This window comes from Pongo abelii, chromosome 12 (assembly GCF_028885655.2).
Source record: "Pongo abelii isolate AG06213 chromosome 12, NHGRI_mPonAbe1-v2.0_pri, whole genome shotgun sequence".
Lineage (NCBI taxonomy): Eukaryota > Metazoa > Chordata > Mammalia > Primates > Hominidae > Pongo > Pongo abelii.
Window position 1 is genome coordinate 62,519,718 of NC_071997.2, and position 576,716 is coordinate 63,096,433.

Consider the following 576,716-nt stretch of genomic DNA (forward strand, 5'->3'; position numbering starts at 1 on the left):
TTCTCGCTCTGTCACCCAGGCTGGCGTGATCTCGGCTCACTGCAACCTTCGCCTCCTGCCTCCTGGGTTCAAGCAATTCTCCCTGACTCAGCCTCCCGAGTGGTTGGGATTACAGGCGCCTGCCACCAAACCCAGCTAATTTTTGTATTTTTAGTAGAGATGCGGTTTCTCCATGTTGGCCAGGCTAGTCTTGAACTCCTGACCTCAGGTGATCCACCTGCCTTGGCCTCCCAAAGTGCTGGGATTACTGGTGTGAGCCCCCGCCCCCGGCCTAAAAACACCATTTTTAAATTAAAATTATTTTTCCACGTTCTTACAAAGTGAACTTTTTAATTAAATCCAAGTACATCTTCAGAATGTTTCTAGAGTTGAAAGGCACAGTGCAAATAGAAATTACTACAATCAACAAAATTGAAAAAGATTTTAAAAAGTATTTTTAGCACAAAAAAGTTTTCTTTATATCATACTAAATTCAGAGCATTACATCATTCCCAGAATACCTAGTTTGAAGCTTATTTTTTTTTCCATTCACTTGCAAGCTGGATTAAGACATTAACTATAATAATATGGAATGTTCAGCATTTATGTTTGGTAACCAGATGTATATGGTTTGTATAACCGTACTTTAGAATTTAGTTTGTTCAGATAAATTGGTTTTGGTATACTTTGACTACAGAAAGTGATTTCAACATAAGATGTGATGAAGGAAGTCTCCCATGAAAAACTTAGTAAGGATCAACTAATGCTATGGACAAAACCTAAAAAGATTTGTAGATGCTTTCAAGGCTTTGACTATGAAATATAGAAAACTGGATGGGCATTCTTACTGACCGGATGCTTATAATTTCAAATGAAGAAACTACTAGCCACTCTAAAAATTGGATTAGGGAAAAAAGTGATTTTAGAACAGTCTTCCATTTAAAAAATTTTTCACTGAAAAGAAAATGTGGAATAATTTAATATATTCAATGTCTGTGAAACACAAAGTAGAAAGTAATCTTTTAAAAACATGGAATGCATTTTTATTTCTATTTTAAAATCTCCATTTATGTCTTAAAAGCTTTGAAATGCAAGTACAGCTTTAAAGCATCATAATGACTAATTATAGGTGAATAATAATACAGACAGTCTATATCCTAGGAGGCAGCTGTAGGCGTTTTAATTGGAAATAAGCATTCTGAGATAATGATAATAGCAGTGTAGAAAAATGAAGTTAAAAAAATTCAAAGTGTTGAGAATCCTCCTGTCCTTCTGGGATTTTTATTTTAATCATCTCCTCCACAGAGAACAAGCAGTACTTTCCTGTAGTCTCCGGATGTGTCACCCTGTTGGATAGGGAAGCAAAGTTAGATAAATAGATTTTAAAATGAAACACACAGTTCAAAGTCATCTAAGCCAACTTTTTCAAGCTTGGATGGATTTTTCTTAGCTTTAAATTTTTTTTGTTATTTTTTATTACAAAGGTAATACTTATTCAGTGTAGAAAATAAAGACAAAAAAGAACACAAAAATCAACCTTTATTCCATCATCTAGAGACTATTCTTACCGTTTAGATGTGTGAATGTCCTTCCAGTCTTTTTTCTATGTATCTAGATACCCAATGTGATAGAACAGTAGTATTCTGTGTTCTGCTTTTTCACTTAACAATATAGCCTATTTCCCTATTTTGTTAATTTTTGTTTGTTTGATTTTTTTTTTTTTTTGAGACAGAGTCTTGTTCTGTCGCCCAGGCTGGAGTGCAGTGGCGCCATCTCGACTCACTGCAAGCTCCGCCTCCCAGGTTCACGCCATTCTTCTGTGTCAGCCTCCTGAGTAGCTGGGACTACAGGCGCCCGCCACCATGCCCGGCTAATTTTGCTTTTGTATTTTTAGTAGAAACGGGGTTTCACCGTGTTAGCCAGGATGGTCTCGATCTCCTGACCTCATGATCTGCCAGCCTCTGTCTCCCAAAAAGTGCTGGGATTACAGGCGTGAGCAATCGCGCTAGGCCCCTATGTTGTTAAATATTATTCTACAACATTATTTAATGGTTACAGAATATCCCATTGTATGCAGGTAAAATAATTTATTTGATCACATCCTCCCTCTCCCTATTGTTGGATATTTATGTTGTTTTAATTTTTCACTATTATAAACACTGCTTCAATAAGCATATTGTAGTTACATTTTTGTATATTTTCTTAATGATTTATTCTGGATAAATTTTCATAAAATGGGAATTACTGGACTAAATGCATTTTCTTAAACCTTTTTTTTTTTTTTTTTTTCCTGAGACGGAGTCTCATTCTGTGGCCCAGGCTGGAGTGCAGTGGTGCAATCCTGGCTCACTGCAACCTCCGCCTCCCAGGTTCAAGCGATTCTCCTGCCTCAGCTGCCTGCGTAGCTGGCACTACAGGTACACACCACCACACCTGGCTAATTTTTATTTTTTTAGTAGAGACAGGGTTTCACCATGTTGGCCAGGCTGGTCTTGAAGTCCTGACCTCAAGTGATCCACCCACCTTGGCCTCCCAAAGTACTGGGATTGCAGGTGTGAGCCACCGCACCCGGCCTGTTTTCTTAAACATTTTGATATGGGTTACAAAACAAGTCTTCCAGAAAGGTTCTATAATTTCTGCATATAAATTTTTGTGGTCTAATAATTGATTAATTTTTTAATCTTTAATTTTATGTATTTATTTTTATTATATTTTTAGAGACAAGGTCTTGCTCTATCTCCCAGGCTGGAGAACAGTGGTGTGGTCATAGCTCACTGCAGCCTCGAACTCCTGGGCTCAAGCGATCCTCCCACCTCAGCTTCCCAAAATGCTGGGATTACAGATGTGAGCCACTGCACCTGGCCTAGATTAATTTTTATTAGTCATTCATGGGGACTAGAAAAGATGGAATCTCTGTATATAGGGTTCAAAGTTTAATAAATATCTGTTAAACTCAATCTTAATATATCCTTGTTTATACTTTGCCTCATTGATCTGCCAAAGCATAGGATGTATTAAAGTCTCTCGCTAGCATAGTAATTCCATTATATGTTTTCTTCCGGAGCCTCAAGTTTCTTATTTATACATTTGAATGCAATATAATTTGGTACTTAAAGTTTCATAACAGTTTAATCTTTGCTGTGAATTGTTGCCTTTGTTAGTATAACGTGATCCACTTTCTCCTATTTAATACTTTTTCTCCTTAAATTCTTCTTTTTATTAATAGCATAATCTCCGCTTTCTTTCTTGTATGTCCACTTTCTTTCTTTCCCTGGTGTTTTTCTTTAAGCTTTTTACATGTCACTGTATTTTAGTTGTTTCTTATAAACAGCATGAAGTTGGATTTTATATTTTTACCTAACCTGAGAGTTTATTTATTTTTATAACTTTTATTTTTATCTTTTGTCATTTTTTTCTATTATTTACATATTTTATGCTTCTATTCTGCTTCTTTCATTTCTTTTGACAACTATTATTGAATGAGTAATGTATTCTTTATTTTTAATCTTTTCTAGTGGTGTGTGTGTGTATACACACATATATTTACATATTTATATATACAGACATATATACACTAGATTATAGTGTTTTCTTCCCAAGCCAATCAATATATTTGTACTCAATCATTTTAGTGTTGGTATAGTATTATATTGTATGGATTTTCCATAATTTATTTGTTATTCTCTATTGATTAATAGTAATAATATGTAATAAATTATATACTATAATACCATATTATTGATATAAATATAAATAACAAAGCAATGTAAATAATATAAGTAATGCTATGATGAAGTATTATACTTCATCTACTCTTCACATTTCATTAAACAATTTTATTCAAATTCAGAGACTTTTTGTTATGGTAAAAATATATATATATAATTTATCATTTTAACCATTTTCAAGTGGCACTAGTTACTTTTACAATGTTATGTAACCATCATCACTGTCTATTTCTAAAACCCTTTCATCACCCCAAACAGAAACTCTGTACCCACTAACCAATAACTCCCATTCTTTCCTCTCCCTCCAAATTGCTGGTAATATCTAATCTACTTTCTGTCCCTATGAATCTACCTTTTCTACATATTTCATAAAGCAGAATCAAACAATATTTGTCCTTTTGTGTCTGATTTATTGCACATAATATATTTTCAAGGTTCATTCATGTATCAAAAATGTCATTCCTTTTTTTCATGACAGCCTACCATTGAACATCATTGCTTTTTATGTATGTATATACATTTTGTTTATCCAGTCATCTGTTGATGGATATTTAGGTTGTTTTCATCTCGTGCCTATTGTTAATAATGTTTATGTTGATGTACAACTAGCTGTTTGGGTTCCTGTTTTCATTTAAGTATATAACTGAGAGTGGAATAGCTGGATCATATGGTCACTCTATGTTAAAATTTTTTCTTTTTCTTTTTTGGGATGGGTCTTTACTCAGGCTGGAGTCTTGAAGTGGTACAATCATGGCTCACTGCAGCCTCGACCTCCCCAGCCTCAGGTGATCCTCCCACCTCAGCCTCCTGAGTAGCTGGGACTACAGGCATGCACCACCACACCCGGCTAATTTTTGTATATTTTGTAGAGACAGGGTCTCACTATGTTGCTTAGGCTGGTCTCGAACTCCTGGGCTCAAGTGATTCCACCTGTCTCGGCCTCCCAAAGTGCTGGGATTACAGGCGTGAGCCACGATGCCTGGTCTATATTAAACTTTTTGAAGAAGTTTGGTGCTTAAAGTTTTGTTAACAGACTGTTTTTCACAGTGGCTGCACCACTTTATATTCCTACCAACAGTGCACAAGAGTTCTAGTCTCTCCATATCCTCCATAAATCATTTGTCATTTCCTGGGGTTTTTTATTTTGTTTTTTTCTTGTTTGTAGTATATTTTCCCACAACTTCATTTACCATCATCCTTGAATCTTAAACTAGTTATACAGTTCAGCTCTGCAAAATCAAGTTACCTCACAGCCTAGTCAGAAATAGAAACAAGTTCGTGCATGCCTTGTAGACATAGTAACAAAATCCACAGCTTGGTGGGGCATGGTGGCTCACGCCTGTAATCCCAGCACTTTGGGAGGCCGAGACGGGTGGATCACTTGAGGTCAGGAGTTCGAGACTAGCCTGGCCAACATGGTGAATCGCCATTTCTACAAAAAATACAAAGCTCATGCCTGTAGTCCCAGCTACTCAGGAGGCTGAGGCAGGAGGATCACTTGAACCCAGGAAGTGGAGGTTGCAGTGAGTGGAGTTTGCGCCACTGCACTCCAGCCTGGGCGACAGAGTGAGACTCCATCTAAAAAACAAAAAAATCTGCAGTTAAAATCACCTAATTGTCACACCTCTCCAAGCTTTGAGTAGGATTCAGAATATTTAATTCACAGATCAAATGCTGATTTGAAGCTTGCAGTGCAGGCAACCTTAGCTCCTAAGGAAATCTGTCTCACTTTCATGTCCATGAGACTCTTCCAGCATCCTCAAGAAACAAAATCCCAGGAATGCCCGGCTTCAAGGGAGGTGAACCATTTCTCACCACTACCATGCCCTCTTAGGATTCCTAGAAGTCTGGTGCCTGGTAAAGAACAGTAATTCAGCATAGCTAAAATGCTTTCCCATATTCCCAGCAGACCTCAGCTGGCCACTGCATAGAACTCTGGATTCAGTTGTTTATCTTCTCTCATAATTAGGTAGACGAGGAAATTGTGTGCTTAAAAGTATTCATTAAAATGTAATCTTTGTCTGGGGTCAACATAAAATAATTACTGTATTTAGAAGGCAAATTTCCAGCTTGTATCCTGGCAAAGGTTTAAATATCTGTGTGAAAGCAGAGAGACTGGAAATATCAGGAGCATCATCTTTAAAGGAAATGATATATGCCAAGAAGAGGGGACAACAAGTGCTAAATGCCAAGGTCAGAGGGGTCCTTTTCTGGATCCTTTCCTCTGGACTTAGGCTGCTGTGACCTACCTTGATGAACGAGTACAGAGACTTTCCATAGAGTCTCTTGAAGTGTGCCCGGATATCCAACATGTCAATTTCTGCTCGAGAAACCATCACTCTGATGAGGGTGTTATCATCGGTGCCCAAGCCCTAAGGAAGAAAATGAAATCCAAACATATACAAAAATCTAGCTGTTTTTCAGTGTCTTCTTTAGTCTATCAAAGCAAGACTAGAGATGACTGTGCTGATGATGTCCTTTGCTCCACTACTTGGCAGGCCTGAGGAATATCCTCACTCCTTATGGTATTCAAGGCTCTTCACAACTCACTTTTCCAATGCTCTATGTTCTGACCACAGGATGCCATTCCCTGCTTTTCTAGAGCCATAACCTGTGCTGTCCAGACATACCCTGCCACCTGGCTCACCTACGATTCCTTCTCATGGAGTATTATCCTTCCCTCCCCAGCCTTATCACCCCTTCCCCTCACCATGTGAAATCCTCTGATGTAAAACTTTTACATTTGGAAGGTCCTGCTCAAATATTCCAACTTCTTTATATATTCTTTGCAGATTCTCCACCTCAAAAAACAAATATTGAAAAAAAAAAACCCTTTCCTCTGTGTTTCTACAATGTTTGGATCCTCAACTACTGTCTTACATTCTGTCTTGTTATAATTGGTGTTTTGCACATACTTGCCTAGGCTAGACATTCTTTGAGAGCAAGGTCTACGTTTTTGTTGTTGTTCTGTTTTGCTTTTTTTTTTTTTTCTTTTTTGAGACAGAGTCTCACTGTGTCACCTAGGCTGGAGTGCAGTAGTGAAATTTCAGCTCACTGCAACCTCTGCCTCCTGGGTTCCAGTGATTCTCCTACCTCAGCCTCCCAAGCAGATGGGAGTATAGGCGTGAGCCACCATACCTGACTAATTTTTGTATTTTTGTGGAGACGGGGATTTCGCCATGATGGCCAGGCTGATCTTGAACTCCTGACCTCAAGTAATCCACCCGCCTCAGCCTCCCGAAGTGCTGGGATTACAGGCATGAGCCACCACACCTGGCCAAAGACTACGTTTTGACCTTCCCTGCACCTCCTGTGATTCTCAGCGTGGGTGCCTGCAGAGTACAATGGAGGGTTAGGAATATGGGCTCGGGAGCTAGAATGCCAGGTAAACACCTGGCATTCTTGCTCCATTACTTCCTCACTGAGAATCTTGGGCAAACTGCATATCCTTTCTATGCCTCAGTTTCCTCATCTGTAAATTGGAGGTTAGTAATAGTACCAGCCTGATAGAGCTGTTGTGGGGATATAATTAATCTATTAAAAACAGTGATCCATACATCCTAAGTACTCAATAAATAAATAGTACCAGCCTGATAGAGCTGTTGTGGGGATATAATTAATCTATTAAAAACAGTGATCCATACATCCTAAGTACTCAGTAAATAAATAGTACCAGCCTGATAGAGCTGTTGTGGGGATATAATTAATCTATTAAAAACAGTGATCCATACATCCTAAGTACTCAGTAAATAAATAGTACCAGCCTGATAGAGCTGTTGTGGGGATATAATTAATCTATTAAAAACAGTGATCCATACATCCTAAGTACTCAATAAATAAATAGTACCAGCCTGATAGAGCTGTTGTGGGGATATAATTAATCTATTAAAAACAGTGATCCATACATCCTAAGTACTCAATAAATAAATAGTACCAGCCTGATAGAGCTGTTGTGGGGATATAATTAATCTATTAAAAACAGTGATCCATACATCCTAAGTACTCAGTAAATAAATAGTACCAGCCTGATAGAGCTGTTGTGGGGATATAATTAATCTATTAAAAACAGTGATCCATACATCCTAAGTACTCAGTAAATAAATAGTACCAGCCTGATAGAGCTGTTGTGGGGATATAATTAATCTATTAAAAACAGTGATCCATACATCCTAAGTACTCAATAAATAAATAGTACCAGCCTGATAGAGCTGTTGTGGGGATATAATTAATCTATTAAAAACAGTGATCCATACATCCTAAGTACTCAATAAATAAATAGTACCAGCCTGATAGAGCTGTTGTGGGGATATAATTAATCTATTAAAAACAGTGATCCATACATCCTAAGTACTCAATAAATAAATAGTACCAGCCTGATAGAGCTGTTGTGGGGATATAATTAATCTATTAAAAACAGTGATCCATACATCCTAAGTACTCAATAAATAAATAGTACCAGCCTGATAGAGCTGTTGTGGGGATATAATTAATCTATTAAAAACAGTGATCCATACATCCTAAGTACTCAGTAAATATCACCTAGTATTATTATTAGCAGCCACTCACTGAAGTATTTGATGAGTTGAATTGGATCTTTCAGAGCAAAGTTTGGATAGGGGATATAAGTAAGCTTAAGAAGGTGGACACAAGATAACTCAAATTCATTTAGATGCTGAAAATAAGGCCATTTACCTTCATCGATTTATAGAGCTTTTCAGCAAAATATGCAGATTTGTTCCTCATGCACTTTACTGTCAAAGAAAAAAAAAGAAGAAATGAAAAGATTTCAGATAAGACCCATGAAAAAAGAAAAGTGACAGTTGTTTCCCCTGTTTCTACAAGGTATCAATATTTGCTTTGCCAGGGAAATTTTAGCCAAGCAATGTTTCATGAACATAGGCTATGCTCTATGTATTTTCACAGACAGAAAGTACCCTCGATTTATCATCAAGTTCCTGGAGTAGTAATTGATAAAGTCTATCAAAGCAAAGGGTGGTATTTCGTTTCAAAATAAGGATTACTGTATCTGCCATATGAGACAGTTACTAGTTCTAACCATTCACAGACTTGCAAGCTGCAGCTTGTATATCTGCACATTATTACCTTTCACATAGGACATACAAAAGCACAGAAGATATAAAATATATAAACCACATGGCGCAATAGCAATCAGGTTGTATATAATATTTCTTGTTTAAAAATCTGGAACGTAACATGAGTGATTCATGATAAACAACTTTTATCTCTGAAAATAATTCTATATCCCCATATTGTAAACTGATAATGAGAAGAAAAATCTATAAACATTTGTTTCTCTACTCCCCCTACCAGCTTACCTATGGCCAGCAGAGCATCTTCAAAGCTACCAGATGTTTCAGATTTAATACTCTGTTCAATATCCTTCTGTGATATCCTTTTGTATTCATCAAACACTGCAAACAATAGCAAAATAGTATTATTGGGAAGAAAAAACAGAGGAAACTAAAATTTATGGAGAGAATGAGCATTTTTAACTAGCCTACACTATTTATTCTTTGGCATATTTCAGGAGGAAACTAATTAGTAATGTGGGCAAGCAGCCAGGAGGGATGTGCAGAGTGGAATGGGCCCCAGATAAGGAGGAAGAAATGCTGTGATGTTTGGAGGACATCAGTCAAGTCCTTTCCTTTATCTGGGACCCTCACACATAAAATGGAGATGGCCACTGGGGAGCTTTGCTTTCCTTTCTAATTATTTCCTTAATAAGCAGAATGTGTCTTTTTGTGTTTTTGTCCTTGGCAATCACCTCCCTGTCATCTCCCTTTTGGCTCATCAAAACTAGAACAATTCAACCTCTTCAGAACTGAGTCACAGTTAATAACAGCTGGTTGCATCTTTTAAAATACTTAAACATAATTACATTTGTTGTTGTTGTTGTTTTTTGCCAAGTATTTTTGAATGTGGTGAATATGTTCCCCTCTCTTGCTGTCTCCTTCTGGAAACTTCTTAGAGCAGGTATCTATTTTATCTTCTCACCATCACCTTCTTTGGGGTGCTGCCTCACTTACATCAATGTGATTTTAACAGGGCTGTCAATCAAGGGACACCATACCCAACAACATATGTGGACTGTATGCTGGACAACACTACAGGATTAGTGAACTCATTTTGCATTATTTAATTCCAAAAAGCCACTAAGATGCTCATCAGAAAAGCATTGTCAAAAGTGGAAATAGATAAATGTCATCTGTAAATAAATTAGAATTGATTATGAAATATTTGATGAGGGCCGGGCGCAGCGGCTCACACTTGTAATCCCAGCACTTTGGGATTACAGACCACAACCTCTGTCAAACATGTGAGCAGTTCACCCAGTCAGGACCCCATTAGACTCTCTCCTGGGAACTTTTTAATTGAGCAGCTCACGGGGATGGCCAAAAGCACTGCATCATCTTTACCCTCAGAGAAACCTATTAAACCTCCTGGGTGTCACACTCAGATATTCTAATTCAGCCAGTCTCAAGTAGGGGGTCAATATTTAGCATTTTTAATAGAAAACCAACTTCAGAAACGCTGCTTTAGAAATAAAATCCATTATTCACTTCTACTGAGACCCCCAGAACTGCCTTGATTTCTGTTCTTCCTGAAGGTGTTCAGCTGTCTGTTCAAATCTGTGAGCTACCAGTATTTTCCATTTTCCCTCTTGTGCCATTCTATATTATTTCATGTTTTCTTACTTAAATTGAAGTCAGTGTGTGTGGCTTGGAATCAAAGAACTTAATTGGCACATTTTCTAAGCCTCAGTTTTCTCCACTGTAAAATGGGGAAAATAATTACTGCTCCATTGGGTGCTGCAAGAAACAATGCTTATAAAATGCTTAACACTGCACCTAGAAAATAGAACATTATTAACAAAACCGTAGTTATTATGAAATCTCACCATTATTGTTGGTTGGTAAGACAATTATGAAGTTTTCCTAATCCAAACAGTGCTTAAAATATTTTCTCCCAGTGGCTTACAAACAGATATTTCATAGTTGCTTAACTATTGACTTGTACCCAGAAGTGAAAATTCTTGCAAATGCATTTATGCACTAAATCAGCTTCTAAAGACCTGCAGTTCTTGGAAAATACCACCAGGGGGAGATTCCTGTTATTTGTAACCAGTCAAGGGAAGGAAATGAAGAAGCTGAGTCAGAAGTTTGTGTATCTGCATGGACACAGGAAGGGGAACATCACACTCTGGGGACTGTTGTGGGGTGGGGGGAGTGGGGAGGGATAGCATTGGGAGATATACCTAATGCTAGATGACGAGTTGGTGGGTGCAGCGCACCAGCATGGCACATGTATACATATGTAACTTACCTGCACATTGCGCACATGTACCATAAAACCTAAAGTATAATAATAATAATAATAATAATAATAATAAAAGAAAAAAAAAAGAAAAAGAAAAAAAAAATCTCCCAAAAATAAAAAAAAAAAAAAGAAGTTTGTGTATCTGATGGTAGCCCGGGATACTGATTAACAGGAGTAATCACGTTTTTTTTTTTGTCACTGTGAAAAACCTGAAATAATTACAACTTCAGAATGTGTTGTACTTCTCAATTGCTTTATGTTTTCAATTTAGCAAACTCATTCTCAAATTTCCCACAAGCTTTGCAAATCAGTGTGTGTGATTAAAAAGGTATGGTGGGTGGGTTTATAAAATTATAATGTACTTAAAGATCTAAAGAACTTGTATAAAAGATGAAATATCTTATTAAACCCTTACTTGCTGTTTAAAAGAATATGAACCTGACAGCAAATATTCTAAAATTGTCTAGTATCTTTCCCCCAAATAAGTTAAAATCACATTACAAAGTTTATATTTATCAGAAACAAATTAGAAACATTTCAAATTTGAAATTATCCACTATTCATCTTATACAACATAACCCCTAAAGAAATCACTTTTATTAGCTTTACAGCTTGGATGTTACACAGGAATAAATATCAACCAACATTGCTATTTTATTGCTACCTGATCTAATACAGATTACTTTCATATGTAACTGAATTAGAATGAAAATACTGGGGCTACTTTAGAAAAAGGACTGATTATGAAGGTCAGTTTCCTAGAAACAGGAATGCCAGACTTCTATGACTACATGCACTTTTGCTAATTATTCATAATTAATCTTTCAGAAATTAGCTTTCATATACATCATTGAACTAATACATTTCCAGGGTGAGAATCTAAGACACTTGGGTACAATCAGTTCTTTGTACCAACTGAAGGAGGAAGGTTATCAATTACTTATGGGCAAAATAGTTTTTGCTATCTTTCACACCTTTTCTTTGGGAAATGAAGTAAGTGCCTTACCATGCAACAGGTGATTTCGGTTCCGGGAACAGAGGACAGTTAGAAATTTCACCTCATCTGTCCCCCATTTCTTCTCTCCAGCCTCATACAGGTCCTGAAGCGAAACAAAGCACAAGTCTAAAATTCCAAAAAGGATGTGCCACGACACAGGCAAATATTTCCAGAAGCTCAAAGAGCTGAGCTGGCTTAGCTTTATTTTGTTGGTGATGGGGGTGGAAATGGTAGTGGTGAGTGGAAATGACTCGGGATCCTTCCTTAGACATAAGGCTGTTGGGACCCTGTCATACCTCCCTGGGAGTCAGGGCAAACACTAGCAGTTCCTTAGCTGGAGACTACATGGTTCTATCTCAAGAGCTAAAAGAAATGCCCTAGATTTGGGCTGTCCCCTACAGTTGCCACTAACCACATGTGGCTGTTTAAATTTTAATTAAAATTAAATACAATTTAAAATTCAGCTCTTCAATCACATTAGCCTCATTTCAAGTACCCAGCGGCTACAGGTAGCCAGTAGTCACCCATACAGGACAGTGCAGATGTGGAATGTTCTCATCACTGCAGGGAGTTCTATTGGATAGCCCTGCTCTAGAATGATCTGTGATTTTCCTGAGGCTACAGGTCTCACAGTAGAACCAGGGACCCATTGCCAATTGCTTACATTCCAACCAGGTAGGAATATAGGAAACTGATTCTGCTCAATTTAACTACATTATTGCTCAATCAGAATTACTGTTCATTTATAATAAGTAGCTGGTCTGTTACATTTCTCAAAAAGATCTTAACTCACAGATATTGTGGCTCATTGGGCTTACCTCCATATACTCCCCCATTTTTTCACTTCTTTCTCTGATTCCCTCACTGCTTTAGAGTCAATTCACATAATCATAAAAATTTAAAGCTGAAAGCATTCATCTAATTCACCTAATTCAAAAGAGTTCATCTTATTCAGCACTTCTGAAATTTGACTCTCAACAGGCTTGTGACAATTTATTTTATGTCAACTTGACTGGGCCATGGGTTACCCAGATTTTTGCTCAAACATTATTCTGGGTGTTTCTGTGAGGGTTTTTGGATGATCCAATATGGAGGAGGGGCCCTCATACAATCAGCTGAAAGCTTTTGTTTTCAAGAACAAGAGGGCTGACCTTCCCAAGAGTAAGAGGGAGTCCTCCTGCCTGACTGCCTTGAGCTAGGACATCAGTTTTTTTCCTGCCTTTGGACTTGAACTGGAACATCAGCTCTTCATGGGCTTCCAGCCTGCTGGCCTTCAGATGGGAACTGCTCCTGGTTCTCAGGCCTTTGGACTCAGACTAGAACAAAACCATAGGCTGTCCTGCATCTCCAGCTTGCTGACTCCCTCTGAAGATCCTGGTACTTGCCCACCTCCATCCTCTCTCTCTTACACACACACACACACACACACACACACACACACACACACACACCTCTGTCTCTCTCTCTCTCTCTATTGGTTCTGTTCCTCTTAAGAATTCTGACTAATACATTGCTTTAATTAATAAAGCATAGTAGTGGGCTGGGCACGGTGGCTCATGCCTGTAATATAGCACTTTGGAAGGCCAAGGCAGGTAGGTTGCTTGAGCCCAGGAGTTTGAGACCAGCCTGGGCAATATGGCAAAACCCCACCTCTACCAAAAAAATATTTAAAAATTAGCCAGGCATGATGGCACATGCCTGTAGTCCAGCTACTCAGGAGGCTGAGGTGGGAGGATCACTTGAGCCTGGGAGGCGAAGGTTGCAGTGGGCCGAGATCATGCCACTGCACACCAGCCTGGGAGACAGAGCAAGACCCTATCTCAAAAAAAAAAAAAAAAAAAAAAAAAGAATAAAATACAGGTTAGTGGAAGTGACACTGATTTCTGAGGCTAGATCATAAAAAATCATGCAACTGCCATTGGTTCTATTGGAATGCTTGCTTTCTGGGTGCTCCTTCTTGAAACCCAGCTGCCGTGCTCCAAGAAGCCCAAGCCACACACATACCTCTATCCCCTCTAATGAAAGCAACAGGTTCTTTTTTTGCGTAAAACAAAGTTGTTCATACCTCACAAACTGAATGGAACCAATCCCTCATTACGGTTATGTATTGGTTAAGAATACTGGGTCTATGGCCAGGCACGGTGGCTCATGCCTGTAATCCTGGCACTTTGGGAGGCCATGGCAGGTGAATCATTTGAGGTCAGGAGTTCAAGACCAGCCTGGCCAACATGTTGAAACCCTATGTCTATTAAAAATACAAAAACTAGCCGGGTGATGGTGGTGCATCCTGTAATCCCAGCTACTCGGGAGGCTGAGGTGGGAGAATTGCTTGAACCTGGGAGGGGGAGGTTGCGGTGAGCTGAGATCACACCACTGCACTCCAGTCTGGATGACAGTGAGACCCTGTCTCAAAAAAAAAAAAAAAAAAGAGAGAGAGAGAATACTGGGTCTAGATGCCAATTGGTTCAAATCCTAGCTCTGCCCTTTATTATCTTTCTGAGCTTGAGCAAAGTACTTGACCTCTCTGAGCCTCAGTTTCCTTGTTTGTAAAATGGGGATAGCAATACTTACCTTATGAAGTTATTGCAAAGATTCAATGACATACTTAATATAGAATTTAGAACAGTGGGCCGCGCGCGATGGCTCACGCCTGTAATCCCAGCACTTTGGGAGGCCGAGGCAGGTGGATCACCAGAGGTTAGGAGTTCAAGACCAGCCTGGCCAACATGGTGAAAACCCGTCTCTACTAAAAATACAAAAAATTAGCTGGGTATGGTGGCAGGCACCTGTAATCCCAGCTATTTGGGAGGCTGAGGCAGCAGAATCACTTGAACCCAGGAGGCAGAGGTTGTAGTGAGCCAAGATCGTGCCATTGCACTCCAGCCTGGGCAACAAGAGTGAAACTCCATCTCAAAAAAAAAAAAAAAAAAAAAAATTAGAACAGTGTTTGGTACCTGGTAATGACCCACTTTTTATTAGCTATTATTGTTAGTGTTATCTGGCCACAGCTGATTAGACCATGGGTTGGTTCCAGGACAACCATCACTGGGCTGGAAAACACAGGCAAATGCCTCTTGGGGTTTGCTATTAATTTTACCCAGCAGGGTATACACTGTGTCAAGCTATTTTATATAGGTTCTATCAAATGCCCTCTTTGATGAAATAAAAATGCACAGTGAACAGTCCCTTTCACCTCCACGGGATTCGGAAGACAGTGGTTCTCTGGGATTGCCACACAATGGTCCTAATGTTGAGAAACTTGGAACCCAGGAGTGCTTATATAATGACGTCCAGCCCCAGGTACCTCTGCAAGAAACCTGTTATTAAAGGCTATCTGTGGGAATATTTTTAAAGAACATATCCAAGCCTGGCTAATATACACTGTAATATAAGATGCTGTCCACCCACTAAGGCCTGTCTTATTGGCGAAAGAGAAGAAAGCTGGAAGAAAGAAGCTGCAGTTCTACCAACCTGGGCATCCTGTCTCACGAGAGCATCGTCCAGATAATTTCCTTCATCCCTCCCACCCTGAGGATGAGAAAAACAAACAAAAAATAATTCGAGAGTATACATGAAGTTCTGGGGACACCATTAAGATAGCAGGTCTAGAGTAATGAGCAAAAATACCACGAGAAGTGGGGCTTCAGACCCAGGGAGGGAGGATAGACGTCCTCTAAATGTGCTCGCTTTATTAGCATGGCCCTGATGTGTGCCTAGAGGGCTGAGCCTCAGTGTGGCCCCTAACGTTGCACGAGTGCCTCTGCCAATAGCAGGAGAAGCTTCCCAGGGACAGCTCCCTCCGCTATCTCCTGGCTTCCCCCACCACCCCACTCTCCTGTGTCTTCCCAGCTGACTCATGCCTTCCTGACTGGCAAATCTACATTGATCCACCTCTGCCAAAATGGGGTCGGGGTGTGCTTGTAGTTCCAGCTACTCGAGGCTGAGGTGGGAGGATGTCTTGAGGCCAGGAGTTCAAGGCAGTGAGCTAAGATGGCACCTGTGAAGAGCTGGCCTGGGAAACAGCAAGACCTTGAATCTTTAAAAAAAAAAAAAAAATGGTGGGGAGGTTGGAAACAGAGGAGAGTCAAGAGAATATGGGACCTATGGTGGGACTTGAGGATCCCATAAAAATGTCCCCCTACCCCTCACCAAAACCAGCTCACAAGAAGGCAGAGTGGAAGCCTCTGAAGAATGCTAACAAATGATAAAATGGGCTACTTTCCTCTAGTTTTTAGGCTATTTTTCTTGTTATACTGTCTCGATGTTCTACGGTCTAGGCATGACTCATCAGAGTGGTAAATATGGGAGGAAAAGAGAAAGTGGGAAAGAAATATGAGACACAGGCAGGCGTTACTAAGTAAATATTGGAGACAAGAGCAAAGTGGAAATTGGAGATGATTTCCAGGGTTCTGCTTCTTTAGGTGTAGGAGGAACAACAGCAATATTAACAGAAACAGGCAAGTCCAGAAGAAGAGCTGGTCTGAAGGGAAAATGAGTTCCGGTTCAGTCCATTAAGGGGATAGTAGAATATCTGTAACGAAACATCTAAAAAGCAATGTGAGATGAGAGTCTCACGCTCAGGAAGGAGGCTGGGGATAAAGATGCAATTGGGAAGTGATGTGAAATGTCTGAAGTCTCCAGCTTCCCTTTTCAGGCAACCCTGCCCCACCTAGCTCAGTCCTGCTTTATTTTCCAGCTGGAATTTTCCAGGTAGCTTCCTACCTGGTCGTCCAGCCTCCAGTTCCTTGCCACTGTTCATCCTACACGTCACTATTACATTACTCTTCTGAAAGTGCAGCTCCAGTCACATCACTCCCATCATCGTTGTCATCATCACGTCATCTACTGCTCCCAAATAAATAAGTGTAAACTCCTCCCAACATAGAATTCCAGTTTATCCTCCCACCCTGTTTCCAGAATCACCAGCCCAACTGTTTAGCCAGTTGTTCCCTGAACCCCATGTTCCCTGCCTTGTTCTTGCTGTTCTTCCTGTCTGGAATACACCCACCCACGTCTCTGCCTCTTGACATTCTAGTAATCCTCCAAGTCCTCTCTGAACCAGCATCTCTGTCACGAAAACTTTTCTTTGTTTCTACAACCAAATTTTCTCCTTGAATCTTCTTTTTCCTATGCGCCTCTCCTTTGGCATGTAATCTTTTCATGCCTTCTAGCAACTTGTGTACCTGATGTATTCCCTTATGACAATATATACGCTTAAGGCCCAGGAACTGCCTCTGAATCATCTTCATAACTCTCAATACACTGAGTGACAGGGGGACCTGGCAGGTATTAGGTACTTGTAAATATCAAATTAAAGTAGATCAAACGGGCAGGCAGGATTAGCCAGTCTCTCTGAAGGAGAGATAAGATAAAGGAACAGAGGGGTCTGAGAACACTACCTGGGGAATATCCACATGTCAGGGGCTGAAAGGATAAGAAAGGCTGGCAAAGCGGATAGAGTGGACATTTCGATAAAACCCGCCCCCCATCAGAAGCAGTCACTCACAGCTGACAGAGACACCAGCACTCGCTGGAACATGAACGATGTGTCAGAGCGAATGTCATCTTCAAGGCTCCGTCCATATTCTAGCAAGAGAGTGAAATTAGCTACTTCAGAATAAAGAGTCTTGCCCAATGCCCTGTCACACTCCAGAGCAATCTGTCCCTTCAAGACCAGCCTGCTTTTGGAAGCAGCTTATCATGAGGTTTTTTCACCCCACACACAGTTTTTCAAAAACTAAACTCTGGTAAAATGGTCAAGATCAGCTTATCCTGTCACAAGATATTCCTGTTTTTGTTTTGTTTCTTTCGAGATGGAGTCTCACTCTGTTGCCCAGCCTGCAGTCTGGAGTGCAGTGGCACCATCTCAGCTCACTGCAACCTCTGCCTCCTGGGTTCCTGCAATTCTCCTGCCTCAGCCTCCCGAGTAGCTGGGATTACAGGTGCGCCCCACCATGCCCGGCTAATTTTTGTATTTTTAGTAGAGATGGGGTTCTGTCATTTTGGCCAGGCTGGTCTCGAACTCCTGACCTCAGGTGATCCGCCTGCCTTGGCTTCCCAAAGTTCTGGGATTATAGACATGAGCCACTGCACCCGGCCGAGATATTCCTGTTTCTTAAAATGTAGGGTTGAAAAAGCTGGGTCTGAAATCCTCCCTCTGTGCTTCCTGCCACCCAGGGGTCCGATCTGAACGTGGTTCTCAGTGACGCAGAGGGAACCACAGCTGTGGAGCAGCCCCTGCTGCTTCACTGATGGAAGGCAACTAGATAGGAGCTTCTGAACCCGGCTTTGGGGTGGGGCTGGGGTCGGAGCACTGTCAAATGCAAATCCTAGCATATGCCTTTCCGTCACGTCTCTCACTTGGAAGGTTCTGACAGGTTATCCACGAGAAGCTCCATGGCTGAGCGCAGTGGCTCATGCCTGTAATCCTAACACTTTGGGAGGCTGAGGAGGGCAGACTGCTTGAGTCCAGGAGTTCGAGACCAGCCTGGGCAACATGGTGAACCCCCATCTCTACAAAAAATACAAAAATTAGCTGGGTTTGTTGGCACATGCTTATAGTCCCAGCTACAGGGGAGGCTGAGGTGGGAGGATCACCTCAGCCTGGGGAGGTCAAGGCTGCACTGAGCCATGATCATGCCACTGCACTCCAGCCTGGGCCACAGAGCAAGATCCTGTGTCAAAAAAAATAGGCAGGGGGAGCTTCAGCAAGAAATTAAAAATCACTTCTTCATTATTAATTTTTAAAAACCAAAAAAAAAAGAGAAGCTCCAGCCCTTCACAGCCCTCAGGGAAGAAAACCCTCATTGGGCAGATGTGGGGATTGGGTTACTAAATCCAGTCTCCTAAGGTTTAGAACCTCCTGCTCTGAACACTTCCCACAAAACTCTTATTGTGGTTGTTTTCTTTCTATAAAGGTAACACATGTTGACCACAGAAGACTTAGGAAAAAACAAATAAGTAAAAAGAAGGGGCAAGGCAAGGAACTCCACTGCAATCTAATCACCCAGAAATAATAATCACTGATAACATTTCTGTAAATACCCGTCCTCATTTTCCCCCACATACACACATTATTTTCATTTATTTAAAAAATACTGTGTTATTAACTGTGTTAATTTTTTAAAAATGGGATCATAGCATACTATTTTATGGCTTGTCTTTTTCACTTATATATACCACACCATTTAATAAATATTTTAATAATATTCTTGGCCAGGTGTAATGGCTCACATCTGTAATCCCAGCACTTTGGGAGGCTGAGGTGGGCAGATTGCTTGGGCCCAGGAGTTTGAGACCAGCCTGGGCAGCATGGCGAAACCCCATCTCTACAAGAAATACAAAAATTAGCTGGGTGTGGTGGTGCACACCTGTGGTCCCAGCTACTCAGAAGGCTGCAGTGGGTGGACTGCTGAAGCCCAGGAGGTCAAGGTTGCAGTGAGCTATGATGGGGCCATTGCATTCCAGCCTGGGCAACAGAGTGAGACCCTGTCTCAAAAAAAAAGGTTAAATAAAAGAAAAAAATACTCTTTAATATAAGTTTTAATGACTACATAATAGTTCATTGTGTAAGTGTATAATATTTTGTTTAGACAATCTGCTACTGTTGAACATTTTTAGCTAATGTAGACAATACTGAATAAACACTGTGAGATCTAAACCTTTGTGCATTTTTAGTTATATTCTTAGGGCAAAAAGTCAGGCATTTTTTAAAGGCACTTCATATGTATCACCCTCTGGAGGTCTCTAAGGGGGAGTGAATGGCTGTCATTCTGATTTGGCTAGAGGACATACAGTCCAGTCTGAAGAGAAGAATTTGGGCCAGACGGCCCCTCCAGACCATTCCTTGGAATGCTAAGATCTGCTGGTGCCACCACTTTTGAACAAGTACCTTAGATTCTTTGTCTGATAATAAGGAACAACTTTCCAACTTTTAGGTTAATAAAATACTGCACTGGGTAGGCAAAATAGAGTGTCATCTTCACCTGAGAACTCTTAAGAAGCCAACAGACCGCCATTTGCCTAAACAGGGGTCTCCCTCAAAGCAGAGCTTGGCACCGAGGATCCCTCATGCTCAGCGTTCTATGAAAAGTCTAATCAGCAAACAACCACCCGCTGCTACCCTCATTCTCTAATCACAGCGAAACTTCAGCTAGGGCCTCTGTGGATGTCACGTACGCTGCTGGTAGGTTTGGCTTATGCGCCGGATCTCCTCAGGGGTCCGGGAGGCCAGGATCTCAATTAGGCAGCCCTCATCAGTGCCGGCTCCCTAAACAAGAAACCAGAGGACAGGGCTATATAAGCCAGTTTACAAAGCTGAGGCCCAGACACAGAAGGAATACAGCCATGAATTTGCAGAGAATAAAGACAATCCACTGTGTTCTAGCAACAGGGTTTGTTCACTTTTATTGTCCCAACTGAAACCCAAAGTGTTTGCTGTAATAATTATGAGTAATAATAAACATTTCTAGGCTGTTTACTATGTGTTCATTACTGTGCCCGGATAGGTACGGTTTCTGCCGTCTGGGGACTTAATTTTTCCTTGACCTCTTCTGCTCTCTTCCTCTGAAGGGCAGAATTTTCTGGCAAAGATTTTGTCACCTCTTTGCTTTCCCAGAGCCTGGCCCAGAACCTTCCACAAGTCTGAGTATTTATTGACATGGTTGAGGAGGATAATTGTACTCCTCGACTTATGATGAGGAGTACAATACACTGAAAATTTTTAAGTAGAACCATCCTAAGTTGGGGACCATTTATATTTGCATTACATACTTGGTCATTAAAATTCGGCAGACCCAGGCTAGGGCACAGTGGGTCATCTAGGGAAGCCAAGAACTCTTTTGCCAGAAGTAAGCCTATAGTAGACCTGGAGGCCCCCAAAGTGTCAGTCATAAAGTTACATATCTCAAAAGTAGTTAACGTGACCACGAAGTCTCTAGAGTTGTACTAAAAGCGACAATTATAATCACTCCCCATTGAGCCACAGGAAGGAGCAAATGATTCCCTAACTTTTTGGAAAAGAATTTTTAAATTATAATTGGTATAATGTAAAGTAATGATGTTTTCAAGTTGTCATAAATGAAGGAAAATCTTCTATACTTTACACCTGCCACTCTCAGAAGGCCTTGGTCATAGTTTCTTTTTTAAAAAAATTTAACTTTTACTTCAAGTGCAGGGGTACATGTGCAGGTTTGTTATACAGATAAACTTGTGTCATGGGGGTTTGTTGTACAGATTATTTCTTTACCCAGGTATTAAGCCTAGTACTCATTAGTTATTTTTCTTGATCCTCTCCCTTCTCCAACCCTCCATCCTCCAACAGGCCCCAGTGTGTGTTGTTCCCCTCTATGTGTCCATGTGTTTTCATCATTTAGCTCCCACTTGTAAGTGAAAACATATGGTATTTGATTTTCTGTTCCTGCCTTAGTTTGCTAAGGACAATGACCTCCAGCTCCATCCATGTTCCTCCAGAGGACATGATCTTGTTCCTTTTTACAGCTATTCCATGGTGTACATGTACCACATTTTCTTTATCCAGTCTACCATTCATGGGCGTTTAGGTTGCTTCCATGTCTTTGTTATTGGGTGACAGTTTCTTAAGAAAGCACATCAGCGTTTGCACCAACAGCACCAAGAGCACGAGAGGAAGAGCACAGACCTTCATGGCCCTTCGCAGCTCTTGCACGTCATACAGCACCGTGGGCGTCATCATCCCCACAATCACCTGCTCGAAGTTGCCACTCAGTTCTGACTTCAGGTCGTCTATCAAGTCCTGCAATTCAAGAAAGTAGCTCCGCTTAACTGCTATAGCAAATTAGACCAGCTACTCTCCAGGTGTGGTCCAGGGATGTCTGGGGTCTCCAAGACCCTTTCAAGGGGCCTGCAAGTCAAAACTATCCTCAGAATAACACTCAGATGTTATTTGCCTTTTCACTGTCATTCTTCCACAAGCATACAGTGGGGTTTTCCTAAGGCTATTTGACATTGTCTGTGCATCAACAACTGTCTGTTCAAATACTCCCCCCATTTTCAAGTACACATCTGTACAAGACCAGATTTTCTTCATATACCCCAACCAAAACCACATATCATAACAAATTGAAGTAGAAACAGATATGAGAAGCCATCTGTCTTCCATTAAGCCAGACATTAAAGAGATCTGCAAAATGTAAAACAATGCCAATCTTCTCACTAAATGTTTTTTTGTTTTGGGATATATAGCTATTTTTCATTAAAATGTTTTTTACAGTAACATAGAATATACTTATTATTTTTACTAAGTTAACGAATATCTATTTTTAAATGCCCTCAGTTTTAGTTTCTAATAGGGCAAATATCAAAAGATATAACCCACAAAACCCAAAAGTCCTAAAAAATTTAAGAGGTAAAGGAGCTTTGAGGTGAATATGTTTGTAGACACCGATGTAAATGTATTTGCCTACTTAACAATATGTCTTGAATATACTTCCAAGTCAATATTCACTGATAACCTTTTTAGCAGCTGTGGAGATTTCTATAGATATAGATAGGTGCAACATAATGTCTTTTTTTTTTTTTTTTTTTTTTTAAGATGGAGTCTTGCTCTGTTGCCTAGGCTGGAGTGCAGTGGCACGATCTTGACTCACTGCAGACTCCACCTCCCCGATTCAAGCCATTCTCCTGCCTCAGTCTCCCAAGTAGCTGGGATTACAGTTGCCCACCACCACACCCAGCTAATTTTTTTGTATTTTTAGTAGAGACGGGGTTTCACCATGTTGGTCAGGCTGGTCTCAAAATCCTGACCTCAGGTGATCCACTCGCCTCGGCCTCCCAAAGTGCTAGGATTACAGGTGTGAGCCACCACACCCAGCCTAATTTCTTTAACTAGTCACCTGTTTCTATTTTTCTACTGTTATATACATAAGGCATTTAGTTGTATCTTTGTGATCATTCATGACTATTTCTTAAGGCTCAATTCCTGAGATATAGTTTCCAAATATAATTATTTGGAAAATGGACCAAATTCTAAAGATGTTTATTCACATTTCCTCCTGGAATGGGTCAGAGAGTTTAAGAACTTGTTTAACATCAATTGACGAAGAAGGAGCTGAATCACTATTCTTTTTTTTTTTTTTGAGATGGAGTCTCTCTCTGCTGCCCAGGCTGGAGTGAAGTGGCATGATCTTGGCTCACTGCAACCTCCACCTCCTAGGTTCAAGCAATTCTCCTGCCTCAACCTACAAAGTAGCTAGGATTACAGGTGCCCGGCACCATGCCCGGCTAATTTTTGTATTTTTTAAGTAGAGATGGGGTTTCACCATGTTGGCCAGGTTGGTCTCAAACTCCTGGCCTCGAGTGATCCGCCTGCCTCAGCCTCCCAAAGTGCTGGGATTACAGGTGTGAACCACCACACCTGGCCTCAAGAACATCTTTAAACAAGACAAAGGATCGATCTTTTAAAACACAGGGTCACTTAGGGAATCTAGATCAGGAAGAGACCCTGCTTCCTGTTGCTGCCAAGTCAGCCAGACAGAGCAGGAAAGACTGTGGCCTACCCTGCCGATGGTGCTCTTGTAGGCTGTCCTGATCTCCTGGCGCTGGGCGGTGTTGCGGTAGGCAAGGATGCTAATAATGGCATCTTCATCGGTGCCTGGGGGCAGAAGGGAGACAGCAGGTAAGTGTGATTTGAGAGAGGAATGAGAAAGCGGGTTCCTCTGTGGACATTGGAGTTACCCAAACACATGCAGAGGGCTTTCTAAGAAAAGAGGCCCTTATTCAAAGGGTTTGTCTACTTCTTGGGAAACAGATGCTAGGTTCAGGACGTAGCCTCTCCTTTAATTAGCTGTTTACTACTGAACAAAATGGTTAACTTTCTAAACATTAGTTTTCCTTATCTGCAAATGTGAATGATGACAGTGATTTCCCTCGATAGGCTGCTGCAAGTGTTAATATAATTAAATGCCTAGCACTTACTAAACATTTAATAAATGTTGGCTGGAGTAATTCTTCTTTCTCTCCTCCAGAATAGTTTTTTTTTTTTTTTTTGAGAGGAAGTCTCACTCTGTCGCCCAGGCTGGAGTGCAATGGCGTGATCTCAGCTCACTGCAACCTCTGCCTCCTGGGTTCAAGCGATTCTCCTGCCTCAGCCTCCTGAGTAGCTGAGATTACAGGGCTGAGCCACCACCCCCAGCGAATTTTTGTATTTTTAGTAGAGACAGGGTTTCACTATGTTGACCAGGCTGGTCTTGAACTCCTGACCTCAAATGATCTGCCCTCCTCAGCTTCCCAAAGTGCTGGGGTTACAGGTGTGAGACACCACGCCCAGCCATCTCCTCTAGAATTCTTTTCATGTCTTTTGAATCCCCTATCTCTCTCTTCCATATTCTTGCCTTTTCTTTGTTTTTATCTCTTTATCATCTCCTCTAAGTTTTGAAACAATTCAAACTTGTCTTTTAATTCACCAATTTGGCATTTTGCAGAGTTTAAATTGGCTGTTACTGCATTCACTGTGTTTTAAAATCTGGAACTATCTTTCCTGAACACAAATGGTTCCCTTTTAGAACTGCTGACAAATTACCATGATACAACGTCTTACCAAAACTTTAAGCAAAAATTACAAATTAAAAATGTTCTAAGTTTTGCTTGCCTATTTCTTGCAGCAGCTTTAACGAGGAGACTTTATTCTGATTTTTCAGATTGGTCCCTTGTCTTTATAAGAGTTGGCTGTTCATAAAAGTTTGGTGAATCTTCTGTTTCCTCGTTGTTTGTGCTGTATGGGGGGTTGGGATGGGTTTCAGAAGTGATTCTATTGAAAATATTTCAGGGAGAAATGAAAAAATACAGCCTCACTTTAGTTATCCTTGGCAAGGTTAGAGATGCAAAAAAATGTGAGGTGTGGAGAGGAAGCTATAGAACTTTAAGTTTACATACCTTGGGGATCTACTTTCTGTTCCTTTTTTTTTTTTTTGAGATGGAGTTTCGCTCTGTCACCCGGGCTGGAGTGCAGTCCGGCTCACTCCCTCTCCCTCCCAGGTTCAAGCAATTCTCCTGCCTCAGCCTCCCTAGTAGCTGGGATTACAGGTGCCTGCCACCATGCCTGGCTAATTTTTTTTTGTATTTTTTACTAGAGATGGGGTTTCACCATGTTGGCCAGGCTGGTCTTGAACTTCTGACCTCAGGCGATCCACCTGCCTCAGCTTCCCAAAGTGCTGAGATTACAGGCATGAGCCATCATGCCCAGCCATGTTCCCATTTTTAAAAAGGAGAGGACGATCCATATAACAATCCATTCTCCCTTGGCACTCTCAGCTAGGAGGGGGTGTGGAGGGGGCAGAGAGGGTTCATTACCTTTTGTTCACTCCCTGTTTCTGTGAAAGGGATCACTCTTCCCCCCAGTCAAGCCAAGCTGAAATCCTCAAAATAGATTCAAATTTTTTTTTTTTTGAGACAGAGTCTTGCTCTGTGGCCAGGCTGGAGTGCAGTGGTGAGATCTCAGCTCACTGCAACCTCTGCCTCCCAGGTTCAAGCGATTCTCCTGCCTCAGCCTCCCCAGTAGCTGGGACTACAGGTGCACGCCACCACGCCCAGCTAATTTTTGTGTTTTTAGTAGAGACGGGGTTTCACCTTGTTGGCCAGGATGATCTCGATCTTTTGACTTCATGATCTGCCCACCTAGGCCTCCCAAAGTGCTGGGATTACAGGCGTGAGCCACTGCACCCAGCCCAATAGCTTTGATTTTTTTTTACCCTCTCCTTTCCTCTTCATTCAAGTCCACGGTCATGCAAAATGTTGCTTTACAGCCTCTTTTGCATTCTTTCACTCTTTTTATTTCCTATCACAACCATTCCAATTCAAGATTTCAGGGTTTCTTCTTAGACAAGTGCAGATGTCTGCTAATTAGTATTCTTAACTCCTGATTGGTCTTCCCAGAGTCTTGCCAGATTCATTTTTGTAGAAAGAAAAACTCTCACAATGTCCCTCCCCTGCTCAGAAATACACAATGGCTCCCCATCATCTGCTGGATTTACTTTAGGCGTTGCAGCCTGACATTTGAGACTCTCTACAGTATTCCATTCACGATTGTAAATAGCCACATAAAAGGACACTAGGCGGCCAAATTCATGGACTCAGCTCTTGAAATATTGTGCTTTACCCAACTGTGCTGCACTCCAGGCTCCTGACCTCCTTCATTACCAGTTTATTGGTTTATATGTCCCCTTAACCCCCTCCATTTAGCATCATGATTCTGGCATATGTTGTTTCCCAGCCAGTGCCTGTGGGTCATCCCCCCATGTCTGTGATTCTTATGGGTGCTTTCTCAGTAGCACCCCTAGAACCTCCTTCTGGTACCTGCTTTCTCAGAAAGCTCCCAACCAGCCTACTTCTGCTTTGCAAGTACCTCCTGCTGATAAAGGAGATAGAAAGAAATTGTTTAAGCAGATAGTGAGGACAGGCCGGGTGTGGTGGCTCATGCCTGTAATCCCAGCACTTTGGGAGGCTGAGGTGGGTGGATCACTTGAGGTCAGGAGTTCAAGGACAGCCTGGCCAACATGGTAAAACCTTGTCTCTATTAAAAATATAAAAGTTAGCTGGGTATTGTGGTGGGGGCCTGTAATTCCAGCTACTCAGGAGGCTGAGGCATGAGAATCACTTGAACCCAGGAGGTGGAGGTTGCAGTGAGCCAAGATCATGCCAGTGCATTCCACAGCCTAGGTGACAGAGTGAGGCCTCATCTCAAAAAAGAAAAAAAAAAAAACAAAACCAGATAGTGAGGGCAAAAGAGTCCTTGGCAGAACTTCCCTCGTAACAAAAAGCAGCCTCCAAAATCATTTTTTTTTTCTAACAAAGAGCAGTCTAAAGATCAAGCTACGAACGTAGATAAGGAAACTGAAAGCTTGCACAAGGGAATGCTGGCCGCCGCGCCAACAGAAAAGGGCTACCTGGGGGCCAGGCATGTCCACCATGGAAACTCCACCTTCCCTTTTTTGTTAGTGTGTGTACAGTAAGAAAGAAATGACCAATACAGTACAGCTCAGGCTGAAAACTCACCTGCATAATAAAAGATTGGGGTAGGGACTGTCAGAGATTCATGCCCTATGCAGATAGCACACCTGTTTCTAACTGGTTTTTGGTGCCCTATGTAGATCAGACATCAGCTCCCCCACCCCCAGCCCCTGCCACAGCTCATCTATAAACCCCTCTGCATTTCACCGTGAATCGGTAACCCATTTTTCTGGAATCCCTCTCTGTAGCAGAGAGCTAGTCTCTTTCTTTTCCCTATTAAACTTCCACTCTTAACCTCACTCTTTGTGTGTCTACATCCTTGATATCTGTGGCCATGAGACAATAAACCTTGGGTGTCACCCCAGAAGAGGCCACTTCACTGCTGCAAGACACTTTTCTGTGGATTTACCATGACTCCCCTAGACCTCAGCACATGCCATTCCATTCACCTAAAACACCTTGTCCCTTAATTCTGTTTATGGAAACTCAATCATCTCCCAAGGTCCATTTTAACTTCTACATCCTCCAAGAAGCTTTGCCCGATGCCCCCAAGTGAAATGGGATCTCTTCTCTTTGAACCCCAGTGGGATCTTATTTGTGCCCCTCTTGTCACTGTTATATTATGAATTAATCATAGTTAGTTTTGTGCATGCCTTAGCTGCATGCCTTAGCTGCATAGACTATTTGAACACAAGAACTAGGGATTATAATCCTTGTCTCCTCCAACAGTCTGCCTTGCATTGGCCCACACATAACAGGCACTGCAAAGGGGTTGGTTGTGCCAAATGTCTCCTCATCCTTTATGTTGATAATTCTGAATGTAACATGGGCTACATTTTGAATTATGGTGTCCTTGTAATATACCAAAGAATTAGGATAAACTGAAAAAAAAGGTGGGTCCTATACCTTTCTCTTTTTATGAAAAAGGGAAAAGAAGAAGATACATAGATTCAGGACAATGTTCTCTTCAGAGACGGGCAGCAGCATAGAACAGTGGCTTAAACTCCAGCTCTGGAATCAGACTTGAGGCAGCTGATCATGCAAAGATGAAAGGAAAGTGTTCTAGGAATTACCTAGAATCCTGAATATACCACTTAATAGTTCTGAGACCGTGGGCAAGTTAGCCAACCTCACTCACTATACTTTACCTTCTCAACAGTAAAACAAGCTTCTGTCAGGATTAAAACAGATAACCCATGGAAAGCATCTATCTATATGTCTGACACAAAGTAGAGCTTAATAAACATTTGCTATTATTGCTACGGTTGTTGTTACTGTTAGCAACATTGAGGCTGAGTAAAATGAACTCTTTTTGGATAGAAAGATGGTCTCATGGTCAAGTGTTTTTACCCAAATCTCAAGGAGATTCTAAATAGCAGCTAAGAACCAGGGGATACTTCTCTGGCCAAAAGTCTACTGAGACAAGGTCTTAGGGGCAGAGGCTATGCCAGGTAGTTTGTGGTGCACATAGAATCACTGTACCTACCCAGCATGAAGGTGTTGGCCCCCAAGGAGCTAACTGGAGGTTAGCATGCTGAAAGACACTACCAGTGTTATAGGAGGCAAAAAGAAATTATTTAGGTAGACATTTAGGGTAAAGTGAGTCCCCAGCAGAAAACTTTCCTTTTAACAAAAAGCAGCTCAAAAATAGCTCCCTTTCTAACCACACACAGTTAAAAAAAATCACTTCTCTTCTAACAACAAGCAACCTGAAAGTTCAGGCTGTAAAATACAGATAAGACAGCTCGAGCACAGAAGGAGGGGTGGAAGTCTCCTGGGTAATCGCCAAACTTCACACTTATACAATGGGCCCCAGTAAAACAGTGGGTCTTAATAAGCACATTCCTTTCCCTTTAGGTGCACTAAGATAGAGAAACTAAAAGCAGACTCATGGGGCAGATGCCTGCAGCTGCAAGAAGATGTATGGGAACAGACACAGAAACTCTCCCTCCCAGATAAGCAAGACAAAGAAACACAGACTAAGAGTCAGGCTATGTGGTCAGGGAATGGGATAAAAGCTGATAAAAAAAATTCTGCTCTATACAGATAGCACACTTGGTCCCAGCTAAACCATCAGGCCTTAAGAGGATAAGACATCCCCTCCTCATGAGGCCCCTCCTCCCTAGACCATTTATAAAAACCCTGACATTTTTACTACTGCTTAGCAACCTGCTCGGGACCCCTTTCTGTGACTGTGAGCTGTTCTGTTCTTTTGCCTATTAAATTCCTGCTCCAAACTCACGCTATGAGTGTGTGCGTGTCCTCGACCTCAATATCCTTGGTCGTGAGACCAAGAACCTCAGTATTTACCCAAGACAACAAGGCTGCTTCATTTTGAGGGCTCGTCTGGGATTTGAAGGTGACTTCATCAGAAGGGTGAGTAAAGGAGCGGACTCTACTTTCACTTCCAAGGCTTCTTGTCCTCCGTTTTTATTCTCTCAAATAACTATCAAAAACACCGAGCATCTGACAGCTGATTAAGGAGCCACAAGGGCTGGCCACCAGTCTTGAAGACTCAGATGTGAGGCTTGCTGGGGAGGACCTAGTCAATCCCCCAGTGCCCTCAGGGTGCCGGGAATGTTGGCTGTGTCCAAACTAGTTTCTTTTCACAGAAAGCCTGGCTGTCGCATGGGGCTGGAATAGGTCCTGGAGCAACTGAGAGTTTCTGGCCAGGGCCACACCCTGGTGTTATTCAAAAGGCTCCTGGACTGACCCCAGCCTCTGACTGCCTGACTGGGTGTCAGCCACAGGATCTCCAAGTTTTCCTATTGCAAATCTTATTTTTCTCCTTTCCTTTCTGCAGTCACCATGTCTCTCATCTCCTCTCTGTATGCAATGCTGCAGGAATTTTTACAGCCCATGAAATAATTCAATTAGGCAGGCTTAGCAACCACCGTAGTAACCAGGAATGCAGGTCAAGGGACTTCTGTTTTTGTGACTTTTTACAGACAGGGGGATTCCATTATCCAGATCTCAAAGACTATTTAACTCCTAATGATAACACTTCTTGGGGTTGGGTGGGAGGTTATTTTCCCCCCAGTATATGCCCCTCTGCCCACTTAGGCTGTTTCTTTTCCCATGTGAGGAACCAGCACTGTCCAGTCGGACTGGATAGCCCCTCTATGAGGCAAATTAACTGTCTCCTGTTAGGAGGTATGCTGTGGGGACAGCATGCCACAGGTCAGACTTCTCTCTCCATCCTTTGTTTAAAGAGCATATGGAGGCAAAGTTACTTCCTGGTATTCCACTAGTACCACCTAGTAAAATGGGAATCCTCTCCATGAGGAATCTTGTCTGCCCTTTGCTAAAAGTCTCTGGCTTTTCAGTTCTCCTCCCTTTTACATCCCTCTAATAGAGACCAAACCTTATGCCCCCTCTGCAAGTGGGAGAACTCTGCTTTCAGCAGCGAGGAGGAACATGTCCTCCAAAACCAAATTTTTTGTCTCAGTACTCTGTTAGCAGGAAGGCCACCATTTGACCCTTAAGTTCTCTGAAGACACCCATTCTGCCTACAACTAGAATGGCATCTAAATAGAAAGGGGATTTTATGGCTGGAAGTTAACCAGAACCACCACCTAAGAATAAATCCTCTAGTCTGGTCCATAATAGCAGAGTATAAAGCTCAGTCCAGTACGCTCCCTCCATTAAGGGACCTTGCTCAAATGCAAGTGTTACATTATCTCTCCCGAGATCCATTTATCAAGAAGCCATGCAGGTCACACAGGTCTAGGAGGTCAGAGGGTAATTACCCAATTGTTAGGCAGAGGACTGAGGTCATATAGGTAAATATGACTAGCCCATTGATAGGTCCTCTGGTATTATGCTTAGGGGTCACACCTGCAACCATGGGGCTGCAATTATGGTGCTGGGACCCAGGGACCAAGGAGGGAGAACAGCCAGGAGGACTCTCCTACTGTGTCCCCTCCTCCCTGAGTCACATTGAAAAGAACCAGGAGACCGAGGAACACCTCTATTCTTGTCTCTTTTTCAGATGGGTAACAAGCCATCTTCAGCCGGCACTCCTCTGGAGTGCATTCTGAAGCACTGGGAGTCCTTTGACCCTAAAACTTTGAAGAAAAAGCAGCTTATTTTCTTTTGCACAAGGGCGTGGCCTTCTTACTGTCTCAGGGATGAACAGACAGGGCCAGCTGAAGGGAGCCTTGATTTTAATCTTATCCAACAATTAGATCTTTTCTGTAGACAGGAGAGCAAATGGTCCAAGGCCCCCTGTGCACAGGCTTTCCTTGCCCTGCGAGACAACCCAGACCTTAGCAAGCACTGCACAATTGACTCAGCTCTCTTAGCAATCGTATCAGGCAGGTCTGTGGAGAATAATTCCCCTAAGTTAGAAGAGCAAGTTTTGCAGGAGCCATTGGGGGCAGCTTCTAAGTGCCCCAGTCCTTCTAGTTTTCCTAATCTGGGGCCCCCTCCAACTGCAACATCAGCTTCTCCAGCTTCACCATCTCCAAAGCTCCCCACTGCCCCAGCTTCACTTCTACCCCTACAAGAAATGCCAGATGGAAGGGGCACCCCTAGGGTATATGTTCCCTTCTCATTACAGGACTGTAGACAAATAAAGGGAGACTTGGGCCAATTTTCTGATGACCCTAATAGGTAGACAGAGACCTTCCAAAATCTAACTCAAGTGTTTGACTTCACATGGAGGGCTGTTATGCTGCTTCTAAGCCAAACCCTCACTGCAGCCAAAAAGGAGGCAGCTCCTGATATTAGAAGGAAGCCACAGAAACAGGCTATAGGACCAGATAGTACCCTGGAAGATCTCCTGAAGGTGGCTACCTCAGTCTTTTACCATAGGGACTGGGAGGAGGCCCAGGAGAAAAAGAGAAAGTGACTAAGGCTCAAGTAGCTGCTTTGCAGGCTTGCAGAGTCCAGGATCCTCAGGAAGCATCTGCTAATTGCTACTGGTGTGGCAAGCCAGGGCACTTTAAGAAGAATTGCCCAGGCAACAAGAAAAAGCCACCTTGACCCTGTCCAGCCTGTGGTGAAGACCACTGGATATTAAACTGCCCTTGAAGATGGAGGTCACTAGGTCCAGAACTGGTCTCACAGATGGTCCGGCAGGACTGACAGGTCCCAGGGCTCAAACCCCTGGCTCCAGTGGCTCAGACGCTATCACTGCTCTGGAACCCTGGGTGATTCTGGAAATTGAAGGAAGGAGGGTGGGCTTCCTCCTGGATACTGGAGCCAGTCTCTCTGTTCTCCTGTCCAATCAAGGCCTCCCCTCTTCCTATAGCACAACCATGGTGGGTGTCTCAGGAAAGACTCTAACCCAATATTTCTCTCACTGTAGTTGGGGGGAACTTATTATTTACACATGCCTTCTTAATTATGCCTGAAAGTCCCACTCTTTTAGTAGGTAGAGACATTTTAGCCCACATGGTGGCCAGCATCCTCATGGCCCCAGGACAAACTCTTTGTCTTCCCTTAGTGAAAGCCTATATTAATCCAGAAGTGTGGACAACTGGAGGAAGAATAGGTCAAGCTAAAACTGCTAGGCCAGTTCAGATCCACCTTAAAAATCCCACTTCTTTTCCTAACCAGAGACAATATCCTCTAAAGCCAGAGGCCAGAAAAGGGCTAGAAGCTATTATTAATAACCTAAAAATGCAGGGCCTCCTCAGACCCTGTAACAGTCCTTGCAACACCCCAATACTAGGAGCATAAAAACCCAATGGGGAATGGAGACTAGTTCAGGACATCTGCCTCATTTATGGGCCATAGTCCCAATTCATCCAGTAGTCCCTAATGCCCACACCTTGCTGACTCAAATACCTGAAGGAACTAAATGGTTTCTAGTCCTAGATTTAAAGGATGCCTTTTTCTGCATACCGTTACATCCTGATTCTCAATACCTGTTTGCCTGTAAGGATCCCTCCGGCCAGACCACGCAGTTAACATGGATGGTGCTGCCTCAGGGATTTCAAAACAGCCCTCACTCGTTTGGACAAGCACTGTCAAAGGACCCCTCTAAGTTTTCCCGTCCTCAGGTCAGCGTCTTGCAGTATGTAGACAACACTTTCCTCTGTGCCCCAATCAAGGAAGGCTCAGGAAGATGCTAAGACTTTCCTCAATTTCTTAGCTGAAAGGGAGTATAGAGTCTCAAAATCCAAAGCTCAGCTCTGTCAGACTTCAGTAAAGTACTTAGTTCTGGTCTTATCAGAAGGGACCAGAGCACCAGGTGAGGAAAGGATTAGGCCCATTTCCTTTGATAGTTAGGAAAATTCTTGGGCATTACTGGATTTTGTAAACTGTGAGTACCTGGGCACAGGGAAATGGCTCACCCTTTATACCACCTCATGAAAGAAACTCAAACAGTTAAAACTCACCCCTCTCTCTTTTGGGAACCTAAGGCTCAAAAAGCCTTTAACCAGCTAAAGCAAGCCTTCCTGGCTAACACGGTGAAACCCCGTCTCTACTAAAAATACAAAAAAATTAGCTGGGCATGGTGGCACACACCTGTAGTCCCAGCTACTCAGGAGGCTGAGGCAAGAGAATGGCACGAACTCGGGAGGCAGAGCTTGCAGTGAGCTGAGATCACGCCACTGCACTCCAGCCTGGGCAACAGAGCGAGACTCCGTCTCGAAAATAACATAACATAACATAACATAACATAACATAACATAACATAAAACATCATCACATCACATCATCACATCACATCACATCACATCACATCACATCACATCACATCATATCACATACCAGCCCTCAGTCTTCCCATGGGGAAAGCATTCAGTCTCTATGTAACACAAACGAAGGAAATGGCCCTGGAAGTTTTAACTAAGGCTTGAGGTCCAGCTCAACAGCCAGTGAGTTACTTAAGCAAGGAACTTAAAACTTGGTGGCCAAAGGATGGTCAGCCTGCCTCCAGGCAGTTACAGTGGAGGCTTTGCTGGCGCCAGAGGCCACTGGGTTAACCACGGGAAATAACCGTTTAACCCCACACAATGTGACAGGACTGTTGTCCTCTAAGGAAAGTCTCTGGCTAACAAACAATTGCCTCCTCAAATATCAAGCTTTGCTGCTAAAGGGATCTTCAGTCCAGTTGAAAACCTGCCCTTGCCTGAGCCTAGCCACTTTGTCCCAAAGAAAACTGGAGAACCTAAACATGATTGTGAACAGGTAAGTGGAGCAAACTGGGTAAAAGAAATAATAAGAATCACTGTTTGCATTCTTTGTAAAGTTTTAATTAATGAAAAAGGATTTTCTTAAAGAGCATTCAGCTTAATTAAAAGTGGATATCCAAGCAATGGGTATATTTAAAAAGCCTTTATGTTTTTCTCTTCATAAATCTTCTTAAATAAATCTTCATAAATCTGGAAACAGTTTTTTTCTCAGTTGACTGAATTGCTTTTTTTTCAGTGTCTTGCCACTCTTGGTGCACCTAGAATGACTTCCAGTGGCCTGGGACTCCTTGGGGAAACAGAAAAGGCGCCACAAATCCCATTTTAGGAAAAATCTGTTTTCCTCGGAGCCCCTGGAATTGAAGGTGAATAAATACCTCTCAAAATCTGTCTTTGTCTTCTAGCTATGCTTGCTTATTAGGCCCTGGAAACTGTATTCCTAGCTCTGTTCTTAAAGAACCTCACTCAGAGGCCAATAATCCAATTGGGACATTGGCAAATGCAAAATCTTATAACTGCTGGATCTTCTTCTGTTTGTGTGGTTATATATGTGTTACTTGTACAATGCCTATTGAAAAAAGGAGCTCTAATTAACTGGCCTAAGAAAAATAAGCGCTTAAATCAAATATTTTTAAGGGAAAAGTAAAAGCTGTGGTACCTTTCAGTTCATGTGACTTTAATCTTTAAAAATAAAAAGAGTCTTAGGAATTATTGGTAAAATACAAATGTCTTCAAAGTATAAAATGTAGTCTAAATTATGCAGGTCAAATACTAGGTTTGCTAAATGTTTTAAGGTTGTAAACTGCTTTTTTTTTTTTTTTTGAGACGGAGTCTTGCTCTGTTGCCGGACTGGAGTGCAGTAGCGCGATCTCGGCCCACTGCAACCTCTAACTCCCTGGTTCAAGTGATTCTCTCCTGTCTCAGCCTCCTGAGTAGCTGGGATTACAGGCATGCGCCACCATATCCAGCTAATTTTTGCATTTTTAGTAGAGGTGGGGTTTCACCATGTTGGCCAGGATGGTCTCGATCTCCTGACCTTGTGATCCGCCCGCCTTGGCCTCCCAAAGTGCTGGGATTACAGGCAGGAGCCACTGCGCCTGGCCGTAAAACCGCTTCTTTAGCCTTTAAAAACTGTCAACTTGCCTGCTTCACAATTGGTGGGGCCTGGGAACATACGGAAGTAACCATGCCCCTAACTACGCTGAAAGGAGTCAAACATTATCTGCATCTAGCACATAATTAAAACAACCTAACAGGTTTTACATTAAAGTTAAAAATTACTAAAAGTTACCACTATAACATGTGATTGAAACTACTGAACATGGAATTGCATGCAAAGTGTGTAAAAACAGTAAAAGATGTTTTTATTTAAAGATTATAAGAAGGCATGGAAATGTATATTTTGCTTAGAAATAAAGAATTGTCTTAAAGTAGAAGGTTGAAGCAAATTGTAAAAACAATTATAAAAATTAATCTTGCAAAGAAAACTCTGTGTGTGAACATATTAACTAAATGCAAAAGGGCATTATATGGTTTTTTCTGTAAATTAATCACTGAAATAAAAGCACAGCAAGTTTTTCTTAAAATGCTAATCTACTCTTTAGCAAAACTTGTCAAGTCCCACGGCTTATAACAGGTATGTGAAAATCTTACTTCATGATCAAACTGGTTAGAATTAAATAGGATTGTCTATAATGTTTCATTTAAAATTAAGTTTAACATTAATAGCAAACTAATGCAAGGGTAAAATTTAACTTTCTCTCTTAACACAGGATTTTCATGGAATAGAAAAGGCTAATGAATGGTTTTTGCTTTTTCAAATTTCTGGCTCATCATTTTGGCAAAAACAAAAAACTTAAGGTAATCTAAAATTCTATTTTGTAATATCAAGTGTTTTAAATTTTAAATATACTTAACAGGCTTCCCAAAGCCAAACTTAGTCTCAAGTCTGTCTTTCCTAACCCCTGGCTTTTGGGTGCTGCAGAGGACCCCTGAAGCATCTAGAAGAGACGTAAACAGAATTATTTAACATGTTGAGGTACATAAAATTGCCAAAATGATGTCTAATACTCTTCAGGTTATATTTTAGGGAATAATATTAACATGTGTTCCAAAACTATATGGGATGTCTATGGTTCTAGTGTCTGAATATGTGCTATTGCAAGTAAGGTTGTTATGTTGGGTTTTTGAAAACCACAAAAATAACCAAATTTCTTTGTCAATTGTATTTCTGACTGTATCCAAACTGGACATTTTGTCATTTACAGACAATTGTTGTTTTGTTTTAATTCTCTTCAAAAGATGGTTTATAATCAAGCCGTGGGACTTTAACAAGTTCTCTCCAATGCAGGTTTGTCATGACCAAAAAATGTATGGGACTCATAAAAGGCTAAAATGTTTATAAATATCAAAACAAAAGTTAATGGAATGAACTGAACTAATAGAAAACTAAAGCAATATTCTTCACTTATTCTTAGAACACGGCTAATCCTTATTTTATTTTTTAGAGTAAAAAAAACTTGTCTTAAGCTAGCTATATAGCCTTTGATAACTAAGCAAAATGTACTACTATAGGCAAAGTTTGGAGCATGTTTATTTCTCTCTGCCTAATTCCTCTAGAATTTGGAAACTAGTTATAAATATTCTTAAATTACAACAATATAGTTGTTTGAATCAGTGCAGCAAGAATCCATTTTCTCTTGCAACAAAACACAATCGGAAAAACTGGTTGTTTTACCAAGGCTTTGACTGGAAGGGTATGTTTCCCTTTAAGGAATCAAGCTTAACTTGCTGAGCCAATAAAAGCCCCTCGGGAAAACTGGTCTCACACCTGTCTACACAGTCTCCATACAGGGTTCCTGACCTGCGGTGAGTAAAGAATGTCACTTTCTAACAGGCCTAGGAACCCCATGCTTCTGGAACCTCAAGAAAGAAAAAAATTTATCCAACTCACAGGTATTTAAAAGTACAAACCCATGGCTGGGCTTGGCTTTAAAAAGTCCTATCTAAAATTCCTCATGGAACAAGGTTCCATCAAAGCCAATCTAAGAGGCCTATGTAAGGATGATTATTCTTGCTGTACTTTACGCAAATAATTAGGCCAAGTATAGGACTGAAGTCTGTTTTGCAAACAACTCAGTCCTATCATAGATTATTTTTAACAAAAATGAGGACTAGAGAAAGAGAAATTATGTTTTAAAACTTATCATACATCTGTTATTAACCTGTAGTCTCATCAGTTGTTTTTAAGTTCTTGCCTGCATTTTAAACTAAACCTGCTTATTCCTGTCAACCAACCAGCAATCTCCGGCTGCAGCTCAGAGAAAACAGAAAGCCATGGGTAATAGAAAAATCTGGAAACATGTTCTAGTTCTGGGCAATTATCCTACAAATCCTGCCAGGTAAACTATAACCCCAAAGTTTCCCTCTTTTTTGGGAAAGCAAGACCAAGAAAGCTAAACAAAGCCAAGCCCCATATACCCACTTATAACAGCATAACCCATCTGAATGGCTCACAGGTATCAAACAAACTCTGTTGTCATGGTTACGGCCTGTAGTGCCCCCACTAATAATAGTAATCTTTTTTTTTTTTTTTTTTGAGATGGAGTTTTGCTCTTGTTGCCCAGGCTGGAGTGCAATGGCGCGATTTCGGCTCACTGCAACCTCTGCTTCCTGGGTTCAAGCAATTCTCCTGCTTCAGCTTCCTAAGTAGCTGGGATTACAGGCACGCGCCACCATGCTCGGTTGATTTTTTATTTTTAGTAGAGACGGGGTTTTGCCATGTTGGCCAGGTTGGTTTTGAACCCCTGACCTCAGGTGATCCACCAGCCTCGGCCTCCCAAAGTGCTGGGATTACAGGCATGAGCCACCATGCCCGGCCAATAATAGTAATCTTAATACTCGTATTTGGAACCTATATTCTAAACCTCCTTGTGAAGTTTATCTCTTCTCGCTTAGAAACCATCAAGCTTCAGATGGTGCTGCAAATGGAGCTGAAAATGAAACTGCCCTCCTACAAGGGACCCTTAGATCAACCCCAGGAGGAGCCCTAGCTGCTGTTTCCCACACAACGCCACTCTCCAGCAGGAAGTAGCCAGAAGAAATCGTCACCCAGTTTCCCCTAGCAGCAGTTATGGATTCCATTCCTCAGGGGGGAAATATGTTATAGGAGGCAAAAAGAAATTATTTAGGTAGACATTTAGGGTAAAGTGAGTCCCCAGCAGAAAACTTTCCTTTTAACAAAAAGCAGCTCAAAAATAGCTCCCTTTCTAACCTCATGCAGTTAAAAAAAAAAGCACTTCTCTTCTAACGACAAGCAGCCTGAAAGTTCAGGCTGTAAAACACAGAGAAGATGGCTTGAGCACAGAAAGGGAGGGAGAAGTCTCCTGGGTAATCACCAAACTTCACATTTACACAGTGGGCCCCAGTAAAACAGTGGGTCTTAATAAGCATATTCCTTCCCTTTAGGTGCAGTAAGATAGAGGAGCTAAAAACAGACTTGGGGGGATGTCTGCAGCTGCAAGAAGATGTGTGGGAACAGACACAGAAACTCTCCCTCCCAGATAAGCAAGACAAAGAAACACAGACTAAGAGTCCATCTATGTGGTCAGAGAATGGGATAAGAGCTGATTAAAAAAAACTCTGCGCTATACAGATTGCACACCTGGTCCCAACCAAACCATTGGACCCTAGGAGGATAAGACATCCTCTGCTCATGAGCGCCCCCTTCAGTAGCCCATTTATAAAAACCCTGACAATTTTACTACCACTTGGCAACCCGCTTGGGACCCCTCTCTGTGATGGAGAGCTGTTCTTTTCTTTTGCCTATTAAACTCCTGCTCCAAACTCACTGTGTGTGTGTCTGTCTGTCTGCAACCTTAATCTCCTTAGCCATGACACCAAAAACCTTAATATTTACCCCAGACAACAAGGCTGCTTCACCGGCCTTCTCACATTAAATTCCACATATTGCATGTCAGTGCTGTCACAGCTGTGTCTATCACCACAACAACAAGCAGAGGGACTCGAGGCAAGAATGTGGACTTGGCGCTGATGACCCCGAGCTTGAGATGGGATCTGCCTAGTGTGAGCCATGGCTCACTTTCACTCACTATGCGACTTGGTGAGAGTTACTCGGCCTCTCTGGGTCTCAGTTTCACATCTGTAAAATGGGGCTAAAATAACAATAGGAATAGCTGCTTTCACTAAATCACAGGTTGTTGCATATATCCAATGAGATAATGTTTGTGAAAGTGCTTTGTAAATCTGTGGCACCATATACATACCAGCACTAATTGGAAAACAAATTCATTTCTAAAATTTAATATGCAGATTCATGATGTCGTAATTCAAAGCAGGTTTAAACAATAGGGGAAATCCATAATGAGTATATTAAATATATCATTCTTTATTAAAGTGAAGAACTAATGCTCCTCCCCATCCAATTTGTCCCAACTTATCTCAACTTCTTCCATGTGTTTTCTTTCCCTCCTTCCCTCCCTCCCTCCCTCTCTTCCTTCTTTCCTTCCTTCTTCCCTTCTTTCCCTCTTTCTTTCTTTTTTTTTTTTTTTTTTTTGAGATGGAGTCTCGCTCTGTCGCCCAGGCTGGAGTGCAGTGGCACAATCTCGGCTCACTGCAAGCTCCGCCTCCCAGGTTCACGCCATTCTCCTGCCTCAGCCTCCTGGGTAGCTGGGACTACAGGCACCCACCACCACGCCCGGCTAATTTTTTGTATTTTTAGTAGAGACGGGGTTTCACCGTGTTAGCCAGTATGGTCTCGATCTCCTGACCTCGTGATCCACCCGCCTCAGCCTCCCAAAGTGCTGGGATTACAGGCGTGAGCCACCGTGCCCAGCCTCTTTCTTTCTCTTTTGAGACGGAGTCTCACTCTGTCTCCCAGGCTGGAGTGCCATGGCGAGATCTCAGCTCACTGCAACCTCCACCTCCTGGGTTCAAGTGATTCTCCTGCCTCAGCCTTCCAAGTAGCTGGGATTACGGGTGTGTGCCACCATGCTTGGCTAATTTTTTTATTTTTAGTCTAGATGGGGTCTTGCCATGTTGGCCAGGCTTGTCTCGAACTTTTGGCCTCAAGTGATCTGCCCATCTCAGCCTCCCAAAGTGCTGAGATTACAGGCATGAGCCACCACACCCAGCCTCCCTTGTGTTTTATTAAAGGAAGACCCACGTGATGGCCAGCAGACATGGCACCCTCCTGTGTGACCCTGTGATGTGCAATGCATGCAGGAGGATTCACTTCCAGCAGGACACTTACCGAGCCCTTTCATGGCCTTCCTCAGGGTCTGGGCATCTTCCACGGCATTGAATCCTGAAGCAGCTTTGACAGTACCTCCTTTGGTTGCCTGAGCACACAAAAGAGTGATGTTACTGAGAGGCAGCCTCTCACCAACACGGAGGCATCTCATTCGGCAAACATTTGCTGAGCACTGACCATAGCCTAGGCAGTATTCTAGGTGCTAGGGATACAGCAGTGACCATGAAAAATGAAGCTCTTGCTCCCCGGGACTGATGCTCTAGCTCATGGGAGGCAGACAGTAAACAAGCCAACAACTCACAATTCCATAAAGTGCCTGGGGGTGAGCATTGCTGTGAAGCAGATAGAGAGGTCCTGCAGGACCCATTCTGAGGAGTGACATTGAGGTTAAGAGCTGAATGAAATGAAGCAGCTGCTCATGCAAAGATGGAGGCAAGGGTTACAGGCAGAGGAAACGGCTCCTGCAAAGGCCCTGAGGCCGGAACTAGTTTGTAGGGAAAGCAGGATAGAGGCCAGTGTGGCTCAAGTTGGTGGGCAAGGAGGGGAGGGGAAGACGAACTACACCAACGTGGAAGCCTGTTCCCCCCAAAAAGAAAAATATCAAACCTGAATCCAATCAAGCCTCTAGAGCCAAAAACAAATTTACGGTAAACAGGAGAAAGGAGAATGTTAAACCACACCAAAGGGTTGCAGTCAGCAAAATCCAGACTCTGAGACACAGCACTTAAAAAACGATCTAGTTTCTTCAACAAATAAATTGCAAGGAGAATTTAAAGAGAGAGATGGAAGGGAACTACAGTTTAAAAGACGTGAAAAGGAACATCAACGATCATAATGTGAACCTGTAGTACCATAATTTGGATCCTAAATTAAACAGTAAAAAACAAAAGACATTTATGAGACGATGGAAATTTGAACATTGACTTGACATTTAATGACACTAAGGACTTGGTTTTAACATTTTTAGATATAAGAATGGCATTATGGTGATATTTCATTTTTAAAAGAGGTTTAATCTATTGAAATAGTTTACAGATGAAATGATAAGATGTCTTGGGTTTGCTTCAAAATCACACAGGTGGAGAGAAAGGGGAGGAAGTGGAGATAAAGAACAAACAGGCCGGATGTGGTGGCTCACCCCAGTAATCCCAGCACTTTGGGAGGCTGAGGCAGGCAGATCTCTTGAGCCCAGGAGTTTGAGACCAGACTGGGCAACATGGTGAAACCTCATCTCTACAAAAACATACAAAAAAATCAGCTACGCATGGTGGCACAGGCCTGTAGTCCCAGCTGCTCAGGAAGCTGAGGTGGGAGGATCTCTTGAGCCCAGGAGGTGGAGACCGCAGTGAGCCAAGATCATACCACTGTGCTTCAATCTGGGCGACAGAGTGAGACCCTGTCTCAATAAAACAAAGACAAAAAACAGGAGTGACCATGAGTTAATAATTATTGATAGGCACACAAAGGGGTTCATTATAGTATTCTGTTTACTTTTGTATATATTTAAAGTTTTCCATAATAAAAATATTTAAATAAATGAATTAAAAATAAAAAAAAAGGAAATCAGAGGGGTAGGCTGGGGCCAGAGCAAGGCAGCCCTTCAAACCAGGTAAGGAGTTTGTATTTTATTCTAAGTACAGTAGAAAGCCACCGACAGGTTTTGAGCAAGGAGATAGGGACACGTGATCTGACTTATCTATTTAAAAGATCCCCCTGGGCTGCTGTAGGGAGATGCAGAGACCATTTGAGAGCCTGGGCCAAGATCCGGGGGTGGGATATGAGCTAGACTAGGGTGAAATAGTTAAGATGGAAATAAACAGAGGAACAGACAGCTCAGCACATGTTTTGGAGCAAAGGCGACAGAACTTGCTGATGGACCGACGTGGGAGGTGAAGAAAGAAAAGAATCAAGTATAACTCTAAATCTTTTCCCCTGAGCAGCTGGGTATCATTTACCCAGATGGAGAAAACTGGAGGAAGACTACCAGATTCAGAGTGGCAGTGTGGAGTGGGATTTAGACGTTCTATGTTGGAAATGTTAAGTTTGGGATGTCCATTAAATATCCAAGTGGAATTGTCAAAAAGACAATTGGTTACACGGTATAAGTCTAGCGGTCACATCCAGTATAATAAAGTTTGGATGCATCAGCATTTGGGTGGTACTTGATGAGATGACCTGGAAAGAAAGTGAAAATAGGGAACAGGGACTTAGGATAAGCCTGGGTCTCTCCAACAGTACAGGTCCAAAAGGGGAGAGCCCAGAAAGGACGGCTGAGAAGGGGTGGTCCTTGAGCTCATAGGAAATCCAGGATCGAGCACTGTCCAGAGGCTGAGAAAGGAGGGAGTAGTTGGCGCCTGGTCTAAGAAGCTTAGTGGGAAGGAGCATAAGTACTGGAGTGGGGTATGAATCTTATCTTTACCTCTTTCTAGCTGTGTGGCCTGGGGACGTTTCATTTTTCTTACTTGTATATTGCGAATAATGATAACTCACAGAAACAGGATAATACAGGAACGCACTTAGCACAAAACCCAGAAAAAAGTAAACACTAAAACAAAAACTCAGAAACATCATCATCATCATCATCATCATCATCATCATCATCATCAAAGAGGACTTCAGCCGTACCTCCATAATAAATAAAATAATGAGATTCTTTTATCTATTTCTTGTATTACACCTCCACACAAGCCTATGGGATAATGCCAAAGCAGAATCTAGGATGGAGCATTTGTACAAGGTGGCAAAAACAGTGTGCAATAGAGCTAAAGTTTTCTGATAATCTAATTGGATCCAAGAATGTAATATGGGCCATCTAAAGGAATGGAGGATTTTTATATCCTTAGCGCAGTTCTCTGGTGAGCCTGACTTGAGCTTACTGCACTAGACCACCCTGGCCTGGACCTCTCAGGCCCATAGTGGCCCACATCAAGCCCATCCAAGTCCTCAGGTACCCAGGGCACGGGCCTTCTCTGCTGTAAGACCAGGCTTTCATGTCCTGGATATGGTAAGCATTTGGCACTTGGTCATCACCCTCTATATGTCTGACAGAGGAAGGTAGACATGTATGACATCAACTTCCTTGGGCCCCGTTATTGGATGAATTGTATCTCCCCCACCCCCCTAAAAAGACATGTTGAAGTCCTAACCTCCAGCACCTCAGAATGTGACCTTATTTGGAAATAGGGTTGCTGCAGATTAATCAGTTAAGATGAGGTGATACTGGTGTAGGGTGGGCCCCTAATCCAATATGATTGGTGTCCTTATAAGAAGATGTGGATATGAGAAGACAGACATACAAAGGGCGAGCACTGTATGACAAAGGCAGAGATGGAAGTTATGCAGCAGCAAGCCAAGGAATAGCTAGGATTGCCAGCAAACCCCCAGAAGCTAGGAAGAGGCCCAGAAGGCTTCTGCACGGGTGTCAAAGGGAGCATGGCCCTGCTGACGCCTTGCTTTGGATTTCTGGCCTCCAGAACTGTGAGGCAATACATTTCTACTATTCTAAGCCATCCAGTTTGTGCTATTAGGTTGGTGCAATTACTTTTGCACCAACCTAATACTTTATTTTGGCAGCCTCAAGAAACTAACAGAGGTACTTTACTTCTTTTCTTCTATTATATATCAGTAGTAATACGCAAGTTGGTGACTTGCTGTCAGAATTCCAACATAGCCGTTGGCCCCAGCATGAGACAGCTTTCTGAGTTGAATGTTTCACAAGGTTCTTTTGGAACTTCTATATTGAAAATTTTTTGGATGGCACTCAAACACTGCATTCAACTTATAAGCAAACTGCATTGCTGAGGGACACTACTATGGATTAGGATGAATATATAACAAGGTGAATCGATAGAGGAATTGGCAAGGGTGGTTCTGTTTATCAGTTAGCATTCTTAGTGACTCTTTTTTCTCCAGGAAAGAGATCAAGAAATGTGTTCCCTGTTAGCATGATAAATACCCATATTGATTGAATTTCAGAGTATAATATGCCATTATCCATTCTGGGAAGACAGGGAATTCTGTCCCAAGAGGGCCCATTGTGATAGCAGGCAAAGGAAACAGAGAGGATATAGGAAGGAATGACAAAAATGAATAGATAGAAATAGGTGCCATATCACAATTGATGAAATATTGTTATTACATTAATAATGAAGAAGATACATGCCAAAAAGATCAGAGTACAATACAATCGAATACTAATGAGCAATAAAAAGGAATGGAGGAACAAAACTACTGATGCAACAATACGGATGAATTGCAAAAGAATATAATGCCCAGAAAAAGAAGTCAGACACAAAAGAGTACCTACTCTATGATTCAATTTATAGGATATTCTAGAACAGGCAAAACTAACTTATGATAACACTCAGAACAGCAGTTGCATTTCTTGTGTGGAGTGGAGGGTGGGAAGGGGAGTTAATATGAAATGGGCATGGAGGAGCTTCTGGGAATGATAAAATGTCCTACCTTGATATGAGAGTAGGTTATGTGGGTATACATATATATTTGTCAAAACTTAACGACCAGTAACCTTAAAGGATGTGCATTTCACTGTATGCAAATTATACCTCCATAAAACATGTTTTAAAATCTTGAATACAATGATTTAAAAAAATATTGTAGAGAATTTGGAAAATGTTTTAAAAATTAAGAAGAAAGCTGGGCACGGTGGCTTATGCCCGTAATCCCAGCACTTTGGGAGGCCGAGGTGGGCAGATCATGAGGTCAGGAGTTCAAGACCAGTCTGGCCAACACGGTGAAACCCTGTCTCTACCAAAAATACAAAAAATTAGTCAGGCGTGGTGGCGAGCGCCTATAATCCCAGCTACTCAGGAGGCTGAGGCAGGGGAATCGCTTAAACCTAGGGTGGAGGTGGTAGTTGAGCCAAGATCGCACCACTGCACTCCAGCCTGGGCAACAGATTGAGACTCTGTCTCAAAAATAAAAATAAAAATAAAAATAAATTAAGAAGAAAATTAAAACACTCATAACCACTAGAGTAAATAATTTTAATGATATAAAATGTAATATAAACATTACATTATGTCATTAGTATAGAGAAGAGATAAAGCATAAGATCAGAGTGAATACATAACTTGTTTCCTATTTTCCTATACTAAGTGGGGTACAAGGAAGGCTACAAAACTATTATTTATGCTCTTATTACTCTTATTTAAAAATCATTATACATATGAGTAAGGTCTAAAATAAAAAAATGGCAAATAGTTGGTGTTTCCAATGTTGTGACTGTATAGTGTGGTTTTCTTTTTAAAATGTCCTTTATCTGTCTAATAAATAATAGTCATGATAGAAAAACAGGTTTTAGGAGGAAAGATGAGAGCAACTGAGGTAATTTTCCCAGAGTGGAAAGCACACAAAGGGCCACTTGATTACAGTCTTCATTTGTGGGAAAGCTGTGAGCCTGCTGAAGACAGGAAGAGCATCTCATTAATTCTGAGTCCTAGTCCCACATCTGCCACAAATTAGGGGCAGCATAAGCATTTCTGAATACATATTCTCCACGTTGGCTAGGCACAGTGGCTCATGCCTGTAATCCCAAAACTTTGGGAGGCCAAGGTGGGAGGATCACTCGAGGCCAGGAGTTTGAGACCAGCTTGGGCAACATAGCGAGCCCCTCATCTCTATAAAAAATAAAAATACATAAATATTTTTTAAAAATTCTCCATGGCCAGGGAGAATCAATCAGCAAGAAACTGATTTTAAATTAAAGCATGAGAGATTTGGGGCACACATGAATAAGCCTTTGACTGTCAGAGATCATGAAGAAAATTCTGGAATATCTAATGCAAAAGAAATTAAGAGTATATTACGCTTTGTTCAGGATAGTTTACTTTACACATCCATCTTCCTAAAGGAAGGCATCTCAAGCTGGCAGGCTCTCCAGTTCCTCTCTAGGTATAAGATTTCTACTTCTATTATTGCTTCCTCCAGAAGACTACGGGTCAGAATTACTTGTCTATTCAGAAACCGTATTTGGGCGAGAGAAGGAGAGCAGATGGCCAGCCTTAGGTAGAGCCATGTTTTCAGCTAAGAGGCTCAGCTTCCACCTCAGAGCTGAACTTTACAGAACTCTCAAAGGGATTCAATTCGATGCTTGTTCCAAATATCTTGTTCCAAAGATCAGATAACCAAGGTCCAAGGCGTCTGATTACTGTCTAAAGCAGGAGGTGGCCAACACACCCATATTGTTAAGAAACACCCCTCTTGATGAGCCTGAAATGATGTGGCTACCTCAGAGTATCGATAGCAGTCCTCTTCTGGTGGTAGAACCCAAATAATTTTTAGTTTTTCCTTTTTAAATGTTCTAAAATAAACATGTAGCGCTTCTGCAGACAGAAAACTACAACTTGTTTCTATATTCTCAGGATGTTAAAAGAATTCAAAGAATTCTCTCTTTGAATCAATTTTCAAGGTCAAGTTGCTTACCACCCCTAAAAGAATTTAAATGATGTTTAGAAATAGACCTGCCTTTTCATGTCCTCCTCCTTCCCCTCTGTTGAGTAAACAACGCTTTGTTTAAGCTAACAGTTGCTGAGCCCACATTCTGTACCTGTTGGCAGCTGGCACCAGATAGGGTTGAGGTATTTCACAACTTACCATGGCCATGACTCTAGGTCAAGATCAGAGTTCAGCCACCCAAGCAGAAGTTCTTCTGTGACAAAAGCAGAGGGGAAATTACTGTGATGAAGGAAATGGCATTAAAATCATTAATCAGGATAACTTGCAGTTTGCATGAAGCTAAGCCATGAGGAAATGACACTCAACTTAATCAAAAGGCCGGTTACTGATTAGCCAAAGATACAAGGAATGGGCTACTAATTAGAGAAACTGTTAAAAAAGTCGACTTTATCACACTGGTAAAATATTTTCCTACCTGTTCTTCTGTTTGGAGATACACACGACAGAAAGGATTCCTATCGTTTTGTTAGGGTAAAGTACCAATACTTGTACTCAAGCTGGACACAGATTCTGAACTGAATGTTATAGCAGATCAGAAGAGGTTCCCCCTTTGAGAAAACAGATAATCCAACTGCATCAGAGGAAAGTACAGCATACCAGCCTCCCCTCTGTGTGTGCATCTGTGTGAGTGTGTTTGTGTGTGTGATGACAGGCCGGCAGCCCAACCATCAGAATCTTTTCGTTTCTCAGTGGCGATTTTCACCGCCACCATTCTAGGATTAAAGATTTTCTTCCTTTAAGCTGCAGGCTTATACACTCAACTTTGTCCTCGGTTTTCAGCACCCCCTCTTTCATCATCATCACACATTTTTTTCAGTTGTTCAGAATGCAAGAAATGTCTTCGTTGTAGTCTAGGACTCTTGTGGAGTTCTCATGATACATAAACAGTCCCCTAACGGCAGCCCACCACCTCCTATTCCCATATCTAAGTCATATAAACAAGGCAACTTCTCTTTTCTTGTTTTTTTTGAGTCAGGGTCTCCCTCCATTGTCCAGGCTGGAGTGTAGTGGTGCAATCATAGCCCACTGCAGCCTCGAACTCCTGGACTCAAGCGATCCTCCTGCCTCAGCCTCCCGAGTCACTGGGACTACAGGTGCGAACCACCTGGATAAGGGTCCTTTTCTCAGAATTCAGTTAGATCCTTGATACTCAAAGAGTCATCCTAGAACCAGGAGTACATGCATTCTTGGGAACTTGTTAAAAATGCAGAACCTGGCTGGGCGCGGTGGCTCACGCCTGTAATCCCAGCACTTTGGGAGGCCAAGGCAGGTGGATCATTTGAGGTCAGGAGTTTGAGACCAGCCTGGCCCACATGGTGAAACCCCATCTCTACTAAAAATATAAAAATTAGCTGGGGGGTAGTGGCACACGCCTGTAATTCCAGATACTTGGGAGGCTGAGGCAGGAGAATCACTTGAGCCTGGGAGGCAGAGGTTGCAGCGAGCCAAGATCATGCCACTGCACTCCAGTCTGGGTGACAGAGTGAGACACTGTCTCAATAGAAAGAGAGAAAAAAAAGCAGAATCTCAGGTCCCTACCCCACACCTACTCCCAGAATCTGCATTTTTACAAGATTCCCCAAATATTTGCCTGCACAGTAGTTTGAAAAGCACTGGTCTAGATAATCTGACCAAGCAGTGTGCCTTTTGATGATAACTAAGTCCTTCTTAACCCACCTGATTACCACTTAGGCCTTGTTTGATCACATTTGCTTTTTACCTTCCAGTTTCATTCTTCCTGTTTCCCATCATTCATTGCCGACTTACTGCTATTACCTGGGGGTTCAACTAAGGGGAGAATCAACTAGTCCTGGGACACAGCCTGAGCAAAGGTGCAGAGGTGGGAATGAGCTGCAGTTTCAGGAATAATGAGGAAATGCGGATGTGACAGCAGAGGGCTCATTCCAGGGAAGGCTCAGAAACAAGGTTGGAAAAGCCAAAGCGAACTGAATGGTATGTATGGGCCTTGCACGGCCGGCTGAGGAGTCTGGCTACAGAATACCATAGGTCATGGGAATACTGTGGAAAGTTTTTTGTTATTTGCAGAGAAATGCCATAATAAAAGAAAAGCTTTAACAAGGTACTGTACTTTACTGTACAGTAAACTGGAAAGAGAGAGACTGGAGTGAGAGAGGAGTTAAGAAGGCTTGAGAGACAACTACAGGAACAGATGGATAGAGGCAAAGGCCTGGGCAGGGTGTGGCACTGGAATATGATATACGGGGGATGTTTGGAAGGAAGACTTTATCAGATGTAGTGACTCATGGACTGTATAGATTTACTCATTCAGTCACCAAATGTTCCTAAATGACCTCTCACAGCACCTCTCCAGGCACTTGTTCTGTTGATAGAGATAATGCAGTGGATAAGACAATGAACCTGCTGTCAAGGCATTTATAGTCTACCAGGAGAGATAGACAACACATTTATTTATTTTATTTTATTTTTAACATAACTAGACATCTTTATCTTTTGACAAATAGCTTTAACAAACATAATTTTCAAGCTCTTTCCACAATATAAATCATTACTTGACCCCCCTTATTTCATTAAAAAAAAAAAGGATTCATTCTGACTTCTCTTTCCTTTTTTCTTTTTTTTTTTTTTTTGAGGCAGAGTGTTGCTCTGTTGCCCAGGCTAGAGTGCAGCGGTGCAATCTTGGCTCACTGCAACCTCTGCCTCCCAGGTTCAAGCGAGTCGCCTGTCTCAGCCTCCCTGGTAGATGGATTACAGTCATGCATCACCATACCCGGCTAATTTTTGTATTTTTAGTAGAGACAGGATTTCACCATATTGGCCAGGCTGGTCTTGAACTTCTGACCTCAAATGATCTGCCCACCTCAGCCTCCCAAAGTGCTGGGACTACAGGCATGAGCCATCACACCTGGCCCTCTGATTTCTGTTTTTTTTTTTTTTTAAGACAGAGTTTCACTCTCGTTGCCTTAGCTGGAGTGCAATGGCACGATCTCAGCTCACTGCAACCTCTGCCTCCCGGGTTCAAGCGATTCTCCTGCCTCAGCCTCCCGAGTAGCTGGGATTACAGGCATATGCCGCCACGCCCAGCTAATTTTGTATTTTTAGTAAAGACTGGTTTCTCCATGTTGGTCAGGCTGGTCTTGAACTCCCGACCTCAGGTGATCTGCCCGCTTCGGCCTCCCAAAGTGCTGGGATTACAGGCGTGAGCCACCGCGCCCAGCCCAACTTCTCTTTCTAAATGCCAGATATACATCAACCAGGCCTTTTCTGACCCCAGAGACAGTAGACTTGGTGACAGTATTGATATCTACTGTAGAGACGCATTGTAACTTGGCTAACTCTAATTAGTTCTGATATTAACAGGCCCAGCATAGGCTGCTAAAACACTTTGACAATTTTAAAAAATATTTTTAACTCTTACTTATAACTTCTATTCAACCTCTTTGCCACCAACAACAAATTTTAGAATGAATAAATAAGATAATTTCTGATTTCGGTGAGATGATGAAAATATAACAGGATGATAGCACAGAGCAAGGGTCAGCAAACCACAGTAGCTCATGGGTGAAATCCTGCTTTTGCATGACCTACAAGCCAAGAATGTCTTTATATTTTTAAATAATTGACCAAAAAATCAAATAAGGGATATTTTATTACTTGTGAAAATTATACAAAATTCAAACTTTGAAGACTTATTGGAACAGTCACACGTGTTTGTTTATATTTTGTCTGTGGCTACTTTCAAGCTACAACAGCAGAAATGAGTAGTTGTGACAGAGACCATGTGGCCCAGGAAGCTAAGAATATTTATTGTCTGGCCCTTCACAGAAAACATTTGCTGACCCCTGACATGGAGGATGACAGGATCAGGTTACCAGGAAGGAGCTGGCCTGGGCAGGGCGATCTGGGAGGCATCTCTGAGTTGACATCTGAACTAAGACCTGAATGAAGGGGAGGAGCTAGCCGTTCAAAGTTCTGAAGGAGAACTCTTTCAGGTAGCTGCAGCAGTCAGTGCAAAGGCCCTGCAGCAGAAATGGGCTTACTGTGTTTGAGGGATGGACAAAAGCATTGTGAACAAGGGCAAGAGTGGCATGAGATGAAGATGCAGTCAGGCCATATAATATTGTGACTTAGAATAAGGGATATACACCTGTTCGTCCTCCTGTTCCTGGTACAGAACTCCTAAATCCCTTGGAATTTTCTAAGCGATAAGAACAATAAGGGTGAAAGGAGCATCTTTTGTTATTCATAACAAGCCCGGTTAACCGCACCTGAGTTCATGTTAATGAGGGGATGTCTGGAAAGCCCCCAGATAACTATAGGATGGGGGGCTGGTTGCCCCAGTAAACAAACTCTGTGATTAGAGAGTTGGAATTTTCAGTTCAACCTCTCATCTCAGGGGAGGAGAGAAGGGCTGGAGACTGATTTCATCACCAATGGCCAATGATTTGATCAATCAAGCCTGTGTAACAAAGACTCCATAAAAACCCAAAGGACAGTGGGAAATAGGGAGTGGAGGGTTTGAAGAGTGGAGGGTTAGTGAACACATGGAGGTGCTGGGAAAACGGTGCACCTGGAGAGGCCGTTGAAGCTGTGAGCCCCTCTCCACGTGCCCCACCCTATGCATTCTTCCATCTGGCTGTTCCTGAACTGTATCCCTTTATCATAAACTGATAATCCAGTAAGTAAACTGTTTTCCTGAGTCCTGTGAGCCATTCTAGCAAATGATGAAAGTCAACAGGGGGTCATGGGAACCTCCGATTCCTAGCCATTCCATCAGAAGCACAGGTGACAAGCTGGACTTGCCACTGGCATCTGAAGTGGCGGAGGCTTGTGGGACTGATCCCTTAACCCAAGCTTGTCCAACCTGTGGCCCATGGGCCACATGTGACCCAGGACAGCTTTAAATCTGGCTCAACACCAATTCATAAACTTTATTAAAACATTATGAGATTTTTTGCAATTTTTTTTCTCACGAGCTATTGTTAGTGTTAGTGTATTTTATGTGTGGTCCAAGACAATTATTCTTCTTCCAATGTGGCCCAGGGAAGCCAAAAGATTGGACACCCCTGCCTTAACCAGTGGGGTCTGTGCTAACTTGATAGTGTCAGAATTTAGTCAAATTGTGGCACACCCAGTTGGTGTCCAAAGAGAACTGAAGAACTGCTTGAGGTGGGAACCCCCACCCCACCCCCTCACCCGTCACATCTGGTGCTAGAAGTGAAAAAGTGTTAAAGTATAAGGAAAAATAGTTTGTTTTCCTATACAATTGGTGTCAGAAGTAGGACTTGCTAGAATGGCCCTGGCTTGCAGAAATATGTGGTTTGGGAAGAAGAACAAAAGGGTTGGGGATGAGAAACTTTGATTCCTGGGTGGCCACATGGTCATGAGACAGGCAGGCTGGTGGGTTCCCTATTTTTAAATGGCCTGGGCCAGGCATGGTGGCTCACGCCTGTAATTCCAGCACTTTGGGAGGCTGAGGTGGGTAGATCACCTGAGGTCAGGAGTTCGAGATCAGCCTGGCCAAAATGGTGAAACCCCATCTCTAATAAAAATATAAAAATTAAGCTGGGCATGGTGGTGAGTGCCTGTAATCCCAGCTACTCAGGAGGCTGAGGCAGGAGAATTGTGTGAACCCCCAGAGGCGGAGGTTGCAGTGAACCAAGATTGCACCACTGCACTCCAGCCTGGGCAACAGAATGAGACTCTGTCTCAATAAATAAATAAATAAAATAAAAATAAATAAAATGGCCTGGAAGAAAATGATAGCAGCCATTCACTCAAGCTCTAACTTATCTAACTCTCAGCCAATTAATAACAAAAGACCCAAGAAGCTTATTAACCACGAGTTCCTATTTCAGGGGGCTGGGGACTTCCCTGGAGCCCCATGCATAGCTAAACTTAAAGTCCAACCTACAGTTACCCTTCCTCATTTTAAGGCTAAAAATGCGTGGGGTGGAGATTTAAAATACTAATGTTGCATATGATGCACGAAGAAGCATGAGTGCTAGAAAAGCCTCTCCTATACATGCTCTGATGTAACCCTTTCCCATGGAAAGACCCTATAAAACTAACCCACACACTATCCTCCGATAGCAGTCTGTTTCTTTTCCTTTCTCAGCACTGGCTCCCTTGTGCACGAGCCAAAACAAACTTTCTCTTTGCTGCTATGTATGGTGATTGCTCTTGATTTCTATCCTGGGTGATTACAAGAACCCATGACATTGGTAACAGCCACTCATGGTACGGAGTAGCATACCATGCTGAGATCTGTTAGTAAAGGTAAAAGCTACCCCAAGGTGTTGGCTCACTGGAAGCATAAGGAAATGCAAACTAATAAGAAAAGGCGATATATTCAATCCCTTGGTTAATATCTGTAATAGATAAAATAAAATTAAAAGAGAGTGCTGGGTCAGACCAAGCTCAGATTTCAGTGAGTCTGTGCTCTAGCCACTAACTGCAAAGCCACCCACCAATGGCAAAATCATGCTGATTAGACAATATCACTAAGAACTCTGGTAACCAAGAAGACAGTTCATGTGGGGTGGAAGGCAAACCATGAAACGATTGAAACCACAGGGTATAGTGTGAAGAAGTTATTTCATTTTGTAGATCAGTATCATAAACTTCCTGAAGAACCTTTATTCAAATGGGTTGTGTGAGTAACTAAGTGAATGACAGTGTCTTAGGTTTTGAACGCTGCAGAGTATTCAAAATGGTAGCATTTGTGTTTGGGTTGATGCAGGACCCACACCTCTCTATGGAGCAATCGCAGATGTTTCAGGTGGTCCAGACACACAGGAGGTTATTCCTGAGAGAACATCCAGCCTGGTGGACTGGACAAAAGCCACACTAAGGTCTGTTTACCCTGAGAAGGGGGACTGTTCCTCTCCCCTTATAAATGCCAAGTAGAATACCCCTGATGAAGCAGCTGATGTGCTTCATATGCAAACCACAGAAGACTGGCTTGATGATTATCGGGGTATTTGTTTGCTGAATATGCCTGTTACCCAGGTCATGGTAAACGCTGTGATTAAGGGGGCTCCTTTTGGCTGGACACGGTGGCTCACACCTGTAATCTCTGCACTTTGGGAGGCCGAGGTGGGTGGACTACCTGAGGTCAGGAGTTTGAGACCAGCCTGGCCAAACTGATGAAACCCCATCTCTACTAAAAATACAAAAAATTAGTCAGGCATGGTGGCGGGTGCCTGTAATCCCAGCTACTCGGAAGGCTGAGGCAGAAGAATCACTTGAACCTGGGAGGCGGAGGTTGCAGTGAGCTGAGATTGCGCCACTGCTCTCCAACCTGGGCAACAAGAGCGAAACTCTGTCTCAAAAAAAAAGGGGGTGGGGGGCTCCTTTTACATAAACACCTCATATAACCTTACTGCTGCAAAACCAAGGGAGACTTATTGAATTTTCTCTCTCAGTTTCCCCTTATGGGTCTTACAGATGCTAATAAAAACATGAGGTTAGTTAAGAGAAGAATGGAGAAAGGCACAGAGAGTCAGGAGTCTTAGCAGGGTGGAAATTTTTAAATGGTTATTAACACATAGGGCAGGGTGAGATGGCTCACGCCTGTAATCCCAGCACTTTGGGAGGCAGGGGCGGGCAGATCACTTGAGGTCAGGAGTTCCAGACCACCTGGCCAACACGGTGAAACCCTGCCTCTACTAAAAATACCAAAATTAGCCAGGCGTGATGGAGCATGCCTGTAATCCCAGCTACTAGGGAGGCTGAGGTACAAGAATCGCTTGAGGCCGGGCACGGTGACTCATGCCTGTAATCCCAGCACTTTGGGAGGCCGAGGCAGGTGAATCATGAGGTCAGGAGTTCAAGACCAGCCTGACCAATATGGTGAAACCCCGTCTCTACTAAAAATACAAAAATTAGCCAGGCGTGGTGGTGCACGCCTGTAATCCCAGCTACTCGGGAGGCTGAGGAAGTAGAATTGCTTGAACCCAGGAGGCAGAGGTTGCAGTGAGCCGAGATCATGCCACTGCACTCCAGCCTGGGTGACAGAGTGAGACTCCGTCTCAAAAAAAAAGAAAAGAAAAAAAGAATCGCTTGAACCCGGGAGGTGGAGGTTGCAGTGAGTCGAGATTGTGCCACTGCACTCTAGCCTGGGTGACAGAGTGAGACTCCGTCTCAAGAAAAAAAGAATCGCTTGAACCCGGGAGGTGGAGGTTGCAGTGAGTCGAGATTGTGCCACTGTACTCTAGCCTGGGTGACAGAGCAAGACTCTGTCAAAAACAAAAAAAAAAAAAAAAAAGAAAGAAAGAGAAGAAAAGAAAGGAGAATAAAACAAATATTGATAAACAAACAAACAAAAAAAAGTCAAGGGCAGAGCTTAAGACCTTCACAGATCTTAGCCAGTCCTTGGTCTGGAGGCCCTGTTTCATGTCATGTGAATGATCCACATGCACCCATATCCCTTGGTAAGTATGATTCATATGCTATTTGGCTGACAACCCTGGCAGATACTGCTTTTCAGAGCAAGGGCCTTCCCTTTGCTTTCATGTAGTTTTGGAATAAACGACAAGTGAGGAGGCAGTGAAGAGGGACACCTCTCCAAAAAAGGCAACCTTTAATATGAACATTCCACTCCTTTTTACCACATCAAGAAGTGGAAAGACACCTTGAGCAAAGTCTTCTGGAAATACTGAGAGTCATTATGCAAGGAGCTAGAAATATTTCACTTAAGGAAAAAGAAGGTATCATACTTGAATACTGGGTACTTTTAGTCAATTTATTTTGAAACTTGGACAGCACACAGTGTAATATACACATTTATATACAGACAGCTGTTGTTTATTTATTAAAGTTTTACTAGTACAAAACATATTTCTTTCTTTTTTTTTTTTTTTTTGAGACAGAGTCTCGCTCTGTTGCCAGACTGGAGTGCAGCGGTGTGATCTCGGCTCACTGCAACCTCCGCCTCCCGGGTTCAAGTGATTCTCCTGCCTCAGCCTCCAGAGTAGCTCTGATCACAGACGCCCGCCACCACGCCCAGCTAATTTTTGTACTTTTAGTAGAGACGGGGTTTCACCATGTTTGCCAGGATGGTCTCGATCTCCTGACCTCATGATCCACCCACCTCGGCCTCCCAAAGTGCTGGGATTACAGGTGTGAGCCACTGCGCCCGGCCACCAAACAAATTTCTAAATAGAGTATACAAATAAATGCAGAAAATGGTACTCCTCGATACATTGTTATATCAGATAGTATGTGTAAACTCAGTCTACACAAATGCTTATTAGCATAGAGCCTGGCACCTGGTAAGGCCTCAATAACTCTTGGCACAAGGATGAGGAGAGCAGAAAGAGGAAAGAAATGCACCCCCCAAAACACAATTGCTGTAGGCCTCTCTTAGCTGCACAGAATGATAGCTCCCAAGGGCTGAAAAGCCTTTCTTCTGGAAGCTCCACCTATAATCTTCCCACCTAATTTTCCACCTGCCTCACAGTGCCATGCTCTTAGCAGAGCCTCTGCCCGACATTCTTTGCTATCTCAGCTTCCTTGATTCCTTTGTTCTTTCTCTCTGAAGGCCTTTCTACAACCCATAAGCTGCACATTGTGACCAAGTCCACAATGACTCAGACTGTGTTGGGGGTTTAAAATCTCCTTTGCTGCTCACAGATGGGGCAAAATAATTAGCAACTATGCCTGAGTTTTTACATCTGTAAAATGCAAACACACTCCCATTTTGGGGGTGATTCAAATAACTCTAAAAGCATCAGGACTGTTCCAGATGGAAAGATGAAGCCTGAAGGTGACACACTTTTTAGTGATGTCTTTAAAAACCTAGGGTTATGAAGAACATGGGTGGGTGACTACAGCTTCTTAACAGTATCTGAACTCTACAACTAGGGCTTAGGACAGGGATCTGAAGTTTTTAAGACATAGTTTTGGAGCAACTGAAAGATAGTTGGGAATTAAACATATGAGACCTATCTCAATAGCAGTTACAAAAGGGAAAAATAAGTTGTAAATAAGTTCAACTTATTTCAACTAAGATTACATAAATTCATGGAAATAATTTACAATGAATTCATAAAGAAAAAGTAGGTATGTTGAGAATACATCTATACTGGTTTCCAGGATGTCCAGAAGGATAATAATACACTGTAACACAAATTGCCCAGTTGTATCTGCCAGAAATGGGCAAGCCAGGTGCTGACTCAAGTAGAAAGTTTCTTATGTCCTTATGGCAGACTGCAGGGATGTGGAACAAGGACTTCTGATTTCAAGCCCTATTTAGTAGGCTATATGTGGAGGCAACAGTGTGGTGCATTCTCCTCTCTCACCCAGCATTTGGAAAGCGGGCAAAGTAGATACTTCCCTAAGCATTAGACTAGTAAAATCAGCAAACACCCATCAAAACAAAGATATGCAAACTCATTTTAATGGGAAAGAACGGCTCCTGGGTTGAAGCAGTCTTGCTGGAAGATATTAGCATGTTTAAAGAAAACTTGTGTCCATCAGCAGAGCAAGCTCCATGCAAAACTGGCACAGATGCTTACTTTGAAATATTCATCTAAGCCCTGTCCTATGGAAAGGGTGAAGCCAGTGGTCGGGGGTCAGATATTTCCCCACTGTGAAGATGAATTCTGTCCATCTAATACTCCCTTGTTCCATGGTTGCCAAGCACCTTTCAGGCTAGAGTTTGGCTTCCCAAATCAACCTGTCTACAAATATTGGAGCATGAGGATTTTTGCCTAAATAATATTTTTCCTTTTTTTTTTGCAGACAGGGTCTTGCCCTGTTGCTCAGGCTGGAGTGCAGTGGTACAGTCATAGCTCACTGCAGCCTCGAGCTACTTGGCTCAAGAGATCCTGCCACCTCAGCCTCCCCAGTAGCTGGAACTACAGGTACGTGCCACCACGCCCAGCTAATTTTTTTTTTTTTTTTAAATTTTCTAGACAAGGCCTCGCTGCATTGCCTAGGCTGGCCTTGAACACCTAGGCTCAAGCGATCGCCTGCCTCACCCTCCCAAAGTGCTGGGATTACAGGTGTGAACTACCATGCCTGGCACTGTATTTCTTAATATAAATAAATTAGCAACATGTGTGTGTCTGCACATGTGTGTGTGTCTGCACGTGTTTGCACGTGTGTGTGCGTACAGGTTTAATGAGCCTGGTGAATAGGAACCCTCCCTTTCTTGTCGTGCTGAGAGAGAGTTTCTCTGGGTCTGCTGGATGTTGCATTGTGGTGAATTCACCCCGGTAACTGAAGCTCTCCTTCAGACCCCACCACAACTTGGCGGCCTCCATTCAGGTTCCTAACATTGACCCACATCCCAGAACAGGCCACCTGAGTCTATTATGAAGGGACCTGCCGTCCGTCCCTGTGGCACATTCCTACTGAATCCTTCCCTTCGCTGGAAGATCACATGTGAGTGAGTCATTCACTATTTTTCTTTGGTACATGGTTTCATTTTACAGCCCACAAGGATGACAAATTTAAACCACTGGTCTGCAGATTGCAAAGGGTGTGACTGGGCCCCACCCAAACACTAAAGGCTTTCAAAACTGTCTATGAAATAGGAAAATGAGAGTAACTCTCATTTTTTCCTTCTTTTTTTCTTGGAACTTAGATCCTTCTAAAAGTAAAGGAAGTTTTATTGCAGTGACGGGGTTTGAGTCGGGAGAAATAACATTTTAAATGTGTATTCAAAGGCAAGATGTGGAAGCTAAAGGAATGAAAACAAATTTGGAGGCCTGCCTGCTAGGCCATCTTAAGTAAGAATCGATTCCAGCTTAGCACCCAGCTAGTAACTTACGGACGGTCTTTTGTCCATATTTTGGCCAGTTATTCACAGCATTGTTGAGGGCAATAATAATCCTTTCAATCCACAAGTAATTCAAAAATATGTATCTTAGGCCTGGTGCAGTGGCTCACACCTGTAACCCCAGCACTTTGGGAGGCTGAGGTGGGCAGATCACCTGAGGTCAGGAGTTTGAGACCAGCCTGGCCAACATGAGGAAACTCCGTCTCTACTAAAAATACAAGAATTAGCTGGGTGTGGTGGCACATGCCTGTAATCCCAGCTACCGGAGAGTCTGAGGCAGGAGAATCACTGGAACCTGGGGGCAGAGGCTGCAGTGAGCCGAGATCACACCACTGCACTCCAGCCTGGGTAACAGAGGGAGACTCCGTCTCAAAAAAAATAAAAAATGTATTTTACATATAATTTAAAACATCCCACGCCTTCTCTGCCCTTCCCGCATCATGCCAAAGCCAGTTTTTACTCCAATGATTGCTTTGTCTAAAAGGCAAGGGAAGGAGGGAGGGAGCACTTATTAAATATTCCTCCATGTTATCTTATTTACTCAATAACCTCTGGGACAATGACTATTATTTCCACTTAACAAGTTAAAAACTGAGACTTAGAAAAGTTGTGTAATTTGCCTGAAGTTAGCATGAGGCCAGACTTGGATAAAACACCTAGTTTACCTGATTTGAAAGCCACTAGATACTACAGTAGTGAAAACTGGTTGTGGTGAGTTCTATCTTGTCTTAAGAGGTAGGGGTAAATATCTACATTTTACAACAATAAGGAAAGTCACAGTGGCCTCAATGATTGCTGGGAAAGCTGGTTGGTTCCCACATGCTGATAGTTTAATCCTTGCTTTGTTGTATGGCCTTAGTTCCCAGGCTCAAGCTTCGAATAGTGCATAAATCAAAGTATATATATTCTAATAAGCTTTATAAATGTGCAGCTTCCCTACCTTGTTTCTCTGGGCACCATAATCAACTTGCTTCAGATATAATGAATTATCAAATATAGTGCTTTAGATTTTCCTAAGTATTTTTATTTTTATTTTCTGAGTGACCCCCAGTGCCACCTGTGGACTAGAGACCTTTGGAATTTCAGTTGGCTGGTTTTTTGTTGGTGGAGGGTTTTTTTGTTTTTTGTTTTTTAACTTTTCTTTTGAGATGGGGTCTCACTACGTTGCTCAGGCTGGGCCTGAACTCTTGGGCTCAAGTGGTCAGCCTGCCTCCACCTCCCAAAGTGCTGGGATTACAGGCATTAGCCACTGTACCTGACCTTCTGCCTTTTAATTGCAGACACACGATTTGGATTTCCCTCCCCTCAGGCCAGTGACCTGAGAAACAAGAAGCTGATGTGGTGGTAATGCTGATTATTTCTGTCATGGGACTTACAGGACAGTTTTACTGATGTTTCATGTTCATTCACCTACTCATTCAAACACACATTATCTGAACGCCTGCCCCATGTCAGGTACCATCTGATTTACTAAATGGCACACTTTCCTTTCTGCCTGTATACCTTTCATGACAGTATATGATCCCCTATGCCTTGTAGGTTTAAGAGTAACCTGCCATTTAAAAAAATCCCAGAAGCTATGGAGATGACATGGTTGAACTTCCTGCTGTAAGGATTCTACAACCTTTCTCAGTGGTCCTCTCCCGGCTTCCAGTCACCCTCTCACTGGCCCTGGGCTCACTCCTCCACAGGTAGGCTTTGCCACTACGAAGCAGCTGTAACCATCAGGAGAGCTGGCCTTATATTCCTTGTTCTGTCCTCTAGAGCCAGAGGGACTTTATTTTAAAATAAGTATTTATTGAGCTAGTTGTACTGAATGCTAATGTGTTTTGTCACTATTATATCATTTTGCCCTATTATTTTCCAGTGGACTGGACATGATAATTTTTTAGAGAAGTTAAGCATAGTACCCCAGGTCACTCAGTAATAGGTGATAAGAGCTATGTTTTCATAGGTCTGCTTGTCTTTAAAGACCTTTATATTATACCATGCTGAATACATGCTATAATATATACTTGCATATACTATATAAAGTATGTGTATACATGTATAATTATATAAATATTATATATGTTTATATATTTACATAATATGCATAATATATGCAAAGTATATATATATAAAGAGTATGTATATATGTGTATAATTAGGTGAAAAGGCAGATGACAATTCTAGAGGCTTTTAGAATAATGATAGAATAAAAACTTTAAATTGTTACATTTCTTGCTGAGCTAAAACTTTCTCGTTCTTCTTATCTTTTAACAAGCTGGATGCAAAAAACAAAACAACAACAAAAACCTTCCTCTTCCAGACTTATCTGATGGAAACTGGACCACACTTTGACGGGCAGACAGATGGCCCCGGTCAAACACGTTTAGTACAAGGCTGGTGGCCACTTCAAGAAAGCAGCGCATTTCTAATCCCCACATGCTCTAATTCAGCCATACAGCCTTTCTGGTGGGAGAACAACGCGGCATGGCTCTGTAATATGTCTCTTTGGGCAGGCACATGGTCAGAGTTGTGCCATCTTCAGCTAAAAGGGACATAAAGATTCCACCCAAGCACATTCTGTGCTCCCCCCCGACCCCTTAAAACAGGGCCCAGCATCCTGTGTTTAGTGATTAGTGCAGGTAGGCAGGTCAGGGCTGATCCAACCACAATAGCAAAGTTCCCAAAGTGCAGCCTGCTTCAGAGACTACTAATGCATCATGCCTTTGGGGTATCTGAATCCAGTGTCAAAACAGGTTAGATATAATGACCCCATCTGGTTATGTTTATTTTAGCACCAGCAATATTAAGACTGTCCAGTATATACCAGTAGGGAGAGAAAGGAATGCCAAAAATAGCTCTTCTAGCTTTTGCTACAAACTGAAAACATTATGGGCTTTCATTCAAAGCCTCAGATGGAGTTGGCACAGCTGCAATATGTTTTTTCCAGCCCTGGACGGCAGTTGCTTATGCTTTTGGAGGCAGCGCCCTTCCAGGCTAAGGCACAACTCTTCCTTTGATCACTCAGGGTTGATTTTCCCTGTTTCAGATCAAAATGTGAAGTAAACCATACATGAGAGAGTAATTCTAAGGCTAAAATATAAGCATGCAAAGAAAATGGGAGTAGAAATAGAGGGGAAATTCTTGCCCCCCAAGAAAGAGTGCATTTCTGCCAGATTGGATTGTTAGGGTAGAAAAGACTTTAGAGCGCATCTGACCCACACCTCCACTTTATAGCTAGGAAACAGGCCTATCTACAGGTGAGTGATGGGTTTGCCTTCTGGGCAGTGTGCTTGGTAACAACATGTTAGATTCTGTCAGCTGACCCAAGGTCTGGAAGGTGCTGGCACTGTGGGCAACACAAGTTCACCCTAGGATGGGCAATCTATGCCACCCTTCTGATGAGAAAAAAAGGAAAAGTGCAGGTCTAACTATGGTGCAGCCAGCTTTCTGGCCTAGTTGCTAATTTCGCATCATGGGCCATTCAGATAAACAGAAACTTCTCCTTCAGTGACCACACCATCCTTCCTTCATAACAAAGTGGTTGGAGCCCTGGAGCACAACCACCTGGGTTTATAATCCTCCTAAAGATACTTTCTAACTGGGTGATTTGGGCCAAGGTATAGTCTCTTGTGCCTCAGTTTCCTCATGGGTAACATAGAGTTAATAACAATAGTTCCTTTATAAGATGACTGCAAAAATTAATCAAGTTATTACATCATGTAAGTACTTAGAATGGTGCAGACATTGTGTACTCAACAAATGTTAGCTATTCTTCTATTACTGTTCTCTCCAAGTAATCTTTATCACATCTACAGTATTCTAGCACTACCTGTTTAGTGAGCTGTTTAAGGTGGGGTTACCAAATCTACCCACATGAAAAACATCTGTGGCGTATAGAGTTCAGGCTTTCACATTTACCGACAAGTCAAACTAGATTCCTTTGTGGTTCTTTTGGCCACTAAGTCCATAAGGTCTTCTGTGTGTGTCTGTCCTCTGACAAAAGCATTATCCAGTTGTATGAATTCTAAGGCAGCATCTTCCCTCTCCAAATTCTCATCCTGGGCCTCTACTTTCCTGTTTCTAAATTTTAGCAGTGCCTTGCACACAGCAGGCCTGCAAGAAATGCCTGCTGATTAATTGAACTGGCTGCCCCCGAAGCCATAGGACTGGCATTAATTGCTATGGCTCCTTGGGCTTCCTGAAGGCCTCATTGCTAGGAAGGGCCCTCTCCTCCTCTCACTTTGTTTCTGAGACCCATGGTATTCTCTAACCAACCATCAGCATAGTAGCGAACTCCAGTCACACTGTGGTTTATTTTCCATCCACAATTGATTTTAGATTAGGGTTTTGGATAAGCCTCAAAAGCATTATTCTGGCTAAATGAAGCCAAACAAAGTGTTTATATGAAATTCTAGAACAAACAAAGTTAATATATAGTGCTAGAAAGTGCAAAAGTGGTTGTCTGGGGCCAGTGATTGGGGGCACTGGTGAGGCAGAAGGGATACTAACTATAGAGGAGCATAGGCAACATCAAGGGGTGATGAAAATGTTCTTTACCTTGATTGGGGTAGTGTACCCAGACATATACATCTGCCAACACTCACTGAACTCCACTCATACCCATTAGAATGGCTACTACTCAAAACAGAACAACAGAAAATAACAAATGTTGGTGAAGATGTGGAGAAACTTGAACCCTTGTACACTGCTGGTAAGAAAGTAAAATGGTGCAGCCACCGTAAAAACAGTACGGCAGTTCCTCAACAAATTAAAAATAGAATTACCATATGGTCCAACAATTCCACTTCTAGGTGTACATATACCCAAAAGAACAGGAAGCAGGAACTCGAAGAAATCTTTGCACATCCATGTTCACAGCAGCATTACTCACAATAGCCAAAAGTGGAAGCAACACAAGTGTCCCTCAACAGATAAATGGATAAACACAACGTGGTGTGTGTGTGTGTGTATACACACATACATACATTGGAATATATACAGTGGACTATTATTCAACCTTACAGAGGAAGGAAATTCTGCCACATGCTATAAAACCAGTGAATCTAAGGACACTACACTAAGTGAAATAAGCCAGTCACAAAAGGATGAATACTACATGAATCCACTTATATGAGGTACTCAAAGTAGTCAAATTCATAGAGACAGAAAGCAGAATGATAATGCTAGAGGAAAGGGAAGAGGGAGTTACAGTTTAATAGTATAGAGTTTCAGTTTTACAAGATGAAAAGAGTTCTGTGAATGGATGGTGGTGATGGTAGCAAAACAATGTGAATATACTTAATGTCACTGAACTGTTACATTTAAGAATGTTTAAGATGGTAAAATTTCATGTGTATTGCACCACAATTTTTAAAAGTTGATTTTAAATGTTAACTCCTTAAAAGAAACGATGGCTCATCAAACTAACCACTTAAGATGGGTGCATTTTATGGTGGTATAAAACCTAAGTAAGAAGTCAAGTTCTCAACCTAAGTAAGAGGCTCACAGTGGCCTCTCGGGGAAGCACGCTGCTGTTATCCATCATTTAGCAATGCACACTCTAAGGCAAAATCCAAACCAGTGTAATCCATGTGGCTTTTGCAAAGCATCATGAGTAAAATCGTCTCCTCAAGTATAACTGTTATTTAAAGAGAAAATGTGTCAAGCATGGTTAGGGTTATATCATGTTTCCTGATCTGTTCTCAGAGTTATTTTAGAATCAAAGTCCCTCGAGGAAATATGAAAGGTCCCTTAATTTCATGTTCATCTTTCAGAAACACCATTGGTAAACTATTACAGGCAAGTGTGAAACTAATACAGAAATCCCAACTGGTTGATCACATAGGAACCCCAACACGTTCATCACAAACTATTGGCATTGATCTCCAGTTCTTGTCTGTTCTATCACCAGGGATTCTCATCTGTTCATCTGCACTTAGGCCCCTTCAGTCTCTCCTTATGGGTCACAAACTACAGGCCTCCATTTCCCAAGACCAAATTCCAAGGTTGGTCAGTAACGCTGGTATCTTTTGCTGTCTTAGCAATCATAAGTCTTAGGGATAAAAGAAGAGGACCGCGTCAGAAAAAAACTAAGGCCGGGTGTGGTGGCTCACGTCTGTAATCCCAGCACTTTGGCCCAACTCCCAGGCCGAGGCGGGCAGATCACAAGGTCAAGAGTTCGAGACCAGCCTGACCAACATGGCAAAACTCCATCTCCACTAAAAATATAAAAATTAGCCAGGCGTGGTGGTGCACACCTGTAATCCCAGCTACTCAGGAGGCTGAGGCAGGAGAATCGCTTGAACCCGAGAGGCAGAGGTTGCAATGAGATGAGATCACGCCACTGCACTCCAGCCTGGGCAACACAGTGAGACTCCATCTCAAAAAAAAAAAAAAGTATTATGTCCTGTGGTCACTGAAGTATTTAAAAATTAAAAATAATATCAGTTTGTCATTTAAAAAAAGAAAATGAATAAATTAAAGTACAGGAGGGAAGGGATTTGCAATGAGTCAGTGATCAAGCCAGACCGTTGTCCTTGTTGGGTTCTATTTGCCTGGAATATAGGCATTATGCAGCCCAGAACTTTCTTTCTGGCTCTAAAAACACAACATCACCACCTCTATTTGCCCACGTGGGGAAAAAACAAAAAGCCCTCTCTTTCCAGATGAACTGGAAAAGCAACTTTGTTTCTTACACAGATTTCAACTGGCTCTACCTCAGAGATCTGGAACTGAGCAGAGAGTAAGCACCGCTCTCTTCAAAGTCTCACTTTCATCAAGTTCCAGCTCTGTGGGCAACTCCTCCTCCCCTTGGATCAGCCACTCCCTCTCTGGGCCAGGGTAGGGTTCTGTCCCCACATCTTTCCAAAATTCAAGCTGATTCCAGCAGAAGAGCACAAAAACAGAACTGTAAAATTCTTCCACAGTGGATTTCTGATTCACGTGAGGAACTTACTATTTCTGATGCAGCAGCCGCACCCAGTTTCTCATTCAAGATTTTCATGAAGGCACAGGGAAGAAAAGGGAGAAACTCATGACAAAATGGAAAAGACTAGGATGGTCATGAGATAATGTTAGAAGCTGAGAGGAAGTGAAACAGACTTAAGGCAGATGGAGCCAGATGAAGAATATGTGAGTGTGAGTGTGTGTGAGTGTGTGTGTTTATGAGACAATAGGGAGATGGGTTCTCCCTCTCTAGCAGCTCTGTCTGATGTGGGGATCTATTCAGAACACCCTGCCCTGAGGTGAGGAGCTGTGAGGTAGGCCCACAGCTGGCCCTCCTCATCTCAAACAGGCCAAGAGGTGTTGGGGCGGGAACCATGGTGGCAGAGTAGATTCAAGGAGACATGATCAGTGAGAAGCACCCTGGCAGAAATCCATGCTAGGAGTTATATTTTTAATATACATAAATACATATTTATTTATTTATTTTTGCTCAGAGAACCAGGCATTCATGGTAGAAAAAGAAGCAGAGAAGACCAAAGGGAAAACCAGCTAGAAACTAGGAATTAGACCAGGCCCATTACAATCCCTCCTCTGCTGTAAAGCTGATGCTAACACAAAAAGGTGCATGGGGTGGGACTAAAGTGTTCTGTTCACCATGTCTTTTTATTTTTTTTCCCAGACGGGGTCTCACCCTGTCACCCAGGCTGGAGTGCAGTGGCACTATCATAGCTCAGTGCAGCCTCCAGCTTTTGGGGTCCAGTGATTCTCCACCTCAGCCTCCCAAGTAGCTGTTGCTACAGACATGAGCCACCTCGCCTGGCTCCTCACCCTGTCTTTTGACAGACTGTCTCTATACCCCAATATGGTGCCAGCAGCTGCATGTTTCTGAGCAACTGAAATGTGGCTAGAGAGACTGAGACACTAAATTTTAAATTTTGTTTCATTTTAATTATATTTAAATTTTGAAATTGATGCAGTATGCAATATTTCCCCATTACACAAAGATTTATTGCTCTGGTAGGGCTACATTTTTCAACCATTGTATGTGTAGGGCCCATGTCAAGCATGTGGCATCTTTTCTAGTATTACACGTAATCACTAATCTAGTTGGTGCCAACAGATTTATTCACTTTGATATTTTTCTAGGCACTGATGCAATATTTTAATGTATTTATTTGAAGAAGTTTTACAGACAGCACAAGTTCAAGTTATTTTAACATAATTAAATTATTTTATAGTTAAAAAGTAGCCATGGACACATTTTAAGTTTTTTTTTTTTTTTTTTTTTTGAGACAGGGTCTTGCTCTGTCACAGATGGGGTCTCACCATGTTGTCCAGGCTGGTCTTGAACTCCTGGGCTCAAGCGATCCTACCACCTCAGACTCCCAAAGTGCTGGGATTACAGGCGTGAGCCACTGCACCCAGCTACATTTTAAGATTTGAAACAAAGGCACGTTACTGATGTACAATTGAGTGGAGTGGCAGAAGCATCACAGCTGGCACAGTAAAGAACGAGAGATGGAATTGACAAGAGAGTTCGTGAATTTACTTAACTTGGAAAGATGCAGTTTTAAAAAGCGAGAGGCTTTTCACTTCGAAGTCAAAATCTTTTAAAAAACATGAGTCCGTTTTTTCAGTGTGGATGCAAATATTAAAGGAAAATTATTTTAGGTACTTGATTTAGTTATTGGAAAAATTTTGAAGTATGTTTGAAATAATTTGAGCATGTAAATTGATGTGAAAACTGAACATTTCATGAAATCTAAATACAGACATTTGATGAAAAATTTGCATTCAGATTTGGATGTGCTATCAGTTTAAAATACACATCAGACTGCTACAACACAGCATGAAAAGAAGCCTATAAAATATCTCATTAATAATGTTTATATTGATTACATGTTGAAATGATATTACTTTGGGTATATTGGGTAAAATATATCTACATTATTAAAGTTAATTTTGCCTGTTTCTTTACTTTTTTGAATGTAATTACTAGATAATTCAAACTTGCATTTGTGGCTTACTTTATATTTATTTTTAAATTAATTAATTAATTAATTAATTTAATAGAGACGAGGTGTCACTATGTTGCCCAGGCTGGCCTTGAACTCCTGAGCTCAAGCTATCCTCCCAAAGTGGTTCGCCAGTGTGAGCCACCACACTCAGCCTCACTTCGTATTTCTACTGCATAGCAAACTCTACACATATTTTATCTTATTTGATCATAATTGTTATAGTTAATGTTGAGTGAACATTTATTATGGCCAGATACTGTTCTGAACACTTTACGTGAATGGTCAGACTATCTCTTTAAATCACGCACACAAAAACTTGTTTATTTATCTTCTCAGTGCCTTCATTTCCCCATTTGCTAAAAAATAAAAAAAATAATATGCACCTATGTCAAAATGCTAGAAAACAAGGGAAAAAAACAAAGCCCCAGAATACTTAAAAGAAGAGTCTATCTCTGAAAATAATCCACTTAATTATTCAGAAGAAACACTTAGGAAACTATTAGGTATCCTCAGTGTTTGGCAGAAAAACATAGCATTCTAAACAGGGAAGAAGACTGGCTGGCAATAAAACATCAATAAATCCTTTGAGACTACAGATTTTGGCTTAAATATTTCATACTCATCACATCAAGGGCAAGATTCATTTTCTATGACCATTCTTCTCCTCCGTCTCTCTATTTAATCAAGTGTCAAGAGATTTTAGATTTTTAAACCATATATGTATTCAAAAACGACTTACCAACTCATATTTAAATATCACCCTTTTCACTACTGTTTGGTTTCAATGAAATTGTTTTTTCATAAAAACGGAATCCTTCCTAAAAGAAATGAAGACTAACTGCAGAGGTCATAGAAAATGTAATACTAATACCTCAAAAAATCGCAAAAAAAGATAAAACAGGCCGGGCGCCGTGGCTCACGCCTGTAATCCCAGCACATTGGGAGGCCGAGGCGGGTGGATCACGAGGTCAGGAGATCGAGACCATCCTGGCTAACACGGTAAAACCCCGTCTCTACTAACAATACAAAAAATTAGCCGGGCGCCTGTAGTCCCAGCTACTCGGGAGGCTGAGGCAGGAGAATGGCGTGAACCCGGGAGGCGGAGCTTGCAGTGAGCCGAGATCACACCACTGCACTCCAGCCTGGGCAACAGAGCCAGACTCCGTCTCAAAAAAAAGATAAAACAAAATGCTAATTGTCTTTTTAATATTAATCTTTATTTAATTTTAAATTTTAAAGATAATATATGTACACGCCAAAAAAATTATTTTTTGGTTTTGTTTTAGCAGCCTCAGGATCTTATGGCAGTAACAATGAAGTATGCATCCTGGACAGTCAGTGCTGGTTTTATTTGTCACTATTAACTCTCCTTCCCTCTAGCTGTTATTATTATTGTTATTATTAAAGTAACCTGTGTGATCTGATAAACTTGTTTTCCAAACCCTGCAGAATCTAGGTAGAGGTAGAATTTTTCACTGCAGTGTTGAAAATAATGAATCTTTCCACGCTTACAAATACAAATGATTAACTTTCATAGAATTTTAGAGACTGGAAAGCCTTTAGCAATCATCTATTTCACCCTTTCATTTTATTTTGTAGATTTTAAACACTGTAAAAGACATTTTTTAAAGTAATGTAAACTTACCATCTACTTTCTGTTTATTCCAGTGTTTCAGCACAGTTGTAATCACAGTATGTATATAATTTTGTGTTCTACTCTTTTACTTAATTTTCTATATTTTATACAATCACCATATTTATTATTTTACTATTTTACTATAGTCTTCCATCAAACTGATATAATTTACTCAATGTCCCTACTATTGGTTGTTCAGATTTTTTATCTCAGAATTATAATCTTTTTTTTTTTTGAGACAGAGTCTCTCTCTGTCTCTGGAGTGCAGTGGTGCTATCTTGGCTCACTGCAACTTCCGCCTCCCGTGTTCAAGCGATTCTCTTGCCCCAGCCTCCTGAGTAGCTGGGATTACAGGCATGCGTCACCATACCCCACTAATTTTTAGAATACTTTTAGTAGAAATGGGGTTTCACCATGTTGGCAAGACGGGTCTTGAACTATTGACTTCAGGTGATCTGCCCGCCTCAGCCTCCCAAAGTGCTGGGATTACAGGCATGAGCCACTGTGCCTGGCCTATAATCTTTACAATTAGCTTTGTAGATATTTACTTCTGTTGGCTTATTCTTTGTGATATCTGATAATTATGAACATTTCTAGTTGTCCTCCAAATTTATAAGGATATCCAAAGCCCAACCACCCATAAGTTAGCTTGCTTGCTCAATGTATTTATTCTTAATTTAATATTTGGAATTTAATTTAATATTTAATATTTAATTATTTAAATATTTAAATTATTTAAATTTAAAATTTAATTATTTAAATATTTAAATAATTAAATATTTAATATTTAAAATTGAACCTTATTAACTTGCCTTATCATTTTAATTTTTTTAAGAAACAGGGTCTCACTCTGTCGCCCAAGCTGGAGTGCAGTAGCACAGTCATAGCTCACTGCAGCCTGGAACTTCTGGGCTCAAACAGTCCTCCCATCTCAACCTGTAGCTGGGACTACAGGCATGTGCCACCACTTCCGGCTAATTTTCAAAATTTTTTTGCAGAGATAGAGTCTCCCTATGTTGCCCAGCAGGCTGGTCTCAAGCTTCTGGCCTCAACCAATCCTCCTGCCTCAGCCTCCCAAAGTGCTGGGCTTATAGGCGTAAGCCTCTGTGCTTGGTCTCCTTTTAACCTTAGTAGTAGGGGTCAGGTATGGTAGCTCACGCCTGTAGTCGCAGCACTTTGAGAAGCCAAGACGGGCAGATCACTTGAGGCCAGGAGTTCAAGACCAGCCTGGTGAACATGGTGAAACCCTGTCTCTACAAAAAACACAAAAATTACCCGGGCATGGTGGTGCACGCCTGTAATCCCAGCTGTGCTGGATACTGAGGCACAAGAATTGCTTGAACCCAGGAGGCAGAGGTGGCAAATATTTGTTTTCATATTCACTACACTGGGACAGAGATGAAAAAGAGTAAGACACAATATTGGGTATACTCTCCTGTACTGCAGGTGGGGAGTATAAATTAGACAGTACTTTTTTTTTTTTTTTTTTTGAGACAAAGTCTCATTCAGCCACCTAGGCTGGAGTGCAGTGGCATGATCTTGGCTCACTGCAACCTCCATCCCCCAGGTTCAAGCGATTCTCCTGCCTCAGCCTCCCGAGTAGCTGGGACTATAGGCGCACACCACTATGCCCAGCTAATTTTTGTATTTTTTTAATAGAGACCGATTTCACCATGTTGGCCAGGATGGTCTCAATCTCTTGACCTCGTGATCCACCCACCTTGGCCTCCCAAAGTGCTGGGATTACAGGCGTGAGCCACCCCACCCAGCCCTGGACAGTACTTTTGGAGGGCAATTTGGCCATTAGTAAATTGTATGCACCATACAACAAGAATTCTACTTCTTGGGATTTGATTTATCTTTAAAAATATCACAGAAAAGGCTGGGCATGGTGGCTCACACCTGTAACCCCAGCACTTTGGGAGGCTGAGGCGGGCGGATGACAAGGTCAGGAGATCGAGACCATCTTCGCTAACATGGTGAAACCCTGTCTCTACTAAAAAAAAAAAAAATACAAAAAATTAGGTGTGGTGATAGGTGCCTGTAGTCCCAGCTACTAGGGAGGCTGAGGCAGGAGAATGGCATCAGCCCGGGAGGCAGAGCTTGCAGTGAGCCGAGATCATGCCACTGCACTCCAGCCTGGGCAACATAGCGAGACTCCATCTCAAAAAAAAAAAAATATATATATATATATATATATATATAAAAAACAAAAATGGCTGGGCACGGTGGCTCACACCTGTAATCCCAGCATTTTGGGAGGCTGAGGCGGGTGGATCACCTGAGGTTAGGAGTTCAAGACTAGCCTGGCTAACATGGTGAAACCCCGTCTCTACTGAAAATACAAAAAAAATTAGCCGGGCATGGTGGCGTGTGCCTGTAGTCCCAGATAGTCGGAAAGCTGAGGCAGAAGAATTGCTTGAAATTGGGAGGTGGAGGTTGTAGTGAGCCGAGATGGTCCACTGCACTCCAGCCTGGGGAACAGAGCGAGACTCTGTCTAAAAAAACAAAAAATAATTAATTAATTAATTAATTTAATAAGTAGTAGGAACACTAAATCTTTCTTTTTTTAAAACTCGTGTTCTTCTTTGTGAATTATTGGTGCGTATTTTGTGCCCATTTTTAGGATCTTGGTGCTTTACTGACATATACCTTATGCATATCTTATAAATTTTAATATTTTATACCAAAAATTAATTCTAAGTATGTTTCCAATTTAATATTCTTCTTTTAGTGTTGTATAGTCAAAATTTGGAAGAAAAAATTTAAATTATACCTGTCCATCTTTTCCTTTGTATTCCTCATTATTATATTTCAATAGTTAGAAAAGTCTCTTTTTCAGTGAAATGTTGGTAACTGTTGAGGTGGGTGATGAATAGTTACATGGCGGTTCATTTTGCTATTCTCTCACTTGGGTGTATATTGGAAAATGTTCATAAGAAAAGCTTTTTTTTAATGCTAGTCAAGGGAAACAGTAGAAGTAGAGAAGGAACAAAGAAATCTCTGTAACTGGCTGTGATCAGTAATAAAAACTTTTTTTAAAAAGTATCTCTTCCTTATCGCTAGAAAAATCATCTTACTTTATTTCTACCAGTTTTTCTCTCACCCCTTTCATTTTACAGTTGAGGAAAGGCACCCATAAGGTTAAAAAGTAACTAGCTGACTATGTGACTCATCTTCCCCTGCTACTAAACTTAGCCACCACCCTTTTTTTTTAGGCACAGCAAAAACACCCCAAGGCAGGGCTATTTGGAAAGGGTTAGGATTCAATTAAAGAAAGCTGGGCTGGTAGCTTCCAAGTGAGTGGTGTTTTATTCCTACAAACTTACACCAACCCTAACCCACAAGGTAAGGCCAGGGATGTGCTGATAAACCTAATAGCCAGCTCTCCAAGGAAAGGACACCCTGATGTGTAGCCACTTTTTTGGTGTAAATCTTTGCACCCTGATCAATTTCAAGTTACTAATGTGATGTCACTCAACTTGGAGTTGGGAGTAGATGGTCAGTAGCACCCCATTACACATTAATACTAGTTTCACCACACAGATAAAATAGATATAAATACCCTCGAGAGCATAGATAATGGCAAAAGGTAGCAAAAGAATTAGGAAATGATGAATTGTTTTAAATACAAATTACTTATAAATATTCATATTTCAATATAACTTATTTACTCATTAGTTCATATAATTTAATTTTAAATCACGGCTGGCTATTTTTAACAATCAGCTTGCAAAACCTCTAAAAATTTAACAATTAGCTCTCAGGGGCTGATACAAGGACAATTGAGCACATTACTGGGAGACAGAAGAATAACAAAAGCAAGATTTATTTTTTCAATCATGGTAACATAATATAGCAAAATTTACCATTTTAACCATTAAAAAAATTTTTTTGAGATAGGGTCTCACCATGTTGCCCAGGCTGGAATGCAGTGGTGTGATCTCAGCTCACTGCAGCCTTGACCTCCCTGGCTCAAGCTATCCTCCTATTTCAGCCTCCAAAGTAGCCGGGACTACAGATGCAGGCCACCATGCCTGGCTAATTTTTGTAGGGACAGGGTTTCATCATGTTGTCCAGGCTAGTCTTCAACTCCTGACCTCAAGTGATCTGCCAGCCTCGGCCTCCCAAAGTGCTGGGATTACAGGCGTGAGCCACTGTGCCTGGCCTATTTTAACCATTTTAAAGTGTACAATTCAGTGGACTTAAGAACATTTACAATGTCTTGCAACAATCACCACCATCTATTCCTAGATCTCTTCCATCATTCCAAACAGAAACTCCGAACACGTGAAACAGTAACTCCCCATTTCCCCCTTACCTTAGCCCTTGGTAACCTCTATTCCACTGTCTCTATGAGTTTGACTATTCTAGGTATTTTATATAAGTGGAATCATGTAACATTTATCCTTCTGTGTCTGGATTATTTCACTTAGCATGTTTTCAAGGTTTGTCCATGTTGTACCATCTATTAGAATTTAATTCCTTTTACAGTGAAACCAAAATTTCCAGACCAACATTTAGAGCCACCTTCAGTATACAGACAATGAAACAGGCCTGGAGGGAAGATACATAGACCTCACTCTACCTTCTCACTTCCAAAGAACAATCCCAGCCTAGAGTCACCAAAATACAGAAGGCTAGGTGAATCCCTCTGTGCAAAATGCAGCCAGAGGGGAAGGCCCCAGGACAGCCTTAGGAGGGAGCATAAAAGAACCTGGAAAGGATAGGATGTGTGTGGTACACATGATAAAATCCTATTATATCATCTTTTTCAATAAACCCAGATCAGTATCATTTGTTCTAAAAGTGTGGCTTCCAGACCAACAGCATCACCATCACCTGGGACCTTGTTCAAAGTGCAATTCTTAGGTCCAACCCTAGATCTACAGAATCCTAAACTCTCGGGACGGGATCCAGCAGTTTGGGTTTTAAGAAGCCTCCAGGCCATGCATGGTAGCTTGTGCCTGTAATCTCAGCTACTGGGAGGCTGAGGTGGGAGAATCCCTGAGCCCAGGAGTTTGAGGCCAGTCTGGGTAACATAAGAAGACCCCCATCTCTAAAAAATAAAAATAAATAAATAATCTTTGTAAAGTGCAAGAATCCCTCCAGGTGATTCTGATACATGCTGAGGTTTGAGAACCCTGGTTCTACGGTAATAATTCTAGACTCAAGCTATTGATGTCTGAAAGGGCCCCCAAACTACCCCATGGGCATTTCATAAGTATAGATCGCCAATCATGACCTTAACATCAAGTATGAGGAAATGGGAACAGGGATAAGTTATGTTAATGGGGGAAGTTATAACACTTTTAAAATACTTGCATAAACATGACTTAGGAAATATTGTGCTTGCCAAAGATTATTTAAACAGCAGAGTTCTCAAAACCATCCGCTGCAAACATGCATTACTCCTGGTAGGCCAGATCTGATATTCCATGATATTTGTGAAACTTCAAATTAAATTCTCTTCCCACAGATGGGTGCTGGCATAGGCTGTCATGAAGATCATTCAGGCTTAGAATCCAGAACAAGAACCAAGTTCCAGTCCCTGTTCTGCCCTCCAGATTTAACCCCACCTATGAGAGCTGGTTTATTTTGGCATAAAATTGGTATAGTAGCAGTTATTGCAATGCACGGACTTTTTTGCAAGAATCAGCAATAATGTCAACCTCCATTACACTTTCCTTCTTCCTTAGGAGAACCCTCTTTCTATTTGGAGATTGGGTTTGGTAAACCAGGAAGGTGGGGCTAGCCCCAGGAGGAAATAATAAGTAGTCCAAGGCAACCCCATTTGAACAGCCATGAATGGGTTAGGAGTGGCCATGTGACCCACTTTTGACCAAAAAGAAATAAGGACAAACCTGCTAAGATGCTTTGAAGTTCCTCCAGGCTAAAAAGACAGAGTCAGCCAGCCAAACTCCCCCTTTCTGCTGGCCCTGGATGTTGTCAGGTCTGGAGCTACGGCTTCAAAAGGATTCTACTTAATATCGATTGTACAGCATCTGTCTAGCTTGTTATCTGAGGAAAGTTCTCAAATTCAAAGGTACACAAAAGTCACGTGGGGAGCAGTTAAAATATTGATTTTCGGTGAGGACCCTTGACTCTGGAGATCTTGGGTGGGCCCCAGAGACTTCATTTAATCAAGTTTAAATAAGCAACCCTGGCATTCTCCTCATAAGAATTAGCCCAGGCCCTGATTCTTACGCAAGTGGTTTTCAGACCCCAGTTCCAAAACTGCCACTCGCTATGTGTGCAGGCACTCATAGTCCTTACTTAAAATTTATTTTGCCCCTATCATGTACTAGGCGTGGCAGGAGAAAGATGGAGGAGACATGATCTTGCTCTCAAGGAGCACGTAATCTAAGAGAAACAGAACAGGTATATAACTAGTTTAAAGACAAAGCGGCATGTGAGAACTATTACAGGGTAGAGGAAGATGGACAATGCAGGGTTGAGGAAGACGGACAATGTCCCCCTAAGAAATTAAAAGAGCTCTCATGTGACTTAGGCTTTGAATAATAATGGGATTTCAATAGGGAAAGAATTTTCCAGGCAGAGAAAACAGTAAAAACAAAGCTCCTGCTATGATTATGAACATTAAGACTTATTTGGAAAAGACTAGTTAGTTTGGAGTTGAGTGGGAGTTTAAGGACACCATGAAGGGAGAAAGAGCTACAAAAGTAATTTTCAAAACTGGATCGTTTTTGTGGCAGGCCAGGCCTAGAGGGTGGACTCAATTTTCTAGGCCATGAGAAATTGTCCATTCATACTGCACACTTCTAGCAAGGGCCGAGTATGTGCTCACAGCAGCACTGTGCTAGCCAGACAGGTCTGCATGGTCCCTGCCCTCAGTGGAGCTCAAAGCTGAAGAGAGGAGGCAGGTATGTGATCAAACATAATAAGGTGTGAACATTTCCACTCCCATGCTGGGGAAATCACAGAAAGAGTCAGGAGTGTGTAGGAGAGGCCCCTGACCCAGATTATGTCAATCAGGGAAGGAGACCATGTCGAAGATGAACATTGGAGGTCGGGACAGGGTAAGCAGGGAAGCAAGGAGTCATGTTTCTCCAAGGCTAAATCTCTGCCTTGATTTCCTTCCTGGTACCCAGCACTTTCATTTTATCTGAAAACATTTATTACATAACTTTGCCAGGCACTGGAACAGATACAAAGGGAAGTAGGGATTTATAGTCCAGGCCAGCAGTTCCTTACATGGGATCCTTGGACCCTCGAGGACCTGTCCCTCAATACTCATCTGCCCTGTCTCCCATACATCTACAGAATGGACTTAGTTTCTAAGGGACCTCCATCTCCACCTCTGGGACTTGCCTGCTGTAACAGACATGCCATTCCTTCAGTGTGCTTTGGCTTAGCTTTCTCATCTCCACGACTGTGCATAAGCCCTTCTTCTCTAGCCTTGGCTCAATATAAACCTTCCTCCTCCAGGAAGCCTTCTGTGACCACTAGTGATAGAGTTAGGTGCACCTCTTCTGTTACTCCATGGCAGTCTGCACATATATATCAAATTATTATACTGATCATACAGTCCTATGATTTTTGAATTATTGATTTACTTATCTCCCTGAGTCAGTGTGTTTCATTCTTGAATCTCTAGTGCCTGTCACATTACATATATAATAAATAAATGCACCTTTGCCCATTCGGCAGAGGCCACTGACCTCCTGCCTAGCTCTCGAAGACCTTACCCCAAGGTTCTGAGCTGCCTCCTCTGCCTTTAGATGCTGCCCTAAGTCTTGCTCCCACAAGGATGGGCCACCAGAGTCATGATGCAGCACATCGTCCTGGTTCAGCCTCTGCTCTCCACTCCTCACCTGGACCTCCTGGATACTCAGAATGACCTAAATCAATATCAAGTTCATCTTGGCCAAGTGGTTTGGACTTAGGCTCTCCTTCCCCTCTGAAAGAATTCAGCCCCATAGCTTAATCTCCCAGCCCTGTCTTTTTCAGCTGATTTCCTCACTTTGTGTTTTTTTTTGTGTGTGTTTTTTTTGAGACAAGGTCTCACTGTCATCCAGGTTGGAGTTCAGTGGCATGGTCTTGGCTCACTGCAACCTCTGCCTCCAAGGCCCAAGCGATTCTCCCACCTCAGCCTCTGCAATAGCTGGGACTACAGGAATGTACCACCATGCCTGGCCAATTGTTTTATATTTTTGGTAGAGAAAGGGTTTCACCCAGGCTGGTCTCGAACCCCTGAGCTCAGGTGATCCACCTGTCTTAGCCTGGGATTACAAGCATGAACCACTGCGCCTGGCCTGATTCCCCCATTTTTAACCCATTATACACAGTGGTAAAGCATAGGATATAGAGTCATACTGACCAGTTCAAATCCTGGCTGTGCTGGATTTGAACTGTGCTCATCAGTGTGCAACTTTGAGCAAACTATTCAACCCCTTTGTACCTCAGTTTCCTCATCTTACATTGGCAATGAAAATACTAGTACCCACCTAATATGGGTGAAAATTTAATAAAATATCATACCAGATGTCTGGCACAGGGTCAGGATCACAGAAGACACTTGGTGAACATTAGCTATCGACATCTCCAGCAGAGAGGCAGGTCCCTCACAGACTAAGACACAGTCTGGCTGAAGACAGGGGTCCAGGCTCCAAAGCCAAGGTCAGGCCCCTCAGTGCCCAAGGCCATTGATATCACTGGGAGACATTTCTCTGACAAAGGCCCCTGCCCTAGCAGGTCTACCTAGTCTACAGGCCCTGATTTATCCCATCTACCTCCTCTCTCTGCTTCTGCAGCTAAAGACACACTGGAACCAATCAGACCATTTAAAAACAGAGCTAGGTCAGGCGCCATGGCTCATGCTTGTCACCCCAGCACTTTGGGAGGCTAAAGCAGGCAGATGGCTTGACTCCAGGAGTTTGAAACCAGCCTGGGAAACGTGGTAAAACTTTGTCTCTACAAAAAATTAGCTGGGTGTGGCAGCGCATGCCTATACTTCCAGCCACCTGGGAGGCTAAGGTGGAAGGGTCACGCACCCAGGAGTTTGAGGCTGCAGTGTGCCATGGTTGTGCCACTGCACTCCAGCCAGGGTGACAGAGTGAGACCCTGTCCTAGAAAAACAAAAACAAAACAAAATCAAAAGCAGAGCTTTCTTCACCATCCAACTAGAGGCACTTTATATTCTTTTTGGAACCAGCTGTCCAAGTGAAACACACGGCAAGAATGAGCGGTGGCTGCTTCACCTCATTGGAAACTGAAGGATACTGGCATGTTAGTTCTTTGTACACATATAAGGAAGTATATGATCAAATGTTAATTTTAAGGTTGGAAAATCTGATAATTATACATTCTTCATTTCTATTTAATTCTCCTTCTTCACAAACACTGTTCAATGGGCAGGTGATCTCTGTAGCGCTCTATTTTTTAAAAATTAATAGGTAATACATAAACATAACAAATTCAAATAGTACAAATAAGTACATAACAACAAGTCTGTAAGACTTTCCTTCCCCCTCCTCAGGCAACCACTCTTATAATTTTCCTGTGTATCCTCCTAGAAGTATTTAATGCACTAATAAGCATATGAGAATATAGACAGCCTCCATCTTTTTTTTTTTTTGAGATGGAGTCTCACTCTGTCACCCAGACTGGAGTGTAGTGGCATGATCTCGGCTCACTGCAACCTCCGTCCTGTGTTCAAGCAATTCTTCTGTCTCAGCCTCCCTAGAAGCTGGGATTACATGCGCGCACTACCACACCCAGCTGTTTTTTTTTTTTATTTTTAGTAGAGACAGTGTTTTACCATGTTGGCTAGGCTGGTCTCAAACTTCTGACCTCAAGTGATTTGCCTGCCTCAACCTCCCAAAGTGCTGGGATTACAGGCGTGAGAGCCTCCATCATTTTTATACACCAAAATGGTAGCATACCACACAAAGCTGTACTTTACTTTTTAAAAAATATCTTCACTATCATTCTATATCAGTTCCTATCAACCTGCACCATTTTTTAACAGCTGCATAGTATTACACTGCATAGATGTTCCATAATTTAACCAGATTTTTACTGATACTTAGGTTTTTTCCACTATTTTGCTACTACAAACAAGGCTGCAATGTGTATGTCTGCTGGGGCTCAGAAACTGATATCTCAAAATATGGTGCTTTGACATGCTGAACCAGACATCCCCCCTCTTACCTCCTGTCTCTCAATCCTCTGTCTCTCCCAAGGTTGTTCTCTGAAGTTCCCTTATCTGCCTAAAGTCTGGACCTGCCAAAAAAGGAAACAATTACCCCTAGTCCCTTCCCTGAGTTTTCATTAACTGAATTCCTATTGTAGTAGGAAAGACAAAAGTCTGTCAACACACCTGGACGGACTTTTGTCATAAACCATTGTCTGTTCTGTGGGCCCAAGAGGCTCTGTCTCAGGCCATTGTATGTTCTTCGAGCCAATTGAATTCCCTCAAACATCAGTTGCTACCTCCCTAAAACATCCACACTTCCCCAACTCCCTTTCCTCTAAAAAGTAGGGTGTAGGCCAGGCACAGTGGTGCACGCATGTAATCCCAGTACTTGGGGAGGCTGAGGCAGGTGGATCACTTGAGCCCAGGAGTTGGAAACCAGCCTGGGCAACATGGCAAAAACTTCGTCTCTACAAAAAATACAGAAAATTAGTCAGGTGCACTACACTCCAGCCTTGTGCAACAGAGTGAGACCCTGTATTTAAAAAAAAAAAAAAAGAAGTAGGGTATACAAGCATCTGCACACCACTGGAATATTAAGTAAAATCACTTTGTGATTTTCCTTCATGTATAATATGGGGGAAAATGAATATTCCCCCATAAAATATGTATTAATATAAAATTAATGTGAAATTAATATAATGTAAAATTAATAATGTAAATTACCATAATTTATGTAATATACTGTAAAATTAATATAATTTATTAAAATTAGTTATAATTTTATAATTAATATATTAATATAATGTAAAATTAATGAAAAAATGTAAAATTAATATTTCCCCATAATATATGTATTTTCCCCCATGTATGCCTTTTCTTTCATTTTTTGAGATGGAATCTCGCTCTGTCGCCCAGGTTGGAGTGCAGTGGCATGATCTCGGCTCACTGCAAGCTCTGCCTCCCAGGTTCACGCCATTCTCCTGCCTCAGCCTCCCGAGTAGCTGGGACTACAGGCACCCGCCACCACGCCCGGCTAATTTTTTTTGTATTTTTTTAGTAGAGACGGGGCTTCACCATGTTAGCCAGGATGGTCTCGATCTCCTGACCTCGTGATCCACCCGCCTCAGCCTCCCAAAGTGCTGTGATTACAGGCGTGAGCCACCGCGCCTGGCTTGCCTTTTCTCTAATTACCTCCTTTTGTGAGTTGATTTTTCAGCAAACCTTCAGAGGGCAAAGGGGATCCTTTCTCTTGTCCCCCACAGTAATTTTATACAATATTTTAAAATAATTTCGGGCCAGTGGCTCATGCCTGTAATCCCAGCACTTTGGGAGACCGAGGCAGGAGGATCACCCAGGAGCTTGAGACCAGCCTGGGCAACATAGCAAGACCTTATCTGTACAACATTTTTAAATAATAATAATAATAATAAGCTGGGCATGCCTGTAGTCCCAGCTACTCTAGAGGCTGAAGTGGAAGGATTGCTTAAACCCAGGAGTTTGTGGGTACAGTGAGCTATGATTACACCAGTGCACTCCAGGCTGGACTACAGAGCAAGACCCCCTTTCTGAAAATTAAAAAAGTAACAATTTTGTGTATGTTTTGACTGCAACTCATTACACATTACTCAACTTGTATCCATGACTGAGTTTAGAAGTGTGTCTATAAACTCCTTGAGATTGTACGAAAAATGTTAAGTGTATATTTATTTTTATCAAGAAAAGATCCATGGCTTCAGTTAGATTGTTATAAGGGTCTGTGACTCTAAGAAGGGTGAGAACCACTGAGTCAACAGGTGCTTGCACAGCATCAAAAAGTAACATAGCAGAAGCTAAAGTTGGATAAGACTCAGAAAATGTTTTCCTAAGTCCCCTGTAGAGGAGGAGTAAGACAGAAGATGCTGGGGGCTGGTCATGGCAAGGGCTTATAGCTCTAAAGGACCTACTCCAGGGAAGATGGTTCAATCGCATATAAATCAGGAGAACTTGTTCCCAGTAATCACAGGGCCTCTTTATATTAGATTCTGTTAATGATTTAATATGCTACCTCTCTGGGGTGGGGTGGGGAGGGGGGGCAGGTGAGTGCCTAAACCCAGAGGAATGAATCCACAGTGACTGGGCCTGGGGGTCTCTTGATGACTTGACAAAATGAGGTAGAGGTGGACACGGGGGGCTTCTTGCTCTGTTACATGTCAGGCTGCTTGTTCTGTGTGTTTCTTCTAGGCCTCAAGGGTTAGTTATTTCGTGGGGAGGAGGAGGAAAATGGAAGGATTTTTTGTTTTTGTTTTTTGAGACAGAGTCTTGCTGTCACTCAGGCTGGAGTGTAGTAGTGCAATCTTGGCTCACTGCAACCTTTGCCTCCTGGGCTCCAGTGATCCTCCCACTTCAGCCTCCCATATAGCTGGGACTACAGGAGCGCACCACCACACCTGGCTAATTTTTATAGTTTTTTTTCATTTGTTTGTTTGTTTTTGGTAGAGACAGAATTCACCATGTTGACCAGGCTGTAGAAGGTCTTTTCCATAGTAATTTACAGTCTGACACTTAGCTGCAATATAATATTCACTCTGTTTTTTCACGTCAAGCAGTGTGGACAAAGAAGCATTATGGCAATTTACTGACATCAAACAACTTGAATATTTAAAAAGAATTCTTCAAAGGTGGTGGTTCAGGTCCCCATCGCAAAAGCTCTCAGTCCAGTTCAAACAAAACCAAACACTAATAAATTACTCCCAATAAAACCAACAAGCCTTAGATAGAAATCCTAAATTCCTCAGGGAATTAATGTGGTAATCCATTCAGTTTCAATTAAGTTAAACAACAAACAAACAAAAAAGCCTTTAGTTGGAGCTCCACGTTGTTCTAGAGGTGTTAGCACTGTAAGACTATGTGGTGAGTTTGCAGAGAAAAAAAAAACACCTGTTAATCAAATCACAAGGGAGATGTGATTGGTATAATAAAGAACTATCCTTGGCCAGGCGCAGTGGCTCACGTCTGTAATCCCAGCACTTTGGGAGGCCGAGGCGGGCAGATCATGAGGTCAGGGGTTTGAGACCACCCTGGCAAACATGGTGAAACCCCGTCTCCACTAAAAATACAAAAATTAGCCTGGCATGGTGGCATGTGCCTGTAATCCCAGCTACTTCGGAGGCTGAGGCAGGAGAATCACTTGAACCTGGGAGGCAGAGGTTGCAGTGAGCCAAGATCGCACGACTGCACTCCAGCCTTGGTGACAGAGCAAGATTCTGCTTCAAAAACAAACAAACAAACAAAAGAACTATCCTTGAGAAGGAAGGTTTTAGCATTTATCACATTACCTAGAGTTTATACATAATGACCAAAACCTAAGTTTCCTTGGGAAAGTGGTATGTTTTTATTAATGCTTTATTCAATTTATGAAGTATGCACATATTCATATAAGTGTTTCTAAAGCATAGTTTCTCAGCCGGGCGTGGTGGCTCACACCTGTAATCCCAGAACTTTGGGAGGCTGATGCAAGCGGATCATCTGAGGTCCTGGCCAACATGGTGAAACCCCACCTCTACTAAAAATACAAAAATTAGCTGGGTGTGGTGGCATGTGCCTGTAGACCCAGCTACTCAGGAGGGTGAGGCAGGAGAATCGCTTGAACCTGGGAGGCAAAGGTTGCAGTGAGCTGAGATGGCACCATTGCACTCCAGCCTGGGTGACAGAGAGAGACTCTGTCTCAAAAAATAAAAAAATAAAGCATAGTTTCTCAAAGTGAGGCCCGAATCACAATCATCCAGGGAGCTGCTTAAATAAGCAGGATCTGCATATTGTACAAGCTTCCTGGGTGATTCTGATGCACCCTGAAGCTTGGGAACTATAGCTTTAGAAGTTAACTGAGCTTTACCTGCTAACCCTTCCCAGCTCCATCAGAAAAGGGCTGTGAACCTCTGCCTAAACACTTGTAGTGAGAGAGCTCTCGCCAACATCAAGGCCACCCAGCCTATGGGTTTTAAAAGCCACTTCCTCAAATTCAACCAGAGCCCACCACCCAGCTCTGCCAAACACCTCAAAGAGCGAGTTTATTCCCTTGTCCACATGTCAAACACCTCTGGCATTTAGGGCTGCTGGCTAGCATGCACCCTTCACATTCACTGCAAACTTCTTTCTTTTTTTTTCTTTTTATTTAGAGACAGGATCTCACTCTGTCACCTAGGCTGGAGTGCAGTGGCACAATCATAGCTCACTGCAGTCTCAAACTCCTGGGCTCAAGGGATCCTCCTGCCTCAGGCTCCCAAGTAGCTGGGACAACAGGGGTGCTCTCCCTTTCCAGTTGAAACAGTTCTAGTTCATTCAACCCCATTTCACATCAGCTTGACAAGAAGAAAATAAGAAAAAGAAAAACACTTGTTCAAGATTTAGTTAACAACCTACGAAGCCACAAATCCAAATTACTATGAACCAAGCACTGATGGAGTTATGGTAGGGCGGAGAGGATAAGAGAACAGGCTTTTGTATCCTGGCAGCTGGATTTAAGCTTTAGTTCACAAATGGTCTGAACTTGACCAAGGATGATATGGAACCTTGGGATCCTCAGCTGTATACCAATGTTAATAACTCCATTGCATGTTGAAGTGAAGATTAGATAAGACAGCCTAGGATGAGTGTTACTTAAAGTTGCTCCAGGGAGGACACTGCAGTGTCTATCAAACTGCCTCCATAAGTAGCCCTAATTGCAGTGAAAACAAACCCTCAAGGGCTAGGTTTGGACCAAATTGCAGCCCAAATCCCAAGCAAAATGTTTTCGAGGTTTCTTGTTTTAGATTTAAAAGGTATACAATGTTTGGATTCTACTTCAAAATATATCTGTGATTGTTTTAGTATAAAAAGTGTTTTTTAATCTCAAATATTTGTGTAAAAATGACACTCAAAGAAAATCTCCTCCTCTTGTTTTTGTTTGTTTGTTTTTCAGACAGGGTCTCACTCTATCACCCAGGCTGGAGTGCAGTGGTGTGATCATAACTCACTGCAGCCTTGAACTCCTGGGCTTAAGCGAAACTCCCTCCCAGCCTCCCAAGTAGCTGGGACTACAGGTGGGCGTCACCACGCCCAGCTAATTTTTAAACTTTTTGTAGAGATGGGGTCTTGCTATGTTCCCCAGGCTTCCTCGCCCCTTGTTTATTCTGGAACTTCAGGTACTCCCTGGCACACTGCCCACAATCCCCAGTGCCTGCCACTCATCTTGATCTCCCTTGGAGAAAAGCAGGCTTAGTCTACAAGCAGATAATAAATGAACTCAGGAAAACAAATGAGTGGCTAGATATAAACAAAGAAACATGCCACTGGACATGAGCCTGGGGATGACCAGGAGGCTCACCCTTTAAACACCAAGGCCTGGAGTGGTACATGGCTTGACTGTGCAGGTTACTCTCTAAATTGCTTGCAGAGAAACATTATCCCTAACCAAATGCAAGAACATCTAGGAGGGAAATTCACAGAAACCCTTGATCCAGTAGTTGTGTGTCTGTGCCTGTCTATGTGTGGGTGGCAGCAGGGGTGTACTTGTGTCTATATCCTCAATCAACAGAAATCTGACATGAGCTGAATGAGGATGGCCTTGGCCTGATAGGGCTCTGGGGAGTCAGCAGCTCTTGGGTCACGGGGTTATCCATTTTTCTTATTCCTGTCCACTTCCTCTCCTACTTGCTCTTCCACCTGTGTCTGAGAATTCCCTGGCAACTAAAAAGCCAGGGTTTGGCCGCTGGGCATGGTGGCTCATGCCTGTAATCCCAGCACTTTGGGAGGCTAAGGCAGGTGGATCACCTGTCAGGCGTTCAAGACCAGCCTGACCAACATGTTAAAACCCCATCTCTACTAAAAATACAAAAATTAGCCAGGCGTGGTGGCACACACTTGTAGTCCCAGCTACTCGGGAGGCTGAGGCAGGAGAATCTCTTGAACCCAGAAGGTGGAGGTTGCAGTGAGCAGAGATCATACCACTGCACTCCAGCCTGGGCAACAGAGCAAAACTCCATCTCAAAAAAAAAAAAAAAAAAAAAAAAATCTAGGGTTTGGTTATCAATAGAGTTACCAGTTACCTCCTGAGTAGCTGGGACTATAGGCACGTGGTGGCATGCGCCTGTAATCTCAGCTACTCAGGAGGTTGAGGTGGGTGAAACACCTGAGCCTAGGAGGCAGAGTGAGCTGTATCCAGCCACTGCACTCCAGCCTGGGCTACAGGAGTGAGACCTCGTCTCAAAACAAAACAAAACAAAAAATTAAAGGGCAAACAGTAGGGAATGGAAGGGGATGGTGGGGTGTCATGGACTGGTGGGCAGGAGAATGGTTAACTTGGAGAGGGACACCTTATCTATCCTTCCCACTGTCAGCAGGAGAGAGCAGATGCCCAGTTCCATGTAAAGCACGAGTTATGCAGGACCCACTCTGCTCTATCAGCTCAGAAGACTTGCATTGCCCCGGGGGGCACTTCTGCCGGCAAATTGTTGAGAAGCATTCCTCCTTGGTCCCAAAGTCTCCAGCTGGTCAAAGTCATGACAAAATGGTGAGTCTGCGCCACCAGCCAACTCAAGTCATGGACCCTATAATAATCAGACTCCGATGTGCCGGGCACTGTGCCGAGGGCATTAGACACACGAGAAGGTAAGAAAGTGGTAAGGATCTAGGAGAAAGGAGTAAGTTTCTTAAATGGAGTAAAGAATTAAAAAGTAAACTGTAAGAGGTGTTAGGCGGAGTTAGCTACAGGCAAGATTATCTCGGTCCTTTCTTTCTGATGCAAAGCCCAGCACATGGCCTGAATGAATAACTGCCGTGGTCTGTGACCCGCGTCCTGAGCTGTGTAAGCGGCCCTGGATGTCTTGGATGGTGCCAGTGGTTAAACGCCACGCTCGCCTCCCTCTCGCCCACCCGGAGCGAGTCCAGGGCCCGCTGGCCCCCACCACCCTGTGGCCGCCCGGGCTTGCCCGCAAGCCGGTGGCGAGCACCCACTCTGGGGTGCAGCGCGGAGCCAGGCATCCCCGCGAGACGCTCCCGGGCCACGCTCCCCGTTCCCCGAGCCCAGGACCTCTGGCCCGGAGCCCCTTTACCCTTCGTACCGAGGCCGGGCTGCGCTCCTCCTCTGCGACTGCGGAGGTCACACCCTGCTCAGGGCCAGACAGCGGGTCTTATCGGGGACGGATCCGCCCCACTGTGGGGTGGAGACTGAGCCCGAGTTCCTGGTTGTTCCTCTGCCCACGAGACCGGAAAATCCCTCTCTAGACGAAGCGCACCTGGGGCCCCGGGCCGGGACGGCCGCACCAGGAGCTCTCGGAGGGGCAGGCCTCGACCCCTGGCTGGTCCGCCCTCCACACGTGCCGGCGCCCCAGGCCCGCCCGACCCCCCGGCCTCGCCCCCTGCCCGGATTGGACAGTGTCCCCAGTATCGCCAGCCCCGCTCCTGGCCGCGCAGGGTGGGAGCAGTTGGATTCTTGGAGTCCGGTTTCCCAGGCGCTCCACACACTCGGAGGGCCGAGCCCGGGCCACCTCTTCAGTTCCTCCCTGCGCCTGCCGCGCCCAGCTCCGCGCCAAGCCGGAGTCCCGCGGCGAATCCGCGCTTCCCCCCACCCTGGGAAACCGTTTCTCTCCCAACGGCAGGTCGTGCCGAGCCCGTGGCCGGAAAAGTAGAAAGTGAAATCTGAAGGGTACATTTCGTTTCCCTCTTTCACATGAAAACACACATTCCCAAAAGTTTCTAGCACTTCCGTCTTCCCTGTGCGCCCAGCAGGCCGGGAAAGCTTTGGAGTAGGAGTTAGGAGCAGCCCCGGATCTTTGTACTCCTGTGAGTGACTGAGGTTTAGACACTGTCCGTAGCTCCCAGGTTCGGCTTGGCGCGGCGCTCATCCCTTGTAATAGTTTTGTGTTTTCATATCTGCTTCCCCTGCTGGACGCAGCCTCTTGAAGACACCAACTAGGGCTAGATCGTCTTTGCACCCATGCCCAGCAGCAATTCCGCCACGTAGTGAATGCTTGCAGAATGAATCCGTTGAGTCTGTAGGCAAATTCAATTTTTTTAAAAAACAGAGAATAGCCCGTTTGGGGAGTGTTTTCTATCCGACACATCAAAATCTAAGTGGTTAATGGCACCCTTAAAGCTGGAGAGGTAACATTAAATTATTTCATTAAGATGTAATTTTAAAAGGTGGTTTAATATGGTTTAGAGCATGGGTTTTAGGATCAGACTGATCTGGATACTAAAACTGGTTCTGCCTCTTTTATCTGCATATGATAACTTAAAAAATTAAGGCTGGGCACAGTGGCTCACACCTGTAATCCTAGCACTTTGTGAGGCCAGGGCAAGTGGATCACTTTAGCCCAGGAGTTCGAGACAAGCCTGGCCAACGTGGTGAAATCCCATCTCAAAAAAATATATATATATATATTTTTTATATTTATTATATTTATTATATATCTATAATAAATATATTTTTTATATTTATTATAGATATATATATATCGGGGTGTGGTGGCATGCGCCTGTAGTCCCAGCTATTCAGTAGGATGAGGTGGGAGAAACACCCAAGCCCGGGAGGTGGAGGCTGCAGTAAGCTGAGATTGCGCCACTGCACGCCAGCCTGGGCAACAGAGTGAGACATTGCCTCAAAAAAAAAAAAAAAAAAAGGAAGAAAGAAAATAAAAAGAAAAAGAGAAAAGAAAAGAAAAAATAAGTAAAATAATTAGCCGGGCGCATAGCCACGACTGTAGTCCCAGCTACTCGCCAGGCTGAAGCAGGAGGATCATTGTAAACCCAGGAGTTCAATGTTGCTGTGAGCTATGACTGCACCACTGCACTCCAGCCTAGGTGACAGAGTGAGACCTTGTCTCAAAACAAAAACAAAAACAAAACAAAACAAAAAATTAAAGGGCAAACAGTAGGAAAAAAATGAAATACAGATAATTCATTTCTTAAGCAAGATTAGAGAGACACTGCATCCCTTACAAGCAACAATTAGGCCGGGTGAGGCGGCTCAGACTGTAATCCCAACACTTCGGGAGGCCCAGGTGGTTGCTTGAGGCTAGGAGTTTGGGAGATTATCCTGGGCTACATGGCGAAAACCTGTCCCTAAAAAAGAAAAAGAAAAAGAAAGAAAAAATTAGGCTACATGAAAAAAATAAAGGTTAGGAATGAAGTAGATGCTGTTGGCACCCCGCCTGAATAACCTTTACTAGGTGGGTGCATCCAGCCCCAGCTCACTGCCCCCTCATTGCCCCCTTCTGCTGACATCTGTGCTCAGACCAGACTGGGGAAGCCATGGCCAGAGGCTAACTTTTTTAACGTATAAAAGGCCAGGAATAAATCTGTGGTACCCTTCATATGCCAGAGCTCCCATGGGATCAGACTAAGGATAAACTTCATCAGAAACCGTATCTTTGCTCAGTTTCTCCGTCTGGCCTATCCTATTTCCCTCACTTACTCAGAGGCTTCCCTCGAGAATACCCTCACTACAGCACTTGCACAAGAATCCCAGGGGGTCAAGCTCTGTTTCTAGGAAACCTGATCTAAGAGTATTTTAAAAATTAATATAATTGTTGAAATTCCACTCCAAGGAGCCTTTAAATTAAAGATAGGTCTGGGTGCTGTGGCTCACACCTGTAACACCAGCATGTTGGAAGGCTGCGATGGGAGGATGGCTTGAGGTCAGGAGTTTGAGACCAGCCTGGGCATAATGAGACTCTCTCCCCCACCCACCATGTCCCTTTAAAAAAAAAAAAAAAAAAAAAAAAATTAGCCAAGCCTAGTGACGCACGCATCTAGTCCCAGCTACTGGGGAGGCTGAGGAAGGAAAATCACTTGAGCCCAGGGGTTTGAAGCTGCAGTGAGCTATGCCTTTGCACTCCAGCCTGGGTGACAGAGTGAGACTCTGTCCCCACCCCGCCCCCCCAAAAAAATCCACTTTTTTAAATTAAAAAAAATTAAAAATCTCACAAGGACAAGGGAACAAGAGAGGAAAAATAATAAGAGTTTGGAACCTGGAAAGCACGTGGACAGGTGATAACTGACTTAACAGACCTGAGAAAGCTGACTTCCAAACCAGGAGTAGGGAAAACCAAGAAGCAACATGACAGTAGGATTTCTCGGGAGAGGAGAGTTTGCTGCACTGGATGTGTCTGAAAGTGGGTGTGTAGGTGAGACTAAACCCAGGACGATTTCTTGTAAGTCTGTACAAGAAGCAGTCAGCATCCCCAACACTGCACAGTGGCTACTGCTGCTCTTCCACGAGGGCGGATGATTGGAAGCATGTTCTCTGAAGAATCATGCAGTGGCTCTCTGGAATGGGGACACCAGATGTAGTCAAGGTGTTCTGGTTATCTAAGGCTGCCTAAAAAACCACCCCAACACTTGAAGGTGACAAAAAACAATGACCATTATATCTCATGATTTTGTGGGTCTGAATTTGAACTGAGCGATTCTTCTGTTCCACCTGGCATCAAGAAAGGTCACTTGGTGTTATCCAGCTGGCAGATGGGCCAGTCTGGAAAACTCACATATTGGGTACCATGATAAGAAGAGCTGGAAGGTTGGTCTCAACTGGCACTGTCAATTAGAGCATCTACACATGCCCCTTCACATGGCAGGCTCAGGGTCAGATTTCCTTCATGGAGGCTCAGGGTTTCCAGAAAGGATACTCCAAGACATCCAGGCAGAAGTTACAAGCCTTCTTATTATGCAGGCTTGGAAGCTGTTGAACATTATTTCTGTTGCATTCTGTAGGTCATGCCAGTCACAAAGCCAGCCTAGATTCAAGAGAAGGGTATTAGGCTCCATCCCTGAGTGGGGAGGGGTGGGAGGGTGCAAAGAACTTGCAACCCTCTTTCACCAAGGCCATGAGATTAACACAAGACTAGGGCTACTGTACTGAAATTGAAGAGCCGTATGAAACTTAAGATGATGTCTACTGAGCTGCTTCGTATTATTCCTGCTTGGCTCCTAGAACTCTGGCAGCCAGGTTCAAACTCACCAGGATGGAGAGTTTGGAATGCTTTTCTTTGGGGAATCTAAGAGGAAAGACCTGAAGAGATGTAATCATTTATGCAATGAAACTGGAGCAACCTGTTGGTAAACTCACCTTTGTCAAGCCCCACCCACTTACGCAGGCACTCAGGGCTTCTAGGCAGCTCTGTAGATCTCACTCTTAAGGTTGCGAGATAAAATACAGGACACTTAGTTAGAGTTGATTTTCAGTGAAACACCAAGTAATGTTTTACTAAAATATAAAATACTCATGTACTATAAGTATGTCCAAATATTGCATGAGACATACTTATACTAAAAATTATTCATTGTTTATCTAAAATTCTAATTTAACCAGATGTCCTGTCTTTTTTTCTTTCTTTTTCTTGCTAAATCTGGCACACTTAAGTAAGAGCAGGCAGCTGAACGTCATCACAATGTAGGGGAAGGATCTGACATTAAAAACAGAACCCAAAACATGCTAACAGGAAAAAAGAGACAAGGAAGAAAAAGAGTATAGGGGGAGAAGAAAACTGAGAAATCTATTATTGATCTTCTCTGAGAAAGATCAAATAAAACAGAAAAGCTGGGCGCGATGACATGAGCCTTTAGTTCCTGCTACTTGGTAGGCTGAGGCAGGAGGACCACTTGAGCCCAGGAGTTTGAGGCTATAGTGTGCTATGACCACACCTGTGAACAGCCACGGCACTCTAGCCTGGGTGACATAGTGAGATACTATCTCAATAAGTAAATAAATAAATATGCTAAAAAAGGAACACTCATAGAACCAAACACAGCTCTTTTAAATTAAAAATCTGATAGCAAAAATAAAAAACTGAGTAGAATGTTAAGAAGATAAAGTTAGAAAATATCCTAGAATGCATAGACAGAACGCAAAGAGAAGGGAAAGAAATAAGAAAGGATAAGAAGATTAGAAAGCCAGCCCTGGACATCTGGGAAATGGGAAGAAATGAATTAAATAATTCAATGATATATTTTGAGAACTAAAGAGCATGAATTTCCACATTGAAAGTGCTCACTGAGCACAGTGCAATGGACAAAACCAGAACCACACCAAGGCACATTGTGATAAAACTTCAGAAGACTGAGGACATAGAGAAGATCTTACAAGTACCCAGGAGGAAATAAGGTTTCACATAAAGGATCCAGAATCAGAATGGCATCTGATTTCTCGGTAGCAACACATGAAACTGAAAGACAATGGAATAATATCTTTAAAATGCTGAGAGTAGGCCAGGTGCAGTGGCTCACACCTATAATCCCAGCACTCTGAGAGGCCAAGGTGAGTGGATCACTTGAGGACAGGAGTTCAAGACCAGCCTGGCCAACATGGTGAAATCCCATCTCTACTAAAAAATACAAAAATTAGCCAGGCGTGGTGGTGGTCGCCTGTAATCCCAGATACTCAGGAGGCTGAAGCATGAGAATCACTTGAACCTGGGAACTGGAGGTTTCAGTGAGCCAAGATGGCACCACTGCACTCCAACCTGAGTGATAGAGCGACACTCTGTATCTAAATAAATAAAATAAATAAATAAAATGCTGAGAGAAAATTATTTCTAACATAGATTCTCATATACATACAAATTAGCAGTCAAATGTGGGGGTAAATATATTCTAGACACGTACAATTCCAAAATGTTTATCTCCCATGTACCTTTTCTTAAGAAGTTTTCAGATGGTGAAAGCTTTTCCACCTAAACAAGGACACAAACCAATAAACGTTTTTCTAAAAAAAGGGAATAGCAGAATGAACAACTGAGAATTGAATGATGGGGAAGGGTAATTAGTTAATACTATAGTTATGGACTTCTAATTTTTCTTAACTATAGAGTACAGCTAACATTTACTTACTGTGTGCACTTACTATGTGCCAGTCAGTATTCTAGGTGCTTTAAATATATGATATTAATGACTTAGTCCTCACATGGCTCTATGAGTTAGATACTCTCAGAGAGTAGGTGTCAAGAAGTGTTACTATTAATGATACACAATCATTTATTAATTCAACAAGTTGCATTAAACTTCCTGCTGCAGACTGTATTTTTCAGAATTGCGGCAACAATATGTTCAGTCCCATGTGCTCTTCCAAAAACCCTGTCCCCCACCTCAATCAAAAGGTGGCATCTAAGTCCTTTCCCCTTGAACCCAGGTAGGCTTCTTAGATGGGTTTCTGTGACTGCACAACCAAAGTAATGCTATGTGACTTTCAAAACTGGGTCTTAAAAGGAGACCTGGTCATCTAGCTCTAGGCATCAGTTAGGTCTCTTGCTCAGAACATGTGCCTTTGGAGTATATAAGTACAGCAGCCCTGAAAGCACCATGTTGCGGAGATCAAGTAAATAGAACCCATGAAAATAAAGAGTCAAGGAGCTTTGGCTGTTTCATGCCCCAGCAGTTTGAATTTTCCCAGTCCCAGTGCCATACATGTGAATAAGGAAGCCTTCAAGGCCACTCCAGTATCATCGCTGTCTCATGGTAGCCAGTTGACACATTCGCAGTGGGAACTAACTAGCTGAGCCCAGTCAATCACCAGAATCATGAGAGATAATGATAAATGATTGTGGTTGTTTCACACCCCTGAATTTTGAGTGTTACTTTTTGGAGCGATAGACAAGAAGAACACCGCCAGGTAAAATCGGGTTTTAGCCTAGACTTCTGAATCTCCTCTCTAAATACTCACTGAAATGGCCCAAGACATGGAAATAGGGGATTTTTTTCCCAGAGTGGCAAGTCTCCCCTCTGATACTGCAGTTCAGTCCAAAGCTCATACTGCTTACTGCATAGCAGCCAATAAGTTGGGGCAAGGAAGATGACTTTGTTTCAGGGAGCCAGTAAACCAAGACGATGGTGGACTAGTGTTCTAAAGCACCCTAAGTTGATAGATTTTTAGGCTCCTTTTATGTTGGGGGAAAGGGGAACAGGGAAGGAGTTAAAGTACAGAGGTGACTGGTGACCACAGACATCTGGGCATCAGCAGGGGTCCAAGGAGGTTGCACATCTTCTTTGTTCATAGTTAACTGCTTGTCAGATCCACCCTTTTCCTATAAATCTTTAAGATAGCATTGTTACTTGTGTATATACTTCCTTACCTCCTCAGAGGTCTGTTTCAAAAGACAGACAGTCATTAGTTCTACAGTTAAAATATAAAATAAATTCTTTCCTGATTATCTTGGTCTACAGGCAGGAATGAGCAAAAGCAGTTAGCTTGTGAGGTTAGAAGCAAGATGGAGTCAGCTATGTTCGATTTCTTTCACTGTTACAATTCCCCAGTATCAAAGGTTCATTCCATAATCTTGTGGAGTTGGGGACAACAGGATGTTGTCTCTCATTTGGCTACTTTCAGTGGAACTGGGCAGGGTTGACAAGGGGTGACTGTGGAATAAACCTAGAAGGAACAAGTGAATGGGATTGTTTGAGATGTTGCTGAATACCCACTCATCAGTGAAGTTTGCTGGAATAAAACTGTGGGTACACTATACTCAAGTTGACACTACTAGAGGGCCCCTCCTATCTCAAAAACCGGAGAAACAAAGTGCTGGGATTACAGGCGTGAGCCACAGCACCCGGCTGGAAGATGACTTTTTTTTGGGGAGCGAGCAAACTGAGAAGATGATGGCCTAGTATCCTAAAGAATCATCTTAAGTTCATGGATTTTTTGGCTCCTTTTATGTTAGGGGAAGGGAGAACAGAGAGGGGTTAAGGTCTAGAGGTAATTGGTGACCACACACATCTGGGCATCAGCAGGGCTCCAGGGAGGTTGCAAAACTTCTTTGTTCATGGTCAAATGCTTGTCAGGTCCACCTTATTGCTACAAATCGTCAAGACAGCATTGTTTAAGTGTTGTGTGCATACTTCCTTATCTCCTCAGGGGTCTATTTCAAAACAGAGATAATCATTAGTTCTACAGTTAAACTATAATCTAAATTCTTTCCATGATTAGCTTAGTCTACATGCAGGAATGCACGAAGGCAGTTAGCTCGTGATGTCAGAAGCAAGATGGAGTCAGCTATGTTCGATTTCTCTCACTGTTACAATATTGGCAATGGTAGTCTCAGGAGGATGGCCAGGCCACGTCCAGTCTGGCTGCTGGCCAGTGAGGAGGAGAGACTAGAGGCCAGATAACCTTTGGCTCCTTGGGACAGTGGGTCAGCAAAGCCTTGAGAAGAAACTTTGCCAGGGTGACATTCCTTGCCAGATGGCTTCCTCTGCCATCCTTTCAAGCTACTGGAAGGTACCCAACCCTGCAGCCTAGGATAATGAGAGGAAGATTCTAAGAGCATCAAAATAGACAGGCAGGGAGCCAAAAAGAATTAGCTCATTGATTCAGTAAAGCCAGATTAAAAAAAAAAATTAGCTCATCCCATATTGGAACAAATGCAAAGCATGGATAGAGTTTTCAACTTTCAAGGATTAGTAAGCATAAAAAATTACACAGAACTGTAAAAAAAATTCGGGAACATAAAAAACATAACACCTAAGAGGTCAAAGAAGAAAGTACTTTTTAAGTTTTACAGTATGAAGCAAAAGTAAATTTTAAACAGCTTCTGCTATGTTTTTCATAGATTAAAACAGGCCAAAAATGGACAAATCTGAATATTATTATTCATAAGGCAGAATTAATATTTATGAACTGGACTAGAGTTCAGAGAAAACAACTTATTTTCTTTTCCTGTCTTTTCTTTTCTTTTTTTTTTTTTTTTCCTAAGACAGGGTTTCAGTCTGTCACCCAGGCTGGAGTGCAGTGGTGCAATCACCGCTCACTGAAGCCTCAACTTCCTGTGCTTAAGTGATCCTCCTGGCTCAGCCTCCTGAGCTGGACTCCTCAGCTGGGACTACAGGCATGCCCACCATGCCCAGCTAATTTTTTCTATTTTTTGTAGATGGGGTCTCACTATATTGCCCAGGTTGGTCTCAAACTCCTGGGCTCAAGTGATCCTCCAGCCTCAGTCTCCCAAAGTGTTGGGATTACAGGTGTTGAGCCACCAGGCCCAGCCAAATTGCAGATTTTTACCAACAGTTTTCTGGTGTTAGATCTAAGATGACAGCTGTCATAGCAGATTAATAGCTTAACACCAATAATTCTTCATGTTTTATTTTCCAGTAAGTCTTAAGACTAATTCAGATGTTAATTTTCATTAAGCAAATAAATATTTTGCCTCAATATCCCTAAAGATGAAAATTTACTCTATCCACAAGAACAAGCGTTTTTGATAATGCTTCATTTTACTATTAAAGGCTATTTTTTTCAGTTGTCTACTAAACATTTACAAAAACTGACAACATATTTATTTGCAAAGAAAACCTCACTAAATTCCAAAATAAAAATAGGAGTTTGAATCTCAACTTTACCGTAATTTCCTAACTGGTGATCTTAAGAAAGTCACAGATCACGGTCTCCAAGGAAAAGGTGGCACCCACAGCTTGCTCCACATCCAACCTGGGCCTCTAAATAATGCATGGCATAGCAAGGTAACTGATAAGCAACATGCCTTCGATCAGCACAGCTTCTTGACTAAGGTCCGCTTTTGGCACTGTAATAATCTTTTTTTTTTTTCTTTTTTTTTTGAGACAGAGTTTTGCTCTTATTGCCCAGGCTGGAGTGCAATGGTGTGATCTCAGCTCACTGCAACCTCTGCCTCTTGGGTTCAAGTGATTCTCTTACCTCAGCCTCCGGAGTAGCAGGGATTACAGGCATGCACTACCACGCCCAACTAATTTTTTATTTTTAGTAGAGACGGGGCTTCTCCATGTTGGTCAGGCCGGCCTCGAACTCCCGACCTCAGGTGATCCGCCTGCCTTGGCCTCCCAAAGTGCTGGGATTACAGGCGTGAGCCACCGCGCCCGGCCGGCACTCTAATAATCTTACTTGATGAACTCTACTGCTGTTTGGGAAGAGGTATTGCCCAGTTTATCTCACTTCTAGATATCAGATATTAGATATTTTCAGAACTTCTCGTTTACCTGATCTACAGACACAGCGAGCGACACCCCCAACCCCACTCCCATCAAGCGGTAAAATCTAATATTCCACAGAACACGTAACTAAGGGCCGGGCGCGGTGGCTCACGCCTGTAATCCCTGCACTTTGGGAGGCCGAGGCGGCCGGATCACGAGGTCAGGAGATTGAGACCATCCTGGCTAACACGGTGAAACTCCATTTCTAATAAAAATACAAAAAATTAGCTGGTCATGGTGGCGGGCGCCTGTAGTCCCAGCTACTCAGGAGGCTGAAGCAGGAGATTGGCGCGAACCCAGGAGGCGGAGCTTTCAGTGAGCCGCGATCGTGCCACTACACTCCAGCCTGGGCGACAGAGCCAGAGACTCCATCTCAAAAAAAAAAAAAAAAAAAAAGAAAGAAAAGAAAATGTAACTAAGAAATAGCGTCAGCATTTAGTATTTCTGGTTTTCCTGCCCCAAAAGAGCAACACCTTTTCTTTCCTTCCCCCAAACCTGTTTTGCTTGCCATGAACTGCTGCAGCTCAACAAAAAAAGAAACCTTGTTTGACCACAGGGAGGTTAATCATTTGCATTATATCAATATAAAGTTCAGCATAGTTTGACAGTCAAATAATGCATTTGCAGATCATTGCTGCCAAGGAAGTGTCCTACCCCACCCTTTACTCAGATGCATGACAGCTGACAAGGAAGCCTTTTTTAATTCAATTATTGGCTTTTTAAAAAACATCTGCTCTTTGAGGTTGTGCCCTTCTGCTGCTGAGCTGCAGCTCATATTCAAGCATCATCAAACCAAGCCATCATTATGAAAATAAGCTCTGATCATAGGGATCAACATGGTCTCACTTGTTTTCACAAATACTCTAGGTGGATGTGGATCGCCCTGAAGTGACTGCAGTTAATTTGGCTATTTTCAAAAACAAAGCAGCTGCAAATAGTCCAGGGTGAGAGTCAGCATCATCACTCAGCTCTTTCATACAGGTTTTTGTAGTAGAGCTTTCAGCTTGAGCTAAGTTTGTGGCCACTGCTAAGTTTGAGCAAGTCTGGGTAGGTCTGGCAGATGGATGGAAAAAGTCCACTAGAGGTCTGAGAAGCCTCATGCAAGAAGGGAAGGGAGCCAGTTCTGCTGAAGTTAATTAACAAAGACCCAGTCATTGCAGGAGACTCCAGATCCCAAGAATAAAACTAGGACACAGCCTCCAGGAAATAAGTCTCAAACATTGAGTGGGATGGAACCAGGCCCTATGTTGTTACCTTCTGCATCCTAGTAGACACAGGGAGGCCTACTGGTGACTACAACAAACTCATGAATTTTAATATAAATAGTGACATCGTGGCTTTTGGCTTCTCGGGGCCAGCACTCCTCAGGGCACTTCAAACCCATCGACCTAAAAGGCAGGTTTGGGCAACTGTTGATGGAGACATAATTTTGCCTTACCCATCAGCACTTCCCTATCATCACTACTGGATGGAGAAAGCGAATATATGACATTAGTAGCGCCTCCTCCCCTTCCTACGTTGGCAGTAGGCCTTGCTAATGGGTGATTATCAAGCAATCCCTAAGCAGCAGAGATTACTGCAGTTGTTAGGTCAATTTACCAATCTTCCATAGATTCAACCAGTAAGGAAACAACACACCCAAACAGATTTAGACAGTTTCTTACAGTGCAGCTGGCAGCATGAGCATTATGTTTACGTAGGTTCTCGTTTACCTCCAGGTCGCATAGGGGCCATGTGGAAGCAGGCCCAGGTGGATACTGAGCAGACAGTGGATCTATGTCACAGCTGAAGAACATTGAACCTCAGAAACTCCCATCTTAGAAGGAGACTGCTCACAAATTTGCTTATCCTCATGGATGTTGTTGTTGTTGTTGTTGTTGTTGTTGTTGTTAAGACTGAGTTTCATTCTTGTCGCCCAGGCTGGAGTGCAATGGTACAATCTCGGCTCACTGCAACCTCTGCCTCCCAGGTTCAAGCAATTCTCCTGCCTCAACCTCCCAAATAGCTGGGATTATAGGCATGCGCCACCATGCCCGGCTAATTTTTGTATTTTTAGTAGAGATGGGATTTCCTCATGTTGGCCAGGCTGGTCTCGAACTCCTGACCTCAGGTGATCCACCCACCTTGGCCTCCCAAAGCGCTGGGATTACAGGTGTGAGCCACCATGCCCAGCCCTCCTGGGTTTAAAGAACAGATTTTTTTTTTTTAAATAAAAGTAGAGGTGAGGTCTCACTATGTTGCCCAGGGTGGTCTCAAGCAATCCTCCCGCCTTGGCCTCCCAAAGTGCTGAGATTACAGGTGTGAGCCATTGTGCCTGGCCTCTCCCTGGAGAATGTAAGCAAATCTTCAGGGAATAAAGGGCACGGTCTCTAGCTCTGTTACCCTGGAATATCTCAGGAAGAGGCATCTCCAAATCTCTTTGCAGGGAGTCACTATCTTTAACTTTCCAAGACTGTCTGTTATGCAAATATCTGTGAACAAAACTGTCAATGCCTTTTGCTCAGAAGGTTTCCAGAAACACAGAAGCCATGGAGAATTATCTCCCAACAATTATAACATCTTTTTATAAACTGAACACAGTACGTTTTATTCACACCCCAGTAATAAAAACTAACTTTAATATGATGAAAATGTCACTGTAAATCACTTCGTGTGAAATATAAAAATCCATGAACAGTGTATAAAAATAATGACTATGAAGTGATATCTTTCTGGAAGTTCTTAACTCTATCCTGGGATTTCTTGAGAATGGCATTGTGGACATTTTGGGCTGGATGTTTCTTTGTTGTGGGGTGGCTGTCCTGGCACTGGAGGATGTTAGGCAGCATTCCTGCTTATCCACTAGACACCTGTAGCACCAGCCCTAAGTTGTGCCAAAAATGTCTCCAGACATTGCCAAATATGTCGTGGGTGACAAAATCACTTCCCATTGAGAACCACTGCTCTATGCTACTATCTTCTCGTGTAGTCATGTTTTAAAAATAAATTATAAAATATCAAATGCCTAGGAATAAATCAATGGAAGTTGTGTAAGACCACTATGCTGAAAATTGTAAGACGTTATTGAGGGCCGTGCACGGTGGCTCACACGTGTAATCCCAGCACTTTGGGAGGCTGAGGCAGGTGAATCACTTGAGGTGAGAAGATAGAGACCAGCCTGGCCAACATGGTGAAATTCTGTCTCCACTAAAAATGCGAAAATTAGCTGTGCATGGTGGCTTGCACCTGTAGTCTCAGCTACTCGGGAAGCTGAGGCACGAGAATTGCTTGAACCCAGGTGGTGGAGGTTGCAGTGAGCCGAGATCGTGCCGCTGCACTGCAGCCTGGGCAACAGAGCAGACTCCATCTCAAAAAAGAAAAATATTATTGAGAAAAATAAAGAAGATCTAATGGAGGAAGGTACTTATGATTTAATATTGTAAATACGTAGTGCTCCCAAATTGATCCATAAATTCAAATGAGCCAAATAATCTTATCAAGAGTTTGAGGTATGTATATAGAAACTGACAAACCTATCCTAAAATTTAGACCAAAATGCAAACGACCAAAAATAGCAAAGTCTATCTTGAAGAAAAAGATTAATGCCAGAGATATAAAACTATCAAGACTCAACAATATGACACTTAAAGTCAGTGTGGTATTCATATACAGATAGAGAAATAGACAAACGGAGTGGAAGACAGAGGGCAGAAACAGGCCCTCACCTATATGGTCACCTGATTTATGACAAAAGTGGCAGTGTAGTGAGGAAAAGACAGACTTTTCTATAAATGATGCTAGATCAATTGGATATCATGTGAAAAAATAACGAATTTTGATACCTATTTAAATAAGAATGAATTACAGATAGACTGGCAATTCAAACACGAAAAGAAAAACAAATTTTTAGAAGAACACATAGGTTAATATCTTCATGACCTTGTGGTAGGTGAAGGTTTGGTTTCTTAAACTGGACATAAAAAAGACTAACCATAAAGAAAAATAAATAAATTTAATTATATTAAACTTAAGAATTTCTGCTCATCAAGACATTAAGAGAGTGAGTAAGCAAGACTTAGAGTAGGATAAGATATTTACAATACATGTATCAAAAAAGGGCTCATAGCAAGATCATATAGAGAAGCAATGAAGTAAAAGCACTATGGAGCAAAAGCATGAGAATAACAGGATATTTACATATTGCCTCATTATATATTTATTAACTACAAAAGAAATAAAATAGTAACAGTACAGTGGAGACACAAGACAGATACCACCTTAACCAAATGATCCAAGCTAACTTTACCACTGATAAAGTATATTGACATTATGTTCTTCCTGATATCATGAACTGAGAAGGATACATTATTTCTTGCAAAGATCCGTAACCATACTTGAGTGTTTCCTTTAGGCAAATACAAATTGAGGGCATTTTACAAACTAACTGGCCAGTTCTCTTCAAAAACCTTAAGGTCATGAAAGACAGACTGAAGAACTGCCTTAGGTTAATGGAGACTTAAGGAGACATGACAAGTAAATACAATGTGTAATCCTGGCTTGATTCCTGGTCCGGAAAAAGACATCAGCGACACAATTGTTAAAATTGTAATAAGCTCTGAAGATGGGTACCAATGTTAATTTCTTGATTTTGAGATTAACTACAGTTATGTAAGATATCAAGATATCAAGCCAGATGAAGGAAACGTAAGATTTTTTGTAGGCTTTTTCCTGAGGTCTAAAATTATCTCAAAATGAAGAACTAAAAATAAAGAAAAAATTAAATTTTTGTAAAGTGCCTATTCAAATATTTTGCAGTAAATTGGTAAAAGACTTCAACAGCACTTTATAAAACAGAATATCCAAATAGCCAATATAGCACATTAAAAAAAAAAAAACAAAACGCTCAACTTGATTAGTCTTCAGGGCAATGCAAATCAAAGCCTGGTGAGATACTGCTGCACACACCAGAATGTCCAAAATGAAAAAGACTAGTTATACCAAATGTTATCAGATTGGAGCAACTGCTACTCTATACACTGTTGGTGGAGATGTAAATTGGTAGAACCACACTGAGAAGCAGTTTGGCAGCATCAATTTAAGCTGAACAAATGTGTATCCTATGACCCAGCAATGTGTAACAGTGTTCATGAAAAGATATTTTCAAAGAATTTTGTAGCAGCATTATTTGTAATAACCAATAACTGAAATAATTTACATGTCCATCAAAAGTGAAATGAGGCTAGGCACAGTGGCTCATGCCTGTAATCCCAGAACTTTTGGAGGCCAAGGTGGGAGGATTGCTTGAGCCCAGGAGTTCGAGGCCAGCCTGGGCAACATAGGGAGAGCCAGTGTCTAAAAAAATTAGCTGTGTGTGGTGGTGCACACCCGTAGTCCCAGCTACTCGGGAGGCTGAGGTGGGAGGATCATTGAGCCCAGAAGTTCTAGGCTGCAGTGAGCCAGGATCATGCCACTGCACTCCAGCCTGGGTGACAGAGCAAGACCCTGTATATATATATATATATATATATATATATATATATATATATTTGCTTGTGTGTGTGTGAAATGAATAGACTGTGGCATAGTCACATAATGGAATACAATACAGCAAGAGAAATATCAAACTATAAGTACACACAACAACGTGGATATTAATATTGTGTGATGAAAGCCAGGCACACAACAGTACTTCTTATTTTATGTTATTGATGGAAAATTCAAAAGCAGGTGCAATTCACCTATGGTTTTAAAAGTCAGGATAATGGTTACCCTTGGAGTGACTAGAAGGGTTTCTGGGGTTCTGATAATATTCTGTTTCTTGATTTAAGCACTGATTACATGGTTGTGTTCACTTTTTGCAAATTCATTGAGCTATGTGTTTCTCTGTATGTATGTTATGCTTCCATTAAAAGTTTATGTTAAAGAAGTCAACCTTTTTTTGGGGGTTTCCTTTTATTATTATTATTATTATTATTATTATACTTTAAGTTTTAGGGTACATGTGCACAATGTGCAGGTTAGTTACATATGTATACATGTGCCATGCTGGTGTGCTGCACCCATTAACTCATCATTTAGCATTAGGTATATCTCCTAATGCTATCCCTCCCCCCTCCCCCCTAAAGAAGTCAATCTTTTAGGAGAAATCATTGCATTTTTCTAGCATAGTAATAAAGACACAGCTAGTGTAAGCTGACAAATGAGTTAAGCTCCTGAGCTGAAGAATGCTTGTATTGGCCCTGTATTAGTCTGTTTTCACACGCTATAAAAACACCCAAGACTGCGTAATTTATAAAGAAAAGAGGTTTAATTGACTCACAGTTCTGAAAGCCTGGGGAGGCCTCAGGAAACTTACAATTATGGCAGAAGGCGAAATGGAAGCAAGGCGTCTTACGTGTTGGCAGGAGACAGTGAGGGGGGAAGTGCCACTTTTAAACTATCAGGTCTCATGAACTCACCCACTATCATGAGAACATCACGGGGGAAACCGCCTCCATAATCCAGTTACCTTCAGGTCCCTCCCTCGACACCTGGGGATTACAATTCGAGATGAGATTTGGGTGGGGACACCCAAGAGCACCCAGAACAAAACCATATCAGGCTCTTCAGGAAAAATTATTTTCAAAATACAAAATTTATCTCACTAAATACCTTTGATAATTTTCTCGGCTGCATCCTGACAACTGCATAGTGAAAAAAAAAGCCACAAGAACCTAATCATGAAGTGGTGACTAAACATATTTTACAGAATTTCGTGCATTTACATATGTGGAAGAAAAATTAATAAAATACCAGGTAAAATGAGGTGGTTCTTAAAATGCCATTGTTTTCCTTAAAAATAAAGGATTACTTGATTTTTCTAGGAAAATACAAAGCAGACGCTGTGGGTGATCAAGAGTCGCATTTAGCCTCTTACAGTGCACATTAGCCTGAAGGCCACACACTCCCTTCACCCGCTGTTTGCTCTTCTCTGAGCCTTGAGCCTCTTCAGCTCATGGGAACTGACTTTGAAGGTGGACAAGACCATGTACCAGCGTGATGGTAGTGTTCTGTGTCCTAACTGGGGCGGTGGCTACACTGGTGTATACATTTATTAAACTCACTGAACCGTACACTTAAGGCACACGTTTAAATACATTTAAAGGCACACATTTGAAGTGTATGGTATATTTATTTGGGGCATCATTCATATATTTAAATAAATATACAATAAATAAATAAACAAATATACCATGTATTTATATATAAATAAATAATAAATTTATATATTTATAGATTTAAGTACATGGTATATTTATTTGGGGCATCATTTGTATATATTTAAATATATAAATAATGCCTCAAATAAAAAGATGCCAAAATGATTAATGCTAAAATGATAGATATTAATATATATGTTAATATGTTATATCTTTGTAAATAGCTATATGTCACCTTGAGTCAGAATTTATTAAACTGACATCCATTATGTTATCAGTAAGACCTCCTGGCATTTCTCAGGTGGATGTCAGGAAGCTGAGCTCCCTGTGGCTTGACCTGCGTCTCTCGGGTTTAAACATCGGCTGACTGCAGGAGTCAGAGGGAGAAGAAAAGGAGACAAGCTGTGCATGAACTTGAAGAGTGCCATGAAACTATTATTCCACTCAATAAAATTTCTTGACAGGGTGAGCAGGTATTTTCAAATCGCATAATAATGAAGCTGGGATCAGCTAAACGTTCCACACGGACAGCCCCTGCAGCCCAGCTTCCTCTCTCAAATTCCATCCTCAGGAAAGTGTTTCCAGTACTTAGGCGAGGTCGCCATCTAGTGGCAGAAGAAGCAACCACAGGGCGAGAGCAGCGTGGCTTAATGAGCTTGTCTTTCTTGCCCCAGCTTATCTTTCTTTCTTTGCCTTTTTGCAGAACTAAGGTCTCTTGGCGGAAGGTAATTCTCCACTAGTGGGCTGCCGGTGGTGGGCTAGTCACTCACCAAAGGGCTTGAAAGGATCTTCTGAAAAGATGTTTTGACACTGAAGAGAATAGAGGGGGCTCTTTTGAAGGGACAGAGTCAGACACTAACTCTCCCCTAGCCAGGACAGTAATGGTGATAGCTGGGGACACAAGGCTGCAATTAGCCCATACCTGCCTGACGTATTTGTACTAACTAGAAAAAGTCTTCTTTTATATGGGTGGATGAAGCCCCATGGTGCACGACTTGGTAAATGGATTACTGGCTGTATTTCAGCGGCCCTCCCTGCTTCTGCCAGGAACTCTTGTACAGTGGACAACCTGCACGAGCATGTGCTGCAGCCCTTAGGTAGCAATAGTACCTTCTCCTGGCACCTCATTTGCCCATAGCAAACACCAATTTCTAGGAGATGGGGCACAAGATGGGTACACCCACCCTCAAATGTATCCTTAAGGTATTTGGATAGCCATTGTTGCATATGGATTTCCATTTCTTTTCTTTTTCTTTTTTTCTTTTTTTGAGATGGAGTTTCACTCTTGTTGCCCGGGCTGGAGTGCAATGGTGCGATCTTGGCTCACCGCAACCTCTGCCTCCTGGGTTCAAGTGATTCTCGTGCCTCAGCCCCCCAAGGAGCTGGGATTACAGGCGTGCGCCACTGCGCCTGGCTAATTTTTTGTATTTTTAGTAGAGATGGGGTTTCACCATGTTTGTCAGGCTGGTCTTGAACTCCTGACCTCAGGTGATCCGCCCGCCTTGGCCTCCCAAAGTGCTGGGATTACAGGCATGCGCCACTGCGCCTGGCCCCATTTCAACAGTTCAGAAGTTTTTAGCTTTCGGGTCTAGGTTTTGAAAGCCTCTTGCAGCTGAAATGGAGAAAGGGTAGGAGCTTCTCATGTAGTGTCTTTAGGAAAATAGCATCACAGGCTGGGTGCAGTGGGTGGTGCAGGCCTGTAATCCCAGCACTTTGGGAGACCAACGTGGGAGGATGACTTGAGCCCAGGAGTTTGAGATCAGCCTGGGGAATACAGCAAGACCCTGTCTCTATTAGAAGAAAGAAAACAAAATAAAATACCATCACACAGCTATGTCATAAAAGACTGTAGTGTGGGATTGGACATCCAAAGTTATAGATAAAGGGCATAAGAAATTGTATATCATAAAATTTATGGATAGACAAAAGACACATTGTAGAACTAAAGGAAAATGTTTATTCACTTAGCAAACATTTTCTAAGTACCCTGGTTGGAGACACTGGACTAGGAAGAGGGAACAATGGTGACTAGAACAAGAGTCTCTCTGCTTGGCAGACTCCATGGTCGTCACCACATCCTTGCCCTAGAAAATGCCTGCTCTCCTCCCCCAGTCCACAGTTCAAAAAGCTTGTCTTTTTTTTGAAGCCTTCTGGAGTTCAGGAGTTTCTTCGTATCACTTTGGAGAGCATCTTTTAGCACATCTTATTATAATTACTACATATTTATTTAGTAGCTTTTACCGCCCCCTGAATCAGCTTTTGGTTTGTTGAATTTCTCTATTGTTTCTTTGTTTTCTATTTCATTGGTATTTGCTTTTATCTTTATTATTTCCTTCTATATATATATATATATATAGAGAGAGAGAGAGAGAGAGAGAGAGAGAGAGAGAGACAGAGTCTTGCTCTGTCGCCGAGGCTGGAGTACAGTGGCACGATCTCGGCTCACTGCAACCTCCGCCTCCCAGGTTCAAGCGATTCTCCTGCCTCAGCCTCTCTAGTAGTTGGGACTACAGGAGCGTGCCACCATGCCCGGCTATTTTTTTTTTTTTTTTGGTATGTTTAGTAGAGATGGAGTTTCATCATGTTGGCCAGGATGGTCTTGATCTCCTGGCCTCGTGATCCGCCCACCTCGGCCTCCCAAAGCGCTGGGATTACAGGCATGAGCCACTGTGACCGGCCTATTTCCTTCATTATACTTTCTTTAGGTTTACTCTGCGCTCGTTTTCTAGCGTCTTTAGTTGAACTGTGACCCATTTATTTGTTTTTGCTATTTTTTATTGTAGTTAAATACATATAACATAAAATTTGCCATTTTAAACATTTTGATGTGCATAAATTCAGTGGCATTAATTAAATTCACAATGTTGTGCAACTATCATCACTATTTCTAAAATTTTTCATCACCCCCAACAGAAAGTCTGTATCCACTAAGCAGTAAATCCCCATTCCTACCTCCCCTGAGACCCTAGTAACCTCTAATCTCTTTTCTGTCTCTATGAATCTGCCTGTTCCCGATATTTTACACAAGTAGAATCATATAATATTTGTCCTTTTGTGTCTGCCTTATTTCACTTAATGTAATGTTTTTAAGGCTCATCCATGTTGCAGCATGTGTCAGAACTTCACTGCTTTATATGGCTGAATAATATTCCATTGAATATACATACCATATTCTGATCCATTCATCTGTTGACGGACACTTGGGCTGTTTCCACTTTTTGGCTATGATGAATAACGTTGTCATGAACACTGGCATGCAAGCATGAGTTTGAGTCTCTGTTTTAAATTCTTTTGAGTATATACTTATAATTATGTCTTTACATCACTGCTACTTCCAATAGACCATAGACCTTTAAGGTTGGTCTCATTCATTTTTACATCCCCAGGCTTAGCACAGGCCAAATACACGGTAGGAATGGGTGTGAGTTTGGTAAACAAATGAATAATGATAATATTTTACATCCATGAATCACTTTGAAGTTTATAAAACACTGATCATATTTTTTTTTATTTGATCTTCCCAATGGCCCTGTGAGGTACTTAGGAGAGTCTGATATTATTATTTCCATTTTATAGAAGAGGATAGCCAAGGTAAAAGAATCAAAGTCACTTAGGATCCAAATCCAAATCTTTCACCTTCTGGTTCAATTCCATTTTCATCCTAACTTGCTGTTTCTCTTGTTATTTCTGACAAAAAATATTCGTGAAAATATCCATTCTTACTGAAAATTAATTATAGGAATATAATAAAGGTTTTTCTATAAAAGAGCCAGAGGAGACTGGGGGAGGTCTTGATTTGTCCTTATTGTCTAGTCAAATAGCTGCTGTACCTGGAGTTTAAACCATCCAAAGTAATTTGTTTTTTTTTTTGAGACAGGGTCTCACTCTGTTGCCCAGGCGGGAATGCAGTGTGGCATGATCACAGCTTGCTGCAGCCTCTACCTCCCAGGCTCAAGCAATCCTCACCTCAGCGTCCCGAGTATCTGGGACTACAGGCATGTTCCTCCGTGCCTGGTTAACTTTTTAATTTTTTTTGTAGAGACAGGGTCTCGCCAGCCTTGTCTCCAACTCCTGGGCTCAAGCAATCCTCCTGCCTCAGCCTCCCAAAGTGCTGGGATCGCAGGCATGAGCCACCAAGGCCAGCCAGAGCGATCTTTTAACATCACAGATTTGCTTGTGTTATTGCTGCTCTACGTGAAACCTTCCAATGCCTTTTCAGTGCTTCCCGGGTAAATAACAAAATCCTTAACAGGCCTACCCACCCTGTAGAATCTAGCTTTTGAGATCTAAACTCCAATCCCAACAGGGACTAGACAATTAGCTTAAATGAGCAAACCGGCTGGGTAAGAGATGAAAAACAGCAGCTGGCTCTTGGCTGCAGTGGTGGGAACTGACAAAGAGTGGCCGGGCTGTGGCAGCTCGGAGAGCCCATGCCACATCTGAAGCAGCAGCCAGGGCTTGATTTATTGCCATGGGGGCATGCAGGCCCAGGGTGGCCAGACCTCCCAAGTTTCTTAGAGGAGCAGAAATCTGGATATTTTGTGTGACATCTATATATTTTTTTTTTTTTTTTTTTTAATTTATGAAGTATTTATTGATGATTCTTGGGTGTTTCTCGGAGAGGGGGATATGGGAGGGTCATAGGATAATAGTGGAGAGAAGGTCAGGAGATAAACACATGAACAAAGGTCTCTGGTTTTCCTAGGCAGAGGACCCTGCGGCCTTCTGCAGTGTTTGTGCCCCTGGGTACTGGAGATTAGGGAGTGGTGATGACTCTTAAAGAGCATGCTGCCTTCAAGCATCTGTTTAACAAAGTACATCTTGCACCGCCCTTAATCCATTTAACCCTGAGTTGACACAGCATATGTTTCAGAGAGCATGGGGCTGGGGGAAAGGCCATAGATCAACAGCATCCCAAGGCAGAAGAATTTCTCCTAGTCAGAACAAAATGGAATCTCCTATGCCCACCCCTTTCTACACAGACACAGCAACAATCTGATCTCTCCTTCCTTTCCCCACACTTCCCCCCCTCTTCCTTTCAACAAAACCGCCATCTTCCTCATGGCCCGCTCCCGATGGTCGCTGTCTCTTCGGAGCTGTTGGGTACACCTCCCAGACAGGGCGGCCGGGCAGAGGCGCTCCTCGCTTCCCAGACGGGGCCGCCCGGGCAGAGGCGCTCCTCACTTCCCAGACGGGGCCGCCCGGGCAGAGGCGCTCCTCTCCTCCCAGACGGGGCGGCCGGGCAGAGGCGCTCCTCGCTTCCCAGACCGGGCCGCCCGGGCAGAGGCGCTCCTCACTTCCTCCCAGACCGGGTGGCAGCCGGGCAGAGGCGCTCCTCACCTCCCAGACGGGGCGGCCGGGCAGAGGCGCTCCTCACTTCCCAGAGGGGGCGGCCGGGCAGAGGCGCTCCTCACTTCCCAGACCGGGCGGCCGGGCAGAGGCGCTCCTCACTTCCCAGATGGGGCGGCCGGGCAGAGACGCTCCTCACTTCCTCCCAGACGGGGTGGCGGCCGGGCAGAGGCGCTCCTCACCTCCCAGACAGGGCGGCCGGGCAGAGGCGCTCCTCACTTCCCAGACTGGGCGGCCGGGCAGAGGCGCTCCTCACTTCCCAGACTGGGCGGCCGGGCAGAGGCGCTCCTCACTTCCCAGACTGGGCGGCCGGGCAGAGGCGCTCCTCACCTCCTAGACGGGGTGGCCAGGCAGAGGCGCTCCTCACTTCCCAGACGGTGTGGCGGCTGGGCAGAGGCGCTCCTCCCTTCCCAGATGGGGCAGCCAGGCAGAGGCGCTCCTCACTTCCTCCCAGACGGGGTGGCAGCCAGGCAGAGGCGCTCCTCACTTCCCAGAGGGGGCGGCCGGGCAGAGGTGCTCCTCACTTCCTCCCAGACGGGGTGGTGGCTGGGCAGAGGCACTCCTCACCTCCCAGACGGGGCGGCCGGGCAGAGGTGCTCCTCATCTCCCAGACGGGGCGGCCGGGCAGAGGTGCTCCTCACTTCCCCCCAGACGGGGTGACGGCCGGGCAGAGGCACTCCTCACCTCCCAGATGGGGCGGCCGGACAGAGGCGCTCCTCACTTCCCATACAGGGTGGCAGCCGGGCAGAGGTGCTCCTCACTTCCCAGATGGGGCAGCTGGGCAGAGGTGCTCCTCACTTCCTCCCAGACGGGGTGGCGGCCAGGCAGAGGCGCTCCTCACTTCCCAGACTGGGCGGCCGGGCAGAGGCGCTCCTCACTTCCCAGACTGGGCGGCCGGGCAGAGGCGCTCCTCACCTCCTAGACGGGGTGGCCGGGCAGAGGCGCTCCTCACTTCCCAGACGGTGTGGCGGCTGGGCAGAGGCGCTCCTCCCTTCCCAGATGGGGCAGCCAGGCAGAGGCGCTCCTCACTTCCCCCCAGACGGGGTGGCGGCCAGGCAGAGGCGCTCCTCACTTCCCAGAGGGGGCGGCCGGGCAGAGGTGCTCCTCACTTCCTCCCAGACGGGGTGGCGGCCAGGCAGAGGCGCTCCTCACCTCCCAGACGGGGCGGCCGGGCAGAGGCGCTCCTCACCTCCCAGACGGGGCGGCTGGGCAGAGGCGCTCCTCACCTCCCAGAAGGGGCGGCTGGGCAGAGGCGCTCCTCACTTCCCATATGGGGTGGCAGCCGGGCAGAGGCGCTCCTCACTTCCCAGACAGGGTGGCGGCCAGGCAGAGGCGCTCCTCACCTCCCCGATGGGGCAACCGGGCAGAGGCGCTCCTCACTTCCTCCCAGACGGGGTGGCGGCCAGGCAGAGGCGCTCCTCACCTCCCAGACGGGGCGGCCGGGCAGAGGTGCTCCTCATCTCCCAGACGGGGCAGCCGGGCAGAGGCGCTCCTCACTTCCTCCCAGACGGGGTGGCGGCCGGGCAGAGGCACTCCTCACCTCCCAGACGGGGCGGCCGGGCAGAGGCGCTCCTCACTTCCTCCCAGACGGGGTGGCGGCCGGGCAGAGGCGCTCCTCACTTCCCAGATAGGGCGGCCGGGCAGAGGGGTTCCTCACATCCCAGACGATGGGCGGCCAGGCAGAGATGCTCCTCACTTTCTAGACGGGGTGGCGGCGGGGCAGAGGCTGTAATCTTAGCACTTTAAGAGGCCAAGGCAGGAGGCTGGTAGGTGGAGGTTGCAGCGAGCCGAGATCACACCACTGCACTCCAGCCTGAGCACCATTGAGCATTGAGTTAGCGAGACTCCGTCTGCAATCCCAGCACCTCGGGAGGCCGAGGCAGGCAGATCACTCGAGGCCAGGAGCTGGAGACCAGCCCGGTCAACACGGCGAAACCCCGTCTCCACCAAAAATACAAAAACCATTCAGGCGTGGCGGCGTGCGCCTGCAATCCCAGGCACTCGGCAGGCCGAGGCAGGAGAGTCACCGGAGCCCGAGGCAGGGAGGTTGCAGCGAGCCGGATCATGGCAGTACAGTCCAGCTTCGGTAACAGCGGGAGACTGAAAAAAGAAGGAGAGGGAGACCGAAGAAAGGGGAGAGGGAGAGGGAGAGGGAGAGGGAGAGGGAGAGGGAGAGGGAGAGGGAGAGGGAGAGGGAGAGGGAGAGGGAGAGGGAGAGGGAGAGGGAGAGGGAGAGGGAGAGGGAGAGGGAGAGGGAGAGGGAGAGGGAGAGGGAGAGGGAGAGGGAGAGGGAGAGGGAGAGGGAGAGGGAGAGGGAGAGGGAGAGGGAGAGGGAGAGGGAGAGGGAGAGGGAGAGGGAGAGGGAGAGGGAGAGGGAGAGGGAGAGGGAGAGGGAGAGGGAGAGGGAGAGGGGGAGGGGCTATATATTTTTAATAATGGCAATGAATTCAAATTTAAAAATCAGTTGTGCCAACACTTTGGTGAGAATCAGAGGAAGCAGAACAGGCCGGATGCTGCCCACAGAAGATGGAGACCTCAACTCTTTCCTCTGCATGTCTCTCGTGGCTTACCCCCAGTCCCTCTGTACTCTGGCCATACCAGGTATCTTCTAGGAGCTCTTATGCAGTAGTTCTCAACCCTGGGTGCACACAGGAATCACTAGGACCTGGAAGAAAAAGAAAAGTGACATTTGGACCCCTCCTCTGGGTATTTCTTTAATGATGTTCACATGTAGGCAGATTGAGATTGTCTAATTACCAACTGGACTTCTGCCTCCAGCTGTGCCCCCCTCTGGTCAATTTCCCATACTGCAGCAAGAGGAATCTTTTAAATTAAAACATAAATCTGATCAAGTCACTCCCGTACTCGAAATCTTCCATGGCTGCCCCTTGCTATCAGGATACATAACTTTGCACTCTTGGAAGGTCCTTCGTGCTGCATCCCCTGCAGAGCCCTCCAACCTCACCTCTTCCCCTCACTGCCTCTGCTCCTCCCCACCGTGAATGAACTTTGCTTCAGCTCCCCTGAATTTCTTGAAGTTCCATGGATGCACTGTGCTCTTTCACCCATGAGCCTTTGAACATGTGCTGTTGGCAAAGCCTGTGTGAAAGTGGTCACCAAGGCACTGATGGAGTGAAAGGAGGGACCGGGGGATTTGAAGCGGTGCAGAGAGGTGGCCAACACTAGTACTATGTTCAAAAAGAGGAAAATTGAAGGCAGAGATTACAATTAATATTGCTTGTTTCCCTCTCCCCAGCCCTCCGAGGGCCAAGTCCTGAGCATATGAAACAAATTCTGAATTGAATCGGAATTACATTCTCAGGAAATAGTCTCTAGTCTGCTTGCTTATTTGGAGGGGGAGCTCATTCCCAATCTGAATGAGAGTCAAAGCAGAACAGTAGCACTAATGACCTATGTATTCACCCAAAATGCCAATATTTATTGATCATTTACTGGTTGCCTGGCACGTTGGAACTGTAATGACAACCAGAGAGCTTATTGCCAATTGGTAAAGACTTGGCCAGGCACAGTGACTCATGTCTGTAATCCTAGCACTTTAGGAGGTCAAGGTGGGATGGTCACTTAAGCAGGAGTTTGAGACCAGCCTGGGCAACATAGTGAGACCCCTTGTCTACTAAAAATACAAAATTTAATGATTTTTAACTAATAATTTTTGTATAATTAATAATACAAAAAATAATTGTAGGCAGGGCATGGTTGCTCATGCCTGTAATCCCAGCACTTTGGGAGGCTGAGGCGGGTGGATCACTTGAGGTCAGGGGTTCGAGACCATCCTGGCCAACATGGTGAAACTTGTCTCTACTAAAAATACAAAAATTAGCCAGGTGTGGTGGTGGGTGCCTGTAATCCCAGCTACTCAGGAGTAATCCCAGCTACTCAGGAGACTGAGGCACAAGAATCACTTGAACCTGGGAGGCAGAGTTTGCAATGAGCCGAGATTGCACCACTGCACTCTAGCCTGGGCAACAGAGCAAGACACCATCTCAAAAAAAAAATAATAATAAAATAATTTTTAAAAATGACTCGGATGTTGTGGCACATACCTGTAGTCCCAGCTACTCAGGGGGCTGAAAGCAGGAGGCTCTCTTGAGCCCAGGAGGCTGCAATGTGCTATGGTTGCACTATCATACTCCAGCCTGGGTGCAGAGTGAGACCCTGCCTCACAAAAAAAAAAAAAAAAAAAAAAAAAAAAAAAAGACTGGAAAATAGTCAATGGTTAGAAAACTGTAAAAATGGGGGGTTATGGCAAGGTCAATGTCAGGAGTTCAAGACCAGCCTGGCCAACATAGTGAAACCTCGTCTGTACTAAAAATACAAAAAATTAGCTGGGCGTGGTGGCAGATGCCTGTAATCCCAGCTACTTGGGAGAATGAGGCAGGAGAATCGCTTGAACCTAGGAGGCAGAGGTTGCAGTGAGCCAAGATTGTGCCACTGCACTCCAGCCTCGGTGACAGTGTGAGACTCAGTCTCAAAAAAAAAAAAAAAAAAAAATCGAGGGTAGCTAGCTTGAGACTTGGAATATCAGGAAAAGCTTTACAAGAGACTCTGGAAGGACAAGCAGAAGCCGTGCTGTGTATGCATGTGTGTGTATGCATGTGCGTATGCATGTATGTGTATGCATGTATGTGTGTGCATGTATATGTGTATGTGCGTGTGTGCATGTGTGCATGTGTGTATGCATGTGTGTGCTGTGGATAGGGCTGGTGGGAGAGAAGGAAACCCCAAAGCACAAGAAGCAGCAGGTATAAAGCCCTGGAGTCAAAGAAGGCACGACAGGTTCTGGAAAGTGTAAGTAATTCCACAAGTCTGAACCTGAGTGAGTCTATGACCTCTTCCAGTGACCTCAAATTCTGGCTAAGCATTTCCCAAACGTAGCTGAAATAGTATCTACTTGAGAAAGTTGAATATAATTTAGTTCCTGGCTGGTATATTACATCTCCCCAAGAATCTCTTAAGAGATTGTCGGGTAAAGAAGGAAGGGTGAAATGACAAACATCCAGAGGGTGGGGGTGCCATTTATATTGCAATCCATCTCCCAGTGGTAGCCTTCTTTGGGAACTCTGACCAGCTGGGGGGACCTTTCCCCACCGGTTCAAGCTTTTGTCTAGCAAATCTGGGGTCCTCACTTCTGTTATGTAGATGGGAAGCAAGGTTCTCCTGGGGTTACACAGCAGGAACTTGACATTTGGAGAATGTGATTGATGAGTTCTGTCCTCCCACAGAGAAGTCTCATAGTGAGAGAGGGCTCTAGAAGCCAAGTAGCCAAGGGACTTTCCAAACTAAACATCTGCTATGAAACGCAGAACACACTGAGATATGCCTGACCTATCTAGACACACAGCCTTAGGGTATCAAGCATCTCCCTAGCCAGGGTTTCCCCATTAAAACTATTCCTTTTAATTCCAGCTTTCTTACTTAGAGGACCCCTGCTGAAACATTCTAGAGGGAAGGGAGTGCCTAGGTTGTGTACGTCTCTTAGTTTGCCTGTTGTCTGGTAGCGAGCCAAGGCCCACAGGGATCCAGGCACATTCTAGTTTAGTCAGTGCCTGAGACAAGCAAACTGGATGAGGTACCAGTCCCAGGCATCAGGAAGGCTCAGGGCATCTGCTGCAGAGGCAAGGCTTTGTGGGGAGGGGTCACAGGGAACAACATATTCCAAAGAAGATGAAACGAAGAAAAGCAAAGTTTCCAGTTAGATACGTGGAGTTAAAGAGGAAATGGCGGTAACAGAAAGATGCAGCAACGGGTAATTCCAGAAATAAAAAGGATGGGACATCAGGCCCTTCTGCTTCAACTCAAAGTCAGATCCCTTGAACTCACAAAATAATATTGGCTGATACCCTGGAGAGGGAGGCCTTCGTTACCCTCATTTATGATGCAGGAATAATGATCAAATGCCACCTGCTTGTGTGGATGAGCCCGGCCTGACAATTAAAGGGTGGGCGCCAGGATGGGCTTTGGGAGCGTGGGATGAAAGGCACTGAATGAGAACAAAGGGGCCGTGGTGGGAGTTTTCCAGCACCAGCCTCAGTTTTCTGCACAGAAGCCTCCTGCCACCTCAATGCCAGTTTTGAAGGCATAGGCAGGCAAAGAAAACCAACAAGCCAAACAAAATGCATATGGATGCTTTTAAATGGGCATGTTTCTATTCAGTGGGCACGAATTGGAGAATATTCATCTTTAGCCACCTCCTGCACCCTCAGGGTGTCAGCTCCTCCTTCCAGAACCACTGAAGAGATGGAGCCCCCACCCTAGCCCCTCTGCCACACGATGCTGCTTTACTGTCTCCCCTGCACTTCCCTTGTTTCTTGATTGGTTTCTCTGGTTATCATCTGTTTTGTCTTGCCACAGTGCGATGCCAGGGAGCAGAGGTTGGACGGTGTTCTTCTCCACACAGTGCTTGGCCAGTAGTAGGCAGACAGCAAACAGCTGAATTGATGACTCAGAAAAACTTAAACATCGCCAACTCTGTCATCTCTTTTAGTAAACCTGCTGGACAATTCCATTTAAATATATGAGGCTTACTTCAAACTGCACATGAACAAAACACAACTCTTTTTGTTCTTGCCCTCCCCTCTGGTCAATGACCAAGTCAAAAATGTGGAGTCATTTTTCGCCCTGAGCTCTTCACCTGGATTCCTGGAGCAGCCTCGTAACTAATCCGCTGGCCTCCTGTTGTGCTGTCTCTCAGACCCATTCTCCCGAGTGACCTTCTCAAAACGAGCTTGAGCATGTCACACCACTGCTGGAAACCCTTTGGGGGCTCCCAGTTGCCCTCACATAAAGACCAAACATTTTAATCTGACAAATAAGGCCTTCCCTGACAAGGCCCTCTGCTGTCTCTCCAGCCCCCTCCGCGCATCTCAGCTCAAGTCATCCTGAGCTGCTCGCAGTTCCTCGAGTGTAGCTGCTGTTACGTTCACCCTCTGCCTCTCTTCTTATCTTTCCGGTGAATCCCTTTTTTCCTGGTTCACCTGTTCTATGAAGACTTTTTTTGACCAATATTGTATTTCTCAGGACTCTTGACTTTAAGAGACAGAAACCCAACACAAACTAGCTTCAGTTAAAAGTGGATGTATTAACTCATTTAAGTAAGAACTAGACGGAGCCACCACTAGAACGGCTAGATCCAGACACTCAAACAATGCTGTCAGCTCTCTCTCTCTCTCTCACTCATATGTACATGTATTTTGGCTTATTGTGAGTTGGTCTCATCCTTTCTTGCTAGGGGAGACTGTACTCACAGAGAACTCTAGACTTACATACAGTTTGATTACCCCAGGAGAGAGTGAGGCTTCTTTCTCCCAGTCTCAGGTTATTAAAATTATGGGAAAGGCTAAGAGTAGCCTGGCTGGTGACGTGTGCCCAGCACTTGGCCCATGACTAGAGGGACAGCACTGTGATTGACCATGCCTTGGACTCTCTTTCTTGACCTAGGAAGAAAGAATGGGTATTCCTCTTGTCAGGGAGCAGCTGCCAAATAAAAGAGGGAGTCTGTTATCACATAAAGAGGGTAGATCACTGATGTCTCCTTCTTACCCCTCCCTCCACCTCCATTTATGTTCCCACTGCCCTCTGTGCATAGGCACAGAAGGGGACAAAACAGATTTTGGACTCAGATAGACATAGAGCCAGTTACTGGCTTTATAGTAACTATGTGACTTTGGGAATGTTTTAAGCCTCTTCGTGCCTCTGCATTTGTGTCTGTACAATGTTTTAGGGATGTGTTGTGAGGGTTAAAAACCTAGGCAAAATATCTGGCACATAGTAGGTACTATGGCAGTCATAACAATTATATTTGACCATCTCCCCTTTCTAAACCATGATTTGGCCAGGCGTGATGGCTCATGCCTGTAATCCCAGCACTTTGGGAGGCCGAGGTGGGACGATCACTTGAGGCCAGGAGTTCAAGACCAGCCTGGCCAACATGGTGAAACCCCGTCTCTACTAAAAATACAAAAATTAGCCAGGCATGGTGGTGTGTACCTGTAATCCCAGCTACTTGGGAGGCTGAGGTGAGAATTGCTTGAACCCAGGAGGGGGAGGTTGTGGTGAGAGGAGATTGCATCACTGCACTCCAGCCTGGGTGACAGAGAGAGACTCCATTTCAAAAAATAAAATAAAATAAAATAAAAAACAAACCATGATCTGCTTGAGGCAGGGCCTTATTTTAGGCAAAATTTAACTTGGTTATAAGAGCAGGGCTCAAATATATGATGGATTGATTTCTGTCCACTGAAACAGGATGATACTGAAAGATAAGGCAAGTTTTGCAGATGAGGGAGATATTCAGTTCTTTCTTCAATCTTGGCTTTATGATACTGGCCCATTGTCATTATGTAGTCTTCTGTTTCAAGCTCTCCAAAGCATCTCCACATCTGTTACTTGACTTCACTGTGTAACCCTGGAGGGAGGACCTTGCGTTAGGCTTCATGAACAAATCTGATGAAAGATCCACAAGACACAAGGTTAACCAAGAATGGGCAGCAGGGGGCGTTGTGGACAAGCCCCGGGAAAGCCAAGGGAAAAACGGCGGAGGTTCTGAACCTAGACCTGCCAAACGTCCTGCTGACTGACTCAGGCACCTCCGGACCTGGGTGTCTGCTACTTGTTGGGTACATGCTGAAGCACGCTTGCCTCCCAGGGCATCCCATCACAAATTAGGCCCCAGCTCTGGGATCTGGCTCAACGCAGGCCCTCTCCCATGTATAGGAACTGTGGGGACAACACAGGAGGTTAATGGGAGCCCGGCCAAGATCCCAGGAAATAAAGCACTGAGGTTTGATACATTGATGGGCACACTGTGGACAGCAGGCTGGCTGGACTGGGGCAGGTGGAGTGTTATGTGAGGTTTCGGTCATGTGCCCTCACCGAAGCTCCCGTCTCTTATATTCTTAGGCTTCCTCCGGCTTCGGTTGCCAGGAGTAGGTGCTTGTATTCTATAGAGTCGTTTATATTTGAAATCCTGCATGGGTGCGTTTGGTTCTCACCGCATCCTTCCTCCCTTCCGGAAACTGTACGCTCCCCTCCTTTGGAGAAGGTCGCTTCTCCACTCCATGGGGTTCTGGTGGGGCTCCCAGAATGCGCTCATATCTCCACCCTGACCCCACCCCCCGGCCCACCCAGCCACTGAAGGTGGGAAAGAGCTAGGGCTTGTCAGAAGGCAGACCTTGAAGGAGAAGAGCCTCCCAGTAGGGAGGTCAGGAATGTGCTCAAAATCCAGGCTCAGATGTCTTCAAAAGCCTGGAGAGATGTCACCCACCAGGCACTGTGGTATTTGGCAACTCATGTGGGACAGACGTGTAGACTAAAGAATGTTCTGCCCCATTCTCTTGTGGAGGACAGAGCAAGGGAGAGTAGAGCTCCTTCCATATTCGAATTTCCCTTTCTCCTCTTCACGGCAGGGAGTCCGACCTTTGTGTTCCTCCATCAAGTGGAATCTGTGCTGCAGGGTAGACAGCGAAAGCTGCTAAGGCACAACCTTTTTTCCCCCTTTCTTTCTTTCTTTTTGTGAAAGGCAAAACTCCTCAAAGTCCTAAACTGTTAAGAGAGTTAGGTGCCCCAAGAGGAGAGGGGAGAGCGGTGATGCCTTCAGGGCAGCAGCAGAAGCAATGGAAGGATGGATGAGGAACCCCGCAAAGGGGAGAGAACTCTGGAGTCTGTGAAGAGCGGGGAGCTGAGACCCAGCTCGCTATGTTATGGGTTGTGTGTTGCTGGATCCAGCAGGTAACAGCTTGCTGGACTGAATGTTAAAGTCTCAAGAATTTTACAAACTGATCGACTTTACTTTTTAAATTGGCTTTATTGAGGTGTACAATTTACATACTTGGAAGCAGCTATGGTAGAAGTGATTTGCACCATGGAGATTGGCACATGCTACAATTCAGGGCTTTCTCTCTGCCCCAGAGCCAGCTGCTAAACATTTACCAGCACACCACTGAAAGTAAGAGTGGCTTCTTCCAATCTTATCATCCACATATCGCTTCTTCCTTGGGGAGAATGAGTGACAGGAATGGGAGAGAGAGGGCCAGAAAGTGTGTTACACCAATGGCACTCCCCTGAAAATGGAGTGGAGGTTCTTCACAGAAACAAAGAATGGAGATAGAGGGGCTCCCTCTACCTTCCTTCCTTCCTTTCGTTTTCTTTTTTTAACTTCATAATAGTGACTATACTGAAGATTTCAGGAAAGAATAGGAGGCAGCAGAATGGTGGTTGAGAGTAAGGCTTTGGAGTCAGATGGCATTTGGGTTCCCACGGCAGCTCTGCCACTCTCTAGCTGTGTGGTGTTGTATAAAGTGGAGCAAGGTCAGAGTGGGAAGTATTGTGATATGTATTTAGGGTAGAAGCCAGTCCGCTCTGGTCATCTGAGCTCTGTTGGGGATCTTCATTGGCCCCAAAGAGTCCTCTTTTCATCTTCTCTGAGCCACTGCAATGAATGAATGGTGGTAGGCATCCACAAACCTGGTGCACAAAATGTGGTTAGGATTTAGGTGATATCTTGACCACTCAAGCAGAACCCAGGCTTCAATAGTCCAAGAAGCTGTTATCGCCTTCTTCTAGGCACATCTGAAAACAAAATGCCAAATGGGAGGTCCTGTCGCTAATGTTGGTCCTCTGGTTCTTTATGAGGGAGTGGGTAGATCCCATGGCCTGTCTGAATGTCACTTTCCTCATCCATAGGGTAGAAATGACAGGATAGCCTCATTATCTTTTGTGAATCCATATTAAAAGGCCCAGAACCATTGCAAATTTGTTATTGAAACTTTCTGGAGTTCCCCAGTTGGGTCAAATTAGGATCATTACTGAGATGGTTGCCTCCCCTAGGCTGAAAGAAAAATGCCACTGTTAACCTTTAATCATTCACAACAAACCCAAAGGAAAAGTCCTTGGCCCAGGTCCTAATAGGGCTATTAAAGCTATTTTCCTATTCAGCTGCTTAGACTCAGAGTGAATAACCCGGTAATTTTCTACTGCTTCTCCTCACGGAATGTAAAGGACCAAGAGTGAACTCTCCCAACTAATGCACTTTAAGGCAGGGGCCAGATTTTATTTTCTTGTCTCTTGGTTTGCTTCCACCCTCCAATTTTCTCCTTTGGTTGTTTTATTTTAGTGTGAGGGGTGTGTGTTTGTGTGTGTGTGGCGGTGGTTGGGGGGGGATTGGGGAAGATTGGGTTGTGTGTGGTGTGTCTGTATGTATGTGTGTGGTCTGTTTAGTGGAAAACTTTGGAAGCACACAATAGTTACACATGGTGTCTAAGACCCCCCAGGAAAAGGAGAGACAAGAGAATGAAGAGAAAAAAATAAAAATAAGTTGAGACAAAATAGGCAACACACACAAAAATCCTATGTATAAAAACTAAGTGTTTTCTCAATTTCTTGCTCTCCTTTTTCCTTTTTGCTGCAGTAGAGACCCCCCCCCATGCCCCACATTTCTCTATGTCTCTTTTCTCTCTCTGTGCCCTCATTAACTCAACCTCCTTAACACTTCCAAAACCAGAAATCATTGTCCTGACACCGTCCTCCACACCCTTCGAGTCCTATTTCTTTTTCTGAATTCCCCAGTCTGTTTTCAAGTTCTATTTTAGGTCAGCTGCCCAAACAAACAAACAAAACCCAAAAAACTATATATGAGAACCATTTCTTATTTTCTTAATTGGCTTTATTGAGGTACAATGTACATACTACAAACTCACTCATTTTAAGTGTTCAGTTTAATTTGTCTTGACAAATGTATATGGTCATATAACCACCACCACGATCAAGGTGTAGAACATTTCCTTCATTCCAAAAAGTTCTTACCTCCACTCCCAAGCCCAGGAAACTACAAATATCACTATAGTTTTGCCTTTTCTAAAATGTCATATAAATGGATTTATACAGTGGGTAGTCTTTGATGCCTGGTTTCTTTCCTTAGCACACTGCTTTTGAGATTTATCTATGCTGTTACATGTATCGGTAGCTTATTCATTTTTACTGCTGAGAAATATTGCATTCAATAGACACATCACAATTGTTTGTTTATCCATTCACCAGTAGCTGGAAATTTGGGTTGTTTCTTGGCTCACTGCATCCTCTGCCTCCTGGGTTCAAGCGGTTCTCCCGCCTCAGCCTCCCAAGTAGCTGGGATTACAGCCGTGTGTCACTATGCCCAGCTAATTTTTGTATTTTTAATACAGACAGAGTTTCACCATGTTGACCAGGCTGGTTTCAAACTCCTGACCTCAAGTGATCCACCCACTCCGGCCTCCCAAAGTGCTGGGATTGCAGGTGTGAGCAACCACGCCTGGCCAGTTTGGGCTATTATTAATTAAGTGCTCTGAATATTCACATACAGGTTTTTGTGTGGATGTATTTTCACTTCTCTGAGGAGTAGAATTTTATTTTATTTCTAGGAGGAGAGTTGCCGGGTTGTATAGTAAGTGTAGTTTAACTTTATAAAACACTAGATAAACTGTTTTCCAAAGGGGCTGTATCATTTTCATTTCCACCAGCAATGTATGAGAATTCCAGTTGCTCCATATCATTGCTAACACTTTGTATTGTCAGTTAAAAAATGTTAGCCTGTAGTATTTGTAGTATTACCTCATTGTCCTTTTACTTTGTATTTCTCAGGTTGACTAGTGTGGAGTATATTTTCATGGGGTTATTTGCCTTAAGTAGATCTTCTTTGGTAAATTATCTGTTCACTTTTTTTTACCCATTGAATAATTGACTCATTTGTCTTTTTATAATTGATTTGTAAGAGTTATTTATACATTCTGGATGCAAGACCTTTATCTGATATATATTTTGCCTATGGAAATAATCTGAAATACAGACAAAGAGTCATGCATAAGGATTTCCATATCAATGTTACTTACAATTGTGATGAAATTGGAAACAAGTTACAATCTAATAAAAGGAAAACTTCATTTCTTTATGAGTCAAGGGGATTTTTACAGCCATTTAATGATATAAAAAATTTACAGACATGGAAATCTACTTTTAATATAATTTTAAGCAGAAAGTAAAATTACATATGATATCAGCAATGCATTTAAAAAGCTTGGAAGTGAGCTGGGCGTGGTGGCTCATGCCTGTAATCCCAGTACTTTGGGAGGCCGTAGTGGGCGGATCACAAGGTCAGGAGTTCAAGACCAGCCTGGTCAATATGGTGAAACCCCGTCTCTACTAAAAATACAAAATTAGCTGGGCGTGGTGGCACATGCCTGTAATCCCAGCTACTCGGGAGGATGAGGCAGGAGAATCGCTTGAACCTGGGAGGCAGAGGTTGCAGTGAGCTGAGTTCACGCCATTGTACTCCAGCCTGGGCAACAAGAGCAAAACTCTGTCTCAAAAAAAAAAAAAAAAAAAAAAGCCTGGAAGTGCATGCCACCATAATAAGTGATACCATCTATGTGGTAAGATTATGGCTGGTGTTTAAATTATCTATTGTTTGTCAAAATTTATACAGCAAGCATGCCTTAGTTAAAAAGGGAAAAGTGTCATAAATAATTAAATGGTTGAAGCAGTGCTTGGTGCTTCCCTTACAAGCACACCTGGCTTGCAGCATGATTCGTGATACTATTAATAACAAAGTGAGTTGGTTAATTGCATAACAGACCACCCCAAAGCTTTGAACTATAATTCCAGCTCTGCCCTTGAACTCCAGGCAGTTTTTCTGAAATGGGTTTCAGAGCTAAGAGTTACCTAGCGAGGTTGCCATGTAGATTTCTGGGATGCGGCTTCCCATGTATGTACTCTAAAATGTGCAAAAGTTCTTGATGTTATGTTCAGTGACTTGGGAATATCATCTTGAGAAGTGAGGCATGCCTTGAATACTTAGAAGGGAGTGTGTCTGTGCTTCTGCTGATGGAAAACAATGACCAAAGAGAACACAGACTCAGAGGGCTGGAGACAAAGAAATGCAGGCAGTTAATGAGAAAAGCCCTTGAGGAAAATATTGGCACTAAGAAGAAAGGTGGGAATGGAAAGAGGAAATGGAGGGAAGAATAGAGAGACTAAGCAAACAGGTCAGACTTTGACGAAGTAAACTTTATAGATGTATTTTGCACATAAAGTCTTATCCTGTAAATAATTTGTATCCTTTACTCATTTTAATTTCTAACTCTAAAGTAATTTCTGTTGCCCTCTGAAGACTGTCAGGAGGGTACAATTACTATTGGGTTTATTGAGAGGAAAAAATTTAAGGAACTTAAGATGCTCTTATAGGGATTACTCTCATACAAAGGCAATTTCTTAAAGCAACATGTTTCGCGAGGGTCGGTGATTTGGTTCATATCAGAGGCATCTTTTAACCTGGTCAGTTACTTTACCTAAGGCAGACACACTATATATGTTTGCTGATGAGTGACCTAAGAGACAAAAAATAATATTCAAATTATTATTCGGAAGATATAGTAGAGGTTTTTTTTTTGTTGTTTTGTTTTTGTTTTTAAGTTTGGTAGCTGGGATTACAGGCATGTGTGACCATTCTTGGCTGATTTTTGTATTTTTAGTAGAGACAGGGTTTCACCATGTTGACCAGGCTGGTTTCGAACTCCTGGCCTCAAATGATCTGCCTGCCTAGGTGAATGGGATGCAGATGCAGTCCAGGCAAAGAAGCTGATCTCGAGTACACAGGCACCCTTGATTGTTGGAGGACCATCTTCAGAGAGGAAAGAGGCAAAGCTTTCTTCAAGGGCATGTGGTCCTCAGAAACAGAGACCTGCTGGTCCTGCAGGATGAGCTGAAGAAAATCACCTAAATGCATCTGTCTCCCCGATAAAAAAAAAGAGACCCATGAAGAATACTTCTCTCTCTCTCTCTCTTTCTTTCTTCTCCCAGGCTCAAGTGATCCTCCCACCTCAGCCTCCCGAGTAGCCGGGATTACAGGCGGGTGCCACCAGCCTGGCTAATTTTTGTATTTTTTATAGAGACAGGGTTTTGCCATGGACAGGCTTAAAATACTTAACTGTTACAGACCACTGACCGAACAATTCTAATGGTCTTTATCCTGGCTAGTTGTGTCTGTAGAGAGTTGCGGAAGGCTCTAGAAAAGGAGCTCATTGCGATCACGTTTGACCATTGGCACTCGATGCCACGTATTGATCACTGAGAGGAAGGGGGGAATCATGACATCATTGCGGGCCCAAGTGGGAGTCAGCTCCACCACTCAGACCTAGAGTCCCGATACTTGTAGGACCTGAGTTGTGTTTAAGTATTTATTTAAAGCAAAAGAATCATGTCTCCCGTTTGTGCTTAAGCGCTAGCACCTCTTTTCCACAGTGGAATATTTGCGATTATGTTCTATGTTGGGCACTCTGCTGCAAAATACTGAAAACAGGACATGGCAGGAGAAAACCATGTTGCTGAGTGGAACAAGCCAGTCCATAAGAATAAATATTGTGTAACTTCATTTGTATAAAACTTAAATACAGTGATAGAGAGTAGGAGGATGGTTACCAGAGGCTGGGAAGGGTAGTGGAGGTGGTTGTGGGTGATGGGGATGGTTAATGGGTACAAAAAAATAGAACGAATAAGACCTAATATTTGATAGCATGACAGAGTGATTATAGTCAATAATAATTTAATTGTACATTTAAAAATAACTAAAAGAGTATAATTGGGTTGTTTGTAACACAAAGGATAAAGGTTTGAGGGGATGGATACTCCATTTTATATGATGCGATTGTTATGCGTAGCATGCCTGTATCAAAACATCTCCTGTACCCCATAAATAAATACACCTACTATGTACCTACAAAAACTAAAATTAAATTTTTTAAAATTTAAATACATGCGAAGAACAACTATCATGTTTGGGGTTCCATGGTTATGAGATAAAACTATAAAGAAAAGCAAGGAAATAATTATCATTGAAATTAAGGTAATAATTACTTTGGAAAGAAAATAAGCAGTAATTGGGAGGAATCACCAGTGGGATTCCTGGAATATTGGCAGTTTTGTATCTCTTGACCTGGGTGTTGTTTTGTGATATCTCATCAAGCTGTTTTGTACACATTATTGCTTGCACGTTAGACTGACCCAGGAAGAAGTAGAAAGACTGGATAAACCAATAACTATAGAAGAAACTGAAATGCTAGCCAAGACCTACTTTCCAAAAGGGAACAGATCTTATGACTCTATGGCTAGGGTCTATCAGACGTTTAAGGAAGAAATATTTCCTACCTTATACAAATGTTACTGTGCTGGCATAACCCTATACCAGAGCTAAATGAGCAGAGCAAAAGAAATATAAAATATAGGCTAAGCTCACTTATAGAAAGATACCAGTATTCTACATACAATACTAGCAAATCGAATCTAGCAATTTATTAAATGAATAATAATCACGACCAAGTCAAGTGTATTTCAGGAATGAAAGGGTTTTGCAACACCAGAATATCTACAATGTAATCCACTAGAGACGCGAAATAAAGGAGGAAGATGATACGAACATTAACTTGGTAGATGCCATAAAAGCATTTCTATGTGGTTTATCCATACAATGAGAAATTATTCGGCCATAACAAGGAATGATGTACTGATACATGATACAGCATAGAGGAACCTTGAAAACACACTAAGTGAAAGAAGCTAGATACAAAAGGTCACGTATAGTATGATTCCATTTCTATGAAATGTCCAGAATAGGCAGATGTATGGAGACATAATTGTTCTGTACCAGCAATAACAAAAAAACTCCTCAACCCAGTGAGGTTCCAGAAATGCAGCCATGGTCCATTATTAGGAATTGTACCGACTGGGTGCGGTGGCTCACGCCTGTAATCCCAGCACTTTGGGAGGCTGAGGCGGGTGGATCACCTGAGGTCAGGAGTTCGAGACCAGCCTGGCCAAACTGGTGAAACCCCGTCTCTACTAAAAATACAAAAATTAGCCAGGCATGGTGATGGGCACCTGTGATGCCAGCTACTTGGGAGGCTGAGGCAGGAGAATCACCTGAACCCAGGAGGCAGAGGTTGCAGTGAGCCAAGATCAAACCACTGCACCCCAGCCTGGGTGACGGAGTGAGACTCCTCAAAAAAAAAAAAAAAAAAAAAAAAAGGAATTGTATCAATGTGCTACTATATTAACAGATCAAAGGAAAAAGTATAATCATCACACTAGATACTGAAATGCCATTTAGCAAAATCAAACATTCATTCCTGATTTAACAAACAAACCAAAATCAAAACAAAAACCAGAGTCTTAGTATCTTAGAAATAGCTAGATTATTTTTGTCATTATAAAAATTCAGCATCATACTTTAATTTCCATTAAAGTAAGAAAGAAGATATTATGCTTTTTCTTTTTTTATTCTCACTACACAGATGTATATATTTTTTAATAAAAAATTTTAATTAAAAAAATTACCATGTACCATATAGCACTTTGAGGAAGTATGTGCTTTGTTTTGTTTTATTTTTTGAGACAAAGTCTTGCTCCGTTACCTAGGCTGGAGTCCAATGGCATGATCTCAGCTCACTGCAACCTCTACCTCCTGGGTTCAAGCCATTGTCCCACCTCAGCCTCCCAAGTAGCTGGGACTACAGGTGCCCAGCACCAGGCCTGGCTAATTTTTGTATTTTTAATAGAAACAGGGTCTCACCATGTTGGCCAGGATGGTCTCGAACTCCTGACCTCAAGTGATCCACCCGCCTTGGCCTCCCAAAGTGCTGGGATTACAGGCATGAGCCACCTCTCCCAGCCAGAAGTATGTGCTTAAAAGACATGTAAGAATATATTATAAAATCGAAAGTGTTAATATGTTAACAACTACAAAATCTTTAGATTATAAGGAGACTCCAATTCCAAATTGTAGAACAAAGATTCTGGTTACAACCAGGATGGTTACTGTAGCTTATACTTTAGGGTGAGCTGGGATGCTCTGAGCCATCCCAAAGTGATGGTGTGCCAACAAACTAACGATTTGATTATATAAGCAACACATATTCATTGTAGAAAAAGTAGAGACTAACAAGAAGCAAAATAATAAAAAGGAAGCCCTATAATCCCACGACCCATTAGATAACCATTAGTAACTTTTTTTTTCCTTTCTTTTTTTGAGACAGTGTCTCACTCTGTCACCCAGGCTGGAGTGCAGAGGCACCATCTTGGCTCACTGAAGCCCCGACCTCTCAGGCTCAAGTGATCCTCCCACCTCAGCCTCTCAAGTAGCTGGGACCACAGTTGCACACCACCACGCTTGGCTAATTTTTTAATTTTTATTTTTGTAGAAGTAGTGGGCAGTCTGTCTATGTCACCCAGGCTGGTCTCAAATTCCTGGCCTCCAGTGATCCTCCTCCCTCAGTCTCCAAAAGTCCTGGAATTACAGGCCCATCAGTAAGCTTTTAAAGTAAGATACTATACTTTAATAATGTTTTGGAAATCCTAACCAGTATGATTAAGTAAGAAAATAATTTAAGAGTTAAAATTACCTCTTAAGGTAAGGAGGATTTATGAATTTAAATGGTATCATATAATAACTAGAAACCTGACGAAAATAGGCCAAAAAGAAATGTTAGGAATCTGGAGGAGATTGCAAAAACAGCTACAATCTTTTGCAGCTTTTCTCAGAAATGAAGTATATTTCTTCACACTGTGAGCTCAACCATGTGACTTTCTTTAGAACAATGGGACATTAGCAAACATGTTGCAAGCAGAAACTTGAAAAGTGTTTGTGTGTTGGGACTTGCCCTCTTTTACCACTTTAAGAGACTGAGACCACTGCTCTGTGAATGAGCCTAGGTTAGCCCGCAGCATGATGAGAAACACATATCCTCTTCATCCCTGTTGCTCCAGCTGACACAGAACCAACTACCAGACATCAGAGTGAAGCCACTCTCATCTATCAAGGCCAATTAAAGTGCCAGTTTTCTGCAGAAATAAACCGAGTTGGCCCAGACCAGAAGAACTGCCAGTTGACCCACAGAGTTGAGAAATAACGTTTCTTATTTTAAGACACTAAGTATTGGGTGGTTTGTTTTGCCAGAAAAGCTAACAGAAATTATAAGAGAATTTTAGTAAAGTAGTTAGTTACTTTTTGTATAATTACTGTACAAAATGGCTAATTAGAAAATATAATGAAAGAAAAGATCCCATTTAAATAGGAACACTATCATCAATTTATCTGAAAACAAACTCAACTAGAAATAGGCAGGACCATAGAAAGAAAATATAAAATCTCTATTAAGGGGTATTATTTCTTGCTATATTTAATCTATCAATTCAATGTGATCCCAATAAAATACTTAAAAATTTCTTTTCAACATTTTACAAGATAATATTGGGCTCATCTGTAGAAATAAACAAGAAAGAATAGCCAAGAAGAAAATCTCAACAGAAAGATATTAGGGGAGGGGAGGCAGTTAGATTAAATATTTAAATACATTTTGAAGTTATAAGAATTAAAACATTTAAGCTGGGTGGGGTGGCACACACCTGTAGTCCCAGCTACTTGGGAGGCTGAGGTAGGAGGATGGCTTGAATCCAGCCTGAGCAACATAGTAAGACTCCATCACTAAAATAAGTAAATAAGTTAAAAAAAAAACCTAGTTTGATTCTAGTAAAGATTTAGATAGATAATGGAATAAAATAGGAAATCCAGAAATAAACTAAAATGAGAATTTAGTAGATGATAGTGGTGACATTTCCAATCCATGAGAGGAAAGATGAATTATTCAGAAAACAGTGTTGAGACTATGGCAGGACTATCTGGGAGAAAAAAAGAGTCAAGCTGTATAACTCCTCTTCTTTCATCAAAGTAAATTCCAGAAAGAGTATGATGTAAAATGTTAAAATGAAATTCTAAAAGTACTAGCAATAAAGAAGTCAGGCACAAAAGGCCACATATTGTGATTCTATGTCTATGAAATGTCTTGGGAATCCGTAGAGACAAAGTAGATTAGTGGTTGCCGGGGACTGGGGGAGACATGAAAATGGGAAGTGATCACTTAATGGGTGGAAGTTTTCTTTTGGGGGTGATTAAAAAAATGTAAAATTAGATATTGGCAAGGATTGCACAACTGTGAATATACTGAAATCACTGAATTGCATACTTTAAAAGGGTACATTTTATATGTGAATTATATTTTAATAACACTCTTATTAAAAAAAAAAAAAAGGAAGCCAGAGGCGAAGGAGTCCATAGGGGGTTCTGACCCACACATGAGGTCAGGAAGGTTGTCTACAGAGGGAAAAGGAGGACAGGGACTGAAAAGGTGTTTCACGGCAGCAGATGTTTTACAGGCGAGAAACGGGGCAGAGAAATTAACTTTCTTGGCTCTGATTACCCCGTGACTCTGTCTCTTTCCAGGACTTAAAAACTTTGCATGCACTGGACAATAATTTTGAATTTAATGAATGGTTTTTGAGTAAAATAAATGCTAGAAGAAAACATGGGTGAATTTATTTATATACTGTTATGAAGACTTTGCAAACACGGCACAAAACCCAGAAACCATATAGAAAATGATTGATAAGTTTGCTTAGAAACGAACAGTTTTATACTTAAAAAACACATACATATGATTATAGTTTTATAGTTACGTTTTAAAAAAATTTTGTCTTTAGAGATACACGCTGAAAATACCTGTGGAGGAAATGATGATGTCTGGGATCTGCTTCAAAATAATTTTTTATTAAGAGACAGGGTCTCACTCTGTCACCCAGGCTGGAGTACAGTGGTACAATCATAGCTCACTTAACCTCCAACTCTTGGGCTCAAGTGATTCTCCCTCCTCAGCCTCCCGAGTAGCCGAGACCACAGGTGCATGCCACCACACTCAGTTAATTTTTTTTAGAGATGAGGTCTCACTATATTGCCCAGGCTGGTCTCCAACTCCTGGCTTCAAGTGACCCACCCACCTCCGCCTCCCAAGTGCTGGGATTACAAGTGTGAGCCACCATGCCTGGCTCTCAAAATAATTTGAGGTGTGGTGGAGATTAAACTTGGTAATGGGTACATAGAGTACTCTTTTCTCTACTTTTTAAATATATTTGATTTATATATTTTGGATTTTTTCATAATAAAAAGTAAAAAATAGGCCAGGCGCAGTGGTTCACACCTGTAATCCCAGCAGTTTGGGAGGCTGAGGCAGGCGGATCATTTGAGGTCAGGAGTTCAATACCAGCCTGGCCAACATGGCAAAACCTATCTCTACTAAAAACACAAAAAAATGAGCCATGGGTGGTGGCGCACGCCTGTAATCGCAGCTACTCAGGAGGCTGAGGCAGGAGAATTGCTTGAACCCAGGAGGTAGAGGTTGTAGTGAGCTGAGATGGCACCACTGCATTCCAGCCTGGGTGACAGAGTGATACCCTGTCTCAAAAATATATATAAATAAAATAAAAAGTAAACAGCAAGAAGATCTATGTACAAAGTAAAAAGATAAATAAACTGGGAACAGGTATTTGCAACATAAGATAGTAAAAGGGCTAATTTCTTAATTTATTAAGAACGCATACAAATTACTAAGAAAAAGACAGCCCAAGAGAAAACAGTGGGTAAATATATCAACAGGTGGAACAATAAAAAAAAGTCGCCAATAAATCTGTGAAACGGTGACCAGCCTTACTCATGCATGCAAAGGAAAACAATAACCAGATTCCTCTTCCATGGAGTAAACTGGCAACATGAAGAGGCTGGATAGTAAGCAGGATTGGTGAGGGTGGGGGAAGGGCAGCTGGACCTACTTGCTGTGGTGGGAGTAAAGGTATCACCTTTTAGAAGGACAATTTCAGCATATCTGTCTGCAAATACCTCCATACAGTGAATATAATATTATTCAGCCTTAAAAGGAAGGAATTTCTGATACATGCTGTAACATGAATGAACCTTGAGGACATTATGCTAAGTGAAATAAGCCGGTCACAAAAAGACGAATGATTCCGCTTTTACAAGGTAGCCAGAGTAGTCAAAAATCATACAGATAGAAAATAGAATGGTGTTTGCTAGCGGGAGGGACACGGAGGGCAGTGGGGAGAATGGGGAGTTCATGTTGAATGGGTATAGAGTTTCAGTCCAAGATGAGGAAAAGAGTTCTGGAGATGGCTGGTGGTGAGGGTTGCACATCAATATGAATGTACTTAAAACCACTCACCTGTACACTGAAAAAATGATTAAGATAGTAATTTTTAGGTGTCTTTTGCCACAATTAAAAAAAAAATTTAAGCCAGGCACAGTAGCTCACTCCTGTAATCCTAGCAATTTGGGAGGCTGAGGTGGGCAGATCACTTGAGGTCAGGAGTTCGAGACCAGCCTGGCCAACATGGTGAAACCCCGTCTCTACTAAAAATACAAAAAATTAGCCAGATGTGGTGGCAGGTGTCTGTAATCCCAGCTACTTAGGAGGCTGAGGCAGGAGAATTGCTTGAACCTGGGAGGCAGAGGTTGTAGTGAGCCGAGATCACACCACGGCACTCCAGCCTGGGTGACAGAGTGGGACTCTGTCTCAAAATCAGGAAAGAAAGAAAGAAATACATACATACCCCTTAACCAAGTGATACCACTGCCAAACATTTACCTTAGGTTACACACACAAAAATATGCCAAGTATGTTCATTTCCATAGCTGTAACAGCAAAATCTTCAAACAACTGAAATGCCCAACAATGGTGAATTCACTAAATAATTATGTAATACCATATAGCACGCTACTCTGTAGAGATTTTGAAAAGGTGGTTTGAGCTCTGAGATATATGACTATGTAATCAAGGCAATAGCATGCCACAGAGTGTGTACTGTACGACCCATGTGTATGCATTTCTAAAAGTGTGTGTGTTGTGTATGTGTGTGATAAATTATGAGTCATTTCTATATAATTGTAACATACTTTTCTGCAGTCACGAATACATTGTTAATAGTGAGAAGAGTACGGATGGTGGCAGTGGTAGTAAGACTTTTTAAACCTTTTTGTAGTGCTTGGACTTTTTACTTTATTTGAATGTAATTATTTGTATTTATTTATTTAGAGACAGCCTTGATGTGTCACCCAAGCTGGAATGCAGTGGTGCCATAGCTCACTGTAGCCTCCAACTCCTGGGCTCAACAGATCCTCCCGCCTCAGCCTCCTGGGCAGCTGGGACTATAAGCATGCTTCACCACATCTGACATTTTTAATTTTTTGAGTTTAAAATAAAAATGTGACATTTTGTATTCAGAGTCTGTGAACTTTGTCGGTTTACAAGATGTATTTCCATTTGGATGTTTTATCTAACCACTTTCTTTAAAAAAATTTACATTTCCTCATGCCGCTTTGTCTAAAATCATTATGTTAAACCTTATTTTTGTCTTTCTACACATTTCTTCAGTTTTTCCCTCTCTCCTTCCATTCTCTCTGGGTGCTCACTTTCCTGACTAACTTAGCTGCCTGTGGCTGTTATACACTGCATTGGGACATCTTTGGAATGGCTGCCTTCCTGCTGGGGTGACTAAATTCCCTGGAGGTCGCCATCTTCAGACTTTTTATAGTACTCCTTGCATCTGGTACCTGCACAGCATGTGCTGAAAATTTTTTCTTGGTCATGATGGACCCTCTTCCCTTGAAAGCCTCAAAGCTGCAGTGTTGGATTCTTTGTTCCTGGCACCTCAACCTGCATCTCTTTATTGCCCCTCAGGTTTTAGGAGTATCAAGTCCACCTTAAGTGGTAAGCCTAAATTTGTTTTTTGTTTGTTTGTTTTTTGTTTTGTTTTTTGGGACAGGGTCTCACTGTCATCTAGGCTGGCACAGTGGCATGATCATAGCTCATTGCAGCCTGGGCTCAAGCAATCCTCCCTCCTCAGTCTCCTGAGTAGCTGAGACTACAGGTTCACACCACCATGCCTGGCTTATTTATTTCTCATTTTCTGTAGAATGAGGTCTCACTATGTTGCCAGGGCTGGTCTTGAACTCCTGGGCTCAAGTGATCCTCCCACCTCGGTCTCCAAAGTGCTGGGATTACAGGCATGAGCCACCGCACCTGGCCCTAAGTTTCTTACTATGTGGGTGTCCTCTAACTTTTAACATGTGCTTTCCACATCTTTGATCTTTTAACTCCCTTCTCCGAGTGCACAAAATAGAGAAAAGAGCCCTGGAAGGTGGGGCCAGGAGACCAAAGTTTAACCTGGCTCTGCTACCAGTTTACTGAGTGGCTCTAGGCCCAGGTCCTCCTCTATGTTGTGAACATGAACGCTAGACCCCACCCCACACACTCCCACTGCCAGTGCTGGCACTTGGCAAAGACCATCATACCCTCCTCTTTACCCATGATTCATACCTTCAGTTGTCCCCCCTCACCCAAATCTTTCCTTCAATCCATCAGCTTTTTAAGATATTAGTATAGTCTATTTTCCAGGCTTTGTTGTTTAGCTCTTGTTCCACCTTTCCTGCCTTATCCTCTTATTTCCTTTTGATTCTTTCAATCAATATTCCAAAGCATAAAAATAAACCTAGTTTCTTTCTACTTCTTCCCCCTCTTCATTGAAATTACAACTCAAAACCACCACCCTCTTGCAGAGCTTTATGAATTAGTAGTTGTATCACCATGTTGAGAAGCAGAGACAAAGCTTGGTAGCGCAGAAAGGACACGAGCCTCAGAGTGACAAGGACCAGAACTGAATCCCCCTCATGATCGAGTCTCAGTTCCTTCATCTGCATAATGGAGACAGTAACAGTTCACACTTGCCCATTGCACAGTCCCGCCCCTCCCCACCTAGTCAGAGCCGACAACGCAGCTTGTCCCCAGGATCCATTCCTGCCATAGGTGACACTCCTGCCCCCAGGCCCTCTGGTCATCCTTCTCTGCCGCCCTAGGCTCCCACGATCTGCACCTCATGGCTCTCCCCACTCTGTTCTGGCCTTCTCAATGAATCAAAGCTCCCTGTGGAGAAACGACAGGGAGATGTTGGGGGAAGAGGCCAGCCAAGGAAATGGAGGGAGTTGATGGGCAGTTTTTTAGCTCCATAAATTTCTGCATGTGGGGGCTTCCTAGAAAGCTGGGCTTCATCTTCCATCTGCTATAGGCTGAATGTTTGTGCCCCGCAAAATTCATAGGTTAAAATCTCAATCCTCAAGGTGATGGTATTAGGAGGCGGAACCTTGGGAGGGAATTCATGAATGAGCAGAGCCCTCATGAATGAGATTAGTGCTCATATAAGAGAGACTCAGAAGAGCTTCCTTGCTCCTTCAGTCATGTGAGGACAGAGCAAGGTGATAACATCTATGAACCAGAAAGCAGGCCACATCAGACTCTGAATCTGCCAGTGCCTTGACCCTGGACTTCTCAGCCTCCAGATCTGTGAGAAATAAATTTCTGTTGTTTTTAAACCACTCAATCTATAGTATTCTTTTTTTTTTTTTTTTTGAGATGGGGTCTCACTGTGTTGCCCAGGCTAGCCTCAAACTCCTGGGCTTAAGAGATCCTCCCATCTCAGCCTTTCAAAGTGCTCGGGTTATAGGAATGAACCACCTTGCCCAGCCCCTGACCACCACACCTGGCCCCAGGCATCTTTGATATTACCATTGTTAATGTTTAGGGCACCATAAACTGTGCCCATATAGAACAGCAAGCTTAATTAATAAATGTTATATACTGACTGCTCCACTGCTCAGACACAACAATATTGACATTAGGCCAATTAACAACCCTACGATGGCCTCTCAGTGTTCAAGTGAAAGGAAGAATCATGTGCATCTCTCATTTTTTAATCCAAAGCTAGAAATGATTAAGCTTAGTAAGGAAGGTGTGTCAAAAGCTGAGACAGGCCAAAAGCTAGGCTTCTTGTGCCAAACAGATAGCCAAGTTGTGAATGCAAAGGAAAAATTCTTGAAGGAAATTAAAAGTGCTACTCCAGTGAACACAAGTATGATAAGAAAGCGAAACAGCGTTGATACGGAGAAAGTTTCAGTGGGCTGGATAGAAGATCAAACCAGCAACAACATTCCCTTCATCCAAAGCCTAGCCTAGAACAACGCACTAACTCTTTTCAATCCTATGAAGTCTGGGAGACGTAAGGAAGCTGCAGAACAAAAGTCTGAGGCTAGCAGAGGTTGCTTCATGAGATTTAAGGCAAGAAGCCATCTCTATAACATAAAAGTGCAAGGTGAAGCAGCAAGTGCTGATGGAGAAGCTGCAGCAAGTTATCCAGAAGATCTAGCTAAGATCATAGACGAAGGTGGCTACACTGAACAACAGATTTTCGATGGAGATGAAACAGCCTTCTACTGGAAGAAGATGCCATCTAGGAGTTTCGTAGCTAGAGAGAAGTCAATGCCTAGCTTCAAAGCTTCAAAGGACAGGCGACACTCTTGTTAGGGACTAAGGTGGCTGGTGACTTTGAGTTGAACATGGTGCTCATTTACCATTCTGGAAATCCTAGGGCCCTTAAGTATTATGCTAAATCTACTCTGCCAGTGCTATATAAATGGAGCAACAAAGCCTGGATGACAGCACATCTGTTTATAGCATGGTTTACTGAATAATTTAAGCCCACTGTTGAGACTTACTGCTCAAAAAATAAAAAAGATTCCTTTTTAATATATTACTGCTTCTTGACAATGCGCCTAGTCACCAAGAACTCTGATGGAGATGTACAAGGAGCTGAATGTTGTTTTCATGCCTGCTAACACAACATCCATTCTGTAGCCCATGGATCAAGGAGTAATTTTTGACTTTCAAGTCTTGCTATTTAAGAAATACATTTGTAAGGCTATAGCTGCCATAGATAGTGATTCCTCTGATGGATCTGGGCAAAGTAAATTGAAAACCTTCTGGAAAGGATTCACCATCTTAGATGTTATTATAAACACTCATGATTCATGGGAGAAGGGCAAACTATCAACATTAACAGAGTTTGGAGGAAGCTGATTTTAACTCTCATGGATGACTGTGGGGTTTGAGACTTCAATGGAGGAAGTCACTGCAGATGTGGTGAAAATAGCAAGAGAACTGGAATTAGAAGTGGTACCTGGAGATGTGACTGAATTGCTGCAATCTCATGATTAAACTTGAACAGATGAGGAATTGCTTTCTGTGGATGAGCAAAGAAAGTGATTTCTTGAGATGGAAGCTGCTTCTGGTGAAGGTGCTGTGAGCAGTGTTGAAATGACAAGAAACGATTGAGAATGTTCCATAAACTTAGCTGATAAAGCATCAACTAAGGGTTTGAGAGGATTAAATCCAATTTTGAAAGGAGTTATCCTGTGGGCAAAATGCTATCAAAGAGCATCTCACAATACAGAGAAATCTTTTGTGAGCGGAAGAGTCAATAAATGTGGCAAACTTAATTGTATATTTTAAGAAATTGCCACAGCCACCCAATCTTCAGCAGCCACCATCCTGATCAGTCAGCAGTCACCAGTGTTGAGATGAGATCCTCCACTAGCAAAAAGATTTCAACTCACTAAAGGCTCAGATGACTGTTAACTTTTTTTTAGCAATAAAGTATTTTTAAATTAAGGCATGTACTTTTTTTTTAGACATAATGCTATTGCACACTTCATAGACTGCAGCATAGTGTAAACATAACCTTTCTATGCACTGGGAACAAAAAATCTGTGTGACTTGCTTATTCCAAATATTTGCTTTATCGCAGTGGTCAAGATCGAAACCCACATAACCTCTGAGGTATGCCTGTATCTCAGAGGTAAGATTGCTGTTTGGTTGGAGATTAATCTTACAGGGTAAGGTAACTCATGCTTTCAGTCCATTGTTGGAAAGGCCTCTCCCAAGGGGATGCCAGCTCTCCCCAGCCTGGTTTCTCCTCCACTTCATTGCTTCCATTCAATCACTGTCAAGAAGAGCATGCGGGTATTGTTTTATTTCACACTCATGGACTGCTATTCTATGCTGCTTATTACAACACTTTCCACAACTTCTTTTTTCTCCCTCATCTTCAAAAATAGCAAATGACATTGCATGCCCAGATTTTCCACCTGAGTTTGTTTTTCATTTTTGAGGGAAATCAGCACGGGTGCTGAGTGCTGCCTCAGCACCAAATAAATACTGGTATGAACCCCAGGACAAAGTCAAAGGTTATACTCGTCTGCAATGCAGCTGCAAATCTGCCTTGACGCTCGGCGTGAGAAGAATGGATGCTGTTTATGGTGTGAGTACTATATATGGAAATAGCTTGAATGTGCCTGGATTTCTGCATTAAATATGTTCCTGGAATTTAATGTGTACTTTTTTTTTTTCTTTTTTGAGACAGAGTCTTTGTCACCCAAGCTGGAGTGCAGTGGCGCAATCATGGCTTTCTGCAACCTCGACCTCCTGGGCTCAAGTGATACTCCCTCCTCTCAGCCTCCTGAGTAGCTGGGGCTGCAGGCGTGCACCACCATGCCGGCTAATTTTTGTACTTTTTGTAAAGACGAGCTTTCGCCATGTTGCCTAGGCTGGTTAAATTTATCTTATAACAGTCTGGGCATGGTGGCTCATGCCTGTAATCCCAGCACTTTGGGAGGCCAAGGCAGGTGGATCACTTGAACCCAGGAGTTTGAGACCAGCCTGGGCAACATAGCAAGACCCCATCTCCGAAAATATTTAAAATTTAACAATAAATAAATAAATTAATCTTATAACAAAGTCAACTTTACCCAGAATGATTGGTGTCTTAGTCCACCTGGGCTACCTTAGACTGGGTATTTTATAAACAATAGAAATGTATTGTTTACAGTTCTGGATCAAAGTCAAGGCACCAACAGATGTGGTGTCTGGTGAGGGCTTACTTTCTGCTTCACAGGATATCTTCCTGCTGCATTCTCACATTGTGGAAGGGGCAAACAAGCGCCCTTGGTTCTCTCTCACAGGGCAGTAATCCCATTTACCCCATTCACTTTAGGACCTCATCACCTCCTAAGGCCCCACTTCTTAATACTACTGCATTGGGGATTAAATATGAATGTTGCAGGGGTTGAGGGGAGACACAAACATTCAGACCATAGCAACTGGTAAACAGTGTTTCCATGATAATCAGATACGTTGGAATAGGGAGACCAACTTTTTATATAAACCGTGTGTAACCTGGTTTCTCCAGGCCACAGTAGCCAGGAGATCCAAGGGGGGGTTTAGGACCGCTGAGAACTCTGTGGCAGCTTCATGGGTGTGCGACCTGTACAGTTGTCCAGAGGTCTGCATTCAGAAGGGCCTGGTGCTTGGTTTAATGCTCAGCTGTCACAATCATGAAATTCTTAACTCTAAAACAAGGGGCCTGTGTTGTCATTTTGCATTGGGCCCTGCAAATATTGTTCCCCATAGCTACTGTCCCTTGTTAAACATAACCCCAAATACGTCCAGGAACCCCCTGGGAGTGGGTGTCACAGATGTTGATGAAACCACTCAGTAACCTACTTTGTGCCTGCTTCATTTCCTTCCTCTCCTGCCCCCCCAGACACTGTGGCCCTGACATGTGGCAGTCCTTGGGGACCTGCAGGCAGGGTGCCATGTCCTCTGGAATCCCCAGAGGCCTGAAGACATGCTGCATGTTCCTGCAGAAGTGCTCCTGGCTCTCCTTGTGAAACACTTATCTCTTGACCCCAAAGCCCGTCTGCTTGAGCCCCAAATGTCTCACTGAGCTTAGCATGGAAACATGCTCCTCAGTTGTCTGCTTATGGCCCCTGTCCCTCTCTCAGACCCTAGACAGTGACCTGCTACCTCCCATGTCTTCCTGGTTAGCTGCACTGACCAACTCTATGTTCTTCTGAACTGCATTGCAGGCATCTATTAATAGGAGCAACAAAAAAGGGGAGGTTCACTAGGCAAACAAATTTGGGAAACAGTGCATATTAGATGCTCTTCTTGGAGATTTAACTAGTCACTATCAAGTATGTTGAAAGTTCAGGGAAGAATCTATTTAACCTAATATAACCCAGTGTTTCCTAAATTGGGCATTAAATTGGGCGTTGAACACTCTGACCATCCCTCCCCCACCTCACACACACACATTAGCAGTATGCAGATTGCATTCCTGGGTGATACACACTTAGAGTACAATAAAATAAATTGATATAAACCAATTCTGAACATAATTCAATATTGCTTTGAGGATTCATGAGATGCTGGCATTTATCTTTTGATCTCTGGACAAATGGAAATTAAGCATACTCCAAATGATATTTAAAATACACCAAAGACATTTAGCCTTACCTAGAGCTAGGCACATTGTAAATACTCAGTATATACTGTGGAATTACTGAATTTATGGAAATCCTTTGGGCCTCAGTTTCATCTACTTAGAGGAACTGGATTAGCTGGTCTCTGACATCACTTAATAAACATCAAGTGTCTTTTGAGTTAGTCACTGAGGTATGAAGACTAGGCTCCTCTCCCAAAAGAACTGACAGCCTAGTAGAAAACAGACAATATGCAAACAATTATAATACAACATAATATTGTTACAGGAAATATATATACTGTTATGGAACTGTAGAGGAGGTAATAGCATGGAGTCTTAAAAAATAAGTAGGCGTTCATTAGGATGAAATGATACAGGGAAAGGGAATTCCAAGCCAAGTGCACAGCACAAACAAATAAATAAAGACCTAAAGTATTGAATCTTTCATGGACACTTCTAGGCCTAAATCCCTTGACTTTATAAATGTCTTGGTAAATTGCATAATGCAAATCATCATGCCCAAATTCATATTTTATAATGCCATATGTTAGATCTCCTTACTGTGGTTTCACCTGAGGCAATCTTCTGAAATTTTCTTTAAAAAAATGAAGAGTTGTCTGGGCATGGTGGCTCATGCCTGTAATCCCAGCACTTTGGGAGGCTGAGGTGGGTGGATCACCTGAGGTCAGGAGTTCGAGACCAGCCCGGCCAACATGGTGAAACCCTGTCTCTACAAAAATACAAAAATTAGCCAGGCATGATGGCAAGTGCCTGTAATCCCAGCTACTTGGGAGGCTGAGGCGGGAGAATCGCTTGAACCCGGGAGGCGGAGGTTGTAGTGAGCCAAGATCACGCCACTGCATTCCCGCCTGGGTGACAGAGCGAGACTCAGTCTCAAAACAAACAAACAAACAAACAAACAAAAAAACAAAAAAAACCTGAAGTTACTGAATAGTAACCAATCCCCCTTCCCTTCAAGACAGGTGCCAGGAAGCCCAGCCACAATGGCTAGGCAGCTCCAGTCCTGCCAGCTGCTCCTATGCTGCTAACTTCTGTCCTGCTAGTGTGAGGTCTGGGCTGCTCAGAAGGCTCACTCCAGCCCTCCTGTCCCAGGCCTTTTCTAATTGTGTTCCACAGCTCTCTGGGTTTCAATGGGTTCTGTGGCTAGTTCTAAAGAAATAACCTATAGGTGTGCATATGTGCACGTGTCTGTGTGTGTGTGTGTGTGCATGCGTGTGTGTGTGTGTGAAATCACTGAGGGTTCTCATATTTTTAACTTTGAGCCTATCATTTTGATGCAGTTCATTCCTGTCTTCTGTCTCCAAAGTAAACTCCCATCTTTATACTGTGGTAGGTGCATCTGTTTTTCAGTGTAAAGACTGTACCAGGGGCTAGGAGCAGTGGCTCAGCCCTGTAATCCCAGCACTTTGGGAGACCGAGGCGGGTGGATTGCTTGAGGTCAGGAGTTTGAGACCAACCTGGCCAACACAGTGAAACCCCGTCTCTACTAAAAATACAAAAATTAGCTGGGCATGGAGGTGGGTGCCTGTAATCTCAGTCACTTGAGAGGCTGAGGCAGGAGAATCACTTGAACCTGGGAGGCAGAGGTTGCAGTGAGCCGAGATAGCACCACTGCACTCCAGCCTGGATGACAAAGAGAGGCTCTGTTTAAAAAAAAAAAAAAAAGACTGTAACAGAAAGAGAAAGGTACACGTGGCGATTCTCCCAGGCAGAGTATTTGTAAACTGGATATTTCTGCTACCCACATAAGGAATATTAAAAGGGAAGAAAGACTGTTGCCACAGCCTTCATCTCTAGAATTCATTTGTACATACGATTTACCATTATTGCTATTTCTTGGTTATTTCAGGATGTTTCTTCCCAATAAGATCCCAGGATAAATTCTGATTATTAGTTGCTTTGTTTTACAAACAGTACTAAAGCACTGAAACACGGTGCTTAATAGAGCAACCAGTGATGCCCTGGCATATGTGGAGTTTGAGATCAAGGCCTCTTGTTACTCAGGAGAGATGACATGCGATGGGTAAAGGTTTTGCAGAAATTACTTTTAAATGAACTCCTCAGCATGCGTTGTCACCTAAAACAGAATAAGGTTTTAAGGGGTTGGACCAATAAGGGGCTAATCTTAGATGTCTGAAAATCATTTGAAAAATGTAGAACATTTGCTCAGGCTGGAGAGGGTATCCCAGGGGTAAGTGTGTAGGAACTGCACGAACAGGGTGGAGCCACTAAATAGATGAAAAGACTAGGCCGGGCGCAGTGGCTCATGCCTGTAATCCCAGCACTTTGGGAGGCTGAGGCGGGTGGATCACTTGAGGTCAGGAGTTCAAGACCAGTCTGGTCAACATGGTGAAATACTGTCTCTACTAAAAATATAAAAATTAGCCAGGCATGGTGGTGCGTGCCTGTAATCCCAGCTACTTGGGAGGATGAGGCAGGAGAATCACTTGATCCCAGAAGGTGGAGGCTGCAGTGAGCCGAGATAGCACAACTGCACTCCAGCCTGGGCAACAGAGTGAGACTCTGTCTCAAATAAATAAATAAATAAATAAAAATAAAACAAATAAATAGGTGGGAGGACAAATTTTGAGGGACACCTGAATTCTATTTCAGCTGACCGTGCTAAAAGTTCCTTAAATTTTAATTTTGATTAAATGTGTTTAACATCCAAATAATACTATGCACAGTTCACATGGCAGAGTACTACACAGCTGTAAAAAAGAATGAGGAATATATGGAGTGATCCTTAGACTTTATGGCTAGTGAAAACAAAACAAGGTAGAAAAAATTGTCCATAGTATGCTACTGTTTATCTAAAAAGAGAGAATTTGATATATGAAAATGTTTCCTTGTTTTTTTAATGAAAGAATATGCCATAAAACTTTATTTCTTAAAAAAGATTTTGTTGGGAAGTAGATAGGGTAAAGGGACTGGGATAGAAGTCACACTCCTCTGAATATGCCTGGTGTTGTAGATTTGACTTTGGAAACTTGTAATCATTTTACATCATTATAAAATATTTTTAATTGAAAAGCAATCCCCATAAAACAAAATCAAAATGAAACAAATGAACTGAAATGTACACTCTGAGTTGGCGGAATAACCACACAGGAAAGAACTACTTCAAGTGACTTTAATTTGATTTTCATTATTATGATACGCCCTAAAACCAAAAAGAACTACATAACAACCTTAAATATATTTCAATAGTCATATTGTTGGTGGTGGGTCTTAGAACAGTTATTGTAAGACAGTTGCATTGTTTTTGTGAAATAAAGAAAATAAGTAATTTTATTGATGTCTTTGAGAATTGGGATTTTCAATATGGGAAAAAAATATAAATGTGAGATTGACGAGGTTGAAAAAACATCTTGTAGTCTTGTTTGAAATGTCATAGGGCCTGGGCATGGTGGCTCATGTCTGTAATCCCAGCACTTTGGGAGGTTAAGGCAGGAGGATCACTTGAGGCCAGAAATTTGAGACCAACCTGGGCAACATAGTAAGACCCTGTCTCTACAAAAATAAAATTAGTAAGATATGGTGGTGTGTGCCTATAATCCCAGCTACTCCTGAGGCTGAGGCAGGAGGATCACTTGAACCCAGGAGTTCAATGCTTCAGTGGACTATGATCGTGCCACTGCACTCCAGCCTGAGTGACAAAGTGAGACTCTGTCTCCAAAAAAAAAAAAGAAAAAGAAAAGAAAAAGAAAAAAGGAAATGTCATATGAACTCACAATATATTTTCAAAGAAGAAGAGAAAGGAGAGGAGGAAGAAGAAAGGAAGAAGGAGAACTTCCTAATTCTTTCTACTAAAAAGCCATAGAAACTATGATCAACCTAGTAGGCTGACAACACTGGAGCCCAGAGTTTGGTCTCTAAATTTCATTTCCCATTGAAAGGAACCAGGACTCTTTGGAGAAATGGCCAATTCCTGATCTGGGGCAGAAAATACATGAGTTGAATGTGGAATGTAAGAGATCTTGTCATATTAGAAATCAAGGAAACAAGTCGGATCATGTCAAAAAGACTTGGAAGCCAAGTTGAATATTAATAAAAATAACAATAGGAATTGATTGAAACACATCAAATATTTTTAAATCCGTTAGTTCATCATAATACTTAAAAAGAAACAAAACAGCTCATTGTTCTTCCTAGGCAGATGCTTGGGAACCAACTCATTGTTTTGAATTTCATAGGTAATGAAGCATTTATCTTACATTTTCTGTACTTCAGCATAACCATATCATTGATAAGGGGATATTTCTCTCTATAAAAGTATTCCAGCTAATAATTAAAGGAGCAATGAGAGAATTAGAACATCACCATTTAGAACTGCAAATGAATTAACAGATCTAGACGCTTATCATCAGTGGCTGCTGACGTCACAATTTCTCACTGTTTGTATTTCTCACTATTCTCCTAGTTGAATTGAAAAGGATCCCTATAAAACAAAATCAAAATCCCACTATTCTCCTAGTGAGAAATACAGAACACCACCCACAAAGCATTCCTTCCCAAAGAATCAAACATAAACGTTATCACAGAAAATATAGGGGAAAGAGGAACTTGTTAAATATACCATAATGCAATTTTTAAAAACTCAGACTGGGAAATTCTATACGACAAATAACACAGCACCTTCAACAAATAAATAATGAAAGGGAAACTTACAGCCTAAAAGAGGTTTAAGAAACCCATCTAACCATGGCGACATGTGGAGCCTACATCCTGACTTGAGCAAGCTCAAATAAAAAGTTTATGACACAAATGGGAAAATTTAAATAATGACTGGATATTAGATGATATTAGATAATCAATATTAATTTCTTAAGTGTGATAAAAGTATTGTGGGTATATTTTCAAAATGCTCTCATGTTTTAGAGATGCATACTGACGTGTTTATGAACTCAATGATATGACATCAGGCATTTGTTCCACAAGAATCTGGAGGAATGGGTGGTAGGTAGATGGGAGGATAGATGATGTAAGATTAGATATAAAATTGATAGTTGTAGGCTGAGCACGGTGGCCCACACCTGTAATCCCAGCACTTTGAGAGGCTGAGGCAACTAGAAAGCACAATGGATCAAAAATCAGGCAGTCAGAGACTTGGGGGACATCTTCAAGATTATCCAGCCCCATCCCCTCTTTTGATGCATGAACCATCTCTACACCATCCCTAAAGGTCGTTGCCCATATTCTGCAGGATTGCCTTCAGCCCATTCCTCTTTTGATAGCTTTGCCTGTAAGAAATTTCTTTCTTTTTTCTCCCCTCCCCAAAAATATCTTTTTTTTTTTTTTTTTTTTTTGAGACAGGGTCTTGCTCTGTTGCCTAGGCTGGAGTGCAGTGGAGCGATCTCAGTTCCCTTCAATCTCTGCCTCCCGGGTTCAAGTGATTCTCTTGTCTCAGCCTCCCGACTAGCTGGGACCACAGGTGTGTGCCACTATTCCCAGCTAATTATTTTTATTTGTTTTTACTAGAGACGGGTCTTACCATGTTGCCCAGGCTGGTCTAGAACTCCTGAGCTCAAGCGATCTGCCCACGTCGGCCTCCCAAAGTGCTGGGATTACAGGCATGAGCCACCATGCCTAGCCAGAAATGTCTTTCTTATACTGAACAGAAATCTGTCTCCTTGTATCCTTTTCTACCCACCAATTAGAGCCCTAATCCTTCCTTACACAACAGCCTCTCAAATATTTGAAAACAAGCTCTCCGCTGTCCCTCTCACCCTCACCGCTCATGCAAGTGTCTTGAGCTCCAGCCCGCACAGCGCCGTTCCTCTCTGTTGTTTCACACACTCGTGACTTTGGTTCTCTGCCATCCTCTGCTCTGATCTCAGGAAAGTGTGACTTTAACTTATGTGTTCTGGAATAAAGGGATCTGGGTGTGTCCTGACAAATGCAGAGAACAGCAGGGTTATCACCTCCCTTCTACCAGTGACCGCATTTCTGGTTACCATGGTCCAGAGCCCATGTGCACAAACTTGCAAGAGCTGATAGTTAAATGTTCAAGGATTTTCTGAGCTAGTTGTAAAATGCAGTTCTAATTAAAAGTTAAATTATGCTGGGCAAGGTGGCTAACGTCTATAATCCCAGCCCTCTGGGAGGCCAAGTCCAGAGGATTGCTTGAGCCCAGGAGTTCAAACCAGTCTGGGGCAATACAGTGAGACCCTGTCTCTACAAAAAATTTTAAAAAGTATTAGCCAAGCATGGTGGGGCACATCTGTGGTCTCAGCCATCCAAGAGGCTGAGGTGGGAGGAGCGCTTGAGCCTGGGAGATTGAGGCTGTAGTGAGCTGACATCACGCCACCGTACTCCAGCCTGGGTAACAGAGCAAGACCATGTCTCAGACCAGGTGCGGCGGCTCACACCTGTAATTCCAGCACTTTGGGAGGCCAAGGTGGGCAGATCATGAGGTCAAGAGTTCGAAACCATCCTGGCCAAAATGGTGAAACCCCATCTCTACTAAAAATACAAAAATTGGCTGGGTGTGGTGGCACGTGCCTGTAGTCCCAGCTACTTGGGAGGCTGAGGTAGGAGAATTGCTTGAACCCGGGAGGCAGAGGTTGCAGTGAGAAGAGATCACGCCATTGCACTCCAGCCTGGCCGACAGAGCCAGACTCCATCTCAAAAACAAAACAAAACAAAACAAGACCCTGTCTCGAAAATAATAATAATAATTTTAAAAATTAAAGTTAAATTACATAAGCCTACAATTAGATATATTAAAAACAAAGGTAATAAGTAATTAAAATATTACTTCCTAGTAATTTTACTGTGTTTAATTATTATCTCTCCTCTTGAGGTTAATCACATCTACTGCATCTGTGTGGTGGAAATACCACATAATGGCATGCTATCACACATCTCTTCCAACCTCTGAGTTCAGTGCCACAAAGTCAGTACCTTGAAACTGGCCAAGGTGAGAGTATTTACACTACAGAGATTGGTCAGAGCTATAAATCAAGGTCCCTCCCTCTCTCCGCCCCCAACCCAGGGCCAGTTGTTAAATATTTACCACACCACTGGATACAGCCTAAAATCTTAGTTTTTTTGGCAACCACGTTACATTTCTGACTCATATTGAGTTAAGGCTCTTAGTTACCGCTAAAGCAAGTATTGCTTATTCTCACTGATAGATTTAATTCCTTAGATCTCATATTAATCACCCTTAAATTTCATCCTTTTAGATTCAATCTAGGGATTTTCATTCTGCCATTCAAGTATTCATCATACTCTCTAACTTCATGTTGCCTATAAATCTGGTGAGCACACCTTCTGTATATTTATTCTGAAAGCATTTATGAGGAGACAGTGAAAGACACAGCCTGGGACTCACCACTGTATGCTTCTTTAAGTTTGTTAGCCAGCACCTGTGCGTACAATTGACTGGTTTCTAATTCATTCAGTGTGCCACAATTCAGTTTATATCTCTCCATCTTGTCCAAAAGAATATCATGAAAAAAACTTTATTAAATGTCTAACTGATAACAAAATATTCTATATGTATGGGCATTCCCTGGGGTACTGGGCTGGTAACTCTGTCAAAGCCAATAGGTAAATTAGCCCTGCCTTGTTTTTAGTGAACTCATCTGGATCTTAATCATTCCTTTTTTATCTAGTGCCTGAAACTGTTCCTCTAATAATCCCTGCTTCTAGACTCTGGCCTGAGACTGAGGTTACAGACTATTATCTACATTTTTTTCTGGCTCTACTTTCTCTTTCTGAAAATCAGAATACTCCACTGTTACCAGTCTTCTGTAATCTCTCCTATTCTCTATGATGCCCCAAATATCCCTGACAATTGTTTGGTGATCCCACAACAATGTTTTCTCAAGACCCAAAGACATCATTCTTCAAAACTGGGGACTTGAAATCACTTGGAGCAGCTTTGGGCTCTTTCTTACTCTATTATTCCATCTTGGGCTTCTATCTTTGCTTACCAAAGTTTATGCTCTTTCTCTATTTCTCCTCACCTTACTCATTCCATGTGGAGAAAAAATGTCCTTGTCCTGAAAGTTAGAAGCAGAAGAGAACTGAAGATCTCTGTTTTCTCTGTGTCTCCCATTGACAGTGGCCCTACATTCTACTTGATGGGGTTTTTTTTTCTTTTTTCTTTCTTTTTTTTTTTTTTTTTTTTTTGAGACAGTCTTGCTCTGTTGCCCAGGCTGGAGTACAGTGGCACAAACATGGCTCACTACAGTCTCAACTGCCTGGTTTCAAATAATCCTCCCACTGGAGTCTCTTGAGTAGCTGGGAATACAGGTGCACACCACCCCACCACGCTTGGCTAATTTTTGTATTTTTTGTAGAGATGGGATCTCACCATTTGCTCAGGCTGGTCTTATAGACATGAACCACTGCACTCGGCCATACCTGGCATGATTCCTCAAACTTTACTACAAAGACTCTAACACCCAAATTACGTCCATCACATGATCTGGTAGTTTCAAAATAACATGAATGTACTTGGAGCTTTAGCCTTTCAGTTAGCTTTAGCCTAACTGTGTCCCATGTGCATTCGGGCAGATGTAATGGCAATTTGATGGTAGGATAGATATTTGATAAGAGATTCCTTTCATGAGTTGTGACACCACACCCTTGTTTGAATTTGCAACAAGCTCCCTACTTTCTAAAGTGAAGCATGGTATAGAGTAGTCTTAAGCTTTTCAATTAATTGGACTTGAGAGTTTTTCATCTTAAAATTTTTGAGAAAAACTGTAAATACTTCTGAACTCGCAAATCATAATCAAGGAGATCCACAAAAATGAAAGAATTCAGTATATTTAGGAGCTTTTCTCTTTAATTTTACTTAGCTGATCTTTAACACAAAACATCTTCTTAAAACAATCAACTCTCGTTATGCGGCATTCTCTTACCTGGAACTCTCTACGTTGCCCTTATGCATAGTTCCAAAAAAATGTGAACAATGTTTATGGGTTTTAATCCAGAGGCCCTGAGCTAAGAGATATGTCATCTAGGTGCACCACCACTTTGTTCTGCCATAACCAGCTGTGCAATCTGGGACAAATCCTCTTGCCTTTTTTGTTCACATCTAAGTGTTGTCATAAGTTCCATCCAAATCTAAGAGAACAGAGTAGTACGTTACCCAGCTATCTTTCTAAGGGCTCTTGGCTGTCTCCATATACTCTCTAGTAGATGTGTGAGTGTGCAGGTATGTATGGAGGGACAGACTGAAAAACAGTCTGAGTTGGGAGTCTTGGTAGGAAGAGGAAAAGGAGGAGGAGGAGGAAGAAGAAGACAGCACATATCATTCCTCTTTGGTTTCTCAGAAGAGGTAATTTCAAAACAAAACTAAGCCAACCTATCAAAACAAGATAATGACAAGGGAGAAAGTAAAGGTTTTTGGCCAAATTCATCTCACAGTCATTCTTCCTGTCCCCACAAAGCTATCTGAACTGAGATCTTATTAGCAGACTCCATTTCCAGTAAACATCACTCAATCAGAACAAAAACGGGAAGCTCCCACACATGTAGCGGCTGGAAAGAGTCCCAGATGCAGGAAGAGGTTTGTATGACATCATCCAGAGTTATGTGGTAGGAGGGTCTGCAGATTAGAAAAATATAGCTCACCTAAGAGTTCTTTTCACTGGGAACTTTTAGCCAGCATTTAGCAGGCCTAAGTTTGTTAGAATATATGTTTATTGATATATGTGTGTTTATTTAACCCATATGTAGAAATGTATATACCTCTTGGAAATTTTTTAAATGCTAAGGAAAACTTTATTCCTGTCTCTCTGTGTGTATAAACACTTAATTAAAAGACCATAAAAAAATAGACAAATACTATTATCCTTCTGTATGTAGAAAAATTTTGTTCCTGTTTTAAACAATAATGCAGTTGTTTTAGTAAAAACGATACATGCTTATTGTAAAATATTAAACGAATTAGAAAAGTGCAAAGAAGATCATAAAAATCATCTGACATCTCAAGACTGAGAAATAAACACTGACAGAATTTTGGTAAGAGCTCTCCAGACCTTTCTCATGCCTGGAGATAGATGTTCACTCTCACATGAGTGGCATGTTCTTGATTTGCTGCACTGTATTTCTCCTTACTTCTTAATAATGTCATTCATCTCTTTAAATGTTACCAAAAATAGGTATGTAATGTGACTTTTAAGGACCTCATAGTTTTCCATTTTATTTTGTTTATTTCATATTTTCATATACTTAGTCGATTTCATTTTAAAAAAATACAGTTGTTGAGAAAGAACTTGTTAAGCTTCAAAAGAACCATTACATAAAGAATGTGAAGTTATATAAAGAAACTCATTTACACGAGAATCTGGTTTAGTTTTCCCTACTCCAAAAGCTTGAAATAGTGTATGTAAACAGTGAGGTACTGTAAACATGTAAAAAGGTATCTTTATTATTACTGAACCATTAAATAAAATTAAATGTTTTAAAAAGCAAGGCTGAATCATAAAGTAAAACTCAATAGATTCCACAACATAGAAGAAACGTAAAATATCTTAAAGAAAATTAAAAAAAAAATGTATTGAAACAAATGGAAATTGACATACAACATACAAAAACCTATGGGATATAGCAAAAGCCGTGCTAAGAGGGGAGTTTATATCAATAAACACCTACATCAAAAAAGTAGGAAGATATCAAATAAATGATCTAAAGATGCCCTCAAGGAACTGGGAAAGCAAGAACGGGCAAGGTATGGTGGTTCATTCCTGTAGTCCCAGCACTTTGGGAGGCTGAATCAGGAGGATGGCTTGAGCCTGGGAGTTTGAGACCAGCTTAGGCAACATACTTAGGCAACATAGGGAGACCCTGTCTCTACAAAACATCAAAAAAGTTTAGCCAGACACAGTGGTGCACAATTGTGGTCCCAGCTACTTAGGAGGCTGAAGTGGGAGGATCACTTGAGCCCAGAAGGTCAAGTCTGCAATAAATCATCATAGAGCCATTGTACTCCAGCCTGGGCAACAGAACAAGACCCTGATTCAAAGGAAAAAAAAAAAAAGCAAGAACAATCCAAACCCCAAATTAGTAGAATAAAATTAATAATAAAGATTAGAGCAGAATTAAATGAAATACAGACTTAAAAAACAATATAAAAGATCAATGAAATGAAAAGTTGTCTTTTTGAAAAAGTAAGCAAAATTGATAAATCACTAGCTAGACTAGCCAAGAAAAAGGAGAGAAGACACAAATAAATAAAATCAGAAATGGGCCGGGCGCAGAGGCTCACGCCTGTAATCCCAGCACTTTGGAAGGCCCAGGCAGGTGGATCATGAGGTCAGGAGTTTGAGACCAGCCTGACCAACATGGTGAAACCCCGTCTCTACTAAAAATACCGAAATTAGCTGGGCATGGTGGCATGTGCCTGTAATCCCAGCTACTCAGGAGGCTGAGGCAGGAGAATTGCTTGAATCCGGGAGGTGGAGGTTGCAGTGAGCTGAGAATGCGCCACGGCACTCCAGCCTGGGCGACAGAGCGAGACTCTGTTTCAAAAAAAAAAAAAATCAGAAATGAAAAAGGAGACATTATAACTGATACCACAGAAATACAAAAGATCATCAGAGACTGTTATGAACAACTATACACTAACAAACTGGAAAACCTAGAGGAAATGGACAAATTCTTGGACACATACAGCCTACCAAGATTGAATAAGAAAAATATCGAAAACCTGAACAGACCGATAATGAGTAATGAGATTAAATCAGTAATAAAAATTCTCTCAACAAAGAAAAGTCCAGGACCAGATGGCTTCACTGCTGAATTCTACCAAACTTACAAAGAACTAACACCAATTCTTCTCAAACTATTCCAAAAAAGTGAAGAGGAGAGAATTCTTCCTAACTCATTCTATGAGGCCAGCATTATCCTTATACCAAACTAAGACAAAGATCAAACAACAAAAAAAGAAAACTAAGGTCATTACCCCTGATGAACACAGATGCAAAAATCCTCAATGAAATACTAGCAAACTGAATCCAACAGCACATCAAAAATGTAATACACCATTATTAAGAGGGATTTATCTCAGGGATGTAAGGATGGTTCAACGTAGGCAAATCAATAAATGTGATACATTACATCAACAGAATGAAGGACAAAAACTATATGATCATCTCAATTGACACAGAAAAAGCATTTGATAAAATTCAACATACCTTCATGGTAAGAATTCCCAACAAACTAGGCATAGAAGGAACATACCTCAACATAATAAAGTCCATATAGGACAAACCCACAGCTAACATCATACTGAATGGGGAAAAGATGAAAGCCTTTCCCCTAAGAACTGGAACAAGACAAGGATGCCCACTTGCACCACTCCTATTCAACATAGGATTGAAAGTCCTAGCCAGAGCAATCAGGCAAGAGGAAGAAATAAAAGGCAACCAGATTGGAAAAGAGGAAGTCAAATTTTTCCCCTTTGCAGATGACATGATCTTGTATCTAGAAAAACCTAAAGGGTGCACCCAAAAACTTTTAGAACTGATAAATGAATTCATTAAATTTGCAGGATACAAAATCAATGTACAAAAATCAGTAGCATTTCTATACACCAATAATGAACTCGCTGAGAAAGAAATCAAGAAGGTAATCCCGTTTACAGTAGCTACAAAAGAGAAATGCCTAAGAATAAATTTAACCAAGGAAGTGAAAGACTTCTATAAAGAAAACTACAAAATGCTGATGAAAGAAATTGAAGAGGACACAAACAAGTGAAAATACATATTTTGTTCATAGATCAGAAGAATTAACGTTCTTAAAATGACCAAACTACCCAAAGCAATCATCAGATTCAATGCAACTCCTATCAAAAGACCAATGTCATTTTTTACAGAAATGGGGGAAAAAATCCTAAAATTCATGTAGAATCAAAAACCAGCTTGAAGAGCCAAAGCAATCCTAAGCAAAAAGAACAAAGCAAGAGGCATCACACTACCTGACTTCAAAATATATTACAAGGTCATAGCATAGCAATCAAAGTAGCATGGTGTTGGTATAAAAACAGACACATAGACCACAGAACACAGAATCCGGAAGTAAATCCACTTATTTCCAGCCAACTGATTGTCTACAAAGGTGCCAATAACAGACATTGAGAAAAGGACACCCTCTTCAATAATTGGTGCTTAGAAAATTGGATATGCTTCTACAGAAAAATGAAATTGGAACCCTGTCCATCATCATATGCAAAAATAAAGTCAAGATGGAGTGAAGACATAAATATAAGACCTACAACTAAAAGCTACTGGAAGAAAACATACGGAAAACACTTTAGGACACGGGTGTAGGGCAAGAGTTTATGGCTAAGACCTCAAAAGCACAGAAAAAAACCCCCACAAAAATAAGCAAATAGGACTATATTAAACTAAAAAACTTCTGCACAGCAAAGGAAACAATCAACGAAGTGAAGAGACAACCTGTTTAATAGGAGAAAATGTTTGCAAACTATTCATTTTAGAAGGGAATTATATCCAGATTATACAAGGAACTCAAACAACTCAAGTAATTCCATTGAAAAGTGGGCAAAGGAGATGAATAGACATTTCTACAAAAAATAAAAACAAATTAGCCAGGCATGGTGGCACATGCCTGTGGTCCCAGCTACTTGGGAGGCTGAGGTGGGAGGATCACTTGAGCCCAGGAGGTTGAGGCTGCAGTGAGCTGTGATCATGCCACTGTACCACAGTCTGGGCAACAGAATGAGACCTTGTCTCAAAACAAAAAACTTTTTAATAAAATAAAATTAAACCACAAAATATTACATATACTTAATAAATATGTAATGTGTATCAATAAAAAGCCAAAACACTAAAAACAACTCAAAAAATAGCTAAAGCAGACCTGACAGAGGGTTAATATAGCCATACATAAACAGCTCATGTAAATGAATAAGGATGGCAATTCATAATAGAAAAATAGCTTACAACTACAAATACTTACAAATAACTTAAAATTTAAATATAGCTAAATATCACTATTAATCAATAAATAAAATTAAAACAACAGACAACTTTTTCACCAACAGTATACAAGATTTTAAAGATGAGCTGTTACATATATAGTAACTAGTAGTTGGTTAACAAATAAATGCCTCATGAATATTAGGTCTTATTATTCTTAGTGGTGTAATATATTTCTGTTGAAAGTAGAAATAGAAATTTGTGGGCTGGGCACGGTGGCTCATGCCCATAGTCCCAGCACTTTGGGAGGCCTAGGCAGGAGAACTGCTTGGGCTCGGGGGGTTGGAGACCAGCCTGGGCAACATGGCAAAACCCAGTCTCTACAAAAAATACAAAAAAAAATTAGCCCAGCCTGGTGCCGTGTACCTGTGGTTCCAGCTACTCGGGAGGCTGAGGTGGGAGAATCTTCTGAGCCCAGGAGGTTGAGGCTGCAGTGAGTCATGATGGCACCACTGCACTCCAGCCTGGGTGACAGAGTAAGACCCTGACTCAAAAAAAAAAAAAAAGAAAAAAGAAAAGAAAGTGTAGATTTGTAATGCCCTTCTGAAAAAAAAAAAAAGGAATTTAGCAACATAAACCAAAAGTTGTAAAGATATTTGTAATCTTTATGTGGTAATTCTACTTCTAGAACTCTCATTAAATAATAATTTGAAAGGTAGACAAAGCCTTTCTACACAAAGAAGCAGATCACCACATTATTCATAACAAAAATTGTAAATGGCCTAAATGTCATAGGGGCAAAATGTGTACAGTTAAACCTTGCAGATATTGCAGGTTCAGTTCCAGACCACTGAAATAAAGCAAATATCATGATAAGGTGAGTCACACAAATTTTTTTGGTTTCTCAGTGCATATAAAAGTTATGTTCCCTTCACAGTAGAGGAGGGGGAAAAGTTGTGTTTGCACCATACTGTAGTCTATCAAGGATGCAATAGCATTATGTCTAAAAATACAAAAGTAGTACTCTTTTCTCCAGGTATAGGGCAGGATGCCTGTCACATGAGGGTCTTCAGGGGAGAAGGGAGATGCTCAGAGAGTTAATTTCTAGGTTTTATGTCTTGCTTTAGGGGTGAGAAGTTCTGGTTTCTACAACCTTCCTGAAGGAAGAATAATTCCATTTTCTATCACCTGCTTCTGTGGAGAAATGGGAGAAAGAGAAAGGAGGAAGGGAGAAGGTCAGAGGGAGCTTGCTGTTTCTGAGGCTCTTCCAGTCTCCTTCAGCTCAAAACACTCAGCATGCCAAAGTGCCATCCATTAGGGTATCGTGTTCTGAGCCCCTAAATATCCAATAATAAAGAGATGGATATTAAGCAAATTATGATGTAGCTATAAGAGAGAATACTCTGAAGGCATTTAAAATTATATTTATGAGGCCAGGCACGGTGGCTCATGCCTGTAATCCCAGCACTTTGGGAGCTCGAGGCTGGTGGATCACCTGAGGTCAGGAGTTCAAGACTAGCCTGGCCAACTTGGTGAAACCCTGTCTCTACTAAAAATTCAAAAATTAGCAGGGTGTGGTGGCACACACCTGTCATCTCAGCTACTTGGGAGGCTGAGGTAGGAGAATCGCTCGAACCCAGGATGCAAAGGTGCAGTAAGCCAAGATGGTGCCATTGCACTCTAGCCTGGGCAACAGAGTGAGACTCTGTCTCAAAAAAAATTATATATTTATGAAGAACCTTTAATAACTTAAAGAGATATGATACAATATAATATTAAGTGAAGAAAAGAAGACACAAAATGTTATGCATAATAATTTTAATTATGTGCATAAGAAATAGGCTTGGCAGGGTGTGGTGGCTCATGCCTATAATCCCAACACTTTGGGAAGCCGAGGTAGAAGGATTGCTTGAGGCTAAGGAGTTTGAGACCAGCCTGGGCGATATAGTGAGAACCTATCTCTACAAGAAATAAAAACGAAAATAAAAAAAGAAATAGCCTTAGAAGGAGATATACCAAAATATTAACAAGTTTTATCTATTAGGAATGGGAATAGGGGTGTTTTTTTTTTGTTTTTTTTTTTGGAAACTGAGTCTCGCTCTGTCGCCCAGGCTGGAGTACAGTGATGCAATCTTGGCTCACTGCAACCTCCGCCTCCCGGGTTCAAGCAATTCTTCTGCCTCAGCCTCCCTAGTAGCTGGGACTACAGGCATGCGCCACCACACCCAGCTAATTTTTGTATTTTTAGTAGAGATGGGGTTTCACCTTGTTGGCCAGGATGGTCTTAACCTCTTAACCTCATGATCTGCCAGCCTTGGCCTCCCAAAGTGCTGGGATTATAGGCGTGCGCCACTGTGCCCAGCCAGAGATGGTTTTTAATTTATACTTTATTTTAAAATTGTCTACAGAGGACATATGTACTTTTATAACCAGAAAAACTATTTTTAAAAAATTGAAGACAATACATATTTAATGAATTTAAAAACAAATTCAAATACAACATAACATTTAAAAATTCAAATTCTCAAGAGGTTGAAAACCTAAATCATTTTATACTGTCTAGCAGACATTGCCTAGGTTTTCACAAGTCTCTGTCATTCACTACACATGAGACTTCGAACTAGTTAACTAATTACCAATTCTGGGCCTCCCAGAATTTCAAAGACTTCATTTCCCATAGGTCTACGAACCACATCTGTTTAGTTTAATTTTTATTTACTTTTAAGGTGAAATTCCTTTATTCACTTGTTTCTGAACCTACTATTGTAAACTCAAGAAGTTTTTAACATTAATATATTTCTTATTCACATTTTTTCACATTTCAAAATGACTTTGAAGAAGCAAACATTATTTTCTAATGATCTTGGTTTAGTTTTTTAAAACTTCTTTTTATTGTGGCAAAATATAGATAACATAAAGTTTACCCATTTAACTATTATTATTATTATTATTATTATTTTTTTTTTGAGACAGTCTTGCTCTGTCATCCAGGCTGGAGTGCAGTGGCACGATCTCAGCTCACTGCAAGCTCTGCCTCCCGGGTTCACACCATTCTCCTGCCTCAACCTCCCAAGTAGCTGGGACTACAGGCGCCCGCCACCATGCTCGGCTAATTTTTTGTATTTTTAGTAGAGACGGGGTTTCACCATGTTAGCCAGGATGGTCTCGATCTCCTGACCTCGTGATCCGCCCGCCTAGGCCTCCCAAAGTGCTGGGATTCATTTTAACCGTTTTTAAGCATACAGATCAGTGGCATTAGATACGTTCACATTGCTGTGAATCATCATCTATCCCCACAACTCTCCTGTTAAACAACAACTCTGCATTCCTCCCTTCCCGCAGCCCCTGGAAACTGTCATTCTGCTTTCTGCCCCTATGACTGACTCTTCCAGGTATCTCACTTTTGCTCAGCTTTAGGCTCTAAACAAGTCTTTTCTCTATCTTAGTTGAGAAGCCTGCCAGTGTGAAAGAGATAACTTTTAAAAGTCCGAATGGTTTCAACATTGAGATGACATTTACATACGATAAAAATGCACACAGATACTTTTAAAATAAAATTTTAATCTATATTTATGTAAATACATATGTGATAGAGTATTGTCAACATGACTATAAGGTCATGAGACTCACATGTCATTTTATTTTGAAGTCATATCACATATGAAATATATATCATATATGAAATAACAGAATATAAAACTGTATGCTGCGATTCTACTATGTAAAAAGAGTATCTTTGTATGGGGCAGGATGACTGAGGAAAATAAAAACAGTTTGGGCCGGGCGCAGTGGCTCATGCCTATAATCCCAGCACTTTGGGAGGCCAAGGCAGGTGGATCACGAGGACAGGAGATTGAGACCATTCTGGCCAACACGGTGAAACCCTGTCTCTACTAAAAATACAGAAAATTAGCCAGGCGTGGTGACACGCACCTGTAGTCCCAGCTACTCAGGAGGCTGAGGCAGGAAAATTGCTTGAACCCGGGAGGTGGAGGTTGCAGTGAGCCGAGATGGTGCCACTGCACTCCACCTGGGCGACAGAGCGAGACTCCATCTCAAAAAAACAAACAAAAAAAAAAACAGTTTATGTTAGAGTACAATTTTTGAAATGAGATTAAAAAAATTATCAATAGTGTTATTGAGTTGGAGAATCAATTATTTTTTATTGTAAGAGGATGACAGAGAATAGGTATTGAAGTCACAGGTTAATAATTTAGAGGAGAAAGGGCTGATAATGTCTTATATTTCAATGTTTCTAGAAAATTAGTCTGTGTGGAAACTTTTCCCAAGCTTACCCAATTTGAATCTTGAAAGTGTTTCTTTTTCCTCCCTGAAAATAAACACAGAAATTGTTGAGTGCTTCTGTAAAAAGACAGAAGCATAAAATGACCATTGTATTTCTACACATTAGGTACATGTTCCTTCACTAGCTTGCCCAGGAACAAAAGCAAATATCAATGGTTTGCTCTTATCAATTCATAATTCTTTATTTCCGTCACAGTGTGTTCCCATTGATTACACACAGGAATAAAAATAGAAAACTCTGAGCTGGTGCCTTTGCCAGTTGCGCAGATGACTTTCTGAACAAGGAAGTTTTATATGGGTGGATGGGTATAGGAACTTGGCTTGAAATGTTAAAAAGGCAGGAAAAAAACAGCAGAATCTATTTTTTATTGTGGGAGAGCCCAGGTTGTCCTGCTTATCTGAAATTAAACCCAAATCCTAAAATTTCTGAATACCTGCTGTCAGCCTCCTGCAAACGGGCCAGGTTGCCTAAGGAATGTCACGAGAGAGCTGGCAGAGGCAGGGGACAGGACAGGCACCAGCAAACACCACTTCACCATGCAACTATTTTCATGTCCTCCCAGCCCACTGAAGTGCTGATAATGGCTTGGATCAATTCAACAAACACATTTTGGATACCTCCTTTGCACCAGACACAGTGTTCACCGAGGCACACAGGGTGGCCGCAGGTAAGAAGCACAGTGGGCAGCCAGCTGGGGGAATGTGTGACAGGGCCCACTCTCCTTAGCCCCTTCACCCCAAAGCCTCATGCAGGGTAAGGAACATCAAAATGGGACAGATTCAGTCCAGCCTCATATCTCCTCAGGTGCCTTAGTCTGCAGGGAGGCAGAACCCCAGGGGGATCCTCCCAGCCCACAGTCCTGTTCGGCACTGGGCTAGGGTCAATGAGCGAGAGAGGGAGTTGGTGCAGAAGTCAGCTCCCACTGAGGGTGGCTGCAGGTCAGCACTTTTCTCCTTCACTTTGTGTGTGTGTCTGTGTGTGTGTGTCTTTGAAAAAAATGTTTCTTTTCTTTGTTTTTTAATATACTTTAAGTTCTGGGGTATATGTGCAGAACGTGCGGTTTGTTACATAGCTATACATGTGCCATGGTGGTTTGCTGTGCCCATCAACCCGTCATCTACATTGGGTATTTCTCCTAATGCTATCTATCCCCTAGCCCCCCAACCCCCAACCCCAGTGTGTGATGTTCCCCTCCTTGTGTCCATGTGTTCTCATTGTTCAACTCCCACTTATGAGTGAGAACATGCAGTGTTTGGTTTTCTGTTCTTGTGATAGTTTGCTGAGAATGATGGTCCAGCTTCATCCATGTCCCTGTAAAGGACATGAACTCATCCTTTTTTATGGCTGCATAGTATTCCATGGTGTATACGTGCCACATTTTGTTTATCCAGTCTATCATTAATGGGCATTTGGGTTGGTTCCAAGTCTTTGCTATCGTGAACAGTGCCGCACTAAACATACCTGTGCATGTGTCTTTATAGTAGAATGATTTATAATCCTTTGGGTATATGCCCAGTAATGGGATCACTGGGTCAAATGGTATTTTTCGTTCTAGATCCTTGAGGAATCACCACACTGTCTTCCACAATGGTTGAACTAGTTTACAGTCCCACCAACAGTGTACAAGCATTCCTATTTCTCCACATCCTCTCCAGCACCTGTTGTTTCCTGACTTTTTAATGATCGCCATTCTAACTGGCATGAGATGGTATCTCATTGTGGTTTTGATCTGCATCTCTCTAATGACCAGTGATGATGAGCTTTTTTTCATATGTTACGTATACTAATTGACTATATAGAGAAAAAAATATATTGACTTCCATAAAGCCACCAACAGCGTCATAAAATATTAGTGTGTTCCCTTCATTGTTTCAGGTCTTTAAAAAAAGAAACAAAGTGATTAACACTGTTGAAACCGTTTATGAACCTCTCCCCAAACCCATTTCCTTCCCTCTCTCCCCATGCATAGTCATCATTCTGAATATCTTCTTTGGCATTTACTAGCATGTTTTTATGCTATTTCTACACATGTAGGTATCCACAAAAATATTGTTTGGTTTTGCTGTTTTTAAAAGGTATAATTTATATAAACAAAATTATACTATCATGTATTTATTAGATACATAATATTGTTTAAAATACATAATAGGCTGGCTGTGGTGGCTCACGCCTGTAATCTTAGCACTTTGAGGGGCCAGGGCAGGCAGATCACTTGAGGTCAGGAGTTCAAGACCAGCCTGGCCAACATGGCAAAACCTCGTCTCTACTAAAAATACAAAAATTAGTTGGGTGTGGTGGCACACAACTGTAAACCCAGCTACTCAGGAGGCTGAGGCAGGAGAATCACTTGAACCCAAGAGGCAGAGGTTGCACTGAGCCGAGATCACACCACTGTACTCCAGCCTGGGTGACAGAGTGAGATTCTGTCTCAAAAAATAAATAATTAAATAAATAAAATAAAATAAATAATAAAGTACATAATAATCTTTTTTTCACTCAGTAGTGTTTTATATTCAACCATGTTGATCCATGTAACTGTAGTTCATGAATATCCCACAAGTTATCTCCAATTTATAAATAATGGGTTGCTTCCAATTATATTTGTTTGTTTGTTTGCTATAAAAACAATGTTTTAAGATCATTTCCCACATATCTTCTGGTACCCATCCTCAAGAGTTTTTCTAGGATGTAAACATGTGAGAATTGAATCACTGAGTCATAAGGTTTGTGCACTTTTAATAAAATATCAAAATGTTTTGCAAATTAGTTGTACAGTTTATACTCTCAGTTGCAGTGAATGAGAGTTCTAGTTGCTCCACATCTCATTAACACTTGTTGGTTTCTGACTCTTTAGCAGTGATAGTATGCCTTACCAAGGATTGGTGTTGCATTTCCCTGACTATGAATGAGGTCAAGCATCTTTTTTGTGTACTTATTGACAATTCATATGTGTATATATATATATATATTTTTTTTTTTTTTTTTTGAGATGGAGCCTCACTATATCACCCAGGCTGGAGTGCAGTGGCGCAATCTCAGCTCACTGCAAACTTTGCCTCCCAAGTTCAAGCAGTTCTCCAGTTTCAGCCTCCTGAGTAGCTGGAATTACAGGCATGTGCCACTACGCCTGGTTAATTTTTGTATTTTTAGTAGAGACAGAGTTTCACCATGTTTGCCAGGGTAGTCTAGAACTCCTGATCTCAGATGATCCACCGACTTTGGCCTCTCAAAGTGCTGGGATTATGGGCATGAGCTACTATGCCCAATTCACAGTTTTTATTCTGTAAAATGTCTTGACAGGTCTTTTTTGCATTGCTTTTTCTCTTGTATTGGTTCTTATTGATTCATAGGAGTTCTTTACATATTCAGGATGCTAAGCTTTTCTGTTACTTGAGTTGCAGATATTTTGATTGAGTTTTGGCCTGTCATTTTATACATTTTATGATGTTTTTACAAACAAAAGTTATTAATTTTAATGTAGTCTCAAATTTATCATTTTTTAAAGGTTTGTGCTTTTTGTGTTTTATTTAAGGAATCCTTCTCCACCCCAAAGTCATAAAGCTATTCTACTCATTCTATTATCTAAATATTTTAAACATTTGCCCTTCACATTTAGGTCCATTCTGAATTGATTATGGATTGTATTCTCTTCTTCTTCTTCTTTTTTTTTTTTTTTTTTTTGAGACGGAGTCTGTCTCCGTCACCCATGCTGGAGTGCAGTGATGTGATCTTGGCTCACTGCAGCCTTGACCTTCTGGGCTCAAGTGATCCTCCCACCTCAGCTTCCTGAGTAGCTGAGCCTACCGGTGTGCACCATCATGGCTGGCTAAATTTTGTGTTTTTGGCAGAGACAGGGGTCTCACTATGTTGCCCAGGCTGGTCTCAAACTCCTGAGCTCAAGCAGTCTGCCCTGTTTCAACCTCCTAGAGTGCTAGAATTATAGGTGTGAGCCACCACGTCTGACCCTGAATTGATTTTTATGATTGATGTAAGGTAAGGGTCCACTTTCATTTTCCGTAGATAACCAAATTTTCCAGTACTATTTACTCTTTTCCCCATGTATATGTCATCTATCAGGTCTCCATTTATCCATAGATCAATTTCTGGTCTCTCTATTCTGCCAATTGTCTATCCCTGTGCCCATGCCACATTGTCTTAGTTACTATAGCTTTATAATTAGAGTGACCTTGCTTCAAGTTTACTTTGGGACAGTCACCATCTCCATTTTAGCATTTGTCTCATTTGTCTTTTTTTTTTTTTTGAAATTGAGTCTCTCTCTGTCGCCAGGCTGGAGTGCAGTGGTGAGATCTCGGTTCACTGCAACCTCCACCTCCCAGGTTCAAGCAATTCTCCTGCCTCAGCCTCCCAAGTAGCTGGGACTAGAGGTGTGTGCCACTACACCCAGCTAATTTTTGTGTTTTCAGTAGAGATGAGGTTTCACCATGTTGGCCAGGATGGTCTCGATCTCTTGACCTCTAGTTATCCACCTGCTTCGACTTACCAAAATGCTGGGATTACAGGCATGAGCCACCGTGCCTGGCCATTTGTCATTTTTTAGCCACATATTCATAGTTGCATTATAATATGCTGGAATGAGTTTGGTAAACCTTCACTTTGTGCTTCGGTTCCTACCCTGCCTCTTTGTATAAGACACGTGTGCAGCAAACACAGTTCTCATTGTGATACAAGGTTAAAAGTGGAATATCACTAGTAATGATCAGTACTTTTCCCCCCAACTCTTCCCAGAGGCAAGATAACTATCTAGTCTCTTTCAAGGGCAGTCTGCTGGGCACTTATCAGTAAAATAAGGCAAGGAAGGTGAACTCTTTACAATCTTGAGTAGTGGTAGGAGAAGTATTAGATGTGGCTGCCCCTGATGACTATTTGGTATACGAGACAGTAGGACCAGGCCAGCCAGGCAACAGAGTCAGTGGGAAACATGAGAAATTCTAGATTAGATTATATAAACTATGTGCAGGAAATAAAGGCTGAACAGTCCTGCAATAAAGAATATAGAAGGTACATGGACACCTTTGTTACAGTGCTTTTGGTATTTATTGTATGGTAAAAATCTATGATTCTTTTTTTTTTTTTTTTTTTTTTTGAGATGGAGTCTCACTCTGTCACCCAGGCTAGAGTGCAGTGGCACGATCTTGGCTCATTGCAACCTCCACCTCCTGGGTTCAAGCAATTCTCCTGCCTCAGCCTCCCAAGTATCTGGGATTACAGGTGTGTACCACCATGCCTGGCTAATTTTCTGTATTTTTAGTAGAGACGAGGATTCATCATGTTGGCCAGGCTGGTCTCAAACTCCTGACCTCCAGTGATCTGCCCACCTCTGCCTCCCAAAGTGTTGGGATTACAGGCATGAGCCACTGCGCCAGGCCCTATGATTCTTTATAAACAAAAATTTGGTTACACCGTTATACTGGTAATAAATTGTTTGATGAAAATGGGCTCAAAGAAGACCAGGCGCGGTGGCTCACGCCTGCAATCCCAGCGCTTTGGGAGGCCGAGGTGGGTGGATCACCTGAGGTCAGGAGTTTGAGACCAGCCTGGCCAACATGGTGAAACCCCATCTCTACTAAAAATACAAAAATTAGCCAGATTAGCCGGTGTGGTGGCACACACCTGTAATCCCAGCTACTCAGGAGGCTGAGGCAGAAGAATCACTTAAACCTGAGAGGCGGAAGTTGCAGTGAGCCAAGATCGTGCCACTGCACTGCACTGCAACCTGGGTGATACAGCGAGACTCTGCCTTCAAGAAAAAAAAAAGGCTCGAAAGGAATGGAAATAAAGTATATGTTTAAATAAATGATTTTAATTTGTCAAGAAAATACATGATGACTATATAACATTTGTGTGTCAGCGTTTACCATCTTGTGGGACATGTGGTAATATTACTGACCACGTGAATACCAGAAGGCAAGCCTGCTGCGGAAGCCAAAGTGTCTCATTCCACAGACAGGAGTTATACACAGCATAAGATGGCTGTGCCTGGAGACAATGATTTCCACATGCAGAAGGTGAATTTTACATATCATTCCGTGAAACCTAACTTCATCAAGATCAAATGACGGTTCTAAATTAATATTTCTCATTATACACACATATGTATGTATCTATACATATATATAATAAGAAATATATGTGTATATGTACTTATTATAAATATAGAGAGAAATATGTGGAAGACTACATCTCAAGAGTGATTGTCTCTAGGAAAGAGATAATTCATACTTTTTTAAAAAAATTTTTTGTAGAGACAGGGTCTCACTATGTTGCCCCAGGCTGGTCTTAACTCCTGGGCTCAAGCAATCCTCCCACCTCAGCCTCCTAAAGTGCTGGGATTACAGGCGTGAGCCACCATGCCGTATGTCATACTTCTTTGTTTTCATTTAGCTTGTCTATGTTCTCTGACTCATTCCTTATACTTCTGTAATAACAAATAAAAATAGAAAAAAATTCACTTGGAGGGGAAATGACTGAATTCATAATCTTTAGTAAACAACCTAGAGTTTATAAAACAGATAAGCATGAACTTATAAACTGGTCCATGCATTGTATTAATGGCCCCAATTAAAGGCTACCTGGCTCCACACTCTTTGCCTTGTAATTTTGTTGTTCCTTCGTCCTATTACTGAACATTCCTCTGGTAACATACTTAGGCCAATGGAATGTTATCAGACATGAGACAAGCAGGGACTTGAAAAGCACCTGTGCATTTCTGCATGCTCACTAGTGCATCTCTACCTCAGCATAACAACTTGTCCCAGCTAGTCCAATGGAGGAATGCAAAGACACGTGGAGAAAAGTAGAGACCATCCTAGTCCCACAAATTCCAGTCAACCCCCAATACATGAGAGAGCCCAGCCAAGATCAACTGCTGATTCCAGGTGCGGCAGCAAGTCCCATCTAGGTAGGAAGAATGGCTCAGCTGCCGTGGCCTTGGGAGCAATAAAAAAGAGTCTTCAGGCGCTTTGTTATCCACATTGTTTTGTCAATAGATAACTGATAATAAAGAATAGATCATATGCTATGTGGAGAGGAGAAGAAAAGGACAAAAGAGACAAAATGAGAGAGAAGAACTGACATAAATGTTGCCACAGCATCCCCATACATCACATCACAGGATATCCTGTCCAGTTCTCTACAGACAGGCCAGAGTATTTTGTACATTGGACTAAATCAGTCTATAACACTTTTATGGGACTTTTATTTTTCTTTCTTTTTTTTTTCTCAGGTCAGATGGGTAATGTGCCGAGGTCATAACAAGGTTTGAGTGTGGCACATCTCACACATATGCGTGAATACCAATCATTATACCCATGAATTACAAAAGGATCTCTTTCTTTTTTTAATAGCTTTGTTGAGGTATTCACGTACCAGTTTACCTGTGTGAAGTGTACAATTCAATAGTTTTTTGTATATTCACAGCTGTGCAACCATCACCACAATCAATTTTGGAACACTTGTATCACCTCAAAAAGAAATCCTGTACGCATTAGCAGTCTCTTTCATTTCCTTCCCACCCTCTCTGCCTCCTCAGCTCTAGGCAACCACTAATCTAATTTCTGTCTCTATAGAGTTGCTTATTTTACTTTATTTTATTTTATTTTGAGATGGAGTCTCACTCTATCACCCAGGCTGAAGTGCAGTGATGTGATCTCAGCTCACTGCAACTTCCACCTCCCAGGTTCAAGTGATTCTCATGCCTCAGCCTCCTGAGTAGCTGGAACTACAGATGTGCACCACCACGCTTAGCTAATTTTTGTATTTTTAGTAGAGGCAGGATTTTGACATGTTGGCCAGACTGGTCTCAAACTCCTGGCCTCAAGTGATCCTCCCACCTTGGCCTCCCAAAGTGCTGGGATTACAGACATGAGCCACCACACCCAGCCTGATATTTTATATTATATGTGGTCCTTTGTTACTGGCTTCTTTCACTTAGCATAATGCTTTAAAGATTCATCCATGTTGTAGCATGTATCAGTACTTAATTCTTTTTTATTGTGGAATAATATTGCATTGTATGAATATTCTATATTTTGTTTATCCATTCATCAGTTACTGGACATTTTGGTTGTTTCCACTTTTTGGCTATTGTGAATAATGCTGCTATGAACACTTGTGTATAAGCTTTTTTGCAGACATATGTTTTTATTCCTCTTGGGTATATCACTATGACTGGAATTCCTGCGTCATATGGTGATACTGTTTAACCTTTTGAGAAACTGGCAAATTGTTTTCCACCAGTTGCACATTTTACATTTCTACCAGCATTGTATGAAAGTTCCAGTTTCTCCACATCTTTGTCAACACTTGTTATTGTCTGTTTTTTCAATTACAGCTACCCTAATGGCTGTAAAGTAGTATCTCATTGTGGTTTTGGTATGCATTTCCCTAATAATCAATGATGTTTAGCACCTTTTCATGTGTTTATTGGCCATGTGTGTACCTTCTTTGCAGAAATACCTATTCAGCCCACACTGGAGTGCAATGGTGTGATCTTGGCTCACTGCAACCTCTGCCTCCCAGGTTCAAGTGATTCTCCTGCCTCAGCCTCCCAAGTAGCTGTGACCACAGGCGCCCACCACCACGCCCCGCTATTTTTTTGTATTTCTCATAGAGACAGGGTTTCACCATATTGCCCAGGCTGGTCTTGAACTCCTAACATTGTGATCTGCCTGCCTCAGGCTCCCAAAGTGCTGGGATTATAGGCGTGAGCCACGATGCCTGGCCCTTGTGCATCTTAAATTAGGTTATTTGTTGCTTTTTATTGCTGAGTTGTAAGAGTTCTTTATCTATTCTGAGTACAAGTACCTTATCAGACATATGCTTGCACATGCTTTCCCCCATTCTGTGGGTTGTCTTTTGGTTCTCTTAGGTGTTTTTTGAAGAGTTCTTAATTTTGATGAAATCCAATTAATCTTTTTTTTATTACTTGTGTCTACAAGCTTTGGATTCAGCTACAGTATCAGAAAGGAGACTTGCCACTAAGGATAAAAATTCCCCTCTTTACATGCCTTGGGCTATTTAAATGAGTATAGGGATAGGAGATTCAGAAGTCTAGGCTAAAACCCACTTTTATCTGGAAATGTTCTGCTTGTCTATCGCTCCAAAAAATAACACCCACAATTCTGGGGTGGAGTCTCACTCTGTCGCCCATGCAGATGATTGAAACAACAATCATTTATTGTTGTTATCTCTCATGATTCTGGTGAGTGACTGGGCTCAGCTAGGTGGTACCACTCAGAGTGTGTTGCCTGGCTGCCACGAGACAGGGATAATGCTGGAGTCATCTTGAGGGCCTCAGAATCATTCACATGTCTGGCACTGGGACAGGGAAAACTCAAACCGCTGGGGGCTTCAACAGCCAGGGTTCCTCGTACTCTATTTTAACGTGGTCTGTTCACGTGATCTCCGCTGCATGGTGGTTTCATGTACTTATATGCTCCAAAGGCACATATTCTGAGCGACAGAGCTAGATGGAAGCTGTACTACCTTTCAAGATGCGGTTTTGAAAGTCACATAGCATTACTTTATTTATTTTTGTTTATTTTGCAAGAGTTTTGCTCTGTCACCCAGGCTAGAATGCAGTGGTGCGATCTCAGCTCATTGCAACCTCCACCTCCCAGGGTCAAGTGATTCTTCTGCCTCAGCCTCCTGAGTAGCTGGGATTACAGGTGCATACCACGACACTCAGCTAATTTTTGTATTTTTAGTAGACACGGGGTTTTGCCATGTTGGCCAGTCTGGTCTCGAACTCCTGACCTCAAGTGATCTGCCTGCCTCAGCCTCCCAAAGTGCTGGGATTACAGGCATGAACCACTGTGCCTGACCAACATAGCATTACTTTAGAGGTGCAGTCACAGAAACCCATCCAAGAAGCCTACCTGGGTCCAAGGGGAAAGGACATAGATGCCGTCTCTTTCTTGAGGTGGGGGGTAGGGTTTTTGGAAGAGCACATGGGATTGAACATATTGTTGCAGCCAATTTTGAAAAATACAGTCTGCCGCAGGAAGTTTAATGTGACTTGTTGAATTAATAACAATTGTATACCGTCAATAGTAATACTTATTGACACCTACTCTATGCAAGAATCTAACTGATAGAGCTGTTGTGAAGATTAACTGGTTGATACCATTGATGTGAAGCACCTAGAATAGTGACTGGCACATAGTAAGTGCACATAGTAAGTAAATGTTAGGTGTACTCTAGAAAGTACTTTAGAAAGCTGTAACTATAGTGTTAGCTTATTACCCTTCCCCACCATTCAATTTTCAGTTGTTCATTTTGCTATTCATTAAAAAAACACACACACACACAAAAGCTGTCTTGGTTTATGTCCTTATTTTGGTAAAAAAGCTTTCATCATCTGAAAGCTTCTTGAGAAAAGGTACATGGGAGATAAATATTTTGAAACTGTACGTGTCTGAAATACATTTACCCCCATGCTTTACTACTACATTTGGATGGGTATGAGAATCTATGTTGGAAGTTATTTTCCCTCAGATTTTAAAGACATTATTCCATTGTCTTTCAGTCTCATGTGTTGCTACTGAGAAATCAGATGCCATTCTCATTCTGGATTCTTTAAGTGAAACTTCATTTCCTCCTGGGTACTTGTAAGATCTTCTCTATTTCCTCAGTCTTCTATATCACAACGTGCCTTGGTGTGGTTCTGGTTTTGTCCATTGCACTGTACTCAGCACTTTCAATGTGGAAATTCATGCTCTTTAGTTCTCAAAATATATAATTGAATTATTTAATTCGTTTCTTCCCCTGTTTCCCAGATGTCCAGGGCCGGCTTTCTAATCTTAACCTTTCTTATTTCTTTCCCTTCTCTTTGCCTTTTGCCTATGCATTCTAGGATATTTTCTAACTTTATCTTCTTAACATTCTACTGAGTTTTTCATTTTTGCTATCAGATTTTTAATTTAAAAGAACTCCATTTGGTTCTCTGAGTGTTCATTTTTTAGAGTATTCTTTTTTTGTTGACACAGGGTCTGTCTATGTCACCCAGGCTAGAGTGCAGTGGCTGTTCACAGGCATGATAATAGCACACTACAACCTCAAACTGGGCTCAAGCAATCCTCCCACCTTAGCCTGTGGAGAAGCAGGGACTACAGTCTTGTGTCACCATGCCCAGCATTTCTGATCTTTCTCAGAGAAGCTCAATAGTAGATTTCTCAAAGTTTTCTTCTCCCCATAGTCTTTTTCTTCCTCGTTTCATTTTCTCTGTTAGCATGTTTTGGATTCTATCTTTATTGTCAGATCCTTCCCTTATATTGTGATGACCTTTGGCTCTCTGCTCTTATTTAAGTGTGTCATATTTAGGAGAGAAAAAAAAAAAAGGCCGGGCGTGGTGGCTCACACCTGTAATCTCAGCACTTTGGGAGGCCGAGACGGGAGGATCATGAGGTCAGGAGATCGAGACCATCCTGGCTAACACAGTGAAACCCCGTCTCTACTAAAAATACAAAAAAATTAGCAGGGCGTGGTGGCGGGCACCTGTAGTCCCAGTTACCCAAGAGGCTGAGGCAGGAGAATGGTGTGAACCTGGGAGGCAGAGCTTGCAGTGAGCGGAGATCATGCGACTGCACTCCAGCCTGGGTGACAGAGCGAGACTCCATCTCAAAAAAAAAAAAAAAGAAAAAAAAAAGAAAAACCAGGACATCTGGTTAAATTTGAATTTTAGATAAACAACAAACAATTTTTAGTACACGTATGTCTCATGCAGTATTTAGGACATCCTTATAGTACATGAGTATTTTATATTTTAGTAAAAAATTAGTTACTGTTTAACTGAAAATCAAATTTAACTAAGTGTCCTATATTTTATCTCGCAACCCTAAGAGTGAGGTCTACAAAGCTGCCTGGAAGCCCTGAGTGCGTGTGTAAGTGGGTGGGGCTTGACAAAGGTGAGTTTACCAACAGGTTGCTCCAGTTTCGTTGCATAAATGATTACATCTCTTCAGGCCTTTCCTCTTAGATTCCCCAAAGAAAAGTATTCCAAATTCTCCATCCTGGTGAGTTTGAACCTGGCTGCCAGAGTTCTAGGAGCCAAGCAGGAATAATACGAAGCAGCTCAGTAGACATCATCTTAAGTTTCATATGGCTCTTCAATTTCAGTACAGTAGCCCTAGTCTTGTGTTAATCTCGTGGCCTTGGTGAAAGAGGGCTGCAAATTCTTTGTACCCTCCCACCCCTCTCCACTCAGGGATGGAGCCTAAGCCCCTTCCCTTAAATCTAGACTGGCCCTAGTGGCTGGCATGATTTATAGAATGCAACAGAAATAATGTTCAACAGCTTCCAAGCCTGCATAATAAGAAGGCTTGTAACTTCTGCCTGAATGTCTTGGAGTATCCTTTCTGGAAACCCTGAGCCTCCATGAAGGAAATCTGACCCTGAGCCTCCCATGGGGAGACGGCATGTGTAGATGCTCTAGTTGACAGTGCCAGTTGAGACCAACCTTCCAGCTCTTCTTATCATGGTACCCAATATGTGAGTTCTCCAGACTGGCCCATCTGCCAGCTGGATAACACCAAGTGACCTTTCTTGATGCCAGATGGAACAGAAGAATCGCTCAGTTCAAATTCAGACCCACAAAATCATGAGATATAATGGTCATTGTTTTATGTCACCTTCAAGTGTTGGGGTGGTTTTTTAGGCAACCTTAGATAACCAGAACACCTCAACTACATCTGGTGTCCCCATTCCAGAGAGCCACTGCATGATTCTTCAGAGAACATGCTTCCAATCATCCGCCCTCATGGAAGAGGAACAGTGGCCGCTGTGCAGTGTTGGGGATGCTGACTGCTTCTTGTACAGACTTACAAGAAGTCGTCCTGGGTTCAGTCTCACTTACATACCCACTTTCAGACGTATCCAGTGCAAAAAAACTCTCTTATCCCAAGAAATCCTACTGTCATGTTGCTTCTTGGTTTTCCCTACTACTGATTTGAAAGTCAGCTTTCTCAGGTCTGCTAAGTCAGTTATCAACTGTCCACGTGCTTTCCAGGTTCCAAACTCTTATTATTTTTTCTCTCTTCTTCCTTTGTCCTTGTGAGATTTAAAAAAATTTTGAGATCGGGCCTTACTCTGTCACCCAGGCTGGAGTGCAGTGACAAGATCATAGCTCACTGTAATCATAGCTTACTGCATTTTTTTTTTTTGTAGAGCTGGGGTCTCATCATCTTGCACAGGGTGGTCTTGAATTCCTGGGCTCAAGCAATCCTCCTTCCTCATCCTCCCAAAGTGCTGGGATTATAGGAATGAGCCACTGTGCCTAATTACTCTTTTTAATTTAATAATAGTTTCTTGCATTGCATTTCTTCCTGAGTTTGATTTTCTTCTTTCTGAAATACAAATTTTAGTAGCTCCTTTAGGAAAGGTCTATGAGTTTAAATTTTCTCAGCATTTTTTTTTTGTCTGAAGCTTCCTTTATTTCATCTTATGCTTCAAGTATGCTTAACTGGGTACAGAATTCTAGATTTATTTTTATATTTTCCTACCCACTTTGAAGATATTAATCCTTTGTTTCTGGCCTGTATTGTTGTCATGAGAAGTCTTCTGTCTAATTGCTGTTTCCTTGTGAGTAATCTATATTTCCTCTCTTTGAGTTCTTAAGTCTGTCTGTATGTCTTTGTCAGTAAATGTAGCTATATGTGGATTTGCTTTTCTCTATGCTTTTAGGACTTATGCTTCTGGAATCTGAAGAGTTACATCTTTTTTCAGTCCTGGACATTCTCAGCCATTGTAATTTGCCCCCTCCCTTCTATTATCTCTCTTCTCTCTCCCTTCTATTTTAAGTATGTTCCTATCTTCCATATCTCAACTTTTCACTCATATTCTCTCTCTCTCTCTCTCTCTCTCCCTCCCTGCCTTCTGGCAAATAGGCTCAGCTTTAACTTCTAGTTAATTGGTTCTTTCTCTTTAATTGTGTCTTATCTGCTATTTAACCATTTGCTTTAAATTTTGGTGATTATGTCTTTCATTTCTAAAATTTCCCTTTGGTAGTTCTCTAGATTTACCGTTGTTTCTTCATACACTCTTTTTCCTAATCATAGGGTTTTGATTTCTTATTTCATTTGTAATTATTTTAAACAATACTTATTTTACATCACCTTTTAGAATGTTAGTCTAATATTTCAGGATTTTAAGGCTCCGGTGCTCTTGTTTTATTCTCTTAACTGAGCTCATGGGTGATTTTTTTCTTGTGTTTTACGCTGTTTCTATGAACTCTTTTTTACATTGATTTGTTTTAGTCCATGAGACCTTCATGTGACCTTGGTTGAAGGAGTATCCAGAGTGATTTTACGTTTGCTCCTGTAAGTGCGTCTAGGGTTTACCATTGGCCCAGAATCAATTTTTATGTTAACTTCTTAATTTAAGTGTTTCTTGACCACAAGGAGAGTATAAAGCAAAGTCAAAAGCAATGTGAAAAGCAGGTCTGGGTTTTTAATGACTCCGCAGAAATTCTTTTTTCTTACTCTTTCTTCTGCATATATAAAGACAGACAAGAAATACATACATACATACATACATACATACATACATACGTGCATACATGCATACACACAGATAGACAAGAAAATATGTATTTTCTTGTCACCTCTCTGGGCTGGTGAGTAGATTTTTTTCTATGTGTCCTTTCACTGAGGGTGCCATTCTTTGAGAGTTCCAGCTTCACACAGGATTATCTGTCTGTACCAGGCCCAGGACTAGGTGCTTCATTCCTAGGTATGCCTTAAAATCCAAGTTCTTGACTTATGACATCTTCTCCCCAGCCCCCACTGCCACCAGCAATTGCAATGGTAGCTGGAATCTTTTCCCTCTGATTTCAAGACCTGCTTCCTTTCCGTCACCTGCAAACTTACATTTCTTTCTTGCAAGCACGAAAGCTATACATTTAAAGTCTTGTCATGTTGCCCAGTCTGGTCTCGAGCTCCTGGCCTCAAGCAATCCTCCTGCCACAGCCTCCCAAAGAGCTAGGATTACAGGCGTGAGCCACTATGCCCTGCTCTATTGCTGATTTTTATACATGATTCTTACTTAACTATTCTAAAAGCCAAATACTTGTATTTGACACATGCCATACATAGTAACAAAAGCATCACTTGAGCCCAGGAGTTCAAGGTTGCAGTGAGCTATTGATGACACCACTGCACTCCAGCCTAGGCAACAGAATGAGACCTTCTCTCTAAAAGAAGAGATAATAAGCAAATAAATAAGAGAAGCATACAATGCCTTTTATCATACTCCTCACTTAATGACTTACTTGTAACTTTAGTGACACATTTTAGTGCATTGTTTCAAAATAAGTAATAAATAGCAAATTCTTTTCATCTTGGTTTATAACATAAAGTGGAGAAGCCAATTACACTAGAACAGTCTAACTTTCGTCTTGTCTTTACTAATGTTTCTAGATGCTATCTCTAATTTATTTCCCAATGGTTTATAATCTTTCTTGAAACATATATGAACACATATCTGTATTGAAAATGAATTTAGACAAAAAATAAGTTAGACTTTTTTTTCACAAAGAACTCTGATTTACCTAGTTTGTTTCACAAATAGGACTGACTTTACTAACTAGATACATTTTCATAAATTAAATGAGCAAAAACCTGCATCTCCTCAGGTTTGACAAAAATAAATTTAAATTGGCCTGTAATCCCAGTACTTTGGGAGTCTAAGGCGGGTGGATCATGAGGTCAGGAGTTCGAGACCAGCCTGACCAACATGGTGAAACCCCATCTCTACTAAAAATACAAAAAAAATTTGCCAGGCGTGGTGCCACGCACCTGTAATCCCAGCTACTCAGGAGGCTGAGGCAGGAGAATTGCTTGAACCAGGGAGGCGGAGGTTGTAGTGAGCTGAGATGGTGCCACTGCACTCCAGCCTGGGCGACAGAGTGAGACTCAGTCTCAAAAAAAAGTAAACAAATAAATAAATAAATAAATAAAAATTTAAATCACATTATAAGAACAGCATTTTACCAAGAAATATTGTATTGAAAAGGTGCTTTGAAATGAACATTATTTCTATTTTCTGAACTCTCCCTGAGAATACTGGGTTAAACAAGGTACCTCTAAGAGAAATAATAGCAGTCATTTGTTAAATCTTGGTGAAACTGTCTTGATATCTTTCCTAGAAAGTGAGGGTATGAACAGCCTCAACAGCTGGGGAATAAATTTCTGTAAGGAGCGGTTTCTATTGTTTGCTTTTTTTTTTTTTTTTGAGACAGAACCTTGTTCTGTCACCGAGGCTGGAGTGCAGTGGGGTGATCTCAGCTCACTGCAGCCTCTGCCTCCCAGGCTCAAGCAATTCTCCTGCCTCAGCCTCCCAAGTAGCTGGGATTATGGGAGTGTGCCACCACGCCAAGCTAATTTTTTTGTATTTTTAGTAGAGACAGGGTTTTGCCATGTTGGCCAGGCTGGTCTCCAACTCCCAGGCTCAAGTGATCCTCCTGCCTCGGCCTTTCAAAGTGCGGGGATTACAGGTGTGTGCCACTGTGCCCCGCCTATTTTTTTTGCTTTTGATAGAATTTAAAGAGGATCGTTCAAGTTAAAGTTGATACATTACTAAGAATAATTTTTGAGAATAAAACATTTGAATATTTTTGCTTATATTTCAGGAGTACAAAGAAAAAAGTAATAGTATTAAAGGGAACTTCTCCAAGCCTCATCCACTTATATATCGAACAAGTTTCCCCAATGCTTATATCTATAAAAAATTTTTAAATAGGCATGGAATTGATAGAATTAATGAACAAAAATTTTTAAATCCCCATTCATCTTGTGAATAAATGCATTTCCGATATATTTTTATTTCTTGTGTTTATCAAAATTTGTATTATACATACACTGTTCTAATCAATTGTATAAAGTTAATAAGTAGCACAAATCAATCCAGAAGAAAAATTTTAACACTTAGAGACTTATACTCACAGGAAGTTAAAAGCTTAAATTTACATGTATATCCATATTTTGTTGTAGAGAATTATAATATAAAATCAATAAATGAATTCCCAGCATAAAATTATTACTTTAGAATAAAATATTTGGGGAGGCAAAAATATATGTTCTAGAAGAAAAAGCAATAATGTGAAATTTCTAACTGTTGGAGAATAAGTAGGATGATGGTGAATATAGTCCATCGAATATGTGGTATTTAGTCTCCATTGCATACATTAAAAATAGTAATGTAAGTTTTATTTTATAATATCAGTATTTATAAGATGCCAGAAATTATATCCCTTGTAATTATTTATAGTTGTGATGAAAATTTCTATATGTCAACTTTAAAATATATGAGGGAGTACAAGGTGTTAAAAATTAATGTAGTGTGCCAGGCATGGTGGCTCATGCTTGTAAATCCCAGCACTTTGGGAGATCGAGGTGGGCGGATCACAAGTTCAGGAGTTCGAGACCAGCCTGGCCAAAACAGTGAAACTCTGTTTCTACTAAAAATACAAAAATTAGCTGGGCATGGTGGCGGGTGCCTGTAATGCCAGCTACTCGGGAGGCTGAGGCAGGAGAATCACTTGAACCCAGGAGGTGGAGGTTGCAGTGTGCCGAGATTGCGCCACTGTACTCCAGCCTGGGTGACAGAGAGACTCCACCTCAAAAAAAAAAAAAAAAAAAAGAAGATAGGGATTGTATCAGTAAAAACATTGTAAAGCCACTATAATAGTTCACAGTGTATGATATTTCACAGTTGTTTCCAGCTGAAAGGCTGTAGATTTCTACTGTGGCCCAATCTCTGCCCCCCTGTTACACCAGCAAGAACTAATGAGCAGGCCCAGTGGCTCACACCTGTAATCCCAGCACTTTAGGAGGCTGAGGCAGGCAGACCACCTGAGGTCAGGAGTACAAGACCAGCCTGGCCAACATGGTGAAACCCCATGTCTATTAAAAATACAAAAATTAGCTGGGTGTGGTGGCACATGCCTGTAGTCTCAGTTACTCAGGAGGCTTAGGGAGGAGAACAGCTTGAACCCAGGAGGTGGAGGTTGCAGTGAGCGGAAATCAGGCCACTAAACTCCATCCTGGGGGATAGAGCGAGACTCCATCTCAAAAAAAAAAAAAAAAAAAAAGAACTACTGTATTTGGAAAATATGTGCAGAGAAGCACTAAACTCTGAAGTTTCTAATGAACTGGGGTCAATACTGTATTCAGTAGTTCAGCAGTTATGACCAAGCATCATATATATATATATATATATATTTTTTTTTTTTTTTTTAATTATACTTTAAGTGCTGGGATACATATGCAGAACGTGCAGGTTTGTTACATAGGTATACACGTGCCATGGTGGTTTGCTGGACCCATCAACTCATCATCTACATTAGGTATTTCTTCTAATGCTATCCCTCCCCTAGCTCCCTACCCACTGACAGGCCCCAGTGTGTATGTTCCCCTCCCTGTGTCCATGTGTTCTCATTGTTCAACTCCCACTTACGAGTGAGAACATGTGGTGTTTGGTTTTCTGTTCCTGTGTTAGTTTTGAGAATGATGCTTTCCAGCTTCAGCCATGTTCCTGCAAAGGACATGAACTCATCTTTTTTTTATGACTGCATAGTATTCCATGGTGTATATGTGCCACATTTTCTTTATCCAGTCTATCACTGATGGGCATTTGGGTTGGTTCCAAGTCTTTGCTATTGTGAACAGTGCCGAAATAAACGTATGTGTGCATGTGTCTTTAAAGTGGAATGATTTATAATCCTTTGGGTATATACTCAGTAATGGGATTGCTGGGTCAAATGGTATTTCTGGTTCTAGATCCTTTTGGAATCACCACACTGTCTTCCACAATGGTAGAACTAATTAACACTCCCACCAACAGTGTAAAACCATTGCTCTTTCTCCACATCCTCTCCAGCATCTGTTGTTTCCTGACTTTTTAATGATCGCCACTCTAACTGGCATGAGATGGTATCTCATTGTGGGTTTGATTTGCATCTCTCTAATGACCAGTGATGATGACCTTTTTTTCATATATTTTTTGGCTGCATAAATGTCTTCTTTTGAGAAGTAACTGTTCATATCCTTTGCTCACTTTTTGATGGGGTTGTCTGCTTTTTTCTTGTAAATTTGTTTAAGTTCCTTGCAGATTCTGGATATTACCCCTTGGTCAGATGGATAGATTGCAAAAATTTTCTCCCATTCTCTAGGTTGCCTGTTCACTCTGATGACAGTTTCTTTTGCTGTGAAGAAACTCTTTAATTTAATTAGATCCCATTTGTCAATTTTGGCTTTTGTTGCCATTGCTTTTGGTGTTATAGTCATGAAGTCTTTGCCCAGGCCTCTTGTCCTGAATGGTATTGCCTAGGTTTTCTTCTAGGGTTTTTATGGTTTTAGGTCTTACATTTAAGTCTTTAATCCATCTTGAGTTAATTTTTGTATAAGGTGTAAGGAATGGGTCCAGTTTCTGTTTTCTGCATATGGCTAGCCAGTTTTCCCATCACCATTTGTTAAACAGGGACTCCTTTCCCCATTGCTTGTTTTTGTCAGGTTTGTCAAAGATCAGATGGTTGTAGATGTGTGGTGTTATTTCTGAGGCCTCTGTTCTGTTCTATTTGTCTATATATCTGTTTTTGTACCAGTACTATGCTGTTTTGGTTACTGTAGCCTTGTAGTATAGTTTGAAGCCAGGTAGTGTGATGCCTCCAGCTTTGTTCTTTTTGCTTAGGATTGTCTTGGCTATCCAAAATTCCTCAATGAAATACTGGCAAACCGAATCCAGCAGCATATCAAAAAGCTTATCTGCCATGATCAAGTCAGCTTCATCCCTGGGATGCAAGGCTGATTCAACATATGCAAGTCAATAAACATAATCCATCACATAAACAGAACCAATGACAAAAACTACATGATTATCTCAATACATGCAGAAAGGGCCTTCAATAAAATTCAACACCCCTTCATGCTAAAAACTCTCAATAAACTAGGTATCGATGGAACGTATCTCAAAACAATAAGAGCCATTTATGACAAACCCACACCCAATATCATACTGAATGGGCAAAAGCTGGAAGCATTCCCTTTGAAAACTGGCACAAGACAAGGATGCCCTCTCTCACCGCTCCTATTCAACATAGTATTGGAAGTTCTGGCCAGGGCAATCAGGCAATAGAAAGAAATAAAGAGTATTCAAATAGGAAGAGAGGAAGTCAAATTGTCTCTGTTTGCCGATGACATGATTGTATATTTAGAAAACCCCATTGTCTCAGCCCAAAATCTCCTTAAGCTGATAAGCAACTTCAGCAAAGTTTCAGGATACAAAATCAATGTGCAAAAATCACAAGCATTCCTATACACCAATAATAGACAAACAGAGAGCCAAATCACGAGTGAACTCCCATTCACAATTGCTACTAAGAGAATAAAATACCTGGGAATACAACTTACAAGGGATGTAAAGGACCTCTTCAAAGAGAACTACAAACCATTGCTCAAGGAAATAAGAGAGGACACAAACAAATGGAAAAACATTCCATGCTCATAGATAGAAAGAATCAATATTGTGAAAATGGCCATACTGCCCAAAGTAATGTATAGATTCAATGTTATCCCTATCAAGCTTCCATTGACTTTCTTCACAGAATTAGAAAAAACTACTTTAAATTTCATATGGAACCAAGCATCATATTTTAAGACTTCACAAGGAGGCATGGCTAAGGACTGGTGCCTGGCCCTCCAAAATACCCTCTAGGGGAAAGACAGTCATTGTTAGAGTTCTCAGCTTAGGCAAGAGGGCAAGACATAGTGTCCAATCATAAGTGAGTTTCCAGGGCTGGTTTAGGAAATGGTGTCACAAGGGGCCCAGGGGTAATTGCTAGGCTATCCTAAGAAGTGCGTGGAGGCTGGGATTCGGGAATTTCTCAGGAACGGAGAAATGCAGGAGGGCTTTTGGTTTCTGTGTCCCCAGGACTCTACTGCTAGTGAAATCTAAGGATGAGGTGACTATATGTTTCAGTTTACCTGGACAGTCCAGTTAATGATTTTTGTCCTAGCATAATTTTCATTGTCCCCACTTTCACTCCCAAAGCATCTCAATTGGACTGTAAATCATATATCATTTACACATACTTCACGTTTATTCTCCATTTCTGTACTTATCTAACTGTGGACCAGTAACAAAGTTCAAGGACTGGCACTGGTTTGTGGATCAACACTTTGAGTAGCGTGGTTTTAGGAGTCAGAATAAGACTTCTAGTAGGACATCCTTTACTCTAGTGTTTAGTGATTGTTCGCTCAAATAGTCCTGAAGAACTGAGACCAGAGTTCCAGATTTGGCTCCTGTGTGGATGATGTGTAGCTTCTTGTTGTTCCTCAGACACAGATCACACCCCATAGCCAAAATGCGTTCTGTGACACAGGGGCATCCAACTAAGAGGCTGTGAACTAAGGGAGAAAGATCTTAAGAATACATGTCTCACTAACGATAGGCCAGGAATATTCGTACCGCTCTCCCTGACCATTTCAGGAACCCCACTCTATATTTTATGTCAAGTATAACAAGGACATTTTAGTTCAATTCTTTCCTTTTTGCAGGGGACGAAATCTTGCTCTGTCGCCCAGGCTGGGGTGCAGTGGCGCTCTCTGGGTTCACTATAACCTCCGCATCCTGGGTTCAACTGATTCTCCTGCCTCAGCTTCCTGAGTAGCTGGGATTACAGGCACCTGCCACCATGCCTGACTAATTTTTGTATTTTTAGTAGAGGCGGGTTTTCGCTATGTTGGCCAGGCTGGTCTCGAAAGCCTGACCTCACGTGATCTGCCTGCCTCAGCCTCCCAAAGTGCTGGGATTACAGGTATGAGCCACCGCACGCAGCCTTAGTTCAATTCTTTAATGTGCCCATTCCAGTCAGCACAACCGGTTTTCAAAATGAAAAGGTTAAGTTCTAATTTAAGAAGTCATCTGACTAGAGATCCCTAAGCTTCTCCCAACAACCTATTAAAAGTCTTTAAAAGAAAAAGATTGACTCATAGCAACACTGCTCATCTAAGGATGAGTAAACAGAAAAAAGTTACAACCACCTCATAGGTTTATGAGAAGATTCTACAGCATATAAAAAGAAAACACAGCACTCAAGATGAGGAAGAGGCTGGGCATGGTAGCTCACGCCTGTAATCCCAGCTCTTTGAGAGTCTGAGGCGGGTGGATCATTTGAGGTCAGGAGTTCGAGGCCAGCCTTGCCAACATGGCAAAATCCTGTCTCTGCTAAAAATACAGAAAATTAGCTGGGCATAGGCCTGTAGTCCCGGCTTCTTGGGAGGCTGAGGCAGGAGAATCTGTTGAACCTGGGAGGCAGAGGTTGCAGTGAGCTAAGATTGCGCCACTGCCCTCTAGCCTAGGTGACAGAGTGAGACTCCATCTAAAAAACAAAAACAAACAAAAAACAAAACTACTTTATGTTTGCAATAAAAATTCAATTAAAAGGCTGAGAATATAGGGGTTTACTCCTGTAATCCCAGCACTTTTGGAGGCTGAGGCAGGATTGCTTGAACCCAGGAAGTTGAGGCTGGAATGAGCTGAGATCACGCCACTGCACTCCAGCCTGGGCAACAGAGTGAGACTCTGTCTCCCAAAAAAAAAAAAAAAAAAAAGGCCGGGCGCGGTGGCTCACGCCTGTAATCCCAGCACTTTGGGAGGCCGAGACAGGTGGATCACGACGTCAGGAGATTGAGACCATCCTGGCTAACATGGTGAAACGCTGTCTCTACTAAAAATACAAAAAATTAGCTGGCGTGGTGGTGGGAGCCTGTAGTCCCAGCTACTCCGGAGGCTGAGGCAGGAGAATGGCGTGAACCCCGGAGGCGGAGCTTGCAGTGAGCCGAGATTGCGCCACTACACTCCAGCCTGGGCGACAGAGCGAGATTCCGTCTGAAAAACAACAACAACAACAACAAGGCAAATGGATACTAAAAAAGAGATAATATATGAAATATATAGATTGAGGCAAAAAGGGAGAGCTGGCAGTAAGGCAAGTAAGAATCAAAAGAAACTAGACAAGGTAATGAACATCTCTAAGAAAACAAAAGTACGTCTTGCTCTGTCCCCTAGGGTGGAGTGCAGTGGTGTGATCAACCTCAAGTTCCTGGGCTGAAGCAATCCTCTTGCCTCATTCTCCCAAGTGGGTAGGACTCTAGGCACATGGAACCATGCCTGGCTAACATCGTCATCTCTTTGTTCTTTTCCTCTACTTTCTGAAAGAGCTTCTCAAGTTTGCGGTGCAGGTCACTCAGCTTTTCACTGCTTCTAATGTAGTTTTAATTCTGGACCGGGCGTGGTGGCTCATGCCTGTAATCCCAGCACTTTGGGAAGCCGAGGCGGGCGGATCTTGAAGTCAGGAGATCGAGACCATCCTGGCTAACACGGCGAAACCCCGTCTCTACTAAAAAAGACAAAAAATTAGCTGGGCGTGTTGGCCGGCGCCTGTAGTCCCAGCTATTCGGGAGGCTGAGGCAGGAGAATGGCGTGAACCCGGGAGGTGGAGCTTGCAGTGAGCGGAGATCCTGCCACCGCACTCCAACCTGGGCGACAGAGTGAGACTGTCTCAAAAAAAAAAAAAAAAATCAGCCGGGCGTGGTGGCACGCGCCTGTAATTCCAGCTACTCAGGAGGCTGAGGCAGGAGAATCGCAGGAACCCCGGCGGGGGGCGGGGGCGGGGGCGGGCAGAGGCTGCAGTGAGCTGAGCTTGCAGTGAGCCGAGATCCTGCCACTGCAATCCAGCCTGGGCAACAAAGCAAGACTCCGTCTCAAAACAAAACAAAACAAACAAACAAAAAAACCGGCATGGTGGCTCATGCCTGTAATCCCAGCACTTTGGGAGGCCAAGGTGGGTGGATCACCTGAAAGGTCAGGAGTTCAAGACCAGCTTAGCCAACATGGTGAAACTCCCTCTCTACTAAAAATACAAAAATTAGCCAGGTGCGGTGGCGATCGCCTGTAATCCCTGCTACTCAGGAGGTTGAGGCAGGAGAACTGCTTGAAACTGGGAGGGTGGAAGTTGCAGTGAGCCGAGATCTAGCCTCCAGCCTGGGCAACAGAGTGAGACTCCGTCTCAAAAAAAGAAAGAAAATGATAACAGATGAGATCATAGACACAAACGGTAGAGAATGGAGACTTGACATGTACATGGCTGTTGTTCCAAAGAAAAAGATGAGACCTTCAGGGCATAAACCCATGAAAACAAGAAAATAGTACAGGGGACAACAGCACTAAACTTTTGGAAGAGGGACAGCAAATAAAAGAGTGAAAAATCATTTAGCAGATTAGAGGAGGGAGCATTGAAAGCCAATAGCAGAGAGAGTTGAGAACAAACCTGATCCATATCACTGAGTCTTCAAAAGGCTCAGGAAGTGGTTGCAAAAAGTACCTTAGGGTTCCTCCTCTGAGGGAACACAGGGCAAGGCTGAGAGCCAGAGTTCAGCACTGATGCAGAGGATGAGACCTTCAGGGCATAAACCCATGAAGACAAGAAAATAGTACAGGGGACAATAGCACTAAACCTTTGGAAGAGGGACAGCAAATAAAAGAGTGAAAAATGATTTAGCTTCTCCCCTGGGTCTCTCCTGAACTGGGTCCTCCAATACAAGTGATCAGTTTTTGCCTCCCATGCAGAACAGTGAAAGCATCTTCTCTGGGGAATTCTGACAAGTCCAGGTCTAAGGAAATCAACTTTTGAGGTTTACCCTCTAGTGTCCCTTCTGGTCAATAAGTTATATCTAAACACTATTTCCAATCAGCTTTTCAAATCCTCAGTTTCATTTTGTATTTGTTTTGTTTTTGTTTTGAGACAGGGTCTTGCTCTGCACCCAGGCTGGAGTGCAGTGGCAGGATCACACCTCACTGCAACCTCCACCTCCCAGGTTCAAGCAATCTTCCCACCTTAGCCTCCCAAGTAGCTGAGACTACAGGCATGCACCACCACACCTGGCTAATTTTTGTGTTTCATAGAGATGGGGTTTTGCCATGTTGTCCATGCTGGTCTCGAACTCCTGGGCTCAAGCAATCTGTCCACGTTGGCCTCCTAAAGTGCTGGGGTTACAGGTGTGATCCCAGCCTGTAATTCCATGCCCGGCCTCAAATCCCCGGTTTTAAATATGGATAACCAAGGATTATCAAATGTTAGGGAAAGACTTGAAGATGAAATATAGAGAGTAAACCAACCAAATAAGCAGCACTGAAGGAAACAGAAACCATGTAAGGAGAAAACGTTAAAAAGAAATGTTTAAGGGACAAAAAAAGCACTCTTAAAATTTTTTAAATGATAAATATATCAATTATTCAATGGAAGAGTTGGAAGATAAAGGCAAGGAAATATTTCAGGAAGAACAACAAAACAAAAATATTTTTAATAGATGGACAATAGAAAATTCAGGAAGAGAAAACAGAAGAAAACACAGGGTAAAAATCAACAATGAATGAAGTAATTCAAGAAAATGTCCAGAACTGAAGGATGTGCATTTCTAGAAGAATGGTGGGGACAAATAGAACACCCTACAAGCAGAGCATCACAGAGAGAGAGAGAGAGAGAGAGACTGATTCACATACAAAGAATCAGTTGTCAGACTGGCTTTACACTGCTCAAGAACAGCACTGAAACCTAGAAGATGACAGAGCAATTTCTTTACAGTTCTAAAAAAAAATTCCACTCTAGAATTGCAAACTAGACAAATAATTAAGTGTCAGAGTAGTAGAAAAACATTTCAGACATGGTAATTTAAAAACATTTACCTTCTGTACACTGTTCTCAAGACAGCACTGAAGATGTGCTTCATCAAAAGAGGAGAAACCAGGAAGATACAAGACACAAAAACAGAGGCTCCAGCATAGGAAGAAAGCAAAGAGAATTCCCAAGATGATGGTGAAGGGAAATCATAAGATGTCAACTGCGAATCAGGCCCGGAGGGCATATCAGACTGAAGCAGGTCAGAAGTCCCCTAGATTCTTATAGAAAGATGATATTGATAGAATATCTAACGTGAATGAACATCTTAACAGCTGGTGAAGAGTTTGGAGTTGAGTTAGTGAAAATGCATAGGAAACGAAAGGAATGAAAAAGAGAGTTATTAGCTCCAAAATGTTATATGAGAAAAGAAAATAAATAGACTTTACTATATAGCTCAGCTGTGAATAATGTTTACTTATTAACAGTGATGTCATGCTGGGTGCAGTGGCTCACACCTGTAATCCCAGCACTTCGGGAGGCTGAGGAGGGGGAATCACTTGAGATCAGGAATTCGAGATCAGCCTGGCCAACGTGGTGAAACCCCATCTCTACTAAAAACACAAAAATTAGCTGGGCCTGGTGGCGTGCGCCTGTAGCCCCAGCTACTTGGGAGACTGAGGCAGGAGAAACGCTGGAGCCTGGGAGGCAGAGGCTGTAGTGAGCAAAGATTGCGCCACTGCACTCCAGCCTGGGCAACACAGCCAGTGGCAAACAAAACAAAAAAAACAAAAAACCCACAAAAAACCGTCTCAAACCCAAAACAGTAAGGCAAGCACTGATTATTAATCGAACCTAAAAAAAAATAACCAAAATTATGATATAGGTGGTTTTTTTGTTTTGTATTTTTAGAGACAGGGTCTTGCTTTGTTGCTCAGATGCGACTGTACTGGTGCGATCATCCTCACTGCAGCCTTAAACTCCTGGGCTCAAGCGATTGGATTCTCTGCCTCAGCCTCCTGACTATCTAGGACTACTGGAGTATGCCACCATGTCCAGCTTCTTCTCCCTGAGAAGAAACATCTCAATTTGTGGACAGAATTAAAAGAATCTATTGCCTAGACCTATTCTTGTGAAAGTTTTAAATTTTTAGAATAAAGAATCCTACAATAAAATTTACTACAAAGGAACAAAGATAAGGAAGCTTTTAGACTCAACAATAAACATTAGAGGACAATGAAGACATAAAAATGTGAAGGGAAAAATTGTGTCCAGGAATTCTTTACCTAGCCAATGTATGTTCTCTTTTATTTATTTACTTATTTATTTTTTATGTATACTTGTTTTATTCATAATTTGTAATATTCTGGGATAGCAAAAGTAATTCTAATGATGGCTGAATTTAACAAAAAAATTTTAACCTTATTTGAAAACACATACTGATCCATCTCATTCAATGGTAATAGTCTCATTCAATGATAATTTAAAGGGACGTGAAAAACAAACATGCACACAATTGTAGTTTTCTTATGAAAACTATTTCTTTATTGGTGGGTAGTGCATATATGTATTATTCAAATAATGTAGAGGTGACTGCACAACTGTAACATTGGTAACTAGATTGATAACCAGCTCAACTATAAACCAGTTAACAAGTAACTAAATATTTATTTATTTATTTATTTATTTATTTATTTACTTGAGACAGAGTCTGGCTCTGTCGCCCAGGCTGGAGTGCAGTGGTGCGATCTTGGCTTACTGCAAGCTCTGCCTCCTGGGTTCACGCCATTCTCCTGCCTCTGCCTCCCGAGTAGCTGGGCCTACAGGCGCCCACCACCATGCCCGGCTAATTTTTTTGTATTTTTAGTAGAGACGGGGTTTCACCGTGTTAGCCGGGATGGTCTCGATATCCTGACCTTGTGATCCGCCCGCCTCGGCCTCCCAAAGTGCTGGGATTACAGGCATGAGGGCCTATACTCTTAACCACTATTCGTATTATTCTCAGCTCTTACAAAGTAAACATGTAAAATTAAGACAAAAAAGTAAAAATGACTTTATATAACTCATGGGGCAAAGAGGAACTAAAAATGTAACATGTAATTAGAGTATTTAGAACTTAAATATGAGCACAGAAAAATTAAAACTTCTGTGATGTGTGAAAGCCGTATTTATTGAGAGTCAAACTGTTAGCTTTAGATGGTCAAACTCTTTAGCTTTAGCTACATTTATTGAGAGTCATAAACTCTTAGCTTTAGCTTTTATTTTGAAACAAGAAAGAAAACAACAAATAAAACATTTATCTGAATAATTAGAGACACAGCAAAATAAAGCCAAAGGAAAAATGACACACAAAAGAAGAAAATAAAAAAAAACCTCTACAGTTGAGTTTTAAATATCTAGTAGCATTTTTTGTTGAAAATATAGGCAAACATAGGCAGGCACACTGGCTCATGCCTGTAATCCCAGCACTTTGGGAGGCTGAGGCAGGCAGATCACCTGAGGTCAGAAGTTCGAGACCAGCCTGGCCAATATGGCAAAACTGCGTCTCTATTAAATATACAAAAAATTGGCCGGGTGTGGTGGCACATGCCTGTAATCCAAGATACTCAGGAGGCTTGAGGCAGGAGAATCGCTTGAGCCTGGGAGGTGGCTGGAGGTTTCAGGGAGCCGAGATTCTGCCATTGCACTCCAGCCTGGATAACAGAGCAAGATTGTCTCAAAAAAAAAAAAAAAAAAAAAAGGAAAGAAAGAAAGAAAATATAGGCAACAAACAGTTGGTCTAATCAAAATAAAATGGGAGAAAACATAAATATATAAAATTAGGAACAAGAAATGGACATAATAACAAATACAGAGAATATTTCTACACTTATGAGAGAATGCAAAATATGAATGAATGAAAGTAAACCACTGATTCCCAACACTGTTTTATGTGTTGGGGTTACAGTGGTTAATGAGATAAAATCTATACCTTCTAATTTTAAATATATTTGTGTGATTACTTGATTAATATTTATGTCCTAACTACCCATCTGCCTCCATGACCCTTCCCCTTGCCAGTTAAAGAAATCTATGATTTTTAAAATAGGCACGTCTCATGCCTATTTTTGTTTATAATTTTGTCATTTTTTATTCCCAGCAACTGACAGAGCTTCTTTGCACATAGTGAAAAAAGCAAGTTGTAATAGACTGTATTCTGTATCAACTAAAATTACATACACACACACACACACACACACATATACACAATGAAAAAGGCAGAAAGGATATCCAAGTACCTGTTGATAGGGTTTACTTATAAGTAATGAAAGCAACTGAGGTTTATTTTTTTTTCTGCTTTTATATGTTTCCAAATGTTGCAAAATGATTATGTATTATCATAACAAGGAAAAAAGTTTTAAAAACAAGCCTTCGTCCAAAAAAAAAAAAAGAAAAAAAAGGTTAACATCAAACTGGAGAAAAAGGATTTTCCATTTATGTGATAATAGGTTTTAATTAACGTCATTAATAAAGAGTTGAACATCCAATCTCAAGCTGTCATTCAGACACTATCACATCACTCTACTATAATTATTTACATAGCATTAATCACTATCTGACATTTTTCTTGACTTGTTGGCTTATTTATTGTGTTCTCTTTGCTCTGACTCCAACATAAACTCTCTAGGAAGAAAAACCTTGTTTATCTTGTTTTGCACCATATCCTTTAGTACATGGTAGTTCATTACATACTGATTGAATAAAGGAGCACACTCAAATCAATTCTTAAAAATAAGTGCTCCAATGGAAAAATGGAAAAGGATACAATTCAGAAATGAAGAAATATACACATCCAATAATTACTACATTATAAACTCTGTGAAGGAAAACACATGTCAATCTTCTTTATCATATTTCCAGTGCCTAGCATTGTTTTGGTATATAATAGATTCTTAATAAACAACTGATGAATAAATAAATGAACAAGAAAAATTGTTCAACCTCACTAATTTAAACAATGACAACAATAAACACCATTCCAACCTAACAAAATGAAATGGATTTCTTTTTAAACTGCACAAACTCAGTGCTGGCAAGGGTATGGAAATACTTAGGATTTAATGCCTTCTTTTAAGATCAAAAGCTCTAGCTGGGCACAGTGGCTATGCCTGTAATCCCAACACTTTGGGAGGCCGAGGGAGGAGGATTGCTTGAGGCCAGGAGTTCAAGATCAGACTAGGCAACATAACAACACCCTGTCTCTACAAAAAATTAAGAAATAATTAGCTGGGTGTGGTGCTGTGCACCAGTTATACAGGAAGCTGAGGTGGGTGGATCCCTTGAAAGCCTCAGGTTATGATCATGCCACTGCACTCCAGCCTGGGTGATAGAGCAAGACCCTGTCTCAAAGAAAAAAAAAAAGGATACAAAAACCACCAAAAGCTCCTTTAAGGCAAGGAGTGTAACTATTTTGTTTATTGTAATAAACTTTCTAAAGTCTAGCACATGGTGCTTAATAAATATTTGTTTACTGGATCAGTGAGTGGAGAACAAATCAATATCAATCTCCTGGAGGGTACTTTGGCTCTCTAGTTGTAAAAACATTCATACCTTTTGACCCAGTTATTCCATTTATAACAACGTAGCCTTAGAAAGAAAATCATGGGGCCAGACGCGGTGGTGCATGCCTGTAATCCCAGCACTTTGGGAGGCTGAGGTGGGTGGATCACCTGAGGTCAGGAGTTCAAGACCAGCCTGGCCAACATGGTGAAACCCTGTGTCTACAAAAAATACAAAAATTAGCCAGGCATGATGGCAGGTGCTTGTAATCCCAGCTATTCAAGAGGCTGAGGTGGGAGAATCTCTTGAACCCGGGAGGCAGTGGCTGCATTGAGCCGAGATTGTGCCATTACACTCCAGCACGGAAGACAGAGTGAGACTCCATCTCAAAAAAAAAAAAAAAAAAAAAAAATCAGGCCAGGCACAACGGCTCACACCTTTAATCCCAGCAGTTTGGGAAGCTGATGCGGGTGGATTGCTTGAGTTCAGGAATTCAAGACCAGCCTGGGCAACATGGTGAAACCCTGTCTCTACAAAAATTAAAAAAATAAAAAGCCAGACATGGTGGTGTGAGCCTGTAGTTCCAGCTACTCAGAAGGCTAAGGTGAGAGGATTGCTTGAGCCCAGGAGGTCGAGGCTGCAGTGAGCTGAGGTTGTTCCACTGCACTCCAGCCTGGGCGGTAGGGCGAGACCCTGTCGTGAAAAAAAAAAAAAAAAAAAAAAAGAAGAAGAAAGATAATCAAAGAAGCACACAAGAGAATACAAGAGAATATTCATTCTAATCCTATATAAAAAGTAACATTTAAAAATAAAACATTTGACAGTAAAGCACTGATTACTAAGCAGCCACTAAAAGAATATTTTTAGAGAATATACAATGAAATAGGAAACTATGAAATGAAAAAAATATATATAAATATATAATGTGATCTAATATAGTAAAAAATGCACTTATATATGGAAACATGCTAAAAGGAAATTGATCAAAATGTCAATAGCAGTTATCGCTGAGTGGTAGAATTATAGCTGATTTTTATTTTCTTCTAACTACTTTCTTCAATGAGCACATAATTACTTTCTTAAACAAAATCCAAAACCAAAATCAAGTGGAAAATAAGAAGACAAGGCTCAGTTTAAAAGAGAAAATTAGGCTGGGCGCGGTGGCTCACAGCTGTAATCCCAGCACTTTGGGAGGCTGAGGTGGGCAGATCACCTGAGGTTGAGAGCTCGAGACCAGCCTGACCAACATGGAGAAACCCCATCTCTACTAAAAATACAAAATTAGCCAGGTGTGGTGGCACATGCCTGTAATCCCAGCTACTCAGGAAGGCTGAGGCAGGAGAATCGCTTGAATCCAGGAGGCGGAGGTTGCGGTGAGCCAAGATCGTGCCATTGCACTACTCCAGCCTGGGTGACAAGAGCAAAACTCCATCTCAAAAAAAAAAAAAAAAAGAAAATTAAAAATTAAAAAAAAAAAAAATCAAGAAACGTCTCTTTTTTTTTTTTTTTTTTTTTGAGACTGAGTCTTACTCTGTCTCCCCAGATGGAGTGCAGTGGTGCAATCTCGGCTCACTGCAAGCTCCGCCTCCTGGGTTAAAGTGATTCTCATGCCTCAGCCTCCCGAGCTGGTATTACAGGTGCATGCCACCATGCCCGGCTAATTTTTGTATTTTTAATAGAGATGGGGTTTCACCACGTTGGCCAGGCTGGTCTTGAAGTCCTGACCTCAAGTGATTCACCTGCTTCGGCCTCCCAAAGTGTTGGGATTATGGGCATGAGCCAGCGCGCCTGGGCAAGAACTGTCATTTTTTAAAAAAGGACATGGTTCTTACAAGTTTGCTTCTTCTAAACAGTGGTTCTCAAACTTGAATGTGTATTAGAATTACCTGAAAGGTTTGCGAACAGAAACTGCTGCCTCTGCCCCTCCCTCTTATTCAGTAGGTCTGGATGGGGCCCCAAAATTTGCATTTCTAACAAGTTCCACTTCGCTAAAAGACAGCAACATAGAAAGCCCATATGGTGTAATGAAAATGATGTGGGTTTTGAGGTCAGTCCTGGCTCTGCCCTTTTCAAGATGTTTTGTAGAAACAGTTGACAGACTCTAATCCTGCTCAGCCTCTGTTTCCACACCAATAAAAGTAATGCACACCTCACAGATGTATTGTGAGGGTTAAATTATATGATTAAATACCCAACATAGTGCTTGACTTAGTTAAGGATTTTAATTAATGGTGGTCTCCTTTCCTTTGATTTCCTCAAAGATACAGCACACTGGGTTTATGGTAACTTGATTTAGGTGTACCACAGGTCAAATCATTTCCTTCAAACCTAAAAACCATACATGTTCATCTGCTACTAGCAAAATCTTCATTGTTCATCTATAAAATTGGGAATAATAGTGTAACAGTATTTTCTTTGATAAAATAGATAATACTGTCTACTTTGTAGGCAACCATGAAGATTAAATAAAATAATATCAGTCAGGCACGGTGGCTCACATCTGTAATCTCAGCACTTTGGGAGGCTGAGGTGGGAGGATCACCTGAGTCCAGGAGTTTGAGGTCAGCCTGGGCAACAAAGCAAGACTCCATCTCTATTTTTTATATAATTATTAAAAAAAAAAAATAGGCCGGGAGTGGTGGCTCACGCCTGTAATCCCAGCATTTTGGGAGGCCAAGGTGGGTGGATCACCTGAGCTCAGGAGTTCGAGACCACCCTGGGCAATATGGTGAAACCCTGTCTCTACTAAAATACAAAAAATTAGCCAGGCATGGTGGCACACACCTGTAGTCCCAGCTACTCGGGAGGCTGAGGCACAAGAATCGCTTGAGCCTGGGAGGCAGAGGTTGCAGTGAGCCGAGATCACGCCACTGCACTACAGCTTGAGCTACAGAGTGAGACTCTGTCTCAAAATAAATAAATACATAAATAAAATAAAAATAAAACAATAAAACAAGATAATATATATATTTTTTAAATTCTGTAACTGAAATATGGAAGATACATAGTGTTAACTGAAGAATCCCAAGGTTTATAAATTTGGAGAGGGGAGCTTTACTTTTTATAAAGGGTTGCAGCCTGCAGGCTGGTGATCCTGACAGGCTGAGGAGTTTAGACTCTGGCAGAGACTGAAACCAGGTATTTAGAGGGAGGAAAGAGTGGAACACAAATTTATGCCAAATGAGTTGGCTAAGAATACACACTTAAGAAGTTACAGAAGCTTTGATTATTCACAAAGTGGGGGGCAGCACATGCATGCATAATGAGTAAATATGCATGTTACATATGTCCTATGTTCTCTTTGGGGTGGAGATTTAACATTTAAATACATTACAATTAGGTGAAGCAGAGGACATGAAGACACTCAGTGCACAGCCTCTGAAAACCAGCCAGAACCAGTCTGTGGTTGGTAGTCTCTTACTAGGATGTTACTGAAATCAGTCTCTTGTCCAATCAAAGAGGTAGTTATGGTTTGTGGAACAGGGGTTGGGGGGATACAGTTAGTCAGCATCTGGTGGTCAGTGAGCTACAATTGTTTCAATATTGCTTATCTCCAGGCCAGTGTCTATTTAGCTACCAGAGAAAAAGAAAAACCTTGTGGCAGTTAGAAGATGGTTTACTCTTCAAGTGTAGGGATGTGTGACTTAACCCTTGCCTGACATAGCCTTAGGTCTTGTTTATAATTTGGCATCTTATTGCCTCAAAGAGTCTGTTCCATCAGTCATATGATCACTATTGTAACAATAGTAAATGGCACTTTCTTTTCCCACTCCCTTTGAATATTTACCCATAGCATCTTCCACACCTAGTTCAAAACTCATCTAGGATACTTCAAATCAATCTTTCCACCTTAATCAGATAGCTCTGTTTTGTGTCACATTTAAAGTAAATTATTTACTTTAAGTACTGCTAAGAACACACTCTATGTAAACTATTATACTGGATGCCCAAGGAGATAAGTAGAAGACGGTTCTCTGGCTTTGAGGTGTTTGGTTGAGACAGCAATATACATTAAAAGTTGAACAGGGATGCAAAGCAGCGTGGGACAAATTATACAGAAAGTAAGTGTGATAGTTTTGAGATTATAGTGGCTGATCTGTTCATTATTTTGTACTCAGGAACTAAAAAATTACTAAGAGTTTTAAGAGCTCTGGTTTTATAGCTGAGATAATAAGCCCAGTGACACAAGTGGTCTAGGGTCCCAGCTATGAAGTGGCAAGAGTTTTCCTGTCTCCTGGTCCTATGCTGCTTGTGCGTAGGTTTCTAACTATTCACAAGTCTTTTAATCAGTTAATGTTTGCTCTCTCTAAGTAGACAGTTTAGTATAGCCAGGTAAGAACTGGGCTCTGAAACTAAAATGTTTGGGTTTGAATCCTGGCTTTGCTATTTACTGTGTGACTTTGGGCAAGTCACTAATCTCTTTGCTTTACTTACCCACCTATAAAATAAGTATAATAATGGTACTTCATAGGGTGGTTGTGAGCATTTTATACTTAATATATGTAAAGCAAGAAAAACTGTGGATTTGACATTATAAATGCTATTAGTCTGTGAGGGAATGGAGGGCAAGAAATCTAGTCATGTTTTTTGTTTTTTAAACCTCTTGCCTCAGCTTCTGATGAGAGCATTCACGTGGGTGTTCAATAAATGCATGTTAGCTACCTTAAGCGTATTGGGAGTTTTTGTATCACTGAAGTAAGACTTGAGATTTGTGTAAGCCTGGACTAGTCTGGTACCAGAGAAGTCTAGAAAGGTAAAAACTGAGATAGCATCAGATTGATTTTAGGACCTAGCACAGCTTCTTTAAAAAAGTCAGTCAAGACAAATAAGTGCTGAGAAAAATGGGGGTCAATGAGTCTAATTCCAAATGAGCTTTCTCATCTATTTTAAGATCTGTTTCAAACTTCCTCAGACAAAAATCTGGCCTTTTAAGGAAAGTACAGAGAACATGCCTTCGTGGGCTTAGTTTGAGGGAATAGGGGCTGCATTTCACCCTGGAGGTGGCTACATGAATTTGTGAACTGAGGTGACAACACTGACTCTCTCCGGAAGAAAAGATGCTATCTCTTCACGGAGTTTAATTACAATGGCACTACTTGAAACAAGCAGCAGCAGCAGCAACAAACGCTACTGTTAGCCATGTCACAACTCAGCTCAATATTCAGATTAGAGAAAGCAAGAACCATTTTTTTCCCCGGGACACCCTTCTCTACTAAAATACCCGCTGAAAAAAAAAAATCTGAGACAAGCACTAGGGAGTGGGGAAAGCGGGCAGAGATGAACAATAACCCATATTCAGGGGTTAGAAAAATAATATTAATAAATCATGGTAGGTTTTTTTGTTTGTTTGTTTTTGGCAGGAACTTGCCACTCTTCAGCATCATCCATCAGGAAATCTAGGGTCGGAAAAGTGTACCAATTGGCCTTCCAAATTTTCTGCATTTGGCAGATGCAAATCACACAGTCCATCCCCGCCCTCAGCACTTGGACGATATCAGGGAAACATAATTATCAATGGAAGAATCTTGAAGTGAAAAATAAATAACTGGTCAGGTTAGGGTTAGTGTTCTTGTGTGCAAGGGAGCTAGTGAAGTTTAGGCTTTGATGCGCACCCACAGCGTCAGCAAAGGAGGAAGAATTAAGGAACAGCACGGGCTGAAAAGGCCCCGAGTTTTGAGGTCAAGCCAACGGGCTGGGTCTCTGGTATCCTAGGATCTGCCCTGCACACAACCTTTGGCAGTTTTTCGGTTTGAATCTCGCCTGTACATTTCCAGACGAGACACTGTCTTACTGAGCGTTCTCACAGCGCCTAGCTCAGAGCTGACCGCAGAGCCGGCTCTCAATAACATCTAGACGCAAAAGCAGCTTTTGGGGTTAGGGGCGGAAGGGCATCGGTTTTACTTATTTTAAGGCTGGCGCTCGGTGCAGCCGGATCCAACTGCCAGTACAATGTTCCCAATCACTTCTCGCTTCCATTTCAGCCCAGGAGACGTCGGGAAACCCACAAGGACCCGCTAGGGGCAAAGCGGTTAAGCCGCGTCCTTCAGGTGTCAGTCTCGATCCGTTCGGAAACCACAACCTCCAGAATCCCTTGTGCCAGGAGGCCAGGCCGCAAATAAGATGGCTCCAGAAGGGTGGAACATATAGCAGGGGGGAACTTAGTCGTTGGCAGTTTCTTCACGGGATGTGTTTAAATTGCCGAGTCCCCACATACGCGCCACCCCACAGATCTCCTTCGAGGCCGTGGAGGCCACGGCTGCCGCCTCGCCCGCTCCTCCAGGAGCATGCTGGGATTTGTAGTCCAGCAGCCGGACTGTGCCGAGCCACCTTTCCCAGCTTGCCCTGCGGCTCGGGTGATATCAACAGTCCTTTCCAGAACTCTGTCTGCACTGAGACCCTCTTCCCCCGGTCCTCTTCTCGCTGTCGACTCCTTCCCATCCGTAGCGACAGAGCGGCGATTGCAGGAGAGGCCCCGGTCCCTCGCCGCGCCACCCCGAGGGGCACTTCCGGCGGCGGTTCACTTCCTGGTTGGGTGGATGGAGCCGGGCGGGAGCGCGCGCGGGGGAGGGGCGGCAGGTCAGTCTCCGCCCGGCGCTCCCGGGATCAGCTGGCGGGCGGGCGGGAGCCGAGCGCGGCCCCGGCTCTCGCTGCAGCGCCGCCTCTTCTCTGCGTCGCAGGCCGGCCCGGCGGCCGTGACAATGTCGCGGGGCTGGTAGCAGGGCGCCGGCCGCCGAGCCGTCTCAAGTGGGTGCTGCCAGGATGCCGCCTCGAGGGGAGACGGGGAGACCCGGGAGGAGCGGGAGGCAGTGCCCGGGAGGGTCGGCGCTGCCGGGGCAGCTGGGATCCCTCCTTTCTCCGAGCTCCCGGCTCGGGGGTCCGGGGTTCTGGGGCCGGGGTCGCGTTTTCAGCCTCAGGGTTTTTCTCGCCAGGAAAATACATGAAGCGTTTCCCCAGGATGATGGCTTTTGCTCCCCCTAGGACTCAGCGGTTGAATTTTTAAGTGTGTTACTGATTCATCCTCTCTTTCTTCCTCTGTCATCACAGGTTTAAACTTACACGAATCGCTTTCTGGAGGAGGAGGGGACCCGCCGCGCGATTGACACGCATATTCCTATAGGCATCCTCCCTCAGCCCCCACCCCCACGGCCGGATTCGGGTGGCTCCTCTCCGAGGTGAAATCCGAGAAGAAATCCTTGGATCTCTTTTCTTTTAAAAAAAAAAAAAAAAAAATTCTAGAAACCATCGGTATTTTGCTTTGCTGCTCCCTATTCGCAAGATGAAGAAGTTTTTCGACTCCCGGCGAGAGCAGGGCGGCTCTGGCCTGGGCTCCGGCTCCAGCGGAGGAGGGGGCAGCACCTCGGGCCTGGGCAGTGGCTACATCGGAAGAGTCTTTGGCATCGGGCGACAGCAGGTCACAGTGGACGAGGTGTTGGCGGAAGGTACGGTGGGGCTCAATGCGCCGTAAATTAAAATCTTGTGCTGATGCGGCAATACTGTGGTTTCTAGTTGTTGCATGTATGAATGGGCTTTGACCAGTTGACCCTCCCTTCCCCCTTCACTTGCCCTGTGAGTCATTGTCCTTGAGAGATTTAAAATTGAGATTTGAAAGTGACTGGGCTTATGGGGATGTGGGGAGGTTGCCGAAATTGTTTACGTTAGTGTCCTTTTATTTTTATTTTTTTAATATTGAGAAGCCAAATTTTGAGGATCACACAAGAAAACGTATGTGTGAAAGTGTTAAGCTTTATGCCAAAGGCAGGGTAATGGGCTTGTCATCCTCCTAAAACTTAAAATCTTGATGTGAAGGCTGAAGGGTGGGGATGGGGGGACTTTTAAGAAGAGAGGGGTTTCTCTTTCTCCTACCCAACTTTCCCACTTCCATGAGCAGGCATTGGAAGGACGAGAGGATTTCGGAGAACGTGAACGTGTTTTTCCAAGGGCCAAGGCTCTTGGTGGATTTCACTAGTAGGTTTGTTTCCTGACCCAACTGTAATCAGGTCCCCAGGATATAGCAAAGATAACAGAAATTACATAAAACAAATGTGGTTATTTTGAACTCAGTCTAGTAGGCCCCTCTTCCTTCTCGCTTTAGGTTTTGTTTTTTGTTTTTTTAATCAAAAGAAAAATTACTTGAGAGTGGCTCTGATTTTGTTTTTTCGATATCAGAGAGGATGTTATTTAGATCTGCTGCGTAAATTCCCTCTGTGTTTCATCTGTGTGTCTATACTCACGTAGATATACATCTTCATTCCCCCAGGCTTTCGGGAAATCTTTGCATGTCTCTTTTGGTAACCTTAACCTCGACCTTCATAATTATGCCAGACTCATACTTTTCACAGCCCATCGCCTGCCTAGTGTGCTTTTATTTTTAATAAAAGCAGCAATTTCCTTAGCATGAAGCAATTCAGACTGATTGGATGGGGCCAACCTGCTGTAGGTTGTGTTATAGACTGAGAGGGGTTGGAAGAAGGGAGAGGTCTCTCTTACTGCAACATGGTGGTGGTAGGGAACAGTTTTATTAGCGAGGGAAGAGAGAAAGCTAAGAGGCCTCTTTAAAAAGGGGCCTTTTGCAAGCTAAAGTTGAAGCAAGGGTCCTGACCTGGGCCTGGGAAATGCTTACCATGGTGGGTGTTGCGGGCTGGTGGGTGGGTTTGGAAGAGGAAGAAGCTGTGTTTGGCTCTCAGCTTGTGTAAGCACTGGATTCAGCAGGGCCCAGTTTTCTGGGAATAGAGTTGAAGCCTGTACTTTAAAAACACGATTTTTTAAAAAGATCTCTGACATTTAATGTCCATGTGAAATTATTGCTCTTCCAATCTCAGTACTGTTCTAGCTGCGCTTTATCTGGGGCCTGAGTCACTGTCCCCTTGGATCTTTCTTGTGGACTTTGGTGCAGGCTGGGAGATGCTTCTGTGCCCGCTGCCAGATCCGCACCCTTGAGTCTGATCTGTCTCTTTCATCCCTGTGCCAAAGCCCTTAACTGCAGTGGGGTGGAGGAACAGTGAAAAGGAGAGTGTGTCAGAGAGAAATCAAGAGAAATGAAGGGCCACAGAACACTTTCCTCCCCTCTGAATGGCCTCTGCTGACCTTATAGCCCACGAGCATTTTGTTCAGCTGGGATGTTGTCTCATCACGGATGATGCTGCCCTAAGCGGTGCATGTTCTCCAAGTGTGAGAGGAGTGATAGGGAAGAGAAAAGGCAAAATTGGTCTTTGTTACCTAGGCTGCCTTCCTCTTCTCTGGGATTCAACTTTGAGAATTGCACATCATGTATTGTGATATTTTTACACAGAATTTAGGACTTGCAGCTCTGCGTTTATTCATTCAACAGTTTATGGAGTTGGCTGTGAAATGCCAGGTGCTGTGCTAGGCTCTGGGGGTATGCTGTTAAACTAGATGCTGGCTTTTACCAACTGCTTTAAGAGATGGAAAATATCCAGTTATAGTGGATTGGTAAATGCCATCATAGAGATAAACTTAGGGTGCAGTGGCCCCCAATTTTAGGGAGCCCAGGATCATTTTCGGAAGGAAGTGACTGAAGAGTGAGTAGGAGTTAGTGTGGTGGCACCATGGGCAAAGACAGAGTAGCAAGAGAGAATGTCACGTAAAACTGGGTCTGGCTATGCGCCCTTTTTGTGTTCTTTGGCTTAAGTTGAGTTTGAATTTGTGGCTCTTAGAAGTATGTAGATATGTAGGAGCCAGTATACAAAGTATTTATGTAGCACCTACCAAGTCCAAAGACCCTATGAAGTTCTGAGATGGATGAGGGAGGTCTAAAGTGTGATTGACATCTGCCTTTAAGGATCTGCCAATGAATTTGGGAAGATGAGGCATACATTCACACATACAGTAGCATGGTTACCAGCACTGTCTGTAGAGTCAGACAGATCTAGGTTCAAATTCTGGATCTGTTCTTTACTAGCTGTGGAACTGTAGGCAAGACATTCCAAACCACTCTTGAATCTCTGTTTCCCTGTGGCAGTGGTTCTCAAAGTGGGGCATACTTATCACCTGCGAGCTTGTTGGAAATGGAGATTCTCAGGCCTCACTACATAGGCTGTGGGTGTGGAGCTTAATAAGTTCCTGGAGAGATCCTGATGCAAGGTCAAGTTTGAGAACCACTGCTTAATGGGCTGGTCATGAAGATTAAATGAGGCAATATATATAATTAACATTTTCAGGTGTTCAATAAATGGTAGCCATTACTTACCAGCAATGTTATACATCATGTGTATATATGTTGGGGGAGAGAGAGGAGAGTGTGTGTGTGTGTGTGTGTGTGTGTGTGTGTGTGTGTGTGAAAGGGGAGTGGGAGCTATGTGAAGGCTAGTTGAGCTGCAGCAATCTGAAGCAATTCCTTTCCCCCATTGTTAGGGGACAGAGCCAGATGTTCTTTGCAGAGTCCTCATCAGCTCCTTAAAGGCTTAACAGACGTTCTGGGTAGCCATGCTCCTTCCCTGGGCTCTCTTCTCTGTGAGTCCCCAAGTGCTGACTTATCTACAGTTCCAGCCAGAGTTGTTTAAGGACCATGGGAGTTGTACCCTGTATGCCCAGAGCAGTGGCCAGGCAGTTTAGGGAGGAGGGGTGTGAGAGGCTTCAAAACACAGACCAGATTACCACCGCATTCCACTGATGATCTCTTTTTCTCTAGTGTGGGTATTGGTCTGTGCTTTTTCATGAGGAATTGCAAGAACCCCAAGGAACAGGTGCTGGGTAAGACAAAAGGATGTCGCACTGCCATACCTCCCCTGGTAGCATCAGCCTTCCTGGCCTGGTTTCACTAACTAGTCCAGCAGGGGCTGTTTGGGGGAAGTGAAGGCTTTAAGTTATGAGTTTAGAGGAATATGGCTATTTCTAGGCTGGGTGCCAGGGAGAATATTTTCTTTCTAGCTTTCTCAGCAAAGATGCCATGATGAGAAGCTAAATCATGTCTAAGTTAATGGGCATATGATATCAAGGGAAGATTTGGTTTAAGCTTCCAGAATGAGCTCAATGGGAAAATTGGAGCAATGTTCAAAGAAGGATTGAGAAGCTGTGCTTTTGTCATACTTCCTTAGCTATACGAGGACTTATATCTAAGCTTTAAACAATAAATGTTTATTTATTTATTACTGTGTTGAAGACAACATTCCAGAACTGTAAGGTGGACTAGATGGCTCCTCAGAGCAGCTTTCTAATTTATATTCAAGGAATCCTGGTCCAAGGCTGATGAGAAGTACCAAATGTCCACATCAGTAAACTTTGATAATTTCTCCTACCTACAGAGCAAACTAGTAAGGCTTAAAAATGTGTGTGAAATCACCAAAAATTCCATTAAAGGCACATAATTCTAACGTGTTGGTGGTATCAATATGATACACGTACGTGCCTCTTTGTGGCAGGCACTGTATTAGGTTCCAGAGATCCTAAGATGGATGGGACACAGGCCTGACTCTTAACAGAGCTCAACACCTGAGATAAGTGTCCAGCATTTAAGCGTGGCCTTTGACATACATACCTTAGATGGTAAAAGATGTTATGATAAAGAGCCTGGGGGTGAGAGTTCGTAGGTGACATGAAGTTTGAACAGGAATAGAAATTGCCCAGCAGATGTTCCAGATGGGGTTACCCAGGACCTCTCAGGCTGAGAGAATAGCATAGGCAAAGTGGTGAAACAGCATGATAAATTTTGAGAGTCCTGACTAGTTTAGTGTTAGCATTTTCATCAGTACACATTTCCTCCCCAGAATCAAGGGAAGAAGGACAGAGGACACCGAGTGGTAGAATGAAATTCTTTAAGTTGCTCCCTGGAGGTGCTCGCTACTCACTTTCTTCAGTGGCCCTGGGCCTTTTGAATGACTGATGAATAGGTACCAAGAATGCACGGCTCCCCTCCTGTGCCTCAGCCCCGTGCCAGTTGTAGGGAAAGGGAGCAGCGAGTGTCTGGGGAAAGAGTGGTCCCAGAAGGTTTGATAAGAGGCTAGAAGCTTAAGCAAAAGCAGGCAGGGAAGGGAAATGACCAGTGTTACCGAAAGGTATGAACAGGGGGGATATTGAAGATGTTTGACCAGAGCAGAAGGTACCTTGGAGAGAAAAGGAAGGACTAATTTTATGGAGAATCTTGAGTGCCAGGCAGAGAGATTTAGTTATAAGCACCTGAGACCTTCTCTTGACGCAAACACCAATTTGATCCCTCCCACTTCAGATGTCTTTGCCTGCTGGGAAGTCTGGTTTTTTAGAGGCAACTGCAGATTTTCAGGGGGTGGTTTGTGAATGGTGTCTTCTTCCTGGCTTTGGGCATGATGACGGTTGTAGCTTTGCTAAATATAGCCAAATCTAGAATTCAGAAATGAAGTCCAGAATAAGCAATTGCCATGGTCAAACTCTTTCTTTCAGTCTTTCTAACAAAGTAAAGCTCATTTAATAAGAAATAATGATGAAGAAAGCAGCAGTTTCACGTGACTTTTGAGTGGGAGGGTATGAGGGGAGACATACACTTGCACCCTGATAGCTAAAACGCCATGTAGAGTACACAAGAAAGGTTTGATAAATATTAACAAAACACACAAAAAATATTACTGCATCAGAGCCGTCATTTTCACTTGCAATATTTGAATGTTGACGCTTCGGAAAGGGGACTAGTACCACCTTCATTTTGCACCCTTTCAAGGATGCATGCCTTCTGAGCCTACTTACGAGGTAACTGTGACATCCGCATCTGAAAGAGAAAAAAATGATAATAATAGAAACGTATTGTCTATTAAAGTAGCATCTAGCACTGTGAGCTAGCAGAGACTCGCCTCCGGTCTATTTTATGGAGCCATATTTTGGTGTGGTGGAAAGAACACTGCATTATGAATTGGGAGATCAAGGTTTGTCAGTTCATTCACTGCCGTATTCAGTAAATGTTACTGAGCATTCACTATGTGCCAGGCATCATGCAGAGATAAATGAGACATGGCTGTGCCTTGAGGACCTCACAGTCATAGGACTTCAGATATGTGAACAAATAGCAGCAGGTGCGGCGCTGGAGTCATGTAAAAGAGCTGGGGAACAGACCCAAGGCAACAATTTTGTGGGTTGGGGAGTAGTCAGGGAAAGCTAAAGAAAGGTGACATTTGAGGTGTGTCTTCAAAAATGAGAATTTATTGCTAGATGGACAAGGTAGAAGAATGTTCTAGGCAGAGAGAATAACATGGCCAAAGACACAAAAGCAGAAAAATAACTGCTTACTGGGGAGCTGTATGTTTTGAGATAGCGATAATCTACTAGTGGCCCAGGGCTGTGCTGTTCAATAAAGTAGCCCACTAGCCACATAAGGCTATTTAAATTATCTAAAATAGGCCGGGTGCAGTGGCTCATGCCTGTAATCCCAACACTTTGGGAGGCTGGGGCAGGTGGATCACCTGAGGTCAGGAGTTTGAGACCAACCTGGCCAACATGGTGAAACCTCATCTCTACTAACACACAAAAATTAGCTGAGCATGGTGGCGGGCACCTGTAATTCCAGCTACTTAGGAGGCTAAGGCAGGAGAATCGCTTGAATCCGGGAGGCAGAGGTTGCAATGAGCCAAGATCCTGCCACTGTACTCCAGCCTGGGTGACAGAGTGAGTCTCCGTCTCAAAAAAAAAAAAAAAAAAAGAAAAAATAAATTATCTAAAATAGCAGTTCATCAGATGCACTAGCCACATTTCGATTGCTTAATAGTCACATGTGGCTAGTGCTTACAGTTTTGGACAGCACAGGTGAGATATATTTCATCATCACAAGTTCTGGCAGTGTTGGTCTAGAGCAGTAGTCTCTCAACTTTTTGGATAGAATAGTGCTCTAGTTAAAAAACATGCCATATCTTCATGTATGTATGCTTGTTTATTTGTAAGTTATATTCATGTCCTGCTATCATTAGCTAATATCTGAAGTCACATTATATACTTAGGATGAAATTCATCATAAATGATAGTGGATGCAAATCTATATTTTAAATAATCTCAACAAGATTTTGGTTAACTTATTCAATTGTGATTGTGTCTACATTGCAGTGTGACTATGCGTGAAGAGTATGCCAGGAATAGATATGACAGCTCTGCCATTCTCTTGTTCATTTTTGATTGCATTATCTTTAATCCAAGGTTTTTTTTTTTAGTAGAAATCTTTTTAAGCCTCTAGTTTGTTTTGTGATGATTAATTAATTTAAAACAATGTAATCACTGAATCCATTTAACCAAGCACACATGAACTATAGTATATCTCAGTGTGCTGTAAAGATGTCACCCCATCAGCCCTCAATAGTGGACATGTGCCTGAACATGGACTGAATGGGAGTGCTAGTGTTGGGCCATATGTTATATATTAACAAGGACAAAATCTTATTTTTTCTAAATTTTTAAATGTAAAATACACGTAACCTAAAATGTATTATCTTAATCATTTTTTAAATGTACGTCTAGGTGTTAAATATATTCATAATGTGCAACCATCACCACCATCCATTCCCATAACTCTTTTCATCTTCTAAAACTGAAATTGTACCTATTAAATGACAATTCTCATTCCCACCTCTCTCTAGCCTCTGGCAACCAGCACTCCACTTACTGTCTGTATGATTTTTACTACGTTGAGTACCTCATATAAGTGGAATATTACTGTATTTGGCCTTTTGTCACTGGCTTATTTCACTTAGCATAATGTCCTCAAGGTTCATTTGTTTTGTACCATGTGTCAGAATTTCCTTCCTGTTTAAGGTTCAGGAATATGCCATTGTATATATATGCCACATGTATCATTCATCAGTGGACACTGGGTTGCTTCCACCTTTTAGCTATTGTGAATAATGTTGCTACAGTTGTGAACATGGATGTACAAATATCTCTTCAAGACTCTGCGTTCAATTCTTTTGGGTATATACTCAGAAATGCAATTGCTAGGTCATATGGTAATCCTATTTTTAATTTTTTAAGGAATTGCCATATTGTTTTCCACAGCGGCTGTACCCATGTTTCATTCCCATCAATAGTGCACAAGGGTTCCAGTTATTCCTCATTCTCACTGACACTTGTTTTCTGTTTTGTGACAGTGGCTATCCCAATGGATGTGAGGTGGGATCTTCTTATACTTTTGATTTGTATTTCCCTAGTAATTTGTGATGTCAAGCATCTTGTTATGTGTTTATTAGCTATTTGTATATCTTCTTTGGAAAATGTCTATTTAAGTCCTTTGCCCATTTTTGAATTGGGTTGTTATTTTAGGAGTTCTCTGTATATTCTGGGCATCAATTCCTTATCAGATATATGATTTACAGATATTTTCTCACATTCTGTGGGTTGCCTTTTTATTTGGAAAATCTTACTTTTTAAAATGAAAATAAATAAAAATAGAGGATCTTTTATTTTCTTTGTCTACCCCAATGCATTATCATCTCATACACTACTGTTTTGAGACCATTGTGGTCTAGAGCAGTGGTTCTGTACCATTTTTTGTTCCTCAAAAAAAGACCAAAAATATTGCAATACTTACTTTAACTTTACTAAGAGAAAACTAGAACACAGGTAAAGATGAACTAGATGCAGCAAGGTTCCATGAAGGTGAGGTTACAGAGAAAAGACTCAGTTAAGAATAGTCTGTCTTCACGAAATCTTTCATAACCATTGCAGTCCTCTCTGATCTCCTTCCCTCAAACCCATAGCTTAGAGACTACACCACAGACCCCATCACTGCAAGAGATATGTAATTGCCTTGTGGGGTTCACTTGTTTCTTGTGTGTTGGTCATATCATGCCAACTAGCAGGGCAGGAGCCGAGTCTTCCATTACTTCTCTGTTTGCCATAGCATCTCAGACAGAACATATGAGATGCTTAGTAAAACCTTGCTGCCTCTTTCACTGGCAGGACAAGCTGCTGTTATGTGAAATAGCCTTATATCTACATACTCTCATTTTGTGATTGCGTCATCCCTGCAGAGGTAGAAAGCATGGTTATTACTCCAGCTGTACAGATGAGGAAGCAGTGGCTGACATTGGTTGAATGACTTCTTCAAAGTCATATTGGCAAGAAGTAGCAGTGAATGAACTTGAACCTGAGGCTCCTAGCTACAAGTATAGGATTCTTCCTTAAAATTCTTCCTTGTACAAAGGATCATCAGTATCTTTTCTCATAACATTCTTTATATATATATATTTTTCAGAGTCTTGCTGTCGCCCAGGCTAGAGTGCAGTGGCGCAATCTTGGCTCACTGCAACCTCTGCCTCTCAGGTTTAAGCAATTCTCCTGCCTCAGCCTCTCGAGTAGCTGGAACTACAGGCATGTGCCACCACACCCAGCTAATTTTTGTATTTTTAGTAGAGGTAGGGTTTCACCATGTTAGCCAGGCTGGTCTTGAACTCCTGACCTCAAGTGATCCACCTGCCTCAGCCTCCCAAAGTGGTGGGATTACAGGCGTGAGCTACTGTGCCCGGCCCTCTCATAACATTGTTGACCTTTAATAACCAACCCTTCCCCGCTGAATCTCCCTATGAGCTTTTCAAGTCAGATAATGCTTCCGTAGCATTTGAGGGTTGCTTACTGGCTTAGTTCCTCTGGGCTGCTGTAACAAAATATCAGAAACTAGGTAGCCTATAAACAATAGAAATTTATTTCCCACAGTTCTGGAGGCTATGAAGTCCAAGATTAGAGTACCAGGATGGTCAGGTTCTAGTCAGGGCCCTCTTCTGGGCTGCAGACTACTGAGTTCTTTTTTTTTTTTTTTTTTTGAGACAGCGTCTCGTTCTGTTGCCAGGCTTCAGTACAGTGGTGCGATCTTGGCTCACTGCAACCTCTGCCTCCCAGGTTCAAGAGATTCTCCTTCCTCAGTCTCCCGAGTAGCTGGTACCACAGGCGCGTGCCACCATGCCCAGCTAATTTTTGTGTTTTTAGTAGAGATGGGATTTCACCATGTTGACCAGGATGGTCTCGATCTCCTGACCTCATGATCCACCCACCTTGGCCTCCCAAAGTGCTGGGATTACAGGCGTGAGCCACCGCGCCCGGCACTGCTGACTTCTTGATGTCAGCAGTGGAAGGGACTGCTGCGTTCTGGGACCTCTTTTTGCCTGTTTTCTTTCTCTTTTTTCTTGGGGCGTCTTTGTTTTCTTTTTTTTTTGAAACAGAGTCTCACTCTGTTGCCCATGCTGGAGTGCAGTGGCGCGATCTCAGCTCACTGCAAGCTCCACCTCCCGGGTTCATGCCATTCTCCTGCCTGTTGGCTGAGTAGCTGGGACTACAGGTGCCTGCCACCACGCCTGGCTAATTTTTTTTTTTTTTTTTTTTTTTTAAATTGAGACGGAGTCTTGCTCTGTCGCCCAGGCTGTAGTGCAGTGGCCTGATCTTAGCTCACTGCAAGCTCCGCCTCCCGGGTTCACGCCATTCTCCTGCCTCAGCCTCCCGAGTAGCTGGGACTACAGGTGCACGCTACCATGCCCGGCTAATTTTTTGCATTTTTAGTAGAGACGGAGTTTCACCGTGATAGCCAGGACGGTCTCGATCTCCCAACCTCGTGATTCACCCGTCTCGGCCTCCCAAAGTGCAGGGATTACAGGCGTGAGCCACCGCGCCCGGCCTTTTTTTTTTGTATTTTTAGTAGAGACGGGGTTTCACCGTGTTAGCCAGGATGGTCTCGATCTCCTGACCTCGTGATCTGCCTGCCTCGGTCTCCCAAAGTGTTGGGATTATAGGCGTGAGCCATCGCGCCTGGCACTAGTTCATTGATTCTAAGAAAACAAATTTGAAAATTAGGTGATTTGCCTAAAGTCACACCGCCAATTAGGCCCTTCTGAGCAACTCCCAACTACTGTCTCTTCCCACATTGGTCAACAGTCATTTGTGCTACCTTGGCACTACTAACATTTTGGTCTGGGTAACTCTTTGTTGTGGAGGGCTGTCTTGTGCACTATGGGATCTTTAGCAGTATCCTTGGCCTCTATCCACTAGATGCCAGAATTATATAATACATACACAGCCTACTGTGGCAATGAAAAATGTCTCAACATTGCTAAATGTCACCTGTGGGGCAAAATTGCCTGTTTTAGAGAACATGTCTAGTTCAGCATGTTTGTATATGTTCTGGTCTTCTGTTGGTAAAGTTGAAGTAAGTATTGCAATATTTTTGGTCTTTTTTGAGGAAGAAAATGGCCTACATAAATAATTCAGATGTTCTGTGTTTATACCCAAAGCAAAAAAGCCTTTTATTTGCTGTGAATTTAATCACTCAGGAATGATAAACTATTAGCTTGTAAGGTGATACTGGCTGTAGCATTTTATACCTCCTTTCTCCTTCCTTTATTGTTTTTATTATTATTGATCTATTATGTTTATTATGTAGCCTATTATGTATACTTTATTTATTTTTGAGACAGGGTCTCACTTTGTCACCCAGTGGGGTGATCTCAGCTCCCTGCAACCTCCGCCTCCCGGGCTCAAGTGATCCTCCCACTTCAGCCTCCTGAATAGCTGGGACCACAGGTGCGCACCACCACACCTGGGTAATCTTTGTATTTTTTGTAGAGGCGGAGTTTTGCCATGTTGCCCAGGCTGGTCTTGAACCCCTGGGCCCAAGCAATCCACCTGCCTCAGCCTCCCAAAGTGCTGGAATTACAGGTGTGAGCCACCGCACCCTTAAAACAATCCCACTTCTGTTGAGTCACAAGTAATTGTTAGGAAAGAGGATTCCTTTTGGAGGAGACCTCCACCTCGGCAGAGGACAAGTTCCTGAAATTTGAAGTTTCATTTGAGGTCTGCTGTGGGTGAATCAGTTTGAGCTGGTCAGTTTTCTCCTTGGGCTCTGTGTTAACCTTGGCAGACAAGGAATGGCAGTGCCAATTGAAGCTTTGTTATTTTTGTCGAAAAACTGAGAGATTATTGGACCAAAGAGCTCATGGTATCTCTCTATTATTATTATAGAAGGCTAAGCATAGCATTGATGCTAGATTATCATTTGTCGTTATAATGATCTTAAATAATGATGCCTATCATCTAGGACTTGAATCCTGTAGAAAGCAACATAATGCCACATAATTTGTTTGCTGCATGTTTTCAAGGACACTTACAGCTATTGTACTGGGACCTTTAGGGTAAGAGGAAAATTATTGTCCTTTTGGTACTGAGCATGAATTTGAGAACAAAATGATGACTTTATTACCTATGGGGACAGGAAGAAGGAATGGAACTAAGGCATCGTAGGTTGGGTCCTTCCTGGAGGACTGGGGCCTGAGCAGCATTTACTGAGATGGCAGGTCTCCTGCTAGTACCTTGGTTCATTTTCTCTGGTCAGTGAATCTGATTGATTCAGGAAGTCCTGGTTATTTTACAGGTTTGTTAGACTTGTTTAATCTCTCCTGGGATAGCCCAACCCTATTCCACAGGCCTTTGTCCTCTGCTGTTTTTAGAAGCCTTGGAATCTTGGTATTGGAGGGGAAGGGGGCAGCACTGGAAGAAATAATTTCATTGGGCTTTTTGGCTGTAGAGAAAAATCTTGGCTTGACCAGGTGTAACTCAGTAATGATTATGGAAAACCTGATATCCAATACTGTCTTTCCTCCCCTTCCCCCCTGGAATAAAGGGAGTGCTATGATGTTCTCCTTAGGAGAAGACTTTCAAGGTTAGTACTGTGTGTGATGGTTTAAAAGCATGAGAATTGAAGGTAAATAGCCCTTGGCTGGAATCCTGGACATGTCCCTGTGATGAGGAAAAGTTAACTAAGATCTAGTCTTCTCATCTATAAAATGTAGATTTGTAAAATGCAAAAGCATGGGTTGTTGTAAGAATTAAATGATGTATGTAAAGCACTTCACACAGTGACTGGTGTATGTTAGTTAGCAGTTTGTAAATGGTAATTCTTAGTATTGAGGTGCATGAATTTTGTTTTTATCAGGCCATATTTGTATTGCTATGTATATAACCTGGTGGAGTTAGAGTTTTGGAAATGCACACAGGAGGTCTTTCTCTCTCTCCCTCTCCCTCTCCCTCTCCCCCTCCCCCCCACCCCCCACCCCACTCAGAGTATTCACAAACCCCCAGATGAGGAATAGGGAGAAGAGAAAGAGAAATATTGTAGTTTGATTTTTCTTTTTTAAACTCTCACCTCTTGAAAGCTACCTGTGTGTCAGGGAGTTTTTCTTAACCTATCAAGTTGTTATAAGTATGATGGGCCTCTCTACCTGCCAGGAATGCCTGGCGCCCGCTGCCTATCCAATTTAAATGCTTGTGTGCTAATGTCACAGGTCTGCTGCTTCCGCCAGGCCTGCACCCTCCTCATCATCTTTGTACCATGGATTTAGTTCTTTCCAGTTCTTTACTCATGGTGTTCCCCGCAGCTGGGATATTTCCTCCTTCCCCACGTGCCTACCTTAGTCCTACCTAAGATTTATTTTACCTAGCCTAGGTATTCACCACAGCTGCCTCTGGGTGCCTGTCTTTTTTTGCTGGCTATCTTAACTTTTTTGGGCCCATAACCTCAAAGTTTTATTTTACTATTTATTTCGTTTGTATCTACTTTCTAGTGTTAGATAATTAGTTATTGCCTTAGGCTTGTTTTGTATCCAATTGAGTACTGTTAAATTTGAACATGGCAACAGTGGGTACTGGAGAATGAATTAACTGGATGAATATTACAGTAAATCAGTACTAATTAAAACTTGCTGGGCAGGCGGGAGAGACTAGACAGATTTGAGATATACAAACCTCCCTTATTTATCCCTATTCCAATAGTATAATAGATCTATGTTTGAGGACTTCACCTAGCTTATTACAATAAGAACTATTGAATCTTATAGAGTTTCAGTAAAGTTGAGAAATAACAAAATCCAAAGCAAAGTAGAACATCTTTCAGAAAGCCATGTGAATCTCTATTGATTGGATTAAATTATTGGCGTCTGGTACCATTGATGTCAAAAGTAGAGATATAAGGTGTATCTTAGCTATATAAAGAAACTCGAAACCATTTAAATGCTATACTGTAAAGATGGAGACGATTAGATCATGTGTCAAAAACTCAGATATTACTGAAATTCATCTTTAAGCAAAGCATACATTCATTTTCTAGTTTATGATTGGCATTGGCCTGCAGAAAATTAGGACAGTGATTTTTAACTTGTATTTGGGGTAGTGAGCATGGAGACAGGTCACAAATAGGAGGGGAATATATAATTTGAAAATGCATAGATTGACTCCAGGTCCAGCCAGAAAAGGAGAGAACCTCAAAGAAGATGGGGATTGGCTGTATACCCTCTAAAGAGCACATTGTAGACTTAAGAGGTTGGAGTGTGGAGAAGACATGAGATTTTCATATTTATCAAAGAGGATATGGTTTTTAAAAGACTGATAAACATGGCACTAAGCAGCTGAGTTATAAAATGAGTCTAGAGAGGTGGTGCCTGTAGTTGAGTACTGTATGTACCTCTGGGAACAAACGTATTTCTTCCTGTTCTTGCTAGTTTCAGAGAGGAGGAGTGAAAAGAGGGATCAACAGCAAATTCTGCGTGGTGGTTTGCTGTGAGCTCCACAGCATTTTTGAAAGGTCAGCTCTAGGTGGCTCGCTCACCAGTGATGAGAATTTCCTTGAAAAAAGTTAATTTTAGATAATAGAGACTTCCTCAGAAGATGAAGTATTTCTTTCTCTTTTAAAATCATAGTGTTAGAATCAGTATAACATCAAATGGGTTATTTAAGTGGCTCTCTACTCACCCAGCAATTATGGGGTGATTTTTAAGGTGGTATGACAGAGTGTTGTTCAAGTCTACCATCAAATCCTGCTTCTAGGGTTAGCTCACAGAACACAAATGAACAACTGTATGAGATAAGGAAAGTAGGTTATCTGGTCTCCTCAGTGATCTTGGATATATCCCTTCCCCTCTCTGAGCTTGTCTTATATGAATAAGGAGATCACTGGGTGATCTTGAAGGTCTCTTCTAGTGCAAACATGGTTTTTAAGTTCTGTGGTTTTTGTTGACACTATTTGGGAGGGAGAATGAGATTGGGTTGATGAGACTAAAGTGTTAGACCTATGTAGCTGGGATAAGAAAACATTAAAAAAAAAAAAAAAAAAAAAGAAACAGAGTTTTGCTATGTTGCCCAGGCTGGTCTCAAACTTCTGGGTTTAAGCAGTCCTCCTACCTTGGCCTCCCAAAGTGCTAGGATTACAGGCATGAGCCACCATGCCCAGCCAAGACAATAGTTTTGAGGTGGATTGTTAACCTTGGCCTATGTATGGTCCTCACAGGAAGGTATCATTCTTACTGGAGGTGAAAGATTCCATTCCTTTTTTTCTGCTTTCCTTCTTCCTATATCTTTACCTTAAACTTAGAAAAATCAGTGTTAATAATTAGATGTTGCAGATGACAGAAAGCTAGATTGGATCTTGGGCTACTGGCTTAAGTGACTGGGTAGATAATGGTGTCAATAAAAAGAAGAAAGAATAGTGTTTGAGGAAAAGACACGGGCTTCAGTTAGGGACTTTTTAATGAGGCATCAGTGGAAATCCAAGTATGGATGTAGTTCAGGATGCTGTTGCATAGGACTGGCCTGCATTGTACAGAAAAGTTTGAGTGGCAGTTGTCATAAAACCACAAGATGGGAATGAAAACTGAGATGGAGTAAGATCTCATAAGGAGACTGTGTGGAGGAAGAGGAGTCCACCTGGAATAAAATCCAAACTCCTCACACTGACCTGCAAACCCCTGCAATAGCTTGTGTCTCTCTTCCCCTCAACCACTTGCTTTTTAGTCACAGTGATTCTTGTTCATCTTTTGTGAGCATAGAACATAGTTTCTTCTTTAGTGTCTAAGGCTTGGCTGGTGCCTTTTCCTGGAATGTTCTTCCTTCTTGTCTTCCCTTGGTTGGCTTCTTGTCATTCAGAGCTCACTTAAATCCCACTTCATAGAGGCTGTCCTTTACCGCCCAGTGTAAGGAACCAATCCTGTTTTATTTCACCGTGTAGCATGTATCAGCAGATTTTCTGCTTATTATTTATTTATCACTCCCACTCCCTCCACTAGAATTTCAGCTCCATGAGAATCTTTTTTTTTTTTTTTTTTTTTTTTCCTCTTTTTGAGACAGCATCTCACTCTGTCACCCAGGCTGGAGTACAATGGTGTGGTCTCAGCTCACTGCAACCTCCGTCTCCTGGATTCAAGCGATTCTCCTGCCTCAGCCTTCCTAGTAGCTGGGACTACAGGTGCCCGCCACCACGCCTAGCTAATTTTTGTATTTTTAGTAGAGATGGGGGTTTCACCATGTTGGCCAGGCTGGTCTCGAACTCCTGACCTCAGGTGATCCACCCACCTCGGCCTCCCAAAGTGCTGGGATTACAATTGTGAGCCACCGTGCCCGGCCTCCATGAGAATCTTATCTGACTTGTTCATGGCTGGATCCCTAGTGTCTAGAATAGTGCCTGGCACATCTGCAGAGCTCAGTGGAAACCAGTTGAATGAAAGAGTAGGCACATGAAGGAGGCAGAAAGAATGATTGACGGTAGAATCAGGAGGATGTGAAGTGACGAAAATAAATCCTAAGTAAAATTAAAAGAAGAAGGAGCCGAGTGCCCTGGTGGCCCATGCCTATAATCCCAGCACTTTGAGAGGCCAAGGCAGGGGGATTGCTTGAGCCCAGGAGTTCAAGACCAGTCTGGGCAACATGGCAAAACCCTGTCTCTACAAAAAAAAAAAAAAAAAAAAAAAAAAAGCCAGCCATGGTGGAATGCACCTATAGTCCCACCTACTTAGGAGGCTGAGGTGGGAAGATCGCTTGAGCCTGGGAGGTCAAAGCTACAGTGAGCCGTGATTGTGCCACCTCACTCCAGGCTGGGAGACAGAGTGAGACCCTGTCTCCAAAAAAAAAAAAAAAAAAAAATTAATTAATTTAATTTTAAAATTGAAGGAATGGACACTTCGGAGTGTTAACTCATTACAGACGTCAAGATAAGTGTTCATTGGATTTGGAAATATGGAGGTAATTTGTGAGCTTCGTTAGCAGTTTCTGTGGAGCAGTGACTGAAGTCCAGGTGGCAGTGAAATGGTGACTAACTGGGAAGGGAGGTGGATGCTGAATCAGGGCAGAATTTAATTATTATTTGTTAATAATAATTGTATTATTTTTAATAATAATATAAATTTTGTAATGATGGACAAGTCTTGAGTATATTAGGCAGAGGAGAAGCAACCAAGGAGAGGAAGAGGTTGAAAATACAGTACTGGGGGATCATTGATGGAGTAACCTAAAGAAGGGATGGCAGGTCATGGGTGAGGTCATGAACTCAAGTAACAGAGATGACCTTGCACAGGAGAAAGGGTACTTCATTCACTGAACTGGAAGGAAGGAGAGAAGGAATAGATACAGAGGAAGAGAAATTGGGTGAGGTTTGGTAAGTTGAGGGAGTTCTTGCTTCTGTTTTCTATTGAATGCTGTGAATGGAGTTGAGATGGATTTGAGAAGAGTAGGGAAAGGATACGGAGGAGTTCCTTAGATTTGTGGAGAGAAGAAATGACAAAGGATAGGTAGAAGAATGGCCTGGTCTTATGAAGAGCCCATTTGAGACAACTCATTGTTGGAAAAGAGATTTTCCTGGCCCATGAAGGTGTATCAATTTTTAAAGTTTTACTATTTTGAAATATGTTATACATATATTTCCTGTCTTCTGGAGTGTATGCCACAGAGGCAGCGTGACAAGTGGAAAGTACTCCTGAACTGAACCTGTTTAGTGACCTCACCACATACTGTACTCTGACACATTGCTTCCCAGTTCCATCCACCAGGCTCCCTATGTGTAAAATGAGGACTAGATGGTGAAGTTACTTTCCAACTCTAACATCTTATGGTTCTTTAATTTTTACGAATGCATTTTATTAGAGTGTTACTGTTTTGTTATAGATCTGTTAGGGTGTTTGCTTGATACGGATGAGACAGACAGCTTGCTCTTCAATGAAATGGCCCTGGATTGCTGTCTTTTTTGAATTTCATGTTTGTGCTTTATGGTGGTTTCCGCTTCCTTATGAGACTGTTAGCTGTCCTTCTTGCTGCTATCCATGTGCCTTCCTGAATTAACACTATACTCCTCTAATTTGCTGCTTTTAATCTGCTGTGGACTGGACACCGGATGACTAAGCTTGTTAGAACTGCGTGTGACAATAAAGAGGCTCTTAGTGAGAGTTCGAGGGTCTTGTCTGCGATCAAGATACATGGGTTTTATATCTCTTGTTGGCACAGAAACCATTTTTTTATGTCTCACATTCTAGAAAGGTTGAGTTTGGAAGAGATAACGGCTTACCATTTGACACTTACTGTTAATGAAATGTGTTTATAACCATTTTTCTGAAGAGTTGAGTAGCAATGCTCAGGGACTTAACTTATTTCTGTTTTCTTTTTTGCTTGCAATCCCTTCTCTTACTCTTCCAACCCTCCCTCCTCAGTCTCTGCCCCACACATTCAATGTAAGGTGTTGTTCTAGGCACTGTTATAATATTGTTTCAGTTATTCCATTTGTATTTATGGAAGCCACAGAGAGGGTTCCAGGATTGTAGTTCACTGTTCAGTGCTGGATGTACTTATATCTCAGTAGGGCTCTGCTGGAGACTCTCAGATGAGGTTTAGTGTTGGGGACTAGAAAACTTGAAGCAATGAAATGAGTACTGGTTCCATATACTGTATAATCTTTGGTTGATATGGAAGAAAGCAATCAAGAAGTCTTAAAATTATTTTGGACATGCAAATTAATCTATTATGATAGTGGAATGATTAGAAGATAAAACCAGACAAAAATAGAAAGTGTTACCCATAGTCCCATAGATTGTCATTGTTAATATTTTGATATTATATTCTTCTTCAAGACTTTACAAAAATAAGAATATATTCCACATCATCCCCTATAATCTGCTTTCTCACTTAGCAACAGATTGCAGCTCTCTTTCTGTGTTAAAGGTCTGCATCATCAATTTTAGCCCATTGTTTGGAGGTGTTGCAATGTACTTAACCAATTTCCTATTTTTAGACATTTATGTTATTTTATAGATATTACAAAACAGCTGCAACGAATTTTTTTTAAGCCTTTGAGTACTTGTTCTATTCTTTAGAATTAATTTCTGGACACAAAATGGCTGGATCAGAAGATATGCTTATTTTACATTTTGATGCAAATTACAAACTGGCCTCCAGAAAAATTAAACCTGTATATACTTCCATCTTGTGTATGTGGTTGGACGTGTTCCCTCCCTCTCTCCTTTTCTCCTCTAGCTCCCTCCCTTCCTTCTCTTTTCTTTCTTTTTCTCCCTGCCTTCTTCCTTCCCTCCCTCTCTGTTTTTTATATTTATTTTATGGTGAATTTTTGTTTATGTTCCTTTACTTATATTCCAGTGAGGGCACTTGTTTCTTAATGATTTAATAGGAGTTCTTTACATATTTAAGACATTAATCCTTTGTTATATACATTGCGGGGTTGTTTTTTTTTCTATTTTGTCATTTACCTTGTTAATGGTGGGCTTTTTGAAGATATTTTAAATTTTTGTGCTATCAAGTATGTTAGTCTTTTCCTTTATGATTTTTGTTGGCAGCCATCCTTGGAAAGGCCTGAGAAGAAAGGCAGGTCCTTGATCACAGAGAGCCTGAGTCTGAAGTTTATCTTTGAGTAGTATCGGAGCCATTCAGAGTTGTGGGGTTTAAAAAATACATTTTTTTCTTGTAGGGACAGGGTTTTGCTATGTTGCCTATGCTGGTCTTAAAACTCCTGACCTCAAGCAGTCGTCCCACCTGGGCCTCCCAAAGTGCTTACAGTCATGAGCCACAGCACCCAGCTCTCCATTCAGAGTTTTTCAGAGGGGCTGGCATGATCAGAAAAGCACTTGAGTTAGATTTCTGGAGGGTGACCAGAGGGAGCTGAGTCTGGAGGCAGGGCCTTTACGAGGCTGTTGACATGATCCAGGTTCAAGACTGCCAGGTCTGAGTGGCAGAGTGGTGATAGGAACAGAGAGAAGTGCAGACTAGGAATATTTTGGCAGTCGTAATGTGTCCAGAATTGGTGGGTTCTTGGTCTTACTGACATCAAGAATGAAGCCGTGGACCCTCGCGGTGAGTGTCACAGTTCTTAAAGGCAGTGTGTCTGGAGTTTGTTCCTTCTGATGTTCGGATGTGTTCGGAATTTCTTCCTTCTGGTGGGTTCGTGGTCTCGCTGGCTTCAGGAGTGAAGCTGCAGACCTTCGCAGTGAGTGTTACAGCTCATAAAGGCAGCGTGGACCCAAAGAGTGAGCAGCAGCAAGATTTATAACAAAGAGTGAAGGAACAAAGCTTCCACAGTGTGGAAAGGGACCTGAGCGGGTTGCCACTGCTGGCTCAGGCAGCCTGCTTTTATTCTCCTATCTGGGCCCACCCACGTTCTGCTGATTGGTCCATTTTACAGAGAGCCTATTGGTCTGTTTTACAGAGAGCTGATTGGTCCATTTTGACAGCGTGCTGATTGGTGTGTTTACAATCCCTGAGCTAGACACAAAAGTTCTCCACCTCACCACTAGATTAGCTAGATACAGAGTGTCAATTGGTGTATTTACAAACCCTGAGCTAGACACAGGGTGCTGATTGGTGTGTTTACAAACCTTGAGCTAGATACAGAGTGCCGATTGGTGTATTTACAGTCCCTCAGCTAGACATAAATGTTCTCCAAGTCTCCACCAGGTTAACTAGATACAGAGTGCCAATTGGTGCATTCACAAACCCTGAGCTAGACACAAGGTGCTGATTGGTTTGTTTACAAACCTTGAGCTAGATACAGAGTGTCGATTGGTGTATTTACAATCCCTCAGCTAGACATAAAGGTTCTCTAAGTCTCCACTAGACTCAGGAGCCCAGCTGGCTTCACCCAGTGGATCTCACACCAGGGTCGCAGGTGGAGCTGCCTGCCAGTCCCTCGCCGTGCACCCGCACTCCTCAGCCTTTGGGTGGTTGATGGAGCCGGGCGCCGTGGAGCAGGGGGCCGCGCTCGTCCGGGAGGCTTGGGCTGAGCAGGAGCCCATGGCGGGCCGGGGGTGGGGGAGGCTCCGGCATGGCGGGCTGCAGGTCCTGAGCCCTGCCCTGCAGGGAGGCAGCTAAGGCCCAGCAAGAAATCGAGCGCAGCAGCTGCTGGCCCAGGTGCTAAGCCCCTCACTGTGTGGGGCCAGCCAGCAGGCCGCTCTGAGTGTGGGACCCGCCGAGCCCACGCCCACCTGGAACTCGTGCTGGCCCGCAGGCGCCTTGCGCAGCGCCGGTTCCTGCCTGCGCCTCGCTCTCCACACCTCCCCCTCCACACCTCCCTGCAAGCTGAGGGAGCCAGCTCCGGCCTTGGCCAGCCCAGAAAGGGGCTCCCACAGGGCAGCGGCAGGCTGAAGGGCTCCTCAAGCGTGGCCAGAGTGGGCGCCAAGGCCGAGGAGGTGCTGAGAGCGAGCGAGGGCTGCCAGCACGCTGTCACCTCTCAGTAACATCAGGCCTTGGTGCCTGGTTGGATTCAGAGTTGGAGGGGAGGTGTGGAATCAAGAGTGATTCCAGGCTTTCAGTTTGAGTGCCTAACTAAGGGTGAGATGGAAGTGGCACCCACTGAGCTGTGTTACACAGCAGAGAGGGAAGGTTGAAAGAGGGAAGATACAGGTTTAACGAGGGGAGGCAGCGTGTTCATAGTTGGCCATGATCAGTTTGCAGTGTGCTTGGGTTGTGTTTTAGTCATCTATTGCTGTATAACAAGCCACCCCAAAACCTTGTGGCCTAAACCAACAACAGCTTATAATTGCTTATGATTCTGTGGGTTGACTGAGGGCTCAGCTGGACTTCTACTAGGGCTTCTGTTCATCTCATTTGAGGTCTGTCAAAATTGCCTTTACTCCTTTTTTTTTTTTTTTGGTGGAGTTTTGCTCTGTCGCCCAGGCTGGAGTGGTGCAGTGGCACAATCTCAGCTCACTGCAACCTCTGTCGCTTTTTTTCAAGCAATTTTTCTGCCTCAGCCTCCCAAGTAGCTGGGACTACAGGTGCGTGCCACCGTGCCTGGCTAATCTTTTTTGTATTTTTGGTAGAGACAGTTTCACCATGTTGGCCAGGCTGGTCTCGAACTCCCGACCTCAGGTGATGCCTTAGCTTCCCAAAGTGCTGGGATTACAGGCGCAAGCCACCACGCCCAACCAAAATTGCCTTTACTCCTGCCACTCGACTCTACTATATACTTGAATTCAGAACATCCCAGCATGGACCAGTATATCACCTAACACCGTGCTTCCTCCTTAAAAGAAATACACATGTCAGTGAAAGACAGGAAGTACTATGAGTGTATATACAAGGCTCTGGTGTTTTTTACACCCTGGTGGACGCACCACAGTGAGAGTTGGGCAAAGGGTATGCTTTTTAAAAATTTTATTTCATTAAAGTTGGCTAAGGGCTTTGAGAAACTTGGGCAAATCATTTTAAGGAAAGATACCTAGGGAAGTTAAGTATCATGACATTGATTTGTTTGAAGCTGTCCATGCAGGGATACTCGTATTCAAGTTTGAAAATCACTAGTCAAGAGTCAGAAGAGTAGCGGGCTGAGGATGGAATTTAGGCTTAGCAACATTTAAGGGGTAGCTTAGTAAGGAGAGCCCTTAAAGGTGACAGAGAAGGAGTGTCCGGCGAGGTGGGAGGAGAATCAGTAGACTGCAGTGTCTCGCAGACATAGGATCCAACAAAGTTAAAAAGTTGGAAGTAAAGAGGGTCAAATATCCCAGAGAGGTCAAGTAGGATAAAGACTGGAAAGTGTCCTCTGGATTGGCCAGTGGAGTGGCATTGACCTCTGCAAGAGCATTCAGAAGAGTGATGGAAACGGAATTATAGATTACAGTGAGTTGGTGAGTGGGAGCACCAAGTCTAGACTATTTCTTTGAGAAATTTTCATAAGAAAGGAAAGGGAGAGATCGTAGCTTGGGAGATGCTTGAGCATATCAGTAGGCTGATGGGAAGGCACCAGGATAGAGAGAGGAGGTCAGGAGAGAGATTGAGGTTAAAACAGAAGCGCGGGCAGTTCCTCATGGAGCAAGGTCCCAGAGGAGACAGGAGGGAATGGAGTAGTCTTCATTTTTAAATGAAAATTGCAATTCCATTCTTTTAGCTACTCAGGCCAAAAACCTCTTGTCATTCAGTTTATCAGAAAATCCTGTTTGCTCTATATTCACAATACAGCCAAGGTCCAAGCACTTCTTACTGCCTTCGTTGCTGTCTCTCTGGGCCAGCCTGTCATTGGCCTGGATGATGGCAGCTGCTTCTTCACTGGTCTCTCCACTGCTGCCTGAGCCTCCTCAGTCTACTCAGCACAGTAGCCAGAGTGAGCCTTTAAAGTGCAAATCATTTCATGTTAATTACGCCTCTGCTCAGAACCGTCCAGTGACTCCCCATCTCACTTAGAGTAAAACTGTAAATCCTGATGTAGCCTAGAAAGTGCTATGCTCTGCCCCACTGTTTCCTCTCTGCATTCTTATTTTATTCTTCTCCTTTGGTTATTGCTCTCTATCCATACTGGCTTCCTTCCTGTGGTTTCTTAAAGCAGGGCGGATTCGCACCTCCCTGCTCAGGCCTCTTGTACTTGCTGTTCCCCTTGCCTGTGGAATGTGTCCTCTAGGTAGCCCCAAAGCTTGCTCTCCCTCACCTATTTTGCTTAGATGTCACCTTCTGAGAGAGTCCTTCCCTGACCATTCTATTAAAATTTGCAACCCCTCCCTTCCGGCAGCGCTCCCTCCCTCTTCCCTGCCTTGGCTCTGCTATATAACGTGCTTGTTTGTGTATTGTCTCTCCTCTTTGGAACTTAGGCTTTATGAGCTTGTCTGTTTTATTCATAGGTCTAGAACCATGGCTGTCATAGATTAGGGACACAGTAAATATTTGTTGATTAAATGGGTGGATGGATGAATAAGATCAAGGCTGAACCTTGGAAAAGAAGAAGGAAATTTCACACTCTGAGACAGGAGGAGATGAGTGAATCTGTATGGATATAGATAAATTTGTAGTGGGAAGACTTGGGGGTAGGGTGGGAATTGAAGGCAATCATAACAGATACCTCAATTTTATGGAGTAAGGAGGCAAGGTTGTCTGCCGAGGATAGTGGTAAATATGGGGCTGAGGATACTCCTGAGAGTGGGTTAGTCATCGAGGGGAATGAGAGAGGGAGCTAACAAGGACAAGGAAAGGACCCAAGCCAGGATGGACACCATGAGGCAGTCTTGCAAGGCTGTGTGATTTGAGGTTAGGAACAGAGCAGGTGGATTTAATATTGATTCAAGGTTGGGGAGATGTGAGGGGAGGCTACGGGTGCACAGAAATCAAAGGAGTGGTGTAGATGGTCAACCATGGGGCCAGAATGGGGAGACAAGCCTGTCTAAGCAGGGGGTTGATTGGTTGATTGAAAGAAAATGGAAGAGTCAGAGCATGGAGGACTGGATGGTCAGGCCAGAATGAAAGCCTAAGGGAATGGAAGGCTTGGAGGGTGTGTCAGAATGGGGGAGATTGATGTTTAAGATTTGTGTTGACAAGGTCTAGGGGGTGGCCATGGATGTGTAGGTCATTGAGAGGACCAAAGGTCAGTGTCGTGAAGAAACCTGGAGGCTGCAGTTTAGGAATAAGTGGATTTCGAGACCACCCAGAAAGATGGTAAGAGTTGCAGTGGAGGGAAGCCAAGATGCTACAGGCATCAGTGAATGTTAGAGACTGAGCCAGAGGGGGAAGTACAAAGGCAAGGCAGGGTGGAAGCCAGTGTAGCCACGTGGCATGAGCTCAAAAGAGCAGGAATTTTACATGAGGTTGGAGGAGTGATGGTTTGGAGTCAACTCAGGAGAGCAAGGAAAGCTCTGACCTCCTGCCCTGAGCTACTGAGGCGTAGGAAAATATGGCATCAGAGGGCTAGTGATGCAAGTGATATTGGCTGGTGCAGGAGCAGGATCGAGCAAGTTGGATGATTTATCCTTTGGCTTGATTGTGGAGCTAAGTTGTTTTTATTGTTAGGTATTTATAATTTATGGCATTTATTTGGCAGCTTAACTTCCTCTTATTAAAAGGAACCCATTTTTATTTTGCATGTATTTTACTTATATATTAATATATTGAATATTATATATTTATTTATATCTCTACTTATATTTAATTTTATGTGTACATGAATTCTTTTTTCTTCTTTGGGTCTTGGCTTTGTGACAAAAAAGACCTTGCATGGTCGCTGTAGAGGCATCTTCAGGACCTGGTTTTTAATTTGCTTTTTGTATTTTATTGCTGGGAGCTCCTGCTCACCTTTCACTTTTATATCCTCCTGGTCAGGTTGGTTGCCTCATGGTTCTTTTTTATCACTAGACTAATGATTAATTTTTAGTGAAGCCCTTCACCTCAGAGGTTGCTGAATGTTGAAGGACCACTTCCCTGAATCTTTGCTCTGCAGCCTCGAGATAAAGGAGGAGATATGACTCTGTTAGCCAAAAAGCCTAATCTTTGAGTTGGAAATGGTTTATTCCTTGTATATTCTTTCTAGGTGTTCACAAACCAAAATAGCAGAGGCATCTCCATTAAATGTTGCCTCCTCTATACTCCTAATGCTTCCAGCTCTTCACTTTATCCCTTCACAGGTTCAGGCACAGCGTGCTGCTGGGAGTGTCTGTTCACTTCTTTTACATGTGATTAGTTGTTCCTGATGTTTGCACTCTCATACACTCAAGCATGTGGCACATACCTCTTTAGGATTTGTTGCATCTTACAATAATGATTTATTTATCTGTCTTCTAAGCTGTTCTCCCTTCATCCCTGACCCAACTGGAACTCCTTGAGGGTATGGTTAGGTTCTCACTCATCTTTTTATATGCTTTTAATAAGTAGGTATTTAGGAAGTAGGTATTAAATTAATGCATTAAACTTAGAATTCAAACAGCCTAACTCACAGATCTTGCAAAGGAGAAACTATGCCCAGAGGATTAAATGGCCTGTCCAAAGCTACACAGCTAGGTTCAATTGGGATTAGAATCCATTTCTCCTCTCAAGCTTGTGGGGTCTTCTGAAAGATTAATGTCAAAGCAACTCGATGTGAATTGATTGTGTTCCTTAAAGTTGGAGATAATTGAATTCCTTGAAAATTCACTTATATCTTCTAGGGATAGGGGCTTTCAACCTTTCATTTCACCTGTTACCCTGTTTGGGGGTGGTGTGATGGTTTGGAATTTTGTTGTTCTTGACTGAGATTGGAGAATGAGGGCCTAGGCACAGGGAGGCTCTGTTCTACTTGTCAAACCAGTAGGTTTGCTTTTTCCTTGACCTATACCTTAAGGACATCCTTCTGTCTTGTGGGTGCTAGTGGAGCTGTGTTACCATACACTGGGGATAGGATGAGGGCCCCTGGATAATCTGTGGCATGGCAAGTGGCACAGGCAGAAAGCAGCATGTCCAGGTCCCTCGTGGGTGGCTTGGGGGAACTTGGGGTTAGAAAAAGGGCATTATAACCAGGTGCCAGAAGTTCACAGATAGGTCATTTGTGGCTGGTAGGATTGGCAGGAAACAGTGAGTCACACTGGTAGGTATACAAGGGACAGAAAAAGAAGAAATTTTTGGTAATTGCTAGGAACCCTTTTTCCATTTAGACCAGTAGGTCTCAATTGTGGCTGTTTTGCCCCCCAGGAGACACTTGGCAATATCTAGAGACATTTTTGATTGTCACAGCTAGGAAAGGGCTACTATAGGCATCAAATGAATGGAGGTGAGGGATGCTGCTGAATATCCTGTAGTGCATGGGACGGGGATGGCCCCCATAACAGGGAATTATGCAGTTCAAAGTCATGAGCGTCCAGGTTGAGATCCCTGATTTACACCCTGGGCCCCACCAGCAGTACTCTGGTGATTACTTAAGTCATAAAAAAATAGTTTTTTATATATACTTTACTTTGAACTCTATTGTTAAATGGCAAAATCAGGTTTATTTCACCTTTTTCTTTTCGTTCTTTTTTAAAAATGGAGGCAAAATTCACATAACATAATTAATCATTTTAAAGTGAACAGTTCAGTGACATTTAGTACATTAACAATGTCGTGCAGCTGGGCATGGTGGCTGGTGGCTGTGATTCCTGCTACTCAAGCGGCTGAGGCGAGAGGATCACTTGAGCCCAGAAGCTCAGCCTGGACAACAGCAAACTTCATCTCTAAAACAAAACCAGAAACCAAAACCAAACATAATGTTGTGCAACCACTACCTCTATCTAGTTCCAAAACATTTTCATTGCCCGAAAAGGAAAGTGGTACCCACTAATCAGTTTTTAGTACAGACAGGGTTTTGCCATGTTGCCCAGGCTGGTCTCGAACTCCTGAGCTCACATGATTTGTCTGCCTTGACCTCCCAAAGTGCTGGGATTACAGGCATGAGCCACCATGCCCAGTTACTATGTTTAGCTTTAACATAAAATTTACCATTTTAGTATTTAACCTTTGATATAGACTCGTCATTCCACAAACACATTTTAAGCCCCATGTCATGAGGGCACTGTTGAAAGCACTGCATAAATTATAATGAACAAAACAGTTATAGGCGTTTTTCTCCTAGAGCTTACAGTCTGGTGGGGAAGGCAGACATTGAACTCCCACCAGTAAGTTTTCAAGTCCCGGAAGTGAATTTAGCTGTAAAAGTATAGGAGTTGAAGCCAGTGCAGTAGGGTTGATTGTCACAGTTTCTTGGTTTCCACTTTCTTTGTGTGTGAGTATAGTTTCTTTCATATAAGAGCAAATTCATAGCTAAAAAGAAACAGGGAAGGAAGAAATGAAGAAAATAAATGAGAGAAAGCAAGACCCAGGAGTGAGGAGGAGGGAGGATTGGGGAGATCCTCCCAGGAAATCCCGTGTTTCAGGTTCTGCTAGAAACTCCCCAGGCCAGTTTTTAAAACATCTTCCACTGTGGTCTGTCTTTATCTTTTGAGTCATGTAGATGGCAATGGTATTTCCATTTGGTTAAATGGTATTGGGTTAAAAAGCAAAATAACATACTCTGCCTCCCATCCTCTGTGTCTCTCATAAGGATCAGAGCCCAAGTGACATGAGGTCAGCTGAGTGCCCAGCAGGACTGAACTATTCTGGCCTGCGGAGCTTCTCTGCGAAGTCCTGAGAAGTGGCTAAGCTGAGGTCGAAGTCCACATGGAAAGGACAGCACCAATGGGCATGCAGTTTCCTTGGTAGACTATGTAAGTGAAAACCCTAGAAGGAAGAAGATTTTTGATGGTGCCCATGAGGAAAGAGGACAGCAACATGTTTTGTTTTTTTCCTCGTGGTTGGGGTCATATTAATTTCTTAGGGCCACAGTAACACATGACCACAGACTGGGTGACTTACAACAGTAGAAGTTAATTAACCTTCTCATAGTTCTGGAGGCCAGAAGTGAGAAATCAAAGTGTTGACAGAGCTGTGCTCCCTCAAAAGCTCCAGGGGAGAATCATTTCTTGCCTATTCTGGCTTCTCGTGGCTCCAGGCATTCCTTGGTTTGTGGCTCCATCACTCCAGTCCCTGTCTCAGTTTTTGCATGACCTTCTCCTCTTCTGTGTCTCTCCTCTGAGTGTCTCTTCTAAGGACACTTATCATTAGATATAGGGCCTGCCAGGATAATCCAGGATGACCCCCATCTTGAGATCTTTCAATTAATTACACCTACAAAGACTCTTTTTCTATATAAGGTCACAGTTACAGGTTTCTGGGCTTAGGACATGGACCTTTCTTTTGGGGAACCATTATTCAACCTACCAGAGTGGTGAAGGAGACAGGGTGTTGGGAGCAAAGGTTTTTGTTTTTGTTTTTGTTTTCCTGGTTGGGAGAGAAGGAAACAAAATGCTGTGGAGAGTGGCGTGACTAAATCCCTCACCTGGGACCCTGCACTGTTGCTGCCACTCTCGGGAAGCTCTCAGCTTGAAATGCCAGCTCCACGGGGCAGGACTGGAATGGCCTGACCAGGTCTGGCTTCATGAGAGATAGTTTACTAGACTCCTCCTTCCAGCTGTTACACCTGTCCCTGTGTGACTCCATGTCTGCCTTCCTTCAATGAGCCCTTCCTCTTCCCTTTCTCCTTCCTTGCCTTTGTTTTCAGCCTGTTTTCTTACCAGTATTTTGCGTTTCTTTGGTATTCCTCTCTCCTCATCATGGACAGTAAATGAAACAGAAGTAGGCATTTTAGTAATTTTAACCTTTATTAATGAATTCTTTGTTGCTTGTCTTCTGAGCTTACTCACCTGATAATGGTGCTCAAAAGGAAAACCATTTCCTCTACTCACGTTTCTGATACCAAATCTAAGTTTTTTCCACACTAACAATCAGTTATTTGACTTCCTAGACACCGTCTGGGTGTCCTGCTATTCAAATTAATTCTGACAGTATCTATTTGGAGTTAGCTTCAGATTTTACAGATTAAAGGCTCAAGACTGCCCCCATTTCAGATGCCAGTTGCAAGCCTCTGGTACCAGGTTAGCTACAAATTAGGGGTTCTCATTACCCCTTCCTCCTGTTTGATCATTTGCAACAGTGGCTGACACCACTCAGGGAAATACTTTATGTTTATCAGTTTATTGTAAAGGATACAAATGAACAACCAGGTAAGAGCTACCTAGGACAAGGGATAGGGGAAGGGGCATGGAGCTTGCTTGCCCTCTCTGGGCATGCCACCCTCCAGGTACCTCCACATACGGAGCTATCTAGAAGCTCTTTAAACCCCTTTGTTTAGGGTTTTTATGGAGGCTTTATTACATAGGTATGATTGATTAAATTACTGGCCCTTGTTGATTAGCTCTATCTCTAGCTCTTGCCCTCCTCAGAGGCTAGGGGTAAGACTTAAGGTTCTAACCTTCTAATCACATGGTTGAGTTCCCTGCCAACCAGCCCCCATCCAGAAGCTACCTAGGAAGCCCAGCCACTAGCCATTTCATTCACTTACAGAAAGACACTCTTTGCATTCTGGAGATTTCAAGGGTTTTAGAAGCTTTTGTGTTAGGAAACAGGGACTAAGACCAAATATTAACAAAAGATGCTCCTATCATCCCTACCACTCAGGAAATTGCTACAAGGGTTTTAGATGCTCTGTGTCAGGAATCAGGGGCAAAGACCAAATATATATTTCTTATTGCATCATGGTGCTGTAGCTTGGAAGTGATTTCCCCTCTTCCTGGGGTCTTGATCATTGGCCCCATGATTTGGGGTGTGATTCTAGGAGCTGTTGGGATTGCACAAAGTCTGTGCCTTCAGATGCTTGCATCTCATCTTCCTTGACAAGATGCCTGTCTTAAAGTGGGCCATTGGACTGAGGGAGGTGATGGGCCTCATGAGACCTTGAATTACCCACTGAATTTTCCTGGTCTCCAGATCTAGAGCTCAGGCCATTTCACATGGCTAAACTGCTTTGTTAAAATGCTGCTTTCCCCTAAGGACACTGATACGTCTAAAGGCCCAGAAGCCTAGTCAGCACTTCTCCAGATAATACTTTAACTTTGACCAAAACATAAAGTTGACATCATAGTAGAGTGGAGGACACAGAGCCTTTGAAGGCTTTGACTAACTGGGAGATTGTCATTGACTTGCTTTCTATAAACTGGCTCATGTCTTCCATCTTGGTATGAATGTACCAGTTTTTCATTTTCCAAGGATTGGCCTGCCTCCTTAGACAACATTGAGACTTCCTTGGTAAAACTTATACAGCACATGGTTTAGAGTTGAATGGTGAAGGGGGCAAGGACCATAGAGAAGATACTAGAAAGAACCTTTATCATAAAATATCAAACAATGTGAAAACATTCTTCCCTAGATAATGACTCAGAAATACAACTTTCTGGTGAAACGTCTAGAGCCAGCTGTGCCGTTCTCATAGTCATCTTCATAATAATAAGAGCTGACTTTTAGTGCTATGTAGCAACTGCCTATTGGAATTATCTCCTTTATCTCCACAGCCCTATTGTTACCTCATTTTACTTCCGAGAAAGTTTAAGCAACTTGCCACAAAGTTGTCTACTAATAGGTAGAAGGACTGTTGACTCTAAACCCAAGCCCTTTTTCAAAAGTTGTGATTACATACATAATATAACATTTACCATTTTAATCCTTTTTTTAGTGTACAGTTCTATGGCGTTAAGTACATTCACATTATTTTTTTTCTGTCTAACAGATGAAATACTTTAATCCATATATTAATAAATCCCCAGTTGAATAACATTTTTTATTATACTTTAAGTTCTAGGGTACATGTGCACAACGTGCAGTACATTCACATTGTTGTGTACTCATGACCACCATCCATCTCCAGAACTTTTTCATTGTCCCAACTGAAAGTCTATGCCCATTAAACACTAACTCCCTATTCCCCTTCTCCCCCCAGCCCCTGGCAGCCACCATTCTACTTTCTGTCCCTATGAATTTGCCTACTCTAGATACCTCATCTAAAATGGAATCATAGAGTGTTTTGCCTTTTGTGAGTGGCTTATTTCACTTAGTATAATGTCTTCGGAGTTCATCCATGTTATAGTATATGTCAAAATGTTCTTCCCTTTTAAGGCTGAATAATATTCCATTGCGTGTCTATACCACAGTTTCCTTATCCATTCATCTGTTGATGGATGGCTGGATTGCTTCTGCCTTCTGGCTGTTGTGAGAAATGTTGCTGTGAACATGGGTATATGTATCTCTCTTCAAGACCCTGCATTCTGTTCTTTTGGATATTGTATTTGGGTTCTCCAGAGGGACAGAACCAATAAGGTATATGTATATATAAAGGGAGTTTGTTAGGGAGAATTGGCTCATAAAATTACAAGACAAAGTCCCATGATAGGCCATCTGCAAGCTCGGGGAGAGAGAAGCCAATAGTGGCTCAGTCCAAGCCTGAAAGCCTCAAAACCAACTCTAAACCATGTGCTGTATAAGTTTTACCAAGGAAGTCTCAATGTTGTCAGACAATGCAGCCCCCAGTCTGAGGCCGAAGGCCCAAAAGCCCCCAGGAAGCCACTGGTACGAGTCCCAAAGTCCAAAAGCAGAAGAATCTGGAAGTCTGATGCCCAAGGGCAGGAGGAGAGGAAGCAAAGAGTCCTGCATGGGAAGAGAGAGAGAGCGAGAAGACTCTGCAGGCTATTTATCCCCCTTCTGCCTACTTTGGTATAGCCGCCTTGGCAGCCAATTGGATGGTGCCTACCCACATTGAGGGTGGGTCTTCCCCTCGTAGTCCACCAACTCAAATGTCAGTCTGCTCTGGCAACACCCTCATAGACACACCCAGAAACTGCCTCACCAGCCATCTAGGCATCCCTCAATCCAGTCAAATTGACACCTAATATTAGCCGTAACAGGTATATACCCAGAAATGGAATTGCTGGATCATAAGGTAGTTCAGTGCTCATTTTTTTTAGGAATTGGTATACCATTTTCCACAGCAGCTGCACCACATTACATTCCCGTCAGCAATCCATAAGGGTTCCAGTTATTCCACATCCTCACCAAAACTTGTTATTTTCTGCTGTTTTTTCTTAATAATAGCTATCCTAGTGGGTGTGAAATGATAATCGCATTGTTGTTTGATTTACATTTCCTTAATGACTAATAATGTTGAGCATCTTCTCCTGTGCTTATTATTAGCTGTTTGTATATCTCATTTGTATATCTTCTTTGGAGAAATGTCTATTAATAGTCCATTGTTCATTTTTCTAATAGGGTTGTTATTGAATTTTAGGAATTTTTAATATTTTCTGGATGTTAACTCCTTATCAGATGTATGATTTATAAATACAGTATTTTCTTCCATTCCATGGATTGCCTTTCTACTCTTTTGCTAGTTGTCCTTTGATACTCAAAAGTGTTTAATTTTTGCTATAGTTCCGTTTGCATATTTTTGCATTTGTTGCCTGTGCCTTTGGTATCATATCCAAGAAGTCATCGCTAAATTCAATGTCATGAAGATTTTCCCATGTGTTTTCTTCTGAGGGATTTGTAGTTTTAGCTTTTTAGATGTTTGATCCAATTTGAGTTAATTTTTGTGTAGTCATGAGGTAAGAAGGGGTCTTCCTTTTTTTGCATATGGGTATCCAGTTTTCCCAGTTCCATTTGTTGAAGAGGTTATCCTTTCCCCCTTGAATGGTCTTGGCACGCTTGCTGAAAAATCATTTGACCATATATGTGAGGGTTTATTTCTGGGATCTCTATTTTATTCTATTAGTCTCTATATCTGTCTTTATGCCAGTACACACTGTTTTGATGACTGTAGTTTTGTAGTAAGTTTTTAAATCAGAAGGTATGTGACCTCCAATTTTTTTTTTTTTTTTTTTTGAGACGGAGTCTCGCTCTGTTGCCCAGGCTGGAGTGCAGTGGTGTGATCTCAGCTCACTGCAAGCTCCGTCTCCCAGGTTCACGCCATTCTCCTGCCTCAGCCTCCTGAGTAGCTGGGACTACAGGTGTCCACCACCACGCTCGGCTAATTTTTTGTATTTTTTAGTAGAGATGGGGTTTCACCATGTTAGCCAGGATGGTCTCCATCTCCTGACCTCATGATCCATCTGCCTCGGCCTCCTAAAGTGCTGGGATTACAAGCGTGAGCTACTGCACCTGACCCAATTTTGTTATTTTTCTAATTTGTTTTGGTTATTCAGAGTCCATTGAGATTTCATGGGGGGTTTTAGGTTGGATTTTTTTATTTTTTATTTTTGTTGTTATTTTTTGGATGGAGTCTCACTCTGTCACCCAGACTGGGGGGCAGTGGCACAATCTCGGCTCACTGCAACCTCTGCCTTCTGGGTTCAAATGATTCTCCTGCCTCAGCCTCAGGCACCCGCCACCGTGCCTGGCTAATTTTTGTATTTTTAGTAGAAATGGAGTTTTGCCATGTTGGCCAGGCTGGTCTCAAACTCCTGACCTCAGGTGATCCGCCTGCCTCGGCCTCCCAAAATGCTGGGATTACAGGCCTAAGCCACTGTGCCCGGCCTGGATTTTTAATTTTATTGGTATTTTCTTTTTGTTTTGAGATAGGGTCTCCCTCTGTCACCCAGGATGGAGTGTAGTGGCACAATCTTGGCTCACTGCAACCTCCCCCTCCTGGGTTTAGGTTATTCTCCCACCTCAGCCTCCCGAATAGGTGGGACTACAGGCACCCGCCACCATGCCCAGCTAATTTTTGTGTTTTTTGGTAGAGATGGGGTTTCATTATGTTGGCTAGGCTGGTCTTGAACTCCCGACCTCAAGTGATCCGCCTGCCTTGGCCTCCCAAAGTGCTGGGATTACATGTATGAGCCACTGTGCCCACCCTATTTTATTGGGATGGCATTGAACCTGTAGATTGCTTTGGATAGTATTGACATCCTAACAACAAGTCTTCCAATCCACATACACAAGATGTCTCCTTTTATGTGTGTCTTCTCTAATTTCTTTGAGCATTGTTTTGTCATTTTCAGCGTACAAGTCTTTCATCTCCTTCGTTAAGTTTATTCTTGATTATTTTATTGTCTTTGATGCTATTGTAAATGAAATGGATTTATTTCCCTTTCATATTATTCACTGTTAGTATATAGAAATGTAACTGATTTTGTATCCTTCAACTTTGCTGAATTTATTATTTCTAAGAAGTTTTTTTATTAAGCTTAAGCTTTTAATTTGCCATGTTCTTTCTCTGTCCTGTGTTAAAATTAATCTCTACCTCATTTTTGTCTTCTGACATTTCTCTGAGTTCTTGGGGAATTTGTTTTGCTTTTCCAATTTGATTGTATAGTCTTCAATTTGCTGTTCCTTTCCTCCATTACTATTTAAACCAGTATTCAAAGTTTTAATTTCCATTCAGTCTTTCCCATTTCAGAAATCCCTTTTTAAAAACCATTTACTTAAGTATCATAGTTACACTGACTCCTTAAATCTTATTCTGAACATAGTTTTACAGCCATCACCATAATCTCATGGGAGATGAATTCTTAGAGAGATAATTGTGAGTCTCTGTCTTCTTCATATTCAAATGAAGGAGCAAGGGGAAATTTTAGGTAGACTGAATTTACACTGGCTGCCTGTGCCAGACCCAGCCCTTCAGTGCCACTCCCTCTGCCAAGCTGTTGGCCTGGGCAAGGAGCTGGGTGGGTGAATGTCTGCTCAAGGCTCTGAGGAAAGCTGTTGGTTGGGTCTTGGCTTGTGTTGTAGGAGTTCTGTGCCTGCTGCCCTACCTAGCCTTCTTTTGTGTCCTGCAGGTGCTGCCTGCATTTATTGCTGCCTGCGTTTATTGCCAGGACACATTGCTTCTTAGAAAGCTAGCTGGGCCTTCTTTGGTCCTGCTCCATCTTGACTAAATCTAGCAGATATTCCTCAAAGTTCTAGGCAAGTTGGATGGCATCCTTCCTGGTTTCCAACTCAAATGCATGTTTTTCTCTATTTTTGTGTGCCTTTAGTTTATTTTAAAAGGACCTGGGGACAGGAGACATGTGTTCCCCTGTTGCCACTGTACTCAGATGTCCTATAAGACAATTCGTTTGACCAACTCCACCTGATGAGATTATCAGGCTCTTCCCCTTCCCTGCTGTAGCACATATGTCTGTTCACAGCAAGCTGAGTGGTCATGGCTAATCTCTAGTCTGCCCACACCCTGGATGATCCAACCACTGGCCTAATTGATTGGGTTGGAGAAGAGAGAGTTTCTCTTGTATCATTACTCTTATGATTCAAGGAAAAATCAATTTAAAAAATTACTGAGTTAGAAATAGGTTGGCTTATTATAAGTGTAATCTAGAAGGCTTTGATGATACTGTCCCACCTCTCGATGGCCATGTTTAATAGATTTTGTATCCTGGTAGCTAGCAGTAGTCGTTATCTGTGTTTGATAAATTATTTTATTCCTGAGTACCATTTTGGGGGCTTGTGGGAGTCAGAGAGAGTAACCAAATACTCATGGGAAAGAAAAGTAGAAGAGATAAAGTGTTAAAGCATCATCAGAAATCAAGGCAAAGTCTTTCCTGTTTCTTACAAGGCCATACGATGACCCCTCCTCTTACCTCTGCCTTACTGAGCTCATTTTCTGATATTCACCTGCTCCACCCTTCTTTTTAGTCCTTGAGTGTGCCAGGTGTGCTCCTGCCCGTCCTACCCTCTCCCTGGGGTTCTCTTCCTCCAAATAGCCCCATGCTATGCCCACTCACCTCCTTCACAGTTTTGTTCATATGTCACCTTCTTGTGGAACCCTTCTCTGACCCTTAATTTGAAATTCTTCACCCTCTTCCCCCACATAACACTCTCTGTCAAACCTTCTTGCTTTATTTTTCTCCACAGCATTTATCACAATCTAACCCACTTTTTTTTTTTTTTTTTTTGAGACAAGACTGGAGTGCAATTGCGTGATCTCAGCTCACTGTGACCTCAGCCTCTTGGGCTCAAGCCATCCTCCCACCTCAGCCTCCCAAGTAGCTGGGACTACAGGCATGCACCACCACGGCCAGCTAATTTCTTTATTTTTTGTAGAGATGGGGTTTTACCTGGTTGCCCAGGCTGGTCTTGAACTTGTGAGCTCAAGCAGTCCTCCCGCTTAGGTCTCCCAAAGTGTTGGGATTATAGGCGTGGGCTACCACACCTAGCCTCTAACCTACTTTTTAATGTATGTATTTATTTTATGGCCTGCCTCCCTGCTTGATTGCAAGCTCCATGAGGGCAGATATTTGTGTCAGTTTTGTTTACTGCTGTATCTCCAATACCTAGAGAGGTGCTTGTCATGCAGTAGTCACTTTGTAAGCATTTATTGAGTGATCAATGATTGGTGGCTTCTAGTGTCATTCAGCGGCAGCAGGACCATGTATATCTGTTCTAGATCACTGAGTCTTAAAATGTTTTCAAGTGACCTACAGATTTTTATCATTCATTCATTCATTCAAGAAGTTGCTGTGTGTATCCTCAGTGAATCAGAGATTGAGGTACTAGCCTGGAAGTCTCATCAGGGGATATTTATCTTTGTATCTCCAGCACTAAGTGCAGCAAGTGCCAGGTAGTACAAGAGAAGGATTTGTGAAAGTCTGTGGGATCAAACTGCTGAGGTCTTGTGAAGACAAAAGTGAATAATACACATCCCTGTGTTCAATTGGATCGTGGTCAAGTGGGGAAGACATGGACACGCAATAATCTTGTGACTTGAGTGCTATAAGAGAGAGATTACAGAGATGAGAAAAAACAGTTGCTTGGGGATGGTAGAAATCAGGAAGCAGCTTTTTGTAAATGTGATATTTATGCTGAACCTTAAAGATGGTTCTTCTGAGTGAACAAGCAGGGAGAGAAGGTTAGACATAGCAACAACATGAGCAAAGATACAAAGGCAGGAAAGTGCAAAGCATGTTGCTAGGACAGTGAATTGTCCTGTGTAGCTGGAATAGTGAGTTTATGGGGGTGGAGGGGAGGAATGGGCTGAACAGTAGCTCTAGATCACATCCTGAAGGCCTTGAATGCCACAGATGAGGTCTGTGAACCTTCGTCTGTAGGCAGTGGGACACTGTTAAAAGTGTCCGTAGAAGAGATGGAAAACACATTAGTGGTTACCAGGAATTAGGGGCAGTGTCGGGGCAGGGGGAAGGTAGGGGCGGAGGATGACTATAAAGAGGCAGCATAAGGGATCTTTTTGGTGATGGAACAGTTCTGTATCCTGACTGTGGTTGTGGTTACACAAATCTACACGTTATAAATTTATATACAACTACACATACATATGAGTGCATGTAAAACTAGTGTAAAACATCCTCAGCATGTTTTTTAAGTCTCTGCCTCAGCCTGGAGTGAATAAGGTCTGTGGATTGTGCCAATGTCAGTTTCCTGGTTTTGATGTTGTACCATAGTTATGTCAGATGTCACCATTGGGGGAAACTGGATGAAGGGTACATGGGTCTCCTCTGCACTATTTTCGCAACCTCCTGTGAATCTATACTTAATTCAAAATAAAAAGTTAGAAAAAATGCATAAGAAGGAAAAGGCAGAGCAAGGAGAATGCTTAGGGTTTCCACTAGTTTACCATGATTTCATTGTGAAATGCTATGTTCAGATACCATGTAAGATGCTTGGGAAGCATCTTTTTCAGAAGTTACAAAATATAGTGTCTACCCTTGAGAAATTTGTTGTTGAATGGAGGAAACAGACATGTTTTAAGTAGTGATCATTCTGTGTGCTGGCTGTTAGTAGTAAAGGTAGGTACACAGCAATGTGAGAGCAAAGAAAAAGGGGACAAACTGCTGGGGTAGGGAGGGCTTCATAGTGACACAAGGACTGGGCTGACTCCAGGGAAGAGTGGGAGTTTGTGTGGCACATACTGGGGCTCTGTAAAAGCCCGGATGAGACATAAGGCTGAAATTAGTGCTAGGAGGAATTGAGAGGAGGGAATGGATTCAAGAGCATTTTGGAGAAGCATGGATGCAAATTGTTGAAGTACTGTGTGTTGAGACAGAAAGGGAAGAGTCTGAGGTGACTTAAGTTTTCAGCTTGACTGAAGGCATGGTGGCTCCATTAGCCAAAATTTAGAGTCTAGAAGGAGAAAGGTTTTGGCTAGGGTATGTTTAGTGTGAGGTATCTGAGGGACTCCATGCAGAGAGGCTGGGGTGCAGTTGGGGTGTGGCACCCGGGAGAAGCAGTGCCAGAGCTAGAGATGTATTGGACCCTAAGGTGCAGCCCCACTGGACCGCTTGCCACTTCCCCAGTCATCCTCAGCATGTTTTTAAAGTCTCTGCCTCAGCCTGGAGTGTCCCTCTCTTCCTTCTCCATCCTGTGAAATCCCACCCCTGTATCAGCTCGCATGTTCCTTCAGTGTCTACTTCAGAATAGAGGTGATGGCTTTGAACCTTGTGAGCTTGTGGATTTTGTCCACTGATACTGTGGTGGGGCAAGAAGATAAGAGGGTGAGTTAGCAATGAGCATTTGGAGGTGTCGTGCCCTAGAGGAGGAGAGGAACAGTTGGAGAGGAGAAGAAACATGAAAGCAATGAGGCCACGTGGAAGCTTGGCTGCTCAGCCTCTGCAGAGCTGCCCACCCAGAATTAGACATGGCCAGGAGAAGAAATAGGCAGTGAGCTAAATCGTAGAAGTTCATGACAACTCAAAAGATAAGCATTCACTCTATGTCACACCAGAGCTCCGCCTCCTGTGTAAAGCTGCCTGACATTGAATGGTGTCTGGCTAGCCTGATTAATTTTTAATATTTGATTCTCTGGTGAGGTGGCTAGGCATTGAGGTGCATCAAAGGCAGCTTTTGTTTCTATGAAGTTGGTCAAAATAACACTGGGGAGTCAGGTTACTGCAACCTTGAGCTCTGGTTGTTCTGAAGGGATGAGATCAGACTCTCTAACCTAGTTTCAGAAGGATCTTTGCCTTTTGCAAGGAAAGTTATTTGGAACTGGAAGTGGGTATGCGTCCTCTTGGATTCTATATCTCTTATTATCGGAAAATACCTCATTTTTCAGCCACAGATAGAAAACAGCATCAGTGCATCAGGTTTCCAATTCTGTCCATGACTCAAATGATGTCTGAGTTCTGAAAACCTGCTGCCAACTCCTGAAACACCAGAGAATTTAAACACAAATGTTCTCTAAATAATATGCTCCTTACGCTGTGTAGTCTGCAAAGCAGATGATGATGATGATGATGATGATTTTAATTCTGCACAGTATCTCCTTAATTCTCTAATTTCCCCATCTTTTAAATTGTATACCTGAATGTTCTCTCTTAAAATCTTATATTTTTTACCCTCTTATCTTTCTACACAGAGCCCTTCATAGCTGAGGATGGATAGTATCTGAGTGGTGAGAACCTACATGTGAGGAGAGCTGCTCTGAAGTGACTCACATGTGGATTTGCGACCTTCTGGAGTGATGGCTGGTTAGGCAGGAGGGGGAAGATCATGGAAAGGGAGGCGATAGTGTGGACTCCATTTTCTCAGTGGTAGCTTTGTGAGAGCCCACAAGCTGACAGAGGAATTGCCTTTTGTTCTCAGAATAGGGTTCTCTCTCTCCTCTGTTTCTTGCTTGCTGGCTCATGATCTACCTACTTGTAAAGATGCTTTCACAAGCTCGAAAGACTCCACAGTGTCATGGACTGTGAGGAAACTCTATTCTACCCACTTTTGCCTTACTTGGAAATTTTTACAATAATCATGATTACTTTTATAATCAGAAAAGTTACAAACAGTCCCACTGGAAAAATAAACATTTAAAAATCAGGAAAAGATGTTCAAATGTTGAAAATGCCTCTTTATTGAATTTCTAAGTCTTTATCTTTTTTGACTTCCATAACTGATAAATTATTTTAATGAATTTCTTGATATTTGTCCATCCCTCCATCCATTCATCCTTACTTTTTTGAACCAACTTGATTTTGCCATGGTGTCTTATTCTTTTAATGTACTGCCTGATTCAATTTACTAGTAATTTGTAAATGGGATAATACATAGTTTTCTTTTCACCTGTACTGAATGCCTGAGTTTTGGTATTAGGGCTGTACTTAACTTGCTCTATAAAATAAATGAGGAAGCCTTTCATATTTTTCTGTTGCTTTTTAAAAATTTGAAATAATAAATACCATGTTTTTTTAGTGAGCTTAGTTTGTGTGAGGCACAATGATTGGAACCCAGATCTGCACATTTCCGAAGTCGTTGCTCATCCTGTTTGTCACTGCAGTATCAAAAGAGGAAGGCCAGCCTTGGAACCCTGAGTCTCTGTGGTCAGGAGTGCCTCAGGGGGCTGGACTTTTCACTCATCTTGTCCTTATCTTTTCTTAATTAAAAATTTCATTTTGAAATAATTTCAGTTACATAAACAGTAGAAAAATGATACAAAAGATTCACATATACTCTTCACCCAGATTCACCAATGGTTAATATTTTGCTACATTCGTTTTATCATTCCATCTTTATTCACATATTTTTCTGAGTTATTTGAAAGTCAGCCACATAATATATAATATCCCTTTACAATTATATACAGTATATAATATAAACATTTTAGTGTATATTTCCTTAAAAAAACAAACTAAACAAATAAAAAACAAAGTATAGATGTCACAATCAGGATATTAAGTTTGATATAAACTGTTATCTAATCTGTTTATTCAGATTTTACTAATTGTCCCAGTCGTGCCCGTTGTATCAAAAGAAAAACGTTTTCCTTCAGTTCAGGATTTAATCTGGGATCAAACATTGTATTTAGTTGTCATGTCTTTTAAATCTCTTTTAATCTGGAACAGCTCCTTAATCTTACGTTGTCTTTCATGACCTTGACATTTTTAGTGTACAGGCCAGTTCTACTTTATAGGATGTTCCTTAATTTGAGTGATTTTGATGTTCCCTGTGCTTAGATTTAAGGTATGTGTTTTTGACTGGGATACTGCAATGATGTGTCTTTCTAGGTGCATCATAACAAGAGGTCCTGATGCCTACTTGTCCCATCACTGATAACCAACCTAAATCATCTAGTTAACTGGTATCTGCCAGGCTTCTCCACTGTTAAGTTACTATTTTTCACTTTGTAATTAGTAAGTATTTTGTAGGGTGATACTTTGTATATAAATCCTCTTCCTTATCAAACTTTCATTTACTAATGTTAGTGTCCATCCTTCTGAAGCAACAAACTGAGACGTGCAAAGTGAATAGACTCTACCCCTTGGAGCTAAAATGAAGCCAAGAGAAAGTGAACCATTCAGTCTGTTTAGGCAGATAAGCCAAATTTTTTTTTTTTTTTTTTTTAACTCACTACCTATTGTCTTTGGGTTTTGTCTTTGCAAAGGTTAATTGAAATCTAGTCATACTCTTGAGAATAGTGATTGGCTGTAGCTTGTAACCTTTGGGCTCCTATTTTGGTCACCCAGGGCTCCAGATGGGTCCACCCAGTTTATTCTGGTCATAAGTGCCCCTTGGGGCTTTGGCCGATGGCTCTGTTCTATCTTTGGCTCTTTGATCCTTTGTCTTTGCCTCTAAGATGCTGTCAGTTGGAGTCCCAACAAACTGCCTCTGTGCTGAATCACCTATAAACAAGCATTGCTTCTGGCTACAGACTCATCTTACCAGACAACTCTCTACTGAGCCCAGTTACACAGCCTATGCTATCTATGCTAAGGCTGCAGTTGTATGAGTCACACAAGTAGGTTTTAGTATGTCAGAGAGCCCAGAACTGTGTGTCATATGAAGAAATATTAAAAACACCCAGTGGTATACTTGGGCACACTGTAGCTATTGCAGGTTCTGTTCCAGACCACTGCAATAAAGCAAATATCACAGTAAAGCGAGTCACACCAATTTTTTGGTTTCCCAGTGCATATAAAAGTTATGCTTACACTATACTGTAGTCTACTAAGTGTTTTAAGCCTACTAAGTGTTAAGTCTAAAAAATGTACATACCTGAATTTAAACATATTTTATTGCTAAATAGGCTAACAATCATCTGAGCCTTCAGTGAGTCATAATCTTTTTGCTGGTGGAGGGTCTTGCCTTGATGTTGATAACTGCTGACTGACCAGGGTAGTGGTTGCTGAAAGTTGGGGTGACTGTGACAGTTTCTTAAAATAAGACAACAATGAAGTTTTCCATATCCATTAACTCTTCCTTTCATGAAGAAGAGGAAGAGTTGTCTGGAGTATTTGATGCTGTTTGATAGCATTTTACCCACAGTAGCTTCTTTAAAATTGGAGTCATCCCTCCCAAACTCTGCTGCTGCTTTATCAGCTAAGTTGATGTAATTCTAAATCCTTTGTTGTCATTTCAACAATGTTCACAGCATCTTCACTGGGAGTAGATTCATCTCAAGAAACCACTTTTTTTGCCCATCCGTAAGAAGCCACTTCCATCCGTTCAAATTTGATCATGAGATTGCGACAATTCAGTCACATCTTCAGGCTCCACTTCTAATTCTAGTTCTCTTGCTATTTTCACCACATCTGTAGTTGTTGTTACTTCCTCTGCTGAAGTCTTGAACCCCCAAAGTCATCCATGAGAGTTGGAATCAGCTTCTTCCAAACTCCTATTAATGTTGGTATTTTGACTTCTCATGAATCATGAATTTTTTTTCCTTTTTCCTTTTTTCCTCTTTATTCACAAACTGATTGTTAGTGCCAAAAAAAAAAAAAAAAAAAAAAAACTGAGACAGATTAAGAATGCAACTTGGATCTTCAGTCTTCTCTTTCCAACTCAATCCTGGAATATTCATAATATTCTAGCCATCGGGTTCTCTCCTTTCCTTTTTGTCTTCAAAGTCCTTTCCAAAAGGAAACATACTGCCTAGCATTCTATATTATTCCTAATTTCCAGGTGGAAAAATGAGACAGTGACATCTAAAAACATTGGAGAGGCTGGACACAGTGGCTTATGCCTGTAATTCTAGCACTTTGGGAGGCCAAGGAAAGAGGATCCCTTGAGCCCAGGAGTTCAGGACCAGCCTGGACAACACAGTGAGACTCTGTCTCTACAAAAAAAAAAAAAAAAAAAAAAATTAGCTGGATATGGTGGCATACACTTGTAGTTCCAACTATTCAGGAGGCTGAGGTGGGAGGACCAATTGCACCTGGGAGGTCAAGGCTGCAGTGAGCCGTGATCATACCACTGCACTCCAGCCTCAGTGACAGAGTGAGACGCCATTTCAAAACAACAACAAACACACACACACATTGCAGACTGTATTTTTAAAAACAAGGCAATAATTCAGGCTTTTCTTGCTTTAATTCTCTCTATATTACCACAGTAAAATGTTTAACAAAGTCCAAGAGATTACTGATACACAATAACAACCTAAGACTTTACATTAATGGAGCTATCAGTAATAACCTAATCAGTGAAATAACTAGAAAAGCATCAAATGTAAGGAGTGATTTGCTATTCTATTTATATAGTATTGAAACTGTCATAACATTTACACACCCAGAAAGTTTGAGGTAATATTGAATAATAATTGATAACTCTGAAATACTGCAATATCGTGAAGGATCTTCTAAATGACCAAAAACAGATGAAATTTTGTTTGGTATAATTTCAGTGAAGTTTTTTTTTTTTTACACAGAACTATATATATTTTTAAATTAGTAATCCACATAAGTTATACACAAAATTAAGTGACTAGATTGTTCAGTAAAACTCTACACTGCTTTCTTATTATGGACTAATTAGCTTATAATTCACTGTCACTTTTAGGAAGTTCTAGTCTATAGACATGTTCAAATTGTTTGGTCTTATTAGTTTCATTAGCAAAAACCACCACTTCTTTTATATTTAATTCTTTTGAATATCATCTTTAAAGACCTTACTTGAATTTTGTCAGAGTAAATCACACCTTAACCCTCCAGTTTCTAGTCTGTGAGTTTCAGGTCAGTGTAAGCTAGCACACGGACCTCTCCATGAATTTTCCACAACTTTAACACTTTCCACGAAGTGTCATGTCCTTCTCTAGGCTTTTGGTAGAATCTGAAGTTAATAATGGCATGTGATGTTCCTTAGCATAATCTACCAAAAAGTGATGATCTCCTTGAAAGAAAAGTCATGGGCTGCAATCACACATCTGAGTTGACAGACATCCACATCAACTCTACATAAAAAGAAAAGGGGTGGGACATTAGCGGCTCACACCTATAATCCCAGCACTTTGGGAGGCTGAGGCAAGTGGATTGCTTGAGCTCAGGAGTTTGAGACCAGCCTGGGCAGCATAGCAGGACCCCGGTCTTTACAAAAAATACAAAAATTTTCTGGGTGTGGGGGTGTGCACCTGTAGTCCCAGCTGCTCGGGAGGCTGAGGTGGGAGGATCACTTGAACCCAGGAGGCAAACGTTGCAGTGAGCTGAAATTACACCACTACACTCCAGCCTGGGCACTAGAGTGAGAACCTGTCTTCAAAAAAAAGAAAAAAAAAAAAAAAAAAGAAAAGGTTTGTGTCTTCTGGAGTATAAATATCCACTTTTAAGAAATTCAAACAGATCCCAACATAAACGTCTTCAAACTTAATGGGTTTTACATGACTCATCATTTATAGATCCTTGGCACCAAACCTCTGGACATTTTATAACCCAACACACTGCAGTATGGAGGGAACACCATGAAAGGATACTTCTGGTATAAAATATGGGGTTTTTGGTGAAATCCTCTGTAGGAATAATTGTTACTTAGAGGATAACCTGTGAAAAACTTCTCTGGTTTCGGTTTAAAAGATACTTTACTAAATTTCCAATATCGATGGAAACATCAGTGTCTGTATTCATGATGTACTTGGCATTGGGGCAAAACTCAGTTACCCACCTGAATGCCATAATGGTTTTCAAGGTCATGTTATTATATGTATCCAAAACATCTGGTTGCATTATGTCACCATAAAGACGGTGTTCACCCGCTAAGCACAGTGCTAATGTTTTGTCTTCCCTTTCAGACATAACGTAAGAATCTCTTATCTCCACCAACACTTTTTTTCATCTCAAGTAACTCCAATGGCCTGTCTGGCTTTCATATTTGAGGGATGGGAGGTTACTGGGATGACGAGAAATGGTTGGTTAGTTGGTTGATTTTGAGACCAGATCTCACTCTGTTGCCCAAGCTGGAGTACAGTGTGGCATGATCATGGCTCACTGCAGCCTTGACCTTCTGGGCTCAAGCGATCCTCCCAGCGAGTAGCTGGGACTAGCGCATGCCACCATGCCTGACTGTTTAAAAAAGAAATTTTTTTTTTTTGGTAGAGATGGAGTCTCCCTCTGTTGCCCAGACTGGTCTCGAACTCCTGAGCTCAAGTGATCCTCCTGCCTTAGCCTCCCAAAGTGTTGTGCTTACAGGCATGAGCCATTGCACTGGGTCCAGAAATGGGTTTTGATGAGAGCAGTTTGAATGCTCTCAAAATGCAAAGTGAAGGTATTGTCTGTAAATTGTCTCATACTCCAGAAGCACATCCAGTTTACATGTTCTGTCACATTGTAGTGGGGAAGGCTGAGGTAACACATCACAAGGAAACTCAGGAGTGATAGCAACAGGGGAACCCATGTGAGGGATCCTAGTGACATTCTATGCGGAAGGGCTGTCCAGGGAGCTGGGGCTGTCCAGAGAGCCGGAGCCATCCGTAGCAGCTCAGAAGCATGCGAGCTGCAGGTTCTTCCTCTTGATTAATTTCTTGTCAATGAAATACTTTCAGTTTCACTAGTTGAACATTTAGCAGTGTGTAGTTTTCAGAAATAATGCCACCAAAAAAAAGAGAATCTCAGATTGGCTTAAAATTCTACTATAAACTCCTTATAAAACACACACCTGTAGAATTTCAGATGAGATTAAAGCACTAGCTAAAATTTTTTGTTGTTTTCTGTGTTCCATGCTTTAAGTAAAACACTCAGATTTGCTGTGAACACTATGAAAACAGAAAAAAAAAAGACACAATTTGGTAATACTTCCCTTCATAGTAGCTTTTCCTAACAAAACAGCCACCTCCTAAACACAGGCACTGGTAGCACCCTCACCTTCTACTCCCTCACCACCATGGCAAAAACCCCCAGCCACTCCTGGGGGCGACAGAAGGCAGAGAGTGCACCCTGGGACAAGGCAAGGTGGCCAACATACAGCTTCAGCCTGGGCTCACCACCACATACCCAAGCATTCTTCTGCATCGCCCACAGCCCCACCAGGGTCCTTCTCCAGCACTCACCTGAGCAGGGAACTGCTAGTCACAGAGGCCCACTGCCTGAGGTTTGGTGGCTCAGCTCCTGCCATGCTCCAGAAAAGCATGAATGGTCTTAGTGATATCTAAGATGGTGAGTCCTTTCCAGAAGGTTTTAAATGTACTTTGCCCAGGTCCATCAGAGGAATCTCTATCTGTGGCAGCTATTGCCTTATGAAATGTATTTCTTAAATAATAATACTTGAAAGTCAAAATTCCCCGGGCATGGTGGCCCACACCTGTAATTCCAGGACTTTGGGAGGCGAAGGCAGGTGGATCACCTAAGGTCAGGAGTTCGAGACCAGCCTGGCCAATGTGGCGAAACCCTGTCTCTAGTAAAAATACAAAAATTAGCTGGGCGTGGTGGCAGGTGCCTGTAATCCCAGCTACTGGGGAGGCTGAGGTGGGGAGAATTGCTTGAACCCAGGAGGCCAAGGTCGCAGTGAGCCAAGATCGCACCACTGCACTCCAGCCTGGGCAACAGAGTGAGACTGTCTTGAAAAAAAAAAAAAAAAGACAGTCAAAATTACTCCTTGATCCATGAGCTACAGAATGTATGTTGTGTTGGCAGGCATGAAAACATTAATCTCCTTGTGCATCTCCATCAGAGCTCTTGGATGACTAGGTGCATTGTCAAGGAGCAGTAATATTTTGCAAGGATTTTTTTTTTTCCTGAGTAGTAAGTCTGCAGTGGGCTTAAATTATTCAGTTAACCATTCTGTAAACAGATGTGCTGTCATCCAGGCCTTCTTGTTCCATTTATAGAGCACAGGCAGAATAGATTTAGCATAACTCTTAAGTGCCCTAGGATTTTGAGTCTGGCCAATGAGCATTGGCTTTAACCTAAAGTCGCCAGGTGCATTAGTTCCTAACAAGAGCGTCAGCCTGACCTTCGCAGGTTTGAAGCCAGGCACTGACTTCTCCTCTCTATCTATGAAAGTATTAGATGGCATCTTCTTCCAATATAAGGCTTTTCATCTCCATTGAGAATCTGTTGTTTAGTGAAGCCACCTTCATCAATGGTCTTATCTAGATCTTATGGATAACTTGCTACAACTACATCAGCACTTGCTGCCTCACCTTGCACTTTTATGTAATAGAGATGACTTCTTGTCTTAAACCTCATGAACCAACCTCTGCTGGCTTCAAACTTCTTCTGGAGCTTTCTTACCTCCCCAGCCTTCATAGAATTGAGGAGAGTTAGTAGTGCCTAGCTCTAGATTAGACTTTGGCTTAAGGGAGTGTTTTGGCTGGTTTGTTCTTATATCCAGCACACTGAAACTTTATCCATATCATTCATGTAGCACTTCAAATTTCCTTCAAGAGGCTGGGTGTGGTGGCTCACGCCTGTAATCCCAACACTTTGGGAGGCCAAGGTGGACGGATCACTTGAGGTCAGGAGTTCGAGACCAGCCTAGCCAACTTGGTGAAACCCCATCTCTACTAAAAATACAAAAACAACTAGCCAGGTGTGGCGGTGCGTGCCTGTAATCCCAGCTACTCAGGAGGCTGAGGCAGGAGAATCACTTGAACCTGGGAAGCAGAGGTTGCAGTGAGCCAAGATCACACCGCTGCACTCCAGCCTGGGCAACAGAGTGAAACTCCATCTCAAAAACAAACAAAACAAAACAAAAAAGAAACAAAATCCTAGCTTTTTCCATGCTGATAGTGCTCACGCAAACATGGTGAACGTTCCTAAAACCTGCTGGACTTTTGTAAGAAGTGTGGCAAGCACCAACCCCACAAAGTGACACAGTAAAGAAGGGCAAGGATTCTCTGTATGCCCAGGGAAAGCGGCGTTATGACAGGAAGCAGAGTGGCTGTAGTGGGCAAACTAAGCCGATTTTCCGGAAAAAGGCTAAAACTACAAAGAAGATTGTGCTAAGGCTTGAGTGTGTTGAGCCCAACTGCAGGTCTAAGAGAATGCTGGCTATTAAAAGAGGCAAGCATTCTGAACTGGGAGGAGATAAGAAGAGAAAGGGCTAAGTGATCCAGTTCTAAGTGTTACCTTTTCTTTTATTATGAAGACAATAAAATCTTGAGTTTATATTCACTTAAAAAAAAAATTCCTTCAAGAACATTTTCTTTGCATTCACAACCTGGCTAACTGTTTGGTACAAGAGGCCTCACTTTCGGCCTGTGGTAATTAGACATAGTAGTGTTCTATTTCTTCAGTAGCCACATTCCTGGCAGTAGTAACCATGAAAACATGGCTCTCTGTTATGGTATTACCACACACCTCTGTCATGTGGTTAAGTATAAAGCATTGAATTGTAAATCATTTATTTTGAAATTCATTCATATAAATAAATAAGTTCAAAGTTATCCTCACGATAACATGACTGTCCTTCAAATTTCGATAAGTTTTCTTGAGTTGCAAAGAATGATGTGGAGTTACAGCTCTTACCCTAAGGGGCTACACACGGTCCACAGGATCTTCCTACTTGAACTAGAGCCCTTATGTGGGCACCAGATGTCCATGGGCATATGTCTTATTTTTGAATGTCTTTGGATGTATGTGTTATAGTGGAGACAGTTGAACAATTGTGCTAAAACCTAGCTTTGAATTTAGAGATATACCACTACCTCCCCTCCCCTTCCCAAAGAAAAATTTGGGGGCAGTAGAAATTGCTCACAAAAGCAGATTCCAACTTGTATCTTAGGAGAGACCCTGTCCCCTCCCTCAGTCTTTTTATTCTTTCTCATTTTTATTAATGAGTTCTTATACTTTTGATTTACTGTTGAATTAAAAGCAATACATTAAAATGGAGCAGGACACCAACCTGACAGTAGTGAACAATGGCAAGAGCTGCTAAGGTCAAAGACAGCAATGTGAAAGCTGGCAGAGGAGTTAAAAGGATTACAGTCTGGAGCTACCTAATGAGTGAGGGAAGTAGCATTGCACACTCTAGTAGCCTCTGAGGCATCCCAGCATTGAGTGAGAAACAGGTAATAAATGTTTGTGATGATTTCTCCAGTTAACTAGAAAAGGTGGAATTTTATCCAGTGTACAGTTTGGAGCATTGAGATGTAAATAGTAGCTTATCTTGACAACTTTTACTGCAACTAATTCACATTAATTATAAATATTTAGAAACATGAAAGAAAAAATATATAAAACAACTCATATCACCCATAGATTTAATTAGTTGTAGCACATTAGTATGGTATTTAGCTCTTCAGCCCTTTTCTATGTATAAAGATAGTATATAATAAGATATATTTGCATATTATATAAAATACATGTTATATAATATATATACCAAATTTATGTGTGAGAACATGAAGCCTGCTTTTTTATTTTAAAAAAAATTTACTTGTGGTAAAAATACACAATAAAAAGTATACCCTCTTAACCATTTTGTAAAGCCTGTTTTTTTAAACTCAATAATATGTTGTGAACATTTTTCCATATCACTGAGTATAGATGTTTATTTTAAGGCTGCATGGATATACCATAATCTAGTTAGTCAGTTTCCTAGTGCTAAATATTTAGGTTTCCAACTTTGGTTATTAACACTGCATAAAGCATCTTTAAATATACATACTTCTACATTTCATCAGAGTCCCAAAATAATTGTTGGATCAATGGATGTCTACTTTCTGAATGCTTCCAATGTATATGATTGAAGCACACTTCTGTTTCACTATATTCTTGCCAATATTTGATGTTATAATTCTTTTAAATTAATGTTTATGTAATTTAGTCTTTAATACTAAAAATACAAACAGCAGTAGAAACTAAAGTCAATGAGAAAATGCATTTTAGGGAATGTGATGCCTAAAGTTATTCAGGCTTATAAACTAGCAAACCACTGGTTCTGTAAGAGAAGAACTTAACACAGTAACTGTTCAGTACACAGGCATGATGAGCCTTAAGACACTCACTTGTTCATGGAGTGTACAAAATTCATATAAGTCTTCATGAATGTGAAGAAATGCCTCATAATTTGAAGAAGAGATGTTAAATGAGTCCAATTATCATAAGCCAAATCTGTGAATCTCAGGGTAGAACTGTGAATCTCAGGGTAGAACTTTATTGAATTTTGTGTAACATTTTTGATGTTGAAACTTTTTTTCAGTTGCCACTAACTTTGTGGGTTTTGTTTTATTTGCCACAGAGAAGTTTCACATTTTAATGAGGAAGAAATGAATCAAATTTTTGGTTACTCTTTTCATGTTATGTTTATAGAAAACCATCTCTACCTCCAAACTTATAGTACAGTTGTAATTTTCTTTTAGCAGTTTTACAGTTTTATTTTTGACACTTAAATCAGAAGTTGCAAACATTGTTATTGAATAGGCTGCTGTTGTGGGGAGCTGTCCTGTGCATTATTAGGATGTTGGCATCCCTTGACCTCTGCCCACTTGATGCCAGCAGCACCCCTTGTCTCCCCAGTTGTGACAACCAAAAATGTCTCCAGATATTGCCAGTTGCCCTCTTTGGGCCAAAGCTACCCTCTCTTGAGAAGCAGTGGTATGATAAACCTTAAAGTGAGTTGAGGCAATACCCAGTAAGAAACACTGGCAGGACAAGAGACCTGTCATTGGCTGAGTGGAATACTCAGGTAGACCATTTCTTGAAAATTGTATTCTAGTCTAGAGATTGGAGAAACTGGGAATTTGGAGCGGTCTTCCTTTTGTTGCAGTTTTGGATTCCAAACTGCAACGAAAGATCTTGGTTCTTCTTCACTTCCTCATTAGCTCTTATTGACCTCTCTGTGGACTAGGAGAACCAGGAGAGGGTAACTGGGAGTTATTAATAAAAATGTTAGGAAAATTGTCAGCAGATGCCTTGGTGACATCTTGTTCCAACTTTCCAATTTAAGCTCCATTAAACTGGCTGTGGTCTTTGTGGTTTGAAATATAGAACAGGCCGGGCGCAGTGGCTCACGCCTGTAATCCCAGCACTTTGGGAGGCCGAGGCGGGTGGATCACGAGGTCAGGAGTTTGAGACCAGCCTGACCAAAATGGTGAAACCCCATCTCTACTAAAAATACAAAAATTAGCCAGGCGTGGTGGCGGGCACCTGTAATCCCAGCTGCTCAGGAGGCTGAGGCAGGAGAATCGCCTGAACCTGGGAGGCAGAGGTTGCAGTGAGCCAAGATCGTGCCATTGCACTCCAGCCTGGGAGACAGACCAAGACTCTGTCTCAAAAAAAAAAAAAAAGAAAAAAATGAAAAATATAGAACCAACTTTAACCCTGTTGGCTCCAGAATAAAGTGATTTATGAGTCTTTTATGAAGACTTCATCCTGCAACATAGTCTTATTTCTCTTTCCCTGGTTTACCATGGCTTGTAGGAATGATACTTCCATACCTTGGTGGCATATGGTAAATCTCTTGGGTACAGTCACAGTGGTGTTGATCAGTAGACCTTACTGGTTTTGATTGATCACCAGTTATTTCATGCTCCTGTTGAGCCTGGGTGCTGAACTGGGCTTCATTTTCTTCTTTGCTGTTATGACCTTTTGAGTTGAGTTCTTTCTCCACTTCGTGCCTAAATCTCCATGTTTCTAAAAGTCGTAGAGAGTGACTGTGGTGATATTTATAATGTTAACTCCTTAACTGTAGATATTCTAACTACAGTTTAAATAAATGCTCCATACAATATGAACATAGAAAATGGATTTGCCTTTTCCAATCTTACCAGTCTTTCAGAATTCATCTGAAATCTGTTCTCAAAAAACTTTCCCTAGCAATCCAGCTAACATTCATCTTTCCATAGTAGGTGCTCAATGTAGGCTTATATTTTTTCTCAATGTCTCATGTCTTATCGCTCCAATAAAGTTTGTGTTTTGGGGAGGTGGGAATGGAGATTGGAAGAGACAGTACATTTTGTTGCCATATTAAATCTCTCGTGATTTATTTCATTTGATTTTCCTACTAATTTTAAGATTGTTAGGATATACTCATTCCCATTTTACAACTGTGAAAATGGAGCTTTAGAGAAGTTGAGGCTTTTCCAGTTAGTAGATGGTTAAGCCAAAGATAGTAGGTATTGATATTGGGATTCCTAACTAGAGAAATTGTGCAAATCTAAAAATGGTTTTTGATTTGCTCCTATATCTGCAATATGCAGAATCTTAGTGTTGCCAGTTAAAGTATTGAGACATCTAAGCCTGCTATATTAAGTAGGCTGTGTACAAGGTTAGTGGGGATGGCTTATGCTGAATCACTCCTGCCCTGGCTCTGTCCTCCGGGAAGGACAGGCACTGCGGAATGGCAGTCTGGGGGTGGGTGTACCGACTGATCAAAACAGTTTCTCTGTATAGCTTTCTTGGAATGTGTGCTCTCCTCTGTTCTCAGGCATCTTTGCTAACCAGAGCCCCCAATGTCCTCTTCTCTAATCCTTAGCATTTCTGCTGTTAGGGAGAGGGCTTTGTGATAATACCAACAAAAAGTGGGTGATTTAGGGGCAGGCTCCAGTCGGCCTCTTTTTCACATTTCTGATATGTACTGAAGTGACTAGGAAGTTAATGCACCTTGTCTAGTGTGTGGAGACTGTAGAGAATGACATGATGTGCTCTGCTGGAGGAAGAGGATGATGGAGTCTTGTTTTTACCTGAGCTCATGCAGTGGTAGCGAAGCTTCCAGCTTATCTTCCTGTCTGGCTTCCATTGCCATTGTGAGCATTGCCATTGCCATAGTGAGCAGAGCCATTCAGAGGTTTTTTGACTTATTCACTGGCCTGGCAGAGCTAGCTTCTATGAATTTTTTTTTTAATCAGAACCAGTTGGACCATGTTCTCTTTTTATTATCTTGCTTGGCTTTCTTCTGTGGAGATAAAATGGAGCTACCTTAAAGTAGGAGCTGCTCACTTCCCTGTGCCTGACTCCTACTCCAGGTGCTTTGTTATCTGTACCTGAACGCTCAAGGCAGATCATTCCTAGGGATTGCTCTCTGCTTTCAGGACACTTCCATCAGCTTTTCGGACCCAATACCCCTTTACTTTCTTTTTTTTTTTTTTTTTTGAGACGGAGTTTCGCTTTGTCGCCCAGGCTGGAGTGCAATGGCGCGATCTCAGCTCACTGCAACCTCCACCTCCCGAGTTCAAGAGATTCTCCTGTCTCAGCCTTCCAAGTAGCTGGGATTACAGGCATGCGCCACCACGCTCGGCTAATTTTTGTATTTTCAATAGAGACAGGGTTTCATCATATTGGTCATGCTGGTCTCAAACTCCTGACCTCTGGTGATCTGCCCGCCTCGGCCTCCCAAAGTGTTGGGATTACAGGCATGAGCCACTGCGCCTGGCCCCAATATTCCTTTACTTTCTTTGAGTTGCAATGTTGCATCTATTCTGTTCACAGCCCCTAGGACTCCTTTTCCTGCTGATCTTTCTAGGTCTTGACCCTCTGCCTCGTTGCTTGACCACTACCCAGCTTCAGAGTCCAATAATTATATTTTCAACTTTGTCTTGTATATGCTCCACTGCTTGGCTGGAACTCTGTTCAGTTTATTTCCTGACTTTGACCCATCTCCACGTAGTGCCACCTTGTTTCCTCATCTAAGGACTGTGCAACTCCTCTCCAGTCGGCCACATCTCTGACCAAGGGATTCAGTGAAAAGTCTGGTTTCTCACCTGAACTTTGATCTTTAACCCCAGCTGACACTAGTAATGGCCTTGTGATCAGGCTCTGAAAGAAGACTGACTTCATGTGAACCATGTGAGCATATTGTTTATATGTCTCTCAAGATGGATTCCTTCTTTTCTAAAAGGCATCTAAAAAGCAACGGAAGTTCTTTTGAAAATCGGAGGCTGCCTTTTTGGTAGCAGTTCTTTCATTTATTCTGTAGAGGATCCAGATTGAGCTCTTTATAAAATATTCTTCTACCTAATGTACTGGGATAGTCCTAACAATAGTAAACCTTGATCCACAGATCACATGTGCCATTGGATAAAAATAAATAATGCAGAGGAACTCAATAAGACCAGCCTGTTTAAAGGAGACATCATAAAAACTTCCATTAAAAAAAGCAAAAAAAAAAAAAAAAAAAAAATCATGTAGCTGTGGTAGCAAGTATAAAACAAATGTAAGAACTGAGGAGTAACAAAATGATGCAATTAGCTCAGCGCCCACAGATGGTTTCAGATACACTCAGATGTCACAGGCATCCAGGACTAGGCCTGCTTTGATCATTTGGAGGGCAGGATTTCTGGATACCTGCATCACCTGCAGCCATCTATTGCTGAAACAAACCGTCATAACAGAGAGGGAGTTCTTAGTTAAGGGAATGGGTTTACTCTTCTTTCTTACTATAAGGGATGGGGAAACTGATGTCCATGACAAATACTGAAAGTGGAGCATGTCCTATATCAGCAAAAGTTCCCATAACTAGAGTTTTTCTGAAGGTGCAGGTGATGTCAGGTACCCACCTGATGGGCCTTACTTAGGAAAGAAGGGGGTGGAGGAGACAGGGATGAACATTTGTTAAGAGCCTCTGTGTTTGGATGTGTGCCGGGTGCTTTATGATTACTGTCTCACATAATCTTCACAATAACCTCTGTGGAACAGGGGATGGTTGCTCATTTTATATGTGAGCTCAGGTCACGTTACTGTGGAGTGTTGGCTGTGGGATTTGAACCCTTATCTAAGTCCAAAGTCTTGCTCCTTAGAAATGAGGCAGGTTTGGCTGGGCATGGTAGCTCATGCCTGTAATCCCAGCACTTTGGGGAGGCTGAGGTAGGAGGATCACTTGAGGCCAGGGGTTCAAGACCAGCCTGGACAACATAGTGAGACCTTGTCTCTACAAAAAATTTAAAAAAAAGAAAGAAGAAATGAGGCCTGGCATGGTGGCCCATGCTTGTAACTCCAACATTTTGGGAGGCCAAGGCAGGAAGATCACTTGAGCCCAGGAGTTCAAGACCAGCCTGAGCAACACAGTAAAACTCTGTCTCTACAAAAAATTTAAAAAATATTAGCTGGGCAACTGGGTGCAGTGGCTCACACCTGTAATCCCAGTACTTTGGGAGGCCGAGGCAGGCAGATCACCTGAGGTCAGGAGTTCAAGACCAGTCTGGCCAACATGGCAAAACCCAGTCTCTACTAAAAATACAAAAATTAGCTGGGCATGGTGGTGTGCCCCTGTAATCCCAGCTACTTGGGAGGCTGAGACAGGAGAATCACTTGAACCCAAGAGGTGGAGGTTGCAGTGAGCCGAGATCCTGCCACTACACCCCAGCCGGGGCAACAAGAGTGAAACGACATCTCAAAAAAAAAAAATTATATATATATATGTGTATATATATGTATATATATGTATATATGTATATATATGTATATATGTATATATGTAAATATATACGTATATATGTAAATATATACGTATATACGTATATATACACGTATATAAGTATATACGTATATGTGTATATATACGTATATACGTATATACGTGTATATACGTATATACGTATATATATGTGTGTATATATATGTGTGTGTGTATATATATATATATATATATATATTAGCCGAGCATGGTAGCAAGCCCCTGTAGTCCCAGCTATTTGAGAGGCTGAGATAGAAGGATTGCTGGAGCCCAGGAGGTCGAGGCTGCAGCGAGCTGTCATCATGCCACTGTACTCCAGCTTGGGCAACAGAACAAGACCCTGTCTTTAAAAAAAATAATAATAAAAAAAAAAGATTTTCTTTTTTTAAAGAAAATAAATGAGGCAGGTTTGCTTTAGAAAATGAAGGCTGCTGATTTGGGCAGAAAGGCAGGAGATACGGAAGAAGGACCCAGCCTCAAGTGCCTTGTTCCTTGAAGATTACTGCATATGAAAGCATGGTGCATTGGTTCTAACAGCTAGCTGCCTATTAGGCTCACCTGTGCAGATTTTAACCCTCTCCCCCAACCCCACCACCCTAAGGATTTTGAATCTCGGTAGGTTCCAGCTGGGAAACTGGAGAATTATCTTTTTAAAAACTTCCAAGGTGATTCTGATGTGCTGTTAGGATTGAGAAACTTGTCTGTGTCTAAAGAACAATGGAATGAATGTGAGCCTGGGAGTGGCCCTAGAGATAATCTTTCCAATTCTTTTGTGATATAGGAGAGAAAAGGAAGGCCCAGAGATCTCAGAAGCCAGACACTCCTTCATTCAGTAGTTACCCAGCATTGACTTTGTTATTCTAGGTGATTCAGAAAATGCAAAGAAAAACACTTTCCTTGTCTTTGAAGAGTTTTTAGCCTAAGATCACATAGCTGGTTAATGCAGAGCCACAACTGGAACCCAGGTTTCCTGACATCTTTTGTGTTTTTAAGCCTTTTGAATATTGTCATTGCCAGGCTCTCTTTGAGATCCTGAAGCTCTGTAAATGGTTCCTCTTAACACTGTGGTAAGTTGCCTCCAAAGCCCATGGTTCCCTTGTGCCAAAAGTCCCCTGCCTGCCTTTCTGCCTCATTACCAGCCTGGTATTCAACCACCCACTTTGCCTTAGGTTCATAGGCCCACAGCTTTTCAGTTGACTGCTTTGTTCTCAGTTCATTTTTAAGCATCTCACCTGGAAAAGGCCTGAAAAAGCTGCATAATGATTATTTTAGAAATGCAGTGCTTAGACAAAACCTGCCACGCTGGTGGTCACCCTGATCTCTTTGCTATTCTTTTTAATGAGTTCATAATCCTCCGGTTCATCTCACAGTGTTCTTGTAGACTGCATATTTTTCGGAGTTTTTCCCAGACCCCTTGGGGCAGTGACGTGCAGAGGGCAGGGAGCACTCGCCACCAATCAGGCAGAGGGTGGTGCTAGAGGGAAGGTGGAGGGAAGAGTTGTTTGCCCAGCACTGTGCTAGGCCCATTTTTGTATATTTTTTTCTTTGGTGCTTTTCAATAGCTTTGGGGGAGAAAGTTTCCACATCTGTAAAATATGGATAATAACTGAGACTTAGAAAAGTTAAGTAACTTTCTCAAGTTTATGTAAACAAGTTTCATTGCTAGAAATCAAACCCTGGAACCTACTGACTGAAAGGTCATCCTCTTTACCTAGTACCATATGCCACATGATATGTAAAACTTTTGATCTAGTCCAAACATACTTTTTGGGTAAGTGATTCTTAAATTTGGTTTCTGGTATTTTTCAGTAGGTTTTAGAACTCAAGGCTGCTTTTAATGATGCAAGAGAGATACAGGACTTTGGACAGGACTTCAGAGAGAAGGGTAGCGTTACGTATTGGAGTCTGAGAATTGCAGTGATGGCAGGCACCAGGCTCCTAGGCCAGCCCATTGGAACCAGGGGCCAACATAACTACTGTCCCAGTCCAGTGTCAGAACTTGGAAACTCAGTGACCAAGCATAAATGTTAACCAGAGGTCCTTGGGGAGTCAGGGGTGGTGTGGGGACATGGACCTCTAGCTTAAGAATATCTCCTGGCTGGGCGCAGTGGCTCACACCTGTAGTCCCAATACTTTGGAAGGCCGGGCCAGGAAGATTACTTGAAGCCAGGGATTTGAAACCAGCCTGGGCAACAAAGTGAGACCCCATCTCTACAAACAATAATTTAAAAAAGAATATCTCTCATTATATGTTATGCCAATTGGAGATTATAGATCTTTCCTTTTCATAGAATAGTCTCTTATAATCCTCAATTAAAGCTTGAATTTTTATGTAGTTTTTTTCGATAACACTTATCTGGACCTCAGTTTTTGAATCTACAAAATGATAATTTGGGTTTATTGTGATGAGGAAATGGGAACATGTATGTAGATGACTTTTGTTCACTGTAGACTATTCGTACAGATATGAGACAGGTATGAGACCCAGGATCCCTAAAAACAGATTGGTAAGAAAGGCATTGTAGTTGTTGGGCAAAGGGAACAGTGATTTTTAGAGTGTGGATAGCTCCAGGAGAAGGAGGGAGACCAGAGTGGGGATGCTGCATTGGAAGTGAGGTGGAAGGCTTTAGATTTCTTGGTGAATAATTGAGGTCTCTGAGTGCCTGGGGTTGAAGGTTGAGGGAGTTCAAATACTTGATGCTGACCTGGGATCTTACTGAGACCAGCCGCTGCCTGTGTATATGAGGACACCACCTTGTGCAATCTAGTTCAGTGGTGTGTCAATAAGAGCCTGACCTGACACCTAAATGTGACGTAGTGTCCCTTAGAAATCATGTCATATGATGTAACGTTTATGCTTGAGTCCTGCATTAGAATTAGTGCAACTGGGGATTGGCTTGAGTCAAGTTCCCAACTTGAAACAAGTTGGGAAACCAAGGCACCAAGAGAAAAAGTTACCCGTACAAGTCTGGACTATTCAAAACTGAAGCTGAAAGCAACCTTCTGACTCTGACTTTCCTATACTTTTACCCCATTTCTTTTCTTTTATCAAAACATGGTATTACCGAGTTCCCAAGAGCGAATTATAATTAAAGTAACCACAGCGTAAAGCTCATCAACCCAGAGTCTCGGAATGAGGTGGAGAGAAGCTAGTTAGAGAAGAGGTATTATGTAATGACCTAATTATGAGGCCTGCCATCTGCTTAGGAGTCACGCCTGCCTGGTTAGGATTCCCTGATTGTGTTTTTTAAGGAAGGTGCTAGATTGTTAAAGGGGGTAGGGAGAGAAGGTAACTGTACCAGAATCATTAGGGCCTTTCTTGAAGGAGGTGGGTGGGTTTTGCGGGGAGGGAGATAAAGCAGCCGTGGAGGGCTCCTAAGCAAATGTTCCCCATTAGCTTGGAGAGCAGTGTAGAAGGTTAATTATTCTGTGGAAGAGGTTCCTTATTAGGGAAGGGTGATCAGGTGAAGCTGGCTGTCAGAACATGGCTGAGACCCCAGGTTTACCTGGAGAGACAACTAAGACATTTTTTTTCCATTCAGGAGAAAGAGTGAGAAATCCGCTTTATTTTTTTAAGTGGACATTTTGTGCTGTGGATGAAGATCCATAGCTTGAAAAAATATCCAGAAACTTGAAAAAGTGGAACAAAGTCAACCTAGAATAGAAACACAAACCACAATGCTCACGGCACCTAATGAATTGCCTCTTAAGGGACTCAGGGCCAAGAATCAGATGAAAAAATTGTACACATATCAAGAAAGTGGCAGGTGAAGAGAGTGAGTCTTTGGACCTACTAAGGGTATAGCTCTAATGCTGAACGGACTCTTTGGACTGTCAGCCATGAGGCCGAGACCCGGGAGGATATGGACACACTGCTTGTACTGCTTGTACAGTAGACATACAAGGAGTGACTTTCAAGGAAATTATTAAACTTCCTGAACACTCTTTCAGAGAATCTTTAACAGAAAATCTGTTTGCCTTCAGGTTTCAAAAATGTGCCTATATTAGGGAGATCAGAGTGATTGGAGCATAAAGAGTGAATATCCACAAGGAAGTAATGCTTCGCTAATTCCTGACTCTACTTCCCACCTGTCAGGGAGCTTCTTTTAATTTACTTCCATCCTCTGCTCACCACCACCCTCCAGTGTGAAAGCAATGTTGTCTTTTAAAGAATTAGTCATTCAAATCCCTGTATAGAATTTCGGAGGTTGTTTAGTGTATTTCATATCCCTGAAGAATCACCAAAATGTGCAAATGTCCAGCTCCAAAGGTGAGAGATGTTTATGTCCCTCACTTTCACTTTATATATAAGGAAACTGAGGGCCAGTGAAGTGTAGTGACTTGCTGACTTGCTCAAGGTCATAGCTTGTTATTTGTGGAACTTGGACCACAACTAGGCCTCCTGACTCCTGATGGTTCTTTCTGTTGCCTTTTAGTATCTCTCACATGGAGTTTTATTTGAATTGCTGCCAGGAGTTCTGTGGCTGTGGCAGTTACATATGATCACGGTGGGTGTAACTGCACAGTCAACAGATATAACCCTGTAGGGGTAATATGGGGCTCTCACTAGTGTCTTAACTTCCAGCAACAGAGTCCTCAGAGCTCCAGGGAAGAGTTTTGAGATGCTAGACATCAGCATTCTTTCTGTAAGTTTGCAATGACTTTGGAACAGAAAATTTTATTTCCACATCTGAGTCTGTCTCTTCTCTTCCTTTTGACTACCACTTCTTGTTGGACACCGTTTGTGGAGTGTGGACTACCCTTGTGTCTTTCAGTTGATTTTTTTAACATTCAAACTTTTAGCTTGAGCAGACAGCTGGCAAGAGGTTTCTCTGTAGAATCTTGAATAGCCATTTAGAATGGCTGGGGTTTAGAATGGGTGGGTTATGATGTTCTGCCCTCACCCCCCAGTAGCAGGTCTTTTTAGGGGAATAGGAATTTGCAAAGTCATTAGCTTCCTTCCCCAGACCAAAAGAGCCAGCATAGGCGAACTTCCTCACCACCTCTCCCACCCCCAAACCACTGGTAGGGTTTATTTAATTTAGTCTTGTGCGTGTGTGCACACACACACACGCGCACACACACGCATACACACACACGTGCACATACACGCACACACAGAGGTTTTTCATGTATAGAGATATTCTGATTCTATTCTAAGTGTTCTCAGTATACTGCAGTTTCTACTTCTTATTTCTAAGAGATCTGAAATATTTCCTGATCCTGGGACAGTGGTTCCCCAAACTGGCAGATGATCTGTGTTGTCTGTGAGGCTTTTGTAAAAAATAGATCCAGGGCCCCACTCAGGCTTGCTGAATCAGACTCTATCAGCATTTAGCTATTTATTTACTAAGTACTTTATCAGTGATGTAATACGTACTTTGTAAATTAGACACTTAATAAGTAGCTTATGAATTTTACAAAATGCAAAAGCCAAAATTTATCTTTAAAAAAAATATTTTTCACACGACACTGATTTATCTTCAAAAATGCACTTTTTTTTTGTTAAAGACAGGGCACTCTGTCACCCAGGCTGGAATGCAGTGGTGCAATCATGGCTCACTGCAGCTTCAACCACCTGGGCTTAAGCAATTCTCCCACCACAGCCTCCTGAGTAGCTGGGACCACAGATGCGCACCACCGCTCCTGGCTAAGATTTTAAAAAATTATTTTGTAGAGACTGGGTCTCGCTGTGTTGCCCAGGCTGGTCTCAAATTCCTGGGCTCAAGTGATCTTCCCACTTCGGCCTCCCAAAGTGCTGGGATTATAGGCATGAACCACCATGCCCAGCCCAAAAAACTCTATTTTTAACCTTAAGAAAGTGTTTTGTGTCAATTTTCAACCTGTTATCATAAATGTACATTTTAAAATTACTCCCTTTTCTGAAACCCTGAATTAAAACATTGCTCTGCAATTTAGCAATCTCATTTGACACTCTGCAGGTGGGCCAGTCCATTTTCAAATGGGCCATTTTCAAACGTATTTAGAGAATACTTTTCACTAGTCATCCTTATATTATTGCAGAAAAAAATACATTCACTCTACAATGGCACACTGATTGTAGTGCACTGTTTTTAAAAAAACAAAACCAGCTGGGCGCGGTGGCTCACTCCTGTAATTCCAGCACTTTGGGAGGCTGAGGTGGGTGGATCATGAGGTCAGGAGCCAACGTGGTGAAACCCCGTCTCTACTAAAAATACAAACATTAGCTGGGTGTGGTGACGTGTGCCTGTAATCCCAGCTACTCAGGAGACTGAGGCAGGAGAATTGCTTGAACCCGGGAGGCGGAGGTTGCAGTGAGCCGAGATTGTGCCACTGCACTCCAGCCTGGGAGACAGAGTGAGACTCTGTCTCAAAAAATAAATAAATTAAATTAAAAAACAAAACCTTTTGTCCTCTCAACAGTCTCTAGATAAATTCATAAGCTACTTATTAAGTATCTAATATATAAAGCATGTGTTACTTACATGTACTTCTGTAAAAAAAAAAGATCATTTTTATTAATTTGCTTGTAAACTTGCATAGTTTAAAAACTTGTAACAAAATGCAACCCTAAATATGCATTTGACTGTGCTTGGGCTGGTGGTGACCATCATTTTGTGCATTAGACTGAATATAGAAAAAGCACACATACTCTGCTTAAAGAATGTAATGCATTAAAGCCTTCATAGAGTTCATGTAATTCAGTCTTCTGGTTTTATACATAGGAGAGCTGAGATCAAGTGAGAAGAAGTGAGTGGATTCAAATATATTAACCAAGACACTCTGTGGGCACATAACAGTTATCTACTTAAACAAGCTGAAATAAAAAGGGAAATGTGAAAAAGACAAGTTGGTGGGTGTTTCTAATGGAACCTGGAGCAAAAGTGCTACTGACCCTTGCCAAGGGTCTGAAATTAAGAAGAAAAAGGCCACCAGGAGTGTTTCTCTCTCTCTCATCTCTGTTTTTTTTCTGCTCCTGCTTTGGTCTTCTTTTTTTCTGCAGATAGACTTTCTCTGTTCAGTATTCCTATGGCTCCATATGGTTTCCATGCAGCTCCCACTTTTCACTTTCTGTAGTTTAAGTTGTCTGCACATACTTATACCAAATTCCACTTTTCCAGGAGAGAATCTGAGTTGCCTGGTGTGGATCAGATGTCCATGATGGTCCCATGAAGTCTGGCAAGGATGGGGAAAGGGTATTCTTTAGTACAAACATAATGGGTGGAGGAGAGGGGATGTCCAGAGAAAGGTGGATCATTGAGTTGCACAGACCCCCACCAAAGGTTTCTGTTCTGAGAGTACACTAAGAAATTCTAGTAGTCTAGGAGAAAAATGAGGAGGATATGAAATAAGCCAGTGGCTGTGAGTATGGGCAGAAGTCAGCAGACTTGAAAGAGATGGAGACAAATCATAAAGATTTGGTTGTTAGTTGGATATTGGGGAGAGGGAGTTTCTGAAGACAGGAAATGGGGTAGATGGTGGTCACAGCACTAGAGAACACAGAAAGGGAGGGTTGGGAGGTATGTGTGGAGGGGACACCTGGGGTTTGATTTCAGTTTTAAACATGTTGAGTTTGGGGTGCCTGTGAAAATTACAAGTGGAAATGTTTATCAGCTTAATTGAGAAAGTCAAATATATGGGTCTGGACCTCTGGAGATAGTTGTCAATATTATGAATGTAATTAAAGGATGTTTAAATGACTAATGGGTGAAATCAGCCAGGGCGCATTTATAGGGTGAACAGAGATGACTCAGGACTGAACGCTGAGGAAACACTGGCAATTAAGGAACAGGAAGAAGATGAACAACTCTAAAGGAGATCAAGAAGTGGACAGAGATGTAGGGGAAATACTGAGCATGTCATGTCCTTTTCTTTGGAAGCCCTAAAGGAAACAGTGGTTTTTAAAATTCTTTATTTTCGACATGGTCTGGCTCTGTCATCCAGGCTGGAGTGCAGTGGCACAGTCTCAGCTTCTCAGCTCACTTCAACCTCCACCTCCCGGGCTCAAGCAATCCTCCCACCTCAGTCTGCTGAGTAGCTGGGTCTATAAGCATGCACCACCACACCCAGCTAATTTTTGTATTTTTTGTAGAGGTGGGGTCTCTCCATGTTGCCCAGGCTAGTCTCAACCCCTCGGCTCAAGCAATTCTCCCACCTCGGCCTCCCAAAGTACTGGGCATGAGCCACCAGGCCTGGCTGGAAAGAGTGATTCAAGAATGTCACCAGTGAAAAGTGCTCAGTAGCTGTCACGCAAGGTACCATCTGAAAACCATCTGCTTGATTGAGCCACAGAGAGGTCCTGGGCCTTGGAGAGGGCAGAATCTACTTCATAAGAGGTTTCTGCATGACTGGGAGGTAGAAAGTGGATAGAGTGAGAGAATAGACAGGTTGAAATGTCTAGTTGTGAAAGAGAGGAAAGGGGTGGTAGCTAGTTGGATCAAGAAAGAGGTAAAGACGAGGTCAGGAGATCGAGACCATCCTGGCTAACACGGTGAAGCCCCGTCTCTACTGAAAACACACAAAAATTAGCCGGGCGTGGTGGCGGGCGCCTGTAGTCCCAGCTACTCGGGAGGCTGAGGCAGGAGAATGGCGTGAACCCGGGAGGCGGAGCTTGCAGTGAGCCGAGACCGCGCCACTGCACTCCAGCCTGGGCGACAGAGCGAGACTCCGTCTCAAAAAAAAAAAAAAAAAAAAAAAAAAGAGGTGAAGAGATTTTTGTTTCTTTTTATGATCAGAGAGACTTGGAGCTTGTTTAAACACTGGTGGGAGAAAGGCAGTAGAGAGGGAACAATTCTTCAGGGAGTGAAGTCCCTAAACGGGGAGTGATGGGCTCTAGAGACAGGAGGGGAAGCCAGGCTGGGCTTCAGATACAGGAGACTTAGAAGCAGGGAATGTAAACGTTGAGGGATTTGGGACGTTTTAAGACTTGAGAGTGTTGGTAGATTGGGGTGGTGGAAAGGGAGGAATGGTGGCTCCTCTCAGTGTTCAGAGATTTTTAAATGGCATTTTTGACCCTGAAAGTAGCTTCAGATAAAAAAGTGGGTAGCTGTGCTGTATAGATCAGTGGGAGTTGGGGAGGAGGTGGTGCACCTGCAAGCAGGATCTCATTGCATTTGAACTCTAGTCTGAGCCAGGTTGTTGATGTGCTCAGCATTGGACTCTCAGGTTTCCTTAGGATTGAATCACTAATTGCCATGAAGCAGTCTCTGACCACAGTCAGCATCTCTTACTATTCAGCATTCAGAGAAAAGCCTAAAGGCATCTTTCTATTCTGTATTTCACTGAAAACATTTTCCGCACTGCCGTCACGTCTTCTTATTAATGTAACCCTATCGGGATGTGTGCAAGATCTGATTTTGTCTAATGCTAACCATTTTTCACTTCATCTAAAGCCCTGGACTTGTAGTAATTAATTACTGCTTGAAAGCTGAGAGGTGAGGTGGCCCTGTTCCCTTTAACAGCCCGAGGGAGGGAAGGGGGTGGAGAATGCAATGAATTCTTCCTCTTCTCCAACTCTGGCCCTTCCTTCCACCTCAGATCACATTGTCTTGGGAGACTGAATTTCTTAGGGTGCCTTAGTGAAGATGAAGGTGAAAGGAATACCCAGGAATGGCGAAAATAAATAGAATTTAAGAATAAGTCCACCATCTCCACCATCCCTGCTCCCTCCCCAATCTACAGTGCTAGCCCCCATGGGAATGTGCTGGCTCTTGGTCTGAGTCTCTCCTGCCTCCTGTGGAGACAGTTGTGGTGAGTGGGGATTAAGAGAAGTCTTGCCCTGGCCTCCTGTTTTGGCACAGTGTAGATTGCACCCTGCTTCCAGCTGTTGAGGCAAGTACAAAGGACAAGAGTAGGGGTTAGGGCCAGGAAGGAAAGAATGTAACTCAATCTTTGAAGCCAAAATCCCTACCACAGCCTGGTCTGGGAAATGATCTCCACTGTGTACCAGTAGTTCTTGGTGCTCTCCCATATTGCCACTCAGCTCTGCCTGTCATGGAGGGTAGAGGGGAGGTTTCACCTGGAATGAGTGTTAGGGCACCATTTCTCCCTCACAGTGGGGGAGTAAATTCTACAGAGTAGTCTAGTTCCTCAGGATGGCACCATGCCCCCTCTTAAGTACGTGGGGTCAGAGATCAGACAGTGGAAAGTCAGGTGAATTTCTTGCCTTGCGGTGTCTCATTTTCCTTATTGGTAAACTGGGCCTTGAGTCTCTGATGAGTGATGGGTAACTTGGTGAGAAAAGCACAGTAGAACATGCTGGAGGATCCTCTTGTAGGTGGGCTTTAAGAAATGAGCCTGCTAGGCACAGGCCAAAAGCACTGGGCAAACAACCAGATTTTGGGCAGAAGACAGGGGTTCTGCTGCTCAGAGTGAACCTGCAGTTGGTTCCCCGTCGGCAAGACTGGTGTAATAATACTCGCCTCACAGGCTTGTCATGAGGATGCAATTAGGTAAAGCATGTGAAAGTGCTTGGCGCAGAGCTGAATCTCAATAGTGCTATTTTTGGATGTGTCCTAAACAGATGTGCTGTTAAGTAGCTGGAAGATGTGAAGGTCTGGTAGGGACTAGGCCATGTGGTCTTAATGCCATGGAGAATTATACTGCATGTATGTTTCTTCCCCTTTATATTTGGATTATATTTGTATTGTTACCAGAGCAGTTTTTCAGACCGCTGTCTAAGGTGGAGACAGTTCCATGATCATTTATTTGATCTTGTAGAAACGAGGCTCTAGAAGCCATTTTTTTCTAGGCATATATGGAAATGCCACCAGGTGGACCTAGGCTTTGATAAACTTCTCATAAGCATGGGTAATTGAGCTAATCATTTTAATTCACTCTGATTCACTTGTTTTTGGAATGCTTATGTGTTTATACCTCCATTGAAACTCAAGCATAAAACTAATGCAGGAACAGAAAATCAAATACTGCATGTTCTCACTTGTAAGTGGGAGCTAAATGATGAGGACTTAGGAACACAAAGAAGGAAACAGCAGACACTGGGGTCTACTTGAGGGTGGAGGGTGGGAGGAGGGAGAGGAGCAGAAAAGATAACTATTGGGTACTGGGCTTAATACCTGGGTGATGAAATGATCTGTACGACAAACCCCCGTAACACGAGTTTACCTACGTAATTAATAAACCTTCACATGTACCCCCAAACCTAAGATAAAAGTTAGAAAAAAAAAAACCTCAAGCATAATTGTTAACATATATGTATCTTAAAATAGTATTCTGTTAAAGACTAACACTCCCCTTGTGGTTAGGGAGGGGTTGTCAATCATTGTATATTGTATATTTTCTTAATGGATTTTTCTGTTTTAATCCCAGAAAGTCATTGGGGAGAGAGTTTGGGCTAGTGGAGAGTGAGGAGGGTTTTGTAGGAGTTGTGGTCTGGCAGGGCCTGAGAGAGTATGTGGGTTTCTCTAGACCAGGCTATTCCCCGCTCCAGGGTACTTTCATTCTTCTTTTGTTCCTGTTTAGGGCTGGCATTAGAGCAGACAGGCATTGGTGTGCCCCACGCCCTGACCATGATGGAAGGGTTAAAACATTTTCTAGGAAATTAGCCCAAGATGGGATTACAGTAAGCAAGAAACAAATTAATGCAAAAAGTCTTCCATGAACAAAGTATCAGAATTTAAAATAAAGACGATCAGTAACTGTGCTGAGCCCAGCCATATTGGAGCCTGAGGCAAAAAGAAAAATCAATATTGAAATACTGATCCTGTCTTTATTTAAAAATTTGAAATTTGTGGCCGGGCAGTGTCTCACGCCTGTAATCCTAGCACTTTGGGTGGCCAAGGCGGGTGGATCACCTGAGGTTAAGAGTTTGAGACCAGCCTGGCCAATGTAGCCAAACCCTGTCTCTACTAAAACTACAAAAATTAGCCGACATGTTGGTGCGTGCCTCTAATCCCAGCTACTTGGGAGGCTGAGGCAGGAGAATCGCCTGAACCCGTGGGCGGAGGTTGCAGTGAGCCGAGATTGCTCCATTGCACTCCAGCCTGGGCAACAAGAGTGAAACTATGTCTCAAAAAAAAAAAAAAAAAAAAAAAAAATTGAAATTTGTTTATCTTGGATTTTATTTGCCCTAATTTCAATTTTTAAAAAATATTGCAGTAAAATAGTATTTATCTGGACTACTGAGTTTTTTTGGCACCTTTCTAAATTTTGTGCCCCTAGCAAGTGCCTCATTCCCCTTACCCTAGTCCTGGCCTTGGTTTTATACCAGAGACAAAGGAAGTTTTCCCCTCACATAAATTGGTTCATTGGTTGGTGCTAGTATGCTCTGGGTCCTTCTTGGAGGCTCGCCTTCTTAACAAGCCTCAAGTTTGGAGGACAGGTTTTTCTAAAAACAAACAACCAAAAATGTATTTTTATAGAAAAAAAGATAATATATGGTCATTATAGAAAATAGATCATCATCCACAGGTAAATCAGTCTTAGAAGTTGTTTGTTTTGTTTTAGTCACAGCATTTTGTTGTGTGTGTGGTTTTTTTTTTTAGTCTTTTTGCTATACGTATTTTTTTTTTGTAAAGACAGAATTTCGCCCTGTCACCCAGGCTGGGTGCAGTGGCACAGTGATAGTTCAATGTATGAACTATGTATGTATCATAGTTTAATGTATGATCACTGGGCTCAAGTGATCCTCCTGTTTCAGCCTCCCAAGTAGCTAGGACCACGAGTGTGCACCACCAGCTATTTTGTTTGTTTGTTTTTGTAGAGATGAGGTCTTGCTATGTTGCCCAGCTGGTCTTTAACTCCTGGCCTCAGGAAATTCTCTTGCCTCAGCCTCCAGAAGTACTGGGATTATGGGCATGAGCCACCATCCCCATCGTGTACATTTAATGTTCAATATTTTACTAGCTATAGAATGTTCTTTCGTATAAACAAACTTTATTTTTTTAAACCAAATAGCTCTCTCTCTCTTTTTTTTTTTTTTTAAGGTGATGGACTCTTGCTATGTTGCCCAGGCTGGAGTGCAGTGGCTATTCACAGGCGGGATCATTGTGCACTGCAGCCTTGAACTCCCTGGCTCCAGCGATCCTCCTGCCTCAGCCTCCCAAGTAGCTGGGACTACAGGCATACACCACCATGCCCAGCCCCAATCTCTCTCTTTCTCTTCTTTTTTTTTGAGAGGGAGTCTTACTCTGTCACCTAGTCTGAAGTGCAGTGGTGTGATCTCGGCTCACTGCAGCTTCCGCCTCCCAGATTCAAGATTCAAGCAATTCTCCTGCTCCAGCCTCCCGAGTAGCTGGGATTACAGGTGTGCACCACTACACCCAGCTAATTTTTGTATTTTTAGTAGAGATGGGGTTTCACTGTTGGCCAGGCTTGTCTCCAACTCCTACTCCTGACCTCAAGTGATCCACCTCAGCCTCCCAAAGTGCTTGGGATTACAGGCCTGAGCTACCATGCCTGGCTCTAATCTGTTTTCATTGGGCATTTAAGTGACTTCTATTTTTTATGTTTATAGTTTTTTTGTCTTGACTTTTTTTTTATTTTTATTTTTTTTTGAGATGGAGTCTTGCTCTGTCGCCCAGGCTGGAGTGCAGTGGCATGATCTCAGCTCACTGCTCTACCCTCCAAATTCAGGTGATTCTCCTGCCTCAGCGTCCCAAGCAGCTGAGATTACAGGCACCCGCAACCACGCCCAGCTAATTTTTGTATTTTTAGTAGAGACAGGTTTCACTATGTTGGCTAGGCTGGTCTCAAACTCCTGACCTCAAGTGATCCGCCTGCCTCGGCCTCCCAAAGTGCTGGGATTACAGGTGTGAGCCACCATACCCGGCCTGTCTTAACTATTTTTGTACCTACTTTGTGGATATTTCAGGTTATTTCCTTAAGATGGATTCCTAGAAGTGGAATTTGGGGGTTGAAAGATCTCTTGGGTTTTTATGCATATTGCCACATTGCTTTCCAGGCGCATGCCAGCCAACATTCTACCAGAGGTCTTTCTGCCTCACTGAGACTACTTGCCGATGCAGCTTATGGATTACTCAGCTCCTATTCCTTTCCGTCTTCTCAACATTTTTTGACATGTAGCCTTACCACTAGCATTAGATACTTGGGTGGAATGCTCCTCGTCTTCCTTCCAGGTCAGGTGGGATCCCCTGTTCTTCTTCAGAGCTACTTCTCCTCCTTGTTTTAGCATAAATCTGGTCTAAACCCTGTGACACCTTGGTTTGTCCTGGTGCCCTGTCCTGGCTTCTGAGTGAATGAGCACTTTCCTAATTAAGCTTCAGATATTTTTTCCTTAGGCTTCTGACTGCTTTGCGCTGACCTCGTGCCCTCTCTCTTCAATCCATTGTTGAGGCCCCCAAGACTCTGGTTATTGGAAGACCCACCTTCCTCCCCAGCTCACATTCTGTCTCTGTTCTGTTTTGCCTGGTACCCATTTATTATCAATCTAGTTGATGAGTTTATACTCATTTGGTTTTTAGGTTGTTAATGCTAGGTCTCTGCTTCAGGGAAGCTGGGTTTCTTTATGTTTTATTTGGAGGCTGAGTCAAGTCTGATCTCAGCTTTGCCCAACAGGGCTGAGTCGGCCATCCCTGGAGCTTACTGCATCGCTGGAGCTTCCACTGAGAGCCAGAAACTGACTCCTCAGTTTTGTTTCTCTTCCTATTACCCAGCTCTCACTTCCTTGGAGTCGCTAGGTTTCTGTTTACCCGGAGGAATGTCTTGACCTCTTAGGTCTTTTGGAAGCACAGTGAGAGGATGACAGAGAGACCAGTGCCTGGGCAGACTTCTCTCCTGTGCAGACAGCATTTTCACACAGCCAGGACTGGGGTGAGCCACTCGCCTCAAGTGCAGAATTTAAGGGGGCACTCAAAACTCGGTAATCAAGATAAAGAGTATTTGTATGCCTTTTTTTTTTTTTAAGACAGAGTTTCGTTCTTGTTGCCCAGGCTGGAGTGCGGTGGTACAATCTCGGCTCCCTGCAACCTCTTCCTCCCGGGTTCAAGGGATTCTCCTACCTCAGCCTCCCGAGTACCTGGGATTACAGTTGTGTGCCGCCACACCTGGCTAATTTTTATATTTTTAGTAGAGACAGGGGTTTCTCCATGTTGGCCAGGCTGGTCTCGAATTCCTGACCTCAGGTGATCTGCCCACCTCGGCTGGGATTACAGGTGTGAGCCAGCATGCCTGGCCTCAGTTTTTTAAAAATAAAAATTAATGCAAACAACCATGGTGAACAAAATATTATAATTTAAAATAAAGACAGGATCAGTAACAGTGCTGTGCCCAGCCACCCTGCAGCCCAAGACCAAGAAAAAATCAGTAATTCTGAGTCTGTCCTTTTGTGCTCAGGGCAAGTGCCTCACTCCCCTCACCCTAGTCCCGACCCTGGTTTCACACCAAAGGCGGCGTAAGTTTTCCCCTGATGTAATTTAGTTCATCAGTTGGTGCTGGCGTGCTCCTTGGTCCTTCTTGGAAACTTACCTTCTTCACAGGCCTTGCCAGGTTTGTCTGTGGCTGGGCTTTTATTTCATCTGATATGAAAGACTCCAGCCTATGTGTTTCCTCCCATTTGAGGGCTTAATCCTCTTCTCTATGATTGCTTTCTGATAATCCCAGGTGAAAACCATCTTCACAGCATTCCCAGGTAATGAGTGCTCTGAGTGGCGGAGATCTTGGCTCCTGTCCTCCCTAACACTGATCCGTCAGCTCAAGAAAGGTAACAGTGCAAGCCATGTACCCCTGTCCACTTCTCTGTGTCTGTCCTTTCCCAAGTAGGTATTTGACCATTTTTCTTCCTTGGTCTTAGTACACTAATGCAAGTAGTGTTTTAATGTAAATCTAGTCCTTATCTTAAAAATTCTAACTCATCAAGTGTAATTTTTAGTATTGTATTTTATCACTCTGTTCTAGGTAGTTTTATTAAAGCCTGTAATTGTTAAAATTATTGAAACTCATATTATTGAGCTCATATGTTGTACAGACATATTGGTGCAAGGTGACTTAGAGTCATTGAGTGCAAGGAACAGAAATTTAATTCAAATTAGATTAAGTAAAAAGGAATGTATTGGATAAGTACAAGGGAACCTACCAGAACCCAACAACAGGAAGTGAAGCTAGATTTTGTGGGTGTTGGAAGTTACTAGGTAGCTCTTCTCTCTGCCTCTCTGTCTCTCTCTCTGGAACACACATGGCTGACAGTAGCAGCCATCAGCCTAGTTTACATGGTTGTGTAGCACCATTTGATTACAGTTCCTGGGTCATCACTTCGGATTCTCAAGGGTGAATGCACTCCCGGTGTCCTCTCCTGATCCAGTTAGCTGTGGGAGGGAAAAGGGATCACTTGATATAATACATCTCTAATCATTATTTTAGCATAGGGTGAAAAGTATGATAAACTAGGCCAATGTGTTTCCTACAATGAATAAAAATAAAATCCTTGCCCTGTGAGAGAATATAGTCCTAGCAAGAAAGACTGGAATGCATACAAGTGGGATATAATCAGGGTAAAAAAATCAGGGTGGGCATTCTGTTGGGTGAAAGTTCACAGAGAAGTCCTGGTTTGATCTACACCTAGACTTAGAGCTATGAGTTTACCAGTTAAAGAGGGGATGGACATTCCAATACAGAGTACATACAGAAAAGCACAGAGGCATCAGAGAACAGTGGCCAGGCACTCTCAGGAGTTCACTGTGGGTTCCAGATTATGATGGGCCTTGTACATCATATTAAGAGATTTAATCTTGTAGATGATCAAGAGCTAGAGGAGAATTATAAGTAGGGAAACAACATGATTGGATGTGCTATTAATTTGCCAAACATCTATTAATCATCTACCACATGCCAAGCACTGTATTAGCCCCGAGGATTCCAAGATAAATAAGAAGCTCTCCTTGCCAGTTTTATTTTCTTTGGTGACTCATTTTTCAGGTGCCCTACCTAGAGAAGAGCCTAGGATGTTGTTTTTATGGGTTCACAGTATTCAAAATCCTTACACTGGTAGGAATAGCAAGTATCATTTCTAAGGCAGAAAAGAGTGGTTCCCTCTTTGCCTTGTCTGTCTAGTGGAGAGATTAACACATCCAAAGCTTCAGGCCACATGTATGGTAATCTGAAAATTTGGGTGACTGGCAGGGACAGGGAGGACTTTGCAGAAGAGGTATTATTTTAACAATTGTAAACTCATTTTATCAAGCAGAAGACTGAGACAGGATATTCCAAGCAGAGGGAACAGCATGTGTGAACCTCCTGAGAATAAAGCAGCAAAAAGATTAAAGTTCTGAAAGTTTGTTGGGTTGACAGGAGCAGAGGTGGGGAAGAAGGAGTATTGAGAGATGAGGCTGAGTGAGGAGAGGGCAGTATTCAAATTATAAAGGGACTGGAACTGTCATACATTTTTGGTGGGAGTATACAATGGTACAATCACATTGGGAAAAGGTCTGTCACTTTCTTATAAAATTAAATATATACCTATCCAGTGGCCCAGCACTTCTACTCTTAGGTATTTACCCCAGACAAATAAAAATATGGCACAAAAAGACTTGTACAACAGTGCTCTTAGAGCTTTCTTTATAACAGCCCCAATCTGAAATAACCCACGTGTCCATCCGTAAGGGAGGGGACAAACAGATTCATTCAAATAATGAAATACTAAGTCAGCAATGAAAATTAACAAACTAATACATTCAACAACATAAACAATTATGATGAGTAAAATATCTTTACACAAAAAAAGCACATACCATTTGAGTCTGTTTTTCTGAAGTTCTAAAGTAGGCTAAACTAATAATACATGAAAACAATCAGAACAGCGGTTGCCTGTGGGAGGATTTGGGTGGGATTGTCTGGAAAGGGGCCTGAGGGACTTTCTGTGATATGGAAAGGTTTTATATTTTGATGGGGGTTTGGGTTACATGAGTGTATTCACTTACCAAAACTCATCCAATAGCACACTGAAGATTTGTACGTTTCACTGTAAATAAATTTTATTTACCCTCATCCCCAAAAAGAACAATGAACCCTGAACACTAAAGATATGTATGCTGAAGTATTTAGGGTGAAGTGCACTGAAGTTTGCAACTGACTTGGAAATGCATCAAAAATGAGATGAGTTGATGTTTGGATAGATGGATGATAAACAGCTGATAAAAGAAGTATAGCAAAATGTTAATACTTGTAGAATCTACAAGTGGTGGATGTATGGATGCTTGCAGTTTGATCTTTTCAACTTTACTGTATGTTTGAAATTTTTCATAATAAAATGGGGAAATATATAAAGGCTCTTATATTCTGCTGCATTAAGGAATTTGGACTTTCCTCTGGCTCTAAGGGACTAATGAATGCTTTTAAGAGGAGTTATTCCATAGAAATTTTAGAAAGAGACTGGAGGCACAGAAACTTATGACTCTATTTTAGTTTTTCAGTAAGAAGAGAGGAAGGCCTGAGCTAAGGGGCATCAGGGGTGCAGTAGAAGGGATGGATTCTGGGTTTGGGGATAGAATTCTTAAGACTCAGTGAAATCAACTTGGCGATGGTGGGAGTTGGGGTGGGGAGGATATTGTGAGCTGGTGCCCAGTCCTGATTGAAGGACCATGACCTAGGGGCTGATGGATGACAGTAGTGTGGTCAGATAGCCTGAATGTCAGAGGAAAGGCTTTAACATGAAGTTAAGTCAGAATGCTCTGTAACTAATGGTTGGGAGCTAAGAAAATGTCAGCCTGCTTTCCAGCACGAGAGCCCATCTTTCAGAACATAGGAGGGTCGGGGCAGAATAGGATGACCTGGAAAAGGTAGTTGTGTCTGGAGACCAATTCTAATGAAACCTAAAGAGTTGAAAACAAGCCTGGGCAACATAGCAAGATCCTGTCTCTACAAAAAATTTAAAAATTAGTTGGGTGTGGTGGCATGTACCTGTAGTCTCAGCCACTTGGGAGGCTGAGCTGGGAGGATCACTTGAGCTTGAGAGTTCAAGGCTTCAGTGAGCCATGATTGCACCACTGCACTCCAGTCTGGGTAACAGAGCGAGACCCTGTCTCAAAAAAAAAAAAAAAAAAAGTTGAAAACATTTATGTACTTTTGATGCCAGTGCGTATTCCATAACCTGGCTACTAAACTCACATCATTACACTAGAAAGTGCTCAGGATTCGCAGTTACTTAACCCGGTCTTTCTATAAAAGCAGTAAGTGTGGAAAAGTAGGTAAGCTTTGAAGCATGAAGTTGAACTGGAACGTTCTCGAATTAACATTTGGGAGCTGAGAGAATGTCAGCCGGAACTTCAGCTTTGCTGAGTCTCCCATTCCCTTTTGGAGAATGTAGTCCACTAACATATGGTGTCCTGGTTGAAATGATCAGAGCCACAGCTTGAAGGTCTGTGTTACGGGTTGGGGCTGACACATCTGAGCACTGATGCTGCTCCCTCCGGCTGACCTCTGCTGCTCTGTTTGCTCATCACTTACTAGGAGATTGTGGCCCCGGTGGATTAGAGGGATGAGCACAATTTATGCCCAAGAGGCTCTCCATTCCTTTAGGCAAGGGATGCTTCAGCATCGAGCATGGGGTGTTTGATTTCTTTTCCCTCTCAACTGAAGAGCGTCTTGATTTCCAGCACAATTATTATTTTTGAAAGAAGCGATAGTGTGTAGGACAAGTATTTATTATTGTGACAGCACAGAGATTTCTGTGAAGCTCCCCGTAAAGTTCCACCTTGAGCACTTGCCCTGGGGTGAAGGGTTCAGTCCTGTCTCACACTGCTCAGTTGTGCCAGGCCGAGCAGTGCAGGGTTTTTCTACCTTTTCACCAAGAGGATGTTCTCTTAATATATGTCCCTTCTAGTCCATACTAGACTCTAACCTTCTGAAGGTCTGGGAAGGGTTTTTGTTGTTGCTGTCATTGTAGTTTTGTTGTTTTTTAAAAATTTTTTATTGGTATCCTTTATGGTACTCGGCAAACACATTGTATAACACAAACACATTGAGAACCTGCTATGGAGCAGCCACTGTGCTGGGTGACAGAGTCATCGTCCCTGCCCTTGTGCAGTTTAGAGTGTACAGGGGAAGAAGGCATGCAACCAGGAATTACCCTATAAGTATTTAATTATATTCATGGTATGTCCTGGAGGGAAAGTAGAGGGTGCTGTGTATACCAAAGAACTTAATCATGTGGGAGTGAGGGCCAGAGACCATCAGGAAAGGCTTAGCAAGGAAGTAATGTTTAGCCTGAAATCTGAAAGATGATTACTAGGAGTGGCTCAGGCCAAGAATGGGGTGAAAGGGCCAAAGGGAGAAGCACGTGCAAAGATCCTTAGGCAGATTGGAGCATAAGCAATGCTGAAGAAGAAAGAAGGCTCCTGTGGCTGGAACAGAGTGAGCACTGGAAGGTGGAGGTGTATGAGCTAGATTGGAGAGAGATCACATCACTCTGGGCCTTGCAGGCCTTTGTCAATATTTGGAGTTTTATTCTAAGAGGGGTGAGAAGCCATTGCGAAGTTTCAAATGATATTCAGTTTCTGTTGTCTTTCAGCATATCTCTCTACATTTGCCAGATAGCTATCTCTGTGGCAGCAGTACGGCAAAGGTGGGGGCAGGTAGCTTGTGGAAAGGCCCTTTCTTGGTCAGCCTTAGCTGATAGCCCAGACCCAGTGTGCTGTGGTTCTAGGTGCAGTAATCAACAAGTCGCTGGTATATGTGAACCAACTTGATTTCTTAAACTTTTCCCATTTGTTCCAGGCAAGTCTTTTTCCTGGAAAATTAATTTTTGAGAGGAGGAGGGAGACTCTTGCCAAACCCCTAAAAAGAACCTCCTGAGCTGGAGATCCTCCCCAATCAATCATTGCAGTCCTGGAGAGGAAGAACCAATAGCCAGGCCAGTGTGCCACGTTCAGCCTGGGCTGTGGCCTCGCTTGGGTTCTGTTGATGTTTCTGTACCACCTCCACAACCACCACCGTTTGCCAGTCTCTGATTTTGTGCCCACAGCTTGAGTGGGGAGATAGGGAGTTGAAAACCTCAAGTCATCCCCCATCTGGGTGTTCTGTCTGCCTGGGGAAAGGACTGCTTTGACATGTTCCCCAGAAGGAGCTGGCACATGGTGATTTTTAATTGAGGCAAGTGAGGAGAGATTGACATTAAAAAAACAAACCCCAAGCCCCCACTGAAATCAGTGTTGACACATGCTTTGCATTGACCTTTTCTCCTGGAAAAAGCTTTGCTGTGCTCCTTGCAGTCTGTTGTAGAGTTTTGAAAACTTTGTTCCTTCCGAAGCTTTTGGCAAAGTTGTCTTCGATGTAAGTTGTGGATGGGTGTTGATCAGCCTCTTGGGGGTCATTTCTTGTGGGAGCTCACAGATGCTGTGGATAGAGCACCCAAGTTCTCACCATGGAGAGGACACTCTCCCACTTGAATAGTGCACCCAGGTTCTCACTGTGGAGAGGACACTCTGCCACCTGAATAGTCCACCCAAGCTCTCACCGTGGAGAGGACACACTCCCACCTGAATAGTGTACCCAAGCTGTCACTGTGGAGAGGACACTCTGCCACCTGAATAGTGCACCCAGGTTCTAACTGTGGAGAGGACACTCTCCCACCTGAATAGTGCACCCAGGTTCTTACCGTGGAGAGGGTACTCTGCCACCTGAATAGTACACCCAAGCTCTCACCGTGGAGAGGACACTCTCCCACCTGATCAGCTAGACAGGCAGAGCTGTGGGCAGTCCCTCTTGCCTTTCACTGTGCCATTTCTCTTCTCCCTTCCCTGGGAGTGGAGGTGTTCCTGCATGATCTGCTGCTGCAGGGAGGGGACGGCAGCTTGAGAGGGGACACCAGTTGGCACTCCTGCAGTCTAGCCCTGGTCCAGCCACTAGGTGGCAGTACTAAGGAGGATGCTTAGGCTTTTCTCTGTGTCTTAGTTTCCCAGTTGGTCAAGTGGAGGTTGTAGTACATGACCTGCTGACTTCACAGGCCCTTGTAAAGATGGAAGCAGGGCTGTCTGGTTCAGTCCTAGCTTAGAAATGTGTTTTCATTAAACTGCACAAGGTTTAAGAGATTTTTAAAAGTTTGTTGCCTGATTTTTAAATCAGGAGCTCTCACCTAAAGATCCAGCTGTTTTTAGCAATCAAGAGACTTGACAACTCTTAGCCCATGTTCCTTCGTGACAGCAATTGGCTGGCATTGAGGAGTGGCTGCCCCATGAGCAGGGGCATGAACTTTCTCAGGGCCACTGGCCCCACTTCTCCCTGTGATCTTCCTGACAGTGAGTCTGTGTCATCACACACCCTCCATACGTTTTGTTAAAGCTGGACTGTTTCACTCCTTTATGTGATCTCCCTGGCTCTTCAGGCATTTGGGTTTGTGCTCTTCATCTCGAGAAGATATTCCAGATTTAGAATTTTATGATAAGTAATGTATCATACAAATACAAAGTGGTTTTTGCAGGGAGGTGGGGGTGGAAGGGAAAGGCAGGAACACCTTCTGTGTGCTAGGTGCTTTGCTTATCATTTGATCGTCCCCAAAGCTTTGAGGTAGGAGTCGGGGTGGGGAGGATATTGTGAGTTGGTGCACAGCCCTGATTGAAGGACTATGACCTAGGGGCTGGTTGATGACAATCACATGGTCAGATAGCCTGCATGTCAGAAGAAAGGCTTTAGCATGAAGTGAAAGCCCTTGACAGGTGAGAGGAAAGCCTCAGGGAGATTGTAGCTTGCCTGAGCCAGGATTCGAACCTAACCTGTTGGGCTCTAAAGGAATACTACATGTCTCAAGGTAAAGCGGGGCATAGCGCCCTCCCTAAAAGCTGCCTGTACACATCTACACCTTTGGTAGGCGTGTAAGTGAGGGCTGTTTGCATGACTTGTAGTGGTATAGTCTTTTTGTCTTTATAAAATACTTATACCTAGAGCTGTAGAATATTTGGGGGGTACATTTTTCTCTCCTTTGTAGCAGAATTGCTCCTTTTTTTTTTTCTAGCCTTTTTCCAAAATTACACAGCTAAAAGTAGAGCTACTTTGAAGGTGAGGAGGAAGCGGTGTACAGAGCCCTGCCCTTGTAAGGGAGGGAGGTCAGTTTTTCCTCGTGCAGCCACTGAAGTACCTTCTGTAATCCTAGGACTTGGAGGAACCCAGTTTAAATAGCACTAACTTAGTCTTAATTTCTTTTCTTTTCTTTTTTTTTTTTTTTTTTTGAGATGGAGTCTCACTGTGTCACTCAGGCTGGAGTGCAGTGGCGTGATCTCGGCTCACTGCAACCTCCGACCCCCTGATTCAAGCGATTCTCCTGCCTCAGCCTCCTGAGTAGCTGGGATTACAGGCATGCGCCACCACACCCAGCTAATTTTTGTATTTTTAGTAGAGATGGGGTTTCACCATGTTAGCTAGGATGGTCTCAATCTCCTGACCTCGTGATCCACCCGCCTTGGCCTCCCAAAGTGTTGGGATTACAGGCGTGAGCCACCGTGCCTGGCCTAATTTAGTCTTAATTTCTGCCCATGAGGAAATGAAGGCCAGAGAGATCCAGCAACTTGTTCGGTGTTCATTTACGTCTCCTGGATGAAACCCACTTTAACTATCTGTCTGATTCCTTAGAAAAGCTTCAGAGGACTATTATTTTATGCTTGTTTTCTGCTTTAAGTAAGCAGCATCTGTTGAGTTTCACGTTATTTTAAAAGAGAAACAAAGAGTTTATAGGGCAGAAAATTGGAAAACGAAGAGCAGAAAATGAGCCTGGATGCGGTTTTTCTTCATTTGGTATCCTCCAGCTCTTTTGGCTTGTGTCATCTTTCCATCTCAGACAAGTGGACTCCATTCCCGAAAGTGTATATAGGACTTATGTTAGGAAGGGCAGTTTCCTTTTACCTGCAAGAAATAAACAGTTGGCGATTTCAGTGCCTAGAATCTAGGCCCGATTTTAAAATATCCAGCAAACCTCTTTGGCAGCAAACCCAGAAACCCTGTCTCAGCACCATGATGGGCTTCTTTGTCTCATATTCCTAGTCTAATCATTCTCATTGTCTGCCCAGCTGTTTCCCATCACTTCTCAGATAATCACTTTGGTGTTTTTCTCCTCTTCCTACTCACCTTACCTTCCCCTCCCTCACTTTTCCTTGCAAAGTGGAAGTCACTGGTGTCCTGATTCATTCAGAGCAGCCCCTGGGACTTGGCACCCTCTACCATGATTCAGTGTTTGAATATAGAGCCAGAAGATACACTACTTGCTTCTTCTTCCAAAGCCCCATTGCTGAATTGAATATCATGGTGATGCCCCCAAAGAGGACGTTTAAATCTTTGTCTTCATTTATTTTTCTACAGACAGGGAGGGTCTTGCTCTGTTGCTCAGGCTGGAGTGCAGTGGTGCCATCATAGTTTACTGCAGCCTCAACCTCCTGGGCCCAAGCAATCCTCCTGCTTCAGCCTCCCAAGTACCTAGGACTACAGGCATGCACCAGTGTACCTGGCTAACTTGTCTATTTGTTTTGTTTTTGAGATGGAGTCTCGCTCTGTCGCCCAGGCTGGAGTGCAGTGGCGCGAGCTCAGCTCACTGCAACCTCCGCCTCCCAGGTTCAAGCAATTCTCCTGCCTCAGGCTTCCCAGTAGCTGGGACTACAGGCGCACGCCACCACGCCTGGCTAATTTTTGTATTTTTAGTAGAGACAGGGTTTCATCATGTTAGCCAGGGTGGTCTTGATCTCCTGACCTTGTGATCTGCTCGCCTCGACCTCCCAAAATCCTGGGATTACAGGCATGAGCCACCGTGTCTGGCCTGTCTTTGTTTTTTAAAAGTCTGAAGACCATGATCTCATGTTGATACCAGAACTAAAAGAGATTTTAGAATTTATGCAATACCCTCCTCTGTGTATTGCAAATTCTCACTCACTTACGTCTTCTCCCAGCAAAGAACTAGGCACTTCTGTCATCTTTGCTTATTTAGCAGGTAGAAGTCCAAGTTATCTCAGTAATTTCATTGGTGACTCCATGATCCTATGCTTATTAAAAGCTTTTATCAGGAAAGTGATGGGAAGCAGCTAATCCTAGGAGTTTAAATGTTGAAGGATCTATAGGGAAGTGCAAATTAAAACCACAACAAGATGTCACTACACACCCACTAGAATAGCTAAAATGAAAAATACAGCACCAAGTGCTGGTAAGGATGTGGAACAACCAGAACTCTCATATGTGGCTGTTGGGAGTGTAAAATAGCACAACCACTGTGGAGTACTGCTTGGCAGTTTCTTATACATAAAGGGAAATAGTCACTTGCCATATGACCCAACAATTCCATTCCTGGGTACATAACCTAAGAGAAATAATTATCTATGTCCATAAAAAAGACTTCTGTATGAATGTTTAATTCATAATACCCAAAAGGTAGAAACAATTCACATGTCCTTCAACAGGTGAATGAATAAACTAATTGTGGAATATGTATACAATGGAATAATCGTTGACTAAAAAAACAAAAACTACGTGTAGCAATGAAGATGAATCTCAGAAATGTTATGCTGCATTAAAAGAAGCCAGACCAAAGCAGTGTATATGGTAGGATTCCATTTATTCTAGAGCAAGCGAAACTATAGGGATGGAAAGCAGATCCAAAGTTATTTAATACATGGGGTGGTGAGGGAGGGGAGGGGAGATTGTCTACAAAGGTACCTGAAGAACTATCTGCAGTGATGGATTGGCTGTCGCCACAGCCACTCGTGTGGGTATATACAGTTGCGAAAACCCATCAAACTGTACACTTAAAATGGGTGGATTGTATAATATGTGAAGTTGTTACAAAAATAAAAATTTTTAAAGATGAGAGATCTTATCTGAACTCTGCCACCAACTAGCTCTGTGCATTCTTGTGAAAGGAACTTAATCTTTCTGCATGTCTTTCATGTTGGGAAAATGAGTATGATAGGTTGCTCGCCTACCTTCTTCAGTCATTGTGTGAATACAAATGAAATAATTTAGTTTGAAATGCCTTTAAAATAAGTCGTATACACATGCTGGGTGGGAGGAGTATTCCATAAACTCATCTTGAGGGAAGAAAGATAAGAACTGTGGTAATGAATATCTGAGCTAATATTTATATATATGTTGGAATTCATTTGCAAATCATCTTTTAACTTTGTGGAACATGAGCTGTGTCACTTCCCCTCCTTGGCCTTGGGTAAAATGAAGGTGTTAGACTAGATCAGACGTAGAAAACTGGAGGCTCGGAGATTATCTAAAGCTTTTCAGATGTATTTCCTTTAGCCTCTATGCTATGGTGACCTGAACAGCATTAATTTAAAAGGTGACTTGTTGCCAGTGTTTAAATATGGAGATTTCACATACAATTTTGGGTTTCTAGCTCATCTTTAGAAATTAGCAGATCTGACAAAACCAGGTCCATATTCCCACATGGCAACAATGATCTGGAGTTGCATGGTGGCCATCCCGTTACATGAGCCATCACATTCGTTTCCCATATTCTCTACTACTATCTGTATGTAGCCTTTTCTGTCCTCTGTAGAAACCTTAAGTGGAGAGTTAGTTCATTATTGAATGCTCACTGTGTGTTAAACACTGTTTTATGGCATGACAATCCAGAGGCAAACCAAACAGACAAAACCTCTAAACTCATGGTGAGCTATAAATAGCCATCCACATCTCCATCAACAATTAGGGGGAGAAAGACCAAAAATGCTATATATTTTAGGGAAAATGGGAGAAAACATGTTTTCTTCTGGACATAAAAAAAAATCCTACATATTTAATAGGCAAAGCATGTCTGTGTCAAAATTATCCTGCCTACTTCACCTGCTTGCTTCACATAATAGATCATATCCTTTTTATCTTTATGATTCAATAGATTCATGGATGAGATTATCTGAGTGTTTCAAAAAATGCCAGTAGGCAGAGAGACTGACACAGGCTACTGAATGTTAAGATTTTCTTACCTCTGTCCAAACCATTAGGTTTTTCCTTTTAATCAAGATCTTGGGATGCAACTCAGGCTGAAATAAACATCTCTATTGACAGTCTTCTCTGTTGACAGCCTTCTTCCGTAATAGCCTGAACCCTCTTAAGCTCTGGCTGAGAATCTCATCACCCTGATCCGTGTGACAGACGGGGCTGTGCACGAGAAGTATCTTGAATGGCACTGTCTCCCCTCTTCTAACCTAGTAGTTCACATCTCCATTTGGCCAACTACACAGTGATAGTGACCAACATCTTTAGACTGACAAATCTTGTTAGGCATGGATTTTGATCTCATGATTTAAATGCTTCTCATCTGCAGATAAGCCCTTTTGTAGGCATAGATGCTTGACAATGTGGCTTCATCTGTGTTAAGTAAAGTGTGTTAGGTAAAGTGATTCACTGATTTGCTTTTAGATTTATCATGGTCATAGGCTTTGAGAATCTGGGCTGGCTCTTGTCAGCCATTGTGCTTACTGGATTGTGTGGTAGGCGACTGACCCATTTCTTCAGTCCTGGCTGAAAAGGTCATCTTGCTACCTACAAAGAAAACTACGCTGCTCCCATCTGGTGGTAGTTATCTCAAATTGCAGCATCTGAAAGAATTGCCTTGTCCTTCAGCAGTGACGGGCATCACTGAACTGTAGGAAATACCTATTCCCACCTTTTGTTTCACAACACTGTCAGCTGTTTCCTTATTACCTAAAGGGTATCACATGGTTTTTATAGGAGAGTGAACCACTCCAGCTTCTGCCCGTAACTAGCCATGGGACTCCTAAGCCTCTCTTGGTTTGTCTCTGCATAAAGCAAAACACTTGGACTTAATGCTCACTAGGAGTGCCACTCTTGTGAAGTCTGTAGTTCTGTGATTTTTAAAAAAATTCGAAATATCAATGAAATGAATCCTACTTATACTATTTACAAAACAATTATGAACATACATAGAAATTTTGTAATTTACACTACTATTTTCCTCAATTCTGATTAATTATAAGATAACATCATGGATTTAATAACTTTGGCAGGGGGTGGGGGGAAGAAAAGATAAACACCACTGCATTAAATGCACATGTTTATTACAAGACATTCTGATACCCTAAAAAGCAAAATGTAAAAAACATGCATTTTAGAATTGAGGAGTGCGTGTGCATGTGTATGTGTGTGTGTGTGTGTGTGTGTGTGTGTGTAAGTGAGAGAGAGAGAGAGACCTCTAAGTGTCAATGCTACTTTTGAAAATGGAAAATGTTATTGAGGCACAGAGATTAGAGAGATGACAGTTAAAGATTGTAGGGTAAATTTTAGTGTTTATTTGAATACTGAGGAACATTGTAACAGGAAATATGCAAACATGCAGTCTCTGGTAAATCATTATCACAGTCCACATTTGGAACTGAAGCCCATTAAATTTTCTTTTTACAAAATTAGGTGTGTATTTTATGAAAACATGCAACAGTGCTTTATGATAAAGGCTCTTTATGGTTGCAAGGAACAAAAACCTACTCAAGCTAACTTGAAAAGAATAACTATGTAAAGATACAGCAGGAAATGCCATGGGCATCAACAGACAAGTACTAAAGTGCCGCTGAGCCTCGGGGGAATTAGAAGGGCATAATCAGGACCCGAGGCTTTATTTCTCAGAGGCCTAAGATCTCTATAATGGTTGTTTATTGATCTGTATCAATTTTGCATGTGGCTCCTAACCCAGTACTATGTCATAAGCCCAACTCAAATTCCCATACTGCAGACTTACCTCTGTGTTCACCTCTATACAATTAGTGACCACCTCTGTGCAAGAATAGCATACTGATTTTTTTGCTGAACAGGGTCAGTGGACAGGATATTCAAGCTAAATGATGACAATGTACAAGGCAGGCAGATAGACTGAGTGTCCAGTGTAACTGCTACTTACTCCAAAGCCTTCAACTTTGACAGCTTTGCCTCACTTTATCTAACTCCTGTCACCAATGGCATTGAACACCTCATACAGTGCTTTAGGAGTGAGGTTGAGGTTAGGGTTCTAAGAATTTGGGGAATGCTGTGGTGTAACAAATTTAGAGCACTTGAGAATTCCTGTAGAGTTAGATACAATTTTTTTTTTTTTTTTTTTTTGAGACAGGGTCTCTTTCACCCAGGCTGGAGTTCAGTGGCGCAGTCACGGCTCACTGCAACCTCCACCTCCTCGGCTCAAGCCATCCTTCCCACCTCAGCCTTCCAAGTAGCTGGGCCATAGGTGCGCACCCACCATGCCTGGCTAATTTTTGTATTTTTTGTAGAGACAGGGCTTCGCCATGTTGCCAAGGGTGGTCTTGAACTCCTGAGCTCAAGCGATCTGCCTGCTTCGGCCTCCCAAAGTTCTGGGATTACAGGCATGAGCCACCACACCTGGCTTATATATTTCTATTAATGAATTGTGAACTGTCTTTCAGAGAAAGGTCAGTGTGGACATTAAAAAGTCTCCCCAATAATTGTCATACTTGCCTTGTGTATGCTATGTGGAATAGCACTTTCTTACCCTTATCATGTATCTTCTCAACAGCCCAGGAGGTAGGGAGGGCCGGAAGAATCTTTAGGTCTGTTTCTAGATTCTAATTGAGTGATAGGATGAGAAGAAAAGAAGAGGAGATTCTCGAAATTAATTGACAACTATTTATAGTAGAAATTAGTGAAATAATTTCCTAGCCTCTCTGGTATGAGGGAAAGTGTGCTCCACTTATGTTTTTAAAAATGTTTTTGGTTTGAATCAGATCTCTTTGAGCCTCTGTATTCTTCAGCTGGTGATTGTTTAAAGGGGAAAATAACACCCAATCTCACAGAATTGTGTTAAGAATTAAACAAGAGCATCAAAATACCTAAGACAAGGCCGGTACAGTGGCTCATGCTTGTAATCCCAGCACTGTGGGAGGCCAAGGTGGGAGCCCAGGAATTTGAGACCAGCCTGGGCAACATAGCAAAAGCACTTCTCTACAAAAAAGTATAAAAATTAGCCAGGAATGGTGGTGTACACCTGTAATCCCAGCTACTCGGGAGGCTGAGGTGGGAGGATCGATTGAACCCAGGAGGTCGAGGCTGCAGTGAGCAGTGATCGCGCCACTTCATGCCAGTCTGGGCCACAGAGGGAAACCCTGTCTCAAAAAAAAAAAAAAAAAAAAAAAAAAGTACATGGGATAGTACTTGTAATGTAGTACTACCCATTTATCTGTTTATTTGTAGGTTATTTGGAAAATAATAACTATTCTTTTGTTATCCTAAGATAGGTGTTTGGGAACAATTTCTCTGACTCTTGCCACCCACTCCCACAAGTAATATCTCCGAGTTCTGAGAATCTAAGAATGTGTTCTACAACAGGCTAGCCCTAAAGGCTGGCTGGCAGTGGCATCAGTACCATTAGCAGTGACAGCGGCAACCTCCAGCCACCACAGTCATCTGGCTGACTTTTTGAACGTTGACTCAAAAGAGCTTGTGTGTGTTTCTCTCACAGGTGGATTTGCTATTGTATTTCTGGTGAGGACAAGCAATGGGATGAAATGTGCCTTGAAACGCATGTTTGTCAACAATGAGCATGATCTCCAGGTGTGCAAGAGAGAAATCCAGATAATGGTAAGGCTGCCCCTTGGACTTGGGACTGTTTAAAATGGAGGCAGAGATTGTACCCTCTCATAAGAAAGCCAAGCAGGGTTTGTTCCCTTCCCTGAGGTGGTACAGAGGCCTCTGGACAAAATGGGACTGAACAGCCATGGGATATAGGACACCGCCCTTGCCTTGGTCCCTCTCAGCTGGAGGACAGAGGAGAAAGGAGCATATTGAGAGAACTGACCAGTTTTTAGGTCAGAAAAGTCATTTTGGGCATTGGGAAAAGCTTACTTAACAACATGGTTCCCAGAAATTAACTGTGATATTTAATCCAGAAAGCCTAACTTTCCAATGAGCCTCTTCTTCTGGTCTTGTCTCTCTCTCTCTCTGTTACCAATCCCCAGTCTCAGTTCAACCCTCCTGAGCTCTTCAAAAGCCTGTGAACATATCCTTATACAACTTAATATTTTTACATGTAGTTCTTTTCGACCTGGAATGCTTTCCCCCTTTTTTGGCCTGGAAACCTAGACCAAAACCTAGAAACCTCATATATACTCTATGAATCTATTTATAGAAGTCCAATAACAGGCAACATTATCTATGGAGATAGAAATCAGAACGTGGTTATTCAGGGGTGGGAAGTTGACTAGAAATGGGTATATGGGGACTTTCTAGGCCGTGGAAATGTTCTGTGTGTTATTTTAGATAGTGGTTACACAGGGTATATATGTGTCAAAACTCAATTGAACACCTTAAAATCTGCACATTTTATTATGTTAATTAGACTTCAGTTCTTAAAACTTACTCATTTTTTAAGATGCAGATTTATATGTTTAAAGAAAGAGTCCATGCTGAAATATATATGGAGGAAATAATATAATGTCCTTAGAACAATGAGTGGGTTTAGAAGATAAATAAGATTGGTCAAGAGTTGACGGTGATCAAAGCAGAATTATGAGTATATGGGAATTTGTTAGAGTAGCATCTTTCTTTTACCTCTGTTTGACATTATACATAATATTATACCTAATAATATAATAATAATATGTAATATACAAAATTATACATAAGAAACTTTGAATATATAGCCTTTTATTCCTTTGTGCTTCTACAGTTTTATACCAATTATATTGCTTAACCTGTTATGTTGTAAGCAGTTCTGCTATCAGGAAGTAAGTTATTTAAAATCAGAAATTGTATGCTCCAACACACTGCTTGACATGAAGTAAATGCTTAATAAACTTTGGAAGAAATTAGTATTTGAATAATGGTAATAGCAGATACATATGTTCATCTAGAGATGATGATTCCTTTTATGGCCTGGATTTTAATGCTTTTTAAAGAGCAGAAAGGGATCCAACAATGGAGAGGGTGGCATTGTAGGTATCCCATCAGGCTCCGCTTGCCCCTGTTCACCCTATGTGGCCTTTTCAGTGGCTGCTTAGAGTAACTAGTTAGGCTGCAGTTGGACTACTGAAAGTACTCAGAGCGTTAGAGAGCCTGGCACTACTCTAGATTTTAGAAAGCCAAAACTATTTGGGAAGGAACTGTCAGCACTGCACAACAAACCAGCCAACTCCCAAGGGCCATATACATACAGTCAAGACCACGTGAGCCTGTCTGTAAGGCACCAGTGCCTTCCACTCCCCTACACATAGCTCCAGATTCCTGTTCTTGCTGTATCTTCCTTCACACACGCAGTGGGTTTTCTGGCTGCTTCTCATTATTTGTCTTCCTCCCTCCTTGCCCATGCTTGTTCAGCTCTCACACGCTTTGTTTCCTGTCTTTGCTTCTGCTGTTTCCTCTATCTGGAATGCCCTTCTTGCTTATTTACTTGTGTTACAAAAGCAATCCCATGATTTCACTTTCTCCTCCTTATTTAAAAACACACTGAGAGCTTACTTGTGCTAGGCAGGCATTGTAGTGGAGGAACTAAGAAGCACAGGCCCGTGAGGAGCTCACAAATTAATGGGCCTGATTAAGAGTTAAATCACACAGGTTCAAGTTTTGGCCCAGACGCGTATTAGCTGTGAGAGTTTTGTTTTTAGTTTATATTCTTTCAAAGCTTTAATATTCAAGTAGGTGAACTAAGCTTGTTACAAAAAACATCAAGCAATTCCCCAAGGGGAACTCCTATGCCATTACAGGGTCCCAGAGGCAACCACTTTAGGTGATTCTTTTCATGTCTTTCTAAATAACATGCTAATATTGCTAGTTCTTGATTTTTCTTCCATTTTAGGCGTTATCTCTTATGGGAAGTAAAGACGTAACTGTCACTTACTTGCTGCTTGCCTCTCTCCCCAAATACTTGCAGTATTCTCATCTTCCATTCTTCAAAAACACCAGTAAACTTTGGCAATATGTTGTTTATATGAATATTAGTTTTTACATTATTATGTAAGAAAACTATTTCAACTGAATTCCTGGTGGACTATGATTCCTATGCCTTTCCTATGTAACTTTGCTTTCACTAAAATTATTAATTGTATTGTTTTTCCTCTCTTGGTCTGAGTTTTCTTAGTACTTTTTAACAGTTTAATTCCCAATTTTCCTTAAGTTGTGTAAACCATTTTTTGAATTTTTTAGATGCATTTAATGGTGTCTGTTTTATCATCTTCAAGATTTCTCCCTCAGTCTTCTAACTGAGGAACCTCGGCTGGTTGTTCTCTGACTAATTTACAGTCGAATCTTGGAATTTCCTGGACATTTCCTTTGCCTCTCTTTTTTGTTAGAACACGTAATTCCTTTTTTGGCTAACTTCTTCATTTTGTTGGAGCCGACCCTCCAGAATCTTTTTTTTTTCTCTCTCTTTTGAGACAGGGTCTCAGTTACCCAAGCTGGAACATAGTGGCACGATCATAGCTGACTGCAGCCGCCATCTCCTGATCTCAAGCAATTCTCCTGCCTCAGCTTCCCCACTAGCTGGGACTATAGGCACATGCCACCAGACCCAGCTATTTTTTTTTTTTTCCTTAGAGACAAGGTCTTGCTATGTTGCCCAGGCTGGTCTCACACTCTTGAGCTCAAGTGATCCTTCCATCTCAGCCTTCCAAAGTGCTGGGATTACAGGCATGAGCCACTATGCCCAGCCTCAGTAGCTTTTTGATACATGGTAGATAAATTTTTTTGAACTTTCAGGTCTAGGCCGGGTGCGGTGGCTCACGCCTCTAATCCCAGCACTTTGGGAGGCCAAGGTGGGCAGATCACGAGGTCAGGAGATGGAGACCATCCTGGCCAACATGGTGGAAACCCTTATCTACTAAAAATACATAAATTAGCTGGGCATGGCAGTGCATGCCTGTAATCCCAGCTACTCGGGAAGGTGAGGCAGGAGAATCGCTTGAACCCAGAAGGCAGAGGTTGCAGTGAGCCAACATCACGCCACTGCACTCCAGCCTTGTGACAGAGCTAGACTTCGTCTCAAAAAAAAAAACAAAAAAACTTTCAGGTCTAGAAGTGTGTTTATTTTATGTTCGCACATCATAGTATCTTTATTTTATGTTCGCACATCGTAGTTTGAGTACAAAATTCTGAGTTGGAAATCATTTCATTTAGATTTTTTAAAGCACTGTTCTACTATATTTTAGCTTTCAGTGTTGCTCTTGGGAAATCCTAAGTCATTCTAATGCCTAGTCCGTTGGGAGCAACCCATATATTCTACCAGGAAATTTACAAATTTTCTCTTTGTTTCTAATGTTATGAAATTTCGTGATACGCCTTTGTGTATGCATTTATTTATTATGTTAGGTGTTTGATGGTCCCTTTCAATCTAGAAACTCATATCCCTGCATTCTGGGGGATTTTTTAGTTTCATTTTTTCCCCCTTTTTCTGAAATTTCTATAATTTGGATATTGGTTCTCCTGAATTGATTTTCTAATTTTCTTGTTTTCTCCCTTCTTTTTATATTTCTTTGTCATTTTGCTCCACATTCCAGATTTCCTCAGCTCTATATTCCAACCATCCTGTTGAAATTTATTTACCAGACTTTTAAATCTCTAAGATCTTTTTTGTTTTTGTTTTATTTTTAATTTCGATGAGTCCAGTTTATCAATTGTTCTTTTTATGGATTGTGCTTTTGGTGTCAAACCTAAGAAATCTTTGCCTAGCTCTCAATTCTGAAGATTTTCTTTTAAGTTTTGTAGTCTTACATTTAAACCTATGAGCCATTTTGAGTTTGAGTTGTTTTTTTTTTTTTTTTTTTTTTTGAGATGGAGTCTCCTTGCTCTGTTGCCTAGGCTGGAGTGCAGTGGTGCAATCCCGGCTCACTGCAACCTCTGCCTCCCAGGTTCAAGTGATTCTCCTGTCTAAGCCTCCCGAGTAGCTGGGAGTACAGGTACGCGCCACCATGCCCAGTTATTTTTGTATTTTTAGTGGAGACGGGGTTTCACCATGTTGGCCAGGCTGGTCCTCAACTCCTAACCCAAGTGATTTGCCTGCCTCGGCCTCCCAAAGTGCTGGGATTACAGGCTTGAGCCACTGCAGCTAGCCATTTTGACTTAATTTTTGCATAATGAGTCTTAGGTTGTGGTTCATTTTTTCCTTATGGATATCTAATTGCTCTTAGTACCATTTATTGAAAAGGCTGTCATTTAATATCTTGGTTAAAAATCAGTTGAACTTAATTGTGAGGGTCCATTTCCAGGCCTTTCTCTATTCTCTGTTCCCTTCCATTAATCTATGTACCTATCCTTCTACCAATACCACACAGCCTTGATTACTGTAGCTAAATAAGTTTTAAAATGGACTGAATTTTCCCACTTTTTAAAAAATTTCTTACTGTTTTAAATCCGAAGTCCTATGTAACATTTTTAAGCCCACTAAGTCTCAGACTTCTGTCAGATAGAAGCCATAACCCCAGCCCTACCTCTCTCAGTGACTCTAAGAATTGTGAAGGGAATCAGAAGATGTAACATGCTGTGTAATATGCTGAGGTTTGGGTGTTCATACTCAAAGAAGCAGATTCCTCTCTGTACTTCCAGTGGAGGAACAACGGGCACGTTGCATCCAAACCCAAAGAGAACTGTTAGCACTTTCACTGAGTGGTTTCACGTTTTATTTTGATAAATGCTGTCCACCATGTACTGGAGTCTTGTCTGAGTTCTTTGATCCATCTGGGATGTGTGCTCTGATAGAGTCAAAGGGATCTGACTTCTGATGGACATTTGGAGGGTAGGTTTTGGACTTCTGATCCCTTTGCCTGAAAGCAGGAAAAGATTAATTATCTTCAGACCTAAAGGGGTAAGAACAGTGATAGGAAATAGCTAAAGCTCCAGATGTGTCAAGGCTATTCCGTGTTCACATCTCCTGGCCCAGATGGATTACATCCTCATTGAGCTTGATAATGAGGACGCTCAGCTGCCACCAGTGATGTTTGAGGATTTGCTTCGAAGAGAAGAGATCAGATGATTCAAAGCAGGCAAATGGTTTCTTATTCTACAAAGGGTGGAAGATAGATCCTGTACAGTAGGAAGCTCAGGATTGTTCTGGGACAAGAATCTGGAACAGATTATTTTATTTTTTCTTCAATTTTAAGTTCCAGGGTACGTGTACAGGATGTGCAGGTTTGTTACATAGGTAAACGTGTGCCATGGTGGTTTGCTGCACATAACAACCCATCACCTAGGTATTAAGCCCAGCATCCATTAGCTATTCTTCCTGATGCTCTCTCTCCCTCCACCACCCCCACAGGCCCCAGTGTGTGTCATTCCCCACTATGTGTCCATGTGTTCTCATCATTCAGCTCCCACTTATAAGTGAGAACACAGATTATTTTCAAAGATGCTTTGATTATATTGTGTAAGAAAGTTGGGGGGTGTGTGTGTGTATGCATAATACATAATTGTTTGAATTTGCCTGAAAAAAACACAGGAAGCATGAAAGAAAGAAACAATAAATGTGGTTCACTATAGGGGATGGGGATTGGAGTAGGAAAAAAATTGTCTAGTATTATGTACTATTTGAATGTTAATATATTACACACTTTAAAAATGAATGATGGTTGGGCACGGTGGCTCACGCCTGTAATCTCAGCACTTTGGGAGGCCGAGGAGGGTGGATCATTTGAGGTCAGGAGTTTGAGACCAGCCTGTCCAACATGGCCAAACCCTGTCTCTACTAAAAATACGAAAATTAGCTGGGCGTGATTGTGTACACATGTAATCCCAGCTACTCAGGAGGCTGAGGCAAGAGAATCACTTGAGCTGGGGAGGTGGGGGTTGAAGTGAGCCAAGACTGTGCCACTGCATTCCAGACTGGGCGACAGAACAAGATTCTGTCTAAATAAATAACTAAAAATTTTAAAATAAAAAAAAAAATGAGGCCGGGCACGCAGTGGCTCACGTCTAGAATCCCAGCACTTTGGGCGGTCGGATCATGAGGTCAAGAGATGAGACCATCCTGGCCAACATGGTGAAACCCCACCTCTACTAAAAATACAAAAATTAGCTGAGCGTGGTGGTGCACACCTGTAATCCCAGCTACTTGGGAGGCTGAGGCAGGAGAATCGCTTGAGCCTGGGAGGCGGAGGGTGCAGTGAGCTGAGATTGCGCCACTGCACTCCAGCCTGGTGACAGAGCAAAATACCATCTCAAAAAAAAAAAAAAAAAATGACATTTTAAGCTGTTTTATAGTTACTTGGATGAGTAAGCAGAGATCCAAAGAGCCTTCAGGTTCAATAAGAACAAACCTTGTCATAACAACATCCTGTTCTTGTTTGGGAAGATGTCTGGATAGAGAGCTCAGTGGGGTGCAGTAGATTCAGTATCTGTGGACTTCGGCCAGGTGTTTTGATAAAGACACTTACCAGACATCTGTCAGCAAAATGAAGAGTCTAGGCTGGATTGCTTCTGGTTATAAAGGTTTCTGATAAGTGGTTTGATACTAATCTGGAGGAAACTTTCTAAAAAGAAAGCGTTGTGGCTTACCATTAATTTTATGTTATTTTACATTTAACAAATAACTTGTTTAAAGAAATAGAAGATACATTGATCAATTATGTGCCTTTATAAAGTTGGAAGATGTAATAACTGCATTGAGTCATAGAATCAGGCTCCAAAATGGTTCTTACAAATTGGAGCAGTGGACTGCTTCTAATGAAATGAAATAATAAGGTAAGATCATACACTTGAAATTTTATTCTAATCAACTTTACAAGCATAGTTCTTGGGAGGCAGAGATTAAAAGCAGCATGAGTGGAAAAGACTTAGGTATTTAAGTGGTCAGTTAATTCAGAATGCATGTATAGTATGATGTGGGTGCCAAAAGACAAAAAGAATGTAATTTTTAGCTGCATTAATAGAATTATAGAAGGTGATAGTGCTGGTCTACTCTGCATGAGTCAGACCAAGCCTGGAGTATTTCATTCATTTCCTGGGGCCATTCTTATAAGAAGAATGTAGCAGAGCAAAGCACATAAAAGTAGGAGCAGCCAAAATGGTCTTAAAAACCATGTCAGAGAAAGAGGGGATGTTTCACATGGAGAAAAGAACACTCAGTCTAAATAATGCTATTTCACCTGTTTATTATATTTTACTTTTTATTTATTTATTTACTTTTGAGACTGAGTCTCACTCTGTCACCCAGGCTGGAGTGCAGTGGCATAATCTCGGCTCACTGCAACCTCCGCCTCCTGGGTTCAAGCAATTCTCCTGTCTTGGCCTCCCGAGTAGCTGGGACTACAGGCGCATGCCACCACGCCTGGCTAGTTTTTGTGTTTTTAGTAGAGACATAGTTTCACCATGTTGGTCAGGCTGGTCTCGAACTCCTGACCTCAGGTAATCCACACACCTTGGCCTCCCAAAGTGCTGGGATTACAGGTGTGAGCCACCGAGCCCAGCCTCACCTGTTTAGAAAGTGGAAAAATAGATTAGACTTGCTAATTTTGCTCTGGAGAGGACAATCTAGAAAATCAGGAGGTGAAAGATTCCAGATAGGTAAGGAAGAACTGTCTAACAGGTGAGGGCTGTCTGTAGATTGGCTGAAGGCCTAAGGAAGTGGCATTATTCTAAGAAAACAGCTTGTCGGCCGGGCGTGGTGGCTCATACTTGTAGTGAGCCACCAGCACTTTGGGAGGCCAAGGCAGGTGGATCACGAGGTCAAGAGATCGAGACCATCCTGGCCAAGATGGTGAAACCCGTTTCTACTAAAAATACAAAAATTAGCTGGGTGTGGTGGTGCATGCCTGTAGTCCCAGCTACTCGAGAGGCTGAGACAGGAGAATCACTTGAACCCAGGAGGCGGAGGTTGTGGTGAGCCAAGATTGCACCACTGCACTCCAGCCTGGTGACAGAGCAAGACTGTCTCAAAAGAAAAGAAGGAAGGAAGGAAGGGGAAGAAAAAGAAAGAGAGAGAGAGAAAGAAAAGAAAAGAAAGAAAGGAAGGAAGGAAGGAGAGAGAGAGAGAAAGAAGGAAGGAAGGAAGGAGAAAGAGAGGAAGGAAGAAGAGAGAAAGAAAAAGAAAGGAAAAAAAGAAAAAGAAGGAAAGAAAGAAAGAAAAGAAAGACGGCTTGTCAAAAGGCTGTAGTGGGCTGCCTGGTTGCTCTAGATCAGTGTTACTCAAAGGATCTTTTTTTCCGTTATGCTTTTCTCCTCCTGTGTGTTGACTTACAAAAAACGTATTTTCCTCCCAGTCTGTCATGTTACTTTTGTGTGTATACAAATTGAGATAAAATTTACCCTTTTAAAGCATACGGTTCAGTGGTTTTTAGTATATTCACAAGGTTGTGCAACCATCACCACTATCTAATTTTAGAACACTTTTTTCTTATCCCCTGAAGGAAACTTCCAGCCTGTTAGCAGTCTTTCCTTATTCCCCCTCTCCACAGCCCCTGATAACCACTCATCTTTTTACTGCATATTCTAGATATTTCATATAAATTGACTCATACAATATTTGACCTCTTGTGTCTGTTTTCACTTAGCATATTGTTTTTAAGGTTCATCCTTAAAAACATGTCCTTGATACATGTCATAGTATGTATCAATACTTCATTCCATTGTGTGGCTTGTGATATTCTGTTGTATGAATGTACCACATTTTATTTATTCATTTATCAGTTGATGGAATTTGGGTTATTTTCACATTTTGGCTATTGTGAATAATGTTGCTATGAACATTTGTGTAGAAATTTTTGTGTGCATATATTTTCACATCTCGGGTGAAATTGCTGGGTCATATGATAACTTGACTTTTTGAGGAACTGTCAGACTGTTTTGGTAGCTGCATCATTTTATATTTCTACTAGTAATATACAAGGATTCCAATTTTCACCTCCTTGCCAATATTTTTTATTATTTGATTTTTATTATAGCCATCTTAGTGGGTGTGAAATGGTATTTCACTGTGATTTTTTATTTACATTTCCCTAATGATTGATGATGTTGATCATCTTTTCATATACTTTCGGCCATTTGTATATGCTCTTTGGAAAAATATCTATTCAGATCCTTTGCTAATTTTTACATTGGGTTGTCTTTTTTGTTGTTGTTGAGTTGTAAGGGTTCTTCGCGTATTCTGGACACTAAATCCTTATCAGATGTATGATTTGTAAATATTTTCTTCCATTCTATATGTTGTTTTTAGACTTTCTTAATAGTGCCATTTGAAACACAAGTTTTTAATTTCAATAAGGTGCAATTTATCACTTTTTGCTTGATTGCTTGAGCTTTAAGTGTCGTATCTAAGAACCCATTGCCTCATCTAAAGTCACAAAGATTTGCACATATGTTTTCTTTGAGGAATTTTTAGTTCTTTGATCCATTTTGAGTTAATGTTTGTATATGATGTGAGGTAGGAATCCAAATAATTCCCACTTGTCCCAGCACTACTTTTTAAAAAGACCATTTTTCACCCATTGAATTGTCTTGGCACCCTTGTCAAAAATCAGTTGAGTATAAATGTACCGATGCCACTCAAAAGATCTTGTGCCATAATATAAATCAATGAACTGCTTCCCTCACAGGGAAGATCTTGCTGGGGGGAGAAAAAAGAGCTTAGTGATTTGATTGATTTATGTCCTGGAGCAAGCTCCTTATTTCCTTACCTTCTGGTAATAGTTTATCAACCAGCATATGTTTGTGGACCACATTTTGAATAGCACTGCTCTATATCCTTGCTTCTTTAAGGGTTATTGACCAGCAAGATAGTTACACACCTATTAGAAACTTAGAATCTTAGGCCTATCCTAGGGCTAGTGGATTAGAATCTGCTTTTTAACAGGATCCCCACGTAATTCATACAGATATTAAAGTTTGAGCAGCACTATTCTAGAATCAGACTCTCGGTGACTTTAATAAGGGTCTGTTTAGTAAGTACAAGATTAATTAATAAGACTTAGGAAAGGGGCCAGGTGCAATGGCTCATGCCTATAAGCTCAGCACCAAGGAATAGTAAAGCAGAAGACATAATGCAGTGTTAGTGGCCAGGCACTGTGGCTCACACCTGTAATCCCAGCACTTTGGGAGGCTGAGGTGAGCAGATCACTTGAGGTCAGGAATTCGAGACCAGCCTTGCTAACATGGCAAAACCCCGTCTCTATTAAAAATATAAAAATTAGCCCAATGTGGTGATGCATACCTGTAATCCCAGCTACTTGGGAGTCTGAGGCATGAGAATTGATTGCTTGTACCCAGGAAGTGGAGGTTGCTGTGAGCTGAGATCACGCCACCACACTCCAGCCTGGGTGACAGAGTGACACTTTGTCTCAACAGCAACAAAAAAAGACTTGGGAAAGGTAGAATAAATATGGTTATAGGGAAGAGAAAAATAACTGGAACTTCTTATATAGCAGAAGTCCGAAAAGGTCTCCAATAGACTCCAAGGCCAGCCTAGATCTCAAAGTGCTTTTTGTTTTACTATTGCACTGGACTTGATAGTTTTTGTTTGCCAGTAAATAACTCCTCTTGAAAGAATTATAAAGGAAATTTAGGATTATAGAGAGAAAAGGGGAGAGGGAATAGTAAAGCAGAAGACATTTATAATGCAATCTTGGTGGCTGGGCACGATGGCTCACATCTGAAATCCCAGCACTTTGGGAGGCTGAGGTGAGTGGATCACCTGAGGTCAAGAGTTCGAGACCAGCCTGGCCAACACGGCGAAACCATGTGTCTACTAAAAATGCAAAAATTAGCCAGGAGTGGTGACATGCGCCTGTAATCCCAGCTACTCAGGGTGCTGAGGCAGGAGAATCACTTGAAACCTGGGAGGCGGAGGTTGCAGTGAGCTGAGATTGTACCACTGCACTCTAGCCTGGGTGACAGAGCAAGACTCCATCTCAAAAAAAAAAAAAAAAAAAAGCAATCTTGAGAGAAATAAACTAATTCTAGACCTTAGAACTGCTTTCTTTCATCTTTAAGAAGGAGCTGAAATTTGCTTAAGAGGTTCTGTGGAACCGTAGTGTGATCCCAGAAGTAGACAGCAATAGTGCTGAGTCATAAAGTCAGAAAAAGTAGAATGTTTGAAAGGAGGGTCAAAGCAGGTAAAGATGCTTCTTTGGAAACTTACTATCTGCAAATGCAAGCAGTAAGCAAATCCATCATTATGGATTTGCATGTATTATGCTGAAGTTCCAAGGAAGGGTAGCCTGAGCTAATGACATATAGTTATATACAATGTTCATTTTTACTGTTTTGAAGTGAGTGACATGTTACTGATATGCAGTTTAGAATGCTGTATTTGTTTTCTTGAACATAAATATAAAGGTTTTCTTAGATATACTTAGAAATTGAGTCCTCTTTTTTTTCCCATAAGGCCTTAATTAAGATTCCTTACTAGGAATTCTTCTGTCACAGGAATTTTGAGGCTAGGGATAGTATACCATGCTGCGCTTCAAGCACCATTAATTAAGGTGCCAGATAAACCTGGGATTTGGGATAATCTATAGGACCTGGGTTGAAGGCCTGGTTTTCAAAACTGGTAGCTTTTGCATGTATATATGAAAAACGTTTTTCACTGCTTCAAGCAGTTAAATATGAAAATGAATAAGGTAACTACAAACCATTTAAAAATATCTATTTAATAAAGCAGGTCTTCTAACAGTTTTTCAATACTTTATTAATGTTGTTTAATGATAGTTTAAAATTAAAGCTTAAAATAACATAAACTCTTTAAACTTATCACTGCTTAAATCATGTAGTAGTGATCTTATCTATGGTTTAACTGAACATTCCCCACTTCCCTGAAAATCACATTTTGACTAATACTCATCATAATTCTGTTACTCCAAATAATAGTTGTAGGCAAGGGCAGCAAAGCATCTTTCCCTCATCCTGCCTTTTTCTGAGTAAGCAGGTTGTAGCTGAGGTATTCCCTATGTGGTTCCATTCTATACCTCTACATCCATTTCTGTACTGTAAGCCTGGATCTGGTCTTCTAACCAAAATCAGAGGAAGGCTTGGCACTCTCTGGCCTGTTGCTGCTGAGAACAGGGCAGGAGCTACTGCCAGTGTACCTTAAATGTGAGTCAGTCTCAACTCGTGCTAAGATTTTCTCTTGACCTTTTCTACGTTTCACAGCCATTCAAACAGATCTTCTCCATCAGAGTTATAAACTAGTGAAGTTTTACTCTAAAATCTGAGATGTTGCTGTATCATCAGGTCATTAAAGCCAAATGCCATTGTCTCTCTCCAAAGAGGGGGTCTTTTCTGCTTGGACATATCTCAGGATCTCTGCAGAAGAGAAAATGAACAGCAATTCGGACTTGAACTGTTTAGCAAACATCTTGGCAAACTGCAAGGTGCCATCTGCAGATGTTGATTATCCAGTTTTGGTCCTTTAATGCCTCTTTACCTCCTATTGTCTTGTGTTAGTCCATCTGTATTACTATAACAAAGTACCTGAGACTTGGGTAGTTTATAAAGAAGAGAAATTTATCTTCTTATTGTACTAGAGGGTAAGAAGTCCAAAATCATCAAGGTGCTGACAGGTTCAGTGTCTGGTAAGAGCCTGGTCTCTGCTTTCAAGATGGCGCCTTGAGCGCTGCTTTCTCTGGAGGGGATGCTTTGTCTTTACATGGTGGAAGGCAGAAGGACAAATGAGCCTAGCTAGTTCCCTCCAGCCCTTTTATAAAGTTGCTTATCCCATTCATGAGGGCTCTGCCCTCATGACTTAATCACCTTCTAAAGGCCCCACCTCTTAATACTATTGCATTGGGGATTTAAGTCTTAACATGAATTTTGGAGGGGACACAAGCCTTCAAACCATAGCATGGTTCTACCAATATTTTATTTGCTTTTTTCCAGATGCTTTTTATTATTCCTCTTAGGATGAGACCAACTCAGAGGCAACATTGCTGATTCTTTTTCAAATAGTTAAATGTAGGGACATGAGTCTTTCATTCATCCTTGAATATTTGGAGGATATGATCCTTATTTTGGTTTCAAAGAACTTCTCTCCAGTTCTTCCTACGTTCAGGAATGTGTAAATGGAAATGAGTTCTAGATGGGTTGATGATGAGATGAGAAAGCAGAGGGAAGGATAGGCCACTAAAATGTGAGTCCCAAAATCATTTTCTGTTTGGGAAAAACTTGAATTATAGAGACTGTGTGTCAGCTTCATCATCTCCCTTATGTATTATCCAAAGCAGATGCTGTAAGCCTTTTGTCTCATCAGACTTCTTTGTCATTCCTATACATTTAGGAAATGACCTTGTTCTCTACCAAAAATAAAACAACAGATCCAAACTCATTTGAGTTCTCTTTTTCTTCCGCCTTAAACCAGCATGTACAGCCATCCTTGCCTCCTTCCTGCTTGCCAGGGGGGAAAAAAAAAGTTATTCTAAGACCGGTCCCTTGAACAGTACTCTTAATCCCACCCTTCTGCTTATAGGACTTTTTCCGTCAATTATCATCATCCTGTCCTGTATCTTAAAGCTCTCTTCTCTTGGCTCCTTCCTCTTTCTGGTGCTCAGTTTTCTCCCATTCTAAACACGCTTTCCCCTCAGTGCTGCTGCCTTAGGCACAAATGTTCTGCAAGAGTAATCTGTAGACCCTGGCCCTACTTGCTCAACTCTCATTCATTGCAAGTCCAGTTTCATTCTCACCACCATCCCATCCGTTCTCTGAAACTACTCTCACATAAGTCTCCAGTGACTTCCATCTGCCAATACCAAAGCCTTTCTACTTTTGTCTGAACTTTTGTTGCAGCTACCATTTCTGAGGCAATAGTCATTCACAATCCATCACTCAGAGGAAGACTCAAATGAGTTTTAACTTTGATGCCCAGGGTTCAGGTGTATTCACTTCATACCGTGGGGTTTTTTTCTTGTTTTGTTATGAAATTTGTTTTTCACTGTAAACAGCTGAATCTAATTAGAGTGGTGGTAGTTTCTGTTCTCATGGTCCAAACTGCTAAGTTTGTATGGTGACTCTCAGGGGACCACATGTTTTCCTTCCCCCTGACCTTTTTGAAACAAAAGTCGGACAATTTATTAAAACTAGTTTAAAAAATAAAACCTTACCTTGCATTTGTGCGAAAATCATATCACCCAGCTTGCCTTCTTTTTCTTTCCTCAACTTACTTCTTAATTACCTTGGTTTTGAATATCATCATTACAAAGAGCTGCCTCTCTGGAGATGTTGAAAGGACTATACCAAAATGTGAGGCCACTTCCAGTTCCTAGATGGGTCCTGACACATAGGAGGTGCTCAACAAATGTTAGTTGGATGAATGAATTCATCCAAGCAGCCCTAAGAGATCACATGCAGTTCCAACTGAAGAGCTGGAAACATGCCCATCTTATATCCCAGTTGGTTGGCTTGAAAGGCCTAATTATGAACAAAATGCTTAGGTCTGGAGCTATTGTAGTCCCTTCAAGACTTTCTAAATACCTTTTTTTTGGAAGATTTCCCAAAGGGAAAAACAGTACGAACTATTTAAAAGTCAAGTTGAATTCATTTTTGCCCCTACAACCAGGAAAAACATCAATTTTATTTTTCTTAATTAGAAGTTCACATATTTAAGTAGTTCATACGGTCTCTCTACTCTTTACCCCCTGCAGTGTTTCTGGAGAGGGTAGTCTTTGCTTCTAGTTTGCATGGAGCATTGATGCAGTAAGCAAGTAGGCACTCTGTGCATTTGACTCTAGAATTTAGGTTCTGGAGTGTGCTCTGGTTTAGTAGGGTTATAGAATTGCTATTGAAGATCTAGCTGTGAATCTCAGGGACCACTGGAAACCTGTTCTTGACTTTGCTCCTTAGTCTTCTCTGTCAACACTGTATCATCTCCGTATTTAAATTATCTGTGCTAATGGAACTGACTGGCTATTTGTGTCCTATTGGCATCTGAAACTAACAATATATTTCTCATCTCTTATTCACAGAGGGACCTTTCAGGGCACAAGAATATTGTGGGTTACATTGATTCTAGTATCAACAACGTGAGTAGCGGTGATGTATGGGAAGTGCTCATTCTGATGGACTTTTGTAGAGGTATGTATATGAACCATTCCCTTAAGCTGTCATTTCTCTAGCATTTTGATTGTCATGGTTAGGGGGGTCATTTCACTTAATGTGCACTGCACTCTATGGTATGTTCTGGTTTGACAGATGAGAAAACTAAAAGATACAGTCTGCTGTCAACTCTTAGTTATTCTTATAATGGTACAAATGTAGATAATATAAAACTCCATTTTTGTTAGGTTTAGGAAGGTTTGGTGTTTGTATATAAATGAGGATGTGTAAGAATGAGAATGAATATGTTCTTTGTGATGCTTTATAACAAATGATGAAGGCACATAATAAAGACTCAACTCCAGATGGATGAAAGAAACAGTGCAGCTTCCCCAACTCCCTCACTTGTGTGTTCTCTTTCCCACTCATGCCATCATTCATGTGTTACGGGGTAAAAGCATCCTTTTTGTCTAATGGAAGTGGCCCTCCTGTCCTTACTCTAAGGCTGTAATTCCTAGTAAGGTGAGGCTATATTCAAATGATGTAGCTGTTAACCATGGAGTAAAGTCATTGAAAGCTTCAAGTTTCAAAAAACCATTTATCTTGGGAAATTCAGACTGTAGCATGAATTTTTTCAGAGTTAATTGCATTTTATGTAACCATTGTTCGGAGGTTTGGCTTAGGTCAGTGCCTTACTGTTTGGTGCTGTGTTTTGTAATCACCCTTAGTTCCATTAACATTTTCTTTACACTTAAGATACTATCCATAGGCCGGGCGCGGTGGCTCATGCCTGTAATCCCAGCACTTTGGGAGGCCAAGGCGGGTGGATCATGAGGTCAAGAGATCGAGACCATCCTGGTTAACATGGTAAAACCCTATTTCTACTAAAACTACAAAAATTAGCTGGGCATGGTGGTGCGCACCTGTAGTCCCAGCTACTCGGGAGGCTGAGGCAGCAGAATCACTTGAACCCAGGAGGTGGAGGTTCCAGTGAGCTGAGATCACGCCACTACACTCTAGCCTGGCAACAGAGTGAGACTCTGTCTCAAAAAAAAGAAGATACTATCCGTAAATTAAATATGTTGCTAATCCCAAAAATGTGATGTTAACCAGTAATTTTAGCCCTTACTGTATTAACTATTTACCTGATTTCCTAAAGTACTACCAAATTTGAACTTGACCGTTTGTTTCCTCCTGCTCATTCCTTTTTGGATACTAAAATGTTTAGAGATCAGGCAGTAGGAACATCCAGGCATCTGGATAATGTTGTAAGTGAGGTCATCAATCTTTTGGTCCTGGAGATTAATTGTTGGCGGTACCATTTTTGCAAGCCAAGCAGTAAGCAGTGAAGCCAGAGAGACTAAGCTGTTCTTGAAGTTCAGACTATAAAACCATCTTCTTCCTGCTCCCTGGACCTATTGTGCCATCTGATTCTTACTAAAAGATATGGCAAGTTGAGGCTGTGGCCATGTCTCATACACAACGAACACAATATAACCAGGCAACTACAGCAGGACCATATTGTCAGTTCTACTAACCTTGAAGACATAATGAGGGCAGCTCACATCTGGGGTGCTTTATAAAATAAAGAAACTGTTTTTGATGCATTAGAGGAGACACTGAATTATAAGAAAACAAATCCCAAGCTGGGAGTCAAGACAACTAGGTTTTAATCCTGACTCAGTCAGTGATCAGCTCTGTTACCTTAGTCCAGACTGCTTCTCTTTGGACAGCCGTTCATTCTCTTAGACTAAATGACAAGTCCGAATGTTTATAACCTCTCCTTTGCCCTGTACGTACCCCCTCAGGTGGCCAGGTGGTAAACCTGATGAACCAGCGCCTGCAAACAGGCTTTACAGAGAATGAAGTGCTCCAGATATTTTGTGATACCTGTGAAGCTGTTGCCCGCCTGCATCAGTGCAAAACTCCTATTATCCACCGGGACCTGAAGGTACAGACCACACTCTTTCATTACAGGCATTCTTACTCAATATTTTCTGTCTGCCCCAGGGATGGAGTAGATACTGTGGGGATATGAGAGAAATTTAAGATATGGTCCCTGTTTTTATGTTTATATTCTGCCTGAGGAGAGAAAATAACAAAGGAAAAAGTACAGTACAGGTGTAAGTTTTATTACTTAAGCAGCCTCCAGAATTCTTTATAATTATCACATGCCTGAGCCTGTGTTGTTTTTGTTTTTCCTGATATACTCCCCCCACTTTTTCAGGATTGTGAAAAATAATACTTTTAATTTAAATACTTAGTAAACAGTGATGCTTGATTTTTAAAGTCTTATTTCATATTTTGCAAAATCAACTAATTGATTTTTTTTAATTGTCCTAATTGCCATCACCTTGCACCGTGCCCTTCATATTGTAGTCACTTGACAGTGTTTGTTGAATGGAATTGGCACCTTGTTAGGGTTCAACTTAGCATGTATTGGGCACCAATTACGTGCCATGTACTCTCCTACGTTTTATGTACAGTGTCTCTTCAGGGGGAGACGTTCTTTGTTACATTTTATAGTTGAGGAAACTAAGGAGCAGAGAGGTTATGTGACTTGCCTAAGGTCATATAACTAGGAAGGACAGTGCCAGAATTTGAATCCAGCCCTTCAGATTCTAAATTACAATTTCTTTTCATTCTACCTGTGTTTCAGGAAACATGCTTCATAGCTAATAACTTGAATCAGCATCCCCTAGCGTGCTTGTTAAATGCAGGCTGGTAGGTTCCACACTGAATCTCTTGGGCCAAAATTTTGGTAGTGACATCAGGGAAGCCCAAGAAGCCATATCTTAATAAGAACACTGGGTGGTTTTTGTATACTCTAAAGGTTTTGGGATAAAGCAGCATACCTGCATTTCTTTTATTTCTTAACTTCTTTAAAAAATTGAGACATAATTCACATACTATAAAATTTACTCCTTTAAAGTATATAATTCAGGCCAGGCGTGGTGGCTCATGCCTATAATCCCAGCACTTCGGGAGGCCAAGGCGGGCAGATCACTGGAGATCAGGAGTTCGAGACCAGCCTGGCCAACATGGCGAAACCCCGTCTCTACAAAAAATACAAAAATTAGCCGGGCGTGGTAGCGCATGCCTATAGTCCCAGGTACTCAGGAGGCGGAGGCATGAGAATCACTTGCACCTGGGAGGCAGGGGTTGCAGTGAGCGGAGATCACGCCACTGCACTCCAGCCTGGGCAACAGAGCGAGACTCTGCCTCAAAAAAAAAAAAAAGTATAAAATTCAGCAGTTTTTAATATACTGCTATCTAATTCCAGAACATTTCATCATCCCCAAAAGAAACGCTGTATCCATTAGCAGTCCCTATTCTCTCTCCCCTTTCCCTCTCCCCTGGCAACCCCTAATCTACTTTCTGTCTCTGTATTTTCATGTTCTGAATATTTCATATAAATGGAATCATAATATGTGACCCCTTCTGTCTGACTTTTTCACTTAGCGTAATGTTTTCAAGGTTCGTCAATGTTGTATTATGTATCAGTACTTCATTTTCATAGTTTCATAATATTCTGTTGTATGGATGTACCACATTTTGTTTATCCATTCATTCACTGATGAACATTCGAGTTGTTTTCACTTTTTGGCTATTATGAATAATAACGCTGCTATGAACATTCATGTACCAGTCTTTGTGTGGACATATGTTTTGAATTCTTATAGGTATATACCTAGGGGTAGATGGCTGGGTCATATAGTAGCTCTGTGTTTAACTTTTTGAGGATCCTTCAAACCGTTTTCCAAAGTAGCTACACTATTTTACATCCATCGGCAATACGTGAAGGTTCCAGTTTCTCTACATCATTGCCAACACTTGTTATTGACCTTTTTTGTTTTAGCCATCCTAGTGGGTATGAAGTGACATCCTGGCATTTCTATATTAAGGCAGTTAGCTTACAGGAGAATGAGTGTATACTTCCCAAAGGCTTAGATAGCTTTCTCTAGTGTACCTCTGCCCACAATCAGCCCTTTTTTTCTGAGTAGAAATAGAGGAATGTGGCCGGGCGTGGTGGCTCATGCCTGTAATCCCAGCACTTTGGGAGGCTGAGGCGGGTGGATCACCTGTGGTTAGGAGTTCGAGACCAGCCTGGTCAACATGGTGAATCCCCATCTCTACTAAATACAAAAAATTAGCTGGGTGTGGTGGCTGGCACCTGTAATCCCAGCTACTTAGGAGGCTGAGGCAGGAGAATTGCTTGAACCCAGGAGGCGGAGGTTGCAGTGAGCCGAGATTGTGCCACCACACTCCAGCCTGTGTGACAGAGCGAGACTGTCTCAAAAAAAAGAAGGCGAGGGGGGCGGGGAATGCATGTTGTTGAATATTTATTATAACCTTAGCATAGTACAAGTGCATAATTCTGTGGGGATGGGACAAATATAACATTGTTCCTACCCTCAAGATATTCAAAGTATTGTTGGTAAGAAGATATCAATGAAATATTTAGACTTGAAATAGAAATAGATGAAATACAAAACTCTGTAGAAGAAAATGATGAATAGAAGATAATCAAGGGGTTTAATGTATGGCCAGATAGTGAGATCAGGCATTGGTGATTGGAATTTTCTGGAAAAGCGGGATTTTGAAGGCCTGACAGGAAATAAGTGGTCACAAAGAGGATGAAGAACATTCTGGGCAGAGAGCAGAGCCAGAGGGCTGCCTGCAAAAGGGAACAGCAAGATGTGTGGGGATGAGAAGGTGGGTCGGGGCTCCATTGTGTGGCCAGTTGCAGACCAGGCTAGAGTGACCGCAGGCATTGCTCTGAATATGTATTCACACTATTCCTAGTTGCCTTTAACAATGAGTAAAATTTTTGTTTAAATCCTGTTAGCATGTATTTCAGAACAGGCAGTGGTACCAAAACTTAAGGACCTGACCCCTGGCCTTGCTGCCTGCCTTGGAGAAGAGTGTGAGAGGCATAGAAATAGGGGAGAAATGTGGCTGGTAGGCCCTGCTCTTATGATCCATGTGACCTTGTGCCTCTCTGTAGCCCCATTCTGCACCCCTTCCATGTCAAATGGGGTTAGAGTTCATCCTGCGGACTCTGACTCTGCACCACCGTGTGACTGATACTGATGGAATTACAAGTGCTGTGAGAGGTGAGCATAGGCAGCTTCTTCCGTATTGCCAAATGCAGAGGACATTTTCCAGTCCCTGTCTTATTGCCCCTGTGGCTTCCGGCTCCTTTGTGACTGCCTCTCCCTTGACCTCTATGACAGTGTCTTCTCTCCAGCTCCTCCTTCCCAGGCTCCTTGGCTTTCTTCTCAAATCACTAGCCTCTCCGAGCCTGAGTTTCGTCACCTGTAAAGTGGAGCTAACAGCACCTGCTCTGTTAGGGTGGTGGTGAGGTTGAATGAGGGAGTGCTTATCAATCTCTAGGCACATCCCTGGCATGGTAAATGCCTGTATGGGCTCAGAGGTGAGAACAAGGGAAAGAGGCAGAGGGACATAGAGGATCCTTTTAGAAAGTAATATTCCCATGTTCTCAGAGTCTTCCTTTATATTAACTTTGTTTTTTGTTTTTTTTTTTTTGAGATGAAGTCTTGCTCTCTTGCCCAGGCTGTAGTGCAGTGGCACACTCTCGGCTCACTACACCTGTCACCTCCCAGGTTCAAACGATTCTCATGCCTCAGCCTCCCGAGTGGCTGGGATTACTGGTGCCTGCCACCACGCGTGGCTAATTTTTATATTTTTAGTAGAGACGGGGTTTCACCATGTTGGCAAGACTGGTCTCGAACTCTTGACCTCAAGTGATCTGCCTGCCTTGGCCTCCCAAAGTGCTGGGATTACAGGCATGGGCCACCATGCCTGGCCTTCTTTATATTAATTTTTAAACACTTAATGGATTAAGTGAAGCCTGAATGATAGTCATGTCATACCAGTAAATAACACCTGTCCAGCTTACGTAGTTAACCAGGATAGCACTGCCTGGTGACATTCCCCGTGCTACAGTGAGGTGCTGGGTCAGCATCACCCAGTGATGGGGCCCTAGAGACAGAGCTCATTGTCTTGCCTGGGATGCTGAGTAGGTCAGTGGGAGGGCTAAGGCAGCAGGCCCTAGCCTCTTCCTTCACTGCACTGAACAGCCCACGAGATGTTTCAGCAGGGGAATGCGGAGCAAAGTGGAATGAAAGGCTGAGTGAGGTTACCAGGCTCTTTTCCCCAGCCAGCCCTCAGTGCTTTACCCCTTGCACCTCAGTGCGCCTTAGAGGGAGGCAGCTCAATGCTGGACACACAGTAGTTGGCCTTCTGTATCTGATGTTCTACATCTGCAGATTCAACCATCTGTGGATGAAGAATACACACAGTTGTCCCCCGTTATCTGTGGGTTTTGATGCATGGTTGGTTGCATGGAGGGAGATGTGAAACCTGCAGATAAGGAGAGCTGATTGTATTGGACTCTGTGGTTGTGTTTTCATCAATATTGAAGATCATCAGGCATGCTGCCAATTTGTTCACTGTGGTTCAGGAGACTTTTTCTCCTCTACCTTGGATATAGGGACCATGGGAAGAGGCCTGGATTATGATTGTTGCAGAGAAGTCCTGGTCGCTATTGTTTTTAGTCATTGACTCCCCAGATCTTACACTAGATGCCATCTAGATGCTTTCATTAGCACGTTAGATTTTATTGCTGTCTGCTAGTATGTCCGTGGTGGGCAGTTACAGTTGCCTGCTGCACCTGCAGCTTCCCCAGGTGCTCCTGTTCACCCTGGCTGTGTCGTTGCATCACATAGTCTCAGCCACTCTGAGCTCCATGTCACTGTGGGAACCAGCCACCACAATCCTAGCAGTAGTCAGGGCCAAAGAGTTCTCTATTTTCCTGTTTTCCAGAGAAAATGCTAGTTGCTTCTCTGTGAGCAGGATTTCCATTTGGTGAGAAGGTGCCACTGTGAATAAAAGTTAGTAGGATGAGGGAAAGAGTGCAGGCCAGGCCTACCTCGGGCCTTGTAGAGCCAGCGCCACTCTGCCTATGGGTGTGCTGGTTCACATGCAGAACTGAGGAAAGCCCCCTTGCCCTCCCTACTGCCTATGCAGTCTTTCCAGTGACAGAGGAAATACACTGAAAGTGGTCCCTGTCCTTAAGCAGCTTATGTTCTAAAAATAACCATAGCAGAAGCACTGTTCTATATTGAAGATCTCTCCTCTAATACATTAACACTTTAATCATTTTCCCCATTTTAAATTTTCATTTCTCTGAGAAAGATAAAGATCAGTATTGCAGGTCATGGTGTTGTAGATCTGGGAAGGTCACCTAAGCCAGCCCTCTTCTTTACCAGTGAGGAAACCTCCGCACAGAAAGGCTGTGACCTGCACAGGTAGTTGAGTGATCAAACTGGAACGGAGACCACAGTTTTTCACTCCTGTTTTATGTTGTTGTATTATACCGTGCTATTTGTCCAAGCACTTAAGAGAAGAAAGGGTTAAGGCTTAACGCGCACATTCATGTCGAAAGAGTCATAGATGTCTCCTCTTTTGTTAGAATAGAGATTTTGATCTCATGAAGTATAATAGGATGAAGATTCTTGTCCCATTTTTAGAAACACAGGTTTGAAAACCTGCATTCATCTAATCCTTCAAATTTTGCAGTGGCAATACATTCTCTGACTGAAATGCCTAATGCCATACCTGTTTGGAATAATATTGAGATGAAGAGGTCAGTAGGAGGTAGCCTCTTAGATCTTTTTGCTAAAGCTGTAAGCGGAGTTTGACAGTGACAACTTCAATTGCACTCTTAAGCTGAGAGGCTGGGAAATGGGGTCAGCAGCATCGCACTCTCAAAGAATGGAAAGGTTCGGGACTGTAAGCAGTGGTAACCAATCTTGAGCTTCACCCTAGGGACTTTGCCAAAAACAAAGTCCCTATGCAAATTCTCTGAAGCTTTCAGAAGGTGATGTATGACTGTCTAGTTGGTTTTCTACCTTCTTAATCTCACATAATCTGTCCACACCCGCTTACCCCTTTCCATCCCTGTTGATTTTTCTCTATACCCTGCCCTAGTCATCTCACACCCAGACTGTTGTACCTGCCCTTGTTGCCTTCCTTCTTTTCTTCTCCCTCAATTTTGCCAAGCTAATTTTCATAAAATGGCTGTCTTCATGTGCTGCTGACCTGAGAAAAATGCTGAATGGCACCCAAGTGCCCTTCCTCAGTCTGCTGTCTGTGTGCTTCTCTGGTCCTCTCCCTTTCTCCTTCCTCCTTCCTCGCCAATCTCAACTGTCCATCCCCCTTAATTGCACAATGCACATCAGCATGGTGGGTGAGGGTGTGGTCCTGGCAGTCCCGTGGCCTGAGCCTAAATCCTGCCCTACTATCCTGTGACCTCAGACAAGTTAGGTAACTTCTCTGGGCTCTTTTTTCTAATCTATTAAAGGAGACAGTAAGGCTTTGTAAGGATTATATGAAATACTCTAGGTAAAAGTGTGTGGAGCAGTGTCTGGCCCTTAATAAGTGCTGTTAGTTGCTACTGTTATTATCACTCTGGTTTCTATGCTTTGTTCCTGTTATTAGTTTCACTTTTTAAGCCCTTCACTTCCTCCATGGCTCCACATTATCTTGTCTCCCCTTTCCTGACAGCACTGGTTCATAATAGGTCCTTTCCCATGTTTTCAGCTTTCTTTGCAGTACCGGTGCCGTGCACAGCACTATTCCAGCCACAGTGGTCTGCCTCTGTGCCTCAGACCCTTCAGGCACATTCCCATCTCAGGGCCGTTGTGCTACCGTTTTCTGCTTGGAATGCTCTTCGCCCAGATGGCACATGGCTGCTCCTTCTTCATCCAGGTCTCTGTTCCCCTCAGAGAGACCTTCCCCGACTATACTATTTAAAATAGCATTCCTCGTTACCTTACATACATTCACCTGCTGCATTCTTATCATAATATTTATCACTACCAGGCAAGTGTAATTATTTTCTTCTTATCCCCCAACTGGACTGTAAGCTCTGTGAGAGGATAGACTTTGTTGTGTTCACAGCCTTATCCCTAGAGCCTAGAAAAGTTCTTGGCATATAGTAGGAGTTGAAACATGTTTCTTTTGTTTTTTAGTTTTTAATTTTTGTGGGTACATAATGGGTGTATATAGGAGTTATATGAGACATTTTGATACTGGCATGCAATGTGTAATAATCACATCAGGATGAGTAGGGTATCTACCACCTCAAGCATTTATCCTTTGTGTGAAACATGTTTCTTTGATAAATGTATGGTATAACAGCTTTTCTAGATGTACATTCCAGCATTAGAAGTGTAGAAACTGATTCAGAAAGGGAGTGCACACATACAATAGGAGAAGCATGGTTTTATATGAGCCCTGCCAGGTGCATGAGGCCGAGGAGGAAGATTGTTGCTGAATGATGCTGAATAAGTGATTTCATCGGCAACATTTAAGGGTCCCTGGCATGTGTACAGCACTGGACAAGGTGTTATGGGAGATGCATAGGCATAACACAGTGCCCTTTTCTCTAAAGTTTTATATTCTTACTTGGGAAGGCAAGCATAAATACATAAGAAGTTAAATACCAACCCACAGTGAAAGAAACATTGCCAAATTGTAAATGATTATCAGTGATTATTACCTACCAAAGGTTGGCAAAATTTATTTACAAAGGGCCAGATAATAAATATTTTATGTCTATCGTAACTGCTCACTCTGCTGTCAGAGCTCAAAAGCAGCCATAAACTTTAGGATAAGTAACAAGTGGGCATGGTTTGATTTGGCCTGGAGGCCTTTGGCAGCCTCTCCTATTGACAGTAAATTCTGTAGATTTTGTGAACTGGTTGTGAAAGGTTTTTCTGAGGAGTTACAACTGGAGTGGAGAGTGAGCAGTTGAATAAAAGGAGCAATTGAATAAAAGGACAAATTAGGTTGTGTATGGAATGCTTAGGAGACATGGAACAAATCAGCCTGGCTAGTGTTTAGACACTTGGCTCCTTATTAACTAGATTTCTATTGTAGGGGCATTTCTGAACATAAAGCACCAAGAAAGTCCTGTCCTTAAGCTTGCACCCAATGCATTAGACAAGTATCATCTCCCCTACTATAGTTGGAAGTAAGGGTGGGGGCCTTGAGTAATTGCTCTGCTTCTAACCTGCTTCCTGTAGCAGGAATATAATTGCCTATCCTTTCTAGAGTGAGGTTGTTTAGGTTCACTTCCCAGCTGTACCAAATATTAGCTGTGTGACATTTAGCAAGTGACTTAATCACTCTGAGCCTCATTTTCTCCATCTGTGAGAGAAGGATAATAATCATATTGGGATTATGAGGAAGTAGTGGGATAATCCATGTAAAATGCTGAGTACAGTAGTACTGGCAATAATAAAGCTCAGAAAATGATGGCTGTTATTTTTATAACCTCTAAATTAGATTGAAAACATTAGCGTTGTTTTGTTGGAATTATTTTAAATTCCTAAAGTGTGTATATGCTCAGGAAGCTTAACTGTGTCACTTTGTGTAAATAGATTAAACTGGTGAGCTTTATAAAAAAGACATAGATGATGGAATTATTTGCTTGCCTCAGCCTTATCTCAAAGGAATGAATCTCTCCTAATCTTTCATAACCCTATGCTTAAGAATTGTTCATCATAGAACATACCTGTGCAGGTTGATGGCTGTAGTTCAAACTATCTATGTGGCTGGAAATTCCAAGGTCAAAATTACAGATTAAAGTGATTCCAGGGTAGTAGTGCCCCCAGCTACACCAGTATATCCTCTCTGGAAGAACAATAGACTTTAAACCCAGATCTCACAAGCTTTTTACAGATTAAGTTCCAAGGAACATAAGTTAACAAAAACAAAAAACTCCTCACAACACCACCATAAGCAAGGTTTAGTAGGAATGAGAAACAATAAACTGCAGAATCAGTTGACAGCAGAGACTTCAAATATTGGAATTTGCAGATACAAACTATAAAATATACTTAATGTAATTCTTAGAAGAATTAAAAGAAAGTATAGAAACAAGTATAGAAATTAGAGACTATTATAATTGACCAGTTGTTTTTAAAAGAATCAGTAGTAGTACAGTAGTACGGCCTGGATATTTGGTGGCTCCTATCTTGCGCCTTACACACCAGGTTTGCACACACATGCACACACATATACGGTGTTTTTTGGTTTATTCCATTCAACATACATTTTTTATACCAAGCATTGTGTTAGGCACTAGGTAGAGAAGACCAAGAATATGATTACAAGAAGATGCTTATCTTTAAGGAGCTTATCTTTAAGAGTAGACTATTTTATAGTCTACTCTTGCCTTTCTTTTCCAAAGGTGGCCAGTCTTTGGAAGGCTGAAGACAAAAGACAATGGAGACTACAGTCTTAATGGCCTAACAAGATTTTTTGGCTGTCATTTTACTGCCCACACATAGCCAGGTTTGTCCTCCAGCATACCAGTCAGCTCAGTTCACCTAGACCCAAAATCAGTACACCTTGAGTACCATAGTGCCCACTATTTTGGAGTTGTCATTTCATTGTTAGAGTCCTTTGATACCAGGGATTTCTCTAGATTTGGGGTTTATAAGCTCCCTGCTGTGTAGAACTCCTAACTCACTGCCAAAGAATTCATTTATTTAAAAAATTAGGGCAATACATTAATAGGAAAACTGCCCATTTATCCCCATTTTATCACATTGAGAAGTAACTGAAACATAAACAATATTAATTCTGAATATCCTAACCTAGTGTAGTAAAGACATTTATATAAGTACTTATAAGGTCCAAGTGAAGTAATTCACATCATGAGAGAATGAAATACTGAAGGACAATAGGGAAAGAGTGACATTTTATCTGAGTGGGAGCCTGAAAGTTTCAAAAAGGACATGGCATTTGAACTGGGGTTTGAAACGAGATTTTGATAGTTGGCTAAGGAGGTGGGGATTGTGGAGGGCATCCTGGCCTAAAAGAAGAGCAAGAGCAAAGGCACAGGTCAGAGGCTTGAAAGTATGAGGATGGTTTCTGCAGAGGTGAGAAATGTGGCTGAAATTTACAAAAATGGCACTCTTGCATCCCCCACCGTGGAGTTTCCTCTTTTTGCCCTCTCCACCCACTTTTCCCTCTTACTCTGCATCTCCTGTGTTCCACTTGGGATGACCCCTGTTGAGATACTTGGAGAGGAATAACTTCCCTGTGCACATTAATAAGACTGCCAGAAATAAAATGTTTATTTATGTGACTGTGAAACCAAATTTTCACGTGCATTACTAAATGATATCTTGGAATGGGTGGTTGGGGAATGTTTTTCAGGTTGAAAACATCCTCTTGCATGACCGAGGCCACTATGTCCTGTGTGACTTTGGAAGTGCCACCAACAAATTCCAGAATCCACAAACTGAGGGAGTCAATGCAGTAGAAGATGAGATTAAGAAGTAAGCTTTTTCTCCTTTCATGGAGTTTTGTCCACAATCAGATGAGCAACTTTACCTTCAGCTTATGGATGAGAAGGTCAGGGTGGGGAGAGAATGGTGATAGTCAGTTGTCCTTCATCTCAGAGCATCATGTTCACAGTTGGGCTGTTTGACTTTAAGTGAAGAATGAGGAGGGGGTTTACAAGCATACATCAGAGTAAAAGGAGGGACTCTTAGAGCACTTTATCAGTGGTCCTGTGGTCATTGTACATAGATGTTTTGATTTATGATGTCACAGAGCCTATAAAAAGCTGAGAGTTGCACACACCATAAAAGTACTAACATGTTTTTAAGTATGATCACAACAACCATGACATTATCAGTCAGACAGATGTGCTTTTTACTGAACCCTAAATTGCTCCTTCCTTCCTGCTCATAAGGCGATCTAAGTGGAAATAGTGGTGAGTAGGTTATTAAAGTCTCTGCAGATACTGAATTACAGACTTTCATGAGAAAAAGCTTCTTTAGATTTGTGACTCCAATAAGAGCCTGACCCATTTTCTCCTCATGTCCACAGTGTTGGATTTTTTACAGGCAACAGCACTCGCTATTACTACTAATAAGTCAACAGTCTAGCCTGCACATCTACATCCTGATCTTCTCTGTCCTTTCATGTGTCACCCCAGACAACCATGCCTGGGGCAAGAAGAACCTGATCGACCCAAGGCCCTGAGGGATGCCTAGACCTGTCCCATCTGGGATCTAGAGACAAAAGCAGCATAAATCACATGCTTGGTAACACCAAGACACTCACTTTGAGGACGTGCTTATGCTACTTTTTTCTGGAGCAAGAGATAAAACTGTTATTTCAGCCTGATTCCAGGAGCAAAGATGAAGGGCTCTTGATTCCTTCCACTCCTCACCCCAGCCAGGGCCCACTTTCTGCTCTTCTCCAGAGTACCACAGTCGGTATTGCATCTCTGTGTTGAGCCACATGTAAAGGCCATTTTAAAAACAACAAATTGACAAAATATAGTATCAGAATAAGAATTTTGAGAAGATTTTGTCATTTGAGGACCCAAGAAAAGTTGCTTTTAGACTTTATTTGATGCATTAGTGTCTGAGTCTCCACATGTTCTTAGACTAGGAGGACTGCTGCCAGAGGGCCATGGTGTGATGATATGATTGTACCAAGGACAGCCTTTCATTTTATCTCTACTAATATTTCATACTCTCTTCTGCAGATTGCTCCCAGGGATTCTGTTAATGTAAAAAGAAAAAAAAGTATTTCTGCTGCTCCTGGTTTTTAATTATAGTATTGACATATTTAATAAAAAATGAATCTCTTGATTGTAGATACACAACGCTGTCCTATCGAGCACCAGAAATGGTCAACCTGTACAGTGGCAAAATCATCACTACGAAGGCAGACATTTGGGTAGGTGTCAGGTAACCTATCCATACCTCAGATAGCAGCAGTCTTGACTGTAAATTCCCAAGGTTAATGCACACAGCGCTATAGCATGGTGGCTACTGTACCATATCATTGTCTACTTACCCCTCAAGGTTATTCTTGATGTGAGAATACCAGCCACTGCTTCTTGAAGCATGATAAAGAAAATTACTTCCAAACTCTTTGAAAATTATTTAGATTTTTTTTTCATGTATATGTTACTGGTTCTTAAGAGCAAAACAGGTAAATACTTATTATTTACTGGAACACGATTTGGTAATAATGGTAGAAATAATGTAACTCAGCTGCTAACAGTGGTGTTGGGTTCTGAAACTCATGTTTCTAATACATTAATAGTCTATAGTTTTTATATCTGCTAGTAAATGTGGATGGTGCCAGTTTCTCATTAGATCCATTTAGAGTCATGATAAATAAGCCACTAGTAGCAATCTGCTATCTTTATTTTTTTAGGCTCTTGGATGTTTGTTGTATAAATTATGCTACTTCACTTTGCCATTTGGGGAAAGTCAGGTGGCAATTTGTGATGGAAACTTCACAATTCCTGATAATTCTCGATATTCTCAAGACATGCACTGCCTAATTAGTAAGTATTTTAAGTTTCTAGTTTCATATTTTTATTTCTAATCACAAGGAATTAATTGGGGGATAAAGAGATTAGATTCCAGGAGTAATGAGTTAGATGCAAAGGTAAAGAAATTAGTTGATAATGATTGGGAACTCAAAGACAGTGTAACAGTGTCTAGTTAGAGTGGTGGGTCTTTTTGCTAGAAATCTGAAGTTCTGTTTCATACCTGAGCCCAGCCACCCAAGCAGAAATCCTAACTGCCTGGAGCAGTATAGTGCTTCTATATTCTGTTGCAGTCTCTATGAAAGCTCCGGTACCAAAGGAGTCCAGCTGACTCATATCAAGTGATAAGAAATTCATCTTTGCAAAACTGGAAGCAACTCAGATGAAAATGATTGCAGTGCATTCACTGGAGTGAATACATAATTAAGACTATATAACTCCATGGAACCAGGTTTTTCCTCTCATTTAGGTTAATCACTGGATTTTGATAACGTGCATCTAAACTCAATGCTTTCTTAAAAATAGTCTTAAGATTCCCCTCTATTTGGTATCATCATAGCAAGCATATGTACTAACATTCATTAACCAGATGGTAGAATAAGTAATCTTTAAAGAAAAAAAAAAGAATAATCTTTGCACAAAACCCCTATACTAAAATGCTAAAGAAGCAGAGATTTTTTATCATCTTTCCACATTGGTCAAGACTCTTAACGTCTAAGTTTTAACTGTTATGGATTGATTATAAATCCTGAGTAACCCAGTTTGGGTCCTGCATGGGGGTACACTGGAAAAAATAGAAGCAGCAAATGTGGGTGGAGCATCTGACATTTGTTGAGGGCCTACTTATACCTCATTTAAATCTTAAAATCCTTTATATATTAAGTGTAATTATTCCCCTTATGCAAATGAGGAAACTGAAACTTAGAAAATGTAGGTAACTTATCCACTTAACATAGATACAGCTTTTAAGGTGCTGCCCATTCCATTGTGCCAGTTTTGTCAATCAGCCTCTTCCATTTATTAACAAAAAAAGGAGGAATATTTAAAGGGCTGGATTATGACATTTAATAATTGTTGGATTGTTTTAAGAGATAAAGCATTATGTCCATGTTAGAATTCCAGGTATGTAAGTGAGATTGGTAGGAAATATGGGAAAATGGCCAACGTTGATATTAGACTAGTATTATTTTTTGATAATTTTTAAAACATTTATGCAGTAAATTCATATTGGGAAACACAACTCTTTACAAATGTCTATACCACGGACATCTTTCCCAAACTGCTTGCAAACCATTTGGCAACTCAACTGTCACCCTAAACGCACAGATCTAAAATTAAGTTTATCATCATTAGCCCTCCTTCCTTCTTTTTACCCTCAATACCCAGTTCCCCTGTCCTCTTTTCAGTTTCTCTCAGTGGTATCACCATTGAAGCCTAGAAGAATGAAATTTAAGATTTCTTTGGATCCAGCTAGCAAGAGAGAGGAAAGTTTCAGTCATGTACTCGGCCATATTCCTTTTTTGGAGTTTCTACTGTTTTCGTTACATTCTTTATACATACATCACTGTCACCATAGTATATACAGACTCTGTCAGCTCATGCCTCTACTGTTGGACTGGTCACCAGCTTTTCTCCTCTCTTTTCAATCCATCCAGCACACCCTCACCAAAAGATTCCTCTTATAAAACACCACCTCTCATGTCCCTGATTAGGAAACTCTAGCGGCTTGCCAATGGTCTCACAGTAGGGCTCAGCTTCTTAGCATGGCATTTAAGATTCTGATTCTGATTGCATTCCACCCACTCAGCCTTCTCTCAACCCTGTCCTTCTGGCTCCTCTATTTACTTGCAGCAAGGCATTCTCTTGTCTTTCTCCAAGTCCTTCTTTGCTCAGACTGTTGTCTTAACTAGAATGTCTTTTTCTCTGCTTCCCCACTGACTAAATTCTGTCCTGCCTTCAAGGGCCACCTCAAGCTCTGCCTCTTCTGCAAGGCAGTCACAAGGCTGCAGCCTCACTGATCTTTTTGGAACTTAGTGTCTGGAGCATTCACTTTATTATTTAAGCAGTCAGCTGCCTTGCGTTGTTGTTTGCATGTATATGTGTATGTTTGTGGTCTTCTCAAATATTTTGTTTTCCCCCTGAGGATTTTTCCAGCCTCAGGGAGGCAGAAGCTTAAAGGACCTGGAAATAGACAAGTGATCTATAGGTCACAGGAAAAGTAGATATGCATATGTTACTTTGTAATTTCTTTTAATCTGGAAACCAGCTAATATTTCCAACAAAAGAATAATAAGTAAATTCATGAAGTTTGGGTTTTGGTTATAATTATTAAGAATAATCATTCATTTAGTAAGATAAGATGAACCAAGGAAGCCCATGGTAAGACCATGTAACCTCCTAGGTATCGGAGTATTAAGGTGGTAACTTTCATATTGAGAGCTTGCGTCCCTCTGGTGCAAAGCATAGAATATGAACTTTAAGTATCTTTGTTACAATCTATATATTTTATTTTATTATGGATATTAAATATTTCAGGAACATTAGAGCTTCTCTTTCTAAGGGAGAGAAAAGGGGCTAATTATACTGTCTGACTTCTATGAAAAATAAAAGTTTAAAAACAAAACATTGGGAGTAGAGAGAGGAATGATGCTTCCTAGCTAGTGTAATAACTGTTGGAATATTATTAAATAAATTCACGTATGTTTGCCTTAGGGTATATGTTGGAACCAGACCCTGACAAAAGGCCGGATATTTACCAGGTGTCCTACTTCTCATTTAAGCTACTCAAGAAAGAGTGCCCAATTCCAAATGTACAGGTACGTGAATGGTGCTATTTAAAGGGAGTAAACATTATCAAATTGCCATTTTGAGCTCCTGGGGTGTTAATCAGCTGTTTAAATGAATTTAGATGTCCCTTGCTTTATCTACTGGGGGTATTCAAGCAAAGCTAACTGTGAAGCAGTTGCCATAAAGGGAATCCAATTTTCCCATGGAATTTAATTATAAAACTGAAGCAATTGTACTGAACAAAAAAATGCCCTAGGGATTGAGTTGGACACTTTGGATGAAGATTGACCAACTTCATGTCTGTCAACTCTTCTGGTTCTCTGAGAGCCACATGCCTGTTGTAGTCACCTGGAGGTGATTACAGGCAGGCTACTTTCCCGAGGCAATGCCTTGGACATGCCCCCATGCCTGTTAGAACCTACGCCGCTTGTCCCCATTCTCCTTCCTTGCAGCAGAGCTTTCTTGATTTTGCTTCTGCTGTTGGCCATTTATAACTCACACTCCTCTTTCTCTGTCCTTCCAGCACATCAAGCCATAAGAATGTTTTCTACATTTAGTAATCCTAAACTCTGCACTCACAGTTTTCAGAGCAAAATGCTTGCAAATGTCCTTTTTACAGATTTCAAATGTTGCTAGTACGGCTGGGCGTGGTGGCTCACGTCTGTAATCCCAGCACTTTGGGATTCCAAGGAGGATGGATCACCTGAGGTCAGGAGTTCAAGACCAGCCTGGCCAACATGGCAAAACCCCATCTCTACTAAAAATCCTTGCATATTTTTCATGTCATATTGTGATTTATTTTTCTTAAATATTTTATTAACGGATGCTATAATAAATAGATTCTGACCTGAAATTTTCTTGCTAGTTCCTCCAATAATGAACTTTTGATTTCACTGCTGGGACTTAAGGGCACTGCTCCTCTTTCACTCTCACATTTGGAATCAGCTGTGGGGTTCATCCAGGTGGAGCTCAGAATATTGGCTTTATTACTAGTAAGCTTGAGTCAGAAGATGCAGCTTGACCACTCAGGCTTCCTAGCATTAGACCCACATGACTGAGATGTAAACACCTGATTCCTGGGGGACCGGCTCTTCTTTAAAGGAAGGAGGGCAAAGCAAACCAGACCAGCTCAGTTTTTCTACAGTCTTAACAGTCACAGAAGTCAACTCTTCTCCTTTGGGAGAAGAATGCTTGAAAAAGAGGAAGTGCTAGAAGTTTTCTAGCAGAAAATCTCCCCCCACCTGGAAACAGGAAGGAAGCGAGAGGACCCTCCTAAAAGGCCAGTTTTATAACTAGTATTGTGTGTTGGTTTCCCAGATTAAAACGAGGGATACTGTGCAGTAACCAAACATGACTGTGTTCTTTTGTAGTCCCGCTTTCCCATTCATAAAGTTAAATAATGTGAAATCTAAGTGGAAGCATTCAGATTGGTAGCTAGTTTTTTAAAAGTACACCTCACAAGTCTTATGTCATTTGGTACTCAGTAGTGATAAGCACTTGTTTTAGGGTTAGGGACAGCTAGCTGGTGCTCCCTCATGAAGCATTATTAGATGGATAGTGCAGATTTCAAGCCAGAGGATCTCTCCTTGACTTGTGGACTGAGTAGTGCCTCACATGTTGGGAAGGGGTACTGGCTCAGCAGCCATACACAGAGGTGGCTGTGGTTTTCTCTGAGCATTCTAACTAGCAGACTCAGTGCACCCTGGTTTGACACATTGATAAGCTCGAACGAAGATCTGTCTGGGATCCAGAATAATACCAGCTACAGACATTTCCTTCCCATTCCTTTCATAGCATCACTTCTAAGCTGTGCTATAGGAGGAGAAGGGTACTGAGATCAAGCCCCAGTGACTCACCATGGTACAGAAGGTAGAGAATAATCCAGGAATATGTGCTGCACACAAGCTACTCTCTCCTCTTCTCAGATACATTGCTTCCCTGACTGTGGCTGAGTCTGATATGCATTTGGTTAACTTTCCTTCCCTCTACCAGACAGAGCTCAGGGCCTGGAAGCTGCTCCAGAAGATCCCAAAATGTGTTTCCATCAGCTCTCAGTCCCAATCAGGCTGTTTATTCTTTAACAAAGAAATCTGTGATGTCCTTTTGTTTTGTTCTGTCTTGTTTGCAATTCTATAGAACTCTCCCATTCCTGCAAAGCTTCCTGAACCAGTGAAAGCCAGTGAGGCAGCTGCAAAAAAGACCCAGCCAAAGGCCAGGTAAGAAATGCCTTCGTGAACACATGTCCTCCTTGGATTGCCACAGCAGCAGGGAAGGATGCCTGTGTTTCTTGATTCTTATGTATGCTGTGACCAGGGGCTGCACAGGTCAGGAAAGCAAGCTCTGTCTTGCCTAGGCAGAAACTGCTCTTTGGGAATGCAAAAAGGAATATCATGAAATATTGTGATCTACATTTGAAAGAGAATCAAGAACTCTGAAGTTGTTTTCTTTGCATGGGAATAGGCTCAGGGGCATTCAGAGATGAGGCAACAGCAGACTTTAAATATTGCTAGTACGGCCAGGCGTGGTGGCTCACGTCTATAATCCCAGCACTTTGGGAAGCCAAGGAGGGTGGATCACCTGAGGTTGGGAGTTCAAGACCAGCCTGGCCAACATGACAAAATCCCATCTCTACTAAAAATACAAAAATTAGCTGGGTATGGTGGCACACGCCTGTAGTCCCAGCTGCTTGGGAGGCTGAGGCAGGAGAATCACTTGAACCTGGAAAGTGGAGGTTGCAGTGAGCTGAGATCATGCCACTGCACTCTAGCCTGGGCGACAGAGCAAGACTCCATCTCAAACAAAACAAAACAAAACAAAAAAAGAATGTTGCCAGTACAAGAGTATCCTAAACATTAGGCAGGCACGGTAGCATGTGCCTGCGGTACCAACTGCTCTGGAGGCCGAGGCAGGAGAATTACTTGAGGTCAGGAGTTTGGGATCAGCCTGGGCAATACAGCGAGACCCTATCTCTTTTAAAAAAATGTAAAAAATATCCTAAACATGTGTCCTGACTTTTGGTTAGCTGCATTCACCACCCTAACACTCAACCTCCCTTTCCTTCTTACTTTCTATGGCTCCAACCACATTAGGAAAATGCAGGTCGAAGCACCAGGTCAGTGAACAGCAGAAGACTCTCTGGGTCTTAGCTAATCACAGTCTATTCAACCTAGGTTCTTGCAAAAAGCAGATGCCAAAAGAGGATTAAACAAAGATGTTATTTGGGGAAATGCCCATGTGAGAGAAAACAGGGAGGGAGCCAGGAAAGGCTGGTAGTGCCATCAGAAGGCAATGCAAGTCTGACCCAGACAGAGGGAGAAGTATGGGTGGAAGTGACCTAGACTGTCACACAACTTAAGTAAGACTCACCAAAGGTGTTGGGGTCCTTGTGCCAGTCAGCCAGCAGATAGTCCCTCATCTCCTAGGAATTCCTGTGGGTTGGAGGCTAGGGCTGGCAGCAACCTATGGGAAGCATGGCGCCAGGGCAAACACCACAGCAGTGCTGCGTTCAGTGCTGCATTTTGGGAATGCAGCAGCTGAGCATTGGGGTTTTATGCTCCCTGTAGATGAAGGTCTACAAAGCACTTTCTCATGGCTGCCACACCTTCCAAATGGCAGATTCTGGAGGTAGCGCAGGAGATATTTATACTCCTCTTTTTTCTACCACCATCGCGAGTAAGTGCTAGCAGCAAACTGCGTCAACAAAGTACCCTGGATGGGAATATGTGAATTGTAATAGAACAGTCAAATAACATCTGTATCTTAAAAAGTTCTTTAATATTTATTAAATGCCTGCTGTGTACATGAAGTTATTTTAGATGTGCCTCTAAAATAGTGAGACTTTGATTTTTGATAAACGTAGCAAACTTGCTTAACAAACAAAACATTACTTTGTAGTCTGTCCATTTCTTTCACTAATTCTGCCATGCTCACCTCTTTGGAAGTTGTTTTGGGGTTGATTTAAGTAGCTTAGTCTTTTGTGCTCATGGCTGTCTTGTATTAGGCTCAAACATGATATGTGCAGAGGGTAAGCAATGATCCCTTTCCCCACTCCACTCCACAAAACATACTCATTGAAGTCCATACAAACTAATATTTTGGACATTCTACAATTAAGAAAACAGATTCACAGTTATTGATACATTTGATGTTCACATCTGCCTTATGATGTAGGCATATGTTTTTCCCTCTGACACATAGAGGACCCAAAGCTGAAAGAGGGTAAGTGACATACCCATTATCACACAGTTACTTAGTGAGGAGCTAGAACTCAAATATAGTTTTCTTCAGCTCCAGATCCCATTGCTCTAATATATTCCCCTCAAGAGATGATCAACATGGAGGTTCTGCTGTTTGGGTTTCTACAGAAGCCTGCTCACCTCCCTCACCCTTGGCTTTTTCTTTTTTTCCTCTTTTTTTTTTGAGATGGAGTCTTGCTCTGTCACTCAGGGTGGAGTGCAGTGGCATGATCTCGGCTCACTGCAACCTCTGCCTCCCGGGTTCAAGCGATTCTTCAGCCTCAGCCTCCCGAGTAGCTGGGACTACAGGCACGTGCCACCACACCCGGCTAATTTTTGTATTTTTAGTAGAGATGGCGTTTTGCCATGTTGGCCAGGCTGGTCTCAAACTCCTGACCTCAAGTGATCCACCCGCCTCAGCCTCCCAGAGTGCTGGGATTAAAGGTGTGAGCCACCACAGCTGGCTTTTTCTTTCTTATACCTTTCTTCTTTTCTCCAGCATGTGTCCCATTTTTCTTCCCACATCCCTTGCCCAGGTTATATCCCCCCAGATGTGATAGCCTTTATATCACCACTTCCCCAACCAGCACAAGAACATCCCTCTAACAGGTTGCCAGTGCAAAGTTTCTGGGCCCAGGATGGACCTTGGAGGTATGTCATGGGAAGGACATGAGGCCAGCTGCTTTGCTTCCTGTTTTACATTCATGGAGGCTGTTTTGGAAATATTTTGATAAAACATGCTTTGGAAATATTCTTGAAACTTGTTAATTTTGGCCTAACCTCAGTTATACTCTGTAAAGTAGAGTTTCAAAGAACGGCCAACTCTGATCTGAGTTAGGTAGTAGCTAGCTGCCTGGACTACTGTAAATGAGTGGAAGTCAGCACCTGGGCTTCTGCACCCCTCACAGGGAGCAAGCAGTCTTCCCTATATTAGTTTGAAAGTGTCGGTCTGGCTGTGAATTACAGAAAGTCCAAAATGACAGCTGCGTATAGAAGATAGATGTTTATTTTTTTCTCTCAAGTAAACAAAGTCTGGAGGTAAGTAGTCCAAGGCCAGCATGGCAGTTCTGCTCCATGAAGCCCTCAGGGATCTAGACTTCTTCCAGCTAACCACATCACCATTCCTACAGTGTAGCTATGACTGCATGGATCAATATGGCAACATCTCTGCTCCTAGCAGCAGGATCAAGGAATAGTCAAAGAAGAAGACAGAGGACTAGAACCAGTTATTTCTTATGGTTTCTGGAAACTGCCACATGATAATCTTCTTACATCTCATGTAATGCCAGGACTTAGAAACAGGTTCACACCTATTTTCAAAAGAGACTGGGCAATGTGATTTTTACTCTGGGTGACCCTGTGCCCAGCTAAAACTTTTGTTACTGTGTAAAAAAAGATAGTATGTATATTGGAAGAAATGGAGTTTCTTTGACACTTGCTTTTTATTTTTAAACCCTTTGACTTGAATTATTTACTTTTTCCTTCCAGTTCCCATGTTGGATTCACTCATCTGCATGCTTTTCATTTTAGAGAGACCACTTTGACAGCTAGTTGCAGCCAAGTTTGAATTCTCTTTGCATCTGAAAACCATGTGCCTGAAATCCCTCTTTGCATTATTACCCAAAGGGTATTTTGGGAAATCCTAGGAGGTACTAGGTAAAAGGGCCACAAGAAGAAATAAGCTTGAGAATGCAAAGAGAATGCATTCTATATAGCATTCTTTTTGAGATTCTCCTTGCATATTCACACATGAAAAGTTCTGCTAGAAGGAGAGCCACTCAGTATATTTTGATCAGTGTGTTAAAAAGGTATTTGCCCACCAAGCCTACTTTCAGAAGGTCTAGTAACAATGGCATCCTGTGGGAGATCCTTTGGGAAGCGTTGATTAAACAGACCTGGAAGGTTTGGGTCTATGTGGAAGCGGAAGCATTGTGTCCTCTGCCCACCCCCTTCCATTTTTCCCAGACTTTAATATGAACCTTTCTCTTTTCCCTTTCTAGACTGACAGATCCCATTCCCACCACAGAGACTTCAATTGCACCCCGCCAGAGGCCTAAAGCTGGGCAGACTCAGCCGAACCCAGGAATCCTTCCCATCCAGCCAGCCCTGACACCCCGGAAGAGGGCCACTGTTCAGCCCCCACCTCAGGCTGCAGGTTTGTATCTAGATTGGTTTGAAACTCAGTACAGCTCTTTGTTATTCTGGACAACAGGGAAGTCTTGGAAAGCCTGGTTTGCTTTAGGACTGGACTCCAGAGGCACATAGAGATAACAGTGTTCCTTGAGGAACAGAGGAAGCTGCCATTGAAATTGTATGGCAATGGCGGGGCGTGGTGGCTCACGCCTGTCATCCCAACACTTTGGGAAGCCAAGGCGGGTGAATCATCCGAGGTCAGGAGTTCGATTTCGAGACCAGCCTGGCCAGCATGATGAAACCCCGTTTTTCCAAAAAAAAATACAAAAAATTAGCCAGGCATTGCGGTATGCGCCTGTAATCCCAGCTACTGGGGAAGCTGAGGCAGGAGAATCGCTTAAACCTGGGAAGCAGAGGTTGCAGTGAGCCAAGACCGTGCCATTGCACTCCAGCCTGGGTAACAAGAGTGAAACTCCGCTTCAAAAAAAAAAAAAAAGAAAGAAAAGAAATTGTATGGCAAAAGGAGGCCTCCTTGAATGCTGAGATGGATCTCCAAAACCACTAAAGCCCATTGTCACTTTTTCTAGACTTGGCCCTGATTTTTACAGTTTGGAACCTTATCCTCCCTCTTTATTTCATATATTTCCCTTTGCCTTTAAAGAAATAAGACTCTTCCAAAGTGTTGAGTTCAGTCCAGGGCAGCTTCCCTGTTCTGTTAATTAAACTTTGGGACGTTGAAATGGGCTAGGGGAGATGACTGGGTAGAAAGCATTATTTTATTCATTTGCCTCCCAGCCTACAAAAATGCCTGCTTGGGTCTAATACATCAACAGTTAAAGATGCTTGGAAGAGACAGGACTGAAGAGGCTGAAGAGCTTGGACTAGCAGACAAGTTACTTTCAATTTTAGCAAGTTCGGGGTCTGATGGGCTGAGATACAAAGAAACTGAATTATTTTCATACATGCCTGAAAAAAAAATAGAAACCAGACTCCTCTCTTTTGACATTCACAGAATAATATTGTTTCTTTAATGCTTTGTCTCTTGAAGTATCTAACACCCCTTCATGTTTTGGCATTCTGTTTCTAATGAAATGAGTGAGCTTTGTTTCATAAAAAGGATTGATCCAAAATATCGAGTAACTGAACCCTACCAGGAAGCTGCTTTTGGTGAATTTGGTAGCCATCTACTTATAGCCAGGCATCCAGACTGGGATAAGCTACATGTAAAACACCAGGGAATGATGTTGTCATGCTGCATGCCAAGAGGGGCAAAGCTTGTGCATACGTACCAAAGGCCAGTTTAATATGTAGACATTTGGGGTGCCAACTAAAGTTGTAATTGACTAAATGGGATGATTCATAAAGGAAGACTTTCTTAAGGATGCAATATTGAACCTTGTTTCGAAAAATTTGAAGCACATAATTTAGCAAGAAGATAGACATTCCAGGTGGGACAGAGCATGTGGAAAGACAGTGAGGAGCACACGAATCTTGGGATACTCTGCACACTTGTCACCCCCTATAAGTTGTTTTGGCAAAACAGAAAGCCATTTTTGTGTGGAAGCATTTGGAACCCTTACATGGACTTTATTCTCATTGCAGGATCCAGCAATCAGCCTGGCCTTTTAGCCAGTGTTCCCCAACCAAAACCCCAAGCCCCACCCAGCCAGCCTCTGCCACAAACTCAGGCCAAGCAGCCACAGGCTCCTCCCACTCCACAGCAGACGCCTTCTACTCAGGCCCAGGGTCTGCCTGCTCAGGCCCAGGCCACACCCCAGCACCAGCAGCAACTCTTCCTCAAGCAGCAACAGCAGCAGCAACAGCCACCGCCACCACAGCAGCAGCCGGCAGGCACGTTTTACCAGCAGCAGCAGCAGGCCCAGACTCAGCAGGTAAGGTGGTCAGAGTGTGGCCCTTGCTTGCATATCTGAGTCATGACTGTGAAAAGGCCCACTAGGTAAAGGTGTCTTCCCAGAGAGCCATTAAACATTACATCACTGTTTCTCATAGATGTAGATACTAAAGCATTGAGAAGCGGATCCATCACTCACACCCCTTTCACCCTTTTATTCAGGCCATGAGGAATCTGTCATCTGATTGAGGAACATCAGTACAAGAGCTATTTTTTGGCCGGGTGCAGTGGCTCGCGCCTGTAATCCCAGCACTTTGGGAGGCCAAGGCAGGTGGATCACGAGGTCAAGAGATCGAGACCATCCTGGCCAACATGGTGAAACCCTGTCTCTACTAAAAATACAAAAATTAGCTGGGCATGGTGGTGCAAGCCTGTAGTCCCAGCTACTTGGGAAGCTGAGGTAGAAGAATCGCTTGAACCCAGGAGGCAGAGGTTGGGTGAGCCGAGATCGCGCCATTGCACTCCAGCCTGGGCAACAAGACTGAGACTCTGTCTCAAAAAAAAAAAAAAAAAAAACTATTTTTTTTAAGGACTGCTTTTTTTGCTTTTTTTTCTTCTTTTTTCTAATATAACTAACACCATTATCATAAGAGAGGAAAAAATAACAGTAGTTTCTTATTATCAAATATCCATTAGTGTTTAACTGTTTCTGATATCTCATAATTAAGTTGGCTTGTTTGAATCAATATCCAATACTAACAGATTGTATTTAGTTGGTCTATATTGTTTTCCATTATCTTTCCATATATTTTTTTCACATTTTTTACTATGAATGTATTCATTTTATAATGATGAGTATATCTGTTTTTTTGGAGGTATGGTCTTGCTCTGTTTCCCAGGCTGGAGTGAAGTGGTACAGTTATAGCTCACTGCAACCTCCAGTTCCTGGGCTCAAGTGATCGTCCCAGCTGAGTCTCTCAAGTAGCTAGGACTATAAGCATGTGCCACCATGCCTGGCTAATTTTTATTGGTAGAGATGGGGGTCTCATTATTTTGCCCAGGCTGGTCTCAAACTCCCGGCCTCAAGCCATCCTCCCACCTCAGCCTCCCAAAGCATCGGAATTACACACAATAGCCTATGCGGCTGCTGGCTGATATATCTTTTAAGTCCCCTTTTATCCATAGGTTCCCTCTCTTTTTTTTTTTTTTTTTTTTTTTTGCTTTTTGTCATTTAATTTTTTGGAGAAACTGGATTATTTGTCCCTTGGAATTTTTGGCATTCTGGGTTTAGCTGATTGCAAGCTGTGGTGTCATTTGATGTGTCTGACCATCTTCCGTGTACACTGGTAATTTCTCAAGGCTTACTCAGTATTTGATTCAGTTTGACAGTTCTTTGTTCTTCCTGTTGTGTCATGTCAGGAGGTCTGTAATGTCTCTCTGGCCTCTTATTTCATTGATATTAAGATCAGGGAGTGTGTACTTTCAGATTTCCCTGAAGACTGCGTTTCCCAAAAATATTTTAAAAAAAGAAAAAAAAAAGATCAATCAGTGTATTGAGGTGTTGTCTGTCTGATCCATTTGTTTAATGTTCCCCATTAGCTTAGCAGCTATCACTGATCATTTGCCAAGTTCCTTAATTCATCAGGGATGGCACAATGATATTCTAACATTCCCTCTTCATTTGAGGGCTGGACGTTTTCCATGAAGAAATTTTTTCATCAACTCTTTAGCTACCCTGAGGTACTGTTTGTACAGAAAAGGCAGGAAAAACACTTGATTCTTTCCTTTTGTTTACTGGTTTTCAGAGTAATAAATTTGTTCCCTCTTGTCATCCAAAGGTGAACAGTGAGGTTTTTGTTTTGTTTGGTTTAATTAGTATCATTAGGGATTCTTAGATTTTAACATATTTGATATCTTTGAATACATTCCTTTTTTTGTTTTGTTTTTACTAGAGGTGGGGCCTTGCTGTGTTGCCCAGGCTGGAATGCAGTGGCTATTCACAGGCAGGATCCCACTACTAATCAGCCCTGGAGTTTTGACCTGCTCCGTTTCTAATCTGGGCTGGTTCAACCTTCCTTAGGCTACTGGTCCCCTGCTCCCGGGAGATCCTCATACTGATGCTGACCTTAGTGCAGACACCCAACTAGCATAGCATACTACAACCCTTGACCTCCTGGGCTCCAGCGATCCTGCCGCCTCAGCCTTCTGAGTAGCTGGGACTAAGGTGCACACCACCATGCCTGGCATATTGCAGTTTTAAAAAATGTATTTATTTTAAAGCTCAGATTGCCCCAACTTTAGCCAGTGGAAGTCTCTTCAAATTGGCTCCTAAATCCTTTGAATGTAACTCCAGTGGTCTTTAATGATTTCCTTGCTATCTAGGATCATGCTGCCCTCTAAGATCATGCTGCCCTCGACTTGAAATCATCCATTTTTCTTAGGAGCTCTGTTTCTTTTTAGTGCAAATAATGTTTAGAAACCACAGTTTTGATGCTAGAAATACCATTTGCCTAATGGATTGGTTGTTGTTTCTAGGCCTTCTCAGTGGGCAGTTAGAAAATATATTTTGTTTTGTTTTGTTTTGTTGGAGAATAGGCATTATGAATTCAGATTTATATTCCTAATTTGGATTTGTAATTACTGGATTTCTGTTTAACTTCTTGGATTTTGTTGTTTTTTTTTTCTGGAAATCTTGATTCTGAACAGCATTAACATAGATAATTAATTGTTCTATCGTTTTAAGATAGCAATAACCATATGATTACTGAAAACAGTTTAAGATTTCCTTGCCCATTTTACCCTTAGAATGTTTAGCACATTATTTTCTGGAGCGTTCAGCTACCAATTTGATACACCGGTTTATTTGCGTTGTTTTGCTTTTGATTTTTAGTTATTGCTTTTTAAATTTTAATTTAATTCTGTTTTGTGGATATGTGAAACATTTACATAGTTTCAAAGTTAAATCTGCAAAAGTCCATCCCCACCAACCCATATATAGTGGTATTGCTCATTCTTATTTACAACTTGAGAGTATTCTGTTAGATATTTCCTTCAGGATATATCTATCATAGTATATTTAATCAGCCAGTCTCCTGTTGATAGACATTTGGGTTGTTTCCAGTATTTTGCTGTTATAAGTAGGCAGCTATTTTTTTTTTTTGACATCTTCTAATTTGTTAACCCTTTAACTTTGCCCCAGTAGACAAACAGTATCCTCCCAATTGACTCTAATAACTACATAAAGTATATGGGATGTTCAAAGATACAGTGTTGACCTTAGTTCCTCAGCAGGCCCTTATTTTGAGCTCTGTTTGTGTATGTAGCACATAGCCCCTAACAGTGGGGATTAGAGAGACATATAAGAAGTGTGGGCCAGATACAGTGGCTCATGCTTGTAATCTCAGCACCTTTAGAGTCCGAAGCGGGAGGATTGCTTGAGCCCAGGAGGTCGAGACAGCCTGGGCAACATTGTGAGACTGTGTCTCTACAAAAAATAAGAAAAAAAATTAGCCAGGCATGGTGGTGTGCACCTGTGATACCAGCTACTTAGGAGGCTGAGGTGGAATGATCACCTGAGCCCAGGAGGTCAAGGGTGCAGTGAGCCGAGATTGCTTGCACCACTACATCCCAGCCTGGGCAATGCAGTGAGACACTATCTCAAACAAACAAACAAAAGGAAGCGTCATAGAGTATACTGGCTATTTTGAAAGTTTAAGGAAGTTTAATAAAAATGGAGCTCTTGGGAAATAATTTTTAGTAAGACTTGAGATGAGTCTTAATAGTTGAGTTAACATTTAGGTTATTCTTTTCAGTGTCATCATTGCTTCTTCCTGTTCAGATAGGGAAGCATTTTAATCTTGGCTACTTCAAATCCCTTTATAAGAAGGATTACTTCTATGATTAGGAGATCGTTTATTAGCTCCTGCTATACTCTAGCTTATGGAGTCACATGATGTTTAGTCAGATAGCTTCCCTTAGGCAAGGCCCAGAAAGCCACTTGGAAGGCCAGTCTGTAGTGCAGGAGGCAGCCTGGTGCAATGGATGGAGCCTAGCAGTGTAAGGGACTGCTGCTGTGTTGTATTTTAATGGCCTGAGGTCTCTATCATGAGATTTTAGGCCTAGCCTCAAGACTTTTCTACTTGCCCTTGCCTTTGGCTTTAGCACTGGTCTTCATTGTTATTGAGACATTTGTCTTTTGTGACTGTTATTCTGGGACAGGCCCTTATTCATCTCCTCATTTCTTGCTCAGTTTCAGGCAGTACATCCAGCAACCCAGCAACCAGCAATTGCTCAGTTCCCTGTGGTGTCCCAAGGAGGCTCTCAACAGCAGCTAATGCAGAATTTCTACCAGCAGCAGCAGCAGCAACAACAACAACAGCAACAGCAACAGCTGGCCACAGCCCTGCATCAACAACAGCTGATGACTCAGCAGGCTGCCTTGCAGCAAAAGCCCACTGTGGCAGCAGGACAGCAGCCCCAGCCACAGCCAGCTGCAGCCCCACAGCCAGCGCCTGCCCAGGAGCCAGCGGTAAGAATCAACCAGAGCTCAGAGCACAAAAGCAGCAGAGGAATGTGCAGCAAGAGCTAGGGGAAGGGTGGGAAAGATGGCAGCAGCTGATGAGGGGCCAGGTTGACCTGGATGGTTCAAATATTTGATCTTTCCTTGATATATCCAAGAATAGTATGGATGTTCTGTAGAAGATAGAGGTTTTTTAAAAAAAAGATTCTAGGCTACTGATGAAGAGCCTTCTTAATTTTTATCACTCTGAAACTAGGCTAGCATGAAGATCTGTTCATCATCTCTGTCAGTGTCACTTTGAACAGTCAAGGACCTAGGCAGGATTAAAGCTAATCCCTTTCTTTTCTTCAAGGGGCAGTTTGATCCATTGCGCCCTTTCCAGGCCCTGAGTCCTCCATGTTGTGTTTATTCTTTGTCTTGGATGACATTACTAATCACATTATTTAAGTTTACCATGCAGCTCCCATCAAGGGCCTGCTTACCTGGGACCATTCACCCTGGTGTAATCCCCCTGGGTACCAGAGCATCTGAGTATCCAGTCATTTGAGCCATTTTGTCAGTTTAGAAATTGGGCATGTCCACTTTTAGATATTGGCTGAGTATGGCATCAGAACCCCTCGTCTGATTGTCCTACAGTTTCAACACACACAGGCACATCATGCTTTGGCCTTTGATAAGTGGATTTTTTTCTGTACTCATATTTTTCTGAGTGATAGTGATAGAAAATTCTATGGTGTTAGAAAAAGACATTTTGCATACCCAGGTGATAGAGTGTCACAGCTACCCTGTTACTCCCAGGGAAGTCTAACTACTAGAGGAACAAAGGAAAAGTAAGAAACCATCTTTCTGCTGGGCGCAGGGGCCTCACGCCTGTAATCCCAGCACTTTGGGAGGCTGAGGCGGGCAGATCACGAGGTCAGGAGATCGAGACCATCCTGGCTAACATGGTGAAACCACGTCTCTACTAAAAATACAAAAAAAAAAATTAGCCAGGCGTGGTGGCAGGCACCTGTAGCCCCAGCTACTCAGGAGGCTGAGGCAGGAGAATGGCATGAACCCGGGAGGTGGAGCTTGCAGTGAGCGGAGATCGTGCCACTGCACTCCAGCCTGGGCCACAGAGCAAGACTCCATCTCAAAAAAAAAAAGAAACTGTCTTTCTGAGGGTTGATTTCTAATAGAGTTTTGTCTCCCATCTTAAACCAGAAAACCTACATCGCTTCGAAAGGAAGCAGTGCCGTAGATTGTCTTCTTTAAGTCTTAGCTAAGTGTGTGTTTAGTGTCTTTACACCTTCGTTTCTAAAACAATTCAGACTTCCTGCAGGTGTGGAGTAGACAGTGAGTCTCTGTATTTTTAACAAGAGGTAAAGTTCCTCTTGTTCATGGAAAAAGAGTTTTTAAAAAAATTAGTACATGATATAGCTAGAAGGGACCTTAATTATCCAGTTCAGCCTCCTCATTTTACGGAATTGGAAACTGAGGCATAGACTAGAAAGTGGTTGCCCAAGACATACAAACTGATGGTAGTGGAGCTGGGGCAAAAATCAAAGAATCCTGATCTGTGTTTAAGTTTAATTATAACAAATGCTCATCCAGGGTGATATGATCAACTACTACTGACTACACTTCTTAATGAGGTTCCCCTATGCTTTTCCTAGACAAAAGTGTCTACTTCCTTGGAAATTAATTATGAACTTTCTCCATGTTCTCTGGATGAAAAAATACTTTGAACACTTTGCTCTGGGATAGTTGGTTTTGGGGACAGAGAGGAAACAGAAATAGACCATGCTTTGGCCAGGAGCCATAGAGCTTCTCAGCTTTGACCCATCCCTGTCTCCGCTGACTCTTGGCAGGGCTAATCTAGAGAAGCAAGTGAGTGAAGGTAAAGCATACCCTGTAGCCATCTTAAAGCAATAATTAGCAAAGGGAAAATGGCCATTTGCCCTAGATGTTTATTGCAGTCTTAATAATAGCCCAAAGAATTTGGAAGCAACCTAAATTGCTGAGAAACCCAACTGTGCAGCCATTAAAAAGCATGGTTATAAAGTCTGTACAACAGTATGAAAAGAAATGCTCATGAGGTAATGTTAAAGGAATTGTGAAATTACGGAAAAACTATATACTTGAAAAGAGACTTAAAGTATAAGGTACCAAAAAGATAAGAATTGTATCTAGTTGTATTAGAGTGATGGAATAGAAGTCTCTTTTCTGTATTCTTATATTTCTTGATGTGATTATACTCCTTTTATAATTACATTTTTAAAAAATCTTCAGCAAAATAGACATCTGAGTCTTTGTATTCCTTCTCTTGTGGTCTCTCTGTCCCTCCTCCCGCTTTCCAGTCCTGTTTGGATGGGACGGCATCATGGGGGCAGAAAAGAGTCCCGAGCCACAGTCAGGAGACATGGGCTCTGCTTCCAGTTAACCCTGTGACCTTGAATGAGCACTTGGCCTCAGTACAGGAGTTGAAATCTGCATTTTCTAAGGTCCCTTTAAACTCTCACATTCTTTGATTCTAAGTAGAAGTATAACTGTCTGCCAGGGTTGCTGGGAGGCGTAGCTGAACAGGTACAAACCACTTAGTGTCTGTAGATTGCTGTTATAGGGCAAGGTGTCCTGAAGGAGGCATCTAATCTTCAGTGTGCTGCATCTGGAGAACAGAAGAGAAAAATGTTCTCCAAGTGTTAAGAAAACCGTCCAACCCCTTTCCTTTATGCCATCAACCTCGAGACAAAACAACTTCGGTTGTAAAATGCCCTGGAGATTTCACCATCACTTCCCTCCAGTCCTTCATCTCAGAATAGAGTTGTCACCGGACTCTTCAAAATAAAGGGACCCAGCAGTTTAGTATTCTTTTCAGATTAATGAGTGTCTCATGAAATAAGCCCATTCAGTGTGTCCTCAAAGCCCTCTGACCCCTATGTGTGGTAGTATTCAGCCAGCTATTACAGGCACAACTCTGGACCCCCAGAGGAAGTTGTGGAGCTGGAGCTGTGGTTGTCTTCACAGAGCACTCTGCCTCTCCTTCAGCAGGGCAGCTTTGTTACCCTTCTAACCTCTGATTGATATTAGAACCTTATATTGTAACATTCAGCCTGTCGGTTAAGTGGATGGAATACTGATAGTCTGCCTTAATAAATTTTCCAAGTCCTGAGGACAAGATGAGGGCAGTCAATATCCCAAGCTAGAAGCATCCTGACCCAGGTGGCTGGATAGTCTAGTTTCCTTAAACTGTCTCAGGGCCTGCCTTTGTAGACACTGAGACTGCAGCTGAACTGAGTTGCAGCATGGAGCAGCAACTCTAATCTGAGAGGAGGGACTGGAGGGAAGGGATGGTGAAATACCTGGGGCGTTTTATATCCAAAGTTATTTTATCTCTAGGTTGATAGTGTAAAGGAAAGGGGTTGCGTGGCTTTCTTAACATTTTTTGTTCATTTTCCTTGATATAGGTGACTTATGCTTAAGGACCACTCATGTGGTCACAAGGATATTCTCACCTGTATGTTTTTCTGTGATGGCAGTTTGGCCTGTTTTGAAAATGGCCCACATCACAAGAGTCCTTGTATTATTATCTCAGTCATCATCAGGACCTTTTTTTTCTTTCTTCTTCTTCTTATATTCTCTGCCAGTTCTTCAATATTATGTCCAAACTGAAGATTGAAACAAGTTAATCCCACTAAACTAATGCTATATATTTTCTTAGGAGTTGCCACAGAAATAGGATCTTATATACCCATCCCATCAATGAAATAAAGAGCCTTAACAACAAAACAAAAAGAGGAATGCTTATACATTATTGATGGGAGTATAAGTTAGTTCAACCATTGTGGAAAGCAGTGTGGCGATTCTTCACAGAGCTAAAAAGAGAACTACTATTCAACCCAGCAATCCCATTACTGGGTGTATACTCAAAGGAATATAAATTGTTCTGCCATGAAGACACATGCATGTGTATGTTCATTGCAGCACTATTCATAATAGCAAAGACATGGGATCAACCTAAATGCCCATCAATGGGAGATTGGATAAAGAAAATGTGGTACATATATACCATGGAATACTATGCAGCCATAAAAAAGAAGGAGGATGGAGGCTTTGCAAGAACATGGTTGGAGCTGGAGGCCATTATCCTTAGCAAACTATTGGAGAAATAGAAAACAAAATAGCACGTGCACTCACTTACAAATGGGAGCTACATGATGAGAACTCTGGGACGCAAAGAGGGAAACAACAGACGCTGGGGCCTCCTTGAAGGTGGAGGGTGGGAGGAGGGAGAGGATCAGAAAAAATAACTCTTATGTACTAGGCTTAGTACCTTGGTGACAAAATAATCTGTACAAGAAACCCCCGTGACACGAGTTTGCCTGTTTACCTGTATAACAAACCTGCACATGTACCCCCAAACCTAATATAAAAGTTCAAAACAAACAAGCAGTAACATTTATTAATCACAGTAGAATTCTCTGACTCACTCCCAACCTGTGGTCTCGCTATGGCAGAGAGTGAGGGATCTCTTAGGAGAAATCATTCAGCTTAAATGTGTTTCGCTGGAGATATGTCTTCATTGGCCCTTACCTGTAGTGATAGGATCTATTGCCTGCCCTTTGGAAGCATTCTGAATGAGTTTGTATGTGACTCCAGAAATAGAAAGTGGTCCTTTATGATAAATTCTAGATCTTTACAGCTGGAATAGCTTCTGCATTCTTATGCTTTGAGCTGAATATGGTTAACATATGGTTACCCTGTATATTATCGCTGATGAAGATTGAAATTTATGTGTATCAGGCAAATACCATGTTGTTATCAGTCTCAAAGTTGCAGCACAGATTGTCAAAGCCTAGATTTTTCTTTCTGGCCGTTATTGATAAACTTAGCCATTTAAGTTTCATGTTAGTGCTTATGTGGCATTTTTTTTGTTGTTATGCTTATCTGTTTGTTTTTCCTTTAACTTTTTTTTTTTAATTTAATGAAACACTTTCCATCTCTCTTCCTAGCAGATTCAAGCCCCAGTAAGACAACAGCCAAAGGTTCAGACAACCCCACCTCCTGCTGTCCAGGGGCAGAAAGTTGGATCTCTCACTCCACCCTCGTCCCCCAAAACCCAACGTGCTGGGCACAGGCGTATTCTCAGTGACGTAACCCACAGTGCAGTCTTTGGGGTCCCTGCCAGCAAATCAACCCAGCTGCTCCAGGCAGCTGCAGCTGAGGCCAGTCTCAATAAGTCCAAGTATGTGGTGCTTCCTCTTTGTTGTTCTTACCTCTGTGGGCAAGGTCTGCCTGCGGCTGTTAGTGTGTGATTCTTTGCATAAGTGTGTAGATGTGTGTAATGCAAATACAGTGGTGTGTACTTGTGTTTGTTTATTTTTTTTCTGGCTCGTTTCATCTTGCATGTACTTGTGTTTTATGAGCAGCTGTGAATTTGTCTTTAGTGCATGTGCCATACTAATCTTAAGAAACCTTTTCCTACTTGGCCCACTGTTCTCATTCTCTCACCTGGTCCATGCTCTACAGTGTGTTTTCAGAACTCTCGATCTGACCAAGTCTCTCCATGCTGAAAAGTCTTTCATTGGCTCCTCATGATAGCTGAGCACACTGCTTAACACAGCAGGGCCTGTTGTGTTTCACAGGCAGACTTGCCACTCTTCACCTTCCCGAGCCCTTTGTTCCTCCTATGCCCTCTCCTGGGACTGCTGTGCTCCTCCTTGCCCACCTAGGGAATGTTCATTTATTCATCAAGATCCATGTCAGAGGTTGACTTTTCCTTGACCCTTCCTCTGATATGATGTATAATTTTTATCTGAACATTTTTTTGAGCTTATATGACATTGTATTGTCGTTAATTATTTGTATGTCTGACCGAACTGGTTTGTGAGTTCGCCAAGACAATGACCATGTCTTAGTCAATCTTTGGAAATCCAGTGACTGCTTCTGTGCCTGACAAGTAGATTTTGATCAGTATTGAGTAAATGCAGTTTCAGACCCTTAACTGTCTTGGAGCCATACACTCTAAAGTTAAAATCTTTCAACGAAGTTAAGAGAGACTTTATAAGAAAATTATATAATGATACTTAGATGCACAAAGTAGTGGTAACTGTCTTTATTTCTTTTTAATTGTGATGGTGGCCCTTAACTCTATGCATGCTGGATCCTGAGAGATGAGAGGCAGCCTAAATAGACCTCTTTCCTGCCCTTCCAGAGGTCAGTTATTGTGGATGTTATGGTGGTCACCACAAGATACACAAGTCTAAGAACAGGTTGCTTTTAGATCCTGAACTGAAACAACTTGCAGATAAGACTAAAAACCTAAGCAAGAGATTAAGGAAGTGGTGGGAGGTAGTGAGTCATGAAGGAAAGGAGACATTCATTTCACAGAGTGGAATGGGTATCTGCGGAAATTCTTCAGGTGCTGTGGAAAGCCCTTTTAGGAAAACACTGTGGGCTGGATGCAGTGGCTCACGCCTGTAATCCTAGCACTTTGGGAGGCCAAGGCAGGTGGATCACCTGAGGTCAGGAGTTCGAGACCAGCCTGGCCAACATGTTGAAACCTTGTCTCTACTAAAAATACAAAAATTAGCCAGGCGTGGTGGCATGCGCCTGTAATCCCAGCTACTCGGGAGGCTGAGGCAGGAGAATCGCTTGAACCTGGGAGACGGAGGTTGCAGTGAGTCGAGATCATGCCATTGTGCTCCAACGTGGGTGAAAGAGCAAAACTCTGACTCAAAAAAAATACTCTGGTGGAAAATGATGGTTTGACCCAGAAAATAATTTGATCCTGAAACAGAGAAAATAAGTTGACCCTTTTTGTTTTGTTCAACTTTTATATCTTTTTGTTTCGTGGGGGTGGGAACCTACCTAGGTCTGCAACCACCACTCCTTCAGGCTCTCCTCGGACCTCTCAACAAAACGTTTATAATCCTTCAGAAGGGTCTACGTGGAATCCCTTCGATGACGATAATTTCTCCAAACTCACAGCTGAAGAACTGCTAAACAAGGACTTTGCCAAGCTGGGGGAAGGTGAGTAAGCTGTGTCTTTTTTTGTGCTTCTTGATTATAGATTCTCTGTGCTAAGAAATAACCAGGAATGAGAAAGAATCGTAACTCTAGAAGGGTATGCATATGGAAACGTAGGCTTGGGCCTTTGCATAAGGCTTGATTTCAAAGTATGCATACAAGTCTGTTTTTATTTTTACCATGGGCCCTGAAGTCCTCATCTTCAGGAAATCCTGATCTATTGTGGGTGGTAGCAAGGAGAGTGTGATGCTTAGGGAAGAAACTTGTAGAAAAGGTTTGTGACGTAGTCCAGGATAACAGCATCAGGTATGGTCCCTCCTTGGAGGAGTGTGATGGTTCCCTCATCCTAGGTTGGTTTATTGTCCCAGAAAGTTGCCACTGCTTGTCCATGAATGTGCCTTCACATGGAGACTGAATCTTTCTTTCACTATAGTCAGAGTTCTGTATTACTGTACTACACAGAAAGATGATTAAATAAATAGAAGATATACTTCTGCCTGAAGAACAGTCTACTTCGGAAGGCAGGACACACACACACACACACACACACACACACACACACACACACACACACACACACACACACACACACACACACACACACACACACACACACACACACACACACACACACACACACACACACACACACACACGCACATGCACACACTTTGGAACAAATTCTAATATGCATAATTCTAATAATTCTAATAATGTTAGAGAGTACTCTAATAAAAATAGTACTCTCAATGTAGATAAGGGCGCAGGATAAAGGAATGATGAGAACCAATTAAGTGGTATGAACTATTGGCCAAACATTTTGGCTTTAACTATCATTTTATAGAAATCTTTTAAAACTCCAATCCAGGTGTGGTGGCTCATGCCTGTAACCCAGTACTTTGGGAGGCTGAGGCAAGAGAATCGCTTGAGCCCAGGAGTTCAAGACCAGCCTGGGCAACATGCCAAGATCCTATCTCTACAAAAAATTTTAAAAATTCGCTGGGCATCCTGGCACACATGTGTAGTCCCAACTACTTGGGAGGCTGAGGTGGAAGGAACACTTGAGCCCAAGAGGTCGAGGCTGCAGTGGGCTATGAATTTACCACTGCATTCTAGCATGGGTGACAGAGTGAGACCCTGTCTGTTGAAAAAATTCCTAATACTTTCTCGCTTTTTTAAACAGAAGGTAGGGCATAGTACTTAACTTTTTTGGCAACTTTGTTTCATTGTTATGTGTACCAGTTATTATTCTGGACTGTAAATAGAAATACCTCTATAGACTACTGAAAATTGTAGTATTTTTGTACCCAAATAACTAGCCCCTGAGTTTTAATAATTTCCTCTCCCTTTTCTTACTGTTCAGCTGTCAGCTTTCACATTAAGCTACTGTCATTATGCTTGTCCCTCATAACGTCTCATTATTGCCATCTCCACCACTCCCTCTTCTCATTTGCTCTTCTAAACTGCTTCCAACATGGAAAGCAGATTATCAAACTCATTAGAGCTGTATAAAGTGAATAGATTACAAGTGAGGGCGGGAGGCATTAAATGTGCAGTTCCATAGTGTTAAGTACATTCACACTGTTGTACAACCAACCAATCTCCAGAACCCTTTTCATCTTGCAAAACTGATGACATGCTGTCTTTTGATTCTTAACAATTTCCTTTTTTGTCTCAGCCGTCCTCTCAGTTATTGCAATGACTAGACAAGGACCTTTGAATGTGTCGCCATAATGCAGTAAAAGTAGTCAAGTCCAGAAGTCAGTTCAGAGAATGTCCCTCACCTCTGCCATGTGTGTGTGCCTCACAAGATTCTGCTAGAATGAACTGAGTGGTGTTTTGTCTCTCCAGGCAAACATCCCGAGAAGCTTGGAGGCTCAGCTGAGAGTTTGATCCCAGGCTTTCAATCAACCCAAGGTGATGCTTTTGCTACGACCTCATTTTCTGCTGGAACTGGTTAGTATGGCAAATACCTGGAACATGAGGTTCACTGTTGTTACCTTCACACTGTTTTTCACTCCACAGATAACTCTAGCATGCCAGTGAAATCCAAATCCTGGCAGTAACGTGTATATATATATATATATGTTTTTCATGGTCTATTTAATTTAAAACTTACTTTTTTTTAATTCAAAAGCTTTCTGATCAAAAAGGGATAAAGATCTAGAACCACTTTGAATTAAAGTGGCAGGACAGTCTGGCAGTAATATGCAGGACTTGTTCTCTCTAGTCCACAGGCATGTCTTAAACAAATATTTCTAGATTTAAGAAACACCCAGTGTTCATTGCTTGTAATTTCTTAGGTTTCTGAGATGACTTGAAGAATTTTAAAAATTAAATGTTCTGTTATATCTAACACTCCCCTAAACTGTTTGTGTGTGTGTGTGTGTGTGTGTTTGTGTGTGTGTGTGTGTGTGTGTGTGTGTGTGTGTGTGCGCGCGCACGCACATGCTGTTGGGGAAAAGGAAGGAGGTATTTTTTAATGAGACTTCTAAAAAAGGAGGTAGGTTTTTTAATGAGACTTTGTTAAAAGTATAGAAGCAATCATAAGAGACAAACTTTTCCCTTCTATTAATAAAAAATTATACATTTTGATTATATAAAAGTTAATAATTTATAGAGAAGAAAGTTAAAATTCTCCATGACCTCATGACCAAGAGATAGTCTAGGGATACTATCTTGATGTCTGTTAGAGGCATTTAACCTTTTGAGAGTCACAGATATCTTTGTGAATCTAATGAAAGTTATAGGTCTCCCTGACCAGCATACACATGACCACAATTTTATTTTTTGAGATGGAGTCTTGCTCTGTTGCCCAGGCTGGAGTGCAATGGCTCCATCTTGGCTCACTGCAACCTCTGCCTCCTGGGTTCAAGTGATTCTCCCGCCTCAGCCTCCAGAGTAGCTGGGATTACAGGCACCTGCCATCATGCTCAGCTAATTTTTGTATGTTTGTAGAGACGGGATGTCACCATGTTGGCCTGGCTGGCCTTGAACTCCTGATCTCAGGTGATCTGCCTGCCTCGGCCTCCGAAAGTGCTGGGATTACAGGCGTGAGCCACCGTGCCCGGCCATATGACCACAATTTTGTAGGCTCTTTGGCCCCCTGCTTGAGACTCTGAGACTCTGATATGCATCTTCTTTTTTTTTTTTTTTTTTTTTTTGGAGATGGAGTCTTATTCTGTCACCCAGGCTGGAGTGCAGTGGCACAATCTTGGCTCACTGCAAACTCTGCCTCCCAGGTTCAAGCGATTCTCATGCCTCAAGCCTCCCAAGTAGCTAGGACTACCGGTGTGTGCCACTATGGCCAGCTAATTTTTGTATTTTTAGTAGAGATGGAGTTTCACCATGTTGGCCATGCTAGTCTCGAACTCCTGACCTCAAGTGATCTGCCTGCTTCGGCCTCCCAAAATGCTGGGATTACAGGCATGAGCTACCACGCCCAACCTGATATGCATCTTTATAGTCATATTTTGAAGCCTAATTTTTTCACTTAATGAACCTGGCACATTTCTCCTACATCATTAAAGAAGCTCCTAAAATATAATTTTTTTTTTTTTTTTTTTTTTTAAGACGGAGTTTCGCTCTTGTTGCCGGGGGCAATGGTGCAATCTTGGCTCACCGCAACTTCCACCTCCCAGGTTCAAATGATTCTCCTGCCTCAGCCTCCCGAATAGCTGGGATCACAGGCATGTGCCACCATGCCCAGCTAATTTTGTTAAAGTATAATTTTTAAAAATTATTACAGGCGCGGTGGCTCATGCCTGTAATCCCAGCACTTTGAGAGGCCGAGGTGGGCGGATTGCTTGAGGTCAAGAGTTTGAGACCAGCCTGGCCAACATGGTGAAACCTCGTCTCTACCAAAAAATACAAAAATTAACCAGGTGTGGTGGTGCACACCTGTAGTCCCAGCTACTCAGGAGGCAGAGGTTGCAGTGAGCTGAGGTCACAACACTACTTTCTAGCCTGGGCAACAGAGTAAGATCCTGTGTCAAAAAAAAAAAACAAAAACAAAACTTCTAGGATACACCAGATGTATGATATATCCTAGTGTATTTAACCAATTGCATCTTTTTTAACATTAACTTTATTTCAGTATTTACTATTATAAGTACTTCATCAATGAATGTGAGCTTTTGAAAGTATTCTTTATAAGATATAGAATTTGGCATGCTTCTAAAAGTGATCTTTTTAATTATACTGATTAGTATCTACCTTTAACCTTATCATATATTCTTTCTGCCTGCTTTCTTTAGGAATGTTAGTAGTTTTTCTAACCTCATACATTTATTTCTGAATGGCACATTGTCATTTCATAATATTTGATATGTAATACTCTCTTATTCTTATTATCTGGATGTTTTTAAATAGAAGTTTCAATTTTTTCTTTAACCAAAAGCTACTCAGGTTATGTTTTCATTGCACTATGACCAATATGGCCTGTGCAGTCTTTGCTGTAAACTATACTGAAGGGCTGTCTGTGGCCCAGTTTGTTATTCATTTTTAAATGTGCTCTGGAAATTAGCAGTTTCCATGTCAATAAATATTAATTTACAATATGATTGTTCATGGAAGAATGGTAACATTTATTTAATATCCCCCTTTATGAATATTTACATTGTTACCAATTTTTCACCATATAAATATTCTTGAAGCTAAATTTGTGTTTATATCCTTTACAGTTTCTCTAAGATAACTTCTAAGAGACTATGTGCTAAATCAAAAGTATGTATATTTTAAGGTTTTTAATACATATTTTCAAGTTGTACTCCAAGAAAGCTATATAAATTTTGTTTCGATTAATAGTGAATGAGAGTCATTTTCCCTGCCATTTCTCCACCCAGCCAGCACAGCCCAGGCCAAAGACTGTAGACAGAGAACCTTATTTTTATTTTATTTTATTTTATTTATTTATTTATTTATTTATTATTATTTTTTTTTTGAGACAGTTCTGCTCTTGTTGCCCAGGCTGGAGTGCAATGGCACAATCTTGGCTCACCGCAACCTCTGCCTCCTGGGTTCAAGCGATTCTCCTGCCTCAGCCTCCCAAGTAGCTGGGATTACAGGCATGCGCCACCACACCAGGCTAATTTTGTACTTTCAGTAGAGACAGGGTTTCTCCATGTTGGTCAGGCTGGTCTCGAACTCCCGACCTCAGGTGATCCACCCACCTCAGCCTCCCAAAGTGCTGGGATTACAGACGTGAGCCACCGCACCCAGCCAGAGAACCTTATTTACTGACCCATTTTTATTTCTTTGAGATTGTATTGTTTGTGTCCTTTGCCTTTTAGATTCATTTTGTAAGCATTCTTCATATGTCACATATTACCTTTTCCTAGAAAATCATCTGCAGTTTTAAAATTTTTCATTAAAGTACAACTATATATATATCTTTTAATATCTGTGTACATTAATTTTAATTGTATGTATCTGTGTTCCTCTTTTTCTTGGTGACTCTAGCTAGAGGTTGGATGTTTTATTATATTTTCAGAGACAACATTTAGATTTATAAAATCTTCTGTTTTCTTTTTTATTCTTTAACTTTTGGTTTTGTCTTTATTACATTCTCCTGTTTGTTTGTTTGTTTGAGATGGTGTCTCGCTCTGTTGCCTAGGCTGGAGTGCAGTGGTGGGATCTCTGTTCACTGCAACCTCTGCCTCCTGGGTTCAAGCAATTCTCCTGTCTCAGCCTCCCAAGCAGCTGGGACAACAGGTGCATGCCACCATGCCCAGCTAATGTTTTGTATTTTTAGTAGAGACGGGGTTTCACCATATTGGCCAGGCTGGTCTCAAACTCCTGACCTCAGGTGATCCACCCACCTCGGCCCCCCAAATGCTGAGATTACAGGCGCGAGCCACCTCGCCTGGCCATTTTCTTGTTTTTCTTATATTTGGTGATATTAAGAGGAACACATAGTAACATATTTTAAAATTCTTTTTTAAAAAATGAAGTACTTGGGCCGTGAGTTTTTCTTCACAATTTGACAGTCATTTTCACCGAGCACAAAAGTGGGGAGGGAGGCTAATTATAATCTTCAGGGAGGCTTTGTCATGTGAAAATATTCCAATGTCCTCTTTTCTCTTTCTCCAGTTGCCTCGCTTCAACCTTTGAAGATTACACTGTTTATTGAGAATGCTTTCTAATGAGTGTGTATTTCCCTAGTAAAAAAAAAAAAAAATGGAGTTGTGTGGAGCTTAACCATAGCTCATAAATCTTCATATGATATTCTCATTATTATTTTGGAGTTATGCTTTTCATCATTAAGTAGTTAAAAATTTTTGTTTCACTTTTAGCTTTGTTTGTGTAAATTTTATAAGTATATTGATATTTTGGTGAAATTTGAAAATGTTCCAAAACCAGTTCATGCTGCTTGAAGTTTGATGTGCCACATAGTTGACTAAACATACCAAATGTGTAAAGCATTGACTGTTGTCCTTGAAATAGAACATCATAATGCTGATTAGCCATGGACCTGGGTAGGATATAGTTTGTCTAGAAAGAGGGTCACAGATTAAGCCCTGAGAGTCTTTGCTGCCGAATCCCAGAATTTGGCACAATGTTTGGCTCCATACAGACGTGTTGAATGAATAAGAAGGGTTGCTTTGTGCCAAAGCTTAGGACCTTGGATTCAGCAGCGTTAACAATCGAGGTCCCTGATCATTTTCCATCTACTCACCCTACCAACCCCAGTTTTAATGCCTAGTTTTCATCTATTACACATGGTTATGTTTCATTGTTTGTTAGCTGTTTTTTAATGAGGTTTATTTTGTTTTTGTTTCTGCCTTTCCACGACTTTATATTTACTCTGAAGGCTGCAAATGGTTGCGTGTGTGTGTGTGTGTGTGTGTGTGTGTGTGTGTGTATATATATATATTTTTTTTTAAGGGACTTAAAGGCACAGCCACAAACACATATTTGAGTAAAGTTATGACAGTAATAACATTGAACATATATCAAGCACATGAGGCATGTTAAACCCACTGGGTAAGCGCTTTTCTTGCTCATTATCTCAGGTGATCCTCACAAAGACCACCTGCCCAAGGGCACAACTGGAGAATGACAGAATAGAGATTTGTACCTGTAGCCCAGCTCAAAAACTGTAGTTATAACCACATCTCAGGAATCTTATAAACCAGCAACACTAAGCTTTTACAAACATTAAAAAGTGTCTTCATAGTTTCCTCAGTTTATCTGATCTTTTTCTATCAACATTTGATATTTTCCCCTCTCTCTTGTTTGCAGTGTAAATGTTTCTTTTCTGTGACACCTTCATTCTTTACAAATGAAAGAAAATTATGTCTAGATCCCAGGAACTCATTTGCTCTCGTTTGTACAAAGGGCAGGATGACATCATTTTCTATAAATTTTCTAACTGAACTCAGACTGTTTACAGATTTTAAACCTTCTGACTGATCAAAGGAGAAACTAAGCAGGAAATGTCATAATGGGTTCGGGAGGATGGCACAGGGCTATATTAAACATTTGTATGGTAAAAGCTGCAAAAATGACAGACTGTGTCTATACATTGGAGGAAAAACAGGCAAACATTTAAAACTTCACATGGTGCCTCTTTATTTTCATATGTTTTCCTGTGTATAATTTACACATGTTCATTTATAAAAATGTGGAGAAATGAATAAGGCCCAAAGAAAATAAAATCTTATAACCCCACCTTGAGAGAAGAGCATTTGCTGACATTTTACAGTATTTGTATCTAAAATTTTATTTCTGCACATAAATTTTTTTCACATATGACTTACACCATGTATTCAGTTTTGCAGTTTGCTTTTTTTCTTTTAAATATGTTTCATTGTGTCATTTTAAAATATTTCAGGGACTTAAAAGCAGTTATTTTATCCTTCTTTTCCTCCTTCTACCTTTAAAGAAACTTAGTTTAAAACATACTTTAATAACAAAATTATAGAGACTGAGAACAGAATAGTGGTTTCCAAAGAATAGTAACAGGAATAAGTGGTGGGTGTGACTACAAAGGAGTAGAATGAGGAGGTCTTTGGTTTCATGGAACAGTTCTGTATCATGATTGCAGTGGTGCTCATTCTAATCTATCCAGAGAATCAAGTTACAAAGAACTATACACACAGGTTGGAGGAAGTGAAGGTCCCAGAGGGAACTAGGGGCCCCAGGAGGGAGTGCTTTAAAGGCTGAGAAATATGGTCTAAATGAGGAGTTGGGGGTCCTAGAAGAAGGTTGAAGGTCCAAGAAGTTGAGTGTTGGAAGGTGTGAGATTAGGATCCCAAGGAGTGTTGGAAGTCGAAAGAAGGGCTGAGGGTTAGAGAGTGGGAATTCAGAGTCCAAAGAAGAAAAGTAGGGTTAGTAGTGTGTCAGTGGGGTTGGAGGGGACCTTCCCTCCCATCCCCACTTCCCAGGGCAGGCCTGGAGATGAAGAGGGCAGATACTCACAGTCCTGAGTGTTCAGTGTGCCAACCACTGAGCTGGGTCTGATAGCAGCTGCTGGCACACTGGGGCTGACCGGCCACTGGGTAGGACATGGCTGTGGAGGTGATGGAGGAGGCTACCCACTGAGGGGATGTCACTGCACCTCCCCATTCCCTTCTGCCACATCTGGGCATTAACACCCCAGTCTGTCCCTGTTGCCCTTGCCTGTTACCCATCTAGTTGAGCTGGGGCTGGGAAGTTCCTGCACAGCTGAGGAATGGTAGGCATCACACATGCCGCCTCCTCCATATCTGGGCCTGGGGCACTGGGTTCCCACATTTCAAGGGCCTCTGGAGTGAAAGCAGGCGCCATATGTCTTTGAAGCCAGGATGCAAAGGAGGCGGCCAGATTCCAGGGACTGGAAAGGTCGCCGGTCCATCCAGCAGTCCCACCTTTGCCTTCCACTTTATCATGCACCTCAGACTACATCTTGCTGGCCCTGAGGAGGTAGCATTAAGGGTGGCAGAGGTGGCTGCTGTGACAGTGTCAGAGTCTATTCAAGAGATGCTGGGTACTGAGTAGGTGAGGGCAAGGGACTGGGGCACTGGGCTCTCGGGGGTAGGGGAGGTAGGGAGAAAGAGGCCCGGTCAGCCACTGACTATGAGAAATGTGGAATAGAGGTGGGTGGGGTGGAAACTCTCCCATCTCATCACAGCTGCCCAGTAGAACCCAGAGCATCCTCCTCATGCCAGAGGCAGAACTGGAGAGAGACCAAGATTCAGAAACAGGTAAAGTCCAAGACAGGGAAAGAAGGAAATCAGAGCCAGTTGCCCACAGAGATGCTGCCAGTGATGCCCACACATGCCCAGCACTTTGACTCCTCCACAAGCCCATTTTACAGACAGAACACTGAGGCCAAGAGAGGTGAAAAGAAATGTCCCACATTTGATGGCCCAGGCCAAGGGGATTAGTAGAGGGGATGCTGAGCCCAACGATTTCCAAATTCAACCCAGCACCACTCAGGCTGAGAAGGAGGGATTCAGAGGTCATTGAGAAAGACAGGGATGTCCAGGGAGCGAGATGAAAAGAGGCAGAGAGATATGAGTGTGGTGGGGTGGGGTGGGGTGGGGTGGAGGGAGAACAGAGCAGAGGGTGCAGGTGGGGTCCCAGAGCCAGAGGTATGGGTGACATCGGCACTGAGGGGAGAAGAAAAGAACAGTAGACACATGCACAAATAGGGCCATGTAACAACTGGTGAGCACCGAGGAGCCTAGGGCCGCGGTACTGTGCCGGAGTCGGTGATCTCAGGCTACAGTTTATATAAGACATCACCACTGGGGGAAGCTGGTTGAAGGGTTCACAGGACTCTATGTGCAGGAACTTCTTGTGATTCTGTATTACTTCAGAATAAAACGTTTTTTAAAAACCCACTTTATAGAAACAAAATGAGGCTTTTTTCTTCTAGAAAGACAGCTGACAAACAAAATGAGATTTTAATTAACGAACAAACTGAATACTGAAATGCAAAGTAAAGAATGATTATGTATGGCCGGGCACGGTGGTTCACGCCTGTAATCCCAGCACTTTGGGAGGCCAAGGCAGTTGGATCACAAGGTCAGGAGTTCAAGACCAGCCTGGCCAATATGGTAAAACCTCGTCTCTACTAAAGATACAAAAATTAGCCAGGTGTGGTGGCAGGTGTCTGTAATCCCAGCTACTCGGGAGGCTGAGGCAGAGAATTGCTTGAATCCGGGAGGCAGAGCTTGCAGTGAGCCGAAATTGCACCACTGCACTCCAGCCTGGGTGACAGAGCAAGACTCCGTCTCAAAAAAAAAAAAGAATGATAATGTAAAGCTGCATGTGGTAGTGCATGCCTGTAATCCCAGCTACTAGGGAGGCTGAGGTGGGAGGATTGCTTGAGCCCAGGAGCTTAAGTCCAGCCTGGTTAACATAGCAAGACCTCAGTCTCTTAGAGAAAAAAAATAAAAAGAATGATAAAGTGGAAACCAAGAAACCTGGCTTCTGATCCTACCTCTGGCTAGTCTTTAACGTTTAGGCTTCATTTTCTTTTATGGGGAAATAAGAAAATTGTGCCAGAAGATTCTGAGACCACGTCAAGCTCTGTTATTCCATAAGGTGTATAGAGTTCTGTAAATCTATATTTTGCCAAATATAGAATGAATGCCAATAGTATGTTAAGTATAGTAAGAGATTAGGGCTTGTCTAACCTTGCAATAGGCAAGAAGTCTATTTCTGCCTCTTTCTGTGTGTCTGCCTATCACTATATTAGACATTATCGTGATACAGTAGGACTTAGTCCTTAAAGGACTTCAAGAGGTTGATAGATACATAGGAAGTACCTATGCACATGCTAGATTACAAAACAGATAGTGTTATATTTGTTTATGTGCTAAAATGTGTGATATGGACAATACCTCCTCTAGACATTCTGAAAGAGATACTGTAGACTGCAGTGTATCCAAGAAAGGAGTGGAATTTCAGACATATGAATACCCTGGTTTTATTGTTAATTGCATCTCATAATATGTTATAAGGACCAGGTTGAGCTGGGTGCGGTGGCTCACGCCTGTAGTCCCAGCACTTTGGGAGGCTGAGGTGGGTGGATCACCTGAGATCAGGAGTTCAAGACCAGCCTGGCCAACATGGTGAAACCCTGTCTCTACTAAAAATACAAAAATTCGCCATGTGTGGTGGCAGGCGCCTGGCGACTCAGGAGGCTGAGGCAGGAGAATCGCTTGAACTGGGGAGGCGGAGGTTGCAGTGAGCCAAGATTGTGCCATTGCACTCCAGCCTGGTGGACACGAGTGAGACTTCGTCTCAAAAAAAAAAAAAAAGGGCCAGATTGAATATCTCATAGATACTTTGCTGTTCACTGAGCTACAGCCACTTTTATTCTAGGCTTAGACTTACTCTGTAGTTTGAACTGTTGCATTAATAGAGGGTAAACTTACCTAGATTTACTTGGTATTATTGCTTTTCTCTTTTTTTCTCTCCTGACTCCTCCTTCCCCTCCAATCTAATTCCAGCTGAAAAAAGGAAGGGTGGGCAGACTGTGGACTCTGGCCTCCCGCTTCTAAGCGTGTCTGATCCTTTCATTCCTCTTCAAGTACCTGATGCACCAGGTAGGTGAATAGAACTGTTCTGAGGTTAAGCAGCTTGATTTGCATGTCCCAGCCCTTGTAGAAAGTTCTGCCTTAAACACCCCGTGAAAAGGATCTGAATTCTAAGCCCTAATAATAGGCTGCTGTTGTATATTTTTACTGTGTCTCAATGAGAGGAGTAAACTTGTCTTGGAGGGTACCAGCCCTTAGCAAAGATAAAATCAGTTCAGGTTATACCAAATTGATTTCCATATTATATCAGTGTTCAGTTTTTCATCCTTGATTGTGTTAATGGTGACGTGAGGGGCCTCTGTATTGGAAAGAACATTAGTCCAATATGATTGTAACAATGGTGGGGAGCCTGTAAGCACATGATAAAGTGAACAAACTATGAATAGTGGTGATAGTGTGATAATGGGATTGTGGGTGACTTCTATTCAGTTCTTACTTTTCTATAATGTCTTTTTATTTTATAATATAAAAACACATAATGATAATTAGGGAATGGGATAATAATTAATAGGGAATGTGAGTCAGGAGACCTGGGTTTCCTTCCAAGCTCTGCCTCTACCTGAAAACCTTCTGGGCTTGGTTCTTCATCAGTGAAGTGCGTTGGACTGCAGGAGTTTGAGTATCTCTTGTAGTCCACCATATCTCAATTTTAAGTAGCAGTCTAAAAAGTAGAAAGTGGTTAATGTGTTCTGAAAGAGCTTTTGGAATAGTGATTGGATGCTTCCCAGTTGGAGTTCAAGTTGCCAAAGCTTTTCCTTCCGGCCTTCTGTACTCTTTTTGGAGGGAGGAGTGGTGTGGGGAAGAGAAGCTGCCCTTTCTCTTATCTATCAGTCTCTTCACAAAAGCAAATTGTTCCAGCTCCTTAGAAGCAGTTGACAGTTGTTTTGCTTCTGATCATTTTTCCTTTTTTCCCATTGTTGCCCCTACCAACTCTTGACCTTGAACTGATAGGACTGGCTTGGTTTTTTTTCTCTCCCAAAATGTTAAAGGTATTTGATTGCTTGCTTCAAGATTGGAAGTGACTGCGATGTTCATATCCTTTACCAAGTCTGCCCACCATCACTAAGACAGACTGCAGCTAGGGTACCAAGGCAGTTTTTATTTTTTATTTTTAGACAAATTTGTTTACCCCTCTAAGGAGAAGCAAACACTTGCCTTGATCAGGTAGTACTGTATAACTTTATAGCTTACTGGACCTGGATGTAGCTTAAAAATATCGAAAACCACTAAGGAATGATTCAATACAGGGTAGTTAAAAGGGAAGAAAGGAATGAAATAGAGGCACTTTTTTCCTTTGCACTCTTCAGGTATGCCTGGCAGTACTTGAACAAGTTCATTTTGAATAGAAGGTTAGAAAAGTGTGGGCTGTAAACTCCAGCTGGGGCTCACTGTCTTTTCCTCCCTGTTTTGGTAATCACGGGATCAGACAAGGGAAAGAGGTGATGGAGGCATTCTCCTTTTGACACCCCTTCAGGTTCTTGCTTTGCTGTTGCTTAGGTGGGCTGCAGAAGCCAGGAGGAAGGCCTCTTTGCACAGGGCAGAGGATGAGGGCCCTCAGGCAAGTAACTGTCCTGTGCAGCTGTCACAGGAGTCCTCTGGATCAGGGTTGAAGAGCCAGGCACATGCCCCAGGTGGCTCAGGAAATCGGATTCAGCTTGTGGAAATGCGTCTGGGGCCACCAGAGCCAGCTGGCTGCCATCCTGCCTGCCTTCTTGTCATCTTTCCTGTCTCCTGGTCCTCCATGCTGCTTTCATCCCGGTGGATTCCTGCTGAAATGTTACTGGTATACACTTTAATACCAATTAAGCCAAGACCTCTCTTGGGTTTCAGTGGAAAGATCAACTAAAATGAGACATTTTAATAGAGAACTCCAGGAGTGTGTTGTTTACTTTCTGATCTGTCAGACCAGACTCATCTGTTGAAAACATAAGTTAGACAGTTAACTCTTCTGTGCTTTGGTGAATTCTCATGTCACTGAGGGGACATAAAATCCAGACTGCTTACTGCGACCTGCAAGGCCCTAAGTGGTGTGGCCCTTGCCTACCCCTCTAATCTCAGCTGAGAGCGCTCTTCCCCTCCATCTTGTCTTTCCTCCAACAAGCTAAGCTTGTTCCCACCCCAGGGACTTTTCACTTGCTGGTGCTCAGCTTGGAAAGCCTTCCCTTCAGCTTTGTTCCCTTGTGTCATTCAACCTGTGGGTCTCAGCTTAAATGCCGTCTGCTCAGAAAGGCCCAGTGTGGTCCCACGGGCACTCCCAGTCACATCTCCTGGCACTTTTTCTTCACAGCCCTTATCAGGACATAGTCTGTCTTTCCTCATCCTATCACTCTCTGAGGGAGGGGCCTCATCTGTCTTATTCATCACCTGTATCAGCTGTGCCAATGACACTGTCTGTGTTTACTCAGTGAGTATTTACAGATCCGACAAATGAATGAAATAAAACCAGAGGCTGGAAGCCTTTAGGTGGCCCCATTACCCTCCATTTCTGTCCCAGCTCCCAGGCACCAGATGACTGGCTCCATAGCCTTCCATCTGCACCTCTGACAACTCCCAGCCACTCCCCCCACACCCACTCTTTGAGAGTGAATAAAGGAAGGCACAGCCCACAGTGTCAGGCAGCTGCCAGGCCCTGGGCTGATGAGAATAGTAGCTAGGCTCAGCAGGTCGTTTAACCCCGTCCTTTCATGGTGTCCTGCAGAATTGTGCTAAGTATGTTATATTACCACGGTAGCTTTGACTATTCTGCTTATTTTAACATTCAGCCTCTAGCACATTCAGTTACACAGCTTCTATATCAAGGACACTGCATCCTTTTTTAACATTTTTAAATATTGAGTGAGGAAAGGGCTCAGGGTTCAGTATCTCTAGAACCTGGGCAAACTGCAAATTTGGTTTTACCCCACAAAAAGCAAGTAGTCTGTGACACCTCCAGCCCACTTTGGACACCAGTCAGGTTTTTTGCCTGGTTTTCTTTCTTTGTTTTGCATACATGCTCATCTTCTACTCTCAGCCATACTGATGATAAGAATCAGGAAAGGCCGGGTGTGGTAGCTGACACTTGTAATCCTAGCACTTTGGGAGGTTGAGGCGGGTGGATCACCTGAGGTCAGGAGTTCGAAACCAGCCTGACCAATATGATGAAACCCCCGTCTCTAATAAAAATACAAAAATTAGCCAGGCATGGTGGCATGCGCCTGTAGTTCCAGGTCCTCGGGAGACTGAGACAGGAGAATTGCTTGAACCTGGGAGGCGGAGTTTCCGGTGAGCTGAGATCACAATCCTCCACTCTAGCCTGGGCGACAGAGCAAGACTCTATCTCCAAAAAAAAAAAAGAATTGGCCGGGCGTGGTGGCTCATGCCTGTAATCCCAGCACTCTGGGAGGCCGAGGCAGGTGGATCACCTGAGGTCAGGAGTTCGAGGCCAACCTGGCCAACATGGTGGGACCCTGTCTCTACTAAAAATACAAAAATTCGCTGGGCATGGTGGTGGGCGCCTGTAGTCCCAGCCACTCAGGAGGCTGAGGCAGAAGAATTGCTTGAACCCGGGAGGCAGAGATTGCAGTGAGCCGAGATTGCGCCATTGCACTCCAGCCTGGGTGACTGAGCAAGACTCTGTCTCAAAAAAAAAAAAAAAAAAGACCCATGGACTCTCAGTCTCCTGAAGACCATGTGTTTCAATGACTTTTAACATTTTTGTTTTATACTTTTAAAATGATTTCACATACAAGTACCTTTGATCTTATAGATACTGGGGAGTGGTAGGTGATAGATAATGTCAAGTAACGCCCTCATTGTGTGGGTGAGGAAGTGAGGCCTTAGTGTTGTTCTGACTGTGCTCAGCCACACATTCTTCTCATTGCCCACACTCCCCAAACAGTGGAGGTTTCTTTTATCTTTGGGACAGTTCTCAGATCAATAAAGCCTTTGACCAGAGAGCTAAATTTAAGGCTTTGGGAAATATAAAAATAGATTTGAAACTGTTAGACCTGAGTTCTAGCCATTAGTGTAGGTGATTGTGGTCAAATCACTTAAATTGTGTGTTCTTATCCTTAAAATTGGCAATACTAAAACCTACCTTATGGGGTGGTCTCAAGGTTAGATGAAATCATGTATTTGAAATTTCTATGTGAATTTTAAATTACTATAAAGATGGGAAATGCTGTTTCAACTTTGGTTCTACATCCCTATTCCCAGTGGGGCAGTCCTAGTTATCATAAAATGATATTTTTCTCTTGTTGAAATTAAACTTGCTCTTATGACCTTTAACTTTTGCACAACTGAGAACCATTAAAATAGATTTCCTGGATACAGTGATTGTCAAACTATGGGTAAAGGGCACTGGATAATTGTACGTTGGTTCGCTGGTTTGTTTTAAGGAATATTTTTATTTTTCAAAGCACTATAAAACAAATTTTCTTAGAAGGTCTGGAATATGAAAATCATAGCCATGAACATTTGTATGCTTACAAAGCTGCCAAATGATGCATGGCTAGTGAGTCTCAGAATATTTCATTGATGCTCAAATGCTGTTTGTCCATTTATTTGCCTTCTGTATGCATTAGGAAACAGATAAGCTATAAGTAGTACCAGCGTTTTAAAATATAGTAGAAACGAGGCTGGGCCAGGCTGATGCCTATATTCTCAGCACTTTGCAGGGCCAAGGCGAAAGGATCACTTGAGCCCCGGAGTTCGAGACCAGCCTGGGCAACATGGTGAGACCCTGTATCTAAAAAAAAAAATTTTTTTTTTAATTAGCCAGGCATGGTGCTGCATGCCTGTAGTCCTAGCTACTTGGGAGGCTGAGGCAGGAGGATCCCTTGAGCCCAGGAGTTTGAGGCTGCAATGAGCTATGATCACACCACTGCACTCCAGCCTGGGTGTGACAGAGTGAGACCCTGTCTCTTAAAAAGTGTGTGTGTGTGTGTGTGTACACACACATAGATATATATTAAAAAGATTGAGGAAATTTCTCTGAAAACTGGGGACAATATTTTTAAATTATTCTTTTAAATTGTAGTAAAATGTACATAATGAGATTTACCATTTTAACCATTTCTAAGTGTACAGTTCAGTGGCATTAAGTATATTCTCATTGTTTTGCAGCCGTCACTACCATCCATCCACCCACCTTTTTTCATCTTGCAAAACTGAAACTCTGTACCCATTAAACAACAACTCTCTATTTCCCCTTCCCCCAGCCCCTGGCAACCACCACTCTATTTTCTGTCTCTATGAATTTGACTACTCTAGGAACCGAATATAAGTGGAATCATACAGTATTTGTCCTTTTGTGACTGGCTTATTTCATTTAGCATCATATCCTTAAGGTTCATTCATGTTGTAGCGTATGTCAGAATTTTCTTCCTTTCTCAGGCTAAGTAATATTCCATTGTATGTATATACCACATTTTCTTTCTCCTTTCTTTTTTTTTTTTTTTTTTTTTAAACTTTATAAAAGGTGGCAGGCTAGCTTGGCCTGTGGGCTGTGGTTTGCCACCCCTGCTAAAGCTTTTTTTCTTTTTTTTTTTTTACTCAAATGTGTTTTTAATTATAGCATTAACAAAGATAAAGCAAAATCAGGGAAGTACAAAATAATTACATGCGAGTCTAACAAAATAAACATCATTTGTTCTTAGATTCTATGTACTTCCTCTAAACCTGCTGTTTTTCCAAATATTGGACCTTTTCCTCTTTACTAGTTTTCTTTTTTTTTTTTTTAATTAAGTATTTATTGATCATTCTTGGGTGTTTCTCGGAGAGGGAGATATGGCAGGGTCATAGGATAATAGTGGAGAAAAGGTCAGGAGATAAACACATGAACAAAGGTCTCTAGTTTTCCTAGGCAGAGGACCCTGCGACCTTCTGCAGTGTTTGTGTCCCTGGGTACTTGAGATTAGGGAGTGGTGATGACTCTTAAAGAGCATGCTGCCTTCAAGCATCTGTTTAACAAAGCACATCTTGCACCGCCCTTAATCCATTTAACCCTGAGTTGACACAGCACATGTTTCAGAGAGCACCGGGCTGAGGGAAAGGCCATAGATCAACAGCATCCCAAGGCAGAAGAATTTCTCCTAGTCAGAACAAAATGGAGTCTCCTATGCCCACCTCTTTCTACACAGACACAGCAACAATCTGATCTCTCCTTTCTTTTTCCCACACTTCCCCCCCTTCTTTTCAACAAAACCGCCATCGTCCTCATGGCCCACTACCGATGGTCGCTGTCTCTTCGGAGCTGTTGGGTACTCCTCCCAGACAGGGCGGCCGGGCAGAGGCGCTCCTCACCTCCCAGACAGGGTGGCCGGGCAGAGGCGCTCCTCACTTCCCAGATGGGGCGGCTGGGCAGAGGCGCTCCTCACTTCCTCCCAGACGGGGTGGCAGCCAGGCAGAGGCGCTCCTCGCTTCCCAGACGGGGCGGCGGCCGGGCAGAGGCGCTCCTCACCTCCCAGACGGGGCGGCGGCCGGGCAGAGGCGCTCCTCACCTCCCAGACGGGGCGGCGGCCGGGCAGAGGCGCTCCTCACCTCCCAGACGGGGCGGCGGCCGGGCAGAGGCGCTCCTCACCTCCCAGACGGGGCGGCGGCCGGGCAGAGGCGCTCCTCACCTCCCAGACGGGGCGGCGGCCGGGCAGAGGCGCTCCTCACCTCCCAGACGGGGCGGCGGCCGGGCAGAGGCGCTCCTCACCTCCCAGAGGGGGCGGCCGGGCAGAGGCGCTCCTCCCCTCCCAGAGGGGGCGGCCGGGCAGAGGCGCTCCTCCCCTCCCAGACGGGGCGGCCGGGCAGAGGCGCTCCTCCCCTCCCAGACGGGGCGGCCGGGCAGAGGCGCTCCTCCCCTCCCAGACGGGGCGGCCGGGCAGAGGCGCTCCTCCCCTCCCAGACGGGGCGGCCGGGCAGAGGTCCTCCTCACCTCCCAGACGGGGTGGCCGGGCAGAGGCGCTCCTCACATCCCAGACGATGGGCGGCTGGGCAGAGGCGCTCCTCGCTTCCCAGACGGGGTGGCCGGGCAGAGGTGCTCCTCACTTCCCAGAGGGGGCGGCCGGGCAGAGGCGCTCCTCACCTCCCAGAGGGGGCGGCCGGGCAGAGGCGCTCCTCACTTCCTCCCAGAAGAGGTGGCAGCCGGGCAGAGGCGCGCCTCGCTTCCCAGATGGGGCGGCGGCCGGGCAGAGGCGCTCCTCATTTCCCAGACGGGGCGGCCAGGCAGAGGCGCTCCTCACTTCCCACACCGGGCGGCCGGGCAGAGGCGCTCCTTACTTTCTCCCAGACAGGGTGGCGGCCGGGCAGAGGCACTCCTCCCCTCCCAGACGGGGTGGCCGGGCAGAGGCGCTCCTCACCTCCCAGACGGGGCGGCCGGGCAGAGGCGCTCCTCACTTCCTCCCAGACGGGGTGGCGGCCGGGCAGAGGCGCTCCTCACCTCCCAGACGGGGTGGCCGGGCAGAGGTGCTCCTCATCTCCCAGAGGGGGCGGCTGGGCAGAGGCGCTCCCCACTTCCCAGATGGGGCCGCCGGGCAGAGGTGCTCCTCACTTCCTCCCAGACGGGGTGGCGGCCGGGCAGAGGCGCTCCTCACTTCCCAGACGTTGGGCGGCCGGGCAGAGGCGCTCCTCATCTCCCAGACGGGGCGGCCAGGCAGAGGCACTCCTCACTTCCCAGACGGGGCGGCCGGGCAGAGGCGCTCCTCACTTTCCAGACGGGGTGGCCAGGTAGAGGCGCTCCTCACTTCCCAGACGGGGCGGCCGGGCAGAGGCGCTCCTCACATCCCAGACGATGGGCGGCCGGGCAGAGACGCTCCTCACTTCCTATACGGGATGGCAGCTGGGCAGAGGCTGTAATCTTAGCACTTCAGGAGGCCAAGGCAGGCGGTTGGGAGGTGGAGGTTGTAGCGAGCCGAGATCACGCCACTGCACTCCAGCCTGAGCAACATTGAGCACTGAGTGAGCGAGACTCCGTCTGCAATCCCAGCACCTCGGGAGGCCCAGGCGGGCAGATCACTCGAGGCCAGGAGCTGGAGACCAACCCGGTCAACAGGGCGAAACCCCGTCTCCACCAAAAACACAAAAACCAGTCAGGCGTGGCGGTGCGCACCTGCAATCCCAGGCACTCGGCGGGCTGAGGCAAGAGAATCACAGGAGCCCGAGGCAGGGAGGTTGCAGCGAGCCGAGATCACCACAGTACAGTCCAGCTTCGGCAACAGAGGGAGACCGAAAAAAGAAGGAGAGGGAGACCGAAAAAAGAAGGAGAGGGAGACCGGAGAGGGGAGAGGGGAGAGGCTTCTTTCTCCTTTCATCTGTTAATGGACACTTGGGTTGCTTCCATCTTTTGTCTTTTGTAAGAGATGCCGTTGTGAACATTGAGTGCTCAAATATCTCTTCCAGATCCTGCTTTCAATTCTCTTGGGTATATACCCAGAAATGGAATTGCTGGATCATATGCTAATTCTATTTTTAACTTTTTGAGGACCACTGTTTTCCATAGAGGCTGCATCATTTTACATTCCCACCAACAATGCACAAGGATTTGAGGAAACGATTTTTATAACAACTCTGCAGTACTGATCTTGGTGTTCCACAGACTAAGCAAGAAGACATTCGTTGCCCCATCAGTGCTGCTTCTTAGAATTAAAAACTTTTTTAAAAAAGTGCCTCTTGGTTTATGGCACTTCATCATCTCTTGAGAAGTTAAGCAAGAGAAGCTGTGTTTTCTCAAAGGTTTATAGTCAAGACGGGCATTCTTCTCATAACTTTTGGCCTGGCCTCTTCCTCATTTCCAACTGCCGTCTCGTGATACTGAGAAGTCCAAGGTTGATCATAATATGTGTTTTTACTCTGGAAAGCTTATCTTTCTGCAGATTTAATTCTCTAAAATGAACTTGGAATGGGGCATGATGTTTGACTTTTGCTTCCAACTTGGAGATGTCACAAATGGTTTATCAATGCTAAGAACTCTTTAGAGTGACTAGATTTCATTTTATTTTATTTCTTTTTTAGAGTGACTAGAGTTTTAAAACATCATCTCTCATCATGAGACTTCAGGGCTTACACTCCAACTCAGACAGAACATAGATTTCCAAAGCCACAAGACTGGAGCAGCCGTGTCCTCTTTTTTGGTGGGGCTTGTATTCGGCCCTTCCATGTCTGTCAATTCAGCCTGTTCTGCTCCTCCTGTTCATATTCCTAACCAGAGTCAGAATGGGCCTTGAGCAAGCCCTTGCTTTTATTAGCCTGTATAAGTAGATTCCTGTCCTCTTTTTTTTTTGAGACGGAGTCTTGCTCTGTCGCCCAGGCTGGAGTGCAATGGCGCGATCTCAGCTCACTGCAACCTCTGCCTCCTGGCTTCAAGCGATTCTCCTGCCTCAGCCCCCCGAGTAGCTCAGATTACAGGCATGCGCCACCACACCTGGCTGATTTTTGTATTTTTCATAGAGATTGTGTTTCACCATGCTGGCCAGGCTGGTCTCGAACTCCTGACCTCAGGTGATCCACCTGCCTCAGCTTCCCAAAGTGCTGGGATTACAGGGGTGAGCCCCATAGCCGGCTTCTCTTTTGATATTTTAGGAGAGGGGCTGGACATGGTGGCTCACTCCTGCAATCCCAGCACTTTGGGAGGCTGAGATGGGTGGATCACTTGAGGCCAGGGGTTTGAGATGAGACTGGGTAACATACAGGGACCCTATTTAAAAAAAAAAAAAAAAAAAGTTTTAAGTTAGCCAGGCATGGTGGCATGCATCTGTAGTTCCAGTTATTTGGAGGCTGAGGTAGGAGTGCTGGGATTACAAGTGTGAGCCACTGCACCTGGCCAGTTTATCTTCATTTTGTCAATAAGAGAACTTCAGTCTAGAAAGAGTAAGAGATTTGCCCAAAGTACTACACAAACTTAGTGTAGAACAGGTCTCCTGTTTCTTAGTACCTTGTCTACCTCTCTGTTAGACCATCCTGCCTCTTCCCCACCTTTCACTTTATTCTAACAGTTCTGCTTATTCTGTTCTCACCCAAGGCATTTGAGTAAAATATGGAACTTGACCCATATCCACTACTGTAATCACAGGCACCTGTGGCTTGGTGACCCCCTAGCCCATTTAGTCCTCTTACTTAAAAGAGACGTTAATCCCCTTTTATGTACCAAACACTTTATTTGTACACATTATAAATGTGTATATAATGTGTATATTTATACACATTAATTCTGATAAATACACCCTTTTAATCCCAACAACACTTTAAAGTAGTTCTTAATCTGTTTACAGGTGAGAAAATTGCTTAGAAAAATCAGGCAACTTAAATTCAGGCTCTTTTACTCTATTTTTTGGGATTTTGCAGACCCCAGCTAAAATTCCAAAAATGTATAGTATCACAATAAAAGGTAAAAATAAATCAATAAAATGATACTCTCTATCTTTTTTTTTATAACTTCAACTTATATTCTAGATTTAGGGGATACGTGTTCATGTTTGTTACCTGGGTATATAGCATGATGCTGAGGTTTGGGGTACAATTGATCCCATCACTCAGGTACTGAACATAGTACCCAATAGTTATTCAACTTTTGTTCCCCTCCCTCAAACACACAGACACGCGCGCGCGCGTGCACACACACACGTTTAGAGTCTGGAGTCAGTTCTAGAAATATCAGAGTAAGCCTAAAAACTAATGCAAAACTTGGCCAAGTGTGGTGGCTCACACCTGTAATTCCAGCACTTTGGATCACCTGAGGTCAGGAGTTTGAGACCAGCCTGGCCAACATGGCGAAACCCCATCTCTAATAAAAATAACAAAAATTAGCTGGGCGTGGTGGCAGGTGCCTGTAATGCCAGCTACTCGGGAGGCTGAGGCAGGAGAATTGCTTGAACCCAGGAAGTGGAGGTTGCAGTGAGCCGAGATCGCACCATTGCACTCCAGCCTGGGCAACAAGAGTGAAACTCTGTCTCAAAAAAAAAAAAGCAAACAAACAAAAAATACTAAGCAAAACTGGACCGTTTTCTTCTCTTCAGAATTGTCCAACTGCTTGTCACAAACATTTCTAAGGAAGATTAAATCATTACTAAAATACAATTTATGAATAATTTGGGGGTTTCATTGGTCTGTCCCCTTAAATAATTGAGAATAACAGTGTCAGTCTTTCTACATTTCAGGTATGAACTGTCCCAGAAGAATGGCTTTTGCCTTTGCATCCAAAGAAGCCACTTCTCATAACTCATGGGGAAAAAATATCTTTGTTCATTAGACATCACTAAGTCACAATATGCTGATGTGAAGCTTGATTGATGTTTTTGGATCTTAAGGAACACTTCTACAGTTTCCTACATTCACCACTCTCTTCTCTGTGCTGTTCTTCTCCATGCCCCATCATGATACTTGGCTTCAGTGTGTTTCTATTAAACTGTAAGGGAAAGGACAGAATTTATAAAACAAAGGATATCAGGGCCAGCCCTTGCTGCAGATGGAAGGCCTCCAGGCTCCATGATTTACAGACTGTCAGCATCCTATAGCCTTTCTTGTGCCTCCCATTACATCCTTTTCTCAAGTTCTTCATTTACAATGACCAAAAATGACCAGTAATAGCTTTAGATGTGACCTCTTCTAAGAGTCCTTACATTTTAAAGCAATCAAAACTTTAGTTAAACCAGAATAATGAAACTCCAGTGTGGTCAAATATCTGAGTCTTAGTATCAGCTAGCTCTCTTGCTTGCTTGCTGTGAGATCTTTGGCAAGTTTCTTTAACTTTCTGGAGCTGATTTCTTCATTCATAGAGGAGAAGGCTGTATTAGATGAGATACGAGGTTCTTTCCAATGCTAACCTGTCTGATAACATTACCGTTGTCCCTGGGACCATGTCTATGTGAAGACTCATATTCCTATATTGATGGAGATAGGCAGACCCCTAGACAGATACAGAGAGAACTTCAGAGACAAGTCCAGGCTCTACCATGTCTAATCTGTGACTTTGGGCAAGTTGCACATTCTCATAGTCTCTGATCTTCATTCTTTTAAACTGTATTAGTATTCCCAAACCCAGGGGTTTTTGAATAATGAATGAAAATATTTGATATTAAGCTCTACAAATGTAAGTGATGTCCATCATTGTGTTGGCACCTGGAGGCCCACTGAGTCACTGGGAGCCTTCCTTCCCTGTGAGAGTCCTGGGAGTCCAAGCAGCTTTTCGCACAGCTGTCCACCTTACATAGACATGGCCTGTGCTCTCACTCCCAGCTTTGTGCCTGGTATTGTTCTGTCTGCAGCTCCTCCCTCCCACATTTCTGGTATTTGAGTATTCCCAAGCAGCCGTGGCCATACAAGTTATCTATGTGAATAGCCTGTTACTTTGAGGTTTGGTCAGAAAATAAGCCCCCCTAAATTAGGCAGTTTACACCATTCTGTCTCACCACACAACACGTGTACACTCATGTACTTCTTTACCCTCCCACGTGCTTTTTGCTAATGACTTATAAAAATATCAGATTCTTGAGCCAGGTTCAGTGGCTCATACCTGTAATATCAGCAACTCAGGAGGCTGAGGCAGGAGGATTACTTGAGGCCAGGAGCTCAAGATTGTCCTGGGCAGCATAGCGAGACCCCATCTCTACTAAAATGAAAAATAAAAAATATTAGCTGAGCATGGTGGTACATGCCTGTAGCCCTAGCTTCTCAGAAGGCTGCAGCTGGAGGATCTGTTGAGCCCAGGAGTTCGTTCCACAGCACTTCAGCCCGGGTGGCAGAGCACTATCCTGTCTCTTTAAAAAAAAAAAAAAAAAAAAAAAAAGGCCAGGCTCAGGGACTCACACCTGTAATCCCAGCACTTTGGGAGGCCAAGGTGGGTGGATCACCTGAGGTCAGGAGTTCAAGACCAGCCTGGCCATCATAGTGAAATCCCATCTCTACTAAAAATACAAAAATTAACCGAGTGTGGTGGTGCACACTCTTAATCCCAGTTACTGGAGACTGAGGCAGGAGAATTGCTTGAACATGGGAGAGGGAGGTTGCAGTGAGCCAAAATTGTGCCATTACACTCCAGCCTGGGCGACGAGTGAAACGCCATCTCAGAAAAAAAAAAGAGATTTTTCTTCAATTCCTGTTCTTTCCACCTCCCCAGTCAAGCTAAAAGGCATAGATGTGGCAGGGCATCTGAGGGGAAACCAAGAACTGGGATACAAAGGTTCGTAAGACCCTACCTTCAGTCATGCTTAAGGGCTGTAAGAGAATTGAGTGCAGGATGCTCCAGAAGATTCCTGACGTGGCAGGAAGGTGGGGAAAGGCTTAGAGGAGATGGTATTGAGTGACAAGTACAAAAAAGTAGGGGGAGGCATCTCCATTTTACAGATGAGCAGATAATGTCAGAAGGTTAAGGAACTGTGCCAGAGTCACAACATGTCACCAGAGAGGCTAGAATTCAGAATCTGAAAGAATGCTAGCCTGAAGTTTTGCACCAAGATAAACTGCTGCACGAAAGACAAGCAAGTAATTTTGGGTCTTTACTTTTTATCCATTGCTTTTCAAGATTGCAAATATATGAGTGCTAACTTAAAAGAAGCAAGTAATTTCATTTTTTTAAGTGACAGTTTTTTGAGGAGAGAGGAATGAAGCAAAAACTAGTGTTTGGAACAATGCAAAGTTAGACTTTTTAGGAAAACCATCTTATTTTTACCAGTATGCTGAAAATTATTAGAGATATTTTTAACATCTTATAATGTCATATACAGTGTAAGGTTAGTGCTAATATAATTACACTTGTATACTTGGTTAGTGCCCTGTGAGGGTTTTTTCCTGCAACTGAAAAGCTTCCTTTTTTCTTCCTTCCTATTTTTATGTTTTTATTTATTTATTATTTTATTTTATTTTTTGAGACTCACTCTGTCACCCAGGCTGGAGCGCAATGGCACGATCTTGGCTCAGTGCAGCCTCCACCTCCTGAGTACAAGCAATTCTCTTGCCTCAGCCTCCTGAGTAGCTGGGACTTCAGGCACGCGCCACCACGCCTGGCTAATTTTTGTGTTTTTAGTAGAGGCAGGGTTTCGCCATGTTGGTCAGGCTGGGACTATAGGCATGCACTACCACACCCGGCTAATTTTTGTATTTTAAGTAGAGATGTGGATTTCCCCATGTTGGCCAGGCTGGTCTCGAACTCTTGTCCTCAGGTGATCCACCCACCTCGGCTTCCCAAAGTGCTGGGATTACAGGCGTGAGCCACTGCACCCAGCCGTCCTTCCTTTTTTAAATATAAATGAGGTATAAATGAGATATGTAGCTTATTGTCATTTAATTCAAAGTTATCTACATTCCATAGACTCCAGAGATGGTGAATTGGCTTTACATATAAGTCTTTTTCTGCAGTGTGTTAATTATACTAAAGCAAATTATCTTGCCAAGACTCTGAAATCCATTCTTTTGTTTGACCTGTGTAGTTACAGATCACCTAAATTGAAGATCACCTAAAATTTGGTTCCTGTTTTTCCACAAATATCAATTTATTTCTTGCTTATCTCAATTCCCAAATGGCCTAGAAGAATAGAGATTTATTACAACGTTATATACACGTTCTTGGACTTTAAGTCACTTCTTTTTCTCAAGCAAACATTTTAATTTTAGTTATCTTAATGACATTTCCATGTTTTAAAAGAACGTTGTTGACATGTCTTTAATTGGGCAAGTTACAGAATTTATGTGATCTAACTCTCTCTTAACAGGAAATACGAGCTCTAAATTCCCTTCTTCCTATAAGATTCTATGATTCATTATTTTGTTTCAAGTTAATGCTTTACCTTTAATAGCTTAAAGGTAAATAGAGGGTTCTTGATGGATCGGGCTAAAAGAATCGTTTTGGAAGGAATCCTAACGTGTACACATTGTCAAACATTAAGTTACCAGGTGTGACAAGTCTGGTGGCTCTGGCGTCCTTTTATTTCTTGGCCAGAAGACATCAAGAGTAATCCATTTTCGGGCTTAAGTGAATTTTGTGATATTTGACCATAGAATAATATGACTGCCAGCATGTCACAGGTGCATAGTTGGCAGACAATAAATGATCGTTGAAGTCAACTTAGGTGTGGTTGAATTGATTATCTTGGTGAGTTATAAACTGTTTCTAAATAAAGTCCCCCCCAACCCCCGAAAAAAGAGAGAGATTCAAAACTAAGCCCAGGAAGGAAAATGAACATACAAAGATTTATATGCAGATGTTCATGGCAGCTTTATTTTTACGAGCTTAAAAACTGGAAACAACCAAATGTTCAGTTGGTGAATGGATCAACAAAGTGTGGTACAGCCATACAATGGAACAGGACTCAGCAGAAAAACAGAGCAAACTATTGATACTTGGGACCACACGGATGACTTTCATCTCAAAGGCATTATGCCGAAGGAAGGAAACCACACACAAAAGACTACATACTCTGTGGTTCCACTTATAGGAAATTCTGGAAAAGGCAAAGCTGTAGGGACAGAAAGCAGATCTGTTGTTACCAGGGTCTGTGGTGAGAGGAAGGCACTGACTGTAAAGGTGTATGAAGGAATTTTCTCAGGTTTTGGAAATGTTCTGTATCATTTCAGTGGTAATGATATGAATGTATACATTTGTCCAAACTAACCACATTGTACACTTAAAATGGGCGACTTTTATTATATGCAAATTACACCTCAAATAAAAACAAGCAGACAGACCCAGGGCAGCATCTTGAATGCCTTACAAAGTGACTGCTTCACTTGAGGAAGTAATCATTTTTAAACTTCCAATTTTGAAAGCCTGTTGTTAACAAGATATTAATAGCATTCATTTTTATGGTGAATCTGTACCAAATATTGACCCCTAAAATGTGTTTGCATAAAGAATAGTGAATGATCCGCTGGCTTTAATATCTCACTACATTTTTGCTTTCTTTTTGTCTCTCTGCCCAACGTAGAAAAACTAATTGAGGGACTCAAATCTCCTGACACTTCTCTTCTGCTCCCTGACCTCTTGCCTATGACAGATCCTTTTGGTAGCACTTCCGATGCTGTAATTGGTAAAGTCATCATCTCTGTTTCTTCAGTCATGCATGATATGTGTGTCTGTTTCAAGAATGACAAGTACCTAGTTAACCAATCCCCGGGGAACAGCCCTGCCACCCCAGAAGCCAAGGCTATTTAATCTCACTTGTATCACTCCACATGAAGTGTTTTCCTTGCTTTTCGGGGGTACAACATCTATTTTTTGCCTTTCTTGATATCTTGAGATTTCTAGAGTGGATCTCTTATGAGTGAGGAGGAATGTGGAAAGTTTCACATTTAGTTAGAAAAACTTTAAAAAGTTGGTTTCTAACTAGACTTTACCTTTACTGAACTTAATGAAATTTAGCAGATTCTTCTTCTTTTTTTTTTTTTTTGAGACAGAGTTTCACTGTTGTTGCCCAGGCTGGAGTGCCATAGCGAGATCTTGGCTCACTGCAACCTCCATCTCCCGGGTTCAAGCGATTCTCCTGCCTCAGCCTCCCGAGTAGCTGGGATTACAGGCGTGCACCACCATGCCTGGCTAATTTTTATATTTTTAGTAGAGATAGGGTTTCTCCATGTTGTTCAGGCTGGTCTTGAACTCCCGACCTCAGGTGATCCACCTGCCTTGGCCTCTCAAAGTGCTGGGATTACAGGGGTGAGCCACCATGCCCAGCCCAGATTCTTCTTTAGAAGGCCCATGTACATCCAGCTACAGTGGGACGAGCCTGGGAAACATAGGAAGACCCCTATCGCTACAAAAAAAAAATGTTAATTAGCCAGGTGTGGGGGTGCACACCTGTGCTACCAGCTCTTTGGGAGGTTGAGACGGAAGATCGCTTTGAGCCAGGGGGTTTGAGGCTGCAGTGAGCCCTGATCATGCCACTGCCCTCCAGCTTAGGTGACAGAGACCCATCTTAAACAAAATTAAAAAATTTAAAAAGGTCCATGTATCCATGTATATACCAAGTATCAGTAACTGAGAAAACATTTTGCCCACTGGTTAAGCCCCATAAATAGAATCCAGGGCAGGGGCTTGGTCTGCTTCCTCTCTCACATTTTCCTGTGTTCCAACAGCAAGTCAGGCAAGATTTGCAAAATGTCCAAGGCCCCTGTACTCCAGGAGGGTCCAGTCATGAGGCACCTAATAATGCCTTTGGGCAGAAAGTCCTAGAACTCAGAAGTGCCATGACCTTGCATAGGGGTAGGCCTGCAGCTGAGGGGTATCACGTGGTGCAAAAGGCCTCCCAGCTACATCCTGGGATGGGGTTTGAGATGGATTAATGGCCTTTGCATGGCGCAGAGGATGTTTGCCTCCAGGTTTATCCCTTAATAAAAGCGAAATTACCAGAAAAAATTAAGGTGCCTTTCAGCCCATCTCTTGTGACATGGAAGAGGTTTGCTGAGCGGCTTATGTTCCGAATTTGTTTATGAGAACTGATCATTAGTGAAACTGGCCACAGTATTTAACCTTGCACACGCATGCTCAGTGAAGCCTAGACGTTCAGAGCAGTAGAAATAAAGTAACTTATTGTTCTTTCCACCTTGCCTGAGACTGGCATTTTAGAGACCTGTTAAAAGAAAGTCTTCACATGGCTGGGTGCAGTGGCTCACGCTTGTAAACCACAGGACTTTGGGAGGCCAAGGTGGGATAGATGGCTTGAGCTCAGGAGCGAGACACCATCTCAAAAAATGAGAATTAAAAAAAAGAAGAAAGCTTCACAGAATTTCCTAAAGAAACTTCTGACTCCCTTTCCTTTACCCTTTCCTCTTCTTAATGCTCTGTTACGAAAGAAAAAGCTGATGTTGCTGTTGAGAGTCTCATACCAGGACTGGAGCCCCCAGTTCCCCAGCGCCTCCCATCTCAGACGGAATCTGTGACCTCGAATCGCACAGGTCAGTCAGGTGTCTTTGCAGCTGCAGGGACTGGTCGGTGTGGTGAACCTCTGAGCCAGTCTTTTCACCTGGCTCAGTCGATCCTGGGCTTACTTTGAAGCCCAGGTAGTTCCTCCTAAAATGGACACTGAATTGTCACAGCCCCAGCTTCTAGATGTTGAGGGATATATTTCCTTGCTAAAGAACTGAGTACTTTTTGGAGCCATGTTCTCTGTGGGGTGATCTCTGGGCTTTCTCTGGTTACAGTATTTCTTTATTCAAGATTCTTTTCACTGGTGGTGGGATCCCTCTATGTCCTTAATTAAAGAACTCCGCCGAGCTGTAAGGATACCCTTAACCCTCCAGATTGCTGTGCATCTTTCCAGTCTACCAATGCCAGTGATGTCCATGGAGCTCATCTTCTATATATTGATGTTCTGTTCCCAGCACAGTGCTTTAATCTTGTATGGGTAATTTGCTGTAAAATTGTAGGCAAAGTTGAAGTCTTCCCTAGATCTAGTATTGCTTGTACCCTAATTTCAAAATTCAGTCTTAATAGAATTTCTTAACTGCCCACAAATACAGATTTGGTAACCTTCTTTATTTATTTATTTATTTATTTATTTTTGTCCATAATTCCCTTGATCAAAGTATCTGGTTTTCAAACTTGGATAGAAACAATTAGAAGCCTAGGAAATATGAGGATAAATTCATGCAGGTGAAAAAAAATTACCTCCAAAGACAATATGATTTATTTTCCTTATCCTCATTTGAATGTTTTCTCCTAGAAAACTTTCTCAGAAAACAATCCCTGTGTTAAAATGCTTAAACTCAGGCAGGGCGCCGTGGCTCACACCTGTAATCCCAGCACTTTGGGAGACCGAAGTGGGCGGATCACCTGAGGTCGGGAGTTTGAGACCAGCCTGACCAACATGGAGAAACCCCGTCTCCACTGAAAATACAAAATTAGCCGGGTCTAGTGGTGCATGCCTGTAATCCCAGCTACTCGAGAGGCTGAGGCAGGAGAATCACTTGAACCCAGAAGGCAGAGGTTGTGGTGAGCCAAGGTTGCCCCACTGCACTCCAGCCTGGGAGCTGGAGCGAGACTCCGTCTCAAAAAGAAACTTAAACTCTGAGTTTTTGTCTTGGTTTTCTGAAATCAAAATCATGTTCAAAGGGCCAATTTCAATGTAAAGAATACTAGCTAGAGGCATTGTGGGTGGGAACCTGGTTGAGTTCTAGAAGGTACTGTTTAATCTTGTCACATTCTGCTAATAATAAGCCAGAGGCAACCCTCTCCTAATCAGTTTGGGTACTTTGTCCTATAGTAACTTCCTTCTATGAGTGTTTAGGGAAAGTTTAAGTGAAACTCTAATTGTAAAGTTTTTTCTCCCAAATGGCATTCACTAAGAATGAAGGTGCTAAAGTTAGCTCAGCATCCAAATCACAGACCTGTCTAACCAGCAACCTCTGAGCAAAAAATTATCCTCTATTTCTATATTAATGTTAAGAGGAATCTAGAAAGACATGTTTCTATAGATGAAAATCCAGAAGGCTCCACACATTTCTTTTGGTTTTCATTCTCCCACTTTAGCTTGTATGTGTAACATGTAAATGCAGTAACTTAAAAGCTAAGATCTAATCTCATGATATTGTTGTGTGTGCCACTTAATGCCATCACTGACCTGGGATGCTGTTAATCTGGACTCAGATTCTCTCACCGGGGAAGATTCCCTGCTTGATTGCTCTCTGCTCTCTAACCCTACTACTGACCTTCTGGAAGAGTTTGCCCCCACAGCAATCTCTGCTCCAGTCCATAAAGGTAAATGCTTTCTTCTTCTCAGGCCCACGTGTGTCCTTAGAGGGGAAAGAACTAAACAACTTTTGAAAGTTTTTCTTATCAAAAGTCTTTACTAGTGAAGTTTTAAAACTACCTCCTTATATGGAAAACTTGAGTATCTCCTAGATACTGTGTTATAATACCTCTCAGTGAGAATATTTACTAAGACTTAGACGACAGGCCAGTTGTGGTAGCTCAGGCCTGCAATCCCAGCACTTTGGGAGGCTGAGGCGGGAGGATCACTTGAGCCTAGGAATTTGAGACCAGCCTGGACAACATACGGAGTCTCAGTCTCTACAAAAAAATTTTTTAATTAGCCAGCCATGGCAGCATGCACCGGTGGTACCAGCTTCTCGGGAGACTGAGGTGAGATGATTGCTTGAGGCCCAGAGGGCAAAGCTGCAGTGAGCCATGATCGCCCCACTGCACTACAGCCTGGGCAGCAGAGCAAAACTCTGTCTTAAAAAAAAAAAAATAGCAGACAGGTACTAAAAATAAATAAAATTAAATATAAAAAAACACGCAGACAACAGATTGGTGAAAGTATTGCTTTCTGGCAAGAACATAGAATGCAGATATTCCATGTTACCTTTAAGAGCTAGATACCTTTGCAGTCAAATCAAGTAGATGGTTGAAGTGACTATCTACTGTCTGCCTATAATGATCATATGATGCTTGTTGGCCTTAGAAGGTAAAATGGTTTCATCATATCTGATTCAAAGTTATTGCATAGTGATGACTGCAATAAAGAAATAAGCATCTTTCCTCAAAAGTCAGTCCTGCAAGTTTGAACTTGTAGAAGTTTTGAATTTGAGTTCACCTTCAAGTCATGATTGGTTACTGGATTTCTCTTTCTAATCTACTATTTTCATTTTTTAATCTTGGGTTAATAGTGGTCTGAAATCCTGCTGGACAGAGGTAGCTTGAATCAGATTCTATTCAATGAGCAGTTTGTGACAGTGTCAGGCTCAATGCTTGGCTTACTTTGTTACTGAACTTTCCGTGATTGGGTAGTGAAAGTAGTCTTCTGGAAAGAGAAAATGCGTAGAAAAGAAAGAGCTTAAGTCCCTTCAGGAGAAAATTCAAGAAGGAAGACTCCCCAGAAGGACTAAAAATAATCACCCGTGTGGTTTGCAATGGTAATAGCTGAGTTTTTGTTTTTACCCCTGATGACATTAAAATGATTATGTTTTTATAGATTATGTAGAGGGAAGTTGCCTATTTAGACAGTGATGTCTGGCAGGAGTGTGTCAGCAGCAACGTAGAATCACAGAGAAGCATCATTTGCGAAATAAGTGCTCAGCCAGCACTTGCTTGCTGTTAGGGTAGCTTTAATTAGAATGGAGAAGACTATTCTAACAAACTTCTACTTGAGGCCTCAGTGCATGTGATCTTGTGCCTCAACGTTCCCTGAGGCTTCTGAGTTGTTTCAGTGTCTTTTTTTCCCAGTCACAGTGCAGTGAGTCCTTCCAGCGGTATTTTGTTTGCCTTGTATACAGTGGTTACTTCTTAAAGAGCCACCAATTCTCTTCCTCCTCCCCTGCCCCGCCCCCCCAGCCTGGGTTTTGAGTTTTTCAAATATTGTTCGGCCTCTGTTCCCTCAGTGAAGACAAGTGACTTATTCCTATGCCTTTGTGGATTAGTGACATTGAAGAGATACCTCACAATAATTATAATTAATGTCTTATAAATAATAGAATTCTTCCAAGAACGCTTTTCCCTAATCATTTATAAAAGTCTTAACATGGCCAACTCTAAAGCGCTTTTTTCTATATCTCTGTATTTTCCAGTTTTGCTATTTTTATTTCAACTCGGAAAGATAAGTCCTTTCACCTTTGAAAATAACAGGGCTGTACAGTTGAGATCTTTGTGCCTCTTTCACATTCTCTCATTTGCTAATCTCTGCCTCTGTTGTTTCTGCTTGTGTACTTGCATTCTGTATTAAGCTGCAGAAGATAGTAATCTCATCTCAGGTTTTGATGTCCCTGAGGGCTCGGACAAGGTGGCTGAAGATGAGTTTGACCCTATTCCTGTATTGATAACCAAAAACCCACAAGGTAAGAAAAAGGATGGGGAAAAGAGAAGAGCTTGGCCTCAGTTCTCTTCACAATAGTCATGCACCTAATCTGCAAGGGGGAAGAAAAGCATCAACATTTAATGAAGGACATTGGGGGTAATGAGAATCATCGTAGGCTGGACCAATAGAGATAGATACAAATAGGTATCTTTAAAGTTTGACCATGGTGTTTATTTAGAGAGAAGTATTTAACAGTTGGCCAAAAGTTAGTTTTACCATAAAGCCAAAAGCAAAATGATTTTCAGTCAGTGGAAACCTAAAGGTATATATCAAAAGCACATCACATTTTTATCATGATTAGAATAATCCGTAATAAATATTTTTCCCAAAGAGATTAACAGCTGTGTTTTGGTATCATTCACATCTTTTTGACATTAATGGAGCATCCTTTTTCAACTTTGATGGGTGAAAATCATTTGAACATGCCATAAAACACTAAATTGCCATAGGACTATCTATTTATTTTTTAAAGCATGTTGTTATTGCAGTATCTTAATAACTAGTTTCTCCCCAAAGCAAAAATTATTGATTTTTACTTTATCAGAGGGAGATGGCTTGATATTATCAGGAAGTTGGTGGATAGCCAGCAATTCTCAACCAAAAAAAGTATTGATTTTAAAATAGTGCCCTCTTTGCAAGATGTCCTGCCTATACTGTGGTGTGCACAGAGTGCCTGAGCTTTTGGTGGGAGGTGGTGGACAGCTAACTTATATGTTTCAAAATCAACATGTAAGGGTTTGCAAATGTAAAATATTGCTTCTCTAGGGTTTGGTTTTTTTGTTTTCTTTTGTTTTGGTTTTGGTTTTGGTTTGGTTTTTCTTCTTTGCTTGCTCTGCACATCTAAACCTTAACCCTCTATGTTTTGTACTGAATTCCTATCTCTCCACTTCCAGGTGGGCACTCTAGAAACAGCAGTGGGAGCTCTGAGTCCAGTCTTCCCAACCTAGCCAGGTCTTTACTGCTGGTGGATCAGCTCATAGACCTGTAGCCGTGACCCAGTAGCAGATGCAGTTCTGTAACCTTCATACCGTAAAATACATTTTCATTACGGAGTTATGAAAAAAAATGATTTTTAAAAAAAAATCTGCAAATAAGGGGCCCTCCAGCCCTTCTCTCCTACCCCTTGCCTTTTCCTGTAGAAATGATAAGGAAAGAAAATCACTTTGGCCCTCCAGATATTCCTTGGCCAGTTCCTCCTTGTTAGTTTGCTGTGTTTTCTCATTACCCTTCTTCAATAGCATTATCTTAAATCAAGCGCTAGATGCCATGAGCTTCACCTCTGCTGGAATCAACTCCACCAAAAGCTTAACTGTAACTGAAACTAGTGAATTGACACTTTTGTCTCGTTCTTGCTAGGAATGGCCTCCCAGATCAGTTCTCCCAACCCCTGTCTCCTTTGGCCAGATGCTGATGAATGTATTTCCCTGTTTTTGCTTTTTATCCTGATGCATTATCATGAGGACATGGCTACTTCAGTTGGTCTTAACTCTAGGCAGTAGCCTGGAGATGGGTGTGTGGTTTAAGAAAGGGTAAAACTTACTGACTGGTAGTATATATTTGAGAAGAGAAATTGAGCCCAGCTCTAGCCAACCAACTTTGACCTTGTTTGATCATAGACTTAGCCAAGGGATTTTACACCCCATGCAACCTGCCCAGCATTCGTCCAGCTTTCTGGCTTCCATTGAACCGTGATTTCTCAGATCTGGAGACGTGACTGCAAGTATTTGAGATCCTTGGATAAAATGTGTACGTTATATAAATCCCAAGTATTGCCATTCCTTTTCATGTTAACTGTTCCAAGTGGGATCTCAGAATTAGACCAAAACAAGACAGTGGTGGTAATATGATACCTTTTATTAGAAGACTTTTCACTGGGGCGGGGGTGGGGGGAGGATGGGGAGGGGAAGGAATTGTAGCAGAAACAGATGTATTTTTCTTGTGATTTTTATTTTGAATCAAATATTGTAAATTGTGTACAAATGAAGATGCTGAATAGTTCTGTTTCCACTTGGCATTTCAAGTCTGATATCAGGTGTCTGTACAGGGTTTTGATCTCTTTCCCTTGTATAACTACACAACAATCCTACAGTGTAACATATGGAATCATTTTGAATAGACTTGTGTGTTGCTATAAGCTTTCAGCAGGTCCTCTGTCTCTAGAATAAGCATGTTGTTTATTTTCAGATAATCAGAAATAAGTGTGCTGACAAGCTGGACACAATCTGGGTGTGCCCAGCTTTCCTTTCTTTCTGATGTTTAAATTGAAGGCTGCAGCCAATGGAATATGTTCAGTTGGTTTTCCTTGGCTTCCTAGATTTAAAAAAATAATAAAACAAAGCATAGTTCTTTATTAATTTTAGGATATTGTTCATAAAATAAATAAAGGCCCCTGCACTAACATGACAACATGCCTCATGGTCACCCTCTGTATATGTACTTACTCATTAAAGTGTATTTTATTTCCTTATGTGGAAAGCACTTTTATAAAATCACCTTTTGAAAAGAAGTGGGCACAGAGAACCCCACTCTTGTTATTTTCCTCTGGTGCCATTGTCCATCATCAAAAGGGAAACTCTTAGTTAATCAGATCTGTGCAAATAAAATTCCAAGTCCATATGCTTGTTTTGCTATCTAGTACTTTTGTTTCTTCTTCCTCACATTTGCACTTTACGGGGGAAAAAAGTTTAACAGCAACAACAGCCTATAAAACACTGCATTCTGGAGGGCAAGGTTTGACCCTAGGAATGTGCGAGTAGCCTTTGAAAGGCATTGGAGGAAAAGTCTGAATCTTCCAGCCTTCCTTCTGTCTTTAAATACTTCCCGTGCTGGCTGAAACAAGATGAGCTAGGTAAAGGCCTCTAGTTGAATAACAGACCATTCCAAAACTGAGAGAGGAACAAGCTTCCTGCCGAGGATTAAAAAGCAAAAGATATCCACGAAGGGCTCTCTGTGGTTGGATAGCAGTGAAAATAGGACTTGGTTTACCCCTTTATGGACAGGAAAATTGCTGCAGGTCAGAATTGTATTCTCTTTCCTGGACATAGAAAGAATGTATAAATTAATGAAGGAAATGTTTATTTTTAAATAAGAATAATGTTTGAGTTCTATGTTTTCATATTTGATTTTTTCATATATACATGTTAAAAATATAATGAAATATCTAGTTTCTCAATTTAATTGAAACTATGAAGAGTACAGTTTAGAAATTAGGTATCTCTAAATTGTTCTTTTCATGCATTACCCATAATTACACTGAGATATATTATCTAGTCATTTGGCTCAGTAAAGCTTAACGGAGGCAGTTAATGAAAATGAGCAGACTAGAAGCCAGAGACGGTAGTAGAAGCCTGAGGGAGATAATGACAAGAAATTGTCTTGGGCTTATTTAGAGTAAGGCCTCCTCAAAGGGGAGAACTATTTTTCTGTTAAGGAACACATATGAGTGCTTTGGTAAACAGAGCCTTCCTTGGCTTAGAACATCATCCCTGAGCTAAAAGAGTTTATTTGAGTTGAGCATAGTGTCCTGGTACCTGTGGAATCATAGCCTGAGCTACAAAGGGACCTCTGAGACCATCCTCTAGTCCACCATCCTCTTCATTTTACAGGTGTGGGACCTGAGCTGGATTGAACAGGGTCGGGGGAGAAGAGGCCTGGGCAGGACAGGCCACCTGGGATCTCATCCTGGCCCTTGCCAGCCACTGGCTGAGTGACCTTCAGCAGGCACTTCACCTCTCAGAGCTGCTGTTCCTTAGAGTTATACAATGGGTTTGGACTAGATGGTCTTTAAGATTATAGAAGTATAGGGTCCTCAGTATATATTATTATGTTTAGAAGGGCTATGAAGGATTTATATAATCCTGATGTTCTTCAGTTATCTTCTGTAGTTCCTGCTATTATGGTAGCAGTGTTTACATTTTAAAGAATTATAATGGGCTTTTACTAACTTGCTCTTTCTTGATTATCTGAATAGAAGCCTAAATCCTAATCTTAGAGATTTTCCTTTTTAAGTATTACAGAAACACATGCGTGGACACACACATACCTATTCTAATAAAATGGTATCAGAAGATTTCTTTTTAAATGTATAATCAGGGATCTACCAGTTTAAAACGGGCAAATACTATAAGCATATGTTTCTGATTTGCTTTTATTCCAGCTATGTAAGAGGAATAACTACAGCAGAAAACATGACAAATTGATTTTTCCCTTTACAACATTCAAATGAGTCCCAGTGTTTTCAAAAATACATACCTCAGAGGAGATAAGGCTTAAGTGGACACTTCTAAGTATGATTATAAGTATTATAATTAATGATTTCTTTAGCAGACATATCAGAATTTTGACATCTAACTAAGTGTTGTTCCCTTCAATGTCATCTAGTTTTACTTAAGAAGTTAATACTTATTCTAATGATGCTGCCATCCTTAAAGTTATTTTTGAAACTCCTGTCCTTAGAAATAATATCAAGAAAGGTAATAAGGTATAAGAAAATCAGTTATATTATTTAATTTATCACTTTGAGAAAGCATCTGGAAGTATATTCTTTCTTTATCTACTTTTTCTACTACTCTTGGTTCTGAGTAACATTTAGCCATTTCCAGAAAGCAAATTCAACCCTGTAAGATGAAGAGTGGTTACTGTTGAAGACAGTAAAAAGGATAATCCACAAAAAATTCTCAGAGAAGACCTTGTAATAGAAAGTGAACATGATTAAGACTTAATTTCTTTAATTTTCTGAATAAGGAAACTTCTGTGATTCCCTAGTCTTTAGAATGGTTTAAAAAATTGAAAGATATGGGTATCAAAACACCTCTGAAAGAAGTTGTCACTTTGTTCAGTGTTATTTGATATTGGACTTCGCTCTTCCTGAATTAGAATTACAGAACTTGGATTGCTAATACTTGTGGAAAAACAAACCCAAGAAACGAACCTACTTTTCTCAAGATGTAATATTTGTTTTGTTATTAATACTTTTGTTTGTTTTGATTACTTATTTCCTACTCTCCTGACAGTTAATTGATCAACCAATATAACCTTCCCCGGGTTAGGAACAGTTCTGCCTTCAGCAGTGCTATGGGAATGAAGGGATCTTTGGGGCTGACAGCCTATGATGTGGAGGGATCTGCACTCAACTAAATAAATACATGCTGTAGATACCTTGGGCCAAAATAAAGTCTCTCTTGATAAGGTTTTTCTGTGATTTCCCAGAGTCCTTAACCTTCTCAGTCTATAAGATTATCAGGCTCCCATAGCCACTAACTTTGAGCTTTGGGATGAAAATGACAGGATTGCCCAGTGTGCTGGGTTAAGCAAATTAGAGGCTGCCTGGCAGAACAGAAAAACTATCACATGAATATTTAGAATGGAATCTTTCCTGAAACACTCCAGATACTGCAGAGCTATCTTTATTCCTCTCTAAAGGCTATAATTTTATCAACACAAAGTCAGCCTTTTCTTTTTCCACATTAGTAATGTTTCTGAAGTTGGATGTGCTTAGATTTCTTAAATCAGAATGAGTCCCAGAAAATCTATAACAAGAAAACTCTTTTGCTTCTCCCAGATTTCCTTTCACTAATATGGGATAGGGAGGCTCCTTGGGTAATGCTAACCTATGCAAAGAAGTTACCAAATGGTGGTAGTTGCTAGAATTAAAGACACTTTCTTGGTTCACACTTTGATGTAGTGACCTGAATTTACTCTTTTCCTGTGAGTATTCTAGTCTGCCCTATTGCACTCTCCTTTGTCATGTGGATGTGTATTTATCATAGGTCTTTAACCCGTCCTTCCCAAGAAGACAAAGCATACAGTTGTACATGAAGATGTCTTATGCAGTAAAAATGTGAAATTTGAACACTGCTGCACAAGTATTGTATTAAAAAAAAGTCTGTAAAGAACTTTCTTATGTAAACATACAGGGGAATAAAGACTTTTATCTGTTCAAATGGGAGCATGATGTTTAGAGATGTAAATAACTTAAAATCAGTTGCTCTTTTCCTGAGCTGAAACCCCACTTTTTTGCAGAAAGGATTTAATCACAGTATTGAGTGACAATAAGTACCTGGGCACAAGAAAAGTATAGCTACACACTGAGGACATATTAATGAATCATGGCTACCTGAGAGAGAGTAAAACCCCTGTTTTAGTCTCAAGGAGAATAAGACGCCTGCCAGCCTACACTGGATATGACCAGACACAGGGTTGTAAAATGGAGCGCAGGTTTGCAGCTTCCCTCCTCTAACTTAATCCCTAATATACCCAGGCCAACTTAATTAAACATTTTGTGTTGGCAAGAATTTTATCCCCAGTGAGAAAGCTCACTCATTTAATTGCCTCATTGGCCTGAGAGGCACAGCTGGCCATTTTTGGCTTCCATCAGGTCCCTCATTTCCCAGTCGTGGGTTTTAATGCAGCTACCTAATATATGGTGGAACCAAATGCTTAATTTTATTATGTGATCTAGAAGGTCATGGTGATTATTAGTTTGATGTACGTCTCTTGATTTCCCCAGTTTGGTTCTAAGATTTTACGTTTCAATTGCTGCTGCATTTCCAAGTTCTTGTGAAGGGATATTTTGCTTTCTATTTACTAACTATATGTGAGAAGGCGTCTTCTCAATACTCCAAGTCTTAATTTTCTGTTTTGGGCAAGAATTATATCTTTGATACTCCCTGTAACTGTTATTTCAGTTTTTGGTGTGAGGAAAACTAAACTTCCAGTTGTGTGTGATGTATTTCATTAAGGAATATCCAGCCTGATATTTAAGTCTTCAGATTTTGATTCTGTAGGGAGCATTCTGATGACCCTCACTATGTCAATCAGATGGAGTTTCCAGGGGAAACCCATCCTAAATGATTCAGCACTTTGGGTTGCTTTGGAAGTGAATAGGGAGCTGGTGAGGATAGTTGCCAAGTTATCAGGTATTTTAGGAACTCCTTCTCTTCCCTGAAGCATGTGAGTTCTTGCTGAAATCTACATAATTTGGAGCCTCAAAATAGACTAATATGGAGTTACCCATATTGAAAGTGTCAACGTGCCTAACCTGGCACACAGTCCTACATCAGAGCAAGAAAAAGAAGTGTGTTTTGACTTCTTGCTTAATTTTATGTGTGAAACCAAAATAAAAAGAGGCATGACCCAGTTTGAGGGAATTATAACAAAACCCTACCTTAGGCTCCATGATAAGTAAGACCCTGTGCAGACTATGAAGTCAGGCCCTGGGCTTTAGCCCCTGAGGTACAACAGGCAGTGTTTACCGAGCTCTGTGGCCACAGGGTATCTGCTATGACGTGCCATTGGTTACCAAAGGAACTGGACCAAGGCATGTGGTTAGGTTAGTATAAATCCTTCAATGCTAGTAGAGAGACTGCTTCAAACACGTTTTCTTGTTGACACAATTCTACCTTCATATAAAGGAACTTTTCCCCTGAAAACACATTTTCCCTATAAGAACACATTCACATACTCAAAGAAAGACTTTTATCTGCCAACAAGATTTAATGGTTACCTTCTGTTTCTCGTATATTTGGAATTTATCCTTCTCTTGACTACCTTGTTTCTGGTGCTACCACCATCAGAATTCCTTAAGGGAATGTGGAGGTCTGGGCTTCCCCCATATTCTCTGGCATTTCTTTGCCCTTCAGAGTGCCAGGCCCGGAGAGTTGCAAAGTGTGGTTGCTCTCCGCCTCAGCCACACTGTACCTCCTCTAACAGGAATAGAAAGGTTAAGGGACTTGGCCTTCTCAGGAGAACCCTTTAAATGTACTTTTCCATTCCTACAAAGCCTGTTGATGCTGAAAGAAAGATAGGAAATAGCTCTCGTCCTTGTTTTGAAGGACAGGAGACTAATTTTCCCTTCAAACTTGATATTCTGGTGTTTTTGTGACTGTTTTTGTAAATTATTCAAAGTTGTTGGAATTTTAAGTCTGATTTTCCCACTACTCATCATGAAGGTCATAGAATATGCTCTGAGTTGGAAGGTTTTCCGAATGGGTTCTTGACCAAAAACCTACTTTTTAACAAATAATTTTGATGGGTTAGACATGTTCTTCCATCCTCTCCAACTGTGGATATGGGCACATACACACACCCCTTGGTACTTCCTAGTTCTCAAAATGTAATCTAGCACTTCAGGCATCCAAAGTGCCCCTGGTTCAATAGATAGCTGCTTTTTTGCCAGTCTCTGTGCACAAATTGTTTTAACTGAATTCAGTTTAAATTTCCAAAAAACACTGACTCTGTTCAAACTAGTGTTCATTGGATTATTGACCTGTATGATGCCAGAGTTGGTCATTGGCTTGACTAAGTTTTCCATTTTTTTTCCCTAAGAGATATTTTGCTCTCCTGCAGAACAAGCTTAATAACATCAACTTTCAAGGTAGTTTTGGAAGATGAGAAATTGTGCTTTTGTTTTGGCAACTGAAAACTTTGTCCAACTGATAGTATGTGAGGAAGGTGGTTCAAGGAGTTTTAGGGCCCTCTTGTCCTTCTTTAAGGCTCTGCAAACCTTATTTTGGAAAACTTATTTTTCTCCCTTTTATTTGAATTTCCTCTCAGAAATTATCATCTTGGTATCACTGAGACAAATTTAATATCAATTTACTTGCCTGAGAAATTAGGAGTATGTCTTTCCACATAAATTGCAAGGGAGAAGGTATTCTGTTTATTTCCTGTCCGCTGACTGATGCTTTCGTATCACCATGTCGCTGCACATATTAAAATTATAATACAAGGAAAAATTTATTCTTTTCAAAATCTTATTCTTCAAATACTATTCAGAAAGCCATTTGGCACCAGTACAGAATTTAACTTAACGCTCCAATCTGGAATTCACTGAATGCATTCAAACTGTTAGAAAGGAAAATAAAAATGGAGGACAAACACATTTTTGTTTTGTTTCTGAAAACAATATTTAAGGTCGGAACTGTTTAAAAAGAAGCACTGCTAAAAAGTTACAGGATTCAGAGAAACATAGTATTTTTGTACAGTATCTTATAAAATGTTCAGACCTCTCTCTACATTCTCTTTACAATGTAATGTCTCTAAGTGACTGGTTTCCCAATAAACTGATTTTAATGCCTCTTTTGCTGTGGTCTGTGTGCTTAATTCAAGCAGAAACTTTAGCAGGGGATAATTTTTGGCAGAAATTTCTGCTAGCTAATGCTTTGCATAGGAGGGGAGAGGGTCAGTATAGGAAGGGGATCATTGAGTTCCATCTCTACAGAGGTTCTGGGTCATCTATGGCTCCAAATCATTGTACCTAATATTCTTATCCTGGTGGGTTGGGAAACTCCAGTAGTATCTCTTTACTGAGCCCATGGTGAAATGATACCTTTACCCCCAACCACCCTTTCTCTGGATTCTTCTTGCTTAGTTACATATGCCTTTTTCCTGCCCTCTTGCTAACATGTGCCCAATGACATACTTCTAACCTGCTAATATTTCTTGGAAGGTAAGCTCTCTTGCATTCTGATAACTGTCTATTTGATTTTAAAAGCCAGAGCACCCTGAGGCACCTCTACCTAGATAGAAATAGACTAGTATATTGGAGTTCGCTAATGCTTCTGTAATGGCCCATGCATTTTACTTCTTCTGCTTAAAGAACTTTATGACAGATTCATTTAAGCAGAGAAGATTCTTATGAACTTAAGAAGACTGAAAACAAAATTCTGGGGCAACTCCAGCTGAAGGTGATTTATTTGGTCTGCTTTTGATGCTGTATGCTCCCCTCAGAAGGTACCTTCAGTATTTATATTTTGGGCACTTGTGTGCTCTTTGAGTAGTGCTTATGATGTAAGTCATCAAGTAAACTTGCATTTATCAAGCAGCCACATTCTGCTTCTTTTCAGAGAGTTTGTCCCTCTGCATGTGGCACAGATGACCACATGCCAGATTCTGAATTGAGTCATCCCCAGACAGTGTTTCTACATAATCCAAAACTGTCATGGTATATGTGGAGATGAATGACTGGGTTTGTTTTCATTCCATAATGAGCCAGTGCCAGGTAGAGCAGGTGTCCGTGCCTGGCCCTGTGTGTAGGAGCATTGCATAGTTACGCTGAATGTTTGTGTGCCTAACGTCTTCATCTCCTTTCCCGTACGTCGTGCCTATCATGTTCCAAAACGTGAGACAGTGGTTGGTTGTGTTCCAGTTTGTGTGCAGTTTCCTTGCCTGACTTTTATTTTTACGTTTTTCCTTTTGCATTTTCAACATCTATTATTTGGTCCCACAATGTTTTCGCCGCGGGTTGACCATTAAATGTTCCAAATAGAGTTGAATTGACCTACACATTAATTCTGCATTTTATGCTTTTCTAGGTCTCCAGAGAGAGTCCAATCCCTGTCCTGTAATAACTGTAGAGCACTTTAAAGAATCACTGGGCGTTAAAGGCCTTCCTCTGTATCCAGACCCCTCCAGAGTACCTGGCACAAAGACTCAGAACAACTTAGAATCTGACTACTTGGCCAGAGATGGCCCTTCAAGCAACAGCTCATTCCACAGCAGCGAAGAGGAAGGGACTGACCTTGAAGGAGACATGCTGGACTGCAGTGGGTCTCGGCCTCTCCTTATGGAGTCTGAAGAAGAAGATGAGAGCTGCAGACCCCCCCAGGGGAAGCTGGGAGGAGCTGTTCCATTTGCTCCACCAGAAGTCTCTCCTGAGCAAGCAAAGACAGTGCAAGGTGGAAGAAAGAACCAGTTTCAAGCCCTCACACAGCCAGCCACTGATGGGCTCAGTGAGCCAGATGTTTTTGCCATAGCTCCCTTCAGGAGCTCAAGGGTTCCAAATGATGACATGGACATTTTCTCCAAAGCCCCATTTGTCTCCAAGAGCAGTATGGCTCCTTCCCAGCCAGAGGAGTCAGACGTGTTTTTGAGAGCTCCTTTCACTAAGAAGAAAAGCATGGAGGAGTTAACAGTTATCCAGAGCACCTCCCAGGAGCTGCCTGCACAGACCGGTCTCCTCAGTCAGACAGGTGACGTCCCCCTGCCCGCGGGCCGTGAGAGAGCTGTGTACACCTCTGTCCAAGCTCAGTATTCCACAGCTGGTTTTGTGCAACAGTCTAACCTCCTCTCCCATTCTGTACAAGCAGCAGACCATCTGGACAGCATCTCTCCCAGGGGATCCTGCCTGGAATCTGGGGGTCATTCTAATGACAGAAACAAAGGACCTCAGCTCCAGAAAGAAGCTGTCTCAGGCCCCATGGCTGGCAAACCATTCCGCCCCCAGTCCTTATCCAAGTATTCCCGTCACTATAGCCCAGAAGACGAGCCAAGTCCAGAAGCCCAGCCCATTGCTGCCTACAAAATTGTTTCACAAACCAACAAGCAGTCGATAGCTGGGTCTGTTTCTATCACATCCCTTTCCTCCAGGACTACGGAGCTGCCAGCTGCTGATCCATTTGCTTTAGCACCCTTCCCTTCAAAATCAGGCAAGAAACCCTAGGAGCAAAACCTGAGCCTCAAGCCTCTTGTCTCTATCCCACCCTCAATACAATACCTGCCACGGCACTCCCAGCTGAGCCTTCCGAAGAAGAAATATTATCAGTTCTTATATTTCAGTTCCCTGCGTCAGAGCAGAATTTCTTGAGTCAACAAACTCAGTTGCAGTGATACTTAGTTGAAGCCCCTTTAAGTTATGTTCGTTTTTGTTTGTTGGTTTGTTTGTTTATATTGATTTCTGGACCTGGAAGCATTTTCATCTCCTTCATGGAGGTCATCCACTTCCACCAAGAACTCTGCTTTCCCCCTGCCCCACCCACAGAAACTGTTTAAATCCTGAAATACTTCTTCACCCCAATCCCAAAGGGGCCCTATTGTTGCTAGTTTTAATTCCTGTAGCTCCTATTCTAAGTCATGCCCATCGAAGAATCAAGATTAGTCCCTCCACTAAATCAAGATTTAGTACTCTTGAAAAGGGGAGATGTCTGGAAAGAAGAGCAAGATAAAAACCCTGCACATCAACAGGAAGTCTAATCCTGCAGTTACTAATCATTCCTGTAGAAGCAGCAGCTCTAGGAGTCTCTGGATCTGTTTCTCAGTCTGTGTGCAAAGCCAGGCTGGCCCTCGTGCATGACTCTCTGTGGGTGTGGAATGTACGTCAGAACCTATGTAGAGATACAGGCAGATGGGCTAACTCCTTATGTCTAGTCATGCTGGCAGGGCTTTCCCCACATCCATGCTTTTGAAATTAGTGTGAGTGTACAGGTTTGTGTGTGCATGTATACGTGTGTGTGCACAGGAAGCATTTCCACTTGAGGGAAATCCTGCCCCATAATGCCTACCTCCACAATCAAATCACTCGTTTTTTGGTGTTTGCTCACCTAACTGACTTGAACCCCATTTTATTTATTTAGTTTTTTTCTCATGGCAAAATAGAATACATTGGAAGGTGTAGGGAAATCCTGCTGGAACTGATGTTTCAGAGTAAATTTTTTTTCTCTCCAGAATTTCCTGTTTTGCTATTAACAAATTATATTTACCTGATTATGAAAAACTAATTTTCCTTATATATTTTCCCCTTACAACACTAGAAAAGAACACCTTGTTACAGTTCCAGCCTCTGAGTATGTGGGCTAAATGCCAGCATTAGGGAATTCATTAATCATGAGACTAGGCTACAAACTAGGCTTGCTTGTTTTGGGGTTGTTTTGTTGTTGTTGTTGTTGTTGTTTCCAAATCTCTACTGCCCTTTGAGGAAATGTAAATCTGAGACATGGAAATAAGTGTTTGGGAGAATGGAAAAGATCTGAATCAGGTAGGCACGAAAACTTTTACATTCTCTATCCTCTTTAGATGTTGAAATAGACCAGACAGGTTAACTGATGTTTTTTAAAATTGTCTATTTCTGGAAAGATCTGACTTATTCCTAGCTTTTTTCATACGCTTTATTATTAGTGCCTTAAAATAAAGCTGGCCAGGTGCAGTGCCACACACCTGTAATACCAGCATTTTGGAAGGCTGAGGTGGGAGGATCAGTTGAGCCCAGGAAGTTCAAGACCAACTCTGGCAACACAGCGAGACCCTGTCCCTTCAAAAAATTTAAAAAAAAAATAGGCTGGGCATGGTGGCTCACGCCTGTAATCCCAGCACTTTGGGAGGCCAAGGTGGGCAGATCACAAGGTCAGGAGTTTGAGACCAGCCTGGCCAACATGGTGAAACCCCATCTCTACTAAAAATACAAACAATTAGCTGGACGTGGTGGTGCACACCTGTAGTCCCAGCTACTCAGGAGGCCGAGGCAGGAGAATCGCTTGAACCCGGGAGGCAGAGGTTGCAGTGAGCCGAGATTGCGCCACTGCACTCTGGTCTGGGCGACAGAGCAACTCTAAAAAATAAAATCAAATAAAATAATGAAAAAAATCAGCTGGGTATGGTGACATATGCCTGTAGCTACTCAGGAGGCTGAGCTGGAAGGATCACTTGAGCCCAGGAGTTTGAGGCTGCAGTGAGTTGTGAGTCCAGCCGGGGTGACAGAGTGAGACCCTATCTCCAAAAATATAATAATAAAAATAAAGCCTGTATCTCAATGAGAAGATTTCTGCTAAGGCAGTTCAACTCAATGGAAAGAACTGCTGCATTAGGTTTCAACTTGAATGCTTTCTGTCACTTCTAGTAAAGGTTAAGTGATTTTTCCATTAGCTGTAGAAGTTTGGAGAGCTATTTACCAAGCCAGATCAATGATTTAAAAATTATTGGAAATTCATCTAAGAATCAAGTCTGAATGCCCAATTCTATTGTGGTTGATTAGGCTGGATATTCTTTAAAGTTCAGGAATATTGGCAGTAAAATATGAGCAGCTACTTTTCAACACTTTGTCCTTTTTTGGTTGGTCTCCACCTATTTCAAATGTCCTGATCAAAAGATAAATAATTGGCACTGTGCCAAGGTTTGGTTTTCCAACTAAGGTCTCAACTGTGCCAGAAACCTGTGTCCTTCACTTTGGTGGATGCTAAATGTTATTCTAAGAATATGCTTTTTCCCAATTCTCATTTCTGATTTTTATGTATTAATAGATGCAAAATTGTCTTTCTAGTTGAATGAATAATTTCGGTTAATGCACGTGGAACTTTGCACCCCAAATTCTTCCCATGGTCATTATCAAGTAAAGCCCTCAAAAACATGAGCTAAGAGGCTAGAAATATTCAGGGAGATTTCTCACCCCAACTCAGAAATTCTTTTTTTTTTTTTTCAAGATGGCATCTTGCTCTGTCGCTCAGGCTGGAGTGCAGTGGCGCGATCTCGGCTCACTGCAACCTCCGCTTTCCGAGTTCAAGCGATTCTGCCTCAGCCTCCCGAGTAGCTGGGATTACAGGCACACACTACCATGCCTGGCTAATTTTTGTATTCTTAGTAGAGATGGGGTTTCACCATGTTGGCCAGGTTGGTCTTGAACTCTTGACCTTGTGATCCACCCACCTTGGCTTCCCAAAGTGCTGGGTTTACAGGCATGAGCCACTGCATCTGGCCCGGAAATTCTTAAAAGTAAGAGATCATTCTAATTCCCCTTTCCAAATATTCAGGATTATCTCTGTAACAGCCCAGCAAATTGTTTTCCTTTGGTTATTTGATAATTCCCTTCTAATCAAGTGACTATTTTAATTTTCAAGGTGCAAATCAGAATAAAATTATGGTGATTGTACTACATAGTTGAATACTTCGTCAAGCATGAGCTTGTATCCTTTTTAAATTTTTTACTGGAGGCCAGGCGCGGTGGCTCACGCTTGTAATCCCAGCACTTTGGGAGGCCAAGGTGGGTGGATCACTTGTGGTTAGGAGTTTGAGACCAGCCTGGCCAATATGGTGAAACCCTGTCTCTACTAAAAATACAAAAAGTAGCTGGGCGTGATGGCACGCACCTGTAGTCCCAGTTACTAGGGAGACTGAGGCAGAATTGCTTGACCCAGGGAGGCAGACTTTGCAGTGAGCCAAGATTGTCATTGCACTCCAGCCTGGGTGAGAAGAGCAAAACTCTGTCTCAAAAAAAAAAAAAAAATTGTCACTGGAGACATGATGGGTGGAGACTCTACATACCTTCTTTGAATACAGAAACGGATGCAAACACATGCAAGTTACTTTTTTTTTTTTTTTTTGGTGATGCATGAAAAAACTTTGACTTGTGGATTACATTAATTATTAGTAACAGTTAGATTCTGCCGACTTGTATTACGGTAGGGTCTTATTTCCTCAAAGAGAAAAAAAATACAGTCATGCCCCGCTTAATGATGAGGGAAACATTCAGAGAAATGCATCCTTAGGTGATTTTGTCATTGTGTGAACATCACAGAGTGTACTTAACACAAACCTAGATGGCACGGCCTACTACCTACCTAGGCTATATGGTCCAGCCTGTTGCTCCTGGGCTACAAACCTGTACAGCATGTTACTGTACTGAATACTGTAGGCAGTTGTAACACAATGGTAAGTATTTCTGTATCCAAACATTTTAGACATAGAAAAGGTACGGTAAAAATATGGTATAATCTTAAGGGACCATCGTGGTATATGTGGTCCATCATTGATGGAATCGTTTTTATGCAGCACATGACTGTATATAATCAACAAACGACTCTACTTTCTTGTTTTCGTTTGTTGTGTTTTTGCTTTACACATTTGATAGGGAACATAGAACTTGTGACCTTTCATTTCAATGGAAAGCATTGAGCCAGAATATATTTATTCATAAACCATCGAGCCACACATGCATTGATGAACCCTGAAAGAATCCACAGTAATTGACTAACAGGCAGTATTGAATGAATGATGTCATATGTGGTGAAAAATATTTAATATAAGTTTTTTGGGCTCACATACAGCCCTTTAGTTCCAAGTGCTTGGTTAGATTAGAAAATGGGATGAACACAATTTGATGCTGAAGCAGCTGCTGAGCAGCACCCAGGGAGTCTAGGTCATACACCCTATATTGTTTTCGGCCCACTTATTATTGAGTTGAAAAGTCTCACATTTGTAGACTAGAGTGTATGTGTTTACAGGCCCATGTTGTATCCGAGTTTTCTCTGGCAACTAAGATCTCTTTCTAAACATTCTAGAAAGATACTGGTATCTTACTGGCCCATTATTTATTTAGTAAGTTTTAGAATACATGTACATCAGTGTTTTCAGCTACTTGGTGGACATTTCACTGATGCATAATGAAGGTAGCAGATTACAATCATCAGAGTGATCTGACAAGGAAATTCTGTATTTGCTTCCATAAAGAAAAATAATCAAAACTTATATCAGATATAATATATATGCAGTATATCACATAGGAAATTTTATTGTAGGAAATTAGAGAAGGATGCTACCCAATTCATTCTCTAGCAGGAAGAATACAGCTTAAAAATCACTTGGGTCCCTTTAATAAAGAAAAGTGTGATTCTGTGTTGTGTGTTTGGAACTGAAATTGGAGAAAACGTACCAGTCAACTGTGAAATGGTTGCTGGATAAAAACACAGATGTGTTTTATCCGAGAAATGTGGGACTGAAATTATTTTGATGAGAGGTACATAAGAAAGCTGCAGAAAAGACTGTAGCTTCTGAGGAGGCAGGAGTACCTTGTTAATGTCCAAACCACCCCTGAGTTCTAATGTTCCAACTCCACCTAAAGGAGGAATTGGAAACTTTAAATGGAATTATCTAATTTAAATTCTTATTTTTTTCTTTGTCTTTCTCAGCTGATACTTGTAGTTTTGTTTTGTTTTTTAACCACCAGGAACACTTGCAAGTTTGTTACTGAAAACATCACTAAAGGAAAAGAAGAGTTTCAAAATGCTTGAAAAGAAAAAGTAGTATGTGGTTGGGAATTGCTTTTGTTCAAGTCCCTGGAAGTCCTCCTGGCTTAGCTCCCTTGTTCCTGTTACCACTTCATTTCCTTACTTAACATTCCTGTTTTGAGCATGTCAGTAAGTGCGTGATGAATGGCACAGTTGAATGATCATGTTAACTTTAATTGCTTCCTTTGTTGCTGTCAACAGTTTCTTGTTAAGTTTCAGCCAAGTCTGTGACAATCTCACCAAATAAGAATGAAATGGGCGGGGTGTGGTGGCTCACACCTTGTAATCCCAGCACTCTGGGAGGCTGAGGTGGGCACATCGCTTGAGCTCATGAGTTCAAGACTAGCCTGGGCAACATGGCAAAACCTTGTCTCTACAAAAAATACAAAAATTAGCCAGGCATGGTGGTGCACGCCTGTAGTCCCAGCTACTTGGGAGGCTTAGGTGGGAGGATGGCTTGAGCACAGGAGGCAGAGGTTGCACTAAGCCAAGGTCGTGTCACTGCACTCCAGCCCAGGCAATAGAGCCAGACCCTGTCTCAACAAAACAAAACAAACAAACAAAACATGAATGAATTAAATGGCTCACCTTCCCTATTATGAACTAGAAGAAAGGATGAAGGAAGGTTGGCAGGACCCCAGCCTTACTCTGTAGTGGCAACCCAGAGGTACCTTTCCCGGAATGCAGGGTCAAGTTTATGTGTGAAGGGACTCTAGAATAGCTGGTAAAAATGGCTACATGTTAACCATTCTTGACTTAGTCCAGTATTCCCATAATTTGTAATTCCATAAATTTATTCTCAGCTGTCTCCCAGCCATTTCTAATAGAAGGATGTGTACCCCAGTTTTGACAATGTTCTTGAAATCAAGTTAGTGTTACCTGCATTGCATTATAATGGAACTATATGTACATGTTAAAGGGATCCATTTGATTCCTTTTGGCAAGGAATTGCAAAAATAGCTTTTACCAATACCAGTTAAAATAGGATAGTTAGACTTTGGGGGCAGGGTGAGACAGTGCAGCCTTTTCACTCTGAAATGGAAAATCAGCTGTATTCTTTGAGTCTACCAGAGATTCCTATTTGAGTGTGAATGGGGTGTGTGTGTCTGTGTGTCTGTGTGTGTGCTCATTCATCTTCATGCTTTCTTCCATGGTGTTAATTCAAGCTCTCCTAATAAAGGTCTCCAAAGAGTACTGAGAAGTGAGCATAGGTATTTGGCATGAGTAAATGTGGTTCCTTTTGCCAAAAACTCTGAAAGTTACAACTGGAGTTCTCGATAAAAGGTTGGGGAAATCGGCCATGGCTTTAGCCTTGTTCCCAAGTACACCTCCTCTTATCCACAACGATCAAACTCTGTAGGGCTCATCCTGAGGGCTCATGTGTGGCACTGAGAGGATAGCAGTGACCAGAACACCACAAGGCCCACAAGATGTTTTGAATGAGGGAACATTTAATGTCATTTGTTAGGAGATAGAAACCAAATAATAAAGGACAAGGACCACGCTCATTCCGTGGAGAAGAGGTGAACTCCCTCTGCTGACTATTTGGAATGGACTGAATGAGGAGGTCTCCCCAGCCAGAAGGAGTATTGAGGTCATCAGGCCTCAGAAAACATTGTACACATAATCTTGGGCTGTGAACAAGAGAAAGGAGGGGGGAAAACATGAAAGTCAATCTTAACAACTTTTGCAATACCTCTTATTTGCAGACCATTGGATTTATGTTATTGCACTCTCGGTGTGATTTATCATATGTATCTGATAGGTTTTATGAATTGTTTTGAGTTGTAAACTCCTATACCCTTTATTAAAATGGACCTAATTAAATGATTTATGCTTTGTGCAATTTCTTAAATCAGATCTCTCTAGGATTGAAGGGATCCATAGGTATCTTTCACTTAGTGTGAAGCCTAGTAGTATACTTTTACATTCCTGAAGAGAGACCAGCGTTAACATAAAGAGAGAAGTCTTAAGAAAAAATATACCTAGGAATTATTTTTAAAATCCATACTGTGAAGGAGAATCTGCCTATTTCCTCTCCAAATTTCAGAAAATAACACAGAGTGCTATTTGCCTGAATTTTAATGAGCTTGACTTTGTTATGATTCAGGGAGAACTGGTTACACCTCTGCTGAGTTTGCAGAGGTGACATTTGAAGAAGACCCAGGAATCCAAAGAGTTCTGGTGTTATATGCATGAGTGAAGCCAAAGTTGCCTACTTCTGAAAATTTAAGACCTAAATATACACCCCACCAGATTCTACAATGTGAAGTTCTTACGTTTTTCCTATTTCAAGTTAACATTAAGCAAAAGCACAGTCTTTTTTATCTATGCCTCCGCAGTTGCTCTGGGGGAAGCCCTTTTCAGACTGTCCCTGAGCCTTCTGCTAAGGTGTGCCCTGCCTTCCATGTAGGGAACACAGGAGTTGCAAGCACAAGCTCCCACAGGTGGACTCTGCATTCACTTCTTTGTGTCTCACTTTTGCCCCTGAGACTGGTTGGCAATAGACCAAGGAGGTGCCCTTATATCACCCCTTAACACCCAAGTAGGAGGAACCAGGGTGAGACCCCAGGGGAAAGCCATGAGCAGATGGTTTAGATCTGCTTCTCTAGATTTAAGTCAAAGTTCTTTCCCCCTCCCCTCTTATGTATTTTTCCTTGAGTTCCTCTTTTCTTATATTTGAGTAGTAAGATCTAGAGGGCTTAGCTTAGCATGTCAGTTTACATGGAAGGAGACCAAGTAGTCCCTCAACCTGCTGTTATATGAGCTTAGCCTAGGGGCCCAAAAAGAGACATATTCCCTTCAGAATGCAGCCCAGGTGTGGACATGGATAAAGAATTAATGGGAGAAGCACTTGGGCGTATTTGAATGCTCAAGCAGCTAAGCTCAGCAGCAGAGGAGAAACCATCTGTAGAGAAGGAACAGATGAAGGAATAAGAGAGTTAAAAGTAAATGGACAACAAGCACACCTAGCACTCAGTCGTAGTTTTTAAATACCATTCTCTAACAAAAAAAGCCAGGGCTCCATGGAAAAATGGCTGATTCTAGGGCTGGGGCAGGAAATATACAAGATGAACCAGGAGCATCTTGTAGTGTAGTGTCAGATGGTTAAAAAGGGCTTTAAAAAAAATGTGGGCCAGGTGTGGTGGCTCATGCCTGTAATCCCAGCACTTTGGGAGGCTGAGGTGGGTGGATCTCTTGAGGTCAGGAGTTTGAGACCAGCCTGGCCAACATGGTGAAACCCTGTCTCTACTAAAAATACAAAATAGCCAGGCGTGGTGGTGTGCACCTGTGATTCCAGCTTCTCGGGAGGCTGAGGCAGGAGAATCGCTTGAACCCAGGAGGCGAAGGTTGCAGTGAGCCAAGATCGTGCCACTGCATTCCAGCCAATATATATATTGGCCAGGCATGGTGGCTCACTTCTGTAATCCCAGCATAGAGGAGGCCAAGACAGGAGAATCGTTTGAGGCTAGGCATTCGAGACCAGCCTGGGCAACACAGTGAGACCCCATCTCTACCAAAAAAAAAGTCACAGGAACACAAGAGCCAACCTGAAAGAACTCCCATGGTCAAAGCTAGAACAAACTGAGCAATAAAATAAACACGACATTATTAGATTACAACACATAGGATAAACATCCATGAGTCCATACTCATACAAAAAATGATTAAATAAACAGGATAAATGGGAAAGAAAAAACAAATCTCTCACACAGAATTTCAGTTAATCTATTATTAGATTATATTCCTCCTCACAGGAAGTGGAACTCAAGACTTTCTGTACCGAAACACAGCCACACTCTTTCGTTTATGTATTGCCTATGGCTACTTTTGCTATCCAAGGACAGGGTGGAGTAGTTGCAACAGAGACCATGTGGTCTGCAAAGACAAAAATATTTACCCTATGGCTCTTTACAGAAAACTGATTTGACTCCCGCTCTAATTCTTGCAAACCTGCTCCTCTTACCTTCTTCCCCTGATAAGTACATTTTACTCAGCAAGCTGGGGTCCCCTTCCCTGCTAGCACCCCTCATTAGCAGAATCCCTCCAGGAAGGCTCACCCTGGCTTGCTTCTGCAGTGCCCACTTGGCCCATGGAAAGTTTTGGCATCCTTGTCCCCCCAAATATGAGGGTGCAAGCCTGTCTCCTGTCCCTTCTCTCTTTGCTGTGCCACTTGTGGGCTACTTGGACCCACCTCTCATCTCTGGAATTCATCCCCAAACTCCTGAGGACACTCCAAGGACCATCTTACCATATTTTACCCCAGTAACTGGGGAGACTGAAGCAAGTTTCTGCAGGTCAGGAAGCCCGCAGTCAGGGAGTGAGGCTTCACACTCCTCTAATCATAGGCACCCTAGGGCCTTTAAGGATGATTCTCAGTTGGCTTGTCTTATGTAACCTGGATGGGTTGGGTGGAGGTGTCACCATTTTTTTTTAACATCTTTCAGGAAGCCTAACCACTTTAAAATGTTAGAGGCCTTTGATATCACCCAATGTCCTTGACTTGGAGGCCTAAGCCAAAACTCCAAGACAGCAGGAAAGTCCATTCCATATCCTGTTCCACAGGGCTACCATGTTGGGTAACTCCAGGGAATGATTTACATTGCATCCTGTTTTATTGTGGCCTCTAGAGTTAAACAGGGCACACCCTTCATAGCCAGAAGAAGTAGCCCTCCAGCTACATATACATATACATAGCTACAAACCCGAGTGACCAGGTGTTCCCAGGTATTCTCTTAGATCTCAAATCTAAGAATACCTGGCTTTGGAGGTAAAAGGGGAGAAGTACAGTTTGATGAAAGAAATCAAGGTTTTGTTGGTTTTTGGGGTAATCATTAGGTAAAAAATAGTAGAAGAGTGCCAGGCGTGGTGGCTCATGCCTGTAATCCCAGCACTTTGGGAGGCCAAGGTGGGAGGATCATGAGGTCAGGAGTTCAAGACCAGCCTAGCCAACATGGTGAAACCCCATCTCTACTCAAAATACAAAAATTAGCCGGGTGTGGTGGCACATGCCTGTAATCCCAGCTACTCGGGAGGCTGAGGCAGGAGAATGGCTTGAACCTGGGAGGCAGAGGTTGTGGTGAGCCGAGATCATGCCACTGCACTCCAGCCTGGGCGACAGAGCGAGACTCCATCCTAAAAACAAACAAACAAACAAAAACTGGTAGAAAAGCTACAAAGCTTGCAGAGAAATTTTGGGAAATACAAAAGCAGGAACTTTGTTTTTAAAATGTTTATTCCACGTCTGACATAGTGGCTCAGGCCTGTAATCCCAGCACTTTGGGAGGCTGATACAGGAAGATCACTTGAGGAGTTCCAAGAGCCACCTGTACAACATATTGAGACCCCCGTCTCTACAAAGATAAAGATAAAAAAAATAACTGGGCACTGTGGTATGCACCTCTAGTCCCAGCTACTTAGGAGGCTGAGGTAGAAGGATCACTTTAGCCCAGGAGTTTGAAGCTGTAGTATACCTTGATCACACCACTGCACTCCAGCCTGGAAGACAGAGCAAGACTGTGTCTTAAATAAATAACAATTTTATTCTGGATTATTTAAGAAAGAAGATATTTTTCCCTCTCAATCAACAAACCAAAGACAATGCAGAAGGGGCTGTATGTAATTAGAGTGGTAAATGGAAGGTATTATCTTTGTTGTCATTTGCTTAATCCTTTTTTGAGACCTTCACCAACCTCACAGTACAATGTGGCTGTGTCTCTGCTCCCACCTTCTCTGTGGAAAGTCCCATGACTGACATCTCTCTCCATCCATTCCTGGGATCATGTGTGCTTGGAACAGATTCTGTTCTGCTACCATTTACTAATTTGCTTCTTCAACTGCTCTGCTGCCTGCAACCAAATCAGCCCCAGAAGGCTAATAGAACAATTTTAGACAAATTAAATTTAACAGAGCTTAATTGAGCAAAGAATGATTCACAAATCAGGCAGCCCCCAGAACCAGAATAGGTTCAGAGCGACTCCAGGACTGTCACATGGTTAGATAAGATTTATGGACAGAAAAAGGAAAGTAATCTATAGAAAATAAAAGTGAGGTACAGAAACAGCTCAATTGGTGACAGCTGGGGATTTACCTTATTTGACCCGGTTTGAACATTTGACTGCCTGTGGTTGACTGAAGTTTGGCTCCTGTGACTGGCTGAGACTGCTTGTTAGAAGAGTCTGTTAACAAATCAAGTTGGGTTACAGTTCACTGTGTCTAGAGAAACCTAACTTAAAATATGCAAGGGGGCAGCTTTAGGCCAAACATAACAATTTCCCCCTTTTGAACAACCTCTCAATTTGAGAGATTAACCGAAACTTTAGGCATTGATATCATTCTGTCACCATCATACATGGAGTTATTTGGTCTCAAATTTCACTGAGAAATAGTAGAACAGTGGGTTTTGTTTTGTTTTTTTGAGATGGAGTCTCGCTCTGTCACCCAGGCTGGATGGAGTGCAGCGGCGAGATCTCGGCTCATTGCAAGCTCTGCCTCCAGGGTTCACGCCATTCTCCTGCCTCAGTCTCCTGAGTAGCTGGGACTACAGGCGCCCGCCACCACGCCCGGCTAATTGTTCGTATTTTTAGTAGAGACGGGGTTTCACCGTGTTAACCAGGATAGTCTCGATCTCCTGATCTCGTGATCCACCCGCCTCAGCCTCCCAAAGTGTTGGGATTACAGGTGTGAGCCACTGCGCCTGGCAGAACAGTGGGTTTTGTAAGGTGGGAACAAAGAAACAGAACAATAGAAAGAAACCTGATTGGGTAACATCAGTTTACTTTTTTGTAAGAGTTACAGCATAGGGGGACTTCCTTATCATGCTGGAATCTCCTGTTTTCAGGAGAAAAAAAGAAACAGGTCTGTTTTGAGGTCTATCTGCCTCCTACAAGTTTCAGTTTGATTACATGGCATTTAGCATGAGTGACTCCATTTTAGTTTGGTCTGGTCTGTTGGGGCCTAGTGCAGGAGCTCAGTCCAAAACAATGACCTCCCATAATTTTATTTAACAAAGCCAAGGCACCTATGGTGTAATGTCTTCCTACTTTGCCTGTCCAGATGTGGGCTGGTGCAACCTGCTTCAGACCCTGACATCCAATCAGTAGTTAACTGTGCTCCACAGGTCCCACTGGGGCACAGCATGCCCCTCTCCTTTCACTGGCTAGAAAGCAGCAGGACCCTGGGCTCAGGGCTCACACACAGTCTTAGATGTTTTAATGAAACAACTTCCTTCTTTTGTGTGTCACCTTTATTTCAAACACTCTCCCTGAGCCTGAGGCAGAGTTCATGGGGGCTGGTCCAGAAGACAGTCTGAGTATCTGGGCTCCTTGACCTTGGATCAAACATATGAATTGACTCTTTCCTCAAGAGAGGAATTCTTCCCCAGGATGAATTCTTTCCCAGAAGTGTTCACCATACCTCAGGTAAATATTTCTTTGTTTCATCTGCCACATCAGCCCAGCAGAAATACTCAAATCCATCTCATTTCTAGGAATAACACAGATTAGTCGGCTGACCTCAGATGTCACTCCTTGTGGAATATCAGGAATGGGTCTAAAAGTGTTATAGGAGAATAAAGCAACAGCATCGTTGTAACTACCTATGTGACAAGCTCAGTTCAAGGCGCTTTGAATGCATTTTCTCTAACCACTTAACCATTTTCAGTAGGTATTGTTCCCTACATTTTACAGATCAGGAAAGTTAGGCTTATCCATTCAACAAGTTTTTTTTGTTTGTTTTTGAGATGGAGTCTTGCTCTGTCGCCCAGGCTGGAGTGCAGTAACGCGATCTCTGCTCACTGCAACCTCCGCCTCCCGGGTTCAAGCATTCTCCTGCCTCAGCCTCCTGAGTAGCTGGGATGACAGGTGTGTGCCACCACGCCTGGCTAATTTTTTGTATTTTTAGTAGAGACGGGGTTTCACCATGTTAGCCAGGATGGTCTCAATCTCCTGACCTCGTGATCCACCCTCCTCGGCCTCCCAAAGTGCTGGGATTACAGGTGTGAGCCACCGTGCTGGGCCTCAAGAAGTATTTATGGAGCACTTACTGAATGACAGGTGCTGTTCTAGGTATATGAGATACATCAGTTATCAATATAAGCGAATATCTCTACCTTTGTGGGGCATACATTCTAGAGAGGGAAAACTGATGGAAAAATAACTAGCACAATAATGGAATAAAATATATTCATTAGAAGGTGATTAGTTCTACAGAACTTCAGAGAGGTTTCAATTTAGCAAGCATATCTTGAGTATCTCTTAAATGCCAGGCACTAGGAATAAAATCAAAAAGATAAAGGTGGCCTATATGGTGCTTACAGTCAAGTGATGCCATAGAGTAAGGGGCAGAACTAGTAGTTAATGTCACTGCTGACATTCATGTTGGGAATGATAACCAGAATGAGTGACTGAGGCAAGTATCTCAGTCAACTGAGGTTTATTAAGCCAGCTTCAGGGAGTGTCAGGGAAAAAAACGTGAGCCACAGATGTTTCTGTGGCTGTTTTTCCAAAGAGGTTTTCAGGAGGTTTAGTATGTATACTTTTCCTTAAAGGGAGGAAGGCACGTAGAAAGAGGGGCAGGTAGGTGTAAAGGTGAATGGTTACATTCTTAGTAGACTTTAGTTAGTGCCCAGTAAGTCTACATTTTTAGATAAGATGAATGTCTGAAGAAAAAAAGGGATTAAAGGAAGAATCAATTATGCAAACATCTTTGGGTAGCTGGAGGAATGACTGATCTCATTTGTCTCTGTTCTACACCTGGGAAGACAAGCTTGTAATCAACATTATCAGTGTGGAATGGAACAGACTTTAGTTTTAGGAGCGAGATACACTGGAAACCTAAAGTTACAACTGGCGTGTCCTTGTTTATGGGAGGCTGGCAAAGAATTTACTTATGCATGATCTGTGGGGAAGTTATTCGGAGATGCCTGAGGCCTTTCACCTTTCCATGGGGGTCTGGCTAACACATAATGCTAGTGACAGCTATTCATTTGCAAGAGGGGGTTGCATAACTCAGCCTCCAGGGTTAACCTTCTCTTTGGAATAAGGAGTGGAAGTCCTGAAATTTTTTAAATTTTCTGTTACATGTCCTTGTTCTTCAAAATCTTTCAGAGAAAAAACACTGTAAAAGACACGAGTTTGGGGTTGTATGTTTCATCTGATTCCAAGTCGCTAGGAAGCCTCATTCCTAGGGGGTCATGTCCCACGGAGATGGGGGAGAAACTAAAGAAGCAATGCCAAATAACAGCAACAAAGGGAAAGTAATCCTGGAACCTGATTCAGGCTACGTAATTGTCTCCTCAATTAAGGCAATTCTTTGGACAATCATCTCCCTAACTCTTTTAGTTGTACATTGACACGTTATAATGTCTGAAGTAGTCTATAGACTAGTTTTTCTAGAGTCTCTGAAGCATCTTCAGATTGCAGTGGCAATCTGACAGATTTTCCTGGATTGTGGCTTGAATCAGGTGTTTAAGTGAACCCTTTGCATAGTTCATATTCAATAGGCACAAAGATTGTTTATATATAAATTGCTGTTATTTCTCCTAAAGTTTAAGTTCTCTGGCTTCTGCTTGTAGGGCTTTAAGAAAAGCATAGTTTTAATCTCTCATGATTCATCAGAGGCATGTGAAGCAGAGCAACTCCATGCTGAGTAGGGGCTGGGTAAAATAAGGCTGAGACCTACTGAGCTGCATTCCCAGGCATTCAGGCATTCTAAGTCACAGGATGAGATAGGATCTCAGCACAAGATACAGGTCATAAAGACCTTGCTGATAAAACAACTTGCAGTAAAGAAGCCAGCCAAAACCCACCAAAACCGAGATGGTGACAAGAGAGACCTCCGGTCATCCTCTCTGCTACACTTCCACTAGCACCATGACAGTTTACAAATACCATGGCAATGTCAGGAAGTTACCCTATATAGTCTAAAAAGGAGAGGCATGAACAATCCACCCCTTGTTTATTATATCATCAATAAATAACCATAAAATTGACAACCAGCAGCCCTTGGGGCTGCTCTGTCTATGGAGTAGCCATTCTTTTATTCCTCTTTTTTTTTAATTTTTTAATTTTTTTATTTTGTTATTATCATACTTTAAGTTTTAGAGTACATGTGCACAACGTGCAGGTTTGATATAGGTATATCTCCTAATGCTAAATGACGAGTTAATGGGTGCAGCACACCAACATGGCACATGTATACATATGTAACAAACCTGCACATTGTGCACATGTACCCTAAAACTTAAAGTATGATAATACTCCCCCCCTTATTCCTCTACTTTCTTAATAAACTTGCTTTCACTTTACGGACTCACCCTGATTCTTTCTTATGTAAGATCCAAGAACTCTGTCTTAGGGTCTGGATCGGGACCCCTTTCCGGTAACAATTCCAAATCAAGAAAATGGAACAAAAAGTTGAAAATGTTAGTTTGGAGACTTGTAGCCAGGAAATAAGTCTGAATCCAGTCCAAATTATAGGCAAATAATAAAAACTCAAAAACAATGAATAAGGCTAGAATCTAATCACAGGTGTCAGGCCTCTGAGCCCAAGCTAAGCCATCATATCCCCTGTGACCTGCATGTATACATCCAGATGGCCTGAAGTAACTGAAGAATCACAAAAGAAGTGAAAATGGCCTGTCCCTGCCTTAACTGATGACATTACCTTGTGAAATTCCTTCTGGCTCATCCTAGCTCAAAAGCTCTCCCACTAAGCACCTTGTGTCCCCCACCCCTGCCAGCCAGAGAACAACCCCCTTTGACTGTAATTTTCCTTTACCTTCCCAAATCCTATAAAACGGTCCCACCCCATCTCCCTTTGCTGACTCTCTTTTCAGACTCAGCCCGCCTGCACCCAGGTGAAATAAACAGCCTTGATGCTCACACAAAGCCTATTTGGTGGTCTCTTCACACGGACGCTAGTGAAATTTGGTGCTGTGACTCGGATCAGGGGACCTCCCTTGGGAGATAAATCCCATGTCCTCCTGCTCTTTGCTCTGTGAGAAGGATCCACCTATGACCTCGGGTCCTCAGATCAACCAGCCCAAGGAACATCTCACCAATTTTAAATTGGGTAAGCGGCCTCTTTTTACTCTCTTCTCCAACCTCTCTCACTATCCCTCAACCTCTTTCTCCTTCAATCTTTCCCTTCTCTTAACTTCAGTTCCTTCAATCACACTTCGGTCTCTCCCTTCTCTTAATTTCAGTTCCTCTGCTTTTCTGGTAGAGACAGGAGACGTGTTTTATCCATGAACCCAAAACTCTGGCGCCGGTCATGGACTTGGGAAGACAGTCTTCCCTTGGTGTTTAATCATGCAGGGTCGCCTGCTTGATTATTCACCCACGTTTCAGAGGTGTCTGACCACACAGGGATGCCTGCCTTTGTCCTTCACCCTTAATGGCAAGCACCGCTTTTCTGGGAGTCAAGCACCCCCCAACCCCTTCTCTCCAGGTCTCTATCCCTTTTCCACTTTCCTGGGGGGCAAGCACCCCCCACCCCTTCTCTCCGTGTCTTTACCCCTTTTCTGCTTTTCTGGGGGCAAGCACCCCCTACCCCTTCTCTCCGTGTCTCTACCCCTTTTCCACTTTTCTGGGGGCAAGCACCCCCTAACTCCTTCTCTCCATGTCTCTACCCTTTTTCCACTTTCCTGGGGGGCAAGCACCTCCCACCTCTTTTCCGCTTTCCTAAGGGCAAGCACCCCCCACCCCTTCTCTCCATGTCCCTATCCTCTCTTTTCTCTGGACTTGCCTCCTTCACTATAGGCAACCTTCCACACTCCATTCCTCCTTCTTCTCCCTTAGCCTGTGTTCTCAAGAACTTAAAACCTCTTCAACTCACACCTGACCTAAAACCTAAATGCCTTATTTTCTTCTGCAACACCACTTGGCCCCAATACAAACTCGACAGTGGTTCCAAATAACCAGAAAACAGCACTTTCGATTTTTCCATCCTAAAAGATCTAAATAATTCTTGTCATAAAATGGGCAAACGGTCTGAGGTGCCTAACATCCAGGCATTCTTTTACACATCAGTCCCTCCCTAGTCTCTGTTCCCAATGCAACTCATCCCAAATCTTGCTTCTTTCCCTCCTGCCTGTCCCCTCAGTCTTAACCCCAAGCGTCGCTGAGTCTTTCCAATCTTCCTTTTCTACAGACCAATCTGACCTCTCCTCTCCTCCCCAGGCTGCTCCTTGCCAGGCTGAGCTAGGTCCCAATTCTTCCTCAGCCTCCACTCCCCCACCCTATAATCCTTTTATCACCTCCTCTCCTCACACCCGGTCCAGCTTACAGTTTCGTTCTGCAACTAGCCCTCCTCAGCCTGCCCAGAAATTTCCTCTTAGAAAGGTGGCTGGAGCTAAAGGCATAGTCAAGGTTAATGCTCCTTTCCTTTATCCAATCTCTCCCAAATCAGTTAGTGTTTAGGCTCTTTTTCATCAAATATAAAAACCCAGCCCAGTTCATGGCCCGTTTGGCAGCAACCCTTAGACTCTTTACAGCCCTAGACACTGAAGGGTCAGAAGGCCATTTCATTCTAAATATGCATTTTATCACCCAGTTAGCTCCTGTCATTAGAAATAAAGCTCCAAGAATTAAATTCCGGACCTCAAACCCCACAACAGGACTTAATTAACCTCACCTTCAAGGTGTACAATAATAGAGTAGAGGCAGCCAAGTAGCAATGTATTTCTGAGTTGCAATTCCTTGCCTCCACGGTGAGAGAAACCCCAGCCACATCGCCAGCACACAAAAACTTCAAAACGCCTGAACCGCAGCAGCCAGGTGTTCCTCCAGGACCTCCTCCCCCAGAGGCTTGCTACAAGTGCCGGAAATGTGGCCACTGGGCCAAGGAATGCCCGCAGCCCGTTATTACTCCTTAACCCTGTCCCATCTGTGTGGGACCCCACTGAAAATCGGACTGTTCAACTCACCTGGCAGGCACTGCCAGAGCCCCTGGAACTCTGGCCCAAGGCTCTCTGACTCCTTCCCAGATCTTCTTGGCTTAGTGGCTGAAGACTGATGCTGCCCGATCACCTTGGAAGCCCCCTAGACCATCATGGATGCCGAGCTTCGGGTAACTCTCACAGTGGAGGGTAAGTCCGTCCCCTTCTTAATCAACATGGAGGCTACCCACTCCACATTACCTTCTTTTCAAGGGCCTATTTCCCTTGCCCCCATAACTGTTGTGCGTATTGACAGCCAGGCTTCTAAACCTCTTAAAACTCCCCAATTCTGGTGCCAACTTGGACAGCATTCTTTTATGCAGTCTTTTTTAGTTACCCCCACCTGCCCAGTTCCCTTATTAGGCCGAGACATTTTAACTAAATTATCTGCCTCCTGACTATTCCTAGGCTATAGCCACACCTCATTGCCACCTTTTCCCCCAGTTCAAAGCCTCCTTCGTGTCTTCCTTTCGTATCTCCCCACCTTAACCCACAAGTATAGGATACCTCTACTCCCTCCCTGGCAACCGATCACATGCCCTTACCATCCCATTAAAACCTAATCACCCTTACCCCGCTCAATGCCCAATATCCCATCCCATAGCATGCTTTAAAAGGATTAAAGCCTGTTATCACTTGCCTGTTACAGCATGGTCTTTTAAAGCCTATAAACTCTCCTTACAATTCCCCCATTTTACCTGTCCAAAAACCGGACAAGCCTTACAGGTTAGTTCAGGATGTGCACCTTATCAACCAAATTGTTTTGCCTATCCACCCTGTAGTGCCCAACCCTTACACTCTTTTGTCCTCAATACCTTCCTCCACAACTCTCTATTCTGTTCTTGATCTTAAAGATGATTTTTTCACTATTCTCCTGCACCCCTTGTCCCAGCCTCTCTTTGCTTTTACCTAGACTGATCCTGACACCCATCAGTCCCAGCAGCTTACCTGGGCTGTACTGCCACAAGGCTCCAGGGACAGCCCTCATTAGTTCAGCCAAGCTCTTTCTCATGATTTACTTTCTTTCCATCCTTCCACTTCTCACCTTATTCAATATATTGATGACCTTCTACTTTGTAGCCCCTCCTTTGAATCTTCTCAACAAGACATCCTCCTGCTCTTTCAACATTTATTCTCCAAAGGATATCGGGTATCCCTCTCCAAAGCTCAAATTTCTTCTCCATCCGTTACCTACCTCGGCATAATTCTTCATAAAAACACACATGCTCTCCCTGCCGATCGTGTCCGACTGATCTCTCAAACCCTAACACCTTCTACAAAACCACAACTCCTTTCCTTCCTAGGCATGATTGGATACTTTCGCCTTTGGATACCTGGTTTTGCCATCCTAACAAAACCACTATATAAACTCACAAAAGGAAACCTAGCTGACCCCATAGATCCTAAATCCTTTTCCCACTCCTCTTTTCATTCCTTGAAGACAGCTTTAGAGACTGCCCCCACGTTAGTGCTCCCTGACTCATCCCAACCTTTTTCATTACACACAGCCAAAGTGCAGGGCTGTGCAGTTGGAATTCTTACACAAGGACCAGGACCACGCCCTATAGCCTTTTTGTCCAAACAACTTGACCTTTCTGTTTTAGGCTGGCCATCATGTCTCTGTGCAGCAGCTGCCACTGCCCTAATACTTTTAGAGGCCCTCAAAATCACAAACTGTGCTCAACTCACTCTCTACGGTTCTCATAACTTCCAAAATCGATTTTCTTCCTCACACCTGATGCATATACTTTCTGCCGCACTCCACTACCTCTCAGCAAGCTGAACTCATTGCCTTAACTCAAGTTCTCACCCTTGCAAAGGAATTATGCGTCAATATTTATACTGACTCTAAATATGCCTTCCATATCCTGCACCACCATGCTGTTATATGGGCTGAAAGAGATTTCCTCACTATGCAAGGGTCCTCCATCATTAATGCCTCTTTAATAAAAACTCTTCTCAAAGCTGCTTTACTTCCAAATGAAGCTGCAGTCATTCACTGCAAGGGCCATCAAAAGGCATCAGATCCCATTGCTCAGGACAATGCTTATGTTGATAAGGTAGCTAAAAAAGCAGCCATCAAAAGGCATCAGATCCCATTGCTCAGGACAATGCTTATGCTGATAAGGTAGCTAAAAAAGCAGCTAGCGTTCCAACTTCTATTCCTCACGGCAGTTTTTCTCCTTCTCATCTGGCCACTCCCACCTACTCCCCCACTGAAACTTCCACCTATCAATCTCTTCCCACACAAGGCAAATGGTTCTTGGACCATGGATCTCCTTCCAGCCTCACAGTCCCATTCTATTCTGTCGTCATTTCATAACCTCTCCCATGTAAGTTACAAGCCGCTAGCCCATCTCTTAGAACCTCTCATTTCTTTTCCATCGTGGAAATCTATCCTCAAGGAAATCACTTCTCAGTGTTCCATCTGCTATTCTACTACTCTTCAGGGATTATTCAGGCCCCTTCCCTTCCCTACACATCAAGCTCGGGGCCGCCCAGGACTGGCAAATTGACTTTACTCACATGCCTCAGTCAGGAAACTAAAATACCTCTTGGTCTGGGTAGACACTTTCACTGGGTGGGTAGAGGCCTTTTCCACAGGGTCTGAGAAGGCCACCGCAGTCATTTCTTCCCTTCTGTCAGACATAATTCCTTGGTTTGGCCTTCCCACCTCTATGTAGTCCAATAATGGACTGGCCTTTATTAGTCAAATCACCCAAGCAGTTTTTCAGGCTCTTGGTATTCATTGAAACCTTTATATATCTTACCGTCCTCAATCTTCAGGAAGGGTAGAACGGACTAATGGTCTTTTAAAAACACACCTCACCAAGCTCAGCCACCAATTTAAAAAGGACTGGACAATACTTTTATCACTTGCCTTTCTCAGAATTTGGGCCTGTCCTTGAAATGCTACAGGGTACAGCCCCTTTGAGCTCCTGTATAGACACTCCTTTTTATTAGGCCCCAGTCTCATTCCAGACACCAGACCAACTTGGACTGCACCCCAAAAAACTTGTCATCCCTACTATCTTCTGTCTAGTCATACTCCTATTCACCATTCTCAACTACTCATAAATGCCCTGCTCTTGTTTACACTGCCGGTTTACACTGTTTCTCCAAGCCATCACAGCTGATATCTCCTGGTGCTATCCCCAAACCGCCACTCTTAACTCCCTGTTAAAGTAAATAAATAATCTTTGCTGGCAGGGCTATGCTGAACCTCCTTGGGCACTCTCTAATTGGATGTCCTAGGTCCTCCCAATTCTTAGTCCTTTAATACCTGTTTTTCTCCTTCTCTTATTCCATTTAGTTTTTCAATTCATGCAAAACCATATCCAGGCCATCACCAATACTTCCATACGACAAATGTTTCTTCTAACAACCCCACAGTATCACCCCTTACCACAAAATCTTCCTTCAGCTTAATCTCTCCCACTCTAGGTTCCCATGCTGCCCCTAATCCTGCTTGGAGCAGCCCTGAGAAACATCACCCATTATCTCTCCATACCACCCCCAAAAATTTTTGCCACCCCAACACTTTACCACTATTTTGTTTTATTTTTCTTATTAATATAAGAAGACAGGAATATCAGGCCTCTGAGCACAAGCTAAGCCATCATATCCCCTGTGACCTGCACATGTATATCCAGATGGCCTGAAGTAACTGAAGAATCACAAAAGAAGTGAAAATGGCCTGTTCCTGCCTTAACTGATGACATTACCTTGTGAAATTCCTTCTCCTGGCTCATCCTGGATCAAAAGCTCCCGCACTGAGCACCTTGTGACCCCTACCCCTGCCAGCCAGAGAACAACACCCTTTGACATAATTTTCCTTTACCTACCCAAATCCTATAAAATGGCCCCACCCCTATCTCCCTTTGCTGACTTTCTTGTCAGACTCAGCCCATCTGCACCCAGGTGAAATGAACAGCCTTGTTGCTCACACAAAGCCTGTTTGGTGGTCTCTTCACATGGACGCGAGTGAAACAGGTACACTATAGTTTTCTTCTGAAACATAATTTTTCTTTCTCCAGTTTCCCATTTTTATCAAGGATAAATCATAGTAGGACCAATTTATTTACAAAATAAGTTTTAGTCTTATTGTACTTGGCCTGATTATTTGCATACAATGCTGTAAGTGTAGTGATTGACCATATAGGCTCCTTTTAAATTGGCTTTGTTGGAACCATTTCACAAGGAATAGCAGATTTGACTTTTTAAAAGCCTTTTGAGGTTATCCAAGCTAAGGATTTATCTATGCCTGTAGATACCTGTATGAATTGGGAGTGAATTCCAATTTTCTTGAGGTTCCAAAGTAACTTGAGTTTCCTGGGCCTGTCAGAAAGTGACAATCTTTACTTATTACAGCTCAGGAACTTTGTAAAAGAATTGGATAGACATGGTACCAGGCCAGTCTTTCCAAAGGGCTTTTTATTGGCTCTATAAAGTCAATATCAATTCCTCAAAGCAGTCAGAGTACATCTGAAAAAAATGCTATTCCAGTCGAAGCCTTGATAAAATAACCAGTGTCTCAAATTTTGTCCTGTTACAAAAGAAAACAGATTCTTATTGAATTTATGCAAATAACTATACTGCTATATATTAAAAATACTCACAAATAGGCCAGGTGTGGTGGCTCACACCTGTAATCCCAACACTCTGGGAGGCTGAGGCAGGAGGACTGCTTGATCTCAGGAGTTTGAGAGCAGCTTGGGCAACATAGTGAGACCTTGTCTCTGCAAAAAATTAACAAAATTAGCCGAGTGTAGTCCCAGTTACTTGCTTGGGAGGCTGAGGTGGAAGGATCAGTTTAGCCTGGGAAGTTGAGGCTGCAGTGAGCTGAGATTGCACCACTGCAATCCTGCCTGGGCAACAGAGTGAGACCTTGTCTCAAAAAAAAAAAAAAAAAAAAAAAGAATCTCACAAATAGTTTCCAAATTCTGGAGAAATTACAGAGAAAGAATATGCTTCAAATTTTGATCAGAAAGGTATATTTTACCCAACTTGTTGTAAGCTATAAATAGCTCAACAGAAAAAAGTTTTCTTGACTCTGAAAAAACAAAACAAAAATTATCAGCAATGTTTCAAACAAAAAAAGTTATAAAAAATTACTTCACACACATACAAAAATTACTTTAACATTCTATTGGTTTAGTCCCATTACTTAACTCTTGTTATTTTTGATGTTGGGTTAGCAATCCTCATGAATACATCAACTTTTTAATTAGAGTCCTGGAAGGCATTTTCATAGTCCAATGGTATGATCTCCAAAGTTATCAGAAACTTGTATTCAAGAGTACTTGTTAGAGTCCTTTCCATGAATTTCCTTAAAGAAGAAAATTTTGGACTGCAGCTGATTATAAACTAATTTTTGAGAAGAGTCAAAGTAAAACAACAATTGTCTGTGGATGACAAAAGTCTTAGAGCAGCCATGGTTAAAGACACAATTGACAAGGAAATTTAGTTATTTCTGTGGCACACAACGATGTAACGTAATAATCATAATTATTACTGATATCATAGACTAAGACATACCAGAATTACAGGAATCTCACACAATTTCGAAACACACATTAATAATACATTCATATCAATATAACCCAAAGAAAGTTAAACACCATTTCACATTTGACAATGCTTCCTGTCCCCCACATAGCATTCTATTCCCCTAGTGCCTTTGTTGATTTACAAATCTTCTCCAGGAGCTCCCTGAGACCAGGAATTGTTTTGTTCATCTTAATATCACTCCACACAGGATTTTGATCATCTGTGAGTAACAGGAAACCTAATTAAACAGTACCGTAAACAAATGTTGACCTAAAAGAAAGAAGCTGAGGCAAAATTAATATAGAGAATTTATTTGGGCCAAGGTTGAGGACTGTAGCCCTGGCCATAGTTCCAAGTTGCCTTGGAAAGTGCTCTGGGAACAAAGGAGAGGCTCAACTTTTTAAAGAAAAAGAGACAAATCAGGGGAGGGGAACAATTACAAAAGTTGCTCATCAAGTATTCTCATTTGACTTTTTTTTTTTCTTGAGACAGGGTCTCACGCTGTAACCCAGGCTGGAGTGCAGTGGCGCAATCACGGCTCATTGCAGCTTCAACTTCCCAGGCTCAGGTGATTCTCCCATCTCAGCCTCCCAAATAGCTGGCACTACAGGCATATGCCACGACGTCTGGCTTTTTGTGGAGATGCGGTTTGTTTGTAGAGACTCCCAAGTGCTGGGATTACAGGCGTGAGCCACAGCACCCAGCCCTGATACTTTTTTTTTTTTTAAGGCTATTCAACGGGCCTGATAATTTAAAGGGGCTCACCTTCCTCAGATAACATGTTTTTATTCTGCCAGGGTTAGTGGCTCATGCTTGTAAACTCTCCACGTTTCCCAGCATGGTCTCAAACTCCTGGGCTCAAGCGATTTGCCCACCTCGGCCTCCCAGAGTGTTGGGATTACACGTGTGAGCCACCACGCTCGGCAGGTATTCTCATTGGTTTACAGAAATAACATTGTTAGTGACTGGCTATGCACTGTTGAACTATAGGGTATATGGCATGTTAATGGCTTCTTGACATTAGTCTAGTGCATACACAGCAAGTGACTTCAAGAAGTTATTATTTAGCTCAAGGGTGAATGAGATATTACTGCTGCTACATCTTAAATGCCTCTCTGGGCCTGATACTTTTTCTAGTGCAGGTGTGTGGCACAGGACTGGCGAGCAGTTCTGCCCGTGGCCCTGGCACAGGATCCATTAGATGAAGCCAGCTGGGCTCCTGAGTCGGGTGGGGACTTGGAGAACTTTTATGTCTAGCCGGAGGATTGTATATGCATCAATCAGCACTCTGTGTCTAGCTCGGGGTTCGTGGATGCACCAATCAGCACTCTGTATCTAGCTAATCTGGTGGGAACTTGGAGAACTTTTATGTCTAGCTAAAGGATTGTAAATACACCAATCAGCACCCTGTGTCTAGCTCAAGGTTTGTAAATGCACCAATCAGTGTTCTGGGTCTAGCTAATCTAGTGGGGTCTTGGAGAACATTTACTCTAGCTAGAGGATTGTAAATATACCAATCAGCACTCTGTGTCTAGCTCAGGGATTGTAAACGTACCAATCAGCACTCTGTCAAAACGGACGAATCAGCTCTCTGTAAAACGAACCAATCAGCACTCTGTAAAATGGAATAATCAGCTCTCTGTAATATGGGCCAATCAGCAGGATGTGGGTGGGGTCAAATAAGGGAATAAAAGCAGGGTGCCTGAGCCAGCAGTGGCAACCTGCTTGGTTCCTCTTCCATGTTGTGAAAGTTTTGTTCTTTCGCTCTTTGCAATAAATCTTGATACTGCTCACTCTTTGGGTCCGTGTTGCCTTTATGAACTGTAACACTCACCGCAAAGGTCTGCAGCTTCACTCCTGAAGTCAGCAAGACCACGAACCCACCAGAAGAAACAAACTCCAGACACATCTGAACATTTGAAGGAACAAACTCCGGACACACCATCTTTAAGAACTGTAACACCATGAGGGTCCGTGGCTTCATTCTTGAAGTCAGCGAGACCAAGAACCCACCAATTCTGGACACAGTAGCACAGAGGCTATGGGTGGTTTGACTAGAGCAGGCCCTAGGAATGGTTGGACACAGAAGCCTCGTTTCAGGGGTTTGAGGAGTGGGAAGTGAAAAACTAGAGACTAACAGTGCAGACAATTTTTTTAAGCTACTTGGTTCTGAAGGGAAGAAAAGAGAGTGGAAGAGGATTTGGGGCACGGCAGGATTTTTCTTATGATAAGGAATCCATAAGAGAGGGAAAAATTGAAGTCTGAGAAGAACGATTGTTCCAAGGTGGAAGAGCCACATTTTATTTTTGATTGAGTGTCAAAAAGAGAGCCTTGGCCTGCCTTGCGGTCTAGAATGGGTGTGTGTGTTGTGGCGGTGGGCAGGGGGTTGGATGGGGGAAGACCACTAGTGGTTAAAAGCAAGTATGCAGCATTGGGAAGTGAACCAAACTGGTAGGAGGCACAGCCCACTGTGTCCAGGCAGGGGCGAGCTGCAGGCCTGAAACCCACCCACCCTCTTAGATGTGTCTGCGGGCCATAGAAATTACTAGGGTTGTCTTGGGTGTGGCCTCAACCTGTTCAACAACAGGTGTGCTGTTTCCATTCTGGAAACCAGTCCTCTGTCTTCCAGGACAGTAATTCTCAAATTTTAGCTGGGATCAGAATCCTGGGAAGGGTTTGTTAAAACACTACTAGACAGGGTGAGGTAACCTAAGAGCCTTTGGAGGCCCAGGCGAGAGGGATCACTTGAGGCCAGCAGAGTTCAAGAGCAGCCCAGGCAACATAGGGAGACCTCTTCTCTACAAAAATACTACTACTACTGCTACTAAAAATAGCCAGGTACGGTGGCTCACACCTGTAATCCCAGTGCTTTGGGAGGCTGAGGCTGGAGGATGAATCACTTGAGCCCAGGAGTTGGTTTTGGTGAGCTATGATCGCATTCCTGCTCTCCAGCCTGGACAGCAGAGATAGACCCTGTCTCTAGAAAAAACAAAACAAAACAAAAACAACAAAAAGATTTCTAGTCCCCACCTATATTGTGCCTCAGTAAGTATAAAGTGGGGCCCAGGATTTCTAACATGTTCTAACGTCCATTTATAACGTGTTCTCCTGCTTTTTTTGGCCCCTAGTCCGCACTTTGAGAACCATTGTCCTAGAGAAAACTGAATACTCCAGGAAGGTTCTGGAAGAATAGTTAATGGGCTTTGGCACTCTGCCCTGGAAACTAGTCAACTCTCATGTTAATCCAGAGAAGGGCAGCACTGTACCAGACACGTCCTCTGTGCGGGTTGGTCCAAGATGACCAAGTAGCAGCCGACAAGCACAGCTATGAGGGAGGGTTAGACACAGTTCCACATCAGACCCGTGGGAAAAGGACAGGAGAAATGCGAGAACCTTTTAGAAAGAATGCTCCAGGGAGTCTTTGGGGGCAGTCACTGAGCTGGGCCTGGAGGCTGAGTAGGGTCCTACAGGAGGAAATGGGTCAGGTTTAGGCACGGGAAACAGCATTCGCAATCGCAGCACCAGCACCAGCTAAAAACCCAGCAACAGGGAAAGCAAAGTACGGAAACACGCATGCGTTCAAAGTGCTGCGTGAATTAACCAGGCGCCGGCGTAAACAGCAAAGGTTTGCCCGGCCTCTCTTGGTCAGGGTGACGCAGTAGTCTGCAAACCTCGGCGCGTAGGCCACCGCACTTATCCGCAGCAGGGCCGCCCGCAGCCGGTAGGGTGGGCTCTTCCCGGTCCCCGCCCAGCTACCAGCCAGCCTGCGGCTGCGCAGATCTTCCGTGGTTCTGTCGGGGAGACCCCTGGGCACTCCGGACTAAGATGGCGGCGACGGCCAGGCGGGGCTGGGGAGCTGCGGCTGTTGCCGCCGGGCTGCGCAGGCGGTAGGTGACGAGCCTGGAGCTCCGAATAGGCTTGCCGCTGGGCTTAGCCAGCTGAGCGGTCGCCGCCTTGCAGACCCTCTCTCGAGGCGGGTGGGTAGTGCATCTGATGGAGCCGGCGGGTCCGCCCTGTCGCCGCAGTTGGGGTTAAGCCCTGAGGTGTGTGGCTGTCCGTGCGGGAGCTCGGCGCTTCTGTGGCCTAATCCGGGCGGACCCTCTGGAGCTTCTTCTCAGGCTCAGAGACCCAGTGCTTGAGTCCCTGCGGTACAGAAGCTTGTAGAGACTGGCTGTAGAGCTAGAACGGAGGAGCTGTTTTAAAATCGTGTGCCTCTCCCGCCCCCAGGCCCTCTACCAGGTGCATTCCCTCCTCTTCTAAACACAGAATCAGAATGTCACACAGAAGGGAAGAAAATACCTTGTCTCGTTTCCTCATTTTCCCAGTAAGGCCCTGAAAGAGGAGGTGACATGTCCAAGGTCACACAGTTTCTAAGTGATGGAATTCCGACGAGAATCCAGACCCCTAGATTCCCTGCACCCACCACCATTAAGCCCACTCTGTTCCCTTGTTTTTTCCCCTTCCCTGAGCCGTACCTTTGAGTTTCACCTTTCAAAGACTTCTGTGAACATTGCCAAGAGGACATTTATGTAGGTGTACCTTAATTTTACGTCTGGAGAAAATGGCCTACGGAGAGTTTGCCCTCTTGAGTATTAGACATTTTAGTGTTAATGGTGCTCTTGAAGTTTAAATGTATATCCTAAAAAGATTTAAGTTGGTAGAATTTTTTGTTAGTTACCTCCAGTGTTTGAGTAGATGACTTCCTTGAATAATGTAATCCACTCTTACTTTAAAAACAACAAGACTTTAAACCTGTATGTTGGAATGTGCTTCCTCTTTGTTCATTCTGCTGCCTTTTCCCTGGGCTGAAGGGACAAGAATATTATTCTTCTAGTCTATTTCCAAATTCCACAGCATTCACAGATTTAGATACTGAGCTATAGAAAAAGGCATTTTTACCCCAAACCTTGAACTTCACTCAATTAGTAATTATTGGGCACCAGTTAAATAATGGTAGCAGCTGCCATTTATTGAGCACTTACTACATGGCCTGGCACTGGTTTAAGCACTTTACATGGATTCTCTGGATTATGAGGTAGCTGCGAAACTAATCTCATTGTAGAGATGAAGAGCTGAGGCCATTGTGCTAGCAGCTAGAAATGAAGATAGTTTTTCCCCTTAATGAGTATGCAGTATAGCAAGAAAAATATATTAACAAATAATGACAGTCATGAGTGCTGTAATAGATTCATATAACTTAAAGGGGTGTGCCGGGCGCGGTGGCTTACGCCTGTAATCCCAGCACTTTTGGAGGCCAAGCTGGACGGATTGGCTGAGGTCAGGAGTTCAAGACCAGTCTGGCCAACATGGTGAAACTAAAAATACAAAAAAAAAAAAAAAAGCCAGGCGTGGTGGTGTGTGCCTGTAATCCCAGCTACTCGGGAGGCTGAGGCAGGGGAATTGCTTGAACCAGGGAGGTGGAGGTTGCAGTGAGCCAAGATCACGCCACTGCACTTCAGCCTGGGTGACAGAGCGAGAAAAGCGAGATTATTTCCATCTCAAAATAAATAAATAAAGTGGTGACAGCTCTTACTGTGATCAACACTGTTTGAAGCTAGTGTGGGGAGTGGCAGTCAGGACTTCACAGATTATTTGATTCTCATTCAGTGTTGATTCCATTGTTCTCTTGAATCCTCAGTGCCAGTCCTTTTATGTCTCCAATAGCATCTAAGAAACTCTATGGGTTACAGTCCCACAGTATCCCAGTAAAGTAGTCTTATCAATGGAATATAAAGGTTACCGAAGGTAGGAAACAGTTCATCTGTATTCTATTAATACTTAATTGGTGCCCACTCATTCTTTTCCGCAAGAAGAATTCCAGTTTTGTGAGAGAGAGAAAAAAATGACAGCCCCTGTTGCTTCTTGCCTATTTTAAGCAGAAAATAGAGAAATGTGATCTTGTGTACGATCACAAACAATTTTTGCCTTTGCAAAAAATTTTAACAGAAAATTATGACAGTGAAAGACCGTTCTAACCAACCACCATTTTGCCTTTAACCTCTAGACTGCCCACTCCCGGGCTTGGGCCGAGCTAACTTTGGGAGACATTTAGTTTATAGTTTAAATGATAATAGCCCTTTCCCAAAATTAAACACCTTTATAAAGCTAATGAAAGACCACCAGATTTGGAGGACGAGAGGAGCCTGAATTCTGCTAAGGTGTAGATGTAAATGATTACCAGCCGTTATTCTGGAGGTCATAAGAGTTGCAACTTCCCCAATTACTCCTGCAGAAAACATCACTCTTGTAGAACCTAGGATTAGCCTTTTCAGGTTTTTGCATTTCTGACTGGTCCTGTGGCCCCATCCACCAACGGACTGAGCACTCAGGAGGATCATTTTCCACACCCCTATGATTGCATCCCCAACCAATCAGCAACACCCGTTCCCTGGCCTGCCAATCTATCCTTGGAACCCCCTAGCCTCAGATCCAGAGAGACTGAGTACTACTCCAGTCTCCCTTTCAGCTGGCTCCGTGTGAATTAAACTCTTTATTGCAAATCCCCTGTCTTCATGAGTTAGCAGTATCTGGACAGTGGGCAAAGCGAACCCATTGGCCATTATAAATGACTCCTGTGCTTAAAATTTTTCCATGGCTCTATGAAGTGGCAGTTGTAATGGATAGCAATGGTATTTTCAAGTAAACTGGATTTTAAAGTAAATTGCATTAGGATTTTAAGAATTTTCGCTATTAAAGTCTCCTTTTACTTCCTTTTCCAGTCATATTTGCTTTCCTTTTCTTCCTTTGTTTTCAGTTTGTCAAAGCCATCACAAATAGTCAATTAAGTTTTCTCTGTAAGAGTGAAGTAAAGTTAGAGGCTGGGCGCGGTGGCTCACACCTGTAATCCCAGCACTTTGGGAGGCCAAGGCGGGTAGATCACCAGGTCAGGAGTTCAAGGCCAGCCTGGCCAAGATGGTGAAACCCTGTCTCTACTAAATATACAAAAATTAGCAGGTCATGGTGGTGGGCACCTGTAATCCCAGCTACTTGGGAGGCTGAGGCAGAGAATTGCTTGAACCCAGGAGGCGGAGGTTGCAGTCAGCCAAGATCGTGCCACTGCACTCCATCCTGGGCGACAGAGCAAGACTCCGTCTCACAAAAAAAAAGAAAAAACAAAGTGAAGTGAAGTTACAACACTGGGTTAATATGTTTCCATCCAAAAAACATATAAAAGGCAGGGCATGGTGGCTCATGCCTGTAATCCCAGCACTTTGGGAGGCCAAAGTGGGAGGATTACTTGAGCCAGGAGCTGGAGATCAGCCTGAACAACATAGTGTTAATACATCTCTACCAGAAGTAAAAAAAAAACTAGCTGGGCATGGTGGCATACACCTGTAGTGTCACCTACTTGGGAGGCTGAGGTGGGAGGATCACTTGAGCCTAGGATGTTGAGGCTGCAGTGAGCCCTGATCACGCCATTGTACTCCAGCATGGGTGACAGAACAAGACTCTGTCTCAAAACAAAACACGAAAAGCATGATCAAGATTGTTGGCTGTGTAATCTCAGCATTTTGGGAGGCCAAGGCAGGTGGATCACTTGAGGTCAGGAGTTTGAGACCAGCCTGGCCAACATGGTGAAACCCTGTCTCTACTAAAAATATAAAAATTAGCCGGGTGTGATGGTGTACACCTGTAATCCCAGCTACTAGGGAGGCTGAGGCAAGAGAATCGCTTGAACCCAGGAGGTGGAGTTTGCAGTAAACCGGGATCACATCACTGCACTCCATCCTGGGCGACAAAGTGAGACTCAGTCTCAAAAAAAAAAAGGACGGGCCAGGCGCGGTGTCTCACACCTGCAGTCTCAGCCCTTTGGGAGGCCAATACGGGTGGATCACCTGAGGTCAAGAGTTTGAGACCATCCTGGCCAACATGGTGAAACCCCGTCTCTACTAAAAAATACAAAAATTAGCCGGGCATGGTGGTGGGCACCTGTAATCTCAGCTACTCGGGAGGCTGAGGCAGGAGAATTGCTGGAACCCGGGAGACGGAGGTTGCAGAGAGCTGAGATTGCGCCATTGCACTCCAGCCTGGGTCAACAACAGCGAGACTCCATCTCAAAAACAAAAAGGACAATAGTATCTTTTTTTTTTTTTTGGAAACGGAGTCTTGCTCATTGGGCCAGGCCGGAGTGCAGTGGCACGATCTTGGCTCACTGCAACTTCCGCCTCCCGGGTTCAAGCGATTCCTTTGCCTCAGCCTCCCGAGTAGCTGGGATTACAGGTGCCTGCCACCACTCCCAGCTATTTTTTGTATTTTTAGTAGAGATGGGGTTTCACCATGTTGGCCAGACTGGCCTTGAACTCCTGACCTCAGGTGATCCACCCGCCTTGGCCTCCCAAAGTGCTGGCATTACAGGCGTGAGCCACCACCCCCGGCCCAATAGTATACTCTCTGTTAGATTTTTTGAAGTATTGAAATACTTTTCAAAACAAGTAATATAGGTTATCTTGAGAGAGGGAAGCATGGTAAGGGACAGGAAAGGAGGGAGGCTTTCACTGTATATGCTTTTTTCCCTTATCAATTTTGAACCATGTGACTCTATTGCCTAATTCTAAATTTTTTAAAAAAATAAAAAAGCTTATAGTTATTTGCTTCCTTCATGCATAACCAAGAGTCTGGGACTATGGATTATAAATTACTAATGTAGATACAATTCTGTTTCTGTTTTTTTGAGACAGAGTTTCACTCTTGTTGCCCAGGCCGGAGTGCAATGGCATGATCTTGGCTCACCGCAACCTCTGCCTCCCGGGTTCAAGCGATTCTCCTGCCTCAGCCTCCTGAGTAGCTGGGATTACAGGCATGTGCCACCACGCCCGGCTAATTTTGTATTTTTAGTAGAGATGGGGTTTCTCCATGTTGGTCAGGCTGGTCTTGAACTCCCAACCTCAGGTGATCCACATGTCTCGGCCTCCCAAAGTGCTGGGATTACAGACATGAGCTACCGCGCCCAGCCCAATTCTTTTTCTTATACCTGGATGTTATATTATCCTATGCACACCCAGTTATCAAGGCTAGGAATTTCCATTTGAGCTCTACCTGATTTTGAATTGTTTGTAGATATTGCTTGCCTAAGTAAGTGGAAATAATGTAGATGGAAGATGAAAAGTCAGTTATTTCTATTGCTGGTTATGCTTAAATTTTACATAGGTCTTTTTTATACATGAGAAGTAGAAACCAACTTTAAAAGATTAGAGCTCTTAAAATGTCATTCATTATGTGCTTTTAAATGTAGGTTCTGTCATATGTTGAAGAAGCCATACACCATTAAGAAACAGCCTCTGCATCAATTTGTACAACGACCACTTTTCCCACTACCTGCAGCCTTTTGTAACACAGGTAAAATTTCACCTCTTTTATAGCAATTGTGTTTCAGAAACTAATGGAACTGTGCTAGGATTTTGTGGATCATAAAAGATGAGAATTTGTATATTTTCTATTTAGAAGCCTATAGAAAGAATATAGGAAAAAAAGGTATATTTTTCTTATAGGCTTCTAAGTAGAAAATGTATTTGCAAGGACATTGTCCAGTAGATCTATGAAATCTCAGTATCTCGTATAACACATCCCCTGCAACACAAGAGTTGCTCAATAAATAATTTCCAAAATGAAGATATTATAAAAGTTAAAATCTGACTGGGTGTGGTGGCTCATGCCTGTAATCCCAGTGCTTTGAGAGGCTGAGGCAGGTTGATCGCTTGAGCCCAGGAGTTTGAGACCAGCCTGGGCAACACAGCAAAACCCTGTCTCTATAAAAAATACAAAAAATTAGCTGGGTATGGTGGCGCACACCTGTAGTCCCAGCTGCTTGGGATGCTGAGATGGGAGAATCCCTTTAGCCCAGGAGTTCAAGCTTGCAGTGAGCCATGATCACACCACTGTGCCTCCAGCCTGGGTGACAGAGTGGGACCCTGTCTCAAAAAGAAGTTTCAAATGGGGATTGTGTTTCAAAGAATTCTATGTATTTAAAGCTACTGCTTTCCTTTTTTTGGATAAGAATACCCTTAAAATTAGTAAATTTCTGGCTTTCATCCAGACCTTAGAACACAGGATTTTGAATGTAGTACAAAATTACATTCAAAAAAAAGAAAAACTTTTTTGTCAAAATTAATTGCTATGGTTTTGTTAATAATCTTGATTGTTAACAAGGTATATACTTTGATTTTCTTTAATTTGGGAAATAGATATGATTTAAAATAATTTGAAGTGTGATGACTGTAATGTAGAGTTAGGGAAGTTTAAGGGGAGAGGGTATGTGTGTCTGCGTATGTGTATGTATGTAAATGTATACCTATATGTGTTATGGAGCTGTAAGCATATAAATTCAGCCTCTCCTTTCCATTGCTAGCTTGAACACATTCCTGTGGCCATACTCTGGCTGATTCTGGCTAAGGGCATGAGTTAAATCAGGGTAGACCTTACCCCTTCTGTAGCCAGGGGCCAGAAGAGGAACACTTTCCTGCAGGCTTGCCTGACTGCTTGAATCACAGAATAGTTTAGATATAAATATTGTAAATACTGAGTAACTCAGCTGATTAAACCACTTTAATTGGACTTTTAAACTTTGTAGGACTGAAATATGTGGTCATATAGGCTTTTCAAGTAGGAAACCCATTAATTTTAGTCATTGATATTGACTTTAAGCACCACTAATCTGTATTTTGGGGGAGTTTACATCTACCTCCTTAGGTACCTTTTAGTACCAAACATAATAGGAAGAAATAGGCTGGCATGGTGGCTCCTGCCTGTAATCCCAACACTGAGAGGCTGAGGCGGGCAGATCCCTTGAGCCCAAAAAGTTCGAGACCAGCCTCAGCAACATGGTCAAACCCTGTCTTTACAAAAAAATACAAAAATTATCTGGGCTTGGTGGTGCACACCTGTAGTCCTAGCTACTCAGGAGGCTGAGGTGGGAGAATCACTTGAGCCTATGAGGTCGAGGCTGCAGTGAGCTGTAATCATGCCACTGCACTTCAGCCTGGGCAGCAGAGTGAGACACTGTCTCAAAAAAAAAAAAAAGGAAGAAATATTTTTTATCATTCTGTTCTGTTTCCTGTTGTAACTCTCATGACATTTTCATGAGCATCTTTCTGGATGATGGACCTGGGAGTCATTTTTGAAATACCAAATTAAACCCAATTGAGATTATAATTGTAATGATTTTGTTAAATACCTATTCAAATTAGGTGTTTTTTTTGTTTGTTTTTGAGGCAGGGTCTCACTATGTTGCCCAGGCTGAAGTGCAGTGGTGTGATCTTGGCTCACTGTAACCTCCACCTCCTGGGCTCCAGCCATCCTCCCACCTCAGTCTCCCAAGTAGCTGGTACTACAGGTGTGTACCTACACACCCAGCTAATTTTCATATTTTTTGTAGAGACAAGGTTTCACTACGTTACCTAGGCTGGTCTTGAACTCCAGAGCTCAAGTAACCTGCCTGGCTCAGCCTCCCAAAGTGCTGGGATTATAGGCGTGAGCCACTGTGCCCAGCCTCAATTAGTTTTTTAGTAATAGGTTTATTTATTGTCAAAAGTAAAAAGTTCTTTGATGATGTCATTCATTTTCATACTTTCTACTTTAGACAGTATAGAGTGTATGCTCTTACGTGACTTTTTATTTTGCATTTGTAGTTTTTACCCTCAAGGATTTCTAAAAATTTTGCTTTCTGCAGGTGTAGTTTTCTCAAATTGATTGAGTAGAATAAAGCCAGATTTTTTTTTTTTTTGTCTTGGCTCACTGCATCTTCTACTGCCTGGGCTCAAGCAATCCTCTTGCCTCAGCCTCCTGTATAGCTGGGATTACAGGCATATGCCACCACAACTGACCAATTTTTGTATTTTTTTGTAGAGACAGGATCTCTGTTGCCCAGGCTGGTCTCGAACTTCTGCCCTCAAGTGATCCTCCTTCCTTGGCCTCCCAAAGTGCTGGGATTATAGGTGTGAGCTGATGCACCCAGTTGAAGCCAGATTTAATTCTTCAAATATTGGTAGAGTACCGTGTGCAGATTTTGGTTAGCAATAAGTTATTAATACAAGCTGCAAGAAGTGATTGGTTCAGGGCCAGAGTTGGAAGATTATTTACAGAAAGTGTTGGCAGCCCTTTCTTTAATGTGTCATTGAAAAATCATTCCCTTATAACACAGATTTTCAGAAGAATGTCTTACTAGAAATATGCATATTTTAAATGAAGTACTTGGACATTGTGGCTAGTTTTTCATTTTTTAGGAATTGTCTGGTTGTCTAATTAGAAAAAGGACTTAAACAAAATGTATGGGAGTTCACTTCCAATTTTTTTCTTTATCCATGAAATGGTTTAACTTCAGCTAGCTGGAACTGTATGGCAAAGTGCAAAAATGACTCTCAGTTGTCAAATTAGAACCCTTTCCGTAATGACTAAGAAAAGCATTTTTGTACTAACCATATGTTTTGCCAAATTTAAACTCTTTCAAATTTAAAATAAAACTGTTGCTTTTTGATATTCTCTCTCCTAAAATAGGTGATGTGAAAATTAGAACAGGAAGACTGATCTTAAATGTGTTTTCCTATTATGCTTGGCAATGTTAGATAAGGATTAGCAATATGTATGGTGGCTAAGAAAGTCAGCACCTAGAAAATTGTCCAGCTTTGAATCCTGGCTCTGTCACTTAGTAGCTGAGTGACCTTTAGTCTCCTTATTATAAAATAAGATAAAAATAGTACCTCATTGAAAGGATGTAAGGATTAAATGATATAATACATGTAAAGTGCTTAGCACCCTGCCCAGCACATGATAGGCATTGAATAATTTATTTTTTTTGAGACAGAGTCTCACTATGTCTCACAGGCTGGAGTGCGTGGTGGCTGGATCTTGGCTCACTGCAACCTCCCCTCCCGGGTTCAAGCAATTCTCCTGCGTCAGCCTTCTGAGTAGCTGGGATTACAGGCGCACATCACCATGCCTGGCTAATTTTTGTATTTTTAGTAGACACAGGGTTTTACCATGTTGACCAGGCTGTTCTTGAACTCCTGACCTCAGGTGATCCGCCTGCCTTGGCCTCCCAAAGTGCTGGGATTATAGGCATGAGCCACTGTGCCTGGCTAGGCACTGAATAAATTTTAATTGTTATATGGTATTGTCAATCTATTTGAATATACTGCTGTAAGATGGAGGATTTCTTTTTACCCAGAAGGTTCATTTTCTTTCTTTCTTTTTTTTTTTGAGATGGAGCCTCGCTGTGTTACCCATGCTGGAGTGTAATGGCGCAGTCTTGGTTCACTGCAGCCTCCGCCTCCCAGGTTCAAGTGATTGTCCTGCCTCAGCCTCCTAAGTAGCTGGGATTACAGGAGCACACTACCACGCCTGGCTAATTTTTGTATTTTTACAAATACCTTTACAAAGTACCCTTACATCTATAAAACCCCTGTAGAGACGGGGTTTCACCATGTTGGCCAGGCTGGTCTGGAACTCCTGACCTCAGGTGATCCTCCCGCTTTGGCCTCCCAAAGTGCTAGGATTATAGGCGTGAACCACCACGCCTGGCCAGAAAATTCATTTTTTTTTCTTTTCTTTTTTCTTTTTTTTTTTTGAGACCTAGTCTCTCTCTATTGCCCAGGCTGGAGTGCAATGGCAGGATCTCAGCTCACTGCAACCCGGGTTCAAGCGATTCTCCTGCCTCAGCTTCCTGAGTAGCTGGGATTACAGGCAGATGCCACCACGTCTGGCTAATTTTTGTATTTTTTTAGTAGAAGTGGGGTTTCACCGTGTTGGCCAGGCTGGTCTCGAACTCCTGACCTCGTGATCCACCCGCCTCGGCCTCCCAAAGTGCAGGGATTCCAGGCATGAGCCACTGCCCCCTGCCAGAAGGATCATTTTCATAATGAATAATCAGATCTGTTTAATAGTTTTAAAACTATTAAAATGCCAGTGCTGTCCTTTTGTCCTGCAAGCTGTTGTCGTAATAGCAAGGTAGGAAATTAAAGATTGTGTTATCTCTTTATTGCTTTAGTGAATCCATTCTCAATCTAATCATGGTCCTAGAAAAAAGATACTATAAGAAAAGAGTTGGCGGGCACAGTGGCTCATGCCTGTAATCCCAGCATTTTGGGAGGCCAAGGCAGGCGGATCACCTGAGGTCAGGAGTTCGAGATTAGCCTGGCCAACATGGTGAAACCTCGTCTCTACTAAAAATACAAAAATTAGCTGGGCATGGTGGTGCATGCTGGTAATCTCAGCTACTCAGGAGGCTGAGGCAGGAGAATTGCTTGAACCTGGGAGGCAGAGGTTGCAGTGAGCCGAGATCATGCCACTGCACTCCAGCTTGGGCGACAAAGCGAGACTCAATCTCAAAAAAAGAAGAGTCTGTAAAGATATCTTTTAGGCTAGGCACAGTTGCTCACGCTTTTAATCCTAGCACTTTGGGAGGCTGAGGTGGTGGGATCACTTGAGGCCAGGAGTTCAAGACCAGCCTGGCCAACATGGTGAAACCCCGTCTCTACAAAAAATTCAAAAATTAGCTGAGTGTGGTGGTGCACATCTGTAGTTCCAGCCACTTGGGAAGCTGAGGCATGAGAATCTCTTGAAACCAGAAAGCAGAGGTTGTAGTGAGCCAAGATTGTGCCACTGCACTCTAGCTTGGGTACAATGTGAGTCCTTGTCTCGAAACAAACAAAAAAGATATCTTTTAAATATTCCAGGAAGTAATTTGCATAGATTCTTGCTTATGTTGTATTTTGTTATGTTACTTACTGTACCATTAGGCAACTTAATTAATATCTCTAAGCCTCCATGTCTTCATTTGTAGAATGGGAATAAGAGCTCCTTCTTTACAGGGTTGTTAAAGGCATAAATACATTTAAAGCACTTGGGCCAGGCACAGTGGCTCATGCCTGTAATCCCAACACTTTGGGAGGCTGAGGTAGGTGGATCACTCGAGGCAAGGAGTTTGAGACCAGCCTGGCCAACATGGTGAAACCCTGTCTCTACTAAAAATACAAAAATTAGCCGGGCATGGTGGTGCATGCCTGTAATCCCAGCTACTCAGGAGGCTGAGGCAGGAGAATCACTTGAACCTGGGGGGCGGAGGTTGCAATGAGCCACGATTGTGCCACTTCACTCTAGCCTGGGGGAAAGAGCGAAACTCCATCTCAAAAAAAAAAAAAATTAAAAATAAATAAATAAAGCACTTGGCCCCAGAGCTGGACATGATGGCTTACACTTGTAATCCCAGCACTTTACTTTGGGAGACCAAGGTGGAAGGATCACTTGAGGCCAGGAGTTTGAGACCAGCCTGAGCAACATTGGGAGACTCCACCTCCACAAAATTTTTTTTAAAAAAGCCTTTGGCTGGGTGCGGTGGCTCACGCCTGTAATCCCAGCACTTTGTGAGGCCAAGGCGGGCAGATCATGAGGTCAGGAGATCAAAACCATCCTGGCTAGCACAGTGAAACCCCATCTCTACTAAAAATACAGAAAAAATTAGCCAGGCGTGGCAGTGGGTGCCTGTAGTCCCAGCTACTCGGGAGGCTGAGGCAGGAGAATGGTGTGAACCTGGGAGGCGGAGCTTGTAGTGAGCCGAGATGGTGCCACTGTACTCCAGCCTGGGCGACAGAGCGAGACTCTGCCTCAAAAAAAAAAAAAAAAAAAAAAAAAAGGCTTTGACCCTGTATTTGGCATATAATAAGCACACAATGACTATTTATTATTACTATTACAAATTGCTAACTTTATTGTCTTTAAAATAATGGTGGCACTTTGGAAAGAAGAGCATGTAGCATTTTACTATATTAATGTCAGCAATAAGTGATCTATGATTATGATAGCCATTGGTACAAAGTCACCAAATAGAATATATATAGGACTCCTGAATTATGAATATGTATAAGACTTAAGTGTTTACTATTTCTGGAATCTGTTTCATAACACAACTATTTAAATAATCAGAGTATTGGCTGGGCACAGTGGTCACGCTCTAATCCCAACACTTTCGAAGGCTGAGGTGGGAGGATCGTTTGAGTCCAGGAATTTGGGACCAGTCTGGGCAATAGCGTGAGACCCTGTCTCTGCAAAAAAGTACAAATATTAACTAGGTGTGATGGTGCATGCCTGTAGTCCCAGCTACTTTTGAGGCTTATGTAGGAGGATTGCTTGAGCCCTGGAATTTGAGGTCGTAGTGAACCGTGATTGTGCCACTGCACTCCAGCCTGGGCAACAGAGCAAGACCTTGTCTCAAAAAAAAAAAAAAAAAACCCAAAAAACAAAAAAACAGAGTATTAGTAGAAAACTATATGCACTTAAATATGTTGATATGTATATATATTTTTTGAGACACAGTCTCACTCTGTCACCAGGCTGGAGTGCAGTGGTGCAATCTCGGCTCACTGCAACCTCCACCTCCAAGGTTCAAGCAATTCTCTGCCTCAGTCTCCCAAGTAGCTGGGATTACAGGCACCCGCCACCAAGCCTGGCTAATTTTTGTATTTTTAGTAGAGACGAGGTTTCCCCATCTTGGCCAGGCTGGTCTTGAACTCCTGACCTCGTGATCCACCCGCCTCGGCCTCCCTAAGTGCTGGGATTACAGGTGTAAGCCACCGCGCCCAGCTGTATGGTGATATATTTCTTTCTTATCTTTATAAATGCTTTGTCAGGGCAATGAAGCCTTGGGTTTTTCCCCAGTTTTTCTTATTCTGATTCTCTGCAAATGAGCACTTCATAGTCCATAAACTTGTTAACTGTTTTTTCTAGAATAACATTTTCTTCTTTTTCTTTTTTAGTGAGATACATGTTTATTCAAACACAAGATACCCCAAATCCAAACAGCTTAAAGTTTATACCAGGAAAACCAGTTCTTGAGACAAGGACCATGGATTTTCCCACCCCAGCGGCAGCATTTCGCTCTCCTCTGGCTAGGTATATTACTGTTTTCATTTGCTTTTACCAGGAAACATAAATAACTGACTTTGGGGTTAAGACAACTTTATTTAACTATTGCATTTCTATGTGCACTGCATTTTTTTTTAAGTGTAGAGAATAACTTCTTTTCAGATGAGAGATTAAAAAAAAAATAAGGCCTGTTGCAGTGGCTCACACCTGTAATCCTAACATTTTGGGAGGCCGAAGTGGGAGGATTGCTTGAGTCCAGGAGTTTGAGACCAGCCTGGGCAACATAGAGAGACTCCATCTCTAACACACACACACACACACACACACACACACACACACACACACCCCCATACCCCATCTCTACCACACACACACCCCATCTCTACCACACACACACACACATACACACACACACACACACAAAATAAGGCCTGTTGCAGTGGCTCACACCTGTAATCCTAACATTTTGGGAGGCCGAAGTGGGAGGATTGCTTGAGTCCAGGAGTTTGAGACCAGCCTGGGCAACATAGAGAGACTCCATTTCTAACACACACACACACACACACACACACACACACACACACACACACACACACACACACACACACACACACACACACACACACACACACCCATCTCTCACACACACACACACACCCCCACCCATCTCTCACACACACACACACACCCATCTCTACCACACACACACATACACACACACACACAAATTTAGCTGGGTGTGATGGTGTGTACCTCTGGTGTCAGCTACTCAGAAAGCTGAGATGGGAGGATCGCTTGAGCCTGGGAGGTTGAGGCTGCAGTGAGCCATGATGGTGCCACTGCACTCCAGCCTGGGCAACAGAGTGAGACCCTGTCTCAAAAAAACCCAAAAATGTTGAGGAGGCGGGGATCACTTGAGCTCAGGAGTTGGAGACCAGCCTGGGCAACATGGTGAAACCCTGTCTACAAAAAATAAAAAAATTAACCAAGTGTGGTGGTATGTGTCTGTAGTCCCAGCTACTAGGGAGGCTGAGGTGGGAGCATCACTTAAACCCAGGAGGTTAAGGAAACTGTGAGCTGTGATGCCATGATTGTGCACTGCATTCCAGCCTAGGCGAGAGAGTGAGACCCTTTCTCAAAAAAGAAAAGAAAAATGAGAGTTGATATTAAAAAAATTTTCTCCTGAAGAGTGATATATTTGAGAGATCTATAGCATGAATAAATAAAAACTTAAATTTTTACTTAGGAAAAATATTCATCAAATTGATAAATATGGTAAATTTCCATTTCAGATCTTAAAAAATCCGATTTTTATAATGAGAACTTGCTTATTTTATTCATAAGGGTTGTTGAATTTGTAGTTCTTTCAAGATGGAATAATGTCTGAAATACTCTATTCAGAACTATAAATGAAAACTAGTCAGTGGGGACAGTTTTAAAATTCACCAGATAAAGGCATGTTTAAACCAGTAGTCCCCCCTTATCTGTGGTTTCACTTTCCCTGATTTCAGTTACCCAAGATGAGCCGTAGTCTAAAAATATTAAATGGAAAATTCCAGAAATAAACAATTCATCAGTTTTAAATTGTGCTGCTCTTCTGAGTAGCATGGTGAAATCTTGTTCTGTCCTCCCCAGGGCATAAATTATCCCTTTTCCAGTGTATCCATGTCATATACACTGTCTGCCTGTGCCCTCCCCTCTGCTGAACCCCCCACCGCCCTCGCTGCATCATTGGTCACTTAGAAGCCATCTCTTAAAGTAGTGATGCTGGCATATTGCTGGCATATTGTTATAATTGTTCTATTTTATTATCAGTTGTTAATCTCTTATTGTGCCTAATTTATAAATTGAACTTTATCATAGGTATATATATAGAGAGAAAAAAACATAATACTTGCAGGGTTCAATACTATGTGTAGTTTCAGGGATCCACTGGGGGCATTGGAATGGATCCCCTGAGGATAAGGGGGGACTACTGTATGTTAGAGATGATAAAGAACAGGGCTGGCCGTGGTGGCTCATGCCTGTAATCCCAGCACTTTGGGAGGACAAGGCGGGCAGATCACGAGGTCAGGAGATCGAGACCATCCTGGCTAACACAGTGAAACCCCATCTCTACTAAAAATACAAAAAATTAGCCGGGCGTGGTGGCAGGCGCCTGTAGTCCCAGCTACTCAGGAGGCTGAGGCAGGAGAATGGCATGAACCCAGGAGGTGGAGCTTGCAGTGAGCCGAGATAGCGCCACTGCATTCCAGCCTGGGTGACAGAGCGAGACTGTCTCAAAAAAAAAAAAAAAAAGCACAAATGATAAAATTGTTGGGATGAACCTCTTTTTAACTGATAGTTAGAGAAGTTAATAATAAAGAATATTAGAGTCAGTCAGCATCAGTTGAAATTTTGGGGAACTGAAGCCTCAATCTGATTGCCAGGGATACTCGGAAAACAGAGCTTAGGTAACTATTTCTATACATACAGCCATTTTATATGTCTCATTTAAGGAACCTAGGGATTTGCTAAGCTCTGGAATCGTTTTTAAAATTTATAATTAATAGGTACTTTTTTTTTACTTAAACATACCACTTCTCAGAATATACCTTAGAGTGTTTGTTTTTCATATTTTATTTTTTACTTTTTATTTATTTTTTGAGATAAGGTTTCACTTTTGTTGCCCAGGCTGGAGTGTGATGGCGTGATCTTGGCTCACTGCAACCTCCACCTCCTGGGTTCAAGCTATTCTCCTGCCTTAGCCTCCCTAGTAATTGGGACTATAGGCACATGCTACCTCACCTGGCTAAATTTGGTATTTTTTGTAGAGACTAGGTCTCATCATGTTGCTCAGGCTGGTCTCAGACTCCTGAGCTCAAGTGTTCTGTCCTTCTCGGCTTCCAAAGTACTGGGATTACAGGCTGTTTTTCGTACTTTTTTGATGTAAGTCACAGTAAAAAGTGTTTTAGATTATGTGTGTGTATGCATGAGATACAAATGTTTGATGGGATAGTTTTCACTCTTTTTTCACCCTTACAATAGATAATAGATTCTTAAATTTCCTTTCTTCATCTCTTTTTGTTGTTCTGTTTTATTTTATTAAATAAAACCCTGTCGCTACATACGTGATTCCACAACTCACTACTGGGTTTTAAAAACCCTACCCTAGAAGTTACTTGCACATGTGCCCAAGATACGTGCAGGGATGTATTTACTGTCATAGAAAGACATCTGAGACATACAAGTGGAGAAAGCAACTTGCAGAACAGTGAGTCCAATATGATACTATGTATATAAAAGCAAAAACCACAGAACAACAAATGCACTGACAAAAAGATCTGGAAGAATACACACGAAACTGATAACAGGATTTGGTAGGGGTGGTCAAGGGGCATTTAAATTTTATTGTTTGAAACATTTACATCAAGAATGAGTTCATATTTTGTATTTAAAAGTAAAAGTAAAAAAGCCCCAATTAATTCAGTTATAGATTAGTTAGAGATTATTTCTGTCAGATGTTCAGTTGGCAAAATCTCTTTTCAAGTTAGTCTTTTGAAAATAGTGTGTTTAGGCCGGGTGTGGTGGCTCATGCCTGTAATCCCAGCACTTTGGGAGGCCAAGGCAGGTGGATCGCCTGAAGTCAGGAGTTCAAGACCAGCCTGGCCAATGTGGTGAAACCCTGTCTCTACTAACAATACAAAAATTAGCTGGGTGTGATGGCGGGTGCCTATAATCCCAGCTACTTGGGAGTCTGAGGCAGGAAAATCGCTTGAACCCAGGAGGTGGAGGTTGCAATGAGCGAAGATCTCACCACTGCACTCCAGCCTGGGCCACAGAGGGTGACTCTGTCTCAAAAGAGAAAAAAAAAAAAAAGAAAATAGTCTGTTTAGTGCTTAGTGCAGTGCCTGGCACGTAGTAGGTGTCAAATATTTGTCGAATGAATGATTGATAGTATAGATATAGCAGTCTATTCATTCACCAGGTGATGGACATTTCCTTATTTTTCTGTATGTGTGGCTATTTTAAATGAAGCTGCTATAAAGATTTATGTAGAAGTCTTTGTGGGGCATGAGTTTTTATTTCTTTTGGGTAAATAACTAGGAGTGGGATTGGTAAATCGTAGAGTAGGAATATAAAACAAAATTGGCCATGAGTTGATAATTGTTAAAGCTGCAAAGGATATGTGGATAATTTTTTACTTTTCTCTACTTTTGTGTATGTTTAAACTTTTCCATAATCAAGCATTTTAATATCTCTTATTTTTTCTTTTTTTGCAGGCAGTTATTTAGGGTTGAAGGAGTAAAAAGTGTGTTCTTTGGACCAGATTTCATCACTGTCACAAAGGTAAACATAGGATTATATAAAATAAGACTTGAAATACTCTTCATTTTTTTCTGAGTCCAATGCCTCTCTCTCCAACATTTCCATTCTTTCTGTTCTTTACTTTTTATTTTTTATTTTTGAGACAGGGTCTTACTCTCTTACCCTCTAAATGTCACAAAAATCAAGCGAAATATGCTATGTTTTTCTTTTTTTCTCTAAAAGGGCTGTTCCATTTTTGATGTCTACTAGATTAATGGGACATGAACTATTTGAATTTGAACTATGTATCCTTTTAAATCTGTTAATTGATATATATCCACAGAACTTAAATCACTTGCCTGATAGTGTGTGAAAATCAAAAGTATTTATTAAACTCCCCTTAAGCAAATTGAAAGGATTAGTCTGAGCTCTTTATGTCCTTAAAAGTGGACATTCCGGGGGGCCAGGCTCGGTGGCTCACGCCTGTAATCCCAGCACTTTGGGAGGCCGAGGCGGGCAGATCATGAGGTAGGGAGATCAAAACCATCCTGGCTAACATGGTGAAACCCCATCTCTACTAAAAATACAAAAAAAATTAGCCAGGCGTGGTGGCGGGCGCCTGTAGCCCCAGCTACTCGGGAGGCCGAAGCAGGAGAACGGCGTGAACCCGGGAGGCAGAGCTTGCAGTGAGCGGAGATCGGGCCACTGCACTCCAGCCTGGGCGACAGAGCGAGACTGCGTCTCAAAAAAAAAAAAAAAGTGGACATACTGGGTTCGTGACATGTTAAATCTAGTCATCTAGTCCAGTATTCTCTTGTGGCTATTTATTTAGAGACAAAGTCTCACTCCACACCCAGGTCAGAGTGCAGTGGCATGATCTCAGCTCACTGCAGCCTCAGCCCCTTGAGCTTAAGCAGTCCTCTCACCTCAGCCTCCTTAGTAGCTGGGACTATACTTGCATACCACCACGTCCAACTAATTTTTGTATTTTGTGTAGAGAGAGGGTTTCGCCATGTTGCCCAGGCTGGTCCCAAATTTCTGAGCTCAAACAATCTGCTCACTGTGGCCTCCCAAAGTGCTGGGATTACAGATGTGAACCACCATGTCCAGGCCCCATTCTTCAGTTTTCTTTCTTCCATATTTTTTAAGGAGAAGAAGGGATGAACATTTATTTAATATATTCAATGTCAGATATGGCCCTAGTGCTTTACATATGTTATCTAATTCTTACAACTAGTTATTTTATAAGTGGGAAATTATATATTTATTTTTTAAAGTTACTTAGTTCTTTTACGTATAGCCTATGCTATATAAAAATTTTTATAGGTAAAAATGTGATTATATCTTAAAGGGTTTTTTTTTTTTCCTATTTTTCTTGATTAGATTTAGTAAGTCATCTTTTAGCTCTCTTACTTTCATTGTTTAGTTACCCTATTTGAAATTGCCCTAGCTTTACAATTTTTTCTTAAGTGAAATGACATAACCAATAGATAATATCCCAAGTTAGGGTATATATTGATACATATATATGTATGTGTGTGTGTGTATTTATCTATCTACACATACATATAGATGGGATCTTGCTCTGTTTCCCAGGCTGGAATACAGTAGTGCGATCATGGGTCACTGCAACCACTAACTCCCAGGCTCAAGCGATCTTGCTGTCTCAGCTTCCCGAGTAGCTGGGACTACAGGTGCATGCCACTATGCCCAGCTAATTTTTTTCTTTCTTTTTTTTTTTTTTTTTATTGTAGAGACAGTGTCCTTCTACGTTGCCCAGGCTGGTCTCGAACTCCTGGGCTCATGCAATCCTTCTGTCTCGGCCTCCCAAAATGTTGAATTACAGGTGTGAGCCACCACGCCTGGACCACGTTGGTATTTAATAGACGGAATACTGGATTTGTTTTGTTTTCTTTCAGTAACCTTTCTCATCATGGACTATCACATTTTACTGAATGTCTTCAGCAATCGCCTGTTTCTATTTCTGATTTCCAGTTGATAATTAGACTTCTTTATGCATCATTTGTGTTATTTTTTTCTAAATATATATGTATATTTGCAGCTTATATGCTGCCCTTTTTTTCTCATTCAGACAACTTTAGAATATTTTTCTTCTTTTTATTACCAATATTTTCCTATTTAGTAGAGCCTGCTATTTACTGAAGATCTGAGGTAACACTCTGATTTATTTTCCAAATAATTTATTACCTAGAACTAGTTTCCATTCCCAATCACTAAGATATTTCACTAGTTTTACTTTTATAACCTTAGCAGTCCCCATTTATCTCACCTTTTATGTACTATCTCTATATTGTTTCTTTTTTTTTTTTTTTGAGATGGAGTCTCACTCTGTCGCCCAGGCTGGAGGGCAGTGGCACGATCTCGGCTCACTGCAAACTCCGCCTCCCGGGTTCAAGTGATTCTCCTTCCTCGGCCTCCTGAGTAGCTGGGATTACAGGCCTCTGCAACCACGCCGGCTAATTTTTGTATTATTAGTAGAGAAAGGTTTTCACCATGTTGGCCAGGCTGGTCTCAAACTCCTGACCTCAGGTGATCCACCCGCCTCGGCCTCCCAAAGTGCTGGGATTACAGGCGTGAGCCACCATGCCCAGCCGAATTTCTTTCATATCCTTTAAGTAATATATGTAAGTAAATGTTTTGAATAGTTGTAGGCTGTTCTGTATACTTAATCAAGCAATTACATCCTATTTTTTTTAAGAGAATGGGAATCTCTTTATCATCCGCTTTAAAGACAGAAAATGCATTTAATATTTTGTCTTCACATCACGAAAAACGTCTTTTAATCATTTAAATCAAATTAAAACAATGAAAGTGAATGAATCAATAATATTATTATTACTAATATTATATTAACAATTATATTTCAATTATTAAATATTAATTTTTATTAATTATAAATTATAATATTAATAATAATAAGTGAATGAATTAATGAATGGGGGATCTTTAAGATTTTATCTTCTGAAATTCATTTAAACAGGACCCTTTAAGATGTGGAGCTAATATATATTCTCCAGAAGTGGTTGCCATTGCATAGGTATAGTGTGTATATAGGAAAAGATATTTTTTCTTTTCCTTTCCTTTCCTCTTTTCTTTTCTTTTCATCTCTTTTCTTTTCCCTTTCCCTTTTCCCTTCTTCTTCTCTTCGCCTGCCTGCTTGCCTTCCTTCCTCCTTTCCTTTTTTCTGCTTCTTTTCTCTCTCTCTTTTTTCTTTCTTCCTTTCCCTTTATTATTTTTAAAAATATAAAAAGAGATGAAGTCTCGCTATGTTGCCCAGGCTAGTCTTGAACTCCTGGACTCAAGCAATCCTCTTGCCTCAGCTTCCCAAAATGTTGGGATTAGGCATGAACTACCACACCTGGCCAGGAAAAGATTCTTAAGAGGTGAAAGGGGGCCGGGCGCCGTGGCTCACGCCTGTAATCCCAGCACTTTGGGAGGCCAGGGCGGGCGGATCACGAGGTCAGGCTTCAACCTCTCAGAATGCTGGGATTACAGGCATGAACCACCGTGCCCAACCTTAAATATCTTGTGTTATACTGCAAATTGCCTTTTTTACTAAGTATAATATTTTTGAAATATATCCATTTCAAAAAACATAGTTCTAGTTTACTCATTTTACGTGCTGGATAGTATTTCATTATAGGAATAAGATATAGTTAGTTTGTTCCTTTATGTTCAAGGCACACACCTGTAGTCCCAGCTACTTGGGAGGCAGAGGCAGGAGAATCGCTTGAACCCAGTAGGTGGAGGTTGCAGTGAGACAAAATCACGCCACTGTACTCCATCCAGCCTGGGCAACAGAGCGAGATTCCATCTCAAAAAAAAAAAGAAAAAAGAGGTATAAGGTAGTGTTCTGTATGGGTCTTTGCCGTTGCCTGGAAATATAGCATTTTCCTTTAAATGTTTACAGGAAAATGAAGAATTAGACTGGAATTTACTGAAACCAGATATTTATGCAACAATCATGGACTTCTTTGCATCTGGCTTACCCCTAGTTACTGAGGAAACACCTTCAGGAGAAGCAGGTAACATGTTGTATTGAGTAATTAAAATTTGTCCTTTTTTTAGACTTTTCTATTTTCTTCACATTTACCTTGATTTCAGAAGTCATAGGAATCTAGATTTCTATCACTTAATATATTTAGCTCTGCAAATTTATATATCATTTTGAAAACTTGTGTATAAATTGGCATTACTATATAAAACCAAAATTTTCAATTATAAAAATTTTCAAACATGCAGAAAATATCATGCTCACCAATTTGCCCTCCATTCATATCTAACAAATGTTAATTAAATTACAGAATAGGCTTTTGGGAAAAACAAAACAAATGTTATCTTTTGCCACAGTTGCTTTAGACTCATTTTAAATAAAATATTAAGCATACAGTGTCAGATTCTACAGCATAAAGTAAATAAAAAAAGAAACCGCTAAAACCACTATACCCCCATCCATTTTCCCTTCCTAGTTCCAGAGATGTGTGAAAACTTGTTTTGTTTTATACTATACATGTAAGTCTCTGCAGGGAATATATAGTATTAGTTTTTGTTTTTAAGTTTTAAATATCTGTTTGTTTTTTTTTTTTTTAAAGACAGACTCTCACTCTGCCACCCCAGTTGGAGTGCAGTGATGCAATGTCAGCTCACTGCAACCTCCACCTCCCAGGTTCGAGTGTTTCTCATGCCTCAGCCTCCCAAGTAGCTGGGATTAACAGGTGTGCACCACTACACCCAGCTAATTTTTGTATTTTTAGTAGAGATGGGGTTTCATCATATTTGTCAGGCTGGTCTTGAACTCCTGACCTCAAGTGATCCGCTGGCTTTGACCTCTCAAAATGCTGGGATTACAGGCATGAACCACCATGCCTAACCTTAAATATTGTGTGTTATACTGCAAATTGCCTTTTTTACTAAGTGTAATATTTTTGAAACATATCCATTTCAAAAAACATAGTTGTAGTTTACTCATTCTACGTGCTGGATAGCATTTCATTATAGGAATAAGATATAGTTAATTTGTTCCTTTATGTCCAAGTAAAGGTTTTGTACTAATTTTTATTAAAAACATTGCTGTAGTGGGCATCCTTGTACAAGTCTGTTTATGAATATGTGGAGAGCTTCTTTATTTATTTGTTTGTTTATTTATTTTTATTTATTTATTTTTGGAGACGGAGTCTTGCTCTGTTGCCCAGGCTGGAGTGCAGTGGCGTGATCTCGGCTCACTGCAGCCTCTGCCTGCCGGGTTCAAGTGATTCTCCTGCCTCAGCCTCCCAAGTAGCTGGTATTACAGGCGCTCACCACCATGCCTGGGTAATTTTTGTATTTTTAGTAGAGACGGAGTTTCACCATGTTGGCCAGGCTGGTCTTGAACTCCAGACCTCGTGATTCACCTGCCGCGGCCTCCCAAAGTGCTGGGATTACAGGCATGAGCCACTGTGCCCAGCCTTATTTTTATTTATTTTTGAGACAGAGTTTGCTCTGTCATCCAGGCTGGAGTGCAATGGCATGATCTCAGTTCACTGCAGCCCAGGTTCAAGCGATCCTTCTACCTCAGCCTCCCAAGTGGCTGGGATTACAGGCATGCACCACCACGCCCAGCTAATTTTTGTATTTTTAGTAGAGGGGGTTTTGCCATGTTGGCCAGGCTGATCCCAAACTCCTGACCTCAAGTGGATCCACCTGCCTTGGCCTTCCAAAGTTTTGGGATTACAGGCGTGAGCCACCGTGCCTGGCCAAGAACTTCTTTAGATTATGTTCCTAAAAGTGGAATTGTTATATCATAAGTTGATCTAATTAAGTGCACATTAGCAGTATATTTTAAGAATTTCAACGTTCATACATCTTTGTCATCATTTAGTCTTTTTTTTTTTTTTTTTTTTACTCGTATGTTGGGTATACAATGGGACCTTGTTTTTTTTTCTTTTTTTTTTGAGACGGAGTTTCGCTCTTGTTGCCCAGGCTGGAGTGCAATGGCGCAATCTCAGCTCACCACAGCTTCCACCTCCCGGGTTCAAGCAATTCTCCTGCCTCAGCCTCCTGAATAGCTGGGATTACAGGTGCCTGCCACCACGCCCAACTAATTTTTCTATTTTTAGTAGAGACGGGGTTTCACCATGTTGGCTGGTCTGGTCTTGAACTCCTGATCCGTCTGTCTCAGCCTCCCAAACTGCTGGGATTACAGGCATGAGCCACTGAGCCTGGCCGGTATCTTGTTTTAATTGCATTTCCTTGATTAATACTGAGTGTTAAGAGTTTCATATGTTTATTGGCCATTTACTTTTCTTTTCAGTAAATTTTCTATTTATATCTTTTCTACTTAAAAACAAATTGAGTCATGTGTCTTTTTTTTTTTTTTGAGACAGTGACCTGCTCTGTCACCCAAGCTGGAGTGCAGTGGCATGATCATGGCTCACTACATCCTCAGCTTCCCAGGCTTAAGCAATCCTCCTGCCTCTGTCTCCCAAGTAGCTGGGATTATAGGCTCCTGCCACCATGCCTGGTTAATGTTTTTATTTTTAAAATTTTTTTGGCTGGGCGTGGTGGCTCACGCCTGTGATCCCAGCAATTTGGGAGGCTGAGGTGGGCGGATCACGAGGTCAGGAGTTCGAGACCAGCCTGACCAACATGGTGAAATCCCATCTCTACTAAAAATACCAAAATTAGCTGGGCGTGGTGGCGCGTGCCTGTAATCCCAGCTACTTGGGAGGCTGGGGCAGAAGAATCGCTTGAATCCGGGAGGCAGAGGTTGCAGTGAGCTGAGACCGTGCCACTGTACTCTAGCCTAGGAGACAGGGTGAGACTCCATCTCAAAAAAAAAATAAATAAAAATTAAAAAAAAAATTTTTTTTTGTAGAGGCCTTGCACAGTGGCTCACACCTGTAATCCCAGCATTTTGGGAGGCCGAGGTGGGCAGATCATGAGGTTAAGAGATCGAGAGACCATCCTAGCCAACATGGTAAAACCCCATCTCTGCTAAAAATACAAAAATCAGCTGGCCATGGTGGCACGTGCCTGTAGTCCCAGCTACTTGGGAGGCTGAGGCAGGAGAATTGCTTGAACTTGGGAGGCAGAGGTTGCAGTGAGCTGAGATCATGCCACTGCACTCCAGCCTGGTGACAGAGCGAGACTCCGTCCCCCCCTCAAAAAAATTTTTTTTTGTGGAGATGAGATCTTGTTAGGTTGCCCAGGCTGGTGTTCAAGTGATCTTCCTGTCTCAGCATCTCAGAGTACTGAGATTATAAGCATGAACCACCGCCACCTGGCCCATATGTCTTTTTTATATTTATTTAAGCAGGTTTTTAAAAAATATTCTGGGCTGGACACCATGCCCCACACCTGTGATCCCAGCACTTGGGGAGGTGAAGGCGGCAGATTGTGTGAGCTCAGGAACTTGAGACTAGCCTGGGCAATATGGCAAAACCCTGTGTTTACAAAAAAATACAAAAATTGGCTGGGTATGGTGATGCGTGCATTTAGTCCCACCTACTTGACAAGCTGAGGTGGGAGGATCGCTTGAGCCCAGGAGGCTGAGGCTGCAGTGAGCCATGTTCACACCACTGCACTCCATCTTGGGTGATAGAACTAGACCACATCTCTTAAAAAAAAAAAAAAAGTCTCATTCTCTCTGTATATATATAAATATTCTGAATATTAATTCTTTGTTAGGTATTTTCTTAGCAAATGATATCTCCCTAACTGTGACTTAACTTTTCATTTTGTTTATGATGTCTTTTGTCTTACAGAAAATTTTCATTTTAATGTGGTTACATTAGTTCATCTTTTTCCTTTGTGGTTTATGCCTTTTGTACCTTGTTTTAGTAAGTTATTTAGTGTAAAGCACTTGGAAGAGTGACTCTACGTGAAGCTCCATAAGTATTTGCTGATACTGTTGTATTTGTTGTTGATGAAGTTTTTCCTTTCTCCAATATCACAAAGATACTGTCATATCTGTGTATATGTATATGTGTTTTTGTTTTTTAAAGTTTTATTTTTTACACTTAAATATTTAATCACTGTGGGATTTGTTTTTCTATATAGTTTAAAGTATAATAATTTTATCTTTTTCAACATAGGTAATCAATTATCCCAGTCTTTCCTCATGAATTTATAATATTATACATGGGTCTTTTTCTAAGATGTTTTTGTCCCTGTAGTGTTTTTGCCCCCCTTCCTGTTTTAATAACATATGGAGGTTTAATTACAATATCTCTGTAACAATTAGTATAGTATATGATAATATCTGGAAGAAAAAGTTCCTCAATTAAAAAAAACTTTCTGGTGGTCTGGTCACTTTATTCTTCCTTGTAAATTTAATGATCATCTTGTAAAGTCTCTGAAAAACCATGTCAAGAGTTTGGTTAAAGTTGCATTAAATTTATAGATTAAATTTGGGATAATTAACATTTCTTCAACGTTGATATTTTTTCATCCCCAAATTTTCCCATTTATGTGAGACTTCTCTTATGTTCTTTTCTTGGTATGAGCTCATGTTAGTTCTAGGTACCATACAGGTTTTGTTATCATAAAGCATTCTTATTTTGTTTAGTAAGCACTTAGATATACTGATTACTGTATTTCAGGCACAATTCTAAGCACTTTATAAGTATAAACTCACTTAATTCTTAAAATAACCTTATTAGATAGGAACTGTTACCACATTTCACACATGAGAAAACTGAGGCACTGAATGGTTGAGTAATTTGCTCAAGGTCACACAGGTAGTAAGTGGCAGAGATAGATAAGAAGTTTGGGCAATCTGGCTCCAGCGTTCATGCTCTTAACTACTACACTGTGCTGCCTGTATCTGTTTTTTGGGTTTTTTTTTGAGACGGGGTCTTGCTTTGTTGCCCAGGCTGGAGAGCGATGGTGCGATCTCGGCTCACTGCAACCTCTGCCTCCCAGGTTCAAGTGATTCTCTTGCCTCAGCCACATGAGCAGCTGGGATTACAGGCGCCAACCACCATGCCCAACTGATTTTTGTATTTTTAGTAGAGATGGGGTTTCACCATGTTGGCCAGGCTGCTCTTGAACTCCTGACCTCAGGTGATCCGCCCGCCTTGGCCTGTCAAAGTGGTGGGATTATGGGCGTGAACCACCTCACTCGGCCCTGTATCTGTTTTAAAATAATGTTTTCTAATTTGGGGTGTTGGGTATAGGAATACTGTTGATTTTTGTATATTGATCTTATATCCGTCAAGGTTAGCACTCATTAGTTCTAGTAGTTCATCAATGTTAATAAGCATTGACTACAAAAACCGAACGTTTATATGTGCATACACACATATATACACTGCTGTAGTTTGGATGTTTGTCCCCTCCAAATCTCATGCTGAAATTTGATCCCCAGTGTTGGAGGTGGAGTCTAATGGGAGGTGAGTGGGTCATGGGGATGGATCCCTCAATAGTAGATGAATGCCCTCTGGAAGAGCCGGGGGTATGAAGGGAGGCGAGTGAGTTCTTACTCTATTAGTTCTTTTCAGAGCTGAGTGCTAAGAAGAGTCCCAGTAACAACATCTCCTTCCTGTCTCACCATGTGATCCCTGCATGGGCCAGCTCCCCTTCTTCTTCCATGAGGGGAAGCAGCTTGAGGTCCTCACCAGATGCCAAGTCTTCAACTTTTCTAGACATCAGAATCAACCAAATAAACATTTTTTTCTTTGTAAATTACACAGTCTCAGGTATTCCTTTATAGCAACACTAAATACACTATGACATGAAGAAACATTTGTATAATTATCTTTAGGTGATACAGGTATATTTTTAGGTATATATCTTAAGAGTCTTAGAGATATGCACAAGGCAACATGTAGAAACATGTTCACTGAAATATTTTTTAACTATACCAGCAGTTAAAAGAAATGAACTAGATTGGGAGATACCAACATAGAAACATAAAAAAGAAAATATTAAGTGAAAAAGGAAAATTCAAATGTATGTACATTTATACATGTACCATTTATGAAAATTTTTAGTACTACATGAAACAGTTACATGTGTTCTTTATGGATCCATATGTAAACCTTATAACTTTTTTAGAGTAATTTGTATCTACTAACATTAAAAATGCACAAGCTAGGTTGGGTGCCGTGGCTCACGCCTGTAATCCCAGCACTTTGGGAGGCCGAGGCAGGTGGATCACCTGAGGTCAGGAGTTGAAGAACAGCCTGGCCAACATGGTGTAACCCCGTCTCTACTAAAAATACAAAAAATTAGCCAGGTGTGGTGGCAGGCACCTGTAATCCCAACTACTTAGGAGGCTGAGGCAGGAGAATTGCTTGAATCCAAGAGACGGAGGTTGCAGTGAGCTGAGGTAAAAGAGTGAAACTCTGTCAAAAAAAAAAAAAGCACAAGCCTGTTTACCCAAATATCCCACCAGTAGGAATTTATCTCATAAATATAATTGCAAAAGTACATTGATGTATGTATATATATATAAAAATTTTTTTTTTTTTTTTTGAGATGGAGTTTCACTCTGTCACCCAGGCTGGAGTGCAGTGGCGTGATCTCAGCTCACTGCAACCTCTGCCTCCCAGGTTCAAGTGATTCTCCTGCCTCAGCCTCTGGAGTAGCTGGGATTACAGGCACCCACCACCACTCCTGGCTACTTTTTGTATTTTTAGTAGAGGCGGGATTTCAGCATGTTGGCCAGGCTGGTCTAAAACTCCTGACCTCGAGTGATCCACCCACGTTGGCCTCCCAAAGTGCTGGGATTACAGATGTGAGCTACTGAGCCCAGCCTTTTGATATACATTTATATAAGCAAGTGTGTTGCAGGATTGTTAGAAATAGCAGCAAACTGTATAAACAACTGAAATAATGAAGAAACTGGCCAAAGACAAATCTATATAAAAGTTACTGTGTACCAGTTTTAAATATTGAGGCATATTTGTATATGCCAATGGGGAAAGACCTTCAAGATATATTACACAGAAAAGAGCAGGATATAGAATAGTACGTATAGTATGATCTCATTTGTGTTAATTTATACATGTAAATGTAAACACGTGCTGGGAAGATATAAACTAAACTCATGTTAGTGATTGTCTATGGAAGGGATGGTGGGGAAGTGGAATTTAGGTTTATTGATCTAAGATAGTTTTGGCTTTTGTGCTTTTTTTCCCCCAGCAAATTTATTTTTATTTATCTATTTTTTTTTTTTTTGAGGTGGAGTCTCACTCTGTTGCCCAGGCTGGAGTGCAGTGGTGTGATCTCGGCTCACTGCAACCTCCACCTCCTGGGTTCAAGCAATTCTCCTGCCTCAGCCTCCCAAGTAGCTGAGATAACAGGCATGTGCCACCACATCCAGCTAATTTTTGTATTTTTAGTAGAGACAGGGTTTTACCATGTTGGCCAGGCTAGTCTCGAACTCCTGACCTCGGGTGATCTGACTGCCTCAGCCTCCCAAAGTGCTGGGATTATAGGCGGGAACCACCGCACCCGGCCCTTTTGTGTGTTTTTTCCTTTTTTTCTTTTACTTTTCTTTTCTTTTCTTTCTTTTTTTTTTTTTTGAGATAGAGTCTTGCTCTGTCAGCCAGGCTGGAATACAGTGGTGCGATCTTAGCTCACTGCAACCTCTGCCATCTGGGTTCAAGTGATTCTCGTGTCAGCCTCCCGAGTAGCTGGGATTACAGGCACCTACCAACATACCTGGCCAATTTTTGTATTTTTAGTAAAGACAGGGTTTTGCCATATTGGCCAGGCTGGTCTGGAACTCCTGACCTCAAGTGATGTGCCTACCTCAGCCTCCCAAAGTGCTGGGATTACAGGCATGAGCCATGTTTTATTTCTTTTCTTAAAAAACTCAATGTTAATATAATTTAATTTTAGGGGTTGCCAGAATCTAGTTTTTGTTATAATGTAATATGAAATCGCTACATTTTTGGTTTTCTCAAAGGCTAACTTTGTGCTCAGAAGATTTGTAGAACATTTCAGAGGCCAGGCATGGCTCATGCATGTAATCTCAGTACTTTGCGGGGCTGAGGCAGGAGGATCACTTGAGCCCAGGAGTTGAAGATCATCTTGGGCAACTGGATTAGTCTGTTCTCACGCTGCTGATAAAGACGTACCTGAGACTGGGTAATTTATAAAGGAAAGAGGTTTAATTGACTCACAGTTCAGCATAGCTGGGGAGGCCTTAGGAAAGTTACAATTATGGTGGAAGGGGAAGCAAACACATGAGTCTTCACATGACGGCAAGAAGAAGAAGTGCCAAGCAAAAGGGAGAAAAGTTCCTTATAAAACGATCAGATCTCGTGAGAACTCACTCACTATCACGAGAACAGCATGAGGGTAACCACCCCCATGATTCAATTACCTCCCACCAGCTCCCTCCCACAACATGTAGGGATTATGGGAACTACAGTTCAAGATGAGATTTGGCTGGGGACACAGCCAAACCATATCAGCAACATGGCAAGACCCCATCTCTACAGAAAATAAAAAAATTGCCTGGGTGTGGTGGCTCACACCTGTGGTCCCAAACTACTTGGGAGACTGAGGCAGGAGGACTGCTTGAGCCCAGGAGATGTAGGCTGCAGTGAGCTGTGATGACACCACTGCACTCCGCACTGGGCAACAGAGTGAAATGCTGTCTCAAGAAGAAAAAAAAAAGAACATTTCAGAAATTTCCAGAAGGCTTACATCTATATATTTAGTATGGTTGGCATTTTGAAAACCAGTAAATTGAGAAACTGAGGATGTAACTTAACTTACAAAGTAGGTGTGCCTTTTTGTCTCAAAGTTTCCATCAAAATTCTGTTTCTTTTCTCTGATAATTTCAATCCTTGAGAACAGAAAATGTCTGCATATTTGCTGGCTTAAAATTTCAAGCCCTAACATCATTAGTATATCAAGATGTTTTAGTGTACTCATCTTTATCATCAAATGTTGAGTTGATTGGTATTCCCTAATTTTTCTTCAGAGAATCGAATGATTCCCTCATCAATTTCCCAAAATATATCTCCATACCAAGTTACATGTTCTATCTATAGTTTTATGTTTTTAATGAACCATGTAGTTAAAATCATTGTTTTAATACTTGTACTTGCATGGCTATAAAATTTCTACTCTTGATGTTTTTATATGTAATTATTTCTAGGATCTGAAGAAGATGATGAAGTTGTGGCAATGATTAAGGAATTGTTAGATACTAGAATACGGTACGTGCTCCTCTCTCTACCCAAATTCAAGTGCTTTGGAGGCATTTTTCATTATAGCAATATAGTTTTAGTTGGCCGTGAGATTATAGTAGATTTTCAAAATAAGTGCAAGTTAATGTAAACCACAACAGGTAACCATGACAAATGAATTTAAAGCCTGTATCTTCTCTACATTTACTCAAAATTTTAAAACATCCAATTTATTTAAACATATTCAATGAAGAAATGTATTCTTCACAGTCTCAATTTAGATTCGATATTGTTATAATACCAAATTTCTTAAAAAGAAAAAAAAGACTTAATGTTTGGGAAGGTTGTGAAGAGAGAATGAGTACCTGTTTTCAGTATATTGCCCATACAGAATAAATTTAAGTGAATGGAGAACAGCAGGCTTCTACTTTTGCTTGTAGCAGACCAATAGTCATGCTGAGAACTCCCAGAAAAGCTGAATAAAGTACAATAAAAAGAATTCGTTTGAAAGCATTAGATAGCTGCCAGAGCAAGCAAAATTTGAGGTGCTAAGATCCCGGAGAGAAGGGAAGCTCACTGAGTTTTCCCTTCAGGCATTTGCTGTTCCTTGCTACATAGCTAGGGTAGAAGCAGCTGGGCAGAGGGCAGCTGCTAAGAATCAGAGAAACCTTTGGGCTTTCAGAAAATTTGTTTAGATGGAAGACAAAAATTAAAATTCTGGGTTACCAATGAAATCTTGATTTCAAGGACCAAGATCCTAGAGAGCAGGGAAGTTAAGAAAAGTAAGCCTATAGTTTTTTGTTTTTTTTTTTAAGATGGAGTCTTGCTCTGTCGCCCAGGCTGGCATACAATCTCAGCTCACTACAGCCTCGCCTCCCGGGTTCAAGTGGTTCTCCAGATTCAGCCTCCTGAGTAGTTGGGATTACAGGCACGGACCACCACGCCCAGCTAATTTTTGTATTTTTGGAAGAGACAGGGTTTCACCATGTTGGCCAGGCTGGTCTTGAACTCCTGACCTCATGATCCGCCCACCTCAACCTCCCAAAGTGCTAGGATTACAGACGTGAGCCACTGCACCCAGCCAAGTAAGCCTATAGTTAGTAACAATGTATTGTATTCTTGAAAATTGTGGCTGGACGTGGTGGCTCACGCTTGTAATCCCAGCCCTTTGGGAGGCCAAGGTAGGTGGATCACCTAAGATCAGGAGTTCAAGACCAGCCTGGCCAACATGTTGGAATCCCATCTCTACTAAAAATACAAAAATTAGCCAGGCGTGGTGGTGGGCGTCTGTAATCTCAGCTACTAGGGAGACTGAGGTAGGAGAATCGCTTGAACCCAGGAGGCGGAGGTTGCAGTCAGTCAAGATTACACCACTGCACTCCAGCCTGGGCGACGAGCAAAACTCTTTCTCAAAAAAAAAAAAATTTGCTAAGATAGTAGTTATTAAGTGTTCTTGACACAAAAAATAAGTATGCGAGGTAATGTGCATGTTAATTAGCTTGATTTAGCCATTCCATGGTGTATACAGATTTTTTTTTTGAGACAGAGTCTTGCTCTGTCACCCAGGCTGGAGTGCTGTGCGATCTCGGCTCACTGCAACCTCTGCCTCCCAGGTTCAAGCGATTCTTCTGCCTCAGCCTCCTGAGTAGCTGGGATTACAGGCATGTACCACCACACCCAGCTAATTTTTGTAGTTTTAGTAGAGACAGGGTTTCACCATGTTGGCCAGGATGGTCATGACCTCCTGACTTCAGGTGATCTACCCTCCTCGGCCTCCCAAAGTGCCAGGATTACAGGCGTGGGTCACTGCGCCCGGCCTACATACTTCAAAACATCATGTTGTACATGGAAATATCTATAATTTTTGTGAATTAAGAATAATTAATTGGAGGCCGGGTGCAGTGCCTCACGCCTGTAATCCCAGCACTTTGGGAGGCCCAGGCGGGTGGATCACGAGGTCAGGAGATTGAGACCATCCTGGCTAACACGGTGAAACCCTGTCTCTATTAAAAATACAAAAAATTAGCCGGGCGTGGTGGCGGGGCCCTGTAGTCCCAGCTACTCCAGAGGCTGAGGCAGGAGAATGGCATGAACCTGGGAGGCGGAGCTTGCAGTGAGCCAAGATTGCACCACTGCACTCCAGCCTGGGCGAGAGAGTGAGACTCTATCTCAAAAAAAAAAAGTAACCCTGGAACTAAAATTATAATAACTGAACTTAAGAACTCATTAGATTAGGTTAACATTAGATTGGACATAGTTGAAGAGATTAGTATACTGGAATTTAAGTCAGTAGAAAATGTTCAGCCTGAAGCACAGGGAGAGAAGAGAATAGAAGATACAGGAAAGAAGCATGAGATGATGGGCATGGTGCTCACCCCTATAATTCCAGCACTTTGGGAGGCTGAGGTAGGAGGATTGCTTGAGCTCAGAAGTTAAGAAACCACCCTGGCAACATAGTGAGACCTTGTCTCTACAAAAAATTAAAAAATTAGCTGGGTGTGGTGGTGTGCACCTGTAGTCTCAGCTGTTCGTGAGGCAGGAAGATTGCTTGAGCTTGGGAGGTTGAGGCTGCAGTGGGCTGTGATCACACCATTGCACTCTGGTCAAGGAGACAGAACAAGACCCTGTCTCACCCAAAAAAAGAAAAAAAAAGGAATCAAACCTATGGAGGGGAGAAATAGAATAAAAAATACTTCATCAATCCAAAATAATGCAAAATAGGAAACAGTAAATGGTAATATAAACACAAAAGTATTGGCATTTAAATGATGGTAGTTTGATGAACAAAAATAAGGTTGTCAAATTGGATGTGAAAAAACAAACAAAATCAAGTATAGAGCACTTAGAAGAGATATAGGGGCCAAGCATGGTGGCTCATGCATGTAATCCTAGCATTTTGGGAGGCCGAGGTGGCACATTGCTTGAGCCCAGGAGTTTGAGACCAGCCTGGGCAACATAGTGAGACCCCATCTCTACAATGAAAGAGAGAGAGAAAGAGAAAGAGAGAGGGAGGGAGGGAGGGAGGAAGGAAGAGAAGGAAGGAGGGAGGGAGGGAGGGGAAAAGAAAAGAGAAGAGAAAAGGAAAGAAATAGAATATTTGTATGACCTTCAGGTAGGCAATTTTTTTTTTTTCCCAACGGGACACAAGAAATCAGATGAAGACTGGGCACGGTGGCTTACACCTGTAATCCCAGCACTTTGAGAGGCCGAGGCGAGTGGATCACCTGAGGTTGGGGGTTCGAGACCACCCTCACCAACATGGAGAAACCTTGTGTCTACTAAAAAAATAAAAAATTAGCCGGGCATGGTGGCGGGCGCCTGTAATCCCAGCTACTCGGGAGGCTGAGGCAGGAGAATCCCTTGAACCCAGGAGGCGGAGATTGCAGTGAGCCGAGATCGTGCCATTGCACTCCAGCCTGGGCAACAAGAGTGAAACTCCGTCTCAAAAAATATATATATATATCAGATAAAAATCAAGGAAAATACATATAAATTGGACTACAGTAAAATTGTGACTCTCTCTTCATCAGAAGATGCCATTGGCTGGGCACAGTGGCTTGTGCCTGTAATTCCAACTACTTAAGAGGCTGAGGCAGGGGAGGCTCCCTTGACCCTAGGAGTTTTAGGTAGCAGTGAGTGAGCTGTGATCATGCCACTGTATTCCAGCCTATGTGACAAAGCGAGACTGTTGAAAAGTGCCATTTACAGTCAAAAGGCAATGTACAGATTAGAAGATATTTACAGTGTTTATATAACAGAATATATAAATAACTTGTACAAATTAGTAAGAAAAAGACAATCAGAGACTGGAGCAGGTACTTCGCAAAAGATAATCAAATAGTGGCTGGGTGCAGTGGCTCACACCCATAATCCCAGCACTTTGGGAGGCTGAGGTGAGCGGATCACCTGAGGTCAGGAGTTCAACATCAGCCTGGCCAACATGGTGAAACCCTGTCTCTACTAAAAATACAAAAAATTAGCTGGGGGTATTTGTGCATGCCTGTAATCCCAGCTATCTGGGAAGCTGCGGCAGGAGAATCACCTGTACCCGGAAGGCAGAGGTTGCAGTGAGCTGAGATTGTGCCATTGCACTCCAGCCTGGGCAACAGAGTGAGACTCTTGTCTCCAAAAAAAAAAAAAAAAAGGAAAAAAATAATCAAGTAGCCACTAAACAAGAAAAAATGCTTAATCTCATTAGTTATTATGAATATTCAAACCACAATTAAATATTAATACAAATCCAGTAGAATAGTTAAAACTGTTAAGACTGACAACACCAATTGTTGGTGAGGATGTGGAGCAACAGAAACTCTCATACACTGCTGGTGGGAATGTAAGTTTATATAACTGGAAAACTATATGGCAGTGTTTATTAAATCTCAACATATTCATACTCTTTATTCAGCAATTTCACTTTCAGGTATATTCCCAGTAGTAATATATATGCATACCAAAAGACATTTCTAAGAATCTTTATAACTGCACTATTTGTAAAAGCCAAAACCTAGTATTAACCTCAATGTCTGTCAACAGTGGAATGGATAAATAAATTCTGGTATATTTGCTTAATGGAATACTATGCAGCAGTGAGAGTAAATGACCTAGTACTATACTCAGCAACATAGATGAATCTCACAAAGAGCATAGGAAGCCAGATACAAAAGAGTAATTCTATGTGATTTATAAATAGAATTTGTATTTGTAAATTACAAAGTTCAGAGACTGGCAAAACTCATCAGTGGTGATATGAATTAGAATAATGGCTGCATTTTGGTTGTGGGGAGTGATTGGAAGGAGCCCAAAGGGGACTTCTGAAGGTTTGGTGGTGTTTCTTGGTTTGGGTGGTTATAAATGTGTGTTCACTTTGTGAAAACTTAGTGAACTGTACATACATGATTTAAGCATTTTTCTGTATTAATGTTGTATTCCAATGAAAAGTTTACCTGAAAATGAAGCCAGCATGTGACAGTCTCCCTTTTCCTTCACTCAAAAGAAGTGACTGAGTATATTTTAGGTAATCACAATAATTATTAGGAAATTTGAAATCTTAAGTGCTTTAAAATATTGTTTTATTTAAAAAAAAAATTTCTTTAGAGACAGGGTCTCTCTGTGTCACCCAGGCTGGAGTGCAGTGGTGTGATAATAGCTTACTGCAGCTTCCAACTCCTGGGCTCAAGCAGTCCTCCTACCTTGGCCTCTCAAATTGCTGGGATTATAGGTGTGAGCCACCATGCCCAGCCTTAAAAAGATATTAGTAAGCAAGATCAAATGTGGTAAGTGGAGGAAATATTTGTGTGAGTGAATTTTGGTATTTTACCTGAGAGTAAAAAAAAAAAATTTTAATTATAAATAGAACTTAGCCACAGTTATTATTCTGTATTATAAAAGTAGCTCTAACTTTGTGAATTTTACTAATATAAAATGTAAGCTCTGAGCTGTATTAAATTTTTTCAATGAAAACTTGTATTTTAAAGAATATGTCATAAATATTCTTTGACCTCACAGGCCAACTGTGCAGGAAGATGGAGGGGATGTAATCTACAAAGGCTTTGAAGATGGCATCGTACAGCTGAAACTCCAGGGTTCTTGTACCAGCTGCCCTAGTTCAATCATTACTCTGAAAAATGGAATTCAGAACATGCTGCAGTTTTATATTCCGGAGGTAGAAGGCGTAGAACAGGTATGCCAATATTATATGACAGTCTAGATTTTTTTCGTTTTTTCTTTTTCTTTGTAGATACAAAGGCTGGAAATAGATGTTAAGGCAAGTATTTGAAAAGAAGTTCATGACCTAGCTTTTTCTTCAAGGGCTAGATTTTTGTGTTGCAATTTTTATCAGACTTGAAGTCTCTTATTTTAGAAGTAACTTTGGGCCAGGCGCAGTGGCTCACACCTGTAATCCCAGCAATTTGGGAGGCTGAGGTGGGCGGATCATCTGAAGTTGGGAGTTCCAGACCAGCCTGACCAACATGGAGAAAACCCCGTCTATACTAAAAAATACAAAATTAGCTGGGCGTGGTGGCAGATGCCTGTAATCACAGCTACTCGGGAGGCTGAGGCAGGAGAAGTGCTTGAACCTGGGAGGCAGAGGTTGCGGTGAGCCGAGATCGCGCCATGGCACTCCAGCCTGGGCAACAAGAGTGAAACTCCGTCAAAAAAAAAAAAAAAAAAATGAAGTAACTTTAGTGTTATGAGAACCGACTATGTACCAGGCATTTTTGCTCATTTCATCTTCTAATAACACAGTGCATTAAGTCATTCCCATTTTGCACACAAGGCTATAGAGACTCAGAGGGCATATTGCTGCCCTGATTGCACAAAAGTTATGAAAAAGGTTTAAAATGTAACGCAGTGTTTTATAGATGAGATTTAGAAATCTTTAGTGGAAGAACTCTACTACATCATATTTACCAATTTTTTTTTTTTTTGTAGAGACGGGGTCTTGCTATGTTGCCCATACTGGTCTTGAATTCCTGGCCTCAGGTGATCCTCCCAGAATGCTGGGATTAAGGATTAACACAACTGGCCTAATCTAGGTATTCTTAAATATGCAAGCAAGAAGCCCATTAAGAAATCATAGTTTGTCGTTATATTGAGTAGAATTCTAGAGCTTTATGTGTAGCACAATATCAACATTTTTTTTTTTTTGCCAACATACCTAAGGAGTATAACACAGTACCTTGTCATCAGTAATAATGACTCTCACTGCAGTGATTCTCAACCAAAAAGCATGGCCTTATGGAGAGAGATTATCAAGGAGTGAAGGGATGTGTGGAAATTAGAAATTTCCAACCCACAGAATTTCAGGTAATTCATTCTTTTTTTTTTGAGACAGAATCTTGTTCTGTTGCCCAGGCTGGAGTGCAGTGACACGATATCTCGGCTCACTGCAACCTCCACCTCCCAGATTGAAGCAGTTCCCATCCCTCAGCCTCATGAGTAGCTGGGATTACAGGCACATGCCACCATTTTTTGTATTTTGTATTTTAGTAGAGACGGGGTTTCATCATGTTGCCCAGGCTGGTTTCAAACTCCTGAGCTCAGGTAATTTGCCTGCCTCGGCCTCCCAGAGTGCTAGGATTACGGGCATGAGCCACCGCGCCTGACCACCTCAGGTAAATCTGTGCCCTTAAGGGCTCCATTGGGAATCACTCATCCTTGGGTAGTATTAAAATTGATCTGTTCCACAGTGAGCAGGTCTATATAGACCTATCCCCAAAGTCTTAGAGAGCTGAGAGGCTGAAGACAGAGGCTGGCAAATCCAGTTGGTCAGAAAGAAACATTTAATAGGGACTGAGGAACAGAAGCCATTTATCGGGCAGCTGCAAGATGATGGATTCCCGCATTGTTACCCCCTAGACTCAGGGCTTATATACCAGGAGGAATGGGTATATGTGCTTCAGAAGATATGTGTAGGACAATTGAAGTCAGCCCCTCTGGAAAGGCAAGAATGCTATTTGCCTAATAGCCTATAATTTGCTTAAGGGCAAGATTTATGCTAAGTATGTGTTTGTTTAGGATAACATCAAGGTTATTTTGACCTAAAGGCAGAATTAAGTAGAAATCTTAGAGGCATTCCTAGAACTGAGGTTAGTCGATGTGGCAGATTAGCATCCAAGATGGAGTTGCTTTAGCCTCCACACCATCGTTTTGGTCCAGTACATGACATCTCCTCTTTGAAGTTTTTATCTGTCCCCCACTTGGAATTAAGTTCTTCTTTGACAGGTCCAAAGCTTCTGTTTTGGCTTTATGTTTATGTAGCTTTCTGTATCTGTTTTAGCTTTATGTTTATGTGGAAGCTCCCTAAGAGACTTGAAATCATATCCAAGTCTTTGTGTTCCTCTGCAACAACTAGCTGTGTGCCTTACAAATGTCCTATACATGCTTTGTATTAAGTATTTGGGAATATTATTCCAAATTAAGGAATAATTCTGCCTAAAATATGAGTTGGTTGACAAAATTTTTTGGATTGGGTATTGTTGAAATTGGATGTAAAATATTAATTTCTTGGAAATAAATACCAATTTTTACTCAACCGAAAAGATATCCTATGAAAGAATTCTTTTTCTATTGATTGTCTCAGATCAGAGCCAGAATCTAGATTTTTTTTTTTTTTTTTTTTTTGAGACGTAGTTTCACTCTTGTTGCCCAGGCTGGAGTACAATGGCACGATCTTGGCTCACTGCAGCCTCTACTTCCTGAGTTTAAATGATTCTCCTGCCTTAGCTTCCCAGGTAGCTGGGATTACAGGCACGCACCACCACGCCTGGCTAATTTTTATATTTTTAGTAGAGATGGGGGTTTCGCCATGTTGACCAGGCTGGTCTTGAACTCTTGACCTCAGATGATCCACCCACCTCAGCCTCCCAAAGTGCTGGGATTACAGGCGCGAGCCGCTGTGCCTGGCGTAGTTTTTTTTTTAAAAACCTTATTTTGTTCCATTATCATCTATATGCCTTAAAAAATTACGTTAGTTGATACTTTGGTGGATTGACTGAGGAACATTTTTATTCATTTGTCCAGGGTGGGGTGATGAATTGGCCTTCAGATTAGAAACTTGAATTGGCATCTAATTGTAGTAGGTGTGGTGAGGAGAAAAAAACATTCTTAGGTTTATGTAACTTTTTCCTTCTCCAATGGAGTTAGTCTGTTATCTTAGTAATACATTAACTCTTGGAAAGATAATAGCTGTTGTAACATTTTCCTGAGGCTTAAAATGATCTTTTATCTCAGTAAGACTAAAATAATTAGTTCCTAATATGGTGGTTTTGTTTTGTTTTTTACTTTCCTTGGGGATTCATTTTGATAAAAATAAATGTTTTTATAATAACAATTGGGTATAGCTTCACAGAATATATTTAAGGAAATAAGATGGTTTTGAAGAAAAGAAAAAGTCATTTATATTAGTCTTATGGCTAGAGAATACCAGTTAATTTTTTTTTTTTTTTTTTGAAACGGAGTCTTGCTCTGTCACCAGGCTGGAGTGCAGTGGCACTTGGCTCACTGCAACCTCCACCTCCCCGGTTCACGCCATTCTCCTGCCTCAGCCTCCTGAGTAGCTGGGACTACAGACGCCCACCACCACGCCCGGCTAATTTTTTGTAATTTTAGTAGAGATGGGGTTTCACTGTGTTAGCTAGGATGGTCTTGATCTCCTGACTTCGTGATCTGCCTGCCTCGGCCTCCCAAAGTGCTGGGATTACAGGCGTGAGCCACCGCGCCTGGCCCCAGTTAATTATTTATAGTCTTTTCTGCCCAGCTGAGACTCTGCTATGGGTAGCCTCTTTGAGACAAGGAGAAGTGATCAAGGCTTTAATTAATTTCCAAATATTTAATTTGCTTTTATTTTATTTTATTTTTTTTGAGACAGAGTCTTGCTGTGTTGCCCAGGCTGGAGTGCAGTGGCGCGATCTTGGCTCACTGCAAGCTCTGCTTCCCAGGTTCACGCCATCCTCCTGCCTCAGCCTCCCGAGTAGCTGGGACTACAGGCGCCCACCTGGCTAATTTTTTGTGTATTTTCAGTAGAGACGGGGTTGCTTTTATGTTTTTAGGATACCAGGTTATGATTCAAACCTTGTTCTTTGGGGCTGTTGATAGATTTATCCTTACTGGCTTGTCATGCCTCATTATAGAGTTTATCAGGTAAAGAAGTAATATTAAAATCAGGAAAATAGCAAAATCTAATCATTTTCTTAATTCTTAAATTGTCTTTGTTTTTTGATTTTAGGTTATGGATGATGAATCAGATGAAAAAGAAGCAAACTCACCTTAAAATAATCTGGATTTTCTTTGGGCATAACAGTCAGACTTGTTGATAATATATATCAAGCTTTTATTAATATGCTGAGGAACTTGAAGATTAATAAAATATGCTCTTTCTTCAGAGAATGATATATAAATATTGCATGTTTGCTTTACCTCATATGAGTTATTTATAACCTCTTGAATCATCTTCTGTACACGTGGATTTTATCCAAGGATATTTTTATTTTTGTTCCTCATTTCCCATGGCTCCTTCTTTGCATATGTGTGAAGGAGTTTAAAATACGTTTCCCCCCATCTAATTTATTTACTTTTTTCCATACAGGAAGAAACAGAATGCTTTTTAGAATATTCTAAAATGGCTTTTTGTGAAATATCTAAACCTATTTTTACTGAAGTTTTTAGCTTAAGAAACAGCTAAACAATTCTGTTTTAAAAATGGTATCTGGCTACTAGCCCCCAATTAAGTGGCAAAGAACTGCTTAAGACCAAAAAAAAACCCAAAAATGGCCTGGTATGGTGGCTAACGCCTATAATCCCAGCACTTTGGGAGGCCGAGGCGGGTGGATCACAAGGTCAGGAGTTAGAGACCAGCCTGAACAACATGGTGAAACCCCGTCTCCACTAAAAATACAAAAATTAGCCGGGTGCGGAGGCACGCGCCTGTAATCCCAGCTACTTAGGAGGCTGAGGCAGGAGAATTGCTTGAACCCGGGAGGCGGAGGTGGCAGTGAGCTGAGATTGCGCCACTGCACTCCAGCCTGGGGGACAGAGCGAGACTCCATCTCAAAAAAAAAAAAGCGAAAAACTTGAAAACTAACTTCCAGAATCTGGACACAGTTTCTATTGTTTAAGATGGAGATGGCCGAATTAGAAAAACTGCCTCAGCATGCCCAGCCTTTACCTTATCAATCAGAATTGCTGAAGAAAAGAGAAGAAGCTGCTTTGGTCCTTCCACTGGCTTCTGACTCAGAGATCCAAAATCTGTACCATGCCAGAAATGTGCACTGTTATCTTTCTACTCTAGGGGTACTGCTTTTTCAGGTAGCCAAAAGAGTGATTTAGCCTTCTCTCTCATTTTTCTATAGTAATTCAGAGACTGCAGTTAACAGAAAATACAGGGAAAGGAAAGATGGGAAAAATAGTAATGATACATTGCATCTCTGGAATTCTAGTCCCTCAAATTAAGGAGATTAAGATAGTGATGGAAACAGGAAGAACTCTAGCAGTTGTGAGTGCTGGGAATTGAAATTTTTACTTTTATCCTTTGGTTCACTGAACCAAATAGTAGGGTTGGAGAATTCATTCCTTGAGATATCATGTAATTTAGACACTGGGAATTGCTTCATAAGCAAGGCAACTTAACCTGCCTTTTAGTTGAAGCTACAGGAAATTGACATTGTGGATGAGATGCAAGTAATGGCAGATCTTGTATGTGGCCATGAAATAAGTAGCTGAATTGGGTGGAGGATTAGTTTATTAGAAGAGAGGAAATTGGCTTGGCACAGTGGCTCATGCCTGTAATCCCAACACTTTGGGAGGCTGAGGCGGGCAGATCACTTGAGGTAAGGAATTCGAGACCAGCCTGGCCAATGATGAAACCCCGTCTCTACTAAAAATACAAAAATCAGCCAGGCAAGGTGGCATGTGCCTGTAATCCCAGCTACTCAGGAGGCTGAGGCACGAAAATCCCTTGAACCTGGGAGGTGGAGGTTGCAGTGAGCTGGGATCGTGCCATTGCACTCCAACCTAGGTGACAGAGCGAGAGTCTGTCTCAAACAAACAAAAAACAGGAAATTATTCAATTGAGAGGCCAAAGTATTGGAAAGATTTTCTACAAAAGCAACAGCCATGAAGAACAAGGAGGAAAGGTGTGGGAAGAACATTCTAGGCATAAAGAGCAGTATAATCAGAATTGTAAGCATGAAGTGTATTTGGGAACCTCAAGAAGCTAAGTATGGCTTGAGTATAAAGTGAAAATGGTGCACAAGTAGGCAGTGGTAGTATAGAGAGTGCCACAGAAACTCTTGGTTGCCTACCCAACATACACCCTCACTTCTTGTTAAGGAAGGCACTCTCAGTAGGTCTCACCTCAGTCCCAGGGGATAAGTTATGATTAAACCAGTCACTTTAACTCCATTTTTCTTTTCCAATAATTAGTCTGTGGGTAGCCATATGACCTAGCTCTGGCCAGTAAACTGGAAGAGAAAGTCCATTGGAGAATTCTGGAAAGATTGTCTTTCCTGGTTAAGAGAGTGTGTATGTGAGTTAATCTCTGGAAAGAAGGCTCTTTTCTTTTCCTCCATCCATTCCTTTTCTTCCTGCTTGGTACACTGTAGAGTGTGATGTTCAAAGCAATGACAGTCAACTTGTAATTATGACTAAAAAGGTGATCCACTGAGAAAAGCAAAGGGCAAAGAAGGGGTGTGGATCGTCCTTGGCCTTGCACGGTGGCTCACACCTATAATCCCAGCACTTTGGGATGCCCAGGCGGGTAGATCACTTGAGGCCAAGAGTTTGAGACCAGTGTGGCCACCATGGTGGAACCCCATCTCTACTTAAAAACACAAAAATTAGCCTGGTGCAGTGGCACATGCCACCTAGTAGTCCCAGCTACTAGGGAGTCTGAGGCTTGAGAATCACTTGAGCTTGGGAGGTGGAGGTTGCAGTGAGCCGAGATCACGTCACTGCACTCCACCATGGGTGACAGCAAGACTGTCTCAGAAAAAAAAAAAAAGAGAAAAAAGGGGTCTGGATCCTTGAGGCATTGTTGGCCTTTTGGCCAGACTAAGAATTACTCACTTTCAGAGTTTATATGACGTGAGATGAATGTTTTTCTTGTTTTAGTTACTGTTATCAGGTATTCTGTAACTCGAAGCTGACTGCATTCTGAGAGACTGGTAAATGATGGAGGACTTGGTAAATACTTTTACCGATTTTTCATTTGTGGTAAACTGCCAAATGTCAACCTTAAAATGAAAACAGGCCGGCCGTGGTGGCTCACGCCTGTAATTCCAGCACTTTGGGAGGCTGAGGCGGGTGGATCACCTTGAGGTCAGGAGTTCGAGACCAGTCTGGCCAACATGGTAAAACCTTGTCTCTACTAAAAAAATACAAAAATTAGCTGGGCATGGGGGTGGGCGCCTGTAATCCCAGATACTCGGGAGGCAGAGGCAGGAGGACCGCTGGAACCCAGGAGGCAGAGGTGGCGGTGAGCCGAGATCACGAAACTGCACTCCAGCCTCGGTGACAGAGCAAGACTCCATGTCAAACAACAACAACAACAAATTAACATGTATTTTTAAATTAATTGAACCACTATTCAAAGATTAAGTTTAATCAGGTAATGGTTTTTATTTTGGAATATTTATACTGAATTTCTCCCTATCTAATCCCAAAGAAAGACTAATAGTCACTATTAGTTGTGTTTAGCCAAAACAAAAATTAAAAAAAATACAAGAAACCCCCAAAATGTATAAAACATTTTGTTATCTATTTTATTTTTTTCTTTTTAAAATAGAGATGGGGTCTTACTCTGTTGCCCAGGCTGGAGTTGCAGTGGTGCAATCGTAGCTCAGTGCAGCCTCAAACTCCTGGGCTCAAGCCATCTTCCTGCCTCAGCCTCCCAAGTAGCTAGGACTACAGGCATGCACAACCATGTCCAGCTTTTATAAATTATTTTACATGAAATATCCTGAAAACACTTTGTAAATATAGGATGCTTCAATAAGTATTTGAAACTAAGATTATTGGTCAAGAGTAAGCCAGGGGCCGGGCACGGTGGCTCATGCCTGTAATCCCAGCACTTTGGGAGGCTGAGGCGGGTGGATCACAAGGTCAGGAGATCAAGACCAGCCTGGCTAACACGCTGAAACCCCATCTCTACTAAAAATACAAAAAAATTGGCCGGCCATGGTGGTGGGTGCCTGTAGTCTCGGACTACTCGGGAGGCTGAGGCAGGAGAATGGCGTGGAGGCAGGAGAATGGCATGAACCCAGGAGGCGGAGCTTGCAGTGAGCCAAGAACGTGCCACTACACTCCAGCCTGGGCAACAGAGCGAGACTCCATCTCAAAAAATAAAAATAAAAATAAAAAATAAAAATAAAATATTAAAAAAAAAAAGAGCCAGGCACTTGGAGAATTTTTTTTTTTTTTTTTTGAGACAGGGTCTCACTCTATTGCCCAGGCTGGAGTGCAGTGGCGTGATTATGGGTCACTGCAGCCTTGACTTCCCAGACTCAAGTGATTCTCCCACCTCCGCCTCCCAAGTAGTTGGGACTATAGGTGCGTGCTACCACACCCAGCTAATTTTCGTTGTATTTTGTTTTTTTTTTTTGTAGAGACGGGATTTTACCATGTTGCTCAGGTGGATCTGCAACTCGTAGGCTCAAGTGATCCACCTGCCTCAGCATCCCAAAGTGCTGAGATGACAGGCGTGAGCCTCCACGCCTGGCCTGAGGATTTTTCGCTAACCAAAATTAGGATGAAGCCCTATGCAGGATGACATAGTCACATGAGAGCAACATATATAAAAATAGCAAATGTTCATTGAACATTCAGTGTTCATTTATTCATTAAACATCCTTTGTCCTCAAGCCTGAGGTTTTCACAAACACTGTTCTAAGCACCTTACATTTATGAAGTCATTTAATCCTATGTGATAGTTAACTATTGTCCCTCCTCGGCCCCCCACCGTCCCCGCCTTTTTATTTTGAGACGAAGTCTTGCTCTGTCGTCCAGGCTGGAGTGCAGTGGCACCATCTCAGCTCACTGCAACCTCCTCCTCCCAAGTTCAAGCGATTCTTCTGGAATTACAGGCATGTGCCACCACACCCGACTATTTTTGTATTTTTGGTAGAGACAGGGTTTCACCATATTGGCCAGGCTGGTCCCTGACCTCAAGTGATCCACCCGCCTTGGCCTCCCAAAGTGCTGGGATTACAGGCGTGAGCCACTGTGCCCGGCCTATTGTCCCCATTTTTGTAAACTGGAAGATGGAGGCACAAGGAAAAGTACATTGTCCATTGCCATGCAACTTGAGTGGAAAAGCTAGGAACATGAACTCTGGCATTCTGGCTGCAAGGCCTATGCACATTATAGCTACACTATTCTGCCTTAAGGAAGTTGGGCCCATACCCCTCTTGAGTATTCCTACTTGAGGGAGGAGAGAAGCTTTCCTTGCTTTCATAGGTACTTACTAGTGGGCAAGAGTCTAGATCCACAGTATACAAAAGCAGTGGTATGTACATATGTGTCCATTTTTTTATGCAGGAATATGAAGCTAGTTGCTTTCCAGTCCAGAGGGAATCTACACCCCTCTTGGGAAATCCCAGCCATATACTCCATTTTGCCATATCAGTGTTATCTGTGATTATTCCCTAGGGGCTTACAGGATATACAGAAGCAACTTTTGTATCCCTTGAAAGAAACCCTAGAAAATAGTACTTTTTCTGTGTCCTTACGTTTCAAGTGATCTTTCAGTTCTAGGCAGCTCCCTGAATAGTCCACCCCTTAGTGTGGCTCTGTTCACATCCAACAGGACAGAAATAGTAGGTTAAAGGTAGGACCAGTTAATCTCATGGTTTTCAATTTGTTGACTTTCTTGGCAGTAGAATGAGTTTCTTTCTCGCAGAGCTAGAAAACTCTGCCCCAGCTTCTGCCTACTGGAAAAATTTGGAGCCACCTTGGAGAGGAGTATTGGGGAGGACACAACTTCTAGTTGGAGTTAGCATCCTTTGTCCTCAAGCCTCAGGTTTTCTGGGGGGCAATCAGGTCATATTTGCTTGATGCGGTGGACATATTTTTTTGTGTGCCTTCTTGGTGTTCTTCTTTTAGCAACACCTTCCCCTTTTCTTTGAAGAACTGCTTCCTCTTGCCGTATGTGGCTGTATGACTCTATAGCGCTCTGGTGGAGCTGTCCTATCACAATGTCTTGCCTTCTTTGCCACAGGAGTGGGGCATGTGACTCACACTGGACTGGCCAGAATCCTTGTCTAGAATATAAAAAGTAAGGATGGAGGAATAGCCTCTCTCTCCTTTTGGGCTGCAAGCTATAAAGTTGTGATTGCAGAGCTATTTGAGGATTATTTCCCTGTCCATGAGGTCAGAGAGGTAGTTCAAGAGTTCTGGCAACATTCTGTCCCTGGGTATAGATGTGCTGAAAGCTGTTTGTATTCCTGTTCTTTCCAATTACGTGAGCTAGTAAATCCCCTTCTTCCTCTAGTTTGAGTGGGCTTCTATTTATTGTCAGTGAAAGCTCTGCCCTCTAGGCACATCTTTCACCATGACTGTGAGAAATAAATTTGTGAGAGCTGCATCCTGGAAGAGCTCTGTGAAAGCTCTTTCTGTGGGAGTGCTGCCACTGAATTGGGAAACCTAGTACTCATCATGTGGGTGAAAAGTACCCACGAAATTGGAAGCAAGGAAAAACTGGATCACATTTGTATTTTTGACAGGTCCCTCTGGAACCAAAGTGTGTGGGATGAATTGTGGGAGGCTAAAGTGGTTCACTCAAAGGGTCTTTCTGAGGCCTTGATTGGTGCCTTTTGTTCTTGTCCTCATTTATTTTCATAGGCCTCAGGGGCTCAACCTATTTCTTTTTCCTTTGATACTTGCTACCATCTTCTCTGTCCATTGGGGTAGATTTCTCCACAAAGCTCCCTAAAAAGTAGGACATATGTGCCCCAGCTCCCCATATTCTTATGCAAAGGAATTCTTATTTTAATAATTTTATTGCTGTTTATTACTGGAATTCACATAAGGGTTAATAAAAATGACTACAGCTATTTCAATTAAGGTTCTTCGTTGCGTTAGTAATGGCAACTGGAAGCTCTGATGGCCTTCAGCCATCAGATCCAATGGGACTGAATCTATGAACAGGGAAATGGACTTACATAAAGAGATGGTGAATGACACCCCCTTGCCATCATTACTTTTTTTGTTGTCGTTCAGATGTTTTGATCAGGAGAGAAAATCCATTCCCTCAGATGTTTGAATTAGACCCAGATGTCCCCTTTCCTTCATAGATCATTTATTTTCTTCTCCTTCAGGCCTTATTCCCAAAGGTCCAGCTAGGGCAGAGCTCTGTATAAAGGGAGGTCAGGCACCCAAAGTGTGTATCTTAACTGGCACATGGTTAAAAAGGGTTCTTTGTTGTGTTGGGTTAGTAAGGTTCTTCAAGGCTGAGTTGGGAAAATACTGTCCTTCAAAGTTTCTTCTCTTTTGTCAAATTATTTTTTTATTTACTTTTTTTTTTAACTTTTTTTTTTTGAGTTGGGGACTTTCCAGTCTTTACTGAAAACTTTTAAAAATTTGTATTTAGACAAATTCTAAAAGACCTGTAACACTAGTTTCTTCTTCTCAACTGATTCATAAATATCTTCCAAAATAGTTTGTTGAGTGGAGATGGATAAGATAAATTGATAGTCATTGTGGTGGAGTAGCAGGCAGAAGAGGAAAGCAAAGGGTTAAATAGATTATTATAGTTGGAGCATGAGAACTCTGGTAGTACTGCTGACATTTTCTTTGTGGCATCGACAGGTTTGCTGCCAGTGCACAAAGATGTTGCTTAAGCATTGGAACCATACCTTGGTTTCTAGGTAATACAACGGAATTCTCACCAGAGCCTTAGATGAGGGTTCTTAGGCTAGATGTATATCCACAGTCTTTTGTTTCTTGAATTAAGAAATGTATTGTTACCAAAAAGCTCACTGTTTTTTGTTTTTTTTTTTAACTTTGCTCTGGATGATCTAGGGACCTGTTTAAGGGATTGAAATGTCAAAAGGGCTTTTAGGTGAGAAATACTCTGCTTAGTTAAATGTGACATTTTTCAGCCTCTCTGAGGCAAGTGAAAAAAGGCACTTTTCCCCGTAAGAAAAACTGAAAGCCTTATGTTCACTTAATCATATAACCAGCCATAGAAGGTTAATTCCGCTAAGAAAATAGGACTTTTTTTCACTCATTCCAAAATAAATTTGATCTTTTACTTTGTGCTGTGGTCTAAAAGTGTTGGGTATGAAAAATCTAGTTCTAGCTTCAAGAAACTTATAGCCCAGTGGGAAAATACAGAAAATCATAACATCAAAGCATATTTCTTTACAGTGAGTAGCTCAAAGAGTGAGAGGTTAATGCATGTCTCCAAGTCTGTCTGGGGGAGATAAAAAAGGCTTTCCTGAAGAGGTAGCATCTAAACAGAGACGTGGTGGGGATTCTATGCAGAGTAACCGAAGTGTGCAAAAGATTTGAGAATCTTGGCTCAGTTGAGGAACTACCTGTTGAGCCTGTTGAGAGTGTATAGGGCTGGAAGGACGGCTAAGACCAGACATATGAACAGCAGTCAGCACTCCAGGAATTCTGTGTGCCATGTACGTTTTTAATACTACTCTAGAGCCATTATAGAGTTCTGATTACTCTACATTTGACTAAAGATACCATTTAAGGCTGTTTAAAGCAAATGCCCAGGTAATAAATTCTCAGAAACATCATCCCTCTCTAATCAAGTCTCTCTTGTCAGACTTGGCGCATTAATTCATATTGAATCGTTCATAAGTGAAACGCGCGGCTGTTAAAGCTAGGGAATTCCTAGCGGTCTCAGGTGGGCCATGGGAGGAGGTGGGCCAGCAGTTCCTTACGTCCAGGCTCAGTCAGACAGTTGAGCCTTACATTCCTCCTCTACCCCTCCACAATAAACTGAGGGTTATGGAGGCAATGGATGCGGAGGGCTTTTAGGGGCCAAGCATATTACACAGAGAATTGAATTGCTTATCACCAGAGAGGCTGACCTTTGGGGCTTTGCAGTCAAGAATTTTGTTATCTCTCTCCTCCCACCTCAACCTAATTCTTTGCAATTTTTTTTCAGCCTTATGTCCCCCAGGATTCCCTTTTCAGACTTCCTGCTTTCTTCCTCCTCTTTCCCCGCTTCGTGCAGTGCTGGCGCGTGTGGCCTGGGGCCGCACGGGGCGCGCACCCGGGCTATTGCTTTGCTAACAATTCCATCCTTCTCTTTCCGTCATTCCCTGCCAGGTGTTGGGTTTCTCCCTCTCTCTCGGTTCGGTCCCTCCCGCGGCTCGCCCCCGGGCGGGCGTCTCCAGGAACTCTAGGCGGACGCGGCCACGAGTCACTGCCACGTCTCCGCCGCCAGCAGTCCAGCGCCTGCGTGGGCTCGGGGGGCGGGGCAACGCTGGGAGGCGGGACTTGCGCGTGAGCGGCGCGTGAACGGTTCAATGGGGCCTACCGGCAGCGGCGCGCTGCGTGCCGAGGGGCGGGGCTCGGCGGCGGTTGCTGGCGGAGCCCGGGAGGCGGAGAAGGCTCTCGTTGCCTTGGCCGTCGCATCCCCGAGGGAGTCGTGTCGGCGCCACCCCGGTCCCCGAGCCCGCAGATTGCCCAGCGAAGCTCGTGTGTGCACCCCCGATCCCGCCAGCCACTCGCCTCTGGCCTCGCGGGCCGTGTCTCCGGCATCATGTGTGGTAAGGGGGCCGGGAGCGGGGGGCGTGTTGCCGGGCGGCGCTGGGGTGCGGTGCGGGCGCCGCTGAGGCCCAAGGCGACGGGCGGAAGCGGGAGTGTGGAGGGTGCGAAGTCTGGGTGATGGGCAAGGGGCGTCCAGTGGTGGCTGCGGGGGCGGGGGCCGGCATCCACGGGCGGGAGAGGGGGTGGCGGCCGGGAGAAAGGCACCTGAGAGGAAGGCGGGCCCCCTTTGCCGGGGGCCAGCGGGCGCCTTGGCGCGGAGAAGGAACCGAGACGGGAGAGAAACGCCTTTATTGAAAAAGGAGGAGAGGGCTGAGGGAATTGAGGTGTGGAGGGGGGTTGCCTTCAAAAGGGCCCACCAGGTGAGTGAGGCAACCTGTGGAACCTCGGGCGAGGTCTCTTGAACTTACCTTGCATTTTTCTAAAAATCTTTCAAAAAATATTTTACTTGTTTTCGGGCAGGCCCAGTAGAAAACAGACGCTAGCTAGAGCCACGGTAGTGGCATTAAACGTGATACTTCCTGCCATCCCTTGTCTCAACAGAAACCATTGCTAATCAATAACTTGGTTAATGGGCTTAGACCTGATCCTCTGGTGGAAGAGGCCTTCAAATGTCTGTGGCGATAGGTTATACATAATTTATCATTTGCGTGTGCACCCATTAAAAATGCCAGCTCTGAAATATATCAGTTATGCCTTGGATGTATACACCTTTAGAATACCGACTATGAAAAATATCGTTTATTCCTTGCATGTGCACCCATTAAAAATACTAGCTATGGAAAGTTTAACAAATATCTTTCCTAGAGCCTTAAAAAATTAAGGGTAGGCCCTTTTATTCCATGTTTTGAGAGTCGTTTATTATTACCTAAGTGTTAGTGAAAGAGATTTTGAGAATCGTGTCTGACATGACTGATATCCTCTAAAATTGGTGTTAACTTGGCTATTGCCAGTAAAAATAATTGTATTCTTACCTTTCTTATTGAAATTTACAACCGACTTTATCCCTGGAAGAAAGAACACTTTTTTTTTTTTTTTAAGGGAAGTACCATTATAAGAGAATTGAAAACTCTCTGGGAGACTTCTTATTTGCAGCCTTTTACACGAAGGAACTGAACAGGGGTGGATTGTACTCGTTAGTGTATATATTTCCTGTATTTAACTTTATGCTCATTTCAGCTTCTGAAAATGAGGAGCAGGTTTAAATTTAGAGTAGATTAAAAAAACCCACATAAAAACAGAAACACCTATAAATAGCTTACTGAAATTATTAGAGTAGAGCTGACTTCAGAATCAGACTTTTGCAGTGTCTACTTAGTAGAATGGTTTTGCATTTAGTTTGGAGCTGTGAAGTAGTGAATTTGCAAACCGGTCAATCTCCAGTGTGCTTCATTTGGTAGTTAACTGTTCCTGAATGATGAGGGGTGTGCCTCATCAAGTACTCAACATTCTGGTTGCAGGTCATTTCATCATGTTCCAGGAAAAAAAACGTAGTCGAAGTACTTACTGAAAAAAAAAAAAAAAAAAAAAAAAAAAAATCAGCGCTGGGCGTGGCGGCTCCCGCCTATAATCCCAGCACTTTGGGAGACCGAGGCAGGTGGATCACCTGAGGTCAGGAGTTCAAGACTAGCCTGGCCAACATGGTGAAACTCCATCTCTACTAAAAATGCAAAATTGGCTGGGCGTGGTGGTACGCATCTGTAATCCCAGCTGCTTGGGAGGCTGAGGCAGGAGAATTGCTTGAACCCAGGAGGTGGAGGTTGCAGTGAGCCGAGATCGCACCATTGCAATCCAGCCTGGGCAAAAAAGAGCAAAACTCCATCTCAAAAATGATAAATATAAATAAATAGATATGGAAATCAGGTTCAGATAAGGGAGATACCTTTAGGGTGGAGACTAAATGTTGGGAGTTTTCACATAGTTTGTGTCTCCATTCCACAGAGTTTTACTGCTGAGGAAACGTATTGAAGAAATAAAAAGTGAATATTTGAGGCATTTCTGAGGTCCTGCTTTTAAGTCATACCACGGTTTTGCCTGATTCTAGGGATAGGGTTCAGAATTTATTTTCTCTCTAATGTAAATTCTGAAAGATAAGATGAGTGTCATTATTTTCCTCCTACATCTTAGTCATTGAACTAAAATTCCTGAGCAGAGAAATGGAGTGAAAATTAGACTAGATGGGAAAATCTGGAAGCTTACTTTCTGATTACTTGCTATCTAGTTAAGTTTTTCTTTCTTCTTCCTTTCTTTTTTTTTTTTTTTTTTTGAGACGTGGTCTCGCTCTGTCGCCCAGGCTGGAGTGCAGCGGCACGATCTTGGCTCACTGCAGCCTCCGTCTCCGGGGTTCAACCTCCCGAATAGCTGGGATTACAGGGGTGTACCACCACACCTGGCTAATTTTTGCATTTTGGTAGAGGTGGGGTTTCGCCGTGTTGACCAGGCTGGTCTCCTGACCTCAGGTAATCCACCCACCTCAGCCTCCCAAAGTGCTGGGATTACAGGAGTGAGCCACCTTACCCGGCCCTAGTTAAATTTTCCTAAACGATTATTTTATTTCAACGTTGTACAATGTTGAAGCAGAAGAATGAGGATTGAAGATTCTGATATGCTTTTTTTAATCAGATATACTGATAAAATTGATATGTTTACCAGCTTGTGTTGGGATGTTAATAAGTGTTAGGAAAAAAGATCCTATGGTCCAGTAAATTTGGGAAGCAACATATTAAATCGCGTGGTAATGTTTTGTTTTGTTTTTTGATTGGCGGATTTCTTGGAGTCTTTAATGTATTAATAATAAGCATTGAGAATCTCCCAGAGAAGAACAGTGTGTCTATTTTCCAAATTTATTTTATCTTCCTTTTTCTTGGTAGTTTGGAATATACTTTGTCCTTTTTATTTGTATTATTTTTGGTTTTGCTGAGTGTCAAGTCACTTAAGCTATCCCTAGCTTTTAACAGATTTTGCTATTGTTTTTATAAATGTGAGGTTATACCCTTCTGATTCGACGGTGTATATAAAATGGAATTTTGGGGATGGGCGCGGTGGCTCACGCCTGCGATCCCAGCACTTTGGGAGGCTGAGGTGGTTGGATCACCTGAGGTCAGGAGTTTGAGACCAGCCTGACCAACATGGTAAAACCCCGTTTCTACTAAAAATCCAAAAAAATTAGCCGGGCGTAGTGGCGCACACCTGTAATCCTAGTTACTCGGGAGGCTGAGGCAGGAGAATCTCTTGAACCCAGGAGGCGGAGGTTGCAGTGAGCTGAGATAGTGCCATTCTACTCCAGCCTGGGCGACAAGAGTGAGACTCTGTCTCAAAATAAATAAATAAATAAATAAATAAAATGGAATGTTTGCAAATGAGATCCTTTTTAAAAGCAGTAAAGGAACTTGCAATTTTAAAGTATCCTAAAATGAATTTTTCAAAAGTTTTTTGTAATTATACTGTCTAATGGCTTTGGGGATAATTGAGGGATGCTGAGATTGGCTGCTAGGATTGGTCATAAAACCAGTACTATTAACATATCCTTACATATACTGGATATGAAGAAGTTGTGAGAGAAAATAATTGCTTAATAAGCGTTTCTTCAGTTGTCCCCTGGAAATGGAGGTTAATAGGTTCTGGTAATGAGCAGTAGAAGGCGGGAAAGGGTTTTGTAACACAAGTTTGGGAAATTCTGCTCTTGGAGATTCACAATTAGCAAGATTAAAGGTTCCAGAAAGTTCTAAATGTATACCTAACTTTAATCAGGTAGTTCTTAAACCTTTAATTATGAAACCTTTCTTTACTTCATTCGTTTTTAGCATCTGGTGAAATAGTGTTCTGTTTCTGTGGTTTGAGAATTTTTTGACCGTATATTTCAGGTACCTAGAAAGTGTTAGAAGATACTTGCAGATACTTGAAATGATGGCTTTATACTTGGCACTTTGCCCTTTGCAGAGATGACTAAAATAAGAGAGTTGCCTTCAAGGAATTGCTGCCTGATCAGAGGAAAGAAAATGAATGCACATGCAACAGCTTCAGGTGAAAATACACAGTCCTTGTTCATTGCCATGTCATAGACCACAAGAGGAATGAGTAGAAATTTAGAGACTGGAGAGCTCTGGGCTTTGGGTATCAGTATTAGGTTCAGGAATGTTCTGGGTGATGGGGCAGGACTTTTACTCAACTTGTAGAGAATTAGTATACTGTGAGAGGTAATCATTAATGGCATATGTTACCCGTCAGTGAATGGAGGCGGAAATAGTTCGAGAACTACTACCAGAGGGGTTGAAGGAGGAGATAGAAGTGCCAGGAAAACAGACCTAAGAACAGTGGTTAAAGGCAGAAGAGTTCCAAAGTAGTATATTGCCTTGAACAGAGTCTGTAAAAGTAGAAAAAGGTCATTCATACGTAATACTGCAGAGAAGTTAATTGGATATGGTTATGAATAAATTATTAGAGAAATTGCATATGTCAAGGCAGAAGGGTCTCAGTTTGTGTTTAGGAGGAGGGCTGCAAGTAATACGAAAAAGAAGAGGATTTTGGGATTGAGGTCCCCTGGGAGTGTTGAGAAGTTGAATTCTAGAGCTGTGGTTCCTGACCTAGGAGCCCTGAAGTTGTTACAGGGTGTTCATTGCTTATTCATATGCTTATAACTTTGTCTGTAAGTTGAATAAAGATTGTTCTAGATCATTGAATAATAAAAATTTAACCCATTGTTGTGAAGGAGCCTCAGAATATTTTGGTGTTAACAAAAGGGTTCTGTATTTACAAAGTTGGAGAAACACTCATCAAGAGTTAGGAGTAAGGCCAAGTACAAGGTTCCCTCTGGTAATACCAGCATTTTGGGAGGCTGAGGTGGGCGAATCACTTGAGGTCAGGAGTTTGAGACCAGCCTGGCCAACATAGCAAAGCCCTATCTCTACTAAAAATACAAAAATTAGCCAGCTGTCGTGGTACGCACCTGTAATCCCAGCTACTTGGGAGGCTGAGGGAGGAGAATTGCTTGAACCTGGGAGGTGAAGGTTACAGTGAGCTGAGATCACGCCACTGCACCCCAGCCTGGGTGACTGAGTGACACTCTGTCTCAATTAAAAAAAAAAAAAAGAGTTATAAGTAGCCAGTGTTTTGGCTTACACCTGTAATCCCAGCCACTCAGGAAGCTGAGGCAGGAGGATTGCTTGAGGCTAGGAGTTCAAGATCAGCCCGGGCAACATAGTGAGATCCCATCTCTATTAAAAAAAAAAAAAAATTAGCCGGGCATGGTGGTGCGTACCTGTAGTCCAGTCTACTTAGAAGACTGAGGTGGGAGGATTGAGCCCAGGAGTTTGAGGCTGCAGTGAGCTATGATTGTGCTGCCGCACTCCAGCCTGGGTACTGGGTGACAGAGCAGGACTGTTAAAAAAAAAAAAAAAAAAAAGGTTACAAGTAGGGGAGAGGCTAGCTTCAGAGAGTAGTATGTGTAATATGTCTCTCTTGAGGTTACAAGGAAGGATGAGAAGTATTTAATATATATGTTGTTAAACTGTTGAAAAGAAGATGGGTGAGGGGCAGTGACTCATGGTTGTAAACTCAGCATTTTGGGAGGCTGAGGCAGGAGGATCACTTGAGGCTTGGAGTTTGATACCAGCCCGGACAGCATATTGAGACCTTATCTCTATATTTTAAAAACAAAAAAAGAAAATGAAGACTTTAATTCTGGCCAGGCGCAGTGGCTCACGCCTATAATCCCAGCACTTTGGGAGGCTGAGGCGGGCAGATCACCTGAGGTCAGGAGTTTGAGACCAGCCTGGCCAACATGGTGAAACCCCGTCTCTGCTAAAAATACAAAAATTAGCCAGGTGTGGTAACACACGCCTGTAATCCCAGCTGCTGCTCGAGAGGCTGAGGCGGGAGAATCGCTTGAACTCAGGAAGTGGAGGTTGCAGTGAGCTGAGATAGCGCCACTGCCCCCCAGCCTGGGTGACAGAGCAAGACTCCATCTCAAAAATTAAAAATAAATAAATAAATAAATAAATAAATAAATAAATAACAGGCACATTGGCATGTGCCTGTGGTCCCAGCTACTTGGGAGGCTGAGATGAGAGGATCACTTGAGTCCAGGAGGTGGTGGTTTTAATGAGCTGGGATTGTGCTACTGTACTCCAGTCTGGGTGACAGAGCAAACCCCTGGTGAAAAGAAAAAAGAAAATGTATCTCAAATAATACTTAATTTTAAATAAATCTTAAATGTAGAATGTGATTCCATAATTATAATATTGACTAGTTCACTGCAACCTTGAACCCCTGGGCTCAAGTGATTCTCCCACCTCAGCCTTCCAAGTAGCTGGGACTACAGGCATGCACCACCATGCCTAATTTTTTATTTTTTGTAGAGACAGGGTCTCCCTGTATTGCCCAGGCTGATCTCAAACTCCTGTCCTCAAGTGATCCTCTCGCCTTGGCCTACAAAAGTGCTGGGATTACAGGCATCTGCTACTGTGCCTGGCCTGTAGAAAACTTTATAGCTGAAGGACTGGGACTGTGTGTATGGGATTAACAGTAGTTATCTCGGAGAAAGGGGTTGGAACCTGTGTGGAGACAGAAAGGAGAGATTTTCACAATTAATTCTGTAGCATCTGTGTAGTTTTAATCTTTATTTATTTCAAATTTTAATAGAGACAGGGTCTTGCTATGTTGCCCTGGCTGGTTTCGAACTCCTGAGCTCAAGTAATCCTCTGCCTCTCTTTCCAAAGTGCTGGGATTACAGACGTGAGCCACTGCTCCTGGCCTACTTTGAATTTTTAATGATGATGATGAATTAATTTGTGACTAGCATTATAAGAAAAATAAAACAAATTTAGAGTTTAAGTGACATTGTAGGTGGCTTTTGATTCAGAAGTTTGAAGTTTAGAGAATGAATTTGAACACTTAACACTGATAAGTTACAATGTTTAGGGTCCCAAAATATTGCAGCTGTCAAATGATAAAATATATAAAAATAAAATTTCGTATTCATAAGGACATAAATGCAACCAGGCATAGGAATTTTAATAATTTGACTAGTCAGTTTTCTTTTCAATAAGGTTTAACAGTCTTTATTTGCAGCGACATTGCTTTCAACCAGGTGTGTCTAGTCTGTGATCCAGATTGCTTCTGAAATTTTGTTAGCAAGGTGCTCATAAGTGCTTTTTTGTCATTGAATTTAAGTTGCCATTTTCTGAGAATGATGCCTGTAGGTTCAAGCATCTGCTTCAGTTAGGGAGTTATTTTATTCCAAGTATATTCCATTAGTAAGAAAGCTTACACTTGTGACGTGCATGCTGATTTGGCGGTAGAGAATCTGTGCTTATACAGCTACTGTGTGTGCTCTTAGAGCAATTACTGAAGAGTGATGGAAAGTTGATTTTAGGCTTTTGTCATTACCTTACTTAAGAACTGTTTATTGGGAGTTTAGGCCGGGTGCAGTGGCTTACACCTGTAATCCTAGCACTTTGGGAGGTTGAGGCGAGTGGATCACCTGAGGTCAGGAGTTTGAGACCAGCCTAGCCAACATGGCAAAACCCCATCTCTACTAAAAATACAAAAAATTAGCCAGGCATGGCGGTGGCCCCTGTAATCCCAGCTACTTGGGAGGCTGAGGCAGGAGAATTGCTGGAACCTGGGAGGTGGAGGTTACAGTGAGCTGAGATGGCGCCAGTCTTGGCGACAAAGCGAGACTCTGTTTCAAAAAAATGAACAAAAAAGACTGTTTATTGGGAGTTTTGATAAGACAAGTCAAAGAACTGAAAATAGAGGTCAAACTAACGATTTCTGCTCTAACAAGCATCATTGTGAGTTGTGAATGCCTCCCTTGTGAACATGCCCTGCATACCTGATGAATTGCTGCCCATATTGTCTTGGGCACCCCAAGATTACAGTTAACCCAGTATACTCGCAGGTGGAATGTCTTGGGCTAGTAGTGCTATCAAGGGACAGGGCTATGAAACTGACAGGTTCAACTTCTTAGCTCCCATTTTCCTCATCAGGTATGTCTGAGGCTAATCCCCTTCCTTCTTCTAGCTCTATTACTTTTTTTTGTTTGTTTGTTTTTTGAGATGGAGTCTTGCTCTGTTGCCCAGGCTGGAGTGCAGTGGTGCAGTCTAGGTTCACTGCAACCTCTGCCTCCCAGGTTCAAGCTATTCTCATGCCTCAGCCTCCCGAGTAGCTGAGACTACAGGCATGTGCCACCACAGCCGGCTATTTTTTTTTTTTTTTTTTGTATTTTTAGTAGAGACGGGGTTTCACCATGTTGGTTAGGCTGGTCTTGAACTCCTGACCTCGTGATCCGCCCACCTTGGCCTCCCAAAGTGTCGGGATTACAGGTATGAGCCACTCTGCCCAGCCAAAATGTTCTTAAGCTCTCAAGATTCATATAGTGAGCCATTATAAACCAAGGAGATTGAAGTGAGAAGTATTATCAAAGTTGAATGCTGTTGTTGAGTTACATTATTAAAAACAGTGAATTTAATATTGCATTACTTAATCTTTTTTTTTTTTTTTGAGATGGAGTCTTGCTCTGTTGCCCAGGCTAGAGGGCAGTGGCATGATCTTAGCTCACTGCAACCTCTGCCTCCCAGGTTCAAGCAATTCTCCTGCCTCAGCCTCCTGAGTAGCTGGGATTACAGGCACCTGCCATCATGCCTGGCTAATTTTGGTATTTTTGTAGAGATGGAGTTTCAGCATGTTGCCCAGGCTGGTCTTGAACTCCTGACCTCATGTGATCCACCCGCCTTGGCCTCCAAGGTGCTGGGATTACAGGTGTGAGCCACCCAGCCCTGCCGCATTAATGTTTAAAAAAAAGTAGAGTCTATAAATTGTCTTAAAAACAATTTTATATCTTTAGCATTTAAATGGTTTTAACAAATTCATATACATATTTAATCTTTAAATCATTTACCATCCGGCTTACATTTTTACATTTTTACCAACTTTCATTTTTACCATCCGGCTTACATTTTTACTTTTACTGTCAGACTTAGATTTCTTAAAAAAGAGAAAGTTTAGGAGTGAGTTTTTCTGGATGTGCTGCATTATTAGAATTTGGCAGCTCTGGACAGACTGCAAACAATCCTCGACAGGCTTCTGTTTTCAAATAAGCTAGATTGTATCCTCCTATAGTGGACTGTAGCTGATGTAGTCACAGTGGTGGGAACTAGTTCAGATTCAGTTTTTTTCACACTTTTTTTTTTTTTTGAGATGGAGTCTCGCTGTGTCTCACAGGCTGGAGTGCAGCGGTGCAATCTCGGCTCACTGCAGCCTCCGCCTCCTTGGGTTCAAGTGATTCTCCCCGTCTCAGCCTCCCAGGTAGCTGGAGTACAGGTGCACGCCACCATGCCTGGCCAATTTTTGTATTTTTAGTAGTAATGATGGGTTTTGCCATGTTGGCCAGGCTGGTCTTGATTTCCTGGCTTCAGGTGATGCACCTGCCTTAGCTTCCCAAAGTTGGGATTACAGGCGTGAGCCACTGCACCTGGCCTGCATTTGTATTAAAGTATTGTTTTAGAAAAGGTTTGTGTTCTGTGTATTGTCTTTTAATGACCTGGTTAAAATACTTAACTGATAGTTACCTGCAGGTGTTTAATCTTTCTCAAAGATCAGTGACCCATAGGTGAAGAGTGCAAAGTTTGATTTACAGTTGGGTTATTGATTTATTCATATAACAAATACTTTATGAAGGAACAGCAGTAACAACAAAAACCCCGGACTCATTCTTCTGAATTAAATGGGTGCAGATTGGTCTGGAGACTCTTCTACTGCCCTCTAGTGTTTATATCATGAGCAGCCATTGAAAGTTGGAAGCTGTACATTGCTGTGCCGCTACCACTCTTACCTTAGAAATATCCTTAAGCAGCATGTTGTTTATCCTTATCTTAATTGCTGTGCTTTGAGGTTGGGAATGCTATTTGTGGGTATCTCTGGGATATCAGTTAACTCAATTTCTATTTTTGAATTATGTAAGATAGATGTTCTACCCTCCCTTATAGGGTGGTGGTGCTGTGAAAGTAAGATGACTGTACATTACAAGAAAGCTTAAAAAATAAAAATGTAAGGTGTGTGTGTATCTTTTTTTAATCTGAATGAAATATGAGATTTCTGTAAGTCTTTGGCCTGGAACTACTTCTTTGGGGAGAGTTGAAACCGTTGTTTCAGGTTATTTTGGATTTTAGTGTGTGAGTTTCTCTTTTTTAGGGCATAATAATTTATTTGAGAAAATTGCACTGTATTGATCATGGTGATCAGCATATATGTTATGGCTTTCCTGTTGAGTATCAACAATGCGCCATTTTTGTATACTGAAATATTTCAATAGGATCACACTCTATAGAAGTAAATATCTCTTTTCAGATGGAAATGAAGACTAGTTTTTTGGGAGTTGTATCTCACAGAATTAATTTAAACTTCTTATGAATCAGTAGAATTACAGTGAAATGTAGTTAAGAAAAAGGGAAGTTTTAAAATAAGCAGCTTGAACTTGTATTTTTATATATTTTATATATTTTAGTCTTCAGTTTTGATACATTAAAGCTGTGTCTACTCTGGCCAAAGCACAGCCATGGAAAACCTCAGATAATGCCCATGCTGCCATTTCTAAAAGTGTGGATTTCCCTTACCTGTGTTCTGTTACTTCTTTGCTTATCTGGTTCAGTTCACATTGTATTACTCCTTTGATTTCTAGCTTTATTTTTCCAAATTATTGCTCTTTTTCTGTGAATTTTCAATAGTTATTATGTGGTTGTCATTTGCTAATGTGATGAACAAGTAATTCAAGCCATTATCTTTTAAGATAGTTATATATTTGGTCAGTTTTTACTATTTTACGTAATTATTTAAGGGGTGAGTATTTTTCATATCATTTATTCCTAAATGTCACTGATAGCATGGTTATTGGAAGTAAGCAAAATTAATCTCATTGGTACAGATTTTAGGGCCTATATATGTTGCTTAAATTACTTTAGAAATTTTTTTCTTGAAACGAAATGCTCTGTATATAGGACATAAACCATGAATCTGTTAATTGGTTTTTAAAAAAATTAAATTTCATTTGACAAAAATGGCAGTCATGGAAAATAAGTAGCCAGCTTTATAAGCTTCTTTGCCAGGTGCGGTGGCTCACGCCTGTAATCCCAGCACTTTGGGAGGCCGAGGCGGGCAGATCACGAGGTCAGGAGATCGAGACCATCCTGGCTAACATAATAAAACCCCGTCTCTACTAAATATACAAAAAATTAGCCAGGCGTGGTGGCGGGTGCTTGTAGTCCCAGCTACTCGGGAGGCTGAGGCAGGAGAATGGTGTGAACCCGGGAGGCGGAGCTTGCAGTGAGCTGAGATTGCGCCGCTGGACTCCATCCTGGGTGACAGAGCGAGACTCCGTCTCTCTCTGTCAAAAAAGAGCCCGCATCGCCAAGTCAATCCTAAGCCAAAAGAACAAAGCTGGAGGCATCACACTACCTGACTTCAAACTATACTACAAGGCTACAGTAACCAAAACAGCATGGTACTGGTACCAAAACAGAGATATAGATCAATGGAACAGAACAGAGCCATCAGAAATAATGCCACATATCTACAAGTATCTGATCTTTGACAAACCTGACAAAAACAAGAAATGGGGAAAGGATTCCCTATTTAATAAATGGTGCTGGGAAAACTGGCTAGCCATATGTAGAAAGCTGAAACTGGATCCCTTCCTTACACCTTATACAAAAATCAATTCAAGATGGATTAAAGACTTAAATGTTAGACCTAAAACCATAAAAACCCTAGAAGAAAACCTAGGCATTACCATTCAGGACATAGGCATGGGCAAGGACTTCATGTCTAAAACAGCAAAAGCAATGGCAACAAAAGCCAAAATTGACAAATGGGATCTAATTAAACTCAAGAGCTTCTGCACAGCAAAGGAAACTACCATCAGAGTGAACAGGCAACCTACAAAATGGGAGAAAATTTTCGCAACCTACTCATCTGACAAAGGGCTAATATCCAGAATCTACAATGAACTCCAACAAATTTACAAGAAAAAAACAAACAACCCCATCAAAAAGTGGGCGAAGGACATGAACAGACACTTCTCAAAAGAAGACATTTATGCAGCCAAAAAACACATGAAAAAATGCTCACCATCACTGGCCATCAGAGAAATGCAAATCAAAACTACAATGAGATACCATCTCACACCAGTTAGAATGGCAATCATTAAAAAGTCAGGAAACAACAGGTGCTGGAGAGGATGTGGAGAAATAGGAACACTTTTACACTGTTGGTGGGACTGTAAACTAGTTCAACCCTTGTGGAAGTCAGTGTGGCGATTCCTCAGGGATCTAGAACTAGAAATTCCATTCGACCCAGCCATCGCATTACTGGGTATATACCCAAAGGACTATAAATCATGCCGCTATAAAGACACATGCACACGTATGTTTATTGCTGCATTATTCACAATAGCAAAGACTTGGAACCAACCCAAATGTCCAACAATGATAGACTGGATTAAGAAAATGTGGTACATATACACCATGGAATACTATGCAGCCATAAAAAATGATGAGTTCATGTCCTTTGTAGGGACATGGATGAAATTGGAAATCATCATTCTCAGTAAACTATCGCAAGAACAAAAAACCAAACACCACATATTCTCACTCATAGGTGGGAATTGAACAATGAGAACACATGGACACAGGAAGGGGAACATCACACTCTGGGGACTGTTGTGGGGTGGGGGGAGGGGGGAGGGATAGCATTGGGAGATATACCTAATGCTAGATGACGAGTTGGTGGGTGCAGCGCACCAGCATGGCACATGTATACATATGTAACTTACCTGCACATTGCGCACATGTACCATAAAACCTAAAGTATAATAATAATAATAATAATAATAATAATAATAAAAGAAAAAAAAAGAAAAAATTATAAACATGTATTTTGACATGTTTACTTTAGTTTTTTATACTTATGAGAAACTCCCCCTTGAAAAACTTCCATTGCCTTTAAACGGTTTGAAATGTTTGAAAGACAGAATCTAACTTCACATTTTTTCACATACTTGACATAATTATGCTAATTTTGATTTTTTAAATCAGAATTTTTCATTAAATATTTGTTTATTTGCAGGTATATTTGCTTACTTAAACTACCATGTTCCTCGAACGAGACGAGAAATCCTAGAGACCCTAATCAAAGGCCTTCAGAGACTGGAGTACAGAGGATATGATTCTGCTGGTACTTTAAAAAAAAATACTATGGATTTTGCATGATTCTTTAAATAGATATTATTTTTATTATTATTAGGAGACTAGACTATTAAAGTCTGTTTTGTTTTGACTAAGTGTAAATTGGAAAAATTTTTGTCTTTTGTCATATTTAAAGGATTTATTTATGTAATCTCAACAGTGTTACCATTTATGTGAAGTATTGCTTATGATGATCTATTAACAATATTATTGTAAAAACATTATATGGGGCATTATTGTGGTAAAACAAAATTCATGAAGGTCTTACTCTGTAAATTCTTTTTTCTTTCCTATAACTTTAATTTTTATCCATTGATTTCATGCTTTGGCATATAAACTTGCCTCAGATTCTTTTTTCTTATTTTTATTATTTATTTTTGAGATAAGGTTTCACTCTGTCACCCCAGCTGGAGTATAGTGGTGCGGTCATAGCTCACTGCAGTCTCGAACTCTGGGCTCAGGCAATCCTCCCTCCCCAGCCTCCTGAGTAGCTAGGACTATAGCTGTGTGCCATCATGCCCAGCTACTTTTTAAAAAGTTTTTGTAGACACGAGAGTCTCACTGTGTTGCCTGAGCTGGTCTCAAACTCCTGTCCTCAAGTGATCCTCCTGCCTTGGCCTTCCAAAGTGCTGGGATTACAGGCAAGCCACTGATTCTAGCCTCTTCTATCTTAAATAAATTACACATAAACATAACTTTCTGGCAACTTTATCTTCTACCCTAGCTCCTTCCCTCAACTGTCAGAGGTTCCTAAGACCATCCTTAGAGTTGGCGATTCCCTAGGAGGACTCACAGGACTCAGCATTTGGTTGTACTCATGGCTATGTTTCATTATAGCAAAAGAATACAAAGCACAATCAGCAAAGGGAGAAGGTGCAGGAATTGAAGTCTTGAGAAAGCTAGGCACAAGCTGCTCACCAGTGGATCAGTGCCTAAGGTTTTCATTGGGGGTTGGTCACATAGGCACCCTCTGCCTAGCATGTACCAAAATTCTAGACTCCCAAAATAAGAGCAGATGTTCAGCATAAACCACATTGTTTGCACAGTTTGTGTAGTGAGACACTTTTGGTTAGGGTGGTAGGAATCCTTCCAGAAACCAAGTTTCTAGACACCAGTGAAGGGCCAACCTTGAAAACAGGCCTTTCTAAGGATAGCAGTTTCACACTTGCTGTGTTAACTCTTTTTTGTACACTTAACATTGCCACATGGAATGGGCATTTGTCTTCCTTGACTTCACTTAGTAATGGAAAGTCAGTTCCTCAACTCCTTTGTTTTTAAAATTCTCTCCTTCCTTAGCTTCTTTGACAGTACATGTTATTCTCTTCCTAAGATGCTAAGATTACTTCTTTTCTGTTTGCTTTGGAGGCTCCTTTCTTCTGCTTACAGCTCAAATATTAATGTTCTTCAAGATTCTTTTTTTTTTTGAGGTGAGTCTCGCTCTGTCACCCAGGCTGGAGTGCAATGGTACGATCTCGGCTGACTGTTGCAACCTCTGCCTTCCGGATTCAAGTGATTCTTCTGCCTCAGCCTCTCCAGTAGCTGGGATAACAGGCGTGCGCCACCACGCCTGGCTAATTTTTGTATTTTTAGTAGAGATGGGGTTTCACCATGTTGCCTAGGCTGGTCTTGAACTCCTGACCTCAGAGATCCACCCGCCCTGGCCTCCCAAAGTGCTGGGATTATAGGCGTGAGCCACTGCACCCAGCCAAGATTCTTTTCTAGGCCCACTTCTCTTATTTGGTGTCTTCATGGGTGAGCTCTGACTTCATCAATCTTTTTTTTATTTTTTGAGACGGAGTCTCACTCTGTCACAAGGCTGGAGTGCAGTGGCGTGATCTTGGCTCACTGCAACCTCCACCTCCCGAGTTCAAGCAATTCTCTTGCCTCACCCTCCTGAGTAGCTGGGATTACAAGCGTCTGCCACCACACCCAGCTAATTTTTGTATTTTTAGTAGAGACAGGGTTTCACCATGTTGGCCAGGATGGTCTCAATCTCCTGACCTCTTGATCTGCCCGCCTCGGCCTCCCAAAGTGCTGGGATTACAGGCGTGAGCCGCTGTCCCCGGCCCATCAGTCTTCTGTTAATATATATTGGTAACTTCTTTGTTTTATTCTTTTTATTTTTTATTTTTATTTTTTTGAGATGGAGTCTTGCTCTGTCGCCCAGGCTGGAGTGCAGTGGCGCGATCTCAGCTCACTGCAAGCTCCGCCTCCCGGGTTCACACCATTCTCCTGCCTCAGCCTCCCGAGTAGCTGGGACAACAGGCGCCTGCCACCATGCCTGGCTAATTTTTTGTATTTTTAGTAGAGGCGGGGTTTCACCATGTTAGCCAGGATGATCTCGATCTCCTGACCTCATGATCCGCCTGCCTCGGCCTCCCAAAATGCTGGGATTACAGGCATGAGCCACCACGCCTGGTCAATATTTTTTATTTTTATTTTTAATTTTTTTTTGTGAGAGTATGTTGGTGACTTCTAATCCAGCTGTATTACTTCTAATCCAGATGTATTTCTTCTAATCCAGATGTATCTCCCAAGCTGTATTCTGGGCCTCCTACAAGTTTCTTCCTAGATAGACCATGATATTTTAAACTTTGCATGTTCAAAAATTGAACTGAGGCCGGGCGTGGTGACTCACGCCTGTAATCCCAGCACTTTGGGAGGCCGAGGTGGATGGATCACTTGAGGTAAGGAGTTCAAAACCAGCCTAACCAACATGGTGAAACCCCGTCTCTACTTAAAAAAAAAAAAAAAAAAAAAAAAAAAATTAGCCACGCATTGTGGTGCGCACCTGTAATCCCAGCTACTTGGGAGGCTGAGGCAGGAGAATTGCTGAACCTGGGAGGTGGAGGTTGCAGGGAGCTGAGATTGTGCCACTGCCCTCCATCCTGGGCGACAGAGCAAGAACCTGTCTCAAAAAAAAAAAAAAAAAAAAAAAAAAAAGAAAAGAAAAATAAGCTGAATACATTGCAGTCCTCACCCCACTCCCCACTCTGTTTTTTGTTTGTTTGTTTTTGAGATGAGTCTCACTCTGTCGCCCAGGCTGGAGTGCAATGGCGTGATCTCAGCTCACTGCAACCTCCACCTCTCGAGTTCAAGCCATTCTCTTGCCTCAACCTCCCAAGTAGCTGGGATTACAGGCATGCCCACTCTGTTTTTCTATGTCCCTTTTATTGAGAATCATTCAACAAGTCCTTCAAGCCATTCAACAAGTCCTTTGAGGTATTCCAGACTTCTCCTGCTTTCTCACTTACATTCAGTCAATTCCACTTTTCAATATCATTTATCTCTGTCTGCATTACCACTGTTTAGTTCAGGTCCTCTTCATTTTTGCTTTACTGTAGCTGTAGCTTTTGACAGCTGGTTTCTTCCTTCCGTTTCTCTCCCTCCAGTTCTTTCCCTACACTGTTCCTAGAAGGGCTTTGCTAAACATTTTTGCCGAATCACTTCTGTGCTTAGAGGACAGTGTTTTCCCAGTATCTTCAGGGTAGCTTTTTCAAATTCCTTAGCAACTTAAGGAGACTCTTAAGAGATGTGTTCTATGACCTTCTTTCCTTAGCTACCTTCTGAGGTGGGTGCCCATCTTTTGCATTTCTCCATTGTATCCCAATTGTAACCTGTAGTATTTTTATTATAATCCATAATCACGCTGAATTATTTTTTCCTTGTCTGTCTTCTCGATAGACTTAGAAATTTGAGGACAGGAATGGAGTTATTTTTGTTTTTATGTCTAGTGGCTATCCTGGTTCTTGACAGACAATAGGTTTTCAGTAGGTAATTGAATTAATAAATTAGTGAATTAATTAGATGAGAATATATTTTTAATTAAAAATTTTGCCTCACATTAATAATTTTATCAGTAGCCAGTTTCTAAATCTTGCTTTTTTACCTCATGATGGTTTAGGTGTGGGATTTGATGGAGGCAATGATAAAGATTGGGAAGCCAATGCCTGCAAAATCCAGCTTATTAAGAAGAAAGGAAAAGTTAAGGCACTGGATGAAGAAGTTCACAGTAACGTACTTAATTTGATTTTTGTCCCCTTTCCCCTTCTCTTCCTTTTCCCCTCCCCGTTCTCCGCTAAGTTATTCCCTCCTCCCATATTTTGGGACCCATTTTAATGATAATGGTCTGTAACATTGAAGGGAGGAAAGAAAAGTAGTTTTGTTACTGACTGGACTAGTTTTAAAATGTACCTGAGCCTGAAAAATAATCATCGCAACTAGGGAAGGAAATTAGTTAGGTGTATTGTCTTCAGCGTAAGCTCTGAATATTAAATAAAGTATCTTCAGAGCCACCATTCCTGAGGAAGAGCTTTTCATAGGACAAAAGGTATTTTTAGTGATGCCCTTATACACATGTCTTCACTTGCTAATTGTCTTCAGTTTGGACTAAATGCCTAGCTTGGATGTAGTTAATTTTGACATTGCACCTTTGAGTAGGTCTGATATAATCTGGTAAGTATCATGTTTTCCCTCACAGTTTTCTTCTCTGGCACAAGGAGTTGTCAGACATGTATGCCCCATCAAAGAGGATTTACTTCTCGGTATTTAGATCATAACATTATTCTTATACATTTTATTTTTTTCACAAGAAACTTGAAAACAAAGCAAACTTTGAAGTAGATTGATTGAAAAAATATTTTTAAAATTCTCCACAAAACCCAGGAAACCGCAAGTATTTTATGTACCTACTCATATGAATGCCATCATAATCATTGTGAAAGAGTACAGGTAGAGGAAAATGATGGATTTCGTCTTTTTTTTTTTCCCACATAAGCCATACGTTTAGCTTTGTAGTACTTGTTTAACGAATTAAATCAATACTTATTTTGCCTGTATTGTAGTGTAGGATTAGCTGGGGGTAAAGCAGACACCCAAATAACTACACTTCAAAAACAGTAGTATAAATATCTACTATGTGTTCTGCATCCTGTATACCAGGCTGATTATAGTGGGTTCTGTAGGAGAGAACAGACATTGCTGTCAGATTCAGGGGAGAGTTCCCACAAGTTGACGAGACTGAGAATACATAGGGAATGGGTGCTAATTATATTTGGTCAGTGAAGATGTGAAGGGAGGACCTTCTGAGTAAATAGCATAGCAAGATAAGAATAGTAATGGCAGGCATGTTGATGGAATGATAGTAGTCCTTTTTATTTACAGTATTGGTAGACAAATATGGGAGGCTAGAAAGGCAGATTGTGAACAGAATCACCATTTTTCAATGTCAACATATTGAAACATGCCTCTTCATGGTAAACTTTTTTTTTTTCCCTCCCCAGATGGAGTCTCGCTGTAACGCCCAGGCTGGAGTGCAATGGCGCAATCTTGGTTCACTTCTGCCTCCCAGGTTCAAGCGATTCTCCTGTTTCAGACTCCCGAGTAGCTGGGATTACCAGGCGTGTGCCATCATGCCTGGCTAATTTTTGTATTTTTGGTAGAGATGGGGTTTCACCATATTGGCCAGGCTGGTCTTGGACTCCCGACCTCAAGTGATTCGCCTGCCTCGGCCTCTCAAAGTAGTGGGATTACAGGCATTAGCCACTGTGCCTGGCCAGCTGGTTTGTTTTTGAAGTGTAGTTATTTGAGTGTCTACTTTACTCATAGCTAATTTCTTTTTTTTTTTAAGATGGACTCTTGGTCTATTGCACAGGCTGGAGGGTAGTGACACAATCTCGGTTCACTGCAACCTCTGCTTCCTGGTTCACACCATTCTCCTGCCTCAGCCTCCTGTGTAGCTGGGACCACAGGCGCCCGCCACCACACCTGGCTAATTATTTTGTATTTTTAGTAGAGATAGGGTTTCACCATGTTAGCCAGGATGGTCTCGATCTCCTGACCTCGTGATCCGCCTGCCTTGGCCTCCCAAGTGCTGGGATTACAGGCGTGAGCCACCATACCTGGCTAATTTTTGTATTTTTAGTAGAGACAGGGTTTTGCCGTGTTGGCCAGGCTGGTCTTGAACTCCTCACCTCAGGTAATCTACCCTCTTTGACCTCCCAAAGTGCTAGAATTACAGGCTTGAACCACTGCACCCGGCCAACCCCTAGCTAATCTTACCCTACAATACATGCAAAATAAGTATTGATTGAATTTATTATCTACAAATGGAAACTTGCAGATATTGCTGGTGAATTTGTAACTGGTAAATCACTTTAAAGAGCAATCTGGCCATCTATGCATGGGAAATGCCTGTACCCTGAGACTAAGCACTTCCACTCTTGGATATATACTTGAAGGAAACACAGTGAACAAGGTGACATGACAACAAGATTCATTGTTGCAAAATTTAGAAACAGCCTAAATGTCTATAAGTAAGGGAATGGGATGATATAATAAGTTGTGTGTGCCGGGTGTGGTGGCTCACGCCTGTAATCCTAGCACTTTGGGAGGCCGAGGTGGGCGGATTGCCTGAGCTCTGGAGTTTGAGACCAGCCTGGGCAACATGGTGAAACCCCATCTCTACTAAAATACAAACAATTAGCCGGGTGTGGCAGCGTATGCCTGTAGTTCCAGCTATTCGGGAGGCTGAGGCAGGAGAATCACTTGAATCCAGGAGGCAGAGGTTGCAGTGAGCTGAGATCGTGCCACTGCACTCCAGCCTGGGTGACAGAGTGAGACTCCGTCTCCACAAAACAAGAACAACAACAACAACGAAAAATAAGTTGTATATGATAGTGAATGACCATATGTAGCTTTTGAAAGAAGTGTACTGAATCTGGTTCTGCGTATGGGAACATGGATAATTCCTGGTATGTAAAGTATAGGACATTTAAAAACACAAAACGGTACTATCATTTATGGTCTCATGTTAACATAATCATAGTTTAAAAGGCATGAATAGTAAGACTGTGTCAACTTGAGAATCCTCTGAGGAGGAAGTGAATGGGATGGGGATATAAAGGAGGTATCAACTGCGTTTTTTACATTTATTTATTTCAAGTTTCCATATACCACATTGATTTTTTACATTTTAGATCTTAAAAAATATGTAAAGCACAGATGACTAGATGTTTTGTTAACTCTGAGTATGGGTAGTTGGGTGTTCATTATTCCCAGCAAATTTAAATATGTTTGAAGTATTTTTTTAAAAAGGGAAGATGACATCTGAGAAAAGGCAGGCAGAGGGCAAGGAGCCGTGGGAGTAGAGGTAGGGTAAGATAGAAGATGCGAATGAGGGAATTATTGAAGCACTACGGCCCAAGAAGATCAAGGCACAGGCAAGGAGTTAGCCTTTAAAGGAAAGAGTGTACTTTAGGAATCAAAGATGAAAGACAAACTTAAAGCAGATAATTACCAGGTGAGAGGACAAAAACTGAGTGAAGTGGAAATTGAGGGATTGCAGGTAGGATTGAGCTTTACGGAGAATAGAAAAGATATGATGAACTGTCAGGGAACTGGATTGAGCTATCAGTTTAATGAATAAGGAATTTGGATACGTTTCTTAAGTTGCAATAGTGAAATAGGTATGTGAATTTGAAAGGGTCTTAATTTACAGAATTTTCTGACTTTCTTCAGTATTGCTTGGTAGTAGATGGGAGAAGAGAAACTGAGTGTGGGGATTAATCTAGACTTAAGATTCAGCAAAGGGCTTTAAAACGGGTAACAGACAATAAGGAAGAGTCAAGGATTCAAAGTCATGATTAATTTATATGACATGAAATATTTATTGTGAGAAATGTGCTTATTGTCATAGCAATAATTTTTTTCTTACTAGACATTTGGTAATGTTCCTATGGCAACAGTGAAATAAAGGTGTGGTAATTATCATGAATTTGAAATGTATTCAATATATAGAATCTTGTGACTTTCTCCAATATTGCTTGCCAGCATGTGCAAGGAGATACTGCTTTAATTATAATTAGCTTAAAAAAGTAGTCAAAGAGGCCGGGCGTGGTGGCTCACACCTGTAATCCCAGCACTTTGGGAGGCTGAGGTGGGCGGATCACCTGAGGTCAGGAGTTCGAGACCAGCCTGGCCAACATGGTGAAACCCTGTCTGTACTAAAAATTCAAAAAATTAGCCGGGCGTGGTGTTGTGTGCCTGTAATCCCAGCTACTCAGGAGGCTGAGGCAGGAGAATCGCTTGAACCCGGGAGGCAGAGGTTTCAGTGAGCCAAGATTGCGCCATTGCACTTACTCCAGCTTGGGCACAAGAGCAAAACTCCGTTTCAAAAAAAAAATAAAAAAAGTAGTCAAAGATGTTTTCATTTCTTGCATTAGCCTGTTGAATAATGGTAAATTGTACTTTTCTTGAGGTCATTTATCAGGTTGCCTTAATTATTCAGAACACAGTTAAGCCAGGAAAGAATAGATGCCTGATTTTATTCATTGATAGATTGAGCCATCCAACAAAAATGTATCTGCCATGTATACCTTTGAGTGCTTAGGATTCAAAAATAATAAGGTAGGCTGCTGTTTTTGTAGAATTCAAATTCTGGTGGAAGCTAGGTTGACAACATATTATAAATGTAATAGTACAACAGAATATACCATTGTGGTTTTATTTATTTATTTATTTATTTTTGAGACAGTCTTGCTCTTTCGCCCCCGCTGGAGGGCAGTGGCACGATCTCGGCTCACTGCAACTTCCCCTTCCTGAGTTAAATTGATTGTCCTACCTCAGCCTCCTGAGTAGCTGGGATTACAGGCATGTGCTGCCACGCCCAGCTAATTTTTTTAGTAGAGACAGGGTTTCACCATGTTGGCCAGGCTGGTCTTGAACTCCTGACCTCAGGTGATCCACCTGCCTCAGCCTCCCAAAGTGCTGGGATTACAGGCATGAGCCATGGTGCCCGGCCAGTTTGCTCTTAATTTAGACCTAACTCTGATAAACTTTGTTATCTGGGTTCTTAGCCAAATTAATTTTATATTTAGGAAATTAAGAGCATTACTAGTTAATAACTGGAGCTGTCCATTTTTTTTAAGAAGCCCCAAGAAAAGATAGCTTATATGAAAAATAAATTAAGACTCAGCTACTTTTTTTTTTTTTTTTTTTTTGAGAAGGAGTCTCGCTCTGTCACCCAGGCTGGAGTGCAGTGGTGTGATCTCAGCTCACTGTAACCTCTACCTCCTGGGTTCAAGCGATTCTCCTGCCTCAGCCTCCCGAGTAGCTGGGATTACAGGCACGCGCCACCACACCCGGCTAATTTTTGTAGTTTTAGTAGAGATGGGGTTTCACCATGTTGGTAAGGCTGGTCTTGAACTCCTGACCTTGTGTCCTGCCCGCCTTGGCCTCCCGAAGTGCTAGGATTACGGGCATGAGCCACTGCACCCGGCCAAATCAGCTACTTTTCAAGATAAAGGAACATTGGCCTATGCCAATTTCCCAGTAGCCCCGTACTTTCATAGCATTGCTTGGTTCTCAAATACCTATTTGATTTTGGAGGCACTCCATAATTGCAGTTTATATTGTGAGACGTGTGTACACTCACCAGAGACCAAAGAAATTGCAGTCATAAGGTCATGTGTCATTGGGAAAATGAATTTTTTACATGTTTAATTAAATTGATAATGATTTTTTAAGGCAAGAATTAAATATAGATTTAAAAAATTACATTAAATTGTTTTGGTTCTTAACTCTTGAGTATTCATATTTCCAGGAAACTTGAAAGAATAGTACATTATTACCTATATATACTTCACCTAACTTTATCCATTATTAAAATTTTTTCGTGTTTGCTTTAACTCTGTATTAGTGTTTTGGTTATTGAAACCATTTGCCTTCAATATTTCAGTTGCATAAACTCCTAAGTCTTTATTTATCTTTATTTTTAATTTTTGTGGGTATATAGTAGGTGTGTAAATTTACTGGGTACATGAGATGTCTTGATACAGACCTACAATGTGTTCCTAAGTCTTTTTTTTTTTTTTTTTTTTTTTTTGAGATGGAGTCTTGCTCTGTTGCCCAGGCTGGAGTGCAGTGGCATGATCTCAGCTCACTGCAACCTCTGCCTCCTGGGTTCAAGCGATTATCCTGCCTCTGCCTCCGGAGTAGCCAGGACTACAGGCACGTGCCACCATGCCTGGCCAATTTTTGTATTTTTAGTAGAGACGGGGTTTCCCCATGTTGGCCAGACTGGTCTTGAACTCCTGACCTCAGGTGATTCACCTGCCTCGGACTCCCACAGTGCTGGGATTACAGGCGTGAGCCACTGCACCCGGCCTCCTAAGTCTTTTAATCACTATTTTGAATTTGCCTGATCTTTAGTTTCAGTGATTGTATATTCCAAGAGAGCAGCATTGTAATAATTGTATTTAAATATAGCTTATAGCATTATCTGCAGCATGATTTAATATTGAAATTTTTCTTTTCATATTCTTCAGAACAACAAGATATGGATTTGGATATAGAATTTGATGTACACCTTGGAATAGCTCATACCCGTTGGGCAACACATGGAGAACCCAGTCCTGTCAATAGCCACCCCCAGCGCTCTGATAAAAATAATGGTACGGAAAGATTTTTTGTGCTTTAGAATGATTGTGGAAACCTAATAATGGGGGCAGAATGAAGGCTCTTAGATTTTCATTATTTTAATTATTTTTCATCTGGAAAATTTCAAACATTCAGAAGTAGTAGAGTATACGGAGCTGAGAGTGCTGGCTCATGCCTGTAATCCAGCCCTTTGGGAGCCTGAGTTGGGAGGATTGCTTGAGTCCAGGAGTTCACGATCAGCCCTGGCAACATAGTGAGACCCTGTCTCTACAAAAAATAAAAAAATAAGTTAGGCATTGTGGTGCATGCTTGTAGTCCCAGCTACTCGGGAGACTGAGGTGGGAGGATCGGGAGACTGAGGTGGGAGGAGGTAGAGGCTGTAGTGAGCTGTGGTCACACCTCACGCCATTGCCCTCCAACCTGGACAACAGAATGAGACCCTGTCTGTCCACCATGTCTGGCTAATTTTTGTATTTTTAGTAGAGACGGGGTTTCACCATGTTGACCAGGCTGGTCTTGAACTCCTGACCTCAAGTGATCCTCCCGTCTCGGCCTCCCAAAGTGCTGGGTTTATAGGCATGAGCCACTGCTCCTGGCTGAGAACTTTTGTTATCAGTTTTGTCCTTAGGGCATATCTCTCTAGAAATGTATAATCAAATTACTGTGTTTTAGAGTTACTTGGAATAGTCTTTCTCCATGCAGTTGTGCTACGTGTTACTTTAATATGTTTTAGAAAATTTATTTTTATTTTTATTATTATTTTTTGAGACGAAGTCTCGCTCTGTCGCCCAGGCTGGAGTGCAGTGGTGTGATATTGGCTCACTGCAACCTCCACCTTCCGGGTTCAAGCAATTCTTTTGCCTCAGCCTCCCAAGTAGCTGGGACTACAGGTGTGTGCCACTACACCCGGGTAATTTTTTGTATTTTTAGTAGAGACGGCATTTCACTGTATTAGCCAGGATGGTCTCGATCTCCTGACCTTGTGATCCGCCCACCTCAGCCTCCTAAAGTGCTGGGATTACAGGAGTGAGCCACTGTACCTGGCCTATTTTTTATTTTTAAGGATTGATATTCTTTAAAAATAAATGTTATTTATAATTATTTAAAATATTTACATAATTCTGAAATCACATCTTTAAAACAAAACATATTAAAAGAAGTCTACCCAGCACTTTGAAAGGCTGAGATGGAGGGATTGCCTGAGCCCAGGAGTTTGAGACCAGCATGAGCAACATGGCAAAACCCTGTGCCTACAGAAAATACAAAAATTAGCTTGATGGTGGCATGCGCCCATAGTCCCAGCTACTCAGGAGGCTGAGGCAGATGGATCACCTGAACCTGGGGGTTGAGGCTGCAGTGAGCCATGATTGCTCCATTGCACTTCAGCCTGGGTGACAGAGTGAGACTGTCTCAACAAAACAAGTCTAGACTCTTCTGTTTCCTCTTATTCCCCTTGTAGGTAACATTCACCAATTATTGAGTCTGTTCTTTCATTTTTAAAAAAAGAAGCAAATACATACAGAATACATACAAAACTGTGTATGTGTGTATTTATCCCTCCCCATTTTTTTTCCTTTTATTTTAGAGACAGGGTCTCACTCCTCCACCCAGGCTGGGTACAGTGGTGGGATCATAGCTCACTGTAACCTCAAATTCTTGGGCACAAGTGATCTTCCTGCCTCAGCCTCCTGAGTAGCTGGGATCACAGGCGTGCACCACCACACCCAGCTAATTTATTTTATTTTTGTAGAGATAGGGGTCTTGCTTTGTTGCCCAGGCTGGTTACAAATTTCTGGACTCAAGTAATCTTCCCACCTCAGCTTCCCAAAGTGCTGAGATTACAGGCATGAACCACTGCACCCAGCCCTTTCTGATTTTTAGTTTAATTCAGAAGCTGCCTATTTACGCTTCTTGTGCTTCAATAATTACTATTGAATTTGATCATGATGCTAGCAATAATTTAGACTTTTGACACTGACAAGGCCTTTATGAAAGATTCCCGAAAACTTACATCTAGATTATGTTTTGAGAATTTGGCTTCAAGTTAAGACCTTTAAATTAGCTATTTATTTATTAATCTCTTTGTTCTAGCATTAAGTTTTTTTTTTTTTTTTTTTTTTTTTTTGAGATGGAATCTCGCTCTTTCGCCGAGGCTGGAGTGCAATGGCATGCTTTCCGCTCACTGCAGCCTCTGCCTCCCGGATTCAACGATTCTTCTGCCTCAAGCCTCCCAAGTAGCTAGGATTACAGGCGCCTGACACCACGCCCGGCAATTTTTTGTATTTTTAGTAGAGACAAGGTTTCACTGTTGGCTAGGCTGGTCTCGAACTCCTGAGCTCAGGTGATCCGTCTATCTCAGCCCCCCAGAATGCTGGGATTACAGGCATGAGCCACTGCACCCGGCAAGGTTTTTTATAAATTTATTTTTGTGGTTGCTATCATCTCTCAAAAATCTAGTGAAAATGTTTATTATTTGGTTTCTAATTACTGTCAGCCAAAATATCAGATCTTTATGTATATTAAGAACATTGTGGGGGGCCGGGTGTGGTGACTCATGCCTGTAATCCTAGCACTTCAGGAGGCCAAGGCAGGTGGATCACCTGAAATTAGGAGTTCGAGACCAGCCTGACCAACATGGCAAACCCCGTCTCTATTAAAAATACAAAAATTAGCTGGGTATGGTGGCATGCACCTGTAATCCCAGCTGCTCGAGAGGCTGAGCCAGGAGAATCGCTTGAACCCAAGAGGTGGAGGTTGCATTGAGCCGAGATCGTGCCACTTCACTCCAGTCTGGGTGACAGAGCAAGACTTTGTCTCAAAAAAGAAAAAAGAACATTTTGGCCTGGCATAGTGGCTCATGCCTGTAATCTCAAGACACTGGAAGGATAAAGTGGGAGGATTGCTTCAGCTCAGGAGACTAGCCTGGGCAACATAGCGAGACTCTCTCTACAGAAAAATAAAAAAATTAGTTGAGTGTGGTGTAAGCAGCTGTAATCCCAGCTGCTTGGAAGGCTGATGTGGAGGAATCACTTGAGCCCAGGAGTTTAAGGCTGCAGTGAGTCATGGTTGAGCCACTGCACTCCAGCTTGGTGACAGAGCAACAACGTGTCTCCAAAAAAAAAAAAAAGAATATTTTGATAATTTAATATAAAATTTAATTTAGCAGTAATTTTTCTCCTAACTGAAATGAACTCTGGATAATAAATCCAGGATTGTTAGGATTTTTTTTTTTTTTTTTTTTTTTTTTTTGAGACAGAGTCTTACTCTGTTGCCCAGGCTGGAATGCAGTGGTGGGATCTTGGCTCACTGCAACCTCTGCCTCCCAGATTCAAGCGATTCTCCTGCCTCAGCCTCCCGAGTAGCTGGGTTTACTGGCACGTGCCACCACTCCTGGCTAATGTTTTGTGTTTTTAGTAGAGACAGGGTTTTGCCATGTTGAACAGGATGGTCTTGACCTCAGGTGGTCCGCCCATCTCGGCCTCTCAAAGTGCTGGGATTACAGGCATGAGCCACCGTGCTCAGCCGGATTGGTAGTTTTTATGTACCAGCGGTCGCTACAAATAATGATATCGTCAACTCTTGATTATCTGTTCTTATAGTTTTCAAAGTTAGTTAAAAAAGATGAAAATTATCCCGAGATCATGTCTATCTTCTCTTGGAATGATATTTTAACATTTATTTTTCTGACATTCTGTGACTTATCTGGATCTCAAACAACTAAATTTAACTGTAGAACTGATTGGTTTTTCTTAGCAAATTCCTTAATTCTAGTTCTTAAATTCATTTGGTGTAAATCAGATTATTGTTTTAGTTTGAAAGGACTTCTCTTTAAACTTTTACTCAAGAATGAATGAACAGAGAAACAAGAAAAATATTTAGTTCAGCTCTTTCATTTTGCAAATGAGGCAACAGACCCAATAAACTTGCTCCTTTCACATGGTAACATTTAATTACTAGTTTAGCCACAACTGAAATTGTTATCTCTAGACTTCCTGTTTATTTCCCCACTGTACCCACCTCCCCTGCACTGTGTGCTTCAGCTATGCCACATAAACAATGCTGCTGATGGTAATGAGAAGTAGACGTAATTATGTTATAAATAACATAAATAGTATATGTAGCATGTTACAAATTTTTGACTTGAGAAAAATCCAGTTACAGTAATAGCTATTTTAGATTTATCAGACTTCTAACTTTTTTGTCTTCAACACTTTTACCTCTTTTAGAATTTATCGTTATTCACAATGGAATCATCACCAACTACAAAGACTTGAAAAAGTTTTTGGTAAGTAAGGTGACCTCAAAAGACCCCAGTCTTTGAGAATACTTCTAACGAGAGCATTGGGGTTGGTTGTTGGGATGTGCAATAAACACCATGTATGTGTCATCAAGTAATTTCTTGGACAATTCCAAGGGCATGGTGGTTTATTGGACTTTTCTTTGATAACAGTGGAACAATTCTGTTTTTTAATATGAAAAGGAAATGATTAGTATTTGACTGTAATATACATGACAAAAGGCTCAAATAAAATTGGAATATTGTGGATACATTTTTTGCATTCTGAGTCATGCTTTAAAGTTCCTAGGATATATTAATACAAGAAGAATCAGGACAAATTAAATGAAAATTTTATGTCCTAAACAGCTATGTACTGTATAGTAGTGGTCATAGTGCTGACCTGCATGAGTGCTTTCTTAGGGCTGTTCAATTGAACTTTCTCCAGGGTTGGAAGACAGTGTATCTGGGCTATTCAGTATAGCAGCCACTGTCCACATGTGGTTGTTGAGCTAGTGTGACTGAGGAACTGAATTTTAAATTTTATTTAATTTTAATTAAATTGAAATAGCCACATACAGCTAATGGCTATTTATTAGGCAGTAAGTTAAGTGTATGTTCAGTTACACAGAGTACCACAGTTTTGGAGTCACTAATGAGATGGTGACTTTAATTTTGAATAATGGGATATGGTGTTCAAAGAATATTAGAAATTAGTAGCATTTTTGACGGAACAATTCTGTAGAAAAGGTTTTTTTATCATTAATATTTCTTTAATTGTATCTTTTTTTTCTTTCTACTTACAGGAAAGCAAAGGCTATGACTTCGAATCTGAAACAGACACAGAGACAATTGCCAAGCTTGTTAAGTATATGTATGACAATCGGGAAAGTCAAGATACCAGCTTTACTACCTTGGTGGAGAGAGTTATCCAACAATTGGTATTAAGCCACACTTTTAAAGATAATTATGCCAACATTAATCCCGAGAAACTTTCTGGAAATTAAGTTTGATAAGCAGGAACTGTGCTGTTTTTTTTGAGTATTTTTGGCTTTTATTTCTCACATAACTATTCAAGTTGAATAATTTTGAGAAACTGATTGATTTATTGATTCCCCCCACCCTCCACTTAAAATTCTACTTACTTCATTCTGGTTTAATGTCATGAAAATGAAAAATAATCCAAAATCAAAGTGTGTCTAAAAACTATGCATATATACACACATCCATACGCACCACACGTGGACATGTACACAGTACACACAATGGAGGATTAGTTATTCCCTTGCTTGTTGCTCATCTGAGTGTTCTTCTCAACCAATAACTTAGCACAATAGTAGCTTCACAGCTACCACAGTTTATATTCTGGGATAATGCCTGCTTGTCTCTGAGCCAACAAAGTCAACTACTTATTTTTCCTTTTGGGGACTCTTCCTTGGCTCTGAACTTCTATAGAAAAGCATTTCCAAGCCCATGAGAAAAGCAGTATTCTTTTTGATTCCATCCAACATTCCTAATTAAAGATTAAAGACATCAAAGATCTACAGATGTCCAAATCCATAGTGATACTTACATCTCCCTTCCCCACTCATAACTCTAGCTTTCCCACTTAAAAGTCCTTTGCTTCCCAAATATGGGCCAACCCTCACTTCTCTCCCACCTGCACCCAAATCTTATATCTGTAGCAAAAAGAGGAAGCAGGAAGATGGAGAATGTAGAGGCCTATTCCTTTCCTTTACCCAAGGCAGAGTGGAGTAGTGTGCCTTCCCAGCCTTTTCTTGTTTCTAATAGGCTTGCCTTTTATTCATTGTATAATCCAGTTTGTGTTCCAAGGTGGTTCTTCCCTCTCCTACTTCATGTTCCTCTTTTATCTCTTCTTGATTCCTGTAAGCCCTGTCCCTGAGGATTCGGGTTGATGGAGTTGTATGGTGTGCATGTTAATAATTGTATATATTTATATCTCTAATATCAAGGTCAGAAGGAGTGGAAGTTAACAGTGGTGTACAATTACTAGGGCAGAGAATAGGTTTTGGATTTTGATCTTAGGATCTTTTCTAATTCTGTCGTTCCTCTGATAATTCATAGTATTATGACGATATAGATAGGTAGATGATGGAGATAGGATATATAGGTTGAGAAGTGTGCATAGCCTGTACAAAGGATGACTTTTTAAATGATCTGTTTTTGTAGTTGTTATCTATCGAGCATATTTTGAGTGTAGGCTTGGTTAAAAAAGTGGGTCTTGGCTGGGCGTGGTGGCTCACGCCTGTAATCCCAGCACTTTGGGAGGCCGAGGTGGGCAGATCATGAGGTCAAGAGATCCAGACCATCCTGGCCAACATTGTGAAACCCTGTCTCTATTAAAAATACAGAAATTAGCTGGGCGTGGTGGTGTGTGCCTGTAATCCCAGCTACTTGGGAGGCTGAGGCAGGAGAATCACTTGAACCAGAGAGTCAGAGGTTGCGGCGAGCCGAGATCGTGCCACTGCACCCCAGCCTGGTCACAGAGTGAGACTCCATCTCAAAAAAAAAAAATGTGGGTCTTGAATACACCAAAGCTTAGGAGTAAGTGTTTACTTAAACTTTAGACTTGTTTATAAACTGGTACAAAAGAGCATTTGTGTGAACAAAAAATTTCTGTGATGAAGCCAGTATGTTCTAGGCATTTCTGACTTGATAATTGATTATAGTAAATATTGCTAATGCATTTTTTTCCCTCCATAGGAAGGTGCTTTTGCACTCGTATTTAAAAGCGTTCATTTTCCTGGGCAAGCAGTTGGCACAAGGTACATATAACTCTAACAATGACTAAGGCATTTCAACATATTTGAGTTACATGTTTATTCTTAGACTATACATGACCCTTTATTATAAAGGTTCTGCCCTTTATTAGATATATTCATGTGAGCATATTTTCGCATGCTCCTTCTTGTCTGTTGCTTCCACTCTTCCATTTAACAGAATCCCTGAAGAAAGCAAATACAGGCCGGGCGCTGTGGCTCACACCTGTAATCCTAGCATTTTGGGAGGTCGAGGCAGGCGGATCATCTGAGGTCAGGAGTTTGAGACCAGCCAGGCCAACATGGCGAAACCCTGTCTCTACTAAGAATACAAAAATTAGCCGGGTGTGGTAGCACATGCTTGTAATCCCAGCTACACGGGAGGCTGAGGCAGGAGAATCGCTTGAACCCAGGAGGCAAGACGTTTCAATGAGCCGAGATCATGCCACTGCACTCCAGCCTGGCCTACAGAGCGAGACTCCGTCTGAGGGAAAAAAAAAAAAAAAGAAAGCAAATATATTTTGGCATTTAATTGGCCTTTTGTCTTTGTTGGGCGCACCAAGGTTACTTTGTGAATTTGGATATTGAATATTATCTAATAAAGTTAAAATATTAGCTTTCTCTGTATTTTTTGAAACATATATTCTAGACAGATTCCTAGATAATTGTACCATTACTACTTCTTGCTAGGATATTTAGGCCTGATCATGAAGTCCTAAGTGAGGCGCCCTAAGATATTATGGTAAGAGAGAGATATTTTTAATCTGAAAACAGGGTGACTAAGGAGAAGGTGCTACACGTTCGTATATTGGCATTCTGTGCACAATTGAAAGGAAGATTCCATTTAACATTACAAAGGAAAAAAATTAAAATACATTGTTACAGAACAGGTGTTGGCAAACTTTTCTGGAGTGGGCCAGATAGTAACTATTTTAGGCTTTCTGGACCATGTAGCCTCTGTAGCAACTACTCAACTTTGCAGTTGTAGTGTGAAAGCAGCTACAGAAAATAAGTAAAAGAATGGGCATGGGTATGTTCCAAAATAACTGTATTTAATACAATTTTTATTTGTCAATTAAGAAAAGAAATAATTTAATCCCAGCACTTTGGGAGGCTGAGGTGGGTGGATTGCTTGACCCCAGGAGTTCCAGATCAGCCTGGGCAACATGACAAAACTCCATCTCTATAAAAAATAAAAAATTTAGCTGGGTGTGGTGGTGCATGCCTGTAGTCCCAGCTACTCAGGAGCCTGAGGCAAGGAGATCACTTGAGGACAGGAGGTCAAGGCTGCAGTGAGCTGTGATTGCGCCACTGCACTCTAGCCTGGGAGACAGAGCAAGGCCATTGTCAAAAAACAAACAAACAAACAAAAACCATTTATTTATAAAAATAAACCCTGGGGCTGCAGGTCAGTTTGCTGACCCCTGATAGAGAATTTTTTGGATATAGGATCTCGTTCTGTCATCCAGGCTGAAGTGCAGTGGCGCGATCTTGGCTCACTGCAACTTTCACCTCCCAGGTTCAAGCAATCCTCCTATCTCAGCCTCCCGAGTAGCTGAGACTGTAGGCACGTGCCATCGCACCTGGCTAATTTGGAGACGGGGTTTTGCCATGTTTCCCAGAGTGGTCTTGAACTCCTGGGCTCAAGTGATCTGCCTGCCTAGGCCTCCTGAAGTGCTGGGATTACAGGTGTGAGCCATTGCACCTGGCCCAATACAGATTTTTTTTTTTTAATTCTTTTTATCTAGTTCTTATATCTGAAGTTGAGCTTGGGGGGATAATTTAAACATTTGAAGAGTATTGGCCCATTAAATTTTATATCATTAGTCCATTATTTATAAAAATGGTTTAATTCTAACTGCTTTTGCAATTTACAGGCGAGGTAGCCCTCTGTTGATTGGTGTACGGAGTGAACATAAACTTTCTACTGATCACATTCCTATACTCTACAGAACAGGTAAAATTACCTCTACAAATGCAGTGCAGTAGATATGAAGAATTATTTTCCTTAAGTTGGAATAAATGCCTCTTTGGTCAGGTGCACATGTATATATAGTTCTGTCTAGACATGAAAAAGATTTGTTTTTGTGAGTTCTCTGATGATTAGAATTTTTTTCTGTTGTGTATCCTTAGCTAGGACTCAGATTGGATCAAAATTCACACGGTGGGGATCACAGGGAGAAAGAGGTGGGAAATGCACTCTGCATGGTTGGGGAGGATCTTATCCTCTTTTGTTTATTCTTTACTAATTCTTTTGTTCTTGGAGTGAATGAATGTGCTGGGCCTCTAAAAATGTGCTTATTTTGTGGGGAAGTGTATTTTGACATTTTTCTAATTTGCAGAGTATATTTTGCGTGTCTGCTTTTGGCATTTAGAAAGTGCTTTTAATAATTTCATTAAAATTTCTGAAATTTGAGAAAATAGTTGAAGTTGTAAATTATTTTTTCCTTTGTTTTAAAATCATGTAGGATATATGCTTAGATTAGGAAAAGCATTGTGTGCTAGGTTATTATAGATTGACTAAGTGGTAGTTATTTGAATCATTTAGGTTAACTTTTAACTGAAATATGTTTAAATGATCTTTATTTTATGCATGACATATTACTGTTGGATTTACATTTGCTATCTTGATTGGCTTTATTTGAATTTGTAGTGATTGTTCTTTTATATTGTTTATGTGTAAAGTTTATTTTTTGTTTTTCTTATTTATTTACTTCGATGTAACTTTATATTACTTTTTTTATAGAGCGGCATGGGGAGACAGGGTCTTGCTCTGTTGCCCAGGCTGGAGTGCAGTGCAGTGGTGTGGTCATACCTCACTGCAATTTCGAACTCTTGGGCTCAGGTGGATCCTCTTGCCTCAGCCTCTCAAATAGCTAGTACTACAAGTGTGTGCCATCACGCCCAGCTAATTCTTATTTTTAGACAGGGTTTTGCTCTCTCAGCCAGGCTGGAGTGCAGTGGCTTCGTCATGGCTCACTTCAGCCTTGGCTGCCTAGGCTCAAGTGATTCTCCCACCTCAGCCTCTTGAGTAGCTAGGACCACAGGCATGTGCCACCACCCCCAGCCAATTTTTTTATTTGTAAAAAGGAAGTCTTGCTGTGTTGGCCAGGCTGGTCTCAAACTCTTGGGCTCAAGGGATCCTCCCACCTCAACCTCCCAAATTACAGGGATTACAGGAATGAGCCACTGTGCCTGGCTCCCAGCTAACTTTAAATTTTTTTGTCCAAATGGAGTCTTGCTATATTGCCTAGGCTGCTCTTGAACTCCTGGAGTCAAGTGATCCACCCGCCTCAGCCTCCCAAAGTGCTGAGATCACAGGTGTGAGCCACTGTGCCCAGCCCAGAAGTGTTCTTTTCATTTAAACAGACATTGATATCTCAAATTCTTTTACCTTATTTATTTATTTTTGAAACAGTCTCGCTCTGTGCATTGTCATGATCTTGGCTCACTGCAACCTCTGCCTCCTGGGTTCAAGCGAGTCTCGTGCCTCAGCCTCCAGAGTAGCTGGGACTACCGGTGCACACCACCACACCTGGCTAACTTTTGTATTTTTAGTAGAGACGGGGTTTCGCCATTTTGGCCGGGCTAGTCTCGAACTCCTGACCTCAGGTGATCCGCCCACCTCGGCCTCCCAAAGTGCTGGGATTACAGGTGTGAGCTGCTGCCCCCAGCCTCAAATTTTTTAACATATTTTAACTAAATATACTTTGTTATTTGAAGAATGAAATTATCAATATTTGGAGAAAAAACAGTGAAACTCAAGCCTATTAGGACATTTTATAAGCAAAGGTAGTTGGTTTTTTTTTTTTTTTTTTTTTTTTTTTTGAGATGAAGTCTTGCTCTGTTGCTCAGGCTGGAGTGCAGTGGCGTGATCTCGGCTCACTGCAACCTTGGCCTCCCCAGTTCAAGCGATTCTCTTGACTCAGCATCCTGAGTAGCTGGGATTACAGGCACGCGCCACCACGCCGAGCAAATTTTTCTATTTTTAGTAGAGACGGGGTTTCACCATGTTGCTCAGGCTGGTCTCGAACTCCTGACCTCATGATCCGCCCGCCTCAGCCTCCCAAAGTGCTGGGATTACAGGCCTGAGCCACCACACCTGGTCGCATTTATTTTTTTTTAAATGCTGAGCTCTCTTTTTATGTGTTTTTAAATTCACTCTTGTTTTTGTTTTTGAGACAAAGTCTTGCCCTGTCACCCAGGCTGGAGTGCAATGGCACAATCTCATCTCATTGCAACCTCCACCTCCCAGGTTCAAGCGATTCTCCCACCTCAGCCTCCGGAATAGCTGAGACTACAGGCGCATTCTACCACTCTAAGCTAATTTTTTGTGTTTTTAGTAGAGACGAGGTTTCACCATGGGCCAGGCTGGTCTTGAACTCCTGACCTCAAGTGATCTGCCCGCCTTGGCCTCCCAAAGTGCTGGGATTACAAGCACGAGCCACTGTGCCTGGCCTCTGTTTTTTAACATACAGTAATATTTACTCTTTTTCATGTAGTTTCACCAATTTTGTCAGATGCGAAATTGCATAACTACCACCACAATCAAGATACAGAACAGTTTGATCACTCAATAAGTTCCCTCAACCTGCCCTCTGTCATCAACCCTTGTCTCATTCCCAGCCCCTGGCAAACACTAATATGTTATTTTTCTATAATGTTACTTTTTCTTGGATGTCATCTTACATTTATTTTTCAGTTTGGCATCTTTGCTGTTAAATATGAATAGGAAAAGTTACTTTGTTTTCATCACTAAAACATCAAATAATCACAGATGGTAGAAAACTTTGAATGTACTTTTTTTGGCTTTTATTTTTGATAGATATATAATTATATATTTATGTGGTGTATATTTCAGTACATGTGTACAATGTATAATGATCAGCTCAGGATAAATAGCACATTTGAATGTACATTTCTAATAATTATTATCAAGTCTGTCTTTATATGTGCATTTTAAGAGGATAGATGAAACAGCAGTTTTTATAAGTATACTTGTGATGTTCTCTGGCTATTGTGTCCATAGTTCCAAGTTCTATTATGTCCTGGCCTTGAAGAAAGGTGCATTTTTGTCTCTAGGACATTTATGTGGTCTTCAACTAATAGATTTTTTTCCTGTATTAGGCCAATTTATAAAACTTTAGCATTCCAGTTTTGATGAAAAAATTAATATTAATGTCTTGACAAATTAAGTAGAGGTGTCATAATTCTGAAATACAAGAATTAAAAGGATATTAGTTTTGCAAAAAGACCCTACTTTATCCTGACTTAAAGGAAGTGTAAGAAAACCCAAGTTGAAGAAAGGAGAGTTTCTTGGTTTATAAATTTTGTCTCTAACAGTGGGTGCCACATATGATACACCATAATTAGAGAGTGATATGCATCTGTTTTGTTTTAAAATCAGAATTAGTGTAGACTACAACTTGATTTGTTATGCTGACTTGCTGCTAAAATCTAGTGAGGTTTTGTTATGATACAATAAAAATTAATTTGCCACTAGCCTTCATTTTCTTTTTCTTTTTTTTTTGAGACAGAGTTTTTGCTCTGTTGCCCAGGCTGGAGTACAATGGCGTGTGATCTCGGCTTACTGCAACCTCCACTTCCTGGGTTCAAGTGATTCTCCTGCCTAAGCCTCCCAAGTAGCTGGGATTATGGGCGTCTGCCACCACGTCTAGCCAAGTTTTGTATTTTTAGTAGAGTTGGGGTTTCGCCATGTTGGCCAGGCTGGTCTTGAACTCCTGACCTCAAGTGATTCACCTGCCTCGGCCTTCCAAAGTGCTAGGATTACAGGCGTGAACCACTGTGTTCATTTTATTTTTCGTTGCACAATTTTGATATTTTAAATGTAATTTTGTTATCATTATAGGTACACAAACCTTAATGTGTTAAGATCATTGTTTTGTATAAAGTTAAAATTAATTTATACATACTTTTGATTAAAAAAACCAGTTAATATTAAGGAATTACTTTTACCTGGAAAATAAATATTATATTAAAAAAACATATAATGTAGCACTTTTACCTGCCACACACTCTTTGATAGTTGCTACTTCACTGTACACTTTTTGTCTGTTCTTATTGGCTTATTGCATGAAAATAAGGTGATCTACTTGGCTTTTTAAATTTGCTAAAATTGTTTTGTGTTGCTATGATTTTTTCTTGATTTTGTAGAAAATTATGCATATTTCTACATTGGACATGATTTTCTACATGTTTGCCAATTCATGTTAACTATATGCTTTAGGCAAAGACAAGAAAGGAAGCTGCAATCTCTCTCGTGTGGACAGCACAACCTGCCTTTTCCCGGTGGAAGAAAAAGCAGTGGAATATTACTTTGCTTCTGATGCAAGGTGAGCTTCCTTAGTTGATTCAAAGATTTTTAGTAAAACTTCTCCTTCTGCAGGAAGCCCAAGAAGTCATTGTGTATCAGTCTAGTGCTCTGTGAGAGAACTTTTTAAATTAAAGAAATACAGGTGACCATTTTGGAGATGGGGCTATAAGGACACTTTTTCTGTCATTTCAAAGTATGTAGGTCAGTTTACCAAGAACACATATACTGCTTGAGACTTGTTCCAGTGTATTTATTTTAGAGCTCTTACATTTTTTTCCTTCTTATTTCAGGGGCCTTATCCAGGTTTTGAAGGGAGGAGATTCTAGATTGAAGAGTAAAATGGCTTAATTAGTATCCCAATAGTTATAGTTGCTAAACTATTGTAGTTTTAGTCTAATGTAGATACTCATCTTTTACATTTAGAATTAATTTGCAGCATAATCACTTTTATAAAGGGATAGTAGTAGACTAAGATATTTAGAGAGAAAATGCAGGGGGATGTTTACATGCATTTATAAGTGAAATAGTAATGAGGATAAAATAAAATCACCGAAATTGCAAACAAGTATTTGAGTCATCCACTGTACCTGAAAATAAGAGAAAATAATAAAAATAAGAAAATAATGCCATTTAGGACATCAGGGAATATATTATCTCAGTGGGAAAACAAGCTTTACTCTTTAATGTTTTTACAGGTGTGTAAGGTGTGTAGTCAGGGCTAAGATGTTTAAGATTACACAGTTGACAGTTATGGCTTAAATACACTGGAATTACAGAAACATACCAGCCTTTTCTCATTCATTTATACATTCATATTGAACACTGAGTGAAGTCATATGCTAGCCTCAGGAGATAATGGTGAGTAAAAATAAAAATATTACTTTTCCTTAGGAGCTCTTCCTTAGTGAGGAGGCAAATTTTAAACAATGATCACACAAGTGTAGAATTCCAACTGTGACAAGAGCTGCAGAATGCTAGTAACAGAGTGATTTACCCTCGGTGGGTAAATTTCTTTAAGGGAATGATGTTTGAACTGAGAGTTAAGGAGAGATAAAGAGTTAATTAGGTTAAGAGGTAGAGGGAGGAACATTCATTCTTTGCAAATGGCTCAGCCTGTGAGAGTTAGGATGGCTCTGAGTGTGGCCCGAATAGAGAGAGTGAGAGGAAGCTTGGTGTGAGATGAAGCTGGAGAAGGAGGTATAGGGATTACGGTAAGGCACTTTGTTGTCTCTCTAGGAGCCAAAGAGAAGCTGTCAGATGGTTTGTTGAGTGAAGGAGAAATCTTTATTAGAGTTGTTGCCTTTTGATATCAATTTTGGCAGAAATGGAAGATGGGTGGAGAGAGATCAGAGAGAAAGTGGGTGGACTAATTGGGAGATTGCTGCACTAGTCCAGCCAAGGAGCTGATGGGAGCTTGAATTTGTCTGGTGGTGGACATAGAAACGAAGAATATTTGGAAGTTAAAATTTTAGGACTTGGTAATGGATAGAATGAGGAGGAAACAACCATGCTTTCTGATCTAATCTCTTTGGCTTAGATTACTTAGAGATCCTTTTATTTTTTGTCCACAATGACCACCTTCCCCATACTTTCCTGTAGGGGTTGGCATTAGTAACCAGAAAATTCTCCGAGATACTGCAGAGTGATAGAGTTTATATTGAAATTTGGTTCTTGTATCCAAATGATAGTTTCATTTGTAATAATGATCCTTGGTTATTGATTTTAATATCGCCTTGAAAACTTTATAGTGCTGTCATAGAACACACCAATCGCGTCATCTTTCTAGAAGATGATGATGTTGCAGCAGTAGTGGATGGACGTCTTTCTATCCATCGAATTAAACGAACTGCAGGAGATCACCCCGGACGAGCTGTGCAAACACTCCAGATGGAACTCCAGCAGATCATGAAGGGTGAAAGTTTTTGTCATGTTATAGCTTGCTGTCCTTAATGGAAAGAATATATTCTACTTCCTTTCCTAGCATATTGAATCTAGTAATGAATGATAAGTGGAATCTTCCACATGATTAGTGAAGGGACAACGCTAGGAAAAGGGATGATTCTTTAGAGAAATTATCTGCTGTTTTTACAATCGTCTTCAAACTAATTAATGATTTGTTATTTCTAACATTATAAAAAAGAGGTTATTAACACTTGATACTTTAAAGATACTTTATAAACATAAAAATAGTTCATGTTCTGTTCCTTTTTATTGTCTTTGTGCTTTAGTTTTCTTACATATAACATGAGGATAATGGAGCCTGCCTCATTAAGGTTGTTTTGAGGATTAAGAAGCTACTATATGGCTGGGTGTGGTGGCTCACACCTATAATCTTAGCACTTTGGGAGGCCGAGGCGGGCAGATCACCTAAGGTGGGGAGTTAGAGACCAGCCTGGCCTTGCCAACATGGAGAAACCCCGACTATACTAAAAAATACAAAATTAGCTGGGTGTGGTGGCGCATGCCTGTAATCCTAGCTACTTGGGAGGCTGAGGAAGGAGAATGGTTTGAACCCGGGAGGCAGAGGTTTCAGTGAGCCGAGATTGCGCCATTGCACTCCAGCCTGGGCAACAAGAACGAAACTCTGTCTCAAAAAAAAAAAAAAAAAAAAGCTGCTATATGTAAAGTCCTTAAAACAGTGTCTGACACACTTAGTTGTATGTAATATTTGCTTCTGTTAACTATTATAATTATTATGATTTGGATTATTTTATTCCTTTCTGATGGGATTGTGGTAGGAATAAAAACTAACATTGGCCAGGCACGGTGGCTCATGCCTATAATCTCAACACTTAGGGAGGCCAAGGTAGGAGGATCACTTGAGCTCAGGAGTTTGAGACCAGCCTGGGCAACATAGTGAGACCTTGTCGCTACTACAAACTAAAAAAAAAAAAAAAAAAAAAAAAGGCCAGGTGCACTGGCTCACATCTGTAATCCTAGCACTTTGGGAGGCTGAAGCAGGCAGATTGCCAGAGCTCAGGAGTTCAAGACCAGCCTCAGTAACATAGCAAAACCCTGTTTCTACTAAAAATACAAAGAAAATTATGGGCATGGTGGCACATACCTGTAGTCTCAGTGACTGTGGGGAGGCTGAGGTGGGAGAATCGCTTGAACCCAGGAGGCAGGTTGCAGTGAGGTGAGATCGTGCCACTGCACTCCAGCCTGGGCGACAGAGCGAGACTCTGTCTCAAACAAACCAAAACAAAATAAAACTATGAGCCGGGCATGGTATGTGCCTGTAGTCTCAGCTACTCAGGTGGCTGAGGTGTGAGAATTGCTTGAGCCCAGGAGATCGAGGCTGCAGTGAGCGGTGATCTTGCGGTGATCACTTCAGTCTGGGTGACAAAGACCCTGTCTCAAAAAAAAAGTAAAAATAAGAAATAACATTTATTGCATAACTCTCTCTCTATATATGTCAGATTTCTTGCTTTATTAATCCATACTACAATCCATACTGTGAAGTAATTGGTCTCTTATTTTATAGATTAATAATTTCCCCAGCTTAGATAGTAAAGGATAGAACTACAGTTTGAATGTAGGTTGCACTCCAAAACTTAAAGCTTGTCCCATTTGACTGAGTGCGGTGGCTCACGCCTGTAATCCCAGCACTTTGGGAGGTCGAGGTGGTTGGATCATGAGGTCAGGAGTTCGAGACCAGCCTGGTCAGTATGGTGAAACCCTGTCTCTACTAAAAATACAAAAAATTAGCCAGGCGTGGTGGCACACGCCTGTAGTCACAGCTACTCAGGAGGCTGAGGCAGGGGAATCACTTGAATCCAGGAGGCCGAGATTGCAGTGAGCCTAGATCACGCCACTCCACTCCAGCCTGGATGACAGAGCAAGACTCCGTCTCAAAAAAAAAAAGCTTGTCTCGTTCACTTGTTTTAACTGCACATTTCAAGTATGAAGTTAATTAAAAGTGACTTTTACTGTTATTTTTTTCCACATAGAGTAAAATATGTTCACCCAATCTTTTAGGCAGTCATGTCTATTGCATGACCTTTTGTTATATTTTATTTATCAAGATTATATTAAAGGAGAGAGACTTTTAGTTGTGTACAAATTCTTTTATTTGATTTGTTTTTGTTTTAATTATGTGATTTCTATTACTGTAGGCAACTTCAGTTCATTTATGCAGAAGGAAATATTTGAGCAGCCAGAGTCTGTCGTGAACACAATGAGAGGAAGAGTCAACTTTGATGACTATACTGGTAATTACATGTGAATTATTTTATTATTTCAGTGTCTCTGACAGTAGGAGGTGCCATTAACAACCTGAAAGTTAATTGCCCTTAATAGCCTTGTAGAACAACTACAGCTGCCAGCCATCAGTGGAGCCCAGCCATCTTGGAAAAAGTTCTTTAGTGTATGATTCTACCTATATAAGATATCTAGAATAGTCAGATTCACAGAAACAGAAAGTAGATTAATGGTTACCAAGGGCTGTGGGGAGGGGAAATGGGGAGTTACTGTTTAAAGGGTACGGAGTTTCAGTTATGGGATGATGAAATTACAGAAATGGATTGTAGTGATGGTTGCACAACAATGTGAATGTGCTTAATGCCACTGAATTGTACATTTGAAAATAGTTAAAATGGTAAATTTTATGTGTAGGTCACCCATTGTGTACCAGGGACTGTCCTAGGCACTGTGAGTTCTAAGAAGAATGAGACATGGTCCCGTTGCTGGGCAGCTTACGTGTATCTGCCTGGCCTAGGTTTCCTTTCTGAGTATATAAATAAGTAAAAGTGTGAACTTCCCCAGAGGTCTTTCAGGTATTTGCCTGATGCCTTTGGATAACCTATACCCTCCTGCATTTTTAAGGTAGAGGTGAGAGTACAACACTCCCCCACCCTTTTTTTTTTTTTTTTTTTTTTTTAGGATGGAGTTTTGCTATTGTTGCCCAGCCTGGGGTGCAGTGGTGCCATCTCAGCTCACTGCAACTGCTGCCTCCCGGGTTCAAGCGATTCTCCTGCCTCAGCCTCCCAAGTAGCTGGGATTACAGGCATGTACCACCAGAGGAATTGTATCTGCCTCTGTAGACAGAGGGGGTTGTTGAAGATGGTTGAGCTGGAAGAACTGGGAGAGTAGCAGTAAATTCTTTTATGGTATTTATGGAAATGAGGTCAGGAAAAAGATTTGTTTTATAAGGGAAGAAAATGAGACAAACTTTGGGAAGTTCACGGTTTTAAAAAGTACTTTTGGCTGGGTGCAGTGGCTCATGCCTGTAACCAGCGCTTTGGGAACCCAAAGCGGGAGGATCACTTGAGCTCAGGAGTTCTAGACCAGCCTGACCTCCTTTTTACTAAAAATTTTTAAAAAATTAGCTGGGTGTGGTGGTGGGTGCCTGTAGCCCTGGCTACTGAAGAGCCTAAGGTGGGAGGATTGCTTGAGCCCTGTAGATCGAGGCTGCAGTGAGCTCTGACTCCACCACTGCACTGCAGCCTGGTTGAAAGACCTGTCTCAAAAAAAAACAAAAAACAAAAAAGAGTACTTATATCTGTATTATGTACATAAAAGTTCTGTAATAAAACAGGATAGCTGTCATCTTTTTTGTTGTTAGGATGAGGCGATTGAGGCTTTCAGTTTGCCAAAGGTCACATTGTTAGTCATTTATTGAACCAAACTAGTCCCCATGTATTCATTGTTCTAAGTGCTCTCCATCCCCTCCCCTGTCCATCAGGCATTCTTTCTTTTGCCTGTAGTGATGGCCTACCTCATCTCAAAGGGATCAGGCTTTTCTCAAAAGCATCACATTTAGAGCTTTGAGCAGCTCCTTTCAGAACTATCCCAACTCTCCTCAGCCACCAGAAATTTCTAGGACTAATTTTAAGGAAACACCGTGGCCAGCTAATCTCACTGTCTTACATCCATGTCCTTCTTTGGCATCATCTGCAATACAGGTCTTTCTGGTAGTTGGTCTGCCTTTTTTTTTTTTTTTTTTTTTTGCTTTGCTTTTATATTGAGTCTTTGCCTTTGCATGACCCTGATTCAGCCTTTTACTGTTGTTTCCTTTCTTCCCAAATATTTGTAATTAATGCCAAGGTCTGTGGAAAACTCTGTAGGCAGAAGTACACAAACAGGCTTGGTCTAGTGCAGTAACAGCAAGAAGGCCAGTCTGGCTGGTGTGGCCTGAGTAAGAGGGGATGTGCTAGGATATTAGGTCAGAGTAAGCAGGAGACAGGTCTTATGGGACTTGAAGGCCAAAGTAAGTAGTTCGGATTTGATTATAAATTATTTGGGAAGCTAGTGACACTTTGTATTTTGTTTGGTTTTGTTTTCTACTTGGCTAATTTTTTAAAATAGAGAAACATACCTTCTTTCATTATTGAAATTCAAAAAGGAGAACATATAATTATTCAAAAGATAAAAAGTAAAACACGTACCTTGGTTTTATAGTATAACTAACTAAGATAAAAAAGAAGGTGGACTGGCTGGGCGCAGTGGCTGACACCTGTAATCCCAGCACTTTGGGAGGCCAAGGTGGGTGGATTACTTGAGGTCAGGAGTCCGAGACCAGCCTAGCCAACATGGTGAAACCCTCTCTACTAAAAACAGAAAAAAATTAGCTGGGTGTGGTGGCTCACAGCCTGTAATCCCAGCTACTAAGGAGGCCGAGGCTGGAGAATCGCTTGAACCTCGGAGGTGGAGGTTGCAGTGAGCTGAGATTGCACCACTGCACTCCAGCCTGGGCTACAGAGCAAGACTCTGTCTCAAAAAAAAAAAAGAAGATGAGGAGATGAAGAGAGCAGGGGCAGAGTAGACAGACTGAAAATAGTTCAGAGAGAGCAGCAGGATGAGGCCCACGAGGAGGTACCTGTCATTCTTCTCAGCCAGATTTGGAATTATTTGAGTCCAGAAGCTCTCAGTGCCTTGACCACTATATTTACTTGGTGGGTGCTTAGGGAATTTTAGTTGACCTGTTGAATGAATGTTGAATGGGAATTTCTCACAGATAGAAAACTAGCCTGTGTGGAAGGATTTCTGGACAAGACACATGGAGAACAACATGTAAATAGCTATAGAAACTGAAAAAGAGGACAGACTTCACTGGAGGGTCTTTATGTTTTTAAAGGATCACTGTAAGAGATCCTTCTGGTAGCATATGGAGAGCAGACTACAGGAGGTGGAGAACAGAAGAGAGAACTGGAGAATGTTGCTGTCGTCTAGGGAGAGATGCTGGGTTTGAAGATAAATGTGGAGGGATCAGAACAATCAAGCATTTTGACTGAAGCATTAGGGGAATGGGGACGGCAAAGACTGAGAGGAGAGTGGGTTTATGTTACTCTACAGAGCACCTTTCTGGGCACCAGAGGGGAAATAAATATAACTGAGATAATGTTTTTCCCAGACAGGTTTATTGAGACATAATTAGATATAATAAAATTCACCATTCCTAGTGTATAACTCTAAGTTTGACAGACCTCTACAACATAGTCATAATCATAACCTCCACAAAGTCAAGATGTAGAACAGCTCCACCACTCCCAAAATTTCCTTGCACCCTATTGTTGTCAACCTCTCCTCCAGCTCCAGCCCTCTACATCTAATGGTCTGTTTTCTGTGTCCTCTACTTTTGCCTTTAAGATAACTTTCAGAGAGAAGAATGTAAAAATAACTGAGATAGAATGTAATAAATACTGTAATTGTGTGAGGATGTAGAGAGGTGAGTAAGGTCAGTTACAGGTTTGGGGGGGGCCAGTAAAGTTGTGACTTATTTAATTTACTTTTCAAAATTACAGAGAACTGTGCTTTCCAAGAGGAATATTAATTCTTTAAAACAGCAGTATTCTTCCTCATATTGGCAGTGGATACTCACAAAATGCGATTGCCTAGTTTACATGGTTCTTTGCTAAATAATTATGTACACAAACTTTTATTTCAGTGAATTTGGGTGGTTTGAAGGATCACATAAAGGAGATCCAGAGATGCCGGCGTTTAATTCTTATTGCTTGTGGAACAAGTTACCATGCTGGTGTAGCAGTAAGTGCTTTTTAAAATTTTAATTATGTTGAATATTAGAGAATATCTATAGACCAAGTAGTAGTCTAATAACATACTGTGTAAAACTATGTTTTGTTAATGTGTTGTCTTTTCCCTTTTGTGATAAAAAAAGAAGGTAAGGAGAGAAATTACCGGCTGCTTGGAATTATTTATCCGTGGAAGATCTGTAGAAAAGGACCCTAGATATACAGATAGACCTCCTGCAGCAGACTTCATGAAAGACCAAGAGGGGGAGTTTCTCTACTGTCCTAGACTTGTAGCCTAGGGAGCTTGCCTACATGTATAAGAGCTGTCATTAGGTTTTGCTTAGCATTGTTCACTTGCCCTAGACAGATGGCCCGCATCATGTGTGAACCTCAATGCAGTTTTACTTTGTGGGCACATTACTGCAAAGAAAAGTAGTCTGCTTTTTTTTTTAATCAGATTTTATTCTTTAAATTGTTCTTTTAGAAGCTGAAATTCAGTATCAAAAACGTGTATTGTCAGTGCAGAAGCATAGGTATATGAGGGTCTTTTATTCCAATAAAAGACCAATATTTGCCCATGTAGTTTCCTTAGGAAGAGACAGTTTATGTGCTGCTGATGTCAACTGTTATAAACAGAAGACCTTTACATTCAATTTCTGCTTTTAGGATTGATTTCCAAAGTTCATGTCATAATTTATTTATTTGCTGAGGCATAAATATTTATTAGGAGCCATTTATTTAAGCAGTGAGTGAAACTTATCTGGTCACCTGCCCTTGCATCTCAACAAGCTTTGCTCTTTTCTAAGACTACACCAAATACCTCCTCCCCTCCTTCCCCAAAATTGTATGGTCCTAAACAGAAAGTCCATGTAATGTTGAAGGGTAGAGGTCTAAAAAAGTGATTGTTTTGTCTGAGCGTTGTGGCTCACACCTGTAATCCCAGCACTTTGGGAGGGCAAAGTGGGAGGATCACTTGATGCCAGGAGTTTGAGCCTGGGCAACATAGTGAGACCCCGTCTCTACCAAAAAAAAATTATCAGGGTGTAGTGGCAACTCCCTGTAGTCCTAGCTACTTGGGAGGCTGAGGCAGGAGGATCACTTGAGTCCAGAAGGTGAGGCTGCAGTGAGCCTAGATTGCACCGCTGCACTCCAACCTGGGCAACAAAACCAGGCCCTGTCTCAAAAAAAAAAAAAAAAAAAAATTTTGAAAACAGGAAGAAGAAAGACGTAAACACGTTAGTGGTGGCTTAGATCTGTTACTGAATGAGCCCTCTATTCAGAAATAGAAAATTTGATTAAATGCTTCATCTATTGCTAAGACAACATTGGGGCAGAAATTATATACTCTGTTAGAATTCTCTAATGTAAGATTTTTTGTTGTTTCGTGGATGCCAAGACTACTGTAGTTAACAAACATTAGAAATCCCCCTGTGGTTTATCAGACAAAATAGTACCATTTATTTTATCCTGTTTTACGTTTTTGTTGTTGTTTCATGACACATTTGCATTTTTTTTTTTTTTTAGTATCTATATCCTGAATGATAACTGACTACACTCTAATCATTCTTAACCCATTTATGCCAGAGGTTGCAAAATTTTTTTGTGAAAAATCATCAGACCTTGGTGATGACCTTGAGCAGTAGGATATAAATAATTCCCACAAGCTTAGCGTTCCAATGGATGGAACACTAGGCATAAATGATTTAAGTATAGCCTACTTAATATGCTTTTCATAATTTTAATTTTCTCTAGGTTTTGTAGTGGCATTCAGTGGAATTTATAGCATTAAGTTACTCTATTGTGATGGAAATATGTCATTTTGTGTATTTATAAACAGTTGTTTGCAGCTGGGTGCAGTGGTGTGTGCCTATAGTTCCAGCTTCTCGGAAGCTGGGGCAGGAGGATCACTTGAGACCAGGAATTCGAGGCCACGGTGCCCTATAATCATGCCTCTGAATAGCTACTACACTCCAGCCTGGGCAACAAACCAAGACCCCATCTTTAACCAAAAAAAAAAAAAGTTGCCCCAACTAAAAGAATAAACTATTAATTAGCACAGATAAATCTTGAGATTACTTTTTTGGGGTTTATTACTTTTAAATATCTGGTAAGCCTCCAGATTTCTATCTTTCTCTCTTCTTTCCCCATCTTTTTATTTTGAAGAATATGATTCCAATGTAACATTTATATTATAAACTGGGTGAAAAGGTTTTGTTTACATTTATTTGTGGGAAAACATTTAGCATTTTAGTGTCGGTAACTTAATTATGTATAATAAGATATATTAATGGAAAAGAATAATAAAAAATAGGAGCATTTTATCTTCAGTGATTTTCTTTACATGATGTTGTAGTATTGTTAAAAAATGCCAAATCAAAGTTATTTAATATTTTTGGGGGATCCAAGTAAAACGATTCTGTTCAAATTTGTGGGCAAGCAAAAGTAAAAGGGCTATGAAATAAGGGCACCTTTAAGTTCTTTATTGCTGAGAAGGAGGAAAGCTGAGATGGGTGAGAGATGGGGAGGACCACTTGCCTGAAGAGACTGGTGAAAGGCTGTCAGGATAGGTGAGCTCCAGAGTTAGAATTAAAGCAACACTAAATGTATACATTGGTTGAGCTTAAAGTTTTTGCTGCCTAAAAGATAATTTTTCTGTTGTTTTTGATTTTCCGATGTTTAGTGTAAAAATAATTAGAACGGAAATTTACTGAAATGAAGGTTAAACTACCTTTTGCACAGAGGCATACTGCTGCCTACTTCATTCCGCCTGCCCCATGCCACAAAGGTTGAAAATAGTGAGCCCTCTTAAACAAGATTTCTAAAATATATTGACTTCTTTTGGGAAATGGTCATATTTATGAATACGTACTTTTAAAGTGTTTAATTTTTCTCTATATATTTGTACATCTGTTATCTGATTTGAAACCCCTCACTGACATGGGTATTACATGAATTTTCATTTTAAAGATTAGGAATTGGGAAGTTAGAGATAACACACAAGCTGACTCAGAGCCATGCTTTTTCCACTTCTCAAAATGTTTTATATGTGTGGGTATGTTTCCTTATGAGAATGTATGTGGCCAGGCGCAGTGGCTCACGCCTGTAATCCCAGCACTTTGGGAGGCCGAGGCAGGCAGATCATGAGGTCAGGAGATCGAGACCATCCTGGCCAACATGGTGAAACCCCATCTCTACTAAGCTGGGCATGGTGGCGCACGCCTATAGTCCCAGCTACTCGGGAGGCTGAGGCAGGAGAATCGCTTGAACCCGGGAGGCGGAGGTTATGGTGAGCCGAGATGGCACCACTGCACTCCAGCCTGGCGACAGAGCGAGACTCCATCTCAAAAAAAAAAAAAAAAAAAGAATGTATACATGGATAGTTGTCTAAAGAGACTGATAGTAAAATGTTAGCCATGCTTATCTCAAGTGGTAGGATTTTGATTTTTTAAAAAAATATTTTAATCTGGGTTGTTTTTATTTTCTAACGTGTCATTTTTGTAATCAGAAAAAGCAAAAACTATACATTGAATCCAAAGAAGTCCAATGAAAGAGTATTTGAAGGAAAGTTCTGTGACCAAGTCATCTTTTCTCTGCAGACACGTCAAGTTCTTGAGGAGCTGACTGAGTTGCCTGTGATGGTGGAACTAGCAAGTGACTTCCTGGACAGAAATACACCAGTCTTTCGAGATGATGTTTGCTTTTTCCTTAGTCAATCAGGTGTGTTAATTTTAAAAACTTAAAGGGAAGGAAAGTTATTCTTTCTAATAATTCTAGCATATCGTGCCAAAAGCTGATATTTAAAGGTAAACTGGCATTGCAGATGACTTGACGAACACAGATTTATTTTAATGTTACATAACTCTTTATGAATTAGTAAAAATGAACACCTTTTATGTTCAGAGAGCTGGATTTTCAGTGACAGAGAAGGAAGAGATCCTGAGAAGCCATATTACTTAAAGTTTTATAAATTTATTAAGCAGATGTTTTGTATTTTATTTAAAACAAGTAATACTGTTGAAAGTGTGGTCAATTTGTTTTTGCTCCTAGGAAACAGCATATGCTAAAACTGTTCTGTGTGTTATGGTTGTCCCTACTTTTTACACAGGTGAGACAGCAGATACTTTGATGGGTCTTCGGTACTGTAAGGAGAGAGGAGCTTTAACTGTGGGGATCACAAACACAGTTGGTAGTTCCATATCACGGGAGACAGATTGTGGAGTTCATATTAATGCTGGTCCTGAGATTGGTGTGGCCAGTACAAAGGTAAATTCTTGACTCATTTCTCTGATGATTATTTAATCATAGTGTCAGTGAAGCAGACTAGTCTGTAGACTAGTCTGTATCTTATTTTTGTTAGCAGTTATAGAACTCACATTTTACTAATCATTGTAATTATTGTAGGACTTAAGGGTCAGATAGATAAAAGATTTGTCATTCTCTCCCTCTTCCTAATAGAGTTTAAAAGGGACTTATGTATATAGTGTAAGTCCATTTTGAAAAGGTCTCTGCTGGCTATCCTTGTCTATCGCTTACTGCCCTCCTGCTGGGCACAGTAGGATACATAACAAGTATATAACATCCCTTTCTTTTATGAAGTATAGTCTGGAATTTGAAAACAAATTAGAAACATCCACTTTAACCATTTTTGGAATTTTTATTTACCTATTTATGGTTTCTAATAAATAATGTAAAAATATACATACTACCTCTGAAAGTTTGTAAGGAGGAATACACCTTTGGTATAAAATTTGGCAACTGCCAGGCATGGTGGCTCACGCCTGTAATCCCAGCACTTTGGGAGGCTGAGGCGGGCAGATCACTTGAGCTCAGGAGTTCCAGACCAGCCTGGCCAACATGGTGAACCCTGTCTCTACTAAAAATACAAAAATTAGCCAGGTGTGGTAGCACGTGCCTGTAATCCCAGCATACCCGGGAGGCTGAGGCAAGAGAATCACTTGAACCTGGGAGGTGGAGGTTGCAGTGAGCTGAGATTGTGCCACTGCACTCCAGCCTGGGTGACAGAGCGAGAGTCCATCTAAAAAAAAAAAAATTTAAAATTTGGCAATTAAAAAAATTTTTTTAATGAGTATTGTATGACAGTATCTTTCTCTTTAGATATTGCTCTGGGGAGGTTTAAAGGTACTGTCCTGTTTTTTGAAGGCCTAGTAAGACTACTTTGCTCTTTGGAATTGGAATATGCATAAATTTAGGAGGCTAATAAAAATAGGAAATCTTAGAAAGTTGTATAAATACAAGAGATGTTATCCCTCCACAAGTGTTTTTTTGGGGTTTTAGGTTTGTTTGTTTGTTATTTAGAGACAGGATCTTGTTTTGTCACCCAGGCTGGGGCTGGAGTGCAATGACAGGAATCATAGTTCCCTGCAGCCTCAGACTCATGGGCTCAAGTGATCTCTGCCTCGGCCGCCTGAGTGGCTGGGACTACAGATGCACCAGTCTAGTTTTTTTTTTTTTTTTTTTTTTTTGAGACGAGGTGTCACTATGTTGCCCAATGTGTTACTTTTTATGATTTCACATTTTTGTTTTCTCAATATTTTTCTGCTTAAGTTTGATATTTCTTGCTGATTATCTAATAAGATGTTGGGATATTGGTGGATTTGAGTTTAATTAAAGGATTGTGGAAGACAATGTTAATGTGTACATAACCGCATTTGAATTCTTTTCCCTCAAAGATTCTCATAGAGAATTTTTTGTAGAAAGTTTGTGATTCTTACATAAAAATTCTTCTTTTCTGCACATTGTGCACATGTACCATAAAACCTAAAGTATAATAATAATAATAATAATAATAATAATAATAAAAGAAAAAAAAGAAAAAAAAAATTCTTCTTTTCTTTTTCTTTTTCTTTTTTTTTTTTGGAGACGGACTCTCACTCTCTTGGCCAGGCTGGAGTGCAGTGGCGCGATCTCAGCTCACTGCAACCCCCGCCTGCTGGGTTCAAGTGGTTCTCCTGCCTCAGCCTCCCAGGTAGCTGGGATTACAGGCACCTGCCACCACGCCTGGCTAATTTTTGTATTTTTAGTAGCGATGGGGTTTCACCATGTTGGCCAGGCTTGTCTTGAACTCCTGACTTCAAGTGATCTGCCTGCCTCGACCTCCCAAAGTGCTGGAATTACAGGCATGAGCCACTATACCTGGCCCCCACCTTTTTTTTTTTTTTTTGGAGACGGAGTCTCTCCTCTTTGTCATCCAGAGTAGATAGAGTGCAGTGGTGCAATCATGGCTTACTGCAGCCTGGACCTTCCCAGGCTCAGGTGATCCTCCCACCTTAGCCTCCTGAGTAGCTGGGACTACAGGTACAGGCCACTACCTATGCCTGGCTAATTTTTGTATTTTTTGGTAGAGACGGAGTTTTACCATGTTGCCCAGGCCAGTCTCGAACTCTTGGGCTCAAACGATCTGCCTGCTTTGGCCTCCCAAAGTGCTGGGGTTACAGGCATAAAAACTCTTGAGTGAGATTTTTATTTCTTGGGTATTTCGATATTGTTAACACTGTAATTTACAGAGTGCTGAAACTTGAATTTTCTCCATATGGTAATTAAAACGTGTTACATGTTTGTGCTTGGGTTTCCATCCTTTGGCTGATTAAATGACCAGCCACCTTTAGTAGCACTTAAGGATTTGATTGGGGGATTGGAATCCCAGAGACTCTTTATTTATAACAGATTGTGAAACAAGGGCTACAACGTGGTGTATGTGGAATATGGGATTGTTTGGATGGATGCCATTGACTTAATCTTTTCATAAAATGTTTCTGGAATTGTGAGCTGCCAAGGGAAATATATATTTTACATTTCTCATTCCTTTGTTTATGAGAACTTTAATTTGCCTCAACATTTTAGGATGATGATTTTCAAATATACAGCAGAGTTTTAAAAATTTTACGTACAGGCTGGGTGCAGTGGCTCACAACTGTTATCCTGGCACTTTGGGAGGCTGAAGTGGGAGGATCACTTGAGGCCAAGAGTTCAAGACCAGCCGAGGCATCACAGGGAGACCTTATCTCTAAAAAATACAAAAATTAGCAGGGCGTGGTGGTACGTGCCTGTAGTCCCAGCTACTCAGGAGGCTGAGGCACGAGGATCCCTTGAGCCCAGGAGTTTGAGGCTGCAGTGAGCCATGATCACACCACTACACTCTAGCTTGGATGATAGAGTGAGACCCTGTCTTAAAAAAAAATAATAAAAATTTTACATTAGCATTGGTATACCCACCATCTAGTTTCTACCGTAGCATATTCACCAATTTTAAGTGTACAGTTTTAGTAAATTCATTTGGCTGTACAACTGTTATCACAATCCAGTTTTAGAAGATGATCACCTGAAATACTCCTTTGTGTTTCTTTATAGTCAATCCTCACTCCTACCCTCCAGCCTCATACTCAGGAACTACTGTTTTCTCTTGCTGTATTGTGGCATTTTCTAGAAAATTCTTGTAAATGGAATTGTATAACACGTCTTGTGTGTGTAGCTTCTTTCATTTAGCCTGAAGTTTGTTTTTTAAATAAAGCCAGTTAAATTTAGCAGTGAGGTATTGTATACCAACTTTAGTAACTCTAATCCTAATGAGTTCTAATGACCCTCTATTGGACTAGCCTAGCCTGAAGTTTTTGAGATTTGTTCATGTTGTTATTTGTATCATTAGTTCTTTCTTTCTGCAAATCATTTTTTTAAATATCTTTTTATTTTGAAATAACTATATAGGAAGTTGCAAACATAGTACAGAGAAGTCTTACATACTTTTTACCCATTACCCCAATGGTTACCACCTGTATAAGAAATTAGCATCTTTTTAGTACAGACTTTAATTTTTTTCAAAAATGACTCTTAAAAAATTGAGTAAGTATGGCAATTTAGTATTACTTTCATTTTTCTTGGATTCTAAAGTAATTTTATTCAAATGTCTTAGACATTTTGGGCTTAGTTACTTACAATAAGTTTTGGGTTATTTAGTCACAGACCATTCCAGGTGGCAAATAAGAGTTTTTATGTTAATGGGTATTGAAAGAAGTTGATTATTATTACTATTATTATTATTATTTTGAGATGGAGTTTCGCTCTTGTTGCCCAGGCTGGAGTGCAGTGGTGTGATCTCTGCTCACTGTAACTTCTGCCCTCCGGTTTCAAGTGATTCTCCTGCCTCAGCCTCTCAAGTAGCTGGGATTACAGGTAATTGCCACCACATCTGGCCAATTTTTGTATTTTTAGTAGAGACTGGGTGTCACCATGTTGGCCAGTCTGGTCTCGAACTCCTGACCTCGTGATCCACCCGTCTTGGCCTCCCAAAGTGCTGGGATTACAGGCGTAAGCCACCGTGCCCAGCCAAAAGTTGATTATTGATCCTAATCCCTGGGCCCAGTGATGGAGCACATAGAAGAATTCTGTGATCTTGCCTGTAAATTCTCAACTTTGCCTGAAACTGTCAGGATTAGAGGGATCTTACTGAGTTTCTCATAGTATCAGACCATAGACAATTTGATACTGCTGGAGGAATTGATGGGTATAAATGGTAGGTTCAGCAATTTTTATATGTTGTTGCAGGTGTTTAGAATTTCACCACAGTGCTGACTTTTGTTGATTTAAAAAAATAAAAATGTAACTTTGTTTTTGGCTGAACAAAAAGAAAAACCAAGTTTAAAATTTCAGAGTCAGCATTTTCCTGGTAAACTCTTTCAAACCTCAGTAGATTCTGAATGTAGGGTATAGCTTATTTTTCCTCATAATTGGTTTCCTGGTATGTATTGATGAAATTAAAAATATGAAATTGAAATTAGAAATTAAACTGTAATAGCAATGCAATGGAAAAACATATGGATTAAAGTTGCTCCGTTTAATATTTGTACTTAAAAACTAGTATTCAGATGGTTTCAGTTCAAACAAATAAACACTAGTTTGTAGAATAACATTTTTAGTTATGGGCTACAGGAACTGGAATACTCATTATCTGATCAGTTTGGATTGGAAACAGTTTAAGTATTCCAGGGGTCCAAGATACCTCTAACCTGGTAGTATGTTTTGTGATTAATTGATTTATTGAAAAGTAAACCACAGTAGAAAGAAGTAGACTGGAAGAGTCTGGAATTTAGAATATAGATGTGCTCATTAGTCTTGGAGGCAGAGGACTCCAAATTCACTTTAGTGTTATGGGAAAAGATTCCGGTCTGCTGGTGGAATATAATAGGTGTACAGGGAGGCAGTTGTGGAGGACCATGTGAGCAGCTGGAGGCTGGGAAGTCCAGCAGGAGGAAACAGGGAGTCTCATTTAACTATTGGGGTGATAAGGAGTTACCAGACTGTGATTTTATTATAGAGGGAGTCTCATTATCCACATCATGCCAGGAAATCACTAATGGAGTAATCCCTTATCAAGAGAAGAGTAATAGAAATTCAGCATATAATCCACACGCACACACACACAACCCTCAGAATAAATTTCCTAAAGCTAAAATTATATCTAACACCGTAACTGACAACAGCACAATAACCTACTGAAAGAGATGTAAATAAAAGCCTCAAATATCTGAAACATAAAAATGTTTTTCAAAATAACTATTGGATTAAAAAAAATCAGAACTACCATTAAGAAAGACTTACTAGAGGCTGGGCGTGGTGGCTCACGCTTGTAATCCCAGCACTTTGGGCAGATCACTTGAGGACAGGAGTTCAAGACCAGCCTGGTCAACATAGTGAAACCCCGTCTCTACTAAAAAAATACAAGAAAATTAGCCGGGCATGGTGGCGGGCGCCTGTAATCCCAGCTACTTGGGGTGGCTGAGGCAGGAGAATCACATGAACCCAGGAGGCTGGGGTTGCAGTGAGCCGAGATCACGCCATTGCAATCCAGCCTGGGCAACAGAGCAAAACTGTGTCAAAAAAAAAAAAAAAAAAAAAAAAAAAAGAAAGACTTACTAGAAAAAAGTAAACAATGAATAAGAGGGGTAAAAATTTAGAGTGTGTGGCCCAAGTGATAAATAGAGGGAAATAGCATTAAATTCCTAGCACAAATTGATGAAAATGCCATATTTTTAAATGGAAAGATTGTTTTGTAAAGAAATGACATATCTTGGGTTAGAATTAGTGTTCCTTCAACTTGCACTAAAATTAATTTCAAACAGACTAAAAAGGAAAATGTTAAAAAAATAAAAAGGAACAATGAAAACAACAGAAGTAATAAAATTTAATAATACTTAGTTTTATGTAGGATGTGGAAGGATTATCTGAGTCTAAAAGTACTACGTAGAAGTTAAAAAATTATGTCAGTCAGCACCAATATAAAAGGTCGAGTCCACGATGAGAAAAAATATTTGAGACATAACAATAACTACCTTCTTTTTTTTTTAAATTTTAAAGAATAGTATTTTATTGAATACGTTTTATTCACAGAAAAATAAGCTTTAATCTACAATGAATGCCAGATTATACAGCAGAAAGCAATTGTCTTAGTTTTCCACACAGAAAGGTTCTTAGTAAGTGAAAAAAACCATAAAATTATATTCAGAAATATAGTACTCTGTCTCAAAACATTTCACATGATTATTCACAATACTAATACAATTAGATCAGTCATTCAGTCAGGTTAAAATATAACAGTAATAAAAAAATGCAAAATCTAACATAAATTACATTAAAACCCTTGTTACATCAAACCAAAAATGCAGATTTATTACTAAATCCAGAAAAATGGTAACATATATAGTAATTTAAAATATTACGTTAATGATACAGAATAAGAAAGTGGTAAACTCTAAAAATCTGTAGGCATATCTGCAAACTAGACTTCAAAGTAGAATCTGACCACCCAAACATTAATGTAGCATTTGTCTAATTTTTTTGTTTTGAACAATAACTACCTTCTTAAAACCAATTTGAATAAACAAACTCAAGTTGAAAAACAGGTGAGGAACAGCAAAGTCAGTTGTCAAAAGAGAAAATATAAATGGTCAACAAACATGAAAAAAAAGCTTAGCTTTAGGATTCAAGATATGTATGCTAAAATAGTAGTGAAGGTTCATTGTCCAGCAGTCAAAATGGTAAAAGTTTGCTAAAGAGATAATTCTCAATATTTCACAGAACTTGACAAAACAGGCACATCTCACAGTCACATAAAGTTAGTAAGAATGAAAATAGTCTTGGCAGTAGGATTGTGAGTTTTATACATTCAATTCTGTATCCTAAGAAACTAATTGTCTTTTAGTTGAAGCTGTCATCAATAAAATTTATAGTATGTTTTGAGCCTGTATATCAGGGATTATACAGAAGTGAATGTTACATTTGTCTCATTTAATTGTCATGATAATCTTTTAAGTGTCATGTACATTTAACAGATGGGGTATCTGAGGCCTAAAGAGATGAAAACTGCTCAAGCTTATAATGTAACTTGACAGAGTTCGGTTTTAGGATTACACTTCTACTGTTATTTAGGAGTGAAAGCAAGTTATAAAATTGTAAGAAAATAATTTTCTTAACTATGTAAAGAAAAGAAAAACAGTAAAAACTTTAAGGCAGTATTCACAAGTGTGATTAATAGCATATTATTAATGTAATTATTTCTATTAACAGATGAGATTAAAGATTATTATTTCTGTTTACTTTTCTACAATTGTACTTTCTTTCTTTCTTTTTTTTTTTTTTTAATGAAAACTTAAAACATAAAACTGGGAGTGAGGAACAGGCAATAGGCAAAGGTGGAAATCAAAGAGCAATTAAAAAAAAAATCCAGCAATACCAGTGCAAGTACCCCAAGGAGAGTTTATCAAGCACTTGCCTTTTGATTTACACCAAAAACTAAATGTGGTTAGGCACATGCTGATTTGCTCATCTTTTCCTTCCTTTCTTAGGGATATTAGGAATTTTATAAGCATTCAATGGGTTTTAAGGTGTTTGGCTTTTGTATCTAAGAAATAAAGGTTGAGTCATTTGTTCAAGATTCAGAAAAGGAGAATAGTGATAGATTTCCCAAGTACTGGTTCAGTTCACTGTTACTAAGGTAGTTTATTTTTGTGTTTTGGAGACAGGGTCTCACTCTGTCCCAGGTTGCAGTGCTGTGGTGCAATCCTGGTTCACTGCAACCTCTGCCTCCTGGGCTCAAGTGATTCTCCTGAGTAGCTGGGACCACAGATGCACACCACCACACCCAGCTAATTTTTGTATTTTTTTTAAAGACAGGGTTTCGCTATGTTGCCCAGGCTGGTCTCGAACTCCTGAGCTCAAGCGATCCACCCGCCCCGGCCTTCCAAAGTGCTGAGATTACAGGCATGAGCCACCATGCTTGGCCCTAACGTAGTTTTAAAAGATAGAGAATATATACTCTAAAACCAATGGGAATTTTATTTTCAGCTTTTTAAAATTAAAAGTTCTAAATTCTTAAGATGCAGCTGCAACTAATTGTCCTGCTTTTTTGTGATGTCTCAGGCTTATACCAGCCAGTTTGTATCCCTTGTGATGTTCGCCCTTATGATGTGTGATGATCGGATCTCCATGCAAGAAAGACGCAAAGAGATCATGCTTGGATTGAAACGGCTGCCTGGTACAAAGATACTCATATATTATACTTTTGTTGTCTAAGGGAGTGGGTAATAGGTAAAATTCTCTTCTTATCCTTGAAGCTGTGGCTTGTAGCTATTTAGTCAATAAGATCTTTCTACGTTTGCTCCGATGTATTAAAAAAATACCCATACTGATTGATAGCACAGAGGAATAGAAACACTGGTCTTTTGTTGTTTGCTACCAATATATTGTTATTTTATTTGTTTGGTTTATTGTCCTTTTTTGCTAATATTACTTCTTAGATATGATTAAGGAAGTACTGAGCATGGATGACGAAATTCAGAAACTAGCAACAGAACTTTATCATCAGAAGTCAGTTCTGATAATGGGACGAGGCTATCATTATGCTACTTGTCTTGAAGGGGCGCTGGTAAGTTTTCTCAGTTTTAATTAATATCAGTCCATTGACCTGCAGACCTGACACATAGTCATATATTTTTACATTAAATGAATGAAATAGGTAGAACTTTTGAAAGTGCTTCTGTATTTATGCATTGTGGTTTGTTTACTTTGAGAAAGTGCAACAGAGAACTCTGTTCAAAAGTGAAAATCAGAAAGAGTAGATTTTAGCATGACAAACTTGGATTTAGCAAGTAACTTGGGTTAATTTGTTCAAATATGAATAAAGATTAAGTTCTCTAGATAAGAAATTTAATTGAGGTCAAGCTGGGCACAGCAGCTCACGTCTGTAATCCCAGCACTTTGGGAGGACATGGCAGGTAGATCACTTGAAGTCAGAAGTTCGAGACCAGCCTGGCCAACATGGTGAAACCCCATCTCTACTAATAATACAAAAACATTAGCTGGATGTGGTAATGCATGACTATAATCCCAGCTAATTGGGAGGCTAAGGCGGGAAGATCACTTGAACCTAGGAGGTGGAGGTGGAGGTGGCAGTGAGCCGAGATCACACCAGTGCACTCCAGCCTGGGTGATAGAACGAGACTCTGTCTTAAAAAAAAAAAAAAAAAAAAAAAAAAAAAGGGTTAACCAGAAGTATGAATATGTTCATGATAATCTAAAATCTTTAAAAAGTCCTGGTGGAGCTTTAAAACTTCCAATTACTTGTTGATAATATAGAAATAGTGATCTATTAACTTGTTAGATACATTTATAGATCAGTGGTCCTTTAATACTTTTGGATAGATAGACAGTGGCTTGACATATCAGATGCTTTTTATAATATTTACTTAAACATGGATTTTTGAAAAGTGGATTGAAGACAAATCTGGTTCTTTCCTATTAGAAAATCAAAGAAATTACTTACATGCACTCTGAAGGCATCCTTGCTGGTGAATTGAAACATGGGCCTCTGGCTTTGGTGGATAAATTGATGCCTGTGATCATGATCATCATGAGAGATCACACTTATGCTAAGTGTCAGAATGCTCTTCAGCAAGTGGTTGCTCGGCAGGTAAGTCGGGGGACTGTGAGAACACCTTGGGGATCAAAGAGGGGAGTCACGCTAGCTTATTTGAATGACTTACAAAACATGTTTTCACGTGTTAACTCATTTACTTTGGAATACAGCCTTTGAGGTTTACATGTGAGGAATCAGATACTTAAGAATTTTTTTTTTTTTTTTTAAAGATGGAGTCTTGCTCTGTCACCCAGCCTGGAGTGCAGTGGCACAATCTTGGCTCACTGCAACCTTTGCCTCCTGGGTTCAGGTGATTTTCCTGCCTCAGCCTCCTGAGTAGCTGAGATTACAGGCACACTCCACCACGCCTGGCTAATTTTGTATTTTTGGTAGAGATGGGGTTTCATGTTGGCCGGGCTGGTGTCGAACTCCTGACCTCAAGTGATCCACCTGCCTCACCCCCCCGAAGTGCTGGGATTACAGGCATGAGCCACCCCGCCTGGCCCAGATGCTTAGAGCTTTAAGAAGACCAAGGTCGTAGATCTCATATTGGGCAGAACCAAGACCAGAACTGAGGTCTTGGTCTCCACATCCTGTCTTCTTTTAGTTAACATATGCTACTCTTTTTTAATTTAATACTTCTAAAACATTTAAAAATGTATTTTAATATATTTTTAAGTATATATTTCAGCTGGGTGCAGTGGCACATGACTGTAGTCCCAGCTACTCTGGGGACTGAGGCAGAAGGATCACTTGAGTCCAGGAGTTTGAATACAGCCTGGGTAGCATAGTGAGACCCTGTCTCTAAAAAAGTAAATAAAATAAATTTAAAAAAAAATACACACACGTGATATATTTCAGGGGAAATCTAACATCTAGGTTTTAATATTATATAATTGAGTTTTCTTCAGATCAATTGGCTTTATATAAATTCCAAAAGATATTATTCCCTAAGCACGATGTGGTGGTAATGAACTTGAGCTTTGAAATTAGGCAAACCTGCAGTCAAGTACTAAGCCTGGTATTTCTTAGTTGCATGAGTTTAAACAAATTACTGGATCCCATAACGCTTCTGTTTCCTTGACTATAAGTAATACCAATCAGATTTACTACACAGGAATTTAAAGAAGTCTGTCCGTGAGGCTTCATATGGATTATGCATTGCAATTTTTGCACATTCATAAGCTATAGCCCTGCCTTTGCCCACCAGTGATGTTGTGTATGTGTGTGATTTTCTTTCCTAGGGGCGGCCTGTGGTAATTTGTGATAAGGAGGATACTGAGACCATTAAGAACACAAAAAGAACAATCAAGGTGCCCCACTCGGTGGACTGCTTGCAGGGCATTCTCAGCGTGATCCCTTTACAGTTGCTGGCTTTCCACCTTGCTGTGCTGAGAGGCTATGATGTAAGTCATCTATCACTGCAGAAATCTTGGGATGGTTTTTTACCTGGATACATTCTGATTTTTTTCTCCTAAATTTTTAACAATAGTGTTTGAGAAATCTATCAAATATATATCTGTCACCTGTTGTATTTTCATGGCCCAATTTGTAGGTTACATCACAACATCTTCTTACCCATAGAACTTGAAGGAACGTTGGGGTTCACCTCCAAGATCGTGACTCACCTTGGGTAGTCTCCACCTGTTTTCTTAATATAACCTCATATCTCTTAATAGGGCAGCTATTGGCATTTGGTAGGACAATACTTTTTTGTTTGGAACTGTCCCACACATTGAAGACTTTGTAGCATTCCTGGTTTCTCAGCCATTGTGGCAACCAAAACATTGTGCTTTTGTTTTTAGTGTCCCCTATGAGGGCTACTACTTCTGTAGAGGACCACAGTAGCTCTTTCTGTGTGAACTGGCACCTTTAGAATGCTTTTTCCTAACCAATTTCAGTTTTTTTCAGGACACATTATGTGATTATATTTTCTAACCTAATTCTTTGTAGTCTGTAATAAAGATGGTTAATGAACGTATTGTTTTCTGTTTTTATAAACAAAAATAATTTGCTTATAGTAACCACCCCCTTCCCCAGTCTATATAATCTCTCAAATCTTGCTTTTTTTTTTTCTTTTTGCAGGTTGATTTCCCACGGAATCTTGCCAAATCTGTGACTGTAGAGTGAAGAATGTCTATACAAAATGTACGAAACTGTACGATTAAGCAACACAAGACACCTTTTGTATTTAAAACCTTGATTTAAAATATCACCCCTTGAAGCCTTTTTTTAGTAAATCCTTATTTATATATCAGTTATAATTATTCCACTCAATATGTGATTTTTGTGAAGTTACCTCTTATATTTTCCCAGTAATTTGTGGAGGACTTTGAATAATTTAATCTATATTGGAATCTGTATCAGAAAGATTCTAGCTATTATTTTCTTTAAAGAATGCTGGGTGTTGCATTTCTGGACCCTCCACTTCAATCTGAGAAGACAATATGTTTCTAAAAATTGGTACTTGTTTCACCATACTTCATTCCGACCAGTGAAAGAGTGGTGCATTTAATTGGAGTATCTAAAGCCAGTGGCAGTGTATGCTCATACTTGGACAGTTAGGGAAAGTTTGCCAAGTTTTAAGAGAAGATACGATTTATTTTGAAATTTGTTTCTGTTTTGTTTTTAAATCAAACTGTAAAACTTAAAACTGAAATTTTATTGGTAGGATTTATATCTAAGTTTGGTTAGCCTTAGTTTCTCAGACTTGTCTATTATCTGTAGGTGGAAGAAATTTAGGAAGCAAAATATTACAGTAGTGCATTGGTGGGTCTCAATCCTTAACATATTTGCACAATTTTATAGCACAAACTTTAAATTTGAGCTGCTTTGGACAACTGACAATATGACTTTAAATTTGAAGATGGGATGTGTACATGTTGGGTATCCTACTTCTTTGTGTTTTCATCTCCTAAAAGTGGTTTTTATTTCCTTGTATCTGTAGTCTTTTATTTTTTAAATGACTGCTGAATGACATATTTTATCTTGTTCTTTAAAATCACAACACAGAGCTGCTATTAAATTAATATTGATATATTCAGTATTCTCTTCAACTTTGTCACAAGGAAGAATTTCCTGTAATTAATTTTAACTTTCCTTCACTGTATTGTTGCGTAAAACTAGTCCCTTAGTGCCAGTTTAGAAGTTATTTGTGATTGTTTGGAAGATTTGCAGGTCGTTGACCTCATCATTTCACTCTAAGTATATGTGGTAGGCTAAGCTCAGAAAAAGGTATGTATGCTTTACACTGATAGGCACCAAATTTAGTATTATATCCTAGGTATTTTTCCTCTCTGTATTTTCTGTGCTCTACCCCTGAAATATATTTAGGAATAAAGAAGATATAAATAGTGAGTGATATTGGGGTATGTTCAGCTTGTAAGTGTCAGAAATGGAAGTTGACAATTTGGATTAAAATATTTAAAGTAGAATGTTATTATTTGATACCCCCAAAATTGTGAGTAATAATTTCTTAATGGAGCTTTTCTGGCCAGATCTTCAGGGCTATAGGAGAGTGTGTTTGTTTTTGGTACAGTCCTTCTTTTTCAAAGGTTTTTACTTTTAAATTGTGAAGGTAAGCTATTTAGCACAATTATTTAAGTAAGCTGTCTTTTCCTTTCTTTTCTTTCTTTTCTTGTTTGAACTTCTTGGTGAGGTTAAGATTTTCTAATAGTTATTGTTGTTGCCAGAGAAGCATAGAATTCTGCTTGTGTCTTAGGGTTAGAGAAAGATTTGTTATATTTTGAGGTAATTTGGAAGGACTTTCATACATGGTGACTAGAAACCTGATCTTTTTAAGAATAAAATAGGGTCACTACATTATATATAATATATGGCTATTATAGCTATATTAATCTACTTTAATTGTTTCTAAGATTATTTTGTGTAAGTCAGCTAGTGTGTGTATAGTGTCATTTCTTATGTTTTGTATATTAACATTTTACAAACACAATTTGTGTGGGTTTGTAGCATTTCTTATAGTTTAAAGTATGATTCAGCATTCTAAGTTAAAACTAATATGTGAAGTCAGTCATTAGTCTGCATAATCTCTGTCTCCCTCTGTGTGTGTCTTTCTATAAAGCACATGTGTACACACACACACAAACATACTGAAAGCTAGGGTAAGTTCTAAACTGAATATCAAAAACCAAAATCAAGAACAAAGAAGTGATATTTTCCAAACAAACATGGATTCTCTGCCGGGTGCAGTGGCTCAGCCTGTAATACCAGCCTCCACTTTGGGAGGCTGAGGTGGGAGTATTGCTTGAGCTCAAGAGTTGGAGAATAGCCTGGGCAACATGGTGAGACCTGGTCTCTACAAAAATTTTTTTGGCCGGACGCAGTGGCTCATGCCTGTAATCCCAGCACTTTGGGAGGCCGAGGCGGGTTGATCATGAGGTCAAGAGATCGAGACCATCCTGGCCAACATGGTGAAAACCCTGTCTCTACTAAAAATACAAAAATTAGCTGGGCATGGTGGCATGCGCCTGTAGTCCCAACTACTTGGGAGGCTGAGGCAGGAGAATCGCATGAACCTAGGAGGCGGAGGTTGCAGTGAGGCGAGATTGCGCCACTACACTCCAGCCTGGTGACAGAGCAAAAAAAAAAAAAAAAAAATTTTTTTTTTTTTTTAATTGGCTGGGCATGGTGACTTGCGCTGTAGTCTCAGCAACTTAGGAGGCTTAAGTAGTAGGATCACTTGAGCCTGGGAGGTTGAGGCTGCAGTGAGCTGTGATTGTGCCACTGTGCTTCAGCTTGAGTGACAGAGTGGGAGGCTGAGGCAGGAGAATCGCTGGAACCCAGGAGGCAGAGGTTGCAGTGAGGCGAGATTGCGCCACTACACTCCAGTCTGGTGACAGAGCAAGACTCTTTCAAAAAAAAAAAAAAAAAAAATTTTTTTTTTTTTAATTGGCTGGGCATGGTGACTTGCGCTGTAGTCTCAGCAACTTGGGAGGCTTAAGTAGTAGGATCACTTGAGCCTGGGAGGTTGAGGCTGCAGTGAGCTGTGATTGTGCCGCTGTGCTTCAGCTTGAGTGACAGAGTGAGACCCTCCTGACTCAAAACAAAAAACATGGTTTCTCCTCTCTCTCCTGTCTTCTTACTCTCTATCCCATTTGATGTAGTGATTTTTAAATGCTTTTATAAGTTAATTCTTAACACAAAAGAGACATTGTAATGAGGCACACCACTAAAGTGAGCATGCCCAATTAAAACCAGTGTAATACAGGATAAGAAAATCTGATTTTTCAAAAAAGATACTCTACATAAAGAATCCTTCATATAAAAAGTTCTTTCTTGTAGTACATTTAAAGTTTTAATTCACTCATGTATAACTGAGAGTTCCTTTGAGCCCTTTTTAGGCAGGGAGGCATGTCTGTCATCTAGCATGTGGCCCAGTAAATGATTATTACATTGGAATCAGTTTTTCAGTCTTTTAAAATAAATTCTATGCCATAAGAATAAAAGATAAAGAGAAAAATTAATGTTAACTATTTTTAGCTTATTATAACTATGTCAACAAGTGTTTATTAATACCTATTATGGGAAAGTCACTGTGGTAGACGTTGAAAATTACATCATCATTAAGGCAGTATTTGTCCCCAGATGGACTCATCACGAACAAAGACTAGGTTCATTGGAAGGCATAGGGTGAGAGAATGGGAAGATGGAGTGGAGGTGGGTTGTTAAACTGCTGTGAGTGAGTGATTTTGTCTACTTGAATAATGGTCCATGTTTGGGGGCATATTGTGTTTCATAAGAAGTGAAAGGTATTTGCAAAGTAAGCTACAAATGACCCATAAATCTGTTAACAACAGTCCTTAATATGCAAAGATGAAAAACAAGCATTACTGCTACCCAAAGGGAACTGGCGCTTGGTGATGTGCAGATGGGGCTGTTGGTTAAGAGAGCTATTACAGGTTTTCTCTCTTAGGTTTCATAGGAGGTAGTTACTGACATGAGATTGTTTTATCTTTTTGAATATAGATCTCTTGTCCTGAGTTAGTTCTGAGGATGGGAGTAAAGGAGTTTTTTGTTTGTTTGTTTGTTTGTTCTGGCTCCTTAGTAATACTCCTCTGACATTTATTTCTATTATTCTTCAAAGAAAGGAAACCAACTGAAATGTTTGCTTTAACAAACATTTTAAGAAGTTCTTTGGGTTTTTTTTTCCCCTTTTAAAAAAATTAGCATATACCATAGCAATAAAAGAACTAACGTTAACTATTGTATGCTACAACTTAAGTGATTTTTCTAAAGAAGCACAATGTCATTGAAAGTATTATTGAAAAGGATCATAGTCACATTGAATTTGTGAAGGCCAAAGAAATGGAAGGGAATGATATTTTCATTTTATGATATTCACATATTTAGTAAATTTTTTGTACAAGAATACCAGGCAGAGTATTTTGCCCATGGAAACAACAGGTTTCAGATTACTTTGTTTTTGCTGTTAGTCTCAAGTTTAGAAATGTTAACACTTAAATCAGTTTTTTTCTCACTATACTTGAAGATTGTTAATATTTTGATATCTTCCTAGCTTGATGAATTTAAACATATCTTCAGATCTGTGACAGTGACAACCAATAGGACTGATAATATTAGCTTCAAACCAATAATATCCAGGGTTAAAATAAAAATCATAGTGAAAGCACGATTGTAAAATTATGCTGTATTAACTTTTAAGTCTGTAATAGCTTGACATCAAAATGGTATGTAATTACCATAAATAATGGCTAGCGAGAACATCTTTGAAAATTCTCAAATTACCTTTCTTACTACACTGTTTTCAGAATGAATGTAGAAATGATCCTGTTAGCTTTTTGAATGTTATGTGGTTGAATGTGTTTTTGCTTAAATAAAGCTTTTGGTATTTGTTTAAATTACACTTCTTGAGAAGTGGAAATTTTAAAATCATCTTTGTTTCAGTTTTGTGATTTTTGAAGTGAATGTTTAGTTTTCTGAGCCAGTTGGTCATTTCTTCCTCATGTCTTGTTAAGTCCAGTGAGTAAGCCTGAACTGTGAATAAATTACCAAAAACTTGCTTCGAATTTCATTTTGAAGCAATTTGCTAATATTTGAAGCGTATACACATTTGTAGTTATGTTAAAAATTGTATTGTACTAAGAACGTAATCAGTGTCTACTTTAGTTGTAAACACTTCTGATGTCAAAACTTTATTCATTACTGTTGATTTTAAGAATAAGAAATCACTGCCTAAATATTACCAAAAGCCACTGTCTCTACCCAAACTTCCCAGTTTGGGAAAGAATCGTTAGATAAAACAAAGGCTCTGCCCTTTCTGATACCACACTCCACAGATATTTTCTCACATTTTTAAAACATTTTGCAATAACATATTGTTTATAGGAAGTTTATAGGGTATGCAATGATTAAAACTTTTAAGTGAATTGATAGTTGCAAAAGAAAGGATAATATTTAAGGTCAGTGAGTAGCAAGACAATCTAAAGTTTCTGTAATATCTGGCACTCTGTTAATTATAGAGCAAAGCTTCCCTTACAGAATCCTTTTATGAACAGCAAGCTAGAGTCTATCCCTAGTGGTTATAGCACTTGCTACGTTTTTCAGGAGACAGTTATGCCAGGGTGATTTGAATGGATAGATGTGCTGTTTTGCCTGCTTGTAGAATTCAGCCCAGTCTTTGGTCTCTCTCTCTCTCTCTCTCTCTCTCTCCCTCCCTCCTCCACCTCTCCCTCTCTCTTCTTCTGCACCAGAGCCTAAGGCTGCCCCACTAACATGCGTCATTTTTTCCAGAGGCTACTTTTTTTTTTTTTTTTTTGAGATGGAGTTTTGCGCTGTTGCCCAGGCTGGCATGCAGTGGTGCGATCTCGGCTCACTGCAACTTCCACCTCCCGTGTTCATGCGAGTCTTTTGCCTCAGCCTCTGGATTAGCTGGTATTACAGGCGCGTGCCACCATGCCCAGCTAATTTTTGTGTTTGTAGTAGAGACGGGGTTTCACCGTGTTGGCCAGGCTAGTCTCAAACTCCTGACCTTGAGTGATCTGCCCGCCTTGGCCTCCCAAAGTACTGGGATTACAGGCGTGAGTCACCATGTCCTGCCCAGACATATCAAATTTGACAGGTATTGTATACCCTTTGGATCTTTAGGAATTAATTTTTGCCTCTGTCACTCAGCTTTGTATATTTGGAAATGGAGGTAAGTATAGGGAGGTCATGGAAGGAAAATTACCAGAATTCCCAAACCATGTAACACTCATTGAGAATTCCAGATCCATTATATCTAAAGGGCAAGTGAAGGAAACAGTATTGTGAACTGGGTATAACTCCTTGGTTCTTAACTAGTACATTCTTAATTTGTGAGACCCAAAGGTTGATAAACAATAATTTAAGATTGTAAAGTACATTCTTAATTTGTGAGACCCAAAGGTTGATAAACAGTAATTTAAGATTGTACAGTACTCTAAACGTCTGCAAAGATCTAGATGTTATCAGTATTACTAGTTGTTATTTCTGCCAGTAGCTCCTTTTTAGGTTACGTTGTTGTCCTCTTTCCAGTGTGGCATCTGTCGTTGGTTTTTCACTATGGCAAGTTCATTAAAAAGCTTGCTCCATTGTTATCTTCAAGTAATGCCCATAAGGAGATGGAAGATATCTGAGACAATTAAGGCTTTAGCTTCTAGGCAAGAGAAATAACATTGCATTAAATTCCAAGTTTCTTTCTGCTAGACTTGAATGTGTCTAGCCACTCTAATTTATGGGGGCTTTTGGTTTTTTCCTGTTGTACTTTGTATGTAGAATTGTTTTGAAATATCAAGCATATTTTCTTTGAATTTGAACTCTTTCTTAATTTTGTATTTATCCTTTGAATAAAATGTAAATCCAATATTTATTATTAATTTACTTTCATTGCTGCTACGTAGAAACCTAGGAAGTGTTGGGAATCTTTGTAGGATTTCTATCTTTTGTTCTTGGTTGTTAACTTGGACCCATGTGGTGTTACTAAAGTTTAGAGCATTTCTTTGTTTGAAAAAAACTAATTTAGAAACTTCTTCATATATGTAGTCTTTTTTTGGTGCTTGAAGTGGTGAAAATAAGCTGGCTTCTGAATACAGAATTGACTTTGCTGACATGACACTGGGAATTTAAATGATTTTTGTCTTCCCAGCAGGGACAGATTTGTATAAATTAGTTTGTGCATTCCTAGTTCTATTAGAAGATAGGGCTGATTATTATTATTATTATTATTATTATTATTATCATCATTATTTTGAGAAAGGGTCTCTCCCAGTTGCCTAGGCTGGAAGGCAGTGGCATGATCATAGCTCAGTACAGCCTTGACCTCCTAGGCTCAAGCTGTCCTCCCAACTCAGCCTTCCAAGTTGTTGGGACCACAGGTATGCTCTAGTACATGCAGCTAATTTTTTATTAGTGCAGAATATTCAGCAGACATTGTCCAGCACAGTACACCCTTTGCAACACACATCTAGACTCACCCTTGAACTCATGTTTAAAGTTCCAAAGAAAAACATGGTGAAACCCCATCTCTACTAAAAACACAAAAAATTAGCCGGGCGTGGTGGTGGGCCCCTGTAGCCCCAGCTACTTGGGAGGCTGAGATAGGAGAATGACACGAATCCAGGAGGCGGAGCTTGCAGTGAGTGGAGATCGCGCCACTGCACTCCAGCCTGGGCGACAGTGAGACTCCGACTCAAAAAAAAAAAGACTATCGTGATTCTGCCTGCCATGAATCAGCTATCCCTTTTGAAATGAAGACACGCTCACCCTCTTCCCAAGAAGAGGAGATAAGAAGTTACACAAATTACTCTGTCCATTTCTGTGTGATGTTATTCCTTTTGCTTAATCACAACCTCCCTTGATAGAAAAGTCTTATATACAGTCATCCCCTCTTGTCTACAAGGGATATATTCCAAGACCCCCAGTGGATACCTGAAACCACAGATAGTACCAATCCCTATTTATATTTATACTGTTTTTTTTTTTGTTTTTTGTTTTTTTTTTTGGATCTGATAACCGTCATAGCTACTAAGTGATTAATGGACAGGTAGTGTATAAGGGTAGAGACACCGGACATAGGGGTGTTTCATGTCCTGGGTGGGACAGCTCAAGGTTTCATCATGCTACTCAGATGGCATGCAATTTAAAACTTATTAATTGAAGCCATGCTTGTAATCCCCTAGGACTTTGGGAGGCCAAGGCAGGAGAATTGCATTCCCATAAGTATTCCAAGACATAAAATCTCAAAATCCAAAATCATACACATGGAAGATAAGATACTACAAATGATAGAATCAAATTTGCCAAGACTGCAAACATTTTAGGCAGCCCTCCTGCCTCAGCCTCCTGAATAGCTGGGACTACAGGTGCATGCCACCACACCTGATTTTTTTCCTTTATGTAGAGATGGGGTCTTGCTATGTTTGCCTAGGCTGGTTTCAAACTCCTGGCCTCATGTAATTCTCCCCCATTCAAAAGAAGAGAAACTCTCTAGAATCTCTTTATCTGACTAAGGAAACTACTTTCCAAATAAATGCAATTGTCTTAAGACCCCCTTTTCTAGGAATCTTATAAAATAACCAGGAAAGATAAACCACTGGAGAAGAGAAAGAGACTAAAAGTTGTCATCATGCCCAGATAGACTTTTCATCTGTTCTTCTGAGAGCAGCTTTGAGAGTTTACTTGAAAGACTATTTGCATAAGGCAACCTTTGTTCACAATGTAGTTCCACCCCTCACCTTCCTATAATTTGCTGATCATATTCAGTTTTCTAAGATAATCATTTATAAGAATGTCTGCCTCCCAGGTTGATTAATTTTCCCTAGAAATTATTTACTACCCTTCCAAAACAGCTCCCCACCCCATTTTCCTCTTCCTTATAAAGAAGGTGTTTGAATTTCAGCCATGTGTCCTTGCTTTGAGTCTCATATTTGTGGGATTCCCATGTCCATGTGCATATGAAATTTGTATGCCTTTTCTCCTGTTAATCTGTCATCAGCTCATTTCAGCAAACCTTCAGAGAGGAAAGAAGGGAAGCTTTATTTCCATCTCTGCAATCTGTAGATGACTTATAATACCTAATACAGCCAGGCATAGTGGCTCACACCTGCAACCCCAGTGCTTTGGGAGGCTGAGGCGGGAGGATTGTTGGAGTCCAGGAGCTTGAGACTAGCCTAGGCAACGTAATGAGACACCATCTCTAGAAAAATAAAAATAAAAAAATTAGCCAGGCATGGTGGCTTGTGCCTGTAGTCCTACCTACTCAGGAGGCTGGGATAGGAGAATTATTTGAGCCTAGGAGTTCAAGGTTGTAGTGAGCTATGATTGTGTCATTGCACTCCAGCCTGGATGACAGAACAAGACCCTGTCTCTAAACAAAACAGACCACCTAATATAACGTAAATGCTGTGTAAATAGTTGTACTGTATTTTAAAATTGGTATTTTTTATTGTTATAATTTTATATATTTTTTAAACAAATATTTTGGATCCATGGTTGGTTGAGTCCATGGATGTAGAACCCATGGGTACAACGGGCTGACTGTATCAGAAGCAGTAAAAGGAATCAAATGTATGACAAAGGAATAAGACAATAAAAGAATGACAAGGCAGATTTCAGGAAGGACTGAAAATGAAATATGACAATTGAAATTAGAATGGATAAACAGATTAGGCCCAGTTGAAGAGAGAATTAGTGAACAAAAAGATAGGTCTGAAGAAATAATCCAGAATGCAGCATTTACTATAGAGAGTGATAGAAAATGAGAAAAGTCAAAGCTTCTTGACTTTTTAGAGAATTTTCTAGACCAGATTAAAGGCAAATCCTAGAATTTAGAGTGCTTCACAAATCTTAAGCTGATTAAAGGAAATTGCATTCTTAAACACATTGTTTTGAAACTGAACACAAAAGATGAAGAGATCGAAAAAGCAGCCAGAGAGATAAGACTACCCACAAAAAGTCAATAATTAGACTGACAGCTTATTTCCCAACTGCACCAGTGGGAACAAGGACAATGGAACTATTTCAAAGTGCTGAAAAAATAATGCATGAAACCGAATTTGAAGACTGATGGGAAAAATGTGCTATCTGATGAATAAAAACTGGGACTCTCACTAAAATCTTCCAAAGATAAATGCTAAGGTGATGGAAAATGATCCCACAAAGGCTGAAGATACAACATAATGAATGGTGGCTGGGTGTGGTGGCACATACCTGTAGTCCCAGAGATAAATGCTAAGGTGATGGAAAATGATCCCACAAAGGCTTAAGATACAACATAATGAATGGTGGCTGGGTGTGGTGGCACATACCTGTAGTCCCAGAGATAAATGCTAAGGTGATGGAAAATGATCCCACAAAGGCTTAAGATACAACATAATGAATGGTGGCTGGGTGTGGTGGCGCATACCTGTAGTCCCAGTTACTCAGGAGGCTGAGGCAGAAGGATCACGTAAGCCAAGGAGTTCAAGGCTGTAGTGCACTATGATCATGCCTGTGAATAGCCACTGCACTCCAGCCTGAGCAACATAGCAAGATCCCATCTCTTTAAAAAATAAAAAAGAATGGTGAGCAAAACAAAACAAAACACTTTTAAATGAGGGTAAATCTAAAGCACTAACTGTCTATAACAGTAATATTTTAGGAGCTATAAAACAGTCCATAATGAACTAAAATGCTAGACAATAATATTGTAACTTAGGAGTAGATGAGCAGGGTTAAAACATAAGGCTCTTTTTATGATGTGGCAAGAGGATAAAGATAACTTCTGACTTTGTGAAGTTAAATATGGATATTTAAACTTTTATGAAAACTAAGATTATAGAATATAGTTCCCAAAGTGACAGAAGAAAAAAAATGGAATTTAGGAAATCCAAGTACATTGGTAATAATCACAACAAGTATAGAAGACATCTAAAACACAGGGACACAGAAAAGTTGAAAGTGAAAGGCTGGAAAAAGGTACACCAGGCAAATCCCAACCCAAGGAAAGATGGCAAGCTACATGAATATGACAAGATAGGCTGTAAGTGAAAATGATTTATTTGAAAATAGTGCATCTTCCATGGAAAAGTTTGGTAGCTTCTCAAAAAGTTAAACATGGAATTACCATACGAACCAGCAGTTCCACTCCTAGGTATATACCCAACAGAACTGAAAACAGAAACTCAGGTACTTGTACACCAATGTTTATATCAGGATTACTTACAACAGCCAAAAGGCGGAAACAACCCAAGTGTCCATCAACGAATGAATAAAGGAAATGTGATATAGACACACAATGGAATACTACTGAGTCATAAAAAGGAATGAAGTCCTGATACACTTCAAATCATAGCTGAACCTTGAAAACATAAGCAAAATAAGCCAGGCATTAAAGAACAAATATTATATGATTCCATTTATATAAAATATCTACAATAGGCAAATTCATAGAGACAGAAAGTAAATTAGAGATTACCAGAGGCTTGAAGGAGGAAAAAATGGGGAGTTACTGCTTAATAGATACAGAGTTTCCATTTTAGGTGATGAAAACTTTTGAAAATGGATAGTGGTGATAATTGCACAACATTGTGAATGTAATTAGTGCCACTGAATTGTATACTGAAGAATGGTTAAAATGGCAAATTTTGTGTTATATGTATTTTACCACAATAAAAACAGTTTAAGACTGGATGTAGTGGCTCGTGCCTGTAATCCAAGCACTTTGGGATGCTGAGGCGGGAGGATCGCTTGAGCTCAGGAGTTTATACCAGCCTGGGCCACATAGTGAGTTCCCGTGTCTACAAAACAAAAAAACAAAAAACCAAAACCCTTAACTGGGTGTGGTTGTTCATCTGTGGTCCCAGCTACTCAGGAGGCTGAGGTAGAAGGATCACTCGTGCCAGGAGCTTGAGTCTACAGTGAGCTATGATTGTACCACTGCACTCCAGCCTGGGTAACAGAGCAAGACCCTGTCTCAAAAAAAAGTTTAAAAAAGCATTACTAGAGACAAAAATTGTTACCATCAAATGATAAAAGTTTCAATTCAACAGGTATTGCATTTAAAACTTTTGCCAAATGGTGAATAAATCTATGTCTCTCATTATGGTTTTAATTTACATTTCTTTTTTTTTTTGTTTTGGAGACGGAGTCTTGCTCTGTCACCCAGGCTGGAGTGCAGTGGCGCCATCTCGGCTCACTGCAACCTCCGCCTCCCAGGTTCAAGCGATTCTCCTGCCTCAGCTTCACGAGTAGCTGAGACTACAGGCGAGTGCCACCACGCCCAGCTGATAGTTTGTATTTTTAGTAGAGATGGGGTTCACCATTTTAGCGAGGATGATCTCGATCTCCTGACCTCATGATCCGCCCGCCTCAACCTCCCAAAGTGCTGGGATTACAGGCGTGAGCCATTGCGCCCGGCCTATATTTCCTTGATTATTAATGATTTGAGCATCTTTTTATATGTGTATTGACTGCTTTTTTGGTGATGAATCTGATCAAATCTTTTTAAAATCAGTTTTTAAAAATGGGATGATTTATTATTTACTTTTTAACTTGGAGGGTTTTTTTTTACATATTCTGAATTCTAGTTCTTTGTTGTGTATTGCAAATATGTTCTCCCCTTTGTGACCTGTCTTTTCATTCTCTTTTTGGTATTGTATAGAAATTCTTAACTTTAATGTAGTCAAATTGATTACTTATTTTCCCTTCATGATTTGTGCTTTAATGTAACTTGTTCAAGGAATCCTTCCTAGGTCTTAAGCATATTCTCCTGTATTGTTTTCTAAAACCCTTATAGCTTTTCCTTTCATCCTTGGATTTTTAGTTCACCTGAAATGGATTTTAAGTTTGATATGATGTAGGAATTCATTTTAACTTCTTCTTTTTTTTTTTTTGGCTGGGCATGGTGGCTCATGTTTGTAATCCCAGCACTTTAGGAGGCTGAGGTGGATAGATCTCTTGACGTCAGGAGTTCGAGACCAGCCTGGCCAACATTGCAAAACCCTGTCTGCATTAAAAATACAAAAATTAGCCAGGCATAGTGGCGGGCGCCTGTAATCCTGGCTACTCAGGAAGCTTAGGCACGAGAATCGCTTGAACCCGGGAGGCAGAGGTTGTAGTGAGCCAAGGTCATGCCATTGCACTCCAACCTGGGCGATAGAGCAAGTCAGTCTCAAAAAGAAAAACAAAAACAAAAACAACAAAAAAAACCACTTTTTTTTTTTTTTTAATGAAGATATCCTATTTCCCAGCATGTTTATCAAAAATCCCATCCTTTCCCAATTTCTCTGCAACGTCACCTCTCATATCAAGTGTTCATATAAGTGGGTTTGTTTCCATGGGCTATTTGTCTCTATACCAATTCAACACTCTCTGCATTATGTAGCTTTATAAGAAGTCTTGATATCTGGTAGGGCAACCCTCCTTTCCTCATTTTTTTTTTCAAGAATATCTTGGCTATTCTTTTTCTTTTCAATTTATATAAGGATTTTAGAAGCAGCTTGTCAAGTTACACAACTGCTGAGGTTTTTATTGGAATTGCCTTAATATTATAGATGAATATGGGGAGAATTGGCAGTTTTATAATGTTGAGCCTTCCAGGCTATGCATATGGTTTGAGCACATCTCTGCTTATTTATGTCTTGTTAATGACTCTATATTTCTATAATTTTTATCCATAGAGTCTGTAGTAGACTGAATAATGACTTCCATAGATATCAGGTCCTAACCCTGGGACCTTGTAAATGTTACCTTATATGGAAAAGAGTATTTGCAGATGTGATTGAGTTAAGGATCTTGGGATGTGGAGATTTTCCTGGGTTATTTGGGTGGGGCCTATAGATATCATTGTAAGAGGGAGGCAGAAGAAGATTTGACACAAAGAGGAGAAGGCAATTAACCACAGAGGTAGAAACTGGAGGGATGCAGCCACAAGCCAAGGAATGCCAGAGGCCACCAGAAGCTGGAAGGGACAAGAAAGATTTTTCCTATAGAGCCACCATACCAGCATCCACTCAGTGATACTGACTTTGGACTTCTGGTCTCCAGAACAACTGTGAAAGAATAAATCTCTGTTGTTTTTAGGTCACCAAGTTTGTGGTAACTTGTTTCAGCAGCCACAGGAAACAATTCAGAGGCTTTGCACATCTTTTGTTATATTTATTCCTAGGTATTTGATATTTTCTGTTGTTCTTAAAATGATATATTTTTAAAAGCTGTTTGTTGCTGTTATGGAAAATCCAGTGAAATTTGCTGTGTTGATTTTTGTTTGCTGCAACTTTGCTAAACTTACTTGTTAATTCTAATGGATTTTTCTAGGTATATACTCATATTACCTGTGAATAACAGCACGTTTGTTTCTTTTCTTCTAATCTTTACATATTTTTAAAAAATTGCTCTACAATGCTGCCTAGGGCATCCATTACAGTTTGAACTGAAATGGTAATGGAAACATCTTTGTTTTGTCCCTGATCTCAAAGGAAAGGTTTCAACATTTTATCATTATATTTACTGTAGACTTTTGTAGATACTCTTTATCAGGTTAAGAACTTTTTTCTTCTTCTTGGTTTGCTAAGAGGTAGGGGGTTTTTTGTTTGTTGTTTTTTTTGCTTTTGTTTTTGAGCAGGGTCTTGCTCTGTCACTCAGGCTGGAGTGCAGTGGCGTGATCTTGGCTCACTGCAACCTCCACCTCCCTGGTTCAAGCGATTCTCATGCCTCAGCCTCCGAAGTACCTGTGATATCAGGTGCCTGCCACCATGCCTGGCTAATTTTTTTGTATTTTTAGTAGAGACAGGGTTTCACCATGTTGGCCAGGCTGGTCTCGAATTCCTGAGCTCAAGCAGTCTACCCGCCTCGGCCTCCCAAAGTGCTAGGATTACAGGTGTGAGCCACCACGCCCAGCCGAAACATCATCTTTAGATCTCATAGTTTTATTGCGTCCATTGTACAACCTCGGGCAAGAGTGCGCGGGAGCCACGACTCTCTGTCTTCCTGGAGGGGGAAATGTTCATTGAAATTTGTTCAGGAACCATTTTCTTTTTATATATGTGGACAGAGCCACTGAAATCTATTGTTTGAACCTTGATATAGGAGGGAGCACTGTGTGCTCACGCAGACCTGGATCTCAGTGAAATAATAGGGGCAAAAGGACCTTGCATATAGTTGCTCATATATTTATAACACTTTGAAGAAAGTAATGATGTAAAAGTCCGGATTTATGCTAAAATTTTGTTTAGCTTCTCCTTTCCTGCTCTGAGGATTGGTGCTAGAGCTAAAGAGACAGACATCATTTTCTCAGTGTTATGTTTGGATTGAAACACCAGGATAAGCCAGTTTGCCCTTATCTAAAAGTCATTTTGATTCCCATCTACCCTGGGTTGAATTGGAAATGTGTGAATTGAAGCCTGAGTTGAGGTGTAAAAAAGCAAATGAAGATCTTACACACGTATTCACTGAAAGAATGTCTATCGAAGGGCTTTTAATGCTGTAATATATGTAACAGGTGTAACACCTGTAACATGTGGAAGGTAAAACTCATCAGAAATGTGAATGGGAAGTAGCAAATCAAGAGACAGAGAGAGCATTACTTATTCTTTATTAAATGAAGAACTTTAAAAGCGTTGAAAAGTAAGCAAAACTATGGCAAGCCAAGTAAGAGAAGCAGAGAAATACCAAAACTGACCAAACTCAATAAATAACTTTAACTTGGCTTATTGCAGCATCACTGTATCTCTGCAGGTCTGGTTCCATATCAGGCTGTTTCCCTAATGTATCTCTAGGAGAACATTTCAAGTCAAAGACATGCTTTATGCTCAGCCATAAATCTCATGCTTTATACGCTTGAAAATAATAAAAGTTCTACAGTCCAGTTAATTTCACTTCTTTCTTTTATATTATTAATGCTCCCATCCTTTTGGAGATTGGAATGTGGAATTCAATGTGGCAAATATTAAAAAGTGGGAAAAGATGTAGGAAAATAATCTGATGTCAATTTACTTTTCCCTTGGAGTGGAGCAATCCTTTCCCCCAGAGCTCGGGCCCAGCTTGGCTTCTCGGCAGCCTCAGGAGGCCACACGGAGAGGGTGGCTCTCCCACCTGCCTTCTCGAATGGGCTCTCTCGGATGGAGAGGATGGAGAAGGGATCCCACTTGGGGCTAAGTGGATACAGACGTGCTTGGACATGTCTGGCCACCCAAAAGACTTCTTGGGGTGAGGGCCTGAGGAGCTTCCTGCAGGGCAGAAATGATGAGTTTGCCCTCAGCCACAGGAGGAAGCTTAATGCTGAGAAGGGCCACCTGCCACCACTTGGACTGGTCCTGGGATCTGTGGCCGGGATCTTTGGCTGGCAGGGGCATGTGAGTAAACTCCAAGGTCATCTGCTGACAATGCCTGTGAGGCAGTGGGCACAGTGGCCTGGTTTGGGGCGTGTTTCTTGAGTGTAGCACAAAGGGAGGCGAGGGGTTCTCCTCGGAGCAGCCTCCTCACCCACCACCAAGTGCTCTGACTTCCAGGGACAGCACAGAGGTGATGCGGGTCCTATCGGGCCCTGCTGTGGAGACAAGCTGCCCTATGTCTGGCAGTGGATTTGTTCAGGGCCACATCCAGGCACACAACCCAGAGGACTCAGAGACCTCCTAGGAGGCAAGGCCCTTGCAAGCAAGTGGGAGAAACACCTGGAGCCAATGGGATCTGGGTTCCTGTGGGTCACATGTTAGTGTCATTTCATCGGGCCTGCAGGCTTGGGAGGCCCAAGGAAACTTGGGTTACATAAAAAAGGAAAAGCATACTGTAGTTTGGCAAACAAAATGCGTCTTTGTGTGTGAGAGTGTGTGTGAGAGAAATGAGCTTTCATTTAGAAGCATTGGCAGCGGTTCTAACTGGTTCCCAAGTCCTTTTAAAATGATATTTTCTGAGCCTGGAAACCAAGCAGTCAGATCATGGAATTTTGGCTGGAGATGTTTTTTAAAAAATGTAGGCTAGCAATGAAAAAGGAGGTGGTAATTTGGCTCTGAGGCCTTTACGGGCTGCAGAGCAAACCCAGCAGGGTTACCATGGCGGCGCTTCTACTGTTTATATAAACAAAGGTTTTTTTCCTGACAAACATACTTCATATTTAATAATCTTCAATCCACAGGGGCCTCTTCCCTCTCTTTGTGTGTCGCTAGTTCAAGCCATTTGGAACTGGGGAGAGTTTTATTATTGAATGTGGTTGTTTTCAGGCACCCAATACACTTCAGAATTAAGTGTTAAGTGCTGGTATCTTGAAGTGCAGGGTGAGAGGTAGTCAGTGATTGTAAGAGAGATGAATCTGCATGAGAAAATGCAAAACAGGTTTTTCCTGGGTCCAGAGTCTCCTGGGCCAGCCACACCCAGCATTCAGAAGTAGACACTGCTGCAGTAATTGAGCTCACACTCCCAATACAACCTGCACAGCACCTACCACACCTCTCTGAGTAGCACTGCAGCCTTCAGATTACCACTGCCTGAGATGTCCACTTCCTGTTAGCCCATATCTAATTATGTGTGGAGACTTAACAAATCCTGTATTGTGAGAGGACTCCTCTGGTTATGGGTAACAGAGACCCTACTCTATGGAACTGAAACACAAAAGGGGACTTATGACTGGATCGTGTCACTGGAAAGGCCGGGGTAACCTGGCTTCAGGAATCACCAATCCAGCTTGTGTGCCTGTATCCCAGATTCTGGCACATCTGACATAATCCCTGTGACCCTCCTCTCCATAGTTTCCCCATAGTCTCTAGGAAGACTCCGTCTTTTTAGACATGTTGGGTCTGACCTAAGGACTTTGAGTGTTCTCAGGCATTTCTCTAGGGACACAGAGTGACCAGAAATGCCAGCCAGCTTGGGCAAAGCCACTTGCCTTTTCCTCCCTCTGGAACATCCAGCCACCTCTCTAGACCTGCCCAGGAGCTCAGAGCAGCCCAGGAGGGCCTCTCAGTTGTTGCCCCCTCACTGCCCTCAGGGGTCTCCAGAGCCAGCAGGGAGTAGTGAGGGTCCCTCCCAGCTGCAAGCTCCAGAATTCTCTACAGATGCCACTGCCAGGGTTACCCTGTGAATACACTGGTTCTACTCCAAGGGTGTCACACGTGCATGATGTAGGTAGACATGGCATCGGGACTCCAGTGATCCCAGACAGAATCCCCAGGACCTCCTGTGAATATCACCAGCAGCAGCCAATCTGTGGGTCCATATTTTGGCTTAATTCCCCCAGCTTTGGGGTCCTTCATAACGACAGGACATTGGTGTCCTCCTTCACCATTCCAAATGCCACAGGCATTTCTCAAAGTCCCCAGGAGTTTGCGTGTGTGTTTGGGAACAAGCCCATTACATCTTCTGCGGGTCTGGGTTAGCAATCGTCTGCACCTGTTGTGCCCTCTCCTCAGGGCCCATGCCTTGTCCTGCAAGCTGGTCACCCCACAGCCGCTGCTCCTGAGGTATTACCAGGCTCAGTTCTTGGGCTGAGTGGGGCTGGGACCACATACCACAGGGTCACTCTCTCATTCACTGCTCCACCATCTCCTTTCCACTAAACTTTCTTCCGCACTAAAAGATCCTCATATCCCCTGTCATGAACACCACAGGCATCTATTTCAACAGGTGACCCCGTGTTAAACAGAGCCACCAGAGACCCCCAGGAGCACAGCGCTGGTTGGAGAACACCGGAGCTGGGGTCTAGACGTCCTCATTCTCGGCCTTCTTCTTTTATACCCAAATGATGCTTTCTCTGTTAATAATAATATCTGAGAGAACTTGTTGCTTAAAAATGTAAAACAAAACCACCGTGTAAATGGAGCGGGGTCTTCATTGGAAAGTCTAACCTTGGGGGCACCTAGCTGATGTAAAGAAACCACTGGCTGTCAGAGGGGAAGGGGGATTTGAGGACGGCCGAGCCAGGGAGCGTGGAGCAGCCAGGCTTTGTGGCAGGGCCTTCCACAGCGGCATGCTGGAGCTCAGCACTGAGAGCACTGGGAAGAGAGGGACAGCAATCGGCACCTCAGCCCCTCAGCGGGAGAAGATGGCGACCGCCACAGTGGCCCAGACTCCTGGAACTTCTGAACTACTTGGTAACTGGTTGGACTTTTCGGGGGTTCGCAGAACCCACAGTTCTCCAGGTGGAGCCGAACCAGAAAAATGCTACTTTGTGGTGTTATTGTGACCCCCACCCCCGCGCCGTATCCACCCCAGGTGCATTGATTAGGAAGTTGGTTCTGGCTATTCAAAACTGCTGAAACAGGTGGGTGTGAGCGGGGGAGCGGAATCACACAAACGGCGCTGGTCACAGCAGAGGAGCGCCTCACACGACAGCCTTGCGGAGACGGGCAGCGGCCACACGGGGGCAGCGCCTTCCCAGCCTGAATGAGCACAGACGCGGCGAAGCCCCCGAGAGTCCAGAGGAAGCGCAGTAAGAGGCGGTCACGCGTCCCGGCCCTGTGCCCTTCCTTACATTTCTCGCTCTGCGGGGCGCGCCATGCCTGCAAACACAGGGCGTCAATGGTCCTGGGAGGCTGGAATGTGGGGTGTGCAGAATCCATCCAGCGCAGTCTAGGGCAGGACCCAAGGGACACCCTGTGGGGGTGCTCTGGGCTGGTCCCCTCCAAGCCCCTCTGCCCGCTCCCTGATCTCACTCAGATCGGTCCCCTCTCCCTCAGAGAGTGGCCCTTGGGCTTTAGGCACTTTTCTAGGCCCTGGGGGCACAGCCGTCCCGGGGCGCCGTCTGGAGGGCAGGGACAGCAGTGTCCCCGCAGCGCCTCCTACCTGCCACCACCTCCACCTGTGCCGGGAGCCCCAGACCCGCCGGCCGAGCCGGGTGCGGAAGAGGCTGCAGGCTCCCGGGGCCCGGCCTTCGGAAGCAGGGGTCGCAGAGGGGCTCCGGCCTTGCGGTATCTTGTGTCGGCCGCACCCCAGGGTGTGGCTCTGGGACGGGGAGTGGGGAAGCTGCGGCGGCGCGCAGTGATCCCAGGGGGGCGTCTGGAGACAACAGAAGGGGCGGTGCTCACGGGACCGGCGTCTTTCCCGGGGGCCATAGTCCGGCCAGCGGGGCATCTCTCCGGACGGCCCCTCCCGCTCTCTCTGCTCTGATGTTCACGCTTCCACCCTTAGAGCGGGGCCGCCCTGCCTCCCCCTCCGGAGCCCACAAGCGGGTGTCAAGGGCAGCCGCACCCACGCGGAAAGCTCAGTTTCCCCTCCTGTCCTTTAGGTTTCTGTGGCTTCTTTCTGCCTCCGTAGCTGGAGCCAGGACGTGGCCGTGGTCCGGGAGAGCTGGGCCCAGAGTCCCGGCTTCCTGCGTGAGGGGGAGCGGCTGGGAAGCGGGTTCCTGGCGGCTGGACCACCGCCCCAGGTGGGCGTGAGAACTCAGGGCCTGGATTCGCACTCACGGAGCCCTCCTACAGCTGTGCACGCCCCGCGCCGGCTCCCCTTCCTGGTTTTTGGTGGATACAGCCCGTCCCAGGCCCACCAGTTTAAACGAGTTTAAATCCCCACGCAGCCGACTTTGAGGAGAGAATTCAGGAAGCTGGCACGGCTGCATCTCCAGCCAGAAGGTTTTGTGTCTGACATTTGATTGCAAATTGCAACGTTTCAAGGCTTTGTAGCTCAGGGGTTGAAGGCAGGAGAGGGAACCTATCTGTAAATATCTTTCTCCTTAAAATGTGGTCTCTCCCGCTCTCTTCCTTTTGGCTCATTTCCCTTTTTTGGCTCAGGAATATGGCTGAGGTCAGCGAGGCTGGGTTGTTTCCCTGTCCACAGCGCATTAGGGACCAGAAAAGAATGTTGGTGTCTCTAAGGTGAGCTGCTGTCGCCTCAGGGTCCCGGGCTGGGGGTGACAAGGGCTAAGCTAAGACGAGGGCCCTAGGTGAGTGGATTTTGCATTGATTTGGAAGCTGATTCAGGCTATTCAAAACAGTGCTGAATTCTTTGGTGTTGAGATCGCTTTGGACCTCGAGGTCCCACTTATGCCGGCTTCTTGCTCCAGGAGCGAAGGCCCTGGTGGAGAAAGGGAAGCCGCGCAGCCTCTCAGGTGGCCAGGTCTCCCGCTAGCCCGCACTGGCAGCTTGTCTGAGGTCTGACTGCAGAGCTGTCCGAAAGGAGCTGGGCTAGGAGATGCCAGTGGGGTGTCCCAGCTACACAAAACTGCAGGCATAAATGGCCTCAGTCTTGACTGCCCCCCCATCGCCCACCCCAGTGCCTGACCAGCTTGCAATTACTTGACCAGTACATGTGACCCTCAGCAGCCACCTGCTAATATAAGCTCCCATTTCAATTCACTTCACATGCCACCTGCCCATGCAGGACCCTCACCTCCAACGCTCCCCGTCCCACCCCTTGCTGCAGCATGCCTCAACTCCCCAGGCCTCGCTCAGCCTGCTGTCTTACAAGAACTGGTCGTGTGTGGTCCTGGGCTCTGGGCTCTGGCCTCTGCATAGTGTCAGCACGTGGCTGCCCTGGGCTTGAAGAGGGACACTGCTGTCCCTTCTGGTATTCTGGGCAAGGGGATGAGGAGGCTTTTCTCCAAGGGCCTGTAATGCAGCTGAGATCAGGCTGAAATTTTTAGCAGGACCGTCCTGGAGGCTTGGACAAGCACAGGGCAGTGAGGTGCAGTCCACCTCCCAGGGTGGTGGCTACTAGGGCCATAGGATCATCGTTGGGGAGATGGGGACCCCCTGCAGAGTTGTAGCTGCCATCATCTCTCCCCCAGAGAGAGGGCTCTACCTGCCTCTCTATATTCAGGATAGAGGATGAGGACTTCCATTCACCTTTGGGATAGCCTTTACTTTGTCCCCAGGCCCAAAGAGAAGAGGAAATTCCTTTTTCCTGCAGCCCGGGACTCAGATCCTCTCATTTCTGTGCCTTGGTCTGTCTGTGCCTAGGACACTTGACAGTGGGATTCATCCAGTTGTGGAGAGGGGGAGGGACAGTAGCCCCATCCTCAGCGACAGCAGCCCCACCCTCAGCGACATCCCCACCCTGGGCCTTGCAGGCTGCTCTCCACAGAGCCTCAGCTGCTATCAGCGCTCTGGGGTATCAGCCGTGCACGGGGGATGTCAGGAGCGCAGTGCATTCCCTTCCCTCCACCACCCTCGGATCAGGCAGCACTCATGTCTGCCTGGAACATCTGCATTCAGATTCCTGGAGGCTTCGCAGTTACCTTCAGGGATAATGTGGGCATTTGCTTCACTCAAGATGGTTTTCCTAGAAAAGGGCAAATCTGACTCTGGGGTGAATTTAGGCATCAACTCATATGGACATAAACTGCTGGATCCTTGAAGTACAGCTTATGCAGAGTTTAAAAATTCTCCGGGTTTGGGTCCAAGCTACAACATCACTTTCCATGGCTTTCTCTCCCTCATCTGTCTCCTGTTCTCTACCCTAGCTATTTGAAAGCTCCCCATTCCTCTCAATTCTCCTACCACCCCCTTCCCCAACTGCCTGCCCTCAATCCTGGGTGGCTGCCCTAATTTGGGGTGAAAATGGAAGCCACCAATCCACCATCCCTCAGCTTCCCATCAACTCACCTATACAAAGAGGCATGGTGGCTCCTAGCCCCTCCTTTTCTCCTGTCACACTGGAGAAGGCTCACCACCCTGCCAAACCTGGCCCTCCTGCATCTGGGAGGAGGAGGCAGGCAGCAGGAGGCTCTGTAGGCAGCCTCTAAAAAAGACCCCGGCTTCCATCTTGCATGCCCTGTCCTGCTCTTTGACTTGCTCACTCTGCTGGAAGCTGGTTACTGTGTTGTGAGCTGCCCTGCGGAGAAACTCGTGAGGCAAGAAGCTGAGTTCTTTGGTTCAATAGCCTGTAAATAACTGAATTCTGCCAACAACCACATGAAGGGCTTGGAAGTGAGCCCTCCTCCCTCAGATGAGCCTTCAGATGAGACCACATCCCAGCTGACTGCAGCCTCATCAGAGACCCTGAGCCTAAGGACCCAGCTACACCAGTTCAGATTCTTGACTCACAGGAATTGTGAGAAAATAAATGTTCATTATTTTCAACTGCAAAATTTGGGAATAATTTGTTACACAGCTATAGATAATTAATACAATGGTTCTCAGACCTGTCAATTTCTCAGCCCTGAAAATTTTGGAAAAAATTGGGGATTCATATAAATTTCCCAGCTTTTTATTTTACAAAACGTCTTGAAAAATGACAACCACTCTTTTCTTTCCTTATTGTTGTTATAAATGAAGAATCAACATTTCATTTTAATTATTTTTTATGTAGATATTATTTTCACTTTGGGAGGCCAAAGTAGGAGGATCATTTGAGGCTAGGAGTTGGAGATCAGCCTGTGCAACATAGTGAAACCTCATCTCAATGAAAAAGGTATTATTTTCATACCGTACAATTTGTCTGTTTAAAATCTGAAGGTCAAAAGTAGTTGCTGCAATTTCCCAGCCAACAGGAAGGGAGAGGATGTGTCCATAGCAGATGTCTTCAAGGAAATAGCTTTGAAATTTCACACCTAACTTTTGCTGAGATATCATTGGCTCAAAATAAATCACAAGAGCAACCCAGCTGTATGGCAGACTGGGAAATGTAAACTCTAGTTGGTTAACTAAATGCCCACTTAAAAGCCAGGGGATTCTATTATTATGGAAGGAGACAGTTCTGTGTTGTCTTCTAAATTGTCAGCCTCTGCCTCTCTTCTGGATTCTATCCATCAGCATGTCATGGGCTTCTCATTTAAAAAAACACCACCTTTGACTGCACATGCTGCACGCTCCTTGTTAGCACCTGCCCTTCCTCTTCCTTAAACTCTTTTCCCTTTTTCCTCACTCCCATTCACTCCTCAACCCTAGGCAGTACAGCTATTCCCTGACACTCCTCTGAGACCAGTGGTCTTTTTTTGTTGAATTCATTCTTTTCAGAGCCTCCCTTACTGGCTGTCTCTGTATCTTCCAGCACGTTGACACTCTCTCCTGGAATACTCTGTGTCCTTCATTTATTTGCTTTTATAGCGTCATGTTTTCTACATTAATTGTAGTCACTCATAGTCAGCCGCTGCTGTGAATGACTCCTTTTCTGCCTTCTTCTTCCTTTTTTTTTGGAGATGGGAGTTTTGCTCTTGTTATCCAGGCTGGAGTGCAATGGCACGATCTCAGCTCACCGCAACCTCTGCCTCCTGGGTTCAAGCAATTCTCCTGCCTCAGCCTCCTGAGTAGCTGGGATTACAGGCATCCACCACCATGCCCAGCTAATTTTTTTTTTTTTTTTTTGGTATTTTCAGTACAGACAGGGTTTCACCATATTGGCCAGGCTGGCCTTGAACTCCTGACCTCAGGTGATCCACCCACCTCAGCCTCCCCAAGTGCTGGGATTACAGGTATGAGCCACTGCGCCTGGCCCTTTTCTGCCTTCTATTATCTCTCAGCATTTCCCAGGGAACTCTCATCTTATTTTCTCCTTCCACTCCATACACTTATTCTGAGCAGATCCACTTCTAGGATAAACCAGTTAGGATTGTGTTTAGCTGCATGTAACAGAAACCCAGCAAATAGTGGCCAGCACAAGCAGGGGGTTAATTTCTAATGAAGCAGGGAGTCTGGGGCTGGCCAAGACCAGGCTCATTAGGCCCCTTCTGTATTCTGCTTTGCCATCTTTAATGTGTGGCTATTTTCCCTATGGTGCAAGATGGCTGCCACATCCTCAGGCATCACATCTACATTCCAGGCATGAAGAAGGAAAAGGGAAAAGGGCAGGAGGCAAAGGGAGGGTGTTGACTGAGTCTGTTACATTTTATAAAGGCTATCTCAGGAGGCCTCCCAGTGCCTTCCACCCCTGTTTCACAACCAGGTCCTGTGGCCTGCCCTAGGTACTACAGTGTCATAGGAAATGAGTTATTTAGCTGGGCACAGTGCAGACCAAAACAAAACCAGGGGTCGTGGTGTTAATAAGAAAGAAAGAGAAGATAATAAGTGGGTGGGAAAGCAGCCATGGGTGCCACCCATGACTTTAATTGGCATCTATCTGCTGATAACTCAAAAAAATCCATATCTTTTATACGAATGGCCAGTAAGCACACGAAACAATACAAAACATCACTAATCACTAGGGAAATGCAAATAAAAACCATGATGAGATACCACTTCACAATCCTTAAGATGGCCATTCTTTTAAGTAAACTCAAAACAAGTGTTGTACAGATGTGGAGAATTTGGAATTCTTGTGCATTGCTGGTGGGAATGTAAAATGGTGCAGCATGTATGAAAAACAGTCTGGCGATTCACCCAAAATTAAGCACAGAATTACCATAGGATCTGGCAATTCCACTTCTGGGTATATATCCCAAGTAATTGACAGCAGGGACTTGAATAAACATTTGTGCACCCATGTTCATAGAAGCATTATTCATAATAGCCAGAAGGTGGAAACAACCCAAATGTCCATTAACAGATGAATGGATAAACAAAAGGTGTGTATGCATGCAATGGAATATTATTTATCCTTAAAAAGCAATAAAGGTTATTTATTTATTTATTTATTTATTTTTTGAGATGGAGTTTTTGCTCTGTTGCCCAGGCTGGAGTGCAATGGCACCATCTTGGCTCACTGCAACCTCTGCCTTCTGGGTTCAAGCAATTCACCTGCCTCAGCTGGGACTACAGGTGCCCACCACCATGCCTGGCTAATTTTTGTATTTTTAGTAGAGACAGGGTTTCACCATGTTGGCCGGATGGTATCTAACTCTTGACCTCAGGTGATCCTCCCGCCTCGGCCTCCCAAAGTGCTGGGATTACAGGTGTGAGCCATCGCACCCAGCCTGAAAAAGCAATGAAGTTCTGACACATGGTACAACATGGATGACCCTTGAAGACATTATACTAACTGAAGCAAGTCAGACACAAAAGGACAAATATTGTATGATTCCACTTATACAAGGTACCTGGAATAGGCAAGTTCATAGAGAATAAAGTAGAAGGTAGAAGAGAAGTTACTGGGGCTGGAGAGAGGGGGGAATGGGGAGTTATTGCTTAATGAGTACAGACAGAGTTTTGGTTTTCCAAGGTGAAGAGTTCTGGAGGTGGATGGTAGTGAGGGTTGCACAATAATGTGAATGTACTTAACACTACTGAGCTATATACTTAAAATGGTTAAAATGGTATTTTTTTTGAGACAGGGTCTCTGGAATCTCACTATATTGCCCAGGCTGGTCTCAAACTCCTGGGCTTAAGCAATCCTCCCACCTTAGCCTCCTGAGTAGTTGAAACTACCTGCCACCCTGTCTGACTTAAAATGGTAAATTTTATGTTATATGTATGTTACCATAATTAAAAAAACTCCCTATCTTCAGTTTTGAACCCTCATACTTTCAAGGCTTGTTTATTCAAGCACTGGACATTTGGCTTGGATGTCACCTTAAACTCTATGCCCAGAACTGAACTCATGAAGTCCCACGCTGGGCTCTACGTGTTACCTCTCTGAGGTCACATTCACAAGCTTTGTCACCGGCCTGCAAAACCTCACACCTTGCCAAGACAGGAGTGCCCAGAGCTCCACCTTCCTCTGGAATGGGAGGGTCTTGGAAGGTTCTGGTCTCAGCCCCAGGTCCAGGGGGCCCAGGCTTCTCCACCACCCTCAGCTTCCTTATCAAGTCCGGATCATCATCCCCCGCCCTTCCAAAAACAAACAAAACACCTTCTTTCTCTTTCCCTCCCAAGTTCCTTTTCAGAGCCTTTGGTGTCTTTTCCTGCTTTGATCTTGGGGGAAGACCATCCTGTCCATGTTGCCACATTTGGGACAAGAGGTTGGGCTCTGCCCTTGGGACAAGGGTATGCTGCTCTACCCTTTTCCAGAACACTGCCTGTCAAGGAGTCTCAGGGTGGGGAAAGCCTTGTGAAGCACGCAGGGTTCTGTCACACCCTTCCTCAGGACCAGGAGCTTCCCTGGGGGAGGATGTATGAGCCAGCATCCTTCCTGGTCAGCTGTTGTTGACTATGACCCCAGCCTAGGACTGTGAGTGCCTACCCTCTGCACATTTGCAAACAGCTGGTCTGCTGACTCCTGTGAGGAGAAAGATATACTCCAAAGGGACTTGTAGTGTTTGCCTACATATGAAAAAGTCTGGTGCCCTGTAGAAATTTCTGCTTCACCCGGCACTTCTACAAACAAAATGTAAAGCAATTCTTGGCCAGGCAAGGTGGCTCATGCCTGTAATTCCATCATTTCAAGAGGCCAAGGCTGGAGCATCACTTGAGGCCAGGAATTCAAGACCATCCTGGGCAATATAGTGAGACCCTGTCTATAAAAAATATAAACATGAGCCAGGCATGGTAATGTGCGCTTGTGGTCCCAGCTACTCGGGAGGCTGAAGCGAGAGGATCACTTGAGCTCAGGGAATCAAGGCTGCAGTGAGCCCTGATTGCACTACTGCACTTCAGCCTGGGAGACAGAGCAAGACCCTGTCTCAAATAAAAATAAAAATAAATAGATAACTCACCAGGAGACATGCTAATTAACAATGAAGACGGGGAAGAGACTGAGATTTGGGGACATTTCTGATCCTATCAGCCATAAGCCATTAGCTCAGGCACACACACGATCTTGTTTATTAGACCTGAAAGCGTGATTGAAAGGTATTTGTTATCTCTTGCTGCATAACAGATTCCCCTGAAACTTAGTGGTTCAAAATAACATTTATTATCTCACAGTGTCTGTGGGTTAGGAATACAGAATGGCTTGACAGGGTTCTCTGGCTCAGGGTCTCACAATCTGCGATTGAAGCCTCAGCCGGGGCTGCAGTCATCTCAAGGCTCTCCAGGGCAGGATCCTCCTCCAAGTGCACTCACTGAGTGTTGGTGAGAATCAGCTCATCACTGGCTGTTGGCCAGAGGCCACCTCAGTTCCTTGTCATGGGGGCCTCTCTGTAGGGCAGCTCACAGTAGCAGCCAGAGCGAGCACACTGGAGGGGCCAGAGACAGTGTGAGCAGGAGGGTGGTCAGTCTTTTATACCCCAAGCACGATTTTGCTGTATTCTCTTAATTAGAAGCAGCTCTGTAGGTCTAGCCCCCATGCAAGGGGAGGAGACTAACCAGGGCACAAATACCAGGAGCTGGGGGTTATTGGGAGTCATTTTATTTATTTATTTATTTATTTTAAAAATTTTTTTATTTTTTTTATTTTTTATTTTTATTTTTATTTTTTTTCTTCTTCTTCTTCTTCTTCTTCTTCTTATTATTATACTTTAGGCTCTATGGTACATGTGCACAACGTGCAGGTAAGTTACATATGTATACATGTGCCATGCTGGTGCGCTGCACCCACCAACTCGTCATCTAGCATTAGGTATATCTCCCAATGCTATCCCTCCCCCCTCCCCCCACCCCACAACAGTCCCCGAAGTGTGATGTTCCCCTTCCTGTGTCCATGTGTTCTCATTGTTCAATTCCCACCTATGAGTGAGAATATGCGGTGTTTGGTTTTTTGTTCTTGCGATAGTTTACTGAGAATGATGATTTCCAATTTCATCCATGTCCCTACAAAGGACATGAACTCATCATTTTTGATGGCTGCATAGTATTCCATGGTGTATATGTGCCACATTTTCTTAATCCAGTCTATCAGTTTTGGACATTTGGGTTGGTTCCAAGTCTTTGCTATTGTGAATAATGCTGCAATAAACATACGTGTGCATGTGTCTTTATAGCAGCATGATTTATAGTCCTTTGGGTATATACCCAGTAATGGGATGGCTGGGTCAAATGGAATTTCTAGTTCTAGATCCCTGAGGAATCGCCACACTGACTTCCACAAGGGTTGAACTAGTTTACAGTCCCACCAACAGGGTAAAAGTGTTCCTATTTCTCCACATCCTCTCCAGCACCTGTTGTTTCCTGACTTTTTAATGATTGCCATTCTAACTGGTGTGAGATGGTATCTCATTGTGGTTTTGATTTGCATTTCTCTGATGGCCAGTGATGGTGAGCATTTTTTCATGTGGTTTTTGGCTGCATAAATGTCTTCTTTTGAGAAGTGTCTGTTCATGTCCTTCACCCACTTTTTGATGGGGTTGTTTGTTTTTTTCTTGTAAATTTGTTGGAGTTCATTGTAGATTCTGGATATTAGCCCTTTGTCAGATGAGTAGGTTGCGAAAATTTTCTCCCATTTTGTAGCGTCCCACCACACTTGCTAAATAGCCACTGAGTTCTCTTTTGGCTTTGGATATTTCGTCTTGCAGGGAACTTTGGTCAATCAGTCAAATCAATCAGAGGTTAGGAGGTGGAGAAATAAGCAGACACAGGTCTACGCAGTTCCCCCTGCCTTTCCCGGTAGCTGTCTTTCCCACTTGTGTTGATTTCAGCATTTTCAGACACAGATGGTGAAGTTGCACATGTATGTGAAGGGCCAGGGTTTCTCTTTGGCCTCTGAAGAAGAAAAGCGCAGTGGTTCTTAGGGCTGCCTTCCCTCTCCTTGCTCTGACTCGCCTTGCTCTGTGGTTTGTTTACACGGCTGGGCAAGGAAGATGACTTACCCTATCCAGGCTCCTAAGCCACATGGAGCCCTGGCAGGGCTGATTTCAAAGTGAATCATCAGTCAAAAGAAGTCCTAACCAATGCCACAAGCAAGCGTCCATGTCTGTGGGGACAGTGTCTTTCCTGCAGACGCACATAACAAATCACACTTCTGTGTCTTTGCATGTGCTGTTCCCCATCTGAAAACCCCATCCTACCAGCCCATCCATCCTTGCAGGTGCCCCTTCATGAAACTTCCTGGCTCTTCCTGCCTGGCTCTTCCCTTTCTCCTCTGAAGTTCGCGAGCAGGCAATGTCTGTGGCACGCAATCTGGCTCCTGGTTCCATCTTGCCTTGTAGGGATCTTCATTGCCCTCATGTGGGCCTTATGCTCTGCCTGTGGTGAGACAGAAGCCTCAGCAGGGAAAGCCTTGTTGTCTAATTCTTTCAGCTCCACTTTGCTGCCCAGTCCTGGGTAGAGCTCACAGATATTTGAGGGCAGAAGCCTGCTCAGGCCTTGTATTTGGAGCCTCCCTTTATCCCTCTCCCAATCTCCTTGCACAGTGTCAGGCCGCAGCAGGCTTTCTCTAGGTAAATGTAAATTTGATGTTGGTGTTACAGCATTTGCATTGATGGGACCTGTTATAGAGAAGGCAGATGGAGAGGAGAGGCTGTGGCCTCTTCCTGCAGGCAGCAGTGATAACAGAGCCTGCTTTCACTCACGTCCACCTCTGCTCATTTCACCCTCTTTGCCCATTCACTCACGGGGCACTGTGATGCTGGCACCTACAGGGCATCTTGGTCAGACCTACCCTCTGTGGGGTGCCCAGGAGGTGCTGCCTGTGGGGCCGTACTCAGTCTGGGGAAAGGGAGTCTAGATCTTTATTTCCAGGCAAGCAACCCCCACCCTCACCCTACGTTCCTGCCTTTTGGAAAGGGCAGTTGTTTTTTCACTTTGAAGGAAAGAGAAGGAAAATGCGTGTGGGATCAGCAGGGAGGGGTTGGGCATTGCTCAGGAGCCTCCCTGCACAGGCACAGCTGGAGTGCTGAACAAGGGAGTTCTGGGTGGGGCATTCAAGGGCTGCTGCAGACAGAGGAGCCGGCATCTGGAGGGGACCACACCATGTATTCTGTGCTTGGCGCCGCAGTTCCAAACTCCCAGGACAAGGCCTAAAATGTCTGGGTGCTCGGTTTCCCATTGGGAACAGGAGGCGATGAGGTCTTGCTGGTAGAACTCGTGTCTCTTGTGCGCGCTGGGGATCCTGGGGCTGCCTTGATTGGGTGGGTGCGAGGGCAGCACCTCTCATGCTCTGCTGTAACCAGCATTTAGCAACAGCGTTTCTGGAGCTCTGGCTGTGCTCTGGCCTTCGGGGTAGTGGACACTGAAACCACAAAATCAGATGTGGCAGGTCCTTGCCCTGGAGCAACCCTTGCAGTCTAAAGGGAGAAAGACAGGGTGACATCAGAGGTTTGTGTCCCCTGCTGTGGGTGCTCAGAGGAGGGGGTACCAGGCCAGAGATATAATGTGTATGGGGGTGTAGAATGGGTTTGGCCCGGCTGCAGTGTGAGAGTTTCAAGCAGGTGTGAAACAGTCAGGATTGTATTTTAGAAAGATCACTGTGGCTGGTGTGGAAAGAGGGTTGGGGGGGTACCTGGAGAGCGGTGGCTGTGCTGGGTGGAGGCTCTGCGGCCATTCAGGAGAGTAAGTCCAGAGGGCAGGCAGCCGGGCAGGAGACACCAGGGGAAAGCAGCTAGAGTTCCTGCTGTTTTGTGTGTAGTGCGTGTGCATGTGCTTTTGATTGTGTGCATGCATGTGTATGTGCGTGTTTGTGCTCATGTGTGCACCTGTGTGCATGCATGTGTGTGTGTGTTCACACATGAGTGTAGGTGTGTGCATGTGTGTGAGTGTGTGTGTGGGTTGTGGGAGAGTATAAGAATGAACATTTACTGAACTTGGTATTGTAGTCTTCATTTTACATTTACATTACATAAACTGAAGCTCAGATATTTTATTTTATTTTTTTGAGATGGGGTCTCACTCTGTTGCTCAGGCTAGAGTGCAGTGGCGCAGTCTCTGCTTGTTGTAACCTCTACCTCCTGGCTAATTGTATTTTTAGTAGAGACAGGGTTTCACCATGTTGGCCAGGCTGGTCTCGAATGCCTGACCTCAGGTGATCCACCTGCCTTGGCCTCCTAAAGTGCTGGGATTACAGGCGTGAGCCACCGCACCTGACCTCAGATATGTTAAATACCTTCCTTTTTTTATTCAATGAATATTTGAGCATTGTCCATTTGGAGGGCATATTTTACATATTTTGCCACATTTAATCCTTACATTTATAAAGGAGTTACTATCGTCTCCCCATTTTGTAGATGAGGAAACTGACACTTGGACAGATACAAATCCTGACACAATTGAACTGGGTGACGTATTTCTACGTGGCAAATGTCATCTGAAACATTTTCGAATGATGGGCTTCTCATTTTGAATATTCAACATAGTCTTTTACTTTTTACACAAAAAGGGCAATCTAGGTGCCTTTCATGATCCTCCAAGGATAAAGGCAAGAAGGAATGAGGGGATAGGTATGGGTTTCATAAAACAATAAGAAGGCACAAAGTCAAGTCTACAAGCACACCATCCTTAAAGCAGCATCCTCTGACAAAGTCCAAAGCAATAAATGGGGGTTATGGAGGATTCCACAAGGCCCCCATTCATGTAATTTTTTCTTTCTTTCTTTTTTTTTTTTTGAGATGGAGTTTTGCTCTTGTTGCCCAGGCTAGAGTGCAATGGTGTGATCTTGGCTCATCGCAACCTCCGCCTGCTGGGTTCAAGCAATTCTCCTGCCTCAGCCTCCCGAGTAGCTGGGATTAACGGGCATGCACCACCACGCCCGGCTAATTTTGTAATTTTAGTAGAGGTGGGGTTTCTCCATGTTGGTCAGGCTGGTCTCAAACCCCTGACCTCAGGTGATCTGCCCGCCTCTGTGTACCAAAGTGTTGGGATTACAGGCGTGAGCCACTGCGCCCGGCACTTCTTTCTGTTTTAATATTAAGCCTCTAATTTTGGCATGTACTAACACAATGTGAAAAGGAAAGGAGGAGTAGTTGTGAAATGTACTGTAAACTAGCACTTCCGGATTTTAACATGTGCATGAGCTCCCTGGGTGTGGTATTAGAATGCACATTCTGATCCAGTAGGTCTGGGTAGGGCCTGAGAGTCCCCATTTCTAACAAGCTCCCAGGAGACGTCTCTACTGCAAGGCTGTCAAGGACGTGAAGAAGTCACAGGTGCCTGCCGTTAGTGGAGAGTGGGAACGTGGGCGAGAGTCTGAGGGGAGGAGATTAGTTTTATTTTGGATATGTTGCATTTGAGGCACTCCGATTTTTCCAGAAGAGTCAGTATGACAAAAACTAAGCTAGAAGAGTCAGTGGGAAGAGTGGGGCGTGCTGCTTCCTCCTGCTTGCCTCGAGATCTGCCACTCCCAGCTCTTCTCACTGTGCTCAGCAGCCCGGGAGGAGCACCTTTAGGGCTGTCAGCAATGTCTTTCTCACCTTCTGGACTCTGGTTGAGTTCAAGCCAATGGGGAGCCCTGCAGGAAGGTGCTGGAAGGAGATGAGTGGGTTTGGGTGTGTATTTCCCTAACCCTTACCCTCCAATGCAGGCCCCAGCTTGTTAGGGTAGGGGTTCTTCTCAACATAGCTCACTCTGTCTGGTGCTGGTAGTTTTTCTCTGTTACTGGCCCTGGTATCCTGCACCATTCCTTGTTAGTGGGGGGACTGTTTATAGAGGTTTGGGCTGGTTTGGGCAAAGCAACCAGCTTGTGTGTGCCATCTGTGTTCTGTTTGGCAATGATCAACAGAGAGGACATGGTCGACAATGCTAGATGTCGTAAGAGAAGGAATTGGAACCAGGACATCCGCTTTTGCAATTGAGGGCTCTGTTTTCCAAGAGCAATTCTCAAAATAGTCCCGATATAATGGGCATAGTGATTGAGAGTTGAATGAGGCTTGAGAAAGTGTTAGACGACTCCTCCAAAAAAGTTGAGGACTATGAAGAAAATGAGGGAAGCCAGGCAGTAGCCAGAGTGAACACTGGGATTGAGGAAAGGGATTTAGGATTGGAGACCCTGGAGTACATTTGCAGGCAGAGAGGAAGGCCCTGCCAGAGACGGAGAGACTGAAAATGCAAAAGATGGAGAGTGGGTGATAGATGAAGAATCCCAGCGGTCCAAGGCCTCAGGATCAACACAAGACATGGAAGACTCAGCTTTATTAAGGAGGAGGCATGTTTTCTTTATAGCAGATGAGAAGGAAAGGATAGTGAGTGATGAAATAAGGACTTGACACAGGGAACGGCACCAGCTGATCTCCTCTTGGGTGATCATCTTTTCACTGACAGAGGAGGCAGAGCTCCACCTGAGAGTGATGGGGCAGAGGGCAGGTGTGGTAAGTTTAGCTGTTATAAGGAGGAAAATCAGGAATATCTGGAGAAGGCCAGTCACGGTCGTTCATGCCTATAATCCCAGCACTTTAGGAGATCGAGGTGGGTGGATTGCTTGAGTCCAGGAGTTCAGCCTGGGCAACATGGTGAAACCCCATTTCTACTAAAAATGCAAAAAATTAGCTGGGCATGGTGGCGTGTGCCTGTAGTTTCAGCTACTTGGGAGGCTGAGGTAGGAGGACCACCTGAGCCTGGGAGGTCAATGTTGCCAATGAGCTGTGATTGCACCACTGCACTCCAGCCTAGGTGACAGAATGAGAGACCCTATTTCAAAAATAAAATAAAAAAGAAGTATCTGGAGAACAATGGAAAGTGAGGTAACAGCCAGGTGGCCTTTTGCATATGCTGTGACCTGAATGTTGATATGCCCCTAAAAATCATGTGTTGGCAGCCACTCTCCACTGTGATAGTATTAACAGGTGGGCCTTTTGGAAAGTGATTAGGTCATGAGGTTAGAGCCCTCATGAATGGGGTTAGAGGCCCTATAAAAGAGGCTGAAGGGAGCTACCTGGTCCATTCCACCACGTGAGGATGCAGCAACAAGGTGCCGTCTTTGACGTGGAGAGCCCTCACCAGAAACTGACTCTGCTGGTGCCGCAGTCTTGGACCTCTCAGCCTCCAGAACTGTGAGCAATACATTTTCTGTTGTTCATAAATAATTACCCTGCCTATGGTATTTTGTTACGGCAGCCCAAACAGACTAAGACACCCATGTTACATGGTTCCTAATTGCTCTCCCCATGTGGCTACCCTTCATGCATTTGCTCATTCCCTCTGCGCTCACAACCACTTCTGTGGCAGCAGTCAACACCAAATGCATTGTAATTGTGAGGGCCTTTGCCTTTGCGGGGTAATTACTCGTCCTCCAGGATCTCTCTGTTGGCCCTCCTCTGTTCCTACCTGGTATCTGGTATCTAGGATGAAGCACGTGAATCCCCATGTGGTTTGCCTGCTGGCTCTGGCTGACCTCAGGATGAGGTGCAGCCCACCTTCCCAGGTGTATGGGTATCTGGCTGCACCTTGCATTTGGCTCAGTTCACCATGGCACAGCTCTGGCATGACATGGAATTCCAGATCCAGTGCCTCGCTCCATCTCCCCAGGGCCTCTCTTTTGAGAGGGAGAATCTAAGTGGCTTAGGCCAACCAGTGGATTTGTTTCTCCTGGGCCAGGTCTCCAATCAGGTTTCGGTCAGCTCTGGCCAGAGTGTGGGGTCATGCGTTATAAATATGGGCCCACAGACTCACCCATCAGCAGAAATTGTGGACGGGGTTCCAGCAACTTTATAGAAGCTGTTCGTGAGATTAACACCCTCCTGAGAGTTTAGTACATTGGGATTTGGACTGATGTGAATGAAACTGTTAGAGGAAAATTCCTTTGGTTGTTTCCCTGGGATGCTGAAAGGTCCCTAAGGGATAGCAAGGAATTCGCTAATGGTTCCCTAAAGACATTTTATCATGAAGTAGAAATCCCTTAGAGGAAAGAAGTGACTTGTGGGAGATGTGAATTCAGAGGCTGAGGTGGCAGAAATGGACCCGGGGCATGTTTATTATCACTGCTTGCTCACAGCAGTCATACCCATAGTCTGAGAAAGCATGAGACTGCAGGCTTGGCTGGACCTCATAGCCCAGTGAAGAGGCTCCATCCCATTCTTCCTAAGGAAAGAACTTGGGATTTGGAGTTGAAGGGTCTTGCTCTGCACCATATAATTTTAGGCAAATCTTTATCTCACTGAGATTATAGTCTTCAAAAGACAACATCTTTGGACAAATAATACATTGGGTTAGATTCACACCAAGGTGTGGATGACAGACTACCCAAACCTCTCCTTGGCGCAAGACCATGGAGGGAAGATGTCAGTAAATCTAAAGCCAGGAATTCTATTAAGGAGATTTCTGCACACTTAGCCTTGGGCTGATTAAGCTTAGGCCTGAGTGCATAGGGGTGGTGTTCACTGGCCTTTAAACATTCATGTCTGTGTGGAAGAAAGCCATTACTTAGAGAGTCTGTAAGGTGTGTGTCTCCCTCACGGACTTTAAAATCTGGGTTCTGTTTTCCATGACTGTCCTTTCCTGAGATACTTGCTGACTTTCCTCTTGACTTTGCACACCAATCGTGTTTGAAACAATTTCAAACACTGCCAGAGTATTCAGCTGTGACTCTTCACCTGCACCCATGTAGATATGTGTTCCCTCCACAAAGGGCCAATCTCCCTGGCTTATTGCTACTTTTATTTAAAAGCAGAAACAAAAAACTGGGAAGCTTCCTACCCAAAACAACAACAACAAAACCCCACTGGGTTTGTTTTTCAAGGAAAGGACCCATAGTTCTTTCAAATCTCACATGCCACATGCATTTCTTTTGCAAAAGATCCCTGACTTAATGTCTCTCCAAGGGCCTTGCAAAGATGATCTCATCCCATGAAATTGGCAGGGAAGAAGCATTCTGGTTCTGTTCCAGCACAAGAACAGAAAGGTAGTTGTTAAGCAGAAATTGTCCAGTTAATAATCAAACAAGCTCAGTCTCTTCTTCCCAGAAAGATTTCAGCCAAATTCTGGAGATACTTTCTGCAGGCAGGGTTTACCCTAGACCCCACAGGCATCTGATTCTGGCTTCTATCAGAGGTTTTAAGGCCTGGTTGGTTTTGAGGGCCTCTGAGGAGGAAAATGGGGCTGGAGAGGAGCAGACTAATGTGGAACCCTCCTACTCCAAACACACAGAAATGCGGGATGAAAGGAAACCGAATTAGTCCAATTGCTGGGACTGAAGAGGGAATGGAAAAACATAGCTGGAAGTGGTGAGCAGCACCACAGCAGACCTGGGGTGTGGATGTGTCTGTCTGTGCTGTTATTAGGCTGGGGTAAGGTCCATGCAGAGATGAGAATCAGAGGCTTGGGCTAGTGCCATGCACAAGCCTAAACAAGAAAGCAAAACCTGGAGCAATTGCAGGACTGAACTCTTAGGGAAAGAGGGACTAGGACAAAAAATCCACCCATTGAATTGGGAAGATGGCAAGAAAGTTTGCTTGTGCTTAGGTTCTGGGTGAAAAAATAAAATCCTTTTGTGAGAAAGTAAAATCCCAAGTGTATGCTTTGAGAGGTTTGAAGACTGAATTTATGCTGTCTGTGAGTTATGAACATCACAAATTAAGAGATGCACGTGAAGAGTGGGCCTGTGTATGTTACTGCTGAGGATACATGCTGACATAGATGGAAAATCACTCTGGTCATAAAAGATTTCCATTGAAAAATCAAGCTCAGTTGAAGATGAGCGTTCAGTAAAAAATTACAATATATCTGATAGACCCACCATAAACAAGAGTTTTCAGACACTTGTAGGGAGGTCAGCAACCTCAAACCCTAGATCATAGAAAAACAATTTGAAAGAGACCATCAAAGATAGGGATGTTTAAATGATTAAAGAGATACAAAGGCTGGGTGTGGTGGCTCACACCTATAATCCCAGCACTTTGGGAGATCGAGGCAGGAGGATCAATTAAGCCCAGAAGTTTGAGACCAGTCTGGGTGACATATGGAGGCCCTGTCTCTACAAAAAATAAAAAACTAGCTGGTGTTGTGGTATACACCTGTAGTCCCAGCTACTCAGTAGGCTGACATGGGAGGGTCGCTTGAGCCCAGGAGGTCAAGGCTGCAAGGAGCTGTGATTGTGCCACTGCACTCCAGCCTGGGCAACAGAGCAAGACTCTGTTTCAACAAATAAATAAAAAACAAAAAAGCCACAATGAAAGAATAATACATTATGAAAAGGAATGGGAGTAGTACTGACAATAAAACGTATTTGTGTTTATGTTCAGATTTTAAAAATAAGTAGACTAAAACTGAGGATAACAGGTTGTCACCCAAATAAAACACAAACAACACCAACCATTCAACAACACCTCCACCAGTCCCTAAAGCAACTCAAAGTAAAAAACTCCAAAATACAGGCCTTGGAAAGAGAAAACAGAATGCTTACATCTTGTTCTTGCATATTTCAGCCCACTGAACTTAGTACAGTTTATATACCCTTATAAAATATGCCAGCTCGCATTAGGATTATCATGAAAAACAATGCAGACAAACTGGGTTACCTAGGATACAAAAATAACATTTTTATTATAACAATATGATAATGGAAGGAATTGAGAATACTGTACCAGTAGGGTCCTTGGATGAGCAGCCCCATAAAACCATACAGTGGGAGATAGTGAGTAGAGAATTTGGGTGGAGTCACGGGATGGAAAAAGAACATTACAAGGAAATCATGTAGGGTGTACATTCAAGCATACGTGTTCGAGAACTTTGGTACTAAACACGCCTGATGATCAGCCACCATCAGCATAACAACTTAGAGTTAGCTTGCCTCCTCCACTCCAGTGTTGCTATATAGACTGTAGAGTCCACTTTCTTGTTAGTCGCTATGAGCTGAGTTGGGATTGTCATGGTTGCAGAAAAAAGAAAAAGCTGAAAAGAAAAAAAATTATCATTATTTGAAATTATTTGATGGCCAAAATAGAACATTTATGAGAACCTACAGGGAAAATATTAGAAATAACAAGAATGTTTAGTAAGGTTACTGGAAACGAGCAATATACAAAACAATCAGTAAAGGCTAGGGGTGGCTCACGTCTGTAATCCCATCACTTTGGGAGGCTGAGGAAAGTGGATTGCTTGAACCCAGGAGTTCAAGACCAGCCTGGACAACATGGTGAAACCCCGTTTCTACAAAAAAACCCCACAAAACAAAATTAGCCAGACATGGTAGCATGTGCCTGTGGTCCCAGCTACTCAGGGGGCTGGGGTGGGAGGATGGCTTGAGCCCAGGAGATCAAGGCTGCAGTGAGCTGTGATTGCACCGCTGCACTCCAGCCTGGGTGACAGAGCGAGACGTTGTCTCAAAGCAACAACGACAACAAAACCAAAATAATCAGTAGCAAAATTTAGAAAATTTACTTAAAATATGTTTAAAACAATAGCAACAACAAAAACTGAATATGCACATTATATATCAATAAAAAATAAAATAAAAACACTATGAACTTCTAGAAAGAAATATGAGGATAAGACCTTTAAAGAAAAGATGAAAACAATTTTTTGAAAGACATAAAACAAGACCAGGTAGTTGGGAGACAAAATATATTCATGGATAAAAAGTCTTTGTACATAAAATGTCAATTTTTGTCCAAATCAAATTAAAGTTAATTCAATTCTAACAAAAATGTCCAAGAGAGTTTTTCACAGAACTTGACAAAATATGTCCAAAAATTCGTATAAAAGAGGAAACAGTAATAAATTTCAAAAATCTTAATCATGATGCTGATAATAGAAATATGCCCTCTCAGATTTCAAAAAATTTTACAAGCTATAGAAACTTAAACAGTGTAATATTGGCATAGAAATAGAAAAAGCTACCAATGGGACAGCCTGGAGAGTGTAGAAAAAGACTTATATATATTAAGAATTTGGTTTATGACACAAGTAGCATTCAAAGCAGTATGAAGAAAGCATATTTAATAAATTGGTCTTGAACAATAAACTATGAAAAAAAAGGATTCCCACCTCACTATACATACACACATGTGTGCACATGCATACATACACAATTCCAGCTGGATTAAAATCTAAGTATAGAATGTAAAATTTTAAAATGTTAAGAAAATATAGACTAATTGTTACAACTTCAGGATATGGAAAAATGTTTTAAACTGGACAGCATAGGCAAAAAAGAAATTTGATAAATTTGACTTCATGAAAATGGGAAGATACTCACTCTGTAACCCAACCTGGAGTGCAGTGGTGCAATCTCCACTCACTGCAACCTCTGCCTCCCGGGTTCAAATGATTCTCTTGCCTCCATCTTAAAAAAAAAGAAAAAAAAATCAGAATGTACTGCAAGTAGTTAAGAGTGTTATTTCATGAAAATTTTGTTTCAGATTACATATGCGCTCACATGCACAGGTATATATGTCTACGTATATGCATGCACGTGTGCGTGCATGTTTACAGGGTCAAAGTATAAAATGCTTTTCATGGATTGAGTGTGGTAGAAAGTGTGAAACCCATTGTTTTACTACATTGTCTTACAATATTCTGTGTTTATAGGTCCAAAAGTATGCATGGGAGAGATAAATAGTGTTAGGACAGTGGTTCCCTTCGGCGTGGGAGGGAACGGGAAGACTTGGGGTCAGGGTGTGAGGATTTGCTCCATCTATGTTGATATATTACAAAATATATCCAAAACAAATGCACATGATGTTAACGTCTGTTGTCTAGGATGTCCTCAGGTGTTCATTACATCTGTGCCTTTTCATATGCTTGAAATATAATTTAAAATAAAAAATTAAAATTTCACCAACAGCATGGCATTTGCCTGTAATCCTGGCTACTCGGGAGGCTGATGAGAGAGGATCACTTGAGCCTAGGAGTTTGAGACCAGCCTAGGCAACATAGCAAGACACTGTCTCTAAAACAAAACAAAAGAAAAAATGTAACCAACCATAAAAGGTATGGAGATGTGGGTAGGGAGGGAACAGGGACTCAGATGTCTTCAAGAAGCTTGCAGCTTAGGAGCCAGTTGTGTTGACTTCTCTGTGGCCAGATGTCCCAGGAGCCTCTGCTCCTGTGGGCTGGTGGCTGGTGAGTGACTGCCACATATTGTTGTGGCCTTGTTGCTTCACTCCTGACTGGCATTGCCACTGATTTTATTCTTATCCAGTTAGATCACAAGCCATCTGAGGGCAGCAATGAGTCTGAACATTTTCATCACCCTCCAGCTCCTGGCACCTGGCAGGACCAATAGACTTGACACAGGAAAAAGTTGCTGCTTGCTGTTTATTGAACATTCTTTCCCCAGGAACCCTCTGTGCCTCTGGTCCTACAATTCTCATTAGAAACGTTTTTAAATTTTTTTAATTATGAAAAATGTCAGACTTACTAAAAGTTTGGAGAATAATTTATTTTTTTTAATTTTTATTTTATTTTTTTGAGATGGAGTCTCGCTCTGTCGCCCAGGCTGGAGTGTGGTGGTGCGATCTTGGCTCACTGCAAGCTCCGCCTCCCGGGTTCACGCCATTCTCCTGCCTCAGCCTCCTGAGTAGCTGGGACCACAGATGCCTGCCACCACACCTGGCTAATTTTTTTGTATTTTTTTAGTAGAGATGGGGCTTCACTGTGTTAGTCAGGTTGGTCTCGATCTCCTGACCTTGTGGTCCACCCGCCTCAGCCTCCCAAAGTGCTGGGATTACAGGCGTGAGCCACTGCCCCTGGCCTTTTTTTTTTTTTTTTTTTTTTTTTGAGATGGAGTTTTGCTCTGTCGCCCAGGCTGGAGTACAGTGGCATAATCTTGGCTCACTGCAAGCTCCGCCTCCTGGGTTCAAAGGATTCTCCTGCCTCAGCCTCCCGAGCAGCTGGGATTACAGGCACATGCCACCATGCCTGGCTAATTTTTGTATTTTTAGTAGAGACGGAGTTTCACGATGTTTGCCAGGCTGGTCTCAAACTCCTGACCTCAAGTGATCTGCTCGCCTCGGCCTCCCAGAGTGCTGGGACTGCAGGCGTAAGCCACTGCACTCGGCCTAGAGAATAATTTAATGGATACCGATGCACCCACCATCTAGCTTAAGGAATTTAAAAAATGCATTTAAAACTCCCTGTATCCTCTCCCCATCCCATTACCTGCCCTCCTCTCTAGTTTGAGGTTGGTGTTACCATGTTTCTGTATATATTCGTAGATTGATTGCATATCCTATTAGCTCTAACCAATATATAACATTGTTTTGTATCTTTGTAAACTATATACTGTAAATGATACAATAAATGCCATTTGCTTTTTTAAACTATTATGAGATTTATCCATGCAGATACCACTATCTCTAGTTCATTTTTGTGAATATGCCACCAATCGTTTATCCATCTAGGTGTTTTTATTGCTCACTATTGCAAATAATGCTGCAGGGAACATTCTGATTCATGTCTCCTGGACGGTTAGGGTATGTACACCTAGGAGCAGATTGCTCGGTTGAAGGTGATATGGTTTGGCTCTGTGTCCTCACCCAAATCGCATCTCTAATTGTAATCCCCATGTATGGAAGGAGTGAAGTGATTGGATTACGGGGGTGGTTTCCTCCATGCTGTTCTCGTGATAGTAAGTGAATTTTCATGAGATCTGATGGTTTTATAAATGGTAGCTTTTCCTGTGCTCTCACACTGTCTCTCTCCCCTGCTGCCATGTAAGACACACCTGCTTCCCCTTTCGCCATGATTGTAAGTTTCCCGAGTTCTCCCCAGCCAAGTGGAACTGTGAGTCAATTAAAAACCTCTTTCCTTTATAAATTATGCAGTCTTGGGTAGTATCTTTATAGCAGTTTGAAAACGGACTAATACAGAAGCGTAGGCCATATTTCTTGAGAAACAGGATGTGAAATGCAAACCCTCCTGTGATCTTATGGTGGAGGCCTGAACATCTGGGCCCAGTTTTTCTTGATGAGCAGTTTTTCTTATTTTTACTGACTTGTAGGAGCTTTAAAGATGTTTTTCTGGATACCACTTCTTTGTCGGTTATACTCACTGTGAATGCCAACTCCCAGGCTGCATTTGCCTAGGATGCCTTAGTTACAGTTTTCTCTGCTTAAAAATATTTAAAGAATTCTATTTGAGTCAAATTTGGTTATCTTTTTCTTATTGCTTGTGTCTTTGGGTCTTGTGTGTGAACTTTTGTTAGAATTTCATCAAGCCCTGCTTAATGGAGAGATTTTTCTCTGACTCAATTCCGGTAGTTTATTTTTAGTGGCATAATGGGTTTTAGTTTATATCATTTGTTAGGGTCCTCTAGCCAGGCCTACCTCTATTATAATCCATGTAAACTAGTACTTAGGCTTGCAGAGATCCAAGCAGCTTCAAGGCCTGCCAGACTCATTTCATCTCAGGGGTGGGGCCCTCTTCACCTGTCTCTCATCATAATCCTCCAAAAGAACCATCACAATCTAGCTCTTGAACTTGGCTGGAATTTTTCCAGCAAGGGCAGATTTAAATTCTTTTCTTGAATAGAGTTAGAAGGAGATTAATAAGTAGAAAATAGGGGTGGTTTAGTTTGGATTTGGAACAAGACAGTTCTTTGGAGCAAGAACTTGCTTTGGAATCCCAGTCACGTCATTAATTCTGAGTCTTACTTTTTAAAAATCTATAATATAGGAATAATAGGACCTCAACTGAAGAATTTGTGACGAATATTAAATGTATAATTCTGGATATAGAACCATCACAACAAACAATAGTAGCTAAATTTGTTGAGTGCTTAATATGTGCTAGTCACAGAGCTTAAACATTTGCATGAATTATCTCACTTGGTCTTTATGAAGTGGTACTTCACTTTCCTACTAAGTGAAGTACCACTACCATGTCATGTAAGGGTTAAGGTAAAGGTTTTGATCATGTTTAATTCTCAGCTCACCTACTTACTGTGTGACCTTAAGTTACTGCGTTTTGTTTTTCTTATCTGTAAAATGGAAATGTAATAACACACATATACATACAGTCTTCCCTTAGTATTTATGGGGGGATTGGTTCCAGGATCTTCCATGGATATTAAAGTCTATCAGTGCTTAAGTCTCTTATATAAAATGGCTTAGGCCAGGCACAGTAGCTCAAGCCTGTAATCCCAACACTTTGGGAGGCTGAGGCAGTTGGATCGATTGAGCCCCGGAATTCAAGACCAGTCTGGGTAACATGGCAAAACCTCCTCTCTACTAAACGTACAAACATTAGCCAGGTGTGGTGGTGAGAACCTGTAATCCCAGGTACTTGGGAGCCTGAGGCAGGGAGGGTTGCTTGAGACTAGCAGGTGGAGGTTGCAGTGAGTTGAGATTGTGCCACTATACTCCAGCCTGGACAACAGAGGAGGCTCTGTCTCAAATTTAAAACAAAAGCTTAGTATTTGCTTAGAACCTATGCACATCCTCACTTATACTTTAAATCATTTCCAGATTACTTATAGTACCTAATACAATGTACATGCTACGTAAGTACTTGCTATACTGTATAGTTTTTCAAATTTGTATTTTTTATTGTTTTGTTTTTCTGAATATTTTTGATTTATAGTTAATTAAATCTGCAAATGTAGAACTGTGGAAATGGAGGGCTGACTGTATATATAGTCACAGGTTGCTTAATAAAGGGGATATGTTTTGAGAAATGTGTCATTAGGCGGTTTTGCCATTGCATGGACATCAAGGAGTGTACTTACACAAACCTAGGTGGTGTAGCCTACTACATGCCTAGGCTATTTGGTATAGTCTGTTATGTCTAGGCTACAAACCTATACAACATGTTCCTGTGCTGAATCCTGTAGGCAGTTATAGCACAGTGGTAAGTATTTATGTATCCAAACATATCTAAACATAGAAAAGGTACAGTAAAAATATGGTACTGTTTATCTATGGGACCATCGTTGAATATGTGATGTGCATTGATGGAAATGCTGTTATACCATGCATGACTGTACGTATTTGCTAGGGCTACCATAACAAAGTACCACAAACCGAGTGGCTTTACCAACAGGAATTTATTGTCTCAGCTCTGCAGGCTAGAAGTCCAAGATCAAGGTGTCAGCAGGGTTGTGTTCCCTCTGAAGGCACCAGGGAAAGACCTGTTCCCGGCCTTTCTCCTAGCTTCTGGGAGTTCTTGGCTTGTGGCAAAATAGTTTCAATCTTTACATGGCATTCTCTCTATGTGTGTGTCTCTGTGTCCAAATTTCCTTTTTTTTTTTTTAATTAATTTATTTTTTTTCTTTTTCTGAGACAGTCTTGCTCTGTCGCCCAGGCTGGAGTGCAATGGCATGATCTCAGCTCACTGCAACCTCTGCCTCCCAGGTTCAAGAAATTCTCCTGCCTCAGCCTCCTGAGTAGCTGAGATCACAGGTGCATACCACTACGCCCGGCTAATTTTTGTGTTTTTAGTAGAGACAGGGTTTCACCATGTTGTCCAGGCTGGTCTTGAACTCCTGACCTCATGATCCGCCTGCCTCAGCCTCCCAAAGTGCTGGGATTACAGGCGTTGAGCCACTTTGCCCAGCCTAAATTTCCTCTTTTTGTAAGAATACCTGTCATGTTGGATTAGGGGCTCATCCTACTCCAGTAAAATGTCATCTTAATTACCGAATTACTTCCACAACAATCCTATTTCCAAATAAGGCCACATTCTATGATACTGGGGGTTAGGATTTCAACATGTAAATGTTTGGGAAATACCATTCAACCCATAACAATATACATGATGAGTTTGTCATGAGGTTGAAAAGAGTTGATCGATGTAGATGATTTACAACATTGGTACATAGAAAATGATCAGCAAAGTGTTAGCTGTCATTACTACTACCATGAATCAGATGGAGAAACTGAAGCTCAGAGAGGTGGCGTGACTTTCCTAAGGTCACACAGCCACTAAATGGCAGATTCAGGACTTTCAGCCAGATATGGCTGATTTCAAAACTTCTGCACCATGTATCTTCATTGCCTAAGAGGATAGAAGAGAGGGAGGCATTTATAATTCAAGGTGACATTCAGGAGAAGAGGCTCACCTGGGTGTAATTATCTACAAAGAAGGTTCTGAAAATCATCCTCAGTACTTCACTTGCATATTTATATTCCATATAAATTTTCTTATTTCCAAGTAAAATGGCTGTCAATGAGTGAAACGAAATAAAGAAAAAATGAGCTGTCAGTCATTGCATCATTTTCTTTTTTCTATCGGTTATTTACTGCATTGGATTACTTATGTTCCATTTCCTTCTAGTTATTTCCTCCACTTAGTATTGCCCAAAGCAGGGTCCCACATTTCCTTATCAGGGCTGCCCTCCATGTAAGGTCTCTTATTGGGTTTTCCTTTCCTCCCAGTCAAAATCTACCTCTCCTATGTCCCATTCTCATAACAGAGCTTTTACTCGGTTGTCCTGGTTAAAAAAAATAATGCAGGTCAGGTGCAGTGGCTCATGCCTATAATCCTAGCACTTTGGGAGGCAGAGGTGGGAGGATTGCTTGAGCTCAGGAGTTCGAGACTGGAGTTTGAGACCAGCCTGGGCAATGTAGTGAGACCATGTCTCTACAAAAAATTTAAAAATTAGTTAGGCATGACTTAAATGTTAGACCTAAAACCGTAAAAACCCTAGAAGAAAACCTAGGCAACACCATTCAGGACAGAGGCATGGGCAAAGACTTCATGACTAAAACACCAAAAGCAATGGCAACAAAAGCCAAAATAGACAAATGGGATCTAATTAAACTAAAGAGCTTCTGCACAGCAAAAGAAACTACCATCAGAGTGAACAGGCAACCTACAGAATGGAAGAAAATTTTTGCAATCTACCCATCTAACAAAGGGTTAATATCTAGAATCTACAAAGAACTTAAACAAATTTACAAGAAAAAATCAAACAACTCCATCAAAAAGTAGGCAAAGGATATGAACAGATACTCTCAAAAGAAGACTTTTATGCAGCCAACAGACACATGAAAAAATGCTCATCATCACTGGCCATCAGAGAAATGCAAATCAAAACCACAATGAGGTACCATCTCACATGAGTTAGAATGGTGACCATTAAAAAGGAAACAACAGGTGCTGGAAAGGATGTGGAGAAATAGGAACACTTTTACGCAGTTGGTGGGAGTGTAAACTAGTTCAACCATTGTGGAAGTCAGTGTGGTGGTTCCTCAAGGATCTAGAACTGGGAATACCATTTGACCCAGCGATCCCATTACTGGGTATATACCCAAAGGATTATTAATCATGCTACTATAAAGACACATGCACACGTATGTTTATTGTGGCACTATTCACAATAGCAAAGACTTGGAACCAACCCAAATGTCCATCAATAATAGACTGGATTAAGAAAATGTGGCACATATATACCACGGAATACTATGCAACCATAAAAAAGGATGAGTTCATGTCCTTTGTAGGGACATGGATGAAGCTGGAAACCATCATTCTGAGCAAACTATCGCAAGGACAGAAAACCAAACACCGCATGTTCTCACTCATAGGTGGGAATTGAACAATGAGAACACATGGACACAGGAAGGGGATCATCACACACCAGGGCCTGTCGCGAGGTGGGGGGCTGCGGGAGGGATAGCATTAGGAGATATACCTAATGTAAATGACGAGTTAATGGGTGCAGCACGCCAATATGGCACATGTATACATATGTAACAAACTTGCATGTTGTGCACATGTACCCTAGAATTGAAAGTATAATAAAAAATTAAAAGAATGAAAGATTGTTAGCCAAAAAGAAAAATTAGTTAGGCATGGTGGTGCATGCCTGTATTCAGCTACTCAGGAGGCTGAGGTGGGAGGATTGAGCCCAGGAGGTCGAGGCTGCAGTGAGCCATGCTTGTGCCACTGCACCACAGCCTGGGTGACAGAGTGAGTCTCTGTCTCAAAAAACAAAAAACAACAAAGAAACAAAAACAGACAAGCTTTGCTGGAGTGTATTTGTTATACCCCTGGTGGGTTCCTAAAGACTGTGTCTCTGACAGCCTGGGAACAGGTGGTAGTGGGGTTTACACCAGGGACAAGTGAGAGATGGTCATGACTGGGCAGGCCCTGTCAGGGTCCGAAGGTTGAGAACAGTCTTACCATTTCCGGCCCCAGGTCCAAGTCTTCAAATTCCTTATTCAGGTTCCAGGGTGGCTGGTCCCATCTCTCCATCAGGACTCCCCAGTGAGGGTCCTCGCCTATGAGATTCATGTTTTCGGTCCCATGTGGGAAGCTCTCCCTCAACGTAGTAACCTTTTTGGGGATCCACAAAGAGAGGTCCTGCAGTAAATCTGGATGGGCATCAGGCACTGAGGAATTATGATCGCCTTTTCCGGTGTGGTTCATTGTGCAGCTAATTCTCACTGGTTATGCTGAGCGAGGATTCTTTGAGATTTTGGAAGGAAATTTCCTCACATTTTCCATTCCTTTCTTCCCAGAGACATTTTGCTGGCAGAACAACAGCGACTTCTCTCGGCAGCCAGATGAGAAACAGAGCTTAGAGGCAGAGGTGAGAACAGTGCTGATGTGGCCAGTGCTGTTCCTTGGAATTAGAAAAAGGCAGTCCCACTTGGGGCCATTTTTCTGAAAAGTGAAGGAAAATGTAAAACATAAAACAGACCTAATCTCAAGAAAAGCGGAACCTGCTATGTGGGGAGAAATGGTTCTGGGTGAGATGATGCCACAGTTCTCTTTCTATTAATACTTAGGTCATTGACACTCACCTTTTCATGTCACAAGCCTGGCCTTGGTCTCTGGTCATGGACATGCCACACTCACATGTTCTGAGGGTTGGCCCTGTGCCTTATCTTCCCCAAAGACATGGGGAAGATATGGCCCCTGAGCCCCAGGGATCTCCAAAAAGGGGCCTTTGTTGTGGGGACAGCCCCATCGTTCCAGCTGGTGGCCACGTTCCAGCAGGTGTTATGTGGCCATGCCCCAGTTCCCAAGTTGCTGACCTTGTGCGATCTCTTTCCCCACCGAATTCTGCTGTGAAGCTGGAATGACAGTTGTTCCCCAAATCTGCAGAGCACTTTCCACTTCCAGAGGGCTTTGGCACACACTGCCACTAATTTAATCCCTGACTTTCCATTAAGTTCGTGTTTAAGGAATTGTTATAACTTTTAAAGAAAATTATAAAATCAAAACAGCACACATAAATGGTTTTGAAAGAAGCAGAAAATATTACGGAAAGGCCAACAATGAAAACATCCATTTCTCATGTCATCGCCAACCACCCCATGTCCTCCTTCCTAGAGGAAACCACTCTTAAGGGTTTCTTTCTTTTAATTTAGTTTTTATTTTATTTTATTTTACCATGCCTTACAAGGCTTGTTATTAAAACAGCAGTATCAGGTTTCTTATGGGGATGATGAAATGATCTAAAATTAGACTATGGTGATGGTTGCACAGCTCTGTGAATATACTAAAACCCATTGAGTTGTACACTTCAAATGGGTGAACTTTACAGTATGTAAATTATATCTCAATACAGAGCTGGACATTTTTCAGCAATGTGAAACATGTGATGTGGTGATTTCAGTCCTATTAGGCAAATAAAGCAATTTGCGAGGGCTTTGAGAAGACACATAATCCCTAAATAGATAGACATGTGGCGTTAATTATTGATCACAATAGTTACTAACCATATAGTCACTGCTCTTAGAATAACACAGATTACTGTCTTTGGTCTACAAAGTCACATATGCAGAAAAATTCTTGTTTCTTTAGATATTGTCTGTGTTGGCATACACCCAAAAATGTTGATGTTCTTTCTTTGCTGACATCATATTTTCATTAAATATATGCTGCAGTATACTAAAAAAAATTATATCTCAAGCTGTTAGAAAAGGAGGCGGAGGCTGGGCACGGTGGCTCACGCCTGTAATCCCAGCACTTTGGGAGGCCAAGGTGGGCGGATCACCTCAGGTCAGGGGTTTGAGACCAGCCTGGCCAACATGGTGAAACCCCGTCTCTACTACAGATACGAAAATGAGCCGGGTGTGGTGGTGCGTGCCTGTAATCCTAGCTACTTGGGAGGCTGAGGCAGGAGAATCGCTTGAACCCGGGAGATGGAGGTTATAGTGAGCCGAGATCACACCACTGCACTCCAGCCTGGGCGACAGAGTGAGACTCTGTCTTAAAAAAAAAAAAAAAAAAAAAGGGCAGTCTCCTGACTCCCCCCTTCCAACTGCCACCACTGTCTCACTTCCTGAAGGCCATTACTTTCAAACAGTGTGATATTTTCTTCCATATTGCTAAATTATTTGTTTGCAATGTTATTTCTTCATTACTTAGTTTTAGGCATTTACTATTGACTTCCCATTAAAAAAAGATGAGGCTTTAACTTTCTTCCCTCTAACTGCCTTGGCCCCCACCATACCAAATATCCACTTCCCACCCCTCATCCTTCTCACAGAGAGTTACAGATATCTTGGTTAACGCAGTGTTTCTGTTTATATTAACATGAAGACAAAAACACCACTGGCAGCTGTCCAGTTGTGTGGCGTGGAGGAGGGCAATCGAGGGTTTCAATGATTCTTAATTTGTCAACCTCCTCTCTTCCCCTTTCTCTCACTTCTATTTCCCAAGGTCCCTGGATTCCAAATCTTTTGTTTCGTTCAAGGTGTAAATGATGCTTCACTGAGGCTTTCTCTACTATGAGCGTGGAATTCAGTTTTTTTTGGGGGGTCTCCGATTATTTATCACTCGTCCATCTGCCATTCAATTTCTGAAATTTTGTTGCTTTTTCTCATCTCACATTCTTGTCTTTTCTTGAGACAGATTTGTTGACATATAATTTATAGACCATACAATTTATTCATTTAAGGCGTACAACTCAGTAGCTTTTAGTATATTCAGAGAGTTGTGCATCCATCACCACAATCAATTTTGGAATATTTTTATCTTTTTATTTTTCTTTCTCTCACCCTTGATATCCTATCATTTCTTTTTCTGAGTTTATGCCCTTAAACATTCCTTTCAGTTTTTTGAATTCCTCAGAATTTCCTTTGAATTCACTTGAGCCCAGGAGTTCGAGACCAGCCTGGGCAACATGAGACTCAATCACTACAAAAATAAACTTGCTGGGTGTGGTGGTGTGCGCCTGTAGTTCTAGCTACTCAGGAGGCTGAGATGGGAGGATCCCTTGAGCCTAGGAGGTGGAGGTTGGAAGTTTAACCTCTTGCATTGAATCTATTGCTTTCTGGCTTCTGTGTCTTATCCTTTCTTTTTTAATTGTCTTATTTTGCTGGACTATATCATCAAGTATATTCATTAAAAGGTAGTAAATTTTTCATTCCTTCCAGGTCTGAAAATGTCTTTGTCCTAATTTTATACTTGGCAAGGTGTAGAATTCTAAGTTGAAACTGATTTTTTTTTCTCAGGAGTTTGAAGGCTTTGTTCCATTGCTTTTTAGAATCTAAGATTTCTGTTGAGAGGTCTCATACCAATCTAGTTATTGTTCTCCTGTAGACAACTTTTTAAAACCTTTTGGGAAGCTTTTAGCATTTTCTCTTTATCCTTGGGGGGTCTTGAAACTTCATAATATGTCTGTCTGTCTATCTGTCTAGCTATCAATCTTCCTCTATCTATTCTCTTGTGCAGTGTACTTGGTTGATCCTTCAGTCTAAAGACTTGTGTCTTTCAACTTGGGGATTTTGGGGTACTATTTTAAAAACAATTCTCCTTCTGTTTCCTATATTCTCTCTTTTTCCTTTGGGACTTTTACCAGTCAGCTGATGAACATTTCTGGCTTGGTTCTTTTTGTCATATATATATATATATATATATATATATACTTTTTTTTTTTTTTTTTTTTTTTTTTTTTTTTTGAGATGGAGTCTTGCTCTGTCGCCTAGGCTGGAGTACAGTGGCATGATCTTGGCTCACTGCAACCTCCGCCTCCCAGGTTCAAGCGCTTCTCCCGCCTCAGCCTCCTGAGGAGCTGGGATTACAGGTGCCTGCCACCATGCTCGGCTAATTTATTTTTGCATTTTTAGTAGAGATGGGGTTTCACCATATTGGCCAGGCTGGTCTCGAACTCCTGACCTTGTGATCTGCCCGCCTTGGCCTCCCAAAGTGCTGGGGTTACAGGCATGAGCCACCGCGCCCAGCCCTGTCTTATATATTTTTTTAAAAAATTAAGATTTCCTTTTGTTCTCCCTGATGGAAAATTTCCCAAATATTATTTTCCAATCATTCTGATGATTTTTTTTCTCTTTTCTTAGATTGCTCCTTAGATTAATAGTCTTTTGTTATTTTGTGTGACATTGTCTCAAATCTCTCTGAGTACATTAGTTAGAGATCTCCTTCTCTTCTGCCTTTGAATTACGCATTTCTGGTTGTTTGCATTGGTCTTTTTATTTTACGGTATAGGCTTCCCTCAAGTGTATAATGAGGTTTTAGTTGTTTGGTTATATTTGAGAATGAGGCAATAGGAAAAGGTGATTGTGAATCTGTGTGTGGAAGCGGAGCTTGTCAACAGGTAGGCTTTCCTTTAAGGACAGTGGGCAGGAAGTTGAACCTTAGCAAGGAAACTCCAAATGCCCTACACCAGCTGCTGTAGCTTTTCCCAGTTTTACCCCTCCCAAAGAGAAGAACCTTGTGCTTTGTTTGTTTGGAGTAGGGAGGTGGTTATTACAGTACACCAGCCTGCTGGGAATTCTGTACATGGTGGAGGTAGGAGATGAGTTGAGGATGACTGCTCTACATAGAGACTTTCATTGACCTCTTTGATTTCAGCCCTTCATCCCACTCCTACCCTAGCACCTGTCATTTCTGAGTTGGGAGTCTCTCTGGGGCTGTTCAGGACAGAGGTCTTCCTCTGTAGCTGCCCCCTACCCCCGCTCATCAGTCTTATAGGCTGCAGCATCGTCTATCTTGTTTCATCTTTTGTCAGCTCCTTAAGTATTGTTTTTTATTTTTCAGAAATTTATTGAAATCTATTGTCCCTTGGTGACTACTCCCACTTTCTTCGTGATGATGGACTTTTAGATATTTTTACTGTCATTTTAATGTGGTCTTGCAAGGCAGTGTGCTATCTTGAATTAGAAACTCTCTGTTAGTTTCAACAGGTGTAGTGGAAAGATCTTGGTTGGGTTCCTTGACAGCTCTGGGTTCTAGTTATATAGTTCAATGCATTTTTATGTCCTGTCATTCTTTCTAGCTGTGGCACTGCTATTATGTGGAAGACTGGAAAAGTATTGAGAAAAGTTAGCTAATCAATTCATATTTTTGAGGCTCAGGTTCCCTACTTTTAAGTTATTCATACTATTAGCTACCATGATTCTACTATGCATATGGTTTTGTGCAAAATGCTGGAAAAACAAAGATGAATAAGTCATGGTTCCTTCCTGTCAGGAAGGTGGGGGTTGGGTAGAGACTAAAGAATAAGATTTTACTGTGAGTGGTACGATAGAGATATACCAGAATAGGAGAAATCAGGGGAGGTTTCACAGAGAAAGTAATATTTAAGCTTTAAATTAGAGTTATTCAGGCTTACAAGGGGGAAGGCAGGCATTCCGGGCAAATGGGCCAGCAAGTACCTAAGTGTGCAGTCATGACAGAACTTGGTGATTTCAGGGACAGAGCATAGGGTACTTGTGGAGGAATGGTGAGAAGTGAGACTGGAGAGTTAATAATGGCAGCCAACACATCATACATGTGCAATCACTATTTATATTTACAGATGGGGAAACTGAGGCACAGACTTACATGACCTTAAGGTCCCTTAGTTAATAAGTCAGGGAGCTGGGATTTGATCCCTGACAGTCTGGCTTAGAGTTCCTTTTTTTTTTTTTTTTTTGTCAGGGATTAGATGATATGGTCCTATTTTTATTTGTTTTTTAATTGACACATAATAGGTGCATGTATTTGGGGGCATGTGATATTTTGATTCATTCATATAATGTTTAATTTTCAAATCCGGGTAATTGGGATGTTCATTATCTTAAACATTTGTTTTATTTATGCAAGGAACATTTAAATTATTCTCTTCTAGCTGTTTTGAAAATAGTGTTCACACCAGGTCTTATTTCTTCTACCTAACTATATTTTTGTACACATCAATCAACCTCTCTTCATCCCTCTCCACTTTTCTACATTTCTAGGATTCTGGTAACTATCATTCTACTCTCCGTCTTCATAAGATTCACTTTTTTAGCTTCCAAATATGAGTGAAAACATGTGATATTTGTCTTTCTGTGCCTGGCTTGTGTCATTTAACATAACAACCTCCAGTTCCATCCATGTTGCTGCAAACGTAGCATCTCAGGTCCTGTTCATTTTTATGGATGAATAATACACATTTTCTTTATCCATTCATTTGCTGATGAGCACTTAGGTTGATTCAGTATTTTGGCTATTGTGAGTAGTGCTGCAATAAACATGGGAGTCCAGGTATCTCTTCAATATATTGATTTCCTTTCTTTTGCATATATACCCAGTAGTGAGATTGCTGGATCATATGGTAGTTCTATTTTTAGCTTTTTGAGGAACCTCCATGCTGTTTTCCATAGAGATTGTACTAATTTACATTCCCACCAAGAGTGTATGAGGGTTCCCCTTTCTCCATATTCTTGCCAGCATCTGTTATTCCTTGTCTTTTTTATGAAATCCATTTTAATTGGAGTGACATGCTACCTCCTGGTGGTTTTGATTTGCATTTCTTTGGTGATTAGGGAAAGATAATAAGCATTTTAGTAAGGAGTTTGGGTTTGTTCCTGCACACAGACTTTAAGGTAGGTGAATAAAATGATCAATGCTGTGTTTTAGAGCCATAACTCTGGAGCCACCATTTGCGAGAGTGTTAGACCAGAGTCAGGGAGTGCAGAGAGCAAGTTAGGGAATGATTATTCTATGTACCAACAATAGATGATGGTTCTTGAATTTAGAAGTGGAAAGGGCTGCAATGGAAGAGGCCATCGAGTTATGTCAGAGGTCAAATCAACAGAACATTGTCACCGACTAGATGTAGGAGTTGGGAGAAAATTCGGGTCAGGATTAGGTGGCTGAGCCACTGGTAGTTTGCTAAATTTGAGAATGCAAGATGAACATGCTTGGAGAGGAGAAAGAGAATGACTCAGTGTTGAGCATGGTGCAATTGAGGTGACTGCGCAATATCCAGGTGGTCATGTCCAGAACTGGTTGGGAGGATGTGTCTGGGATGCTGGGAAGACATCTGTGTTGGAGGTACAGATTCAGAAGTCACTGGCTCATAAGGAAAATTGAAATCATAGGCATGGATATGATGAGAATATGTGTTATGGAGAGAGTCAAGCCCAGAGTCCCGGAAAGCATCAGAATGTACGAGCGCTGTGCCTGAGAACTTGGTTGATGTTGTCCTTGAGGAGGGGCGGATGGGTGTGGGTCGGGGAGGAGGTGGGAGGATTCCAGTAGTGCCTCTGGGGCTGTGGAACGTGAGGCTGAGGATTGGGAGGGAGGTCCCTGAAGGGCAGAAGGAGGAGGCCAGTGGTGAGGCGGTGATAGAGACACGAATCTTCCCAGATATGAGGACTTTAGGGATGACAGAAGAAAGGGGTGGCAGGGAGGGTAGCATTCAGAAGTGCTGGAGTGAAGAGAAGATGCTTGATTGAGTTGAGTGACCAAAGGTGCTATAGAAGGTGGATGAGGAAAAGGCAGGAACCATTCCCAACTGGCCTCTCTTCTCTCAGCAATTTCTGGTCCGCTCAGGCGGACTGCCTGTCCCTGCAGGTGGTGGTCAGCCCGTATAGATCTGCAGGGCGGAATCTGGCTTCCTGAAGTGCTGATGTGCTAGAACCACCGCAAACGTTTACATCCACATATTTTGCTTCCCCTGACCTGTGGACAGATGTGGAAATAGGAAGCCTAGCCAGCCAAAGTAAGCAGAGAGGCTTACAGATCCAAACCCTCCTTCTGTTTTAACTGGAACACCAGGACCCAGCTTCATTCCTCTAATCTGTTCCAGTCTCAAGGAAAATGGACCACCTCTGGCCTCATACTTTAGAGCAAAGCGTGCCAACTGCGCACCTCATGTCCCATTGACTGCTCTGCACCACCACATATCCCTCTGCCCCAGCCGCACCAGAGAGCGCCCTCCAGTGGGCTGACTCCCTGAGGGTGTGTTGAGTGGTTTGTGGCTGTCTTCTGTGTGTGGCACAGTTCCTTTTCCGAACTTCTCATGACAGCCTGTCTAGTAGGTACTAGATTAGTCCTGTTTGCAACAAGAAAAAAAGGAAGCTCAATATCATACAAATACTAACGGGGAGAAGTGGAATTTGTTTTATTTAACTTTTCTTTTGTCAGAAAAAATTTTAAACAGAAACATTCAAAGAATAATGTAACTGGAGTTGGGCATGGTGGTATCTGCCTGTAGTCCCAGCTACTCAGGAGGGTGGGGTGGGAGGACTGCTTGAGCCCATGAGTTCAAGACCAGCCTGGGCAACAGAGTGAGACCCTATCTCTGAAAGAAAAAAAAAAAAAAAGTAACTGATACCTCTGAACCTACCAATAGTTCTGTAAGACTATTGTAACATGTAGCCATCCCTGCATCCGATTTTTTAAAGAAAATGAAATATTAATGTACACAGTTGAAGCTCTCTGTATCTCCCTTCCTGATGCCTTCCCCTCTCTCTCTCTTTAAAGCTCACCACTATCTGAAGTTGGCGTTTATTACCATGCAAGTGTTTTTATTTTTGTTGAATATACTGTATTAAAAAACAATCTCTGGTATTGTTTTGCATAATAACATTTTCTAGACTGCATTGCGTGCTTTTAAATGTTGCATAAACAGTATCAAACTCTGCACTTTTTCAGAGTCTACTTGAGTTTATTTAGGATATCCACTGGAGATTGCAGACAGTGTTAACTTCACCTTGGCATTGAGCAATTAGCCTTGGTCAACTCCGACATAAAGGGATTACAGGCCCTGCAAGTTCAGTGTCTCACAATTCCCTTCCAGTTTATAACTCAAAGCTCTAACTCCTTGAGTTCCTTATTTGGATGTTTAGGTCAATTTCCTCACTTCCTTGGATCCTATTACAGGCTTTATTATTAAAAGTTTGTCTTGGTCAAGCCTTATTCTTGCCAAACCATTCTGTATAATGAATGAAATATGAACAATATTTTCCACAGTGCAGAGATGGGATGGAGGGTGGTGGAAAATGCAGGTCAACCACGAAGTCAAAGTCAGAGGACAGAGAAATTTCAGGAGCTTCTCCACAATGTTTGCAACAATCCCTATGCTCTTTCTACTCCTGTTTTTTGAGGAATCTCTCCCAGTTTGGCACAAGGCACTCTCCGGGTATTGAACCCAGCAGGAAGTGGAATGTCTGGGTTTTATTGAGGCTATTTCTCATGTTATGAGGGTATTTCTTATGTTTTGCCTGATTTTTTTTCCTAGGAGTCAAAGACTATAAAATAAAAAATTACAACTGTCTTCATCAATAATGAGCTCTTCAGCTTCTATAGCAGTGATGTTCAATGTTTTCTGCAGAATTCTAGAATTTCCTTCAAAGATCAAAGTGTTCTATATCCATGCTGTGTAATACAGTAGTCATTAGGCATTAGCCACATGTGGCTACTGAGAACTCAAAATGTGGCTAGTATGACTGGGAACTGAATTTTACATTTTATATAATTTCACTAGAGTAGTCACATGTGGCTAGTGATTATTGCATTGAACAGCACAGTTCTAGAGGATTTATACCACTATATGTTGGTAGAATTTTAACAAATCTTAATACATCAAATGAGTTCACATTAAATTGCAGCTGATTTATTTGCTCTTTCTTTTCCCAACTTGAAGTTAATATATGAAACTGGGCAGCTTGGACTATTATGCTTGCTCAGGCCACTCTATTGTACAGAGTATTGTTTCTCCAAGAGCTTCTGTTAATCTACTGTTTGTAGTAAACATATCTTTGTGATTTTGATGACACTTATGAGCACCAGCTATTGGTGGGTGCATCTGCCTGCACCCCATCATTGGACATTGTCCCTCACATAACTCACTCAGTCCACAACATCATTCCCCAGCTTCATTGATTCTGCCTCCTTTAAATTCAGGCTGTCTTTCTCCTCCCTCTGCATCAGCACAGTCTCACTTTGGGACATGAGCTGTCATGATGGCTCAAAGAGAAAGCTAATTAGAGGGCATAAAACAATGAATAGGAATATAGAGCTGAAGAAATTTTCCAGAATGCATGCAGAGAGGCAAAGAGTAGAAATATGAAAGTTTAAGAGACATAGATGATGGAGTGTGAAGGTCTAACATATATCTAATTGGAGTTCTAGAAGGAAAAGAGAGGATCAGCAATTTTTGAATTGATAATGACAGAATTTTTCTGAATTGGTGAAACATTTATGCATACTTCAGATTCAGGTAGCCCGATGAATTTATAACACTACAAACAAATTCATCCTTCATAGTGAAACCGAAGAACACTAAAATCATGGAAAGGTCTAAAAATAACCAGAGAGTAAAGATGGATTAATACAAAGGAACTACAATACCCCACAGTTCACTTTTCCACAGCAAAATGGTATTCAGTAGACAATGGAATAAAATCCTCAATATTTTGAGAGAAAATAACTGTCAATCTAGAATTGTAGAAAGACTTTAGGAGAAAATATAGAATAATTTCTTTGCAATCTTGGGGTGGAAAATGATTTTTAAAAAAAACCCACAATTCATCTGGGAAAAGATTAATACACTTGATGACATTAAAATAAAGAGATTTCATTATCAGAAGTATCTTAAAGACAGTGGAAAGAGAAATTACGGAATAGGAGAAAATATTTGCAGCACTTGTAACAGTGAAAAGTTTAGTATTCAGAATATATATGCTCCCTTAAAAATTGATATGAAAATGATGAACAACCCAACAGGAAAATGAGTGGAACAGTTGACAGGCATGGTGGCATAGAAGGGGTACACAGATAACCAATAATCACTCAGATTGTACAACTCATGAGAAACCAGAGAAATGAAAATTTAAACTACAGCTACAATGAATTGTTAATATGTACCCACAGATTGGTAAAAATTGGTGGGTCTGGCACGTTGACATGGGTATGGAATAACAGGAACTCTTTTTTTTTTTTTTTTTGAGACGGAGTCTCGCTCTGTCGCCCAGGCTGGAGTGCAGTGGCGCTATCTCAGCTCACTGCAAGCTCCACCTCCCAGGTTCATGCCGTTCTCCTGACTCAGCCTCCCGAGTAGCTGGGACTACAGGCGCCCGCCACCACGCCCGGCTAATTTTTTATATTTTTAGTAGAGACAGGGTTTCACCGTGTTGGCCAGGATGGTCTCGATCTCCTGACCTCGTGATCCACCCGCCTCAGCCTCTCAAAGTGCTGGGATTACAGGTGTGAGCCACTGTACCCGGCCAATAACAGAAGCTCTTAAAGGCTTCTGGTCAAAGTGTAAATTGGTATCATAACTGGGGGGGAAAAAAAAAAAAAGGTCATTATTGACTGATGTTGACAACGTGCATATCTTATGACCCAGCAGTCCTACTTTTTGGCATATACTCAACTATTATGTTGTGTAATGCAGTAGTCACTAGCCACATGTGGTTATTGAGTTCGTGAAATATGTCTAGACTGCACTGACAAGTGCTGAAAGTATAAATACTTAGTGAATTTTTAAGATTACTATGAAAAAATTAAAAATATTTAAATTCATTTAAAAATATTAGTTAAAATCATAATATTTTGGATATATTGGTTTAAATAAAATATAGCATTAAAATCAATTTTGTCTCGTACTTTTTAATGTAGCCGAAATAAAATTTAAAATTACATATGTGGCTCTCACATGTAGATCACCTTGGTTTTCTTTCAGATAGTACTGCTCTAGAGACATTCTAGGAGATAGGTACAAGACTGTAAACAACAGCATTGTTTGAATTAGAAATAACTCAAATGCTCGTTGAGAAGAGAATGCAGAAATAAATTGTTATATTAATTTAGTAATGAATATTATACTCATTCTGTAATAATAAAACATGGCTGTTTCTTATGAATGCTATGTTAAGGGGATGAAGCAAGTTGCAAAGGATACTGACAGTGTGGTTCCATTCATTGAAATTTCAAATTAAATGCAATATTGGGAAATGTATTACTTAGGGATACGTCCATAAATGGTAAAATCTAGAAGAAAAGGTAGGAAGGTAGAAGGGGAGAGGAAGAAGGGTATTACTTTCACGGTACTAGAATATTCTGTCTTCAGCAATATGGAGTTTACAAAGCATATTTTTTGTTGTGTTCTCCAACTTAAAGCTATTCAGTGTTTTTTTTTTTTTTTCCAAACCTGATAACTGGAATTGAGGGACTGATTTTTGTGGAGGCAGGGAAGAGATTTTGATTACTGATTTAATTTCTTTTACAGAGAGAGTGCAGTGGCACAATCTCAGCTCACTGCAGCCTCTGCCTCCGGGGTTCAAGTGATTCTTGTGCCTCAGCCTCCGAGTAGCTGAGACTACAGGCGCACGCCACCATGCCCAGCTAATTTTTGTAGTTTTAATAGAGACGGGTTTCATGATGTTGGCCAGGCTGGTCCTGAACTCCTGACCTCAAGTGTTCCGCCACCTTGGCCTCCCTAAGTGCTGGGATTACAGTCGTGAGTCACTGCACCCAGCCTATATTTAATTTCTTTAATCATTTTTTAAAGGTTTCCTATGCAGAGTGATTTTTGCTAATTAATATTTTTATAAGAAAATTTCCCTTTTACCTAAGTATTCAAATTTATTTGCATTGATTTTAAAATGTTTTTATATAGTTTTTAAAAATTTCTGCTGTTTCTATAGGTATATCTCCTTTTTAGATCCTAATATTTTTATTTATACATTTTTCTCTTTATTCATGTTTGTTCTTGCTAGATGTTTGACCATTTTAATAATTTTTAAAGAACCAGTTTTTGTTTTTTGTGCATGGACTTTATCGTTTCCTTATTCATCAATTTCTGTCCTCATCTTTATTGTTTTCTTCCCACAACTCTCCTTAGATTTACTCAGTTATTTTATTTTATTTTATTTTTTGAGACAAAATCTCGCTCTGTCACCCAGGCTGGAGTGCAATGGTGTCATCTCAGCTCACTGCAACCTCCACCTCCCGGTCAAGTGATTCTCCTGCCTCAGCCTCCTGAGTAGCTGGGATTATAGGTGGGTACCACTGCACGTGGCTACTTTTTT

The 576,716-nt window shown here is 42.1% G+C and overlaps 5 protein-coding genes, 1 long non-coding RNA gene, 2 other non-coding genes and 2 pseudogenes across 39 annotated transcripts; 7 read left to right on the forward strand and 3 right to left on the reverse strand.

The window, feature by feature from the left end:
- Positions 1 to 313: 313 nt before the first annotated feature.
- ANXA4 (annexin A4) lies at positions 314 to 86,734 on the reverse strand. Of its 7 annotated transcripts, XM_054548106.2 has the most exons (15): positions 86,510 to 86,734; positions 79,448 to 79,519; positions 47,056 to 47,110; positions 41,579 to 41,673; positions 40,441 to 40,528; positions 23,577 to 23,671; positions 21,701 to 21,814; positions 20,221 to 20,311; positions 17,549 to 17,628; positions 15,514 to 15,570; positions 12,052 to 12,145; positions 9,044 to 9,139; positions 8,400 to 8,458; positions 5,957 to 6,079; positions 314 to 1,325 (listed from the first exon to the last, which is right to left on the reverse strand). In XM_054548106.2, exons 4-15 carry the CDS (start codon positions 41,669 to 41,671, stop codon positions 1,266 to 1,268), a joined length of 1,050 nt encoding a protein of 349 aa, XP_054404081.1. In that variant the 5' UTR covers positions 41,672 to 41,673; positions 47,056 to 47,110; positions 79,448 to 79,519; positions 86,510 to 86,734; the 3' UTR covers positions 314 to 1,265. The 7 variants fall into 7 exon arrangements, with proteins under 7 accessions (XP_054404081.1, XP_024098485.1, XP_054404082.1 ...); XM_024242717.3 differs by lacking the exon at positions 41,579 to 41,673; XM_054548107.2 differs by lacking the exon at positions 79,448 to 79,519 and having other exon boundaries at positions 86,510 to 86,648.
- Positions 28,924 to 39,014, forward strand: LOC129057678 (uncharacterized). Of its 5 annotated transcripts, XR_008522378.2 has the most exons (6): positions 28,924 to 29,400; positions 34,408 to 34,534; positions 36,943 to 37,037; positions 37,470 to 37,570; positions 38,127 to 38,298; positions 38,637 to 39,014. It is a non-coding gene; the product is annotated as an uncharacterized LOC129057678 (long non-coding RNA). The 5 variants fall into 5 exon arrangements; XR_008522380.2 differs by lacking the exon at positions 38,127 to 38,298; XR_008522379.2 differs by lacking the exon at positions 36,943 to 37,037 and having other exon boundaries at positions 38,127 to 38,359.
- Positions 86,735 to 164,470: 77,736 nt separating the features above from the next.
- Positions 164,471 to 164,573, reverse strand: LOC112132202 (small nucleolar RNA U13). The gene has a single exon (XR_002914009.1). It is a non-coding gene; the product is annotated as a small nucleolar RNA U13 (small nucleolar RNA).
- Positions 164,574 to 192,323: 27,750 nt separating this feature from the next.
- On the forward strand, positions 192,324 to 384,937 carry AAK1 (AP2 associated kinase 1). 19 transcript variants are annotated; one of them, XM_024242718.3, is made up of 22 exons: positions 192,324 to 194,030; positions 194,499 to 194,893; positions 280,660 to 280,778; positions 296,066 to 296,174; positions 297,944 to 298,086; positions 308,394 to 308,515; positions 309,851 to 309,932; positions 310,419 to 310,551; positions 313,249 to 313,352; positions 315,460 to 315,539; positions 319,559 to 319,713; positions 321,294 to 321,583; positions 325,793 to 326,071; positions 331,054 to 331,286; positions 332,916 to 333,073; positions 334,922 to 335,026; positions 344,515 to 344,610; positions 360,480 to 360,581; positions 362,341 to 362,442; positions 364,133 to 364,243; positions 366,208 to 366,318; positions 376,652 to 384,937. In XM_024242718.3, exons 2-22 carry the CDS (start codon positions 194,731 to 194,733, stop codon positions 377,776 to 377,778), a joined length of 3,924 nt encoding a protein of 1,307 aa, XP_024098486.2. In that variant the 5' UTR covers positions 192,324 to 194,030; positions 194,499 to 194,730; the 3' UTR covers positions 377,779 to 384,937. The 19 variants fall into 19 exon arrangements, with proteins under 19 accessions (XP_024098486.2, XP_009235487.2, XP_009235488.2 ...); XM_009237212.4 differs by lacking the exon at positions 192,324 to 194,030 and adding an exon at positions 194,034 to 194,198; XM_009237213.4 differs by lacking the exon at positions 192,324 to 194,030 and adding an exon at positions 194,034 to 194,198 and having other exon boundaries at positions 331,057 to 331,286.
- Positions 194,803 to 243,036, forward strand: LOC112132060 (large ribosomal subunit protein eL42-like; annotated as a pseudogene).
- Positions 239,266 to 240,465, reverse strand: LOC103889822 (UDP-GalNAc:beta-1,3-N-acetylgalactosaminyltransferase 1-like; annotated as a pseudogene).
- LOC112132182 (small nucleolar RNA SNORA36 family) lies at positions 320,364 to 320,495 on the forward strand. Its single transcript, XR_002913990.1, has one exon. It is a non-coding gene; the product is annotated as a small nucleolar RNA SNORA36 family (small nucleolar RNA).
- On the forward strand, positions 373,395 to 375,414 carry LOC100174160 (AP2 associated kinase 1). The gene is given in 1 exon segment (NM_001133643.1): positions 373,395 to 375,414. A coding segment is annotated over 1 exon segment (408 nt). The 5' UTR covers positions 373,395 to 373,686; the 3' UTR covers positions 374,095 to 375,414.
- An 18,945-nt stretch (positions 384,938 to 403,882) lies between the features above and the next one.
- On the forward strand, positions 403,883 to 445,782 carry NFU1 (NFU1 iron-sulfur cluster scaffold). Its single transcript, XM_024242801.3, has 8 exons — positions 403,883 to 405,484; positions 410,830 to 410,933; positions 418,340 to 418,475; positions 422,711 to 422,777; positions 426,667 to 426,781; positions 435,853 to 435,913; positions 441,389 to 441,563; positions 445,611 to 445,782. Exons 1-8 carry the CDS (start codon positions 405,423 to 405,425, stop codon positions 445,653 to 445,655), a joined length of 765 nt encoding a protein of 254 aa, XP_024098569.1. The 5' UTR covers positions 403,883 to 405,422; the 3' UTR covers positions 445,656 to 445,782.
- An 8,990-nt stretch (positions 445,783 to 454,772) lies between these two features.
- Positions 454,773 to 517,105, forward strand: GFPT1 (glutamine--fructose-6-phosphate transaminase 1). Of its 4 annotated transcripts, XM_054548113.2 has the most exons (20): positions 454,898 to 455,109; positions 459,047 to 459,130; positions 468,227 to 468,334; positions 472,250 to 472,357; positions 478,671 to 478,796; positions 483,009 to 483,067; positions 483,865 to 483,999; positions 485,783 to 485,844; positions 487,716 to 487,795; positions 492,086 to 492,191; positions 493,921 to 494,084; positions 496,288 to 496,383; positions 500,058 to 500,155; positions 503,739 to 503,859; positions 504,248 to 504,405; positions 512,572 to 512,686; positions 512,949 to 513,076; positions 513,953 to 514,120; positions 515,311 to 515,472; positions 516,152 to 517,105. In XM_054548113.2, the coding sequence occupies exons 1-20, from the start codon at positions 455,103 to 455,105 to the stop codon at positions 516,194 to 516,196; spliced, it is 2,130 nt and encodes a 709-aa protein (XP_054404088.1). In that variant the 5' UTR covers positions 454,898 to 455,102; the 3' UTR covers positions 516,197 to 517,105. The 4 variants fall into 4 exon arrangements, with proteins under 4 accessions (XP_009235497.1, XP_063569723.1, XP_054404088.1 ...); XM_009237222.4 differs by lacking the exon at positions 459,047 to 459,130 and having other exon boundaries at positions 454,773 to 455,109; XM_063713653.1 differs by lacking the exon at positions 516,152 to 517,105 and having other exon boundaries at positions 454,834 to 455,109; positions 515,311 to 516,043.
- The last annotated feature ends 59,611 nt before the right edge of the window (positions 517,106 to 576,716 follow it).

What these genes read in the sequence shown, in the direction of transcription:
- ANXA4 (XM_054548106.2), bottom strand. Translation starts at nt 41,671, where the DNA reads ATGAGGTTTCACCATGTTGCCCAGTCTGGTCTCAAACTCCTGGGCTCA. An exon ending in AGCTGCGAAGGGCCATGAAG is followed by an intron (nt 20,312 to 21,700) that starts GTCTGTGCTCTT and finishes TTTCTTGTTTAG; the next exon opens with GGAGCCGGCACTGATGAGGG. An exon ending in AAGCCAAACCTACCAGCAGC is followed by an intron (nt 17,629 to 20,220) that starts GTACGTGACATC and finishes CTCTCTTGCTAG; the next exon opens with AATATGGACGGAGCCTTGAA.
- NFU1 (XM_024242801.3), top strand. Translation starts at nt 405,423, where the DNA reads ATGGCGGCGACGGCCAGGCGGGGCTGGGGAGCTGCGGCTGTTGCCGCC. An exon ending in TGCAGCCTTTTGTAACACAG is followed by an intron (nt 410,934 to 418,339) that starts GTAAAATTTCAC and finishes TTTCTTTTTTAG; the next exon opens with TGAGATACATGTTTATTCAA. An exon ending in AGGTAGAAGGCGTAGAACAG is followed by an intron (nt 441,564 to 445,610) that starts GTATGCCAATAT and finishes TTTTGATTTTAG; the next exon opens with GTTATGGATGATGAATCAGA.
- AAK1 (XM_024242718.3), top strand. Translation starts at nt 194,731, where the DNA reads ATGAAGAAGTTTTTCGACTCCCGGCGAGAGCAGGGCGGCTCTGGCCTG. An exon ending in CTACGAAGGCAGACATTTGG is followed by an intron (nt 309,933 to 310,418) that starts GTAGGTGTCAGG and finishes TTATTTTTTTAG; the next exon opens with GCTCTTGGATGTTTGTTGTA. An exon ending in TGTGACCTCGAATCGCACAG is followed by an intron (nt 362,443 to 364,132) that starts GTCAGTCAGGTG and finishes ATCTGGACTCAG; the next exon opens with ATTCTCTCACCGGGGAAGAT.
- GFPT1 (XM_063713653.1), top strand. An exon ending in ACTGGATGAAGAAGTTCACA is followed by an intron (nt 472,358 to 478,670) that starts GTAACGTACTTA and finishes CATATTCTTCAG; the next exon opens with AACAACAAGATATGGATTTG. An exon ending in CAACTTTGATGACTATACTG is followed by an intron (nt 496,384 to 500,057) that starts GTAATTACATGT and finishes CTTTTATTTCAG; the next exon opens with TGAATTTGGGTGGTTTGAAG.